Source organism: Heterocephalus glaber, unplaced genomic scaffold, assembly GCF_053883595.1.
Source record: "Heterocephalus glaber isolate CG9 unplaced genomic scaffold, H.glaber_assembly_v1.0 deba00001594, whole genome shotgun sequence".
In the NCBI taxonomy this organism is placed as follows: domain Eukaryota; kingdom Metazoa; phylum Chordata; class Mammalia; order Rodentia; family Bathyergidae; genus Heterocephalus; species Heterocephalus glaber.
In genome coordinates, this window is record NW_028258369.1 from 13,182,141 (window position 1) to 13,657,730 (window position 475,590).

Consider the following 475,590-nt stretch of genomic DNA (forward strand, 5'->3'; position numbering starts at 1 on the left):
TCATTTTGCAAAACAAGTTTCCAGAAAGTTCAATGATCAACACAAAGTCACATATCTTGTAAGTAACCAATGTAGGGATCTGGGACAATGGGCCCAGTGCTTTCTCTGACAGCTATGTCCTTTGCCTGTCAGAAGAAAATGTTACAGATTGCTAATTAGATGGCACAGCTCAATGCTACTAATGACTAGCAAGTAGAAATGCCACAAAAATGCATAGGTAAGGACAATCTGTAAGCATGACAAGAGGAGAAAATAATTGCTGAAAGTTAGAAAAGAGACCAAACTGCCAGTAAGAGGAAAAAATAAATAACTACTTGATTATCTGGACAGGCAGTTAATGAAAAGAGGAAATTAGTGCCAAACTCAACTGCTAATAGGTCATGAATCTAAGATAGTAGGACATAGTCAAAGATTAATACAGAATTTTGTAAGGGAAAGTCCTCAATTCCTAGGCACGATGAGTTTGATATTGGCCTCTTTTATGAAAAAATTTGAAACACTACCAAATGACTGCAAGCAGGAGAAAAATCTCTGCTTATCTTAAGAAAAGATGGAATTAACTAGCAGGCTGTCAGGGGCTAAGAGAATCACTTAGAAGCTGGAGGACAAGGTTTGGACAACCAGCTGGACCCAAGGATGCCACTGAAGTAGCAGAAACCACAGCCAAAGCCCAGTTGCCATAGACACTATGTATTTTCCTCTAGTTACTACTTCTATATACTTTATTCTGAAGTTTTCCTATACCTTTGTACCCCTTAAGATTCAACATCCCAGGAGCAAGTGTCTAATTGGCTATTTAAATCCTGGTTGTAGCAGGGGACAGATAGAAGGAGGAACAGGACCCTTTGGCTTCTGTAATTATGTCATTAGCAGGAGGCTGAGATGGCTATTGCCCTATTACTAAGACCATTCTCAACAGAGATGTAATAGTTAGGGAAATGCGAACAGCTGTAACAAACAAGTCCCAAGGTTCAGTGGCTTAACACTATAGAAGTACATTCCTCAGTCATGCAACTGTCCAACACAGGTATTCCTGATTGGTTGTCAACCATCCACACAATTATTTGCAACCCAAATTTCTTCAGTATTATAGTTTCACTCTCTTGTTGGACCTTGCAATCCTTTCCATTTAGCTGGAAGATGAATAAAGACAACAAAGATATACCTACTGCTTAAGATTCTTGACCCATATGGAACATACACAGATGGGAGTAATATCACTCCCATTCCACTGTGAAGAACAAGTTCCATGGCCTCAACTACATGGAAGGAGACCTGGGATATATGATTATTGGTAAGCAGCCGTTTCTGATCAATAGTTCTACACTCTGCAAGAGAGAGTCCAAATCTTCCATGGACACAAAGTTGTCTCAGTTACAGGAGACTTCTCACAGAGAAAAACTGGTAGCAGGAAGGGAGTGGGTCAGATGTGTGACAGACATAAGCCAACATGTGTTTCCTACAAATGTATTTCTAGACACTTATATGGAAGTCCATATTTTAATTTAATTAAGTTAGTTGTACCACCTTCACCAGAATTTATAACTCTCAAGGTCAGATGTGCCTTGAGAGGCCCACCAGCTGCCCAGAGTAGAATCCCCTCTGGCAGCTCCAATGGCAAGGTAGTATTCAATTCGCATTCACAAACATCTTCAGGATCAGTGTATCAGTTAGACATTTGAAGTTAGACGTAATGGAAAATCTCAGCTCCAAATAATACCTAGAGATAGTGGAGCCTTCAGGCACGGGATGACCAGCAGCTTAATGAACAGGTTCTTTCTATCTCTCTGCTCTGCCATCCTCTGTGCTAGTTTCACCCTATGACTGGCTCCTCTCATGGCCACAAGATGGCTGCCCATGTGACTCGGGACTAATGAGTCCTGATGCATGTCCAGCAAGAGAGAGGGAAAAACCTTTCCTCCAACCATGATCCACAAGATCTTTCTTTAAGTTTGATGGGGCCAGCTTAATCTATTAATCTCTGGATCAGTAACAGCAACTCAGAGAATGGCAGGAACTGAAGGGCTTGGATTCATTAGGATCCATCCCTGGATCTGGGGATGAGTTTCCTCTCCCACAATCACATGAGGACAGTTGCAATAAAATTAAGTTTTTGTAGTCAGAAGAAGGGGGAAATGGAAGCCAAGTGGTCAACAGCATCCACTGGAGATAGAGAAGCCAGAAAGTTCTCCTTTATACTGAGCCCAAATCTTGTTCTTAACTCTACTGTCTGGAGAGCTACAGCATAAGTCTAAACTGTCTTCCTTATAACACACTTTCAAGATTTCTTAAGACAGATGCTGTATGTTCTTTTTCCACCTGAGGTTTTCCCTTCTTAGGCTCAGCCTCCCACTTACATTCTCCTTCATATATCATTTCTCATTTCCTCATCACTTTTATCTTTCATTTATGTTGCATATTCCAGTTTGACAAAATCCCTCCTACAGGGTAATGACCAGAACAGCACAGTGAAATGGCATTTTTTGTTCTTTCTACAATCCCTCTATTAATATAGCCAACAACTCTATGTCTAATTGAGACAGCTGGTGTAGCACATAAATCCCCCCCAATATCTCACCACCTTCACACATTGAAGGTTTATTTCCCACTCACGTAAAATTCTGATTGGCAAAGGGCTCCCCTCTATGCAGTAATTCCATGACACAGGCCTCTTCCATCTTGTGGCTCTGCTATATTCAACACACAGCTTTCAAAATCATCCTTTTTATTTGTGTTAAGAGAGAAAAGAATATGAAGGATCATGTATGGCCAGTATTTATGGGCAAGACCTGAAAGTAGAGCACCTCACTTATGTACATGTCCTGTGGACCAAAACTCAGTCACATGGTCATATCTACCTGCAAGGGAGGCTGAGAAAAGTAGCCCAACTATTTCTGCCACAGATATTTAACTATTGGTCACAGATATTTAACTATTGCTGATTTTTCTTGAACTTGCCCCAATTCTACTAGATTTATTTTAATTGGCTGCTGCTAAGCTGACCTTCCCTTCAATGAATTACAAAATTCATCTTTTGAACCTCAGAGAAGGGCTCTTCTTTGATTCCATTCATTGCCTATTTGGCCTCTCCTTGTGCCTTCTGCTTCTACCACTTTGCTCCATTTTAGGAGGGTCTCTTTGGGTCTCATCTGACTAAGACCAAGCTGGAGAAGAGCAGTTTCTGAGAGCAATCCAGTTTGTATAAAGTCAGTGAATGATGCTGACCTGTTTCAAGGATACCAAAGACCAAGGGAGTTCCTAACTAATATATCCAGCAAAAATTGCATGCTAACATAGTCACTTTCTATATATTTTTCCCACTGTGTTTTTTTCTTGAATTTTAAAGTAGATTTACAGGTAGTCAGTTGGCTCATTTCTTTGTCTCAAGTGCCACATGAAAAAAAGAGGATAAATTGTATGGCTGGTTCTGCACTGCAATCCTGGGAATTTAGAAAAATGAACTTGAAGTCTATGTTGCTTTCATTGCATTTTGGGGCTTTGTGGGCCAGAGCATTTTCTCTGTGTATCTATTTCCAACCCATCATGCAAGACATGTAATTAGTGGTGCCTCTGCCTCTCCTTGGCAAGCTCAATCAGACAGAGCCCATCTAAATGTACCCCATAGACTCCTCCTCCATGGAAAACCAGGGCAGATGTTTCTTACTCCAAAGTACCACTTACAGCCATTTCTTCTGCCAAAGGATTGTCACTGGGATGTCACCAAATGGAATTTGCTCTGGAGCTGCAATCATTAATTAATGGAGTTATTAAATACTGGACATGGAGTTTCATGTGGCTAGAGTTCTGATACAGTAAAACTTCAAAGAGGTTAGTACCACATGGCCCAAAAAATGTATTGAAAGACCCTTCAAAAAAGCCCGTTTGTAAATCAACCTCCTAGTGTCACAATATTTTTAGAGCTTCAAGAAATTCCTAGGCTATTTTCTGGAGGAGCAGTTCCAGCAGAGCAAGCATCAAGACCGGGCCAGTGTGGCCACAAAGATGGCTATGTGCTAGAGGGCAAGGAGCTGGAGTTCTATATGAAGAAAATCAAGGCCTGAAAAGGCAAATAAGTCCTCCCTCCTGGCTTAGCTCATATAATAAAGGTGCTTATTGTTCTATGTTTAAAAAACACCTAGACTCATTCACACATTCACAGATTTAGTAAGCATCTACTATATGCCAGATACTTTCTGAGTGATAGAAAGGCGAGTCCCTGGCTAGAGAAGCTTCTAGACCAGTAGGAAAAACAGATATACATCATCCATTTGATATAATAATGTAATATATCTACATAAAATGCAGTGGAAAGATTTTGGACCTGTACGAAGCCTCACAGGTCATCAAATACAGATTTTTACAAGCTTTTAGAATCAATATCTTTCTTTAGAGCTTTTGCAAGTGGGAAGGGTACCAACAGTTGGAAGAAGCAGGGAGGGAAGAAAAGGGTAGGGGATGAAAACTGAAAAATAAAAAAAAGAAAAAATAATTAAGATATATGCAGTACCAACTCCCCACAATAATTGTAATCACTGCACGCTGCAAACATGTACTAATAAAAAACAAATTTAAAAAATGGAAATCTCTAGGCCATCCCTCTGGAAACTGTAATGCCATTCCCCACTTTTAGGAGGCGTGATCCTTTTAGGAACTGAAGTTACCTTCTGTGAATCTTAATCAGCTCAGTTTTTTTCATAATTTACTTTTCTGTGTTTTTTCTTTCTTTTTTCTTTTTTTGGTACCAGGGATCGAACTTGGGTCCTTGTGCTTGCAAGGCAAGCGACAGAACCACTGAGCTAAATCCCCGGCCCTTTTCTGTGTTTTTTTATCTCAATATTTTCTGAATATTGAAATCCCATTTCTTAACCCCACCCTCTCACCTGCCCCTTGTCTACCACTCCAGTTAAGAATAGCCCAGCTTGGGCTGGGGATTTAGCTCAGTGGTTTTTGCCGCCTGCTGTGCAAGCGCAAGGACCTGAGTTCGATCCCTGGTACCAAAAACAAAACAAAAAAAGAATAGGCCAGCTAATCCAAACCTTCCATTTTGAAGATGGAATCATCAAGGCCCAGAGAGAGGAAAAACCAAAGCTCAGGGCCCGTGATGTCTCTAGTGTCGTTTACGGTGAACAATGATGTAGGGTGATGTAAAAAATATCAGGACTGGTTTAAAGAATAGTGCAGTGCTTGCTATTCAAATGTGGTCCATGAACCTGAATCATCAACAACATTCAGGAGCTTGTTAGAAATGTAGAATCTCAGGTTCTTCCCAGAACTACACAATGAGAATCTGCATTCTAACAAGGTTCCCAGGTGATTTGTATATACCCTGAAGTCTCAGAAGCACAGCTGTGGCAGTCATTGGGCCTGCCCACATCCCATAGCTCATCTGCCCACTTGAGTTCATCGGCAGGTAGAAAGTTTCAGACATACCAAAAGCTTCCTAGTTGAAGCGCCTGCATCTAACTCCTTGCATGTATAGTGGAATTAATACCCCAATGTCAATCCTCAACCAAATTAGGGATGGAAACCAGTGGATAAATGTTCCATCTTTCCCATCCGTTCACCATGGAGTTGATAGCTCCTCAGCTGGTATAGTTTCTCCACTAAAACAAACATCTTACCCGAAGGAACACCAAACAATCCTGAAAGATTTTGTCTGAAATCTGCCTGCTGGATCACAGTGACCCTTATCAAGTTCTACTTTGTTCCGGTGACTGGTTGGGTTTTCCCTGGCTATTTGCCATTCCTCTGCCTCTTAGTCATCTTCTATGACTTAGGATTACCCAAGGCATGAGAAAATGGCACCCAGTAATTTCTTGCAAACAAACTCCACCTGCTTCTCTCATACAGGTTCCCCATGTTGCTTTGGGAATTCAATCAACAATCTCTACCTTTCAAAGCCTTGAATTAGACACCGATCTGACTGAGGCTGGAATTTCATGGCACCACTTTCTTTATTTGGGTTAGTTTTTAATCATAGGCTTGCCCTTGTCATGTCACACTGACCATAGTCCCTCAGGGTCTCTAATTTACTTATTTTGCTTAAAGAGACATGCCTTCCATGAATGTTGATATTCTGCCACCTAGTGGAGGAACTGGGACTCCAGGGATAGAGCCTAAAGGCCAAAAACAAGGAATCAATATAGTAAGGGAAATGTTCTCAGTTGAACGCTTATTATGTACAGACCAATCTATACAATAAACTCTGTTAGTCCTCGTGACAATCCTATGATGAAGGCGCAACATAAATTTCATAAGCTTAAGAAAATTAAGCAAGTTGGTGATAGTGACACAGATGAGACAAAAACCAATAATGAGGGCACTCTGTGTTACAATTCTGGGCAACTGAGGCTCAATTCAGCTGGGGGCCCTTTGGGGAACGATGTGGAACATACCTCGGAGTCACTCCACTGGTGAATGGAGAAGTCACAGCATTTATCCACTCACTCCCATTCCTCACTGGTTGAGAATTTCCCTAGGAATGTTAACTCGCACAGTGGTTCTGAGTTCTGCCTACTTGCGACTGAGCAGGCTTCAGCAGTACCAGAGAACACTCTCTGGAAGGAAACAGGGATTCAGACTCTTAGGGAAGGAAGCTGCCAGCACGATGCCAAAATAAGATTCTGGTCCAAGCATGTTTGACTCCCAAATCCATCTCCTAATTCATCCATCATACTGTCTCAATAGCTCCACTATGTATAAAGCAAACCACATGTCAAATTCTTGCCTGGAAAGTTCTTCCATGTAGTCAGGGCTCTGGGCAATGGTCAGACAGTCTTTGAGTTCTAATATCAGTTCTATTTCAGACCATAATATGACATCAAGGTCCATGCTTTCCAATGGATCTTCTGATTCATTCTGGGTGACTGTGGTCTTTTGCCTGCTTCATTTCATCACATTCACAAGCAGATATATTGCATCCATTTTTGAGCTGCAGTCTGGACAGGCCTGATGGATGGAAATCCTAAAGTAACCAGCTGCCGCTTGGGGCAGGTTGTAGACACGTGGTGGAGCACCCTTACAGTTCCTGGCTTTGTCCAGGTCCTCCAGTCTTTGCTTTGGAGTCTTATTCAATATTACCAAGACACAAATTATTATTGAAGAAAGGTCACAGGCTTTCATGAGACAGACCCAGATTTTAATCTGAACTCTGCTATTTACCAATTAAATGAGCTTGAGAAGGTAAGTTGACTTATGTACTAGTCTGTTTTCCATTTCTATTACAAAGTATCTGGAACTGGGTAACATAAAGAAAATAGATTTATTTAGCTCACAATTTGGGAAGTTGAAAAGCTGAACAGCCTGGCACCAGCTCTCATGATGGCCCCCTACCTATACCATGGCAAAATGCATTATGGTGGGAGTGCACGAGAGGAGAGATCATGTCACATCACAGGAAGCCAGAAAGCAGAGAGGTACCAGTCTTGCCCTTTTATAATAACTCGCTGTCATGAAAAGTAACTAGGGCCCCAAAAGAATGCTATGAATCCCTGCAGTCAGCACCCTCAATGACCTAACCACCCCCCACTAGGGCTCATTTCTTGAAGCTTCCACCACCTCCCAACATTGTCACATTGGGGACCAATATGCCAACACATAAACCCTTAGAGGACGTACTCGAGCCACACCAAATCATAGCAATCTGCCAGAATCTGTTATCTATCAATTGCAGCCTACAATACCTACTACCTTAGGGTCACTGTGGTGGTTGGATAAAATAACGTGTGTAAAGATGACCATGGGACCAGGCTTATGGTGCAACTAGTTCATTTAGGTAGCTCAGAGATGACTGGTAGGAAAATAGAAGCTAAGCAGAGATGAGAGGACAGGCAACTGAGGGTGGATTGTTAAGCTGCTACCACCATGAGCAACTGGTTTCATCCTGCAAGAAAAACTTTGCCAAACAGACTCAAACCTCTAACTCAGAATTATCCCAAACAAGAGTTAAAGGGACTGTGGTATTTATATACCAAGTCTTAGGAGTCTTTAATTGAGGAGTACTCCAAGGGGGTGTTAATTCTTCCACCTTAACACAGGCAGGTGGGAGGCATCAGGGATGAGCCTTCAGGCACACATACGCCAACACTGGCCGCTAAAAGTAGGCCCGAGCATCCTGAAAGGACCCAAGTAGGGCATCACAGTATCTGCTGTAAATAGCCAGCCTATGCCAGGCACAGAGGAGCTGCTCAATATGCTGGCCCCACTTTCTCCCTTCCCCATCACATACCCCTTCAAAGTCTCTCTTAGGTAATTTTGCTGAGTACATGTGAAGCACTTACCATTCTCTTTCTCCATATTCATGTTCTTATTCCAATGCTATGCCTCATTCTTACTCTTTTCTCTACACTGCATTCGCTTTCTCCCCTCAGTCTAAGTTGCCACCCTCTTTGACACATGGTCTTTTGCTCGGCTTCCTCACCTTTGAGTCATTGTTCTTGGTTTATACATTTATTTTGGTCATCAACTTTTCCTCCAACTGTTCAGGAGTCAGCTTTTGTGATATTTCAGAAGTTATTTCTCCTATGACTTACGTTAGCAAAATCTTTCCCTTCTCTCTTGCTCCATAGGGAATCTGTGAATGCCCTGCCAATGGACATTCTGTTTCCTTCTTGCCTTGAACACACTGTTGTGTTCCCTGTCCCCACCCTGTGCCCTTCAAGGAGAAGCCTTTTCCTTCAAAGGTAGCTAAGCATCTCCTCAGACCAGGGCAGGACATCCTTTTGGGCCAAAGCTAATCGGGGTGCTTGAGTTTCCCTTGCAAGGAACTAATTTATATACTGTCAGATTCTAGCCAATCAGAACTAAGGAGTATTCAGTGGAGGTCTCTGAAAAGATCTGACTTACGCAGTAAAATGGTTCCTTTTTCCTTCTGCCTCTGGATATTGTCACTTGTGTGTAACATCTAGAACTACCAAATCATCTTGGAAAAATGAGGAAAATGCAGGAGAGAACTAAAAAGTAGCACCAGGTCCACTGTGTCCATGAGCCACTTACTCCATTCTAGAGCCAGCCTAATTAGTTAAGCCCATTTTAGTTGGGTCATCTGTTACTCACATCCAAAAGCATCCTTAAATGATATGATAAAGTCCTTAGACTTTACAACTTGGGTTTTTTTTTTTTAAAAGAAACAAAACAGTGGCACCATGCTGCACCTGCCTTGAAAGCATAAGGTCCTGAGTTTGATCCCTGGTATCTGGAAAAACAAAACAGTAGTACTTAGGTTTATGAACTTAATTTGTTTTACGATTTGGGGGGAGATGGATGCATTTGTGTTTGTGTGGGGGAGATGGCCGTGGTCGTGTTTGTCACCCAGTGTGGAGTTTACAAATGGAAGCAAAATTTTATCAAATGCTTTTGTTGGCAAACAGAAGTGTTCCTGAACTGAAGCATTACTGTACTTATTTTAATAAGTATTTTTTATTAATTTCATTGGTACATTTTAGGTATACAATATAATGACATACATCATTGGAAATTTTTACCTTTACATAACATATCTTGGTTCTCATTTTTTCCCCCATCCCCTGCCCTCCCTTCAACCCCTCCACCCTTGCCTATTTATAAAGGCTTTGTTTCTATTTTTTCCTTTTCTCCTATTAATTCCATTCCCTTCTTTCCTTTCCTGTAGCCCTTCCACTTCCCCTTCCCCTTTGCCCCTTTTCTTCTTATTTCACATTATCTATTATACCTTTTGATTCTTAGTTACACTTTCAGTTACTCACACCAGAGAAACTATTCAGCATTTACACGTGTGCCCTATTTATTTCACTTAAGAGTATCGGCTCAATGTACAACCATTTAGCTATAAATGTCTTTAATTTCTCATGTTTTATGGTTAAATAGTACTCCATTTTATTTAAAAACACACACATTTTCTTTATCCAGTCTCCAGTTGATGGGCAATTGGGCTGTTTCCAAGTTTTACCTATTACAAACTGTGCCTCTATAAACATGGGTGCACATATATCGCTGTGGTATGATTCTTCTCATTATTTTGGGAAGATACCCAGCAGAGGAATAGCTGGGTCAAATGGGACTTCCAGTCCTAGCTCTTTGAGGTATCTCCATACTGATTTCCACAGTGGTTGCACCAGTCTACACTCCCACTAGCAGTGGAGCAGGGTTCCTCTTTCCCCACAGCCCCGCCAGCATTTGTTATTGGTTGATTTCTTGATAGCAGCCATTCTTTCTGGGGTGAGGTGGAATCTCACTGTTGTTTTCATTGGCATCTCTCAACTGACCAGTGATGTTGAACATTTTTTCATGTATTTATTTGGTATTTCTACTTCTTTGTCTGAGAAATGTCTGTTCATTTCAGATGCCCATTTTTGGGTTGGGTCTTGAAATTTGGGAAGTCTGATTTTGAAAATTCTTTATATATTAAAGATATTAATAAGTATTTTTATTAAATTCTTTTATTGGTACATTGTAGGTATACAACACAATTACATTTCTCATTGGGAATTGTACCTTTACATAATGCATCTTGGTTCTTATTTTTTCCCCATTCCTAGCCCTCCCTTCACGCCCTCCACCCTTCCCTATTTACAAAGACTTTATTTCCATTTTTTCCATTTCTCATCATTTTTTCCTTTCCCTTCTTTCCTTTCCCCTGCCCCTCCCACTACCCCTACCCCTTTGGACCTTTTCTTCCTATTTTGCATTATCGATTATTCATTCTATTCATTGGTACATTTTAGGTATACAATATAATGACATTCATCATTAGAAATTTGCACCTTTACATAGTCTCTCTTGGTTCTTATATTTCACCCTTGCCCAGCCCTCCCTTCAACCCCTCCAGTCCTCCCTATTTACAAAGATTTTGTTCCTATTTTTACATTTTCTCATATTAATCCCATTCCCTTCTATCCTTTCCCTAGCCCTCCCACTTCCTTCCCCTTTGCCCCTTTTCTTCCTATTTCACATTACCTATTATACATTTAGTCCTTATTTACACTTTCAGTTTCTCACACCAGAGAAACTATTCAGTATTTACACATGTGTGTCCCATTTATTTCACTTAAGAGTATTGCCTCAATGTGCATCCACTTAGCTATAAATGTCTCTAATTTCTCATTTTTTATGGCTGAGTAGTACTCCATTTTATAAAAACACCACATTTTCTTTATCCAGTCTCCAGTTGATGGGCATTTGGGCTGTTTCCAAGTTTTAGCTATCACAAACTGCACTGCTATGAACATGGGCACACATATATCACTGTGGTATGATTCTTTTAATTCTTTGGGGAAGATCCCCAGCAGTGGAATAGCGGGGTCAAATGGGACTTCCAGTCCTAGTTCTTTGAGGTATCTCCATACTGATTTCCACAGTGCTTGCACCAGTCTACACTCCCACCAGCAGTGGAGCAGGCTTCCTCTTTCCCCACAGCCCTGCCAGCATTTGTTATTGGTTGATTTCATGATAACAGCCATTCTTTCTGGAGTGAAGTGGAATCTCAGTGTTGTTTTCATTTGCATCTCTCAAATGACCAGTGATGTTGAACATTTTTTCATGTATTTATTTGCTGTTTCTACTTCTTTGTCTGAGAAATGTCTGTTCATTTCAGATGCCCATTTTCAGATTGGGTCTTTAAATTTGGGAGGTCTGATCTTTTTAGGTTTTTATAGATTTGAGATAGTAGACCTTTGTCTGAGGAAGAATAGAAGATATTTTGCCACATTGTGGGTTGTCTCTTCACACTGCTTCTGGTTTCTCTTGCTGTACAGAAGCCTTTTAATAAGAAGAGATCCCACTTGTTGATTGTTTGTGCTAGTTCATGGGCAACTGAGGTTTTGTTCATAAAATCTTTTCCTACACCGATGTCTTCAAGGGTTCTACCTAACCTCTGTTCCAACTGGTTCAGAGTTTCTATTTTAATATTTAGATCTTTAATCCATTTTGATTTTAGTTTAGTGCATGGTGAGAGATACAGGTCTAGTTTTAATCTTTGGCAAGTTGAAGCCCAATTTTTCAAGCACCATTTATTAAAGAGGCTATCTTTCCTCCAGTGAGGGTGTTTGGCTCCTTTATCAAAGATGAGATGGCTGAGTTTGTCTGGAGTTGTTGCTGCATCTTCTAATCTGTTCCACTGGTCCTCAGGTCTGTTTCTTTGCCAGTACCATGCTGTTCTTATCACAGTAGCTTTGTAGTATAGTTGCAGGTTGGGGACTGTGATACCCCCTGCCATGTCTCTGTTACCTAGAATTGCTTTTGCTATTCTGGCTCTCTTCTTGTTCCAAATGAATTTTTGGATTGTTTTCTCGAGGTCTATGAAGTATGCTGCTGGGATCTCAATTGGAATTGCATTAAATCTATATAGCAGTTTTGGAAGTATGGCCATTTTCACTATATTAATCCTTCCTACCCAGGAGCAGGGGATGTCTGTCCATTTTCTGATATCATCTTCAATCTCTCTCCTTCAGAGTGCCATAGTTTTCAGAGAAGAGGTCTTTGATTTCTTATGTTAGGATGATTCCTAGGTATTTCAGTTTTTTGGATGCTATTGTGAAAGGAATTATTTGCCCTATTTCTCTCTCAGTGAGTCTGTCATTGGTGTAGAGGAAAGCTATTGATTTTTGGGTGGTGACCTTGTAAGCAGCTACTTGACTGAATTTGGTTATTAAGTCTAGAAGACTTTTGGTGGAGTTCTTGGGGTCTTCTGTATAGTGTATCATGTCATCTGCAAATAATGACAATTTGACTTCTTCATTTCCTATCTTTATTCCTTTTATTTCTTTCTCTTGTCTAATTGCCGTGTCTAATGTTTCCAGAACTATATTGAACAAGAGTGGTGATAGTGGACATCCTTGTCTTGTTTCTGATTTTAGTGTGAAGGATTTCAGTTTTTGACCATTTAGTATGATATTGGCTTTTGGTTTTTCATAGATGGCTTTTATCAGATTGAGGTAGAGACTGTCTATTTCAATTTTTTTGTGTGGTTATTATCATAAATGCATTTTGGATTTTGTCAAATGCTTTTTCTGCATCTATGGAGATGATCATATGGTTTCTGTCCTTGGCTCTATTGATATAGTTAGTGTATTACACTGATTGATTTGCGTATATTGAACCATCCCTGCATCCCTGGGATGAATCCCACTTGGTCAGCGAGTATCATCTTCTTGATGATCTTCTGCATTCTGTTTGCCATTATCTTATTAAAGATTTTTGCATCTATGTTCATTAGTGAGATTGGCCTATAGTTCTCTTTTTCAGTTGGGTCTTTCTCTGCTTTGGGGATCAAGGTGATGCTTGCTTCCAGGAATGAATTTGGGAGTATTGCTTCCCTTTCAATTTCACTGAAGAGTTTAAACAGTAGTGGCAGTAGTTCCTCTCTAAATGTCTTGTAGAATTCAGCAGTGAAGCCATCAGGGCCCAGGCGTTTCTTAGTTGATAAGTTTTTCATGACATTTTCAATTTCATTGGTTGATATTGGGTTGTTCAGAATTTTTAGGTCTTCTTCATTCAACTTTGGTAATTCATATGTATCTAGGAATCTGTCCATTTCTTCTGTGTTGTCCATCTTATTGGCCTATAGGTTCTGGAAGTAGGTATTGATGATCCTCTGGATTTCTGCTGGGTCTGTTGTCATTTCACCCTTTTCATTCCTAATTGCATGGATTTGGGCCTTTTCTTTCCTTTTTCTGACAAGGTTGGCTAAAGGTTTGTCAATTTTGTTGATTCTTTCAAAGAACCAACTCTTGGCTTCATTGATTTTTTTTTTTGTATCATTCTCTTAGTCTCCATTGCATTGATTTCTCCTCTGATCTTTATAATTTCCTTCCTTGTATGAGCTTTGGGGTTGTCCTGCTCTTCTTTTTCTAGAAGCTTGAGGATCAGCATCAGGTTGTTTAATTGGGATCGTTCTGTTTTCCTAATATGCGTATTCACTGCTATGAATTTCCCTCATAAGACAGCTTTCATTGTGTCCCATAGATTCTGATATGTTGTATTGTCATTGTCATTTAATTGAAGGAACTGCCTGATTTCTTCTTTAATTTCCTCTCTGACCCATTGGTTATTCAGAAGTGTGTTGTTCAATTTCCACATGTTTATGAAATTTTTTGAGTTTCTTTTGCTATGGATCTCCAATTTCATTGCACTGTGGTCTGATAATGTACAGGGGATAACTTCAATTCCTTTGCACTTACTGAAACATGTTCTATGTGTGAATATGTGGTCTATTTTGGAGAATGACCCATGTGCAGCTGAGAAGAATGTGTATTCTAATTTTGTGGGGTGGAAGACTCTGTAAACTTCTGTTAAGTTCATTTGTTCAAGAGTTCAATTGAGTTCTAGTATTTCATTATTTATTTTTAGTCTAGTTGATCTATTTGTGACAGTGGGGTGTTCAGGTCCCCCACTCCAATTGTATTAGTGCATTTATGACTTTTCATGTCTGTTAGTATTTGTTTTATATAGTTGGGTGCACTAGTGTTTGTTGCATAGATATTTATGATTGTCATCTCTTCCTCTTGGATTCTTCCCTTTACAAGGATGTAGTGTCCTTCTTCATCTCTCTTAATCAGTGTTGGTTTGAAATCTACTTGATCTGCCAAGAGGATAGCTACTCCTGCTTTTTTTCAGGTTCCCGTCACATGGAGTATTGTTTTCCACCCTTTAACTTTCAGTCTATGAGTTTCCTTTTGAATTAAGTGTTTCTTGTATGCAGAATATTGTTGGATTTTGCATCTTGACCCATTCTGCCAGTCTATTTCTTTTGATTGGTGAATTGAGACCATTAACATTGATGGTTATAACTGAAACATATTGACTTGTCATTGCCATGACTTTTTCTTTTTGTTGGGTTCTCCCCCTTCACATTTAATTTCTTGTCATGCCAGATGGGTTCATTCTGCTTTGCTTCCTGGGGTTGTGATCCTCAATGTCTGTTCCTAGGATATTGTGTAAAATTCTTTGGAGTGCTGGTTTGGTATTCACGAAGTTCCTCAGGTGCTCTTTGTCATGAAAGTATCTTATTTCTCCATCCATTTTGAAAGATAGTTTTGCAGGGTACATCAATCTGGGTTGGAGGCTGTTTTCTTTTAGGGCTTGGAATATGTCACTCCAAGCTCTTCTTGCCTTGATGGTTTGTGTTGAGAAGTCTGCTGTGATTCTGATGGGCTTTCCTTTGTATGCGATTTGTTTCTTTTCTCTGACTGCTTGGAGAACTTTGTTCTTCTGTTGTGTTTCTGGAATCTTAACAATTATATGCCTATGTGTAGATTTTTTTTTGATCAAGGCTATTTGGAGTCCTATATGCCTCACTTATCTGTATGTCAAGCTCTTTTCCCCTGCTTGGGAAGTTTTCTGCCATTATTTCTGTGAAGAGATTTTTTATGTCATCTGCACTCTCTCCTCTTTCTTCATTGACTGCAATCAATCTTATGTTATTCTTCTTTGCATAGTCTAGCAGCTGCTGGATTGATTTCTCGTGTTCCTTTACAATTTTAAAGCAATTTTTCTTTTCCTGGTCACTAATTGCAATCTTATCTTCTATATCTGAAATTCTGTCCTCACATTGTCTCATTCTGCTGTGTAGACTTTCAGTGGAGTTTTTCATGTCCTGGAAATCTATTTGCATCTGTTTTATGGATTCCATTTGTTTCTTATGTTGGGATTCCATCATGTTCCTGAGCTCCTCTGTAGATTTATTAATCATGTCTTGCACTAGGGACACAATTTCTCCTGTTATCTGAGAAATTATTTCTGATTTCATTTTTTCCAGATCCCCTTTTGTTGCCAGTGCAGTGGGTCCAGGTGCTTGAGTATCAGAGTGTTCCATCTCATTTCCCTTTGGGGTTGCTGTAGGTGATCTGGAAGTCTGGTTTTGAGACTTATTTATGTGTTTTCTCATTCCGACTTGGGCGGGGGGCTGTTGGTGCCTGCAGCGATTACCTCCTCTGAGCTGAGAGAGGTGGGACAGGGGCCAGGAGCAGCAGTAGGGATGGTGACCCAAAAGCCCTTTCCTGTGGGCTGGGAGCAGCGGGAGGGATGGTGGCCGGGAAGCCCCTTCCTCTGGACCAGGAGCTGTGGGACAGGGTGGTGGCACAGAAGCCCCTCCCTCTGGCCTGGGAGTGGTGGGAGGGCTGGTGGCCTGGAAGCCCCTTCCTCTGGGCCAGGAGCAGTGGGACCGCGGCTCAAAAGCCCCTACCTCTGGGCCGGGAGCAGTGGGACTCAGTACCTTGGTCTGGTGGTCTGGTGTCCTCTGCGTCTTTGTAGTGTGGAACCAGGTGGCTGCCTGTCTGCAGCGGGGTGATTCGGCATCTTCCGCGTGACTCGGCAACTTGGTAGGGGGTGCACAGACCTGCCTGTCTGCAGCAGGCTGATTCGGCATCTTTCGCACAACTCCTAATAAGTATTTTTTAAAGTACAATTTTAATGCACAGATAATCTGCTCACAAATGTTCCCCTCCATCACCCAGTGCTGGAAATCAAATTCAGGGCCTCACACATGCTAGGTAAATGTTCTTCCATGAGCTATATTGTCAGCCCCACAAATGTTCATGATGGCTCATATATATTCACTGGCCTTGGCCATATATTCTATCATCAGCATCATGATATATGAAATACTCATACAAATCAGCATGGACAGACACAGGAGCACACATAAATAAGCCCATCTGGCCTTTAATTAATGACACTCCTGAAAGTCCAATGGAAATTGAATTTTTCCTATATTAAAGAGGAAGATAACAAAACTAAATGTTTTTGGAAGTGTTCTAGAGGTAGTGGTAGTTTATAAATCACTTTAAGCAATAAGCAAGCCTATGGCAAATCTGTTTAAGTTCAAGGGAATTCTTTTATAAAGATGTATATTCTCCCTCTAATGAAACAGTCCTTAAACAGTTGCTTGACTTCAGGGAATCTGTGAATCCCATGAAATTATAAGCAACATACTGTGTCTGTACGTAAATGTGGATTTCTCTGAGGAAAAGACATTAAGCCTTCTTCAGATTCTGAAAGGAGTTTGTGATCACTCTGCCCCTCCAAAACAAAACAAAGGAGTTAAGTGCTACTGCTAATGCAGTTGTTTCCAGAACTGGGATTTTCCTAGAGAAGCATATACTTATAGTCGAAGACAATCGACACAAAGCAAAGATGGTATTTTGAGGAACCAATGCTCCTATTCAATTTGTAAATTATGAGCTGTCATACCAGATGTCCTTAATTTCACAGGGGGCTTAGGCTCTATGGGAAAAAATGTGTAAAGAAGAGTTGGGAGCTATGTTCAGTGTCCTGCATTCTCAGGAAGTGTGGCAGATTGTTACAGCAGTGGCTTTCAATTTTCCACCCCTGTCTGTATCCAGCCCTTGGGTAGTCCTCTTCCACACTGAGCCTGAGCGTGGTCATGTGACTTGCTCTAGCTGAAGGAACACTAGTGACTGTGACAGAGGCAGAGGCTTGAAAATACATTTTGGGGTGTTCCCTCAATTACTGCTCCTGAAACCTCTGCCACCACCTTCGTATGAAGAAGGCTGAGTCAGCCTAATGAGTAATGAGAAAAGTATGGTTCAGTTGCCCCCATCATCCCAAACTGCAGCCAGCCCATCTGTAGATGCAGAGCCATGGATCTGGGTGGCAGCTGAATGTGGGCACACGAGTGAGTCCAGCTGAGACAACAGTTCAACCACCCAGATAAGCCCATCCTGCATTGCCAACCTTGTAAGCAAAGCAAGTAGCCCATCATTTTCAGTCACCAAGTTTTGGAATGGTATACAGGAAAAGCTAACTTATCTAGGAGGGAAGAGAATGGCTGTTCTTCATAAGCCCCAGTGTCAGCTGTGGTCACACAGAGCAGGGACCAAAGAGGAGCTATGAGATAGCTGTAACAGTCTGAGGTGGTGGTTAGCAAGCCAGGTGACAGGATGGGTGACCAGCAGACAGAGAGGAACCAGGGTCCCTACACTGCGTGCTCACTGTCCCTGGCCTAGCTGGAGTTACCTGGGACTAGAAAGACAAAACCTGCGAGGGCTCCTCTTTTCAGCCACTCTATTTCTCATGAAAGGAGGGAAGGTCTGGGAGATGGAAGCTACACAAAGTTTTTAAAGGGTTACTATGCCCTTGTTTTTCCCATGTTTAGCATAATTTGGCCAAATAAGAGTTTTAAAATACTGAGAGTTTGAAGAAGTAAAAGAACAGCAAGAATTATCAGCAAAGGGGGAAAGGAACCAAAGAAAGAAAAGAGGAAAAAAAAAAACAGAGATGCCAAATATCAGCCAGACTTGATCACAAAGAGCAAAAAGGGAACATAGCAGTATCGATTTTCACAAGTCTACTTAACCTCCCATACTACCCTCGGGAAGCTAAGGTTCAGTTTCAGCTATGGTCATGAGTGATGGGGGCAGCAGGGAAGCTGAAACATGTGAGCTGCTCTAAGATTACACGGCTCCAAAGCAGCAGAACCAGGGCTTAGGTCAGCACTCGTCCCACTAAGAAAAGAAGCTTTGATGTGGATAATCACACTGGACAACATTTGGGGGGTTTTACTATGTGCCACCCACTATTCTAAGAACTTTACAAGATAAACTAATTTGATACTCAGAACAGCCAGACGTGATTGTTATAATCATCTCCAATTTATAGATGATGAAACAAAGATACAGATAGTTTAAGCAATCTGCCTGAGATTACTTAGCTAGTAAGCAAGGAAGCAAGTCCATGATCCCAGGTAGTCTGGCTTCGGTGCCTACCCTTCTCGAAACTACACTATAATGCCTACCAAAACGCTACCAGACACGAACCCCACTGTTGATGCTACCTTTCTGAGGACTCCCAAGTGGCCTAAGTATGAGCCCATCCTACCAGGACAAGCCTTGAATGGGGATGGACCACAATGTAAACACCTTGAAAGCCAGGAAAATCTACAAGGAGATCCAGTGGAGTCTCCTGAAGTTTAGGCAAAATCAGTTAGCTCCAGCGATAAGGCCTGTCTGCTGTATCCCCTTTCCAGAGCCAAACACACCTCTGTGTCCTCCCCTGAGGGTGCACAGGGCCTGAAGAACAGCCAAGTGCAGTGACCTTCATGGGAAAGAACACACAGAGCTTCTATTTTCACTGGCTGAGCCTTTGGAATCTGGGAAGAATCTGTCCAGAGCTAGTTAAAGGAAAAATCAAGGATTGGGGGTAATGAGGGCTTAGGGATGAGACTGGATAGACAGGTGGAGGTGAGCCATATAGAAGGAGGTGCTCCCCTGCGATTGGGGGGTTGTATTACTGACTACATAGCTGGTAGATGTATTTTAAGTCCACTGGGAGTCACAGGTGTGTCCTACATGAGTTTGGAACACGATTTCCTAGAAGTTTCTCATTGTTTAGACCTTAGATCATAATCCCAGAAGAAGAAAAAGTGAAAGATTTTATAGTCAATGAATTCAGAAATCTGTTCAGTTTTGAAGTTCCTCTAAAAGGAAACCACTTTCACCTCCAGTTCCCACCAGCCTTCCTCTTTTCTGATCTCTTTTCCCAGGCACTAACACCTTTAAGGCAAGAGACATCAGTAACAAATTTAGAATGAGGATTCTTTAAAAAGAAGAGCAAAGAAAAAAGGAAAGGAAAAGCTTTGATGTTGATGTTAATGCCCATTTTTGTGATATGAATCCAGTTAGAATAAGAAGACTGTGGCTTTGGCAATCTGGGGAGATCTGTTGTGGGAAATTCTGGAACTCTGTCCTTCAGAGAGGTTCAGCATCAGATCATCTGTGGCCATTCCACATGGAAGAAAAGGAATGTGAAGTCCTTGATTTCTCTGCTCTGTGGTTCGAAGTGTTTCTAGGGAACGTTAACACTCTCAAGAACCCTAAGATGTATATTTAAATCACTGCAGTGGAAGTTAAAGGTAAGGAAAGAACACAAGGTTTCCAAAGGGAGAATTCAAGAAGAAGTAACCATGGAAACGGATCCAAGGTCTTCCAAGTAGTGTCACATTGAGCTGAGAGACAGCAGGCCCCATTAGTAGGAAACGAAACCCTAAAGCAGAGGAGCTCAGCAAAAGAGTGAAATGAATTGAAAATAGATGAGGCAATGTTTAATAACCAAGCGTATAAGACTCAGCAGTGAAAATCAAGGCAGGCAAAGCCATCTGCTTCTGTAAATGAGAAATGCAACATAGGTATGCTTTTAGTAGCCCTTCATTCTGTAAACTGTATTCCAGTCACATGCGTAACCCTGGGCTCTTCAAGCATACCTGCACCAGATTTCGAGGCTTTATCCATTCTCATATATTTATTCATCAGTTCACTCTTTTATTCAACAGTTGTTATAAGGAATCTGGTGCCACATACATTCTTTCACTCATTCATTCTATATTTATTGAGTACTACCATGTGCCAGATACTCTCCTAGGTACTAGAGATATTGCAATAAGAAAGACAGATATGATTACTTGCCTTTACACAGCTTGCCTTCTAGCCTACAGTGTACTCAGCAATATGAAGGATTCAGAGAAGCACACAGACTGCATTTCCTAACCTCAAGGAACCACAACTTCCATAGAAGCATAAAATATAGGCATAGGAAGAATTAAATACTTACACAAGAGCTGTGTCAGAATTCCAGGCAAGGATATGAGCAATGTCCAAGGCTATATATTTCGATGTTCTCATCTTATCACTGTGTGAGCTTATTCCCAACCTTGTCTCCACCTCTTTAATACATTGTGAGGTTCCTTTGTGAGGGCAATCTTTCATGAGGTGAATATCTTGAAATAAATCTACCCAATGCCTTTCTACATTTCACTCATCCCTTAACCTGTATATCCAAGGACAGGTTGAATTTTAGGTGAATTTCAAAATCCATTCAATGAAGTAGTGGAGTGAGAAAAAAAAATTCTTCAGTCTAGTTACTTATAGGGCACCATAAATGGTGATCCACTCTAAAATACATCACTGAGCCAGTACTCAGCTTCTAGGTACTACCAAAGGCATTTTCACTCTTGCTTTGGAGTTGAGCCCTTACTAAATAACCTTGAAGAATTCAGAATAAAGCCTTAAGTTTCTGCCTTCCAGAAGAACAGGAAAAGGTGTGATTAGAAAAGAGAAAAAAATGAAATGTGAGTATCAGCTTTGACCGTGGATCTCACACTGATGACCATGTGAAAATGGGACAGAACCAGGCCCCAGTGGGATGAAGCTCCATCCCTTCCTCTCACCTGGCACTTGGCATAGTCCCATTTCTTTTTTGAATAACATATGATGACTAGTACCTCACATAGAAGACTGCTGTGTTTACTCCAAGAAAGTGGCCGTTGGGTTGTAAAAGTGAGACTTTTTTCAATCTTTGGCTACATAGTTCTCAAAATGGGCTGGTAGAAAAGCTGTGTGATAGGTGAAGGGAGGATTATTTTGGGACAAGGGAATAATATTTCCATGGGGTGTGTTGCCTTTATATTTTGTCTCCAACTTGCTATCGGCAGAGAAACACAACTTAGAGAACCAAACAAAACTATTCCATGATCCTGAGCTATCATGCACCCAATGACAGCTAAACTTGAAGAAAGTAGGGTGGGATGCAAACTCCAAGAGTTCATGGCAAGGTATGTGGGTGGACTATTCTCAAGTAAAACTGTGGCAGTCTTCATGAAGAGAGAATGCAGACTCTGGTTCTTCTCAGTGTTCTTAAATTTCTCAGTGAATCCAAATCGTTTTCACGTCCCTGAGTTTTAATGGCAATTGAGTGATGAGCTACTCATTTGTCAAAATTTTTTAATTAGTAAGAAAAGAAAAGGAGTCATCAACATTGCTTTCTTGTTTCCTTTTCTCTAAGGCAGAGGTCATTATCGCAGTTGGCTCTGTTCACCACAGTGTTCTATTTTTGTTTTTTATTTTATGTGATAAGGAGAAGGCAGAGAATGAAGCCCCCATTTCTGGCCCAGGCTCACAACTTTATATGTGGCCTAATTCTTTTCTTTTTCTTTACTTTTGTTTTTTTATTTTCATTTGTTTTTTAACATTTTGTGTGTGTGTGTGTGTGTGTGTGTGAACACTGATTTTAGATTTTTTGTTTTGTTTTTTCCTTCTTTTCTTCCCTCCTGTCTTCACAAGTTTCTTGAGGCTTGGGTAATCTTCCTTTGTCCATTAGCCATGCTTCTAATTTCTTTTTCTTCTTTTATTTCTCTATTTTTATCTTGTCTCCTTTTAAAATTTTCTCTCAGTAGTTGAATGTGGTGCTGCATGCCTGCACTCCTAGCACTTGGGAGGCTGAGGCAAGAGGAGCACTACAAGGTCAAGGCCAGCCTGGGCTACACAGTGAGTTCAAGATCAGCTTGAACTCCATAGTGAGACCCTTTTTCACTGATAGAAATTCAGCAATGCAAAGAAAAACTGGGCTGAGGAGTCTGAAAAGTTTGCTGATGTATTCCACATCCACACAATGGCTTTTAATCTGAAGTGGAGACTTGTCCAATTCATCCTGGTTTCTTGTTGCACCAGTTAGTCTCTCTCTCTCTCTCTCTCTCTCTCTCTCTCTCTCTCCATTGTTTGAGACAGCCTGGCAACGTTTTCCCCCAATCTGTGGCCTAATTCTTAGCACTCCAAATCTTAAAAACTTAAAACAACTGTTTACTGGCTTATGATTCTGTGAGTTAGCAGTTTGGTCTGGGATCCACTGGATGGCTCTTCTAGTGGTCTCACCTGGAATTGTGCCACAGCATTCACAGGCAGCTACAGGAGACTGGTTGGTCTAGGGTGGTCTCACTCATGTGTTTGGGGGTTGGTGTTGTGACAGTAGGGGTAATCGGGCCACACATCTTAGGCAGGCTCAAGTTAATTAATACAAAAGGATTCTTAGGCTTACCAAAGACATCAAGAGAGGACAAATCCAGTGCAGAAGGTCTTTATAAGAGAGAGAGAGAGAGAGAGGTTATATATAGACACATACATGCTATGCTCCTTTGATAACTACTCATGTTAGTATAGGATCTGGACACATTTTTTGCAAAACAATGTTGATTATGTCTAGTCAAATAAATGAATAGTCCTAATCTTGACTCACTCATTTGATAGGAAGTCGTCACACTACATTATAAACTGATCCATGCACTCCTCTATGATAAACACATTCATTATATTTTCAAGCTGAACAAGTATTTAGGAATGATAAGATTTTCTTTTTACCCTTTTACTTCTACATTATCTGTCGGTCAAATCATTCTGTATAATGAGCATAGACTGGAGATTTTTAAAAATGATGATTTTTAGAAGAGGGAGTGTATAATTTTTCTAGGTAGAAATTCTGTATATAATATATTTTTAAAATATATTTAACTTTGAGGGACATGGTGATTGAATATATATTTCATTTGTTTAATCAATTTTATAATGGAAAGCAAACAAAGGGATTCAGGAAATAAGAAAAACTCTGGTATTTCAAGAAGAAAATGTTTTAATTCAGAAAATTAACTGCTTACAAAACCTTTGGAAGGACTTAGGAAATTAAGGTCAGGAAAAGCTGTCCTTAGCTTTTAAGGAATCGGGAAATTGTAAGAATTGTAGAAAGAATCCATTAGTGGTCTTAGGTGCCTGCAGCTAATAAATTCAGCCTATAAATTAATAATTTTGTGACAATAATATATTTTTATTTAATATATTTAAGCAGCCTTCAATTCTTATGGATGTGGGTTTCTAATATTTTTCTTCTGCTATAAAAATAGTTCTTTTACCCAAAGAACTACTTTTTGCCTTTTAAAGTTAATTTCTTAAGTATTCTTCCTCAAATAAATGAATGAGTCAAAACACATAATCAGTTCCTTAAAAGTTATTGTCTTGTTAAAGCTAATGTAGAAGAGTAAATTGTACTAATAAACATTATGCAGTGCAGTCTTATACCATATGGCATTAATCAATCTGTTACTAGCTTCTGTTTTCCTCAGGGTATGTAAGGGATTAAAAAAGCTTCACACTAAGACATCTGGCTTCAAAACAATTTAAGTCACAAAGCAATATATATTTTTTTGTTTTCTCACCCTTCTTTCTTAAGTCTCACAATCCCACTCTCAGAATTTTTGGCTAATCCCTCAAAAAAAGTCCATCTGTCTAACTTTTGATCACTCCTACCCTTCTATAACTTATCCAGTGTAACCCCATGTTGAACTCCCTAATGCAGAATGGGACCGGTCTCTGGGAACCATAGGCCACATCTCCAGAGTCTTAAGAGGCCCTGGGAGTTGGCCCACACTCCCAAACTGCTACTTACATGAAAGGGGCCAGTCCTCACTGTACTAGAACTTCTGGGAAGAGCGGTTGAGGTCAAAGCCACATCTCAACTTCTACATGGACCTCCCTCCTTCAACTTCTCGACATCTATACACACACACACACACACACACACACACACACACACACCATTGCCCTCTCTCAGTCCCTTCTGGAGGTCAGGACTTTGGCCATGATTTGAAGCTATGCCTGAAAGCCACTTTAAAAGACATCTCACTGCAGAACTGTCATGATATTTTATCTCTACTAGTTCTCACACAATTGTAATTTTTCTCATTTGTGAAATGATTGATGCTCATTGTGGAAAAGAAATATGGAAAAGATTAAAGAAAAACTCACTCTAAATCTCTCAACACACCAAGATAATTATTGTAACATTTTCTTGTATTATCCCTTTAGACTCTTCAATAATTTTTTAGTATAATTGAGAGTATGCCATATCATGGGTACAGTTTTCTTTCTTAGCATTGGATCATGAGCATATTTTCATGTTGTTAATTTTTTGATGACTCATTTCAACATAAACATAAATTCCATCATGTGGATGTACTATAATTTTCAGTTGTTTGATATTTGGGTCATTTCCAGTTTTATACTATTATATATAATGCTGTGATAAACATCCTTATTTAAATCTTTGTCTACATATCTGATCATTTTCTTAAGATAGGTTTCTAGAAATATGAGTACTGTAGTGAATCACTCAATGTTTTCATTTAAGAATGCAAAAATTAGGGATTCTCTCCCAAGAATAGTGCAATCATACACATAAACACAGTTCATACACTTCTTTGAAATTCACCTGAAATCCATGTGTAGATTTTCAAAGGGTCCAAGGATTCCCTAGAATATGTGTCAATTACTATGTCATAGGATATGAAAATTACGTAGATATTAATAAACAGTCCAATTTTTCCCAGAAACATCTGTGTGTCCCACTTTTGTGGTATAAATACTACCTTAAAAAATGTTATTTGTGTCTTATTTTCTCTATTAGACTACAAGTTCTTTGAGGGAAGGGTCCTGTCTGATTTGACTAAATTTTCCACAAAACTCAGCAAAGTGCCTAAGCTATAATAGATGTGAAGTAAAATGGTCACCGAACTCGTAGTTCAATTTCAATGTCAGGAAGTCCAAGGAAAGTTCCAAGTTTGATTGTCTAGAAAGTTATTTGGGTATGCTTCATACCCATGATAGATGGCACAAGATCCTCTCCTAAGCCTGGTGAGAGACTAGGGTATGCCACATTGGATAGCAAAAGAGGCAATTATGCAAATAGATTTCAGTTTTCATGCCAATACTCCATTTTCTGCAGTGTGGAGGGTGGCTATTGCCTGTCTCTAAGACATCGAGGACTCTGCACCAGTAATTATTTGCCAGAGTAGTATTTATAAGAAATACAATGACCTGTTAATTCTGTGATTAAAATTATATATGCTCTTTTACTACCCCCCAGTTAGCTTCTGGCATAATGCACATTTTTCAAGCAATCTGGAAGGGAACAGATATCTTGTGACAAACATGCTTAGTGGCCTACCCAATAGCCACTCTCCTTCTCTATGAGAAGAGACTCTCATTTGGCTTGGCTTGGCAATGTGCCCAGGCTCAAAGGATGACTATGATTAATGAGAAACCAATCAAACAATCAAGATGATTCCATTCCCCCTTTTCAGGTACAGACTTACCTCACATAATGACTCTTCAGTTAGTGACTTTTTATCATCATCACCCTTGAGAAGTTGTAACACATTTCTTTTGAACAATGACTCCTTTTTTTCCCAATAGATTGACTTTTTTATTCCTAAGACATACTCAATAAATATGTTATAAGACGTGATATGGCATCATTTCAGTTTCAGGCTATGTTATACCACCAATTTGGCTCAACCTACGTTTACCTGTCAGGGAATATCATATAGAACAAATTTGAATTGAGCACCATGTTTGAATGAGCCCAAAATGTTCTGCTTTCCATACAGATACCAAGTGAGGGGGATGAAATGTTATTATCTACATTTGCTTAGTCTTTGTGTATGTACAATTTCACACATTTCAAAGTACTCTCATACTTCGTCCTAAAGGTGGTCTCTAGACTACATATTGATATTTAAGTATAGTTGAAGCACAAAATAACCATGAACCCCTACTCCAAAGTTGAAAATTTGAGGAACCAAATATTGTAGATAAGAGAATTCACTTCTCAAAAACTGACCACTTACCCTCTCCTGAACCATCTCAATTACACTATTTTTCCTCATTATATTACATTTTATGTACAAACTATACTTATTTACTTTCAGATTGTTCTAAACTTCTTATATAAATTTATTTTCCCTGCTCTCTTGATATATTTTCTTATCTGCAAAAAATTGTTTGAATATCTTGGAGAGGGACAGAATACATTATAAGTTCTCCCATTAAAATTAATGGAATTTAAAACTTAACAGCTTTCCACTTTGTGGCAAGGCTTTCAAGAATAAACTAATTAAGTGAAGGACAGGCATACCTGCTTCTCAGCCCCTCCCCTCCTCTCAGAGTGAAGGATGGGGTAAGAGTCGGATCTGGCTGAAGAGAGATAAGGGCTCCTGGGAAGGAGTCCTTCATTACAAGAACATTCTTCTCCCTTCCCTGTCTTCTTACCCTGATTTTTAAAGTAGTTTAAAGTCTGGTTTGCATAGAACTATGCAGCTATCCTGTGAACCTGAGGGACAACATGTCAGGAGAATCACATGATGCCAGCCCAGTGCCCTCACCTGGTAGAGCTGAACAAATGATCGTAGAATTTCGGCCCTTGGTCTTCTGTTTACATTAAGTTTTAATTTAAAAGTGTTAGTTGTGTCTCATATTATATGAAGCAAAACTTTCTTAAATGATTCCCCATTCACCCCCTACTCATTAAAAGTGAAAGGCATTAAATAAAAGTAACACTGTCTTTATTTTCAGTGTCTCAGTACCTTCATATTCTGATAGAAGGTCTCCTTTTACCCTCTTCCCTCTGTTTTTAAGTTCCTGTTTCCACAGGTCTTGGTATCTCTCCTCTCATTGTTGCTCTTGAATCTCTGCTCTGGCCTAACGTATATAGATCTCAGGCCTCTTTTTTTGGTTTCCATGAATCAAAAGTGTCTATTCCCTAGGCACACAAGCAACAGCCAGAAGCCCACCTACATACCATTAGTAAGTGCATGCAGGCCCCAGCCAGAAGCCGCTCAGGCAGCAGCAACTCAGGAGCACAGCCCCCAGCAAAACGCTCTCCCAGACAGCAGCTATGCAGGGGGCAGGTCCAAGCCAGAGACACACCCAAATACCATTCCAAGTGTGCACATGCCCCAGCCAGAACCCTGAAAGAGGGCAGTACAGGGAGCCAGTAGGCCACCACTCTGAACCCAGCAATTGGTACAGTGGCGGGCAACAGAGAAAAGGACTCACAGTGGCTTGCTGAGATTGAAGACCACTGGGTGAGAAAAAGTTGCCTCAAAAAAGGTACAGCAGGCTGATTCTGTTGAAATAAGAAGACACATACACAAGTCTCAAAGCCAGCCTTTCAGATCACCTAAGGCAAACTCAAATGGCAAGGATATGGAACAATCTGATACTCAACCACCTGGACTCCCTGAACTGGCAATGAAAGAGAATCTGGAAAAAATGAAATCAGAAATAATTTCTCAGATAACAACAGAGATGGTGTTCATAGTGCAAGTCATGATTAACAAATCTAGAGCAGACACAGATAAAAAAAAAATACAGAGCTGAGGAACATGATGGAATCCCAGCATAGGAAAAAAATGAAATCCATAAAACAGAAGGAAACAGATATCCAAGGAGAATAAAAATTCCACTGAAAGTTTACAAAGCAGAATGAGCCAATGTGAGGACAGAATTTCAGATATAGAAGACAGGATTGCAATCAGTGAACAGGAAAAGAAAAATTTCTTAAAAATAGTAAGGGACCACAAGAAATCAAGCAGCTCGATGATGCAAAGAAGAATAACATAAGACTGATTGGAGTCAATGAAGAAATAGGAGAGGCTACAAGCAACATTTAAAAAATCTGTTCACAGAGGTAATGGCAGAAAACTTCCCAAGCAGGGGAAAAGAACTTCACATACAGATAAATGAGGCATTTAGGACTCGAACTACTCAGGATCAAAAAAAACCTACACCTAGGCATATAATAGTGAAGATTTCAGAAACCCAACAGAAGAACAAAATTCTACAAGCAGTTAGAGAAAAGAAACAAATCACATACAAAGGAAAGCCCATCAGAATCACAGCAGACTTCTCAATGCAAACCCTCAAGGCAAGAAGAGTTTGGAGTGATGTATTTCAAGCCCTAAAGGAAAACAGCCTCCAACCCAGATTGATGTACCCTGCAAAAATATCTTTCAAAATTGTTGGAGAAATAAGATGCTTTCATGACAAAGAGCACCTTAGGCACTTCATGAATACCAAACCAGAACTCCAAAAAATTTTAGACAATGTCCTAGGAAAAGACAACGAGGATCACAACCCCAGGAAGCCCAGCAGAATGAATCCAATGGGCGCAACAAGAAATTAAATGTAAAGGGGGAGAATCCAACAAAAAGAAAAAGTCATGACAATGATAAGTCAATACATATCAGTTATAACCATCAATGTTAATGGTCTCAATTCACCATTCAAAAGAAATAGACTGGCAGAATGGGCCAAGTAGCAAGATCCAACAATATGCTGCATACAACAAACACCCTTAATTCAAAAAGAAACTCATAGCCTGAAAGTTAAAGGGTGGAAAACCATACTCCATGTGACAGGAACGCCCCCAAAAGCAGGAGTAGCTATCCTCTTTGCAGATCAAGTGGCTTTCAAACCAAAATCTGAAACACTTCTGGTCCCAAGAATTTCAGATAAGGGATAGTCAACTTGTATGTGCAAATCTATTGTGAACATGTGTTTTCATTCCTCTCAAGTAAAAACTTCAGAACAGAACTGTTGATTCTTAACAGTAATACAAGTAATTTCCATATTGCTTTACAAAATGGTTGTATCATGTTACATTCACATTAGCAGTATTAGAAAGTTCTAACTGGTTCACACCTAAGCTGATATCTGTTCTTTAAAACTTTTAACTTCATCTCCCTAATGAGTGTATAATATGATCTTCTTATTGTATTGATTAGTATTTTTCTGATTCTAATGTTGCACACCTTTCCTTGTGCTGTACTGGCTATTTATCATTTTCTTGTGTCTACTTTTTCATTGGGTTGTCTATTAATGAGCTGTAAGTGTTCTTTATATATTCTGGTCTTAGGTTATATGTATTATAAATATAGTCTGCTTAAGGACTCCTTTTCATTTTCTTAGTGATGTCATTAAAAGTTCTAAATTTTGATGGAATCTCATTTATCAATTTTTTTCTTTTATACATCATGTTTTTTGTATCCTAGGAACTTCTTGCCTACCCTAAATTCATGAACATTTTCCCTTATAATTTCTTCTTAAAGTCTTATAGTTTTAGTATTTCATATTTAGGTTCATAGATCCTTTCAAGTTATCTTTATGTATGGAAATAAAGGGTTGAGGCTAATTTTTTACATACAGATAAGAGGTGTTCTAGTACCATTTGCTGAAAACAGTATCTTTTCCTCTGCTCTTGAGTTGAGTTTATGTTCTATAAAATGTTAATGTTAAATAATCTTTCAAAACTCAGTGGACCATATATGTGTGGTTCTATTTCCAGATTTTCTGTTTCATTCCAATGATCTGTATGTCTTTCTTTACACCAACACTGCCTTGATTACTGTAGCTTTAGAAGAACTCTTAAAATTAGATAATAAGGGCCAGGGATTTAGCTCAGTGGTTCCACTGCCTGCCTTGCAAGTGCAAGGTCCTGAGTTTGATCCCTGGTACAAAAAAAAAAAATTAAAATATAAAAAATGAGGTAATAAATGTCTTCTAACACTGTTTTTTCTTTCTTTTTTTTTTCTTTTTACTTCTCTAGGTCCTTTGTACTCCTACATAACTTTTAAATTTCAATATCCAATTCTTCATTTATAGCAAGTATACATAGACCTGAAGTTTTATATATATCTTGTGTTTTCTAATCCTGCTAAATTCAAATACAAGTTCTAGGGGCTCCTAGACATTTCTTACTATTTTCTCTGTAGATGATCATTTCATCTACATATAAAGATTTTACTTCTATCTTGCCAATTCTATGCTAATTGTTTCTTTTTATCACCAGACTATTTTGGTTTGGGCCTATGTTTCAAAGTTTAATGGACAGATGAAGAGTAGGCATATCTGTCCTTGTTCCCCACCTTGGAGAGAAAGCATTGCATCTTTTCCATTCATATAAGGCATTTTTGCTGAAGTACGGAGTACATTTCTTACCATTGAGAAGGTTTTGTTCTACTTCTAGTCTCCTGATAGCTTTTACCATGAACAGCTGTAGAATTTAGTCCAATACTTTTTCTCCAACTAGTGACAGGATCATATGGCTTTTTCCTTTCCTCTATTAAAATGATGACTTTTGGGGGTGGATCTTCCAATGCTGAACCAACACTGCCATCCCTATAATAAAACCACTTTCTACATACTGCCGGATCTGACTTCTTATAATTTGTTTTGTTAAACAAATTTCTATCTATGTTTATACTTGGTTTTCTTCTATTCTTTATCCAGTTTTAGTATTAGCACACTGTTGATTTCTTAAAATGAGGGGAGAAGTGTTCCTTCTTTTTTCTGCTTTAAATGTTTGATATAATTCATCAGTTAAAGTGTATATGAGCCTGTTGTCATATGGGTAGGTTTTCAAGCTAGGAATATACTTACTTTAATAGGTGCTATTCAGATTTTATATTTTCTCCAGGGTCAGTTTCATTAATTTGTCTTCCAAGATACTTCTTAGAAGTTGTCAAATTTATTTCAAAAAGGATTTTTGTAATATGCTTTCTATATCCTTTTAAATTCTGTAAAATCTGTGGTAATGTCTCCTAGATCTTGATATTGTAATTTAAAAAATGTACAATTGGTATTGTGCAATAGGAAGAAAAGGTCTAAAGGAGTAGGGGAAGTGGGAGGGGTAGGGGAAAGGAAAGAAGGGAAAAGAAAAAATATGAGAAAAGAAAAAAAGGAAACTAAGTCTTTCCAAATAGGGAAGGGTGGAGGGGTTGAAGGGAGGGCAGGGGAAGGGGAAAAAATAAGAACCAAGATACATCACGTAAAGGTACAAGATCCCAATGATGAATGTAACTATATTTTTTATCTAAAATGTATCAATAAACTTAATGAAAAAAAAAGAAAGTGTAAATAAGGATCAAAAGGTATAATAGATAATATGAAATAGGAAGAAAAGGTCCAAAGGGGAGGGGGAAGTGGGAGGTGTAGGGGAAAGGAAAGAAGGGAATGGAATTAATATTAGAAAAGGAAAAAATGGAAACAAAGTCTTTGTAAATAAGGAAGGGTGGAGGGCTTGAAGAGAGAGCAGGGGAATGGGGAAAAAATAAGAACCAAGATATATCATGTAAAGGTACAAATTTCCAAGGATGAATGTCATTATACTGTATACCTAAAATGTACCAATAAAATTAATTTTTCAAAAAAGAAAAAATAATGTCCACTCCCTGAAGATATTTGTATATGAGGCTGACTTCACTGCTGTTTTGGTTTAGAGTGTGGTAGCACTGGCACATGCCAATAATCCTAACACTGTGGGAGGCTGACTCAGAAGGACTGAAAGTTCGAGACCAGCCTGGGCAATTTAGTGATTTAGTAGGACTCTGTCTCAAAATAAAAAATAAAAAATAAGAAAAGGGTTGGTGGTATACCTCTGGGTTCAATCCAAGTACCAAAAAAAAAAAAAAAGGAAAAAACTCAAACAAACAAGGCCTGAGTTTATACTGCAATGCCAAACAGCTTCAAATTGAATAGCAGCTATTTGCCTTTATAAAATATATAGGCTACTCCTCCATGTTGTTTAACCGTGTTGCTTGTCTTCTAAGACTTCTTGATTACTCACTTTGGGGATTGTCCCCGCAGGGTTACCCTGAAAATCCCATTCCCCTCATAATAAGATCCAATGTTTTTTAACTGTCAACATCTATTCCTAGAAGGGCAGCCATTTCCACATATCATTGTTCTACATTTTGTTACAAAATGAGCCAAATACTCCCATTGGCAGAAGGTTGGAAATATCTCTTCCAGCCTCTCCCTCACTCCATAATTCCTGCCCTGAAAAGGGAGTAGAAATTCAATTTTTCATTGCTATCAGTTATGCTACCACTTCGAAAAGCAGAGGTGGATACGGTGAGCTTAGGCTTTAAATAATTTTTTCTTAGTTTCAACATATTAGAGTTAAGGAAGACCTGTGACAGTGTATTGGAAAGAATATAGAATTGGAACTTGAAAGACATAGATTTTCAAACTAACTGAGCTCTCCTATTTATAACCACCTCAGAATCCTGATGTCCTCATACATAAAAACATGGAGGGGGTTTGCACTAAAGGACATCTGACATCCCATCCAGCTGTAGAAGTTTCTAGATGAGGAATGTGGGGTCTGAGAACCAGGGGACACAATCTGTAACTTACCACGTGTGATCATTCTTTCTATTTTTCTTCTGAGTTGATTGTATACTTGAATTTTTTTTCAGATGCTTTATTCCCTTTTTCTGCTTCTCAAGTTACAATGATCTTAGGACTGACACTGCAGGAAGAAAGAGGAAGCCAAAGGTAATGAAATTCAAACAGGATAAACAGACACCCTTGAACATGTGGGGTGGTGGATGTATGTGTACAGAGCTAGTCATTGAAGCTTTGTAATGGCAAGAGAGTGGAAATGATCTGAATATCACTAAAAAATCAGTTTACTACATTATGCCACATTTCTAAAATGGAATTCTAGGTGATCATAAGAAAGAGACAGATTTTCATGCACTGATTGAGAATATGTATGTATAATCTTGAAATGTTATATATGTATGTATATAGATAATATATATTTATATACATACAAACATATATTTTGGGTATGTCTAAATGCACACATATCTGTATAGTTATAGTGTTCAACAGTGTATAAACTGCTATTGATGAGAAAAATACATATATTGCCGACTATATATAGAATATCTCTAGAAAGAAACACAAAAGACTGATAGTGGTTGCCTTCTGGGATAGGAAATAAAGATCTTGGGAGAAAGATAAAAGGGAAACTTTGCCTTTGTTGCATACTTTTGTCCCTTTAAATTTTGTATTATGTATATGGGTTGTCTGCTAAAATAGAAGAGAAATGGATTTTTAAAGATTAAAAATCTTTTCAAAAGAAATACAGAATAAAATGAGGTACAAATAAAATAAAATAATTTGTAATAAAATAGGACAACAAAGAATTCTCCAGTCTAAAGTGTCATTCATGTTGCAATTGAGAAACTCTGTTTTAAACATTTTTATACAGCTCCAAGTGGTTGCTGACCTCCAGAAGCATGAGTTGTTTTAACTGCTAAGTTTTGAGGTCATTCGTTAGGTAGCAGAGGCTGAATGATACAGTGAGCATTTTGGTTTCTTATTTCAGTTTGGGGCTCTTGACAATAGTGGTGCTATGAACTTTCTTGTACATAACTTGTCCACATGTAATTATAGTTCTGCTGTGTACAAGAGTGAAAATGCTGATAGATTTGCACCATTCTTAACGTACCAAGAAACCTCTCTTTGTTGTCTTCAGTTGCAGCAAATGCTATGGCCCTGTTTTTCAAAAAGAAAAAACAAGTGGCAGGAAGCAGGTTCATGATGACTTTTTAGATCCAGGTTGGGAGTTCAAACTTCTGGTGCCCGTCTGTCATCTCTCCCACAGTAAAAACATCCCCTTCCATTTTTAAAAACAGACTTTTCACTTTGTCTATACAAAGAATTATTCTCAAACATTTTCACACCTAAGAAGGAAATGATCAAGAACACACAATAGGAAAATAGGCTCTTGAGAATGTGAGAATATAAGACTATTGTGGTTTTTAAAAACACACTTAGATGAATAGAACAGAAGCTTTATTTGATTATGAATCAGGAGCTTGAGGCAGTATATGAGTAAGAACTGGTAATTCCTGTGGGTAAGATTAATATATGTGAAGAAATATATGGGTTGTTCAAGTAACTGATCAACAAATATTTGACTGTTGTGTAATAAGTGCTGCATTTCTTGTAATCTCCATCCTAGCACTCTACCAATGACCTACTTGACACCTCCTCATGGATGGCTCAAAGGCAAACCCAAGACTATCCAAACAAACCTAGTCCTTGTTCACAGTCTGTTCTTTGTTTCAGTGAATTGCATGATCATTCATTCAGGGAGTGTAGAGTGCTTGTTGACTGCCCAGATAAAAGCTCTGTGAGGTTAGAAACTGCATTTTCCCTACCACTATATTCCCAGCACCTAGCACAGTGTCTGGCATATAATAATCTTTAGTATTATTTTGAAAGAAATAATATTATACAACTCTAGAAAACTCTAAAAACTGTTTTCTGTCACAAAGTGAAGCAGAAGTGGCAGTGGAGGACATTAGGAACTGACATTGAAATGCATCAGAACTGAAGATATGAAGAATATTGAAGAAAAAATAACCAGCACCTCAGAAAGTGGCAGGAAAAGCTGTGTCCTCAGATGAAAGTCAGGTAGCACGTAGAGTAAGACAATAAAGAACACATTCAGAGAAGAGATTTGGGTTAGAGGGAATTTTATTGATGACTGAATAAGAAATCCTGAAGGTGTCGTAGAAAAGTTTGTGTTGGGAAAAGGTGAATAGAAAAGGTCAAAAAGTGTATATGATGGTTAATCTTGCTTGTCAACTTGATTGGATTAAGATGCCTAGAAAATTGGGAAAGCACATTTCTGAGTGTGTCTGTCTAATGTTCAGAGACAAATGGCAGGTGAATCAGTGAAGTGAAGGAGGATACTTTTGATGAACATGGGCAGCACCATACAATGTCTGGGGCCAGGATAGAACTAAAAGTTGGAAAAGGAGGAAGCTAGCCTAGTCACAAGCTTGATTATTCTTAAGAGAGTATGGTTTTTGCTAATGCCATCACCTATGGGCATCAGACTCTAGGGCTTACACCAGTGACTCACCATAGTTTCCAGACCTTCAGCATCTGATTGGAGCTGCATCATTGGTCTCTCTTGTTCTGAAGTTTCCATTTTCTTGGACTGAGCAGCTACTGGTTTTCCTAGCTCTCCTCCACCCTACAAATGGCCATTGTGGGACTATCCAGCCTTTGATCATTAAACCCAGTGTAATAAAATCCCCTTTATAAATAAATAAATATTCTGTCAGTTTTGTTCCTCTAGAAAACCCTAATACAAAGAGTTTGTCTCAGTTAGTCACCAAGGATTCTCTGACAAGTCCTGCCTTACCTATATGCTCATCAAGAAGTGGAGAGTCGGGCCGGGGATTTAGCTCAGTGGTTCCAGCGCCTGCCTTGCAAGCACAAGGTCCTGAGTTCGATCCCTGGTACCAAAAAAAAAAAAAAAGAAAAGAAAAGAAATGGAGAGCCTAGAGCTTTCCCCCCTTGAATCAGTGCTTTCCCTTGACCAACAAAGTACTTACTTCCTGGGAATATTCCCTTTTGAAACTCAGTCACCATTCTGGGAAAGAGTCAAAGATCCATGTGCCCTATAGAGAGGCCACATGGGGGGAAACAAAAAAAAATTGGTCAACTTCCCACTGGAGCTTTCCACCAGATGCCTGCATCAACTGCCAGCCATCTGAGTAAGCCTCCTTGGAAATTCTAGTCTGCTCAAGCATCTACACAACTGTTGCCCAGCTGACAACATGAGCAAAAGAATCGTGCAGCTGAACCCATTCACTCAATGAACCATCAGTGGTGTTTGAAGCCATTATGTTTTTGAGTGGCTTGGGTACTGCAGACAACTGAAACAGGGATGCACACAGTCATCTGGGGACTAGGGAAGGTAGGTAAGGGATGACCAAGGAGCTTTGGGTTTCTTTGTGACTTACATAATCAAAGGTAAAGGCTTAATGAGATAACTTTTTCTTCCTGAGTAATGGGAAAAACAAAATTGCCTTGGGGAATATTCCTTCTCCCTATAGTCTCTGCACTGAGTCACATTGCAGTAATAACTTCCTTTCTGCTTCGGGACACATTCTCTGCCACTAAAACATGCACACATTCGAGATGCAGCACTCCAACCACAGATTTGAAGAGGAGGCCTCCAGATGAATTGTGATTTTAGGCTAAACCTTAAAAATTATTTCTACTTTAAAGGTACCTTCATCTAAAAACCATCAAGCAGACACTGGGGAATTAGGACTCTGCCTCATCCTTCATGTTTGACTTTTCCTTCTTGAAAGAGATGCTCTAAGTGGCTTTCATGTTAATATGAAAGAAGCTTGAAGATGCAAATGAATTGAGTAACCATGACAACAAAGAAGGGAAGAAAACAAAACAATTATGCCTATGCAGATTTCTTTCTGAACCAGCAAGGTGAGAAAGAGAACAGTGCTGACAGCAATAATGCCTAATGGCTAATGACAAATGCAGAATGAGTTAAGGCCAGTGGCATCTGTGGGGCAGTTGTGATTGAGGAGAAAGGAGTCCTTCACAACTCATTGCTTTATGTTCATATTCATGTGGTGGTGGTGGTGGTGGTGTGTGTGGGTTTTCATGTTCATCAAGCACTACGTACTAGTGGTTTTCAGATAAAATACATTGTATTTTACTAAATTATCATCAGTCCAGGTCTTCTGGGACTTGTGCTCTAATAGTATCTTTGACACAGCTCCACTGAAACAACCCTTCACTTATCAAATTCCCGTTGCATAGGTTAGAACAGACCATCTCCAACTGTAATGTGCACAGGATTCACCTCGGCATCTCATTAAAATGTATACAGTATTCTGATTTTGAGTGTGTATTGTGGGCCCAAGATTCTGCATTTCTTTTTTATTTCAACCCCTTTTCTCTTTTTCTCAGTATTCTTAATTAGTACATGTTTGCAGTGCATAATGATTACATTTATCATGGGGAGGTGGTACATGTATCTAACACATCTTAATCATTTTTTGTCCCCTTCCTTCCCATCCTTCCCTGATCCTTTCATCTCTTGGTTCCCTTTACATTTACGAAACCTCTATTTTTTCCATCCCCTTTCCCTCCCCTTTCCCCCTCCTCCCTCCATTTCTTGTTCCACTTCCCATTTGAGAAAGATCTCCCTACTCCCTGTTACCTATCTTTTATTTTGTTCTTTATTTATATTTTGTGTTGCTCCTATAAGAGAAGCCATGTGATATTTAAATTTGTGTGTCTGATTTAGATCACTTAATACTATGATCTTAGGGTGCATCCATTTATCTATGCATGCCCCAAGTTTATCTTTCTTTATGGCAGAGTAGTTCTCTATTGTGTATAAGTACCACATTTCCTTTATCCAAGATTCTGTATTTCCAACAAGCTCCTCCAAGGACCACACCTTGACAGGGGAGGGTATTTCTCCATTCAGACCACCTGGGTTCAAATCCTGTATTTATATACTAGCTCTGTGACCTTTGACAAGTTACCTGACATTCCTGCACTTCTTTATAAAATTAGGATGATAGAAATGACACAGAAGAGTGTCTACCGCTAAAATTTCTTCAGTGTCCCAAATGAGTTTATGCATTTAAATGCTTAAGCAGTGTGTGGAATGACACAAACACTCAATAAATCTTAACTATTATAATCTTATATCCTACCTGCTCACTGAACATTTTCTATATACTGGGAACTATGTATTATGTGCCAAACCTTGATCACAGATATTAATTCTCACAACTCTGAAAATTAGTCCCACTTAACAAAGAAAGGAAGCTTAGTGAGGTAACAGAGCTGGTGGAAGTAGATGTCTGATTCCAGAGCCCACATCTATGCTGTGAGTGTCAAGAAAATAAACTGTAACTATTCATAACTGTTTCCCCCACTGAGTTAGCACAAAACCAGTACTAGTAAGCCCCCAAAAATATTTATGGAAAGAATAACCTAGTGCAATAGGCATTTCTGCTCTGAATTTAGAGACAAGTGAAGTTCAAAAGAATTTTAAGACTTGCTCAATTATACCTCAAATGGAGGAGTTGGAATGGGAACCCAGATCCCTTATATACAAAGACTATTTTCATCATAGAAATAGTCTTGACTTTATCTCCTGGAAAAGATAAAAGTAGGTAAAGAAGACAAGCTGACTGGTGAGCAAGTACTTGAAAACTTCCAAATTCAACAGGAGCAGCTTGGGTTGTTTTGAGGGTAAATGACCAACAAGAACAAAATTAACGCATTTTCTCAAATGAAACTTGTTTGTCAGTTTTCCTTCCCTTTTATAGCCCTGAAGGGCATCGAAATCATTCCCCCACACTTCTCTACAGTTTTAGCTAATGAGTTAATGGAATTTTTTGATGGCCTTATATAATTTTTAGTGGCTATCTTAGTTTGGCTTCCCCCAATAGTTGAATGTAAGTGCCTTATTTGGGAGGAGCTGAGAACATGAGTAAGAAAACAGAAAAGTGGTTCAGAAAAAGCAAGGCGTCCAATAAGAAGTGTGTTAGTAAACTATCTGCCCACAAGACGTGACTGGGAATTAATCTCATGGGGAAGCACAGGGAGACAGTGAGAAATACAGGTCTCAAATTTATCCTGCATGTGGGGAAAGGGAGTTGAGGTTTTACACGCAAGTGGCAAAGAGTCATTGACTGAGGGCCATTCTCAGGGGTGTTAATTCCTTGGAACTTCACGCCTGAAATACATAGGTGAGGAGTGGCTCCCTCTGTTCCAGAAAAAGCCATCAGACACAAAGACATAGGTACTGCCATCTGGAAGTCAGTAGGAGCACTCTGAAATGGTAGTGTTCAAGAGACATAGACAAAGAACCAGTACAGTTTGCTAAAAGAAAAAGGAGCTCATTTTGCTGCTCTTATAGTAGTTCTCCAAGATGGCAATTACGTGGAGAAAAAAAAAAACTCCTACTTACCCAACTGGGGTTGTTGGAGGAAGGGTATGCAATTACTATACGTTTTAGGTTAGGCACTGCACAGTCATTTCCGAAAAGCGGACGCGGGAGGCAATGGACAACATCTATTGATTAGAGTGTTGATAAGCAGTCTTGCCTGTACCTCTTAACTCTGAATTCATTTAAAGGATTACTGGGCTTGGGTGTAGGAAAAAGAATATTAGTATCTACACTTGGGGGATGGAGGAATGGATGGTAAGAGGAGAAGCCTCAGAGAAGGTGTCCTGTATGTGTTAGTAGACTTGTTCTTAACACCAGAAGGAAAATATATATATATATTTTCTGAAATATCAGACTGTTTTCCAGAATCAGTGAGATCATGGAAACCATAATGTTTGCCATGTGGCTCTTGCAGCCACAGTTATGTTGATTAAACCAGGGAGCTCTGGTGAACATGGTGAAGTCAGACTTGACTCTAGGAGTTGGTGGGGGTGAGAGAGCATGCAGAAGCTTCTGCAGCTGTTTTTGTGTCCCAGGCTTAGGTCTGAGGTTAATGGGTTCCTGATCTTCCTTTTATTTTTCTCACATAGCCTGCAGTGTGGAATGATAGACAACAGCAAGATATGCCACCATATCTTGTGACTCTGATCTATCACAACCAATAACTGGAGGGAAATCATTCTAAGAGGGCTTCAACTGTGGATGTGTGGTCTAGAGAACTTCAGATGTTATCTTTCCTCCGTTTCTTAAACAAAGAGGCTCTAATGCTCTTGAGGAAATACAGAAATGTAGCCCTCAAGAAGCCACAAAAGACATTTATTAGCATTTATAACTCCATCTCTAGAGGTAAAGTTAAAATACTGATTATGCTTTCAAACCATCATACAATCTTTATTCCAAAGACATCTAAAAGGATCTAGGGAAATGCAGATTTGTTCTATGTCTATGCAATACTCAGCTTCTTCCTCTCTGTCCCTTTCTCCTTCCTGCCATCCCTAGTTCTCTATATAGAAAATTTCTTTAAAACATATTGCTTCTGTGTATATTTGCATAACAGCAGTCCTCTCTATAAAAATAAATCCTGAATAGATTGTTCTATTGTACATACATGTGGGCATACATGTCACATACATGGATTTATTTTTCCAAGAATATATGTCTTAATATTTCTTTTCCTTGAAAAAAAGCACCAACTGCCGGAATCTCACATTCCATGTAGAACTTTGCAATAACAGAGAAATGAAATATAGTGAGGAGCTAGAGTTTTGTTTCAGATAGCCCCAAATCTCCGAAGGACTTCACAAGTAGAAGGCTATTTTCAGAATGGCTTTGTTTGTCCTCTACAGTAGGTGAGCAATCTTTAGGACACTGAACAGTGATTGAGTAACCCAGGTTTATCTTTTCCCTGAAGCAAAGAGGGGCTATGGCCATACTTAGGATTATTCCAGAACTGTGGGGAAACACGGCTTCAAAATTAGATGGTTTTGAGTTCAAATCCAAGCCCCACTCCTTATTCAGGCAAGTCTGTAAACATCACAGAATCCATGTCATCTTCTAGAAAATGGGGCTATTGGCACAGCCATCACAGGGTTCTTATGAAGATGGGATGTACTAAATGTGAACTTACCTGGCACAAAGTAGGGATCAAGAATTGCAAAGAGTCTAAGATTTTGTCCTTTTTGTAAACTAACAAGTGAGCCTGACACAGTTTTATAGATGTAGAAGACATGAAACTCTTGCATCATAAAAGGACAGTTTATTACTTAGAAGAATAATAGTAGCCAGAATGCCAGAATTTTATGCATGTTTGGGAAGCCCCAATTCCCACAGTATAACCTAAAGAGGGGCAGGTGACATCAGCATATACAGTGGATTTTTTTACAGAAGAGAAACACTGAGCTTAGGAAACCTGAATCTTTCACAATGGACAGTAGCCATGCTTTCATTTTGCCCCAAAAGAGATGCTGCCTTTATTAAGCTAGGTGGTAAGCCAGTTGGCCCTTTGCTCTTGAGGAAGGCACAATATCTGTCTTCTGAAGCTGTTTTCTATACAAGCATCTTTAAAAATGTGGTCCCGAATAAAGGCTATACAATGCCTCTGCTTGCAAGATGCACAGGAATATGACAGACCCACAGAGAATAATCTGCCAATAGTATCAAGTGTGATCAAAGAGGCATGATGAATAATACATGATGAATGTTTAAATTTAAAAATTTATTACAGTAAAAGATACATTGCTATTAATCCACCTCATAATACTCCCCCTTGCTTTGAGCACACTTATCCCATTGTTCTTGTGACTTTCTGAAGCAGTTCTGGAAGTCCTCTTTCCTGAGTCTTTATGAGGAATAATAAAAAACATGGTGAATGCTGCTGCCAAGTGCCATCCAATAGAAAGTCAGTCTTGAGAGACTTTGTTTCCATTTTTTCTTTTTCTCATATTTTTTCCATCCCCTTCTTTCTTTTCCCCTACCCCTCCCACTTCCCCTACCCCTTTTTTTCCTATTTCACATTATCTATTATACATTTTAATCCTTATTTACACTTTCAATTTCTCACACCAGAGAAACTATTCAGTATTTACATGTGTGTCCTATTTATTTCACTTCTCTGTAAATAGGGAAGGGTGGAGGGGGTGAAGGGAGGGCAGGGGAATGGGGGAAAAATAAGAACCAAGGTATATCATGTAAAGAAAGATACAAGTTCCCAGTGATGAATGTAACTGTATTGTATACCTAAAATGTACCAATCAACTTAATGAAAAAAATAAAATAAAATGTACCATTAAATATTTTGCTTTAAAAAATAAAAAATATAAAATTCCAAAAAAACACAAGCTGTAATATGTATATGTAGCCACCCAAAGATGACTGTAAACTGTACTAATACAAACTTGTACTAATGTACTAATAAACAAACATGTACTAATAAACAGAAGATTTCAAGAAAATAAAGTCAGTCGGTCTTGTAAAAATATTACGGTGCATTTTCATCCACCAGACTTGGTCCTATGCAACTTCTGGCTTTTTCCCAAAGTCGAAATGACCATGAAAGATAAATGTTTTGAATCAATTCAGGACATCAAGGTAGCTATGACAGCACAACTAATGGCATGAAGAAGAACTTCCAGAACTGCTTCAGAAAGTGGCAAGCATGATGGGATAAAGTGTGTTTGAAGTGAGGGGAGTACTTTGAGAGTGATCAATGGCAATGTGTCTTTTATTGCAATGAATTTTTAAAAATATTCACCATATTTTTCAATCACACCACATAGATTCTCAGTAAATAGTAGTTGGCAGTGGAGGTGAGTAAAGGATGATGAGAAAGAATGGTAACCATTTCCCTGGCTTCTGTGCTGGCCCTGCTTTGTAGGGGCTCAAGGAATAATGCTACATGAATCTGCCTTATGAATGAGACTCAGGACAATGCTGTGGGTAAAAAAGGCATTAGAGTCATAAAGACATGGGTTCAGTTACTGACTCAGCTACTTACCAGCTGGACAACCTTGGTTATTTCCTACCTTTTGTGGTACTTTACTTCCTTATGTATAAAAGGGGCTCATAATACAAGCTGCTAAGTACTTTATTATGTACTAACAGATATAAATGTGTATGAGGTATAGAAAGACCCCAATAAATGGTAACTATTGCCATTCTTATATGAAATAGGCATTTAATGAACATCTACGATGTGTTCTTTATTCATTTGAAAAAACACTACTGTGCTTGAACCTTGTGTCAGCTGCAGGGACAGGCAGTGATGGTAAAAAGGTAACCAACCCTACAATGGTCATTGCCTTGAAGACGGCACAGTTCAGGGGTGGAAACATTTCAATTCTAACAATGAAGAGGTCAAAACCAAGTGCTCTGAGGAACTTAGAGGAGAGAAAACCAACTCCAGAGGAGGCTGCCTTACCAAACAGGAAATACTAAAATTTAGTTCTGACCATTCTAACTTTAGGTCCAACTGGAAGAAATGGAGAAAGGTCCTGAGATGTTATGCTCCTGTATCCCCTGAAACACAGAGCAAACTCTTCCCTCTGTCCACATTTGTGAAAGAAGAAAAGAGAAGGGAAGTGAGATGGAAAAGGATGGAAATGGAGAGAGAGAACAACACACCACTTGCAGTAAGTGTTGAGAGCACCAGGGACCAATAAATAGTACCTTGTCCCCTCTCTAAGGTCCAAACCAAACGGGAAAGAGGACAAAAGTCAGCATATAGAGGGCAAAACATAACACATTGCTGACAAAACTGATGTTAGAGATTATTCAGGCACCCAAGTTTGTGGCTATGCCATTCTTTTAGGGTTTTAGATGATATAAAAAAGGAAAAAGAAGTTCCAGGGCTGGAGGCATTGCCTTTAAGGAGATGACCTGAGGGTTGTACACATCATTCAGTCCATGTCCTATTGAACCAAACTTACTCATGTATACCTACTTAGCCTCAAGGGAGGCTTGGAAGTCATCTTTCTGTTAAAATTCAGGGGGTTCTCTCACCAAAAGGAAGAGGTTTGAATAAACATGTATAACTATTAGCAGTCTTTATGACAGGCTTTGACAGGAAGTAGATAAAGGAAACCAGATTTTGCAGGAAGTTTGGGACATATTTTTCAGAAATTAGTTGAAATGTGACAAAGGTTTAGTGGTAATGTTAAGGCTGAGATAGAGAGTTGAAAGCTATCCTCATAATGAAAACACTTTCTAAAGCCATAAGAATACCAAGGAAGACAATTCAGAGATCTCTCAAAAATGTCCAAGGGAAACATCTTTGAGGCCACCTACCTTAAAGTATTGAGGATAGAAAGAAGAGTCAGAAAAGTAGTAGAGAAATAGAAGGGGAAATTTGATGGGTCTTATGTCATAGTAGTCAAAGGGAGAGAGAGAGAGAGAGAGAGAGAGAGAGAGAGAGAGAGAGAGAGGCATAGTCAACATTGATTAATGCTAGAAAGAATAAAGATAGTGTTATAGAGATGGCCATGAGATTTTTCAGAGGTGACACTGGTAACTTTTAAGAGAACAGAGTGAATTAGAGTCAAGAGAGAAGAGCCATATTTCAAAGGATTAAGAATAGGGTGGGGCCCAGCACCCAGGAGCAGAGCTGTCCCCAGTGCAAAGGAGGTGAACCTTCCAGGCCACGGTACCACTGCCCCCAGTGCCTAGGAGCGGAGCTTCCCCCAGTGCAGAGGAGGTGAACCTTCTGGGCCACTGTACCACCACCCCCAGCATCCAGGAGCAGAGCTTTCCCCAGCACAAAGGAGGTGAATATTCTGGGGCACCGTACCATTGCCCCCATCACTGAGGAGCACAGCTGCCCCCAGCACAGAGGAGGTGAACCTTCTAGGCAACCAAACCACTGCACCCAGTGCCTAGGAGCAGAGCTGCACTGAGCACACAGGAGGTGACCCTTCTGGGACACCTAACTTCTGCACCCAGTGTTGAGGAGCAGAAATACACCCAGCTCAAAGGAGGTGAAACTTCTGGGCCACTGTACCACCACCCATAGTGCCCAGGCAGTGAGCTGTGCAGGTGCCAGCAGCACACATCCCCCAACACACACATTGAAATGAGAAGACACTTAAACAAGTCTCAAAACCGACTCCCACATCACCTAAAGCAACCCCAAAGGGAAATGAAATGGAACAATCTGATACTCAACCACCTGGACTCCCTGAACTGGCAATGAAAGAGGATCTGGAAAAAATGAAATCAGAAATAATTTCTCAGATAACAGCAGAGATTGTGCCCGTAGTTTAAGACGTGATTAATAAATCTAGAGAGGACACAGATAAAAAAATAGAAGACCTGAGGAACATGATGGAATCTCAACACAGGACACAAATGGAACCCATAAAACAAATGCAAACAGATTTCAAGGAGATTAAAAACTCCACTGAAAATTTACACAGCAGAATGAGCCAATGTGAGGACAGAATTTCAGATATAGAAGATAAGATTGTAATTAGAGACCAGAAAAGAAAAATTTCTTTAAATAGTAAGGGACCACAAGACATCAATCAAGCAGCTCCTAAACAATGTAAAGAAGACAGATTGGGGCCGGGGATTTAGCTGAGTGGTTTTGCCACCTGCTGCACAAGCGCAAGGACCCAAGTTTGATCCCTAGTACCAAAATTCAAAAAAAGAAGAAGAAGACTGAACAGAGTCAGTGAAGAAAGAGGAGAGAGTGCATATAGGACTCCAACTAGCCTTGATCAAAAAAGAAAATCTACACATAGGCATATAATTGTTAACATTCCAGAAACCCAACAGAAGAACAAAATTCTACAAGCAGTTAGAGAAAAGAAACAAATCACATACAAAGGAAAGCCCATCAGAATCACAGCAGATTTCTCAACACAAACCCTCAAGGCAAAAAGAGCTTGGAGAGACATATTTCAAGCCTTAAAGGGAAAAAAACCTCCAACCCAGATTTATGTACCCTGCAAAACTATCTTTCAAAATTGATGGAGAAATAAGATACTTTCATGACAAAGAGCACCTTAGGCAATTCATGAATACCAAACCACCACTCCAAAATATTTTAGATAATATCCAAGGAAAAGACAATGAGTATCACAACCACAGGAAGCCCAGCAGAATGAATCCATCAGGCACAACAAGAAATTAAACACAAAGGGGGAGAATCCAAGAAAAAAAGTCATGACAATGATAAGTCAATACATATCAGTTATAGCTATCAATGTTAATAGTCTCAATTCACCAATCAAATGAAATAGACTGGCAGAATGGGTCAAGAAGCAAGATCCAACAATATGCTGCATACAAGAAACACACTTAATTCAAAAAGAAACTCATAGACTGAAAGTTAAAGGGTGGAAAACAATACTCCTTGTGACAGGAACCCCCCCAAAAAAGCAGGACTAGCTATCCTCTTTCCAGATCAAGTGGATTTCAAACCAACACTGATTAAGAGAGACAAAGAAGGACATTACATCCTTGTAAAGGGAACAAAGAGGAAGACATGACAATCATACACATATATGCACCAAACACTAGTGCACCCAACTATATAAAACAAATCCTAATGCACAAGAAAAATCAATAAAGCACTAACACAATAGTAGTGGGGGACCACAATACCCCACTGTCACAAATAGATAAATCAACTAGAGAAAAAGCAACGACATACAAGAACTCAAACTCTTGAATAAATAAACTTAACAGATGTTTACAGAGTGTTCCACCCCACAAAATCAGAATACACATTCTTCTCAGCAGCACATGGGTCATTATCCAAAAGAGACCACATACTCGCTCATACCACATGTTTAAGTAAGTGCAAAGGAATTGAAGTTATCCCCTGTATATTATCAGACCATAGTACAATGAAATTGGAGATCAGTAGCAAAAGAAACCACAGCAATCTCATAAACACATGGAAATTGAACAGCACACTTCTGAATAACCAATGGGTCACAGAGGAAATTAAAGAAGAAATCAGACAGTTCCTACAATTAAATGACAATGTCAAGGCAATATATCAGAATCTATGGGACACAATGAAAGCTGTCTTACGAGGGAAATTCATAGCAGTGAATACTCATAGTAGGAAAACAGAGCGAGCCCAATTAAACAACCTGATGCTGAACCTCAAGCTTCTAGAAAAAGAAGAGCAGGACAAACCCAAAGCTCATACAAGGGAGGAAATTATAAAGATCAGAGCAGAAATCAATGCAATGGAGACTAAGAGAACCATACAAAAAATCAATGAAGCCAAGAGTTGGTACTTTGAAAGAATTTTAAAAATTGACAAACTCTTACCCAAACTTATCAGAAAAAGGGAAGAAAAGGCCCAAATCCATGCAATTAGGAATGAAAGGATGAAATTAAAACAGACCCAGAAGAAATCCAGAAAATCATCGATACCTACTTTGAGAACCTATACTCCAATAAGATGGAAAACACAGAAGAAATGGACAGATTCCTAGATACATATGAATTACCAAAGTTGAATGAAAAAGACCTAAAAATTCTAAACAACCCAATATTAATCAATAAAATTAAATCTTACCAACTAAGAAAAGCCCGGGTCCTGCTGGCTTCACTGCTGAATTCTACAAGACATTTAGAGAGGAGCTACTGCCACTACTGTTTAAACTCTTCAATGAAATTGAAAGGGAAGCAATACTCCCAAATTCATTCCTGGAAGCAAGCATCACCTTGATCCCCAAAGCAGAAAAAGACCCAACTGAAAAAGAGAACTATAGGCCAATCTCACTAATGAACATAGATGCAAAAATCTTTAATAAGATATTGGCAAACAGAATGCAGAAGATCATCAAGAAGATCATACACCCTGACCAAGTGGGATTTGTCTCAGGGATGCAGGGATGGTTCAACATACGCAAATCAATCAATGTAATACACTATATCAATAGAGCCAAGGACAAAAACCATTTGATCATCTCAATAGATGCAGAAAAAGCATTTGACAAAATCCAACATACATTTATGATAAAAACCCTACAAGAAATTGGAATAGACTGTCTCTACCTCAATCTGATAAAAGCCATCTATGAAAAACCAACAGCCAATATCATACTAAATGGTCAAAAACCGAAATACTTCACACTAAAATCAGGAACAAGACAAGGATGTCCACTATCACCACTCCTGTTCAATATAGTCTTGGAAATATTAGCCACAGCAATTAGACAAGAGAAAGAAATAAAAGGAATAAAGATAGGAAATGAAGAAGTCAAATTGTCATTATTTGCAGATGACATGATACTCTATATAGAAGACCCCAAGAACTCCACCAAAAGTCTTCTAGACTTAATAACCAAATTCAGTCAAGTTGCTGGTTACAAGGTCAACACACAAAAATCAATAGCTTTCTTCTACACCAATGACAGACTCACTGAGACAGAAATAGGGCAAATAATTCCTTTCACAATAGCATCCAAAAAACTGAAATACCTAGGGATCAACCTAACAAAAGAAATCAAAGACCTCTACTCTGAAAACTATAGCACTCTGAAAAAAGAGATTGAAGAGGATATCAGAAAATGGAAACACATCCCTTGCTCCTGGGTAGGAAGAATCAGTATAGTGAAAATTACCATACTTCCAAAACTGCTATATAGATTCAATGCAATCCCACTTGAAATTCCGACAGCATACTTCACGGACCTTGAGAAAACAATCCAAAAATCCATTTGGAACAAGAACAGACCTAGAATAGCAAAAGCAATTCTAGGCAACAGAGACATGGCAGGGGGTATCACAATCCCCAACTTGAAAGTAAACTACAAAGCTACTGTGATAAAGACAGCATGGTACTGGTAAAGAAACAGACCCGAGGTTCAGTGGAACATATTAGAAGATGCAGAAACAACTCCAGACACACTCAGCCATCTCATCTTTACCAAAGAACCAAACACCCTCACTGGAGGAAAGATAGCCTCTTTAATAAATGGTGCTCGAAAAATTGGGTTTCAACTTGCCAAAGATTAAAACTAAACCTATATCTCTTGCCATGTACTAAACTAAAATTGAAATGGATTAAAGATTTAAATATTAAAACAGAAACACTAAACGGGCTGGAAGAGAGGTTAGGTAGAATTCTTGAAGACATTGGTGTAGGAAAAGAATTCATGAACAAAACCTCAGTTGCCCGTGAACTAGCACAAACAATCAAAAAGTGGGATCTCTTCTTATTAAAAAGCTTTTGCACAGCAAGAGAAACCACCGACAGTGTGAAGAGGCAACCCACAATGTGGGAAAATATTTTCACCAGCTGTTCCTCGGACAAAGGTCTACTCTCTAGAATCTATAAAGAACTTTAAAAATTAGACCTCCAAAATGTAAAGACCCAGTCCAAAAATGGGCATCTGAAATGAACATTTCTCAGACAAAGGAGTAGAAATAGCAAATACACATATGAAAAATGTTCAACATCACTGGTCATTCGAGAGATGCAAATGAAAACAATGCTGAGATTCCACTTCACTCCAGAAAGAATGGCTGCTATCATGAAATCAAGCAATAACAAATGCTAGCAGGGCTGTGGAGAAAGAGGAACCCTACTCCACTGCTAGTGGGAGTGTAGACTGGTGTAACCATTGTGGAAATCAGTATGGAGATACCTCAAAGGACTAGGACTGGAAGACCCATTTGACCCAGCTATTCCCCTGCTGGGGATCTTCCCCAAAGAATTAAAAGTACCATACCACAGTGATATACGTGCACCCATGTTCATAGCAGCACAATTTGTAATTGCTAAAACTTGGAAGCAGCCCAATTGCCCATCAACTGGAGACTGGATAAAGAAAACGTGTCTTTTTTATAAAATGGAGTACTACACAGCCATAAAAAATGAGAAATTAGAGACATTTATAGCTAAATGGATGCTCTTAAGGGACGATACTCTTAAGTGAAATAAATAGGACACACATGTGTCAATACCAAATAGTTTCTCTAGTGTGAGAAACTGAAAGTGTAAATAAGGATCAAAAGGTATAATAAATAATGTGAAATAGGAACCAAAGGGGCAAAGGGGAAGGGGAAGTGGGAGGGGTAGGGGAAAGGGAAGAAGGGAATGGAATTAATATGAGAAAATGAAAAAATGGAAATGAAGTCTTTGTAAATAGGGAGGGATGGAGGGGTTGAAGGGAGGGCAGGGGAATGGGGAAAACAGAAGACCCAAGAGCGATTATGTAAAGGTGCAAATTTCCAATGATGAATGTCATTATATTGTAAACCTAATATATATCAATAAAATTAATTTAAAAAGGAGAACAGGGTGGGTAGTGTATATGTAATGAAAGCAAATATGGGTATATTTTAAACTAATTAAATCCTAAATGAAAAAGAATAGTCAAGACATTACCTTGGGAGGCAGAAAGTCCCCAGGAAGGTGCTTCAAAGGATAGGAAGATGTGCAAAATCTTGGAAGCAGAGGGAAAACGTACAGTGGAGGGGTTAAGGAGGAAGATACAAGAAGACAAACTCCCTGGACAGGTTGGGACAGGAAGTAATGGACTGAGGGAACTTATGAGGAAGTGGATCCTAGATAGACAGAAGAAACTCTGTTTTTGGAAAAGTATGGAAGGGGAAAGAAGGTAGACCCCATAAAATGAGAGGCAGAGAGGAAATAGGTAGCAGGGAGTGCAATGGTTTCTAATCTACTGAAAAAGAGAATAGACTTGCAAAGCAGATATTTTCCAAAAATTGCCTTAGTAATATTTCCACAACATGCTTATCCAGAATCTTGCCAATCCCCCATCAAGAGTTGGAGTCTATTCTTCTTGAAACTGAGAGGGGGTCATAACTGTTTCAACAAATAGAATGCAGCAAAAAATGATGTGTACTTTTAAGATGGGATTAGAAAAGCTAGTAAATCTTCCATCTGACTCTTTCTTGGGATGCTCAGCCTAGAAACTGAGCCATCTTATTGTAAGGAAGCCCAGACTAAGTGGAGTTGTTGTGTGTAAGGTCTCTGGTCAACTCCCCTAGCTAAGGTCATACATTAGTGAACAAGCCTTCAGATGGTCCTAGCCCTCAGCTGTCAAGTCACCAACAGCCTCTGTGTCCCAGCTGAGGCCCCTTTGTTTAACAGCGATAAATTATTTCTGCTGTGCCCTGTCCAAATTCCTGACCCCAGAATCCCTGAGTACAATTAGTGGTTGTTTTATATCACTAGATTTTGTAGGTAACTTCTTATACTGTGTATTAGTCGGATTTCCATGGCTAGGACACAATCCAAGACCGGTTGCCACATCTTCTCTTCCTGCCAATCTCCACTCTTCCTCTTTATTTTCTGTCTTAGAAAGGTTGGCAGCACTAACCAGCTACTCAAGCTAGAAATTGGGGGACGTTCTTCTAAAACCAAAGCCTTTTCTTCCTTCCCATATGCCATTGCTTCAGTTAAAGTCTTAAGCATCTCTTCTTGCACCATGGTGCATAACGCCGGTTTATAATATTGGCTGCAATTGTTCCCCGCTTTGTGTCCATAACTTTTGCATGGTGACTTTGCAGTTCTTCCCATTAACCTATATATGCCAAAGATTGCAATATTTTTTAATTTTTGCATGAAATTCTGTTATGGCTGTTATCTAGATGTCCCCTCAAAGCCTCAAGCACTCATACAGGGGGCTTTTTGGAGCTGGCCAGGATTAAGAGTGTGATGCTGGGGTTAAGGCTGTGATGCCAGGATTAGGGAAGGTCCACCTGGGTTTGGGTGACACCACCCAAAAGGCAGGTCACCTGAAAGGGATAAAAGAAAGAAGGCAGGCAGCCGCTGCTGCTTGCTTGCTTGCCTGCTTGCTTGTTGCTTCGCTGTCTCAGGCCCACTTGCCATTAACTATTTCTCCTCCGCAATGCCCCTCTGCCATGCCACCAGGCTGTGGAGCCAGCTGACTATGGACTGAAACCTCTACAAAGCATGAGCCAAAATAAACCTTTCCTCTTTTAACTTTGGGTGTTGGGTATTTTATCTCAGCAACCAGAAAAGTAACTAAGACAAATTCATATATGCCACCTAGAAAAATTTAAGGACGAAGAATTTGGAGAGAAAAAACATTTTTATTATATTCCATTGTTATGGATGCTCCAAAAATGGAACACTAGGCATTAAAGGGTTAAGAGGTAAAAGTCTGTTTTCCTTCCCTCATCTTTGAGCTGGTTTTATGACTTGCATTGGCTAAGAGAACAAGGCAGAAATGATACTGTGCCAGTTCTGGACCTAGGTCTCAGAAGGTCTGGTGCACATCTACTCTCTCTTTTGGAACCCTGCTTAGCTGTCCTGTGAACAAACTATAGCCAGTCAACTGGAGGATGAGAGACCAAATGGAGCAGAAACAAGCCACCACATCTGACATCAGCATAGAGCAGACAGCCCCAAGCAATAGAGCCACTGAATGCAAATATATGAGTGAGCTCAGCTGAAACCGGAAGAATCACACAGCTGAGACCCAGATTGCCAACACACAGAATTGGGAGCTAAACAAATGGTTGCATCTTTAAGCATTAAGTTTTGAGGTAATTTGATATGTAGCAAAAGCTAACTGATACATAAGACAATGGCTTCCTAAATAATATCCTTACTTCCAAAGTCACCAATCTCCCTTCCTCCCAACAACCACTACCAATAGAACCTCCATTCTGCCAGGCACATGTAGAACTCAAATCTCAATATTTTACTTTCCTACTTAAAGGCTACCAGTAACTTCCAATCAACCACATAATAAACTCAACCTTCTTAGACATAGAAATGGTTAAGAGCTCTTTAAAGTTCATTTCTCAGAATTCCTCACCTCCTTGCCCTCTGCCATCTGGGTGTGTTCCACTATTCTGAGTACTATGAGAACACTCCATACTTGTATTTCTCCAGGGTTTTCCTCTTATAGGTCTTTCTACTAAGAATATCCCTTGCCTTGACCATCTTTATGCACCTAGAACCTAGCACATCTCCTGGCATATAACAGATGCTCAGCATATGTTGAAATAAATGACTAAGTTACGTTCCATGACGAAGCTATGATCCGATCATTGCTACCATTAAGAGTACTGTGTAAAAGTCACAGCAATCCTATTAAGTATATATTATCACTACCATCATCATCATCCCTATTTTGGAGATGAAGAAACTGAGGCTTAAAGAAGTCAGATAATTTACCCTAAGTTAGTCTACTAATAAGAAGTAGAGCTAGTACTGGAAGACCTGGGTAATCTGATACTACTTTCTAGCGTTTGTCCTATCAGCCCCACCTTTATGAACAACAACATACCTAACGTTGTTTTCTTTACTAACCCTTCCTGACCTTCAAATCTTGAATTTGCAATATTTTGAAGTGTTTGTCACTAGTTTGGTCCTAATCTTCTTGCATTTAATGGGTACTCTCCAAAAGGAGATTGAAAGCAAGTCTAAATGTACATTGAGAATCAAAATTTCAGGCATTGAGCTATACAATTTCCCTTGGAATCTAAAATCTTTATCTTAAATAGGTTCTTCTCTTATACCAGTAGTTGGAAAACTATAGTATGGCATATGATCTGGTTTTCTATAGCCCTCAACCTAAGAATAACTTCTACATTTTAAAGGGTTGTGTTATGGCTCATGTTTAGATGTCATCCACCAAAGCCTCACGCTTTTTCAGAGGTGGCTGAATCTAGAGTGTGTGATTGATTCGTAGTGGGGCTAGGCCCGAGGGTACTAGAATTAAGGGTGTGAGTGCTACCCACCCTAAGTAGTCTGGATAAAATAAAAGGGGCAGAAAGACGCTGTTAAGGTCCCTTGTTGCTTTTGCTACCGCATGGAAACCATGAACTGCTTCTCCCCTGCGACACTCCTCTGCCATGTGCCACCCTGCCTTGGAGCCAGCTGACAATGGACTGAAACCTCTACAAACTGTGAACTAAATAAGCCTTTCCCCCTTTAACTTTGGGTGTTGGGTATTTTGTCTCAGCAATGAGAAAAGTAACTAAGACAGGTTGTTAAAAAAAAGAGTATACCACAAAGACCCACATGTGTCCTGCAAAGCCTAAAATATTTATTATTTGGCTCTTTTAGAGCAAAAGTTTGCCAGGCCCAACCTAAGCCATTCTTTTACTCATATTCTGTCCTGACTTAGCTTGAATTCTCCCAGAAGCAGATTTGAGGAAAGGACTCTAATGCAAGTCATGTATTTAGGTGGTGATCCCAGAAAACACCAAGACTGAAGTAGGAGAATTGAGGCAGAGAAGGGATAGGGAGGCAGCCAATAAGGTGTGCTTTGTCAAACAAGTTATCCTGTGGGCACTAGAACTTAAACCCTCAGAAGAAAGGTGAGGACAGTGTAGGACACACATCAGCGCCAACTCACCTTAGGCACATGGGAGCTGGGGTACTTATCCACCAACCCCCATCAGTCATTGGCTAAGGCCTACTCACTGGAAGATGTTAATTCTCCAGCATGCCCAGCCTTCCCAGAGCAGGGGCAGAAAAGGTTCCAATTGCCTGAGAAGCCCCGAAGGCAAAGAGTAGCATGTGCAGGTAGTTGGATGTCAGAATAGCATACACAGAAATGATAAGTGCCAGGAGGATATGGATGGGACATCAACAGCATTTACCACAACCCTTTCCCCCCATTTTTCTTTGAATAAGTTATACATTTTGAAAAAGTATGCCAGTGTCAGAAACTTAAAACTCATAAACTAGAGTGTTCAGAAGTAGAACTTTTATTTCTTCTTCTCAACTCCACATCCCTACTGATGGTACTCACTGTAGAAATCTTAGTTTTTCAGCTTTAATCACAGGTGGCTACTTGGATTTTCAGAATTGTTTTTCCTCATCAAGGATTCTTCCTCCCTTTTCCCCAATATGGAGACTAGATGCATCCTTAGGGTTGTGGGGAAGATGGCCTTGTCTTCCAACTGTCCTCTGGGGAAGCCTTGCCCACCTCATCATTGGCATCCCTTCTGTTCCTCACTGAGGCATGGGTGGTCTTTCGGGCACTATGCTGACATCCCCCACTCTCAGTCGTGGACCTTTCCATTGCCTCCTTGTTCTCAGGAGTTCTCACATACACCTGCTCTCTCAATGCTTCCCCACCCAAGCCAAGGCCCAGGAACTCCTCACTGCCCTCTGGAGCGTGCAAGTTGGTGAGGCTGCTGTGATGCCTTTCTCCACTGCTGTTATTGCACTATGCCCCCGTCAAGGTTTCTCTGCGGTGATAGCATGCATCCAGGATATGCCTGCTGAGGTGTCACTTACCCAGGGCTTTCCTTTCTCTCAAGCCTATCTAGGTATTTCTATCACCCCTTATTTGTGCCCCCACCCCCACACCATTTGGAGGGCAAGAAGGGGATAGAGAGGAGGGCACTTGTGTCTTCCTTCTTTCTCCGTGCCCAGCTCTAGTTCCCCACACTGGAAGGCTGCTCTGTTTCCTGTGTAGAGTTCCGCCTACTTTCACTAAGTCCTTGTCCTTTCTCTTCTATGGCTTTTCTGTGACCAACAAAACTATCCATAGACTGTGTGGCTTATAAATGACATATATTTCTCACAGTTCTGGAGGCTGAGAAAGCCAAGGTCAGGGGATGGCAGATTCGGTGTCCGATGAGGATCTACTTCCTGTTCCTAGACAGCACCTTCTCACTGTGCCCTCCCAGAGCAAAAGAGGCAAGGCAGTTCCCTGAGGCCTCTTTGGTAAGGGGTCTTTGGAGGGCTGGGTGGTTATGATCCACTCACCTCCCAAAGGCCCCATCTCAATACTATTACACTGGAGACTGTTTCTGCAGGAATTTTGAAAAGACACAAATATTCACACCACAGCACATAGCAACCCTCAAAGCCTTGGTTTCTATTACTTAAGAGCCCATTTTGTGGAATCCTAAGAAAAAAATCTTTTCTTTCCCTGTATTAGTCTGGCTTTCAAGACTATTGTCACAGTAAGGGATTTTTAAACTCTACTTAAACCTGACCAATGATTATTTTGTCCTATGCTGTATCTACCATCCCCTCCCAGGAAAGTAAGCCTCTATCTTATGGAAAAATCTTAATGGCAGAAGAACAACAGGTGATTTTCCTCCTCCTCTTCCTCCTCATTTCTTCTTCAATAAAACTATCTACCAAAAGGAGAAAACACATTTGGATAATATTTTAAAACATTATCCTAATATCTAATCTAAGTTGAATAAAGTTATGAGAAACTGTGAAATATTGTCTTCTATTTTTAATTATATCAACTCCAAGAAAAGGAAAATTAGTTTGCCAATAATTAAAATATTGGCTTAATTTTATTGCATTTTGTGTAAATGTGAATTCAAGTTAATTGTGGCTATCCAGAGGGGAATTCTAAAGCCAGAGGGAGAAATCCTTAAATATTGCTTCAATTACACCAGATAAAACATATTAAAGGATTTTCCCAGGAGAGAAGATGCAAGATTATGAATTTTAGAAGAAAAAATTGTCATCATCAATCATCAGCTGATAGATCAAGAACATCCACCAGAAGTCATATTTGTGTTAATGACAATTTCATTTCCCTTACAATTTTAGGCTCATTTGTTAAAAACCTTGTAATATAGTGGGGAAAGGATGAGCTTTATATGAGGATAAGATTAAAGTGGGTAGGGGGTTCTGCTGGGCTGTTAGAACAGGGACAGAAAAGATCAACATCCATAATCACCAAGGTGATAAATATTTTACCATTAATGGGTTATTCCTGTCTAATCAGCAATGTTCTTTTCAGATATTTTCATTAACTTCAATGAATATTTAATGCATACTACACACAAGTTGCTGTGCTGGGGCTCAAAAATGAATTGGGGATGGGAGGTAGGCAGAGATAGGGAAGAAGCAATTCATCCATCCATTCATTCATTTACAATTCAATGTGACTTAGTTTTTCCATAGGCTTTTCCTTTCTCTGGGAATTGGGCTTAATAAAAGCCTTGAGCACCTAAGGAGAGAGCAGGAAGCAGGAGGAGAATGGAAGTTGGAGGAGGAAGATGCTAAAACTATCATATTTCCTTGATTTTACTTGCCACTTCTTTTTCTCTTACACTCACATTTTAATATTCTTAAATCACAATTTTTCCCAAAATCTATAAATAGATTTAATAAGGTTCTGCCTTTCTTTGTCTTAAATTATTATACTGAGCTTCCTATTAAATGGTGTTTCTTACAATCCAAGGCATGTTGTACTTAGAGAATATTGATATTTTTAATGAAATTTTTAGGTAATTGTAGATTTATATGAAGTTATAAAATATAAGAGTCCATGAACCCCTTATCTAGTTTCTCCCAAAGTTAACATTTTGCAAAACTATAGTACAATATCACAACAAAGATGTTAACAATTTGTAGATCTTAATAAGATTCCACCAGTTTTATTTGTGCTCCTGTGTGTTTAGTTCTATGTAATATTACCACATATATAGTGTTGTGTACCCACCACTTCAATCAAGATTCTGAACACTTTTGTTACCATAAAAATCCCTTCATATTGCCCTTTTATAATCACACCTACCTTTATACTGCCCATGTTCCATCCCTAAACCCTGGCAACCAGTAATCTGTTCTCCATTTCTAAAATTTTGTCATTACAAAAATGTTTATATAAATGCAATCATACAATATGTAGCTATTTAAAATAGTTTTTTTCTTTTGGAATAATTCTCTACAAATTCATCTGAGTTATGTGTATTGTATCAGTACCTCCTTCCTTTTTCTTGTTGAGTAGTTTAACCACTCACCTGTTGAAGGACATCTAAGCTGTTTCCACTGTTTGGCTATCAGATCAGTAGATCAGTAATATTTATAATATCTACCTCATAAGCTAGGTGACTTTCATGTTTGCTGTCCCAAATAATCTTTACCTCAAAAAGTCCTTGTGAGATAAATATCAGTATCTGCAATTTATAAATGAAGAAAGTGAGGCTCTGTGGTGCCAATTTACATGGCAGCATCACACAGTTGTCAAGTGGCACAATTGGAATTCATACTCAAGATGTTCAAGTCCCAGCCCCATGAGTGCTAGTTGTCCGTTTACTTGATGGTTTTCCCTTGGGTTCTCATGGGCACTGGGCTGGGGTTGCTCAGAATGAGCCCAGAATGAGAGCACTTGGAGATGTTCATGTGCCTCTAGGTTTCTTCATTATTTTCCCACCACAAATCAGGCCAGACCTGAGGGACTGTGCAGTAAAATGCCAGGTAGAATGCCTGCTTGGCGGATTTCTGTTTTGAAGGTGCCTGTGCTTAAAAGATCATCAACAAACCAAATTAAAAAGAGAAGATGAGATTTGGTTTCCCTCAACTTAAGAAACACCCAGTTGTTTCCTGCGTGCTTTTCTTCTTTCTTTTCCAACTGACAAATATTTTAGGGGAGTGATAGCTAAATGGACACATTGTCATTCTGAAAACAAATGACTAGAAATACCACACTAGCTCATATAGTCCCAGAAAAAGCTTCAGAGTAGCACATCTACCCAGGAGAAGGACATATTCTGCCTGTCAAACTCAAGCACAGACACTGAGAGGAATGAGTATATCAGTCAAAAACGAACCAGCCCTTTGTGGGAGAGCCTTCAGGAAAACTGGCATGAGGTTGCTACCCACTTTGGAACTAAGCCCTCTCTACTAATGAAAGTGCTTTCCTACCAGCCCAGTACCTACAATTTGCCACTTCCCTCCACACCTTCTCCCCCTTGGGGCAACACCAAGAGGGTATATGTACATTTTAAGGGGGAAATTTAAACCATGATGAAATCCAACCATGCACCTTCCACAATGGCTAAAACTAAAAACACTGACAATCCCAAATGCTAACAAGCTGCAAGGCAACAGATATGTTGATACATTGCTAGTAGGAAAGCAGAATGATACAATCACTTTAGAAAACTCTTTGGCAATGTCTACAAAAGTTCAACATACACATTTCTTATAACCCAGCAATCTCACTCCTAGGGATAAACTCAAGAGAAATGAATGCCTATCTCTAAGATGGGCACAAAGAAGTTCATAGCAGCATTATTTCTAATAGACAAAAATTGTAAAAATGTAATGTTATCCATGGGGTAGTAGATAAATGAATTGTTGAATATTCATGCAATGGAATACCACACAGCAAAGATCTGATACATACAACATAGATGAATCCTACAGACATTACATTAAAAAATCCAAACTCAACAGAGTATACACCCTGTGATACAATTTACATGAAGTTCAAGAACAGGTAAAATTAATCTATGGTGATGATCAGGATAGTGGTTACCTCTAGGAGGGAGTAGGAGATGCTTATTGAGTGAAAGGGAGCATGTAGAACCATTGAAGGCAGTGGTGGCGAATCTATAGCACGCGTGCCACAGCGGGCTGTTTGTATCATTGAAAGCTCTAAAATGTTCGCCATCACTGATCTAGAGTATCGGAAATGGTCCTATACCTTGATCTAGGTGATGATCACTTGAGTATATAGATGGGTAAAAGTTCCAAGCAAAACACTTAGGATTGGTACACTTTATACCCTTTACTATTAAACAGTATGCCAGAATTCTTTTTACTTTTTTTGACATGCCACACAATTTTATTGGTACATTTTAGGTATACAATACATTTACATTTATCATTGGGTGCTTGTACCTGTACATGATGTATCTTGGTTCTTATTTTTTCCCCATTACCTGTGTGCCCTTCACCCCCTCCACCCTTCCCTATTTACATAGATTTTGTTTCCATTTTTTTTCTTTTCTCATAATTTTTCCTTTCCCTTCTTTCCTTTCCCCTTCCCCTCCCATCACCTCTACACCTTCGGACCTTTCCTTCTTATTTCAAATTATCAATTATTTGTTTTAATCATTTTCATCCTTATTTACACTTTCAGTTTCTCACACTAGAGAAACTATTCGGTACTTACACACGTGTGTCCTATTTATTTCACTTAAGAGTATAGCCTCAATATTCATCCATTTAGCTATAAATGTCTCTAGTTTCTCATTCTTTATGGCTGAGTAGTACTCCATTTTATAAAAAAAAAAAACCACACTTTTTTTTATCCAGTTTCCAGTCGATGGGCACTTGGGCTGTTTCCAAGCTTTAGCTATTAGAAACTGTGCCGCTAAAATAAATAGGACACAGATGTGTAAATACCGAATAGTTTCTCTAGTGTGAGAAGCTGAAAGTGTAAATATGGATGAAAATGATTAAAATGAATAACTGATAATTTGAAATAGGAAAAGGTCCAAGGGTTTGGGGGTGGTGGGAGGGGAAGGGAAAAGGGAAGAAGGGAAAGGAAAAATTATGAGAAAGAAAAAAAATGGAATCAAAGTCTACGTAAATAGGGAAGGGTGGTGTGGGTGAAGGGGGAATGGGGAAAAAAATAACCAAGATACGTAATGTTCAGGTACAAACACCCAATGATAAATGTAAGTGTATTGTATACCTAAAATGTACCAATAAATATATAAATTTTAAAAAACGGTGCCGCTATAAACATGAGTGTACATATATCACTGTGGTATGGTTCTTTTAATTCTTTTAGGAACATACCCAGCAGGGGAACACCTGGATCAAATGGGACCTCTAATCCTAGTTCTTTGAGGTATCTCCATACTGATTTCCACAGTGGTTGCACCAGTCTGCACTCCCACCAACAATGGAGAAGGGCTCCTTTCTCCCCACAACCCTGCCAGCATTTGTTATTGGATGATTTCTTAATAGCAGCCATTCTTTGTGGGGTGAGGTAGAATCTCAGTGTTGTCTTCATCTGCATTTCTCGAATGACCAGTGATGTTGAACATTTTTTCATATATTTATTTGCTGCTTTTACTTCGTTGTCTGAGAAATGTCTGTTCATTTCAGATGCCTATTTTTGAACTGGGTCTTTGAATTTAGGGGGTCTGATTGTTTTCAGTTCTTTGTATATTCTAGATAGTAGTCCTTTGTCTCAGTTACAGCTGCTAAACATTTTTCCCACATTGTAGGTTTTCTCTTAGCTCTGTTGGTGGTTTCTCTTACAGTGCAGAAGCTTTTTAATAAGATGAGATCCCAGTTGTTGATTCTTTGTGCTAGTTCCCGTGCTACTGAGGTTTTGTTCATAAAGTCTTTTCCTATGCCAATGTCTTCAAGAGTTCTACCTAAATTATCTTCCAGAAAGTTTAGTGTTTCTGTCTTAATATTTAGATCTTTAATCCACTTAGATCTTAGTTTAGTGCATGGTGATAGGTATGGGTCTAGTTTTAATCTTTGGCAGGTTGAAATCCAGTTTTTCCAACACCATTCATTAAATAGACTATCTTTCCTCCAATGAGGGTAGTTGGTTCCTTTGTCAAAGATGAGGTGGCTGAGTATGTCTGGAGTTGTTTCTGATGTATTCCACTGATCATTGGGTCTGATTCTTTGCCAGTACCATGCTGTTTTTAATCACACTAGCTTTGTGGTATAGTTTCAAGTTGGGGATTGTGATACCCCCAGCCATGTCTCTTTTGGTTAAATTGCTTTTGCTATTCTAGGTCTCTTCTGGTTCCAAATGAATTTTTGGATTGTTTTCTCTAGTTCTGTGAAGTATATTGTTGGAATTTCAATCGGCATTGCATTAAATCTATATAGCAGTTTTGGAAGTATGGCCATTTTCACCAGAATTCTTAAAGTTTAAAAAAATGGAGAATTGCTCCCCCATTTACTTCAGGATAGGGCCATTCTTTTTTGCTGTCCTCCTCCTCCTCTTCATCTGTGGATCTGTGGACACAAGCACATCTGACAGAGCCATTTGATGGCTCCACCCCATAGATTAATTGAGGGAGCCAGGTTGATACAGAAGTAGGCATAATCAGTGAGAAGCTAGATGAGAGATTTGGGCTGCAGTCCAGGCAGGAGAAAACTTCAGGCTAAAATGTCTCCAGAGACTTTCCCTGTCTCCTGCTAACAAAAGGGTGACTCATGCTAGGGCGGAGATGGAGGAATCACTCAAGCATGGATGATTTCCACTCCCTTGAAAACTTGAGTTCAGGAGACACACACACACACACACACACACACACACACAGCTCTACCTCTGATGGCAGGCACCAATTCCAGAGGAATGTAAATACTCAAAATGAGAGATAGAGATTTAAGAAAAATTGGCATGTGTACCAAGCTCACATAGTATACACATTTATTGTTTGTATTTTGCTCACAGTAAATTTTGCTCTTCATAGTATACAATCTTATAAGCTTGCATGAACGCTTATCATTGTGTAGCTACCACCACAGTCAAGACACAGAACTGTTCTACCACCCCTAAAATTTCCCTTGGGGTGACCCTTTGTAATCAACTGCTTGTCTCACCCTCAAAACTTGAAACTACTCATTTGTTCTCTATTCCTGTGGCTTTACCTTATCCACAATGTCACATAAATGGAGTCATACACTATGGAGCCTTCAGGGCCTGGATTCTTTCACTTAAGATCATAAAGCCTTTGAAAATCATCCATGTTATTATATGTACAAATATTTCACTTATTTTTATTGCTCAGTAGTCTTCCCTGCTATAGATATAACAGTTTTTTGACCAATCACCAGTTAGAGGGCATTTGGGTTATTTCTAGGTTTGGGCAATTATGAATAAAGCTGCTATAAACATTCATGGGCAGATGTTTATATGAAAATAGGGTTTCATTTCCTGGGCAAATACTCATGAGTGGCATTGCTAAGCACAGGTTTAACTCCATAAAACACTGTAAGTTTTCCAAAATGTATATTCCAATTAACAGTATATGAGAGTCGCAATCATTGCACATCCTTGCCAACATTTTGTCTTAGTGCTTTTAAAAATGTTTAGCCATTCTCATAATTGTGAAGTGGTATCTCATTATGGTTTTAACTTCATTTTCCTAACGACTAATGTTGATGAGCATCTTTTATGTGCTTACTTACCATCCATTTATTTTCTTTGGTGACATAGCTGTTCAAATATTTTGCCCATTTTTTACTAGAGTGTCTATTTCCTTTTTGCTGAATTTGGAGAGTTCTTTAGTCTGAATACTAGCTCTTTGTCAGAAGTGTAATTTTCTCCTAGTCTAGGACTTGTCTTTTCTTTCTCTTAATGTCTCTCTCTCTCAGATCTTTAATTTATTAAAATATTTTCATTTTATACATATGAAGAATAACTAAATTATGTTCTGATGGTTAAAATCACTTGCGGTTATAATTCACATAATAATTCATATTTATATAGCCTAGTTCATATTTTCATATAAGCATTTCAAAACACTTTAAAATACAAGGTAGGCTCATGAGGCACATAAATTTATATCATACCTGTTCAGTAATAAATTAAGTGGAACATGAGTAAGAGGTTTTCCAAAGAGGCCATGTCAGTCTATACCAATAAAAGCATTATCCACTCCTCATAAATAATCAAACTGAATGACTCTCTCCTTAGTCTTCATCTATTTTTCGCTGTTTCTTAATTGTTTGATATATGTTTGTGATACAAAATATTTACCTTCATTTTGGGAAATTGGGAATAACATCAGATCGTATCTTCATCATTTTCAATCCCTTTCTTCCCCCCTTCCCCTCTCCCTCCCTCCTCCCCTTGATCCCCTTCCCCATCTCCCAAAATTCCATTTCCTACTATCTCTTCTTTATTTTACTATATAATTTATTTACATTTCAGATTTCTTGTATAAAAGAAAGCACAGCATATTTAGTTTCCTGTATCTGACTTATTTCATTTAACATTATTCACTCAAGATCCATCCATTTTCATGCAAATAATGTGAATTCATTATGATACTACACATCTAGCCATTTCTGCCTTGGGAGAATTGCTGATTACATGAATCTTAACTTGAAGTGTAGAAGTTTTTAATTTTAATAGTCTAATTTATCAATTTTTCTTTAATGGATCATTCTTTTTGTGTCATGTCTAACTCTCACAGTCACTAAGATTTCCTCCTATGCTTTCCTAGAAGCTTTATAACTTTATGTTTTATGATGTCTATGATTCTTTTTGAGTTAATTTTTGTATAAGTTGTGAAGATGTGTTCTTCTTTTGCATATGAGTGTTCAGTTGTTCCAGCACCACTTATTGAAAAGACTATCCCTTTTCCATTGAACTGCTTTTGTAATTTTTATGAAAATGATTTGACTCTGTTTGAGTGAGTTAACTTCTGGACTCTATTCTATTTCATTGATCTATGCTGCTAGTTTTGTTTTGTTTTTTTTAAGTACTGGGGTTGAACCCAGGGCCCTTGCACTGATTTATATCCCCACCTCTTTTTATTTTTCATTTTGAGAAAGGATCTCCCTAAGTCACTCAGGCTGGGCTCAAATTCATGATCCTCCTACCTCAACTTCCCAGAGAGCTGGAATTATAGGTGGGTACCCAACATACCAAGCTTGTTTCTAGTCTTTCACCAATACCACAACATTCTTGATTAAATGTGACTTTAAGGCAAGTCTTGAAGTTAAATAGTTTGAGTTCTCTAATTTTTTTCTTTTTCAAAATTATTTTGGGTATTCTAGTCCTGCTGGGATTTTTATTAAGACTCTACTGAATCTCTGGACCAATTTGTAGAGAGCTGACCTAGAAACAATATTAAGTTTCTGTTAGATGAACATGGTATACCTCCCCACTAATTTAGAACTTTCTTGGTTAATTCCTTTAGTGTGCTGTAGCTTTCAGCATAAAGATCCTGCATATACTATGTTAGACTTACACTCAATGCTTCACTTTTGTGAGTGTTTCTGTAAATATTATTTTTTGTAAAAATTGAATTCCAGTTGTTTATTGCTGGTATATACTTGTAAAAACAGCAAATTTTTATATACAAAGTCCATGAAAAATGTATACCTCAGGAAAAGAAAAACTTGTGCAAATATCTTAATACTAAATTTATTGAGATATCATGAGATTAATACAAGTTACCTTTGACCTCAACAATTACAAGAGGTGCTCAAAGGGGTGGCCATTAACTTCCAGACATTTATTCATATGGCAAACTGCTGAAGTGTGTATACATTTTTTGGCATATTCTGTATTTGCCTTGTATCTGGAAAATGTCTAAACTTATCAGTTCTAGGAGCTTTCTTTTAGATCTTTGGTATTTTCTACATAGATAATTATGTCTTCTGTAAATAGAAATAATTTTAGGCCATCCCAAGCTCCTAGGGCAGAGAGGGTGAGTTGGTCCCAGCACCCATAAGGAAGCTCCCCCACCGCCATCCCAAGCTCCTAGGGCAGAGAAGCTGAGCCAGTCCCAGCACCCGGAAGGAAGCTCCCCCACCGCCATCCCAAGCTCCTAGGGCAGAGAAGGTGAACTGCTCAGGTGCCAGAAGCACCACCTCCCCCCCGGGGAAATGAGAAGACATGTAAACAAGCCTCAAAAACAGACTTCTGGATCACCTGCAGCAACCCCAAAGGGAAACGAGATGGAACAATCTGATACTCAACCACCTGGACTCTCTGAATTGGCAACAAAAGAGGATCTGGGAAAAATGAAATCAGAAATAATTACTCAGATAACAGCAAAGATTTTGCTCATGGTGCAAGACATGATTAATAAATCTAGAGAGGACACAGATAAAAAAATAGAGGATCTGAGGAACATGATGGAATCCCAATATAGGAAACAAATGGAATCCATAAAACAGATGCAAACAGATTTCCAGGAGATTAAAAACTCCATCAAAAGTCTGCACAGCAGAAGGAACCAATGTGAGGATAGAATTTCAGATATAGAAGATAAGATTGCAATTAGTGACCAGGAAAAGAAAAATTGCTTTAAAATTGTAAAGGAACACGAGAAATCAATCCAGCAGCTGCTAGACTATGCAAAGAAGAATAACATAACATTGATTGCAGTCAATGAAGAAAGAGGAGAGAGTGCAGATGACATTAAAAAAACTGTTCACAGAAGTGATGGCAGAAAACTTCCCAAGCAGGGGAAAAGAACTTGACATACAGATAAGTGAGGCATATAGGACACCAAATAGCCTTGATCAAAAAAAAATCTACACATAGGCATATAATAGTTAGGATTACAGAAATCCAACAGAAGAACAAAATTTTACAAGCAGTTAGAGAAAAGAAACAAATCACATGCAAAGGAAAGCCCATCAGAATCACAGCAGACTTCTCAATGCAAACCCTCAAGGCAAGAAGAGCTTGGAGTGATGTATTTCAAGCCCTAAAGGAAAACAGCCTCCAACCAAGATTGATGTACCCTGCAAAACTATCTTTCAAAATGGATGGAGAAATAAGATACTTTCATGATAAAGAGCACCTCAGGAACTTCATGAATATCAAACTGGCACTCCGAAAAATTTTAGACAATACCCTAGGAAAAGACACTGAGGATCACAACCCCAGGAAACCCAGCAGAATGAATCCATTGGGAGTGACAAATTAAATGCAAAGGGGGAGAATCCAACAAAAAGAAAAAGTCATGAGAAGGCTTTTAAAACTTTTAACTTCATCTCCCCAATGAGTGTATAATTCAATCTTGTTATTGTACTGATTAGTATTTTTCTGATTCTAGAGTTGCACACCTTTCCTTGTGCTGTACTGGCTATTTATCATCTTCTTATGTCTACTTTTTAATTGGGTTGTCTATTAATGAGCTCTAAGAATTTTTTATATATTCTGCTCATAGGTTGTATGCATTGTAAATATGGTCTGTTTAAGGACTAGTTTTCATTTTAATGATGTCATTTAAAGTTCTAAATTTTGATGGAATCTCATTTATTAATTTTTTTCTTTTATACATCATGTTTTTTGTATCCTAGGTAGTTCTTGCCCACCCTGAATTCATACACATTTTCCCTTATAATTTCTTCTTAAAGATTTATACTTTTAGGCTTTCATATTTAGGTTCATAGATCCCTTCAAGTTATTTTTATGTGTGGAAATAAAGGGTTGAGGTTAATTTTTTATATATGGATACCAGGTGTTCTAGTGCCATTTGCTAAAAACATTATCTCTTCCTCGGCTCTTGAATTGAGTTTATGTTCTATAAAATGCTAATATTAAATAATCTTTCAAAACTCAGTGGACCATATATGTGTGGTTCTATTTCTAGATTCTCTGTTTTATTCCAATGATCTATATGTCTTTCCTTACACCAACACTGCCTTGAGTACTGTAGCTTTAGAAGAAGTCTTAAAATTAGGTACTAAACATCTTACAACACTGTTTGTGTTTTTTAACTTTTCTAGGTCCTTTGTACTCCTACATAACTTTTAAATTTCAATATCCAATTGTTCATTTTATAGCAAGTATACACAGACCTGAATTTTTATATATACCTTGTGTTTTCTAATCCTGCTAAATTCAAATACAAGTTCTAGGGGCTCCTAGAGATTTCTTAGTATTTTCTCTGTAGATGATCATTTCATCTACATATAAAGGTTTTGCTTCTACCTTGCCAATCCTATCCTAATTGTGTCATTTTATTGCCAGACTATTTCGGTGGGGCCTAGGTTTCAAAGTTTAATGGAGAGATAAAAAGTGAGCATATCTGCCCTTGTTCCCCACCTTACGGAGAAAGCATTGTATCTTCTCCATTCATATAAGGCATTCTCACTGGAAGTATGGAGTACGTGTCTTTAATCTGTTGAGAAGGTTCTGTTCTACTTCTAGTCTCCTGATAGCTTTTACCATGAACAGCTGTAGAATTTAGTCCAATACTCTTTCTCCAACTAGTGACAGGATTATATGGCTTTTTCCTTTCCTCTGTTAAAATGATGACTTTTGGGGGTGGATTTCCAATGCTGAACCAATACTGCCATCCCTATAACAAAACCACCTTCTACATACTGCCAGATCTCACTTCTAATTGTTTTGTTAAACAAATTTCTATCTATGTTCATACTTTTTTCTTCCATTATCTTTATCCAGTTTTAGGATTAGCACAGTGTTGAGTTCCTAAAATGAGGGGAGAAGTGTTCCTTCTTTTCTGCTTTAACTGTTTGATATAATTTATCAGTTAAAATGTATATGAGCCTGCTGTTGTCATATGGCTAGGTTTTCAAGCTAGAAATATACTTTCTTTAATAGGTGCTATTCAAATTTTATATTTCCTCCAGAGTTAGTTTCATTAATTTGTCTTCCAAGGTACTTCTTAGAATTTGTCAAATTTATTTCAAAACAGATTTTTGTAATATGCTTTTTATATCCTTTTAAATTCTGTAAAATCTGCGGTAATGTCTCCTAGATCTTGATATTGTAATTTAAAAAATGTATAATTGATATTGTGTAACAGGAAGAAAAGGTCTAAAGGTGCAGGGGAAGTGGGAGGGGTAGCGGAAAGGAAAAAAGGGAAAAGAAAAAATATGAGAAAAGGAAAAAAATGGAAACAAAGTCTTTTCAAATAGGGAAGGGTTGAGAGGGTGAAGGGAGGGCAAGGGAAGCAGGAAAAAAAAGAACCAAGATACTCACGTAATGGTACAAGATCCCAATGATGAATGTAACTGTATTTTATACCAAAAATCTACCAATAAACTTAATGGGAAAAAATTAAAAATAAAAATAAAAATAGAAATAATTTTACCCTTCCCAGTCTGGGTGTCTTTTTATATATGCATTTTATGGTCAACTCTATCCCTGGCTAAAGTTTTCCCCTTTCAAAATCCAAACTTTTTAATTCTTAAGATGTTGCCCATCTCACATGTTACATACTGATGACTAAACTGGGAACCACTTAAACCTCATTGGTTTTGCTGTAGTAACAAATAGTCCCAATAGGTCAACAACAAAATATATTTCACAACAAAAAAGTTTTTATGTTATTCACAGTACATGTCCATCGTGGGTTGACAGTACACTGCCCATCACCATTGTTCAGGGACCTAGGCAGATGGATCAGCCACCATCTTAAATATAGCCTGTGGCTATGCCAAAGCAAAGAATTTTAGGGAATTTTCACAGAAGATTCAATTATCATCCCCAGAATAACTATATACATTCTACTCACAAATCATTGACTCGGGCAAGTCAGGTGACCCCACCACAAGAAGTCTAGGAATTGCAAGTCTACTAAATGCCTAGAGGTAGAGAGCCTGAAATATTTGGTGAAGAGTACTAATGATTATTAAGGGATACATACACACACCCTGAAGAAAATAAGACATATAAACAACATCTGATGCAAGCTAGAAAGTGGTGTGTGCCTTTAGAGAGATGCGGAGAAAGTGCAGTTGGAGGTAAGAGGTGCGCCTTGTGTGAACTCTGAGGAGGCCTCGGGCGGCAGAAACCTTTGACAATGGGCCTGGAAAGTTAGTGGTACTTGGGCATACAATATATTTGTATTTCATAATATAGCAGAGTAGTGAAGAGCATGGATTCTGGAACCAGATTGTCTGGGTTCAAATCTCAATCTGCCCAGTACTAGCTGGGTAATCTTGAGCAAGCCAGTTACATACTCTGTGCATAAATTTCCTCATCTATAAAATGAGGCTACTAATAGTACCTGCTTCATAGGTTGGTGAGAGGATTAAAAGAGTCAATATTTGTAAAAGTCTAGAATAGTATCTGGCACATAAGTGTTCTGAATGGTAAACACACAGACACACACCCCACCTCCCTATTATCAACCAATTATGAATCTAAACATTCAAACAAGCTCTTTCCTGGATATTTTTAAATGTAGAGATGGATAAGTAAAAAACTAGAAAATGAGTTATCTCTGGTAAAATATACCCTGGCTTCTAGGGGGCACGGTCTACAAACTGACAAAGCCATCATTCACTGTTTCCTTGACCCTGAGCTCTGACCAGGGCCCCTCCTTTCACTTTCCAACCAGAAATTCTGATCCGGGTTCTTAGCTGTAGGTTATATTTTCCCTTCTCTCTAACTTTGCGGATTTACACAGTGTTTAAAAAGATCTATTCACCAAGCTACATGAAATGAAACTTTCACTCAATCCCTGCTTGGGGAAGTCTTTGAGCACACAGAGGAGTAGCAGCCCTGCAGGAGAGATAAGAATGTGAAAATAAGGGATTTGCTCAGAGACACTGTCAAGAAAGAGACGGGACCAACACCAGGAGACCTCCATGTCTGTTGGAAGGTGAGCAAATGCATAAATATTTCTGCTATGAATAGGAGAATAACAAAGCCCCTAAGAGGGGTAATAATGCAAACATCCATTGGTCTGGTTTGTTTGAATGAATAAAGCTCTTTCAAGTAAACGTCTCATGACAACCCTATAAGGAATGCAGTGCTGGGAGTTGTATTCGCTCCCATTTCACAGCTGAGAAAAATGAAGCTCAGAAAGCTGAGTGGACTTGCCCATGACACTGCAGTTGGTAAGCAGCAGAGGAGAAGCTTGAACTCAGAGTTCCTTCTACCCCACCATGAGTTCTCCTCAAAGCCTTGTTTGCAAAAAAGGTGGAAAGCGTATTGTCAGTGCAGTGCTAAATAATATAGTCTTAAATTTTGTAGGTTGAATAGGAACAAAATATAAAACCAGGACAAACTAGTGATCTGTGAAGCATCTCTTTTCAATAAATTTTGTTTCAATCAGTCAATTACAAGAAACTTTTAAGCAACTAATGGCAAAGACGGTCCGTGGATATGGCCATAACCGAAGACAGTCCTCAAAAGACTGAAGACTGAAAGTCCTGCTATGTAGTGGTTAGAAGGAACGATGGCTTGGATACGGGTGCTCTAGGTCTGGCTTTGTCACTAAAGGATGATGTGACCTGTCTGCCACTGAACTGTCTGAGTCTCGGCCTTATCCAGTGGACAGCAAGAGTACTCACTGCAGTAATTTCTGGGGCCTCTCGGACTAAAATCTTCTCAGATAGAGCTGGGTGTTATGTCCAAGGAAGCATGAAGGGTAGGGCTTCTTTGGCTCCCTCTTCTACAGTCAGCTTTAATTTGTCTGATATAAAGCCGTCAGGAGGCTGCTAGATTTGGGGCACATCTCTCTGTGTCAGCTGCTCAGAATCTCTTTTCTCAGGAGCTTCTACGGAAGCCCCCCCACCCCCGCGCCCCGGCTTGGCTGTGCGCCCTGGGCCCCACAGGCGGCTAGAGAGGGGAGATCCTGATGGGCAGAGGAAAAGAAGGGCTTTCTGCAGAGCTGTTCTTTGATAAAAAGCAAAAGAGAAGTCTTGTCAGGATTCCAGCAGGGAGGGGATTTAGGACAGTGAGAGGAATGGAATTCGTGACAGGCCCACTATGAATGGGTCAGGGTCGGCGGGAAGGATTTTTGGAAATAGCCATGGTTCCCATTTGAATGTGTCTTGGATTTACTTCTGGATGAATGGGACAATGGCAGCTCTCCCAGCACCAAACCAGATCAGCATAAAGAACAAGAAGGTACAAGAGGGTCACCATCAGTTACTGAAATTATGAGGAAATCCAGGGCCACTGTAACCTGCTTTGTGACCTTGAACAAGAACATAATCTCCCCATGCCTCAGATTCCTCATATGTGACATTGCCATAACAACTGTAACCATCTCCCAGGGTTATGGTGGAGAGCAGATAAAATAATGCGTGCACAGTCTGAAATGTGGTAAGAACACAATGCTGCTGATTGCTTACTTTTAATAATCTTATACTGGAAACCCAGGGTAAAGTTCTAGCTCAAAGTTTGACAAATGTGAGTTGAAATCCTGCCTTGGCCACCAATAAGTCCTGTAAATTTACGCTTTGGTTTCCATTGATAAAATAGTGACACTAATAGTACACACCTTAGGAGAGGGTTGTCCCAAAGGTTCCATTGCAGAGTAACACAAAGCAGTGACCAGGATGTCTGCACAATTGACCTGCGGTAAAGGCTGCACCCCCAAATCCTCTCTCAACGAAAGATTCATTGCCACTGTGGAGATCACTGCCAGTAGACAGCATTCACTGTCAGCACTTCTGGGACTCTGGGTCCCTTGGAAGTTCTCTGAAGCAAAAACCTCCCACTTTTTTAATGTCCCCAAGATATTCAGCACAGTACTGCAAATATAGCAGGTCAGCTCTAAATGCTCATTGATGGACTGACTAATTTGATGACTTATTTCTGGAACATGAAATACATTTCAAGGGAGTATAACTTTGAAACAGTTCAGGTAAGAGGAGGGGTGACATTCCTAATGTAGCCTAATTCTAAGTCTACAACAGGGACAAGGTTGCCCTTGCCAGCATCTCTCTCCAACCAAAGAGAGTTTTTGTTTTTCAGATAGGCTACAGACCCCCAGCTTTTTGGGATCCAATTTAGTTCTTGTCAAAATCCCTCCATTCTCTCCCCAGGCCTGGCTGGGAGGGAGGACACTAGCTTAGGGTTGACCTCCTTTAGAGTCAAGGCTGCCTGTGAAAATGCAGTCTTGGCAGAAGTGCCCTTTTGAGAAGAATTTTATCTTACAGAACTTGACAGATTTTCGGCCTCACTCTTTAATTTGAAGTTTCTCATATTACCCTCTCCCCTCTCACCATTCCAGCTTGGGTAATTTTTCTCTACAGTGACAGTTTCTCAGTTGGTGGTTGCATTCCAGCGAGGGTTAATGTGAAAGGCAGAACTGCCACATCTTGAATAACTTAAACCAAAGTGAGGACTGGATATGGGATTGACCAGAATGCAGCACAGTCCTGGACTTTGGAGAAGGAGTTTCTAAACACCAACCTTGGCCCTGCTCCATGCAGTTACAATCCAATGTGGGTACGCTAAATGCACTAATGGCCACCAAGACTTTCCAGCTCCTTTCACAAAGTGGAGTCAATTTCTGCACCCCTTCAATCCAGGCTGGCCTTGTGACTTGCTGGGCCAATGGTATGCAACAGAAGTGACACTGCAATACTAGCTTAGGGCTCAAGAAGCCTCCAAATCTCCATTGTCAAGCTCTTGGGACACTAGAACTACCATGTGACTACGCCCAGGCTAGTCTGCTAGATGATGAAGGAATGTGCGGAGAAAGCCCCCGTGCTCCAGCCTTCCCGAGCAGGCCACTGGAAAGCAGCCAGCCACAGCTGGCCCATCAACAAACCCAATCAGCCAAGAACTGCTCAGCTGAGCCGAGACCAAACTGGCAGCCAACAAACTCAGGAGTAATTAAACTTTTGGGGTCATTCATTCTATAATAAAAATGGTGAGGGGGAGAATAACTAATATAGGGGTGACAAAAGTAAAGAAGAAAATAAATGACCATGGTAATACAGATTGTAACCGGCACAATACAAGAAACAAACAGAGTGCAATGACAGACAAGGACTATGGATGACAAATTTGGAAAAGAGTCAAGGAAGACCTCTGGAAAGAGAGAGGTGGCATTATTGCAGAGCCCCAAATGAGGAAAAGGAGCCAGTTAGGTGGAGACTTGAGAGCAAAGCAAACTGGAAGTCACAGCCACTAAGCATGTTTTCCAGGAGCAGAAAGAAGGCCAGCACGGCCACAGCACCGCGACAGAGGAAGAAGGTGCCCAGAAGAGAAGACAGCATCGCGTCAGGCATGGTGAGAAACCACCAGAAGATTTTAACCACTCATTTCCGACTCTGAAGGCCACTCCACCCCAGGGTGGAGATGGCTGAAGCAGAGCAGTCAGTCTGTGGACTTCTTCTGGAGGGAAAGTCCCCTTGCAGCACATATGCTGGCTTGAAACCAGGTTTCATTATTTGATCCATGTGTCTAACCAACTTCAGGTCACTGGTATTACTTCACTCTTTGTATGCTTATTCCAAAATTTTTATTGAAGATTTTTTAGAAGTTTTATTTTCTTTTTTATTGGCAAATAATATTTGTATATATTTATGGGGTGTAGTGAGATATATAAGCATATGGAGTACAGTGAGATATATAAGCATATAATTTTCTTATATTTCATACAGGTTTTGTGAGTTATTAATAGGTGCATGAAGTTTTCCTCATATTTAAAAAGTAGATAAAATGTAAATCCAGTATCTGATTGTATATAGACTAAAGAATTTGGCTCATAATTCTTAATTTCACAATTTTGTGAGTAAAATTAAAATTTTCCCTAGGCAAAACCTCCTTCAGATACCATTGCTTCTGTGAATGTTTTTAACTAGAACCCCCATTATAGGCCCTTCAGACACCCACGTTTGCTTATAAGCCACTTACTTAAAATGTTTCTATCCTAGAAGTTAATTTGGAAACATTTGTTTCTTTAAAAATTATCAAGTAACAGCATAGTTTGGTGATGAAATCGTGGACTTTGAAGGTAATCATGCAGCCTCAAATTTCAATTCTGCTACTTATTACTTGTGTGCTCTTTGTTGAGTCTTTAAAAATTGGGTAATAATAGTACTTTCCATACGGTGGTGTGATAATTAAAATAGTACCACTGCTGTTACATAGTAGGTGTTCAGCATTCATTTTTATTATTCAATATCAAATGCTCTTTGGATGTCAGTTACTAGGATACATGGCTTTATAAGTATGACTATTTGGACATTGCTAAATAACATGTCATTAAAACTTAATGAAAACTCAAATCACAGATTTTCACTAATTCAGCACTTCCTTCCTAATTTTCTGTCTCTGTGAGTTCTGACTATGCTTCTGTTGTTCACTAATGACAGGTTCTCCTGGTCACTGTCCCCTTGGCCAGTGTCAGCCTTGAGTTCTCAACTGTGGATTGTACAGTACATAAAAGAAAAACACATGTCAACTGCACACTGCATGGAACTGTACCAGACACTGTCAAGGAAAAGTTGCCTTTTGCTCCAAAATAGGTGGTGTCCCACATGTGTAAATAAGGAATAGTTTCTCTGGTGTGAAAAACTAAAAGTGTAAATAAGAATCAAAATGTATAATTGATATTGTGAAATAGGAAGAAAACAACTAAAGGAGTAGGGGTAGTGGGAGGGGTAGGGGAAAGGAAAGAAGGGAAAAAATATGAGAAAAGGAAAAACATGGAAACAAAGTCTTTGTAAATAGGGAAGGGTGGAGGGGGTGAAAGGAGGACGGGGAATGGGGAAAAAATAAGAACCAAGAGACTCATGTAAAGGTACAAGATCCCAATGATGAAAGTAACTGTATTGTATACCTAAAATGTACCAATAAACTTAATGAAAAAAAATAGGTGGTGTCCAAGGTATGCAGAGGCTGCAGTTAGAGAGGCACTGGGGCTGAGGTCATCTGGCCACTTTATTCAGTCAAATATCTAGTGCTTGGGCTGGGAAGACATGAAGAGCTAGCAGCTGAATAGCTGGGGCTCCCCAGGTATCTCTATCTCTATGGGGTCTCTCTGTGTGGTTTTTTTCCAACATGGCAACCACAGGGTAGCCAGATTTCTTACTTGTTACATACCAGGGAAGCTCAGGACTCCAACAGAGCCTGTCTGGGGCGGGGGGAGGCCAACACTAGGCAGAAGTATTTCCTATTTTTACTTAGCTTCTGAAGTCACATAGTAGTCACAACTAATTTTATTCTATTACTTAAGGCTGCCACAAGGCCCACCAATGTTCAAGGGGAAGCAACCTAGACTCCACCTCTTAATGGGCCTGTGGCAAGGTTCTAGATCTTAATATGGTAGCCATTTTTTAAAATATGCTCTGCCACAAATGGAATGAGCCACTCAGTCAAAGCATGACTTATGCTGACCAGGGAGATAATACCCATATCAACATCAACAAGAAAATCACAGGCACTGCTTTAATTCATAGCTCTACCTTAATGACTTCGTCTTTATAAGTTTGGGGGGTGGATTATGAGAACAAGGGAAAGAGGAAAAAGGAAACTTGCATTTATTGAGTACCTATTATGCCCTGAATGCTTTACACAAAGCTAACTACAGATCAGCAACTATTCAGCACATGACCCCATAGATGGCAAATTTGAGATGGGTTCGGCTGTGCAGCTTTTCTGATCTATGTCAGACTCAGCTGATTGCTGAGCTTGCATGTACAACATTAGTAGCTGCCAGGTCAACTGGAGGCTGGCTGACAGTCAGCTGAGGCATCTTGGCTCTCTTCTGAAGGGTCTCACTCTGCAGCAGGCCAGCCCAGGCTCCATAGAGAGGAGGGGTCCTCAAGCAGCAAGCTCCACTATGCAAGCACATTTCAAGTTACTTCGTATGTCACAATTGTCATCGTCCAGTGAGTGAGCCAAATTACACAGCCAGACCAGATCCACAAACATTGCAACAGTGTGACTATAGGGAAGAAAGGAATTCAGGACCATATTCTGACATACCATAGCATGAGATGGAAACTTTTCTTCACCAACTGGGCTGCAATAATTTCTCACAGATGAGTCCTAGTGAGAGGAGGACCCAACTGGAAACTCCTTGGGCTTCCCCTATCCAGCCTGGAATGAGGTCAGCATAGTTTGAGGCAAGGAAGATCTGAACACAACAAGAGGGAAAAGAAATTTTGAGATATTATGATCTGAGAGGTAGAGAAAGAGTGAATTTGCAGGTGCTGGTGAGAGACAGTATTACCCAACTAGGCTCATTTTTCCCACCACACAGTATACAAATCACTAAAAGGACAAGTTTTTTATTAGTGTATGTTTGTAATACATAATAATTACACTCATCTTGGAGAATTGGTACATGTAATATTACATCTTGATCATTTTAACTTCTCCTTCCATTCTTCACAGTCTGTCTCTATGGTTCCTACCATCTCCCTTTTATTTTTCTCTTTAAATTATTTATATTTTGAGTCTCTCGTATTAGAGAAACCATGTGACATTTAACCTTCTGTGTCTGATTTATTCCACTTAGTATTATGGTGTCAAATTTCATCCATTTTCCTACAAATGACTCAAATTTATCAAGTTTTATAAGAGAGGTGGGCAAGTGTGTGGAGGTGGGAAAGAAGGTTTCAAATCCACTTCCCAGAGGCTCAGGTTTGGGGGAATTTATGGGCTGAGGTGGTGGGGGTAGGGGTGTGATTGGAGGTTCACTAAGAGCAGATAAAGCAGGGTGAATGGACAGCTTATTCAGATTTCCTGTCAGTTTCAACAGTGTGGTTCTAAGAAGGCTGGTTTTACAGGCAAACTACGTGGATAACAACACTGGCACTCTGATGCCTACACCTTTTGACATTATGATGTGATGCTATACTTTGAAAATTCCTGGCACATCATGAAGGATCAATAAATCATTATCATTATTATCACCATCACCTGTATGATCCCTGGGAGGGGAAATGGTAGGAGAGAGGATTTTGACAAAGTTTTGTAACATTTCACTTGCCCCTCAATTCCCTTTTGGAGAGAGACAGAGAGACAGAGGCAGACAGAGAGAGACAGAGACAGATATCAAAATCTGAAGTGCTCATTTCTTTTTTGTCTGTTGGCCTGTGTTTGTTCAGATATGACATCAGTCAAGACTAAATAGGGGAAGCTAAGTCTTATGCTGAGGCTACTTACACAAAAGGATGCTCTTATTTAATTCTTGTAATAATTCTGCAAAGTAGCTATTGTGATTCTTCCTTTACAGGTGAGGAAACAAACACCAAGGAAAGTTAATTAGGTGGCTTGCTTAAGGTCATTTAGTGTGTGGCAGATGTAGCATTCAAATCTGCATCTCTCTGACTGCAAGTTCCATGTCCATTTGCTCTTTCTTTATTGTATTTCTTTCTTTCCTTCTTTCTCTTTTATTATTTTTATTTTATTTATTTATTCTTGGGTGGCACTAGGGATTCAACCCAGGGCCTTCACACTGAGCTACATCCTCAGTGCTTATTTATTTATTTATTTATTTATTTTGAGACAGGGTCTTGCTAAGTCGCTAAATTGCCCAGGTTGAGCTCCAACTTGCAATCAGTCCTCCTGTCTCAGCCTCCCAGAGTGCTAGGATTATAGGCATGTGCCACCATGTCCAGCTGCCTTTGTCTTATTTCAAAGACACCACCATCGCTCTTTCTGTAAGCGTCCAGAGGTGACCTGTGAAAATGGTTCGCTACTCTCCTGACCCAGAAAACCCCACAAATTCATGCAAATGAAGAGGCTCAAATGATTGTGTTCACTTTAAGAACACCCGTGAAACTGCCCAGGCCATCAAGGGCGTGCCTATCTGAAAGGCCACCAAGTATCTGAAGGATGTCACATTAAAGAAGTGATGTGTGCCATTCTGGCATTACAGTGGTGGAGTTGGTAGGTGTGCCCAGGCCAAACAGTGGGGCTGGACACAGGGCCGGTGGCCCGAAAAGAGTGCCGAATTTTTGCTGCACATGATTGAAAGTGCAGAGTGTGATGCTGAACTTACAGGTTTAGATGTTGATTCTCTGGCCATTGAACATATGCAGGTGAACAAAGCACCCAAGATGCGCAGCTGCACTTACAGAGCTCATGGCCAGATTAACCCATACATGAGCTCCCCCTGCCACACTGAGATGATCCTGACCTAAAAGGAACAAATTGTTCCTAAACCAGAGGAGGAAGTTGCACAGAAGAAAAAGATACCCCAGAAGAAACTGAAGAAATGAAAACTTATGGCACAGGGATAAATTAGGCATGAAATAAATGCAAATAAAAGTAAAAAAAAAAGACACCATGATCATTGAACCAAGTGACAAAAGCCCAAACATATATAAATATAAAGTTAATACTTTTACCCTAAGACCTTCCTTAATATCACTACTATGACCATGAATCCTGCCTGTCCCACCCCCATCTTGCTAAATTATTCAGTGCTGCAGCATGGTATGCATCTTTCTATTTAATTCTCAAGACTCCTATAAACATAAATACATATCTACAGAGGGGATTAATAATTGTTCATTTTTACAAAAACTGGATCATACTACAAATTACTCTGCAACTGTTTTTTCTATCTTAACAATATGTCACATAGCCGGACGTGGTGGCACACGCCTGTTATCCCAGAATTCGGGAGGCTGAGGCAGGAGGATCGCGTCGAGTTCCAGGCCAGCCTGGGCTACATGTGAGAACCTGTCTCAAAAAATTAAATAAATAAATAATTTTTTAAAAAACAATACATCACATGTTTCCAAGGTAACTAATATGGATATAATTGATTGTTTTTATTAACTGCACAGTTTGTGTTATGGATGGGGTGTACAACCTATGCAACCATTTCTCTATTGGCTGGTATTCTGGTTGCTTCAATTATTTTTTTGTCCTACAACAAAGTCACAAAGACAACTTTGTAGATTTGCTTATATACTAGTGATTTTATATCTATAAGGTTTATCCTGAAATGAGGGACTCTCGGGTCCTAAATATTTCAGTTACCTATTACTACACAATAACCAAAACTCAGTAGCTTAGAAAAGAACGGTAACTTATGTTCACTCTCAAATCCCCAGTTCAATAAAAACTCAGCAATGAGGGATCATATCACATCAGTTGCAGCAGTTCAATGGAGGCTGGGAAATCGACTTTCAAGAAGGTTCAGTCTCACGGCTAGAAAGCTGGTGTCACTGTTGCCTGGGAGCTCAGTCAGGGCTGTGGGTCAGGAACCTGGGCTCCTCTCCACCTGGGCCACTCCCAGGCGGCTTGGGCTTCCTCACAGCATGGACTGGGGCCACATGAGAGGGTGTCTCAACAGAAGCAAGCTGAAGTTGGATGATCTCTGAATAAGCTAAGCTCAGGAGTCATGCAGTATCATTTCCTCCACTTTGTTTGTGGTAATAGTCATAATCCACCCACCCAGATCCAAGAAGAGGGAAAGTAGACTCTATGATGAGGGAGGACAAGGCTCTAGAAGAATAAGATGGAAAATACACTACAACCACCTTTGGAAACTATAACAAGTGATAGAATTAATATGCAAAACATGGTCTGTTTTTATTCCATAATATGATATTCCATTGGTATGTGAGTGAAGTCATCTTCTAAGGGCTGGATTTGGAGTATGCAAACCAATGCAGGGAAAGACTTGGTACAAGGGAGCCAATTGTACACTATGCCTTATGGAAATCAGCAAGGTCCCTGTGTGTGGTGAGATGCCTGATTGCCCATAGCACCACAAGGGTAAGGACCCATGGGAAGTCCTATTGGCCTTGGCAACCAACCCTCTTCCAGAGGATGTCAGTCTAGCCCCGTGGCTGCCACACGTCCTTTATCACCTATCCCACAAAGGACTCATCGTCAGTCTCGTCAGTCTCAATGCTTTCGTACTATCGTCAGAAAAAAAGCACAAACATCTCGGGTCTGCTTTTTTGGGGGGCTGTTGTTCTATGATTTTCTTCTTTTTACATTTTTCTCTTGACAAAATGGAACAGTTCAAATTAGGAGACTGTACAAAATGAGGGGGAAATGTCATAGAAAGACCTCTGCAGCAGTGCAGATTGGAACCTTGGCGGGCCTTTTCCCCCGACTGTTTAGAATACATACTTAGTTCCAAAGAGTGCCACCTAGTCTCCTTCTACATCCAAACCTGGCCTGTGTACCCCCCTGAAAATAGTTAAAATTATGTTTAACAGTCTGTCCCTTTAGAGGGAATAGTCACATGTGGCTATCAAAACAGCAGTTTGGGCTCTCAGCTGTGGCTATTAAACAACTGTGGTTATCAAAGCAACAATGAGAAGCCTGTATACCTGGGTATTCAAATCAGATAAACCTTCAGCCTAGGTTTATATGTGGCTCTTGATCTCAAGTTTTCTCTGTAAAACTTTACAATTGTTGTCTGTTAACATTTTGCAGGGATTCAGCTACTAAAACAACCGTGATTGATAAGAAATAACAGTCCTCTGGCAAAACTTTATATTTCAAAGTGCTTGATATCCAGATGAGATTACAATAGTTAAGTTCACTGCTCCTACTCCAACACTGACATAACTGCTCTTCTTTTCTAAACATCCAACAACTACAGTTTGGAGACCAGAACCAGAAAGGTAACTGGGCTAAGAAGACAGCCAATATTTTGGCCTTGGCTCTCCAAAGTCAAGGAGGACCTAGGACATGAGGAAATGTTTTCTATAGGATCCTACAACTTTGGTGAGTCACCCAACCTCATGAGCAGGGGAACTGCTGGACCCCAGAGGACAGGAATCAACAAATATACAGTGTGCCAAAAAAGAGGGTCACCAAAGAGCAACAATTCTCCAGGGCTTTCACAGAAAGCAATATGGTCAAGTAAGAGTGACCCATCCTGACAGCTGACACTGACAGAGGAGATGAGAGGCTCTGTACTTGGTTCCAAAAGTAATGCCTGAAGAGACTTAACTGACTTTGATAGACAGCAAGAGGTTAATTTGATTAACACAGGTCTCACTTTAACATAGTCTTAAACACCCAACAGAAAAGTATAACCGAAAGATGTATAAAAACAATACCATAATAATAAAACCAAGATATAAAAAGGAGCTCCAATCACTGGCCCCTTCTGGCAGTTTCTGGCTACAGTGGTAGCTGACCACTTTTATGGTTCAGTGAGGTTAAAAAAACTCTGGTGGAAGCTATAAAAGCTCAACAAGAGTCTCTAAATTCCTTAGCTAAAATTGTCCTTCAAAACCACCAAACTCTCCATCTTCTTCCAGATAAAACTAGAGGGACTTGAGACAAGAAATATCAGACTTAGGGCTGGGGATTTAGCTCAGTGGTGCTGCTGCCTGCCTCACAAGCACAAGATCCTGAGTTCAATCTCCGGTACCCCAAACAAAAAAATCAGACTTATACATAACCTCCATCAGTAGAGGTATCTAAGAGCCAACTGGTTACAATCCCTATTCCAGTCCCTTAAGAGCAGTTTCTGGACATGGCTCTTTCCCCAACTTGCCTTTCATTCTAGTACTTGTGCTTTGATTATACATGCTTTAATTTCTTGGAAAATGTGTTTGTTCTTGCCTAGTGGCTCCCAAAACTCCAAGTGATCATGCAGGTGTAACCAATGACAAATGTACCAGACTCCTTTTTACCGGGATCCACTAGATCAACCTTTTAGTATATGTGCTGCCGAAGCAAGCACCACTAGATCAACCTTTTAAAGGGAGTTCATAATTGTTAAACTGCAACATGACTTCTAGCCAAGGCCCCGTTATATTAGCTCTTTGGAGAAGGCCCCTGACTGCAGTCTCCCCTACACCGAGCCTTCTCAGCTTGAAGCAGCTAGATGGAAACTACACCCCTTCTCCCCTAAAGGCAGTCAGAGATACCTCTTCAGAAGGGGGAATATTCTAGACAGCTAAATTAGGTAGAAATGTTATAGGTAGTCAGATAGGGCTAGGCCCTCGAGGGAGTCAGTGCAGAAGATGAGAGCACAACAAAAACTGTGGCTGGAGGCCCATGTGGAAAAGACTAAAGTCACAATGACCAGATTTATATACTTTCCTATGGAAGCTTAAGATATTGGTACCACCTTTTTGAAATTTCCCATATAAATAAACCATTAGCTCATTAGGGGTGGGCCATCCTTTCCCACCCACTAAGACTAAGACTATAGATTATTGACCAAGGTTAATGATGTCATCAATATGCCCTTGCTACTATTGGATCAATATTGGCTAAGTGGCTATATTTGTAATCTTATTGGTTGACTGTAATTTGACCCACACTGTACCCACCCCTTGTGATTTGGGGCTATAAAACTTTTTCAGAAGTGGGCTCGTTGGCAACCCATTCAGGACCCCTCCTGTCTCTCAGGAACTATTCCTATTCTGCATTACTATTCCCCAATAAATTTTCCCACTCTTAAAAAAAATAAATCTGGAAACTAGAAGAACAAAGGTCATCTGGGGAGGAAAGCTACCTACTACATAAATGAAGAAGGTTATGCAGACAGATAAGTTAAAGTGAAGCCATGAGTGCATTTCAGATTTATATTTTTTTAGAATTGTCTTTAGGTTTTGGCCTTGCTTATTTCTTCCACTTAGATGCCTTATTTATTTACCAAAAATATAAGCCATGGTATTGCCCTGTGGGTACATCTATTTCACGAATACCTAACTAAGCTGAACAATTTGTCTCTAAAGGATAATCTCCATCTCTACCCCTGTCCTCCAACCCCATCCTACCTCCTGCAGTTTGGCAGCAAACACCTTCATGGAGTTCCAAATGTCCACTCATCCTCCACTCAGGACCATTAGGCCTATGGAGGCAGGCCGAAGGAACTGTGACAAAGGGGAAGTAAACGTAAAGGTGAACCCTTTTGCCTCCTAAGAATTTATGGGAAACAGAAGGAAAGCCTGAGGTGAAGAGGCAGTAGCAGGCATGTGTCCTGAATTTCCCTTTCTGGGATCAATGGCAGCCACACCGAGAGAAGAGACAGCCTACAGCAAACCTGAATTGCTCCACCTGAAGTCAAAGGGGTGGCACAATAGGATGGAGCAGAGCAGTCCCTTATCTTTGCAAGATGCCTTCTGTCCCTGTAGAGTTTGGCACGTAGCTCAGATCCAGAGTGGCTGCTGCAAGCCCACCTCGGCAGGATATTGTCCCCCTGCAGAGGGCAAACTGATGCCTCAGCAGACAACTAGAGGTCTGCAGCAATAGGAGCCCAGAGAAGGCTGGGTCATCCTTGGAGGGCCACAGGCCTTGTTCACAGAGAGAAGGAGTCAAAGATGTCAGCCTGGCACCGACGGAAAGCTAAGGAGCCTGCCTAAGTCCTTGTCCTCATGGAGTTGGAGATGTGCTGAGAGACAAGTTTTCACCAGATGAAAGTCTGAATGTCTCCTAAAGGGTCCATTTATATCATCACAAATGACTACATTTAAGCCAGATTGCACATTTCATTTCATTTTATCCCACCAGAAAGCAGATAGTGGCTTAGCAGACTCATTAGCAGAATTGGCAGGTGTAAAAAATCCCTCCTGTCCATCTCTGGAAAGCCCATTTTTCCCTGAGGCCTGAAGTTAGCAGAGCTGATGAAAAAAGAAAACACACTGAGGAGAGGACACTGCAGGCAAAACAGTCAGGGCCCTCAGAGTCGGAGACACTGATTCATCATCATTAGTCGGATGAAGAGTGAAGCCAAAGGTCGGCAGCCTCTCCATTACTGATTCCCTGCTCTGAAGCGCTGGCAGAAGATGGTCCAGACATATCCTGAGATGCCCACAGTTTGTGGCCTGAGTGCCACCTGGGTGCAAGGAGGCCTCAGAAGGAGGCCTCCCCTTGGTGCTCCTGCCATGACCTGTGCACAGTGAGTAGAGATTTGGTGGAAGGTCATTGTCAGTCAGAGGAGGCAAGACACGAACCACAAAATGGCTTTCTGGAGAGGGTGAGGGTGAGGTCAAGAAGGTGAGGCCTCAGGAAGGAAGAGACCTCAGGGGCATCTGTGGCTGAGGAAAGGATTACCAAATGTTCGCTAAAACCCGTTGTCCTTGTTATCAGTAGCACACAGCTGGATACATTCCCCAGGCCATTAGGTGACAACATGTGTCTGAATTCTGGTTAATGGGATGTGGATAGAAGTGAGGTGTGTTGTGTCCTCATCTGGTGGTGGAACCTCCTACAGGACCCTCCACACTCCCTTCCCTAGTGGCCAACACTGAAGCCCTAGGGGAGGATGGAGCCTCAGGCAGATTGCATGCCTGCATGGAGCAAAACCCTCAGCCCTACATGGCCATTTGGACTTTATATGAACAAGAAATAAATGTCTATCATGTTAGGTCCCTGAGCTCTGGGAGTTTGTCGGTTATAGGAATTAACATGGCCTACATTAATTCAGTGGGGAAGGTATACCAATACATAAGCAATCTTAAATGTTTCACAATTGGGCCAAGGATGATGGGCCATGATGGCAATAATCCTAATAAGTGAGAAAATGAGCAAACAAATTAGCTACTTGGATCAAAAATTTCCCTTCTCAATTTGAGAATCAGAGTGGTGTGGAAAGAACAAGGGCTTTGCAGGCTGAGAGGTCAATGCATGGATTCTGGTTTTGTCATTTGCTAGTTACATGGCCTCACAAGGATCCTGCACCTCTTGGGCTCCAATTCTTTGTCTGTGAAATGGAGATAATGACATAGAATTCTCATGGTTGTTGTCACGCTCAGATTCAGTGATATTACACATCTGATGTGTCCACACAATGACTTGCACAAGGCAGGCCTGAGTTAAACATGACTTCTCCATTTTTCTTTCTGGACTTTGGCTAGGAACTTCTCTACACCACGATTTTCCCCGTAACCACTGGGTAGTGTCTGACCTCAGCAAAATGGTGGACTCATTTACTTCCCCCGATCTACCAGATGCAGGAAAAAGACAGGGCCTGGTCCTGGCCTTGTCTTTCACACTGGGGCAACTTGACGAAGGCTCTCATTGCATTGATTGATCGGGTTCATTTTGCGCTGCATTTGGCCGCTCTGAGAAATTCATCTCCAGCCTTCACGGTGAGCTGGAAAGCTGGCCTGGCCCCAAAGACACCTCAGCAAATCTGCTACCCAGCTCCAGTGGCAGGCAGCCAGGAGTCTGGTCCCTCAGCCTCTGTCATGCAGCTGTGACTGACAGGCAGCAGGATGCTGCCGCTCTGACGTGACGATCCACTTTGGCTCCTAGAAAAACAGCAGCAGCAGCAGCAGACTCTGCTGGAAAGCAACCCTGCCAGCCTGGCTGATGCTGACGTCCTGCTGCCCAGGGACCCACAGTGGAGGGTGAAACAGCAGGTAATTGATGGCTTCCCAAACTAAGTTTGCAGACTGAGTCAACACTGGAGTTCAAGACAAAGGTTTGTTTCCAGCCTGACCCTAGCGGGCCACTTCCTGACGGCTGAGAGCAGAGAGCAAGAACTGAATGTTGCTTCCTCAGCTGTATAAAGAAATAATCCCTTGCAAGTGTGGGTGACTCTAGTAGTGGATCATAACCCTGGCTGCACATTAGACTCACCTGGGGAGCTTTGAAAAAATCCTGATGCCCAGGCCACAGCCCAGACCAATTACATCAGCATTTCTAGGGCCAGGACCCAGGCATGGCTAATTTTTAAAGCTCCCCAGGTGACCCCACTGTGTAGCCAAGGGTGAGACTCACTGCTCCACTGCTTCCAAGTACTGTACTTGCCCGAGCATTGGCTCCCTGAAGCAAAATGGTGGAGGAGGAGAGAGTTAAACTCAGGAAAAAGAATTTGCTTATAGTTACATGCTTGATGAGTGGAGGAGCTAGACAAGGCTCAGGTAATCAATTCAGTAATCTCGCTCCTTACCCTCTGGCCTCATCTTGTTCTATTAAATTGCAAATAGCTTCAGACCTATCTCACAGTATTATTATGAGGATGAAAGTGAAAACATTCAATTCTTTTTTTATTCATTTTACTCGATATGTACATATATGTCCTTCCAGTGTGTTAAGCACTACTCCAGCACTTTATAAATATTAACTTGGTTTAGTTCATTAAAATGCTTCCAGTGCCCTCTAATACCACACTATTAATTGCCTCTAAAGTGTGTGAACTTTCTGACCCAGCAAAAGCATTTCCTACAATTCACGAAAAGGAAGTAATTAAGGGCCTATGAAAATATTTAACTATAACAGTGATTGCTACAGTTTGGATCTTGAATGTTCCCCAGTGGCCTTGAAGAAACAAGCTGCCATATTGTGAGCCAACCACAGAGGAGGCTACATGGCAGGGAAATGTGTGAGAAGCTTCCAGGGCAGTGTTGGCGAACCTATGGCACGCATGCCACAGCCAGCTGTCTGCTATCATTGAAACTCTGAAAGGTTCCTTTCCATCACTGCTCTAGGGCCTGAAGGCAGCCTTCAACCAATAGCCAGCAAGAATCCAGGCCCTCAGTCCCACAGCCTCAAGAAAATTAACTTGGCAATATATCAATTAGCTTTCCCATTGCTGGACACAATACTTGACATGACTTAAAAGAGAAGAAGTTTAATTTAGCTCACAATTTGGGGGATTCACTCCATAGTCAGGAATATCATGGCGGAAGGGAGTGGTGGAGCAAAGCTGCTTAGTTCATGGAGGCCAGGGAGCAGAGGAGGGGAACAGTGCCAGGGAAGAACAGGTGAGGGACCAGATATGGTACCCAAGGCCATGCCTCTGTGACCCACCTAGTCACACCCAGAAGCACACTTACTAATCTGTTAGGCATTTCTTAATCCAATAATGGTGACATACAATGATTAATGTTCATAGAAAACAGCCTGTATGAACTCGAACAGGAAATCCACCATACTCAAACCTCCATTTGAGAACACAGTCTAGTCAACACCATGATGGCAGCCTTGTGAGACCTTGAGCAGAGGATCAAGGTAAGTTGGGGCTGGACTCTAGACCCAAGGAAACAATGAGGCAATAAATGTGTGTTGTTTTTAGCAATTTGTTGTACTGAAGTGGAAAATTAACTGAAGTGTCATGCAAGGTACTTTCAGATCAAAGATATTTACAAAATATTATTAAAGTACAAAGTTCGGATTATAAAGCAATGTGATACACAGACATACACAGATTCTGGAAAGCTAATAATACAGTAGAATTTGACATAAATTTTATTTCCATCTTTTTGATTCTTTGTACTTTCTAAAATTATTTTTATTATTAATGAAATATTAGAAGATATTGAAAATAAAATAAGATATTCAAGCATTAACAATGATTATCCCTAGGTAGTAAAATTATGATCGAATTTTATATTCTAGAAATCTAGAAAGTTATTATAATTTTTCTGCTTCAAAGAGCTGACATTGACTGGTGTAATCAAAATAAATACCTTCCAATAGTTTTTTTTTAATTATTGAAGAAAAATCCCACTATCACTTCTCCCAGATTTAGTTAAGAGGGAAAGCCCATCTAACTAGGGCCTGTCTGCTACTCACTAAGATGCAAGAGAGCAAAGAGCTAACAGCTCAAACACATGGCCTCGATCCCAAGCATGGCTACCCAATTGTTGTATTTTCTGAAATTTGCTAAATTACTTCATCTTTGTCCTGTTTACTCATCAATAAAGTGGAATAATATCTACCTCACAGGGCAATGGTATCATTAGGACTCAATAAGATACTATATAATTTATTTTTCAATGAGCATGAAATGTAATGACAAACTCAAAAGTGTTGCTTGGTATTATTATCATTATCACCAACCAACTTCTCATTATAGGGGCAGTCAATATTTCAGTCTTGGTGTTGTTCTTAGATCAGCTCTTAACATGGGTACATAAGAAGCCAAGTGTGATGGGGCACACCTATAATCCCATCATTCTGGGAAGCTGAGGCAATAGGATTAGAAGTCCAGCCCAGCCCACGCAACTTAGCGATATAGCAAAACTTTGTCTCAAATAAAAATTTAAAAATAAAAAGGGCAGGGAATGTAGCTCAGTGTGAAGGCCCTGGGTTCAATCCCCAGTGCCAAACATATATATCAGTCATATTAGCTCAGATATTAGAAGGGATTTCAAATTCCTTGAAAGACCTAAAGTGAATCTGTGGGAAACTGAAGGCACATTTTGTCCACTTCAATGCCAGAAAGAGGTTCTCAAATCAAATTAACACCATGCTTCTACTAGGGTGACATGAAATGCTTAGAACTGGTCCTTTAAGAATCTGAGTCAAACCGGTTTGAGGCTTATTGCATGCTATAATAAACTCATTAGTTATGGTGTGAGGTGAGCCAGGTCTAGGTCAAAGCTCTTTCTCAACATTCCAGGGACTCTGAGAGCCGGATGGGAGGCAAAAGCACTCCAAGGCCACCATGAAGCACGGCTGAGGAGCTCCAGCTGCCCTTGGTGTAATGTCCAAGTCTGGGCTTGGCTTGGGTAGGACAGGTCAAGGCTACTTGACAAGCAGGCTCCTTGAGGAAGGAGTAGATGCTGGGGGACCTGTTGGCTGAGTGTCTGGTCGTGTGGCCCCAGGCAATAAGCGAATGCCCAGACAGACAGACAGACAGCTGGGGCCAAGGATGTCCTGTGAAGTTTCCACTGCCTGGCAGGCCCAGTCTGGGAAGTCTGGCAGAGAGCGCCAAATGATGGCACCAGGAAGCCAAGCTACTTGCAGCAGTGGCTCTGAGGTGCCCAAGGTGGCTTGTTGTCCCGAGGAGTGATTCTAAGAGACGACTCTCTTTCAGAAGCAAGTGGCTCCACACCCCTACCAACAGGTCTGGAATTGCTCCCAGAGCGAATAGAAATGAACTCCACCTAAACTTTCCCCAGGAAAATTCACAAAAGACCTTCCCGGTTTTTTCAGGGAACCCGTGTCCATATCCAAAAAAGACTAAAAACCGCCAAATGGTGGCAACTATTCTGTGATCCTAGTCTAAAAGGATCTCAGTAATATATGGGAGAAAAGAAAGGTATCCCAGACTCAGAGAAGGGACAAAGTCTCTCTGATGCATGTGATATTATTAATATTATTCTTTGAAAAGAAACTTCCGCTGCATAGCAAGACCCTGTCTCAAAAAATAAAATAAAATAAAAAGAAATTTCAGGGAAAAAAAACCTTCGGATGTTTTTGAAGAACTGGACTTTTCAGATTCCAGTCCTGGAATATTAGGATCAGCTTTCTTAATTCACAACTAAACAGGAAGAAACAAATTAGGCATAAAGGTTTTCTTGTGCATGGTGAGACTATCCACGCTTTAACTGGTTTCCTCACCCGGAAGGACAATACCTAACTTGAAAGGACCCTCTACTTTGGTGCTTTGTGTGTGTGTGTGTGTGTGTGTGTGTGTGTGTGTGTGTGTGTGTGTGTGGTCATGGACAAGACCATATCCAGGTCATTATCTCCTTAATTAAATCTCCTTTCTTTTTCAGAACAGAGGATTAAACTCAAAGCCTTTGCACTGAGCTACAGCCCCAGCCCTTTGTAAAATATTTTAAAATTTTGAGACAGGGTCTCACTAAGTTGCTGAGTTACCCAGGCTTGGCTCAAACTTTCTCTCCCTCCTGCCTCAGCCTCCCAGAATGTTGGGATCACAGGTGTGCACCATCACACCCAGCTTAAATCACCTTTTAATTAAATCTCTAAGGAGGGATGCGGGAATCCAGGTTGCATCCATCTTGACATTCTACCATTCTATGGGTTTAGTTATCATCCAGCTGCCACAAAGGATGCAGGGAGAGCAAGGAGAATCCCATACCTAATACCTAGCCATCTCAAGTAAATGTGATCCATACCCCTGACACCGATATTCTTGGGGAGAGAACGAGTCATGCGCAAAGAAAGATGAGAAATACAGCCTCTGGCTTGGGAGCCCTTTCCGGCAATAACTCTACACTACAGCATGGGAAACCTAAATCTTCAGTAGCTAACCAGCTGTCTCCTCCACAATACCTCTTTAGCTACTCAATCCAAACTCTTTAGGATGTCATTCAAAGCCCACCTTAATCTAGCCTCAATCTAAGTCATGGGTGCTATCTTCTGACTAATCAGGATGACCCAGTTTCACCCCAGATATATCATTTAGTTTTTGTCGCATAGCAAACCACTCCAAAGCAGTGGCTTATAGAGAAGCACCATTTATTTAGCGCATGGTTTATCTGATTGGTGATTTGCATTGAGCTCCCCTGAGAAGTCTTCTGGTCCAGCTGTGCTCACTCATGTGTCTGTGGTCAGCTGTTGGGGTGAGTGACTAGGGTGGTGGAGGTTTCCTCAGCTGGAAAAGCTTGGGCTTCATTTGATCTCTTGTGCAACAGCGGGCCAGCCTTGGCTTTTAAACATGGCAGTGGTAGCTTTATAAAGAATGAGAGCAGAATTGCACCAAGGTGCTTCAGGCCCAAGCTCCGAAGTCACACAACCTCACTTCTGCAGCACTTTCGTGGACAAAGCAAGCCGAAGGCCAGCACAGATTCAAGGGACAGAGAATAGACTGTAAATCTTGATAGGAGAAACCTTGACACTACTACACTAAGCATATCCTGTGCTCTCTGTACCTTCCCAACATGCTGATACCCAACCCTTCCCCCTTCTTGCTTTTGCCAGTGGACAAGGCCCAGTTCAAGTGGCTCCTAATTCATAATGGTTTCTGCCTTAGTTTAGTTTCTCATAAAAACAGAGCCCAAGACAAGGACTTGAGTACAGATATTAAGTAAATAAGTGAAGAAAGTAAAAGAGAAATAGAGGAAAAGCCAATATAAGGGCGCTTTAATGAGATCACTGCTACAGGCAGTGAGAGTTCTATTCCACAGGGATCCTCAGGAAGCTATGGGATACCTCTCAGAACTGTCTGTTCTTCACAGAATCAGAGCCTGGAGTCTTTAGCCACCAACTCCCATCATCTATGGGTGAGAGTTACCCCGGAGGCTAGTACCTCCCCCACACTTTCAGGCTGCTGTTGGACACAGACCAAGCCAGCTCCAAAGCATTAGAGAAAGCCCTAAGGCAGAAAGCCACATGTGCTGACTTGAGGTGAGACACTGTCAGCATGACCCTGAGATTGCCTGGAACTATCCACTACAGCTGGGCCGAAAATCAGAGGGAGACCGGGGAATGTTTTGTGAGGTTCCAATAATGTCAGGTATAATTTCCCTGATGTGTTATTGGAAGCAAATTCTCCCTCCTCAGGGATCCTGTGCTCTGAAGTTTCCATCAGTCCTGTGGCACCCTCCATAACAACTTTTAATTGCAGACATTCATATATATGTATAACCTCTGCCAGACTACAAGGTTTTGGTGGTCAGCAGCCGCATTGATGAAAGTTTCTTGATCCTATCTTGACCCCTAGTTCAAAGTCCAATCAGTTTTGTTTGCTGGGTGAGGTAAGAAACTCCTAAATCTAAGACATTGGAATGTAATCTTTCACTCATTCGCTCCATCAACAAACAACTGTAAGTGCAGAGTGGTTTGAAAAAAAACAAAACAAACAAGTAGAAGATCCATAGTCCCAATCTTGAGAAGCTTTTAATCCAGTTGTGTATGTAAGCCACACATTCACACCAAAAAGTCTAAGACACCCAAAGCAACGAGTAAGTACTTCTAAGACAGTGTCATGGGAGTGATCTGGAGGGACAAAGGTTGAGTAGGGAATACTCAGTGGGCATGGTGTACTGGTCTGGCTGCCATCATGGGCTACCTGAAGAAGGAGATTATGAAGGAAGCATGGTGTTATCTTCACCAAATAGTTCAATATTTCTACATTATTTAGATTAAATATGATATATATGCATTATAGATTTATAAGATTCCAAAAAGAACAAAGAATAGTTAGTGCTCCCTCAATATTCTCTCATCCAAAAGTAAACTTTTGAAGACATTTTGACCTAGTTCCTTCTTGCCTTCTTGCCACACATTTTATGTTACATGGTTATGGTCAGACTAGATATGGGTTCCTGGTTTATTTCACTTGAGAGCTAAAAGAGACAGGGAAAATTAAAGCCAACTTCTCACTGTATAAATGAAAACTGGAACGCCCAAAGAAACCAAGTTATGTATAAGGGCCCCAGAGCTGAGACCAGAATGGAGGTCTCTCCCATCCCAATTTAGTCCATGATATGAGTTTGCCTCTATTTACCTCTTCTTCTTGCTACATAATTGTGAATATGGACCTCAGGAACTTAAAAATTTAGGGCTTAAAATTTCCAAATTCAGTATGTACATTTAAAATTGTCTGTCTACCTATGCATACATCATTGTGGAAAGAGCGGATGGCTACCAACAAGGCTACTGTGAAAGAGAAGATAACATGAGAAAGCACCCAGAATACAGCAAGGACTTCACTAAGTGTTGACTGAGGTGTGCATTTGTGTGTAGAGAAGGACAAAGAAGAAATCCCAGCTCTCTTTGCTCCACACGTCCGTCCTTAACTGTAGGCACACGGTGTTCTGCAGCTCATGCTGAAATGTAAAATAACAAACTTCTCAGCCACCAAGGTGGTTCTGCCAGGTCTCCTCTGTGTCTGGGTGGATTCATTTCTCTATAAACTTTATGGTCCTTTGCAAAGAATGACTACAAGTGCTGCAGATGTTGCAGACTCTTGTGAGCAGATGTTCATGACTGTAAAAATCTCAGGGAAATTATACCTAAGCCTTTTAAGTCAATGAGCTAAAACCTAACATAACATTCTGGGCTCATTTATTATTTTCCCTCATTACAGCAGGCTGTGGATTAGTAGCAGTGAAAAAAACTGCATTTCCTGGGGAGTAGCCCATGGTCACTGGAGTCACAGATAAGCCCAACCTGTCTGTGTGTTGGCCACCGTGGTTACCTTTCTTCTGGGCTTAACTGACAACACAACCCCTCTGGTACTAGATGAGAAATATATTCAGGGACTCTGTGGGTAGCAACAAAAGCAACACCTCTCCCTCCTCTCTTCCAATAGCAACTTCCAATCCCTCCACTGCCATTATCACCCATGCCAGGGGCGAGAAAATCAAAGCATCAAAAGAGAGCTTTGGAATGATTTAACCCCCTCTCATGCTGGAACCCAGAAATGTATTTTTAAAAACCAGGCATAATAATCAGGAAGGCTCACCTCAAAGGAATTTTAAAAATAGAGTAGAAGAAGCCATAGCTTGCTTGTTTTTTTCTTTCTTTTCTGTCCTCTCTTCCTCCCTTCTTTTTTTTCCTCCCTCCTTCCTGCTTTCCTTTGTTCATTTTTCTTTCAATAAAAGCAACATCTCTTTTGTTCACATATACCTCAGTGCCTAAAACACTTTCATGGGAAAGGATTTCATTACTCATATAAAGCTACACATAATTTCTCTTCAAGAATGAAGACAGGGCATAACATTCTCACTGCTATAGCAAACAGCAACATACACTGGTTTTAAACAAGCAAACAAAGCATGCAGGAACCAAACACTCCCCCAATTCTAAGAACCTTTTAATCCAGTTGTGTATATACACTACACTTTCACACCAAAAAGTCTAAGACACCCAGAGCAACAACTAAGCATGTCTCTTTCTTCTCCTCCACCCAACCTCTCCTCCCTGTGTAGCACTCCTACTTCCAAGCTTAGAAATGAATGACTAATGAATAACAATCCCCATGGCATGACATTCCAACATTAGGCCAGGGCACTGCAAAAAGCAGACTCCAAGAAAGTTTCAAAAGCAGAATTTGTTCAAAAGCACTCTGTTCCTCCTTCAGACAGCTAAACAGTGTGCAGATTGGTTCACAACCAGATTCCTGGCAAATGGAATGTAAAGAGAGCCACATCCCTTAAAAAAGAATTAGGGGAAAGCCACAGAAAATATTGGACTCACTTTAAATGCCCAAGGAGAGGGAAACCTTTCCAGGAAGACAGGCACTGAGAACAATTTTAACCAGCAAACACAGGCACCTCATTTTTGAGCCCATCCCAAGCAGTGCAGCCAGGGTCCACCCTGCCTCTGTTGGGGGTAATGGGCAAAGGTCCAGGCTTCCTTAGTTTATCCAAACTGATCTGTCCACCACTCACTTAAATGTCCAGAATTTGTTTTCAAAAGTCATCTCCAAGGGCTTCCCTCACAGTCTGACTGACACCAGATCTACAGGATCAGCCAGAGCTGTTTGGCGGTCAGAAATTGAAGAATTTCCCATCTGATAACTTTTATTGTCCCTTTGAAAATGATGACAACTTATTTCCATAAATTCAGTGTAGGTGGTGGTGGTGGGGGCAATGCTGAGGAGAGTGAAGATTAGAAATAACCTCTGTAGACAACAAGAGAAAAGAGACCTAAGGGAGAGAAAAGAAAGCTAAGGACATAAAGGATAAAAACATATCACAGAACTGACCAATAAAGGTGATCAATTTTCTTATCTATTTAATGACCCAGTTTTTTATATTTCTCTATTATTTTTTGATTTTCTATTTCATTGATTTCTACTCTAATCTTTATTTCCTAGCTTCTGCATTACTTTGCTCTTGTTTTTCTAAGTTCCTTAAGGTGGTAGGTTATGTTATTGACCAGATGTTTTTCTTCCTTTTATGGTAGACATTTACAGCTATAAATTTCTCTGTAAGTACTGCTTCAACAGTATTCCATACATTTTATTTCTCCCTTCAATTTTGTGATCTTTTGCCTGTTGTATTTTGGGTCTCTGCTATTAAGTGAACAGATTTTTCTGATTAGTATATCTTTCTAATGAATTGGGTCTTTCATCATTATACAATATCCTTCTTTGTCTCTGGTAACAATTTCATGAAGTCTATTTTGTCAGATATTAGTATAGTCACTCTAGTCTTTTTGATCACTGTTGGCATGATATATCCTTTTCTTTTTACTTTCAACCTATTTATATCCTTGAATCTAAAGTACATCTATTATAGGCAGCATATTGCTGGATCATGTTTTTGATCCATTCTGCCAAACTACCCTGATTGGAGTGTGTAATTCATTTATATTTAATGTAATATACATATAGGACCTACATCTAATAATGAAGAGCCTACAGCTACCATTTTTCTATTTGCTTTCTATGCATCTTACGCATTTTTAGTTTCCATATTACTCCACTACTGCCTTCTTTTTTGTTACACAGATGTATTTTGTATATCATTCTCCCTTTTGAGTCATTGTCTTAGCAATTTCTTTGGATATCATAATTAACAACTTACAAAAATCTATTTTGGGTGAATGTCAACTCAATTTCAATAATATACAAGAACTTTGCTCCTATGTGGCTCTATTTCCTTTTGTCTCCTTTCTGTTATTTACATATAAGTTACATTTTATACATTATGTATTCATCAACACAGATTTATAATTATTGCTTTATGCATTGTCTTTTACCTTTACTGGACCTCTTTATTTCCTCATGTGGATTCAACTTACTATGTAGTATCCTTTCACTTCAGTATTTAGTATTTCCTATAGGACAGATCTGCCAGTGACAAATCCAATTTCTGTTTACTTGAGACTGTCTTGATATTTGATTTTTTAAAAACAATTTTGCTGAGTATAGAATTTTTGAATGATAGCCTTTCTTTCAGCACTTTAAATTCCACTATTTTCTAACATCAGTGGTTTCTGGTGGGAAATCAAGGAATTAGCTGCTAATCTTTATTGAGGATTCCTTCTATGTGGTAAGTTGTTTCTATCTTGCTGTTTAAGATTATCTTTGGCTTTCAATAGTTTGGTTGTGAGATGTCTTGGTGTGGCTTTCTTTTGAGTTTTACCTACTTGGAGTTCATCCTTGGATTTTTAGATTATGTATATCATCAAATTTGTGAGGGTTTCAGTCACTATTCTGCACCTTTATTGCTCCTTTTTCTTGTTTCTTTGCATGTCTTAGATAATTTTTTAAATGGTCATTTTATATACTTTGGCAAATCTGGAAGTTGGATTCTTCCCCAGTGTATGATTTAAATCTAGATATCTCCCAAGAGCCTCATGAGCTCATAGGTGAGGGTTTGGGAAACTTATTCGGTTATGGGAACTTACAGCTGACTTGCTGTTAGAAGGTGGGGTCTGGTGAAGGAGGTGAGTCACTGGGAGGTGGCCAGGAAGGGTTTATCTCCCTCGCTAGCTCCTCCCTTCACTCTCTACTTCCTGCTGCCATGGCATGAACTCTTCTCCTCTGCCATGTCCTTCTTTTTGCCATGCTGACTTGGAGCCAGCCAACTATGGACTGAAACCTCTCCTCTTTTAAATTGTGATTGTTGGTTATTGTGTCTCAGTGACAAGGAAGGTGATTAAGTCACCAGGATTTGTTTTTGTTGCCATTTGTTGGGGCTGCTCTTTGTTTAGAGACCTTCCTGAACTAATTTTGTAGTCTCTATTCTTTGTCCATATGACCATTGGTATGTCTACTCAGTTAACTTAGTAGTCGCTAATGATTGAACAGATAAGCTCCTGCCAGCTTAAACTATCAGTGGTATATGCATGACTGTCCCATTGGGCAGCCTGAGCCAACAGTGCATAGCTACTTAACATCAGACAATGAAATTCAAATCAGAGCTGCCAAGCAGTGAGACATATGAATTATGGTCCCATCATGAATGTGTTAAGTGCCTTGAAACAATTACGTCTCTGAGTCTTTGCTGAGGGGCTCTCTGTGCATGTTTGGATACACTTTTAATACTTAACCAGTCCATTCTCACTGTTCTTATCTGTATTCAGCCATTTTTCTTGGATTGTTACAAGCCGTACATTAATTTGCAGAGCTAGTTTAGAACTTTGCCTTAGCTTTCCCTGCATACTTGTCCAAAATTGCAAGGTCAGCCAGAATTGAGAGCTTAGGACGTTCTCAGTTCTTTCTTGAGCAGCTATGCAACCCTAGGCATGAACTCAGACTTGTACTTATGGACAGTCTTCTAGATATCCAGGAATATGCCAGAGTTTTTCAAAACCTCCATGAATATCTCATTCCCTAGATTTTTCATTTAAGTTTTTAGTTAGTTTATTATTGGTCCTGACTTATACCACTGCCTTGGGCAGCCGTGATATTAAACAATTACTGCTGATTGTTTTTGGCCAAGGCCTTTGAGAAGAAGACTTTTCACACTGGATGAGTTTGGAGTCAGGTCAAATAAAGACAACTCTTCTGAGTGGGATTTTCTAAGACATTGTAAAATATGTCAAATAGTGACAGTTCTTTGAGAATGAGGTTCTGAAAGAGCTCCAACTCTGTTCTGACCAAGCCAGTGGCTGCTAGGCTGCTGGCTATCACTGCACTTGCAGGAAGTTTTCAAGGCTACCAGAGAACTGGGGAGATGAAGATGGGAATAAGGCGAGTTAGAAGGCAAAAATCCTCACTGTTTTTATGGGGATTCAGTCATTTTTAAAACAATAAGTGCTCCCCAGATTGCTGTAAGCTTTTGCTTAATTTCCAGAGTTCTAAAAAAGCTTATTTTGACCATATTTGCCAGTGTCCTTGCTGCTTTTATGGAGTAGAGAATTTTCAGAAATCATTGCTGACATCCCTAATGACATTACTCCCAGACAGTTGGTGGCTACAGTCTTTGGTGGGAGTTAGGTGGAATAGCTAAATGTGTGGAAGTAATGCAATGCTAATTCTCAATATGTATTGAATTATTGTTTCTGATTAGCTACCCCTCTACACTGTGTTTCTTCCATCTAGAGGTGAATATATTTCTATAATCTATTGATGGTGTTTCTTAGCCGTATGACTTTCTTGGGCCAAGTGTAATGTGGAAAAAATGAGTATGCTAGTTGTGAACCTATACCTTAGATCAGTTGGTATTTCCATTCACCTCTTCTGTTTTTCTTCCTTTGCCATGAGAATATGTTGAGCTAGCCTGCTGGTCAAAAAAGAAAGAGAGACACAAGAACTGAGCTAGACCCAAACTGCAGTTTACAGTCAAGCTTAGCCAAGCTCAGTCTATAGAATCCAAATGCCAGCCCACACACCTGTGTATAAATAAATGATTTAAGGGACTGAATTTTGGGATGGTTTGTTATGTAGCATTATTGTAGCAATAGATGACTGAGACATGTTGTGTTGTTTTGTTTTGTTTGTGGTACTAGAGTTTGAACCCAGGGACTTTACACTGAGCTGCATCTCCAGCTTATTGTTACATTTTTTTGAGACAGGGTCTTACTAACTCACTAAGTTGCCCAGGCTGGGCTTAAACTTGAGATTCTCTGGCATCAGCCTCCCAGAGTGTACATGTGGTTTTGATTACAACATTAGAGCCTGCCTATTCTAAGAGCTGGACCACAGATGTATTTACCAGTTACTTGTCCTGCTGCCATTCCTTTATCTTCCACTTCGCAAATGGAACAGTTTGCTCTTCCTTCTCTTGACTAGGTTGCCAATTTAGACTTTAATCAGTTATCGAATGAATATCTGGTATAAAAGGCAACAAGTGTATTAGATAAAACATAGTAAAGCCGGTCTCCACCTCTCAGGGTAGCATCCACCAAATCAATCCCCAGATAGCAGAAACTTATGATAAAAAATCAGGTTTTCTTTCAAAAGAGAAATGATCAACTCTACTTTGTCTCTGAGGAAATACTTTGCAACATGGAAAACTGTGATAAAAACTGCAAATTCCATTTCAAAATTTTCCTCCAGAAAACTAGGCATTTCCTTCCAAATAGTATGAGATTATACTTTTCTAATTTTATGACTTTATTTGTAGGGAAAAATGTTTTCTGCTTCAGTATCTTTCTGGTCAAAATTTGCTCAGTTGTCTATAGCTTCTAGGCCCTGAGAAGTGGTAAACTGTGAAGACATGGGAAAATGGGTAAGAAGGTACTTGATAAGCTTTACGGCTGTCTAAAAAAGTGCTGGTACTATATCTGTTGCCTACTGTCTCTTGCTCAGTTACGTTTTTAGTCTTTAAAAGGCAAACTCTAATTTACTGATGAAGTTAATCATACTTGATGATCATTTACCACTCATTGCAATGTTAAAGACTGAAGCATAGAAGAATTAGTTAATTCTTTTCTGGATATATGTGTATGCTATGAGTTGTTGAATAAATATACATGTGTAAAAGTTGAAGCCCAACAGTTCACTGTTTGATGAGTCTGTCCTCAATTTTAAGGTATATATTATTTATGTAACCCCCCGTTCAAAGGAGGCTGATGCACATCAAAGAGGTGTTGGTTTTTTAGATGAAAGATAAACATACTCTCTTGAGAATCTTGAGAACCAGAGAGTGAACCAAGCCCAAATGTTTGGTGATCAACAATACACAGCATATTCACAATTTGTTTTCCGAGTTTGTGATAGCCACTGTTTTTTGCCCATCACAACCACTATCATATACTTCCTTTTAAAAATAGAACCTCAATTTTATTCGGTATAATCATGGTCTAATTTTAAAAGTGTATTACCCCAGACTCTAGCAATCAGCTGTAGCCAACTTACTATGTATTGCTCAATCAAATGTAAAAAGATATAGGTATGGCTTCCAGGAAGTCTTTTTACAGGAATGATAATTCCCTTAATTATCTTTACCTGTCCTACTGCCTGACTATGGATAGGATGCTTAGAGATCCAAGCCACCATACTGGATCATGAAGTAGCTTAGAGCAAAGAAGTTATATGCTAAGAATTACAAAACAGAATGACACTGGTATCATGTTGTCACGGGGAGCCACAAGTTGGTGGGTATTTCTTTGGGTTGTTTTTGGTGTTGGTAATTATAAGTAAAGCTGCCACGACTGCTTGTGTACACATCTTTGTGTGGACATTGTTCATTTCTCTTGAGAGGGATTGATGGGTGGCATGTTAAGTATATGTTTAATTTTTTAAGAAACTTTCAAACCTATTCCATCCATCAACAATGTGCAAAACTTCCAAATGCTCCACATCCTCACCAATACATAATAGTGTCAGAATTTTTCATTTCACTCATTCTAGTAGGCATGTAGTGGTATCTCTTTGTAGTTTTAAGTTGCATTTCTCTAATGACTAACAATCCTGAGCATCTTTCATGTGTTAATATGCCATGTGTCTTCTGACGAATGAGTTGTATTTAAGATATAGACCCTCCATGAAATATGTGCTTTGCATATTTTCTTCCAAAGTACAACTTGTCCTTCCATTTTTTAACATTGTTTTTAAAAGAGCAGAAGGTGGGTTTTTCTGAAGCAAAACATTTATTGGTACATTTTAGATATACATAATGATAACATTCATTATAGGGAATTTGTACCTGTAAGAGCAGAAGTTTTAATTTTATGAAGTCTAATTTAACAAATTTTTCTTTTATGCTTTGGGTTTTTTGTGTCCTTTTTAAGAATACTGAGCTGGGCAACCCATTCTGGACTCCCTCCTGTCTCTCAGGAGCTATTGTTATTCCCCATTCCTATTCCACAATAAATTTTCCTACTCTTAGCCTCCATTGTTCCCTAGAATTCATTCGTTGATTTTGGGGAACACGAACTTGGCATATCTAACATCTAGCATGTTGGGAGTTACATCTATTCCCCTATCATTTTGGAGGTTTCACAGAGATCATTTGATGGAGATCCTAAGGGTGAGGCTTCTAAGCCAGATGTAATCAAAGCCTCTACTGGATTATATCCATCCTTAGCTGATTTTGTTCAAGACCCCTCAAGGACAAAATAATGCAGTTTACAAGTGTTTGGTCCAAGGCAATTCTCTATGTGGCTGCTGGATTCCAGAACCAAGTTTCCAGAATGAGGCTGCAAGTGATTATGCACATGATGGAATGAATGACAAATGTGCTAGACTCCTTTTACCAGGATCCACCAGCTCAACCTTGGAAAGAAAGTTCATAACTGCTAACCTATAACATGAATCTATCTGACACCCATTAGATTAGCTCTCTGGAGATGGGCCCTGACTGCAGTCTCCCCTACATCAGCCCTTCTCAATTCGAAGCAGTTAGATGGAAACTATGGCCCTTCTCCCCTAACCAGAGTTGAGGAGGCTTCTTCAGAGAGGGGAATGATATAGACAGCTAAGGAAGGTAGAAATATTACAGACAGTCAGACAAGGCTGGGCCCACGAAGTCAATGCAGAGGATGAGAACACATCAAAGCTGTGGCTGGAGGTGCAACTGAAGAAGGTTAAAGTAACAATGGCCAGATTTGCATATTTCCTTAAGGGATGAACAGAAGCTTGAGATTATTGGTACCACCCTTTTGGGCTTTCCAGTATAGATAGACCATTATTTCACTGGGGGTGCGCCATCCTCTTCCACCCACTAAGACTAAAACCACTATGACTAAGACTATTAAGACTAAGAAAACCAGGACTAAGAAGACTAATACTACAGATTATCAACCAAAGTTAGTGATGTCATCCATATACCCTTGTTACTATTGGGTCAATATTACCTAAGCAACTATACATGTAATCTTAACATTGATTATAGTTTTTTACTCACATTGTACCCAGCCTTCATAACTTTGCTCTATAAAACTACCTTGAGAAGTGGGCTCATTGGCAGCCCATTCGGGACCCCTCCTATCTCTCAGGAGCTATTTTTATTCCCCATTCCTATTCCCCAATAAATTTTCCTACACTTAACTTCCAAGAAAAAAACCAGAATACTGGGCCTACCCCAAGACTCCCCAAATTTTCTCTTATTTTGCCTTCTAGAACTTTTATACATTTCATGCTTACATTTTGGTTTATGATATAGTTAAAATGAACTTTAATATATGGTACAAGGTAAAGGTTGAAGTTTGTCTTTTCTTAAGCACTACTGGTTGAAAGGCTATTGGTATCCTTTCAAGATTGAACTACCCTGGTGCCTTTGTCAAAAATTAATTGACTATATGTAGTGGAATATTTATGGATTTTTTTACTTTGTCCCAATAGTGTATATGTCTATTCTAATGCCAATGCCATATTGTCTTAATTACTATAGATTAACAGTAAGCCTGGACTCAGACAGTGAAGGGTCCTTCAACTTTATCCTTGTTTTTTTTTTTTAACAGTGTTGGGACAGCTCCTAGCACAGAGAACGCTTCTGGGAAAGCGTGCCACAGCTCCCAGAACAGAGGAGGTGAGCTGCACGGGCACCAGCAAAACCCACCCACACCCCCTTGAAATGAGAAGACACATAAACAAGGCTCAGAACCAGACTTCCATATCACCTACAGCAACCCCAAAGGGAAACAAGATGGAACAATCTGATACTCAACCACTTGGACTCCCTGAACTAGCAACAAAAGAGGATCTGGAAAAAATGAAATCAGAAATAATTTCTCACATAACAGCAGAGTTTGTGCCCATAGTGGAAGACATGATTAATAAATCTAGAGAGGACACAGATAATAAAATAGTGGAGCTGAGGAACACGATGGAATCCCAACATAGGAAACAAATGGAATCCTTAAAACAGATGCAAATAGATTTCCAGGAGATTAAAAGCTCCACTGAAAGTCTATGCAGAAGAATAAGCCAATGTGAAGACAGAATTTCAGGTATAGAAGATAAGATTGCAATTAGTGACCAGGAAAAGAAAAGTTGCTTTAAAATGGTAAGGGACCATGAGAAATCAATCCAGCAGCTGATAGACAATGGAAAGAAGAATAACATAAGACTGATTGGAGTCAATGAAGAAATAGAACAGAGTGAAGATGACATAAAAAAACTGTTCACAGAAGTGATGGCAGAAAACTTTCCAAGCAGGGGGAAAGAACTTGACATAGAGATAAGCGAGGCATATAGGACTCCAAATAGCCTTGATCAAAAAATATCTACACATAGGCATATAATTCTTCAGATTCCAGAAACCCAACAAAAGAACAAAGTTCAACAAGCAGTTAGAGAAAAGAAACAACCCACATACAAAGGAAAGCCCATCAGAATCATAGCAGACTTCTCAACACAAACCCTCAAGGCAAGAAGAGCTTGGAGTGATGTATTTCAAGCCATAAAGGAAAGCAACCTCAAACACAGATTGATGTACCCTGCACAACTATATTTCAAAATTGATGGTGAAATAAGATACTTTCATTACAAAGAGCACCTTAGGAACTTCATGAATACCAAACCAGCACTCCAAAAAATTATAGACAAAATCCTAGGAAAAGACAATGAGGATCACAACCCCAGGAAGCCCAGCAGAATGAATCCATCAGGCACGACAAGAAATTAAAAGCAAAGGGGGAGAATCAAACAAAAAGAAAAAGTCATGTCAATGATAACTTAATACATATCAGTTATAACCATCACTGTTAATGGTCTCAACTCAAGAATCAAAACAAATAGACTGGCAGGAGGCATCAAGAAGCAAGACCCAACAATATGCTGTATACAAGAAACACACTTAATTCAAAAAGAAACTCATAGACTGAAATTGAAAGGGTAGAAAACAATACTCCGTGTGACAGGAACACACAAAAAAATCAGGAGTAGCTATTCTCTTTGGAGACCAAATGGATTTCAAACCCACACTGATTAAGAGAGACGAAGAAGGACACTACATCCTTGTAAAGGGAAGAATCCAAGAGGAAGAGATGGCAATCATAAATATCCATGCACCAAACACTAGTGCACCCAACTCTATAAAACAAATACTAATGGACATGAAAAATCATAGAAACACTAATACAATAGTAGTGGGGGACCACAATACCCCACTGTCACAAATAGATAGATCAACTACACAAAAAACAAGCAATGAAATACTAGAACTCAATCAACCTCTTGGACAAATGAATTTAACAAATGTGTACAGAGTGTTCCACCACAAAAATTCAGAATACACATTCTTTTCAGCTACACACAGGTTTTTCTCCAAAGTAGACCACATACTTGCTCATACAACATGTTTAAGTAAGTGCAAAGGAATTGAAGTTATACCCTGTATATTATCACACCATGGTGCGATGAAATTGGAGACCAATAGAAAAGAAACTGCAAAAACTTCATAAAAACATGGAAATTGAACAACACACTTCTGAATAACCAATGGGTCACAGAGGAAATTAAAGAAGAAATCAGACAGTTCCTACAATTAAATGACAATGCCAATACAACATATTGGAATCTATGGGACACAATGAAAGCAGTGTTATGAGGGAAATTCATAGCAGTGTAAACTCATACTAGGAAAATAGAGCAAGCCCAATTAAACAACCTGATGCTGAACCTCAAGCTTCTAGAAAAAGAAGGGCAGGACTAACCCAAAGCCCATAGAAAGGAGGAAATTATAAAGATCAGGATAGAAATCAATGCAATGCTGACTAAGAGAATGATACAAAAAAATCAATGAAGGCAAGAGTTGGTTCTTCAAAAGAATAAACAAAATTGACAAACCCTTAGCCGACTTTATCAGAAAAAGGAAAGAAAAGCCCAAATCCATGCAATTAGAAAGGAAAAGGGTAAAATTACAAAAGACCCAGCAGAAATCCAGAGGATCATCAAAGCCTACTTCCAGAACCTATACACCAATAAGATGGAAAACACAGAAGAAATGGACAGATTCCTAGATATGTATGAACTACCAAAGTTGAACGAAGAAGACCCAAAAATTCTAAACAACCCAATATCAATCAATAAAATTGAAAATGTAATTAAAAACTTACCAACTAATAAAAGCCCGGGTCCTGCTGGCTTCACTGCTGAATTCTACAAGACATTTAGAGAGGAGCTACTGCCACTACTGTTTACACTCTTCAACGAAATTGAAAAGGAAGCAATACTCCTGAATTCATTCCTGGAAGCAAGCATCACCTTGATCCCCAAAGCAGGGAAACACCCAACCAAAAAAGAGAACTATAGCCCAATCTCACTAATGAACATAGATGCAAAAATCCTTATTAAGGTACTGGCAAATAGAATGCAGAAGATTATCAAGAAGATGATACACCTTGATGAAGTAGGATTCATCCCAGGGATGCAGGGATGGTTCAACATATGCAAATCAATACAAATAATACACTATATCAATAGAGCCATGGACAAAAACCGTATGATCATCTCAATAGATGCAGAAAAAGCATTTGACAAAATCCAACATGCATCTATGATAAAAACCCTACAAGAAATTGGAATAGACAGTCTCTACCTCAATGTAATCAAAGCCATCTATGAAAAACCAACAGCCAATATCATACTAAATGGTCAAAAACTGAAATCCTTCACACTAAAATCAAAACAAGACAAGGATGTCCACTATCACCTCTCCTGTTCAATATAGTTTTGGAAACATTAGCCATGGCAATTAGACAAGAGAAAGATAAAAAGGAATAAAAATAGGAAATGAAGAAGTCAAATTGTCATTATTTGCAGATGACGTGATACTCTATATAGAAGACCCCAAGAACTCCACCAAAAGTCTTCTAGACTTAATAACCAAATTCAGTCAAGGAGCTGGATACAAGGTCAACACACAAAAATCAATAGATTTCCTCTACACAAACAACAGACTCACTGAGAGAGAAATAGGGCAAACAATTCCTTTCACAGTAGCATCCAAAAAACTGAAATACCTAAGAATCATCCTAACGAAAGAAATCAAAGACCTCTTCTCTGAAAACTATGGCACTCTGAAAGAGAGAGATTGAAGATGATATCAGAAAATGGACAGACATCCCTTGTTCCTGGGTAGGAAGGATTAACATAGGGAAAATGGCCATACGTCCAAAACTGCTATATAGATTCAATGCAATCCCAATTGAAATCCCAGCAGCATACTTCACGGACCTTGAGAAAACAATCCAAAAATTCATTTGGAACAAGAAGAGACCCAGAATAGCAAAAGCAATTCTAGGCAACAGAGACATGGCAGGGGGTATCACAATCCCCAACTTGAAACTATACTACAAAGCTACTGTGATAAAAACAGCATGGTACTGGCAAAGAAACAGACCTGAGGACCAGTGGAACAGATTAGAAGATGCAGAAACAACGCCAGACACACTCAGCTGCCTCATCTTTGACAAAGGAGACAAACACTCTCACTGGAGGAAAGATAGCCTCTTTAAGAAATGGTGCTGGAAAAATTGGGTTTCAACTTGCCAAAGACTAAAACTAGACCTGTATCTCTCACCATGCACTCAACTAAAATTGAAATAGATTAAAGATCTAAATATTAAAACAGAAAAACTGAACTGGCTGGAACAGAAGTTAGGTAGAACTCTTGAAGACATTGGTGTAGGAAAAGATTTTATGAACAAAACCTCAGTTGCCCATGAACTAGCACAAACAATCAACAAGTGGGATCTCTTCTTACTAAAAAGCTTCTTCACTGCAAGAGAAACCACCAGCAGTGTGAAGAGACAACCCACAATGTGGGAAAAAATATTCACCAGCAGTCCCTCAGACAAAAGTCTACTATCTCACATCTATAAAGAACTTAAAAAAATCAGACCTCACAAATTTAAAGACCCAATCCAAAAATGGGCATCTAAAAATAACAGATATTTCTCACACAAAGAAGTAGAAATGGGAAATAAACATATGAAAAAATGCTCAGCATCACTGGTCATTCGAGAGATGCAAATGAAAATAACACTGAGATTCCACCTCACCCCAGAAAGAATGGCTGCTATCAAGAAATCAACCAGTAACAAATGCTGGTGGGGCTGGCAGGAAAAAGGAACACTGCCTCACTGCTGGTGGGTGTGTAGACTGATGCTACCATTGTGGAAATCAGTATGGAGATACCTCAAAGAACTGGAACTGGAAGTCCCATTTGACCCAGCTATTCCACTGCTGGGTATCTTCTCAAAAGAATTAAAAGAATCATACCACAGTGAAACATGTGCACCCATGTTCACAGCAGCACAGTTTGTAATAGCTAAAACTTGGAAACAGCTCAAATGCCCATTAACTGGAGCCCAGATTAAAAAAATGTGGTTTCTTTATAAAATGGAGTACTACTCAGCCATAAAAAATGAGAAATTAAAGACATTTAGGTTTTTTATAAAATGTAGTACTACTCAGCCATAAAAAATGAGAAATTAGAGACATTTATTGCTAAATGGATGCACATTGAGACGATATTCTTAAGTGAAATAAATAGGACATGCATTTATAAATACCGAATAGTTTCTCGAGTGTAAGAAACTGAATGTGTAAATAAGGACTAAAAGGTATAATAGATAATGTGAAATAGGAAGAAAAGGGGCAAAGGGGAAGGGGAATTGGGAGGGGTAGGAGAAAGGAAAGAAGGGAATGGAATTAATATGAGAAAATGAAAAAAAGGAAACAAAGTCTTTGTAAATAGGGAGGGATGGAGGGGTTGAAGGGAGGACAGGGGAAGGGTGAAAAAATAAGAACCAAGAGAGATTATGTAAAGGTGCAAATTTCCAATGATGAATGTCATTATATTGTATACCTAAAATGTACCAAATAAAGGATATACAGTTTAAGAAAACAGTGTTGGAAGACATTTATTACCTAATTTTAAGACTTCCTCTAAAGCTACAGTAATCAAGGCATCATTGGTGTAAGGAAAGACATATAGATCATTGGAATAAAACAGAGAATCTAGAAATAGAACCACACATATATGATCCACTGAGTTGTGAAAGATTATTTAACATTAACATTTTATAGAACATAAAGTCAATTCAATAGCAGAGGAAAAGATAGTGTTTTCAGCAAATAGCACTAGAACACCTGTTATCCGTATATAAATAATTAATCTCAACCCTTATTTCCATTCATAAAAATAACTTGAAAGGACCTATTAACCTAAATGTAAAAGACTAAAACTATAAAACTTTAGGCAGTAATTACAAGGGAAAATGTTTATGAATTTAGGTTAGGCAAGAATTTCCTAGGATATAAAAACCATGATGTATAAAAGAAAAAAATTGATAAATGAAATTCCATCAAAATTTAGAACTTTAAATGACATTGTTAAGAAAATTAAAAGCAGTCCTTAAACAAACCATACTTATAATGCATATAACCTATGACCAGAATATATAAAGAACTCTTACAGCTCATTAACAGACAACCCAAATAAAAAGTAGACACAAGAGGGCTGGGGATTTAGCTCAGTGGTTTCGCCACCTGCTACGCAAGCACAAGGATCCGAGTTTGATCTCCGGTACCAAAAAAAGAGTAGACACCAGAAGCTGATAAATAGCCAGTACAGCACAAGGAAAGGTGTGCAATACTAGAATCAGAAAAATACTAATCAGTACAATAACAAGATTGAATTATATACTCATTAGGGAGACGAAGTTAAAAGTTTTAAAAGAATAAATGTCAGCTTAGGTGTGAACCAGTTAGAACTTACTAATACTGCTAATGTGAATGTAAAATGATAAAACCATTTTGGAAAACAATATAGAAATTACTTGTATTATTGTTAAGAACCAACAGTTCTGTTCTTAAGTTTTTATTTAAGAGGAATGAATACACATGTTCACAATATATTTGTACATACAAGTTGACTATCCCCTATCTGAAATTCTTGGGACCAGAGTGTTTCAGATTTTCATTTGAAATCCACTTGAACTGCAAAGAGGATAGCTACTCCTGTTTTTTGGGGGGGGTTCCTGTCACATGGAGTATTATTTTCCACCCTTTATCTTTCAGACTATGAGTTTCTTTTTGAATTAAATGTTTTTCTTGTATGCAGGATATTGTTGGATCTTGCTTCTTGGCCCATTCTGCCAGTCTATTTGTTTTGACTGGTGAGTTGAGACCATTAACATTGATGGTTATAACTTATACATATTGACTTATCATTGTCATGACTTTTTCTGTTTGTTGGATTCTCCTCCTTTGCTTTTAATTTCTTGTCACGCTTGACAGATTAATTCTGCTGGGCTTCCTGGGGTGGTGATCCTGATTGTCTTTTCCTAGGATATTGTCTAAAATTTTTTGGAGTCCTGGTTTGGTCAAGTTCTTTTCCCCTGCTGGGGAAGTTTTCTACCATCACTTCTGTGAATAGTTTTTTATGTCATCTGAACTCTCTCCTGTTTCTTCATTGATTCCGATCAGTTTTATGTTAGTCTTCTTAGCATCATCTAGCAGCTGCTGGATTGATTTCTCGTGGTCTTTTAAAATTTTAAAGAAATTTTTCTTTTCTTGGTCACTAATAGCCATCTTATCTTCTATATCTGAAATTCTGTCCTCACATTGGCACATTCTGCTGTGCAGACTTTCAATGGAGTTTTTAATGTCCTGGATATCTGTTTGTATCTGTTTTATGGATTCCATTTGTTTCCTATGTTGGGATTCTATCATGTTCCTCAGCTCATCTATTTGATTATTTGTGTCCTCGCTAGATTTATTAATCATGTCTTGCACTATGGGCACAATCTCTGCTGTTATGTGAGAAAATATTTCTGATTTCATTTTTTCCAGATCCTCTTTTGTTGCCAGTTCAGGGAGTCCAGGTGGTTGAGTATCAGATTGTTCCATCTTGTTTCCCTTTGGGGTTGTTTTAGGTGATCTGGAAGTCTGGTTTTGAAACTTGTTTACATGTCTTCTCATTTCATCGGAGGGAGGGGTTGCTGCTGGAGCACATGCAGCTCACCTCCTCTGTGCTGTCCTTGTTTTTTCTTTCCAAAATTATTTTATCTTTTTTTTTTTAATGTCAATTTTAGAATCCTCCTGTCAATTTCTATAAAATACTTCTGGAATTACTGACTGGGATTACTTTGAATCTGTAGATAATTTGAGAAAAGCTGACAGCCCTATTATTAAATACTGAGTCTTTTGATCCATGAACATGGTACATCAAGAGAGAAAAATAAAACTCAATCTTGTTCTAACAACATTGTTAGAATTTATTGTTCCAACCATCTAAGCTTAATGCTAACCAATACAGAAGTATTCACAACTCATCATGAATGCAGCAGATACTGTATTAAAAGAAATAGATGGAGGCATTCAAAAATGATGAGGGCACATCAAAAGAACACAGGAGCCAACCTGAAGGAGCTTCCAATTGCCAACGATGAAAGCATTTAAGCAACACATCGAACAATAATAGTTTTATATTATGACCCAAAAAATAAAAAACATATGTATTGGGCCGGGGATTTAGCTCAGTGGTTCTGTCACTTGCCTCGAAAGTGCAAGGACCTGAGTTTGATCCCCGGTACCAAAAAAACCCTATATCTATCAATTCACACTGATATAAATAAATGATTAAATAAGTAAATGTGGAAGAAGAAACAAATATCCTGACAAAAGAATTCCTACTAACAAATGTAGAAAGAATGAGGGAAATAGAAAAGTCATCCTGAAAACACCACAGCAATAATTACTTCAGGCAAGATTCACTGATGTGCATGCCTATGTAAAAATTCATCAAACTGTACACTGTGCATATGTGAAGTTTCTCATAAATCAGTTACACCTCGATAAAGCCAGAGAATATATGAATTTTACTGCATTTTATCCTCCCATGAAAAGTTGCCAGTTTGGTGCTTCACACAAATAAAGAAGGTGAACTTTCTGTAGGCAGAAGTGCTCTAATATCTACAGTTGAGATACAGTTTCCTCAGAGCATAACTGAGGAAACCCTACCAGGATCTGTCAGTGGTCTTCCCCTACACACTGATCCTTCCGATCCAGGTGCTGGCCCAGCTTCCCAAAGCCAGCACTTGCATCTGCCTGAGGGACTTCTCTGATTGCTGAAGCCCACTGTGCCTGCCCATTTGTCAGGCCAGAAATGCCAGGGAATGAATGCCCCCAAAGGAACTGTCCTCTCTGAGTGACTGGCGGGAGTTGATTGGTGTGTAAATGCTCCAGTTTCCTCACACTTGAGGTGTAGTAATTATGTAACACACGTACTCTGCTGTTTCCCAGAGTTCTGAAGCAGAACTAAGCTCTCAGATTGCCCCCAGAGATAATTAGATTGACTATGTACTCTTCATTGGCTGCCTTACCATCCTCATCTCACTGCTTTACTGGTATTTCCTTTACTTCCAAAGAAACTATTTACAGTTGACTCCTTGTCTCAGAGATGGCTTCTAGGGAACACTAACTAAGACAAATACATAGTGGGCAGCTTCTGATGAATAAATTAGCATCCCTTAGAAAAATTTCTAAGGAACATACTCCCCTTGAATAGAAAACCACCAAGAACTCTAAGAACCTAAACACTTGGTTTTAGCCATATAATTATCATTTAAAATTGCTGTCTAATAAACCAGTGGAATTAAAAATAACCCAATAATATATGCTGGGAGTTGATCTTCTCTCCCACATTTCTGATGGGTAACTTAGGTAAGCTCAGCCATGACTTAGTTTACTCACAGTCTAACTGTGTGTATTTGTCGATTTGTCATTGTTCAGCAACTCTTCACACTGGGGTTTTTGTTTTTGTTACCCCCTACTTGTTTGTTTTCATAAGGAGAATGTGGTAGGACAAGCTCATTGCACAAAGTTGCACCTTTACAAGAAAAAAAAATACTTATCCTAATGATAGGGTCGCTGAGACCAAGACTTGAACACAATTGTTTGACAACAAATGATTTGTGCTATGTAAACATGGCAATTAAAAGAAATCTATATGTTGCAAAAGAAATGGTTCTGAAAATAGGAGCAGCCAACATGGTTAGTTATCACTTCTGTGAAGAGTGTTGGGAATTGTAATAGATTGGAGAAATGACCCCATTTCTTTACTTATCCCTGTGTCCACAACACCTTTGCCATGTAACTTTGCAGTATCTTTGGTGCTGCTTCTGGGCTCAGCCATGTGGCTTGCTTTTGGACAACAGGATGTAAGAGAAGATAATACAAACAGACTTGAAAGGAGCTTCTATGACTGGACTGGCTCACTCTTACCATCTGCCATCACCATGGGAACATGCTCGGGATGGCCTGCTAGAGGAGATAGAGCAGAGCCAAGTCACCCCACTCCTCTTTGCCAAAGATGTCTTGGACCAGCCGACTGAGAACCAATCATCAGATATGTGAATAAGCCCAGGCAACACCAGATATACTGCCCAGCTGAGCCGAGCTTGAATAATTACCTCATAGACACATTAGATAAATTTATACTTAATATTTGAAGCCATGGAGTTTTTCAGTGGTTGAATAAACAGCATTTTGGAGGAGATAATTTAATACAATAAAGTTGGAGATTACGGAATATAACCTTTCTTAGGGCAATGAGATCCAAAGTTCACATTAAAATGGATAAATTCAGCAAGTCATCTGAGGACTAACAAATATCTAAATAAATGAGAGCTTCTGAAACACCAAGATCAGAAGCTGCAAACTGTTGACCCACCCCTACACGTAGACTAGAGAGAGACATGTGCATATGGAACAGTGAAGGTGCTGTGGCTTGTCCTCTTTGTGTCCACAGTCGTTTAAACTTCTCTCCCTGCCATAAATTGGATTTAAGATCTAATGTCAAATATACATATTTTTAGGATGAGAATAAACTGAGTCATGTCTGAGATTGCCCAAGGGCTAGAAACATTTGGCTTTGTGTATCAGCCAAGGTTTAGTCAGAGAAACAGAATCATTAGGAAACATATAGAACCGGAAATTACTAAGGTAGCTGGCCTTAAGCAATTATAGGAAAGGGTAAAAGAATTAAGTTAAACAGCCTTGATTTGTTTGCTTCTTCTGTGACTAGTACTAAACCTGAAGTCAGATACGTGAGGTAGGTGAACAGGGGCAAGAGAAACCTGAGAGCTACAAGCTGGAATTTGTGTTGGCCTTTCTCCATCTGCAAGCCTTCCACTTTACTGCCTTGGATGACCTGCAAGAGATGGCATTCTGGCCATAAATTCACATTCACACTTGGCTTGGGTCTTGGAGACACTAAAAGAAGAGGTTCTTTTTGAACTGAAAGAGGGCCTTACTGCTGGCCCACCAACAAGATGCACCAGCAGAACCAGGAAAATGTACTCCCAAGAGCAAAACAACTATCCCATCACTTCTACCTTCCAGGTCTCCTGCAAATGTCTCCTTTGGCCAACCCTCACTAGAAACATATAGGGATGGGAACTCTGGGAAATGACGGCTTAGCCAAGTTGACACATTACAAAGCCACTAAATCTTGACACTTATCTGAGCAAGTGAAAATTTAGATAGAGAAGCAGCTCTCATATCCTAAACTTCAAATTTCTGGATAAAATCTAGAGAGAAACCAGACATCCTGTTCCTGCTTTGTCTCAGGAAGCTTCTTGAGTGTGAGTGGAGTGTGTCACACTGACTTGCACATAGGAAATCTTACTGTCTTACACAATAAGATATTCAGAGGTAGTGTGGCCTCAGAGAAGGCTAATTAATGGCTCAACAACTCCATCAAGGATCCATGTACTTCCATCTTTTTTGCTCAACATTCTTAGAGTGTTGTTTGACCCCCTTGGGCTTATCTCTTCCTGGCTGTCAGGTGGCCGAAACAGTTCCACCCATGAAATCCCAAGGTTATATCCAAAAGTTTTTATTTTTGAAGTGTGAGGAAACCTTTCCCAGAAGTCTCCCTGCCAGACTGCTTTTGACATCTCATTGGCCATAACTGGTCATACGTCCACCCTAAACCAATCATTGGTAAGGAGAATGGGATTCAAATTCAGCTCCCCTGGCTACATTCTCCACACAACATTTTCTCTTATTGGGTTATTTGCTTTATTACATATACTCCAAAGTGAATTTATTAGGTCAAAATGTATGAATAATACTTTAAATTTTTTTAATGTTAAGCTAAACTGGTGTTGTTATTGACACCGCTTTTCCTACCTGCTGGATAGTGTATGAGTGGTATAGGCTTTCCTGAATCACATGGGTAACCACCCCTGAGCTGAACCAAACTGGGTCTCAACAGCAAGGAATAACAGGAGAGATGGCTGGGCAGTGGCCTTTGTTCATTCACTCATCATTTGCTTTTTTCCCACAGCCATATCAAAAGCACTGGATATGAAAGCTCCACAAGTAACATTTATGGAAGAGGGAAGAATTCCTCTTTGACCTGGAGAAACAAAATGTGACCATCTTGTGAGTTCTAAAAAGAAGCTTAAAAAGACATGAAATAGTCAACACATGCATAAGAAGGTACTCAACATAATTAGTCATTAGGGAAATGCAAACGAGAACTACAGTGAGCTACCACTTCACAACCACTAGTATTTTCCAAAAAAACATGGGCACTAACAAGTGTAGGTGAGAATGTGGCAAAATTGAAACCCTTGAACACTGCTGGTAGGAATGTAAAATGGTGCAGATGCAGTGGCAAACACTTGGAAAGTTCTTCAAAAAGATAAACATGTAATTATCATAGCCAGCAATTCCACAGCCAAGAAAAGCATTTCTCTATGCAAAAATTTAAAGCCGTGTTCATATCAGCATTACTCATAACAGCCAAAAAAGTGGCAACAAGCCAAATGAAAGTTGAGTTGTGAGATACACACATGCTAGAATATTATGCAGCCAGAAAAAGGAATGAACCTTGTAACAGTATGCTAAGTGAAAGAAGCTTAACGCAGTCACAAATTGTATTATTCCACTTATCTGAAATGTCCAAAATAGGCAAATCCATAGTAATATAAAAAGTAGATTAATAATTACCTGGGATTCGACAGGAATGGAGGAATGAGGAGAGACTGCTCAATGGTTATGGAATTTTCTTTTAGGGTCATGAAAATGTTTTGGAATTAAAGGTAGTGATTGCACAACACTGTGGATGAACTAAACGCCACTGAATTGATCACTTTAAATGGTTAATTTTATGTTATATGAATTTCCCTGCAAAAACTTTAAAAGATATACACATGAAAGAAAATAGATGTTCCTACCTTTAGATGTCATTGTTCATAATAAATAGTTGGAACTGCAATAGCCACTGTGTGATGAGAAGACAAGTGTGAGGAATAGGGCCGGGATTTAGCTCAGTGGTGCTGCCACCTGCCTCACAAGCGCAAGGTCCCGAGTTCGATCCCCAGTACCCAAAAAAACCAAAAAAGTGTAAGGATTAATCTAAGATGACAGAGCACAAAGGTGAAAAGAACTGGGTTCCAGATAGGTTTTCACTCTGCTTAATGAAATCTACTACAAACAGCTCTTACCCAAGGCCTGTTTTGGTGCTGGGGATTAAACCGAGAGCCTTGTACCTGCTACCCACATGCACTACCACTGAGCTATGACCCAGTCAAAAACTTTTTATTTTGTGAGATAATAAATTCTCTTATCAAGAAGTCTTGGGATGGGACGTCTCTCCACATGCTTTTCTTTTTTCCTCTATTCTTTTTATTTACTTCATGGAAGCTGCTGGGCTTCTGGAAATTTCCCTGAATGATTCCAGGTACTCTCATAATCATTTTCAGGCACCAGAGCTTTTGAAAACACTCCTTCTTACTTGCAGAAAGCAGACATGCACCATTGCTGCTGTTATAAAAGCTGAGCCCTGTGCATCTAACCATTCGAAGGACCTAGACCTCATTAATGGAGATGAGGACAGGAAAGAACACAGCTACATTCTGTCTGGATGTTATCGGCAGCCCACAGGTACTTGAAATTCCACAATGTGATCTTTGATGGGATGGATCTCTGTGTAATCCCGATCTCAGTTCAATTCATTTTAATGTGTCCCTATATGTTATTGGGGGGGGTCTCTTCCTATTCCCTCCACCACATGTAGGTACATATGAACACATACACATGCACGCACGCACGCACATGCACACACACATTCGTGTACATGCTTCATAGCACATTCCTTGGAGAAATGTTTTTAATCTTGAAAATCACCTGGAAGTCCTAAAATGGCACAAATCCCTCCATAATGTTACCTCAGCCTCACTACCCCCATCGCCAAAGAAAACTTCCTGGGTAGATGTGGAAAGGAGGCAGAAAGGCACTTACAAGTTTCTGCTCCTGATGCACGCTGGACCTATGGAGGAAGTAGAAATACTGAGGAACACTTGCCCAAGGTTGTAGGGGTACCACATGGGCAGCCACACCTGCCATTCAGCAGGAGCCATGGCAGGGTCTCCTCTGCATTCTCCAGACATTTTCTGTGAAGAACTCCAACAACACCTGTTGTTTTAAGTTGGACACCAAGCATAACAAATCCCAACTAGGACTTATGTGATGTTGCACAGCTGACAAAATGCCTCCATTTGTAGCCAATCACCTCACTGGGACTGCAGTTCTTCAATGTGGGTCTTCTCCTTATGCACACTTTATGACAGGAAACCCAGGAGAAGTTAAGGAGGGAGATTTTCACAGGGCCACAGCCTAGAAATGGCGTCCAGGACTCTAGCGCAGGCTGCCTCACCTCTCCTGCTCTTACCCTTCTGTTCTATGCTGTAGATGTCCAGGGCCCAGCTCCCATACTCAGCCCTCTAGAGGACCCTCCTACCCCTCTGTCCAGGCTGTCAGGTGGCCCTTTTCCTAACCTTATTGTTAGAGCATCTCTCTGCCACTGTTCTAAGGCTGCTTTCATGACCAGGCTGATGCACTAGGGAGGAAATAATTGCCCTGTAGGTCTGATGTAGAGAGGAACAGAATCTCCTCTAGAAACCCAGAAATGCCCATTGTATCTATGACTTTTTTTCATTTTCCAGAAGACAGTCTTTCATATAACTATGAATATTCAGAGAGGTCAGAAAGATCCTTTCATCTTTTGGCCCTGCCCCCATCCCTTCCTTCTCCAACCCAGGAAATTCCTGGTGGACACCATAATGTTGGAAATTGAATAAAGACTTTGTATTGGCTTGTTAGTTTCCTACTGCTACCATAACAAATTGCCACAAAATTAGAGGCTTTGTACAACACAAATTCATAATCTTATAGTTGTGTAGGTCAAAAGTCTGAATATGTGGCTCAGCTGAGTCCTGTTCAGAGTTTCTCAAAGACAAAATCAAGGTGTTGGCAAGGCTATACTTTTTTCTGAAGGTTTTTGGGATGACTGTTTCCATGCACATTCAGGTTCTTGGCAGCTTCAGTTCCTTGTGACTATAGGGCAAAGGTCTCTGTTTCTTTGCTGGCTATCAGACAGGGGACTCTTTCAGGTCCCTATGGCTGCCCTGCATTCTTTATCATTGTCTCCTCCATCTTCAAGTCCTTTTCAATCTTCAAATCTCTACGTCTTTCTCGTCTGCTGCATCTCTCCTGCTTTTAAGGGCTCGTGTGACTACACAGGGTCTGTTGGGTAATCCAGGATAATATCTTATTTTAAGACTAGGTGATTACTGACTTTATCTGCAAAGTCCCTTTTGCCATATAACATAATATGAACACAGGAGTAGCACCACATAGAGTGGAGATTGTGAGAGCCAGCTCACCATAGTCTGCCCTCAAGTGAACCCTGTGATTCCCATCCATGGTCCCCAATGATCTCACCTCATTATAGCATCAACTCAAAATCCAAAAATCTCACCTAAATCTCACTAGTTCAAAAGTCCCACACCTTATTGTTTCCATCATCTAAATAAGTTACAGATGAGGCACTGGGTATAATGTCTAAGACCAACTCCAGAGCACCCTTCCTCTCCATCAGTGCACTGGGAAACTAAAGAAACAAATTGTCCACTTTCAATCTGCAGTGGCGAGACAAACATAGGATAAAAGCTATAGATATTGTGCTCCAGAAAAGGGTGAACTAAAGCTAAAAATAAATCACTACTGCAAAGCATTTTCTAAAACCCATCAGGCTTCAAGGCTTCAGAATTATCCATGTTGGCTCTCAGCGTTACCTTTAGGACTCTTGGTTCCACTCTGAGTCATCTTTCCTTTTTCATGAGAGTTGGTACATGTTTGTACCTGAGCGTTTGCATCACCTTGCTTCTTGGCAGCTGAATTTGGAGAATCTAACGTCCTCCTTCATTTCATATACTCTCTATCCATTTTGGTTCAAGATAACAGTCATTCTATTCATGGAAAATTCTCAAGAAGTTTTTTGTGGGTTTTTTTGTTTGGTTTGGTTTGTTTTTTTGTTTTTTGTTTTTTTTTTTGGTACCAGGGATCGAACTCAGGACCATGTACTTGCGAGGCAGGAGGCAGAACCACTGAGCTAAATCCTCAGCCCCTCAAGAAGTTTTTGAACTGCCTGTAATGTCATAGGCATTCAATCCATTAGAAATCAGCCGGGTCCAAAAACATTTTTGAGATAATATCTTTTCTCATTTTGGCTTCTGCTAAATTGGCTGAGGAACAATCTTCTAGAGAGTCCCTGGTTTGATTGTAATCATCTCTGAGTCACACCATCTCCCACTCAGAGAGCCTTCATGGAACTCCTTTGATCTTTATAATCTGGCTAGCTAACCCTAACCCTAACCCTAACCCTAACCCTAACCCTAACCCTAACCCTAATCCTAACCCTAAGCATCTCTTGGTTAATGATTCTTCTTTCAACTTATCTCTTTCCTCTCACAGTTTACTATAAAGAAAAAGAAACCAAGCTGTACCTTCAACATTTTGCTTGAAAACCTCAGCTAAATATCCAAGCTTATCTTTCACAAGTTCTACTTTCCAAATAATTGCAGGACCCGAGCCTTCTAAGTTTCCTGCCACCGTAACAGTAACAACCATCTCCTTTACTCCAGTTTCAAAAACGTTTTTCACTTTCTTATAGTCTCACCAACAACATCCTCCAAGTCTAGATTTCTACTAATTTTCTTTGTGCTAGTTAGGTTATCTCTAGGGTAATGTAGGATTTCTCTGTAATTCTCCTTAATCCTTCTAATCCCTTCCCAATAGTCTTTAATATCTGTATTTCTACTAAAAATCTGTTCAAGGCAAGCTACACTTTTTTTCTCTACCACACTGCCATGTCATGAGTAAGTTACCTTTACTTCTTAGGGTTTAAATTTTCCTCATCTGCATAAAAATACTAATTTCAAGTTTATGAATCTGAATCATCTTCTGAGTGTCTCTGGAGATTAGCCATTAGCAGTTTCCATAAGAAGAATGTCATTGTACCTCCCAGCAGTCATATTTTGGCCAGTTCAAGGAAGAGGAGGGGTCAATTAGGTCAAGTTGCTTGACTTTTTTTTCCCTTTTTATCTTAAATTCTTTTACTGGTAAATTTTAGGTATACAGTACATTTACATTTCTCATTGGGAACTTGTACCCTTACATGATGTATCTTGGTTCTTATTTTTTTCCCCATTCCCTGCCCTACCTTCACACCCCCCACCACCCTTCCCTATTTACAAAGATTTTGTTTCCATTTTCTCCTTTTCTCATAATTTTTCCTTTCCCCTACCCCTCCCACTTCCCCTACCCCTTTGGACCTTTTCTTCCTATTTTGCATTATCAATTGTTCATTTTAATCATTGGTACATTTTCGGTATACAATACAATGACATTCATCATTGGAAATTTGCACTTTTACATAATCTCTCTTGGTTCTTATTTTTCCCCCTTCCCCTGCCCTCCCTTCAACCCCTCCATCCCTCCCTATTTACAAACACTTTGTTTACATTTTTCCATTTTCTCATATTAATTCCATTCCCTTCTTTCCTTTCCCCTACCCCTCCCACTTCCCCTTCCCCTTTGCCCCTTTTCTTCCTATTTCACATTACCTATTATACATTTTAGTCTTTATTTACACTTTCAGTTTCTCACATTAGAGAAATTATTTGGTATTTATATGTGTCCTATTTATTTCACTTAAAAGTATTGCCTCAATGTGCATCTATTTAACTATAAATGTCTCTAATTTCTCATTCTTTACGGCTCCATCTTATTAAAAAAACTCACATTTTCTTTATCCAGTCTCCAGTTGATGGGCATTTGAGCTGTTTCCAAGTTTTAGCTATCACGAATTGTGCTGTTATGAACATGGGTGTACATATATCACTGTGGTATGATTCTTTTAATTCTTTGGGGAAGATACCCAGCAGGGGAATAGCTGGGTCAAATGAGACTTCCAGTCCTAGTTCTTTGAGGTATCTCCATACTGATTTCCACAGTGGTTGCACCAGTCTACACTCCCACCAGCAGTGGAGCAGGGTTCCTCTTTCCCCACAGCCCCGCCAGCAACTGTTATTGGTTGATTTCATGATGGCAGCCGTTCTTTCTGGGGTGAGGTGGGATCTCGGCATTGTTTTCATCTGCATCTCTCGAATGACCAGTGATGTTGAACATTTTTTCATATGTTTATTTGCCATTTCTACTTCTTTGTATGAGAAATGTCTGTTCATTTCAGATGCCCATTTTTCAATTGGGTCTTTAAATTTGGGAGGTCTAATCTTTTTAATTTCTTTATAGATTCGAGATAGTAGGCCTTTGTCTGAGGAACAGCAGGTGAAGATTTTTTTCTCACATTGTGGGTTGTCTCTTCACACTGCTGGTGGTTTCTCTTGTTGTGCAGAAGCTTTTTAATAAGAAGAGATCCCACTTGTTGATTGTTTGTGCTAGTTCACGGGCAACTGAGGTTTTGTTCATAAAATCTTTTCCTACACCAATGTCTTCAAGAGTTCTACCTAACTTCTGTTCCAGCTGGTTCAGTGTTTCTATTTTAATATTTAGATCTTTAATCCATTTCAATTTTAGTTTAGTGCATGGCAAGAGATATAGGTCTAGTTCTAATATTTTGCAAGTTAAAACCCAATTTTTCCAGCACCATTTATTAAAGAGCCTATCTCTCCTCCAGTGAGGGTGTTTGGCTCCTTTATCAAAGATGAGATGGCTGAGTGTGTCTGGAGTTGTTTCTGCATCTTCTAATCTATCCCACTGGTCCTCAGGTCTGTTTCTTTGCCAGTACCATGCTGTTTTTATCACAGTAGTTTTGTAGCATAGTTTCAAGTTGGGGATTGTGATACCCCCTGCCATGTCTCTGTTACCTAGAATTGCTTTTGCTATTCTGGCTCTCTTCTTATTCCAAATGAATTTTTGGATTGTTTTCTCGAGGTCTATGAAGTATGCAGCTGGGATCTCAATTGGGATTGCATTGAATCTATACAGCAGTTTTGGAAGTATGGCCATTTTCATTATATTGATCCTTTCTACCCAGGAGCAGGGGATGTATGTCCATTTTCTGATATCATCTTCAATCTCTCTTTTCAGAGTGCCATAGTTTTCAGAAAAGAGGTCTCTGATTTTTTTGTTGTTGCTGTTAGGTTGATTCCTAGGTATTTCAGTTTTTTGGATGCTATTGTGAAAGGAATTTTTTGCCCTATTTCTCTCTCAGTGAGTCTATTGTTCGTGTAGAGGAAAGCTATTGATTTTTGTGTGTTTACCTTGTATCCAGCTACTTTACTGAATTTGGTTATTAAGTCTAGAAAACTTTTGGTGGAGTTCTTGGGGTCTTCTATATAGAGTATCATGTCATCTGCAAATAATGACAATTTGACTTCATTTCCTATCTTTATTCCTTTTATTTCTTTCTCTTCTCTAATTGCTGTGGCTAATGTTTCTAAAACTGTATTGAATAAGAGTGGTGATAGTGGACATCCTTGTCTTGTTCCTGATTTAGTGTGAAGAATTTCCGTTTTTGACCATTTAGTATGATATTGGCTGTTGGTTCTTCATAGATGGCTTTTATCAGATTGAGGTAGAGACTGTCTATTCCAATTTCTTGTAGGGTTTTTATCATAAATGTATGTTGGATTTTGTCAAATGCTTTTCTGCATCTATTGAGATGATCAAATGGTTTTTGTCCTTGGCTCTATTGATATAGTGTATTACACTGACTGATTTGTGTATGTTGAACCATCCCTGCATCCCTGGGATGAATCCTACTTCATCAAGGTGTATCATCTTCTTGATGATCTTCTGCATTCTATTTGCCAGTATCTTAATAAGGATTTTTGCATCTATGTTCATTAGTGAGATTGGGCTATAGTTCTCTTTTTCGGTTGGGTCTTTCTCTGCTTTGGGGATCAAGGTGATGCTTGCTTCTAGGAATGAATTCAGGAGTATTGCTTCCCTTTCAATTTCATTGAAGAGTGTAAACAGTAGTGGCAGTAGTTCCTCTCTAAATGCCTTGTAGAATTCAGTGGTGAAGCCAGCAGGACCCAGGCTTTTCTTAGCTGGTAAGTTTTTAATTACATTTTCAATTTCATTGATTGATATTATGTTGTTTACAATTTTTAGGTATTCATTGTTCAACTTTGGTAGTTCATACATTTCTAGGAATTTGTCCATTTCTTCTGTGTTTTCCATATTTTTGGCGTATAGGTTCTCAAAGTAGGTATTGATGATCCTCTGGATTTATGCTGGGTCTGTTGTAATTTCACCCTTTTCATTCCTAATTGCATGGATTTGGGCTTTTCTTTCCTTTTTTTGATAAGGTTGGCTAAGGGTTTGTCAATTTTTTTGATTCTTTCAAAGAACCAACTCTTGGCTTTATTAATTTTTTGTATCATCCTCATAGTCTCCATTGAATTGATTTACACTCTGATCTTTATAATTTCCTCCATTGTAAGAGCTTTGCGTTTGTCCTGCTCTTTTTCTAGAGGCTTGAGGTTCAGCATCAGGTTGTTTAATTGGGCTTGCTCTGTTTTCCTAATATGTGTATTCACTGCTATGAATTTCCCTCGTAAGACTGCTTTCATTGTGTCCCATAGATTCCAATATATTGTATTGGCATTGTCATTTAATTGAAGGAACTCTCTGATTTAATTTCTTCTGTGACCCACTGGTTATTCAGAAGTGTGTTGTTCAATTTCCACGTGTTTATGAAGTTTTTTCAGTTTCTTTTGCTATGGATCTCCAATTTCATCACACTATGGTCTGATAATATACAGGGGATAACTTCAGTTCCTTTGTACTTACTTAAACATGTTCTATGAGTGAGTATGTGGTCTATTTTAGAGAATGACCCATGTGCAGCTGAAAAGAATGTGTATTCTGGTTTTGTGGGGTGGAACACTCTGTAAACATCTGTTCAGTTCATTTGTTCAAGAGTTTGATTGAGTTCTAGTATTTCATTACTAAGTTTTTGTCTAGTTGATCTATCTATTTGGAACAGTGGGGTATTGAGGTCCCCCACTACTATTGTATTAGTGCATATATGACTTTTCATGTCCATTAGTATTTGTTTTATATAGTTGGGCACACTAGTGTTTGGTGCATAGATATTTATGATTGTCATCTCTTCCTGTTGGATTGTTCCCTTTACAAGGATGTAGTGTCCTTTCTTTATTAATCAGTGTTAGTTTGAAATCTACTTGATCTGCAAAGAGGACAGCTATTCCTGCTTTTTTTTTCATGTTCCCATCTCATGGAATATTGTTTTCCACCCTTTAACTTTCAGTCTACAAATTTCATTTTGAATTAAGTGTGTTTCTTGCATGCAGCATATTCTTGGATCTTGCTTCTTGACCCATTCTTCCAGTCTATTTCTTTTGATTGGTGAATTGAGACCATTAACATTGATGGTTATAACTGATAAATATTGACTTATCATTGTCATGAGTTTTTCTTTTTGCTGCATTCTCCCCCTTTGCATTTAATTTCTTGTCATGCCCAATGGCTTCATTCTGCTGTGCTTCCTGAGGTTGTGATCCTCATTTTCTGTTCCTAGAATATTGTCTAAAATTTTTTGGAGTGCTGCTTTGGTATTCATGAAGATCCTAAGGTGGGCTTTGTCATGAAAATATCTTATTTCTCCATCAATTTTGAAAGATAGTTTTGCAGGGTAGATCAATCTGGGTTGGAGGCTGTTTTCCTTTAGGGCTTGGAATACATCACTCCAAGCTCTTCTTGCCTTGAGGGTTTGCATTGAGAAGTCTGCTGTGATTCTGATGGGTTTTCCTTTGTATGTGATTTGTTTCTTTTCTCTAACTGCTTGTAAAACTTTATTCTTCTGTTCGGTTTCTGGAATCTTAACAATGATATGCCTATGTGTAGATATTTTTTGATCAAGGCTATTTGGAGTCCTATATGCCTCACTTATCTGTATGCCAAGTTCTTTTCCCCTGCTTGGGAAGTTTTCTGCCATCACTTCTTTGAACACTTTTTTTTATGTCGTCTGCACTCTCTCCTGTTTCTCCATGGACTCTCATCATCTTATGTTATTCTTCTGTGCATCATCTAGTAGCTGCTGGATTGATTTCTCATTGTCCCTTACTATTTTAAAGAAATTTTTCTTTTCCTGGTCACTAATTGCAATCTTATCTTCTATATCTGAAATTCTGTCCTCATATTGGCTCATTCTGCTGCATAAACTTTCAATGGAGTTTTTAATCTCCTGGAGATCTGTTTGCGTCTGTTTTATGGATTCTATTTGTTTCCTATGTTGGGATTCCATCATGTTCCTCAGCTCCTCTCTAGATTTATTAATCATGTTTTGCATTATGAGCACAATCTCTGCTGTTATCTGAGAAATTATTTCTGATTTCATTTTTTCCAGATCCTCTTTTGTTTCCAGTTCAAGGATTCCAGGTGGTTGAGTATCAGTGTTCCATCTCATTTCCCTTTGAGCTTGCTCTAGATGATCTGGAAGTTTGGTTTTGAGACTTGTTCACCTGTCTTCTCATTTCGATGGGGGGGGGGTGCTGTTGGTGCCCACGTGGCTCACCTCCTCTGAGCTGGGAACGGTGGAACAGTGGTCTGCAAGCCCCTACCTCTGGGCTGGGAGCGATGGAATGGTAGCCCGGAAGCCCCTAACTCTGGGCTGGGAGCATTGGAATGGCTGCCCAGAAGCCCCTACCTCTGGACTCTGCTTGCCTTTCTTGAAACTAGAGGTGGACTGGTGATGTCCAAGACAGGGGCCTCTTTGTCTTTTATTCCCAGTGCTTGGCAAAATGCCAAGGCCTGACAGACAACTGGCCAACAGTCAATTTTTAATTTAAAGAACACATGTCTAGCAATTACTTGGCACTACTCTCAATGAACCCATATGATTATTGGTATCTGATAAATGAGAGATTGAGACATAGAGAAGCAAGGAACTTGCCCAATATTACAAAGCTATTAAAATTCAGAACCAGAATTTGAATCCACACAGTGTAACTCTGGATCCTCTACTTTGAACTAGTATCCCATGCTAGCAGAGTGCCATCCTTCAAGCCATGTCCTCTTTTTATTAGTGTATGTTTGCAAAACATAATACTTATGTTCATTTTGGAGAATTGGTACACATATCTAACATCTGGATCACTTTCAATCCCTTAATCCCAGGCCACATCCAGTTAGAAGAGGTGAAGGAGAAAATTATCCCTACTCTGCTGCTTCCAGCTAGACCATAAGAGAATTACAGGAGAAGAGAAGGCTAAAACCAAATTTGAGGAGAAGGTAGAAAGCAAAGAAGTTGGGCATGTATGAGCTCAAAGTGCTAAAAGTTTTAACTTAGCCTGTTTCTGCATGTGTTCTGTCTCATGACAGTTTCAAGTTGGCTTCCCAGGTCTCTATCATCCAGAGATGCTGAGAAACTCCACAAAAAGGAATAAACTGTGGTCTCTACAGAGTCAGGCCAGGCTGGCCACACAGTAGGAACCAATCCAAAAAAGCTGATTGAATCATATTTTTAAATATTTTCTTTAATTATTGTGTCTATCAGAGGGGGGTGCTATTTAAAACCCAAATTCACTATAAGCAGCCATTTTACCCCTAGAGAAAATTTTTATTATTGAAAAATAAATCTCTACTATGTTGCTTCCCTTCACAGAGGCAAGGAAAGAGTAAGAAAAGACAGAAATGTTAAAGCCTCTACATTCCTCTGCAGTGCTCAAGGTGAGTTTGCAAACTGGCGATGTATAGGCCTGAGCTGGCCTGCAGACCTGTTTTGCTTGGCCTGCACAATGTCAGCCTGCACAGTGGTTTCTTTCCCCTCAGTGTTTTAAACTGGAAATAGTTGCCAACATAGAAAAAAAAAAAACAAGAGCAAGTGTCCCTTGACAGATGTATTGCAAATAAGTTTACTGTTCTGCAGCTTGCCAAAATTCTCTTAGTCATGAATTCTGATAAACAAAAGTTCTTAAATTTAATGAAATCTAATTCATCAATCTCTCCCTTTATGTTCAGAGCTTTGTATGCCCTTTTTTTAAAAAGAACATTTTATTAAATTCATGAAGATATTATCCTATGCTTTCTTCTAGAGGCTTTATTGTTTTACCTTTCATATTCAGATCTATGATACATATTGAATTAATTGTTGTGCATGGTAGGGATTCCGGGTTCACTTTTTTCCATATGGATATCCAATTGCTCCAGCACCATTTATTGAAAAGACTATCTTTTTTACCACTGAATTATGATGGCTTTTTAAAATTAAGTTTATTGGTACATTTTAGATATACAATATGATGACATTCATCATTGGGATCTTGTACCTGTACATGATGTACCTTGGTTCTTTTTTTTTCCCCATTCCCCTGCCCTCCCTTCAACACCTCCACCCCTCCCTATTTACAAAGACTTTGTTTCTGTTTTTTCATTTTCTCATATTAATTCCATTCCCTTCTTGCCTTTCCCCTACCCCTCCTGCTTCCCCTTTGCCACTTTTCTTCCTATTTCAGATTATCTATTATACATTTTGATCCTTATTTACACTTTCAGTTTCTCACACCAGAGAAACTTTTCAGTATTTACACGTGTGTCCTATTTATTTCACTTAAGAGTATGGCCTCAATGTGCATCCATTTAGCTATAAAAGTCTCTAGTTTCTCATGCATTGTGGCTGAGTAGAACTCCATTTTATAAAAAATAAAAACGCATCTTCTTTATCCAGTCTCCAGTTGATGAGCAATTGGGCTGTTTCCAAGTTTTAGCTATTACAAACTGTGCCACTGTGAACATGGGTACACATATATCACTGTGGTATGATTCTTTTGATTCTTTTGGGAAGATACCCAGCAGGGGAATAGCTGGGTCAAATGCGACCTCTAATCCTAGCTTTCTGAGGTATATGATGGCTTTCTTTTTTACTGTAAATCAAGGAACTGCATATGTGTGTCTATATTTTTGGGCTCTCCACTCTGTACCATTAATCTATCATTTGCAACAATATATACTACGCTCTCAATTACGGTAGCTTTATAATAAGCCTTGAAATCTGCTAGTATAAATCCTCCAATTTTGTTCCTCAACATTAGTTTGATGATTCATTGGGCTGAATACTTAAATCTGGTTCATGAATGCTACAACACAACAAAAAAGTAAATAGACAATACACAAGGGACTTGCTGGAGGTGGGGGAAATGAGACATTGAGTCTCTGAAAGACTTAGAAATCACGTGCATGCAATAGCATGGCACTGCCTTTATACACAGGGTGGAGGGCTCCAGTTTGCCACAGTCCCAACCATCCTGTATTGTTCCTGTCACTGAAGCATATGGGCCAGAGCCATTTCTCATCTTACTTCTGGCTCACTTCACTCATTTATATCGTTCCCTGGATGCTGCGGGTACCTAAATTGATGGGATCATTTAGCAAATCCTTTTAATGTAACTTGGGCCTGTGAATGAGTGTCCTTTGTAGTAGGAAAGAGGAGGCTAAATTGTTCTAGATAATGAAGAGAATGGAAAGAAGACTGAGGGGGCTCTTACAGAGCAGATTTCTCAACTTCAGCTCTACTGACATTTGCGACCAGATCATACTTTGTTATGGGCAACTGTCCTGTGCATTGTGGGATGTTAGCAACATCCCTGGCCTCTACCTACTAGATGCCAGTTGTATTTCCCAGCTTCGACAACCTCACAATCTCCAACCACTGCCAAATGTTCCCGTATGGAAGAGGCAGAATTGTACCCAGCTGAGAACTACTGGCATAGACCTATAATAGAAACAGGAAGGGTAGAACAGATCTGCTGCAGGGGTTAGGACACTGAGTTAGCGATGCTGGTAGGACCTCCAATGTTCCCACCTATCCACCTTCCCTCATCCAATAGATCTAAAAAGAGGGAAAGGAGGAACACCTGGAGAGAGAAGGGGGACTGTGCAGCACGGAGCTGTAAAGAGACCAAAGAGCCCAGCTGGATCACAAACTCCAAAGGGCATGTTTGACACAGAATATAATGTGAACAATGTCCCCTGGGGCTGTGCAAAGTGGTAAGCCTGGACATAAACTATGTGAAAACTCTACTCTCCCTAAATATTCTATAAGTTCTGCCTCTTTTCCATTCCACTACACACACACACACACACACACACACACACACACACACAGAACTTGAATAAATAATATATTCTGGAGTAAAATAGATGGCCAATCTATCAAACTAATTCCTAGGGAACATATTAGAGTCAGAAATGACAAGGATAAAATCATCAGTCCTTCCACCATGACCTCTGTCTTTCAGAAGCTCCAGGAAGACTGGGATGCAGGCTTTTTCTTCACGGGGGTTGAGGTTCAAGCCAATTTCATTTGAATTTTGAAGAACCTGTGTCACAAATCTCTGTATCTGTATTTAATTCATGTTTCCTGCCTTTATTCCATTCCCCAAGTATTGTCTTTCCTCCCCTTGATTTTCCTTCAGTCTTGCAGTTTTGATGAAGTTTAATAAACGAGTGGAGGCATGTGCTTTGTTTTGTAGATCTGTAACCAAGGAAGGAAGTATTATACCCTACCCCAGGTACAAGAGCCAGGGGTGCATTCTCCATATAAAATTTTTAAACTATTTAAAAACCAATAAAATTCAGCTTTTATTAATCACCATGCACTAGTACTTCTAAACCATGTCTATGATAAAATATTCTTCTTCTCCCAAAATATTTTGTTCTATATTCTGAACAATTATTGTGGCTATTATTGTTTTAAAAATGTATAAATTATTTATGCCTTCTACTGATGATGTTATTCTCATAGGTGAATCTTGACATTTTTACTGAGTTTTTGTGCCAAAGCCTTCTGCCCAATCTGCTAAGAGGCTTTCAGAGCAAATAAAGGAAGGTATATCTTCCTTCAAAGGTTACAATCTAATGCCCAAAGTAAAGGCCCTTTGCATTCCGTGTTGGTACAAAAAATGCGACACCACTCAGATGCCTGCAAATACTCTTGTTCCTGCTGCCAGAACATTGTATATATAAAAACAATATGGCAAGAGTCTGATATTGGACTCTGCCATGGAGGTGCATTTTCCTTTGCCATGGAGCATTTTCCCCTGCAGACTTAGGGATTTGTCAGAATTCCAGACTCAACTAAGATCTCTTGTTCAAAAAGAATTGCATATTTTAGCCTCATTCCCAAACTCTTTTGTTTCTGTAGATAGTCTTGTTGACAAAAAGATAGAAAAAGTCTCATATCTTCCCACAGGACTCCTGTCTACAAAGGTTTAGTCTCGTATTCTGAGCTTTGGTCCTTTGCCCAAACACACACCAGAGTATGCCTAACAAATCAAACTAATAGATTTGGTCCATGTTAGAAACACTAGTTTATGATCTTCTAGCGAAACACTTATTTTCTAGGGAGTAAAGAAAAATTGAGAGAAAAAAATCACTTTAATATTAGTGATGTAAGCAACTCCATGTATTTGTTCTTAAATCTTGAAATCAACCTTCATCTCAGGGTGGTTAATACAGTCTCATGCAGAGCCTTCCCACTGGCCTTGTGCTGAACCTTTACCACCTCCTCCCTCCACATCCCATGTCCATCCACTGTAGAATCTCTTTGCATTTCCCAGAATACACCATGCTCTGACCCTACCTTGCCTTGGCACACACAGCTCCCTCTCCCTGGAACACCCTCCTCTTCCTAGTTAATTTTTATCCATCCTTGAAGATTCTTCCACAAAGCCTTCCTGGGTCCTCACTTTTTGGGTTAGATGCCCCTCCTATGTGTTCTCACAGCAACTTGCGTTGTGTCGTCTGGCAGATACTGTGCTAGTCAAACCATTTTCTTCCTAAACTCACAGCTAGACTACATTTCCCAGTTTCCTTATGGTTAACTGTTGTCATATGGTTGAGTTCTAGAAAATGAAATATGTAGAGAAGTGATGTGTCATTTCTGTGAACAGTAATCTTATCTTCTCCAGTCTTTTTTTCTCTACCCACTAGCTAAAGGGAGAAAAACCCTTATCTTTACAGGATTATGCAGTCATACATGGAAGGAAGGAGTCTGAGTCCCTGAATAACCACAAGGAAAGTGGCACAACTATGAACATCAGCCCTGGATGATAAGGTGAAAGAGATTCGCTGAAGTCTTAGGTTTGTTTGTATGGCATTTTCCTATCCTAAAACACCATAGCACCTATCCCACTCTGCATTGTACCTCATCTGTAAGTCTCTGTCCTATGGAGCTGTGAGCTCCTCAAGGGAAGGAGCTAACATAATCACTTGGTTACACAGTAGGGGCACAATAAATATCTGTGGAGGCAAGATCAGGGGATGGAACAAACTCATGGATGGACACTGTGACACAGCAGAAAATCCACCCAATAGGAGACTGATGCCTCCTAAAATTATTCAAATTTTTAAAGGTCAGAAACTGGGTTGCAAGATTACTTGGTCAGGATTTTGAGCCAACTCTTCCTGCTCGTCTGTATCATTCCCATTCCTGCTAAAGATACCATAATGGAAACAAGCTTGAATAAAAAGAATGCTGAAAAGATAAAGCAAGTCACATTTCACTGCATCAGGCCAAGTTTTTAATTCAGCGGACCCTCAAAAGGTACTTCAAGTTAGCCATGATATCTCTCAATTTCCAAGTGTTTACTGTGAGCGGATATTTATTAACCTGTCTCAGATTACCAGGAGGTAAAAATAACCAACTCTTAGATTTTGATTTTATTGGGAAGACCCCCAACTCCTTTTCACATCATCCACATTAAGTCCATGTGAGACCATATGTAAACCACAGAATACTGACACCAACACACCACAAAAGCCACTTAATTATTATACATTTATTTTTAACATAGCACCCCAGTTTCACATCATGTACATTGTCCAAGGTTTGAGATCCTTGACTCACTATGTTCATCACAGATTTTTCAACAAATGTGAAAAAGAGGCAGTAAAGTTAGCTTGAGTCTACAAGTCACAATGCAAATATAGGACACTCTTGGGGATTTGTTTATGTTTAAGGTCAATATACATAATGTTCCTAATGCTTAGCAAACAAATAAGACTCTGGCTGAGTAAAATACTAGCACAACTTGGTAGCAGAGTGTCATGAAAAGACAGAAGGCATCAAATATATACTTTGCTGTTACACTTTTTACTGTTTAATGTACCTGTAGTGAAAAAATATACATTTTTACTTTCAAGGTTAAAATAGACCATCAGTTCATTATCTCTCTTGGCCAATAGCTATGAAGACTAAAATGGCTCTTTTTGCCTCTGGCTCACTTAAATATCTTATTTGTCCTGAAGACAAAAAGGATCGCAGTGCTAAAGAAGAGGGCATACCTGGCTCTCACGATGTGTGCAGTTGAAGCTGTCACACAAGTTGACTTAAAACAAAAATAACACAACTTAGGTGATCCAACTTGCATACAACAAGGTTGTTGAGCTCTGTCTCAGGGCAAAGCTCCCTGAAGCAGCTCGTGACCTAGTCCTGTTATTCACCACAGTGCCTAAGGATGGAACTGGTATCTGAAGTTTTTCTTATTGCAGTTCCCAAATTCCAATTTAAGCTCTCTTAAAGTCTGATATCCTCTGGTTTTCAAAGTTGTAAACCTACTTTCTCCAATGTCTACCACCATGAAATTAACTTGAAGCAAGATAGGAGAATTCATGACATGAAAAATAAGCACTCCCCAATTACTGACAGCAAAGCAAGGCTTCTGTAACTAGAACAAGTCCTGTCAATTCAAACCCTACAGTGCTGCTCAGACAAGGTTCCTTTACCATCACATGTGTTAGAAAACACAGAAAATAACTATGCAAGCCTAAAAGCAACTGTACACTTGGGCTGTCTTGCTCACATTAACACACCAGCTGCTTTAGGTCTTATTTGTAAGACAGTCTTCAAAAGTCTGATTGGAAGGTGGGCAGCAGCTCTTGCTTTTAAGTCTGTCCCTCTGTTGTCTGCTGCTCGCAGGGTTGCTCTTGGGAGTTTCACATACTAGATGCACTTCTCCTCAGAAACAAGCAAAGCAAGGTGGCCCACAGAGAAACAGTCATTCAAATTTGCCATGAGGGACTGATCTGGCCATACTGGTGGGTAGCCTCCCTTCGCCTGTGCTGAAGGAGAAGGAAGATATGCAAACTGAGCACTCCCAAAACCCTTCTCCCACTTCTTACTAGGAATATGAACCACAATGAGTCATGATGTAAAAACAACAATAGCAACAAAATACCCATAACTAAAGTATAAATTCAACTGATCCTTTGAAATCAGTTTTAAAAGAACACACTTGAAACAGTAAACCAGTCAAACTGAGAAATTGAAGTTATTAGTGTTCTGTTTGACTAGAGGGGAAATGACCTCTCAACTGCAATATCATTTGGTTCACATTAATAATGCTTAAACCACAACCCAATGAGCCTACTTGTCAATAATATGGGAAGAGCTTCTTGCTATAAGATGCTAAATTCTTGTTTATATATATTTTGAAATCATATTCCCTTGATGATATCTAGCCAGAAGGTGTGATTCTAGTTTGTGTTGAACAAATGTTGTTAGCTCAAAGGTGTTAACACTGTAATTGAGATCTTTCCAACTACTGCTTAGAAGAAGACATTTGCAAATGTCTATCTTAATTGCAAAAAACATATCTATTCCAAATATTGCCTTATTAACCTTTAATTATGCATCTATTATTACCATGGCTATGAGATCATTTAAGAAACAAACATTTAGAAACAGACTGTAGAATCACATTCAAGAAAAAATGTTTTATGACAGTTCGGACATTGGTAGGAAATCAAAGGAAAATCCATGTTTTTGATTACTCACCCTAAAATATGCTGAGATTGAACATTTGTGACCCAAGTAACTAAAGATATATTTAAGAAAACTATAACTTACATATTGAGTTCATTTCAATCACAGTAGTCTATTTTAAAAACAAACTCCCACAAGGAATATGGGAATGGAATCCATTCAAAGCAACAGCTGTCAAAAGTTCTGCCAAGACATTCAGAATAACTTATTGCATCATGAAAGGTGAGGTGTTCAGAAGAACAAATAGTTCAGTAATATTCTCTCCCTTCAGATCTTACTTTTCAAACCAAGAGAAATTTCTAGATCTAAAACTTAAAACATGTTTTTATATTTAAAGACTAATTAGTTAAGTCAATAAAATTCAACAAGGTAAACAGAAAGAAAACCTTCTGATCTACTTTTTAGTGTTGACAGAAGATAGAGGACCCAACTTGGAACCCTAAAGTCAAGCCGGTAACCTAACTATTAGCTACCTCTTTCTATGGATTCTTGAGCCAAGAACTGCTGATTCTTAGGGCCTTGGTTTCGCCACTTATGAACTACAGGAGACGAGCACCAGTCCTGCCCATCCCCAACATCCTGTTCTTCGTTGACAAGAGCTAAGCTGAATCCTCTCTCTATTAGGCCCAAGCACTTGTCTAATATTTTTAAAGTTGTTAGATCCTTCTGCCCTGAATACAACATGCATATCCATTCCAGATGTCTACTACTTGATTTTGCTTCATGTCTGTCAGATAAAGAGGTGGCAAAAGCAATATGCCACATACAAGGGTGCTGAGGGACCCAATATGTCCATACCAGCTTCTACTACGCTTTTGTCTATGTGACTGGAGGATCCCTATAGGAGAAGACCAATGAACAAGGTAATTAAATCCCCACGAATGGGGACAAGATTAACCTTCCATTTGTAGAATTCTGCTAAAAAGCAAGTCTAATTTTGGAGCAGTTTTATTAGAGAGGTATAATGGTGATTTCAATAATCCAGCCTTCTTATAAATCACATTGAAGGCTCACAGAAATATTATCAGACATTATAACCCTAAATTAAAAGTACATATTGTAAGAAAACAGAGAAATTGAGGATAAGCACTAGTTTAGGTAACAATAAGAGTAGTGTATATATGTCTGCATGTATATACACACACACAAATATTTAATTCTTTTTTTTAAACATCCACTTCTAAGCACTAATAAACTGTGGACAAAATTAAGTCCAGGTAAGAAGGCTGGGTGTATATATTACTGGTGTGTGCTTTAATGCAATGCCTATCTTAAAATACTGCTGTTGGGCTGAGAATGTGGCTCAGTGGTGGAGCACTTGCCTAGCACGCAGAAGCCCTGGGGTTGATCCCAGCATATATACAAGAAAGACTATGAAAATTAGAGGGCTTTGATTGTCCAATGCAAGTTTTTTCCCTTAATGAAAACCAAGCCAACTAAACAAAACCCGAGCCTCCTTATTTGGCTCTTTTTGTCATTGACATCATGGGGGAAGACAGCATGTCAGTATTTTTAAATGCATAGTTTAGACTAACATTCCTTCGTTTATATGTCTGGCTGGTGGATATGAAGTGCAATCCCGAGTGAGTGCATATGTACTGGAAGATTATGAGATAAAGTGCATACACTGGTCCTTCCTGGATAGAATGCACCAAAAGCCAAACATGCCATGAAACATCTGCAATAAGAACACTGATAACATTTGTTGATAAAATTTGTTGCAGTCTCCAAATCTCAACATATAGGAAAAAAGTTACCCAAAATTTTGCACTGACCCATTCATAATCTTAGGAAGGGTTTAAAACCCACTCCCAACCCTTCCTCACAAGAACAAAGAAGGCAGCCAGAGGGAGGAAAAGGGAAAGAGAGAAATAGTTCAAGTTTCATGACTTTCAAAATCAAATCAATTCAATATACTTAAATATGCATGGAATATATTCAACAATTTGTTTTTCTTTGGGCAGACATCATCTGTTTGAGACTTTCTCTGCTCCTGTTAACCTCCTAAGAAAGTTTGCCAGTGGAACTAGGAAGCATTAAATGAATGCCTACTTTTCCTAAAAGCTCTCACCTCTACTGAGACCAGCAGCTCAATCCCATGTATTTCAAACATATCCAAAACCATTTCCAAAAGGACCCTGGGCACTCCCCATCCCATTATCCAAAGAATGGGTACATTAGCAAAACGGATAAAAGGCAGGATGTCCTACTCTAAGTCTCTCAAAGCAATGTTAAAGTTGGCATGCCCTTGTGAGAATCAGTGAATCCTTGATCCTGTGGGTCAGTCAATTCCCACTTTCAGCTTGGAGGTTCAGATGAAGCAGTAGCTACCTAAAGTTCTACATGATACTAGCTTCTGTAATGTGAGCTTGTTTTACATCACCTGTACTAGAGTTGGCTGAGCTCCTTTGAACTGTATATACACCAATTACTTCCCAAGGGTACACTTCACACAGAACAAAACAGCCATAAGTTCAGTGTGAGTACCACTTTCTTTAATTATTTCTTTATAACCCATCCTCAATCCAGATTAAAACAAAGGCAAAATGGCCCCCAGAGATTACTGGATTGTTGGTAACAGTTTCCCTTTCCTCCCCAGTCTGGATACCTGGGTTCAAACAACAAATGTTTATCAATCCAGCTTTTCATGTTTGATGGGTGGTTTCCAAACTCATGCATTTTACAGATACGTTATCCCATGCAGGATAAAAGTAGAGATCTGGCAATTATATTTAATTTGATCAGGCAAGGCAGTTAAAGTAAATTGTTTTTGCCCAAAAATGTACATGAAAGGACTGAGTTATCTGGGTTGATGGCCTAGATTGGCCAAGTTAAATAACTCACTGCCAAAATCTCTACTTCATAGGGTGGAAAGAACCAATAAGTCTTTTGACATTCAATAGAAAATGATAGTCATGTATTATTTATATCTAGATATAACATCAAAATGGCACTAGAGAAGCAATTTTTGGCATACAGTTGTGAAGGGCACAGCGCCAATCTAAATCTGATGCTTTCGTTTTCTTTTACCTTTTGTTTTTATTATCATCATGCCAAAGACTATCCAGTTGGAATCCCAATTATTCAGGAAACCAACGTATTATATATGACATACATACAAAAATAAAACAAGCATCCTGAAAGTACTTGGTTATAAGGTTTTGTACAAATCATAAATTCTTTAAATAAATAATGCTGTAGATTATTTGCTAGAAGAATGATTTTTTATAAGGAGCAGCTTCTAACACCTTGAGGAAGTACTTAAGAATGGGAGATAAATTCTGTTGATAATTATAATTTCAAGTGTGATAATCAGTTGAAGTATTTTTTCCCACCACAATAAAATATACAAGTGAACTGCAAGAGAAGAGGTTGCATGGATTATACTCTGCTGCTCACAGCTTTTGACATAGTCACACATCTGTGACAAGTAGTTGAGCTCAAACATTCAAAAGAAAGATCTTGGCAGACAAGGTCATGCACTGTCACTTGAACCTTGGGGCTCACAACACAGTGACTGGACGAAGTTGTTCTAGTTGGTTTTCCAGTGCAATCCGTTCTTGATGAACCTCCTGAGTTGAACAAAATAGGGAGAAGAAAAACAAAAAAGCAAAGAGTCATTTCCTGGGTTCATATCGACTCCATGAGATATTCAGAGGAAACTTGTAACTGGACCCAAAACATTTAAGTGCTACATAACTCAAGAAGAAAGTGTAAATAAGGACTAAATGTATAATAGGTAATGTGAAATAGGAAGAAAAGGGGCAAAGGGGAAGGAAGTGGGAGGGCTAGGGGAAAGGATAGAAGGGAATGGGATTAATATGAGAAAATGGAAAAAGAGGAACAAAATCTTTGTAAATAGGGAGGACTGGAGGGGTTGAAGGGAGGGCTGGGCAAGGGTGAAAAATAATAACCAAGAGAGATTATGTAAAGGTGCAAATTTCCAATGATGAATGTCATTATATTGTATACCTAAAATGTACCAATGATTAGAATGAATAATCGATAATGTAAAATAGGAAGAAAAGGTCCAAAGGCGTAGGGGTAGTGGGAGGGGCAGGGGAAAGGAAAGAAGGGAAAGGAAAAATGATGAGAAATGGAAAAAATGGAAATAAAGTCTTTGTAAATAGGGAAGGGTAGAGGGCGTGAAGGGAGGGCTAGGAATGGGGAAAAAATGAGAACCAAGATGCATTATGTAAAGGTACAATTCCCAATGAGAAATGTAATTGTGTTGTATGCCTACAATGTGCCAATAAAAGAATTTAATACATTTAAAAAAGAAAAAGAATAGGTGGACTGGAAAGCATCAGATTTAAAGTTACTGATTAGACAAAGGGGCCCTCACAATTTGTAATCTCTCAACTCCTTTCTGAAGATGATGAAATAAAACTGAGAAACCCTCCTACAATACCCCACCTTAGTCTCACCTTGTTTTATGGGATCAGCTGGCAGAGAATGATATTAAACATGAAAATACTGACTGGAAGAGATTAGAAAGCAAAAGCAGACTCCCAGTTCTGTGGGGTGAGCCACTAGGACTAAATTTCTACTTGTAATCGCTAGCTTTGTATCCAGCACCATACTCAGTCAGGTCTCAGGGATGAAAAGGTACACTGGTCATCCCTCCACCCAAGTCCTGTCCAGGCTCCTGCACAAAACAGAGCTTTATGTGACCTCTAGGTGAAAAGCAGAAAGAGAAGATCAGCAATCTATTATTTGGGAAATCAGACTTTCAGACCTAAAAAGGATTGTTTTGTACAATCATACCACAGTGATATATGTGCACCCATGTTTATAGTGGCACAGTTTGTGATAGCTAAAACTTGGAAACAGCCCAATTGCCCATCAACTGGAGCCTGGATAAAGAAGACGAGGTTTTTCTATAAAATGGAGTACTACTCAGCCATAAAGAATGAAAAACTAGAGACATTTATAGCTAATGGATGCACATTGAGGCCACACTCTTAAGTGAAATAAATAGGACACATGTGTAAATACCGAAGTTTATCAGGTGTGGAAAAACTAAAAGTGTAAATAAGGTTCAAAATGTATAATTGATAATGTGAAAGAGGAAGAAAAGGTCTAAAGGAGTAGGGGAAGTGGGAGGGGTAGGGGAAAGGAAAAAAGGGAAAAGAAAAAATATGAGAAAAGGAAAAAATGGAAACAAAGTCTTTGTAAATAGGGAGGGGTGGAGGGGGTGAAGGGAGGGCAGGGGAATGGGGAAAAAAATAAGAACCAAGATACATCATGTACAGGTAGAAGATCCCAATGATGAATGTAACTGTATTGTATACCTAAAATGTACCAATAAACTTAATGAAAAAAAAAAGATTGTTTTGCAAAGAAAGGGGGCTCATAAGAGCATTCTTAAGTAGTTAATCCAGATGGCAAAGATTCTGAAATGCTCCAGAAGCACCAACACACTAGTAGTAGAGAACTGAAAAAGTGTTTATTCACCCACCCTCCTTCCCACCCATCCAATAGTCTTTTAGTATTTACTAAGGGCGAGATAATACTCTAGCCATGACGGTATCAGCAGAGAAGAAGATAGACTGTGATGGCGAACCTTTTAGAGCTTTCAATGATACAAACAGCCTGCTGCAGCCTGCTGTGCCATAGGTTTGCCACCCCTAGAGTAGACCAATGCCCTCATATGGCTAATATCCATTAGCTAGAGAAAGACAATAAAGTAAATGAATAAAATACATTTATTTGAGGAAAAGACTCAATCAAAACAATGGAAAACCAAAATGAACAGACACTTCTCAGAAGTACAAATGGCCAATAAACACATGAAAAAATGTTTGACAACTCTAGTTATTAGAGAGATGCAAATTAAAACAACACTGAGATTCCATCTTACCCCAGAAAGAATGGCCATCATCAAGAAATCAAATAATAACAAATGTGGGCGAGGCTATGGGGAAAAAGGAGCCCTTCTACATTGTTAGTGGGAATGTAAACTAGTACAACCTTATGGAAATTAGTATAAAGATTCCCCAAAAAGTTAAAACTAGAACTTCTATTCAACCTTCTAGGTATCTTCCCGAAAAAGTTAAAGGCATCGTATTACAGTGATACATGCATATCCATGTTTGTAGCTGCACAATTCACAATTGTTAAATCTTGGGAGTGGGCTACCTGTCCATCAAAAGATGAATAGATAAAGAAACTGTGGCATTTACACAAAATAGAGTAATGCTCTGACATAAAGAAAGATAAACTTGAGCACTCTGTAGGAAAATGGGTGTACCTTGAGACCTTGATGTTAAGTGAAATAGATCAGACACACAAGCTTAACTATTGCATGGCTTCTCTTCTAAGAGAAACCCAAAATATAAATAAAGAGCAAAATAAAGGATAGGTATAGGAAAAAGGGAGACAGAATTTTTGCAAAATGGAAAGAGGCCAAGAGATGGGAGGAGGGGAGGGGAAGGAGATTAAAAAAAAAAGAATTAAGATGTGTTACGTACGTGTACCAACTCCCCATGAAGAATGGAATCATTAGGTACTGTAAACATTACTAATAAAAAAAACTGAAAGCAATAAATTAAGAAGTCATTTCCAAGAGGAAATAAATAGAGATAATGTAAGAGAATAATGGGGGTGGTAGGATGCAGAGAAGGTGACCAGGGAAGTCGTTTCAGAAGTGATGCTACTGGAACAGTGACTTGAATGAAGTGAGGAGTGAGCCATAGGAACATATGGGGAAGGATGAGTAAGGAGACCAAATGGCAACTGCAAAGGATCCAAGAGACAGAATGAGTTGGGTGAATTTGACAAACAGGCCTATGTGACCAGAGCAGAGGAAGCAAGGAAGACATTGGCAAGAGATGAAGGCAGAAGTTTAGACTGAAGCCACATCCTGTAGGACCTTGTGGGAAGAGGAAGGAGTGTGGACTGCAATCAAAGTATGGGTGGTGGCACTGAAGGCTTTGAATCAGGAAAAAGACCTGACTCAATCTACAATTTATAATTCAAAATTCTCACTCTGACTACAGTGTAGGCAGCATCATTACAACAATGCAAGAGCGGAAGCAGTGGGGCAGTTGGGAAGTTACACGGACCCAGGTGGGAAATGAAAATTACTTCAATTGGGGTAGCAGACATTAAGATGAAGAGAAGTGGAGGAATTCGAGATAGATCTTTGATCTAGAACTGAATAGTCTTGCTAATGAAGTTGAGGTAGAACAGAAGGAAAATTGAAGGATGACTCCAATTATTTTGCATTTAAGAAATTAGTTGAGAACAAGACTGCATAAGAAATGGGCTTTTCAAGGAGAGGGTTGAAATTAAGTATCTGAGATATTAAATATACAAAAAGAAAGAGTTGGGTAAGAAATTGAATATGCATGTTTAGAGCTCAGAAGAAAGAGAATCAGGGCTAATGACATAAATGTAGGTTTAACGCTAGGTATGGTTGTGCACACCTGCAATCCCAGCACTTGAGAGGCTGAGGCAGGATGGCTGGGCTACATAGTGAACTGAAAGCTAGCCGGAACTACATAAGGAGACCCTGTTTCAAAAAACAAAAACTAAAGAAAATAAATGTAGGTTTCATTAGCCTGTGGATGGTCTTCACAGACATGGAAATACCATCTACTAAAACAGTACAGGGGTTCCATGTAAATATGGAAGACTACTATAGGTCTATACTCACTCCCTCCTACAACTCCACTAAAAAAAAAAAATATTGGAACTTTTTAAAGTCACAGACTCACAACACATGGAAAACGAAAGGGAAGAAAAAATAACGATAAAATTTATAAGCTGAAAGGCAAACTGATGAGTGGTAAATGACTTAGCAAGTCCAGTGGGGAAATGTGGGAATTCCATAAGGTGCCAAGTACATCTATTCTAAGTATGTATTCTAGAGCCGAGGAAACAACCACAGTGTAGGCCTGGGAGTTCACTGTGCCTCTTATGAGCTGGACTTTCTCCATTGATGACACGACCTCCAAAAGCCCCTACTCTGTCTGGCAGGCCACAGTGACACTTTCAGTCTCCTAAAATTGTCTGCAGTTCAGAGCTAGTGTCTAGTAATTCTCCAGTTCTGGTTATTCCCCTTCCCCAAATGTATAGCCACTCTGGTAAATAGGTACCTTTGAGGAAGGTTCAGAGAAAGCTCAGTATACGAGATGTGATCAAAACATACAGTGAACATTTAAATTTTTTAAATCAGCATAGTAAGAGATATACTACTATTCATTCTCCTCAAAGTACTCCCCCTCACTTTAAATATGTTTATCCTCTCATTCTTGCCATTCCCTAAAGGAGTTCTGGAAGTCCTCTTTCATGAATGTCTTTAGTTACACCGTCGTGGCTACCTCGATGCCCTGAATCAATTAAAAATGTTTACCTTTCATGGTCATTTTGACTTTGGGGGAAGATCTAGAAGTCAAAACAGTGCCAGATCTGGTGAATAAGGTGAATGAAGACACACTGAAATGTCTTTATGAGCCTGCCTTTCTACTGGCTGGTACTCAGCAGCCGAATTCACCATATTTTTTATCACAATTTGTAAAAACACTCATCAAAGAGACTTCCAGAACTGCTTCAGAATGTGACGAGAATGATGGGATGAGTGTGTTCAAAGTGGGGGGGTGTGTTTTGAGAAAGATTAATGGCAATGTCCTTCACTACAATAACTGGTTTTGAATTGGAACATTCATCATATTTTTGATCACCTCTTGTGAAATTTTGACAATGCACAGGTTCTTTCATTGAGGAGACCCAAATGCTCATTCACTCAAGGAGCATCTCTACCTGTAAACTGGCTCAGTCAAGGAACTGATTGACAGGCCATGACTAGAGCTCTGTTTTGACTACTCCTCAGAACATGAGTTCACTAGATCTAGAACTTTCTAATTTACACAGATCAAGCAAAGAGAACTGATTTACAAGCTAACCAAGGAGGAAAGCAAGAACCCAGGTGATTTTATATAGGGAAATCCCTGAAAGCCTCAAACTGGCAGCACCAAAGACCTATGAAAGTGGAAGTGAAGAACAGGAGGGCTGACTAAAATACATGTGGGCTGAAAGTCTCTTTCAGAAGCAAATACATTCCTACATCTTTCCTGCCACCAGAGCAGAGAACTGAGGATTTATTTACTGAAATGGTAAAACTGGGAACTTCTCTATAAGCAAGAAATAGGCACAACTGAGGACAAGATACTGAAGAATAAATATTGTGTATGCTTATACCCAGAGTCCTCCTGCTCCACTGAACCCAGGATTTCTCCTCTACACAGAGAACCAAAAGATTCTCCTCTCTGGCATTTCCAACCCACAGCAAGAGGAAAGAACCAATGAAACTGCCTTTGGAAGTTCCCCAACTACATACACAGTCTAGCCAGATCACAGGAAAGGGAAGCACAAAGTTGACAAGTCCCCCCACAAGCTATGACTTTCAGTCAGTGTTTTCATCTTCCTCTCAAATACAAGCACAGAAAAGCCCTAAGATATTGGAGGAAAGCATCTAACAAGGAAATGCATATAACACAACACAAAAAGAAACTACTCAAGAAGAAGAAAAGAACTACCATTACAAGAACACATTCTAATGATGAAACAAGAACAGGATGTCACAAACATAAACATTCAGAGGACCAAAAAATGAATTCTTTTTTATTTTTTATTTTGACGCAGGGTCTCACTAAGTCACTAAATTGCCCAGACTAGGCTCAAACTCATGATCCTCTTGCCGCAGTCTCCCAGGGTGCTGGGATTACATGCATGTGCCACCATGCCCAGTTTAATTAAATATTAAAGTGGAAAAAAATTAACCTTGACTCTAATCTCACATCATACACAAAATTTAAATCAAGATAGATAATAACCTAAGTGTAAAAGGTAAAACAACATAACTGTTAGAAGAAAACAAAAGAGAATATTTTCATAATTTGGAGATAGGTAGTTTCCTTATATAGGGAAAAAGTAGTAACTATAAAAGAAAAAAATGATAAATTAAACTTTATCAAGATTTAAAATTTCTGTTCATGCTGGGGATGTAGCTGAGTGGCTGAACACTTGCCTAGCATACATGAAGCCCTTGGTTCAATCCCCAGTACTGCAAAAAGAAAAAAAACTGCTCATAAAAAGATAGAGTTAAGAAAATGAATAGGCAAAACAAAGACTGGAAGAAAACATTCACCAAACACCTGATAGATGACTGGTAACAAGATATGTAAAAAGCATCTACTCAACACCAAAACAAAGGCTAGAGCCTCAATTCAAAAACTGGCCAAAGCATTTGAAAAGATACTTCATAAAATAAGATATATGAAAAATAATCACATAGAAAATTATCAACATAATTAATTATCAAGGAGATGACAATAAAACTACACCACCACAAGATGGGCCAAAATTAAAAAGAATAACATCCAATGCTGGCAAAGACATAGAGCAATTGGAACACTCATACATTAGCAATGGGAGTATAAAATGCTACAAGCATGTTAGAAAAAGGTCTAATGGTTTCTAATAAAAAGAATCACACACACTTACCATATTACCTACTAATCTCAACTCTAGGTATTTACTCAAGAGAAATGATAACATATTTTCACACAAATTTTACTCAGGAATGCAGTTTTATTCAAAATTGCTTGACACTGAAAACAGCTGAAGAGTCTATCACCAGAACTGATAAGGAAATTGTGGCACATTCACTCAACAAAATACTACTTAGATTAAAAAAAAAAAAGGATTGAACTGAAATACACAACAAACCTAAAAAATGTAATCCTAAGTGAAAGAAGCTTTACACAAAAGTATCTGTTGTAGGATACCATGTAGATAGCAACAGAATAGGTGAAACTATGGTATAAAAAATTTGGAATAATAATTGCCTCTGTTGAGTGTGAAGGAACATGAGGATGCTTCCTAGAGTGAAGCTGATGTTCTCAAACTTGATATGGAGTTTGAGTCCCATAAGTATATACATTTGTTACAAACTCAGCAAATTTTCACCTAAGATTTGTGCATTCATTGTATGTAAATTTTACATCATAAGAAAAATGTGTAGAACATTTGAATTCAAGTTAATGATGTGCATGCTGAAATATCTAGGGAAGTATTTAGATTGTAAAATTTGCTTGAATATATATCAAAAATAAAATGAACTGATGGATAGGAGAGACATAAATGAATAAATAAGTACAAGTAGAATAGAGCATTAGTAGGATCAATGTAGTGGCTATACAAGTATTCACTGTATGATTCAGCTTTTCTGTACATTTTAACTTTTTCACAATAAAATATTTTGGTAATGAGGGGTATATATAAAAGGGAGGGAAGAAGCAACATAGAATATTAAGGAGGAAGCACCAGTGAAGTAGAAGGAAAATCAGAAAAGCCAATTATAAAAGTGATTTCAGAGGAGGGAACTGTCAGTTATATAGCTTCTTTTGAAAACTGAAATAACATTAAAACAAATCCATTGGATTTGGCCGTAAGCAGGGTGGAAGCGGAGAAGAGCAAAAGCCACACTGACGTGGAGGGGACAGAAAACCACTTGTGAGGAAGTAAAGACAGTGAATGGAAAGAATTCCTTAGAAATTTTGCTGTGAAGGGAACTAGAGCAAAGGAGCTATAATGGTCAAGGGCTATGGATAATTTACTAGAATATGCTTATGTGTGAATAGGTAATGACCCAGAAGAGAACCTTGTCCCACCAAAAGATATATTCCAGTCCTAATCCCTAGTAACTATAAATGTGACCTTATATGCAAATAGGATCTTTGTAGATATAATCAAGTTAAAATGAGGTCATGCTAGACTAGGATGGGCCCAGATCCAATACTTGGTGACCCTGTAAGAAGGATACAATAAGAAAAGAAATTTGGACAGAGATACAGAAAGGTGCAGGAAGAACACCATGTGACAGTGGAGGTAGAATTGGAGTGCTGTGTCCACAGGCCAAAGAATACCAAAGCTCTTATTTTTCAACCTTGCCCAGCCCTCCCTTCAACCCCTCCAGTCCTCCCTATTTACACCAGAAACTGCCAGAAGCTGGGCAGAGGTAGGGAAGGATTCTACATTAGAGCCTCTGCCAGCACCTTCATTTCATACTTTTAGCTTCCAGAGCTGTGAGAAAATAAAGTTCTGTTGTTTTAAGCCACTAAATTTGTCCTACTTGGTTGTGGCAGCCCTGGGAAATGAATACGGAAGAGATTAACGATGAAGAGAAACAGATTATAAGGACAGAGCTGGCGTCCTTGAGAAAGTGAGATGGTACCAGGGGGGTAATACCTTTAGATAGTACCCAGGCCACCTCCTTCCACAGAAATAAATCCAGCATCTTTCAGAGAGGATTGAAGCAATTAAAATGTTTACTCAGAAGCTTTGAACAAAAACAATGCTTCAAACAGACTCTGTAAGAGATTCTCTTCCCTTTTAACTCACACACAATATGCAGCCTACATATTAAAGTTACCAGCCTTCCTTTAGGTGTGCAAGAACCAACCAGCGGAAGTTAAATACAGTTAATTCTCCATCTCCCAAAAGGGGTCTGAGAACAAAGGCAAGTCTTACCAATAGGGATGGGCAGGCAATAATCAAAACAAAAAGCCTGGCAGGCCAAATTACGGAAGCATTCCTTACCTTAAGCTGCTGTTGCAGTTCACTGTTCAATCGGGCAAGTACTGCGTTTGCCTCTTTATTTTTGCGGATAGCAGTTTGAATGGCCTTCTTCTGTTTGGAAGACTGCCTATAAGGAAAAGTACAAACAGTTCAGTGAAAAGGGACTTAGACATCTGGACCCTTCCTTGCAGGTCAAGCCTCTGATTCATGAGAGATGCTAAACTAACAACAGTTAACATTACAAGGCTCCAAAAATAAAATCTCATATTCATGGGCAGGCAGGCAGACACACACCAAATGAAACAAATTTGTTGGAATGAATTATTTACACCTGAAATAATTCCCATTTTATAACTTGAATAAAAGCTGTGAATTGGGCTTTCTCAAACATTTGTGTTCCATTTATTTGAAAACATTTTAATAAACATTTCTTCTGACAAATCTTATTGACTGGAATGCCTTTTTTATGTAAGCATTAATGGCATTTAAAAGACCTCCAGGTGGCCCCTGTAGACAACTCTGAAGGAAGAGAATAGAAGACATTCTCTTTCACAAAAATTCCTACATTAATTTAGCAGGACTGAACTCACCCTTATTTCTTTACTGTTGGGCATAAATGGAGGGGGCACATGTCCATGTGAACACACCAGCATAAATCTGGGGCACTTGAGAAAAAGACAGAATATTTTAATACCAGTATTTCTGAATTACCTTGATAGTAAATTCATAGAACAGGTGTAACTAAGGTGACTATGTTCTCTGTTGCCAATTTGACTCTCTTTATACCAGTGGTGGCACATGTGCTGCAGCTGTTTGTTATCACTGAAAGCTCTAAAAGGTTCACCATGATTGGTTCATTGCTTTCTCCTAAAGAAATTCTAAGTACATTTTCTAAGAACCACACTTACATTGCCTTTTCCCTACTTGGAAATGGGAGGTTTTCATCAAAGATGCCAATCATCAATTGCACAGACACCCCAACAGCACCAAGCATGGGGAGCAAAGGGGAAAAGAATCGCAAGCATGTTGAAAACATCATATAGGCAAGCATACACTGCCACACTGGCTGCTGACAATGCCCACGGCTGTCCAGAATACCTGCCAGGGTTACAGAGAAGATCAGAGGCTATGGAGGATTGCACAGGCTCAGTGACAGTACTGTCATATGACATCTGCCATCTGCAAACTGCTCAAATAGTTGTTTTCCAAAAGCCCATCCTTAGTAGATACACAAGGTGTAGGAAAAACTATCTAAGCCTAATTCTAAGAACAATATACTTTTGTCCTCATTAATGGTGACACAATCTGAAATTTGTTATTACTTATAACCTAGACTCAGAAGTTCACTTGGAAATAAAATGCTATTAGTTCCTTTGTGCTAAATGGAGTAGACAATGTAAATACCTAAAGCTGAATTCATTTCTGTAATGGTTCAATTCTGATGTTAATTTCCCAAAAAGCTGATGACCATTTTGCAGTTGGTTTACATTGTTTAGCCTTAGTCAGTGTTCTGTTGGAGAATTAGCCCTCAGAAAATGATCTGTGACTCTTATCAATTTTCCCAAAGATCATGCATAGCCACTACCACTCTAGATGCATAAGAGAGAGGTTATCTTAGTGTATACAATGGATGTCTACGGCATGAGAGCTTAATTCTTTCCCAAAGCCTTAGTTGAGAAAGAACTATAGACTAATGGCCATGTGTCTGCTCTCTCTCTATCCAGGGCTTTAAAAATTATGAATGCTAAGTCACTTCTTATCACTCCAAAATAAACTACCCTGGGAACTAAAATAAGAAGTTGAATGAAATTCCCCAACTACTTATAAAATTGTGCTCCTAGCAGGTACTAGCAGCTCTCAGCAGGATACCATGGGGCCACCTCACTAGTGAAAGAGTATCATGGTGAGGGACACTCACAGAACAGGCAGATAAAAGAAAGTATTGCCTTTCCATACATGGTGCTAGGATAACTGGATATCCACATGAAGCATGAAGCTGGACCTCACCTTCATGGACTTGGAGTAGGAAATGATTTCTTAGATATGACACCAAAAATATAAGTGACAGAAGAAAAACTAGATAAACTGGACACATCAAAATTGAAACCTTTTGTGCTACAAATGATTCCATCAGGAAAGTAAAAAGACAACTCACAGAATAGGAGAATATATTTTCAAATTATATTTCTGACAAGGGAACTATATCCAGAATATATAATAAACTTATAAGTCAAAAATAAAAATAAATACCCGAATTGAATGTGGGCAAAAAATGTAAATGGACATTTGTCAAAGAATATATACAAATGGTCAATAAGCACATGAAAGATCTTCACATTATTAGTCATTAAGGAAATGCAAATCAAAACCACACTCACTAGGATGGCAATAATAATATCAAACCAGTTCCTCAAAGTATTAAACATAGACTTACCATATAACCCAGCAATTTCACTCTTAGATATACTGTATAGAGAAATGAAAATATAGGTCTACACAGAAACATGTACACAAATAGTGTAGCAATATTAATAACTAGAAAGTGACAAAAACTCAAAAGTCTTTCAATTGATGAATAGTTGAATAAAATGTGGTATATCCATAAAATGCAATATTATTCAGCAATAAAATTTAAAGGCTGATATATGTTACAACATGGACGAATCTTGAAAGCATCAGAATAAGTGAAAGAAGTCAGACACAAAGGACCACATGTTGCATGACTCCATTTACATGAAATGGACAGATAGAATAGAGACAGAAAGTAGATTAGTGGTTGCCAATGGTGGGTGCAGAGGTGAATGGGAAGCACAACTGCCAGTGGGCATAGGGGTTCTTCTGGGGATGACCAAAATTTTCTAAAAGTAGATGGCTGCGATGGTTGTATGACTTTGTGAATACACTAAATACCACTGAATTGTATATTTAAAAAGACAAACTAGATGCAATGTGAATTATATTTCAATGAATCTGAAATATTTTCAAAACAGAACAAGAAAATATCTCCATGTGAAATCTACTAGACACCCTGCTACCCACTTTGGAGTATACCGTAGCCAATGCTGACTGACTAGAATTAACATGAAGTTGAGATTAAAGTAAAATGCTAGGGTTAAACATGGGAGAAAATTTAACCTTTTTGTCCCTATAAAGGACCTATCCCCTAGGCTTGTAAGATGGTCAAAGCCTTCAGTAAATATGACAGGAAAAATATACTTCTTGTAAGGACTGATAGCACCAGGGAACTGTCCATTTGTGGAAAATCATCTGAAGAAGGATGCAAAGGTTCAGAATGGGACTTTGGCTTCAAAGACAAGTTGCTGACAGAATCTGTTGCTTTTCTGTCCACAACAGTGTAAGCAGAAGGAAATCCACAGCAGCCCCTGAAGCCTGCCTGCAAGGCTCTACAGAGGTGACATGAGAGACCTTGACCATTCACCTTAGTGACCAGTTGGGCTCACTGAAAGTAAAGTGACAGCAGCAGATTTCTGCCTTCAACTCAATGTCACTACAGGAAAAGTGAGGCAAATGACAAAGCCTTCTAGTGAAGGATGGTTTGTTCATAGCATAGCTATCTCAGTCTCTGGCCATGCCCACAAATGTCTCCACACTCTCTCCAATATCTGTCCCAGCCAGTGAGACAGATATTATGGAGGTCCTGCCTATGCTCATTCAGGGCTGAGATGTTCAACAACAGGAACTCTTTGCGAGGGTATTTTTAAAAGTCACATACTACTTCTACTGAGAGTTGGGTCTTTGGTCATGGAGCTAGCCATTTGCCATACAGAACATGAGATAAAACAGGAAAAGAGGAAAAGCTGCCATTCATAGTACTTCTTCCTGGAAAAATCTGGACCAGCACAAGAAAGAAGTGTAGAAAGGAAAGGAAGGAGAGAGGAAGGGCAGGAACCAAATCAAATCAATACACCATAGATTAGGAGTCCCCTGCCCCTTTGGGTCAGGTCAAGTCCTACAGCATGGGCCCTTTTCTGTGACTGGGGGTCTTTAATTCCATTACAGAGAAGACAACCATGGATCCTTCCATAGGTGTGAGTGCAAATGTAAATATATACACACACACACACACACTCATCTCTACTCACTTTTGGACTGTTGGATGGGGTTTCACAGTTGCTCCAGAAGCTGGCCCACCTACAGCAGTAGAAGGCTCTTGGCTTTCTGTAGACTGATTTTCAGGTCTGAATTTTCTACGAATGGGCTTTGATGGGGGCTGGGAATATGATACATCCTGTGGATTAAAAAGGAAAGAAAAAACCAAAAAGTTAAAAATTAAATGCTCCCCCCATACATGCCAGTGTCCTATGTTCCTGTAGCTCTATTCTCAAGGTCAGAAGACTGCTCTGTTCAAACTCCACACCCAAGCATTTATGGCTGATTTCCAGCTTGTCAGACGTCAGATTTCAGTTTTCCTGTCTTCCTTCCTTTTTCTCCTCCTTCCTTCCATCAGATTCCAGTCTTCCTTTTCTTGGCAATAGTGTGGCCTTCACACTTAGCTACATCCTCAGCCCCTGCTTTAATTTATTATTTGAGACAGGGTCTCACTATGTCATTAAGTTGCCCAGGCTGAGCTCAAAGAACTTTCAACCTTGCCTCGGCCTCCAGAGCGCAGGGACTACAGGTATGTGCTACTATACCTGACTTCCTTCCTTTCCTTCCTCCTCCTTAAAGTAATCTATTATTTCTCTTGTCATTTAAACTCACATTGACCCTGGGCATCTAACATCATGGGGTATTTTCTAACTGAACACAAAATTGACCTCTGTTTTGGGGATTTTGGACTATGGTTGAGGTTTTGAAGTTTGCGATTCTTAGTCATATGCTCAACATTACCCTACTCCTGGTTCCCACAGGAAGACAAGGAAAAGAGCCACAGTGTGTTCAGGAAGGAGACAAAGCCCTCGTCCCTGGAGGACCTTGACCCACCTGTGCTCCTGAGCCCAAGCCTTACCATCTTTTTGGGGAAGGGGCCAGGGAGAGAACAGGGAAGGACAAGAAGAGGGTGCGAAGATTAAATGGAGAGCCTGAGAGCTGAGTGGCCCTAGCTGAGTGAATGCCAGGGGAGTTAACGGCAGGGCTGAGCAGAAGTAAGGACACCAGGATACAAGAGGAAATCACAGTACAAACACAAACAAGAGGTCACCCCACTTCCAACGGGTGCTCATGAAGGCAGAGCAGGTATATGGAGTCTCACTAATGGCATCCGTCCCTCCCTGTGGCACTTCTGATTTCACCAAAAGCAAGGCCACCATGTTTAGCTGGGGGTTGAAGAGAGGTTTATGAACTGTCAGTGGCATCAAAGGTCAGGCCCATGAACCGCAGGATCCTGATCTTCACAGAGAACACACATGTAGAAAATGGAGACCTTTCACATCCATTTTAGAACATGGAGGCTTAAAATGATAGGCCAGCTCCGCCGCCTGCCTCACAAGTGCAAGGTCCCAAGTTCAATCCCCGGTACCAAAAAAAAAAAAAAAAAGAGATAGGTCTAGGTCTGCTAACAGAGACAAGAAGCCCAGGGGACAGGCTCAGAACAGCATCCTCATGCTGGCCTTACCTTCTTGGCTGGACTACTTTCTGCAGCCTGGGAAGGGGCTCTGTTCAGCTGTGGGGGCAATTCGGCCTCGGACACTTGTTCAGGCTGCTGCAAGAGATCAGAGAAATGATATTAACACAAAAATACAACCACCTACATATATAACAAAGAGCACTTAGGAAAAACGGTCACTCAGGGAAAACTGATTTAGACAAGTTGTAACCAAGCATGGTTAAATCTGCTGATACTTGGGGGAAACCTTCCCTAGACCCTGCTATTCCCTGCTACCTCTCTTTCTAGTATTGTGCAATCTTGGGAAAAGGAATCATGGGAATTTATTCTATAAGTGGACATACATTTTTCTAGGAAAACTAACACTTTACAAAATCAAATTCTAAAACTACCAGGGCTTTTTGGGGAAAACATGGTTGGGAAAGAATTTATGATTTTAATTGTAGCACTAAGAAAATGATCATCATAAAAAATGTAATTTTTATTTTTTATATTATTTTTATTAGTACATGTTTGCAGTACACAGTGTTTACACTCATCATAGGGAGTAGGTACATGTACTTAAAAAATCTTAATTCTTTTTATTCCCCTTCCCTTCCCTTTCCTTTCCCCTCCCTCTATCTCTTAGATCCCTTCTCATTCGCAAAAGATCTCCCTGTTCCTGTTTCCTACTGTCCTTTAAAAAAAAATTTTAGTACATGTTTGCAGTACATAATGAATACATTCATCATGACAAGTCACATACATAACACATCTTAATTCTTTTTTCATCTCCTTCCCCTCCTCTCCTGCCCTCCCTCTCTTCTCCTTTGCAAAAAAACCCACCTATTTCTCTGTTCCCTATTATTTATCTTTCCTATTACCTATTTTTTTAATTACTTATACTTTTGGGTTTTCATATAAAAGAAGTTACATGATATTTAAGCCTGTGTGTCCGATTTATTTCACTTAACATTATGGTCTCAAGTTGCACCCATTTTCCTACAGATGACTCAAATTGAACCTTTATGACAGAGTAGTACTCCACTGTACATAAATGCCACATTTTTTTACCCATCCATCTGTTGATAGACATATAGGCTACTTCCAAAATTTAACTATTATGAGTTGTGTTGCTATAAACATGGGTATGCATATATTACTGTGGTATGATGTCCCTAACTCTTCAGGGAAGACACCTAGAAAGAGAATAGCTGGGTTGAATGGAATTTCTCCTTTTAGTTTCTGAAGAATCCCCATACTGATTTCCATAATGGTTATACCAGTTTACATTCACAACAACAATATAGAAAGGTTCCTTTTTTCCCCTACAGCTTCCTCAGCATTTGTTTTTGATTTCTTGATGATAGCCATTCTTTCTAGAGTAAGATGGAATCTCAATGTTGGGTTTTTTTGGTTTTTTGGTTTTGGTTTTTGCTTTTTTTTTTTTTTTTTTTTGTATAGGGGATTGAACTCGGGACCTTGCGCTTGTGAAGCAGGTGGTGGCGGCACCACTGAGCTAAATACCAGGCCCTCCATGTTGTTTTAATTTACATTTCTTTGGTGGCCAGATATGTTGAGCATTTTTCCATATATTTATTGGCCATTTGTACTTCTGAGAAGTGTCTGTTCATTTCAGTTGCCTATTTTTTTATTAGGTCTTTTATTTTGGGAGGTCTGATGTATTTTAGTTCTTTGTGAATTCTACATATTAGAACTCCGTCTGAGGAGTAGCTAGCAAAACCTTTTTCCCATTCTACAAGTTGTTTCTTCACTCTATTGATTATTTCCTTTACTATGCAGAAGCTTTTTAATTTGATATTTCATTTGTTGATTCTTGATGCTATTTCTTGTGCAATTGAGATTCTGTTTACAAAGTCCTTCCCCGTGCCTATGTCTTAAAGAGAAAAAACATTGTAATTTTTAAAATGCTAAATTCCTAACAGAGAAATGCTCTGGTAAATACTGCTCTTTACCTAGCAAAAGAAAGGAGGTATGTAGTGGAAGAATTAATCACAAAAGTTGAGGTGCTGAATGGTAGGGAATCAATGACTAAATGCACAAAGATTGGCAGGAAATGCACTTCAAGACACAGCAGGCAAATAGCCAAGTGGAAGAACACAGGGTGACTGGGTGGCACATGTGGCTCACTATTTCCCTGAGCTGTGTTTGAATACTTAGCTTTCAACCGCTATTAGCCAGTGATGCAAAATGTTAGCATACTGAGAAAAAAACCCCACAGATGAACCAAGTGACTTCCGCATTTTATTGACATCAGTTCTCCATTTACCCACGGACTAATCCACACCACAGAAACACTGCAGCACAACCAACTGCCTTGCTGTGTCCACTGTGTCCCTCAGCTGCGCCTTTCTTGTAGAGTGTGGCTTCTTCCTCTGACTCTACTGAAAGGGCTGCTTCCCAGGACACCAACACTCTCCCATTTAGCAGGTTCCTCTCCTCACTCATCTTCTGCCAGTGTGGCACCCGTGGACTACCTTATCACACTCCTGTCCCTGGCATCTGAGAAGCTGCAATTGGCCATTTGTAATCATTCTCTCTTTCTTGTTTTGATTCCTCTCATCCCTCAAATATAGGATTTCTCAAGATTCTGTCTTCAGTTTCCCTGTCCTCTTTTCTCTCCCTGTTCATTCTTTGCCAGGGTAATCCTATCTGCTATGTTTTGTCCCAAACAACTCTCTAACTTCTAAATCCACTATGCAGGTACTCAACAGGCTTGGTTTCTAGTTCCAAGTATTTCTTGCATCCTTCTCACTACCCTTAAGGAGAAATGGATTGCTATTGTCACAATTATAATTATTACATACTACAATACATATACATTGAACACATATTACATGCCATACATAGCTCAAACTGCTTTTCATGGATTACTGAATTTCATCATCACAGCCCTGGAAAGGGAATGATTGCCCTCATCTTACTGATAAAGAAATTGAAGATGAAGAAGTTAAGGAACTAACTCAAAATCACACAAAGATCAGGGTCTGACCCCAAGCCTTGAGTTCCAAAGCTAGGTTTGTAACCAAGAGGCGCCAGTCTCAGGTACTAGTAGGCCTGAGTGCTACTCACTCAGGGCATATTTATGGAACATATGCTGCAGGCAGGCTCTGTGCTGGTATTCAAGGATAAGCAAGGTACAGACCCTCCAAACAGCTTGGAGTCTAGCGGGAGAGGCTGAGGGATAGCCAGGTAATCATTCTTCAGGGGCCTATGGTGGGGAAGAGGTGTAGGGACCACAGAAACACCTGGCCTTGTGGAACAGCAAAGACTAGGGAGAAGGTGTTATCTTGGCTGAGGTCTACATGACAAGCAGGGTACAGCCAACTACAGAGGCAATGCATGGGATGGTGAGAATGGGTGCTCCAAAATCCACTCACAATGGGCTTAACTGTTCTTACACCCAGCATTTCAGCCTGGGATACCACGAGAATATTGAGGCCAATCTCCAAGATAGGATGCACAAACAAGCAGAAATGAAGGGAGCTTGCTTTTAGGTATACTGAGTTTAGTATGCCAGAAAAACATCCAAGTAAGGGTCTCCAGGAACTACTCACTGTCAGGAGTCTGGAGAATGAGATACTCGCCTCACTTTGGGGAGTTCTGCGAATGGAATCATACTCCAAGATCTGCCAGTTGATGTCAGTCTTTTCAATAAATGAATGAGGGCCCAATAATCATCCAAATGCAGGACTTCCAGTGACTGTGCTAAGGACTGCAGCTTGGACCTGAGTCCTCTTCTTGCCCTTCACCTGCACACCTATTACTTGGAAGGCATATGTTCCAGCCCCAAGTCTATGCAAACGTCCCCTGCAGGGGCCACAGGTGTGCAGCAACATATCCTATTGGGCAGGAAGAGAGAGGAATGACAGACCTAGGCACTTGCCCTTTGATGAGTGAAGTCTCCTTATGGAAACACTAAGGGAGATGATAAAATGACCCCTTTTTTCACATCAATGAGAATGATGGGCACAGCAAAAGAAGTAGACTGGAAGTGCTGACTTTTCCCTTAGACATCTCTAAAAACACAAGGAACAATAAAGTGGGGTGGAGAAGGATGCAGAAACAGTGGTAAGACACATCTAAATTTTTTTCCATTTACAAATCCACCTTCCTGAAATTGTATGCAAGGGCCTAGATGTTCTAGCTGTGACTAGCAACAAACAATTGCACCTATTAAGTCAGATGGAGCTAACCATCAATCTCCTTATAAGAGATCTCCCCACTGTGCCCACTGCTCCCTGACTGATACTAAAGGGGTCATCTATTGAGCATTTGGAAGAGTAACTCTCATGAACTAGCAGGGACACGGGAACAAGGAAGATGCCAGAATAAGGCAGAGTCTATTCAGAGCCAGAAATTACCCCAGGACAAAAAAATAGGGAAGGAAAACAAGTTTTGTGGTAAGAAAAACTAAAGATGAGACTTAAGACATACAAAAGTCCCTCTCCACAATAAGCTATCTCACCTTCCTTCATGAAAATAGTATATGGCTTGCTCCCATTCCTGGACCCTGCAAGATGTGTGGCCTCTCTGAGCCCAAAAGAGCATCCCGTGGATCAGGATCCATGCGGCAGAGGCACCTGGGGCCAGAGAGCCATTGCTATGAGCTAGGAAGATGGTGCAGTGGCGAGCAGCAAAGAGAGGGCCTCTCCAAGGCTTGTTGTTGAAAACGGAAGCCCATTCTGAGAGCAAAGATAGAGTAGACTACAGTAATTGGTGAGTTGCTGGGACCAGCATCTCCTACCAAACTTGGACCTGCTATGGGAGAAGGGTGGCTCAAACCTACAGTAGAACCTTGTAGAGTTCTAACTCCCAGGAGGTCAGGGAGTTCCATTCTGGCCTCACAGCCAGAAACCAGACTGAATCCCACTGGACTACACGTGGTTTGTTGAGATTAATTGACTCGGCTCTGCATGCTGCTGCCCACATTGTGTACTAGCAATAGCAGAGTCACACCTCGAAGGGGATCTCTTTCTTTCTCTCATTCATTCTTTCTTCTTTTCTCTTCTCTTTTCTTCTTCTTCATTTCTATCCTTTCTTGTTCCTGTTTTTGTCCTATTCTGTTATTTTCTTGATTGTTATTGTTAAAAGTGTGTGAATACAGTTTCTAGTTTTCCTGTTGCTGTTAGTCTGTTCTGTTCTTGTTTCTGTTCCTTCCATCTCTCTTTTCCTCCTGTCTTCACCAGGCTCCCAAAGTTTGTGTGATCCTCCTGTGTCCTCTAGCCCTACATCCAACCTTTTCTTCTATCTCTCTACGCCCCCCAACTCCTTCTAAGTCTTCTTCCCAGAGGGTAAAGCCACTATATTGAAAGACTTACTAACTGTAAACATATTTCTGGATGGTCCTTGATTTTGATATATAGCCACAAATCTAATTTATACAGTTAAAGTTGTCAGAATAACAGCTACCACAATTTGTCATTCTCTAAGCTGTGTTTGATGCTACTGTTGTTGCTGATTATATTCCTTTGGCCAAGGTGACATGATTGCTCTAGTCAGTTGTCTTTACTGGTATACCAAGACTGAGATCACTTAAAGGCCATTACAGACTAAAAACTATACCAGGAAGCCCAAAGGCCAACTATACTAGGAAGACAATCCAAGACATAGCCATTCGCTAAGGGGTCTAAATACTAGCAATAAAGATATTCACAATAAGCAATTTACAAGCAACAAATTTAATCAAGAACTTCAACAATAACAAAAAATAGAAATGAGAAGACACTTAAACAAGATGCAAACCCAGACTTCTAGATCACCAAAGGGAAATCCAGGGGGTGAGATGGAATAATCCAAAACTCAACCAACTGGACTCCCTAAACTGGCAACAAAAGAGAATCTGGAAAAACTGAAGTCAGAAATAATTTCTCAGATAACAGCACAGATGGTGACCATAGTGAAAGACATGATTAACAACTCTAAAGCAGACACAGATAAAAAAAATAGAGGAGCTTAGGAACATGATGGAATCCCTGCATATGAAAGACATGGAATCCATAAAACAGATTCAAACAGATATCCAGGAGATTATAAAACTCCACTGAAAATTTACAAAGAAGAATGAGCCAGTGTGACAGACTATCACACACAGAAGACAGGATTAAGATTAGTGACCAGAAGAGGAAATACTGAAAATAGCAAAGTAGCATAAGAATTCAATCCAACAGCCACCAGATGATGCAAAGAAGAATAACATAAAAGTGCTGAGTCAATGAATAAACAGGAGATAGTGCAAACTACATTTTAAAAAAAACTATTCACAGAAGTAATAGTAGAAAAATTCCCAAGCAGAATTGGACATACAGATAAGTGAGGAATATAAGGCTCCGACTAGCCATGAATAAAAAAAATCTAAACCTAGGTATATAACAGTCAAGATTGCAGAAAAAAAAGAAAAAAAAATATTACAAGCAGAGAAAAGAAATAAATCACATACAAAAGAAATCCCATCAGAATCACAGCAGACTTTTCAACAAAAACTCTCAAGTCAAGAAGAACCTGGAGTGAAGTATTCCAAGCCCTAAAAGAAAACAACCTCCAACCCAGATTGACATATCCTGCAAAACTGTCTTTCAAAATCAATGGAGAAATAGGATACTTTTACAACAAAGAACACACAAGGAACTTCATGAATACCAAACAAACACTCCAGAAAATTTTAAACAATATCCTAGGAAAAGACAGTGAGGGTCACAACCCCACGAAGCCCAACAGAATGAATTCATCAGGCAAGACAACAAATTAAATTCAAAGTAGGGGGGAATCTAACAAAGGAAAAAGATCATGACAAGGATAAGTGAACAGTATCAGTTATAACCATGAATGTTAATGGTTTCAATTCACCAATCAAAAGAAATGGACTGACAGAATGGATCAGGAAGCAAGATAGAATATGCTGCATACAAGAAACACACTTAATTCAAAACGAAATTCATAGACTGAAAGTTAAAGGGGGGAAAACAATTCTCCATGTGACAGGAACCAAAAAAAAAAAGAAGAAGTAGCTATCCTCTTTGCAGATCAAATAGATTTCAAACCAACATTGATTAAGAGGGACAAAGAAGGACACTGCATTCTTGTAAAGGGAACAATCCAAGAGGAAGACCTGACAATCATAAACATATATCCACCAAACACTAGGGTACCCAACTATATAAAACAAATACTAATGGACATGAAAAATCAAATAAGCACTAATACAATAGTAGTGGGAGACCTCAATACCCCACTATCACAAATAGACATATCAAATAGGTGAAAAATCAACAACAAAATACAAGAACTTAACCAAATTCTTGAACGAATGGACTTAAGAGATGTTTACAGAGTGTTTCACCCCATAAAATCAGAATACACATTCTTTTCAGCTGCAAACGGGTCATTCTCCAAAACAGATCACATACTTGCTCACAAAACATGATTAAGTAAATGCAAGGGAACTGATGTTATCCCCTGTATATTATCAGATCATACTGCAATGAAATTGAAGATCAATAGCAAAAAAACCCAGAAGAACTTCATAAACACATGGAAATTGAACAACACCCTCCTGAACAACCAATGGGTCACAGAGGAAATTAAGAAAAAATTAGATACTTTCTACAATTAAATGACAATGCCAATACAACATGTTGAAATTTATGGGATACAATGAAAGCAGTCTTACCAGGGAAAAGCAGAGCAGTGAATACCCATGTTAGGAAAACAGAGCAAGCTCAAATAAACCATCTAATGCTGAAAATCAAGCTTCTAGAAAAAGAAGAGCAAAACAAACCCAAAGCTCGTACAAGGGAGAAAATTATAAAGGTCAGAGCAGAAATCAATGCAATGGAGACTAAGAGAACGACACCAAAAAAAAATCAATGAAGCAAAGTGTTGGTTCTTTGGCAGAATAAACAAAATGGACAAACCCTTCATGAAACTTATCAAAAAAAGGAAAAGAAAAGCACTAAATTCATGCAATTAGGGATGAACTGGGTGAAATTACAACACACCCAGCAGAAATCCAGAGGATCGTCAATACCTACTTCAAGAACCTATATGTGACCCATGCCAGCACACAGGAGGTGAGCCGCTCCCAGCGCACAAGATGAGGCTTCCAGGCCGCCATATCACCCCCACAAGCACAAAGGAGGTGAGGCGCAACCAGAGCACAAGAGGAGGCTTCCGGGATGCCGTACCACGCCCGCCAGCACACAGGAGGTGAGCCAGGTGGGTGCCAGTCGCACCACCCCCCAAACCCCTTTGAAAAGAGAAGACACGTAAACAAGTTTCAAAACCAGACTTGCAGATCACCTACAGCAACCCCAAAGAGAAAGGAGATGGAACACTCTGATACCTAACCACCTGGAGTCCCTGAACTGGCAACAAAAGAGGATCTGGAAAAAATGAAATCCGAAATAATTTCTCACATAACAGCAGAGATTGTGCTCGTAGTGCAAGATATGATTAATATATCTAGAGAGGAACTAAGGAACATGACTGAATCCCAACATAGGAAACAAATGGAATCCATAAAACAGATGCGAACAGATTTGCAGGAGATTTAAAAACTCCACTGAAAGTCTACACAGCAGAACGAGCCAATGTAAGGACAGAATTTCAGATAAAGAAGATAAGATTAGAATTAGTGACCAGGAAAAGAAAAATTTCTTTAAAACTGTAAAGGACCACGAGAAATCAATCCAGCAGCTGCTAAACGATCCAAAAAAGAATAACATAAGACTGATTGGAGACAATGGAGAAACAGGAGAGAGTGCAGATGACATAAAAAAAACTGTTCACAGAAGTGATGGCAGAAAACTTCCCAAGCAGGAGAAAAGAACTTGACATACAGATAAGGGAGGCATACAGGACTCCAACTAGCCTTGATCAAAAAAATCTACACATAGGAATATAATTGTTAAGATTCCAGAAACCCAACAGAAGAATAAAGTTTTACAAGCAGTTAGAGAAAAGAAACAAATCACATACAAAGGAAAACTCATCAGAATCACAGCAGACTTCTCAATGCAAATCCTCAAGGCAAGAAGAACTTGGAGTGATGTATTTCAAGCCCTAAAAGAAAACAGCCTCCAACCCAGATTGATGTACCCTGCAAAATTATCTTTAAAAATGGATGGAGAAATAAGATACTTTCATGACAAACAGCACTTTAGGAACTTCATGAATACCAAACCAGCACTCCAAAAAATTTGAGACAATATCCTAGAAAAGGACAATGAGGACCACAACCCCAGGAAGCCCAGCAGAATGAAGCCATTGGGCATGACAAGAAACTAAATGCAAAGGGGGAGAATGCAACAAACAGAAAAATTCATGACAATGATAAGTCAATATGTATGAGTTATAACCATCAATGTTAATAGTCTCAATTCACCAATCAAAAAAATAGACTGGTAGAATGGGTCAAGAAGCAAGATTCAACATTATGCTGCATACAAGAAACACATTTAATTCAAAAAGAAACTCATAGTCTGAAAGTTAAAGGGTGGAAAACAATACTCCATGTGACAGGAACCCCCCCACCAAAAAAAGGCAGGAGTAGCTATGCTCTTTGCAGAACAATTGGATTTCAAACCAAAATCTGAAACACTCTGGTCCCAAGAATTTCAGATAAGGGATACTCAACTTGTGTGTACAAATCCATTGTGAACACGTGTTTTCATTCCTCTTAAGTAAAAACTTAAGAACAGAACTGTTGGTTCTTAACAGTAATACAAGAAATTTCGATATTGTGTTCCAAAATGGTTTTATCATTTTGCATTCACATTAGCAGTATTAGAAAGTTCTAACTGGTTCACAACTAAGCTAACATTTGTTCTTTTAAAACTTTTAACTTCATCTCCCTAATGAGTGTATAATTCAATCTTGTTACTGTACTGATTAGTATTTTTCTGATTCTAGTGTTGCACACTTTTCCTTGTGGTGTACTGGCTATTTATCATCTTCTTGTGTCTATTTTTTAATTGGATTGTCTATTAATGAGCTGTAAGAGTTCATTATATATTCTGGTCATAGGTTATATGCATTATAAATATCATCTGTTGAAGGAATACTTTTCATTTTAACAATGTCATTTAAAGTTCTAAATTTTGATGAAATCTCATTTATCAATTTTTTTCTTTTATACGTCTGCTTTTTGTATCCTAGGAAATTCTTACCTGCCCTAAATTCATGAACATTTTCCCTTATAATTTCTTCTTAAAGTTTTATAGTTTTAGTCTTTCATATTTAGGTTCATAGATTCTTTCAAGTTATTTTTAGGTATGGAAATAAAGGGTTGAGGTTAATTTTTTATATATGGATACCAGGTGTTCTAGTGCCATTTGCTGAAAACACTACCTTTTCCTCTGCTCTTGAGTTTATGTTCTATAAAATGTTAATGTTAAATAATCTTTCAAAACTCAGTGGATCATATATGTGTGGTTCTATTTCTAGATTCTCTGTTTTATTTCAATGATCTATATGTCTTTCCTTACACCAACACTGCCTTGATTACTGTAGCTTTAGAGGAAGTCTTAAAATTAGGTACTAAATGTCTTCCAACACTATTTTTTTTCTTTTTCTTTTTACTTTTCTAGGTCCTTTGTACTCCTACATAACTTTCAAATTTCAATATTCAATTTTTCATTTATAGCAAGTATACATAGACCTGAATTTTTATATATACCTTATGTTTTCTAATCCTGCTAAATCCAAATACAAGTTCTAGGGGCTCCTAGAGATTTCTTAGTATTTTCTCTGTAGAAGATCATTTTATCTACATATAAAGATTTTGCTTCTTCCTGGCCAATCCTATCTGAATTGTGTCATTTTATTGCCAGACTACTTTTGTTTGGGCCTATGTTTCAAAGTTTAATGGACAGATGAAGCATAGGCATACCTGCCCTTGTTCCCCACCTTAGGGAGAAAGCATTGTATCTTCTCCATTCATATAAGGCGTTCTCACTGGAAGTATGGAGTACATGTCTTTGATCTGTTGAGAAGGTTCTGTTCTACTTCTAGTCTCCTGATAGCTTTTACCATGAACAGCTGTAGAATTTAGTCTAATACTTTTTCTCCAACTAGTGACAGGATCATATGGATTTTTCCTTTCCTCTGTTAAAATGATGACTTTTGGGGTTGGATCTTCCAATGCTGAACCAACACTGCCATCCCTATAATAAAACTACTTTCTACATACTGCCAGATCTGACTTCTCATAGTTTGTTTTGTTAAACAAATTTCTATCTATGTTCATACTTTTTTCTTCTATTATCTTTATCCAGTTTTAGTATTAGCACAATGTTGATTTCTTACAATGAGGGGAGAAGTGTTCCTTCTTTTTTCTGCTTTAAATATTTGATATAATTTATCAGTTAAAATGTATATGAGCCTGTTTTTGTCATATAGGTAGGTTTTCAAGCTAGGAATATACTTTCTTTAATAGGTGCTATTCAAATTTGATATTTCCTCCAGAGTTAGTTTCATGAATTTGTCTTCCAAGGTACCTCTTAGAGGTTGTCAAATTTATTTCAAAACAGATTTTTGTAATACGCTTTCTATATCCTTTTAAATTCTGTGAAATCTGTGGTAATGTCTCCTAGATCTTGATACTGTAATTTTGAAAAGGTTTAATTGATATTGTGTAATAGGAAGAAAAGGTCTAAAGGAGCAGGGGACATGAGAGAGGTAGGAGAAAGGAAGGAAGGGAAAAGAAAAAATATGAGAAAAGGAAAAAAGTGGAAAACAAATATTTGCACATAGGGAAGGGTGGAGGGAGGAAGGGAGGGCAGGGGAAGGGGGATAAAATAAGAACCAAGATATTCATGTAAAGGTACAAGATCCCATTGATGAATGTAACTGTATTTTACACCTAAAATGTACCAATAAACTTAATGGGGGAAAAAAAGGGAAAGGCCAGTCCTCATGTTTAGGAATGGGTTGTGCCTTACAAATAACATGTTTGTCAGTAATAGCATTTTCTTAACCCCAATTATCAAGTTAAAATAAACATAAATTCAAATAAAACTACATAGTTAAAAAAAGAATCTATACATCAATAAGATGGAAAACACAAAAGAAATAGGTTTCTAGATACATATGAATTACCAAAGTTGAACAAAGAAGACCTAAAAATTCTAAACAATCAAATATCGATCAACGAAATTGAAAATGTAATTAAAAACTTAAGAACAAATAAAAGCCCAGGGTCTGATGGGTTCACTGCTGAAATCTACAGGACATTTAGAGAAGAACTACTGCCACTACTGTTTAAACTCTTCAATGAAATTGAAAGGGAAGCAATACTCCCAAATTCATTCCCGAAAGCCAGAGAAAGCAGAGAAAGACCCAACTGAGAAAGAGAACCATAGGGCAATCTCACAAATGAACATAGATGCAAAAATCCTCAATAAGATACTGGCAAACAGAATGCAGAAGATCATCAAGAAGATCATATACCCTGACCAAGTAGGATTCATCCCAGAGAGGCAAGGATGGTTCAACATATGCAAATCAATAAATGTAATACACTATATTAACAGAGACAAGAACAAAACCATATGATCATCTCAATAGATGCAGAAAAAGCATTCAACAAAATCCAACACTCATTCATGATAAAAAACCCCGCAGAAAATTGAAATAGATGGTCTTTACCTCAACCTGATAAAAGCCATCTATCAAAAACCAACAACCAACATCATACTAAATGGTCAAAAACTGAAATCCCTCATGATAAAATCAGGAACAAGACCAGGATGTCCACTATCACCACTCCTGATCAATATAGTTCTGGAAACATTATCCACAGCAATTAGACAAGAGAAAGAAATAAAAAAAATAAAGATAGAAAATCAAGAATTTAAATTGTCATTATTTGCAGATGACATGATACTATATAGAAGACCTCAAGGACTCCACCAAAAGTCTTGTAGACTTAATAACCAAATTCAGTAGAGTAGATGGATACAAGGTCAACACACAAAAATCAATAGCCTTCTTGTATATGAACAACAGACTCACTGAGAGTGGAACTGGAGAAACAACTCCTTTCACAATAGCATCCCAAAAATGACATACCTAGGAATCAACCTAACAAAAGAAATAAATGACTTCTACTCTGAAAACTATAGCACTCTGAAAAAAAGAGATAGAAGAGGATATCAGAAAATGGAAAGATATCCCTTGCTCCTGTGTAGGAAGAAGCAATATAGTAAAAATGGCCATACTTCCAAAACTGCTATATAGATTCAATGCAAACCCAGTTGAAATTCCATCAGCATATTTCACAGAACTAGAGAAAAAAATCCAAAAATTCATTTGGAAGAAGAGACCTAGAATAGGAAAAGCAATTCTAGGCAACAAAGACAAGGCAGGGGGTATCATAATCCCCAACTTGAAACTATACTACAAAGCTACTGTGATAAAAACAGCATGGTACTGGCAAAGAAACAGACCTGAGGATCAATGGAACAGACAAGAAGATTCACAGACAACTCCAGACACACTCAGCCACCTCATCTTTGACAAAGAAGCCAAACGCCCTCACTGGAGGAAAGATAGTCTCTTTAATAAATGGTGCTGGAAAAATTGGGTTTCAACTTGCCAAAGATTAAAACTAAACTAAAATCAAAGTAGATTAAAGATCTAAACATTAAAATAGAAACACTAAACTTGCTGGAAGATAAATTAGGTAGAACTCTTGAAGACATTGGCATAGGAAAAGACTTTATGAACAAAACCTCAGTTGCCTGTGAACTAGCACAAAAAAATCAACAACTGGGTTCTCATCTTATTAAAAATTTTCTGCACGTGAGAGAAACCACCAGCAGAGTGAAGAGACAGCCTGCAATGAGGGAAAAAATTTTTACCAGCTTTTCCTCAGACAAAGGACTACTGTCTAGAATCTATAAAGAACTTAAAATTCAGACCCCCCCAAATTTAAAGACCCAATTGAAAAATGGGCATCTGAAATGCACAGACATTTCTCAAAGAAGTAGAAACAGCAAATAAACATATGAAAAAATGTTCAACATCACTGGTCATTCGAGAGATGCAGATGAAAACAACACTGAGATTCTACCTCACCCCCGAAAGAATGGCTGCTATAAAGAAATTAACCAATAACAAATGGTGGCGGGCTTGTGGGGAAAAAGGAACCCTTCTCTACTGTTGGTGGGAGTGTAAACTGGTGCAACCACTGTAGAAATCAGTATGGAGATACCTTAAAGAACTAGGATTAGAGGTCCCATTTGACCCAGCTATTTCCCTACTGGGTATCTTCCCAAAAGAATTAAAAGAATCATACCACAGTGATATATGTGCACCCGTGTTTATAGCAGCACAGTTTATAATAGTTAAACCTTGGAAACAGGCCAATTGCCCATCAATGGGAGACTAGATAAAGCTTTTTTTTATAAAATGGAGTACTATTCAGCCAAAAAGAATGAAAAACTAGAGAGATTTACAGCTAAATGGATGCACATTGAGGCCATACTCATAAGTGAAATAGGACACACTTGTGTAAATACCAAATAGTTTCTCTAGTGTGAGAAACTGAAAGTATAAATAAGGATCAAAAGGTATAATAATGTGAAATAGGAAGATAAGGTCCAAAGGGGAAGGGGAAATGGGAAGGGTAGAGAAAAGGAAAGAAGGAAATGGAATAAATGTGAGAAAAGGAAAAAATGGAAACAAAGCCTTCATAAATAGGGAGGAGTAGAGGTGTTGAAGGGAGGGCAGGGAAATAGGGAAAAGAATAAGAACCAAGACACATCATGTAAAGGTACAAATTCCCAATGATGAATGTCATCATATTATGTACCAATAAACTTAAGTGAATAATAAAAAAAGAAATCAACCAATAACAGAGGTGGCAAGATTGTAGGGAAAAGGAACCCTTGTCCACTGTTGGTGGGAGTGTAGACTGGTGCAACCCCTGTGGAAATCAGTATGGAGACACATCAAAAAACTAGGAATACAGGTCCCAGTTATTCCCCTGCTGGGTATCTTCCCAAAAGAATTAAAAGCATCATACCACAGCGACATAATGTGCATCCATGTTCATAGCAGCATAGTTTATAATAGCTAAAACCTGGAAATAGCTCAGATGCCCATCAGTATTTATTTATATTTATATTCATTTATATTTATATGATTGTCATCATGTTATATACCTAAAATACACCAATAAACGTAATGAAATAAATAATATATGGCTTATGTCAAGCTTAGTAGCTATAAAGCAGAACAAACCAGGGGGTTCCTTTGGTGTTCATTCTGACTTTTGTAAGATACTAATTTTAGAACCTACCTAGGTCCCCAGTCGCAGGGAACACATGCCGAATCAGCCCACTGCAGACAGGCAGGTCTGTGCACGCCCTACCGAGGTCCTGAGTCGTGCGGAAGACACCGAATCATCCCGCTGCAGATGGGCAGCCACCTGATTCCACACTACAAAGACGCAGAGGACACCAGACCACCAGACCAAGGTACTGAGTCCCACTGTTCCTGGCCCAGAGATAGGGGATTCTGAGCCATCGTCCCACTGCTCCTAGTCCAGAGGAAGGGGCTTCCCGGTCACCATCCTTCCAGCTGCTCCCAGCCCACGGGAAAGGGCTTTTGGGTCACCATCCCTACCACTGCTCCCGGCCCCTGTCCCACCTCATCCACCTCAGAGGAGGTAATCCGTGTAGGCGCTAACAGCCCCCCATCCCAGTCGAAATGAGAAAACACGTAAATAAGTCTCAAAACCAGACTTCCAGATCACCTACAGCAACCCCAAAGGAAAATGAGATGGAACACTCTGATACTCAACCACCTGGACCCACTGAACTGGCAACAAAAGGGGATCTGGAAAAAAAGAAATCAGAAATAATTTCTCAGATAACAGGAGAAATTGTGCCCCTAGTGCAAGACATGATTAATAAATCTAGAGAGGAGCTCAGGAACATGATGGAATCCCGAAAATGGAAAAATAGGAACAAAATTTTTGTAAATAGGGAGGGCTGGAGGGGTTGAAGGGAGGGCTGGGCAAGGGTAAAAAACAAGAACCAAGAGAGACTATGTAAAGGTGCAAATTTCCAATGATGAATGTCATTATATTGTATACCTAAAATGTACCAATGATTAGAATGAATAATTGATAATGTAAAATAGGACTAAAAGGTCCAAAGCGGTAGGGGTAGTGGGAGGCACAGGGGAAAGGAAAGAAGGGAAAGGAAAAAATGATGAGAAATGGAAAAAATGGAAATAAAGTCGTTGTAAATAGGGAAGGGTGGAGGGGGTGAAGGGAGGGCTAGGAATGGGGAAAAAATAAGAACCAAGATGCATTACATAAAGGTACAATTCCCAATGAGAAATGTAATTGTGTTGTATACCTACAATGTACCAATAAAAGAATTTAATACAAAAAAAAAGAATCAATAAATCCCAATAGACTACAAAAAAAAAAAAGCAAATGGAATCCATAAAACAGATGCAAATAGATTTCCAGGACATCAAAAACTCCATTGAAAGTCTACACAGCAGAATGAGCCAATGTGAGGACAGAATTTCAGATACAGAAGATAAGATTGCAATTAGTAACCAGGAAAAGAAAAATTGCTTCAAAATTATAAGGGAATATGAGAAATCAATCCAGCAGCTGCTAGATGATGCAAAAAAGAATAACATAAGACTGATTGGGCTCAATGAAGAAACAGGAGAGAGTGCAGATGACATAAAAAATCTCTTCACAGAAATAATGGCAGAAAACTTCCCAAGCAGGGGAAAAGAACTTGACATACAGATAAGGGAGGCATATAGGACTCCAACTAACCTTGATCAAAAAAAATCTACACATAGGCATATAATTGTTAAGATTCCAGAAACACAACAGAAGAACAAAGTTCTCCAAGCAGTCAGAGAAAAGAAACAAATCACATACAAAGGAAAGCCCATCAGAATCACAGCAGACTTCTCAACACAAACCATCAAGGCAAGAAGAGCTTGGAGTGACATATTCCAAGCCCTAAAAGAAAACAGCCTCCAACCCAGATTGATGTACCCTACAAAACTATCTTTCAAAATGGATGGAGAAATAAGATACTTTCATGATAAAGAGCACCTTAGGAACTTCGTGAATACCAAACCAGCACTCCAAAGAATTTTACAAAATATCCTAGGAACAGACATTGAAGATCACAACCCCAGGAAGCAAAGCAGAATGAACCCATCTGGCATGACAAGAAATTAAATGTAAAGGGAGAGTACCCAACAAAAAGAAAAGTCATGGCAATGACAAGTCAATATGCCTCAGTTATAACCATCAATGTTAATGGTCTCAATTCACCCATCAAAAGAAATAGATTGGCAGAATGGGTCAAGAAGCAAAATCCAACAATATTCTGCATACAAGAAACACATTTAATTCAAAAGGAAACTCATAGACTGAAAGTTAAAGGGTGGAAAACAATACTGCATGTGACAGTAACCCGAAAAAAAGCAGAAGTAGCTATCCTCTTGACAGATCAAGTAGATTTCAAACCAACACTGATTAAGAGAGACGAAGGACATTACATCCTTGTAAAGGGAACAATCCAAGAGGAAGAGATGACAAACATAAATATCTATGCACCAAACACTAGTGCACACAACTATATAAAACAAATACTAATGGACATGAAAAGTCATATATGCACTAATACACTTGTAGTGGGGGACCTCAACACCCCACTGTCACAAATAGGTAGATCAACTAGACTAAAACTAAGTAATGAAATACTACAACTCAATCGAACTCTTGAACAAATGAACTTAACAGAAGTTTACAGAGTCTTCCACCCCACAAAATCAGAATACACATTCTTCTCATCTTCACATGGGTCATTCTCCAAAATAGACCACATACTCACACACAGAACATGTTTAAGTAAGTGCAAAGGAATTGAAGTTGTCCCCTGTACATTATCAGACCACAGTGCAATGAAATTGGATATCCATAGCAAAAGAAAATCAAAAAATTTCATAAACATGTGGAAATTGAACAACACACTTCTGAATAACCAGTGGGTCACAGAGGAAATTAAAGAAGAAATCAGACAGTTCCTTCAATTAAATGACAATGACAATACAACATATCAGAATCTATGGGACACAATGAAAGCTGTCTTACAAGGGAAATTCATAGCAGTGAATATGCATATTAGGAAAACAGAACGATACCAATTAAACAACCTGATGCTGATCCTCAAGCTTCTAGAAAAAGAAGAGCAGGACAAACCCAAAGCTCATACAAGGGAGGAAATTATAAAGATCAGAGCAGAAATCAATGCAATGGAGACTAAGAGAACGATACAAAAAGTCAATGAAGCCAAGAGTTGGTCCTTCGAAAGAATCAACAAAATTGACAAACCTTTAGCCAACCTTGTCAGAAAAAGGAAAGAAAAGGCCCAAATCCATGCAATTAGGAATGAAAAGGGTGAAATGACAACAGACCCAGCAGAAATCCAGAGGATCATCAATGCCTACTTCCAGAACTTATATGCCAATAAGATGGACAACACAGAAGAAATAGACAGATTCCTAGATACATATGAATTACCAAAGTTGAACGAAGACAAACTAAAAATTCTGAACAACCCAATATCAACCAATGAAATTGAAAATGTCATGAAAAACTTATCAACTAAGAAAAGCCTGGGCCCTGATGGCTTCACTGCTGAATTCTACAAGACATTTAGAGAGGAACTGCTGCCACTAATGTTTAAACTCTTCAATGAAATTGAAAGGGAAACAATACTCCTGAATTCATTCCTGGAAGCAAGCATCACCTTGATCCCCAAAGCAGAGAAAGACCCAACCGAAAAGGAGAACTATAGGCCAATCTCACTAATGAACATAGATGGAAAAATCCTTAATAAGATAATGGCAAACAGAATGCAGAAGATCATACACCCTGATCAAGTGGGATTCATCCCAGGGATGCAGGGATGGTTCAATACACGCAAATCAATCAGTGTAATACACTATATCAATAGAGCCAAGGACAAAAACTATATGATTATCTCCATAGATGCAGAAAAAGCATTTGACAAAATCAAACATGCATTTATGATAAAAACCCTACAAAAAATTGGAATAGATGGTCTCTACCTCAAACTGATAAAAGCCATCTTTGAAAAACCAACAGCCAATATCATACTACATGGTCAAAAACTGAAATCCTTCACACTAAAATCAGGAACAAGACAAGGATGTCCACTATTACCACTCCTGTTCAATATAGTTCTGGAAACATTAGCCACGGCAATTAGACAAGAGAAAGAAATAAAAGGAATAAACATAGGAAATGAAGAAGTCAAATTGTCATTATTTGCAGATGACATGATACTCTATATAGAAGATCCCAAGAACTCCACCAAAAGTCTTCTAGACTTAATAACCAAATTCAGTCAAGTAGCTGGTTACAAGGTCAACACACAAAAATCAATAGCTTTCCTCTACACCAATGACAGACTCACTGAGAGAGAAATAGGGCAAATAATTCCTTTCACAATAGCATCCAAAAAACTGAAATACCTAGGAATCATCCAAACAAAAGAAATCAAAGACCTCTTCTCTGAAAATTATGGCACTCTGAAAAGAGAGATTGAAGATGATCTCAGAAAATGGACAGACATCCCCTGCTCCTGGGTAGGAAGGATTAATATAGTGAAAATGGCCATACTTCCAAAACTGCTATATAGATTTAATGCAATTCCAATTGAGATCCCAGCAGCATACTTCATAGGCCTCGCAAAAACAATCCAAAAATTCATTTGGAGCAAGAAGAGACCCAGAATAGCAAAAGCAATTCTAGGTAACAGAGACATGGCAGGGCGTATCACAATACCCAACCTGAAACTATACTACAAAGCTACTATGATAAAAACAGCATGGTACTGGCAAAGAAACAGACCTGAGGACCAGTGGAACAGACTAGAAGATGCAGAAACAACGCCAGACACACTCAGCCATCTCATCTTCGACACAGGAGCCAAACACCCTCACTGGAGGAAAGATAGCTTCTCTAATAAATGGTGCTGGAAAAATTGGGCTTCAACTTGCCAAAGATTAAAACTAGACCTATATCTCTCACCATGCACTAAACTAAAATCAAAATGGATTAAAGATCTAAATATTAAAATAGGAACTCTGAACCAGTTGGAACAGAGTTTAGGTAGAACCCTTGAAGACATCGGTGTAGGACAAGATTTTATGAACAAAATCTCAGTTGCCCGTGAACTAGCACAAACAATCAACAAATGGGATCTCTTCTTATTAAAAGGCTTCTGCACAGCAAGAGAAACCACCAGCAGGGTGAAGAGACAACCCACAATGTGGGAAAAAATCTTCACCTGCTCTTCCTCAGACAAAGGTCTACTATCTCGAATCTATAAAGAACTTAAAAAGATCAGACCTCCCAAATTTAAAGACCCAATCTGAAAATGGGCATCTGAAATGAACAGACATTTCTCACACAAAGAAGTAGAAACAGCAAATAAATACATGAAAAAATGTCCAACATCACTGGTCATTCGAGAGATGCAAATGAAAACAACACTGAGATTCCACTTCACTCCAGAAAGAATGGCTGCTATCATGAAATCAACCAATAACCAATGCTGGCGGGGCTGTGGGGAAAGAGGAACCCTTCTCCACTGCTGGTGGGAGTGTAGACTGGTGCAAGCACTGTGGAAATCAGTATGGAGATACCTCAAAGAACTAGGACTGGAAGTCCCATTTGATCCCGCTATTCCACTGCTGGGGATCTTCCCCAAAGAATTAAAAGAATCATACCACAGTGATATATGTGCACCCATGTTCATAGCAGCGCAGTTTGTAATAGCTAAAACTTGGAAACAGCTCAAATGCCCATCAACTGGAGACTGGATAAAGCAAAAGTGTTTTTTTTATAAAATGGAGTACTACTCAGCCATAAAAATTGAGAAATTAGAGAGATTTATAGCTAAGTGGATGCACATTGAGGGAATACTCTTAAGTGAAATAAATAGGACACACATATGTAAATACTGAATAGTTTCTCTGGTGTGAGAAACTGAAAGTGTAAATAAGGACTAAATGTATAATAGGTAATGTGAAATAGGAAGAAAAGGGGAAAAGGGGAAGGAAGTTAAAGGGGTAGGGCAAAGGAAAGAAGGGAATGGAATTAATATGAGAAAATGGAAAAATAGGAACAAAATCTTTGTAAATAGGGAGGACTGGAGGGGTTGAAGGGAGGGCTGGGCAAGGGTGAAAAATAAGAACCAAGAGAAACTATGTAAAGGTGCAAATTTCCAATGATGTATGTCATTATGTTGTATACTTAAAATGTACCAATGATTAGAATGAATAATTGATAATGTAAAATAGGAAGAAAAGGTCCAAAGGGGTAGGGGTAGTGGGAGGGGCAGGGGAAAGGAAAGAAGGGAAAGGAAAAAATGATGAGAAATGGAAAAAATGGAAATAAAGTCTTTGTAAATAGGGAAGGGTGGAGGGTGTGAAGGGAGGGCTAGGAATGGGGAAAAAATAAGAACCAAGATGCGTTATGTAAAGGTACAATTCCCAATGAAAAAAAGATACTAATTTTAGAAGAATAAACCCATGAAGCAGGAAGACTGAGGTAGCTGGTTTTTTCCTCTGTGTATTCAAGAAAGAGAGGTGGATAAATCTGCCACCACAACAGTACAGCCATATCCGAAAGTTTAGGTTTTCTGAACTGAAATCCAATGTCTGACTTTCATGAAAGCAGCAAATATTTGGATTGCAACTACTACTGCAAATGGTAATTTTGCCTTCATGGCTCCATATGTCACAACACATACCCAGCCAGGATGTGGCAAGTAGGAAAATGTACTTTCAATGAACAGCTCACTGAAAATCAAGCTACGGCTCCATATATATTTCCAAATGGATGTAAAGTTAATAGTCCCCTACCACAGATGACAAATGCATGTCCATTCTAATTATGCAATGAAAAGACCTGGATAGGTCACTGGGTCATAAAAGGTGCTGCCCCTTTAGATGTGAAGAACTGTTTTACGGTTTTGTCCACTCCCATTGTTGAGGGGACAATATGGCCCCTGCTTGGTTGGCTTCCTAGAAATGGGCACAGGCCCAGGGAGGCTAAGCATTTTTTGTTCACTCATTTCTTCAGATGTTTACTCTGTACCTCTGAAGTGATGGGGACCATGGTGAACAGGACATAAGCAGGAGGAAGCCAGCTGTTGTAGATATTATGATGTTCTCACTCAGATTACCTTTACTTGGCTGGCACATCCATTCTCCAGTTGTGCAAGTGGTGGCTACTAAGGACTCATAGCTGCTCTCTTCTCTTAAGAATCATTCTCCACTGATGGGAACTCACCATCCAATCCTGCCCCCAAGAGCACACAGACAATGACTGATTTGTAAAATATATTCCTTGCCTCTAAGGGGGATATTCCTGTGACACAATTATGTATCAGAATCCCCCTTGTATGATCAGGCCAAGGCTTGGCTTTACCAAGATGCTCACCATTGCTTGGCTCTTTCCCCTTCCCATCTTTTGCTTCTCTCCTCCTTTCAGGCTTTTTTCTGAAACAGACTCCCTCAACAAATCACTTTCAATCCTCATCTCAGGCTCTTCTAGGACCTGAGACACTGTAACATGCTCCCAGAAGAGGAGACTTGAAGCACTTTACTGTGCTTATCAGCGGTCTTTCCGCTTCTGCCTCTGGTCTGCCCTGCATCCTGTCTGCCATAGCACTTGTTTAAGGGAGGCTAGCTGCTGTGCTACGAGAGCACCCATGGAGTCCTAACAAGGGGTCTGTGTAGCTAGGCAGTGAGGCCTCCTGCCAACAGCCACTCAGCAGTGCACCTCCAGTCCCAGTTGAGCATTCAGATGACTGCATCCTGGATGGCATCTTGACAGTAGCCTCATGAGAGACCCCGAGCTACAACCACCCAGCCACACCACTCTCAAATACCTGATCCACACAGTTAATAAACGTTAGCTGGTTCACATTTCTGGTTTTTTTTAAAAAGACACTCTAATACACCTAGAATCTGGGATCTAGGAAGGTAGAGTAAACTTGAGGTATGGGAGAAGAATGGGGAGAGGGCTAGAACTGGAGGAAGGCAGCAGGGTAGACCATAAATGATCATACAGACCTGCATCATCTGCAGGCGCTCAGCACCATCCCCCACTTCCATGCTGTTTTCTACACTGCAGCAGGTAAAAGCGTGGGAACATCTAGTCCTTTTTTAATTCCCGGTGTTAATCTCTTCCACTATGAAATAATGTTGTAGTTTCTGTTAACCTGACCAGACTTTGACTGATATACATTCATGGTGAGGATTTGGAATTTAATTCTGAGGACCACAGGGGCAACTGATGGACTTTAGATAGAGAAATGCTGTGATTTGCTTTGTATTTCAGATTTTTCTGGATCCACTGAGTAGAAGAACTGGAAGCAATCATACTGGGGGAAGGGAATCCAATTAGAAGACTGAAAAAGAACACAAGACAAGGGATGATGGTCACTTAAACAAGGTTGGTAGAAATGGGAACAAGCAGATTTGAGAAATATTTAGACTGGAAAATGAACACATCTTTGGTAACTGATAAAATGTGACAAGTGAAATAAAAGAACAAGAACACATAAGGCTCGGGTTTTGACCTTGGACAATTTGTAAATGGCTGAGACAAAAATAATTTAAAGCAAGAGGAAAAATTATAGCTGTACAAAAACTGAATAAAATTAAGCAGATTCATCATAAAGCAATGCTAGAACACTCCACTTATATTTTCTTATGTCAATATTGCTCAAATGTGGGTACTGGGAAGCACAAGTTCTATGAATTGTCACTGGCAATGGTTTTCTGTAAAAGGACAGACAGTAAATATTTTAGGTTTTTCAGATCATGCCATCTTGGTTGCAATTGTGCGGCTCAGCTGTTGTGCTAAAGTAGCCACAGACAATAGAGTGAATGGGTATAGCTGTGTTCTAAGAAACTTTACTTACAAAAGCAAGTGGTAAGACAGATTTGACCTGTGAACTATTATTTGCCAGGCCCTGGCCTAGAGACAAAAAGAATCTACAGGTAAGTTTAGGAAACACTGCCTAGTCTCTCCTTTTGGATACTCACTGAGCACAAAGCACATTCCATGTTCTGAAATTCTGTGGAGTAAAGAAAGCTACTTGCCTTTCCTTAACATATCAGTTCTCAGACTTATTTGGCTTCAATTTCTTATTCTCATGTAATTCCTATTAACATCCAGCAGAACTAATGTTCTATGGAACACACTTCAGGAAACACTGACTACTGACTGGGTAAAGGAAGAACATTTCATTTGACTTGAACACCCTAGGCCATGGTCCACACCCAGCCCCTGCAGAGGAGCGATCCCCAGATAGGCTAGCAGACCCAACTCCAGGGCCCCTTCTGTGCTCCCTTTCCCCTCTTGGTTTGGCCAAGAGTATAGAGGCAGAGCGGAGATGAGGTTGTTCCTTCCTTCCTCTCTCCTTCCCTCCTTCCATGGCATAGCTGCTCCCAACTACTTCTCTGCATGAATTTATTTAATGGACTCCTTTAAAACTTGCTGGACAAAAACATGATTTAAATCATTCATGATAATAGTTACAGAAGATAAACATAATAATGACAAATTACAGACTTTTAAATTTAGCTGAAAACAACATGTCTTAAATTCCAGTCCCATTGAGGCAGGCTAGCTCTACAAATGTCCTGCTGCCCCCATCTGAGTCCAGGTGCCCACCACACCTCCCATCTGGGCCACCACCACAACCTCAGCAGGTCTTTCTCCAGCCTCCTGTTTCTTTCCCTGTCTGATCCACCCTGCACATCACTGAGAAATTCATCTTGTGAAGCACCATCTCAGCAAAACTTTTCCTCAAAGCCCTGCAGTGTGTCTCCAAGGCCTAGAGCACACAACACAATCATTTGATCCCAATTTTTCAACTTTTTAAATTTCCATAAGTACATGTTTGCAGTACCTAATGATTACATTCATTGTGGGGACTTTACCTCTGCATTTTACCTGGGTTAGCTCATCCATATAGAGCTTGCTACAGGTACATAAGTCTTTCTGGAACCTTCAAACATAAAGAAGCTTCTCCCTAAATCCATTTTGCTCATTCTAGAGTAGGCTTTCTAGCCTAGTGGTTCCCAAAACATAGCTGGCATATATCTGGGGAACTTTTTTTATAAATTACACACTTCTAGACACTACCCCACACTTCCCTCATCTGAATCACCTAGGGATGGAACATTAGAAACTTACATCTTAACAAGCTCTCTAGGTGATTTTTATGTAGCCATCCCAGACCAACGGGGGACCATCTGTCGCCCAAATTCTTCATTTAAGAAATGAGAAAAATAAGTCTCAAAGGCCCTAGTCTGTATAAGGCCACAGGTGCTCTTGTAATAACTAGCTAGGATTCTTGTTTGCTCATCCATTTGCAACTAGACAAAATCTTCAGCGATAAGATTTTATTTAAAAGTCAATTTTTAAAAAAACCTCAAATTTCATTTTTAAAAAGTAGTTTAATTTCAGAACTTCACCAAGGTGTGAATAATTGGTGACTTTTTTACTTTTGCAATATTTGTGCTATTAACAGGAAAAGAAACTCACGTTTCCTTTCACACCAAAGAATGCAGGTAGATCTCAAGATCACAAAGGCGGTGACTAAATTCTAAGGAGTTGAGGAAACGATCCTGCTTCAGCCTCTTGGGGCTTTCTCAGTATTTTTAATGTTATCTGATGCATAATTTTCACCTAAATCCCATCTCTGCTAGGCAAGGGCACATCAGAGAGCTATGAGATCAAACCTAGGCAATGAAAATGCAGCAGCAACAGCCAACATCACACTGGCCACCGCAAACCCCATTGTTCCACAACCAGTCTCAAGCACAAAAGAATGAATTCTCTGCAAAAATATTTACCAAACTCCATGACCCAAGTCACCTGTGAAAGACAGAAATGGAACTGAACTGCAAACATCTGTAAGGCAGGGTCTGTGTCTTGCTTTGCTACTATTTTCTCAGTACCTAAATCAAACGCCATCAAGCAGCAGATCTAATCAACATGTGGAATGAGCCAACAATGAATCCAGCAGTGTTTCGTGTTCCACTAGACAAGAGACCGACAACTCATCCCATGGTAACTGGAGCCACAGAGCACAGTAGTACAGGATAGAGGTTTTGAAGCAAAATCCAGGCTTTACCCTTGCTCAGTATAAGCTGGCCTCATACTTGACCTATCTGAGCCATAATTTCTTCATCTATAAACAGGGATAATCCACCTAACTCAGAGCACTGTGAATATTAAACAAAATATATAAAAATATACCTATCTAGAGTGCTAAGTATAATTACATAATAGCAGCTACTATTGTAATTAGGATAAAAAATACAATAGGTTTCCCAGGCCTAGTTCCTGCTATTGCAAATAGCAGCCACTTCAATGCAAGGGACGTTTTTCCCCTTGCCAAATAGATGAAAACCTAGACTGAGAAAATGCTGGCTGAAATTTAGATTATATGACACAAAACAGAGTATCCACAACCCACATCATGCCACTGGATATTACTGCTATCAATACTGGAGAGGAAATTTTACAAAAATAAAAGCCCTTTCAAACATTCAGATTTCATGGCTCACTGGGCAAAGACATCTTAGGCAGTCTGCACTGAATGTCCCTGGTGCCCCTCACCCATGGCAGACTAATCAAACAGTGGAGACACCCAGGAAAACACTGACAGGGGAGCTCAAGAACAACTTTGAGGGAAGTGGATAATCAGCAATTATAATGAGAACTAGTCCATGGATTCAGCAGTAACATGGTAGAAACTCATGGGGATTCCTGAAATCCACTGGTTATGGACAACACCCAAGAAACAGATTTGCTGTCACAACCACAGGACTGTGGATGCTTTATTTTGGTATTTTAAAAATGTTTTCAGTATGACCAGGATTTTGTTCTTCTATTTCCAATTTCTGTCTCTAGAGATCTGAGCTGAGTCTGAGCCCCACTCTGCATCACATACCAAAAGCCATATTATAACCCTGTCTTGCAGAGTCAACAACATGGTACTCACAGATAAGGTAACCAATAGTCAAATTCTCTTGACACTTATGTTCCCCATGGATAAGGTTTAAGAAAGATGACCTATGTGAGCCTCTGGGCCAAGCAAAGAGGCATCTACCACCATCACAATTCAAAGACATCTCATGTCAAGGCATTTATAAATCCTCTCTACCCTTCCCCACCACTGTTATATATAGGCCTAGCAAGAGTAACAAAAGAACATAAAAATTTCAAAAGGTCTCAAAATCCTGAATATTTTACCACACTAATCTTTTGAATCCCCTTTTTGTTCCCATCACTCTGTATTAGTGACAGAGCATGAGAATAACATCCTTTCTTACCACTGATAACTCACACTTAGACCATGATAAATGTCGCCTTTAGGGTTGCCACAGCCTTTCCTGCATAAGCTATGTCCAGAGAAATGTGGCTTTTTAAAATTCAATTAGGGATAGCTCACTGCGCAGGGTGGGGTGGGATAATAAAAATTATGTAAGCATTAGGAACCAGCCATAAAACAAATTCAGCAATGATGAGGATGTGAAACTGAAACAGGATCACCACTGATGGGGTATCAGTACAAAGGCTTTGTAAAACTGGTTGGCAGTCTCTACCAAATCTGATCCTATGCGTACCCTTCAGATCAAGAAATTCTACTCTAAAGTATACCCAAAGAGAAACTAAAACACACATCCACTCAACAGTTTGTACATGAATGTTCACAGAACCACTTCTCATCACTGCCAAAATCTGAGCAACTGCCCAAGTATCAATCAACAGTAGGAAACAGTGTTATATTTGCACACACAGTGGAATATTATACAGCAATGATCTACATACAATATGGATGAATCACACAGACATCACTGAAGCAATAGCAGCCAGATACAAATACATACTGCATGGTTCATCTATACCAAGTAGAAAACAAGTAAAATGAATCTATGCTGTTAGAAGTTATATTAATGCTAATCCTAAGAATGAGAAATAGTTAGAGGAAAATAATGCAAAGGGGGCTTCTGGAATGTGAATTACATTGTGCTTCTTGATTTGGGTGCAGATGTGTGTGTTCTGCTTGTGTAAATTAAATTGCACATTCAATATGTACTTTTCTACATGTATATTATACTTCAGTAAAAAGATTAAAAATAAATCCAGTAGAGCCAATTTCCTGTAATGTCCTTAAAGTGCCACCTAGTGGCACAAGTTAAATATTAATGAGAAATTTCACCTCTAGCAACTTCAAAACTACGGCCCCATTACTAACAACGTATGCTGGAACAAGGCTAAAACAATGCCCTGGACTAAAAGCATTGATACAACACCAAAAAAAGTAAATGAGGGCCGGGGATTTAATTTAGCTCAGTGATTTTGCTGCCTGCTGTGCAAGCGCAAGGACCCGAGTTTGATCCTCCCATACCAAAAAAAAAAAAAAAATGGGTAAATGAAGCCAGTAAAAGAAAAAGAAAAAAAAAAAAAAAACTTCTGATGCCTGGCTCACAGAACCCTGAAAAAAGGATTCAAAGGCAAATAAAGCTGCCTACTACACAGAGAATGCTGGTACTAATGAGCTAATGGTACACATCTCTCCGCAACTCCCTTGTAATGAGCATAGTGAAAGTATTTACAAGAACAGCAGCAGCAAAGATTACAAAACGAAGCTTTTCCTATATTCCCTGGAGAGAGGATTTACCATACCAGTAGGTGATCCCTACAAAATTTGTTGGGCAGAGGACAGAGCAGGGTTGTTAGGAGGGAGTTGGGAGAAGATTTCTTTTACTGTGTTTTTTCTAGGCAGTCTTATTTCTTTACTCCTTTCCTTCAAGGTACACTTTTGTGGTGAGGCCAAGACTGATTTCTTTTAATTATGCTTGAAACACAGAGTTGGAAAGGCCCACCCACAGCAAGCCTTTGAGGCTGCCAGCTGCATAAAGAACATCTGCTCCCAGTTTTGCTAGTAAAGTCTGAAAGACAGTGCATTTCAGTCAGGCAAATGTCTTCAAGGAAAAAGTGCAAATTACAGACGCGGGCATCACAATCCCTCAGTGGAGACTGCGGGTTACAAGGCTGATAAGGAGAATATATCTTTCTTCCCACTGATTCTTCCTCTCATTTCCATTAGTTTGATCTGTGGAAGGATTATCTTGAGACTCCTGTTCCCCATGAGAGAAAGATGCCCTATGCATAACTCTTGCCTAACAATTCTTCTTCCCATTTTTATTATTTGCAGAAACAGACAATGATCTGGGGCTCAGCCTTTAGGCTACTGTGACTGTTGATCCTAATCTGACAACTCATGGCTGTGTTTGGGTGGGTCATGGAGGCACCAATTCCTCTCTAGCACTGTTCCCCTGCTCTGCTTCCTCTACACTGCTATGCACTTCCACCATATTTCTGCCTTAGAGCCAGCTGACCATGCACTAAATCTCCTAAATCCATGAGCTAAGTTAAATCTCTCCTCCTTAAATTGTGGGTGTCAGGTTCTGTGTCTCACTAATGGGAAAGCTGATAATACAGAAAATTGGTACCAGAGAAGTAGGGTCATTATCATGACTATTCCTGACCATGTGGTTAGAAGCCTTTGGAACTGGTTTGCAAGAAGAGTATGGAAAGGTGTGGAGATGGAGGGTAGAGAAGGCTTAGAGTACAATAAGCAGAGCCTGATGGGTGATTCTGGTCATAGCTCAGAAGACCAGAATACTGATAGTATATGTGGAGAGTAAAGGTCAGGATCAGGAGGTTTCATTTGGGAACAAGGACCCCATTGGCAGTTGGACTAGAGACCAGTATGTTGCACTTTAGTGGAAAATTTGTCTATATTTTGCCCAAGTCCTGAGACTTTGCAGGAGACTGAGACTAATAGTGGCAGACTAATCTGATGAAGAAAATTCAAGGTAGCCCAACATTCAGGCTGTAAAATGTTAGTTGCTTTTAGCCAGATTTATAATGAGAATTAAGGGCAAAAGGCAGAGCACAAAAATTTCAAAAAGTTAAACTTTGGCCCAGAAAAAAAATGTATAAATTTGGGGGGTAAGGAGGTGTGACTGCTAAAGAGATTAGCACCATTAAAAAGAAGCCAAGTATTTGATATGAGGACAAGAAGAAAGAGGACTTGAGGGCATCTCAGGAATCACCAAGACCTCATCCATCACCAGCTCAAGTGTGCAAAAATGTAAACCTTTCATTTGAGAAGAAAGCCCCTGGGCACCATGCTCAAGAAGGGTCTCCCATGGAATTAGTTCCCCAGAATTCATTTCATTGTGCTCAGCCATCCAGGCACTCAGAAGCTGCTACAGCCATGGTCCAAGGGGCCCTAGCTACTGCTAAGGCTGGCAGCCAACCCTGGTATCATCCATGTGATGCTGATTTTATTGGCATACCAAATACAAGAGTTGTAGGGTTAGGAAGGCTTCCACCCAGATTTCAAAGAAAGGCTATGGATGCCAGGCAAAGAGCCCCTGGGAGAATAGTGTGTAAAGCTATGGGAATGAAGCCAAAGGTACTGTGGTGGCCCCAGGAATTCAGAGATACCAGAAACATGGAATGTCTGCTGAGGAAAGCTTCAGCCTGAGAGTAGAGCCAGCCCAAGAGAGAGACTGTATGAGCTGCAACCAGCAAGACCATAAGAGTGGGGATGCCCAAGCCCTCTGGAACTTACATCTCACCACTATGTGCCCCAGATGCCAGATATCGCACTGCAAGACTTAATGTTCACTCTGCTAGGTTTCGGTTTGGTATGGTCTAATTCTTTTCTGTTCCTCTATTTCCCTCCCTTTTGGAATAAGAACGTTTACCCTCTACCATTGTACCTTGAGATTATATATCTGCTTTTGGATTTTCATGGGGGTTCACAGCTGAGTTTGCTTTGAATCTCAGAAGAGTCTTAGACTTGGATTTGGACTTTTGAAAAAATGTTGGAACTGTTGAGACTTTGGGGAAGGGATTATTCTGTTACTGGTTGTATATAGGATAGTTGTATTGTGTTAGATGAAATTATAAACTTGCTATTGTCTTTATTTGGAGATTAAGTATTGTTGAAGGAGATGTATTTGGGTGTAAAGTTGACAAGGGGTGGAATTGTGGCCATTAATCCTGATATGTCCACTTCATGGATTAAGAAACATCTAACAGATCAGAAAAGTATGCTCATGGGTGTATCTAGGTATGTCTGGGTGGGTCATGGAGGTGTGATCTTGGGTACTATATATGGTCCCTTTCTCATTCCTCTGGCACTCTTTCTTCTTGCTTCTTGGCTGCCATGAACTGAGTAGCTCTGCTCTGCAACGCACTTCCACCATGATATTTCCGCCTTGGAGCCAGTTGATCATATACTGAAGCTCCTGAAACCATGAGCTAAGTTAAAGCTTTCCTCCTTTAATTTGTGCATATTGGGTATTTTGTCTCAGTGATGGGAAAGCTCACTAATGCTTCTACTACCAAGTATGCCAGTCCAGTATGCATTCTGGGTTTGTAACCACTAACTTTTAGCTATCTGGAGTCTTCCATATTTTCCAACTATAACTTGCCTTTGTTTCACTAGGCCTGTAGTGACAATATTATAACAACTAACTTTTGTTAAGCACTGACCAAGTACCAGGCACTGTCCTAAATGCTCTATAGCTCTTAATTCATTTAATCATAACAATCCTATGAAAATAGACCTTACCACTATCCCCATTTTACAGATGGTAAAATTGATGCACAAACAGACTAAGTACAATGTCACAAAGCCAGAAAGAGGCAGATAGGATTCAAACCCCAGGCCCATGCTCTTAACTCTTCTGTCAGGCTGCCTCCCTGAACTGAACCCCTGTTGTCCTCCATTGTCCTTTTTAATAGCATCATTGCACATATGAACACCCATTCATCCTTCTCCACTTATACATTCCTCCTAAATGCTTTCTGTCACTGTATGGTATTGGAGAGGACAGAGAAGAGGATTCCATTGTTCAGTGACAGAGAAATCAACCATAAATGACCCCCTGGGAAGAAAGTGAACTATCGTGTTACTTAGGAGAATCATGGTGGCCAGTTATTGCCTACAACCTTTACCAACAAAGCATGACAAAATGGGATTAAATGAGACATATGGAAAATGATCCGGTTACATATAAGTACCATACCATGACAGACAGCAGAATGGACAGTGCTAGGCATGACTACGTTCAGAAGGTGAGAAAACATGCGAGAACTATAGGATAAGGACTGTATCACAATCCTTGAGCTCCCAGATTTCTCAGGAAAGTATGGGCCTACAGTAAGCACATTCCATTAATGATTAGAGGAATGATGCCAACAAACTTTATACAACCCAGCAATATCATGAGTATAATATAATGAGAGGAAAACCTAAGAAAGAAAGTTACTAGTAGTGGGATAAAGCTAATTTATTTTAAACCTTCAAAAAATAAAATGTAGGGGGCCAGGGATTTAGCTCAGTGGTGCCATGCCTGCCTGGCAAGCGAAAGGTCCTAAGTTCAATTCCCAGTACCAAAATAAATAAATAAAAATGTATCCCTAATTAAGATAATTTATCAGTTTGGTTGTTAAGAAAATAATTTTGAGACACAGATTCACAGCACAGCATCATAGTAGGAGCTGATACTCCAATTAGACAGCAAGGTTAGAATCGTAACCTTAACTCTTACTTGCTGTGAGTACATGACCTTGAGAAAGTTCCTGAAGTTCTCTGTGCCTTAGTTTACTTATCTACAAACTGAACATAGCAATAGAGCCTACAGCACATGACCATGAAGAGGACTGAATGACAGTATTGGTAAAGCACTTAGAAAAGTACCTGGCACATAAACACTCTGTTTCAGAAATGAGAAAATAAATGAAAAATCACAGGTCTGTGGTTTGTATACCTTTGAAATCAATATTGAAATGCATAAAATAATTGTTTATTATGCAAAAGTGTTTTTGTTTCCTTTGTGAAGACAAGATAAGGGCTATACTTGGCCTTTGCTACAAAACATTTACACCTCAGACCGAAATCAAAAGATGTTTGGGGAAGATGAATTTAAGGCTATACCTGGGAAAGCACTTTAAAATTAAGCATTTCATCCATTTCACATTATCTATTATACACTTTGGTCACTATTTACACTTTCAGTTTCTTACACCAGGGAGACAATGCAATATTTACACGTGTGTCCAATTTATTTCACTTAAGAATATAGCTTCATGGTGCATCCATTTAGCTATAAATGTCTCTAGTTTAACCTTCTTTGTGGTTGAGTAGTACTCCATTGTATTTTTAAAAGCACATCTTTTTTATCCATTCATCAGTTGATGGGTATTTGGGTTGTTTCCAAGATTTAGCTATTACAAACTGTGCCACTATAAACATAGCTATACATGTATCACTGTGGTATTATGCTTTTAATTCTTTTGGGAAGATACCCAGGAGAGGAATAGCTGGGTCAAATGGGTTTCTAATCCTAGTTTTTTGAGGAATATCCATACTGATTTCCACAGTGGTTGCACCAGTCTGCACTCCCACCAGCAATGGAGCAGGGTTCCTTTCTCCCCACAGTCCCACCAGCATTTGTTGTTGGTTGATTTCTTGATAGCAGCCATTCTTTCTGGGGTAAGGTGGAATGTCAGCATTGTTTTCATTTGCATCTCTCAAATGACCAGTGATGTTGAACATGTGTTCATATTTTTTTTTGCCTTTTGTACTTCTTCATTTGAGAAGTGTCTATTCATTTCAGGGCATTTTTGGGTTGGCCCTTTAAATTGGGTGGGTCATATTTTTTTCAAAAGGACAGGGAAACTAGGGAGAGGGAGGGGGAAGGAAGGAAGGAAAAAGAAAAAAATGAGAAAAGAAAGAAAAATGGACACAAAACTTTCATAAATAAGGAGGGCCAGAGGGGCTGAAGTGAGAAGGGAATGGAAAAAAAGAGGAATCAAGGTACATCATGTACAGGTACAAATTCCCTATGATGAATATGATCATTATGTATATCTAAATTGTACCAATAAAAATTTTAATAAGCATTTTAATTAATGTAGGAAAGATTTCACATTTAGAACATTGAGCACAGAGACTGAAAATTCTCATCAATTTTTGTGTAACAGATCCACAGCTAATTTTTATGACAGGTGGTGTTTTTCTCTCTCTAAACATTCATCATTAAATTTCTACCACCTCCCTAGAAACCTTTTCTAGCTTTCCTCTTCTGCAAGAACAGGCTCTGTCACTTATTAGCTGTTAAGACTCCAAATAGCTCACTTCTAATCTCTGAATCTCACCATCCTCTTTCATAAAATGACATGCAGTGATTGATGTGAAAGCATGAACATGAAAGCATTAAAATTAAAAAGACTTCAATACACTCAGAGGCAAGATCAGGTTCCTGAGCAGTAGTCCAGGCCAAGAGTTCAGAAGTAGATAGAGGTAGCTGAGAGCTCCCATACAGCAAAATAACAGAGATTAATATGGCCTATATGAGGGAGGAACTGGTGCCAAGATCATTCCTGAGGCCAGACTAAGGTGGTACACTCTGCTACCTTTAAAATGAAAAAACCAGGATGAAGCCTATGAAGGTGCTCAGGGCTGTCAACTTAGGAAAAGAATAGGGAGCATATACAGACAGTTCCTGACTTATAATAGTTCAACTTATGATTCTTCAACTGTATGAGGGTGTAAAGGCATACCCTACACAACCACTGTGTTTTTCACTTTCAGTATAGCATTCAATAAATTACATGAGATGTTCAACATTTTAATATAAAATAGGTTATATGCTAGGTAATTTTGCAAAGTCGTAGGCTACTATAAATATGCTGAACACATTTAAGGTGGGCTGGGCTAAGTGGTGATGTTCAATAGGTTGGGTGTATCAAATGTATTTTTGACTTATATTTTCAATTTACAATGGGCTTATTAGGTTATAACTCCACTGTAAGTCAAGGAGAATGTGTGTAACATCACAGCATGGTCCTGGGCTTAGCCATTATCTCATGTCATCTTTGAGAATTCTGACATCCACACAAGAGGGAAGTACTATACCTCAAGTAAAAGAATTGGCTCTAGACTGAAAGTTATGGATGCTGGGGTTGTGGAGTGCAGCTGGTAGATATAGCCACTGAACTGCTAGAAAGAGAAGGGCTTAAAGAACTGAAAATGAAATATAAGCACCATTTCGAAATAAGCCTGCAAAACAAACTTCCAAAAAAAAGAGTAGAAGATAAAACCTAACACTAAGAATTACCCAAAAAAAAAGATATATTGACTCCTGATAAAAATGAAAATATTAAAAATCAAAAATAACTTTAAAATACATAAGTATATTTAAAATTCTCAAAGCTAAGAAATACATAAAACAAAAAGAGGGAAAAGTGAAATAAGAACAGGTTGATAAAGAAAGAATGGATTATAAAACCTAGTGTCAAAAAATAATGATAACAGTTTAAAAATAAAATAGAAAACTTGTGAACTATACACCATTATACAGAGAATTATTAATTCAGAAGATGAAAGTTTCACCCTGGGCCACCCCAAAATGATCACAACATGGAACAATAAAAGAGCCATTACTAGAAATAAAAGATGTGTTGACACAAAAAATATAGCCAATCTGGAGTTCTGAAGAAATAAGTACAGACAAAGACTCCACAGAGATATGACCAAGAATATTCTAAAATTAAACATATAATTTTCTAGATGGAAAATATACACCAAGTGTCACCTGGAATACATATAGTTAAATCTACCCCAAGACACAGCACAGTGACATTGAAACAGAACATCAAAAATTTAAAAAGCCACTCCAAAGACCCAGTCACTCCAAAAGAACCAGAAATGGACTGACAGTGTACTTCTCAACAGCCACAGCAGAAGCAGCAATAAATGCCAGCAAAGACCGAAGTTAATGTATTCAAAATGCTATGGGAAAATAACCTTCGGTCTAGAATTCTGTACACAGTAAAACTACCATTTAAGAGTGAAAGCAATAAGAAGTTACTAGCCAGAGATCATGGATGAAACAACTACTAAATGACAGTAAATTGTTTATTTGAACCTCACAATTTCTACAGTCATCTCAACTATGTCGTTATACAAAGTTATGTGTCTTATCCTAATTTTTTTCCAGTACTTTGAATTCAACCCAGGGCCTCACACTTGGCTTTACCACTGAGCAACATGCCCAGCCCTTTTTAAAATTTTATTTTCAGGCAGGGTTTTGCTAAACTGCCCAGCCTGGCCTTGAATTTGCAATTCTCCTGCCTCAGACCCCCAAGTAGCTAGAACAACAGGTATACATCACCACACCCACTCTTACCCCAGTTTTTGAAAGCATGGTCTCTAAAAGAAAGATTTGTGCTATTATCTGTTTCTTTTTTTACAAGAATCTTCTTGGTTTATGTCTTATACTCTGAATAACTACTTTGAAGATAATAATAAACAGTGTAATAACTATTGTTATTCTCATTATTTATAAAATTGTTTCATTTTTTCATACAACAAAAATTTTTAAGTAGCTTCCAAAGGTCATTTTATTCTAACAAAGATTTGAATGATTTTTTAAAATTCTAGTTATTATACTAGAGGGCATTTTTTCCTTTTCCCCAATACTTAACTCTACGAGAATGCTTTTAAAAGAAAAGCAACATAATTTCCTCACCAAAATAACTATTTCAACTTCTCCAATTACTTAGCAGTGTACTTCCAACTGCGTAGCAGTAGACAGTAGTCCTCTTTCTGTTATGTTATGTCACGGGTTTCAACTGAACTTGCCAGAGGTGATCGGGGAAAACTGGTCTAAGCCATCCTGCTTCCTAATTGTGCTTTATGATTTTTCATCTGTATTTACAATAAGACTTCTTGAGCATACGTGCACAACAGTGAATCAGTAACCTTAGCACTAGAAGGATTCATCTAGTGGAATCTTATTTTGTAGAAAGAGCAATAGATCCATGGGTCTCATTTACTCAATGCCCGCAAGGTCATAGAGCTATACAGTAGTAAGGCTAAGAATAAGACCAAAGATAGTCATATTCATATTAATACATTTAGCAGAATGTTTCTAGCTTTCAGTATATTCTTTTATCACCCTAGATGAAGATAAAGCCTTGTTTTATACCTTCTTAATCACTGAAATACTCATTAACATACTGTGATTTTCAGCTAATCTACCATATACTTTGTAGGACAAAATAGTACACTGCAAGAAAATGAAAGTGGCATCTTCAGCAATATATATTTGTAAATTCACTTCAAAATAATTTCAGCATTTCTAGTATATATATATATATATATAGATAGAAAAATAGAAAAATACTTGATACATGTTAAGTTTATATTTTGATGGGTAAAAGTTAGGATATTGTATGTGCCTTTGCAAGCTCATAGAAATATTTTATCTACACAGGCAATGTAATTCAATGCCTCCTTTACATTACATGAGGTCATCTGAATACATTATAGCAAAAGATCTCATAATGTTTGATAGGTGCCCACTGAGTTTTAATTGAATAAAGAAGAAAATGCCATTAAATCTCAGTAGTGACATTTCTGTATTGTTTATATGAAAGATTATTCCTTGCTGTTTTCTTACAGATATCTGAAAGTTGCTAATAAGATAACTTGATTTTATGTCTTAGAAATAGACTTAGAATGTGTTAAAAATGGATTCAGTATGTATGATATACTTTAAGTTACATTTTTAAAAAAGGATTAGATTACTCTATAATTGTTAGGAATTTTCTAAAATAAGAGAGAGGATTATGTACAACTCTTAATTTTCTCCCAGAAGAATTTACTATTTTGTATCATCAACTGTATATTAACTATGGAAAGAATACCAAAAATGATAAGATATTAATTAAAAAGAGAGGCTATTTTTTTAAATAGGGCATCAAATATTTCAGAAGTTCAGGGCCTACCAACTGCTATTTGAATTTAAATAAGCCACAGTTTTTCTTCCCAAATAAAACAAAGGTAGTATTTTATAAAAAGTTGTGCCTAAGAAATTTAGCTTTGGAAAAGAGCAGCATGCCCAGCATATTCCAACTAAGCTCAATATGGCCTTCAGGCCCTGATTCTAGCCAGACAGCAAAGTCAGATGAGAGATGAGCTGAGTGAGCTGAGTCAGTCAAGACGCCTTTCAGGGCCATCTCTGTTCACAGCTAGTCTCTCATCACAGCACACACAAGTCCTGTGTGCAGTGTGACTAGTCCTTCCCGCAAGAGCTTCCTATCAGGCTTTCTCTCCCCATTCACAGTCATCACACAATTCCTTGTGATCTGGGTTCTTGTCCCCATAGGGTCTGGGTACATCCATAAGCTGCCCTCCTGCTTCTCACTTGTCTGCTTCCACTAGGCCCTGTAAGAACGTAGGGCATGGCATCAACAAAATCCCTGATATCCTCAACCTCTTTTCTGAACATTCTTTCCTCCTGCCTTAATTCAGTGCTTCTCAACTCTGGCTGCACTTTAGGATCACCTAGGCAAGTTTTTAAAACTCCCAATGGCCAGGCCTCACCAACTCATCTCCAAATTTCTGGGCCTCCTCAGGTTTAAAGCTCCCTCATGATTCCACTGTGCAACCTAGAGTGAGAACAACTAGCCTAACTAGGTGCAACCAGGCTGTACCCCAGGGAGAACTCCCTTGGGGGACTCTTTCTCTCCCATAGCTCTGACACCATTGGGCGAAGAGATGAGGAGACAACTTGTTCTTCCATGCCACCTTCAGAAGCCCTCTCTTTCCCTGAAATCTGGCTTTCCAAATCTCCAGTAGTTTGTCAAACATGCCAGGACCTCTCCCGTGTCTGTTGCCTTGCATTTGGTTTGTATTCTGCAGTGAAGCTCTGTATCCCTCAGCCATCTAAAAAGAAAGGTTTTCTTATTTGTCTCATTTCACTGGGCATCTCACCCATTTCATGAACCTCCTTGGTCTCTCTAAGCTTAAAGGTATACTAAGATGCTTCTTCCACAGTGCTTTCACTGTCTTGTGCTACTGCAGTGCTCATGACATTGCTAGTGAGGAGCATCTGCTATGATAAGGTGAGCAACTAGTGTTACAAATAGGAAAATTTGGAGCACATGAGTCTAGAGGAAGCCCCAATTCCTCAAAGGTGGTGCTAATATAAAACGTACAAGATAATACTTTATACTCCCGAATTATTTTCTGTATTAAATATAATTACACTAAAGCCATGGCTCTGTCACAACTGCTATAGAAATTTGGCATGAGATCAATGCTATTAAAGGAAGTTAGCTATGGAAGTACCAAAGAGTCCCTTGGCAGAGAACTGATCTATAAGACAAGCACAAACTCTGTAGATGGCATTTAACTCAACTTATATGAACACAGTAAGCTAATAAGTTTAATTCTCATTTTAACACTGCTCCATTTGAAACAGTTTACTCTAATTGCTTTTTGGTTTTTTATGTAATGAATCAATCTTTTTAAAGAATCGCCTCTTCTGGCCTGAGTCAAAAGATCACAGCCTGGTTTCTAGTCTTTCCACAGGAAAATATGGAATCTGAATCATTTGATGTTTTATAGATTCATTTGGTTCTTCTTGAACTTACCTTCAATATGAAAAACAAAAGATATGTTTTTTAAAATTTATTCTTATTCATAACTTTGGGGCCCCATTTGTATAACTTAATCCAGATGTTCATATCACAGTGGCGCTTAGTTAAGTAGGAGCCAGCTAAAATGCATTTTATGCTGAAAAACCATACCTCACCTCTCTCACTTGATAAAACTATACACACTTTTGTTGTATGTAGATACATATGTGAATGTACAAGCTCATTTATTTGACACACTTACAACTTAAAAACACATCACTATTAACTGGCCCATAGTTTTTAAAATAGTATGCCTTTGTAAGGAACATTTTCTTGTTTATTACAAACTAGTCTTTCCCATTTATCAAGTTAAATAACATGAAACATTTAAATCCAAAAATAATCCATAAACTTGATTTAATCTCTTCCAGATCTACTAATAAGTGTAATGACTTTAATTGCCCCAGACTTCCTGGTTTCTCCATAAGTCTCCTGGTGATGATACTGCAATCTAAGCCCCATTAAAGATATCTCTGTAGACATAGATGCAGGTATATTCCAAAGTCAGGGTGATGGTCCACTTACAGCAAGGAACATTTTTTAAATGAACAGAGCAAAAGAAAATTCAGAGTGTGGAAGTGCTCTGTAATCAAATTTGCTGTGAGATGTAAGAGGTGACATCATGAGAGAATAAACAAGAAGGAACAGAAAAACAAGGAAGGAAACAGGACAATTTGAAACCCCAAGCTAATGTACAGTAAACTTTCATTTTCAACTTTTCTAGAGAAAACTATTGGTATAACATAAAATTTAACTTAAATCACACAAATGTAGAAATGAGGTGACAGATGAGACTGATTTAGAACATTCTTAGCAATACCTTAAGGCTGTGTTCTAATAGTGTTTCCAAACCACTAAGCCCTGTGGATATTAGTAGGCATTTTATAAACAAAAACATGAATAGTCATACAAGCTACAAAATTGCCAGGTTTAACAATATTGACCAGGTTTCCTCTTGTTTTGCTGTAGGGCAGCCTTTAGTGGGTTCATGTGAGCTATGAATCTCTGAGAGAGAGTAAAAACCAGCAGCCCACAAATTTGTCTAACCCTGGTACCCTATTAATAACTCCCAGGGACTGTTTCATCACAAGAAGTTTGGGAAAGACTATAGTGCCCCATACAGAAGGTAAGTAAGATTCTCCTAGAGTCAATATTAGGAATTTTCCATGGCTCAGAGACTAAATATAACCACATGTTTATTACCCAGGACTTCATATATGTGCCCCGGTTAAAGCAGACAAAAGGGAAAAATAAGAGGAGGGAAAGGGCCTTGCGCTTTTCTGCCTACATTTCCTACACACCTGTTCCTGTAGTTTGAAATCTCCATAGTTAGGCAGCGGAGATGGAGGCTTGGGCTGAGTCCTGGGCTCAGTGTTTACATTGTGCTAGGAAATCTGGTAGACAAAGAAGCAGACTCATTCATTAACAGTGCCTTGAGAATTCCCAGTCTCCCTGTCAGAGCCTCAGTCACTTAGCCCCAAAGTAGGCAGGAAGCCCACCTCAAGCAGCTCAGATGAGGACCACTGATAGCAGCAGCACATTTCAGAGTAGGAAGTACCTATTGTTGTTTGTGCAATAGGGGAAAGATAAGCAGGTTGGTTACAAAAGCCCTTTGGGACAGGTCTTCCACACATTTATCCAGGTGGCTCTCAAGCCAAGGCTTGAAACTAGCAGCTGGCAGATAAGCACCCCCAATGCCTGCTTATTTTGTTATGACCGGGGCCAAATTTGCTGTCATTACAAACCAGGAGCCTCAATGCATCTAGGTCCATCTAGATCAGTAATGGCAAACCTTTCAGAGACAAGTGCCCAAACTGCAGCCCAAAACCCACTTACTTATTGCAAAATGACAACACTACAATTAAACCTAAATACTGAGGTTTTAGTTTAGAAAAAAATAACTCATACATTAACATCTTTAGTCTGAAAAACAAAGAACGCATGCCATAGGTTCGCCACCACTGATCTGGGGTCCTTTCACATGGTAAATGTCTCAGTTACAAGTGCAGTGGATCTTCTCTACTGCTGTAGATACCAACACTTAGACTCCAGTGACAGTGAGAGAAGCTTAAAGACTGTAGTTGCAAAGCTTGGTCCTACTATTTACTAGCTATGCCACCTTGTGACTTGCCTAACCCCTATACGTTCCAATTTCCTTCTCTGTAAGAAAAGGATAATATTAGTACCTACTTCCTAAGGTTTTGTGAAGATTAAATTATGCATTGAAAGGACTTAGCAGAATGCCCAGTGTACTGTAGATCCACAACTAACATTAATAATCTTAAATGAGCAGAAACTATAACCAAGGAAAGGCTCAGGGTGGAACTAAGGTTTGGCATTAGATAAATAGAAGGGACTGAGTAATTACTTGTTAACAGAACAATATCTCTTAAAGCCAGTGCTGGATTCTGGAAAAAGAATTCTCGCTTGTATATATGCAGGTCAAGAAGAACTGAGCTGTTTAGTACCCTACAAACCAAAGCAGGAAGCCATACCTCACGGTATCTGGATCTCATGGTTGAGTGGGTGCCAAAGACCATCAAATTGTCTGACAGAAGGACAAGCAAACACTAAAAGTGGCTTCAGTGACTTCATCCTGAGATGAATCACATGGAAAAGTATTGCTCTGCACCACCCAAAGTAATGAAGCAGACATTGCAACTGTCTGTAGAGATTCCCCCATATTTTCTGCTAAAGTTAGAAAGAGTCTTTAAAGACAAAAAGTTTCTTCAGTGGCAATTAAGGAAAGGAAAGATCTGTAGCATTTTATACCACACTCCACACATTTGCCGCTTCTTACTGTCAACTGCACAAAAATGTTGATGAATAAGGCCATAGTTGCACATGTAAATAAGGCAAAATTAGTTTACAGGTGAAACAGATTTTGGTGACCTATCTCCCATTCCTGCTGTTTCAACTTATCATTTGGAGAACAAACACTACCCTAAAGAAAGCACCATGGGCCCAAACCACAGCACTATCTCCATGTTGATGACCATTTATTTAGTTTATATGGAACAAACACAGCTCCTAAAATGCTAGTGAAAATATAGTCACCCAGACTGCATGTACTATATACAACAACTATGTCCCCCATCCCAACTGGGCAGACCCCTTGCTATTCCTCTCTCTGTATGAAAACCACACAGAGCCAGGCGCAATGGCACACACTTGTAATCCCAGTATCCTGAGAGGCGGGGACAAAAGGATTGCAAGTTTGAGCCCAGCCTGGGTAACTTAGAAAGACCCTGTCTCGAAGTAAAAGGAGTTGGGGGTGAGGTGGCTGGCATGTAGCTCTGTGTGAACGCCATGGATTCAATCCCCAGTATTGTCAAAAAGAAAAAGAAAGCCACATGCAACCCTCAGTAGTTCAGAATCAGCTAGTACATGTTTGCTTGTTAGCTTACTGAGGAACCTTTCTTCCATGAGGCTGGGAGGCTGGCTGGATGAGAAGAAACTAAACCATGCTCTGGTTTCTTCATCCAGATATTATCATGGAATCTCATAGATCAGATCTGTGGCAATCAGCCCTTTCAAAGGAGTACAATGGTAACACAACTAGCCTACCAAACAGCGGACAGAAATTCAATCTGTCTCCTACCTGCGATGGGCAAGGTCTCGGAGGAAGTGCAGGTGGTGGAGGTAACAGTCCTGACTTAGTAGCTGAAAAGAAAAACACACATTGTTAAGGATTATCCCCCAGAAAAGTACACAAAACCAAACCAAATCTCTGTACTCAAGTAGGAATAGGAATGGGAATTGCATTTAACATGTTTGAGTTTTTTAAATCTTTCTGAAGGCTTATTTTTTTTAAAGTCCATGTTCTTTCTAAACCCTGTTTCATTTTCATCCTACACAAACCCCAATATTATTTATATAGGCTGCTATGATTAAGACAGGGTAAAATGGTAAGGAAAAGACATCTTTTGATCAAAAGAGTAGAACTCAGTATGAGAAAGGCAGTCAATTCCCCATTATTTTGATGTTATTTGGTTTCAAATAATCTCAGTCAAAAGTCAGAGTCTTCTCTGCCTTATCTCTCATTGTTCCTGGCTCTTAGCATTACTGAGCATCAGCTCGGTGCACAGGCTGCTAAAAGGAAAGGAGTCCCAACCCAAAGGCAGCAGCTCTGGGGGCCTGTGTGTACTCCTACAGATGAGTCTGCCAGCATCAGAGGAGGCCAAAAGTGATGGGCTGAAGGGATTTATTTATTTCAAAGATCTCAATTTCTTTGTTCTCCCTGGTCACTATTATTAGGGATAACTAACTCCTGTTTCTAAAACAGTGTGGCCACATTTGAAGTATCTTTGAAGGAAAGTTGCATCTAACATTTTTTTAATTTTGTGAGATATAGGGAATATTTGAGTTAAGCCAAAAACATCTGAATTATAGTTTAACAATAAAAATAAACAGCTGGTATGGAAGTATAAATAAAATCCATAATCACACACAAGAAACAGGATTACACCCTGCCAAGTTAAACCACATTCTTTACAAACTTTCTTAGAAAAACAGTGTCTTCTCTTCTTTCCTTTCCCTTATCCCTCTCATTTCCCCTACTCCTTTAGACCTTTTCTTCCTATTTCACATTATCAATTATACATTTTGATCCTTATTCACACTGTTAGTTTTTCACACCAGAGAAACTATTTGGTATTTAAAGAAAAAATATGAGAAAAGGAAAAAAATGGAAACAAATTATTTGTAAATAGGGAAGGGTGGAGGGGATGAAGGGAGGGAAGGGGAATGGGGAAAAAATAAGAACCAAGATACATCATGTAAAGGTACAAGATCCCAATGATGAATGTAACTGTATTGTATACCTAAAATGTACCAATAAACTTAATGAAAAAAGAAAAGAAAAACACCATGTCTTTTGTAGTCTATTCACAAATCTGTAACATATGTGCCAATATTTGGACAATTTTCTGTGCCTTAAAAAGTAAATAATAACAATGTACCAAGAACAGGAGTTTTGCAAATCATTACTGGTCTGCCCTGGATTAGACAAGCTGGAAGAAGGAGCTGAGTTCTTTCCACAAATGTAACTCAGAGTAACGCTGCAGAGATTTTCACTCCCAGCCAGCACATAGATACAACACAACCATATGGGCCATGCTTTTCTTGGTCTGTCTTTCATTAACATTTATGAAATACATCAGTGGGTCAAAACTCCACAGGTTCAACAGCCATCAATAGCAAACCATGTAGCAGAAGATAATGCTGAACTGCTTCAGGAATTATCCATTGCTGGGCTCCTACTCTAGAGGTCCTTACAGATTGAGCCTTGAAATTATCAGTTACTTTAAAAACAAAATAAAACAAAAAAGCAAAATCTGAGCATGCTTCTAAGGGAAAGGCCAAACAACTGTACTCTTTAAAACAACCCTGTATTAACAAAAGACTACTCAAGAAAATGATGAGCCATGTAATTAAATGGACTTCTGCTTCCAGCCAAGATGGAGCAGTGCGGATCCAATTTACTCACCCATTTAAAACAAACAAAAGGGAATAGAAAAACATATTAAAACAACAGTTTTCAAGATACTAGAACAAAACATATACAAAAGGGCCTCAAAACACCAGAAAAGGAGGGAACAAAAACAGTGGAGAGGTGAAATAAAGGTGAACTCTATGACTATCTGCTCAATACCTGGAGAATTGCTAGAAGACTTGACCTACATCTAGATTCAGGTCAGATTATACTCTTTTTTTAAGTATCATTTAATTTTTAAAAAGAAAAATGATCAATTTTTGAAAAAAATGTGTGGATCTATTTCTGAATATACCTCTGGATAAAATTATGTGACCTACAAACACCATTTATTGGGTTCATTAGAAATTGCCCCAAATATGAAGGAAAAGTGAGGTGAAAGATTGACACCATCTAAAATGGAATCCTGCCTCTGTTTCTTAAAACTAAGCAAAATAGTGTCACAGGCATGTGCCCATTGTTCATTCTAAATCTTTTATGAGTTGGTACTAGTTATTTTCTTCATTAAACTCTAAGTGGATGGGAGGGGGGAGTCAAAAATATATCACAAGTTTTAACAACAGTTTGTTTCTTCTTTTAGTGCCTTTACCATTTTTTTTCTGGTCTTATTTACCTACCTAGAACATCTACTATAAAGTTGATGCTACCAAATGGTGATAATGGACATGTTTGTCTTCTCTTGATCTCAAATGGAAACATTTACTAGTTCACCATAAACTATGATACTTGCTATATATAGGTTTATTGTAGATATCCTCCAATAGACTGTGAAATTTCCCATCTATTCTTATTTTGAGATTTTTTTCAGGATAATTTGGTGCTGAATTTTAATGAAAGCTACAACTCTTTCCACTGAGATGATGGTATGATTTTTCCTTATAATTTGTTAACATAGTAAATTACATTATTGGGTTTTCTAACATTAAATCATCCTTGCAGACCTGTGATAGTCTCAACTTGGCAAAATTTTTATATCCGCTGGATTTAGCTAGTATTTTGTTTATGATTTTTGCAACTATATTCATGAGCAACACTGACAATCATGGTTTTCCTTTCTCAAATGGTCTTCACTTATGCTTCTCTCAGCTAGAAAACATTCCCCTTATTTATATTTTGGAATAAGTTGTATAAAATTGGAAATTTTAGCTGGGCATGGTGGCAGACACCTGTAATCTCAGCACACATGAGGCTGAGGCAGGAGGATCGCCCCAAGTTCAAGGCCAGCTTGAGCTATATAGCAAGACCCTCTCTCCAAAAAAAAAAAAACCCACAAAAGAGATTTGAAAATTTTCTCAAATATCAGGTAAAAACTTGCCACCTGACCTGGAATTTTCTTTAAATAAGATTTTTTGGTAATGATTCCATTTCTTTGTTATAAGACTATTCAGATTAATTCTTAAGTCAATTCTGATAAGTGGCATTTTTCTGGCTATTTGTTCATTTTGTCTAAATGTTCAAATGTACTGGTATGACAGTTTTCCTATCCACTTATGATCACCTTAATGTCTGCATGCATATTCATCTTTTTCCACTACTCAGGGTGTTTGTGTCATCATGCTAGCATTCCTACATTAATCTCACTTTGCATGTGTCAGTTGTATTGCTCTTCTCAAAAACTCAACTTTTTCATTTTTTTAAGCTTTCATAGTATATGCTCACTTTCTGTTTCATCAACCTCTTTCCATCTATGTTCTTTGAGCTTATCTTGTTAATCTTTTCCTACTTTAAATTGGTTGCTTACTCATTTGTTTCGAGCTTTTTCTTTTTTTCTTTTTTCAGTCCTGGAATTTGAACCCATAGCCTTCACATTGAGCTACATCCCTGCTCCTTCTGCCATTTTTGACAGGCTGTCACTAATTTGCTAAGTTGCCCATGCTGGGCTCAAACCTGTTATCTTCCTGCCTCAGATTCCCACAGTGCTAGGATTACAGGTGTGTGCCACCATGCCCAGCTTCTAGCTTTTCTTTTCTTTTTTTTTTTAACTTTTATTAGTACATGTTTGCAGTACATAATGATTACATCTACTACAGGGACTTGGTACATATACAAAACACATTTCAATTTTTTCCCCTGCCCTCTACCCCCCCTTTTATTTTTCCAGCATTAGATTTAATTATTTATAAGATTTTATAAAGTTAATTATCATATATACAGATTGAAAATCAGGCTAATAGGCCAACATATAAAACATGTAAGACAAAGGTACACTTTTAGATATTGTCCACACTGGATTACAGTACCTTCTTTTCTCTATTTTTTCCTATTGTCTTTAATTTCATACTATATATTTAGTTTTTCATATAAGAGAAACCATGCAATATTTAAGCTTTTGTGTCTGAGTTACTTCATATAACATTAAGGTCTCAAGGTGCATCCATTTTCCTACAAAAGACTCAAGTTTGTCCTTCTTTATGGCAGAGTAGTACTCCATTCTGTATAAATATCACATTTTAAAAAATATTTTCTTTTCAAATATAAGCATTAGAAATGTAAGCATTTAGGATGACCATTTTTCTTCTACATACCTGTTTATTGAAATTTCATAAATTGTTATATGTAATACTATCACTTAGTGCTTTAAAACTGCCTAATTTCATTATAATTTCTTTTATGATTTGCCTTCGGTCCTAAGTGCATCCTTTTACAATTTTCCAAATTAAAGGTCTTTTGATAGCAAACATAGTTACTGATAGCACTATTTTTTCCCAGAACACTGAAGACAGCATTTCACTGTCTTTTGCGTCTATGATTGCTGTCAGTCAAATCATTATTCTTAGTAACTTCTCTTCTCTCTGCTTGCTTTGAAGAGCTTCTCTTCGCTTTTGGTAGTGTGAAATATCAAACATCACACTGTGTATTCACACACACTGCCTCATCTTCTGGTTCTTCATTGGCATTTCGGAACCGTGGGATATCCCCCTTAACTCTGATCAGTTCTCAGTATTCCTCTGAATATGTTCTTTCTACCATTTTCTCTTGCTTCTTCAGAAGCTCTGTGTCTAACTGTGCTGGGCTCTGCACCACTTTCCAACACTGATTGCCCTGTTAATCCAGTCTTTGAGTTTCAATTACAAAATTTTTCATTTCTAGAGTTTTACTTGGTCTTTTTCCAGATTTTTTTCATTTTTCATTAAAAAGTAAAGAAATGTGCCAAATGTGGTGGCACACACCTATAATCCCAGCACACAAGAGGCTGAGGCACGAGGATTGCTGTGAGTTCAAGGCCAGCCTGAAATACATAGCAAGACCCTGTCTCAAAAAAACAAAAGAGATAAATAGCGGATCCAATTTACTACCCCTCCAGAGAAGGGCACACCTTGACAAGACCCTTCAGGGTCTGGTTCCAGATATACTTCATACCATTTGGGGGTTCTGAAGTCCTGCTCCTGTAGACTCTCTCCCTGTAGCGGCCATGCCTTACTCCTGTTTCCCTGATAACTCCAAATATAGTAAGTGATCAACAATCAGAAGAGCTAAAAGATTATATTCCATCCCCATATTTTAAAAAAGACTGATCAAAGAAATTTAGGAGCAGTCAGATTGTAAGATATCCTCCCATATTCTGTAGACTTTGGACATGGTTCCCACTCTAGTAAAAGGCTAGATGCATTTTTTTCTAGGCCTAGATGAATCCATGGAGGGCCCACTGAAAACAGAAGGATTCAGTAAATGTATGCAGTCTGGATACTGAGACATTACCAGCCCTCTTCCCTTCTTCTCTCAGATAATTCCATCCAAAGATTGGAAGAATATATTCAAGGGAATCAGAGCAGCCAAGAAGAGAGATCTAAAGACACTGCCACCAAGGGATCTCCGAAAAGATGGCCCAGCCAGACCATTCTACTGTGAAACCCATGTGTGACAAGTCTTATCCTTCTGTTCATAGATTCTAATCAGCTTTTCTCTCCCATTCCTAAATGTAAGCATTACCATCAGACATGACAGAAATACTCTAACCTAAGGTACATATCAATAAAAACAGGGTGCCAGGCATGGCAGCGCATGCCTGTAATCCCAGTACTCAGGAGGCTGAGGCAAGAGGATTGCCGTGAGTTCAAGGCCAGCCTGGGCTACATAGTGAGTTCAAGATCAGCCTGAACTACAGAGGGAGACCCTGTCTAAAAAAATAAAAATGAAGTAAAATAAAAACAGGGAGGGCAAAAAACTTAAGACTAGACTTATGCTAGAAGAAACCTTTAAAATATTTATTATGATCAAAGCTCTAAGGGCACAATCAGCACGCAGTACTTACATAAAATGAATTATTATCAGAATGATAATTTAGTTTATTCCAGAAATATTAAAACACTTATTGTGTATCAGGCACTAGTTGAGGTTCTGTAAAAATATCACTGGGGAAAAAACACCTATCCTTAAAGTTTATGTTCTCTGGAGAAGGCAGACAATGGGTTTAGCGTCAGAGATGAAATTTTAAATAGAGTTCTCAGGGAAAATCTCAACAACAGATGCTACTTGAAAAGATGAGATAATAGAATGTTATTTTAAAAACCACTCAGAAAATTAAAAAATGAACTTAGAAATTGAAAATATGATAATGGAAAGAAAAAACTCAGTAGAAAGCGTCAAAGATAATCTGAGGATATTTTCCAGAAAGTAGGGTAACATTCAAGTAAAGGTTTCACAAAGAGAGACAGAAAATGGCAAAAGAAAATCAATTCAATGATTCAATAACACTCTCCAGAAAAAGAAGGATTTGACTTTCTAAGTTAAAAGGACTCACTGGGTACCCAGGACAAAGGAAGAAAACTGATAAATGACAAGTCACATTATCAAGAAAATACTGGAATTAGATTCTACAAATTTTCAATAGAGAAAGGGAGAGCAGGGGCCAGGGATTTAGCTCAGTGGTTCTGCTGCCTGCCTCGCAAGCGCAAGGACCCGAGTTCAATCCCCAGTACCAAAAAAAAAACTTAAAAAAAAAAAAGAGAGAATGGGAGAGCAGGGTGGGCCACATGTAAAGAATCAGAAGCCCAGGCCGGGGATTTAGCTCAGTGGTTTCACCGCCTGCTGCGCAAGCGCAAGGACCCGAGTTCAATTCCCGGTACTAAAAAAAAAAAGAATCAGAAGCCCAAATAGTTTTAGATACTCGAATTCATTAGCTCAATTCCATCAAAAATTCTGAAGAAAACTCTTGTTTCTAACTCATGATTATATACCCAAATTGGCAGCCTGCATGAAGGCATAATTAAAGATACTTTTAGATATATTCAGGATCTCAAATTAAGCTCCATGCACACACCCTTTCTAAAGAAGCTACTAAAGGATGTGCTCCACCAAAACAAAAGAACAAACCATAAAACAGTAAGACACAGGATATAGGATAAAAGAAATTCTACATGGTTAAAAGAGGAAGGGAATCCTTGGGTGACAATGTAGGGAGATTCCATGATGAAAATTATGTACCAGACAATGAAGACAATACGTTTAGATTTCTTTGAAAAGGTAAAAGTGATAGAATAGTTGATGCACCAGAATTTCATAAAAAGAACTCTAGAAAACTGGGGGGTGGGGGTGTCTGTGATTGAATCAGGGGCAAATACATTGAAAAACATCAAGTTAATTATTCACTCCAAGATAAACAAAAACCTGTAAAAGTAATAAAGGTAATTTACTTACATGAACATAATAATATATACACTAAATATTAATGTAGCCAAATCACAATATAACTATACTGGTGGAGTGGGGGAGTGAAGGAAGACAGACAATGACAAAAACTGAGATGTCAATAAGTTATACAAATATGTTATTTAGAAATATGAAGGAAATGCCAAAATGATCAACATTAAAAATCTTGCCAAAAAGAAAAGCAAGAAAAATTATGCAACATAGTATATTCTCTGAAGACTTAGCCTTGGAGAAACTCCTCAGATTTTGGTTTGCCCTCTCAGTTCAGCATGGACCCTGGGCCTCCCCCTCCACCATATCTGGGTATGAGTAATAGTTACTTTTCCAGATTCTTCCCTCACTTTTTGAAGTCATTACCACTGACAGTCAAGAGAAAGTGTTATGGTTTAGATCTAAAATGTTCCCCAAAGCCTCATGTGCTCATAGGTAGGGCTTTTGGAAGGTGACTGGATTATGGGGACTTATAGCTGACTTGCTGTTAGGAGGTGGGATCTAGTCACTGGGGGTGTGCCCTGGAAGAGATTTATCTTCCCTTCCCCTCCCCTCCCCTCCCCCCTTCTCTCCTTCCCATCACCATGGCACAGGCTGTTTCTCCTCTGCCATCCTCCTCTGCCATGCTGCCCTGTCTTGGAGTCATGTGACTATGGACTAAAAACTCTACAAACAGAGCCAAAATAAACCCTTCCTCCTTTAAATTGTGGGTGTCAGGTATTGTGTCTCAGCGATGAGAAAGTAACTAAGACAGGGAAAATTAAGAGTACTCATTCCATTTGACTCTAAGACTGGGATCTCAGTGAGAAATCTCAATATATGTCCACTCACACACATAGCTTCTGCAGAAACCTGGCAAAGTCGAGATTATCCCGAAAGTCTCAAATTTTCCCTCAGCCACGACTCTTTTTAAAAAATGATGTGTATCTTTCCTTATTTGGTGCTGCTGGAAACCCTCATCCATATATTTATGATTCTCTGTTCATTTCCTTTAATGGTAGATATTAATCTAGCCTCATCCTACCAAGTTTATGTCTAATTCATCATTTTGTCTCCCACAGCACCTAAACATTCTGCCATCTGTTGGAACCGAATTTGGTGAAAAATCTTATACTATTTTCAGTCTAATTTTTTTTTTGGGGGGGGTACCAGGGATCGAACTCGGGTCCTTGCACTTGCGCAGCAGGCAGCGAAACCACTGAGTTAAATCCCCTGCCCTTTCAGTCCATTTTTGACTTCAAACTGGATTCAAATATTTTCTCCAGTATGTTCTAATCTATTAAAAGAAAAGTACACCTTTACACAAAGTGAAATTGAAAAAAATACTGTAGCTGAATAGCCTAGGGTACATTTGCAAACGATAACAATGTACCTGTTAATAGTAACAGCTGCTTTTCCAGAAGGGAAATGAATGGGTTTTTTCTACATAAATGTTACCATATTCATAAAGCAATTGCAGATTTATTCTTGAATCTTATAATTAATAAAGTGGGACAGCAGATACTAGCAAGCACTTTCATCCTTTATAGGTACAAAATTTTGTAAAAAATAAAAATTAAGTACAGGGGAAAAATAATACCCAAATCTCGAAAACCAAACTAAAAAGTTCAGAGAAAACACTGCCATTTAATCCTAAATTGAGAAGATATGACAATAATTCCCAGTATTTAAAATAATTTCTTAATTTTATTGAAAGACATGCATGATCCACTGGATTTCAGCTTCTTGGTATCTTCATTCAAAATGCTAACCTCTAACATTTTTTTATTCTCTTACTTCATTATGCTTCGAAATTTCCAGGTAAAATATTATTCATGGATAACACTATTTACTAATTTCCTTCAGATTTCTACAAAGGCCCAAGTCAATGACTAAATGAAAATGTGTTCCAACTTACTGAGTGGATATAAAGCAGCAGATGGAGCAATTGAAAGCTTCAAAAACAGAAAGTCGACTCTTCAGGGGAGTGAAACTTGGAATAACTTCAGCTATGGGAAAAGACTTCCCTTCCCCCTACCTAGGCATATTTTATGAAGAATATAAAAGCATTCAAATGCGAAAGGGGAAAAAACACTCAAAGAATGAAAAATGTTGGAAGGAGCCTGCCAGTGAGACCCATACTTTTAAGTTTCAATCAACTAGGGAATTAGCCATATGCAAAGCTTCAAGAATTTCATCATTAAGGATCATTCTTCTTCTTGGCAACTTCATCAAATAGCAGTTTCTTTGTAATGGAAGTTCTTTAATCTTTCTCTCCTTTCTAATCACAAAAGTATGTATGACCATACACCTACCCTCTCATCACCAGTCATTCACAGTGATGCATATATATGTCATATACACCAATGTATTCCAACAATACCTGCCTGTACTCCCTGATCGTCCCACCTGTATACAAGCCTACTAAATTCTCTGTTGAGCAGAACAATTTTTTCATCAGTTAAAAGAAATGAACTTATACCATGTTCAATGAGGATATTAATGACAGAATCTGGAAAAGTAATGAGATTAAATTCAATACTTTTACCCACAGATGAGAATATCAAAGCCTAGAAAAATACAATGATATCACCAAGGTCACAAGACTACCAGGGAGCAGTGAGCAGTAAAAGATTTTGAGCTTATAGGACAAGCACTGGTAAAGAGAAACATGCAGTGACATGAGGGATAAAAAGCTAGACAGAGGAGATTTTATATGCAAATAATAAGCATGTCAGAAAGCCTCAAAGGAAGAAAATACTGCAACCTCAAAGAACTAAAGGGATGCTCCTAGACATGCTATCAACCATAAACTCAAGTAAATAATATGCTATGCATTCTGTCTAAAAATATGCCACTGTGGCAAATATTTAGGCTCTGAGTCATGTGATGACCTCTTCAGAGACTATGATTTCTCCACTTTAAAAAAATTTTAGTGTAGCATTAGCATAAGAATACACATGTAGATCCACAGAACAGAATGGAGAGTCTAAAACTAAATTCTTATATTTACAGTCAAGTGACTCTCAAAAACGTTCCAAAGGCAATTCAATAAAAAAAGCACAATATTTTTTGACAAATAGTGCTAGGAAAACTGGATATCCACATATACAAAGATGAGTTTAAGGGCCGGGGATTTAGCTCAGTGGTGCCACTGCCTGGCTCGCAAGTGCAAGATCCTGAGCTCGATCCCCACTACCAAAAAAGATGAGCTTAAACCCTTACCTCACACTTTATGCAAAATTAAACCAAAATGGATTACATATCTGAATGTAAGAACTAAAACTATAAAACCTTTCAAATAAAATGGAGAAAATCCTCAAGACCATGGGTTAAGTAAAGATGTTTTAGATATGATACCAAAAGTATGCTCCAAAAAGGGAAAGACTGATAAATAGCACTTCATCAAAATTGAAAACGTCTAGGCTGGGGATGGTGGTACATACCTGTAATCCCAGCATTTAGGAGGCTGAGGAAGGAGATTGCTGAGAGTTCAAGGCCAGCCTGGGTTACACAGTGAGTTCAAGGCCAGCCTGAACTACATAGTGAGACCCTATCTCAAAAGAAAAAAAATCAAAACTTCTGTACTTCAAAACATACCATTTAAAAACTGACAAGTCATAGCTTGAAAAATTATTTGCAAACTACATGTCTGATAAAGGATTTATATTTACAATATACAAAGGACTCCAAAATGCACAACTCAACAACAAAACAAACACCCATTTTTGAGAAACGGACAATTAAGTAGTCATCTAACCCAAGAAAATGTGAGTCATTAATAAGCACATGCAAAGTTTAACATCATTACTTATCAGGGAAATGCAAATGAAAACCACAACAAGATACCACTTCACACCCACTAGGATGTAATGTAATAAAAAAGATAATAGTAAGTGTTAGGATGTAAAGAAACAGTAATCCTCATACATTACTGGTGGGAATGGAAAATGGTACAAATACTTTAGAAAATGGGCAAAATGACAGAGTAGTAAGCAATAACAACTCAGGCTTTTGAAGATTCAGAATCCAGATAGTGGAAAATAACAACTGGGGGGAGAGAGAGAGAGAAAGAGAGAGAGAGAGAGAGAGAGAGAGAGAGAGAGAGAGAGAGAGAGAGAGAGAGAGAGAGATTGGAACTAGAAAGGATCTGTGAGGAAAATTAAAATCTATAGTCAAATCAAACAGACAAAACACAATGCTGAGGAGAGAAAGGACAATATGCACTTTCTCACTGGCTCCAGGCTCATGGCTGCAGGGAAGGGAGACTGAATCTACAAAGACAAAGTGAAAGCTGGAGACTCCAGAGGGCTCCAGGGAAAAACATGGAGGTGGAATAAAGCAGCAGAGGCTGTGAGCTGCAGGAAAAAGGAAAGATTCTGCTCCCATGTGATTCCTTTGACAGGCAATAGCTGGTGAATGACTCCAGTTCAATTGTCCACCATACTGCCTAGAAAGAGTGCCTGGCTGGATGTCATTCTGAGGAAGGGTTGATTGTTTGAACCCAGCTCTCAGAGCAACCACTGGACAGCTTCACTTCAGGGCTCCCAGTGTTATGTTCCCACAGTTACTGGGTAAGAGATAGCCACAGGAGACAGCCATAGTCAGTCAAGGAGCTACAGTCAGGCTTGAAAGAGAACTCCTGAGGGGTTTAAGCTAAAGGACAAAGGCCTCACCCCCACACCCAGAGGCCAGGCTCAGCCTGAATTTCTCTGGATTTGAAAGTCATGGCACTGGCACCCTTGCCCTAATCCTATTGACTGGATCTGGAGTCTAACTGCCTTCTTTATCTACCAGCATGAGCATGGATACATCTTGACTTAGACACTACACCAAAACTGTATGTAGATCCTGGAAGAAAACCATGCACTCAAAATCACAGAAAATTTTTTCTTTTTGGTTGTTTTTGGTTTTGGGGTTTTTTTGGGGGGGAGTGGTTTGGTTGGGATTTTTTGATTTTTGTGAATGTGCGCATTGTTTCTAATTTTTCGTTTTGTTTTATTTTTCTTTTTTTCTGCTTCCTTTTCCTCTTTTTTTCTTGACCAGTTTATTAGGGCTTGGGGAACTTTCCTTTGTCCTTCTTTCTTGCTTCTTACCTGTTTTCCTTACTTCTTTTTTCTTTATTTTTCCTCCTCTCCCTTTTATTTTTCTCCCTTTAATTTTTCTCTCTTATTTTACTCCCTATTGAATTGCACTAAGGGCACAATTTCTCCTGTTATCTGAGAAATTATTTCTGATTTCTTTTTTTCCAGATCCCCTTTTGTTGCCAGTTCAGTGGGTCCAGGTGGTTGAATATCAGAGTGTTCCATCTCATTTCCCTTTGGGGTTGCCGTAGGTGATCTGGAAGTCTGGTTTTGAGACTTATTTACGTGTTTTCTCATTTCGACTGGGGCGGGGAGCTGTTAGCGCCTGCAAGGATTACCTCCTCTGAGGTGGGTGAGGTGGGACAGGGGCCGGGAGTAGCGGTAGGGATGGTGACCCAAAAGCCCTTTCCTGTGGGCTGGGAGCAGCCAGAGGGATGGTGGCCCGGAAACCCCTTCTTCTGGACCAGGAGCAGTGGGATGGTTGCTCAGAAGCCCCTCCCTCTGGGCCGGGAGCGGTGGGAGGGATGGTGGCCCGGAAGACCCTTCCTCTGGGCTGGGAGCAGTGGGAGGGATGGTGACCGGGAAGCCCCTTCCTCTGGACCAGGAGCAGTGGGACGACAGCTCAGAAGCCCCTACCTCTGAGCCGGGAACAGTGGGACTCAGTACCTTGGTCTGGTGGTCTGGTGTTCTCTGCGCCTTTGTAATATGGAATCAGGTGGCTTGCCTGTCTGCAGTGGGGTGATTCGGTGTCTTCCACCTGACTCAGGACCTCGGTAGGGCGTGCACAGACCTGCCTGTCTGCAGCGGGCTGATTCGGCATGTGTTCTGCACCTCCCTATTGAATTTCTTTCCTTTTTTCCTCCATCTTCTATTTCTTGCAAGTTTTTTCTCTTACCTTTACCTAATTTTATAAATGTATGTCTACTCCCCAATAGGATCCTTTGTAACACTTCTCTCTCCTCATTCTTATCACATAGAGTATAATGTTTCAAAGTTTTTCTCTGGCATTCCTCTGTTCCCAAACAGTATAACCACAAAGCTTTGTTAATCCTTTGATAGTTAACTCTGTAAAACTACCATTAAATTCTTTTCTACCATTAGCACAGACATCATTGTTGCATTTGACACATATTAACTGTAAGTCAAGACCTGGATTGACTTAATGTTTACACCATAATTGTGGATTTCTTCTCTAGGGTTAAGGGTGGTACATTATTGATTCTTACGGTATGTTAATATACAACTTTTCATGGACAATAATACTGTAGCTGATTAACTTGATACTACCAGGGTTGCATAATTATTAGTATTTCTCTGTAAGCCAAAACTCATATTACCCTTGTGACATTAACAGTATCATTGCCAGAAAACTCGGTCATTGGACTAATTACACTGCATTCTCCCCTCCCAAACTAACCAAGATGGTTTGATTCTAGGACTGAGGCAAAGGACTATAGTTAGCTATGCCCAAAGTACATCACTGAAAAGCAACTAAAGAGATCTCTATACTAGCAACAAAGTCTTTATAAGTGTCAACAAACCTGAGCACAAACAACAAACAAATAAAAGAATAAATGCTTGAGAAGATAAGGCAAAAAAATGCCTCCCCAAACTCCCAATTCCCCCAAAGCTGATGCAGGGGGCACTGAAGGAAAGAATAACATAAGCCACACACCCAAATTACTCAAAAGGATAAGAGAGAAGGTTAGAAAACAGATCAGAGGTACTCAGTGGGATCGAAGATGATATAACTAAATATATAATGGAGGTGATACCCAAAATGATCTAAGAGCTTTTGGAAAACACTAATAAAAAGCTAGATTTGGGACTGGGGATTTAGCTCAGTGGTTCCGCCACCTGCCTCGCAAGTGCAAGGTCCCGAGTTTGATCCTCAGTACCAGAAAAAAAAAGCTATATTAGCTTTTAAAAAATGATACAAAACATGAATGACCAGTTTAGTGAACAACTATACTCCATGAAAAGATTAAAATCAGAAATCCAGCAAATCAAAAATTCTATTGAAAGTATGGGCAGCAGACACAGACAATGTTAGGACAGAATTTTATGACTAGAAGACAATGATGCCTTCACAGACCAACTGCAGAAAACCAACAAAAGAATTAAAAGTAATAACAGAACATGAAACATGGAATCAACAGCTGCTAGAGGGCACAAAGGAGACTAAGATAAATTGGAATAAGTGAAAAATCAGAAGACAGCATAAATATTTCTGTTCACAGAAATAATGGCAGAAAACTTCCCAAATATAGAGAAAGAAATAAACATACAAACAGAACACCAAATAGCCATGACCAAAAGAAAACTCTCTGCACCACACTGTACTCAAACTTCCAAAACAGACAGAATCTTAAAAGCTGGTAGACAAAGGCAATGAGTTATATACAAACATAAACCCATCAGAAATACACCAGACTTCTTTATACAAACATTAAAGGCCAGGACAACTTAAGAGTAAAGTGGTTACACAGAAACGCTGAACCGGCTGGAACAGAGGTTAGGTAGAACTCTTGAAGACATTGGTGTAGGAAAAGATTTTATGAACAAAACCTCAATTGTCGTGAACTAGCACAAACAATCAGCAAGTGGGATCTCTTCTTACTAAAAAGCTTCTGCACAACAAGAGAAACCACCAGCACAACAAGAGAAACCACCAGCAGTGTGAAAAGACAACCCACAATGTGGGAAAAAATCTTCACCAGCGGTCCCTCAGACAAAGGCCTACTATCTCAAATCTATAGAGAACTTAAAAAAATCAGACCTCCCAAATTTAAAGACCCAATCCAAAAATGGGCATGTGAAATGAACAGACATTTCTCACACAAAGAAGTAGAAATGACAAAGAAACATATGAAAAAATGTTCAACATCACTGGTCATTTGAGAGATGCAAATGAAAACAACGCTGAGATTTCACCTCACCCCAGAAAGAATGGCTGCTATCAAGAAATCAACCAATAACAAATGCTGGCGGGGCTGTGGGGAAAGAGGAACCCTGCTCCACTGCTGGTAGGAGTGTAGACTGGTGCAACCACTGTGGAAATCAGTATGGAGATACCTCAAAGAACTAGGATTGGAAGTCCCATTTGACCCAGCTATTACCCTGCTGGGTATCTTCTCCAAAGAATTAAAAGAATCATACCACAGTGCACCCATGTTCATAGCAGCACAATTTGTAATAGCTAAAACTTAGAAACAGCCCAAATGCCCATCAACTGGAGACTGGATCAAGAAAATGTGTTTTTTTTTATAAAATGGAGTATTACTCAGCCATAAAAAATGAGAAATTAGAGACATTTATTGCTAAATGGATGCACACTGAGGCAATACTCAAACGAAATAAATAGGACACACATGTGTAAATATCGAGTAGTTTCTCTAGTGTGAGAAACTGAAAGTATAAATAAGGACTAAAAGTTATAATAGATAATGTGAAATAGAAGAAAAGGGGCAAAGGGGAAGGGGAAGTGGGAGGGGTAGGGGAAAGGAAAGAAGGGAATGGAATTAATATGAGAAAATGAAAAAATGGAAACGAAGTCTTTGTAAATAGGGAGGGTAGGGGAAGGGGGAAAAAATGAGAACCAAGAGAGTATGTAAAGGTGCAAATTTCCAATGATGAATGTCATAATATTGTACACCTAAAATGTACAAATAAAAGGATATTCAGTTTAAAAAAAAAGAGTAAAGTGTTTACAGGGCCAGAAATATAGCTCAGTGGTGCAGCACCTGCCTGGCAAGTATGAGTCCTTGAGTTCAATTCCTGGTACCAAACAAAAAAATAGAATAAAGTGTTTCTAAGCCCTAAAAGATAACAACTTCTAACCCTCACTTATGTATCCTGTAAAACTTTCCTTCAAAATTGATGGAGAAATAAGGTATTTCCGTGACAAGAAGCACCTCAAGAAATTCATGACCACCAAACCAGGACTACAAAAAATTCTCAAGGATATTCTAGAAGGGGACAATGAAGTCAATAATGTCAATAAGTCAAAGAGAATTAATACACCTAGCAAGATGACCAGCTAAACAAAACGATAAAAAATGAGAAAATCAGCAAAAGCAAAATAATGCAATGACAAGAATTAAGTCAATACCTCTCAATAATAACTCTCAATGGGAATGTTCTCAATTCCCCAATCAAAAGACACAGTTTGGCAGAATGGTCAAGAAATAAAACTTGGGCTGGGGATTTAGCTCAGTGGTTCCACCGCCTGCCTCACAAGCTGAGGACCTGGGTTTGATCTCTGGTACCAAAAAAAAAAAAAAAAAAAGAAATAAAACTCAATGATATGCACCATACAAGAAACGCATTTAATTAAAAAAGAAACTCATGGATTAAAAATCAAAGGATGGAAAACAATATTCCATACAATGGGAATCTGGAAAAAAAATGGGCATGGCTATCCTAATTGCAAACAAAGTGGATTTCACGCTGAGATTGATCAGAAGAGATAGAGAAGGTCACTACATACTGGTTAAAGGAACAATTCAACAGGGAGATCTAACAATTACAAATACAAATACTGGTGCATCCAACTTCATAAAACAAACACTAATGGACATGAGAAATCAGATAAACACCAATACAGTTGTAACAGGGGACCTCAATACTCCATTGTCACAAATGGACTGATCAACCAGACAAAAATTAACAAGGAAATATTAGAGTTGAACCAAACTTCAAATAGACTTAACAGCATTGTCTTAGTTACTTTTCTCTCGTTGCTGAGACAAAATACCTGACATCCAAAATTAAAGGGGAAAAGGTTTATTTAGCTCACAGTTTGTAGAGGTTTCAGTCCATAATCAGCTGCCTCCAAGGCAGGGGCTTGGCAGAGGGGCAAATAGAGAACCACTTCATGGCAAGCAGAAGACAGCAAAAGCAACAAGGGACAAGGCAAGCCTCTTTCTGTCCCTTATATTGTATCCAGGCTACGGGGATTAGGGTGGTGCCAAACCAATCAGTGGACTGATTTAGCAACCACTCACCCTTAATCCTAGCGCCCTTAATCCTAGCACTGCACCATGAATCAATCACCCACACTAGATTCAACCACCTCTGAAAAAGCCCCACCTATGACTGCATGAAGCTTTGGGGGTACATCTAGACACAAGCCATAATGTTCTGCCACTGGCCTCCCCAAAGACTCATGCACATCCCTTTATGCCCATCTCCAAGAGTCACCAAAGTCCTAACAGTTTCACCATTGCTGAAAAGTCCAAGTCCAAAGTCTCTTCTGAGATTTAAGGCAAACTTTTAGCTGCAAGCCCCTGTACAAATGAAAAGGAAGTTAAACACTTCCAACACTCAATGGCACAAGATAGACATTTCCATTACAAAAGGTACAAAGAGGGGGATAGAAAGGAATGGAACCAAAGCAAATCCAAAATCCAGCAGGGCAAACATTAATTCCTGTAGTTCCATGTCCAGCACTCAAGAGAATCTGTGGCAAGATGTGAACTCCAAAGGGCTTGGGTGGCTCTGTCCCTACAGCACTTTCAGTGGTGGTAGCTCCGATGGCTTCTCTCTTGGGACAGCTCTGCTCCCTCCTTGCAGTTTTCCTCAGAAGATCCACACTCCTGGCTTCTCCAAACTTCTGAGATCTCCACTGCAACTTTGGCTTCACATTCACAGCTTCACACACTGCCCCCTCAGGGGCACACTGCCTGATCTCCCAGGCTTTGTTTTGAAATCTGGGTGGAAGCCTTCCTGACCCTACAACTATCATATTCTGCATGCACCTAAAACCAGCACCACATGGATGACACCAAGGTCTACTGTCAGCTGGAGCAGTAGCCCGGCTTCCTTCCCTCTTGGTTGTAGGGATCCAGTGCCTATGCACCAAATGCAAAGGAACAGCTTCCCTAGGCCACAACCATTCTGGAACATGGTGCTCTGGGACTCTCTTCTCAAAGCAAATTCTTCCACTTTTGCAATTTAGAGGCTGCAAAGAGTGGCTATTTCTTGTGATGCCCTCAGGCCATCTTTTCTATTCTGTTCCATCTCAGAAATCAAGATTTCTTCTGCTCTATCTTTTTTTTTTTCCCCAAGGCAGGCAGCTGAACTACTGAGCTAAATCCCCAGCCCAATAGCTTTTTTTTTTTTTGGTATCAAGGATCAAACTCAGGGCCTTGCACTTGTGGGGCAGTCGGCAGAACCACTGAGCTAAATCCTCGGCCCTCCTCTGCTCTATCTTTGCAGTACACAGCTTTTCTTTCTGGCCAAACTCAAAATGTTTTAAATCATTTTTCTGGGCTCTTTGCTCTTGATTCTCAACATAAATCTGGCTAAAACCCCCGAACAGTAGCCATGCCACCACCTCAACATTAGACTGCCCTAAAATTTCTTCTGCAAGGTTTATTACTCCACCATCCTTAATCTCAGTCTCAGGCAAGGTCTCTGGACTAAATATATGACCTAAAACTATAAAACTTTTATAAGAAAAATGGAGTAAATATTTGTGACCTCGAGTTAAGCAATTGTTCTTTAGATATGACACCAAAAGCACAAGCAACAAAAAAATAGGTTAAATTGTATCTCATCAAATTTAAAATGTTTTATAATTCAAAAGATACCATCAAAAAAAAAAAAAAAAACAGGCCAGGGATTTAGCGCAGTGGTTCTGCTGCCTGCCTTGCCAGCGCAAGGTCCTGAGTTCGATCCCCAGTATCAAAAAAAAAAACAACAAAAAAAGGCAAAAACCAAAAAAAAAGACACCATCAAAAAGGTGGAAGAACAACCCACAGAATAAGAGGAAATATTTAAAAATAAAATATCTAAAAAGAAACTTGTATTTAGAATATGTAAAGAAGACTTACAAATCAATAATAAAAAGAACTTATTAAAATGGGCAAGGATTTCCAACAGACATTTCTCCAAAGATGACATAAACCAAGCCAATAAATGCACGTAAAGATGTATAACACCACTGGTCATTAGAAATGTAAGTAAAACCGCAATAACAATATCATTTCATATTCACTGGGATGGCTAAAATAAGAAAAGACAATAACAAGTATTTCAAGGATGTGAGGAAATTGAAATTCTTATACATCACTAGTGAAATGATGCAGCTACTTTGAAAGATGGTTTGTTAGATCCTCAAAATGTTTAACATAGAGTTACTATTTGAACCAGAAATTCCACTCCTATGTATATACCCAAGAGAAAGAATATGTTTTCATGGAAATATTTTTCATGTTTGCCTGAGTAATTCGTAACAGAATTATTCACAACAGTAAAACATAGAAACAACTCAATAGTCAATAAACAGATAAATGATAAAACAAAATGTGGTACATCTATAAAATGGGAGATTATTCAGCTGCAAAAGAAATAAAGTACTGATTTGTGCTACAATGTGGATGAACCTCGAAAACATTACATTAAGTGGAAAATTCCATTAATTATATGATTCCATTAATATGAAATGTCTTGAACAGGCATATCCATATAAACAGAAAGTGCACTTGTGTTTGTCAGGGGTAAGGGAAGAGGTAATGGAATGAAGAGTTGTCTGCTATGGATATATGATTTCTTTTGGGGGTGATGAAAACGTTCTGAAATTAATAGTGTTGATGATATAACACAATGGATATACAAAAAGTCCCCAAATTGTATACTTTTTTAAAGGATAGATTTTATACTATGTAGATTATATCTCAATAAAACTTTCACTTACAAAAACAGGGCTGCCAAGTCTGCCAAATTGAAACCTTGGTTGACTGTGCATGTGGACCCAAAAGTTTGGATGTGGAGCAGAATGGAATTTAAAAGAGAACAAGTAGCTCTCACAAGAATGACACAGAAAGAAACCTGTAAGGCAGAGCTGTCCACGTGGCCAAGTTCATCCTTCAGAGATCTTGAAAAATAAGTTTGGCCCTGAGAATGTGTCTTATTCCTGAAGGGCTTACTCATTTCTCAAGTTATAGAGAGAAATACTCATTTGTAGAAAAGCCAGGACAGACTCCTGTCAGTTCACTCTCACTAAACACACCCACTTTGTGAGTTAAGCCAGAGCCCTTCCCGTGACATGACATTTTGCCCAACTGTTCATTTCACAATGGAGGCTTTGGGAAGTCCTCCAAAACTATTCCTCAGTGATGGAGGGACACTGAAAAGTAATCCAAAGAACGTATCTGAGCCTGAAAGAATGCTCTGGAATTCTGTCGTTTCAGCTGCCTTCCAGGAAGTGGTAGCAGATGGTCATAAAGATACCTTGGATACAGAATGGTAGACAAGTCTGAAACAGGTAAATTTAGCCAAGACAAAGATCTCAGGAATTCTTACATGCCATCATCACTGCAGCTAAAGAGTGAAAAGGAAACTTCTTGTAATATGCTCTGTATTAGTCACCTTGCCCATTGCTGGACAAAATACCTGACACCCACTACTTAAAGGAAGAGAGGCTCATAGGTTCAGAGGATTCAGTTGATGGTCAGCTGTCTCCAAGATAAAAACATCATGGTAGAAGAGCCTGGTGAAACAAAGCTGCTCAGTTCACAGTTGCTGGGAAGCACAGCAGGAGAAAGGTGTCAAAGAAGAAGGGGTGGGGACCAGAACCCTGCATGGCCCACCCAGATACATTCAGAAGCATCTGCTATTAATCCCCTAGGTGGCTCCCAAGCCAATCAGGTTGACAATTAAGCTTGACTGTCACAGGTGGTATCTGTACATAAGGCAAAATTTAAAAGATACAAATGGGTATACAATCAGCCCTGTCCCCAGTCACACTGTTCCTCTCCCCAGGGGCAACCATCATTGCCAGTTTTTTTAAGTATCCTTCCTGAAATTGTCTACACATTTGCAAACATATGCATTCTGCACTACACCTTTGTCATTTATCTCAGACAGCCTTCCATCTGATACACATGCATTGGTTTTTGAACAACTTCATAAGATTCCATGGCATGGATTGCCATAATTTCTTAACCATGGAATGAATGTTTATTAGTGGTATATATTGAAAGCAGACATTGGAAATTAGTTACCATACACAGACACTACTCATGGACATATTTTGTTCACCACAGTAATGGTTTTAACATGTTACTCTCAATATATTTGGCCATATGGGGACAGATAGAAAAAGCTGTCTATCTATAACCACTCCTCTCTTAAAGTAAGAGGGTGCCCCTAGGAAACAGAGGCCTTGCCCAGCAGCTAGATATACCCATAGGACTAGGTTTCCTGTATTAGATTTGAGTGGAAGTGGTAGAAGTGAGGAGAGTTTGTGATCTGAAGCTTTAAAGGCATGTCTATGTGTCCTTCACACAATCTCTGTCCCTTCTGCCGGGAAGCTCAGTGACAAAAACAGGGCTGTTGTGGCAGAGACAGTTCAGGCTTTTACCATCACCATGGAAACCTTGGGCTATAAACCCTAGGCATGGCTTTGGAAGAGGTAGGTCAGAGCCAAAAGTGGGAGGAGGGCCAGGTGTGATGGAGCAGGCCTGTAATCCCAATGCTCTGGGAAGCTGAGGCAGAAGGACGACAAATTCAAGCTGACCCTGGGCAACTTAGCCAGACCTTGTCTCAAAATTTAAAAATAAAAAAGGGCTGAGGATGTAGCTCAGTGTGAAGGCCCTGGATCAATCCCTGGAAAGAGGGAAATTTCTACCCAGTTGAAGAGAAGAAGCTATTTATTTTTTTAAAAATCATCTAATGAAAACAATTGTTTTAATGAGGAAAAGGTTAGGTTAGGGCTTCACAATGTGGTTTTTCTTACAGAAATTCCAATAATAAAAAACTGTTTCATGACTAACAGTATAAAGCAGTTGATGGTGAACCTTTCAGAGATCGAGTACCCAAACTGCAACCCAAAACCCACTTATTTATCACAAAGTACAACACTGCAATTAAACTGAATATCTGATGCTCAGCTGCTGGGGCAACTTGGCTCATGTGCCTACAAAGAGGGCTCTGTGTGCCCAATGCAGCACGCATGCCACAGGTTTGCCTCCACTGGTATAGAGAATAAAATGTAAACATCGCTGCAAGCAAGTCCTAGCTTTGACTCCTGATTTTGGAGACTTGAACCATCCCTGACTTAAGACTTCCTTGCACATTTCTGTCCTCTGTCAAACACAGCAACTGTGTGGGACTGTGATAAAATAGCTGCAAGACCTGAACCATCTATTCCAAATGGTGGTCTCCCTATTACACACAGTGATCAGATTCTATCAACATCTCCTGATAAAAGCCCACACGTTAGATTTGATGCCCATTTCTACGGCCCTAGGATGGTCCAGGCTCCAGTAAATCACACATCCACACTCTTTACAGATGTCTGAGTTGAAGCCAATTGTTCTATATTTCCAAAGTTGGCCTTGTTTATTTTTATAGATTTACATTTTAAATTAGCCCTTTATTTTTCCCTATATCATATTACCTCTTTTCATAAATGTTAATGCATTAATGCCATCTACTTCTAAGCTATTCACTTAAATCCTACTTGAATCCTATAGCAGAATAGCAGAATAAATTAGCTTTCCCATGGCCACCTTCACATTCCCGAGAGCCTGGGATAAAGGAAGACATGACAAGTAGTGTCTGTGGTCAGGCAAAGACAGGTGCAGCAACAGAACTCACTAAGCCTTGTGAGCAGGTAATTCACAAAAGAAGACATAATAATGACCAGTAATGATATGAAAATATGCGTAGCCTCACTAGGAGTTAAAGAAATGCAAATTTTGCCTACTGTATTGGTAACATTTAAAAAAATGAACATTCCACAATGAAACCCAGTATTATATAAAATTAATATGCACTGATAAAAATATTTAAGTGAACATTAACCAGTAATGGCAAGATTGTAAGAAAACACTCTCAGACAATGTTAGCAATGGAGTTACCAGACTGGCTTTCTATAGCACAGTTTGGTGACATATATTTATACTTTCAACATTTATGGCCTTTGTCCCCTTAATTCAAGAAAATAATTATATGAGGAAAAAAGATATGGATATGAAGTCACTGATAACCTCTGCCTTGTTTATACCTTAAGAGCACAGTGGAGTTGTAGAGGAGCCTGGCAAAGGGATAGGTTCATGCCTACTTCAGGAAGGGGGAACAAAAAGAGAAGAAGAGAAGGAAGAAGAAAAGAGGGGGGAGCAGAAAGGAGAAACAGAAGGCTGTGAGGAAAACATAAGAGAGAGAGAGAGAGATACCTGCAATGGTAATAAAGGAGCAAAAAGAGTAAGAGGGATGGCCTAGGGGTCAAGGGTGAGCTTCAGAGGAAAGCATAGAAGGGGCTGGGGATTTAGCTCAGCGGCGCTGCACCTGCCTTGCAAGTGCAAGGTCCTGAGTTCGATTCCTGGTACCAGAAAAAAATAATCAAATAAATAAATAAATACAGATCCAGAGGAAAGTAGGGGGAACTGAAGGAGACAGGGAAGAGGGAGAGAAACCGCCATCAATACATAATCAAGTACAGGATACTCATAGCATACAAGCATCAAAATGATGATTCCATTCTCTACTAGGAAGCAGAAAGATGGTTAACTGGAAAGATCAGGACACAGAAGAGCAAGCATAGTATGAACCTGTTTACCTAAAGTGATACATAAAGGCAAGGGCAACAAACAGATTGCCAAGTGTGCACCATGGTTCTCATATGTAGACTTTTCTGGCATCTTTGGACTTTATTGTACATGTTTCTCATTTGTCACAATTTTAATAATTTCTAGCAGTATGTAATATACTAAAATTCTACATAATCTAAACAGACTCTTGTACTTTGTGAGAATTAACTAAATGAAAATACGTTAAGTAAATGCAATGATACACCTGCTTTTCACACTGCAGAAACATTCTATTCTTCATGTGAACTACTCAACAGAAGTTTGTTATGTCAACCTGTTCTGAAAACACAATAGAATTAGGCCATGAATACAGATGCCACCTGCCCCACTCTTCTTTGCCCACATCTTGGTTTATCTAGACACAGAAGGGTCCTCATGGAGCCATTTATCACACTAAAATACTTTTCATTGTAAAGTCTTACCATCATTAGAGAGGTCAAAGGAAACTCTCTTAATTCAGGTTCTCCCTAAAGCAGTCCCTGAGACAAGGACTTGAGAGGAGGTATTCTAGTTAGGTGTGGGGAAAGTGAATCAAGGCAGGAGGGAAAAAATAAGAAAAGTTGCGCTAATGATTGGGGTACTATACCAAGCAACTGGGATTCAGTCCTGCAAGCTTTCTGAATAACTATCTAGAAAGAATCACAAAATTGTCCTTGGGGGCCCAGGGAGTAGTGGGTTTTAGCCTCATCAGCCAAGGGTTGCCCCTGGGGACATTAAATCCTTGGTATTTGTAGCTCACAGGAATATGCACCTAGGCTCCATACTGAGGCCTATGGGCCAAACAGGGTGATATTTGTATTATGTTTATAACCTGACCAAAACCATACCACTCCATGGAGTACTGGCCCTATTTTACAGATTACAAATCTGAAGTACAGAAAGATTAAGCAACTTGCTGAAAATTAAACAGTTAAAAAGCAGCTGAGCTGAGCAACAAATCCTGCTTTGTCTCTTCCACCCTATAATGCAAAGTTGTAAAAGCCACAGCATGTCAATTCTCAAACACAGCTGGCATCTCCTCATGGGTCACACAGCCTGAAAGATGTGCACATATTTCTAGCTTCCCTCTTTGTAAGGGAAAGAGGATAGTTGCCCAGATTGTTTCAATTCTTCTGCATCCATATAAAAATCTGCTAGGTCATGATCTGGCAGCAATGTGAAATTTTTACAGCATTATCACCAGTGAGTACTTGCACCCTAAATACAAGTTACTAAGAAATTATGCCAGAATTTGGATCAAAGTATGGGGGAGGGATTCAAGAGAAATTTTTGTCTAATGAACTCATTGCAGAGAGTCAAATCTCATAGATAGTTCCAGATTCTAATATATTTAAAAACAATCTATAACTTTACTGTGAGGAGAGTACTTTATTGGAACAAATAAAATATGCTGAGCTCTGCCCAGACACAGAGGTCATGCTAATGTGTGAGCCAAGGAGAGTCTTTTTGCTTTAGTAGAAAAGATAATAATCTGCAAATCACTAGCATCTGAGGCTGGCTTGATTTAAAATGCACATGGATTTTTAAAAGGTTTCAGGAAATCATTGTATTTCTAGCTTGCCTATATGAGTCAGTGGAAAAGCCCTTGCTGCCCCGAAAACAGCACCTTGCATGGCGCTGTATCCTATCACCTGCACTGAAGCAAAAGCTTGTCTCTCACCTTCTGTTCCTTAGCTTCCCAAGGAGAACATATCCCACTTCACAGGAAGCCAGTGAGCAGATAGGCACCTCTGGCTTCCTCTACCTCCAGCCCTGCTGCACAGCTGTTGACTCAAGGAAGTCCCATTCCATAATCCCCAGAGCAGCCCACCGGAAGATTCCCTTTCTCTAGACCCCTCTGCCAACCACCAGTCAGACTTAAAGCCCCCTTTGCATTAAATCCTATGGCACACAGGATCTTCTACATAAGGAAAAACTGCAGGAGAAGGTTCTGCCCAGGCACTGATCACCAAGATCTTGCGGAGAAGAACCGCACAAGTGTCTGAGGAAATGACAGATAGTGATCTTGTTTACACATTACCATGATGCAGAGAGCAAGACTCCATCCAAGCACACAGTGGGCTGCCTGGGTTTGAAGCATTTTTGTCCGCTTGGTAGAGAATTTCCTAATTCTTGATCTACAGCAAGCCTAAGCAAGGTTCCAAACCCATGTGCTATATATCTATCTAGGACTGTTTTTCTGAAGAAGGATACCACGGTGACATGAAGACCTTGTGATGAGAAACCACCAAGTCTACTTCATCCCCAGACTCACAAAGGTCTTTGTGACAGATATATACACTGGCTCCAACAGGAAAAGGAAAGGTTTAGGGGGCAAAGGAGCACTTCACCTGGCACACTGGGCTGGAAGACTTTATTCAGATCCAAGGAGGAGGCTCTGGAATGGGTTTTCTGTGGCCTTGGTGGCGGGGTGGGAGGGTCCTCGCCCCTTTTCATAGCCTCTTCTATGGAGGTGCTAGAGTAAGATCTGCAGCAAAATAAGGGAAGGTCAGAAGGGGAGGAAAGGGGAAATAGCAAAGCTTTACTCCCTGAAGTTAGGTTGAAATAGAAAACACCCACAAATTCAAAGTGATTGCAAAGGACTGATGACCTGCCAACAGCAGCCATAAATTCTACTATCCCTTGGATGCCACCATGTACAATAATTGTCCAAATTGAACCATGAATTGGGATCTTTTTAAACTCTTTGCTCTTATTATACCATAGACCTAAATTTATCCCCTCCCAAAGGCTCTGTGTGACTTCAAATAAACTTCTATTAGAGTTGTTAATAAGAACAAAATGTAAGCCCCTTGGCTTAGGTACTTCCATGTTTTAACAGAAGGGCTTCACGTGTATTAACTGATTATAGAACTTTTCTCGGGTTTATTTGCAAATGTGATGACAAGCACATAGAGTATTGGGACAGATAAGCTGAGACTGAGAATCAAATATTTAAAAGAATATACCACAAATGAAATTTAGGAAAGGAAAACATATATCAATCAGGATGAGGGGTTTTGCTTCCCTTACCCTAAGAAATAAGGGTTTGGGGAAATTTTCAAAGCAAAAGCCTAATCTTAACCTTCCTTAAAGTGTAGCAAGGCACAGCTAACTAGGCAACTTCTGAGACTGTAATTCGAATAGTGACATTTAAAGAAAAAGGAACTAAATAACTGAAGGTCACACAGCTAGAAAGTTATATAGGTTCAATTCAAACCCCAGTCTCTGTAAATTTTGTTTTTAAAACGTTCTTATCCTGTCTATGAGCCAGAGAACAAGTCCTTTGGCAGTAATAGCTAGAATATTTGCCAGAGACTAATTTTCTAAATTAATTGAACTCTCTACGTTGGCCTATTGCTTAGGAACAGATCTGCAGGACATGTTCCAAACATAATGATCATGAAAAGAATGAAAGAACTGGAACTGTTTGTCCTTTCTCTTCAGCTTCTCAGCTGGTAGAGAATGACCTCTGAGTCAGAGATGTGACCTAGAGACAAATTAACCTCAAGAGACTATTCTTTGAATTTAGCTATTAGAATGGCACTTAGGAAATTACAAGCTATCAGGGAATATTAAGTCCCTTCAGTTCTTGGCAGAGCTGTTTTTGACAGCAAGTTTTTACTTTCCTAAGGTTCTCAAGGTTTCTTTGTGGTAGTTGAGGTTTTGTCTGTCTTGCAAGGTTGTAATCTTTAATAATACCACAATAATAGTATGTGACATGCTCTGGGGTGGTCCCTATAACATAACTGGCAAGACAGGCAAGGCAAAAACAGGCAGGACCTAGCAAGGAAGAATGCTCTAACACTTTCAACCAGAATCACAGGGAATTGATATGAGAAGACAACAAAGTTTTAAAATGGGAACTCTAGATTTAAAAGGGAAATTAGAGGCCTCAGCTAGAAACCAAAAGAGCTTTCCATGCCACTTAGAGCTTTGGTGACATCTTTCCCTCGAGAAAGAATAATATGCATGTAGAAATAATTGTGTGAACACACATGCACATTAACACACTGTCCCATATCATACACCTCATTTCCATATATAATCTGTGTTTATACTTTCATATGGAAAAGTACTGAGTGTCAAATAAGTGAGATTGTATAATCATGACTGCAACCAATTAAAACATAAATATTCAGAGAATTGACGAAATGATGGACACAGTAATACTAGAATGGTGATTTGCCCTCTTTCCCTTATGTTTCTACAAATCTTTATTATTTTTAAAATGAGAATAAAAATGAGTTGATTCACTTGGTCTCAATAAAGACCCAACTGGAAATAGTGAAAATAAAATCATCAAAATTAGACCAGGATGCCAATTTCTGAAAGAATAATATATAAAATGTGGCCAGACACATTAATAATGGAAGACTGTTCCTATGGGATTTTATAATTTCACTCACTTTGAGGGAGGAAAAAAAAGTCAGCAGAAGCTAAGTTCAATTTATGGCTAACACAGAAAATACACGAGTATATTTCTGCAATTCAAGGAATTTTCCTACTATGAAATTAGATAAATATTACTATTTCCATATCTCACAGCTAGTATATACTAATTTGTAAAAAATCATCATGGTACACATTTCTAATCCCAGCACTTGGGAGGCTGCAGCAGGAGGATCACCTCAAATTCAAGGATAGCCTGGGCTCCATAGTGAGTTCAAAACCAGCCTGAACTACATAGAGAACTACATAATGTCTCAGAAAACAACAACAAAAATCTATTCATCCTTTAAAGAAGAATAACTATATGTAGTGACCATAGAGTGACTATACTTTTTCTTTCTACTGAAATAAATTACTCTATTTTTAAACATATGAATGCAGATATATGCATTAAAATGGCAACAAAACCTCAATTTAGAAAATGCAAACATAAAAGATAAACTAAGGCTAACTCATTGATTTACAATAAGATGAGATTTTCCTAAATGTAGGTGTTTCAAGCATATAAAATTTAATCACGTTTCAATTCGCTTTTTCAGGAATGTATCTAGTAGCCACCAGAAGCAAAATGTCACAAAGAGTCAAAGCAAAATTCAGAAAACACACACACACCTACCTTACACTGCTGAAAAGCAGTCCCAATATTATTTTTCCTCTTTGATGGATAAACTCTTAGTATTTCTGTGTTTCTCCTTTACTCCTCTCTTCTGATCCTCATGTCAACCACAGCTCTGCCTTACTGGTTCTCCCTCTTCCCCTGACTAGTTTTAAAATGTGAAGCAGGGAAGAGGTGCTAATATAGACTCAAAGAGACCACAGGCACTGCTTACCTGAAGCTTTGTGCCTGCTTGAAATCATAAGCATTTTCCCTACTCTAGATTTTAGTCCCCAGACTTCCTACTTCTTTTTTTTTTTTGGTACCAGGGATCAAACTTGGGACCTTGCACTTGTGCTTGCAAGGCAGGCGGCGGCACCACTGAGCTAAATCCCCAGCCCAAGACTTCCTACTTCTTGATGTTCACCTTGTCACAATAGCAGATTTCAGTTCGCTATTGTCTTTCTCTCTTTCCCAAACTCCGTCCCTCTACTAGTTACCATCCTGCCCCAACTGGGTTATTGCACACAACCCACTTCCTGCCAGGGAGCCAGAGAGCAACAGCCACTATGATCTAACACTGATGATCAGAGACTAAGAGGTTCCCCAGGCATGACTGTGTTCAAAGCAGGCCACTCACAATGAATGAAATGGCCCCATACTTTTAGCTTCAAATCAAAAGACAAAAGAGATAGGTCATGGTTTCGGTTTGGGGCTTTTTATTTCTAGGCAGGGACAGGACACAAAGGGTATTAAAGCAGAAATTAAACAAATACTACCTGGATCTTGGTCTTGCTTTGAGACTGTTGGAATCCTTAGGAGTTGCTGAAACAAAGATTAATTGTTGTTTGGTTGGGATTCATTTCTGCAGTTAAACAGGGTTATATGCGGCACCTGGACTAGTACAGAACACATCAAGAGGTGAATGTGAGGTAAAGATGTCCACATGGAGAACCTGAGGGCTCCCATATTTTCACAATTTCCTAATTTATTTTTAAAGCCAATAGCACAATGAACAGAAAAGAAAACCCAGCATATTTTCCCCTTTGTCAGAATGCTATTCTAAGAAGCCATTCTCACATCTAAGTTGATTAATGAAGACATTGCAGCATTAAAAAGACAATTCTTTCAAGGGGTTATCTTTTTATATACTGATGGATCCACACTGGAGGGCTTCTTAGTCTGTCATGACAGTCTGATAATAGGTTTTGAACCAGACTCCCCTGCAAGGCTAGGAACAACTCTATCCTACTATACATTTTCTTAAAATACATTACTGGAGCCACATGACCACAAGAAAACAAAGCTCCTAAAAGTTAACAGGAGCTCTGCAACTTTTCTTTTTTTTTTTTAAGAGTAGGAAAAATTTATTGAGAAAGAAAGGTTCTGTCTAAGAGACACAGAAGGGAGACCAGAAAGTGGGTTGTCCACCCACCCGACTTTTCAAAGATGTTTTATACAGCAAAGCCATGTGGTGAGGCTGGTACAAAGTGGGACAAAACTAGAAGACCCAATGGAGATTTACAAGGTGGGCATGAGGTGGGACAAAACCATGACCAACCCATAAGATTACAAGTACAGTCACCTAGGTAATACTGATTAAATGGGGGTCAAATGGGAAGACAAGTCACATACAAGGAATTTTCCATTTAGATATCAATCACTGCTCTCTATCTCTAGGGGAAGTAGTACTTCTTTTCCTTTTTATAATGCTAACCAGTGAATGTGCCTCAATTGTTCTCCATGTTGGTTCCTTGCTGTGTTGGCTCCTGGAGGGCTGGGCCTGTCTAACTGCACACAAGATATCTAATTAACTTACCTATCTGCAATATTCCCCCCCCCAAGAAGTACCCCTAACTGCTGTGAGGGAGCAAAGGGTGAAGACAGTTCTGGCTACTTCCAGCTGAAGAGCATCGTAGTTGTAATCAGCAGTTAAAGATACTCAACAAAGTCTATCTAAAGGCCCTCTATAGGTGCCAGGCATTGTCATCTTGGTAGCCGTATAGCTCTGAGTCTGGAGGAGACAAAGAAACAGTTAATACATGGGCCAAATTATAAGGTCAGCAGGATTGCTATGAATATAGCCAACAAGGGTCTCCACTGGGAGGAACTAGTAATAGCCTCCCACAAAGAGGATAAGGAGAAGGTCCAGGGGACTTCAGAATCCCAACATAGAAGTCATATTGTATAGTTTAGCAGTTATAAGCCGTTTACAAGGTCCATCTGGTGGATCCCAGTAAAAGAAGTCTAGTGCATTTGTCATTGGTTCCATTTGTATGACTGCTTGGAGTTTGGCAACCTCTAGGCAAGAATAAACAAAACTTTTAAGAAATTAGAGCATGCATAATCTAAGCATGAGCACACTAGAATGAAAGGGCAGGCTGGGGAGAAAGTCACACTTAGAAATTGAAATAGTGATTGTAAACTGCTGACTCTTAGATTCTTTTACTAATAAGAGGTTATCTATAGGTCTGATACTTTGTCATAAGTCTCTCTAGTTTTAGCTGTAAGAAGATAAGAGACAATTTGAAGAAAAAATTTCACTAAGAAATATAAAACTCTAGCCGAGCTCTTACAGATTTTACCATAGTTTTTTTTTTCTAATGATCTATAATCATAGTCAGCTACTGGTAGAGCTGGAAACTGCCAGAAGGGGTCAGTGACTGGAGCCCCTTTTTACATCTAGCTTTATTACTATGGCATTATTTTATACCTCTTTTGGTTGTTCTTCTCTGCTGGTGTTTAAGACCAAGTTAAAGTGAGACTTGCATCAATCAGTATGAACCTCTTTTTATCTATCAAGGTCAGTTAAGTTTCCCCAGGCATTACTTTGGAACCATGAACAGAGCCTCTCAGCTCCTCTGTGAGTGTCAGCCATCAGGATGGGTCTTGGCCTTGCTTGACCATGTTACTTGCAGTGAAAGGGTGGGAGATTTTTTTTCCTCTTAGTGACTCTCCTTTGGCACACAGTACATTTGTCCTCTGATGCCCAGCAATCTCCCTGCTCAGGGGGTTGAGTGACTGACCAAAGATGTAGGATCCTGTAGGAAAGGTTCCTTTGTGTCCTGGATCTGACCTTGAGGGGCCAGGGCCAAAATATTGGCTGTCCTCTTAGCCCAGTTACCTTGCTAGTTTTGGTCTCCAAACTTTAGTTGCTGAACACCCAGAAGAGAAGGTCAGTAACATAAGTATTTTAGTAGGAGCAGTGAGCTTAACTATTATAATAGTTGAGACATCAAGCACTTTTGAAGTATAAAGCACAGTAACTTCTGTAAATTCTGTAAATTTTCTTATAAGGAAATATTACAATGCCAAGTTTCTATAACCAAATCAGACAAAATATTATGGAATGAAATCATTAAAATACTTTGTCAACCATATGACTGTTCTTCATCAAATTTAGTTTATAATTTAACTTACTACCAACACCCATGGAGTCCACTTTCCGGCCAGAAATTGTGGGCGGTAATTAGAAACATTTATAAAAACATCAATCTTCTTATTATTTCAATCATCCATGAAAGCCAACTTTAGAAACCAGTAGCTATGCTAAAGTTCTGCAAACACTGTAAATTTTTCATCATTAAATGCCATAAAAATTCATGGGAAGACTCCTAGTAATAAGGAACAAGGAGGATGTAATTTGTTTATTTGTTTTCACAAGTTCTGCCAAAAGAAAATATCTCACTGCATTATTCCATCCTCTTTTACATTATTCAAAGATAAAAGCACTCCCTGGTATGAAGGAGCCTGCTGGATTGATGATGATCTTTAGAATCCCTGGGTTAAATAAGAAGGGCAGAAAGAAGAGCTGGAAATCCTCATAAACACTAATATGACACAATACAAACTACCAAGCGAGAGCCTTGGACGTGGTCAGCTGCAGAGAGGTGTTTCTCCCAACCTAAACACTGGGCTCACTATAGTGAGAACACAGGCACCCTCAGTTTCAAACTGAAGCACTGCCACAGCCCCCAAAGTATGGAAAACCCAAGGAGCTTGAGTCCCTTCTTGCCCACATCACACACCCACAACCAGATATAGTTTCTTTCCCAACAAACTCCAACAGCAAAGAAAGGCACCCTAAGCAGGACCTCTTCCCTGGCCAAGGAAGCCACTCTGGGGCTGGGGAACCAGCATGTGGCCAGACTCACCGAAGAGCTGGGGGAGACCTTGGAACAGGCTGACCACCACTGGCTCTGTGTCCTTCTTCTCTTGGGGCCTCACTGCTTTCCAGGAATATTTGGATAGAAGTAGTCCTGGCTGTGTTAAAATACTATTCCCCAAAGCAGACCACGATAACCATTAATTCCTTTGTCAACTGTCACTATCTTTGTCTTTTCACTGGTACAGGATGGGTGTGGAAGGAGGGGCTCAACCTGCTAATGAGAGATAGACAGACAGACAGTTGGAGTGAGGGTGTGGATGAGCGGTGGACAGAAGGGACCAGGGGCCGGGTCGGAAGTTCTGAGGCCCAGGTGCTCCTTCTGCCCATGACACAAACTAGCTGTTATGTCCCTGGACTTCAGTTTACTCACCTACAGAGTGAAGACCATGAAAATGCAGCCTCTTTCTCACAGGAACAGAAAAAAAGGCAACAGCACTAAGAAAGTTGAATGTATTGCATAATTGTGAAACATTACCTCATACAGTGCATAAATAAGGACTTCTAATATTTCGAGCTTGGAAATCTAGTTTCTAAGTTTACTTCCTTTCAGGACAGCAAAGGAGGTACAGATGGGACTACGTAATGGAAAGAGAAAACTGCTCCACTATGGTAAAACCATGAGGTGATCATTGGCAATGGAGCAGCCCATAGAACTATCAACATCAGTCTGAGGACCACACCTTAAGAGTAAACCAGCCTAAAACATCTCAGCATGGCCCAGAGACATCAAGACAAAGATCAGCCCCGTGCAATGTGGTGTGCAATGCTTGATTAAATTAGACTGCAATGGAATGTGGGGTAGGAAATCTCTTAGACTCCCTTAACATATACTTGGCAACAATTAACAGAGTAAGGGCATATGGAAAAATATTTAACAAGAAATGTCCCCCATTCCCTGATAACATAGTACCACCTATCTGTCAACCACCACATCACCTCCGTTGTCACTGTCATTATTATTACCAGGAACTCTGGAGAGCAGAGCAGGGAGATAGTACTTCTCTTTCCCTCTGCAAAAATACACCCAAAGCAGGTCTCAGTTCTCACCAGGTTTCAGACTAGAAAAGGCTGGACAATAGTATGCTAGCTAACTCTTCCATCTGCCTCTAAGCCCCTGAAAGCCTGACAGTGTTATGAACATCTGCAAAATGGCAAGGGCACACTGGGTTGTGAATTCAAGCAGAAGCCAATGGACGGATCACAGCCTCTCATTTAGCTGGAGAGAGGGAAGAATGACAATGTCCTGGAAAATTCCAGGCATGTCACCTTTCCAGGAAATGAGAATGAGAAGAGAGCACAAGCCTAAAGATTAGCGCTCTAAAAGGCCGGAGCTGACCTGAGGTAAACTGTCCCCAGGGTACAGACTGCCATCCAGAATTAGAATTACCACCTTGAGATTCCTGTGTCTCCCACAGGGAATCTACACTCTTCCAAGGAAAGAGGGGCTTAAATACGTTTTGAGATAATCCAGAAAGGGGAAGCAGTGAGAGAACAAATCAGAAAACACACAGCATGCTCCCAAGTACAGTGTGAGAGAAATCTAGATATACTTCATGCACCATGGCACACCTGTTGGGTTTTGTTTGGTGATGCCAAGTCCTAGTCAAGGAGTGTTAAAAATGAGATCTGAAGTCCATGCCCCAGAGAGCACTTGATCTCATGCTAAAGTCCCTAGGAAAAAAGGAAAAGTTAGAATTCTCAAAGGCTTTTGGAGAAGCATCAATTTAACACTCCAAACTTAAAAACAGTTTTTACTAATATCACAACATAAATTTTCAAATACAAAAAGTGGGAAGTACCCATGGTACCACTAGAAATTAGAATTGGAAAGAACTGGCCTCAGGCATTTGGCCTACACAAATAGAGCATTTCCCCCTTTGATGAATGAATCCAAGTGAGTTTCAAGAGTCAAAATTAGGCTTAGGAATTCCCACCACTTTTGGAATCATGATTGATGTACAATCTTAATTTTCCATTCTGCGGCATCACTTTCTAGAGGTAGTGGTTCCCAAAGTAGGATGAATACCAGAATTACCTGGGGAGCTTCCATATATTCACATTCATTCATTTATTCATTCATTCTCACTCATTCTCTCTCTCTCCCCTTCCCTCCCTTCTTCTTTTCCCATCCCTTTCCCTCTTCTTCCTTCCCTTCCACCCCGTACCTTCCTCTTTCTCTATTCTATTCTCTCTTTTAAACCTTGAATGAACTTAGCATTTGGGAAATATTTTATCATAGCATAAATTTAAATGTTATACTGATTCTACTGTTCCAACTTTAAAGAAATAAACCCCCAGGATGACAGCTAGCTAATCACAATAAATGTGATATAGTTGTTCAATAGGCAAGAGAAATAATAGTGAAAGAGAAGCAGCAACTTCTTTCATGTCCTCTAACCAGAGTCCCATATAGTAATGTCTTCTGGAGTTGGTTGATTTTTAACAAGGATCGTCTTGTTTCAACAATAGCTCCATCAAGAGATCTGAGGACACAGGCTCAGCCATTGTCTACAGTTCTACAAATTCCACCTCTCTAAGAAAAAGGACAGCACAACTTTTATTTTTCTCCTTGGAATCTACTCCATGTATAAGCACACATACTTGCCTTCCTGGCAGTGAAATATAAGGAAACTACAGTATTTGAATTTTTGCTTTGGATATGGAAAATATCAACTCTGGGTTTCCAGCTGATCTACCTTATCAATTCCATACTGTACACAGAAGCCACAATGACTTCTTCAAATCATCTCAATCCAAGTCCTCTCAAATTTGTACTCTGTGACAACATCCTCGTTCAAATTGAGTGATCCTTTTGGTGAAAGCTACATTTGAAACGTAAAAGTCACCTTCTTCTCATACATGAAAAGGGAGAAAGGATGGAGAGCCAAAAGGTTTCCACATAACAAGACGCAAGACGAACATTAAGAGAAAAACAGACCCCCTGCCACAGAGGTAGCAATCTTCTTGCAAAACTGTCATTTTATAAATTAGAAATAATTACATAGGAAACATATTACAATGGTTTTCTCCTACCTGGATCCTCAGGCACATCCTTTGGTAAGGCTTCAGTGAGAGTACTTTTCAAAGCTAGAGGTGTTTCATTTTTCAGTAACAATAAAGAAAAAGGGGGAAAAAAAAGAAGAAAAAAATCTGTATAATTTTATTTATGACACATGTTACATTGAAACAAATAATTCCTAGTTATCACAAAAATAGGTCTGGCAAACCTCTAGAAATTGCTATACCATTAACTAGAACAATAAGGACCTCCTGGCATATGAAAATAGGTTCTCTTCCTACAGAGTAAAGATGTACAGGTATTTTCAGCTTTCCAGAGAGCCTCTAGTGGTTAGGAGGAGTATTACCAGGAAGTACAGGAATTGCCACTTCAATTTCCGACAGCAGATCAAGGACTTGAGAATGTCTGGGAGTGGAAACCAGGCCTCAATATTTTTATATCTTGCACAGGGTTTCCACTGTGCGGTCAAGGCAAAGACCCACCAGTTAGGACAGTGATCAGAGTATATCATGGGCCTACAGACAATTTCTAATTCCACCTGCCTCTACTGAGCAAATATTTAAATAGAAAACAAGAAATTATTACTGCTAATGAAAAATGCACTTTTTATGTTTTACCCCTATACAAATATGCATCAATGTCAGGTCTCATCTCAACAATAAAAACTGAAATAGCTTCATTTCAGATAAGCTTCTTTCATTCATGTCCAGTGACTCAATCTCAGAAAACAGATGGAGTACTGGCTTTAGACTTAGAAAATCTTGGTTCTTATCCCAGTTCTTTTCTATTTTTTTTGCACAAGCAAATGATTTGCATGGCCTGAACTTTAGTTTACTTGTCTCCAAGTTTTATGTGATAAAATATACCATTTTTATGGGAATTGAATAAGATAGTCTATGAGGAAGGACCTGGTAGATTACAAAAGCATTATACAAAGTATGGGGGTTGGAGGAGAAGGTCCTTCCTACACATCTAGATACTGCAGGCCAACTCATGCCTGTGCCTGGTGGTAGGTCTAACATGAAACACGGCTGTGTGGCTTCTCAGCTGCCCGGTAAGTTGGGCAAATTGTGATTGAGCTCCATGTCACATCCCCACACTCACAAAGTCACTGAGACACAGATAAAGCACTGGGATAGGAGCTCTGTCCAAAAGAGAACTTTCTCATGGATTAAACCTGTGCACAGGGCCAGGGATGTGGCTCAGCAGCACAGCGCCTGCCTGGCAAGGGCAAGCCCCTGAATTTGATTCTCAGTACCAAAAAAGAAAAAAGAAAAAAAAGAGCAATAAATAAATAAATAAACCTGTGCACACAGGTACATTTACATTGATCTTAGATCATATCTGCCAATATAAGATATTAAGCCCTCAACTCTTTCCATTTCTAGTTGTTTCCTAACTCAGAACCAGATTCCAGTATAAGGTGTCAAAATAGCCCTGGGTCAAACTATAATTGACTAATGAGAAAAAAAGAACCAATGAGTTGAGGGAATTTAGACACTCACACTCTTGGTACCATTTTAGGAATTATAGTTTTATGATAACAATTTGAACTACTTAATCTATCCAAATGCATTTCTATAATGATGACTGCCTTCACATACTCTAGAAGCTATTCCAAGAGAAGTAGATAAGAAAACAGAGGAAAAGTATCCTTAAAAGAGAAAAATTCATTCATTATGTACCTTGTTTGTCATCACCAGTCACATCTTGGGTAGGGGCAGGAAAATCAGCCATGTCTTTAACAGATGTCTTCTTGGGAAAGAAAAATAAATGAATTACACAGGTTGGAATAGAAATTAAGTGATATGTACATATGATGAAAATGTTTTAAAAGCTGTATTTCTTGACAAAATTTCTATCTTCAGTAAGCCCTGATATTTAATACTACTTTATTATTTTAGTTTCTTAATGAGGTATAAGTTAATTTGTACTAAAATTTTTACATACACAGAGGAAAGAAATAATGATTCAGAGCAAGACATATGTACAGATCCTACATTAAGTTTGAATCCAGTCTGAGATTCATCCAGAGAATTACACAGCATTTGTCCAGTCAGCCTTTATATACTTTTTCACAAGCACAGAGGTTCTGATAAGTGGCCAATAATGGGGCTATTTGCTAGGACGTGGGCGACAAACCTGTGGTATGTGTGCCACAGCAGGCTGTTTGTTATCATCAAAAGCTCTAAAAGGTTCGCCATCATTGTGCTAGGGTTTGTCACGCAGAAGGTGTCCAATGGTGTGTGATTAAAATAGCTACCTTGCGGTGAAATAAGAGAATTCTATTGATAAACAGATCAAGTTTTTCTCTTGGCTCACATATGAGGGAAGTCCTCATTTACACTAATGAGATAAATACCTAAACTGATCAAGTATGAATTTGTTTAAAATCTACTTACTATGAATTTATTTCTTATAAACCCTTAACGTGTACTCTCTATAGTTAATAATAGTGTATAGTACACTTGAAAATTGCTGAGGGATCACAAAAAAGGATAACTCAGTGATGTAATGGGTATGTTAATTAGCTTGATTGTGGTAATCATTTCACATTGTGTGTATATCAAAACATCATAAATATTTTTATTTGTCAATTATACTCAATAAGCTGGAAAAAACATGTACTCTACGGTCTCTGAGAAGGATAAATTAAAGAGTAATATATTCATATTTGCTTTATATATGCAAATTCTGGAAAGACATCTAAGAATGAGAGGTTGACTTATTAGATGAGGGAAAGATATGACAGGAAGACTTGTTGCCAAATGCCTTTTGATTGTCTTTATATTTTAAACAAACTCAAAAATCAAACATGGGAAAATTTTAAAATTCAAGGAGAGTACATTCTTAGAACTGTTTGATGCTACAAAAGGTTAACGGGTTTACCACTTGGAATTCAAACAACCTCAGGGAAATACACAATGCTTCTGTTTTTAAACTGTTCCCCAAAACAAGGTTATAGTACTACTTGCTGGTAAGCTGATCTATGATTTAACAATCCTCAATCAGGTCATTCTTGGCACTATAATGAATCCTCCAGATATAATTTCCTATTCCAAATCTATTATTGCCAGTAGAATAGACAATGTATCTTAGTAGTGCATTTCTTTCAGTCTTCTCCCACTTGGATTACAAATTAGATTCCTTCAAAGAAAATTATTTAGGAATAGTTTAGGCTGGTTGGTTGGCTGGTTTGTCTGTTTCTCTGAGACAGGCTCTGGCTATGTAGTTCAGGCTGGCCTCAAACTCATGGCAATCCTCCTTCCTCAGCCTCCTGAGTGCTGGGATTACAGGTGTGCACCAACACACCCAGCGACAGTTTAGATTTTTAAGTCCAAACTAAAATTGTAGAAAAAAATACAAAACTAAACAAATGCAATGACATCCCAAGTTCATAGGTTTTTAGAAGACTTATTAAGATGACAATACCCTCCAAATAGATCTACAGATTCACTGCAAATCTCGGGATTTTTTGGCAGAATTTGACCAACTTCATAAAGAAATACACAGGGTCCAGAATAGCCAAAATATTCTTGGAAAAAAAATAAAGACTCACACTTCTGATTTCAAAACTTACCACAAATTTAACAGTAATCAACATAGTGTGGTACTGAAATAATCATAAAAGTATAGATAAACGGAACAGCACTGAGAATCCTGTAATAAACCTATGGATTTACAGGTGATTCATTTTCAACCAGAGTGCAAGACAATTCAATAGGGAAAAAACTGACTATTCAATAAATGGTGCTGAGACTCCTTAGATATACACATGCAAAAGAATGAAATTGGACTTCTTCAGAGATATACAAAAATCATATCAAAATGGATCATAGAACTAAACATAAAACCTAAAATGATAAAACTCTTAGAAGAAAATGTGGGAATAAGTCTTCATGTTCTCACATTAGGCAATGTTTTCTTAGACATGATACAAAAAGCACCAAAACACTTACAACTCAATAATTGTAATAATCCAACTGAAAAATGGACAAAGAATTTGAATACACATTTCACCAAAGAAGAGATACAACAGCTAAGAAGCAGATGAAGAGATGCTCGAACACATTAGTCATTAGGAAGTTCAAATTAAAACCACAATACACCCCTTTTTTACACTAGGATTGGTTATATAAAAGAGACACACAATAATAAGTGTTACAAAGGATGTGGGGAAGTTGACACTTCATACATTGCTAAAATACTACAGCCTCTTTGAAAAGAAGCTCGGCAATCCGTCAAAAAGTTCAACATAGAGTTATGATACAATCCACATTTCCACTCTTAGGTATGTTCCAAAGAAAAAACATATATCAATGCAAAAGGTTACACATGTGTATTCGCAGAAGCATTGTTAATAATAGCTAAAAAAGGAGGTGAACCTTCCAGGCTGCCATACCACTGCCACGAGTGCAGAGGAGCAAAGCACCCCCTGGTGCAGAGGAGGTAAACCTTCCGGGGCACTGTACCACGCCCCCAAGCACTGAGGAGGTGAGCCATGTTGATGCTAGAAGCACACCCCCCTCCCCCGTTGAAATGAGAAGACATGTAAACAAGTTTCAAAACCAGACTTCCAGATCAACTAAGGCAACTCCTAAGGGAAACGAGATGGAACAATCTGATACTCAACCACCTGGACTCCCTGAACTGGCAACAAAAGAGGATCTACAAAAAATGAAATCAGAAATAATTTCTCAGATATCAGCAGAGATTGTGTCCATAGTGCAAGACATGATTGATAAATCTAGAGAGGACACAGATTAAAAAAAATAGAGAAGCTGAGGAACATAATGGAATCTCAACACAGGAAAGAAATGGAATCCATAAAACAGATGCAAACAGATATCCAGGAGATTAAAAACTCCACTGAAAGTTTACACAGTAGAACGAGCCAATGTGAGGACAGAATTTCAGATATAGAAGATAAGGTTGCAATTAGTGACCAGGAAAAAAAAATTTTTTTTAATTGTAAGGGACCACAAGAAATCAATCCAGCAGCTGCTAGATGATGCAAAGAAGAATAACATCAGAATGTTCAGAGTCAGTGAAGAAACAGGACAGAGGGCAAATGACATTACAAAAAAAACTGTTCACAAAGGGATGGCAGAAAATTTCCCAAGCAGGGGAAAAGAACTTGACATACAGATAAATGAGGTATATAGGACTCCAACTAGCCTTGATAAAAAAAAATCTACACATAGGCATATAAGTTAAGACTCTAGAAACCAAACAGAAGAACAAAATTCTACAAGCAGTTAATAGAAAAGAAACAAATCACAAACAAAGGAAAGCCCATCAGAATGACGGCAGATTTCTCAATGCAAACGCTCAAGGCAAGAAGAGCTTGGAGTGATGTATTTCAAGCCCTAAAGGAAAACAGCTTCCAACCCAGACTGATGTACCCTGCAAATCTATGTTTCAAAATTCTTGGAGAAATAAGATACTTTCATGACAAAGAGCACCTGAGGAACTTCATGAACTCCAAAAAATTTTAAACAACATCCTAGGAAAAGACAACAAGGATCACAGCCCCAGGAAGCCCTGAAAAATGAATCCATCAGGCACGACAAGAAATTAAATGCAAAGGGGAAGAATCCAACAAAAAGAAAAGGTCATGATAATGGTAAGTCAATACATATCAGTTATAACCAACAATATTAATGGTCTCATTTCACCAATCAAAAGAAACTGACTGGCAGAATGGGTCAAGAAGCAAGATAAAACAATATGCTGCATCCAACAACACACTTAATTCAATAAGAAACTCAGACTGAAAGCTAAAGGGTGGAAAACAATACTCTATGCGACAGAAACAAAAAAAAAAAAGCAGGAGTAGCTATCCTCGTTGCAGATCAAGTGGATTTCAAACCAACACTAATTAAGAGAGACAAAGAAAGACACTATATCCTTGTAAAGGGAACAATCCAACAGGAAGAGATGACAATCACAAATATCTATGCACCAAACACTAGTGCACCCAACTATATAAAACAAATCCTAACGGACATGAAAAATTAAATAAGCGCTAATACAATAGCTGTTGGGGACCTTAATACCCCACTGTCACAAACAGATAGATCAACTAGACAAAAAAAAGGAACGAAATACTAGAACTCAAACTCCTGAACAAATTAACTTAACAGATGTTTACAGAGTGTTCCACCCCACAAAATCAGAATACACATTCTTTTCAGCTGCACACGGGTAGTTCTTCAAAATAGACCACATACACGTTCATAGAACATGTTTAAGTAAGTGGAAAGGAATTGAAGTTATCCAATGTATATTTTTCCCCATTAAGTTTATTGGTACATTTTAGGTATAAAATACAGTTACATAAAGCATTGGGATCTTGTACCATTACATGAGTATCTTGATTCTTATTTTTTCCCCTTCCCCTGCCCTCCCTTCACCCCCTCCACCCTTCCCTATTTGCAAAAACCTTGTTTCCATTTTTTTCCTTTTCTCATATTTTTTCTGTTCTCTTCTTTACTTTCCCCTACCCCTACCCCTCCCAGTTTCCCTGCTCCTTTAGACCTTTACTTCCTATTACACAATATCAATTATACATTTTTAAAATTACAATATCAAGATCTAGGAGATATTACCACAGATTTTACAGAATTTAAAAGGATACAGAAAGCATATTACAAAAATTTGTTTTGAAATAAATTTGACAACCTCTATGAAGTACCTTGGAAGACAAATTAATGAAACTAACTCTGGAGGAAATATAAAATTTGAATAGCACCTATTAAAGAAAGTATATTCCTAGCTTGAAAACCTACCTATATGACAACAGCAGGCTCATATACATCTTAACTGATAAATTATATCAAACAATTAAAGCAGAAAAAAAAGGAACACTTCTGCCCTCATTTTAGGAAATCGACATTGTGCTAATCCTAAAACTGGATAAAGATAATAGAAGAAAAAAGTATAAACACAGATAGAAATTTGTTTAACGAAACAAACTCTTAGAAGTCAGATCTGGCAGGATGTAGAAAGTGGTTTTATTATAGGGATGGCAGTGTTGGTTCAGCATTGGAAGATCCAACCCCAAAAGTCATCATTTTAACAGAGGAAAGGAAAATGCCATATGATCCTGTCACTAGTTGGAGAAAAAATATTGGACTAAATTCTACAGCTGTTCATGGTAAAAGCTATCAGGAGACTAGAAGTAGAATAGAACCTTCTCAACAGATCAAAGACATGTACTCCATACTTCCAGCAAAAACACCTTATATGAATGGAGAAGATACAATGCTTTCTCCCTAAGGTGAGGAACAAGGACAGATATGCCTACTCTTCATCTGTCCATTAAACATTGAAACATAGGCCTAAACCAAAGTAGTCTGGCAATAAAATGACACAATTAGGATAGGATTGGCAAGGTAGAAGTAAAATCTTTATATGTAGATGAAATGATCATCTACAGAGAAAATACTAGTTCTAGGAGCCCCTACAACTTGTATTTGAATTTAGCAGGATTAGAAAATACAAGGTATATATAAAAATTCAGGACTATGTATACTTGCTATAAATGAAGAATTGAATATTGAAATATAAAAGTTAAGTAGGAGTACAAAGGACCTAGATAATTAAAAAGAAAAAGAAAAAAAAAGTGTTGGAAGACATTTAGTACCTATTTTAAGACTTCATCTAAAGCTACAGTAATCAAGGCAGTGTTAGCGTAAGGAAAGACATATAGATCATCGGGAAAAAAAACAGAGAATCTAGAAATAGAACCACACATATATGATCCACTGAGTTTTGAAAGATTATTTAACATTAAGATTTTATAGAATATAAACTCAATTCAAGAGCCAAGGAAAGGATAGTGTTTTCAGCAAATGGCACGAGAACACCTGGTATCCGTCTATAAAACATTAACCTCAACCCATTATTTCCATACATAAAAATAACTTGAAAGGCTCTATGAACCTAAATATGAAAGACTAAAACTATAAAATTTAAGAAGAAATTATAAGGGAAAATGTTTATGAATTTAGGGTAGGTAAGAACTACCTAGGATACAAAAAACATGATGTATAAAAGAAAAAAATTGATAAATAAGATTCCATCAAAATTTAGAAGTTTAAATGACATCTTTAAAATGAAAAGTAGTCCTTAAACAGACTATATTTACAATGCATATAACCTATGACCAGAATATATAAAGAACTCTTACAGCTCATTAATAGACAACCCAATTAAAAAGTAGAAACAAGATGATAAATAGCCAGTACAGCACAAGGAAAGGTGTGCAACACTAGAATCAGAAAAATACTAATCAGTACAATAATAAGATTGAATTATACACTCATTAGGGAGATGAAGTTAAAAGTTTTAAAAGCCTTGTCATGACTTTTTCTTTTTGTTGGATTCTCCCCCTTTGCATTTAATTTGTCACTCTCAATGGATTCATTCTGCTGGGCTTCCTGGGGTTGTGATACTCATTGTCTTTTCCTAGGATATTATCTAAAATTTTTTGGAGTGCTGCTTTGGTATTCATGAAGTTCCTAAGGTGCTCTTTGTCATGAAAGTATCTTATTTCTCCATCAATTTTGAAAGATAGCTTTGCAGGGTACATCAATCTTGGTTGGAGGCTGTTTTCCTTTAGCGCTTGAAATACATCACTCCAAGCTCTTCTTGTCTTGAGGGTTTACATTGAGCAGTCTGCTGTCATTCTGATGGGCTTTCCTTTGTATGTGATTTGTTTCTTATCTCTAACTGCTTGTAGAATTTTGTTCTTCTGTTGGGTTTCTGGAATCTTAACTAGTATATGCCTATGTGTAGATATTCTTTTGATCAAGGCTAGTTGGAGTCCTATATGCCTCACTTATCTGTATGTCAAGTTCTTTTCCCCTGCTTGGGAAGTTTTCTGCTATCACTTCTATGAGCAGTTTTTTTATGTCATCTGTACTCTCTCCTGTTTCTTCATGGACTCCAATCAGTCTTATGTTTTTCTTCTTCACATCATCTAGCAGCTGATGGATGGATTTCTCATGGTCCCTTACAATTTTAAAGCAATTTTTCTTTTCCTGGTCACTAATTGTAATCTTATCTTCTATATCTGAAATTCTGTCCTCACATTGGTTCATTCTTTTTTTTTTTTTTTTTTTTTGTACCGGGGATCAAATTCGGGTCCTTGCGCTTGTGCAGCAGGCTGCAAAACTGTTGAGCTAAATCCCCAACCCACATTGGTTCATTCTGCTCCATAGACTTTCAATTGAGTTTTTAATCTCCTGGAAATCTGTCTGCATCTGTTTTATGGATTCCATTCATTTCCTATGTTGGGATTCCATCATGTTCCTCAGATCCTCTATTTTTTTTATCTGTGTCCTCTCTAGATTTATTAATCATGTCTTGAACTATGGGCACAATCTTTGCTGTTATCTGAGAAATTATTTCTGATTTCATTTTTTTCAGATCCTCTTTTGTTGCCAGTTCAGGGAGTCCAGGTGGTTGAGTATCAGGTTGTTCCATCTCATTTCCCTTTGGGGTTGCTCTAGGTGATCTGGAAGTCTGTTTTTGAGGCTTGTTTACCTGTCTTCCCATTTCCACTGTTGGCGGGGAGGTGCTGCTAGCGCCTGTGCAGCTCACCTCCTCTGCCCTAGGCATGGTGGAATGGTGGCAGGGGAGCCTCCTCTTGGGCGCTGGGATTGGCTCACATCCTCTTCCCTAGGAGCAGTGGAATGGTGGTGGGGAGCCTCCCCCTGGACACTTGGATTGGCTCACCTGCTTTGCCCTAGGACCAGTGGAATGGCAGCAGGGAAGCCTCCTCCTTGGTGCTGGGATTGGCTCTCCAATGTATATTATCAGACCATAGTGCAATGAAATTGGAGATCAATAGCAAAAGAAACCCCAAGAATTTCATAAACACATGGAAACTGAACAACACACTTCTACCCTTGATCTTAGCCAAAAGGCCGAGAAGTGATGAACAACACACTTTTGAATGACCAATGGGTCACAGAGGAAATTAAAGAAGAAATCAGACAGTTCCTTCAATTAAATGAAAACACAACATATCAATCAGAATCTATAGGACACAATAAAGCTGTCTTACGAGGGAAATTCATAGCAGTGAATGCCCATGTTAGGAAAACAGAGTGATCCAAATTAAGCAACCTGATGCTGAAACTCAAGCTTCTAGAGAAAGAAGAGCAGGACAAACTCAAAGCTGATACAAGGGAGGAAATTATAAAGATTAGAGCAGAAATCAATGCAGTGGACACTAAGAGAACCATACAAAAAATCAATGAAGCCAATAATTGGTTCTTCAAAAGAATAAACAAAATTGACAAACTCTTACCCAAACTTATCAGAAAAATGAAAGAAAAGGCCCAAATCCATGCAATTAGGAAGGAAAAGTGTGAAATTACAACAGACCCAGAAGAAATCCAGAGGATCATCAATATCTGCTTCAAGAACCTACATGCCAATAAGATGTAAAACACAGAAGAAATGGACAGATTCCTACATATGAATTAATTACCAAATTTGAATGAAGAAGACCTAAAAATTCTAAACAACCCAATATCAATCAATGAAATTGAAAATGTAATTAAAAACTTACCAACTAAGAAAAGCCCGGGTCCTGTTGGCTTAACTGCTGAATTCTACAAGACATTTATAGAGGAACTACTGCCACTACTGTTTAAAATCTTCAATGAATTTGAAAGGGATGCAATACTCCCGAATTCATTCCTGGAAGCAAGCATCACCTTGATCCCCAAAGCAGAGAAAGACCCAACCGAAAAAGAGAACTATAGCCCAATCTCAATAATGAACACAGATGGAAAAATCCTTAATAAGATACTGGCAAATAGAATGCAGAAGATCATCAAGAAGATCATACACCCTGACCAAGTCGGATGCATCCCAGGGATACAGGGATGGTTCAATATACACAAATCGATCAATGTAATACACTAACTATATCAATAGAGCCAAGGACAGAAACCATATGATCATCTCAATAGATGCAGAAAAAGCATTTGACAAAATCCAAAATGCATTTATGATAATAACCACACAAAAAATTGAAATAGACAGTCTCTACCTCAATCTGATAAAAGCCATCTATGAAAAACCAACAACCAATATCATACTACATGGTCAAAAACTGAAATACTTCACACTAACATCAGGAACAAGACAAGGATGTCCACTATCACCACTCCTGTTCAATATAGTTCTGGAAACATTAGACACGGCAATTAGACAAGAGAAAGAAATAAAAGGAATAAAGATAGGAAATGAAGAAGTCAAATTGTCATCATATGCAGATGACATGATACTCTATATTGAAGACCCCAAGAACTCCACCAAAGTCTTCTAGACTTAATAACCAAATTCAGTCAAGTAGCTGGTTACATGGTCAACACACAAAAATCAATAGCTTTCCTCTGCACAAATGATAGACTCACTGAGAGAGAAATAGGGCAAACAATTCCTTTCACAATAGCATCCAAAAAACTGAAATACCTAGGAATCAACCTAACGAAAGAAATCAAAGACCTCTTCTCTGAAAACTATGGTACTCTGAAAAGAGAGATTGAAGATGATATCAGAAAATGGACAGTCATCCCCTGCTCCTGGGTAGGAAGCATTAATATAGTGAAAATGGCCATACTTCCAAAACTGCTACATAGTTTCAATGCAATTCCAATTGAGATCCCAGCAGCATACTTCATGGACCTTGAGAAAACAATCCAAAAATTCATTTGGAACAAGAAGAGAGCCAGAATAGCAAAAGCAATTCTAGGTAACAGAGACATGGCAGGGGGTATCACAATCCCCAACCTGCAACTATACTACAAAGCTATTGTGAAAAAGATAGCATGGTACTGGCAAAGAAACAGACCTGAAGATGAGTAGAACACATTAGAAGATGCAGAATCAACTCCAGACACACTCAGCCACCTTATCTTTGACAAAGGAGTCAAACACCCTCACTGGAGGAAAGATAGCCTCTTTAATAAATGGTGCTGGAAAAATTGGGTTTCAACTTGCCAAAGATTAAAACTCGACCTATATCTCTTACCATGCACTAAACTAAAATCAAAATGGATTAAAGATCTAAACATTAAAATAGAAATGCTGAACTGGCTTGAAGGCAATTTAGGAAGAACTCTTGAAGACACTGGTGTAGAAAGAGATCTTATGAACAAAACTTCAGTTGCCTGTGAACTAGTACAAACAATCAACAAGTGGGATCTCTTCTTATTAAAAAGCTTCTGCACAGCAAGAGAAACCACCAGCACTGTGAACAGACAACCCACAATGTGCAAAAAAATTTTCCCCTACTGTTCCTCAGACAAAGGTCTACTATCTAGAATGTATAAAGAACTTTAAAAAATCAGACCTCCCAAATTTAAAGACCCTATCAAAAAATGGGCATCTGAAATGAACAGACATTTCTCAGACAAAGAAGTAGAAATAGCAAAAAAACATGAAAAAATGTTCAACATCACTGGTCATTCGAGAGATGCAAGTGAAAACAATGCTGAGATTCCACCTCATCCCAGAAAGAATGGCTGCTCTCATGAAATCAGCCAATAACAAATGCTGGTGGGGCTGTGGCTAAAGAGGAACCATGCTCCATTGCTGGTGGGAGTGTTGACTGGTGCAACCACTGTGGAAATACCTCAAAGAATTAGGACTGGAAGTCCCATTTGACCCAACTATTCCCCTGCTGGGTATCTTCCCCAAAGAACTAAAAGAATCATACCACAGTGATACATGTGCACCCATGTTCATAGCAGCACAATTCGTGATAGCTAAAACTTGGAAGCAACCCAAATGCCCATCTACTGGAGACTGGATAAAGAAAATGTGTTTTTTTTATAAAATGGAGTACTATTCAGCCAAAAAAATGAGAAATTAGAGACATTTATAGCTAAATGGGTGCATATTGAGGCAATACTCTTTTTTTTTTTTTTTTGGTACCAGGGATCAAACTTGGGTCCTTGCACTTGTGCAGCAGGCAAACGATACTCTTAAGCGAAATAAATAGGACACACGTGTAAATACCAAATAGTTTCTCTAGTGTGAGAAACTGAAAGTGTAAATAAGGACTAAAAGGTATAATAGATAATGTGAAATAGAAGAAAAGAGGCAAAGGAAAAGGGAAGTGGGAGGGGTAGGGGAAAGGAAAAAAGGGAATGGAATTAATATCAGAAAATGAAAAAATGGTAACAAAGTCTTTGTAAATAGGGAGGGATGGAAGGGTTGAAGGGAGGGCGGTGGAATGGGGAAAAATTAAGAACCAAGAGAGATTATGTAAAGGTGCAAATTTCCAATGATGAATGCCATTATATTGTATACCTAAAATGTACCAATAAAATTAATAATGGCTAAAAAAAAGAACAACATAAATGTCCATTCACTGATGAATATACAAACAAAATGTGGCATATCCATACTATGACTACTATTCAAACAATAAAAAGGAAAAGCACTGATAAGTGCAATGACATGAGTGAACCCTAAAAACACTATGCGAAGCTGGGTGTGCTGTTGCACACCTGTAATCCCAGCAGTCTGGGAGGCTAAGTCAGGAGCATCACAAGTTCAAGCCTAGCCTGGGCAACTTACCAAGACTCTGTCTCAAAATGAAAAATAATAAAAGAGCTTGGATATAGCTTAATGTGAAGGCCCAATGTTCAGTCCCCAATACACACACACACACTCACACACACACACACACACACACACACACACACAGAAAAAAACTAAGAGAAAGAAGCCAGTCACAAAACACTACATACTATATGATTTAACTTATGCGAAATGTTCTGCATAGGTAAATTCAGAAACAGATATAAATTAGCAGCTATTAGGAGCTAATGGAGAGAGGGGAATGGCAAATGATTGCTAATGAGAACAGGGTATTTCTTTGGGGAGATGAAAATGTTCTAAAATAGGAGTCGTGAGAGCTAAACAGACCTAGACACAAACACCTATACAGTACTGAAGTCATCACTCACAGAGCTGGTACCAAAATCTAAACTCCATGCAGTCATGATAGATTAAAAAACTCAGAGAACGAACAATAAAATAATTCCCCTGCTGGGTATCTTCCCAAAAGAATTAAAAGAATCATACCACAGCGATATATGTGCACCCATGTTTATAGCAGCACAGTTTGTAATAGCTAAATCATTGAAACAACCCAAGTGCCCATCAACTGGAGACTGGGTAAAGAAGATGTGTTTTTTTAATAAAATGGAGTACTACTCAGCCATAAAGAATGAGAAACTAGAGACATTTATAGCTAAATGGATGCACATTGAGGCCATACTCTTAAGTGAAATAAATAGGACACACATGTGTAAATACCAAATAGTTTCTCTAGTGTGAGAAACTGAAAGTGTAAATAAGGATTAAAATGATTAAAACGAAGAACTGATAATTTGAAATAGGAAGAAAAGTTCCAAAAGGGTAAGGGTGGTGGGAGGGGAAGGGGAAAGGAAACATTATGAGAAAAGAAAAAAAATGGAAACAAAGTCTATGTAAATAGGGAAGGGCGCATAGGTAATGGGGAAAAAATATGAACCAAGATACATCATGTACAGGTACAAGCACCCAGTGATAAATGTAAATGTATTGCTTACCTAAAATGTACCAATAAAAGAATTTAAGGGGAAAAATACATTCTGCAAAAAAAGAAAGTGAAAAGCCCAAATTCTTCCAAATTCTTCAAATGTATACAGTGTACATGAGTCCTCTGGAAATCACTTTTCTTTATATCTTTGCTTGGTGAGTAGAAATCTGCTGAGGAAAGTGCCATGAAGGCTACAAGTCAAAGAGCAGCAGAGCAGGAAAAAGAGATGTTTATCAGAGGGAACCCCGAGAGGCAGGCTTGGCAGGCTGGTGGGGTGCAGAGCGCAACATCACGAACACACACTATAGGCTTGAGAGCCTCGTGTGAGAGGGTAAATAAGCACACGGCATCCTGAGAAATGAAGAAGTATCCCTATACCTGCCTATGACTTCTACCACCCTGTACAGTTCCAACTTGTTTCAGAGGGTTTTAAGGGAAACCAGTGAATGAACTCCATTTATTTAAACATTTCCTTACTCTGATTTGATCGTTACAATACATACATGTACTGATTGCACTATATCCCATAAATATATACAAATATTATTTGACAATCAAATTTTTAAAAATTTTTAAAATACTCCCAGACTGGGGAGCAGGGAGTACTAAGGATCAAATCTAGGGCCTTTCACATGTTAGGCATGCAATCTACCAGTGAACTACACCCCCAGCCCCGATTCTAGATTTTTTTTTAGGAAGGGAATAGCATCACAGCAATCATCATAATGATGATGATAATGATAGTGGTAATGATAACAACAACTATGACAACTCTTATTTATTGATTCATAGCTAAGGATCACTCCACACATGGCTATGCCCTTCTTCTATCAATGCCCCAACACTGCAGGAATTCAGGGATCATCCAAATCAGTCCTCTTTTGGTCAAAAAGTTAAAAACACTGAGGGAACTTTGAATGTGACTTGGGACCCCACATATAGATATGTAGTTCTCAAACCTCTTTTCAAAACTGTTATGGTCCACTTTACCTTGCTAATGCCCAGCTACTAAAAATTCAACTTATATTATTCACTAGGGAATTAAAGCTTGGTTAAAGTAAATAAGTTGGTTAGCACTTTCTGGCTTAGTTTGGCTATACCTAAATTTCACTTCAAAGGTCAAGAGATGTTGCTTACTTCACCAAATCTAGTTTTAGGGAGAAAAGAAAAAATAATTATACACATCCAGTCTATAGACTTGAAAAACCAATCCTCAAACTAATTATCAAGTGTGAAGAGAAAATGTTACAATGGTTTATTTTCTCAAGTTTGTAAAGAACATAGGCTAATAATTTAATTCTCTACAAATTCTTACTTATTAACATAGAGAGATCTTTTACCTCCATCCCATTCAGGTCACAGGCTTGTTGGTTTGTCAGCATTGACTCAGAGTAAGAATCAAATAATGCACACTCCCACTTGGGCTTGGGAAAAGCTAAAAAGAAAGAAAAAGAATACATAATATACTATGGCAACAATGGGTTTTTCCTATCAGCTTTTCTGTGCTTGTTAAATATAACAAAATTAGTTCTGTTATAGTACCTATAATGCTAATCATGCTGAGGTAGTATTTTAAATTCTTTATTAACACAACCCCATACTTCTGTGATTTTTGTTTTACATATGATGAAACTGAAGAACAGGGAAGTTAAGCAACTTACTCAAGGTTATATAGCTACAAATGAAGAGCAGAGACTTGAATTCCTAACAGTGTTCTTAGCTCTTGATATAACATAGCCCCCCCCCCGTGTGTGTGTGTGTGTGTGTGTGTGTGTGTGAGAGAGCATGTGTGTCTGAGAACTGAACCCAGGGGTTCCCACTTACTAGGCAAGCACTGTACTACTGAGATACATCCTCAGCCCTTTTTATGTTTTATTTTGAGATAGAGTATCACTAAATTGCCTGGGCTGGCCTTGAACATGGAATCCTCCTGCCTCAGCCTCCAAAGTAGCTGGGCTTAAAGGCCCACCACACCCAGCTCCTCATAGTAGTCATTTTCTACACTCACCATCACTCTCAATATATAAAGTTTTAACTATGCCATTAGCATAATTTTTAAATGTAGTTACCATGGTAATAGTTTGAACTATGAATATTAACTAAGAAAATACTTGATTTTAGCTGTTGTTGGAAATAAACAAGACTTATAATGATGTGTGTCCCAAGACAACGTTATAAAATGCTTACTTCTTTGGTTAGTAGGACTAATAAAAATAAAAGCATGAGGAAAAAACCATGCAATTTGGTAAGCTAATTACCTGAGAACCAGCTATTTCTTAGAAGCAGATTCTGCTTTACCATTGTGTCACAAAGTAATTAAGATAAAAATATCTGAACTAGAAAATCTGTCAATATTCTGAAGAGGAGAAGCATCTGGAGCAGACAATAAACAGAAGCTACAAATTAAATTTGTCAAGAAAGCTAGTAAGAAGTTCAACTTTTATTGGTATATGTCTGTGATACATAATAATTACATTTATTGTGGGAAACTGGTGCATATATATATTTGTATCTTGATCATTTCCATACCCCTACCATCCCCTCTCTCCACTTCCCCTCATCCTCTTCCCCACCACCAAGAAGTCTATCTCCTTGCTTTCTATCATCTCTCCTTTATTTTACTATTTAATTCATATTTTGTGTTTCTCATATAAGAGAAACCAAGTGATAATTAATCTTCTGTGTCTGACTTGTTTCACTCATTATTTTAATTCAATGCTTCAAAAGAAATTTTTAATCAAATGTGGAAAATGGATTGACATTGTCTTTAATCCTTACCCACTTGTACTAGGGACTGAAATGCCAACATTGCTCTTCAGTAAAGTACTGGTCAGGGCATCCACTACCACTGGAAGCTGAATGCATTTTAGTTCATGTGTTTACTAGAGTCTAAATTTCACTGATATCAAATGGCACAAACCAGGGGCCCTGCTAATTTTTCTCACCATATTTGGTAGTCTGTTTCCTTGGTAAAACTCAACACCTTTCAAAGCACCATTCTTCAACCCAACCCCAAGAGCAGTTTTACCCAATATCAGAGTTCTCTTTCTAGTCTACCAATTTAGTGCTCTGGCTAGAAGTATAAGACCAATGTCTTATTGTAGGAAGGTTTCATGTAGAAAGAGAATGTTTTCCAAAACTAGGAATAACAATTAACTGCTAAATCTCTCTCCAATGTGTCTATATCTCTCTGTCTCCACTGTCACCACCCCAGGGTGAGTCCCCACTGCTCCTGAAGGGACTGCTGACTGAACTCTCATAGTTTCCATTCTCGTTCTTCAACATCTGCTTTCTGAAGGGCAACCAGCCTGGTCATTTCAGACAGCAAAGCTGAGTTATCACTCTCCTGCCAAACACTGTGTTATGGCTCATGTCTAGATCCCCAAAGCCTCATTCAGTTCATAGGTGGAGCTTTTCAGAGGTGGCAGGATCTAGAGTGTGTGATGCTGGGATTGGTTCAGCATAGTTCTGGTTAGGATTAAGGGTGTCCCACCCTGGGTGTGAATGCTACACACCCTAAGGCCAGGTAGTCTGGATACAATATAAAAGGGACATAAAGAATCTGTCCCTTGTCACTCACTTGCTGCCTTGCTGCCTTCTGCCTGCTGTGAACTTTTTCTCCTTTGCAAGGTCCCTCTGCCATGCCACCCAGCCTTGGAGCCAGCCAACTATGAACTGAACCCTCTACAAACTGTGAGCCAAATAAACCTTTTGTCCTTCAACTTTGGGTATTGCGTATTTTGTCTCAGCAATGAGAAAAGTAACTAAGACAGGCAGGTCAATGTTATTGCCCACCATTTGCTCCCTACCTTACTTTTCAGCCTCTCTTTGGCCTCTCATCCTCACTTTGTGCACTCCAGGCAGTGTGACCTGAAATTTCTATTTCTCCTGTGTTCCTAGCCCTTCCCAGTGCCTCTCCAGCATACCTGCTGCTCCCTCCACGTAGAGCCCTCTCTTCCCTCTTATTAGCTCCACAGCCCTTAGCTCATCCTATATGTGAGCTCCGCCATCACATCTCAGCACCGACAGTCAAGTCTTCCCTGAGGTCATACATGCCCTTACTGCACTTGCACCCTCTATGGCATTTAGCACTGGCTCCAATGACACACATGTGAACTTATTAAACATCTATCCTCCAACTGCCCACAAGTCCCATGCAGTAAGAACTCTTTTGTACAGTATTCTCACCACAGAGAAGAGCAGTGCCTCTCACATAGTAAGTATTCACTAGTGTTTTGTTTTTTGTTTTTTGGGTTTTTTGGTACCGGGGATTGAACTCAGGTCCTTGTGCTTTTGAGGCAGGCAGCAGAATCACTGAGCTAAATCCCCAGCCCTAGTTTTTTAACAAACTATGCAGCAAAAAAATTCTACCAGAATCCACCCAGTTACCTAGACATGAAAACAATGGGGCTCACAGGTGTCCCACCAAACAACCCAATCTGTCCTTCCAGCTCTGCCTTTTAACTTTCACTGATAAGGAAAAGGGATTATTTCTATAATTACAAGTAAAATGGCATCAGATACAATTACTACTTATTTATTTTAATAAAAGCATGTATCATTTTGAATATATGGTGGTCTCAACCAGATTTATATTCTTCAATAATCTTGCTGAAAACTGGATCATTTTTTAAAAGGCTGAATATGGATCAATTAGAAAAATGTTAGAATATGATAAGTGGTACGCTTTTTAAAGAAAGCTCAATGGGATTCCACAAAAACAGAAAAAAAAATGAATAGGACTATTCATATTTTTCAAAGGGTTTAAAAGCACAAAGAGGAACTAGATAATTCTGGCCTTTTCTTAAGCTTCATACAAAGAAAAACATGGATGATTAAAGCATTTTAAAACCAACTGCTAAATCTTCAGGGTTTGCCTAAAATATACTGTCACTGAGTTTGATGGGGTTTATGAGGTCTCGCGTTTTCTGTTAGAACTATATAATTATTATTTAATATAAACCCCACGATCTCTAAAAATGATGTTCATTTTTTGTATAATTTGTGATGAATTCTTCAGTTATTCCTATATAAATGCATGCGGATGGTCTCCATAAGCACCAGGAAGAAACAAGGGGCTCTATTCCAAGTGACAGAGGATGTCTCTTGATTGGCACTCTTTTTTTATAGCCTCCCCTCTACTGAATAAGCAAGTCAAAAGGATCCATTTGCATCAGTAAAGAAATCAAGAGGTTATTTCTCTTTGTTAACAACTTTTAACTTAGGGCTTTCAGATTTCTAAAAATTGTATCAGTGACTTTTGAAAAAGTCCATGAACCACCTTCAAAGTGACTTCTCAAACAAGAAGTCGTGATATGTGGCATAGGCTGCAAAATGATAAAACAATTAATCAACACCAAAATGGAAAACTAACTATGGTCATGGGAGACGAGGTTATTTAGGACTCTCCCCAGGGCCAGAGAGGAAACTGTGAAGGTGGTGAATGTAAGTAAATAACCTTGGAACAGACTTTGGTCCTTTGGCCAGCTGTTATCCCCATTACAGACAGACAAAAGCCCCAGTCCCAGAAGAAGGGGTTTCTCTGTAACCAGCACTGCCTTGGTAATAGGAGCCATGTGGTTGCAAGGACAGCCCTAGGAATGTTGAGTTTCTTTGTTGCAATCCAAGAGAGAAAGAAGGGAGGAAGGGAGGAAGATAGGGAGAGGGACAGGGAAGAAGGGAGAGGGGGTGAGGGAATGGAAGGGTGAGAGGGAAAGGAGAGGGGAAGGGAGGAGAAAGAAAGAAAAAAAGACAGAAGGAGAGAGACAGACAGACACCAAAGAGGAAAGACCATGCTGCTCAACTGCGAGCTAATTCCCAAGGACCTACGAGAGTCTTCCCCAGCCTTGAAAGAAGGGCAGCAAGCTAGAGTTACAGCCTACCATTGGCAGAAGGCAGCTGTTACTAGCAAAGTCCCAGCCCTGAGACCATCAGTTAACTTTTCTCTCTGAACTCTCCCTTCCATACACATTTTTCAGGGTCATTTGAGGAAAATTTGAAAATGGGCCACTCTGCCTTCAACATGTTCACCTGTCACTGTCACTAGCCACATACTGGTCTACTGGTCTGGTTATAGTTCCTTTAGACACCACTCCCTCTTGCTAATAATCACCTATGACTAAGCTCTCATTTTTAAAGAGAGCTTTAAAATTTTTCTCCAGTTGAGAAAGGTAGAAGCACCAGCTGTTTCTGGACCCTTTCAATGGAAACCACTTCTCTGAATAATAGAAATCAGACCAGTGTCCATAGACTCCGAAGAGGGCAAAAGTATTCTTGATTTTTCCAATCTTCCAAAAGAATGCATACCAATGTTGCATTTACTATGACCTTTTCCTATCCAAACAGTTCAAAATATTTGTTTTGAGAGGACTATTTTATTAAGGAGAAAGACAAAAAATATATTACAACCTTCTAGTGTGCTGGCAATATATATACTACATATATATGTATATATGTGTGTATATATGTGTATATATATATATACACACACAGGTATATACATATATAAAAACTCACTTAGTGTACATTTAAGATTACAACACTTTGCACATTTCATTGTATGTAAGTTTTAACTTTTCAATTAAGTATAAGAGTTGTATTCTACTCCCCTAGCCAAGGCCACTTGGAGATAATGGGACAGTGGTGGCAAACCTATGGCACACATCCAGGAGCAGGCTGTTTGTATCATTGAAACCTCTAAAAGGTTCGTCATCATTATACTAGGACGTGCTTCAGTTGGCATTTGGCTCTACAAGATCTTCTTTTCATGTAACAGCTGAGAAGCTGGGTATTTGTTTATTCCGTAGTTGTCACAAAAGGGTATGTGACTTTGGTTCCAATCCACCCAGGGAGTATCAGCATGAGAACAGATGATTCACACCTACCCATATGAGCCCTATTATTCACATTATAAGCTGTAAAAATCTGATAGAAGTTCATGAAAAACAACTGCACATACCAAGGACTCTCCAGTGTCCAGGCACCATCTTAAGACATAATTAATTAGACCTCCATGGCAAGTGTCTAAAATTTAGTATGTCCAATGAAGCCTTACCTGCTTGCAGATACTCTGGCTGCAGAGTTGGAGGCAGGCCCTCAGGCAGTGGGTAGCCGTTCTTCCGGGCCACAATGAGATGAAATGCAGCACAGAACTCAGGCAGGGTTAGGGCTCCGTCACAGTCAGCATCACTAAGTTCCCTAGATATAACAGAGTCATTAGTACCTGCCATGAGTTTCAGCCTCAAACCTGCAAACAGAGTTCCCAGGCTCTGTCTTACAACACTGAGGACATGGCACACAAAACTCTAACACAAAAAGAAAAGTGACACCTGCATATACCCAGTTAGCTGACAGTCATTCAGTGAATGCAGGCTGCATGGTGGGAAGAGCTTGACCTAGCACTTGGAACTGGCAGAGAAAGCTTGCAAGTTATGCAAGTTACCCAGAACACAGGAATGAATAGGTGCTTCATTTCTCAGCTCTGAGGGAAAACCTTAAACTTTCCATGTCATGTAAATTTTTGTAGCAAACTTCTTTGCTTGAAAATTCCCTCTTGGGAAAATACAAATAAGCTCAGGAAATATTCACTGACTTATATTCTAAGATAAAACTAGCAACTAGGGAAGGCTGAAACCAGATAAGACAAAAAGAAAGAAAGGGAGTCTTGAAAAGGCTTATCTTTGCTTCAGTCACTGTTTCCCACTGAAAGACACAGACCTGCTTACTCAGCACAAAAGAAACCTATTCACAGAAGGAACTAAGACCCCATAAGTTCCATCTCTCAGTGTACAGAGACAAATATACTTGTATTAGGACAGGTACAGAGACGGGACTTGCACAAGACTGTACTAGAAAGGTGTTACTATTGGAAAGAAAATAAGCTTCATAACTTCCCTTTAGATTCTCCTGCTCTTCCCCTCCCTCCCCCTCCCCCTTTCTCCACTTCTTCCTCTCCAATTTAGAATGCACCAGCCCTGAAACAGCTGTTTCCCAGGGTAAGACCTCAGAGAAGTGCTGCAAACGCTTGATGGAGAGAATTGTCATTTGGCTTTCAAGAACGTGTCTTAACAAAAAAAGATAGGAAGCTTCATGCCGAGAATATGAAGACTTGGAATTCTGCCAAAACAGGCTGTATTGTTTTCAAAATGATAGTCTCTTTTTTTCTAGCTTTAAAATCCAATATGAGGATTATTGTTTAAAAAAATTATGCCAAAGTATATTGTTGGAAGAACCTAAGTCCAGCTCAGAATCCCAGATACACTGGCATGTGTGAGTACTATTGTAATAAATTTTCAATAAGATGTACAAAACATGACATGCAATTGTAAATCCTATCATATTTTTATGAATCCTCATGAAAAAAGCTTTACATAAATATTCCAAAGTTTTAATTATATATTTACAGCAGCACAAACTCCTGTCCAGTCTTAGGGAAAACCTAGCCTGCACACAGCAAGTGTTTTTGACTCCGAGCATTTTCACAGATGCAAATAGAGCCATCTGGATCGAGTCAGCATAGCCCTTCTGGAGCTAGAGAGCTACCACTGCAGGCTCTTCAGCAAGGTGCAGCAACAATGCTACAGCTGCAAGGCTGAATTAGGGCCCAGCCGAGAAACAATGGCCAAATTTAGGAAGCTAAGAGGCAGTTAGGATAGTCAAATTTCACTTAATTTCAAAATTTTCCTGGGCCTTTTGTTCACCTAGCCTTATAAAATATTATAAAGAATAGGTTTTTAAGGTCCTCTAGTTACCTGCCTCAGTCTAATTAGAAAAATCCGAAAATAAAATACCTAAGACAGAAAGTCTCAATACCCACCACTGCCTAGACTGAAAAGGGACTGACTGAGATGGGGATAATAATTAGGAAATTACTTTGTAAGTCAACATTCATGGTGCATAGTATGTGCTATGTACTGTTCACTGTGCTTTTCATATGATAACTTATTTAACCTTGACAGCAACAAAAATCTGTGTTGTACACTCTCTTAGTCTGTTAAAAAATTCAAAAAATAAGCCTCTTATAAATGCTAAAGGATGAGTATTACGGTAATATGTTACTATTGGCAATAATTGTACTCACCATATATAAGAGAGTTCTGGAATGGAAAGCTTTGACTTGGTGAAGAAGTTCTTGGCCACAGAACCTGTCAAATGTCATTGTTTAAATAAAGCATTAATTACTTACCTAGGGAAGCTTTTATTCTTATATGTAAATGAATCTTCATTCAGTAATCTCTATCATATAGCCACAAACACATTTATTTATCAAAACAACTACAAATTGGGCCGGGGATTTAGCTGAGTGATGCCGCCACCTGCTTCACAAGTGCAAGATCCTGAGTTCAATCCCTGGTACCAAAAAAAACCCCTAAAAATCACAGGACTAAGAAAAACCTATGGCATGCCTAGCGTGGGCAAGGCCCTGGGTTCAATCCCTGGCACCACAAAATAAACAAATAAAAATAAAAGCAGTATATGAACAGCTTTTAAAACAAAATATAGATTAGAATGGGGCAAAAGAAGTAATGACATAAAAAAAGAAGTAATGACATAGTCCGCATGACAGATGCAAATCCCATAAATTAATTCCCACTTTGTTCTTGCCAAAAAAAAACTGCAAAATTTTACTAAAAATTCAAAAGACAAATTTCAAAATTATTTAAGTAAAAATATGTTAAGCACTTATATTTAAAAAGTGGAAAGGTAATATACAGTCACGGTAGAAAAATGAACAAGAAGGACAAAATTAACACCACTGTTCTCATTAACAGACATCATGGGAAACAGTTTTGGTGAGGTTTAAGATATCTTGCCGGCTTTTTGAGGACTTTGTCCAGGAATTTTTCTTTAGTCGTTGTAAATTTACCTATATCAACTGAAGACAGGCAATCATTCCATTGTACATGTTGTTTAACTGAAGGTCCCACCTGCACTTGAAATGATAGTCTTCACTAAGATTCAAATTTTCATGCTTTGAGCTCTCAACACAGTTTCACAGTTCCAAAGCCTCAGTTCTAATTAACTACCTTTAGAACAGTTAAATCAGAGCCCCAAATTCTATTCTAAATTGATAAAGCCAAAAGTTTTTCCATGCCAATCATAAGTCTTCTAAATGGCCTTAGGATAATGGGTTATACTGGACCCTAATACAGACTTATTTTCCTATGATAGATTATCAAAGATCAAAGGCAAACTACCCTATAAACCAACAAGCTTTCTCCCCAAAAGTGTCCTGTAAATAATACTGATACATGACTGTTCGCCAACACTGCAACCACTTTGTCAAACATTTGTCAGAACTCTTGTGAGCCTGCTGACCAGCTATTTTATAGATACAGAGACACCTTCCTCTTGTTTCAGTTTCATTTCCCCCTGCATCTCCTTTCTTGCAAGCACACCAGACATACAAACCCACAGCTAGAGACCTGGCCTGGCCTTCAGAGAGTACCACAATGCCTCAGAAGAGTTAGGTGAAGTCCACAGGAAGTTGGCAGCTAACAAGTTCAGGTGTGCCTTGGCTACTGCCACCGAGGGAGGAAGCTGAGGAGAAAGCCTGAGTGCTCCCAGCTTTGACACTGACCACTTGGGAAATACAAACTATGCCCTGGAACCCGCACTCCAGTACCACTGCCACCCACCAGAAACAGAGATTCCATTTATACAAAAAGCCCAGAACAGGTAAAGCTATAGGGAGAGGAAGTCAATTACTGGTTACCCAGGACTAGGAGATGGGAAGGGCTTGAAAGACTCCTAATAGGTTGGTCATCTCTTGGCTGGTGATGAAAATGTTCTAAATTTCAGTTGTGAATATACTCTGTGAATATAATAAAACTATTCAATTGCTCACCCTAGAAGTTTATGGTATGTGAATCATACATATATCTATAAAGATTTTTTTTAAAGACACATGAACTAATTGCAATATGTGAACTTCTTTTAATTGTGATCAAGCTAAAAAGAAATTTAAAGGCATTCATGAGCCAAGTATGGTGGTAAATGCCAATAACCTGAGCTACTCAAGAGGCTGAGGCAGTACTGCAAGTTTGAGGCCAGCCTGGGCAACACAACGACATCCAATTTAAAGATAAAATAAATAAACAAAAAGGGCTGAGGATGTAGCTCAGAACTACCCAGATTCAATCTCTAGTACCACTAAAAATAAACAAACAGGAATAAAGCCATTTAAAAACATAAAAAGGCATTTATGAAACAGGGAAATTTCAACAATGAAGACTTGATGTGAAAGAGTTTGGTTTGGTTTTTTTTTTCCACAGGTGCCAATGATTTGCCACTATACTTTTTAAGGAGACTTTAGAGATACACCTGAAATATTTTTCAAGTGGAACAGTGCGGCAATTGCAACTAAAAATCATCTAGGCTGAGAAGGAAAACAAAATCACTGGTGCTGTGTGATAGGTAAATAAGAATTTGTTATATCAGCTAGCCTTGTTGTATCTACATTTGAGATTTTGCAAAACAAGTTAGAAGACAGTAAAAACACTTTTACCATATACATATTTGTGTTTGGCATATGTTGTGAAGAAACTCACTTGAGCAGGAATAAGGTTATCAAGTGCTCAATGCATATAATCTAGGATTCTGCTCGGGTTTTTAAATCATGATGGTAATGGTAATGTTAATTTGTTGTATCTATCTATACTGTACTGCTTCCGATAAAGTTATTACCACCAATCAGAAAATTGTTTGCATTTATTTGTATAAGTATACCTCAATTACACACCTTATTTTAAAGAAGAAAACTAGTGTTAACCCACACTTCAATATGTCGGGTTACAATTACCAAGAACACACTGTTTTTCTTCAAAATTGAAGTATAAAAAGTTGTGTGAGTTTTTCTTGCAGACTCTACTATTTCATTGTTTGTTTAATCTCCAGCCTGTTAAATATAGGCATACAGAGGAATTAAATCTATTCCTCTGCACTTGAATTTTACATGAGAAGTCTACAAGAATACATATATCTGAAGACAACACAGAAGGATTGACATGTGGAAAAATGCTAGCCAATTTTCCTTCCACATTTTAATTTCTCTCAGAAAAACCAGAGGAGAAAGATTTGAGCTAAAGAAAACGAGCCTGAGTTTAACCTTCTAGGGTGTGTAAAACATAAGGAGACTTGTGAAACTAATTCCTTAGAAGGCTCCGCTCCGCCCTTGCTCAAGCTGTACTATAATGAGTAAGCAATTTAACATGTCCCTTTAGAGCTACAATTTACCATTTCAAGAACTGCTTCAGCTAATAAGGTGCAGGGTCTAGACCAGGTTCTCCCAAATTCCATTTAACCTCTCTGAAACAGCAACATAATTTTCCCAATGTCACTGCCATCTTTTTTCTGCATGGTTTCTATTTGATAAGAAACTCCACCTCAGAGAAAGACAAACCGAAACCCTGGAAGGCTGTCATGTTCACTTTGTGTGAACTATTTTCTCAGGATGTTTACCATTACTTGTGTGAGAACAATGTCCAGGGACCCCCCCATGCTCTCACCTGAAATGAAGGAACTGGGGTCCGGCTGAAGGGATCGAAACTGATTGATGTAGTATTCCCGCTGCTCTTCAGTTATTCTCCAGGGCTCATCCGGGTAATTGCTGTTGTTATCCTGCAGTTCTCTCTCCACTGAAAAGGACTTTAAAAGTAAAAAGGAAATGCTCAGAGTGTCTGCCTTATTGAGTTGAAGTAGAAAATTTAAACACCAATAAACGTTATTATGCATTATACTTAATTTTTTCCTCAAGGGAACAAATTTATCTGTATCATAACTAAAATGTAACAGCAACATAAACTGTAGGATAGACATCAAGCTTTACACTTTTTTGTAGTCCTCAAAGTGTTGAACAGGACTGTGCATGAAATACTGAACACTTGGTGAGTGATAAAAATTTTTCCAATGTGATGAAGGGTAAAAAAATCATCCTTATCTTCAACTATTTACCACATTTTGATCCCTTCTGGTCAGCTGAGTAGACAGAAAAATAATTTAGATTATTTTTAAACCATAATTAAAACCTATTAGAACAGCTACAACCACATGATCTATTTTTTCTGTTGCATTCACATTGTATAAACTCAAGAGTCAAAAGTGCCAATTCAAGTCCCATGTCCCCAGGTCCTACTTGGGTGGCAAGTCAAAGTCACTGACCCTGCCTGTCCACATGTGTAGTTGGGGATACCGTAACTCTTAGTAACAGAGGTGAGCATGAGAACAGATGTCAAGGGTATCCCAATAAACAGAGTAACAAGGGGTTGCATCCAACATGCCACTAGAGGGCGAGCATGTCAAATGCAAAGATTTAGGCGCCCAGCAAACAGGAAAAAGCAGTAGAGGAGAAAACAAAAAGCTCTATTAGGCTTTGGGGAAAGAAACAAAAATGATAATGTGAGGAGGAGGAGCCAGGCTTTGTCCCATCTTGCTCATTTACCTTAAGATTAAGGGGCTACCTGCAAAGGGCCACTTCCACAGAACCAAGAAGTGAACACAAAGAAGGTGAGCTCTAGGACAAAAGGAAACTAAGAAAGAAAGGGAGGGGTATTACTGCCAAAAGCTGTCAAGTTCCCGCTTCTGAGCACACTGTCAAGGAATTAATCATTGGGAGGGCATTCTACCCACTATCCCCAGAAACCGCCCCCATACACCATTCCAGAAATTAATGCTTCCTGGGAACACCTCAAAAAGGAGACCATGACATTAGGGGCTGTGGGCCGGGAATTTAGCTCAGTGGTTCCGCTGCCTGCCTCACAAGTACAAGGTCCTGAGTTCGATCCCTGGTACCAAAAAAAAAAAATGGGGGGCTTTAGATATCACCTTTGCAGTAAAGCATCTATCACTTTGACATCTGAAACCTCGGGTTAAGGGTGCTTTGGGAGAAGGGCATGAATCGATGCAAGGAGAATGGATGCTCCCAGAAATGCTGAGTGAGGGTGCACCTGTGAAGAAGCTGCCCCTCAAAGGAAGAACTGGGGTCCTCCGGGATGGTCAGAAAGAAAGTCACGCAGAAGGTGAGGGCTGTGTGGTTAGGAGTCAATACATGCGATTAGTAATCACTATATCACTTCCACATCACATGAGTTTCTACTAAATGTAAATCAAACCACTTTTAAATACTCAGGGAGTCGCTGTCTCATTAGTTAATACCTCAAATTTGTAGCATGCTTTGACATTTATGAAGCATTTCACACATCCCTACCTCATTTGAGTATCTCAAGACATGTGGAGGTAGGCATAGGAGGTATTATTATCCTTTTCCCAGAGAGCTTAAGGGACTTGCCCACATTAGGGAACCCTTGCAGGCAGCAAATAATGGCCCTCTTTCTTTTTATAATCTCTTTATTCATAGTCATGTTCCTGCATATCCAGATATTTTTAAACTGGATTTTTCTCAATTTTTTTCAGAAATCACTTATTGCTAGTAAGAAACAATACAAAGAAAGCAAAACAAACAAAACAAAAGTCAAGCTGAGCATTTGATGGGCCACAAAACGTTCCAAAATGCTCCCACCACATTCCAAAGCCATGCCCTAGCAGCACTTTAATGTACCCAGTCAACTGACAGGTTCAGAAGCAGAACACAGAGTGGAGGGGCGCTGGCTGGGATTGGAGTAGATGACTGGTCAGATTATAACATGGAAAACTCACCAGAACACTGTCTTCCAGGTCAGCTCTGACAGAAAGAGCTGGAGTAAGAGAACTGACCAGCTGGGCATAGGCAGGAGAGACCAGAATGGATGTTTGTGAGGATGAAGTGGGCAGAGATGGTGCAAAAGCTCAGTCTCCCCACTTTCCCGTGAATAAAGGTGCAGAAGGCCATGCTGAGCATTGGCCTGCTGCATTCCCTGCTTCGGAAATGGAAGCCACTGCTCCCCTGGGACACCCTTCCCTCCTGGTACTGCAGCTGCCCCTTCCAGTTGTTGTTAAGGTCAGCATATGTTTGCTCTTTCCCCTATCCCGTGACCATCTGCTCACTATTTTCTCTTCACATTACCTCACACCTGGGTGGCATCAGTGGCCTCTTAGTAAGCTCAGGTCTGTTCTGACAGTAGGAATCAGAAATGGACAGGAGAGGGCGATTGATTCCCCTGCTAAAGGCCTATAGAGGTGATCTGTTGCCTAACAAAACAGTTCACCTCCTCTACTTGGCCTTCAGGGTGGGTATAATCCAGCCTCCTCCTCGTCCACTCTCAGCTCCTTCCTTTGGGGTCAAATGTATACCTTCTTCCCAGGACACTCTTCCTCTTATACCAGTGTACCCAAAGCCTACCCATTCCTCAAGCCCCGCTGCCCAGAGGGCTCTCCATGCATCTCCCATGCCCACAGCTGCAACAGAGGCCGCTGCTGCCCATCCCTGTGCTGTGCTACCAAGATGAGGCCAGCAGCCATCCATGTATAGACCCAAGACTCATCTCACGCTTGGTCTCGCCTAGCGACTCAAAGTAAGTGTGGCACGCACACAAGGTGCCAGCCTTTGAAGTGCTCTGGCATGGAAGCTCTTCCCTGGCAAGAAAACTTAGACTAGATGCTCATTCTTAAAGATGTAGATAAGAAATAGATAACAAGCAGAAACTGAACAGTTGCACAGCAGGGCCATGATGTAAAGGCCAGGTGGGAATTAGTTACGAGCGCCCAGAATCAAAGTCCAGTAGTACCTGTGAGGTAGCCAGGGAAGCAATACAGAGTAGGAGTAAGGAAGGCTGCTGGCGGCTGAAGGTAAATGAACAGCGAGGCAAACACAAAGCAACTAGGGCCGGGCCCATAATGGCAGAACAAGCAGGAACCAGCAGAAACTCCACCTCTGTGGACACTGGCTAGCTCCTTGACTCTCACTTCTTGGATTCCACTTCCTCTTCAAGAAAACTTGAGCTTGCAAGGAGAGTTAGTTAGTTCCTACTCCCCAAGACCAAAAAGGTTCTGCCACAAAGGGAGAGGGCACATGAACACTGTGTGATCATTTTCATTAAATGTGCTAAGCTACTGCCATCTCTTTCTCTTTGCTTCTCACTATGTATTTTATGGTGTGTGTGTGTGCGTGTGTGTGTGTGTGCTTGTGTGTGTGTGTGTGCTTGTGCACAAGCATGCACGTGTGTGCATGCATGGTGTGCTGCTTAGGATTGAACCTGGATCCGCACACATGCTAACCAAGTGCTCTACCACTGAGCTACACCTTCAACATCAATGTATATTTTAAATTGATTTAATAAGCCAAGTGACTTGAGCATCTTTTTTAAAAAAATGTATCTTTAGGATAACAGTGGTGAATACCAAGAGTTTGAACATTTCAAGCATTCTTAAGTATCTTCACCCAGGTTTCAACACAGAGGGCTACAGTCACATCAGATACTACTTTATCCCACATGCAGTCCCTAGCAGGTATAACACAGACACTAAAAAGTATGCCTACTTATTGACAAGCTTGAGTAAGTTCAGGGACATGTCTTATATCACAACAGATATGTTCTTTTTAATGACAAGAAATCTAAGAGTCCACTTCATATTTTAAAGTTTGAGATCTAGCAAAAGGAGTTCTTGATTTTCTGTATTTAACTTATGGTCTGATCTTTAAAGGAATTCTGAAGTTCCATATCTGAGTGTTGCAAGACTATAGAAGGAGTAGATAATATTCCAAAGACCAGTAAGTTGAAATATTCCAAATGGAAGCTGATCCACTACAAGAAGCAAACCATTTAAACTTCACTGCATAAACAGCAGGGCCCACAGATAACAGGCTCAGACTATACTGCGAAGACACTAGGGAGACACAGATAAATATTAAACAGGGCGATCAAATGATCAGATTTGAGTTTTGAGTTACAGAAAGACCACTTCAGTGAGGAGATTGGAGTGGTAAAGACTAAAGCCAGGAAGACCAGTTACAGCTGTACCAGCAACCTGGGCCAGAAGTAAAGGAGGCCCAGAAGGAGGACTGAGAGGAAGAGCAGCGAGAAAAGGCTCCATAGCCACCACCGACAGAAGGGCCACTCCAGGCAGCTCACCACCCGCTTTGTCAGCAGCTAGGGGCCACATCCCTGCAGGATCCAGATGCACGAGACTATTTCCTCTGAACCAAGTGAACATCAGCCATAATAGTCGACACATCATTTTGGATAAAGATCTGAAAATTCAGCCACCTAAGAGAAAATGGCTACTTGTGAACTAAAGGTACTGAAATAGAAGCCAGAGACAGGAAAAGCTATATTTTTGCACACACCCTAAGAGCCCTCCCCAGTTCAACTCTAACTCTGGCAGTTTTGTTGGCTGACCAGAGATATTTGCTACTTGATGCCAATTTTGAGCTCTGCCAGTGTTTTTAAGAAAAATGGAGAGAGAGAGAGAGAGAGAGAGAGAGAGAGAGAGAGATCTTTCACATTTGTCTGCTTAAGCCACATACATATGGTTCATTATACAGTTTCTGTAGACACAGAAGAATTAGATTTGCTTGTATTTAAAACATTCAACTCCTTGGTTTTGTATCAAGTGAAATGCAAATATTTGACACTGCAAGTTATTATCTCTGGGGGAATAGGCTGTTTATAATGAAAGAGACTTCAAAAGGCTCATTAAAAAGTACTATTATTATTAAAATCCCAAAAGGTAACATTTACCCCCAAAGTACCTTCAAAATCAAGCAAAAGCGAATAATACGAATTGCAAGGAAGTGTTATCAGGGAGAACATACTGAGTGTGTGTATATTGATTCAACCACAGAACATTTCTGTTTAGAATATAAGCCCACCCTGGAGGCACTGTGTAAATGCCGTGGCCTTAGAGCCCAGCCATTTCACGTACGAGGATAGAGATCATAAAACAATGTCCTTTTGGTGCTTTTGCAAAAAATAAACCATCTGGAGGAGCAAAAGCTAATACCAAGCCCAAAGTGAATATGTGAGGACACTTCCCTTGCCAAAAATATTTTGGAAATACATTTACCATAATCACTGATAAAAGCATCATCTCAGGAGCAAAGATGTGAGAAGACTCAACTATCCTAAAGAAAAAGGGGTAACAGGCTGGAGAGACTACTCTATAGCCCAAACAAATATTAATCTGCCTAAAGAAAGATCACGGGAACTGGCCAGTCATGAGGCTGAGAAAAGACATCACAGCGGCAAATGATGGCAGTGCTGATATGTGTGATTACGGTAGACATCCTCCAATAAATACCTGGTATCAGTGACTGGCTACTCAGCCAGCAGTGACATTTTCTGCTCCCTTCTTGCGGTTAGATGCAGTCACGTGACTAAGTCATAGACATTGCAATGTGAGCACCAATGACCCATACCACTTCTGGGCAAAAGTACTGCCCTGTACACTCCTCTATGTTTGGCCCCATCTGCCACTGAATGGAGGATGGTAAAGTCACAGGGCAGAAGGAGGTCTGGTGCTGAAAAATAAAGTGTCTGCAAACTGTTATATGAGTGAGAAATCTGTCTACTGCGGTAAGTCATTAAGAAGTGAGGCGTATTTGTTATAGCAGCTGTTCTTCCAACTCATCTATCTTTCAAGCAAAGCCAAAAGGAAAAGAAGATCTGGCCCATCCCAATGGCACAGCCAGTCCTGCACTGGAGATAGAAGTCTGAAGTTAATTCAATTTTGTAACTTGATAACCTAATGACATTAGACTATTTTGAGCTCGAATACTTTTCCTATTATAATTTGACGGTTCATGCAGATTACCTATATGAGCAGAATGTTGATTCATTTTTACAGCAGTCTCTACTTTTGCTTAAAATGGATCCATCTTTCATTGGTCTGAAGGAGATTCCAGGGAAGATGTACAGAGTTTAAAAAAAAAAAAGAAGAAGAAGAACTAGGATGAAACTGTAGGAAAACATTTAAATGAGGAATGAAGAAAAGGAGCTAGAAAAAGGAGGCATAGCTCAGCAATCTTAACAGTAAACCATTCCATATAATGTTTAATAAACTGTGTGTATGCTCTGTCTCTTAGCCTTTGCCACTGCAATATAAAGCCCACAAGGGCAGTAACTTGTTTATCCTGATTACTATCATGTTCCTAGTGCCTGGAAAGTGCCTAGCACATAGAAAGCCCTCAATAAGTAGTTGTTGAATGCGTGAACAAATAAACAAATGATCATACAAACTGTCAATCCCCCTTTGGAGACAGAAATCCGGTTAATATGACTTCTACCTATAATGACTGAAGCTAAAGTTTATCATTTATCAGTGTCACCAACACTGTAGAGGCTGGACCCTCTTCAACTTATCTACGAAGTTAGAGAACTCTGTTGAAAACTGTTTTGCTTTTTATTTTGAAATAATTATAAACTCACAGAAAGTTGCAATAAATAAATTCTGGTTTATTTATTTATTCTGAGCCAGAATATGAACTGAGTCCAAAGTATGTACTCTTGATCATCAGGCTCTATGGTTATTTCTTTCTATCTATTGATCCATTTTATAAAATGGAATGTTTCCTTTTCAGAAAGAACCTTACTGCAATGTCTGAATCACTGCAGCAATTTTGTAGACTGAGAATTTGATCTTGGGATATGAATGGCTACTCTACATTTTCACCCTCCTCCCCATCGTTTGGTATAGTTTAAGATTTTGGCTGATAGATTATTAAATTATATAGATATAGCACCTCTTATTTCTCACATAATTTTTGCATGTAAGCAGTATCTGGCATATGTTCCCTATCATGAAAGAATCCAGGGTTGGGGATTTAGCTCAGTGGTTCCACCGCCTGCCTCACAAGCGCAAGGCCCCAAGTTCAATCCCCAGTACCAAAAAAAAAAAAAAAAAAGAATCCAGCAGATAGCCTACAATACAGATATTCAGTCATTTTACTGATATTTTAGTATGTGGCACTGACACCATTTTAATTAACAAAAGAAATGCTTATGAGTAACCACTGTCTCCAATTCTTCCATCTACTGTTCCACAAGGGGATATTCCCTCACGACTGTCAGAATTGTACTCTTTACTTAGAGGGCAAGGTCAGGAGAAAATAAGAAATCAGCAGTAAGAGGAGACCTTGACAAGGCCAGGGACTTGCAGAAATGCTGCAGTGATGTTCCCACCCTGTCCTTAGCCTTCGGGTCAAGGCTGTCTACCTCTTCTCCAGTGTGTCCTCCCCTTCACACTCAAGGAAACCTGAGGTCAGACGGGAAACAGATGCACCAAGAACTCAGGCTGAATATAAGAAACACTTTAGAGAGTAAGACTACTGACTGAAGGTGCCAACAGAGCACAGGGCTGTAGGCAAACAGAGGTGGGTGCAAACTGCAAACCTGCGATGTTCGTGCACCAAGAAGTTAATTTCTGAGACACCGGCTTCCAAAGGACCCGGCCTTACCCTCCAGCCTCCTCTCCCTCCCACTCCAGGCTCTAGCCATGCCATCCTTCTTCCAGTCCTTCAAGTGTGTCTCCTCTCCAGGCCATGCATGGCAGACTGGCTCACTCAGACTCCATTCTACTGCCTCTCAGCATAACTCCCTGCACTGCACAGGCTGGCCAGCCAAAAAGTACACTGTCCAAACGCTTTTGCTGCTAGAATTCTGGGTGGAACTCAGGTTCCACTAAACAAATATGCTCATGGAAATGTGATTCAGAGCCAAGTTACACGGTGAAAGACTCAGGGAACAAAGCCTTCATTTGCTGACCTAGGTTATGCATGGTGTGGAACTGAACCTGAAGCTATGGCAACAGCTTCCCAGTTCTGTAGCTCTCTGACTGTGGCAGAGGCAAAACTCCCTCAGCATCCCAGCTCACCTGTGGGGTTTGGGGATCGTTCCTGAAAGCTCAGAACAGAGTCTGGATCTTGAACCCTTCCACAGAGTTGGTGGGCTATCCACATCCCCTATTATAAATCACTATTTGTTTAAACTAGCCAAAGGAGATTCTATCACCCATAATCGAGAACCCTGATCAATATGTGTCCTTTGTCTAGGCTCTCACCTCTATCTGGAACACTCCTCTCCTCACGTCTCAGCTCCATCCTTGCTTTGCCTGATGAAGTCCCAGTCGTCCTTCACAGCTCAAGTCAAAAGCCTCACTTCTTCGGGAATGCCTTCCCTCACTTTCTAGCTGAGGCTGGATTTCCCTGTTATATGTAACCAGGACACTCCCTTGTCTTTATGGCAGTTATTAGTTTTTAAGTCTACATGTATAGGTGGGATCAATTTGAATCTTTCTCCTCCTCTTGAATACAAGTGCCTGGACTGCAAGTTTGTAGCCCTCAATGTTACTCTGGTGCTGCTGGCTAACCCATAGAAGCCACTTAATAAGTATTTCCAAATTGATGGAGGCAGTACTACCTACCATGCAAGACTGTTGAAGGACTGAAAGGGGACAACATAGCATTGGAACCCAATAAGCACTCAGTCAGTAGTGACTACTGTTCTTGGTACAGGCAATTGGGGGCCTGACAACACCTGCTCATGTAAGATCAAGTGGAATAATGATGGGCCTAAGGGCTAAAATGGTACTGTTGGAAACAAGGCTTCCATGCTGATGGCATAGTCATAACTGAGACCAAAGGGTTCTGGGGAACAAATCAGAAATAAACACCACACTCTTGTCTATTTTCACAAAGTACTGTCTAGGACCAGCAGTTCAATCAGGTGTTTTCAGCTATATCTGAGAGTTTAAATCAGAGCTATCAAATCAGTGTGGTCCTAGCTATTACCAGGAAAGGTCTGGCCACCATAAGACTTTAATGTAATGCCCCATTCCATATAAGGAAAAGCAACAATGCTGACACCAGAAATATAATGCGCTCATCTGCATTCATCGGGAGCCTGACCACTATAACACTAACTCATGTCTACCACACTTACCATCTCCCATTCCTCCATCCATAACTTCTGCAAGGCCTCAAGGCAACATCCAAATCAATGTGATAATTATGGAATAAATGTCCTTTTCCCATACACATCCTTCAATTTCTATCTCAGAGATACCCTCTTTCCTGGAGTTTTCTTTCAGTAACTCCATATTCTTTTAATACTCTTGTCTTGTAAAATGAAACATTTTTGCCTTTCATGTAGAGATGCTGCCAACAACAAAACCAAGCAAATAACCTCTCTTTAATGTTCAAGTAGTGTGAGCATGTAGTAAGCACCTGAGGTGGCGCATGCCTGTAATCCCAGCACTTGGGAGGCTGAGACAGGAGGACTGCTTCAAGTATGAGGCCAGCCTGGGTTATATAGCAAGACCCTGTCTCAAAACCAAAATAAAACAAAAGAAATACAATAAAAAAACAGGTAAAAAAAATCTCAGCTAACAAAAGTAAAACTTCAGTATCAGTTTAAATAAAATGCTTCCTTCCTCAGAAATAATGGTACAAAATGAGAAACAGAACTATAAGTAAGTGAAGAAAATAAGTAGGGAAGGGGCTTGATGCTACAAAAGTAGGGCCTCCTTGCAATAATAGTGCCATTTGGCCATCTGTGGCTCCTACAGCAGACACAGTGAAATAGAACACAGACAGGACATATGAATCACTTATTTCTTAAGCGATGGTATAAACCTCCAGCTACGTGTTGAAATAAAATGGGGAATGAATCTGGTAAGCAATAGCTCAAGAACAAGGCATACAAATATCTATAAAATGTATCAAATAAGTTCTTCTTGTTCCACACAAACATATTCATATTCTCTCCCTCCCTCTCTTGAATTTCAGTTAAAGAACTTAGTTCTCTAAGCAGGGCTGGGAGGTCAACACACACAGTGTTGACATTTAGCATCTCTAACAACAGAGGATTTTTTAAGCCTTAATACACACTTGTAAACTAAGTAATTCAACTTTATTGCCACCATCATAAAAACAAGAAATTCCCACTGCAGGTGGGCTTGCAGAATGGAAAAGAACTCTAACTTTATTTTTGGTAGTACTGAGGATGGAAGCCAGGACCTTGTACATGGTAGGCAAGTGCTCTACCACTGAGCTATAGCCCTAGTCCCCCCACAAGCTCCTTCAAGTGTCCCTGGAGCCCACAACCTCCTCTTGACCACTCAACCAACAGTTTTGCACACATGCTGCAGTGTCTCATGGGTCCAAAAGAAGAGACATCAGCTTCTGGTTTCAGACTACTGAGAATGACAAGTGAGTAAGAAAACACAAATAACTCAAAGGAAAATATGGAATAGGATATGAAGAAGCAACCCACAGACAAGAACAATTTACAAAGGGCCTTTAAGGTTAAGATGTTCCACTTCAACAATAAAGAGATATACTAATTCAAGTATACCAACATGACACAGAGCGCAGTGGCACATACTTGTAATGCCAGCAGTTGGGAGGCTGAGGCAGAAGGATCACTGTGAGTTCGAGGCCAGCCTGGGCTACACAGTGAGTTCAAGGCCGACCCGAACTGCATAGTGAGACCCTGTCTCAAAAGATTAAAAAAAAAAAAAGAAAAAAATTTAATACATCAACATACCATTCTTCCACTACCAGACAGACAAAAGTCCACAATATAAATACATAGTGTAAGTCTGGTAGCGCATTATGTTTGTAAAGGTACTGGAAAACAAATATTTTCATACATTGTTGCAAGTCTGTAAACTAGTATTGCCTCCAATTTAAAACCTGCTATAAAAACTACAAATGCAAACACATTTTCACCCAATAATTCCATTTCTATGAACTAATCCCATATATTTGCAAACAATTCTGTGAATGCAGGGATTCTATGTCAACCTGAAGCTGTTGTTAGATGAGTTTATGGAAAATGAATACAACAAAATACTATGACTTTGTAAAACCACAAAAAGGTGATCACAAAGTGCTCTGTGTATTGCCGTAGACTTACAAAAGCTTACTGTTTAGTAAAATATGCTAAGTGCATAACAAATGCATATGGGTAAAAAGATGAACTATACTTTCCATATATTACCAATAATTATATATATGAATACAACTCATATACAATACTATATAAATAAAACAAAATGTTTTATACAGTGTATACAAAAGAAATAGGTCATATTAGTTGCCTCTGGAATAATGGCCGGGGGGACAATTTTCACTCTGTAACCCTATGACTGCTGGACTTTTAAAAAAATCTTTAATTGCGCTGATGAACAAGCATTTGAAAGATCACAACCCACAGCCAAAAAAATAACATCTGTGATGTTTACTGTATAATCTGAAACAACCAAAATCTTAGATTTCTTTCCCTGTGGACCTGTGAGGAAAAGGATCATACTGAGATGGTTATTCTTCTCTGAGTTGCATGGGTTTTTAAATAAGTCACTCATAAGCACATCCATAGACATTTCTTCAGATGGCTCATCAGCCTGCGTGTCTGGCTGATAAAAGTAGAGGAAAGCACAGAGCTAAATGTGGAAGTGGCACGGTACTGAAATAATCACAAGAGTAAGTACTTTAACAGAGTCAAGAGCAGTACTCTTAGCCAAGGGAAAAGGGGAAAGATTGAAAACTAAGGAAAAATGCCTGAGGCTCTAGTCAAAACACACGTACACACGCACACAAGCAGACAAGCAGGCATACTCAGTAGAGAATTCCTGAACCTTGAGAAAGCCCTGGTGGGCTTGAGCTGCTTTGTGGGTCACTTCCTTGGCTAAGTATTAGGGAAAAAATTCGGAGCATCTGACACAATATCTGGTATATCCTACTTGTACTTCCTCTCAACTCAGCACCAACTCTCCAGGATGAAACTTTAGCCTGCCTTACTCAGCCATTCTGATCTTTCAGCCATTCTCTACTCTCCGTATCCTTCCAGCATCCTGGTCCAGCCCAAAATATCTTTCATGGTACAAAGAACTCTCTCAGCACAGTATTGGCCTCCCAGAAAGACTATTTCCTTTTGTTCCCATCAAAACTCTCAGCAGGAATAATTTACTTGTGATGACTAGCAGTTCTCTCCTGACATGTCAACAACATTCCAACAGAAACTCAGGAGTATTTGCCTATTTTTGCATCCTTTACATACTTGCTTTTTCTCTGAAGAGCCATTCCAAAAGGACCCAAGGAGCATAGAGAATCTAAGTACCTGAAGCTAACCCCCAAGGGGAGTCGGGGGGAGCATAGCAAGAAACTGAGTTGAATGAAATTGAAGGAAGAAAAAAAAACTATTCTCTAGAACTACATAATGAGGGAGGGAGAGGGAAGAAGAGGGAAAAAAAGAAGAAAGCTAAGTAAAATAAATGTTTTTCAGGTTACAGACTTACATGAATATGGTATCGGCTGACAATGTCTAACATCACCTTTCCTATCTGCTTATTAAAAAATTTGTGCCAAAAAAATCCAGCCCAAACCTGCAAGTGGAATGCCAGGGTGACAGGTCTCTCAATTGTTTGCCATTATTCCATCTTTGAAGTAAGAAGAATAATGACTGCTGAGAACATGTTCCAGGAAACTGTTATGTTCATCACTCCAGAAGGAGAAGAAACATCACAGAATGCATGTGAACCCTAAGGTGCAGAGAGTGAGGATGTATTGATTTAAGATAATTTTTCTACTCAGATCTAGCTGGAAGGATATTTCATCTGCCAATCCTATCTCCTTAAAATCAGATAAAAATATATGCATATATTTATATTTTCATTTCATATCTATAATATACTGTATATGAAAACCTGCATTCACTTGTACTTGCATAAAATGTTCTAGAAACCATTTAAAAAAAGCTCTGTTGCCTCTGCAATGGGAAATCAATAATGATCAAACTCCCATTCTTCTGGCTGAATTTCACAGATATCTGAGCAAGGAATCATTTTATTAAAGAATGAAAAAATAGAAAAACCACATGTATAAGAAAATACTAGAATATCTCACACTTCTGTTGTCAATGGGGGAAAAGGCATAAATGAATCGAGACAAAGGAGAGAACAAAGAAGGCCAAGGTTAGGGTACAGGGAAGGCCATCACACGATGACTAGGAGCTCTTGGGACCCCAGTGAAGAGCGAGAGACCCACGAGCCATTGTGGCTGAAGAGCTAAGCAGGGCCCAAATGTCGAGGCCTGTGAGCTTTGTTCAGCAGTGAGGATGGCGTGCTAACAATGGGCAGACAGTGACAGGTTTCAATTAAGTTGGCAGGATTAGCAGATTTGTGGGGGTTACACGTATTTTTAACTCATACCTAACCTTTGTGTTTTTAAAACGGTTTTTGTGGGCCAGAGATTTAGCTCAGTGGTTCCACCACCTGCTGCGCAAGTGCAAGGACCAGAGTTCAATCCCCGGTACAAAAAAAAAAAACAAAAAAAAAACCAGTTTTTGTCTATAATGAAGAAAATGTATGGGAAAACACAAGTGTGCAAGCAAGAAGAAAGTCAGAGGCTGCTATCACAGATATGGTGGCAGAGGATGATGCCAAGAAGTACAGCAGAATGGGCAGGCAAAAGAGTATTCTGGAAAGTGAAATGGCCAGGGCCTGGTAACTGAATGGACATAAAGGAGCAAGGAGTCAAAAACACGGACCGGCATTCCAGGCTGTGCAGAGAAGTTAGGGAGCCAGAAGGAGGCTGACAGCTGATTTTGTGGGGAAGACGAGTTAGCTGAAAGTGACAGTCGGACACTCGAGTGAGGATGTCTGGCAGATGGAGATTCGTGGTCATCAGCCTCCATGTAGCTAAACAGTAAAGTGAGACGCGAACCCAGGGATTCCCGACATGTAAGAGGCAAGGGGACTGGAAAGAAGATTAGGAAGAGGCTGCCACAGAAGCAGGAGGAAACCAAGAGAACATGGCATCATGTACACCAAATGAGAGCATTTCAAGAAGGTGGTCGGTATTAAAAGCTGCCAAGAAGTCAAATGAGACAAGGACTTAAGGCAGTTTCTGACAACCCTGGCAAAACCAGAGGCTGCAGTCGGGACTGGTGCAACCACTGTGGAAATCAGCATGGAGATACCTCAAAGAACTAGGACTGGAAGTCCCATTTGACTATTCCGCTGCTGGGGATCTTCCCCAAAGAATTAAAAGAATCATACCACAGTGATATATGTGCACCTATGTTTACAGCGGCACAGTTTGTAATAGCTAAAACTTGGAAACAGCCCAAGTGCCCATCAATTGGAAACTGGATAAAGAAGATGTGGGTTTTTTTACAAAATGGACTACTACTCAGTCATAAAGAATGAGAAACTAGAGACATTTATAGCTAAATGGATGCACATTGAGGTCATCCTCTGAAATGAAATAAATAGGACACACATGCGTAAATACTGAATAGGTTCTCTAGTGTGAGAAACTGAAAGTGTAAATAAGTGTTAAAATGATTAAAATTAATAATTGATAATTTGAAATAGGAGAAAAGGTCCAACGGGGTAGGGGAAGTGGGAGGAGAAGGGGAAAGGAAAGAAGGGAAAGGAAAAATTATGAGAAAAGAAAAAAATGGAAACAAAGTCTATGTAAATAGGGAAGGGCGCACAGGGAATGAGGAAAAAATAAGAACCAAGATACATCATGTACAGGTACAAGCACCCAATGATAAATGTAAACATATTGTATACCTAAAATGTACCAATAAAAGAATTTAAGCAAAAAAAACCCAAAAAACAAAAAATCAGAGGCTGTGGAGTGAGAACAAAAGGGACAATTCTGAATGCTATGCCAGAAAATTTACAAATAACTATAGAGCCTAGATGTTTAGGATAACATGTAAAAAAGGATCCACAAAATGACCTCTAATTATCTGATAACAGATAAAGCAGAAAAGAAGACTTGTAACTTCTTTATAAACCACTATCAACTATCCACAAACAGGATATGTTTTTATCTGAAATTTCAAAGGGAAAAAATTCCATTACCTGGGGGGGAAAGTGAAATTCCTAAAATATCAAGCAAAAAGACTAAATATTCTGGTGTTTGGGCACTGAATTTTGCATAAACACTTCTGAAAGGCCAACTCCGAGGGCTAGAGGTCCCTACAGGGCTCCTGCCGGACCCAGAGGCCCGGTCTCCTTCTAATTGGGCAGGAAGGATTTGAAAACAAGGCCGCAGTGGAAGCTAGAAGAGAGAAGGTTGCCATCAGCATAGGAACACGACAACATGAGGGGAATGAGTCACCCCAGCTAGCCTAGCACCATGCCCAATGAACACTAATCTCCTACCACCGAGAACCTTCATTTCAAATGCCTTCGCCTCTATAACTAATCCAGGTTGGCATCTGCTTTCTGCAACATGGAGTCCAGCCAGACCCAGATGACAGGCATAAGAAGGAAACCTAAGAATTGAAGAGAGCAAAATACATCAGCCACGAAAACCACAGGCTGTCCAGAGCAAGGAAGGCCCCTTGCTCTCATCTGAACAGAAGGCCACGCTTCCAAAAGGAGATGGGGGAACCTCTACTCATGCCAGACAAACATTAAGAAAATCAGACTGTGGCAGACTGTTGCAATGGACTGTTAAACCCATTCTGAGTCATTCATGTTACAGAAAAGAAAAGAAGCTTGCCCAGATGACACAGAGTTTGGCTGGACCTGCACAGGAGCCTGTCTGGTTTGTCTATACCACAAGACCTTCTGATGGCCAACTGCTGCCAAATACCTACATCCAGCCCCGGCTATCCCCAGAGCTCCAGACCCGCAGAACCTAGCAACTCTCGGTCACTTTCTCTGGGTTAGCTCCAAAATGCAATCCCTATTACACCAGTATTTTTTTTTTCACAGCACCAGCTTTTCATCCAGCGCTTCCTAGCTCGATAGATGGCATCAGCGTGTATTCCTAAACCAGTGATAGGGGGCAATGGGTGTCCAGTGTTTGAACTCTAGCCCCATCACTTCCTGGGTGTGCCCTTGGGCAAACTAAATAAGGTGTTTAAACCTCAGGCTTTGTCATCTAAAATATGGGATACCAGTAGTTACCTAGGAAATAGACAGCTGTGAGCACTGAAGGAGTTAATGTGTACAAAATGTTAAGTACATGAAAAATGTCTTGCACATGTGGCTCCATCTACTTGCCTCCATTCCCACCCCCTCATCTGGTTAACACCTCTGTATCCTCTTTATTCCAACTCAGATGTTACTCCCCCTAGAAGCCTTCCTTGGTCACCTCCTGTCTGTCCAGGCTAGGTCATAATCTGCCCTATTTTTCATCCTCAAAGGGCAGTCCAACTCCAATTCACATCACATACTATGTATATACTTTGTAATGCTTCAGTTACTAACCATATCCTCCAATAGCCTGTAGGCTCCAGGACAGCAGGGGCTGCTGGTATTATACCTCATTTGTATATCTTCAACACCATACACCTGCCAGTCAACAGGTGTTCACTAAACACTGATTGAGTGAAGGGCTCAAGAAGAATGTTTGTAAGAAAAGGGGACTTAGAGATTAGACTAAAAATCAGAGGGCACCAATCCAAATGACACGCATGGCCATCCCTTCTAGGGGGGTTAGGTAAAAAGGGTCCAGTGAGCTCACCCTACCAATGCAAAGCTCAGGACTCACTGCCTCACCCTTCCCCTTCAGGATTTGCCTCTACAGAACTAGAACATTCTCTTCAGGAGTCTGCACAGCCACGCCCTGGAGAGTTTGGAGACAAATGCCAGTCCCTCCAGTGTCTTTTCTGATGTAAACTTCCCTCCACGATAGGTGTGATTGTCATGTGTATTTAAAAGCATATATTTTTGTACCACAAGATCTCTAAATGCAGCCAAGTACTACATCTGGTGCTCAGCTGAAGAAACAACTGCCTGCTCCAACTTGGAGGATAAAACTAAGCTATACTGGCCTCAGGAGAGAGTGGGGTCTTGATCCTCCAATGTGGTACCAATAAGGGATTTCCAAGAATAATTTCTGGGTGGGGAATGTAGCTCAGTGCTAGTGCACTTGCCTAGCATGCACAAGGCCCTGGGTTCTATCTCCAGCACCACACAAAAAAATATTTTTTTTACTATACTCAATGTTTGTTTATACATCAACTCTGGAACCTAGCCTTCTTAAAATATGGGACTTAAAATATGTTGGACAAAGTATTTAAAAGTGAAAGTTTTGACACCATAGCAGCTGGGACTCAAATTCTGGCCCTGCCACTTACTAGTTATGAATAAAACTTGAGACTAATTGCTTGACCTCTCTCAAACCCAGTCAATTCGTCTATACTAATAAAGATAGCAATATCTAGAGTTTATGGTTACAGGAAGTATTAAACATAAAAATATCACACACAGCTGAATCATTATCTTTAAGAAAGCTCTTTGTACACAGAGAACGAAATGAGAAATCAACTTCTGCACCATGTCTAGCATGGTATCCTATCCCCAGAAGGTATTCAGTGAGATCCAGGATCTTCCTCAGACATTTTGTTTATTCTGTTCCAAACTAACAGCCCACTTCTTTATAGGAGTGTCTGACACCATTCTTCTATTTTGAGTAGAACTGCCTGCACAGAAATGATCATTCTTCCTGAGTTATACAATTGAAACGTTATACAAACCACCCCACTTCCTCTTCATTGTTAAACAATACACCTAATTTTGGGTAATTTTCCCTACACACACACACACACACACACACACACACACACACACACAGAGTTCTTTGAGAATATAAGTTTCCCAGCACGGACTCAGAGATATTACACAAGAAAAACAGCTGCAGATATAGAAAAAAATAAGAGCTCTTTACCCAAAGCAAAACATGGGAGGAAAGGAAACTGAAACTGTCTGAGCTATGTTGTCAGTGGGACAGACATTACCTGTGCCTTTGCCGTAATATTTCTTTTGTGTCTATTACTTATAAGAAACAGTACATGCTGCCATTTGCAAAATAACTGTTCCCCAAACGACACTGACCTAGGCACTAAGAGAGAAGACAGAATTACTGCTGCTTTTCAAAAGCTTATCATGTTTCTGAAGGGATAAAGCACATGGAAAACAGTTATTATGCAGTGAATAAATAATAATAAAGAATAAGGGACAGACTGGTTTAAAAAAAAAAGAAAAGTAAAGCCCAGCCGGGCATGGTGGCGCATGCCTGTAATCCCAGAGCTCAGGAGGCTGAGGCAGGAAGATCACTGTGAGTTTGAGGCCAGCCTGGGCTACATAGGGAGTTCAAGGCCAGCTTCAACTACACAGTGAGACCCTGAGGGAGAGGGAGAGGGAGAGGGAGAGGGAGAGGGAGAGGGAGAGGGAGAGGGAGAGGGAGAGGGAGAGGGAGAACGCCTGGGATTTAACTCCGTGGCGCTACACCTGCCTCGCAGGTGCAAGGTCCTGAGTTTGATCCCGGGTACCAAAAAAAAAAAGTGTGAAGCCTTCATGAAAGAAGTGCCTAATGATTAGATAGATGAAGGTGATACATATTAAAAATGAAAAACCAGTATGGTTTATTCTAGAGATGCTGAAAGAGGGTAAAAACAAACATAGTAGAAAAGATTTAGGAAAATATACAAGCAACAGAACAAGAAATTCGGTTATTTCTATGAAGAGGTAGTTTTACATCTTTCCTGCAATGAAAAAGAAGGCTCATCAGAAAGCCATGTCCCCAGTGTCCAAACTTGTCTCCACTCTCTCACACTGGCACAGCCCCACATCATCACTTACCCGGATGAGGGAAGCCTGATGCCGAAGGGGTTTGGCTCCTGAAACCCCAAATGAGGTTCCCTCAGGCTGAACAAGTGGCTGTCTACCTTCATAAGGAACTGAAATCACAGGAGAGCAAGTTAGGATGGTATATAAAGTTTTCACCACAAAATCATTACTTCACACTCAAACTGATACATATTTGCATTTCAGAGAAGAACTGGCAAAGGAATTTGAACATATGCTCATAGGGCCATCTAGGACAGAAAAACCCTGATATTCTTAGGCACAATCTAAACTCTCTTTTCTCCCCAACAAAACCCAAAACATGAAACCCAATCCACTTGAGATAATGCAGGAAAATATTTATATCAGGTTAAGATTAGGAATAAAGCATTAGAGTGAGAACCTCAAATGGAATTTTTCAAAAACAAGAGTAGCTAGAAAAGTGCCATGTTGAAAGTATTCAAATTCTAGTACAGTACAAGGTAAATGCTAACACATCCCTGTTTAAATGTCTCCCCTTCACCAGCCAACACCCAAAGAAAACTAATGTGCATTTTGAACACTAACAATCAACATTATCATTTTTTAAAAAATAAATGGCACTGTTGTCTTCATTGTACTGAGTAAAAAACCAAGAAAAAAATACAAAAAACAAATGAATGTATTTTATGTTTATTATTCTACTATTCAATAAGCAAACTATGTTAAAATGATTTTTCTATCTTTAAAAAAGAGCTTCTAAGCTAAATGAATGTATTATTTTACTCCTTTTATTTCCAGAACATTTAATAATGACCTTGCTAATATTACAGGAAGACAGTTAAACATAATCAGGTAGTATTTGGGTCTAACAGAAAGGAGAAATTATCACCTAAGTCAAAGCCATTTCTCGTCTCTGTGGGTGAACAGCCTGAGTTCTGGAAAGTATAAAAATACATAAAGTGCTTTCTTTCTGCAACTGACTTATAAATAAAATTAGGTGGAGAGCAGTGCAGCCCGTTATGCTACCAGGTTTGGCATGGTTTGAGCTTTCTAAAATAAAGCACTAGAACAACAGTATATCAACAAACCACTCTTGGGCTCACATCTGCTTTTTGTATTTCTTCTTATAATGTTATAACACATTAAAATATGGGAATAGACATTAAAATATCAAAATGATTGCCTGGCAAACCATTAAGTGGATTTTCAGAAACTGCTGGGAATGAATCGACATGTAGTAACTGCAGAAGAAACATACATAGAAGGCACATAATCCAAATCTTAAAAACTAGGTCTCAGCTGGTAGGCAGGCATTGTCTTCTGACAAGCAGAATTTTTAAAAATCATTCCATGTTCATGGAACATGGAATTAAACCCTTCATACCAACTCCACTATTCTAGAAGGTTTTAAACAAAATAAACTGCAGCCTGGTTAGGATCCTCATGATCATGCACTTTCCCATAAGAGGCAGACAGCCTTTAATGCCCAGGGGAGATACGCTGAGGAGGAGGCCACCATCTGGCTTTAAGGTCTAATCTCGCACCTCCCAGGACCTTCCCTTGGAGAGACAGATGTATTCCATCAGTGAGTCTTGGATGAAGTCAACTACATGCAAGGTCATTTTGGAAAGGCAGTCTTTCTCCTCCTATGTGGGAAGCCTGGGCCAGCAACCTGCCTGCGACTGGAAAGGTGAAAATCAGAAGTCCATCCAGCCACACATTTAAGACATACACTCCAGTCAAGCCATCATTGGTCTGACTTCTGGCTCATTCCTCAATTGGATCTTAACTCAGGAGGTAAAAAGGTAGGTATTATTACCTGAACTCTCTTTTCTCCCCAGCAAAACCCAAAACATGCAACTCAATGCAAACTAAATAATTCTTCAGTCCCCTCACAGGGAGTTTAACAAAAACCTAGAAGTACACTCTTTCTCCAAGGAGAGAAGTATTTTTAAAACTCCTTAAAATGCCATCACTCTGAAGTTCAGTATCAAAGTAGAATTCTTTGGTAGTTTCTTATATACCCACCCTAAGACCCAATAATTCCACTCCTAGATGCCAGGGAAATGACAGCATATGTCACAAAAAGACTCATGTGCAGATGTTCACAGTATCTTTATTCATAATAGCCAAACACTGGAAACAACTCAAATGTCCATCAAAAAGACAATAATCAGCAAACTGTGGTGCACTCATACAATGGACTTGCCTAAATAATAAAATGGAGGGAACTACCAACACAACAATATGGATGAATTTGAACCGTTATGCTGAAGGAAAGACAGTAGACATATATGAGTACAGTCATTCTGTATGAACTTCCATTTGTATGAACTTCTAGAAGAGGTGAAACTAATCACTAAAAACAATCTAAACAGTGCTTGCACTGGGACCAGGAAGTGAGTGAAGAGGTACATCTCTGGCATAATGGAAATGTTCTGTTTTTTCACTTAAATGGTGGCTACATGAGCATATCCATTTATTAAAATTCAAACTGAAAATTTAAAATATGTACATTTTATCATGCATAAACTTTACCTCACTTTTTAAAAAGTATAAAAAGGAATGAAGGCATAGAAAAAGTTGGCATGGGATACTGACAGGCCAGAAAGATGGGGAGAAGCAGACTGCCTCCTTGGCACTGGGTAAATGGTAGCCCAATCTGCATGGAACGAGGGGATGAGGCAGGAAACAGAGAGTTTCGACAAGTCTTTTTGAGGAATATCAAATAGAACTTGGTGGTAAGCTCGGTGTATTAAAAAAACAGATTCACTGGTGAATTAAAAATCAACTTTCAAGCCCAAATAAGAATACAAATAGAAAAAAGACTCACTTATAACAATCAGGAAATCAAGCAATGGAAAGTAGAAGAAGAAAATGAAGAGTTCTCAATCCTGTTTAGTTTCAAACGCTGATACACCAATAGAATATTCAAGTTTCAAGAGTGACTTTTTTTGTTGCTATTCATTAGCAACATCAACTTGTATTTGCACAGGATTCGGTTCCCAAAGGGATTTTATACTTGTTCTCACTGAATCCTCATAACATTCCTATAGGACACTGTGACTACCTTACAAGAGAAGAAACCATGGTTCAGAGAATTAAATGCTTGCATGAAGTCATGCAAGAAACCCACAGCTTCCGGTTCCAATACAAAGACCTTTCCCCCGTCCCATGCCCACTTCTCTCTGCAAGATTAAAGCCTTTCCTCAGTTGAGCCTGGCACACATTTTTATTTCTGACCCCTAGAAGTCACCACTTTTTTCAATGCAGCAAAAGCCTGCACAAACTGGGTCGTTTCCAGCCATGGCCCACAAAAATAAAGGCGGGGGGGGGGGTAATAGGACATCCAATTCTAGAATACTCTAAATTGGTCATATCTTAAACTAGGAGCCGAACCCAGAAGGACAAGATGCTGCAGTAAATCTATGCAGCTTTAAACACTGCAGTCTGGGCAGTCAACTCTGCAAGTCATACTTGGAACCAACTAACATATTTTTTACCACTAACACAGCCAGCAGAGCATAAATGTGAGCAAGCAGGCAACCCCACACTGTGTGTGTTACAGGCTTCTCAGCAGAATGCTACCCCCAGCATTTCCTTTAACCTTATTCCAAAACACAAGAGATCAGTATTTTCATTTATGTAGCCAATATTTAAAGGCTGTATCAACTCTTCTGCTTTTACATATTTATATTTTAAAGGAATTTCATAAAACCAGTTATTGTATAAATATATTTAATATGTTTGCAGAAAGGAATAATAATCCCCAGAAAATGCAAACCCTTAACATGCTATATCCCTGTTTAATGAGATCTATATATGAGAAATTAAATCATCTAAATGGTTATTCACAAGTCTAAAGATTATCTAGTTTCTAGAATAGGAGACAAAGCATTACTGAGATAGGTTTAATTTAAAAAAAAAAACAAACAAACCTTGCTCGAGAATACAAAATTAAATTGACCCATGTTTCCAAAGACAAAAGTAATTAAATCAGGAAATTAAGCAGCTGGTGGCATTGCTGCCTGGTAGATTAAGGAGTCTCTAAGACACTGCCTGGAACAGCTGGCCCCCAGGTTACCTCTTACCTGGATGCATCTGTTCCATGCTGCTCCGCAGTTTGCTGTAGCCATGGCTCAAGGGCACCCTCTGGTAATGAGGCGGGGAAGAAGGAGGGGAGGCGAGGGGTGACATCGTGGGAGACTGTGTTTCCTGCTTCAAAGAATCAGAGCAGAGTTCAGAGGAGACCACTCAAGAATCCTGGCATTCTGAACTGCAGTTAGGAAGCATAACACAACTCTACGGCTAGTGACCCGGCTGATTTAACAAATGGGGAAAAATGTTTCCTCAAAAATGCAGCGCGGTTAAAAGGCAGTGTCTGAGGATTCAAAAGTCTCCCAGAGAATAAAGGTTCACCAGTGCTGAGTTAACTAAATTACTAAAACCAGCCTGAAATGGTTTCACTTATTCCAATAATATTTCCTTCAGAAAGTGAAAGACACTGATCACATGAAATTACCTTCATACCCCCCAACTGTGATCTCTGTGGACAGATTCAATTTGCATTTATTAATAAAGACTCCTATTTCCTGGATATATACTAACCAAGTATTCCAGCAAATGTGAGTAATAATTTTTACTTTAAATATGTAATCCAAAGTACTCCTGGAGCTTACTATGGCAAATTAAAATGTCAGCTTTTTATTCTGTTTTGTTTTGCTTTACACTGCAAAACAATGCCTTATGAGTAAACAACTCCACTAGCCTGCTTCTAAGTACTAGGCTGAAGCCTTCACAAGCCACAACTTGTTTCCCAATTCAAACATGAACCTGATATAGGACCTTAGGCAAGGTAGGAAACCTGATCTGCTCCTGGGTAGAGTGGTAACTCTTGGGTACCCAAGTAATAAAGAAAGTGTTTTTTATAACACAGAGACTAAATTGGCTTCTTTAGTCTGAAGAGAAATATGCAACCTGAGACACTGATCGAATACTCTTCTTCAAGAAAAAGGAAAATGTATTTGCTTTGAAGTATGTGCCCACACCATAGAATGGGTAGGCCAAGTAAAAACCCAGCCTAGAATGAAAGGATAAATCCTTATTCACACAGCTAAAGATTGGAACTGGAAATTTTCCTTGAGACAGTGGCTCTTCATTCCTCCACAAATAATAATGGAGGAACATGCCAAAGAATACCAACTAGAAATTCCTGTATTCCCTCTTCTTTTTATTTTTTCAGTACTGGGGACTGAACCCATGGACTTCTCCCTGAGCTACAACCCCAAGCCCCTTTTTACTCTTTGAAACAGGGTCTTACTAAGTCTCTAAATTGCCCATGGAGATTATAGGCATGCACCAGCATGCCCAATTTCTCCTAAACCTTTTAATATGTTCCTGAAGAACCGGTTTAAAATGTGTCCGAATAATGAAAATTACAGTACACGCAATTGTTTAACAGGATGTACTAAACGTCCCTTAAATGGAAAACTTCTGCAGCAACATCTCAGATATTCAGCATCATCAGGATAAGCTGTATAAGTTAGTTTTCCAATATAATCCATTAATATTCTTTGCATTATAAAACATTTTGATTCAAATCTTCCTAAAATATAACCAATTTCTTTATCTTATAGAACACTATATCAAACATAATTTGACTTCTGTGTATGATCCGGTCTCCTTTATCAGAAGTATAAGCTGTTTACTGATGTCCTCAGGGTCTACCAATGTGAAGAATATTTATTTCTTCTTGATAGGTCCCTTCTTTGGAGATATTATACTTTTGTCTCTACCAATCACCATCTGACTATTGCAGTTAGTGGCCTAATTTTAAAAGCCCATCCTCCCTATTCTGATCCCAAACCTGTAATGAGTAATAGCAGCATTTCCCAAGGCAGCACTTTGAACATGTTCCTCAAGAAAGGATTCCCTGGTGAAAGGAGTTTAGTAAACCCTTATCTCTAGCTCTCTTTACTGCAAGATTTCTCAGGGCCTGTACTGTACCAATGTGCACGATGAATTTCCCATACGAGGATTTAGTCTTTTCCCCAAGAATGAGCTGCCTGCATTCTCCACACATATTTAACCAGACAGACCTTTGTAAACTCCTAGAAGTTACACTTCAAAGAACCTATTCAGAAAACCACTGACCTAGAGAAATCAAATACGTGCATTAAATCAATAGCCTTATTTTAGACACAATTCTCTTAAGTAGGCTCTAAAGAGCCCATGGGTGGCTTGTGGTAATTCCTATGCATTGGATGCACTGGCTTCTTTTTCTTGCTATAAGAAAACTTTACTGGCTCACTTCCAAATCTGTAATTGTGTTCCAGATGGTGAGATTTGCTGGAAGCTCAATGACAGATAAGAGGCCCTGATACATGAGGTTTCACGGTCAGAATCAAATGAACATGCCTAATCGGACTGTTTACCTGTTTTTCTTCGTCGTCCATTCTTTTGAAGGAATTTTTTTCTGTGGTTAAATATGGAATCTGAACCTTACTTCCATGCAGTTCAGCCGGATTCCCAAATCGCATCTCACCATCATTCTTTGACATCATAAAGCGAGGCAGAGGTAATTCTTTAGGACCAGAATCAGAGAAGCTCAAGTGAGGCTTTATTTAAAAACTGTAAAAAAGGGAAACTCAAAGGCCAAAAGATGAAATATTTTTTGAGAAAAGTTCCAAAGCACTAAATATAGTTTAAGTTTTGAATTAGACACAATAAGAACTCCTATAACAATGTCATGATAGAAAAACACCAGTTTAACCAAGGTGTTCTGGCTTAACATTTTTCAATGCTGCTGAATCATTGCAAAACAAGTTCAAGTTTGGGACTGACCTCCCACTTCATCCTTTACTCCAGTGCCAATAAAAAGGATGTGATGTTGTATAAATACAATAATAAATGACAACTTTACCCGGTAAAACTTACAGAATGCTTAATTATGCAAGGCACAATAGAAAGGGATCATGCAGTTAATCCTCACAACAACTCTGTAATATAAAAGTATCATCATCAACTCCCTTTTCAGATGTGGATGCTGACATGAAAGAGCTAAATACCACCCCAAGATCACACAGGTCATCTGAAGGTGAGCCATGGCTTGAACCCAAGCAAGCTGGTTCTTAACTGGGACCCTACATTAAGATCCCTCATTCCCAGAGCAAACTGACTGGGTAGAACAGTTTTCTACTCTATGTAATTCTTCAAGGAATTTTCACACTCAATCTCCAGTTGTCTTTTGATAACATAATAAGGAAAATGTACCAAGTCAGAACAATCAATCTAACGTTCAGCCAGATTCTAATGTCAAAACCATTACCCCTCACAATGCGACAAAGAGCTGAAATGCAAGTCTGGTATATTTACTTGTCTTTCAAATTTCTGACCAAACTCTTCTGAAAATGGAAATGATGCTTTGGCACACTTCAAGTTCTCAGCACAGCAAATCACACACAATCACGCACAGCAAATCACACACAATCACACACCACAAAGACCAAAGAGAATGGGAATAATATTATGGATTACCCATAATGATTTGCATCTGTATTCATTGTTCAGGAAAATGTTCATCAGTGTGCTTTGTACTTTTATCAGCTCTCCGGTCCAAAAACACAGCTGCACTTCCAATGATTGATGTTGTGCTAAAGCCAAAAAACATCTTAGCAACAGCAACTACCCCAGCTCCCCAGGCAAAGGAGGCCCCTGCTTCTCTAATATCCACACCATGTTTATTTTTAGTTGCTATGTCCACATTTGATCCAAAGAAGCAGGCAATACGACAAATCCCTGTGTGATCAATCAGCCAAGGGCCCAAGAAACATAAATAGAGGAACCAATCTGGAAAATTAAACCAAGACTCTCCTGTAAGACAGGACAACTGCCATTTTTAATGTTTAATTTTTCCAAATGTTAGGCACTTCTCCAGCACTCAAAGCAGGAATGGATTTCAAAAGCAAAAAGGCAAGCGAGAAGAAACTCCAGTCTTAGTAAATCAAATATAAGCCAATCTCTTGGTTCTGTTCTCAGAATGGTATTGGTTTCAGCTCAGTCTGCAAAAAGGATCTAAAAGGATGGAACAAGATCACATAAAATACTTTTTATTCTGGTCTGCCCATGAGAGGGTGACTCTACTTCCAAGTATGTCTTAAGGGGAAAACCGAGAGATAGTATTTATTTAAAAGTTCCCTCATCAGTATTTTTCTGGCATTCAAAACATCACTTGTGGGAACAATGGAACATAAAGGTACAAAATCACTTGGGTTGAGAATGACTGTTTTACAGTCATTTACAGGGGCCAAAGGGAGTTAAATGATTTGCCTTGGCATCTTCTTGGTGATAGACATAACTACAATGGTGGCTTATACTTTTTGGAATTTCACAGAATAGTAAAAATCTCCTCTATTCTCCTACACAAAAATGAAGGGGACCAACATATAGTTCCCAGAATTTTATTTGTCAAGAATTTTACCCCAAACTATAATCCATTATCAATTTCATTAAAAAATGCCTAACGGGGCCGGGGATTTAGCTCAGTGGTTCCGCCTGCCTCACAAGCGAAAGAACCCGAGTTCGATCCCCGGTACCAAAAAAAAAAAAAAAAAAAAAAAAGATACCTAACAATAGGAACAAAAAAAAACTTAGATGGTTTTTATTTAATACATCAATTTTCTAAATAATTCATTCTTCACCACCACTGGCTTACAGTATCATCAGCAGTATCTATGACTCTGTAACTCAACTAATCAGATATTTTCATATCACACTGCAGTTGGAGATATCTTGAACTGTTTATGTTCATTACTACTCTGAAAGTATGGTAGTTTCAATCACTGTTAGATCTTTTATTTAATGCATTAATAAAGAAGCATGTATATTGGTATAGCGCAATTTCTTTTAAATATCTTGGCAGTTATTTCAAGATAATTGGTTTTCTTTACAATCCTATGGCTTTGTATGCGTTTAAAACATTATTCTGGCCTAGGGTGTAGCTCAGTGGTAGAGTACGTGCTAAGCATGCCCAAGGCCCTGGATTTGATCCCTAGAACCCTCCCCAAAAAGGAAAAAATATTTTGAGAAGGTGCCCATAAGCTTAATCAAAAGGGTTCATGGCACACAAAGGGTTAGGAACCCTAGTCTAGATCCTGCCTAACCTTCCTTCAATCCTCACACATGCTTAGGTCCAGTCCCCAGAAGGAAAGGCAGCAGCAGTCCCCAGGGCAAGTATTTGTCACATGCTTCCCTCATCAGGAATTCTGTCTGGTCCTCAATTTGCACCCCATTTCCTTTCACCCTCCAAGTAAGCTATTTCTCCCATTTGTTTAACCCCAGTTCCAACTAGGGTGAGGCTACAAGAGCCGCTTATTGCCAACATTTAAGGAGGCATTCACTCTCAGGGCCGTGTAAGTGCAGAATTGACACTTGCACAACTTTAAGAGTAAGTGTTCCCTTAACTGATGCAGCCTGGGTACAAGTGTAACCAAATATGTACATACTCTTAGTTTAAGCAAAATTCTTGAAAACACATGACATAGCTTTCATGAGAAGTCTTTCTTGACCTTGGCTCCATTAAAGAATCAGCCGAAGATCTCTTAACAATCCTGATGCTCAGGCTGGACCCCAGACTAACTAAATGAGAATTTCTGGAGATAAGCCCAGGTGCTCATATTTTTATTTTGTATTTAAAGCTCTCCACACAATTCTTTTTTTTCATTAAGTTTATTGGTACATTTTAGGTATACAATACAGTTACATTCATCATTGGGATCTTATACCTTTACATGATGTATCTTGGTTCTTATTTTTCCCCATTACCTATGCGCCCCTCCCTATTTACAAAGACTTTGTTTCCATTTTTTTCCTTTTCTAGTATTTTTTCTTTTCCCTTCTTTTCTTTCCCCTACCCCTCCCACTTCCCCTACTCTTTTAGACCTTTTCTTCCTATTTCACAATATCAATGATACATTTTGATCCTTATTTACACTTTTATGTTTTCACACCAGAGAAACTATTTGGTATTTACACATATCCACACAATTCTTAAGGGCAGACAAACTTAGGAAGCAGGGCCTAAGAAAATGGCAGGCAGACCAGAAAAGCTTCTGCAAAAGCCCCTCTGAGAGTTCAGGGAAATCTTAATGCCAACTGTCGTGGCTTAACTAGTGACAGGTGACTGAGACACCCTCACTATGCATCAACATCCAGCTCTTCAGTCATTCATTCAACAAATATGCACTGAATACCTACAACATCCTACAAGGTAGGAGCTAGCAGATCCCCTTTCCTTCCCCTTAAGCAAGATTAGAGGCTAGTGAGGAAGGCAGACAAAAAATTAGTTGAACCTGTAATGGAATAGTTATAAACTCTAAAAGGAAACAAATGCTAAGAGATCACTGTCCTGTTGAAGAATCATCCAACAGGCCCACCCAAGGATTACTTCATTTCCTAAAAATATGTATTTCTGTTGTGACTATTTACTCTCGACTAGGCAATTTTCTAAAAGGCCAGATACTAACTTGTAGAAAATTGTTAGCAAATGAGTAACTCTTGTTGATAGCAACACAAATGAATTTTATCTTAGAAAAGAGTGTAATAACCAGGTTGCACTTTTATTGCCCTGCAAGGTATCAATTAGTTATACATAATTTAGCAAACCTGAGCCAGTGGACAGTGAGGACCTCAGCCTCATGGAGCGGGGCTCCCTCCTGCCAGCACACTGCCCCCCCAGCAACCAGCCAAGGCACAGGGGCACCTGCAGCAACCCCCACCCCTGCCTCTGGCTGTGCTGGTACCTGGTTCCACACTACAGAGGCACAGGGAGTCATAAAGGCCATTGTCTTGAGCTCCAAGATAGAGCAGAAGTGAACAAAAGAAAGAGGGTCTCACTCAGGCTCCTTGATGAAAACTGAAGCCCACTGGAAAAGTGAAGAGAATCTCTGCAATAAAGGCACACCAGACCACTGTACTTGGCAAGTTGGAGGGATCATCACCTCCCATTGGAACCTAGACTATCTTCACGGAAGGGCAGCTGGAATCTGGAGTAGAAACTTGCAGAGTTCAACCCTGCAGGAGGTCAGAGAGCTCAACGTGGGACTTGCAGCCAGAAATCTGCCTGAATCTCACGGATCTGCTACTGGCTTGCTGAGACTCATTGACTTACATCTGCACACACTGCTGCCCACATGGTCTATTGTGACAGCAGAGACGTACCCTGAAGGAGGCCCCTCATTTTTATTTTTTATTTGTTATTTTTAAAATTGTTACTTTTTTGCTCTTATTTTTAATTTTTACTTTTTCTACTCTTCTCACATTTTTGTTTTTTCTCCTTTTCCTTTTTTTTCTTTTATCTTTTCCTTCTCTCTCTCACTCTCTGGATCTCTTGCTGTCCCACATTGTTCTTCATTTCCCTTTTTGTTCCTGTTCTGGCCCTAATTCAGATTTCTTCTTTATTTTTTTTTTCTGCTCTTTTCCTTCTCTTGATTGTCATTAGTTTTAAAGGAAAATAAATACTGTTTTTAGCCTCCCTATTGTTGTTAGGTTGTTTTGTTCTACACTTTGTTCGTTCATCCTGTCTTTTCCTCTTGTCTTCAACAGGTTCTTAAAGTTTGTGTGATCTTCCTCTGTCGTCTGGCCTCACGGCTAACCTTTCCCTATCTTTTTACCTATCTATCCCTCCCTCCCCAACTCCTTCTAATTCCTCATTACGAAGGGTAAAGTTGCTATATTGAAGAGTTTATTCACTGTAAACATATGTTGCGCTGGTCCTCAATTTTAATTTAATTAATTCACAAAGTTAAAGGTGATAGATTAATAACTACCACAAATTGTTATTTTCTAAACTGTGCTTGATGCTATGGTGTTGCTGACTGTATCTTCTGGGCTAAGGCTTGTGACTGATCTAATCAGTTGTCCTTCATGGTATAATGAAAATGAGATAGCCTCAGAGTCATTAGAGACTCAAAATCTAAAGACCAGCTACATCTGGAAGACACCTCTGAGAAGCAATCATTCCTAAGGGTTCTAATTACAAGCAACAAAGATACTTAACAATAAACAATTTCGAAGTAACAACCCAGGAATTAAACCAAGGACAGTACCAAGAACAAAAATGAGAAGACATTTGAGCAAGGCACAAACCCAGACTTCCACCCCACAAAAGGCAAATTCTGGGGGAAACGAGGTGGAAAAGTCTGATAATCAACCACCTGGACACCCTGAACTGATAGGACAGGAAGTAACAAAACAGATGAATGAGTCTCTAGAAAAATTCAAAACAGAAATAATTTCCCAGATAACTACAGAGATGGTGAGCAGAGTGCAAGACACAATTAGAGGCTCTAGAACAGAAACAGATAAAAAAATACATGAGCTCAGAACCATGCTGGAAGCCATGAATGCCTAGCATAAGAAAGAAATAGAAACCATGATAGCACAACATAGGAAAGAAATGGAATCCATGAAACAGATTCAGATATCCAGGAGATTAAAAACTCCATTGAAAGTATTCACAGCACACTGAGCAAATGTGAAGATAGAATATCAGATATGGAAGACAGGATTGCAGTTAGTGACCATGACAACAGAGATTTCTTCAAAATAGTAAGGGACCATGAGAAATCAATCCAGCAGCTGCTAGATGATGCAAAGAAGAATAACATTAAGACTGATAAGAGTCCATGCAAAAGCAGGAGAAAGTATAAATGACATAAAAAAAAAACTGTTCACAGAAGTAATAGTAGAAAACTTCCCAGAGAGAGGGAGAGAATTTGACATACAGGCAAGTGAGGCATATAGAACTCCAACTAGCCACAATCAAAAAAAAAAAGCTACACCTAGACATGCAATAGTAAGATCCCAGAAACACAACAGAAGAACAAAATCCTACAAGCTGTTAGAGAAAAGAAACAAATCACACACAAAGGAAATCCCATCAGAATCACAGCAGACTTCTCCACACAAACCGTCAAGTTAAGGAGAGTCTGGAGTGAAGTATTTCAAGTCATAAAGAAAATAACTTCCAACCTACACTGTTGTATCCTGCAAAATTATCTTTGAAAATCAATGGGGAAATTAGATACTTACGTGACAAAGAACACCTGAGAAATTTCATGAACACTAAACCAGCACTCCAAACAATTCTAAACAATATCCTAGAAAAAAGACAACGAAGGTCACAACTCCATGAGGCCCAACAGAGCGAAGCCACCAGACAAGGCAAGAAACCAAAAGGAAAGAGGGAAAAAATAAAAAATAAAAGAGCCAACAACAGAAAAACACCCTGACGAGGATGAGTCAATATCTATCAATTATACCCATCAATGTTAAGGTCCTCAATTAACAAATCAAAAGAAATAGACTGGCAGAATGGATTAAGAAGTAAAATCCAACAATATGCTGTATACAAAAAACACATGTAACTCAAAAAGACATTCATAGTCTGAAAGTAAAAAGATGGAAAACAGTTCTCCATACAACAGGAACCCGGAAAAAAGCAGGGGTAGTAATCTTATTTTCAGACAAAATAGATTTCAAACCGAAACTAATTAAGAGAGACAAAGATGGTCACTATATCCTTGTGAAGGGAACAGTCCAAGGGGAAGAGATGACAATCATAAATATGTATGCACCAAATACAAATGCCCTCAACTATAAAAATCAAGTATTAATGGACATGAAAAACCAAATAAGCACTAATACAATTGTAGTGGGGGAACTCAATACTCCACTATCACAAACAGACAGATCATCTAGACAAAAAATCAACAGCGAAATTCTAGAACTTAACCAAGCTATTGAAAAAATGGACTTAATAGATGTTTACAGAGTATTCCACCCCACGAAATCAGAATATACATTCTTTTCGGCTGCACACGGGTCATTCTCCAAAATAGCCCATATGCTAGCTCATAAAACATGTTTAAGTAAAAGTAAAAGAATTGAAGTTACCCCTGTATATCATCAGATCATAGTGCAATAAAATTGGAGATCAATAGCATAAGAAACTACAAAACCCCCACAAACACATGGAAATTGAATAACACTCTCCTGAACAACCAATGGGTCCCAGAGATATTAAAAAAGAAATTAGGCAGTTTCTACAAGTAAATGATAATGCCAGTAAAACATACAGGAAACTATGGGACACAATGAAAGCAGTTCTACGTGGGATATTCATAGCACTGAATGCCCATATTAGGTAAACAGAACTCAAATAAACAATCTAATGCTGAATCTCAAGCTGCTAGAAAAAGAAGAGCATGACAAACCCAAAACTCATACAAGAGAGGAAATTATAAAGATCAGAGCAGAAATCAATGCAACGGAGACTAAAAGAACAATACAAAAAAATCAATGAATCAAAGTGTTGGTTTTCTGAAAGAATAAATAAAATGAATAAACCTTTAGCCAATCTTATCAAAAAAAGCAAAGAAAAGGCTCAAATCCATGCAATTAAGAATGAAAAAAGATGAAGTCACAACAGATCCATCAGAAATGCAGAGGATCATTAATACCTACTTCGAGAACCTCCACTCCAATAAAATGGAAAACACAGAAGAAACAGATTTCCAGATATATACGAATTGCCAAAGAAAAATGAAGAAGATATAAAAATTCTAAACACCCCAATTACAATGAGTGAAATTGAAAACATAATTAAAAATTTGCCAACAAAGAAAAGCCCAGGTACTGATGGCTTCACTGTTGAATTCTACAACACATCTAGAGAAAAACTATTGCCACTAATGTTTAAACTCATCAATGAAACTGAAAGGAAAGCAAGGCTTCCAAATTCATTCCTGGAAGCAAGTGTTACTTTGATTCCAAAACCAGGGAAAGACTCAACCCAAAAAAAGAACTACCGGCCAATCTCCCTAATGAACATAGGTGCAAAAATCCTCAACAAGATACTGGCAAACAGAATATAGAGGGTCATTCAAGAAGATCATATACCCTGACCAAGTCGGATTTATTCCAGGGATGCAAGGATGGTTCAACATTCATAAATCAATAAATGTGATACACCATATTAACAAAGTCAAGAACAAAAACCATATGATCATCTCAATAGATGCAGAAAAAGCATTCAACAAAATCCAACACCCATTCATGATAAAAACCCTATAGCAAATTGGAATAGAAGGTCTTTATCTCAAACTGATTAAGGCTATCTATGAAAAACCAACAGCCAACATCATACTCAATGGTCAAAAACTGAAAACTTTCATGCTAAAATCAGGAACAAGACAAGGATGCCCACTATCACCACTGCTGTTCAATATAGTTCTGGAAACATTAGCCACAGCAGTTAGAAAAGAGAAAGAAATAAAAGGAATAAAGATAGGAAAGGAAGAAGTTAAACTGTCATTATTTGCTGATGATATGATACGTTACATAGAAGACCCAAAAAACTCTGCCAAAAGACTTCTAGACTTAATTGACAGATTCAGTAGAGTAGCTGGATACAAGGTCAACACTCAAAAAACAATAGCCTTCTTGTACACAAATAACAGACTCACTGAGAGAGAAATTAGGGAAACAGTTCCTTGTACAATAGCATCCAAAAAAGGGAAATTATCTAGGAATCAATCTAACAAAGGAAGCAAAAGACCTCTACACAGAAAACTACAGCATTCTGAAAAAAGAGATCGAGGAGGATATAAGAAAATGGAAAGACATCCCTTGTTCCTGGGTAGGAGGAACCAATATAGTGAAAATGGTCATACTTCCAAAACTGTGAAATAGATTTAATGCAATACTGATTGAAATACCAATAACATATTTCAGAGAACTAGAGAAAACAATCCAAAACTTCATTTGGAACCAGAAGAGATCTAGAATACCAAAAGCAATTCTAGGCAACAGAGACATGGCAGGGGGTATCACAATCCCCAACTGGAAACTATACTACAAAGATACTGTGATAAAAACAGCATGGTGCTGGCAAAGAAACAGACCTGAGGATCAGTGGAATAGATTAGAAGATGCAGAAACAACTCCAGACACACTCAGCCACCTCATCTTTGACAAAGAAGCCAACCACCCTCATTGGAGTAAAGATAGCCTATTTAATAAATGGTGTTGGAAAAACTGGATTTTAACCTGCCAAAGATTAAAACTAGACCAATAATTATCACCATGCACTAAACTAAGATAGAAGTGGATTAAAGATATAAATATTAAAACAGAAACACTAAACCTGCTGGAAGATAAGTTAGGTAGAACTCTTGAACACACTGGCACAGGAAAAGACTTTATGAACAAAACCTTAGTAGCAAGGGAACTAGCACAAAGAATCAACAACTGGGATCTCATCTTCTTAAAAAACTTCTGCACTGCAAGAGAAACCACCAACAGAGCTAACAGACAACCTACAATGTGGGAAAAAATTTGTAGCAGCTGTACCTCAGACAAAGGACTACTATCTAGAATATATAAAGAACTTTAAAAACTCACACCCTGAAATTTAAAGAACTAATTCAAAAATGAGCATCTGAAATGAACAGACATTTCTCAAAGAAGTAAAAGCAACAAATAAACATATGAAAAATGTTCAACATCACTGCTCATTTGAGAGATGCAGATGAAAGCAACACTTAGATTCTACCTCACCCCAGAAAGAATGGCTGCTATCAAGAAATCAAACAATAACAAATGTTTGCGGGGGTGTGGGGAGAAAGGAACCCTTCTCCATTGTTGGTGGGAGTGCAGACTGGTGCAACCGCTGTGGAATCAGTATCGAAATACCTCAAAGAACTAGGACTAGAGGACCCATTTAACCCAGCTATTCCCCTGCTGGCTATCTTCCCAAAGGAAGTAAAAGAATCATACCACAGTGATACATGTGCACCCATGTTTATAGTGGCAGAGTTTGTAATAGCTCAAGCTTGGAAATAACCCAAGTGCCCATCAACTGGAAACTGGATAAAGAAGATGTGGTTTTTTTCTAAAATGTAGTACTACTCAGCCATAAAGAACAACAAACTAGCCCAGCCCAGAGGAAAGGGCTTTTGGGCCACCATCCAACCTGCCACTCCGGGGCCAGAGGTAGGGGCTTCTGAGCCACACTCCCACAGCTCCTGGTCCAGAGGAAGGGGCTTCCCAGCCACGATCCCTCTCGCCACTCCCAGCCCAGAGGAAATGGCTTTTGGGCCGTCCACTGTCCCACCATTCCCGGCCCAGAGGAAGGGGCTTCCAGGCCACCATTGCTAATGCGGCTCCTGGCCCCTGTCCCACCTCTCCCAGCTCAGAGGAGGTGAGCCACACGGGCACCAACAGCACCCACCCTGCCCAAGCCCCAGTGGAAATGAGAGAACACGTAAATAAGTCTCAAAATCAGACTTCCAGATCACTTACAGCAACCCCAAAGGGAAATGAGATGGAACACTCTGATACTCAACCACCTGGACACACTGAACTGGCAACAAAAGGGGATCTGGAAAAAATGAAATCAGAAATAATTTCTCAGATAACAGGAGAAATTGTGCTCCTAGTGCAAGACATGATTAAGAAATCTAGAGAGGAGCTGAGGAACATGATGGAATCCCAACACAGGAAACAAATGGAATCCATAAAACAGATGCAAATAGATTTCCAGGACATGAAAAACTCCACTGAAACTCTACACAGCAGAATGAGTCAACGTGAGGAAAGAATTTCAGATATAGAAGGTAAGATTGCAATTAGTGACCAGGAAAAGAAAAATTGCTTCAAAATTATAAGGGAACATGAGAAATCAATCCATCAGCTGCTAGAAGATGCAAAGAAGAAAAACATAAGACTGATTGAAGTCAATGAAGAAACAGGAGAGAGTGCAGATGACATAAAAAAAACTGTTCTCAGAATTGATGGCAGAAAACTTCCCAAGGAGGGGAAAAGAACTTGACATACAGATAAGTGAGGCATATAGGACTCCAAATAGCCTTGATCAAAAAAAAAATCTACACAGAGGCATATCACTGTTAAGATTCCAGAAACTCAACAGAAGAACAAAGTTCTACAAGCAGTTAGAGAAAAAAAACAAATCACATACAAAGGAAAGCCCATCAGAATCACAGCAGACGTCTCAACACAAACCATCAAGGCAAGAAGAGCTTGGAGTGACATATTCCAAGCCCTAAAAGAAAACAGCCTCCAATCCAGATTGATGTACCCTGCAAAAACTATCTTTCAAAGTTGATGGAGAAATAAGATACTTTCATGACAAAGAGCACCTTAGGAACTTCGTGAATACCAAACCACCACTACAAAAAGTTTTACACAATATCCTAGGAACAGACATTGAGGATCACAACCCCAGGAAGCAAAGCAGAATGAACCCATCTGGCATGACAAGAAATTAAATGTAAAGGGGGAGAACCCAACAAAAAGAAAAAGTCATGACAATGAGAAGTCAATACGTTTCAGTTATAACCATCAATGTTAATGGTCTCAATTCACCAATCAAAAGAAATAGGCTGGAAGAATGGGTCAAGAAGCAAGATCCAACAATATGCTACATACAAGAAACACATTTAATTCAAAATGAAACTCACAGACTGAAAGTTAAAGGGTGGAAAACAATACTCCATGAGATGGGAAGCCGAGAAAAACCAGGAGTAGCTATCCTCTTTGCAAATCAAGTAGATTTCAAACCAACACTGAGTAAGAGAGACAAAGAAGGACACTACATCCTTGTAAAGGGAAGAATCCAAGAGGAAGAGATGACAATCATAAATATCTATGTACCAAACATTAGTGCACCCCAGTATATAAAACAAATACTAACGGACATGAAAAGTCATATATGCACTAATACAATTGTAGTGGGGGACCTCAACACCCCACTGTCACAAATAGATAGATCAACTAGACAAAAAATAAGTAATGAAATACTAGAACTCAATTGAACTCTTGAACAAATGAACTTAACAGATGTTTACAGAGTCTTCCACCCCACAAAACCAGAATACACATTCTTCTCAGCTGCACATGGGTCATTCTCCAAAATAGACCACATACTCACTCATAGAACATGTTTAAGTAAGTGCAAAGGAATTGAAGTTGTCCCCTGTATATTATCAGACCATAGTGCAATGAAATCGGAGATCCATAGCAAAAGAAACTCAAAAAAATTTCATAAACACGTGGAAATTGAACAACACACTTCTGAATAACCAATGGGTCACAGAGGAAATTAAAGGAGAAATCAGACAGTTCCTTCAATTAAATGACAATGACGATACAACATATGGGAATCTATGGGACACAATGAAAGCAGTCTTATGAGGGAAATTCATAGCAGTAAATACACATATTAGGAAAACAGAGTGAGCTCAATTAAACAACCTGAGGCTGAACATCAAGCTTCTAGAAAAAGAAGAGCAGGACAACCCCAAAGCTCATACAAAGGAGGAAATTATAAAGATCAGACGATAAGTCAATGCAATGGGGACTAAGAGAACGATACAAAAAATCAATGAAGCCAAGAGTTGGTCCTTCGAAAGAATAAACAAAATTGACAAACCCTTAGCCGACCTTATCAGAAAAAGGAAAGAAAAGGCCCAAATCCATGCAATTAGGAATGAAAAGGGTGAAATTACAACAGACCCAGCAGAAATCCTGAGGATCATTAATACCTACTTCCAGAGCCTATACGCCAATAAGATGGACAACATAGAAGAAATGGACAGATTCCTAGATACATATGAATTACCAAAGTTGAATGAAGAAGACCTAAAAATTCTGAACAACCCAATATCAACCAATGAAATTGAAAACGTAATAAAAAGCTTATCAACTAAGAAAAGCCCAGGCCCTGATGGCTTCACTGCTGAATTCTACAAGACATTTAGAGAGGAACTGCTGCCACTATTGTTTAAACTCTTCAATGAAATTGAAAGGGAAGCAATACTCCTGAATTCCCTCCTGGAAGTGTTGCTTGGTTCACTTTGAAGCAAGCATCACCTTGATCCCCAAAGCAGAGAAAGACCCAACCAAAAAAGAGAACTATAGGCCAATCTCACTAATGTACATAGATGCAAAAATCTTTAGTAAGATACTGGCAAATAGCATGCACAAGATCATTAAAAAGATCATAAACGCTGACCAAGTGGGATTCATCCCAGGGATGCAGGGATGGTTCAACATACGCAAATCGAACAGTGTAATACACTATATCAATAGAGCCAAGGACAAAAACCGTATGATCTTCTCAATAGATGCAGAAAAAGCATTTGACCAAATCCAACATGCATTTATGGTAAAAACCCTACAAAAAATTGGAATAGATGGTCTCTACCTCAAACTGATAGAAGCCATCTATGAAAAACCAACAGCCAATATCATACTAAATGGTCAAAAACTGAAATCCTTCACAGTAAAATCAGGAACAAGAGAAGGATGTCCACTATCACCACTTCTGTTCAATATAGTCTTAGAAACATTAGCTATAGCAATTAGACAAGAGAAAGAAATAAAAGGAGTAAAGAGAGGTAATGAAGAAGTCAAAGTGTCATTATTTGCAGATGACTTGATACTCTATATAGAAGACCCCAAGAACTCCACCAAAAGTCTTCTAGACTTAATAACCAAATTCAGTCAAGTAGCTGGATACAAGGTCAACACACAAAAATCAATAGCTTTCCTTTACACAAATGACAGACTCACTGAGAGAGAAACGGGGGAAATAATTCCTTTCACAATAGCTTCCAAGAAACTGAAATACCTAGGAATCAACCTAACGAAAGAAATCAAAGAGCTCTTCTCTGAAAACTATAGCACTCTGAAAAGAGAGATTGAAGATGACATTAGAAAATGGAAAGACATCCCCTGCTCCTGGGTAGGAAGGACAAACATAGGGAAAATGGCCATACGTCCAAAACTGCTATATAGATTCAATGCAATCCCAATTGAAATCCCAGCAGCATACTTCACAGACCTTGAGAAAACAATCCAAAACTTCATTTGGAGCAAGAAGAGACCCAGAATAGCAAAAGCAATTCTAGGTAACAGAGACATGGCAGAGGGAATCACAATCCCCAACCTACAACTATACTGCAAAGCTACTGTGATAAAAACAGCATGGTACTGGCAAAGAAACAGACCTGAGGTCCAGTGGAACAGATTAGAAGATTCAGAAACAACACCAGACACATTCAGCCATCTCATCTTCGATAAAAGAGCCAAACACCCTCACTGGAGGAAAGATAGCCTCTTTAATAAATGGTGTTGGAAAAATTGGGCTTCAACTTGCCAAAGATTAAAACCAGACCTGTAACTCTCACCATGCACTAAACTAAAATCAAAATGGATGAAAGATCTAAATATTAAAATAGAAATGCTGAACCAGTTGGAACAGAGGTTAGGCAGAACGCTTGAAGACATTGGTGTAGGGAAAGATTTTATGAACAAAACCTCAATTGCCCATGAACTAGCACAAACAATCAACAAGTGGGATCTCTTCTTATTAAAAAGCTTCTGCACAGCAAGAGAAACCACCAGCAGGGTGAAGAGACAACCCACAATGTGGGAAAAAATCTTCACCTGCTCTTCCTCAGACAAAGGTCTACTATCTCGAATCTATAAAGAACTTAAAAAGATCAGACCTCTCAAATGTAAAGACCCAATCCGAAAATGAGTATCTGAAATGAACAGACATTTCTCACACAAAGAAGTAGAAATAGCAAATCAATACATGAAAAAATGTTCAACATCACTGGTCATTCGAGAGATGCAGATGAAAACAATGCTGAGATTCCACCTCATTCCAGAAAGAATGGCTGCTATCATGAAATCAACCAATAACAAATGCTGGCAGGGCTGTGGGGAAAGAGGAACCCTGCTCCACTGCTGGTGGGAGTGTAGACTGGTGCAACCACTGTGGAAATCAGTGTGGAGATTCCTCAAAGAATGAGGACTAGAAGTCCCATTTGACCCAGCTATTCCCCTGCTGGGGTTCTTCTCCAAAGAATTAAAAGAGTCATACCACAGCAATATATGTACACCCATGTTCATAAGACCACAGTTTGTAATAGCTAACACTTGGAAGCAGCCCAATTCCCCATCAACTGGAGAACGGATATAGACAATGTGGTTTTTTTAATAAAATAGAGTACTACTCAGCCATAAAAAATGAGAAATTAGAGACATTTATAGCTAAATGGATGCACATTGAGGCAATACTCCTAAGTGAAATAAAGAGGACACACATGTGTAAATACCAAATAGTTTCTCTAGTGTAAGAAAGTGAAAGTGTAAATAAGGACTAAATGTATAATAGGTAAGGTGAAATAGGAAGAAAAGGGGCAAAGGGGTAGGAAGTGGGAGGGCTAGGGGAAAGGAAAGAAGGGAATGGAATTAATATGAGAAAATGGAAAAATAGGAACAAAATCTTTGTAAATAGGGAGGAATGGAGGGGTTGAAGGGAGGGCTGGGCGAGGGTGAAAAATAAGAACCAAGAGAGACTATGTAAAGGTGCAAATTTCCAATGATGAATGTCATTATATTGTATACCTAAAATGTACCAGTGATTAGAATGAATAATCGATAAAGCAAATTACAAAGAAAAGGTTCAAAGGGGTAGGGGTAGTAGGAGGGGCAGGGGAAAGGAAAGAAGGGAAAGGAAAAATGATGAGAAATGGAAATAAAGTCTTGGTAAATAGGGAAGGGTGGAGGGGGTGAAGGGAGGGCTAGGAATGGGGAAAAAATAAGAACCAAGATGCATTGTGTAAAGGTACAATTCCCAATGAGAAATGTAATTGTGTTGTATACCTAAAATGTACCAATAAAAGAATTTAAGAAAAAAAAAAGAAAATGCATATATTCAACTTAAAGTCAAAATTAGAGATTGTTTCTTTAATATAAGTGATTAAGACTTGGAAATCAATATATAACACTACCAACAAAAAATTATTCGAAAAAAAAGAACAACAAACTAGAGACATTTATAGCTAAATGGATACATATTAAGGCCATACTCATAAGTGAAATAAATAGGACACACATGTGTAAATACCGAATAGTCTCTCTAGTGTGAGAAACTGAAAGTGTAATTAAGGATTAAAATGATTAAAATGAATAACTGATAATTTTAAATAGGAAAAAAAGGTCCAAATGGGTAGGGAGATTGGGAGGGGATGGGAAAGGAAAAATTATGAGAAAAGGAAAAAATGGAAACAAAGACTTTGTAAATAGGGAAGGCTGGAAATGTGTGAAGGGCACACAGGAAATGGGGAGAAAATAAGAACCAAGATACATCATGTACAGGTACAAGCACCCAATGCTATATGTAAATGTATTATATACCTAAAATGTACCAACAAAAGAATTTAAGGAAAAAAAATGTAGCAATCCTATTTTTACTGGCCACTTAGGTTCCTACATTCAGGTTCATTTGCTCAGTGCTGACCAAATCAAAGGAAGCCATTTATTTCGGTAAAAAGGAAAAAGGATTTATCCAAAGCTAGCTCTGAGCAGATAGAGGGGCCCATTTGCCTCAAATCACCACCTCACTGTGACAGGTGTGTTGGGGTCTTTTATAGCAAGGAACTGCGGGAAAGGAAATACAATGGAACAATAGACAGGTCCAGGCTTGTTTCATCCCATCCTGGACCCAGACCTCCCCCTCCCTTGCCTACGGGAATAAAATTGAGCTTGACCTCCTGGTGCCAGCATCTGCATATCCTGTCCATTCATCTGGTTGAGGAAAGATGGCGGTAATCTTGTATGGCCTAGGCCTAAAGAAATTTGGAGAAGCCACTTGTATCTAAAAGAAAAGAAATCTAACTTTTAAAGTTATATTTTGCTGTGCCAGTTACTTTATTCCATATCCTTTATTTCCATGACAACAAAAACTTCTGATTCTCTACTTTCTAGAACCGGTGTACCATATGCTGGTTCCATTATAGATGAATTCATCTGACAGGACCTACTTTAGGTAGGACAGTGGGGACAATCTCTGCTATGGTTTGTATCTAAAATGTTCCCCAAAGCCGCATGTGCTCATAGGTGGGGCTGTTGAGAGGTGACTGGATTATGGGCGTGTGAGCCTGGATTAGTGTACTCATGGGTTTACAGCTGGGTGTGATGTTGGAAGGTGAAGCCTGCTGGGAAGAGGACGGTCACTGTGAGTGTGGCCTGGAAGGGTGGAGATAGATATATATAGATACAGATATATCCTTCCTCCTCCTTTCACCCCTCTCGCTGCTTCCTGCTGCCATGCCATGAACTGTTTCTCCTTTGGGATGCCCCTCTACCATGCCACCCTGCCTTAGAGCCAGCCAACTATGAGCCAAAACCTGTGAGCTAAAATAAACCTTTCCCCCTTTGACTCTGCGTGTCAGGTATTTTGTCCAGTAAGGAGAAAGTCTCTGAATCCTGAAGAATGAGAAGACAGCCTTGAGAAGCAGAAAGAAAGAATAATCATTGGAATATAAGACTGCAAAATGACATGAGTATATGTTCTGAATCAGGAAAGAGATTGCCCAGAAACATCTAGAAGGCCACAGGCTAAGAGACAAAGTGCAAGCAAAGGGGTGAGGTCTGAGATAAGGATGGAACACTGACAAAGAGACTAGATTTTTCTTTTGTTTTGTGTTTTTGAGACAGGGTCTCACTATGTGGTTCAGGCTGCCCTTGAACTCTCATCAATCCTACCTCCGCCTCCCAAGTGGTGGGATTACAGGCATATGCCACCATGTCCAGTGACGAGTCTAGATTATGCAAGATTTTACAGATCACTGCAGGGACTTTGAATTTTCTACTATGCACAACAAGCAAACTAGAGGAAGATTTTTAAGAAAGAGGATGAAATGATATGATGCCTATTTTTAAAATATTGTTCATTCTTGCTAGGTGTGGTAGCATCCCAGCATACAGGAGGCTGAGATATGAGGATCATCTCAAATTTGAGGCCAGCCTGGGCTACGTAGTGAGTTCAAGGCCATCTTGAACCACATAGTGAGACCTGTCTCAAAAAAACAAAAAAGAAAAAATAAATAAGCATTATTCTTTCCAAAATGGAAAGAGGAGGAGAGAAAGGAGGAGGCAAAACTATTGTGCTATGCAGGTAGGTATCGTGGAAGGTGACCTAGCCGAGTAGAGACAAAGAGATGGAGGCAATAGGCAGTGAGAGTGGAGCCACACTGCCAGAGCTGAGATAGGAGATTAGGGTGTGGCAAGCTGGCTGGAGAAGTAGATGTGACCTGTTAACTACAAGACATTTTGAAGACTCAAGTTGTTTCAGAAAAAAACTACCGCCATTTCTGTCTCTCCTGCCTTTTACTTTCACGTGAATATTGAAGCACTGGGTTGGGAACTAGCTGTAGGACACAACTAAAATTCTTAGTCTTTTTCACCAGAATAATGTGCCAGTTTTTTGTAGCAGTGTAATTTCTCTTGGAAGCAGAAATGCTTTGTACCAGATCACCTCCAAACTGCATTGAGAAGAAGTTCCAGAACCATCCCTGTTTTCCATTTTTATATAATTTATAAAGAAAGATTAAAGCCATGTTGACTATTTTACAGCCACTGGAGCTAACTAACCCTTCATTGTGTCTGTCTTCCCAGGAGAGAATTAAGAGGAACAGAGGGATTTGGTTCTCTTTAGATGTCTATCCATTCTGTTAGATAATTTTGAAAAATATACCCTCCCTTTAGTTTGCTGGGGGATATAAATTATTCTCAGGAAGAATATAATGAACTGTACAGTTACTTTGACCTATTAAAAAGGTGTTATCAGTGAAAAAAAAAAAGATCCCAGTCACACGCACAGAACAACTCCCAAAGCCCTGTACGTGGACTTCTCTGGAGAACTCCAGCAGGTTTTCAATAGGATGAACTCAGCCTGAGGTGTGGAGTCCAAGCACCACCTCTCAGGGCCCAGATGTAGAAGTTCTCAAGGATTTCCTTGAGATCTGGACAGTATAAAAGGGCACACTGATGCCATGAAGGCTTTGCTATGGTAGCTTTCCATGATAGCCCATGGCACAGTGTGTACTTTTACCTTTGCTCATACCCTCTTTTTCTATTTACTCAGCCCAAACTCGCTCTGCAGAGCCAGTTTCTCTCCCATTCTTCACTTTTACTTTCTTGAATAAACTTTGCCACTGCTTTTTGCTCATTTCATTCAATTTTTTGTTCGGGACAAGAAGAACCTGGAATCCAACTCCAGAAGGAGAAGCAAGCAATCCTGAACCCAGTAACATTTAGTTGGTGAGCCACTTTTTAGAAGCAAGCTACCCGATAACAGGACCTTTGGTAGACTGGTCTGGGGAGTGAGGAAGAAAGAAGGATCCAGGATGACTTCTGGGTTTCCAGCATGAACAGCTGGAGATAGTGGTGGCATTACCAAAATAGGAATGGGGACAGAGTTTGGCATACATATCCGCGTAGGTAAGAATTAGTACTAAAATAAGGGTGTCCATCCACGACTCCCTGACCATGAGCCCCTGGGTGTGACGAGGCTCCCATTGCCTTTCAGGTTTAGTTCTCACACGGAAACTCTTTGACCTTAAAGGTTTGTGTAATCAAACATTAAGCAATGGACTGCAAGCAGCAAACTGGAAAATTATAAGTGGCAGCTCAAAGTTTGGTCCAATCTTGCCCTCATCTTACTCAAAATATGCTGACTGAAAATAAGTTGTCTTTTTTTTTTTTCTGAGACAGGGTCTCTCTGTGTAGTTCAGGCTGGCCTTGAACTCACTGTGTAGCTCAGGCTGGCCTTGAACTTGCAGTGATCCTTCTGCCTCAGCCTCCCAAGTGCTGGAATTACAGATGCATGCTCTATGTCCAGATTCTGAAAATAACTTTTATTTTAAAAATCTTGAAATGAAGAAAGATAATTCAGAATTAACTCTGGGTATATTTAAACTCCCACAGGTAAAAGGCAGCATGAGTGTTTATAAACTACAAACAGGAAGTCCTGTTTGCGAGAAAGCATTCATCCTTTTACAGAAATAATAACTTTGACAATCCTCCCATCTCCTGGGAAACTAAATTGTAGATCTGAGCACAAATTGGGTAAGACTTAAATCCAATTTACAATATGCAACAAACGCATCAGAGGTTTTTTCTTGTATTCAACAAAGCAGCTCTAACTTTCCCAGAAGATAATGTTGAAAAATACTAAAATAAAGATTAATGACAATTTACAATGAAATAAAATCTGCCAGTGCCTATGATAAATCCAAGTTCAATGTGATGCTCCTTTCAACCATCAAAGGTAGTGAATGCTGATAGCAGCAACTGCTATGTGTTGTAGCAACAATCACCAAGCTACCCAACCAACCAATGTTCCAACAAGAAACCGACTTCATTTATTAAGGTGAAAAGCTGTCAACTACACTCCCTGTTAAATGAAACAGAACATTACAAAACAGTATAGATACCATTACCAATTTTTTATTTTCAAAATGTGTAAATATAGAGAGAAATCAAGAAATGGTCTAGAATGTTATTTAACTTTTAATGTCTCTGGGAGAGAGATGCAAAGCACATATTTCTTTCTTCTTGTTTTGCTTTGTTGGAGGGGGGATACTGAGGATTGAACTCAGAGCCTTTGCACTGAGCTATATCTCCAGCCCTTTGATTTTTTACTTTCAGTTAGGGTCTCACTAAATCACTAAATTGTCCAGGCTGGGCTTGAACTCGTGATCCTTGTGCCTCGGCTTCCCGGAATGCTGGGATTATAGGCATATGCCACCATGCCCAGCACATTTTTCTTTTTAAGAATATTTTGTGACATGTGCTATCATAAAATCTTCCTAAATGGAGGAAATTAAGAATTTCTATAAGTACTTGAGGTGATGGATATGTTAATTAGCTTGATTGTAGTAATCATTTCACGATGTAATGTATCTCCAAACATGATGTTATATACCTTACATATATATGATTTTATTTGTAAATTATACTCAATAAAAATAAATTTTTAAGAAACAAAGATGGCACAATAAATACTCCCCCTCCCCCCCAAAAAAGAAACAGAAAACCTATTTCAGGACTGGGGATGTGGCTCAGTGGTAGAGCACTTGCTGAGCATGCATAAGGCCCTGGGTTCAATTATCAGAAACACACACACACACACACACACACACACACACACACACACACACACACACAGAAAGAATGAAAGAAAAAAATGGAAAAAATAAACCTGTTTCAAAGAACCAAATTCTGCCTTTTGTGTCTAACTTCTTGCCATTTAGAAAATATTCCATGGGTATGGATTAAAGTCAGCATCTTGTCAAGAGGAAAGGAAAAGAAGCCATTCTGCACAGCAATGAAGATGTGTTCTGGAGGAGAGCTCCTGGCTCCAAGCTCTACTAACCCTGCATCCTTAGGCAAATTACTTAACCTTCCTAAACTTCAATGACCACATCAGTAGGAGAGGGGCCACAGCAGCGCCTCAGGAGGGACTTGTAGTGCTTAGCCATAACCAGCTCCTCTCTCCTTGCAGGCACAACTGTGTTCCCACAGGCTATTCTCCAGTGAGGTGGATCCCTGTGACAAGCGCTTAACAATGCACCAGGAGAAGCAGTAACATGAGTCACACCCAGGCCACAGAACCCAAATGCCAGGGTGAGGACTTTCCTGTGGAGGCAATGGTAGGAACAGGTGTTGTATTGGAGGTGCCATAAGGGAAAGCAGTCAGGACCACAGAGCCACCACATGGAGGGCAGCTGCCCTGGAGGGTCACCCGACCCACTGCAAAATAAGACGTGAGCTTCTGTCTATTTGCAGCACTGAGACTATGTGGCATGCATTACTGCAGCTCGTCCTAAACAACACAAACTTACACAGCGCTGTACCTAACGGGGGTGGGGGGGGGTGCTGGGAGGGTTAAATGAGACAGTGCCTCTCGATGCCAGGCCCTTGATAAAAGCCAACTAGGACAATCTTCTTGGATATTTGGATTGCTCCACAGAATCTCTATGCACTAACCATAAATTCTGAACCTATATAGATGACTACCGGAATCTTCACAGGACTGAAGAGCTGAGTAATTTCTAACTCCAAATGGGGAAAAGAAAAAAGTATCTGCATAGAGGACCTCAGTGCATTACTTCAACCATCACCTTCATATAGATTTGTGCATGGGGAGGGGGGGTTACTGGAGATTGAACACAGGGCCTTTGTTATATCCCTAGCCCTTTTTAATTTTTTTATTTTTCAGACAGAATCTTGCTAAGTCCCTAAATTGCTAAGTAAGTCTGGGCTTGGACTTGAGATTCTCCTGCCTCAGCCTCATAAAGTGCTGGAATTACAGCACTACCACGCCCAACTCATATAGATTTTTAAAATTCCTACTGAGGCAGTAGAAATAATGCTAATAGTTAGGAGCTTCATACTCTATTTAAGTTGTGGAAACCACACAACCATACAGTGTGCTGGGGAGAGGGATGGCAAGATAATAAAGTGTTCTATCAGAACTCCGAGAATATAAATTCATTCTGCCAAAATGTTGGTAGCCCTAGAGCATGTAACAGTCATTGGAACAGTGCTTCAGGAATTGGGAATTAAAGGATGAGCTTATCTGATATGACTGGCAGGAATGTCAGAGAGAGAAAGGGAACAGTTCCACTCCATCTCCTGTGACTCCACAACTAATTCAAGTGGAAAATTAAACTGGATGTTATTATTTTGCCACAGGCTCTAGAATTCCTTCCTCAGTCTCATTCTACTAAACAAAATCCATTTTAACTACAAATCAGTTAAAAGGAACCAATCTCTTCACTCTCTGAATTTTTTCTCCATATTAAAAAGAAACAAACTAAGCTCCCTGCTAAATTTTCTTTTTTTATTTTACAGAGGAGTTGGAGGAGGTGAGGAAAAATACCACAAAAGCTTCAAGAACAGTCCTTAAATCCACTGAAAACAGCTCTTATAAACCCAAAACTGGTTGTGGGCAATGTATAAATTTGAAGCACTCACCGCACTTAATGCTCTCTATCCGCACAGGGAGGCCAGACTGCGCCGCAGCAATTAACTTCAGGGCAACGTAAAACTGTGTCGGACCAAAATAACCAACCCGCTTTGCACCACACAGCTCCGTGATCTGGAAACAGACAAGAAAAACAATGCAGAAAACTCCATTTCATAACAGGAAAATGAGACAAGGTATATGATGAAACATCAAGGATTTCAAAGCAGAACTAACCAAAACGTGTCTTGGGAACCTCTGTGTACACACTGGTTGATTTTTTTTCCTCCAGTTTACAGGAAAGTTTTTAATTAAAATCACTGTTCTACCCACTCATGATATTCAGAGCTGATGATTCCTCCTCTTTCAAAGATAAAAATAAAGGTGACAAAGATGGTTGTTACGCTTCTTACAAAGGAGAGGGATTTTTCAGGGGGTGGACTCTAATGTACAAAGTCTAGAGAGTCACTGAGGTAAAAAGGAAAAAGATTAGTCATTACCACTACTTGTGGCTTATCCTAATTTATGGAAATTCAAAGTGAATTGGCTTTACAAAGTGCTCAGCAAAATAATTTCCTAATCATGGAAATTACATCTTTGGTGCTCATTTCAGAGAAACAAAAAAGTACTTCACGTACAAACGTTTTCAAGACATCACCTAGAACTAGAACATCCCTTCCCTGCCTAGTTGGGAACTCAAACATTACTTCACTCTAGAGCTCCTTCTCAACTTTCTGGGGATAGAATATTTTGGCAGTGTATTCTGAGAGCATTCCATTCAAATGTGTATAAACGTCCATTATATGATACACTGTCTTGGATGTGCTTCAACATACTGCAAAAGGGGAGAGAAGAGTAAGTGAAACGAGCTAAACTAAGAGTTAATAATTGCTGGAGTTGGGTGACGGGCTCATGGGGGTTCGTTCTCCATATTCATGCTGTAGCATCTGTCTCAGCCCTTAATACATTATAATTATCTGTTTATTTCTGCCTCTCAATGTCTTCTCTTCAAGGGCAGGGGGAAACTTCCACACATTTCCTAAAAGATGGGCACATAAAAACACAGGCAATAAATTCTTAATCAACGGAATGAACTTACACTCAAAAATAAAATGCAACTGAGTTTTATAATATATCCCTTATTATGAGTCCATAAATTACACATTTTAAGGTATAGACTATCCTGCATGTGGGAAAAAAATGGCAACAGCATCAGTGTAGTTTCAGTACCAGGATAGTTTTAAGAAGTTGTAATCCTTGGGATGGAAACAATTTAACAACTATATTTCATAAAGCATGAATTTAGTAGCGGATTAATCTTCAGTTATTCCTCTACCACAATGATTTAGGAGATAGGGCGTGGCAAAGCTGGCTGGGAAAATGAGCGGGACCTGTCGATCACAAGATCCCAGGGCAACACGAGCACCCTGTATGCAGAACTTCTGGGGACCTCAGAAGACCGGACATCATGGGAAACCTGCTATTGAAACTTCCCACAATAGTCCACGCTGCTTTTCCCAGATGCAGTGTGAACTTTTAATTTTCCCTTTATCTTCTTTTTCTCTATTTCTGCCCCAGTTTGCTCTACAGAGCTGGTTTCTCCCATATTCATTCACCCCTCACTTTTCTCTTTTCTTTTTCTTTTTTTGGGCCTGAGACAGGTTCTCCTTGTATGGTTCAGGCTGGCCTTGAACTCATGGCGATCCTCCTGCCTCAGCCTCTTGAGTTCTGGGATTGCAGGCATGTGCCACCATGCCCAGTCAACCCTCACTTTTCACATAAACGTTTAGCATTGTTTTTGGCTTGTCTCCTCCAGTTCTTTGTTTGAGGCAAGGACTTGAAATACTTCTGATTGGTGAGCCATTTCTAAAGGAACTACCTGATAACAACAGCTACCACATTGAAATGGAAATCTCTATACTATAGGTAAACTAAAATTGACTACAGGTAACTAACATTGCTGGTAAAACTTATGGTACTTTACCTTTAGGATTTGTCACCTCCTGGAAGGTGTAAAATCCCAGGCTTTCTCTTGTTATGTCCATTCCCCAGACTTGTGGCTATGGTTTTTCTTTTTTTTCGTGTCAAGTTCCAGGCTTCACTTTGTCTAAGCACAACTTTTTCCCTCTTTACTTCTTGCTTTCTATTTCTTTCTGCCTCTCCTGCTTCCCATTCCCACTCTCTCTCCCCCTTTAATTTACTTCATCTGCAAATCTAGCAACTGAAAACCTACTTAATGTCCCAAAGTGCAGGTTCCTGGTTCCTTAATCCATATCTTAAAAATGATTTTGTGAAACTCCTCTGAATATTGAGAAAGATCTGATGGTGCTCAAGAATCTAACCCCCTAGCCCAACCATTCCCTTGAACTGCTTCTAAAGTGTCTGTTGGCTTTTCTTATCCTTTTTCTCTTTCCATTCAGTGTTCCAGGCACCTGTTTGTCTCAGTCGAGCACTTGGGATTTGACAGGTGATACAGTGTAGTTTGACACTGTTAACTGGTTAAATGAATACAATGAAAAGTTTGTTCATAAATGACTGACCACTGCTGAGATTATAGTGCTTTGTACAAATAAAGAACATTTCTTGTTTAAAAAAAAACTTATGGTACTTTAAGACTCACACACTGATCTGACTTAGTAAACCACCTTATTTATCCTGGACCCTGCCCTTTGGTCCCACATACTATTAAAATCACTGCATTGTAGCCAAAGTAGAATATACACCTATAAGTAAGTCAGCCCACAGGTCAATTGCTTTCTTGCTCTTCATATAGCAACCCTCCAAGAGACATGCCAAGAATTTTCTGAAATATTCAGGCCTCAAGAAAATAATTATAAGCCTTTGGAACTTACAGATGGAGCCTCATCAGCCTGGGACTTCTTCATCCAAAAGACAGGATAATTTTATAAGTATTTTTTGTTCTTCAAGGTTCAAAGTGTTTTAAGTTTAAATTCTCCATTGAAAAGCTCTAAGTTGTAGGTAGAAATATTTTAATGACATCTAAAGAAAAACGTGGTGATTTATCCCAGATACTCAATTAACAGTAAGTATTTTATATACATTCTCCTTCAAATAGTCCAAGTCATGGAGATTTTCTCAAAGTAAAGAAAACATGAAGATTCTACTCTTCTTTACTTTCAGCTCCAAACATGTTACTCTCAGCTGGATCCATCATAGATTACATGGTGTGCAACTTTCTAATACAGAATATGAACTTAAACACTACAGTTTGTTTTCTCAGGTGTAAGGCAGGAGATGGGGAAAAGGAATGGCCAAAATTCATGCCTTACAGCTTACAGATGTACACTAAACCTTGAGGATGGTGGATACAAATCAGAAAATTCACCAACTACTTGGGAGGAACCTGGACAAAGTTCTAGAAAGAGATTGAAAGCCACTAAATAGCTTTCCTCCTCGCTAATTCTGTAAGATTAACTGACTGTGCTGAATAACCAGTCCACACATGTTCGTTTGCCAGAAATGATTCTTTTCTGTCTGAAATGTAATAAATTTTCATAACTGTTCAAAGGTTTGAGTAAGCGTCTCTCTTCCAAGTATTTTTAAAGGCTTCCTTTAAAAGTTTCTAAAATTGTAAAAACTCTAAGTAGGAGTTTTTACAATTCCCCAAAAGCACCCTATTTTTATTCTCTCCCTGCTGCAGATGGCAAAGTCCAGATTCTTCGTTGTCACCCTGATTGCTTCAGGTCCTGGCCCAGACCATACACCTTCACAAACCAGCCTGTGCATTCCCTCCATGATCTCTTATTAAAACTGGGTCACCTTGCAACTCCAAAGAACTTCCAGGATTCCTTCTTCCCTTCCTGTGGAAATCAGACTCCCACTCTGCAGCTAATTAAGGTCCAAGCCACACAAGCCACACCAGATGCCAGTCAGTCTCTCAGCACCCAGACCCATTCAGCCCTCTGCATGGAAACCAAACGTCCCTAGTTTCTTTGCCTGCCACGCTCCTTCAAGTCATCCCAAGACCAATCTCACCTCTGAAACCTTAGGCAGGTCCACATGTGGCATGTTTTCTGCATTTTCACGATGCAAGCCTTGTAATACAAGCAAAATCAGTATTTTACTAACTACCTCCACTGTATCCCATATCTCCTTCCCCCGTGCTCCAAGTGCCCAGCCCAAGGCAAGGGTATATTTTTATCATTTGTATTTCCTGGATTCATTCTTTATGATGCTTGCTACATACTCAGTTGTTTGTTGAATGTTTGTGGCATTCATTAGTTTTCACAGCCTGTACCAGCAGAATATCTCTCTCACCTTGAAATTACTTTTATAAGTGGCTGCTAAATTGGCTTTAGTCATCTCACACCATAAAAGCATAAGATTTCCTGTAAGAATGTAAGAGAATATTAACTTCTCTATGCCCTCCCTGCTCAGCTAGGAGCATGCTGGTGAGAGTCAAAGCTTCCAGCATCCTTCATCCTGGCCATAGGCCTCATCACTCAGGAGAATACCTCAGTGGTGCCCCAGCCACTCAGCACTGCAGAAACATGACTTGCTGTACACAGCACACCCCAGAGCATGCCAGCCCCCGAAAGACACATGGCCTCTCAGGAAACAACTAGAGCGCGAGGAGGTTGGCTACATGCTGGCTTTTCCTTTCCTATTCATTTATACTTCCTAACATTTAAGAGAGACTCTCAGTCCATAGGGACTCGTGTGAGTCACTCAAGAAAACATGACCCCTTATATCCTATTGCCCAGATTAAGGTACTGTAGTATATGCAGAAGCCAAACCACACTGAAAAAAGAGCAGACAGGCAGGGCTTACATGCATTTTCAGACAGACAATCCTGTTAAATACCTTAAAGTAATTATTTGTTTAAAAATGTATTGGGCCCTGGCCCACCAAAAGCACTGTGTTCAATGATATGCTAGGAAATGAGCAGCGTGAAACAACCAACCTATGCTACACACACACACACAAACACACACACCCTTCTTCCCTCTTATTCTGCGAAGCTGTCTGAAAAGTAGGCTCCAGTAGACATACCTCATGGCTTACCACCCCTAAGTACTTTATTATCCATCTTCTAGGTATAGGGATTTTCTCCTACAGTACCACACCATTAGCACCACACTCAAGGAAATCAACATTAACACAATACTCTCATATAACATATGGTCCGCATTCATATTTCCTCAATTACCCTGAAAATGGCCTATTGAGCTGGGTTTTCTTTTTCCAATCTAAGATTTAATCAATGTTCATGCAATGAATTTTTATCTTATGTTCCCTTAGTCTCCCTCTAATCAGCACAATCTCTCCTTGTCATTGGTCCTAATAACACTGAACCCTTTCAAGAGTCTAGGCCAGTTGTCCTCGGAATGTCCCACATTTGGTATTTGTCTGTTTTCTTATGATTACATTCAAGTCAAACATTTCCGGCAAGAACACCACGTGGGTGTTACTGTGACACAGTGAGAGGTACACATCAGGAGGGGCACATAATGTCAGAACACCCCACCCTCGTATTCATTGCCAGATTTCTGCAAAGATACATTTTTTTTTTTTTGGTACCAGGGATCGAACTCGGGTCCTTGCGCTTACGCAGCAGGTGATGAAACCACTGAGCTACATCCCGGGCAAAGATACATTTTTAAATCATACTTTAAGAACATGTAAGCATTCTATCCTCTAAAAAGTCAGCTTTAAAATCTATTAAATGCCAATTCTAAGTAGGTCTACCAAAATTATATCAGCAACCACACATCTAGAATTCTAATGTAAAAATCACAAGGACGAGGAGGGACATTTATTCCCCTTGTTGGTCTCATTACCCCCAGTTTATTCACAAAGGTAACCCCCAGCCAAAAAGTTAAGTGATATATTCAAAGTCACAAATTCAGAACCAGTACTGAAACCCTCATGTGCCTGGACCCAAAGCTCATAATCTCTTTATAACATGAGCGGTTTGAAAACTGCTCCCCATGTACCACATCCTGCCTACTACCTGGTTTTATATGGCCTATGAGCTGAAAATGGTCTTTACAGATAAACATTTCCAATTAATTTGACAACAGTGAACACCAGCTTTGAATCACATTAAGCAAAAATGTTACCCCCAAAATAAGAATTCTATTCTTCTGCTGGATATGGTGGCACACTCTATAATCCCTGGTCATGGAAGGCTGAGGCAGGAAGATCATAGTGAGTTCAAGGTCAGCCTAGACTACATAGCAAAACCTTGTCTCAAAAAAAAAAAATCCATTCTTTTTTACAAGTAAGTGTGAAGTACAAAAAAACTCAATTATTATTATATTTTGAATTTTGTCAATAAAAAGTTTGTGGAATTTTGTCTTCTATCTTGTTATAGAAATATCTATGTAGGGCCGGGGATTTAGCTCAGTGGTTCCACCACCTGCCTCGCAAGTGCAAGGACCCGGGTTCGAGCCCCGGTACCACACACACAAAAAAAGAAATATCTATATAGTAGCCTTGATTTTGCTTCTTGGCCCATAAAGCCTAAAATGTTTATCATCTGGCTCTTTACAAGTAAGGATACCACACCCTACACGACAGCATGTTGCTTCCCTGAGCTATACTTTTTATACTTTTAGAGAACCTCAGTAACCATACAGAAAGGGTATTTTCTTGAACTCATCAGCTAACCTAGGTAAATGCAAACTTGAAAAATAAATATTTCAACTAGAAGAAACATGTATCTCTTCTCTTCCTCAGCTCCCATTTTTCACTCATTTATTACAGTTTAATTTTTTTCAGAAGCATTCAAAAAGGGCTTTGTATATTACCATAAACTTCCAGAGCAACCAATTGAAACAAGAGGAGGCCATACTTAAAATAGAAGCAAAACCTATGCAATGATTCACACAGTAAAAATGAGATTTGTTTTTTTTATTTTTAGAGAGAAAGAGTGTTATATAAATCTTCAGAACCATTCTTTGAAAATGTCTATGGATTTGGGAACATATAATGATCCAAGATCTCCCAATATATAAGCTACTCTCAAACTGCAAATCAATTTTGGAAGCAATATTATCTTTTAGATTCCCCATATGGCATTTAATTTAGTGCTACAAGACCCATAATAAATTATAAACCAAATCCAGCCCAGATGCTAGGTACAGGCCATATTGACAGGTTACGGCCTACGTCTGATTTGATAGCATTCTTGGCACAAGACTCAAAACATTCCTGTAGTGAGGAAGGCCCAGCCTGCTACCCTGATTCAGATGGAATCTAAATAGGGAAAAGATTCTGGACAAGAAAATCAGGCATTTGTACATTGCTAGTAGAAACACATGTTAGTCTAATATCCAGAGACCATTTGATAATAGCCTTATGAATTACAAACTAACTTTTGATCTAGCAATTCTACCTCTACAGATTTATACTCCATGTTACATAAGCAAAATGACCTAAGTATAAGGTCATTCAATATAGTACCATCTATGACACGGGTTGTAAAATGCCTAGAGGTTCACCTCTAAGATATTTACCAATCATGGTTGAACCACACAGTAGAATTCTAGGGAGCTCTAGTGTACATCTGTCATATATGTGACTGCCCATCATATTCTGAAAACCCTATTTGGACAAAATTGGCATATTACAAGTCCTGCTTCCCAACTTAAAAGTTGAGAATCAAAATTTCTGGATCCCTTGCAGCTAAGATAAAAACACATCATCTGGGCTCCCCTAATCAGACATTTCCATACAAGACTTTGCTTAAAGTGATAAATGTAAGTAAAGAGGCTCTACTCGGACCATTTACTTTTGCAAGTGTCACTCCAAGGGTGCCTTCCTGATACAAGAGTGGAAATACAAGCAGTTGCAGTCAAGTCAAATGCCTGATGTCTACAGCTCACTGGAAATAACAGTGCAGGTGGCTACCACTCAATACTAGTAGTACGTGTGGCTTGGAGCCTTGTTTCTGGCAAGTTAGATGCCAGCCTGTTCCTCCAGCTCTCTAAAAGATTCCATGAGTTGCCTAAACCTCTCATACTTTTCTGGTTTAACCATCTACAGCAGACTCAGTTACTTGCCATAAAATCACCAGCTAAAAAGGAATAAGGAAGCTCTTTATGTACAGATTTAGAAAGATTATATTAAACAGTGAAAAAGAAAAAAGCAAGGTGCACAGCAGCTGGTACACTAGGTATTGCTTCTTTCAAAGGGGGGCTGAATGCAGATACATTTACTTATGTGATCACATACTATCTCTGGAAGTGAAGCTAAAAAAATTGGCTGCTGGCTATCTCTAGGGAAGAAAACTGGGTAGCTAGGGCATATGAGAAGGAAAAACTTTACCATATGTCATTTGGTACCTTTTGAATTTTGAATCATATGAATGTCATTATCTATTAAAAATAAATTAGAAGCCATGGATGGTGGTTCATGCCTATAATCCCAGCACTCTGGGAGGCTGAAGTAAGAGGATCACAAGTTTGAGGCAAGCCTGAGCAGCATAACTCACAAATAAAATAATTAAAAAATTAAAAGGTCTGGGGATGTAGCTTAGTGCAAAGGTTCTGGGCTCAATCAAAGAAAGAAAAGGATGAGAGGGAGGGAGGCTTGGAAGTTGACTGCAAAGAGGAGACACAATCTAAAATGTCAGCAAGAAATGTTACAGACATACCCTAGAACCATTCCCATTCTATCAGCTTTAAGGGCAATTTCCAAATAAAGCCCAACTGCACAAGACTTCAAGGGTCCCCTCTCATCCAGCCCAAATTTAATTCATAAAGATAGGGATCTTTTCTCTAAGTTGTCAACTCAGAACAAGGCAATAGCTTGCTTTATTAAAAAAAAAACTATTTACTTTTGTCAAAGGTAGCACTGTCTAGCTGGGTGACTAGGAGTAGGAGAAGGGCATCTGATCTCTCTTGGTCTCCAGTCTCATGTACTGGAATAAAACAGTCAGACTAGATAGAAACAAGGCTTTTGGGGATAAAAATATTCTATGAAAAGGAATTCCTGATTGCAAAGGAAATACCACAAAGAATCAACAATTGGGATCTCATCTTACTAAAAAGCTTTTGCCAGCAAAAGAAACCAACAGAGTGAAGAGACAACCCACAATGCGGGAAAAATTTTTACCAACTGTTCCTCAGACAAAGGACTACTATCTGGAATATATAAAGAACTAAAAAAATCAGGCCCCCAAAATGTAAAGACCCAATCCAAAAATGGGCATCTGAAATGAATAGACACTTCTCAGATGAAGAAGTAGAAATGGCAAATAAATATACAAAAACATGTTCAACATCACTAGTCATTCGTGAGATGCAAATGAAAACAACACTGAGATTCCATCTCACTCCAGAAAGAATGGCTGCTATCAAGAAATAAACCAATAACAAATGGTGGTGAGGTTGTGGGGGAAAAGGAGCCCTTCTCCCCTATTAGTGGGAGTGTAGACTGGTGCAACCACTTCAAATCAGTATGGAGATTTTTCAAAAATCTAAAACTAGAGCTTCTACTCGACCCAGCTATTCCCCTTCTTGGTATCTTGCCAGAAGAATTAAAAGCATCATACCACAGTGATATATGTGCACCCATGTTTATAGTGGCACAGTTTGTAATAGCTGAAGCTTGGAAATACCACAAATGCCCATCAATTGATGAATGGATAGAGAAGATGTGGGGTTTTTTATACAATGAAGTGCTCTGCTACCATAAAGAAAGATAAACGTGACATATTTCTAGGTAAATGGATGCACCTGGGGACCATACTCTTAAGTGAAATAAATCAGACACACATGTGTAAATATCACACAGTTTGTCTGGTATGAGAAACGAAAATGTAAATAAGGACCAAAATGTATATCAGATATTGGGAAATGGGAAGAAAATGTTCAAATGAGAAGGAGAAGAAGGGGAGGGGAAGGAAAGAAGGGACAAGAAAAAAGTGGAAGGAAAAAAATGGAAACAAGGCTTTTGTAGATAAAGAGGGGAGAGGGTTAAAAGAAGGGAGGGGAATGGGAAAAAAGAAGTAGCAAGATATATCAGGTACAGGTACAAATTCCCTATGATGAATGTGATCATTATGTATATCTAAAACATACCAGTAAAAGTGTACCAGTGAAAGTGAAAGAAAGAAAAGAAAAAAAGAAAAGAAAAGGAATTACATAGCTGATGGTTCTAAACTCTCCGTCCGGCACTTACCACTGCTCCTCAGTATTAGGGTTCTCAGTACACCTGCTGTATTCCCCCTATAAGGCTGTAAGTCTCTTGAGGGAAAGTACTTCATTTTAAAATCATCTTTGCACTCCCCATAGCACCCACCCATTGATTTCCAACAAGGAAGGCTCATAGAATAAATTAAATATTCCTATTGTGTTTTAACTCTTCCTGGCATGAAGATAGAGCCCCTGCATATCGAGTTTTATACCTTTGGATAGAAATTGTGTGATTCTATCAACCTATTCAAATGAATAAATTGTTTAAAGTCTAAAGGAACAGAGAAACTGCCTGATCACAGAATAACAAGAAACAGAATTTCAGATAGGTAAATCACTTTGTGATCACCTGATTACATGAAAGCACAGCCACTCAATACTCTGAATTTACTCAGGCTTTTTTGGGGGTGCATTTTACATTAAAACACAGAGATGTTAAAGAATCAAACATGAATTAAGCTGGTTCTTAAGAAATGAGAACTCAAAGAAACTCTACTCAGGCTAGCTGCTGTGGCTATCCCTGTGATGCAAACAGTGCATTTTCTCTTCTGCAACAGAGAGCTAGCAAAAGGTCTGGAATAATCAGCACTAAATTCATCAGAAATGGGAGTGCAAGTTCCTAAAAAATGCCCTGCTAAAGTGATCTCCACATTCTTAATTAGGTGCCTAGATTATTTTTTGGAATAAGAAAGGATTATACGTAGGGATGGCATTTGATGATAACGATCTCTTATGACTTTTATAAACTAGGCTTCTTTGGCAAGCCAATGTAACAGCTTTCCAAGATGCACAGCTGGCTGCACACAGCCAGGCACGTATCACCACAGGGTCTGGAGTTCCTCAAGGCTGGCGCCAGCCTGGGGAAAAACCTGGATCTAATACCTCAACGGTGAACTGGGGGAAAAAGGGGGATGGAGTAAATCACCACGGCACAAAGGAAGCATCCTCCCCTTTGGTTTAGAAGAAAAGAACAGCAGATCCACAACAAGAACTAACATTACTGAGGACAGACTGGGTGCCAGGTATTGGCTTAAAGGCCAAGAATTAATGAGATGAAGAAAATACACACATACACACAAGCAGTCTTGACAACACGAGAACTGAATTAAAATGCAATTACGGCTCAGATTACAAAATTAAATTAGTTTTAGGATTCTAGCCCAGGTTCCAAGGTTCTGCATATCACAGAATTTTTGTACAGCTGGAGGCAGAAATATCTCAGGTGAACACAAGCCCACTGCAAGAATTATATAAAGCTTTTACTGGTTCAGGCCACTCAGACTTATCTCACTAGACAAAGAATTAGCTTTGCAGACAATTGGTTTATTGAAATTTTTAGTGCTTTTCAAAAGTAATATATAATAGTAATATATAATAGGTTCAAATTATTTGGGATTTTTATGAGTTTGTTGATTTCAATTCATTTATATTTTATATAAAATATATTTAAATTTTTATTTTATTGGAACATTTTAGGTATACAATATAATAACATTCATCATTAGAAATTTACACCTTTACATAATCTCTCTTGGTTCTTATTTTTCCCCCTTCCCCTGCCCTCCCTTCAACCCCTCCATCCCTGCCTATTTACAAAGACTTTGTTTCCATTTTTACATTTTCTCATATTTATTCCATTCCCTTCTTTAATTCCCCTACCCCTCCCACTTCCCCTTCCTCTTTGCCCCTTTTCTTCTATTTCACATTATCTATAATACCTTTTAGTCCTTATTTACACTTTCAGTTTCTCACACTAGGAAACTATTCGGTATTTACACGTGTGTCCTATTTATTTCACATAAGAGTATCGCCTCAATATGCATCCATTTAGTTATAAATGTCTCTAATTTCTCATTTTTATGGCTGAGTAGTACTCCATTTTATAAAGAAACCAAATTTTCTTTATCAGTTTTCCAGTTGATGGGCAATTGGGCTGCTTCCAAGTTTTAGCTATCACGAATTGTGCTGCTATGAACATGGGTGCACATATATCACTGTGGTATGATTCTTTTAATTCTCTGGGGAAGATACCCAGCAGGGCAATACCTGGGTCAAATGGGACTTCCAGTCCTAGTTCTTTGAGGTATCTCCACACTGATTTCCACAGTGGTTGCACCAGTCTACACTCCCACCAGCAGTGGAGCAGGGTTCCTCTTTCCCCACAGCCCCGAAAGCATTTGTTATTACTTGATTTCATGATAGCAGCCATTCTTTCTGGAGTGAGGTGGAATCTCAGCATTGTTTTCATTTGCATCTCTCAAATGACCAGTGATGTTGAAGATTTTTTCATATGTTTATTTGCAATTCCTACGTCTTTGATAAATGTCTGTTCATTTCAGATACCCATTTTTGGATTGGGTCTTTAGATTTCCGAGGTCTGACTTTTTTAACTTCTTGATAGATTTGAGATAGTAGACCTTTGTCTGAGGAACAGAAGGGGAAAATTTTTTCCCACATTGTGGGTTGTCTCTTCACACTGTTGGTGGTTTCTCTTGCTGTGAAGAAGCTTTTCAATAAGAAGAGATCTAACTTGTTGATTGTTTGTGCTAGTTCATGGGCAACTGAGGTTTTGTTCATAAAATTTTTTCCTACAGTAATGTCTTCAAGAGTTCAACCTAACCTCTCTTCCAGCCGGTTCAGCGTTTCTATTTTAATATTTAGATCTTTCATCCATTTTGATTTGAGTTTAGTGCATGGTGAGAGATATAGGTCTAGTTTTAATCTTTGGTAAGTTGAAACTCAATTTTTCCAACACCATTTATTAAAGAGGATATCTTTCCTCCAGTGAGGGTGTTTGGCTCCTTTATCGAAGATGAGATGGCTGAGTGTGTCTGCAGTTGTATCTGCATCTTCTAGTCTGTTCCACTGGTCCTCAGGTCTGTTTCTTTGCCAGTACCATGTTGTTTTTATCACAGTAGCTTTGTAGTATAGTTTCAAGTTGGGGGTTGTAATACCCCCTGCCATGTCTCTGTTACCTAGAATTGCTTTTGCTATTCTGGGTCTCTTCTTGCTCCAAATGAATTTTTGGATTGTTTTCTCAAGGTCTGTGAAGTATGCTGCTGGGATTTCAAATGGATTGTATTGAATCTATATAGCAGTTTTGGAAGTATGGCCATTTTCCCTATGTTGATCTTTCCTATGCAGGAGTAGGGGATGTCTTTCCATTTTCTAATATCATCGTCAATCTTTCTTTTCAGAGTGCTATAGTTTTCAGAAAAGAGGTCTCTGATTTTTTTGTTGTTGTTGGTAGGTTGATCCCTAGGTATTTCAGTTTCTTGGATGCTATTGTGAAAGGAATTGTTTGCCCTATTTCGCTCTCAGTGAGTCTGTTGTTTGTGTAGAGGAAAGCTATTGATTTTTGTGTGTTGACCTTGTAACCAGCTACTCTACTGAATTTGGTTATTAAGTCTAGAAGACTTTTGGTGGAGTTCTTGGGGTCTTCTATATAGAGTATCATGTCATCTGCAATTAATCACAAATTGACTTCTTCATTTCCTATTTTTATTCCTTTTATTTCTTTCTCTTGTCTAATTGCTGTGGATAATGTTTCCAAAACTATATTGAACAGGAGTGGTGATAGTGGACATCCTTGTCTTCTTCCTGATTTTGGCATGAAGGATTTCAGTTTTTGACCATTTAGTATGATATTGGCTGTTGGCTTTTCATAGATGGCTTTTATCAGATTGAGGTAGAGACCATCTATTCCAATTTTTTGTAGGGTTTTTACCATAAATGCATGTTGGATTTTGTCAAATGCTTTTTCTGCATCTATTGAGAAGATCATACGGTTTTTGTCCTTGGCTCTATTGATATAGTGTATTACACTGTTCGATTTGCGTATGTTGAACCATCCCTGCATCCTTGGGATGAATCCCACTTGGTCAGGGTTTATGATCTTTTTAATGATCTTGTGCATTCTATTTGCCAGTATCTTACTAAAGGTTTTTGCATCTATGTACATTAGTGAGATTGGCCTATAGTTCTCTTTTTTGGTTGGGTCTTTCTCTGCTTTGGGGATCAAGGTGATGCTTGCTTCAAAGTGAACCAAGCAACACTTCCAGGAGGGAATTCAGGAGTATTGCTTCCCTTTCAATTTCATTGAAGAGTTTAAACAGTAGTGGCAGCAGTTCCTCTCTAAATGTCTTGTAGAATTCAGCAGTTAAGCCAACAGGACCCGGGCTTTTCTTAGTTGGTAAGTTTTTAATTACATTTTCAATTTCATTGATTGATATTGGGTTGTTTAGAATTTTTAGGTTTTCTTCATTCAACTTTGGTAATTCATATGTATCTAGGAATCTGTCCATTTCTTCTGTGTTGTCCATCTTATTGGCATATACGTTCTGGAAGTAGGTATGATGATCCTTTGGATTTCTGCTGGGTCTGTTGTAATTTCACCCTTTTCATTCCTAATTGCATGGATTTGGTCCTTTTCTCTCCTTTTTCTAATAAGGTTGGCTAAGGGTTTGTCAATTTTGTTCTTTCGAAGAACCAACTCTTGGCTTCATTGATTTTTTGTATGGTTCTCTTAGTTTCCATTGCATTGATTTCTCCTCTGATCTTTATAATTTCCTCCCTTGTATGAGCTTTGGGGTTGTCCTGCTCTTTTTCTAGAAGCTTGATGTTCAGCATCAGGTTGTTTAATTGGGCTCACTCTGTTTTCCTAATATGAGTATTCACTGCTATGAATTTCCCTCATAAGATTGCTTTCATTGTGTCCCATAGATTCCATTTAATTGAAGGAACTGTCTGATTTCTTCTTTAATTTCCTCTGTGACCCATTGGTTATTGAGAAGTGTGTTGTTCAATTTCCATGTGTTTATGAAGTTTTTGCGGTTTCTTTTGCTATTGATCTCCAATTTCATCACACTATGGCCTGGTAATATACAGGGGATAACTTCAATTCCTTTGCACTTACTTAAACATGTTCTATGAGTGAGTATGTGGTCTATTTTGGAAAACAACCTGTGTGCAGCTGAAAAGAATGTGTATTCTGATTTTGTGGGGTGGAAGACTCTGTAAACATCTGTTAAGTTCATTTGTTCAAGAGTTTGACTGAGATCTTGTATGTCATTGCTTTTTCTCTAGTTGATTTATCTATTTGTAACAGTGAGGTATTGAGGTCCCCCACTACTATTGTGTTAGTGCTTAATTGATTTTTCATGTGCATTAGGATTTGTTTTATATAGTTGGGTGCACTAGTGTTTGGTGCATATATGTGTATGATTGTCATGTCTTCCTCTTTGTTCCCTTTACAAGGATGTAATGTCCTTCTTTGTCTCTCTTAATCAGTGTTGGTTTGAAATCCACTTGATCTGGAAAGAGGATAGCTCCTCCTGCTTTTGGGGGGGCGGTTTCCGTCGCATGGAGTATTGGTTTCCGCCCTTTATCTTTCAGTCTATGCATTTCTTTTTTAATTAAGTGTGTTATTGGATGCAGCATATTGTTGGATCTTGCTTCTTGACCCATTCTGCCAGTCTATTTCATTTGATTGGTAAATTGAGATCATTAACATTGATGGTTATAACTGATATGTATTGATTTATCATTGTCATGACTTTTTCTTTTTGTTGGATTCTTCCCCTTTGTGTTTAATTTCTTGTCGCGCCTGATGGATTCATTCTGCTGTGTTTCCTGGGGTTGTGATCATCATTGTCTTTTCCTAGGTTGTTGTCTAAAATTTTGTGGAGTACTGGTTTGGTATTCATGAAGTTCCTAAGGTGTTCTTTGTCATGAAAGTATCTTACTTCTCCATCAATTTTGAAAGATAGTTTTGCAGGGTACATCAATCTGGGTTGGAGGCTGTTTTCCTCTAGGGCTTGGAATACATCACTCCAAGCTCTTCCTGCCTTGAGGGTTTGCATTGAGAAGTCTGCTGTGATTCTGATGGGCTTTCCTTTGTATGTGATTTGTTTCTTTTCTCTGACTGCTTGTAGAACTTTTTTCTTTTGTTGGGTTTCTGGAATCTTAACAATGATATGCCTATGTGTAGTTTTTTTTTTATCACGGCTAGCTGGAGTCCTATATGCCTCACTCGTCTGTATGTCAAGCTCTTTTCCCCTGCTTGGGAAGTTTTCTGCCATCACTTCTGTGAACAGTTTTTTTTATGTCATCTGCACTCCCTCCTGTTTCTTCATTGACTCCAGTTAGTCTGATGTTATTCTTTGCATCGTCTAGCAATTGATTTCTCATGGTCTCTTACTATTTTTAAGAAATCTTTCTTTTCCTGGTCACTAATTGCAATCCTATCTTCTGTATCTGAAATTCTATTTTCACACTTGCTCATTCTGCTGCATAAACTTTCAATGGAGTTTTTAATCTCCTGGAAATCTGTTTGCATCTGTTTTATGGATTCCATTTGTTTCCTATGTTGGGATTCCATCATGTTCCTCAGCTCCTCCCTAGATTTATTAATCATGTCTTGCACTATGAGCACAATCTCTACTGTTATCTGAGAAATTATTTCTGATTTCATTTTCTCCAGGTCCTCTTTTGTTGTCAGTTCAGGGAGTCCTGGAGGTTGAATATCAGAGTGTTCCATCTCGTTTCCCTTTGGGGTTGCTGTAGGTGATCTGGAAGTCTGGTTTTGAGACTTGTTTACTTGTCTTCTCATTTCAAGGGGGGGCAATGTGGCGTGTGTGTGTGCTGCTGGCTCCCGTGCGACTCACCTCCTCTCCTCTGGGAGCAGTGGTATCGCAGCCCAGAAGAATCCTCTATGCTGGGAGCTATGCTATGGGGACCCGGAAGCCTCCTATGTGCTGAGAGTGCTGCTATGGGGGCCCAGAAGCCTCCCCTGTGCTGGGAGCAGTGCTATGGGGCCCTGGAAGCCTCCTCTGTGCTGGGAGCAGCCTATATAAAATTTTTTAGACATGCATGTGTGAACACACACATTCACATTTCTTTGTTAAAGAAACCAGTGCCTTTCAAGAGGAATAGAGCAAACCAGGACACTTCAGGTAAGTGGACTATCATTGTTCCACACAGATCCTCAACATACTAACTGAATGAATGAATGAACAAGTCAATGAATGATTGGAAGTTAAGTCATTCAATCACTGGGGTTCTCACTCTTGAGCCCAAATCTGGATATACTGGAATGCTCTAGCATAGAGCTAAACTCATACCAGTAACACCCAATTTTTGGTGGGGCAGGCAATCTGACTTTATTCATTTGGTTTCTTTTTCATGTTCCCAGTGAAGACCCTATCCAACAGTCAAAAAAGCAAACATACCTCTCATCTCTCTGACATTCTGGCAGCCTTCTCCTTCAGAAGCCTGGCCCCATTCAAAGCTGGCTCATACAGGGCACTAAAGCTAGAGAGGACCTTCCTCCTAGTCATAAATGTTCTCCTCATAACAAGGTCACCTGACAACCAGTGCACTCAGCCCTCTGCATTGATATTGCAAATTCAGATGGATTTAAGTGACTCTGGCCCAACTGACCAGAATCAAGCCCCAAGACCTCTATGCTATTGGTTCTACTGTGACCTAAATGGCCACATTACACTGACCAGATAAACCTGTTTCAATGACCACATCCACTTTCTGCGTGCCAACTATTCATGTCTATCTTCTCCTTTCTCTACACTCCACCATTTTAAAGCTTGACCTTGCTTTCACCTGTCTTTATCCTATACCTCACCCCCAACTGTCTCTTAAAATCCCTCATAACCAAATCCTTAAACTTCCCCTGCTCTCAGATCCTATGCCATTGAGCTGTGCTTGCCAGGAAGGAAAACCTTAGGACCCTGGTGGGTCTTCAGCTCCTACCCTGAATCACATGTAGACACAATTTAATCTGTCTGGAGAGACTTTCCGAGGCCTGACCTGATGTGATCCACTTATAGGCCTAAATTTACAGCCCCACCACAATAGGTAAGCTTACATAAAGGTTCTGATTGCTTCCAAGATGCTCCATCCCAAGTACAGTTCATTCTCGCAAGCCATGCCTAGAGATTTCACAAGAGATATTTAACACAGAAAGAGGAATCCCCGTCCTCAAAGCATTTACAATCACTAGGCATTGTGTGTCAGGCCTGTAATCCCAGCACTCTAGGAGACTGAGGCAGGAGGACTTCAAGTTTGAGCCAACCTGGGCAATTTAGCATCTTAGGAGACCCTGTCTCAAAATTATAAAATAAAAAAGGGCTGAGGATGTAGCTCAGGGCAAAGGCCCTGGGTTCAACCCCCACTACCACAAGGGGGGGGCATGGTGGCACACATCTGTAATCCCAGCACTTGGGAGACTGAGGCAGGAGGATTGTCATGAGTTCGAGGCCTGCCTGGGCTACACAGTGAGTTCAAGGCCAGCCTAAACTATATACCGAGACCCTGTTTCAAAACAAACATAAACTTGGGGGGGGGGCTATAATCTGATTGGAATGTGTGTATAATGATCAATATTTATTGAACACCTACTACACATCCACAAGGCACTGTGAATTTTTCTTCACAGGTATTATTTCTAATATCTAAACTAATCCTTCATGGATGGTTTTGCAAATAGGAACTTTAGGGTTCAGAAAAGTTAGAGAAATTTTGAAAAAATAGAAATTACCTGAATAGAAAGATCTCGCCATCCAACAATTTACATTATAAATGTCACATAAACCAAATTCACTGTGCAATTAGCCAATCTCTTAGGCTCACTAAGATACTGTTCATTCAGTTCTCTGAGGTGTCACACTGTGGCAATGAATAACGTCTCTTTGGGCCCACTAACTGAAAGACACAATGTCTGTACCTTGGCAGGCAGAAATACATGCTAGTCAGGCCCCACTATTTCCTGGTTTTCCAAATGGCCATCAGTACTCATCTGTGAGAGGGATTAGGTATAAGGGGTACAGTCTCTCATTGAGTATTTTCTCTCAATAGAACTGCAGAACAAAGCACAATGCTTGCTTCATAACTGTATGATAGATAACCAACTGAATTAACCAGAGTACATAATAGAAACTAAAGAGCATTTGCCATTTTTCTTTTGGCAGCCCAGTATCAGAACTCCCAGTATCAGTATCACACTTCACTGTTTATGAAATTTTCCACCTGCTTTCGGTTAAATAAACTAAAAATGTCACATACTTACTTTCCTGATTTCTTGCCATTCAGGATATGAACACAGGACATCTGTGTCTGACTCAGTAACAAGTGAGGCACAGCAGAAGGAACAAATATCTGTTTTCTGGTAATAGGAGCAACACCTAGTTCCAGAGGCAGCCACGCACCTGAGTCCAGTATAGGCAATGTTGGTGGTGCAGGTGGAAGTATCCAAGTTCAGTCGCTATGGTACCAGCATACTCCCTGGACCAATTCTGTGCTGTGATCTGGCTGTAGTTCTAGAAGTGTTGCTCCCTACTCAGGCATTTTTCAGGCCTCTTCCTCAGCTTTCTTGGAGAAAGATGGAGCTACTGAAAATACTGCCAATCAACTCCTTTTCTACTTAAATTAGCCATCCAAAATTTCTGTTACTAACAGAACTATGTTACTAAGAATCCTGTTACTAACGGAACAAAGGACAGGTCAAAGGTGAGTCTTAATCATTACAGATTTTCCAATTTCAAGTATATCAATTATCTACTGCTACATAACAAACCACCCCAAAACTTAAGTGCCTTAAAGTGACGTCTATTTAGTTCAAAATGAAGGCACTTAACAATGTGAACTGAGTTCAGTTGGGCAACCATAATGCCAAAGGGCAAAGGCCACTGATTTCAGTGGGCTTATTTATGCTTCCACAATTGGCTACTGGCTTGGCTGGATGCCTCTATTTTCCCCTACATGGTCTCTCTTCCACCAGCCTAGCCAGGGCTTTTTCACCTGCTGGGAAAATTCCCAAAGGAGCAAGAAACTGAAATGCTTCTTCATGCCTAACCTCAAAACCCTGCACAAGGTCCATTCTACTGTATTCTACGGCCAAACTGAGTCACAAGGCCAGCCAGGATCCTAAGGATGGGAAAATATGCCCCACCTCTTGATGAGAAGAGGAGCGAAGGATTGTAAACATTTTGCAATGTACCATGCCTGCTGCTTGATGAAGAACAATGGGGAACGTGTCATAATAGAAACAATCTATGGAATTTTCATTTAATAGAATTTTTCTGTCCTCTCACCACCATTTCCATTAACCACCACCAATATCAGCCACTGATTCAACAACAGCTAACTAGAAATAATAAATAAACAGTCCTGAAACAGCAAACTTAGCATCCTGTAAACAGTTTCCCACAGGTCAGGGTGCTTGAATACCTTACTGTAGATCATGCTAAAGAACATGGACCAGAGTTACATGGCATGGACATTAGTTCTCTGGTTTTGGCTTCTCTGTTTTTGGGCCTCAATTTTCTTCTCTCAAAGCTCAAATACAATACTTGCTACATATGAACAGACATCTCTAAACTACAAAAAAAACCCACCCTAATATAACTTTAAAGAAGTCTTGAAAAACCTGTGCTGTAAATTTGGTCATTAGAATTTTTAAAAATTTGAACCAAAGCCCCTTCCAAGAGCCACTCATTTTGGCGGACCCCACAAATTACTCTATGTGTTTCCCTGACAACAGCTGAACAGATAAAGAGCTCCTGTAAGAAGTCTCCATGAAAACCACCCAGTACTTTCATCTTCCATTCACCTTACCAATTGGGTGGCATTCAAGCACATCAAATCAGCAATAAAAACATAAAGAAGTTGGAAGGGTTTTGGAGCTCTGTTAGGTAGAGTGAGATTTTCTAGGAAAAAGAAGACATAGTCTAGCCAGATGGCTCTCGCCTGTAATCTCAGTACTCAGGAAGCTAAGGCAGGAGGATTGCTGTGAGTTCAAGGCTACCCAGGGATAGACAGTGGGTTCAGAGCGAACCTGAACTGTACAGCAAGACCCTGTCTCAAAAAAAAAAAAAAAACAAGGAAAAAAAAGGCATAGTCAGTCCAAACACCTCAGAACTCAGATAAAGAAACTTCTGTGTGTCCAACCTATTTTTTTAAAGTAACCCATATCTTAGTCCATTTGGGCTGCTACAACAAAATATTTTCCACTGGGTAATTTATACATGATAATTCATACACAATAGAAACATTTCTTATAGTTCTGGAGACTAAGATGTCTAAGATCAAGTTGCCAGAAGATTCAGTGTTTGCTGAAAGCTCTCTCTCTACCTTGTAGATGGCACTTGCTTGCTGTATCCCCACATGGTGGGGAGGCAAACCCCCCTCTGGCCTCTTTTATAAGGACACTAGTTCCACCCATGAGGGCTCCAGCCTCACAACCTAATGGCCTTATAAGGGTGCCTCTGCTTAGTACTACTACTTGGACATTAGGTTTCAACATATGAACCTGAAGAACACCAACATTAAAACCATAGCACTCCAAAAGAAGTCTGGAAACAGTACACTGGTTTCCTGGAGCTGCTATAAGATAGTCTAATTTCCCTATAGCCATGCCAGCATTCAGTGGCACCACTGTTTTTCATTCTAGCCACTCTGATAGGTACTCAGTAATATCTCATTTTGCTTTGTTTTTTGTTTTTGTTTTTTGGTACCAGGGATCAAACTCCAGTCCTTGTGCTTGCGAGGCAGGCAGCGGAACCACTGAGCTAAATCCCCAGCCCTCATTTTGCTTTTAATTTGCATTTTCCTAATGGCTATTGAACATCTTTTCATGTGTTTGTTTGCATCTGTAGACCCTTTTCAGTAAAATATCTTTGGCCATTTTCTGATTGGATTGTTTGGATTTTCTACTGCTGAATTTTGAAAGTTCTTTACATTGTTCCAGATATGTGAATTGCAAATATTTCCTCCAACTCTGTAATTTGTCTTTTCCTCTTCTCATGAGGTCTTTCTCAAAGGAAATTTTTCAATTTTGATGAAATTCACTTTATAAATATTTTTCTCTTATGAATTGGACCTTTGATGTAAGATCTAAGAATTCTTTGACTATCCCTATGTCCTAAAGTTTTTCTCCTTTTTTACATTTGTGTTTCACATTTAAGTTTGTGACCCATTTTGAGATGTTTTGTTATAAGGTATGAAGTTTAGTCCATGGCATTTTTTATTTTCATTTCTGCTAAGTGATGTTCAATTGACCCAGCACTATTTATTTAGTTACTTTTGAAATTTTGTCAAAAATCCTAAAAAGTAGCAAAGAAAACTCAACAGACTGAACAGGCAATCTACAAAATTGAGAAAATATTTGTGAACTAAGGGCCAAGGATTTAGCTCAGTGGTTCCACCACCTGCCTCACAAGCGCAAGGTCCCGAGTTCAATCCCTGGTAACCCCCCCCCAAAAAAGTAAAAATGGGGGAGTGGAAGTGGGAGGGGTAGGGGAAAGGAAAGAAGGGAATGGAATTAATATGTGAAAATGAAAAAATGGAAACAAAGTCTTTGTAAATAGGGAGGGATGGAGGGGTTGAAGAGAGGGCAGGGGAATGGGGAAAAAATAAGAACCAAGACAGATTATGTAAAGGTGCAAATTTCCAATGATGAATGTCATTATATTGTATAACTAAAATGTGCCAATAAAATTAATTTTTAAAAAATAAAAACCCATATGGCACAGTAAAAAAATATATATTTGTGAACTATTCATCTGAGGGTTAATATCTAGAATACATAAGGAACTCAAAACAAACTCTGAAATGCAAGTAATTGAATTTTCAGATGGGCAAATGGTCTGAATAAATACTTCTCAAAAGAAGAAAAACAAATGTCCAATAAATATAATTTTTATAGAAAATACATTAAGCATGTATATAAATTTGTGGAGAACTAATACTTTTACTATGTTGAATCATCTAATCCATGAATATGGTATGTTTCTCCTTTTTAAAGCTTCTTTGATTTCTTTCATCAGCACTGCATAGGTTTCAGCATACAAATCCCAGGCATGCTTTTTCACACCAGTGTTTTTAGTCATTTTAAACATATATATGTAAAATAGATAGACAGATAAATAGATAGATAGATATAGAGCTGAGGATCAAACCGAGGGCCTTGTGCATGCCAAGCAAGTGCTCTACCACTGAGTCATACCATTAGCCCAGGTATTAGTATTATATTTTTAATTTCTGTTTCCATGTGTTCATGGCTAATATATAAAAATGCAATTCATGTTTGAACATTTATTTGGATCCTTAGACCCTACTGAATTCACTTATTAGCTCTGGGAGTGATTTTGTAGATTTGTTGAGATTTTCTAGAAAGACAATCATGTCATCTGCAAATAGGGACAGTTTTATTTTTTTCCTTCAGAGATCCAAGATCTTGGCTTATTTAACTGGCTAGAATTTCCAGCACAACACTGAAAAACAGTGATAGGAGCAGATGTCCTTACCTTTAAAATAATTCCATGCTGAGGCTATTACTCAGTGATACAACATGCGTTCTTACATGTACAAGGTCCTGCCAAACAGAACAAACAAACAAACAAAAACACCAGATATAAACTCAAAGATATAGGGGAAAATAAAGTAATACCTATGTGGATAAATCTAAATTAGGAGTCGGCCTATGAGCCAAATCTGCCTACTACCTGTTTGTGTAAATAAATTTTGTTGGAACACAGGTACACACAATCACTTGGCATAATTGCACATGGTCACTGTGGCACTACAACAGTGGAGTTGAGCAGTTGTGACAGAGACTACATGGGTCATAGAGGCTAAAATATTTACCATCTGACCTGTACAAAAAACGTTTGCTGAACTCTGATATAATAAACAATACCTGCATAAAATAATAATATTTTGTGAAGTTGAATATATAATATTAACATATATGGCAGAAAAGTAAATTTGGAGAAATGATAAAAATAAAAGCAGACATTATTGGTAATAACTTTTTTACCAAAACATCCCCTAAAAATATCCTGTTAGGTTAAGAAGGTAGAAAAATTTCTATATCCTCTCTTTCCATTGTTTTTTCAGTCAAATCAAAGTATATGCATTTACTCTCTAGCATCACTGGACAGCAAGGAGCTAAATATTTATAATAAATCCTTCCTTAAAATATCTATAAGGGTATTCATTCACCAGTTCCAAACAATCCATCTCCTTGCTTTTCACTGCTAGGGTGACTAATCATCCTGGTTTGCTTGAGACTGAGGGAGTTCTAAAGATGAGAGACTTTCAGTGCAAAAGCTAAGAAAATTCAAGTTAGTCACCTTATTTCCAAAAGTCCATACTACTGAGATGGACTGAGTGGGACATGAACAGTATTTCTCCTTTCCATTCACTTCTAGTGACCCAGTGAGCAGGCCACCAAGTCGAACTCATAAAAGTTAAGTGCACAGCATTACCTACAGGGGTCACTAATAATTCTTCCCCAAATGATGCCTTTGAAATCACACATATTCCTTGGCTCCTCAAGGGTACAGTGTGTCTAAAAGTTAGCTGAAATAGAAGAACTCATGGCTATCTTATCACCCTCTATATTCTCACTCTCTAGATCCCAGTGTCCTACTAACTGATCCCAGTATGTAGCACAGAAACAAAATCTATTTTAATCTAAGAGAACTGGGAAACTTCCAAAGAGCACTGACCTGAAAAATTTTGACAGAGCAGAGGAAACTGATTTTCTATCAAAGCCATGCAGAGGATTTAGACTCAGATTTAGGCCAATAAAAGATTTACATTCCATGCAAATCCCAATATAACATGACTCACACAGTCATGAGTTGACATAAGCTGATACACATTAGAAAATGCAAAATAGAAGTCAGCTCTTAAGAATGCTCATCCCAAAGGTAAAACACAATGTATAAACTGCATTAAAAATTCTGTAATAGAACACAGCATAATCAATTTTTCAAGTGGATTTTTGTAATTAATTTTTATTCTCATCAAAAAGATTGCTCACAAAACCTCAGGATCAGAAAATAGCATCAGTCATGCATGTTCAATAACCAAAAGAATTCTTAAGGTAGATAATGAATAAATTAAAATTACAAAAACCTCCAGCTTCCCAACTTTCAAATATAAGGCGACAACTCCACACCTTGCCACTACCCACACAGATAACTGTGTGACTATACTTTGTTCTTATAACATCTGTCAATTATGGTAAGAACCCCTCTACCCAGCTACACTTAAAACTCAAAGCAGTATTGGCAACCAGCTTGACTTTGATTGCCCTGGCCACCTACTCTGCACAGTATGAAATGGGAAAGCAGGTCTTCACATCATGTGCTCACCTATTCTGGCTACAGTGAAAATTCAAATTAAAACCATCTCTTTCCCAATGCTTTGCACTTCTTTTAGTTTTTGTCAAATCATGGATTTTTTAAAAATGTTCCCATGTCTAAGAAAGGAAATATGATGCATGGGGTGTCAACAGATAAGGCAAGAAAAGCTATCGCTGTGTAAATGAAGCATGACATTGAAACAGCAGGAGTCAAGTACGTGAGTGAGCCAGTCTCCATGTAGAATTGGTCACATTCAACTGAATGTAATTTGGAATGAAAAAAGGAAAATGCTTGAAGGAGGAAAAAAGCTCTAAGCCAATGCAATCAGCAATGCTTTAAAGAGATAGGTTGATTCCTGAGGTGGAACCATTTTTTATTTCATGGTTGCATGATTACACACAGTAAATCCAAATACCACTGTATCCCATCAGGGCTCTTTTATTCCCAAAGCTCAAGAGCAGGTGTAATAAAAGTATAGTTGAACTGCTTTAGAAGAGAACCAGTAAACACCCTCAAGTTTCAGGAAAACCTAATTTAACCTCCAACATATATAGGAAAAAACTCAGTTCTGATTTATTCAAGCAAAGTCCCTTTCCCAAGTGGCACCTGAATTGATGGGCAACACACCTTAACCGGAAAGCGATGCCTCCCACCAAGGTCTGAATGAAGAAAAGAAGGGCTCCTGTAACAAGCCTCCATGGAAACCACCCAGTTCTTACAGCTTATACATTGGCTGGTATTCAAGCACATCAACTGAACAATAAAAATGTAAGGAAGTTGAAAGGATTTTGGAAAATGAAGAATTCAGTGTTGGGTACAGAAAGATTGCCCAGAAAAAAGAAGGCATTATCAATCCAAATTTCTCAGGACTTAAGTCTCTGCTAGTCCAGCTAAAGGATAATGAACAATGAGGACATCCTACCTATTCTGAAGCAAGACTAATGCAGAGGGAAGGGCAAGTCGGAATCCAAATGGAGTTTTGTTCTGTGTGGGCATCATCCCCAAAGCTCCACACTGCCTCCAGAAGCACTGAGGGCACCAGGCAGGGGACAGATTTGCTGAATCCTTCTGGACCAGAACACTTTTCAGTCTGGAAAATCCATAAACCCTAAACAAGCCAAAGCAAAGAGAACAGGTCTGCAAGACACACATTAGCATTTCTCCCCTCCTGGCAAAGCACTAAGGCAAAGCACTAAGGCAAAGCTGACATTAGTTTGATGTGTAGAAAATGAGGGGATACTATATTTCCTGTGATGTATTTCATAAAAGTGTGCTTTTTTCTCCAAGTTCTGAGGGCTGGAATTGGGAACTGGAAACTACCTCAGCACCCTTTAATAAGAAGTATCCTTAAACGGATAAGGGCATATTCGTGATACTGAGTATAGTAGTCTTCACTTAATATTTTTCCTTTGACCACTTAAAACATATAAAAATTGCAAGGAAATTATAATTAAAACCATGAAATCACTAAATATAATCTAATGATGTTAATATTTCCATTTTAGGTTTTCAATATGTTTACATATATATGTATGTGTGTATGTAGACAGACATACAATTTTTAACTTTGTTACAAATAAAATACACGTTAATTTAAAATCCTGGGTTAGGGATTGGGATGTAGCTCAGTGGCAGAGCACTCTCCTGGCAGAGGCAAAGCCCTGGGTTTAGTTAGCACCACAAAAAAACCCTCTGGGTTAATCTTCCTTTTGTCTTTTCTTTTAAAATAAGTTTTAAAAATACATCATAGTGTATAAAGGTGTATGGAGGTTTACCTTGGTACAATAAAAATATCTTTTTGTGTTTATATGTGATACTGGGGATTGACCCCAGAGCCTTCACATTGTCTTCACATTTTCAGACAGGATCTCACTAAGTCACTAAATTGCCCAGGCTGGCTTTAAACTTGCTATCCTCCTGCCTCAGCCTCCCAGAGTGCTGGGATTATAGGTGTGAACTACCACAGCCACCTAATAAAATATCTTTGAAAAAGAAATCTTCCAAGAAAGAAAGGATAGTTAACAGGTATTGGAGTACAGTTGTATAGAAGGAATAACTTCTAATGTTCTAATACCACTGTGGGGTAACTATCATGGACAACAATTAATATACATTTCAAAATAGCTACAAGAAGGATTTTTCATCTTCCCAACACAAAGAATGATAAACATTTGAGATGATGGTGTCTTAGTTACATCCCTCTCATTGCTGAGTCAAAATACCCGACACCCAAAATTAAAGGAGGAAAGGTTTATTTAGCTCACAATTTGTAGAGGTTTCAGTCCATAATTGGCTGGCTCCAAGGCAGGGTGGCACATGGCAGAGGGACATCACAGAAGAGAAACAGTTCATGGTGGGCAGAAGGTAGCAAAGCAACAAGAGACAACCACAGCCCTTTCTATCCCTTATATCTTATCCAGGCTCCTTAGGGCAGGTAGCACTCACACCCTTAATCCTAGTGCCCTTGAGCCTAGCATTGCACCATGAATCAATCCCAGTGTCACACACTCTAGATCCAGCCACCTCTGAAAAAGCCCCACCTACAACGGCATGAGGCTTTGAGGGGACATCTAGACACAAGCTATAACAATGGTTATGCCAATTACCTGATCTGATCATTATGTATTGTATGTATGTCCTGAAATATCACACTATACTTGATAAGTATGCACAATTATGTGTCAGTTACATTTTAATATATTTCAACCCCCCAAATAAAGTATTTGCACCAAAGCATTTATATTATTTTATTTTACCCATTTGTAAGATATTTTCAAAAGTAAATTTATATTTTCATTCAAATTGTAAATGATCTGAATTTTTTTTTTTTTTGCCGGGGGATCAAACTCAGGACCCTGACCTTACAAGACAGATGGCTGCACCACTGAGCTATTTTTAAAGACTGAAATAAGTGTTTAGAGTTTTCAAATATGAAAAGGAAATGTAATTTATAATTTTTAACTACAGGAAATGAGGATCCTATACATGTGGCAGGAAGCCTCCAAGATGAGCCCCAATGATCTTTATTCCCTAATATTCATGATGCCCTTGTATCATCTTCTTGCACATTGTATCAGCATTGTCTGTGTGACCAAGAAATGAGGGGAGAAGTGATGATCTGTAACTTCTGAGGTTAAGTCATAAAGACAGTGCAGCTCCTGCCTTGCTGACTGTCTCAGATCCCTTACTCTGAGGGAGACCAGTTGTCCTTTCATGAAAACTGAAGACACCAAAGCAGCCCTAAGGAGAAGCCCACCTGGACAGGAACTGAGGCCTCTTGCCAACGACCCTATGAGTACACTATCATGGAAGCAAATCTTCCAGCTCCCATTAGACCTTTATGTGGCTGCTGCTCTGTACCCTCAAGGGTAATCCTTGAGAACTCCAGGGTATAAATAAATTAAAGAGCAAAAGAAAAGAGAGACAATAGGAAGCAAGGAGCTCAGTCTTTTGCAAATGGGAAGGGTATCTGGAGATGGAGGGAGGGGGCGAGAAGGGAGGGAAAGGAGAAGTAAAAGAACTAAGATGTGTTATGTACATGTACCAACTTCCCATGATGATACAATCATTATGTTCAGCAAACATGGACTAATAAAAAAAAAGAGTGATCCTGAGCTGGGGTGAAGTGGTGCACAACTATAACCCCAGCATTGAGGGAGGTTGAGGCAGGAGGGCCACAAGTTCAAACCTAGCCTGAGCAAATCAACAAGACCCTGTCTCAAAATTTTAAAAAGGGCTGGGAATGTACCATCGCTCAGTGGTAGAGTGCTTGCCTAGCATGTGTGAAACCCTGCGTTCAGTCCCCAACACTGCACAAAAAAGGTGATCCTGAACCAGAACCACCTGCTTATCTTCTCCTACACTCTTGATTCTCAGAAACTATGTGAGGTAATTGTCTGTCATTTTAAAGTGCTAAGTTTTGAGGTAGCTTGTTATACAGCAAAGGTTAAATAATACAACGTCTACCTGTTATAAGTCAGGTGTTGCCTTTACTCATGTTGAAAGGCAACGCCAAGGAGGTAGTATGGCAGTGTGGCAGGGACCCACTACCCACAAGCTGTATGATCCTAGTCAAAGTAATTGCCTTCAACATCAATTTCTTTATCAAAAACAAGAACTAGGAATATCAATTTTATAGAATATTTATTTTAAAAAGCAAAAATATATATATAAAGAGTTTGGTGGCAAATAGGCATTTAACATTCATTCTGTCCCTTTTCTTTTTTTTTTTTTTTTGGTACCCGGGATCGAACTCGGGACCTTGCACTTGCGAGGCAGGCAGTACAACCACTGAGCTAAATCCCCGGCCCTTTTCTTTTCAACACTGAGGATTGAACCCAGGGCTTTGGCACTGAGCTACATTCCTACATCATTTTTACTTTTTCATTTTGAGACAGGGTTTCATGAAATCACTAAGTTGCCCAGGGTGAACTTGAACTTGCAAACTTCCTGCCTCAGCCTCCAGCCTCAAGATTACAGGTGTACACAACGCCCAGCAGTTTCCTTTCTTTGTAAAGGGGTAAATGGTTTTGCCAAAAATGAGTACTGACTTATAAGTACAAGTACAACTAAACTGAATACTGAGCCCTAGGAAAATTGGAAAAGACACCCTTTCCCATGGATACAAGGGAAGACCTCAGCAGTATTGGCAGGCTGGGCCGCATAGTTACAAAGCAAAAAGCCACTCTGTGTACCAACAATTCCATTTAATCTTCTCAACACCTCTGCATTAATCAGGATAGACTAGGTTATATTAATGCAGGGTTTCTCAACCTCGGTAGTACTGACATTTGGGGTTGGATGACTGTCATGGGGGCTGTCCCAGGCACTGCACCACTAGATGCCAACAGCACTTCCCCAACTGCCATCACTAAACTCTATCTCCAGACACTGCCAGATGTCTCAGGGTGTGGGGTGCTAAATCACCTTTGCTGGACGATTATCGTCATAAAATATCAAACAGTCACCAAATGTTAATCACTTCAAATGATCTTTTTCTTACATTACTGGGGATTGAACCCAAGCCTCCAACTGAACTACATCCTCAGGCCTTCTTACTTATTATTTGAGACAGGGTCGTGCTAGGTTGTCCAAGCTGGCCTCAGACTTGTGATCATTTTGCTTCAGCCTTCTGAGTAGCTGAGCTTACAGCTGTCCACACCACACCTGGCTTACCCTAACATTTTTTCCTTGCTCATACTACAAAATCTATTGGAGCTCTGCTGAACATTGTTTATATTCCGGTACCCAAGCGGGTGAAGCTGTGCCCATCTGGAACATCATCCACCAGCTGTTGTGGCAGAAAGAAGAGACAAGGCAAGCCACATGCTAGCTCTAAAAACTTCTGCCAGGAAAAAGCCATCCCTTCTCTTATGTAGGCCATTAGCCTAAGCAAATCCATGGACAAAGCTAACACAAGAAGAGGCCAAAAGAATTTTCAAAGTAACAATACAGAGTATCAATCCAGAGTACATCCAGAGGTACTAACAGTTTAAACATAGAACATGTTCACAGGTAACTAACAAAACTCACAGGTAGCTTATAAAACCAAGATTCAAACTATGTCTCCCCAATACACACCCACAAAATCAATACTCTCAAAAGTGTTTTGCAAACTGTGTTATACAGAAGAAAACAGTTTCTAAAAGTACTTCAGGGATTGATTCTATAGTATTTAAATTGAATTATATCTCAGTTTTTAAAAATATATTTAATACAACTCCTAAGCATATACTCAAGAGAGTGTAAAATATATGCCCACATAAAAAATGTATATCTAAATGTTCACAGCAGCATAAACACCCCAAATATCTATCAACAGATGAATAGATTAACAGAACATAGTATATCTATAAAGTATAAAATTATTTAGCCATAAAAAAATGAAGTAGGGCTAGAGATATAGCTCTGTGGCAGAGTGCTTGCCTGGCATGCATGAGACCCTGAGTCTGATCCCCAATGCCACAATAAAACAAAAGGAATGAAGTAAATATACATGCTATAATACAAATAACCCTTAAAAATATTATGCTAAGTAAAAGAAGCCAGTCACAATAGACTATATATTATAGGATTCCATTCATATTAAGTGAGCAGAGTAGACAAACTCCGTGGCACAAAAAATAAATTAGTGGCTGCCAGAATGTGAAGTTAGAGAACTGGGCAGCAATTGGTGACTGATGCTAAAGGGTTTCTTTTTGGCTAATGAAAATGTTCTAAATTAACTGCAGTGATAGTAGCACAATTCTATAAATATACTAAAATGTACTACAATCACTGAATTGTACACTTTAAGTGGGTGACATATATAACTTGTACAGTAATAAAATCATTACCAGGGCCGGGGATCTAACTCAGTGGTTTCGCCGCCTGCCTCGCAAGTGGAAGGTCCCGAGTTCGATCCCCGGTACCAAAAAAAAGAAAAGAAAGTAAAAATCATTACCAAAACTGTTGCCAGACTAGAAATAAAACACATATTTATAATCATCCCTTTTTTCCACATCACTGTAAAATAAATGCGATTCAAGTTTTGCTTTCAGGTGAAGATAATTGATGCTTTCAGGTACAGTGATTGATCATATTTTGAAGAACTGCTTTTCTCCTCAGGGAGAAAAAAAATAACTGAAGACAAAAGAAGGTGAATGAATGCACAAACATGGTGGGCAGTAGAAATGAACTTGAAGTTTCACAAAAAGTGGTGGGGTTTTTTAAATAAGATAGTTCCTATCACAGAACCAAATACCAAATACCTACTTTTTTGATGTGCTTCTCCAGCATTGGGATGGAGAACATTAAAAGGCAACTAAAACTACTTTAGAGATAAAGTGGCTGCCCATAATCAAGGAACATAGGAGAATGATGCCGTCACATCACAGCAATTCACTTGCCATCTACACAAAGTAATACGGGGGAGGCAGGTAGGGCATTTTATTTAAAGATTTCTACAGTCATGTTGCCTTTGTGTTCTGCATTCTGAGTCCCAGCCACGAACTAACAGTTTCACGGCTAAGCCTCAGGTCAGTCCCCACCAGGATAAGCCACAGTAATAACTCCGCAAGAGTCACGGTTGCCATTCCCATGGCAGCCAATGCTCCATCTCTGCTCCCTGGGTTATTGTGCCACAGGAAAAACTGTCGGGGGACTTCTGTGACATTATGACTGATCCCTACCATGAGAAATTGAAGATGAACACTGCTGCACTGAATGCAGCCCATCATTCACCCAAATGCCTTTGTTCCCTAAATTTCTGTTCATGGTAATAACATTCAGCTGAAGATAAATGCTTAGGTGACAGTCAAAAGTGACTGCAAAGTACTTTTTAGGGCCCCCAGGAAAGAATTTCCTTTCAACTGTTAGGATTATTTTTAATGATTTTGTGTGAAAAGCACTTAAGTAGGAAACTGGTTTCTTAAACTGTGGTCAGAAAATTAAGATATGGAGATAGGCATGGTGGCACAGGCTATAGTCCCAGCACTGGGAGGCCAAAGCAGAAGGACTGCTTAAGTCCCTGAGTTCAAGACCAGCCTAAGCAAAATGGTGGTGGCTCGTTTTAAAAAAAAATTTTTAGGGGGCCGGGGATTTAGCTCAGTGGTTTCGCCGCCTGCTGCACACGTGCAAGGACCCAAGTTCAATCCCCGGCACCAAAAAAAAAAAAATTTTAGGGCCAGGGATTTAGCTCAGTGGTTCTGTCGCCTGACTTGCAAGCACAAGGTCTCAAGTTCAATCCCTGGTACCGAAAAAAAAATTTAAGTATACAAGTAAATTAAAACATGATAGGTTTTATAATCTGCACTCCATTAGGAGGGGGTTAATTTTTTGTGCCATAAATCTTTTTGTAGTTTCTTGAAGCCTTATGGATCCCTTTTAGGAATATTGTTTTTAAATGCAAAAATAAAGAGAAATACAAGGAGAGTCAATTATAATGAAATAGTTATTAAAATATTATAAAATGCTAACTTGTGATGAGGTAATAGGCATACTTTTATTACTGCATTAAAAATAAAGAACTAGTAGTAATTCTAATAACTGCCAAAATTTTGAAGTAATGATTAGCATGACTTACATCTCAAGTTATCTTTGAACAGCTATGATGTAACATGAAAATATATGTGATTTATTGAAGACAAAGTCCCAGGTAGGGCTAATGATACTGTGATTTGTTGCCTGCATTCACTAACTGATGAAAATGTTAAATGTCAGAATAAAGTTGTACTTTTTTCTCTATCCAAAGTCTGAGTCTCCTTGAATTCTATTCCACAAGTCTTTAGAGATCTGAGACTTCAGGTAAAGAGCAGTTGTACTAAAAGAAAAAAATGAGTAATAATTTAAGAAATAAATCTTTCCTAGAAGGATGCAAATTTTAGGATGTCTGCAAACATCCTTTAGGATGTTTTCTTCATAAATGGCATAAACACTAAGGGTTGTGGTTCTTTTTTCATGCTGCCAATGCCTCATACACAACAAACTAGAAAGCTAATGTTAACAAATATCATTAAATGTTAGTAAATAAGTAAATCTGAGATAAAAGAAATAGCCCATATTCACTTTGATTCTGGACATTCTCTTGACATAAATCCTATTGCTAGACTTGGCTGACTGCCTAGAATTTGTCTGGACTAATCTTTAACAATGGGAGAGAAAGCAAATTTTATACTACCCTCAAAATTCATCCTCCGCCTGCACCCTACACTCCTTCAGATTGTTCTCAGATTTCTTAATCAATATCGAAGCAAGTAAAAATCTCCTGTGGCTACAAATTTTGGCATGCTTAATAGTATCCATGGAAACATCCTAATTGAAAACATTAAGTTCCCATTGGATCATCTTATCCCATGAAGCATTTGAAAGAATACACTTGTATACTTCTACATATTTGACACCCTATAAAGACTCTTGCAGCATGAGGTCACACAGTATATGGTATGGCAGAAAACCTCTCATATGGGCATTCAAAATAATTCTAGGGAATTGCTTATGGGCGCTCATAACCCTGACCTAAGATGTCTTTATAGCACTTAGTAAATTTAGCATCTTGCCTGTAATATAAACAGCACTTTCAAGTTAAGCAAAGTCCATCTGAAATTTGACTCTTTATTGCATTAAAAACTAATCATTTATTAACTTACACCTGAGAGGACAAGGTTTTTGCCTTTCTTCATAATTTTGCCTCATGTGTTATTAAATGCCCTGCAATTTCTAGTTAGAATCAACATCACTTTTCCTATTTTAGAGATTCAGTGCTACAAATAAATACAGGATCATAGAAATATCCAACTCTGCTCTTTTTCTCTTGTCCAAGGAACATCTGTTTTGTGTTATCAATCATAACAAGGGTTAAAAAAAAAGGTAGAGAATCAGATGCTGACCTTAAGAAAATATATTTTATCTTTTTATACCTCTTCTTCCTTTCCTGTAAAACAGAGGCTAGGCTGGCATGCCCCTCTTCTACCAAAAACTTATGGGGATTACTCTCACCGAATTCAACCTTACCCTTACCGCTTGTGTGTCGAAGCAATGCTGCTCCTCCTATCCGGGCTCAGAGCATCCTTTTGAAGTCAGCAGGAGTGGCTCAAGAAAAAAAAGAAAACACAAGGGCACAGAAGGAGCATGGAAACCAGCCAAGGCTGATGGAATTTCAATAACCTAGGATTTGAAAAGCTGTACAAATATATTTATTATCAAGATGTCTCTGCTTGTTATTATTGTTAGCTTACTTTTATTGAGTAAAGGGTCTTATGTGCTCATGCCAGATGGCCGGGCGAGCATTAGGAAATCATTTCTGAAGGACGGTGCGCAGTAATCCAAAACAAGCCAAAAGCTGAACCTCCTGCTATTTGGACAACCCATCATCCACACAGAGAGCAAAGAAAATGAAATGTTCCTTCTTTCCAGCAGGTTTTTATCCTGACCAGAATTATGATAAAGGAAACTGACAAATATCACAATCCCAATATTAAATATTTTTACCAGTACAGAGCTGCCTTCGAAACTGAGACTTTCATTTCATCACTGCCCTGTAAGAAGTGCAGGGATCATCATGGCGAGCGCAGCCCCAGCAGGACACAGGCTGAGGGTGGGGTTTCACGTGGAGAGAGACTGACTACAGACACTGTGGAGCCATTCAGAAGGCTGCCGGGCCAACACCCCAGCCAAGACTGTCCCCAGGCCCTCACCAACAAGAGTATCAGCATGGTTCCTGCGAGCCATAAATTCTAGGGTAGCCCTTTAGGCAGCAATACATTACCAAACAGTCCTCACATTTCACATGCCCCTTGGTACCGCTGAAGAAGTAACTGTGAGACAGCCTGAGCATTTTTCAGACAAGAGCAAAAAAACGAACAAAGGACCTTCTCACTGGCTCAAAACCTCAGAGTCACCACCCTTAATCCTCAGAAAGGACAGTGTCAACAAGAAGTAGAGACCAGATCGTCCCAAGAGGAATTTCAATAGGAAGCATTAAGGCCCAATTGGTACAAATGGCAAGGAGTGACCTCATTCAATTCAGTCTCCTAAGAGCAAGAAGCCTGAAGTAGGTGCCTAATGCATCTGCTGAATCTTTTGGTAAGAAAGATCTTGCTTCTAGGAATCCTCCCTAGCTATGTGAACATCAGAGAAATCCTGCAAACTGGCAGGTACCTAACAGATGCTGGTATGCAATCTCTCAAAGTGCTAATCTTTCAAGAGCCAGAGACTCATGAGCTAGTCCCAGGGGTCACTCTTCTGACTAGTTACTGCCTACCCAAACCAAGGAACCTGCTAACAATCTGAAGGCCTTGTCAGATTCCTCAAGGAAATGAGAGTCACCCAACACCCCACAGTGAAAGACTAAGTGGGTCACTGGGCAGTTTTATTATTTGAGTATTTTTAAAACTGTAGTTGTTTTTTCAATTCCAGGGAAACCAGAACATGCAGTCATGCTATCTATAGTCTATGGTGCATTAAAATTAGTTCTAATAAATATTCCTAACACAGTTACAAGATTACTGAGAGTAGGTGAGTCCTTGAAGAACACTGAGAAATGTTGCTAAAAATACAGAGCTCTTTCTACTCTGCAAAGTATTGTAGGGTTTCATCACAAAGCACCCTGTAAGAAGTTGGTTTTATGCTCACTTTACAGACCGGGGAATGGGAGTATACACAGACTGCAGCAGCAAAGTAAACAACCCTCATGAACACTGAACCTCTACCACCACAAGAATTTATCCGAATTTCTATGAGTCTATACTGATCGAGCAATGTACACAAACATGCCTGAGCTGAGTAACTATGTCCAGTTGGTAGGCAGTCAAGATGGAAAACAGAGGCAATTTGAACTCTGATCTACCACACTAAAGGAGTAATTTCACCTCTTTGTATTTATCCCCACCAAAATATCCTATCCCCAGAGATCAAGATTATCAAACAAGGGCTGGGGATTTAGCTCAGTGGTTCCGCCGCCTGCCTCGCAAGCCCAAGGTTCTGAGTTCGATCCCCAGTACCAAAAAAATAAAACTAAATAAATAAAAAATAAAAATAGGGCCAGGGATTTAGCTCAGTGGTTTTTCCGCCTGCTGCTCAAGCATAAGGACCTGAGTTCGATCCCCAGTACCAAAAAAAATTAAAAAATAAAATAAAAATAAAAGATTATCAAACAAATGATTATTTCTGTTAATTTTCAGAATAAAACTGCTTTCCTTACCAGAATCTGATGCTACTATATAGAAACTCATGACAAAATCCAGAAATTGCCTTATTATATGGTAAATAATCTAACATAGTCCTAATGTGGGAGCCAAAGTCAAGTAACATCACAGATAATACAAAAATCCAGTATTTACTCTAAAATACTGTGATGACACAGAAAATGAAGTTAGCAGGAATTGGGAGATGGGACAAATGCAAAGTTATCGCTTGGAAGGTAGAGTTTCTGTTTGGGACGGTAAGAAAAGTCCTGAAGATAGATGGTGGTGATGGTTACACTGTGAATGGACTTAATGTCTCTGAACTGTATATGAATGGGGTTAAATGATAAGATTTACATATATTTTACTATAATAAAAATTGTAAGAAGATAAATGCCTCAAAAATTAGCCATGAGTGGCTAAATCATAGTCACATTTCAATGGCAGAAAATGACTAGAAAGTTAAAACAGTTTAGAAATCATGTTAGATATATTCCATCTGAACAGTTTTGAAAGCCTCCTCAATAATAATTTTTCAATTTAAGCACACCAATAAGAAGCTTCACAATATTGATCACTCTGATATGTCATATCTAAAAACACTTCAGACTTAAACAAACAATACTTTAACCAAATGATCAAAATTATAATCGTCAATAAGAAGCTCTGAGACAGCACATGCCTCCTGAGGAAGGACATGTCACATACACAGTACTCCAGACAAAAATGTACAATCTCAATCTAAAGAACAGGAGACATGACCCAAACCCAAATTTGGTATACTCTACAAAACAGTGTCATGAAATGTCACTGTGTAGAATGTCAATGTGATCAAAGACAAAGAAGGCTTACAGGAACTATTCCAGATCAAAGGAGACTAAAGAGCTGCTATAAATACATTCAGTCTGTGATCCTGGGCTAGATCCTATAGTGGGAGGAAAAAAATATCCCAACAAAGAAAACATGGGGGGTAAAAGATGAAACTGAAATATAGAATGCAGACTAAAGTACTGATATTAAATTCTTTAAGTTTGAGTAACAATATGGGCTTATTACAATTTTCAAATTTAATATTACAGTGGAAAATTATACCTTGACGACTCTAAAGCTAAAAACTGTATATAAATTCTTTAACCTAGTTAGTGAAAGTGTCTCTCCCACAGGTATGAGTAAATAATTCTGAAACTGTGCGTAAGCTACAATTAAACAAATAGATAAACGTAAGTGTTAAATTTAAACAATTAAGGGCCAGGCATGGCGATGCAAATCTGTAATACTCAGGAGGCTGAGGCAGGAATATTGCTGCAAGTTTGAGGCCAGCCTGACCTACAATAGGAAGTTCAAAGCCAGCCTGAACTACATAGCAATATCCTGTCTCAAAAAAAAAAGTTTAAACAATTAAGGCATAAAAGAGCATGACTTACATAACCTAACCTCAAATGGCTTAGTATATAACAACAGATATGAATTATAGATATATAAAACACATGTACATATAGAGAGAAAATGAAAAGCAAATGATCAATATAGCAGATGTTAAGTAAATCTAGGTCAAAGGTATGCAAGATATCTTGGTACCTTTTCTTTCATCTTGAAATTACTTCCAAATAAAAAGTTTAGCCTGGGGCCGGGGATTTAGCTCAGTGACACTGTGCCTGCCTCACAAGCACAAGGTCCTGAGTTTGATCCCGGGTACCAAAAAAAAAAAGTTTAGCCTGGATCCTTGAATCACTGCATAGCTGAAAAGCACTATATAACCAGAAATGCCAGTATTGGGAATGTGGGACTGCATAACCTTTGTTCCTTTTCTCCAGCCCCATTGTGATTAAATGTGAGTTAATGGATAAAGATGCTTGTTAGTTTTGGGACACTAGATAAAATCTGTAACAGACTTAAAGTCCCAAAGTAAACTACTCAACTCCTTGTTTGCCCGGAACTGATGTTCTGGACACCACAATCTATAGAACAAGCTGCAAATGTCTGCTGACCATCAATACGTGACAGTCGACCACTAACCTTTGTCCCTTTTCTTTAATTCTATATGTTAACTTCCCCCTCAATCCCCTATAAGAACAGCCTCGGACTCTGAGCCAGTTGCCTCTCTAAGCTATTTTGCTTTGGGAGTGCTGTCTGGCCAGACTAATAAAGGTCTGTTTTACTTTCCAACTTGTCCGGTGTGTTCCTTCCCAGGTGTTCTTCGCTGCAGTCAGCTCCTCGGAGCGTTTGGTAAGGCTCTCGGTCTTACAGGAAGAAAAGTGCCTGTCGAGTCCCTGAAAACTGGGGAGCACAGTAGGTACTGTTATACTAACCAATACAACAGGATTTCAACATAATTGATCTTGGCTTCTTGTAGGGCACGAGTCCATTTTTCTATATCACATATTTATCACAAATACTCTAGGAAATGAATACTAAAATGAATGGGCAAAAGTTTGAGGAGAAATGCGATACCTGCATACCCTCAGAGCATAAACCCCAAGATACTTTTAACTACAAAAGGAAACATACTAACTCCATAGGAAAGAAAGCCACAAACAGCAATTTAAACAAGAAATCAAGGTCACCAATAACAAGATATCAACATTATAAACCCCACGATATGAACCACTGAAAAAGATGCATCATAATTTTTGAAGTAGTCTTGCCAAAACCGTACAATTTTATTCAAATCATACGGAAACAGACAAACCTAAACTGAGAGATGTTCTACAAAAATAATTGCTCCATGCTCTTTAAAAGTATCATGAAAGGTAAAATTAAGAAACTGTTGAAAGAAACTTTTCTCAAGAAAAAAAAAAAATTAAAGGGCTGGGGATGTAGCTCAGGGTGAAGACACAAGGTTTAATTTCCAGTATAGAGGGAATGACAGAGGGAAGGAGGGAAGGAGGGAGGCAGGGAAAAAAAGGAAGAAAAACTAAAAAAGAAACTGTTGACAGGCATGATGGCAAACACTTATAATCCCAACTACTCTGAAGACTAAGCCAGGAAGACTGCACGTTTAAGGCTAATCTATATGACTTTGCAAGAACTTGTCTCAAAATAAAAAGGGTTGAGGATGTACTCAGTGGAAGAGCTCTTGCCTAGCATATATGAGGCCTTGGGTTCAATCCTCATTACCTAAAAAGGGAAGGCAAGGGAAGAGGGAAGAAAAAGAGAAAACTCTTACAGCCTGAATGAGACTAAGGAGAAATAAAAAGCAAATGGACTAGACAGGATCCTGAATAGAAATAGATCATTAGTGGAAAAATGGGAAATTCAAATAATGTCTGTAGTTTAGTTAATAATATTATGTCAAAAGGTCTACTCTCTCGAATCTATAAAGAACTTAAAAAAATCAGACCTCCCAAATTTAAAGACCCAATCCAAAAATGGGCATCTGAAATGAACAGATATTTCTCAGACAAAGAAGCAGAAATAGCAAATAAACATATGAAAAAATGTTCAACATCACTGGTCATTCGAGAGATGCAGATGAAAACAATGCTGAGATTCCACCTCATTCCAGAAAGAATGGCTGCTATCATGAAATCAACCAATAACAAATGCTGGCAGGGCTGTGGGGAAAGAGGAACCCTGCTCCACTGCTGGTGGGAGTGTAGACTGGTGCAACCACTGTGGAAATCAGTGTGGAGATTCCTCAAAGAATGAGGACTAGAAGTCCCATTTGACCCAGCTATTCCCCTGCTGGGGATCTTCTCCAAAGAATTAAAAGAGTCATACCACAGCAATATATGTACACCCATGTTCATAAGACCACAGTTTGTAATAGCTAACACTTGGAAGCAGCCCAATTCCCCATCAACTGGAGAACGGATATAGACAATGTGGTTTTTTAATAAAATAGAGTACTACTCAGCCATAAAAAATGAGAAATTAGAGACATTTATAGCTAAATGGATGCACATTGAGGCAATACTCCTAAGTGAAATAAAGAGGACACACATGTGTAAATACCAAATAGTTTCTCTAGTGTAAGAAAGTGAAAGTGTAAATAAGCACTAAAAGGTATAATAGATAATGTGAAATAGGAAGAAAAGGGGCAAAGGGGAAGGGGAATTGGGAGGAGTAGGGGAAAGGAAAGAAGGGAATGGAATTAACATGAGAAAAAGGAAAAATGGAAACAAAGTCTTTGTAAATAGGGAGGGATGGAGGGGTTGAAGGGAGGGCAGGGGAAGGGGGAAAAATAAGAACCAAGAGAGATTATGTAAAGGTGCAAATTTCCAATGATGAATATCATTATATTGTATGCCTAAAATGTACCAATAAAATAAAATTTTAAAAAAAATAATATCATGTCACTATTAATCTCCTTGATAATTGTACTATGGTTATATAAAATGTTAATATTACAGAAGCAGGGTAAAAAATATAAGGGAACTCTATTGTTTTTATGACTTTTCTGCAAGTCATTTTTGTAAACTCATCCCTTGAGTGTTTGAATAACTATTCTTACTAGATTGAACATACATATTAACCTCCACTCCCCCTCAAAACTCTACTACAAACAATAATATAAGGCTCTTTTTTAAAAAAGCTTAAACATACAAGCACAAGAGAAAAGGAAAGGAAAACAAAATTATGGTAACTGGAAAACACACTTAGCGGTGCAGGAAGAAGGTTAATTTACATGACAGACTCTGGGAAAGGACTCAGATCCCTCTGAGGTGTAGACAGAGCTAGAAGCAGAAGCCAAAAAGCATCTCAAACCTAAAACACCAGCATTTTAGATAGCGATAAGAAAATACTGCTACTAAGGTTCATTGGAGCTTATTTGTTAATCCCAGATACTCTGGAGCCAGAGGCAGAAGAATCGCAAGTTCACGGCCAGCCCGGGCAACTTAGTGAGACTTTCTCTATCTTAAAATAAAATAAAAAGGACTAAGAATGTAGTTCAGTAGCAGAACATTTGCCTAGCATGTGCAAGGACTTGGGCTCAAACCATATGAATGAAAGGAAGGGAGGGATGGAGGAGGGCAGGGGAAGGGAGGGAGAAAGAAAGAAATGATGGAGGGAGAGAGAGACAGAGAGAGGGAGAGAGGGAGGGAGGGAGGGAGGGAGAGGGAGGGGAAGGGGAAGGGGAAGCAGGGAAGGTGAGCCAAATAAGACATGGTTCAATACTCTGTTGCTTAGCATTTCCCTTAGGCTTATGAAAGGAGCTCTTTAAGATTAAATAGGCTTTTCACTAATCACTCCACACCAATAGTAAGGCAAATAAGCAAAATTAATTGTTCAAGGTTTTCTTGAAATATTTCACACTTAGAATCAGACTTCTGTACATCCTTCCAATGCAGAGGAGTCAATGTCCACATTTTTCCAGTGTTGTCCTCTGCGCCATCAGCATCTGGTGACACAGCACTTACTAAACGATTCCATAAAAATTAACTGGAAGCATCCACTCTCTACTCTGAAATATATCAAGCTAACCTATTTTTGACTCCCACTTTAGGACTGCTGTTAACACTGCAAGAGCATCCAATCCTCCACCCTTCTTACTCCCCTACCTCCCAAACACTTGGTTCTTAGGAGTAAATAATGCTCCACTTTCTCCAGTGTCTTTCTCAGGCCACCAACTGGATACCCACATACAAAAGAATGAAGATGAGCCTCTACCTCACACCACGGATACAATTTAACTCACAAGGGATCAAAGACCTAAACATATATGCCAAAACCACACAAAAACTCTTAATGGCAACGAAGTCTTTGTAAATAGGGAAAGGTGGAGGGGGTGAAGGGCACACAGGTAATGGGGAAAAAATAAGAACCAAGATACATCATGTACAGGTACAAACACCCAATGATAAATGTAAATGTATTGTGTACCTAAAATGTACCAATAAAAGAATTTAAGGAAAAAAAACCTCTTTCCCCTCCCCTCCCTTCAACTCCTCTTCCCCTCCTTATTGACAAAAGCTTCATTTCCATTTTTCCTCCTATTCTCTTTTTTTCTTTTCCGTTTCTTCCCTTCCCCCTTCCCTCTCTCTAGTGCCCCTTCCAATTTGAACATTTTTTTCCTTTTTCACAATATCTATTATATATTTTGTCCCTTATTTACACTTTCAGTTTCTCGAACCAGAGAAACAATGCAATATTTAAACAACAGTGTCAAATGTATCTCACTTAAGAGTATGGTCTCAAGGGCCAAGGATTTAGCTCAGTAGTGCCGCCACCTGCCTCGCAAGTACAAGGTCCTCAGTTCGATCCCTGGCACCAAACAAAAATAGTATGATCTCAAGGTGCATCCATTTAGCTGCAAATGTCTCTACTTTCTCATTCTTTATGGCTGAGTCGTATTCCATTTTATTTTTTAAAAAACACCACATCTTCTTTAACCAGTCTCCAGTTGATGGGCAATTGGCCTATTTCCAAGTTTTAACTATTACAAACTGTGCCCCTATGAACATGGGTGCACAATCACTGTGGTATGATTCTTTTAATTCTTTTGGAAAGATACCCAGCAGGGGAACAGCGGGGTCAAATGGGACCTCTAATCCTAGTTGAGGTATCTCCATACTGATTTCCACGGTGGTTGCACCAGTCTGCACTCCCACCAGCAGTGGAAAAGCGTCTTTTTACTCACACCTCTGCCACCATTTGTTATTGGTTGATTTCATGATAGCAGCCATTCTTTCTGGAGTGAAGTGGAATCTCAGTGTTGTTTTCATTTGCAACTTTTGGATGACCAGTGATGCTGAACACTCTTATGTTTATTTGCTATTTCTACTTCTTTGTCTGAGAAGTGTCTATTCATTTCAGATGCCCATTTTCGGACTGGGTCTTTAAATTTGGGAGGTCTGATTTTTTAAAGTTCTTTATATATTCTAGATAGTAGACGTTTGTATAAGGAACAGCTGCTAAAAATTTTTCTCACATTGTAGGTTGTCTCTTCACTCTGTTGTTGGTTTCTCTTACTGTGCAGAAGCATTTTAGTAAGATGGGATCCCAGGTGATTCTTTGTGCTACTTCACATGCGACTGAGGTCTTGTTCAGAAAATCTTTTCCTAGGCCAATGTCTTCAAAAGTTCTACCTAACCTCTCTTTCAGCCCATTTAGTGTTTGTTTTCATATTTAGATCCTTTTTTTTTTTTGAGACAGGGTTTCACTGTGTAGTTCAGGCTGGTCTTGAACTCACTATGTAGCCCAGGCTGTCCTCGAACTCACAGTGATCATCCTGCCTCTGCCTCCCAAGTGAAGGAATTATAGGGGTGTGGCACCAGGCCAGGCAATATTTAGATCTTTGCTCCATTTTGATTTCAGTTTAGTGCATGGTGAGAGATATGGGTCAAATTTTAATCTTTGGCAAGTTGAAACCCAATTTTTCCAGCACCATTCATTAAAGGGGCTATCTTTATTCGAGCGAGGGTGTTTGGCTCCTCTGTCAAAGATGAGGTGGCTGAGTGTGTCTGGAGTTGTTTCTGGATCTTCTAATTTGTTCCACTGATCCTCAGGTCTATTTCTCTGCCAGTACCATGAGCAGCACTATTCTTCATAGCCAAAAAGTGGAAAGACCCCAAATGTCCATCAACAGTTGAGTCAATAAAATGTGATATACCCATGCAATAGATATTACCATAGAACAAGAAGTACTGATACACACTGAAGTAAACATGATGCTAAGTGAAGCTGGTCAGTCACAAATGACCACATATCATGTGCTTTGATTTCTATGAAATATCTAGAATATGCAAATCCAGAGCCAGAATATATTCTATGGCTACCTGAGAATGGTGGGATTGGGGGTGACTGCTATGAGTATGGGGTTTCTTTTTGGGCTGATGCAAATACTCTGAAATTAGGTAATGGTGATATCTGTACAATTCTGCAAATATAATAAAACGACTGAATGCTACATTTTAAATGGGTAAGTTGTATGGTATAGAACTGTGTCTCAATAAAGTTGTTATTTTTAAAAAGTGGGAAAACAAAAGATGAAGGAGTAATATATTTTTAATTGAATGAGTATTACAAAGTTTATTATGCTGAATAGCATCCAAAAAATGAAATATCCATGAATCAGTCTAACAAAGGAAACAAAATACCTCTAGTTGAGAACTACAGCACTCTGAAAAAAGAGATCGAAGAGGATATAAGAAAATGGAAAGACATCCCCTGTTCCTGGGTAGGAAACACCAATATAGGGAAAATGGCCATACTTCCAAAACTGCAATACAGATTCAATAAATCCCAATTGAAATCCCAGCAGTATATTTCACAGAACTAGAGAAAACAATCCAAAAATTCATTTGGAAACAGAAGAGACCTAAGACAGCAAAAGCAATTCTAGGCAACAGAGACATGGCAGGGGGTATCACAATCCCCAACTTGAAAACATACTACAAAGACACTGTGGTAAAAACAGCATGGTACTGGTAAAGAAACAGACCTGAGGACCAGTGGAACAGATTAGAATATGCCGAAACAACTCCAGACATACTCAGCCATCTCATTTTCGATAAAGGACCCAACCATACTCACTGGAGGAAAGATAGCCTCTTTAATAAATGGTGATGGAAAACTTGGATTTCAACTTGCCAAAGATTAAAACTAGACCCTTATCTTTCACCATGCACTAAACTAAAATCGGAGTGGATTAAAGATCAAAATGTTAAAACAGAAACACTAAACATGCAGGAAAATAAGTTAGGTAGAATTCTCAAAGACACTGGCATAGGAAAAGACTTTATGAACAAAACCTCAGTAGCACGGGAACTAGCACAAAGAATCAACAACTGGGATCTCATCTTATTAAAAAGCTTCTGCACAGCAAGAGAAACCACCAACAGAGCTAAGACACAACCTATAATGTGGGAAAAAAATTTTACCAGCTGTTCCTCAGACAAAGGTCTACTATCTAGAATATATAAAGAACTTACAAAATCAGATCCCCCAAATTTAAAGATCCAATTGAAAAATGGGCATCTGAAATGAACAGAGATTTCTCAAAGAAGAAAAAGCAGCATATAAACATATGAAAAAATGTTCAACATCACTGGTCATTAGAGAGATGCAGATGAAAACAACACTGAGATTCCACCTCACCCAAAAAAGAATGGCTGCTATCAAGAATTCGAACAATGACAAATGCTGGGGGGTTGTGGGGAGAAAGGAACCTTCTTCATTGTTGGTGGGAATGCAGACTGGTGGAACCACTGTGGAAATCAGTATGGAGATACCTCAAAGAACTAAGATTAGAGGTCCCATTTGACCCAGCTACTCCCCTGCTGGCTATCTTCCCCAAAGAATTAAGAGAATCATACCACAGTGATATATGTGCACCCATGTTTATAGCAGCACAGTTTGCAATAGCTAAAGCTGGGAAGCAGCCTAAGTGCCTATCAACTGGAAACTGGATAAAGAAGATGGAGTTTTTTTCTAAAATGGAGTACTTCTCAGCCATAAAGAACAAGAAACTAGAGACATTTATAGCTAAATGGATGCATATTGAGGCCATACTCATAAGTGAAATAAATAGGACACACATGTGTAAATACCAAATTGTTTCTCTAATGTGAGAAACTGAAAGTGTAAATAAGAATTAAAATGATTAAAATGAATAATTCATAATTTGAAATAAGAAGAAAAGGTCCAAAACGGTAGGGGTGGTGGGAGGGAAAGTGGAAAGGAAAGGAGAGAAAGGACAAATTATGAGAAAAAATAAAAATGGAAACAAAGCCTATGTAAATAGGGAAGGGTGCAGGGGGTGAAGGGTGCACAGGACATGGGGAAAAAATAAGAACTAAGATATATCATGTACAGGTACAAGCACCCAATGATAAATGTAAATGTATTGTTTACCTAAAATATACCAAAAAAAGAATTTAAGGAAAAAAAAGAATTTAAGGAAAAAAAATAAAATAAAATAAAAGAATCATACCACAGTGATATATGCACACTCATGTTTAAAGTGGTAGAGTTTGTAATAGCTAAACCTTGGAAACAGCCCAATTGCCCATGAACTGGAGACTGGTTAAAGAAGATGTGTATTTTTTATAAAGTGGAGTACTACTCAGCCATGAAGAATGAGATAGGGAGGAGTGGAGGGGTTGAAGGGAGGGCAGGGGGATGGGGAAAAATAAGAACCAAGATGGATTATGTAAAGGTACAAATTTTCCAATGATGAATTTCATTATATTGTATACCTTACATGTACCAATAAAATTAATTTTTTAAAAAAACAATGAGAAACTAGAGACATTTATAGCTAAGTGGATGCACACTTAGTTCATACATTTAAGTGAAATGAATAGGACACACATGTGTAAATACCGAATACTTCCTCTGTTGTGAAAATCTAAAAGTGTACATAAGGATCAAAATGTATAATTGACATTGTGAAATATGAAGAAAAGTTCTAAAGGAGTAGGGGAAGTGGGAGGGGTAGGGGAAAGAAAAGAAGGGAAAAGAAAAATACGAGAAATGGGAAATAAAAGAAACAATGTCTTTGTAAAGAGAGAAGGGTGGAGGTGGTGAAGGGAGGGCAGGGCAATGGGGAAAAAATAAGAACCAAGATACACCATGTAAAGGTACAAGATCCCAATGATGAGTTTCCGGGTTGCTGTACCACCGCCCCCAGGACTGAGGAGAAGAGCTCCCCCCAGCACAAATGAGGAGCCCTCTGGGCCATCACACCACTTTCCCTGGCACCAAGGAGGGCACCTGCAGCACAAACCCCTTCCTCCCAAGCCCCCCCCCCCGTTGGAAATGAGAAGACAAGTAAACTTGCCTCAAACCCAGACTTCCAAACCACCTACAGCAACCCCAAAGGGAAACGAGATGGAACACTCTGATACTCAACCACCTGGAATTCCTGACCTGGCAACAAAAGAGGATCTGGAAAAAATGAAATCAGAAGTGATTTCGCAGATAACAGCAGAGATTGTTCCCATAGTGCAAGACATGATTAATAAATCTAGAGAGAAAACAGATTAAAAAAATAGAGGAGCTGAGGAACATGATGGAACCCCAACATAGGAAACAAATGGAATCCATAAAGCAGATGCAAACAGATTTCCAAGAGATTAAAAACTCCACTGAAAGTTTACGAAGCAGAATGAGCTAATGTGAGGGCAGAATTTCAGATTTAGAAGATAAGATTGCAATTAGTGACCAGGAAAAGAAAAATTTCTTAAAAATACTAAGGGACCAAGAGAAATCAATCCAACAGCTGCTTGACGATGCAAAGAAGAATAATGTTAAGACTGACTGGAGTCAATGAAGAAACAGGAGAGAGTGCAGATGACATAAAAAAAAAAACGTTCACAAAAGTGATGGCAGAAAACTTGCCAAGCAGGGGGAAAGAATTTGACATATACAAAGGTGAGGCATATAGGACGCCAACTACTCTTGATCAAAAAAATCTACACACAGGCATATAATAGTTAGGATTCCAGAAACCCAACAGAAGAACAAAATTCTACAAGCAGTTAGAGAAAAGAAACAAATCACATACAAAGGAAAGCCCAAAAAAATCACAGGAGACTTTGCAACACAAACCCTCAAGGTAAGAAGAGCTTGGAGTGATGTATTTCAAGCCCTAAAGAAAAATAGCCTCCAACCCAGATTGATGTACCCTGCAAAACTATCTTTCAAAATGGATGGAGAAATTAGATATTTTCATGATAAAGAGCACCTTAGGAACTTCATGAATACCAAACCAGCACTCCAAAAAATTTTAAACAACATCCTAGGAAAAGAAAACAAGGATCACAATTCCAAGAAGCCCTGCAGAATAAATCCATCCGGCATAACAAAAAAAAAATGCAGAGGGGGAGAATCCAACAAAAAGAAAAAGTCATGACAATGATAAGTCAATACATATCAGTTATAACCATTAATGTTAATGGTCTCAATTCAGCAATCAAATGAAATGGACTGGCAGAATGGGTCAAGAAGCAAGATCCAACAATATGCTGCATACAACAAAGACACTTAATTCAAAAAGAAACTCATAGACTGACAGTTAAAGAATGGAAACTAATACTCCATGTGACAGGAACCACAAAAAAAGTAGGAGTAGCTATCCACTTTGCAGATCAAGTGGATTTCAAGCCAACACTGATTGAGAGAGACAAAGAAGGACACTACATCCTTGTAAAGGGAACAATCAAAGAGGAAGAGATGGCAATCATTAATATATATGCACCAAACACTAGTGAGCCCAACTACAAAAAACAAATCCTAACGACATGAAAAATCAAATAAGCTCTACTACAACAGTAGTGGGGGACCACAATACCCCACTGTAACAAACAGATAAATCAACTAGACAAAAAGCAAGGACATACTAGAACTCAATCAACCTCTTGAACAAATAAATTTAACAGATGTTTACAAAGTGTTCCACCACACAAAATCAGAATACACATTCTTTTCAGCTGCACACAGGTCGTTCTCCAAAACAGACCACATACTCGCTCATAGAACATGTTTAAGCATGTACAAAGGAATTGAAGCTATCCATTGTACATTATCAGATCACAGTATGATAAAATTGGAGATCAATAGCAAAATAAACCGCAAGAACTTCATAAACACATGGAAATTGAACGACAAACTTCAGAATAACCAACGGGTCACAGAGGAAATTAAAGGAGAAATCACACAGTTCCTACAATTAAATGACAATGACAATACAACATATCTGAATCTATGGGACACAATGCAAGCGGTCTTACGAGGGAAATTCAGAGCATTGAATACTCATATTAGGAAAACAGAGTGAGCCCAATTAAACAACTTGATGCTGAACCTCAAGCTTCTAGAAAAAGAAGAGCAGGACAAACCCAAAGCTCATACAAGGGTGGAAATCATAAAGTTCAGAGCAGAAATCAATGAAATGGAGACTAAGAAAACAATACAAAAAATCAATGAAGCCAAGAGTTGGTTCTTTGAAAGAATAAACAAAATTGACAAAACATTAGCCAACCTTCTCACAAAAAGGAAAGAAAAGGCTCAAATCCATGCAATTAGGAATGAACAGGATGAAATTATAATGAACCCTGCAGAAATCCAGAGGATCATCAATAGCTACTTGAAGAACCTATATGCCAATCAGATGGAAAATACAGAAGAAATGGACAGATTCCTACATAAGGATGAATTACCAAAGTTGAACGAAGAAGACCTAAAAATTCTAAACAACCCAGTATCAATCAGCAAAATTAAAACGGACTTAAAAACTTACCAAGTAAGAAAAGCCCAAGTCCTGATGGCTTCACTGCTGAATTCTACAAGACATTTAGAGAGGAACTACTGCCACTAATGTTTAAACTCTTCAATGAAATTGAAAGGGAAGCAATACTCCCAAATTCATTCCTGGAAGCAAGCATCACCTTGATCCCCAAAGCAGAGAAAGACCCAACCGAAAAAGAGAACTATAGGTCAATCTCACTAATGAACACAGATGCAAAAATCCTCAATAAGATACTGGCAAACAGAATGCAGAAGATCATCAAGAACATCATGCACCCTGACCAAGTGTGATTCATCCCAGGGATGCAGGGATGGTTCAACATAGGCAAATAAAAAAATGTAATACACCATATCAATAGAGCCAGGGACAAAAACCATATGATTATCTCCATAGATGCAGAAAAAAGCATTTGACAAAATCCAACACACATTTATGATAAAAACCCTACAAAAAATTGGAATAGATGGTCTCTACCTCAATCTGATAAAAGCCATCTATGAAAAACCAACAGCCAATATCATACTAAATGGTCAAAACCTGAAATCCTTCACACTAACATCAGGAACAAGACAAAGATGTCCACTGTCACCACTCCTGTACAATATAGTTTTGGAAACATTAGCCACAGCAATTAGACAAGAGAAAAAATAAAAGGAATAAAGATAGGAAATGAAGAAGTAAAACTGTCCTTATTTGCAGATGACATGATACTCCACATAGAAGACCCCAAGAACTCCACCAAAAGTCTGCTAGACTTAATAATCAAACTCAATAAAGTAGCTGGATACAAGGTTGACACACAAAAATCAACAGCTTTGCTCTACATGAACAACAGACTCACTGGGAGAGAAATAAGGCAGACAATTTCTTTCACAATAGCATTCAAAAAACTAAATTCCTAGGAATCAACCTAACAAAAGAAATCGAAGACCTCTTCTCTGAAAACTATACCACTTTAAAAAAAGAAATTTAAGGGGCTATCAGAAAATGGAAAGACATCCCTTGCTCCAGGTTAGAAAGGATTAACATATTGAAAATGGCTATAGTTCCAAAATTGCTATATAGATTCAATGCAATCCCAATTGAAATCCCAGCAGCATACTTCATAGACCTTGAGAAAATAATCCAAAAATTCATTTGGAACACGAAGGAACCCAGAATACAAAAAGCAATTCTAGGTAACAGAAACAGGGCAGGGGGTATTACAACCCCCAACTTGAAACTATACAACAAAGCTACTGTGAAAAAAACAGCATGGTACTGGCAAAGAAACAGACCTGATGATCAGTGGAACAAATTAGAAGATTCAGAAACAACTCCAGACACATTCAGGCACCTCATCTTGGACAAAGGAGCCAAACATCCTCAATGGAGGAAAGACAGTCTCTTTAATAAATGGTGCTGGAGAAATTGGGTTTCAACTTGCCAAATACTAAAATTACACCTATATCTCTCACCATGCACTAAACTAAAATCGAAATGGATTAAAGATCTAAATATTAAAACAGAAATGCTGAACCAGCTGGAACAGAGGTTAGATAGAACTCTTGAAGATACTGGGGCAGGAAAAGACTTTATGAACAAAACCTCAGTTGCCCATGAACTAGCAAAAACAATCAACAAGTGGGATCTCCTTTTACTAAAAAGCTTCTGCACAGCAAGAGAAACCACCAGCACTGTGAAGAGACAACACACAATGTGCGAAAAAATTTTCACCAGTGGTCCCTCAGACAAAGGTCTACTATCTCAAATCTATAAAGAACTTTTAAAAATCAGACCTCCCAAATTTAAAGACCCAATCCAAAAATGGGCATCTGAAATGAACAGACATTTCTCACTCAAAAGAAGTAGACATAGCAAATGAACATATTTAAAAATGATCAATATCACTGGTCATTTGAGAGATGCAAATAAAAACAATGCTGAGATTCCACCTCACTCCAGAAAGAATGGCTGCTATCATGAAATCAACCAATAACAAATGCTGGCAGGGCTGTGGGGAAAGAGGAAGCCTGCTCCACTGCTGGTGGGAGTGTAGACTGGTGCAAGCACTGTAGAAATCAGTATGGAGATACCTCAAAGAACTAGGAATGGAAGTTCCATTTGACCCAGCTATTGCCCTGCTGGGGATCTTCCCCAAAGAATTAAAAGAATTATACCACAGTGATATATGTGTGCCCATGTTCATTGCAGCACAGTTTGTAATAACTAAAACTTGGAAACAGCCCAAATGCCCATCAACTGGAGATTGGATCAAGAAAATGTGGTTTTTTTTATTAAATGGAGCACTACTCAGCCATCAAAAATGAGAAATTAGAGACACTTATTGCTAAATGGATGCACATTGAGGTGATACTCTTAAGTGAAATAAGTAGGACACACATGTGTAAATACCAAATAGTTTCTCTAGTGTGAGAAAGTGAAAGTGTAAATAAGGACTAAAAGGTATAATAGATAATGTGAAAAAGGAAGAAAAGGGGCAAAGGGGAGGGGGAAGTGGGAGGGGTAGGAGAAAGGAAAGAAGGGAATGGAATTAATATGAAAAAATATAAAAGTGGAAACAAAATCTTTGTAAATGGGGAGGGATAGAGGGGTTGAAGGGAGGTTAGGGGAAAGGGGAAAAAATAAGAACCAAGAGAGTATGTAAAGGTGCATATCTCCAATGGAGAATGTCATTATATAGTACACCTAAAATGTACCAATAAATCAATAAACAAAAAAAGAAAAACCAATAGCCAATATCATACTAAATGGTCAAAAACTGAAATCCTTTACACTAATATCAGGAACAAGATAAGGATGTCCACTATTTCCACTCCTGTTCAATACAGTTTTGGAAACATTAGCTATAGCAATTACACAAAAGAAAGAAATAAAAGGAATAAAGATAGGAAATGAAGAGGTCAAAAGTGTCATTTGTAGAGGACATGATACTCTACATAGAAGACCCCAAGAACTCCACCAAAAGAATTCCAGACTTAATAACCAAATTCAGTAAAGTAGCTGGATACAAGGTCAACACACAAATATCAATAGCTTTCCTCCACGCGAACAACACACTCACTGAGAGAGAAATAGGGCAAACAATTCCTTTCACAATAGAATCCAAAATCTGAAATACCGAGGAATCAACCTAACGAAAGAAATCAAAGACCTTTTCTCTGAAAACTGTAGCACTCTGAAGCGAGAGACTGAAGATGATATCAAAAAATGGAAAGGCATCCCTTGCTCCTGGATAGGAAGAATCAACATGGGGAGAATGGCCATAGTTCCAAAACTGCTATATAAATTCAATGCAATCCCAATTGAAATCCCAGCAGCATACTTCATGGACCTTGAGAAAACAATCCAAAAATTCATTTGGAAGAAGAAGAGATGAGAACAGCAAAAGCAATTCTAGGCAGCAGAGACATGGCAAGGGGTATCACAGTCTCCAATTTCACACTATACTACAAAGCTACTGTGATAAAAACAGCATGGTACTGGCAAAGTAACAGACCTGAAGACCAATGGAACAGATTACAAGGTGCAGAAAGAACTGCAGACAAACTCAGCCATCTCATCTTTGCCAAAGAACCAAACACCTCACTGGAGGAAAGATAGCCTCTTTAAGAAATGATGCTGGAAAAATTGGGTTTCAACTTGCCAAAGATTAAAACTCGACCTATATCTCTCACCGTGTACTAAACTAAAATTGAAATGGATTAATGATCTAAATATTAAAACAGAAACATTGAACCAGCTGGAATAGAGGTTAGGTAGAACTCTTCAGGACATTGGTGTAGGAAAAGATTTTATGAACAAAACCTCAGTTGCCCCTGAACTAGCACAAACAATCAACAAGTGGGATCTCTTCTTATTAAAAAGCTACTGGGAGCCAGTCCCAGTACCCAGAAGGAGGCTCCCCAACCGCCATTCCACCCTCCTAGGGCAGAGAACCTGAGCCAGTCACAGCACACGGAAGGAGGTTCCCCCGCCACCATTCCACATTCCTAGGGCAGAGGTGAGCCAGTTCCAGCACCCAGAAGGAGGCTCCCCTGCTGCCATTCCATGCTCATAGGGCAGAGAAGGTGAGCTGTGCGGGCACCCGAAGCACCTTCCCCCCCGCCAGGGGAAAGGAGAAGACATCTAAATAAGCCTCAAAAACTGACTTCCAGATCACCTACAGCAACCCCAAAGGGAAACCAGATAGAACAATCTGATACTCAACCACCTGGACTCTCTGAACTGGCAACAAAAGAGGATCTGGGAAAAATGAAATCAGAAATAATTACTCAGATAACAGCAAAGATTGTGCTCATCATGCAAGACATGATTAATAAATCTAGCAAGGACTCAGATAAAAAAATAGAGGAGCTGAGGAACATGATGGAATGCCAACATAGGAAACAAATGGAATCCATAAAGCAGATGCAAATAGATTTCCAGGAGATTAAAAACTCCATCGAAAGTCTACACAGCAGAATGAACCAATGTGAGGATAGAATTTCAGATGTAGAAGATAAGGCTGCAATTAGTGACCAGGAAAAGAAAAATTGCTTTAAAATTGTAAGGGACCACGAGAAATCAATCCAGCAGCTGCTAGACGATGCAAAGAAGAATAACATAAGACTGATTGGAGTCAATGAAGTAAGAGGAGAGAGTGCAGATGACATAAAAAAAAAAACTGCTCAGAGAACTGTTGGCAGAAAACTTCCCAAGGAGGGGAAAAGAACTTGACATACAGATAAGTGAGGCATATAGGACTCCAACTAGCCTTGATCAAAAGAATATCTACACATAGGCATATACTAGTTAAGATTCCAGAAACCCAACAGAAGAACAAAATTCTACAAGCAGTTAGAGAAAAGAAACAAATCACATACAAAGGAAAGCCCATCAGAATCACAGCAGACTTCTCAATGCAAACCCTCAAGGCAGGAAGAGCTTGGAGTGATGTATTTCAAGCCCTAAAGGTAAACAGCCTCCAACCCAGATTGAGGTACCCTGCAAAACTATCTTTTAAAATTGATGGAGAAATAAGATACTTTCATGATAAAGAGCACCTCAGGAACTTCATGAATACCAAAGCAGAACTCCAAAAAATTTTAGACAATATCCTAGGAAAAGACAATGAGGATCACAACCCCAGGAAACCCAGCAGAATGAATCCATTGGGTGTGACAAATTAAACGCAAAGGGGGAGAATCCAACAAAAAGAAAAAGTCATGATAAGGCTTTTAAAACTTTTAACTTCATCTCCCTAATGAGTGTATAATTCAATCTTGTTATTATACTGATTAGTATTTTTCTGATTCTAGAGTTGCACACCTTTCCTTGTGCTGTACTGGCTATTTATTATCTTCTTATGTCTACTTTGTAATTGGGTTGTCTAATAATGAGCTCTAAGAGTTTATATATTCTGGTCATAGGTTATATGCATTGTAAATATGGTCTGTTTAAGGACTACTTTTCATTTTAATGATGTCATTTAAAGTTCTAAATTTTGATGGAATCTCATTTATCAATTTTTTTCTTTTATACATCATGTTTTTTGTATCCTAGGTAGTTCTTGCCTACCCTAAATTCATACACATTTTCCCTTATAATTTCTTCTTAAAGTTTTATACTTTTAGGCTTTCTTATTTAGGTTCATAGAACCCTTCAAGTTATTTTTATGTATGGAAATATAGGGTTGAGGTTAATTTTTTATATACAGATACCAGGTGTTCTAATGCCGTTTGCTGAAAACACTATCTTTTCCTTGGCTCTTGAATTGAGTTTATATTCTATAAAATCTTAATGTTAAATAATCTTTCAAAACTCAGTGGACCATATATGTGTGGTTCTATTTCTAGATTCTCTGTTTTATTCCAATGATCTGTATGTCTTTCCTTACACCAACACTGCCTTGATTACTGTAGCTTTAGAAGAAGTCTTAAAATTAGGTACTAAACGTCTTCCAACACTATTTTTTTTTTTACTTTTTTAGGTCTTTTGTACTTCTACATAACTTTTTTTTTACTCCTATATAACTTTTAAATTTCAATATCCAATTCTTCATTTATAGAAAGTATATATAGACCTGAATTTTTATGTACACCTTGTGTTTTCTAATCCTGCTAAATTCAAATACAAGTTCTAGGGGCTCCTAGAGATTTCTTAGTATTTTCTCTGTAGAACATCATTACATCTACATATAAAGATTTTGCTTCTACCTTGCCAATCCTATCCTAATTGTGTCATTTTATTGCCAGACTACTTTGGTGAGGCCTAGGTTTCAAAGTTTAATGGACAGATGAAGAGTAAGCATATCTGTCCTTGTTCCCCACCTTAGGGAGAAAGCATTGTATCTTCTCCATTCATATAAGACGTTCTCGCTGAAAGTATGGAGTACATGTCTTTAATATGTTGAGAAGGTTCTGTTCTACTTCTAGGCTCCTGATAGCTTTTACCATGAACAGCTGTGGAATTTAGTCCAATACTTTTTCTCCAACTAGTGACAGGATCATATGGCTTTTTTCCTTTCCTCAGTTAAAATGATGACTTTTGGGGGTGGATCTTCCAATGCTGAACCAACACTGCCATCCCTATAACAAAACCACTTTCTACATACTGCCAGATCTGACTTCTAAGAGTTTGTTTTGTTAAACACATTTCTATCTATGTTCATACATTTTTCTTCTATTATCTTTATCCAGTTTTAGGATTAGCACAATGTTGATTTCCTAAAATGAGGGGAGAAGGGTTCCTTTTTTTTCTGCTTTAAATGTTTGATATAATTTATCAGTTAAAATGTATACGAGCCTGTTGTTGTCATATAGGCAGGTTTTCAAACTAGGAATATACTTTCTTTAATAGGTGCTATTCAAATTTCATATTTCCTCCAGAGTTAGTTTCATTAGTCTTCCAAGGTACTTCTTAGAAGTTGTCAAATTTATTTCAAAAAAGATCTTTGCAATATGCTTTCTATATCCTTTTAAATTCTGTAAAATCTGTGGTAATGTCTCCTAGGTCTTGATATTTTAATTTTAAAAATGTATAATTAATATTGGGTAATAGAAAGTAAAGGTCTAAAGGAGCAGAGGAAGTGGGAGGGGTAGGGGAAAGGAAAAAAGGGAACAGAAAAAATATGAGAAAAAGAAAAAAATGGAAACAAAATCTTTGCAAATAGGGAAGGGTGGAGGGGGTGAAGGAAGAGCAGAGGAAGGGGGAAAAAAATAAGAACCAAGATACTCATGTAATGGTACAAGATGCCAATGATGTATGTAAATGTATTTTATGCCTAAAATGTAACAATAAACTTAATGGGGGAAAAAAATAAATAAATAAAAAGCGTCTGGGTGCCAGAGATTTAGCTCAGTGGTTTTTCCACCTGCTGCGCAAATGCAAGTACACGAGTTCAATCCCTGGTACCAAAAAAAAAAAAAAGCTTCTGCACAGCAAGACAAACCACCAACACTGTGAAGAGACAACCCACAATGTGGGAAAAAATTTTCCCCTGCTGTTCCTCAGACAAAGGTCTACTATCTAGAATCTATAAAGAACTTAAAAAATCAGACCTCCCAAATTTAAAGACCCAATCAAAAAATGGGCATCTGAAATGAACAGGCATTTCTCACACAAAGAAGTAGAAATAGCAAATAAATACATGAAAAAATGTTCAACATCACTGGTCATTCGAGAGATGCAAATGAAAACAATGCTGAGATTCCACCTCACTCCAGAAAGAATGGCTGCTATCATGAAATCAACCAACAACAAATGCTGGCAGGGCTGTGGGGAAAGAGGAACCCTGCTCCACTGCTGGTAGGAGTGTAGACTGGTACAACCACTGTGGAAATCAGTATGGAGATACCTCAAAGAACTAGGACTGGAAGTCCCATTTGACCCTGCTATTCCACTGCTGGGTATCTTCCCCAAAGAATTAAAAGAATCATACCACAGTGATATATGTGCACCCATGTTCATAGCAGCACAGTTTGTGATAGCTAAATCTTGGAAACAGCCCAAATGCCCATCAACTGGAGACTGGATAAAGAAAATGTGGTTTTTTTAATAAAATGGAGTATACTCAGCCATAAAAAATGAAAAGTTAGAGACATTTATAGCTAAGTGGATGCACATTGAGGCCATACTCTTAAGTGAAATAAATAGGATACACATGTATAAATACCGAATAGTTTCTCTGGTGTGAGAAACTGAAAGTGTAAATAAGGACTAAATGTATAATAGGTAATGTGAAATAGGAAGAAAAGGGGCAAGGGGGAAGGAAGTGGGAGGGCTAGGGGAAAGGATAGAAGGGAATGGGATTAATATGAGAAAATGGAAAAATAGGAACAAAATCTTTGTAAATAGGGAGGACTGCAGGGGTTGAAGGGAGGGCTGGGCAAGGGTGAAAAATAAGAACCAAGAGAGGCTATGTAAAGGTGCAAATTTCCAACGATGAATGTCATTATATTGTATACCTAAAATGTACCAATGATTAGAATGAATAATCAATAATGCAAAATAGAAAGAAAAGGTTCAAAGGGGTAGGGGTAGGGGTAGTGGGAGGGGCAGGGGAAAGGAAAGAAGGGAAAGGAAAAATGATGAGAAATGGAAAAATGGAAATAAAGTCTTTGTAAAATAGGGAAGGGTGGAGGGCATGAAGGGAGGGCTGGGAATGGGGAAAAAATAAGAACCAAGATGCATTGTGTAAAGGTACAATTCCCAATGAGAACTGTAATTGTGTTGTATATCTAAAATGTACCAATAAAAGAAATTAACAAAAAGAATGAGAGCTATAGCTTTTAGATCTAAAATTCCCATCCATGGTATTTTCTCCAGAGGGCCTCTGAAACTCCAAAAAAGAGGGTAAATTCCATGAGAACAGGAAGCTGGGATTTACATATAGGACAATTTTCTAGAAGCAGGTGAGAAGACAACAGATGCTCCTGAGTTACTTCTCTAAGAATTTGTCCAAAGGATTTTCAAAGGAAAGATTCAGATTGAGGTCAGATTCTATCCTTGGTTTCGTGTGCAAGATCAGTACTAAAACCAGATCTGACCTTTGCCAAGAAATGGTTCCATTTCAGAATCTACAAAAAGTTATTATTTGAAGGGCTGGGGATTTGGCTCAGTGGTTCCTCCACCTGCCTCACAAGTGCAAGGTCCCGAGTTCAATCCCCGGTACCAAAAAAAAAAAAGCAAGAAGTTATTATTTGATTAACAGCTCAGATCTCATCTAGTTCACCTGACTGCTTTCAACTTGTAGGTTTGTAAATACAAGGCACTCAGGCAGAGCCACATGTTCAAGAGGAAGAAAATACGCCTGACCAGCCCCCCTAATGTCAAACTGTTCTCCACACTAAGTGGCTCCAAAAGAGAAGAGAGAAGCCATTTACTTATTCCTGTAAGAGGTGATCTCAATCACCATATTGACCTGGCCTGCAAAGAAAGGCTTGTAACTCATAAACAGCACCACTACCTGCTTTCTCCAGATGAAATTAAATTTTGAGAGAGAAAAATATCAATACTCATTTTAATTTCACAACTTTGAACAATGGAATGTTGGGAAACTAGTCCTGACAAAGTAGCTTGCTATACATTCACCCAGCCACCTGTCACTAACATCATTCTCTAACACAAAGAGCTATTTTTATTCAGTACACTTCAGAGACAGATAATATCCCATTGCCATGGCAACACATTTTCCAGAATTTATGTTAATCCATGAAGAATGCAAAAGAGAACAAAGCTATTTCTTTGCATTTGCCTTTAAAGTATATGAGAAGGACTAACTTTTTAAGACCTCTGTTTGCTCAATAAGGCCTTAGTGGTTTTAAGCAACATATAAGGAAGTCCTATATATATAAAAATATATACCTATATCTATTTATATTTGTAAATTTAAGGTGGTTACCTTGGAGGGGGGAATAAAGGCACGTAAAATCTACTCTTAGCAGAATTTCAATATATAATATTATTAACCATAATCTTCCTGCTGTACATTAGATCTCTAGATCTATTTATCCAACAAAAATTGCAAGGTTGTGACCTTTGACACATTTTCCCTGTTTCTTTCCCTTCTTGACCCCCGGTAACCGTGGTTCTATTCTTTGTTTCTATGACTCAACGTTTTTTTTCAGCTTCCCCATATAAGTAAGACCATGTAGTATTTTTCTGTCTATGTCTAGCTTATTTCACTTAGCATAACATCTTCCAAGTTTATCCATCTAGTCACAAATAGCAATGTCTCCTTTCTAAGACTGAATGATATTCCATTGTATGTATGTGTGTATTATGTATATACATTTACACACTTGCACACTTTCTACAAATCTTTTATACATTCATCCAATGATGGACATTTAAGATATTTCCATATCCTGGCTATTGTGAATAGTGCTGCAATGAACTTGGGAGTGAAGATTATCTCTTAGACATACAGTACTGATTTCATTTTCTTTGGGTTCATACCCAAATGAGGAATTGTTGGATCATATGGAAGTTTTTTGTTTGTTTTTTCGTACCAGGGATCGAACTCAGGACCTTGTGCTTGTGAGGCAGGTGCGGTGCCACTGAGCTAAATCCCGGCCCTTTTTTTTTTTTTTTTGAGGAACCTCCATATTGTTTCTCACTGTGGCTATACTAATCTACTTTCCCAGCAACAGTGTACTATGGTTCCCTTTTCTCCGCACCCCTGCTGTTATGGCTTAGATATGAAATGGCCCCCAAAGTGCCTGTGTCTGGAAGGTGACTGGATTATGGGGGCATTACAGCTGACTTGCTGTTAGGAGGTGGGGCCTGGTGGGAAGAAGGGGTTGGTGTGGGCATGACATGGAAGGGTGTGTGTCCCTTCCAGGCTCCCCCCTTGATCTCTCGGTTTTCTGGCTTCCATGAGGTGAGCAGCTTTCCTCCATCATGCCCCTGTGCTATGCTCCCCTGCCGTGGATCCAGCTGACCATGGACTGAAGCCTGAGCCAAAATAAACCTCCTGCCTTTAAATTGCGGGTGTCAGGTATTGTGTCTCAGTAATGAGAAAGTGACTAAGACACCTGCCAACCTTTACATCTTGTATTTTTGTAATGCTCTTTTTAACAGGTGTGAGGTGATAGCTCATGGTGGTTTTGATTTGCATTTCCCTGATGATTAATGATGTTGCTTACCTTTTAACATGCCTGTTGACCATTTCTATGAGTTCTTTTGAAAAATGTTTACTCAGGTATTTTGCCTAATTAATTGGCTTGTTTTCTTGTTATTAAATTACATGAGTTCCTTTTTTCATATTAAGCTCTTATCATATATAGCTCACAAATATATTCTCTCAATCTATAGACTACCTTTTCATTGTCATTTCTTTTGCTGTATTGAAGCTTTTTAGGTTAACGAGTCCCACTTTTTTATTTTTACTTTTGTTGCCTGTGCTTTTGATGTGATAACCAAAAGAATCATTGGCAAGGCAAATATCAAGTAACCAACCATTCCCCCTGTTTTCTTCTAGTAGGTTTACAGTTTCAGGTCTGATGTTTAAGTCTTTCATCCATTTTGAGAGTTTTTTACACATGAAAAAAAAACATTTTGAGTTGATTTTTATATGGCAGAAAGGTCCAGTTTCATTTTTGACATGGAAACACCCAGTTTCCCTAACATCGCTTACAGAAAAGCCTACTGTTCTTTTCTCGCAGTGTCTGTAACCTTGCTGGCCTTATCAAAAATTAGCTGAGTTCGCAATACAGTCCCAGTGACAATACTGTACTTCCAAAACTGATGTACAGATTCAACACAATCCCAATCAAAATTCCAAAATCATTCCTCACAGAACTAAAGAAAATAATCTTAAAATTCATATGGCACCAAAAGAGACCTAGAATGGCAAAAGCAATCTTGGGTACCAAAAGCAAACCAGGAGCCATTACAATCCCAGACTTCAAGTTATAGTATAAATCTACAGTGATTGAAGAAAAACAGCATGGAACTGGCACAAAAAACAGACATGTCAACCAATGGAACAGAACAGAGGATGCAGAAACCACACCAGGAACAACCTAACCCTAATCTGGTCTTTGAAAAAGGGGCTGAAGACATACACTGGAGGAAAGACAGCCTCCTTAACAAACGGTGCTTGGAAACTGGCTATCCACATGCATGTACTAAGCTAAATTAAAATGGATAAAAGATCTGAATGTTTAAACAAAAACACTTTGCTTGCTAGAAGATAAAATAGGTAAAACTCTTGAAGACATATGCATATGCAAGGACATTCTGAAAAGAACCCCCATTGAATAAATAGTACCAAAAATCAACAAATGGGATCATATCAAATATAAAACCTTCTGCACAGCAAAGGAAACAACCAGCAGAGTGAAAAGACAACCTACAGAATGGGAAATAATTAGCCAGCTATTCCTCAGACAGAGGACTAATATATAGAATATATAAAGAACTCAAAAAAATTAGACTCCCCAAAATAAAAGACCCAATCAAAAAATGGGCAATTGAAGTGAATAGACACTTCTCAGAAGTCCAAGTGGCCAATAAACACATTTTAAAAGTTTGATATTTCTAGCCATCAGAAAAATGCAAATTAAAACAACACTGAGATTCCATCTTACCTGAGAAAGAATGATCATCATCAAGAAATCAATAAGAAATGCTGGGGAGGCTCTGTGGAAAAACCAACCCCTCTACATGCTTGGTGGGAATGTAAACTGATATAACCACTATAGAAATCAGTGGAGATTCCTCAAAAAATTAAAGTTAGAAATTCTGTTGGACCCAGCTATTCCCCTTCTATCTCCTCAAAAGAGATAAGTCATAATATTACAGTGATACATGCATACCCATGTTTATAGCAGCACAATTCATAATAGCTAAATCTTGGAAGCAGCTGATATGTTTATCAGCACATGAATAGATAAAGAAAATGTGGTATCTATACACAATGGAGTACTACTTTGCCATAAAGAAGGATAAACTTTTGTCATTTGTAGGAAAATGGATGCACCATGAGATCACAATGTTAATTGAAATAAATCAGACACACAAGCTTAAATATCACATGGCCTCTCTTATATGAGAAACTCAAATTATAAATAAAGAGCAAAATAAAAGACAGATAATAGGAAGTAGGTAGATAGATCTTTCTCAAAGGGGAAGAGAATCAAAAGATGTAAGTGGGGAAGAGTAGAGAGAAAGAGAACGAAAAGAAAATTAAGGTGTGTCAGGCATGCCGGCTTCCACCAGAGACCCACCATTCCATCAGTGAGTACGTGCATATCCCAGAGAGCACCTGTGTGGCCCAGATCAGCGCAGCTGCAGGCAGATACTGGCTGGGGTCCACCCCAATCCCAGAGGCTCAGGCACACCTGCCCAAGCCACAGCCCCGCCCAGAAAGGGGCTGCACAGGCCCACGGGCTTCAGCCAGAGGCTCGCCATACCATTGGCTACAGCCAGGGACCCGCCTGGAGAAGAGCTATATAGGCACACAAGCAATACCCAAAGGCTCAACCCAATACCATTGTTAAGTGTGTGGCGACCCTAGCCAAAGCCTGGGCAGACAACAGGAACTGGGGTGCACAGCCCCCAACCAAAGGCCCTCCCAGACAACAGCTACATAGGGGCCCCAGTGAGAGGCACACCTACATACCATCCCAAGTGGGCACAGACCCTAGCCAGAAGCCTTCCCAGACAACACATCAGCTCAGGGATCCAAAAGGCCACCACTCTGAACCAAGGAATTGGTGTACTGGTTAGCAGCAGAGTAAAGGCTGCTCGGTGGCTTGCTGAGAATTCAAGGCCACTGGGTGACCAAAACATTGCCTCAACAAAGACACAGCAGGCTGCATCTGTTGAAATGAGAAGACACATAAATAAGTCCCAAAACCAGACTTCCAAATCACCTAAGGCAACCCCAAAGGGAAACAAGATGGAACAATCTGATACTCAACCACCTGGACTCCCTGATCTAGCAACAAAATGAAAGCACAAATACTTTCTCGGATAAGAGCAGAGATTATGCCCATAGTGCAAGACATGGTTAATAAATCTAGAAAGAAAACAGATAAAAAATAGAGGAGCTGAGGAACATGATGGAATCCCAACATAGGAAACAAATGGAATCCATGAAACAGATACAAACAGATTTCCAGGAGATTAACAACTCCAGTGAAAGTTTACGAAGCAGAATGAATGAGGGTGGGGACAGAATTTCAGATGTAGAAGACAGGATTGCAATCAGTCACCAGGAAAAGAAAAATATCTTAAAAATAGTAAGGGACCATGAGAAAATCAATCCACCAGCTGCTAGACAATCCAAAGAAGAATAACATCACACTGATTGGAGTCAATGAAGAAACAGGAGAGAGTGCAGAGGACAGAATAAACTGTTCACAGAAATAATGGCAGAAAACTTCGCAAGCAGGGGAAAAGAGCTTGACATACAGATAAGTGAGGCATATAGGACTCCAACTAGCCATGATAAAAAAAAAAAAAAAACTACACATAGGCATAAAATAGTTAAGATTCCAGAAACCCAACAGAAGAACAAAATTCTACAAGCAGTTAAAGAAACAAATCACATACAGAGGAAAGCCCATCAGAATCACAGAAGACTTCTCAACACAAACCAACAGGGCAAGAAGAACATGGAGTGATGTATTTCAAGCCCTAAAGGAAAACAGCCTCCAGCCCAAACTGATGTACCCTGCAAAAATATCTTTCAAAATTGTTGGAGAAATAAGATACTTTTAGGATAAACAGCACCTCAGGAACTTCAAGAATACCAAACCAGCACTCCAAAAAATTTTAAACAACATCCTAGGAAAAGACAATGAGGATCACAACCCCAGGAAGCCCAGCAGAATGAATCCACCAGGCAAGACAAGAAATTAAAAGCAAAGGGGGAGGATCAAACAAAAAGAAAAAGTTATAACAATGATAACTCAATACATATCAGTTATAACCATTAATGTTAAAGGTCTCAATTCACCAATCAAAAGAAATAGACTGGCAGAATGGGTCAAGAAGCAAGATCCAACAATATGCTGCATACAACAAAGACACTTAATTCAAAAAGAAACTCATAGACCGACAGTTAAAGGGTGGAAACCAATACTCCATGTGACAGGAACCACAAAAAAAGCAGGAGTAGCTATCCACTTTGCAGATCAAATGAATTTCAAACCAACACTGATTAACAGAGACAAAGAAAGACTCTACATCCTTGTAAAGGGAACAATCAAAAAGGAAGAGATAACAATCATTAATATATATGCACCAAACACTAGTGAGCCCAACTACATAAAACAAATCCTAATGACATGAAAAATCAAATAAGCACTAATACAATAGTAGTGGGGAACCACAATACCCCACTGTCACAAACAGATAGATCAACTAGACAAAAAGCAAGGACATATTAGAATTCAATCAAACTCTTGAACAAACGAACTTAACAGATGTTAACAGAGTGTTCCACCTCACCAACTCAAAATACAGATTCTTTTCAGCTGCACACGGGTCATTCTCCAAAATAGACCACATACTTGCTCATAGGACATGTTTCAACAAGTACAGAGGCATTGAAGTTATCCATTGTATATTATCAGACCATAGTGCAATGAAATTGGAGATCAATAGCAAAGGAAACCGCAAGAACTTCATAAACACATGGAAATTGAACAACACACTTCAGAATAACCAATGGGTCACAGAGGAAATTAAAGGAGAAATCACATAGTTCCTACAATTAAATGACAATGACGATACAATGTATCAGAATCTATGGGACACAATGAAAGCAGTATTTATGAGGGAAATTCACAGCAGTGAATACTCATATTAGGAAAACAGAACGACCCCAATTAAACAACCTGATGCTGCACCTCAAGCTTCTAGAAAAAGAAGAGTAGGACAAACCCAAAGCTCATGCAAGGGAGGAAATTATAAAGATCAGAGCAGAAATCAATGCAATGGAGACTAAGAGAATGATACAAAAAAATCAATGAAGTCAAGAGTTGGTTCTTCAAAAGAATAAACAAAATTGACAAACCCTTAGCCAACCGTATCAAAAAAAGGAAAGAAAAGGCCCAAATCCACGCAATTAGGAATGAAAAGGGTGAAATTTCAATGGACCCTGCAGAAATCCAGAGGATCATCAATACCTACTTCAAGAACCTATACGTCAATAAGATGGAAAACACAGAAGAAATGGACACATTCCTAGATGCGTATGAATTACCAAAGTTGAATGAAGAAGACCTAAAAATTCTAAATGACCCAATATCAATCAACAAAATTGAAAACAGACTTAAAAGCTTAAGAACTAAGAAAAGCCCAGGTCCTAATGGCTTAACTACTGAATTCTACAAGACACTTAGAGAAGAACTAGTGCCACTACTGTTTCAACTCTTCAATGAATTTGAAAGGGAAGTAATACTCCCAAATTCATTCCTGGAAACAAACACCACCTTGATCCTCAAAGCAGAGAAAGGCCCAACCAAAAAAGAGAACTATAGCCCAATCTCACTAATAAACATAGATGCAAAAATCCTTAATAAGATACCGGCAAATATAATGCAGAAGATCATATACCCTGACCCAGGGATACAGGGCTGGTTCAACATATGCAAATCAACACATGTTATACACTATATCAATAGAGCCAAGGACAAAAACCATTTGATCATCTCAATAGATGCAGAAAAAGCATTTGACAAAATCCAACATGCATTTATAATAAAAACATTACAAAAAATTGGAATAGATGGTCTCTACCTCAATCTGATAAAAGCCATCTATGAAAAACCAATAGCCAATATCATACTAAATGGTCAAAAACTGAAATCCTTCACGCTAAAATCAGGAACAAGACAAGGATGTCCATTATCACCACTTCTGTTCAATATAGTTTTGGAAACATTAGCCACAGCAATTAGACAAGAGAAAGAAATAAAAGGAATAAAGATAGGAAACAAAGAAGTCAAAAGTGTCATTATTTGCAGATGACATTATACTCTATATAGAAGACCCCAAGAACTCCACCACAAGTCTTCTAGACTTAATAAACCAAATTCAGTAAAGTAACTGGACACAATGTCAACACACAAAAATCAATAGCTTTCCTCTACACGAACAACAGACTCACTGAGACAGAAACAGGGCAAACAATTCCTCTCACCATAGCATCCAAAAATTGAAATACCTAGGAATCAACCTAACAAAAGAAATCAAAGACCTCTACTCTGAAAACTACAGCACTCTGAAAAAAGAGATCGAAGAGGATATCAGATAATAGAAAGACATTCCTTGCTCCCGGTTAGGAAGAATCAACATAGTGAAAATGCCCATACTTCCAAAACTGCTATATAAATTCAATGCAATCCAATTGAAATCCCAGCAGCATACTTCACAGACCTGGAAAAAGCAATCCAAAAATTCATTTGGAACAAAAAGAGACTTAGAATAGCAAAAGTAGTCTAGGCAATAGAGACAAGGTAGGGGGTATCACAATCCCCAACTTGAAACTATGCTACAAAGCTACTGTGATAAAAAAAAAAAAACAGCATGGTATTGGCAAAGAAACAGACCTGAGGACCAGTGGAACAGATTAGAAGATGCAGTAACAACTCCAGACACGCTCAGCCACCTCATCTTCAACTAATGAGCCAAATACCCTCAGTGGAGGAAAGATAGCCTCTTTAGTAAATGGTGCTGGAAAAATTGGGTTTCAACTTGCCAAAGATTAAAGCTAGACCTATATCTGCACTAAACTAAAATAAAAATGGATTAAAGATCTAAATATTAAAACAGAAATGCTGAACCAGCTGGAACACAGGTTAGGTAGAACTCTTGAAGACATTGGGGTAGGAAAAGATTTTATGAACAAAATCTCAGTTGCCCGTGAAGTAGCACAAACAATCAACAAGTGGGATCTCTTCTTACTAAAACGCTTCTGCACAGCAAGAGAAACCACCAGCAGTGTGAAGAGACAACCCACAATGTGGGAAAAAATATTCACCTGCTGTTCCTCAGACAAAGGACTACTATCTAGAATCTATAAAGAATTTTAAAAAATCAGACCTCGCAAATTTAAAGACCCAATCCAAAAATGGGCATCTGAAATGAACAGACATTTCTCACACAAAGAAGTAGACATGGCAAATAAACATATGAAAAAATGTCCAACATCACTGGTCATTCGAGAGATGCAAATGAAAACAATGCTGAGATTCCACTTCACCCCAGAAAGAATGGCTACCATCATGAAATCAACCAATAACAAATGCTGGCAGGGCTGTGGGGAAAGAGGAACACTGCTCCATTGCTGGTGGGAGTGTAGACTGGTGCAACCACCATGGAAATCTGTATGGAGATACCTCAAACAACTAGGATTGGAAGTCCCATTTGACCCAGCTGGGTATCTTCCCCAGAGAATTAAAAGAATCTTACCACAGTGACACATGTGCACCTATGTTCATAGCAGCACGATTCGTGATAGCTGAAACTTGGAAACAACCCAATTGCCCATCAACTGGAGACTAGATAAAGACAATGTGATTTTTTAATAAAATGGAGTACTACTCAGCCATTAAGAATGAGAAACTAGAGACATTTATAGCTAAATGGATGCACATTGAGGAGATACTCTTAAGTGAAATAAACAGGACACACATGTGTAAATACTGAATAGTTTCTCTAGTGCAAGAAACTGAAAGTGTAAATAAGGACTAAAAGGTATAATAGATAATGTGAAAGAGGAAAAACGGTGCAAGGGGGCAGGGGAAATAGGAGGGGTAGGGGAAAGGAAAGAAGGGAATGGAATTAATATGAGAAAATGAAAAAAATGGAAACAAAGTCTTTGTAAATAAGGAGGGATAGAGGGGTTGAAGGGAGGGCAGGGGGAGGGGGAAAAAATAAGAACCAAGATGGATTATGTAAAGGTGCAAACTTTCAATGATGAATGTCATTGTATTGTATACCTTACATGTACCAATAAGATGATTTTTTAAAAATTAAGGTGTGTCATGCACATGTACCAACTTCCTATGAGGAATGTAATCATTATGTACTGCAAATATTTTTTTAAAAAATAGTTGGTTTCAGGCCAGGGATTTAGCTCAATGGCACCACACCTGCCTGGCAAGTGCAAGGTCCCAAGTTCAATTCCCAGTACCCAAAAAACGTTGGTTTCATTTCTGGGCTCTATATTTTGTTCCACTGTCCCATGTGTCTGTTTTTATGTCAGTACTATACCATTTTGGCCACTATTGTTTTATAGTATAATTTGAAACCAGGAAGTATTATGCCTCCAACTTCATTTTTCTTTCTCAAGACTGCCTCAGTTATCCTGAGTGTTCTGTGGTACCATATAAACTTTAGAGTTGTTTTTTCTATTTCTGTGAAAAAATGTTATCGGAATTTTGATAGGGATTGCATTAACTCTGTATATCACACTGGGTACAATGGACATTTTAACAATAATAATTCTCCCAATACACAAACATGGGATATCTTTCCATTTATTTGTATCTTCTTCAATTTCTTTCATCATTTCATAGTTTTCAGCACACAGATCTTTCACATCCTAGGCTGCATTTGCTCCTTTCAGCAGAGAAGGGTAACCTGTATAAGCTCCACATCTAGGCTCTCCTACTTCTGACTTCTAGTTGGGTTAGAAAATGAGAATCACTACAGCCTCCACTCCACCAGCCCCTCCCTTGACACAATTGCAGCAAAGGCTGCATTGCTCCTGAAGAGCTCCAACAACAATGTTCCCTCCCTTTGCTCCCTCAAGTCTTGGAACAGCAATGACTTCCTGCTGATGCTAGTCCCTTCGTGCCTTACCATTCCTGCTTTCACCCAGACCCTTTGACCATCCCATTTCCTTTGAGACCTTGAGTTTCCTGAGTAATTGAAATATATTACTGAAGGATACATAGCCTTATCCCAATTTCCAATGACTTCCTTGGTTTTCAAGTTTGATTGGTCATCCTTGACTCTAGGCTGTCCCATGTTCTGCTTCCAAAAGCTTCTTAAAAAACGGTCCATGTTCTTTACTCAGACACACATCATGCAATCATGCCTTTAAACGAGAAATCCAACATTTACACAGAATTGCTATAAATGCAAGAGCCCCTCAACTGAAACATCAACAGGTTTTCTCCCCACTCCCTTTTGAACCCCTTTTAGTTTGTTTGCTTGGTGAAGACTGAACTTCAACCCAAGTAGATTATGAAAAGTAGTGCCAAAAGTCACTTGTCTATGTGACTTGGGAAAATAACTGAACTTCTGTGCCTTAGTTTTGTTTTCTTAGCAGTAAAGACGATAATACCTATGTAACAGTTTGGTTGTAACAATTAGATGAGCATTTTACAAGTTATAGTACAAAGGCAATAACATGGTAAAGAGTAAATAAATGTCAGCTGCTATCATGATTGTTATCATCATACATATAGAACTAGAATAAATTTCCCCCCAAGAGCCATCTGACAATGTCTGGCAACATCTTTGGTTGTCACAATTGAGAGAGGGACAGCTACTGGCATCTGGTAGGTAAAGACCAAGGGTATACTGCAAAGGACGGCCACATACACATACACGCACACAGAATTATCTGACCCAAAGTGTCAGTAGTGCTGAGGTTGAAAAACCTTGATCTTGAACAGAGAAGAATTTAAGAGGCTAAAACATCCGCATGCTAAATTTTACATGCTTTATTCCCACCACCATCTCTCAATAGTAGGACCATAAAGGTAGCAGAGTACACGAAAAGGAGATAAATTTAAACATTTTTTAATAATTTCAAAGAGATTCTAAAGGAGAAAAAAATCAAAAAAGCAGAGCATACCAAACACTTCCAGGGGCAAAAAACTATTGGTGTGTTATCATCTGTTTTTCACAAGGCTGACCATGAACTAAGGGAGAAACAAAGAGATTACTGTATTGAATGTGTTATTTTGAAGACTTCAGAGGCCAACATTACACATTTCAGAAAGACTACCTTTTAAAAAACAATTCTTAATTGCCAGCATTTATGGGATCTACTTTATTTACCCAAGAAATTAACACAGGTGAAATATTTTACCCCCAGGAGCCTGAACAAAGATATTCCTCTGAAAAACCTATGGCAAAGTGCTACAAATGAATTGAGTTAATGCAAATATTTCCCGCAAGCCTAATGTTAATATCCTCTCCTGCTCCTAAATCAACAGTATGAAGATAGCTGAGTTTCTCACGCTGTTAAAAATCCCTCTCTCCTTCAAGTCTAAGTTCGAGCCAAAGTTCCAAAGTACAGATAGTGGTGTACAGAAAACAGGCCCAACCCAAGAAGCATCTGGCATTTGCTCCTCAGGGACTCTCTGAAAACGGGGCTGTCCTTCCTCTTCTGTCCTTCACCTTCCACAGTGCAGCCCAGCTGAGAGGGCCAGATAAAAAGGCCAGAAGCAGGGCTCAGAGCCTGTCGGGACTGTCATGGGAGGGACCCGAGGAAGCAGCTGAGTGTCCACTGCTCAGAGCTTCCTGCAGGACAGGCTGGAGGGGGAGCGACTGCAGCAGCCTTGCGGACTTCTGACCCCGGACTTGCCTTTTGACTCTGAAAACAATAAACTCTGAAGAACAGATTATTTCTAGTCCCGACACCTCACAACTCTTCAGAGCAGGGCTTTCTTAACTGTTTTTGTACCACACGACCTCTTCTGGGAGTATTGTTTTTAAATGCATAAAATAAAACATTTAAAAGAAAATATAAAACATTGTAAAAGAAATACATTACAGTCATCAAAACACTAAAAGCTGAATTTGTGGTATGAATACACATTTATTAACATAATGAATATGATCAACCAACATCTAATCTATTGTAAACCATCAATGAAATGCCTGTGACAATTATACTATGATTGAAAACATTCTATTTTTTCTCAATGTTTATTTTGTATTAATACATGTTTGTAGTATATTTTTAAAATCTTATTTCAATAAGTGATAAAGTCACTACTGTGAGGTTACCTACATGCCTAACAGAAGGAAATACTCAATCTCAGTTGGGGGCATAATATAAATGTTTTTCCACACCTAAGATTACAGACCCTGAATGGGACCCAGGTTAAGAAAGTCTGCTTAGAAATAAAAGATAAATAGGAAACAGGAAATAGCAAGATAAGATTTTTAGCATATGGGAAAGGAACCAAGAGACAGAGGGAGGGAAGGAAAATGAGATATAAAAAAAAAGAGAATTGTGATGTGTTATATGTGTTTCACATGCCTACAAGGAACATGGTCATTATGTACTGCAAACATGTACAATACATATATGAAGCAGTCCAAGAGATGAAGGCAGGGGAGGGAAAGCGATAAAAAAAAAATTAAAATGTGTTATATAAATGGACCAGCTCCCCACAATGAATGTACTCATTATGTACTATAAACTATATACCAACAAAAAAATGAAGGTCTGCTTGGGACCATTTTGGGCAAGAATGGCCATGCAGAGAATTAATATCTGTTTTCCTACTTTTTTTCTGCCTCCTTCTATATTTTTCTAGAGAAAAAAACAAATTGCTTAAGGACTAAAATTGAAAATACCTCAGAAGATACATATTTGCAAGTTCTACTTGGGATAAAGAAATGAATTATGCATGAAAATGTTTCTTTAAAAGATAGATATGCACAATTTGTAATATCTAACTCTTGAAAACAGCCCAAATACCCATCAATCGGTGAATGGATAAAGATATGGTTTTTTTATACAATGGAGTACTACCCTGCCATAAAGAAGGATGAGCTTCAGACATTTATAGCTAAATGGATGGACCTTGAGACCATAATCTTAAGTGAAATAAAATGGACACACGTGTTTAAATACTGCATTGTTTCTCGGGTGTGAAAAAATGAATGTGGAAATGGACTGAGATATATAATAGATGTTGGCAAATGGGAAGAAAGTGTTCAAATGAAAAGGGGAACAAGGGAGAAGGGAGGGAGAAAGGAAGGAAGGGACAAGAAAAAAGTGAAAATAGAAGGGAAAAATGGAAACAAAGCTTTTGTACACAAGGAAGTGAGGGAGCTTGAGGGGAAGGGGGAGTGGGAAAAAAGAGGCGGGATGTATCATGTACAAATGTAAATTCCCTATCATGACTGTTATTATTATGTATGCCTAAGATGTACCAATAAATGTTTCACTATAAAAAATAAAAAATAAAATAAATCCAAAAATAAAAAATAAAGTTTAACTGCTATAGTTTTTTTAAATGAGATAAATGTGCAAAACACACACACACACACACACACACACACATACACACACACACACACACATATATATATATATAAAATGTTCTGGCCTCAAAAAGCTAACCAGAATAATTTCCTGCTTCAGATAAAACTTGAAAAACAAGTGTGGTGGAAAGCACCTAAGGTGCCCCCAATACTCACTCTCTGCTATCTGTGCTGTATAATCTCCTCCTCCTGAGTGCAGCGAGAATGTGTGACTTGCTTCTCACCAATGGAGTATGGCACAGGTAATGGGATGTCGCTTATCTTAGCTGACTGGAGGGAGACATTCTCCTGCAGGCCTCAAAGAAGCAAACAGCCATGCTATGGTGTAAACCACCTACAGGAAGGGCCAGGTGGCAGGAACTTCAGGTGGCCTTTAGGAGCTGAACACCCCAATCCAAAAATCACAAGCAGGATGGGGATGTCACTCAGTGGTGACAGAGATGCCTGGCAGCGATGAGACTTTGGATTCGATTCCCAATACCACCAAACAAACCAATGACAAGTAACTGAATTCCACCAACAACCACACAAGGTTGGAAGAGGTCTCTAAACTCCAAAAAGAAATGCAGCCCAGCTGACACCCTCATTGTACCTTCAGGAAACCCTGATCTGAGGACGGGAAGACAGTAAATGCGAGCTATATTTGTGGCAATTTGTTACAGAGTGGTAGATAAATATTGTAGTAACCATTAGAGGAGATAACTAGCCATCCCAGTTTGCCTGGGACTGTCTGAAAACTCCAAGTTCCATGCACCCAGGAAACCTCTTCATCCTGGCTACCCAGGTTGGCTGGTTAGATATATATGAAGAGTAGAATGCCATAAATAGAAAATATGAGGGACTTGCCTTTAGGAAACAAATAGAAAGTTTGATAAAACCTGGAAAGGAACCAAATCCTATTTTAAAAGTTATAAGTAATTAGCAAAACAACCCAAGAGTTCCTCACAACCAATTTTTTATGTCCCCAAAGTAGGGCAGTATCTACTTAGGGGTATGAAACTAGCCGTCTAATATTTCTAGATGTTCAAAGCCAGTCTTAGGCTGGTTACTTTTTCAATTTCTGTATTGGTTTCCTCAACTATTCTAAATCAGTGCTTAAGAGCCATTACTCCAATAAATGCCAATGGCTTGATCATGTCTTACCATTTGACTGTAGGCCACAGGTGCCTTTTCTGCCCATCTTAAACCACTGCATATTCTTTTCTACTTCTGCCCAACTCCAGGTTCCTTCCTTAAAGATAAACTCCACAAATATCAACCAATGAAATTGAAAATGTAATTAAAAACTTATCAACTAAGAAAAGCCCGAGCCCTGATGGCTTCACTGCTGAATTCTACAAGACATTTAGAGAGGAACTGCTGCCACTAATGTTTAAACTCTTCAATGAAATTGAAAGGGAAGCAATACTCCCAAATTCATTCCTGGAAGCAAGCATCACCTTGATCCCCAAAGCAGAGAAAGACCCAACCAAAAAAGAGAACTATAGACCAATCTCACTAATGAACATAGATGCAAAAATCCTTAATATGATAATGGCAAACAGAATGCAGAAGATCATCAAGAAGATCATACACCCTGATCAAGTGGGATTCATCCCAGGGATGCAGGGATGGTTCAATATACGAAAATCAATCAATGTAATACACTATATCAATAGAGCCAAGGACAAAAACCATATGATCATCTCCATAGATGCAGAAAAAGCATTTGACAAAATCCAACATGCATTTATGATAAAAACTCTACAAAAAATTGGAATAGATGGTCTCTACCTCAAACTGATAAAAGCCATCTATGAAAAACCAACAGCCAATATCATACTAAATGGTCAAAAACTGAAATCCTTCACACTAAAATCAGGAACAAGACAAGGATGTCCACTATCACGACTCCTGTTCAATATAGTTCTGGAAACATTAGCCACGACAATTAGACAAGAGAAAGAAATAAAAGGAATAAAGATAGGAAATGAAGAAGTCAAATTGTCATTATTTGCAGATGACATGATATTCTATAAAGAAGATCCCAAGAACTCCACCAAAAGTCTTCTAGACTTAATAACTAAATTCAGTCAAGTAGCTGGTTATAAGGTCAACACACAAAAATCAATAGCTTTCCTCTACACCAATGACAGACTCACTGAGAGAGAAATAGGGCAAATAATTCCTTTCACAATAGCATCCAAAAGCCTGAAATACCTAGGAATCAACCTAATGAAAGAAATCAAAGACCTCTTCTCTGAAAACTATGGCACTCTGAAAAGAGAGATTGAACATGATATCAGAAAATGGACAGACATCCCCTGCTCCTGGGTAGGAAGGATTAATATAGTTAAAATGGCCATACTTCCAAAACTGCTATATAGATTTAATGCAATTCCAATTGAGATCCCAGCAGCATACTTCATAGGCCTCGCAAAAACAATCCAAAAATTCATTTGGAACAAGAAGAGACCCAGAATAGCAAAAGCAATTCTAGGTAACACAGACATGGCAGGGGGTGTCACAATCCCCAAACTGCAACTATACTACAAAGCTACTGTGATAAAAACAGCATGGTACTGGCAAAGCAACAGACTTGAGGACCAGTGGAACAGACTAGAAGATGCAGAAACAATGCCAGACACACTCAGCCATCTCGTCTTTGACAAAGGAGCCAAACACCCTCACTGGAGGAAAGATAGCCTCTTTAATAAATGGTGCTGGAAAAATTGGGCTTCAACTTGCCAAAGATTAAAACTCGACCTATATCTCTCGCCATGCACTAAACTAAAATCGAAATGGATTAAAGATCTAAATATTAAAATAGAAACTCTGAACCAGTTGGAACAGAGGTTAGGTAGAACCCTTGAAGGCATCGGTGTAGGAAAAGATTTTATGAACAAAACCTCAATTGCCCCTGAACTAGGACAAACAATCAACAAATGGAATCTCTTCTTATTAAAAGGCTTCTGCACAGCAAGAGAACCCACAAGCAGTGTGAAGAGACAACCCACAATGTGGGAAAAAAATCTTCATCTGCTCTTCCTCAGACAAAGGTCTGCTATCTCGAATCTATAAAGAACTTAAAAAGATCAGACCTCCCAAATTTAAAGACCCAATCCAAAAACGGGCATCTGAAATGAACAGACATTTCTCAAACAAAGAAGTAGAAATAGCAAATAAATACATGAAAAAATGTTCAACATCACTGGTCATTTGAGAGATACAAATGAAAACAACGCTGAGATTCCACTTCACTCCAGAAAGAATGGCTGCTATCTTGAAATCAACCAATAACAAATGCTGGTGGGGCTGTGGGGAAAGAGGAACCCTGCTCCACTGCTGGTGGGAGTGTAGACTGGTGCAAGCACTGTGGAAATCAGTATGGAGATACCTCAAAGAACTAGGACTGGAAGTCCCATTTGACCCTGCTATTCCACTGCTGGGGATCTTCCCCAAAGAATTAAAAGAATCATACCACAGTGACATATGTGTGCCCATGTTCATAGCAGCACAGTTTGTAATAGCTAAAACTTGGAAACAGCTCAAATGCCCATCAACTGGAGACTGGATAAAGAAAATGTGGGGTTTTTTAATAAAATGGAGTACTACTCAGCCACAAAAAATGAGAAATTAGAGACATTTATAGCTAAGTGGATGCACATTGAGGTGATACTCTTAAGTGAAATAAATAGGACACACATGTATAAATACCAAATAGTTTCTCTGGTGTGAGAAACTGAAAGTGTAAATAAGAACTGAATGTATAATAGGTAATGTGAAATAGGAAGAAAAGGGGCAAAGGGGAAGGAAGTGGGAGGGCTAGGGGAAAGGATAGAAGGGAATGTGTTTAATATGAGAAAATGGAAAAATAGGAACAAAATCTTTGTAAATAGAGAGGAATGGAGGAGTTGAAGGGAGGGCTGGGCAAGGGTGAAAAATAAGAACCAAGAGAGACTATGTAAAGGTGCAAATTTCCAATAATGAATGTCATTATATTGTATACCTAAAATGTACCAATGATTAGAATGAATAATCAATAATGCAAAATAGGAAGAAAAGGTCCAAAGGGGTAGGGGTAGTGGGGGGGGGGGGCAAGGGAAAGGAAAGAAGGGAAAGGAAAAATAATGAGAAATGGAAAAAATGGAAATAAAGTCTTTGTAAATAGGGAAGGGTGGAGGGGGTGAAGGGAGGGCTGGGAATGGGGAAAAAATAAGAACCAAGATGCATTATGTAAAGGTACAATTCCCAATGAGAAAGGTAATTGTGTTGTATACCTGCAATGTACCAATAACAGAATTTAATTTAAAAAAAAAGATAAACTCCACAAAGCATACCATGTCTAAGAATTGCTTCAGGATTAATAAAAGGAGAAGGGAACAAAGATAGGAATGTAGACTAAAATGGAACTGGCCATGTATTGATGACTGTTGAACCTGTCCGGCAAGTACAACAGCATCTAATGCATTATTCTATCTAGTTTGTTTAAGACTTTCCATCTTTAAAAAGATAAGAAAAAAGAAAGTTCATGAAAGTCTAACCAATTAACTCAAAGGTCCTCTAGCACCCTCAAGACTTGTCAGTGTGCATGCTGCTATCTATGAAAGTTCTTGTAATGTTCCTACATCTTTAGAACAGTGACCCAGTGATGTGACATTCTATGTAAATTAGAAAGGCCACCTACTTCCCTTTGGTATAAAGTTCTCTACAGCACCATAATGATGACTCACTGTAAGAGTAAGTAATAAAATTTTTTTTGAAAGGAAACATAAATGAAGTACAGGTACATGTATCAACAAGGATGAAATCCAAAAATATAACAATGAGAGGAAAAGCAAGTTGCAAAAGGTTACACAGAGTACAATACTCCTTGTTTTAAATTGCAAAAACACGCAAAATAATGTTTTGTTTTGGTGATATATGTACACAAATATAGACATTTATATATACACAAGTGCATATATATATATATATATATATATATATGTGTGTGTGTGTGCACATACACATACATATAATAAAATTAGAAAGAAATTTTCAAATCATGCAAACCAAATTCCGGACAACAGTAGCCCAGTAACCTCTGGGATAGGGAGGAAGGGGAATGGGATCAGAAAAGAGGATATGTGAAGCTTTCACTCTAGCTAGGCTGTCTTACTTCTCATACTCAGCGGTGGGTAGACAATTATTTGTTGTTACTCTCTAGCTTTACATTCCGGAAATATTTTCTTGAAAGAGTCAAGAAGTAACTATCATCAAATATCCTCCTTTTAGCCATACAATGGTATGGCTCTGATACTTCTGGCACTCTCTTTTACAAAAAAAATAAGGATATTGTCTCAAACAGCATATAGTCCTAGTTACTACTACTGTTTTAGTATGTTAGCCTTCATATCTCCTTCAAATATGTTACAAAGTGATATGACACAAAATTATAAAATTTTTTACATTTTTTAATTATACCTCTGGCTAGGCATTGGACATGGTGGCCCAGACCTGTAATCCCAGTACTCTTGAGGCTGAGGCAGGAAAGTTGCAAGTTTGAGGCCAGCCTGGGCTACACAGGCAGACCCTGTCTCAAGAAAACAATCATTCGTTCCATCCCCGGTACCAAAAACAAAACAAGCAAAAAATAATCAACCAGTCAATCAATTAATAACTCTGGCTAATAAACTAGCACCCAGAAAAAAGGCTGCAAAATTTTAGTCTTTAACCTGTACTTTTCTTTAATGGTTAACCAGTTGCTTCAAAGATTTAGAGGAAAACTTAAAAATGACTTCTCCCCAAAGATGAGGTTGTATGCAGAGATTTTAAAAATATTCTCTGCTTCTCACTGCTTTGTTTTACTTCTTTACCTCGGTCAGAGATGCTTAAACAATCAGACATTACTTACTGGCTTTCTTTTTTCTGTTCAATAATCTCCCCTGATAGTACAGAAACAACTATTCCTCTTAATGTGGAAGAATTACTTATAAAAATGAAAAACCAATTACAATGATGACTTGAAATGTACAAGCATTCCCACAGACTTAAGGCATCATCCTAAAAAATAGGTAGTAGAGTCTAAATATGTTAATTCATTGTGTGCAAATACAGTTTGTCATTTTGAGGTACATACTTTAATTCAGATGTTATATTTCAGATATTTTCTTACCTAAATAAAAACTCTAATAAAAATATTTGCATTGGACTGTAAGCACTATGAAGACAGGAATTTGCATTTGATTCACTGCTATAAACTCAGTACCTAGAACAGTGCTTGCCACACCAGATAAATTTGAATATGTGTCAAATCCAAACCCACCCTATCCCTTTTAGCAAAATGCTAGCCTTTAAATGTCAATGAAATACTTCACAATCACTAGTATTTATAGTCCTTTGCCTTGAAATATTAAACAAAAATCACCATTTACTTGTTTTCAGGCATTCATACGCTCTTTTTCTAGTTTAGACATGTTTTAATTCTATTTTCCACCTACTACTAAAACCTAGCTTTTAAAATAAATCTGCATGACCCCCACCAGCACACAGGAGGTGAGTTGCACAGGCACCAGTAGCACAGCCCCCCCCCCCGTCAAAATGAGAAGACACATAAACAAGTATCAAAACCAGACTTCCAGATCACCTACAGCAACCCCAAAGGGAAACAAGATGGAACACTCTGATACTCAACCACCTGGACTCCCTGAACTGGCAACAAAAGAGGATCTGGAAAAAATGAAATCAGAAATTATTTCTCACATAACAGCAGAGATTGTGCTCATAGTACAAGACATGATTAATAAATCTAGAGAGGACACATAAAAAAATAGAGGAGCTTAGGAACACGATGGAATCCCAACATAGGAAACAAATGGAATCCATAAAACAGATGCAAACAGATTTCCAGGAGATTAAAAACTCCATCAAAAGTCTACACAGCAGAATGAGCCAATGTGAGGACAGAATTTCAGATATAGAAGATAAAATTGCAATTAGTGACCAGGAAAAGAAAAATTGCTTTAAAATTGTAAGGGATCACAAGAAATCAATCCAGCAGCTGCTAGACAATGCAAAGAAGAATAACATCACACTGACTGGAGTCAATGAAGAAACAGGAGAGAGTGTAGATGACATAAAAAAACTGTTCACAGAAGTGATGGCAGAAAACTTCCCAAGCAGGGGAAAAGAACTTGACATACAGATAAGTGAGGCATATAGGACTCCAACTAGCCTTGATCAAAAAATTTCTACACATAGGCATATACTAGTTAAGATTCCAGAAACTGAACAGAAGAACAAAATTCTACAAGCAGTAAGAGAAAAGAAACAAATCACATACAAAGGAAAGCCCATCAGAATCACAGCAGACTGCTCAATGCAAACCCTCAAGACAAGAAGAGCTTGGAGTGATGTATTTCAAGTGCTAAAGGAAAACAGCCTCCAATCCAGATTGATGTACCTGCAAAATTATCTTTCAAAACTGATGTAGAAATAAGATACTTTCATGACAAACAGCACATTAGGAACTTTATGAATACCAAAGCAGCACTCCAAAAAATTTTAGACAATATCCTAGGAAAAGACAACGAGGATCACAACCCCAGGAAGCCCAGCAGGATGAATCTGTCAGGCACAACAAGAAATTAAACACAAAGGGGGAGAATCCAACAAAAAGAAAAAGTCATAACAATGATAAGTCAATATGTATGAGTTATAATCATCAATGTTAATGATCTCAATTCACCAATCAAAAGAAATAGACTGGCAGAATGGGTCAAGAAGCAAGATCGAACAATACACTGCATACAAGAAACATATTTAATTCAAAAAGAAACTCATAGTCTGAAAGTTAAAGCTTGGAAAACAATACTGCATGTGACAGGAACCCGAAAGAAAAAAAAAAAGCAGGAGTAGCTACCCTCTTTGCAGATCAAGTGGATTTCAAATCAAAATCTGAAACACTCTGGTCCCAAGAATTTCAGATAAGGGATACTGAACTTGTATGTACAAATCTATTGTGAACATGTGTTTTCATTCCTCTCAAGTAAAAACTTAAGAACAGGACTGTTGGTTCTTAACAGTAATACAAGAAATTTCTATATTGTTTTCCAAAGTGGTTTTATCATTTTACATTCACATTAGCAGTATTAGAAAATTCTAACTGGTTCACACCTAAGCTGACATTTGTTCTTTTAAAACTTTTAACTTCATCTCCCTAATGAGTGTATAATTCAATTTTGTTATTGTACTGATTAGTATTTTTCTGATTCTAGTGTTGCACACCTTTCCTTGTGCTGCACTGGCTATTTATCATCTTCTTGTGTCTACTTTTTAATTGAGTTGTTTATTAATGAGCTGTAAAAGTTCTTTACATGTTCTGGTCATAGTTTATAATGTATTATAAATATGATTGATCTGTTTAAGGACTACTTTTCATTTTCTTAACAATGTCATTTAAAGTTCTAAATTTTGATGGAATCTTATTTATCAATTTTTTTTCTTTTATACATCATGTTTTTTGTATCCTAGGAAATTCTTGTCTACCCTAAATTCACAAACATTTTCCCTTATAATATCCTCTTAAAGTTTTATAGTTTTAGTCTTTCATATTTAGGTTCATAGATCCTTTCAAGTTATTTTTATGTATGGAAATAAAGGGTTGAGGTAAATTTTCTAAATACGGATACCAAGTGTTCTAGTGCCATTTGCTGAAAACACTATCTTTTCCTCTGCTCTTAAATTGAGTTTATGTTCTACAAAATTTTAATGTTAACTAATCTTTCAAAACTCAGTGACCATATATGTGCGGTTCTCTTTCTAGATTCTCTGGTTTATTCCAATGATCTATATGTCTTTTCTTACACCAACACTGCCTTGATTACTGTAGCTTTAGAAGAAGTCTTAAAATTAGGTACTAAATGTCTTCCAATACTGGTTTTATCTTGTTTTTACTTTTCTAGGTCCCTTATACTCCTACATAACTTTTAAATTTCAATATCCAGTTCTTCATTTATAGCAAGTATACACAGACCTGAATTTTTATATATACCTTGTGTTTTCTAATCCTGCTAAATTCAAATGCAAGTTCTAGGGGCTCCTAGAGATTTCTTAGTATTTTCTCTGTAGATGATCATTTCATCTACATATAAAGATTTTACTTCTACCTTGCCAATCCTATGCTATTTGTTAATTTTTATTGCCAGACTATTTTGGTTTGGGCCTATGTTTCAAAGTTTAATGGACAGATGAAGAGTAGGCATATCTGTCCTTGTTCCCCACCTTAGGGAGAAAGCATTGTATCTTCTCCATTCATATAAGGCGTTTTTGCTGGAAGTATGGAGTACATGTCTTTGATCTGTTGAGAAGGTTCTGTTCTACTTCTAGTCTCCTGATAGCTTTTACCATGAACAGCTGTGGAATTTAGTCCAATGCTTTTTCTCCAACTAGTGACAGGATCATATGGCTTTTTCCTTTCCTCTGTTAAAATGATGACTTTTGGGGGGTGGATCTTCCAATGCTCAACCAACAGTGCCATCCCTATAGTAAAACCACTTTCTGCATACTGCCAGATCTGACTTCTAAGAGTTTGTTTTGTTAAACAAATTTCTATCTATGTTCATACTTTTTTCTTCTATTATCTTTATCCAGTTTTAGGATTAGCACAATGTTGATTTCCTAAAATGAGGGGAGAAGTGTTCCCTTTTTTTCTGCTTTAAATGTTTGATATAATTTATCAGTTAAAATGTTTATGAGCCTGCTGTTGTCATATAGGTAGGTTTTCAAGCTAGGAATATACTTTCTTTAATAGGTGCTATTCAAATTTTATATTTCCTCCAAAGTCAGTTTCATTAATTTTTCTTCCAAGGTACTTCTTAAAAGTTGTCAAATTTATTTCAAAAAACATTTTTGTAGTATGCTTTCTATATCCTTTTAAATTCTGTAAAATCTGTGGTAATGTCTCCTAGATCTTGATATTGTAATTTTAAAAATGTATAATTGATATTGTGTAATAGGAAGAAAAGGTCTAAAGGAGCAGGGGAAGTGGGAGGGGTAGGGGAACGGAAAGAAGGGAACAGAAAAAATATGAGAAAAGGAAAAAAATGGAAACAAAGACTTTGCAAATAGGGAAGGGTGGAGGGGGTGAAGGGAGGGCAGGGGAAGGGGAAAAAAATAAGAGCCAAGATACTCATGTAATGGTGCAAGATCCCAATGATGAATGTAACTGTATTTTATACCTAAAATGTACCAATAAACTTAATGGGAAAAAAATAAAATAAAATAAATCAGCACATGAAAATACATACTCCATAAAAAGACTAAAAAGCGCCTTTTAAATAGGCTACTCTTGTACATTAAAATATATACAATTCAAGACGGCAAATAAGTAGTGTACATAAGATGGTGCTCAACAAACATCATTTTATTAGAAAATCACAAATTAAAATAATGGGATATCATTATACACATATTACAATGGCCAGAATTCAAAACCTTTGCAATACCAAATGCTAATGAGGAGGTAGAGTAACAGGACCTTATACTCATTTCTGGTAAAAATGCAAAACTGTACAGCCATTTTGGAAGACTGATGGTTTCTTACAAAATTAAATGTACTCTTTCCATATGACTTAGCAATCATGCTCTTTGCTATTTACCCAAAGGAGTTTAAAACTTATGTTCATGCAAAAAGCCACACACAGATGTTTATAACAGCTCTGTCCACAATTGCCAAAAACTTAGAAGCAAAAATTTCTTTCAACTGGTAAATGTATAAACAAACTGGTACATCCAGACAATGGACTACTATTCACCAATAAAAATAAATGGGCCACCACACCATGAAAAGACATGGAGGACTCTTCAATGCATATTAGTATGTGAAAGAAGCCAATCTAAAAAGGCTACATACTGCATAACCCTAACTTTATAACATTCTGCAAAAGGCAAAACTATGGAGACAGTAAAAGATCATGGTTGCCAGGGGTTAGTGTGGAGGGAGGGATGAATCCGGGGAGCACAGAAGATTTTTTAGGGCAGAGCAATTATTCTGTGTGATACCATGATGGCAGACACAGGTCATACATTTGTCCAAACCCATACCATACACACCACACGGGAACTCTAACATAAACTAAGGGCTTTCTTGCAGAATGCCAGTGTAGTTTCATCAAAAATAACAAATACAATATAATGACATTCATCATTGGAAATTTGCATCTTTACATAGTCTCTCTTGGTTCTTATTTTTCACCCTTGCCCAGCCCTCCCTTCAACCCCTCCAGTCCTCCCTATTTACAAAGATTTTGTTCCTATTTTTCCATTTTCTCATATTAATCCTATTCCCTTCTTTCCTTTCCCCTAGCCCTCCCACTTCCTTCCCCTTTGCCCCTTTTCTTCCTATTTCACATTACCTATTATACATTTAGTCCTTACTTACACTTTCAGTTTCTCACACCAGAGAAACTATTTGGTATTTATACATGTGTGTCCTATTTATTTCACTTAAGAGTATCGCCTCAATGTGCATCCACTTAGCTATAAATGTCTCTAATTTCTCATTTTTTATGACTGAGTAGTAAAATGTACCAATGAGTAGAATGAATAATCGATAATGCAAAATAGAAAGAAAAGGTCCAAAGGGGTAGGGGTAGTGGGAGGGGCAGGGGAAAGGAAAGAAGGGAAAGGAAAAATGATGAGAAATGGAAAAAATGGAAATAAAGTCTTTGTAAATAGGGAAGGGTGGAGGGCGTGAAGGAAGGGCTAGGAATGGGGAAAAAATAAGAACCAAGATGCATTATGTAAAGGTACAATTCCCAGTGAGAAATGTAATTGTGTTGTGTACCTACAATGTACCAACAATATAATTTAATTAAAAAAAAAGAAAAGGAAAATGTGGAAACACTTAAAAAAAATAACATATACATCATTATGCACTTGTGGGGACTGGGAGTACATGTGAACTCTCTGTACTCTGTCCTCAATGGTTCTGTGAACCAAAAACTGCTCAGAAAGAAAGTCTATTGAAAAATATGTTGTATGGGATTGATGAGAGAGAGAACGGGGGGGGGGGGTTTGTTTTGGCTCAGTTTTAGAGTTTCTAGTTCATGACCTATTGGCCCCGTTACTTTGGGCCTGTAGTGGGGTGCCAAATGGCAATGGGAGGGAGTGCACAGCAGAGCAAACTGCTCATCTCATGGCCAGGAAAGAAAGAGAAAGAAGAGACCAGGGCCCCACAGGTCCTTTCAAAGGCAGGTACCCAATGACCTAGGGACCTCCCACTAGGCTCCACCTCTTCAAGGTTCCACCTCCTCCCAACAGCCCAGTCCCAAGGACCAACCCTTCAACATTCGGACCTTTGGAGAATGCATTTCCAAACCATAGCATATGTTGAGATTTTATATCTATAAATACAAATATTTATACATACAAGTATACATAAATATTTATATTTACATATCAACGACAGAAAAACCTTAAGATAACTATAAGCTCACTTCCATAAGAAAGTAACTGGTATAATGGTTTACTTTTAATCCAAATAGGAGATAAAATTACTGTAAGTGTTTTTGTAGAAGTGGTAACATGATAACCTTCTGGTATATGATGATAATCCTAATTGTATACTTAACAAGAGAGGAAAGAAAATGTGGCTGTTACCGTAGAGACTACCAGGGCTTCTTAGTGTCTCCAATTTGAGCAGTTCTACCTGTTGGGCCACTTAAATCTAAACTTACAGGTTTCTGTTTAAGAGGGAAAGGAGGAAAATGTCTACATTTGTCATAAAAAATGGTTAACGCACTATGGATAATGCAAATTAAAGTGGACAGAATACATACACACACACACACACACACACACACCACAATCACCACCAAAGTAATGGGTTAAAACTGGGTGGCTCCCAATTGCTGACATTGTTCTGATTCTCTCAGGATTGCTTTTCCCTGTCCAGGGTGCCTTTAATGTTCATTTTCACCTGTACCAAGAATATCAGGTTGCTGTAATTTTGTTAGGTTAAAGGAAAAGGATTTTTTGTTTTGCTTTGCTAGGCTAAGTAAGAGGGCTCAAAGCTCTGAGAGATTTACTCTAAGCAATCTAGGAACATCCCCTTTTGCCAGGATGTGAAGCAGTTTTGAACTGGAGAGTATAATCTCATTCACACCAAAGCACTGTGCCCTGGGTTCCTCTTAAATTATATGTACTGCAACGGTTCTAACACAAGGAAATCCTTTTCTAGATTCCTGAGGGAGCCTCAACTAACATATTCACATTTAGTATGCCCACCTCCTCACATCACACTCAATGTGTTACTGACAACAAAATAAGCCTTAACAGGTGCCTGGATCGCACTTGCTGCAATAGCCTCAGTCAACAAATTTATTATGCTCAGGATCTGTGTGAGGCCTCACATAATAGCCATGGTTTGTGTTTTAGGACACCAACTTTCTCTTTACCTGGTCCAGCTCAGTTGCTCAATAGCAGTGGCAGAACTGTCTACATATCAAGGACTTCCTTGGAGATAAATAGCCATGCAAAGTTCTGTCAATACTAATTATATTTTCAGAAACTCTAAATTTAAAAAGGTGAAAGGTTACAGAGTAAAGTTATGCTGATAGACATATGGGCAGATGCATGCTCCAGCAGTATAAAACGCAGACTGTCTTAAGCGACAAAAGCAAAACCCTACAAACGCAATGAACCAGAGAACCCTCAGCATTCCTTCGGAACAAGATTTTAAAATACCACTCAAAACTCTAAATCCTCATTTGACGTTAATAACTTTCACACTATTGCTTTTCAGAAAAGCTTCATTTCATATTTTGAGTCTGATATTAACAATCTTTCCACCATTTAGGGCTGGGTGACATCAAATGACAGACAAAGAGCTTATCAAGTAGTCTCTCCAAGCTTCAAGGCAAGCGCCAAACAAAAACAGCACCTGCTATGGACCACCCTCCATCCCCACCTTACTCTGTCTTTTCCAGGTATGGAGCAGCCAAAAAGAGGTAGCTCTGACATGTCTTTCCCATTCTGTTTCAAGTGCAAGCCGTAATAAAATGGGAAACTACGGCTGTTCCCTATGGTGGACTCCTGGGGTCCGCCTCCAGCCTCAAATGAGGAACTTGGCTTTGAGTTGACCAACGTCCTCTTACAGCCCTTGAGCCCCTGCTATGCAACTTGCCATTAAGATTTGCCGGCTTAATACTACTGATAATCAGAAACACATTAGTGGACACATATATAGTAGTTATGTATAGATCACAAATATAGAGAGAGGACAACACGTTGTCCTGGGCCCGGAGCCATTCAGACACACACACACACACCCTCCCTTCAAGTTCAAATCCCAGCGAGGCACTCTGAGCGTCCGTCCACTCCAGAGAGGGAGGGGCAGGAGCCGCGAACAGAGGTTAAACCAGACACTAGCCAAAGCAAACATCGCTTCCAGAACAGGAGAAATTTGGGGTTTGGGCGGCTGCAGGGCCCCAGAAATGACCGGGGGAGGGGAGGGAGTGTCAGCCGGTCTCAGGGAAGGAAGACAGACGGGAGCGCACTCAGCGCTGGGAGAGGAGCTGAGCTGCATAGGAGGCTGGTGTGCCCGGGGGACGGACAAGGGCGTCGCCGCCATCCCGGGCTGCAGAGCCCCCTCTCTGAGACCTGGCCGCGTCCCCGGGGTCACTGGGGCAGCCCGGTCGCCCCAATCTCTCCACAGACACTATCCCCACAGATCCATAGCGACAAGGGGAACAGGGACTTACCTGGTGCAGCGTCTCGGCTGGCAGCTGCGACGCCCGAAACAGATCGGCCACGGGGCCAGCGGCCGCGGAGGCAGTGCCCGAGGCGACCCTGGCGGCCTCAGCGGGTCCAGGACCCTGGCCCCCGCTCGCAGCGCCCACGCAGCGCGCAAAGAGCTCGGAGTAGCACTGCTGCTCACCGTCGCTCAGCAGCAGGGACGGCCCAGAGCCGCAGCCTCCGCCCGCTGCCGCCTCCATGGGCCTGCAAGGGGGCACTGCGGAGCACGTCCCCCGCTGAGGTGCCGCCTACTCCGCCTCAGCCTCGGCCGCCGCCTCCGCCTCGGCCGCCGCCGCCCCCACGCCCAGCAGCTGCCTCGCGGCCACTTCCTCCCGGCCTGCGCCGGCCCCGCCCCCCGGGCTTGAATGTTGTGCCTCCGCACGGCACATGGAGACAGGCGCGCGACGCCGGCCAATCACGGCCGAGGATCCTAGCAACGCCCCGCCCTCGACTCCCGCCCCGCCCCGCCTCGCCCCGCCCCGTGCCAGGTAACTAACTGGGCGCCGCGCCCGCCTGCTGCTAGTCACCTGCTTGGCTGGCCAAGCTGGGCAGGGAAGGCGGGCCCCCGCCCCTTGTCAAGCCCACCTTGCCCCGAGGGGCATATTTGGCTCCTTGCCCTAGCTGGGAAAGAAGCATCTAGCACACCTAGAGAATAGCGCTTGTCAGGGGACGGTAAGCTGTGGTATTTTCTCCCTAGGAGCCAGGCGCAGGTGTGGTGTCCACGCCACGCCATGCCCTTCCCAGAAAGGGGACGATGCGTGGGAAGTTAGGGCTCCCTTCTTCCAGAACAGTACTAGTTATGTCCTGAAAAGCTGGGGGACAAATAATGTCCAAAGGAATCCTATCCCAGTGTCTCTCCAAAACATTCCAGATGGTTACGAGGGTCTGCTACCTTCTCAGTCAGGCTCCAAGCTGCACTTGAGCCTTAATAAGGAATACCGTGGGTTACTCTTGAACACTAGAATAATGGGAGTTGTGCGGGATTTTTTTTTTCTTTGAACTCATGAACTTGCACTTGCCAGGCAGGCACGGTGCCACTGAGCTACATCCCCGGTGTAATGGGAGTTTTAAAAAGCCCTTTTTGTAGATTATTTGGGCCCACCCCTGGTTTTACAGATCAGGAAACTGTTGCAGGTTCACCTTTATTGATCCAACTCTCCTTGAATATCTACTATATAGCAGATATATATCCTAGGGCTGGAAAATACAGACCTCAGCAAGAGAAAGTCCTCGCCCTCTGTCTTAGTTACTTTTTTCATTCCTGAAACAAAATACTTGACACTCACAAGTTAAAGGAGGAAAGATTTATTTCAGCTCACAGTTTGTAGAGGTTTCAGTCCATAGTCAGCTGGCTACAAGGCAGGGCGACATGGCAGAGGGGCATGCAGAGGAGAAACAGTCCATGGCAGAGCAGACAGGAGGCAGCAAAGCAGCAAGCAGCAAGCCTGCCTTCTTTCTCCCCCTTTATATTCCATCCAGGCTGTAAGCCTATTGATTGGTGCCACCCACACCCAGGGTGGGGCTTCCATTATCCACTCCCAGAACTACGCTAATTCCAATCAGTGGACTAATTTATTACCACACACAGCATGCTCTAGATCTGGCCAGCTCACAAAAGCCCCACCTATGAGCACATGAGGCTTCCTTCTTTCTTGTCTGTAGGGATAGAGGGCCTGGATGGATGAGCAGTCTGACCCCAATCCGAGGGAACAAATGCTCTAGGCCACTGCCATTCTGGAACATGGTGCTCTGGAGCTCATTTCTCAAAGCAAAATATTTTAACCTTTGCAACCTTGAGGAGGCAAAGGCTGGAATCCTGCTGTTTACACTAGCCACTTTTAACACAAAGTCTAGAAAAGAAGCCACTGTAAGAAAAATGACTGCTCCACCACAACACTGGAAATTCCAGCAGGCCTGCATATTTGCATCTCTTCTCCAAAAATTCTTTTTCAATTCTATTGTTTCTGGGAAAAGTTGCACAAATATATGCACCAAGTCTTGCTGGGAAACACTAACTTAAAGGAGGAAAAAAATCACTCCAGGGTTAAGCACTAAAAAAATACATTCTAAAATGTGCTTTAATAAAGAGATACATAAACTTTTGCCACAAATAGTTGTATTTTAACAAGAAGTAGAAAGCAAAAGATATCTTAAGAAATACCATGGATCAACTAAAATAAGAACCAAGGACAGGAAGAAAGGAGAAAGAGAAAAATCATGAGATAATAAAGACAAAAAAGGGGGGAAAAGGAGGAAAGAAATACATATAAAAGAAAAAGTTGAGCATGGTAGTGCACACCTGTAATCCCAGCACTTGGGAGGCTGAGGCAGGAGGATCACCACAAGTTTGAGGCCAACCTAGGCTACACAGTGAGTTCAAAGTCAGCCTGAACTACATAGTGAGACCTTGTTTTAAAAAACATGTAAAGGAAAATTATGTCAACTTTAATGATGGTGAGTAATACTTCCCTTTTGGACTTTGAAGAAATGAAATAGGGAAGAAGATCCACTCATATCTACTTCTCATCTCTTCACCAACCTTCCCTCACTCCGTGTTTTGCTTCAGACCTGCCAGGAGGGAATGTAAGATAGCAAGAGGCTTAGGAACAAGAGGACAGAAAAGAGAAGTTAGGAGCAGCAAAGACTAACTTCACCAGAGACGTCCCACTTCAAAATCTCACCACATTTGCATTTTTCATGGCTGTAATACCTAAAGGAAAACAAGAAGCAAACAAAAGTTTATTCTCTTCCTACTTCTCCAGCTGTATCAGGTTTCCCTGAGAACAGCTCACCATCCTAACAGAGGTTAGAAAGTGACCACTCTACATGACAAATGTCAAAATCTACTTTCCCCTATGACTCCTTCAAGAAGGAGTGTGAGGTTCACACAGTGTCGGCAAGGGAAAGTGCCAAAGCTCTGCAGAACAGTCTGGTTTAAGCCCCATGGTAACTCTGAGGTGACTGGAAAGACACTTTTATCTCCATCTTGCAGATGGAAGAATGGGTGCAGAGACGGTGTGATTTGCCCAACTGGGTATTAGGTTTGGAGCTGACCTTCATCACTCAGCTCAATTCAGTAAGCGGGCAGGTATTTCTAATACCAGATATTACAGTGCTGGATAGAAAGTCTCACGCTTGCCTATTCATCCATCTGAGAGGTAACCAACATTTACTGGTAAAAAAGGAAGTACTTCCTGTGTCCCTACTGGAGTACTGTGAAGAAATTATTTAAAAATGCAAGATATATTTGTTGTGATATATTATCCTTTTGATATATACCAGAATTTGACTTGCTAGTATTTCAATTGTGTTTATTGGGGCGGGGGGTTCATCTATGTTATGACCCAGACTGGTGTGTAGTTTTCCTTTTCTTTTTGGTACCGGGGATCAAACTCGGGTCCTTGCACTTGCACAGCAGGTGGCGAAACCACTGAGCTAAATCACCGGCCCTAGTTTCCCTTTTTTGCATTATGTTTGTCAGGTTTGGGTATTAAGATTGTACTGCTTTATGAAACAATCTGGGAAGTGTTCCCTCTTTTCCTACTCACTGAAAAAAAACATAAAGCCAGCAAAAGGTTAGTGGGAAAAAATACAAGATGTGTTGCTTTTCAAGGAGCCTGCAGCCTCACTGGAAAGACCAAACTAACACAATGAATAAAGGACACTATATAACTAAGTGCTAAATTGTGTGCCCCAGGCTAACTGCTGTGCAGGTTTGGAAAAGAAAAAACTCCGTGAACTAAAGTTCACCCAGGAAAGCTTGAGGTCTGGGGCTCCAGATGGGTGTCAACTGAGACTAAGTAGGACTGGGGAGGTAAGAGGATGAGACAGACAGAGAGGATCATGGGAGAGTGAGGAGCCCCAGAGACTTGGCACCAAGGAAGTGATGACTGAGGGACAGCAGGCTCCATCAGGAGAGAGTGCAGTCTCTGAAGGTCTCCAGAAGGCAAGAGAGACACTTCCCAACAAAGATGAGGGACACAGCCAGAGGGGCCTACAGTGGTAAAGCGTAAGGCCAGAGCACAACAGGAAAAACGACATTTGTAAAAATGCTTTAATATCTAAGGAATGCCAAGTAGTGCTCTGTGTTTCTACCACAGTTTTCTAGATAGAAAAATAGCTATCAAACTTCAAAATAAATACAGATAAGAATGTAGAAACTAGAAACACTCATACCCCTTCAGGCCGACAGTAAACAAGAGCATTTTAGAAGAGAATTCCTATATACTTTTGTGGTTCTAAGTTGACACACTTGTTTTGGCTCCACAGAAGCCTGTTTACCATATTTTAAGAACTGGTCAAGAGATATTCTTTTTTGGTTTTTAGATGGGTAGACAGACAGACATAGATAAACTGAAAGAAAAAGACAAACAGAAAGACAGATGGACAGACAGAAAGAAATGCTGAAAAGCAGACAGAGGGATGGAAAAATAGGAAGTTGGACAGAAAGAAAAAATGGACAGTAAATGGACTGAAAGAGAGATACACAAAGACAAAAGGAAAGATGAACAGACAGACAGAAAGATTGATAGAAGGACAGAGAGACAGAATGACATTGAGACAGACAGACATTCAGAAAGACAGATGAACAGAGACAGACAGACAGTAGAGAGAACTCCAAAGAGACAGACAAACAGACAGAAAGATGAATCAATAGACAGGAAGAGGCACAGAAAGGTGGATAGAAAGATGGACAGAGCAAACACAGAAGAGCAGATGGGAAGATGGGCAGACTGAAAGACAAAAGACAGAAAGGACAGATGGACAGACATAGAGAGACAGGCAGACAGGATGAGACAGATGGATGAACAGATGGACAGACAGATGAATGGAAAGATAGATCAACAGGCTAAATGACGGAGAGGCAGATGGACAGGAGAAAAGACAGAAAGAAAGACAATGGACAGACAGGAAAGTGGATAGAAACAGAGAAAGGCAATAGAAAGGAAGACTGAAAACTGGCAGATACATGAACCAAAAGACAGACAGACAGAAAATAGAGGGGAAAAGACAGAGAGAAAGATGGACAGACAGAGAGGCAGAAATATGGACAGAAAGATAGATGGACAGAAAAACAGAAAGATGGACAGACAGACAAAGAAAAGATGACAGTAAAACAGACAAGTAGACACAGATGGAAAGAGACAAATGGAGAAAAAGGCAGACAGAAAGATAGAAAGATAGACAGAAAGACAAATAGATGCATTGAAAGACAGATGAACAGAATGTTGGACAGAAAGTGGGACAGACAGAAAGACAAATGGATGAACAGAAAGTCACAGAGAAGGAGAAAAAAGATGTACAAATGGATGGACTGAATATCACAAAGAAAGGACAGGAAGATAAACAGAAAGCAAGATGGATGGAGAGACAGAGACAAACAGAAAGACAGATGAAGAGACAGAAAGACAAACACAGGGACATAAAGACATACACACAGAGCGGCCAAAAGACATATAAAAAGAAAGAAAACTAGGGCCGGGGGTTTTAGCTCAGTGGTTCTGCCGCCTGCCTCACAAGCACAAGGACCCAAGTTCGATCCCCAGTACCAAAAAAGAAAGAAAACTGGCAGACAGAGATGAACAGACAGAAGGAGAGAAAGACAGAAAGATGAAGAGAGAGGAAGATGGACAGATAGAAAGATGGACTGAGACACAAACAGATGGATCAACAGACAAAAAGAAAAATGGACAGACTGAGAGAGACAAACCAACAGATGGACAGAAAGGCATAAATATGGATAGAGAGATGGACAGACAGATGAACTGAAAGATAGCCAATAGAAAGAGAAAGATGGACATAGAAACACACAGCAAGATGGACAGAAGAATAGATGGACAGACATACAGGAAGACAAAGACAGAACAAAGACTAAACGACAGATGAGTAGAAATAAAAACAGTCAGGCCAAGAGACAGACAGACAGATAAATGGACAGATGGACAAAAAGAAGGATGAATAGGGTTGGGGATGTAGCTCAGTGGTTTCGCCACCTGCTGTGCAAGCACAAGGACCCAAGTTCGATCCCCAGTACCAAAAAAAAAAAAAAGAAAGAAAGATGAACATGCAGATAGAAAGACAGGCAGAAAGACACAGGAAAACAGCAAAACAAAAATGATCATCAGGCAGAAAGATGGACGGGCAGACAAACAGATGGAAAATGGACAAGAAGATAGAAAAACAGACAGAAGGATGGACAGACTGAAAGATGGAAAGACAGACATACTGAAAGAAAGAAAATCAGACTAAAGACAGACAGACTGACAGAGCAAAAGACATATAGAGAGGAGAGAGAGAGACAAAGACAGGAAGACAATCAGAAAGATAGACAGACAAACAGAAAGGACAGATGGACAAAGAAAGAAAGATAGACAGAAAGACAGGTGGACAAAAATAAACAGAAAAATGGATAGACAGATGGTTAGAAAGACAGAAAGACAATGACAAACAGACAGGACAGAAAAAAACAGACAGAAAGATTGGCAGAAGAATCCAAAGAAAGACAGCCTGAAACAGATAGACGACATAGAAAGACAAACAGAAATAAAGCCAAACAGACAAACAGAAAGATGAACAGAGAGAAAGACAAACAGATAGACAGATGGATAGAAGTGCAAACAGATAAACCCAAAGATGGAGAGAAAGACAGAAAGATAGACTCACAGTTGGACTGAAAGGACAAACAGACAAAAAGATCAACAGAAAGAAAGATGGATAGACAAAGAGTTGAACACATAGAAATATGGACAAAAAGACAGGCATTCAGACTGAAAGACGTGGAAAGAAAGATGGAAAGGCAATAAGACAGACAGAAAAAGACACACAGAGAAAGGACAGACAGAATAAAACACAGAAAGACCTACAAAGAGACAGACACACAGAGAGACAGGACAGAGAGAAAAAAAATAAAACAAAGAGACTGAAAGATGGATAGACAGATGGAAGAGACCACAAGACAGAAAGATGAACAGACAGACAAGAAGACAGGAAAACAGACAAAAGAAAGATTAACCAAAAAAAAGATGGAAAAGCAGACAAACATATGGACAGAAGACAGAAAGACAGGACAAAAAGACAAAAATGGACATAAAAACAGAAAGAAAAATGGACAGACAGAAGAAAATACAGAAAGATTGACAGACATGTACAGAAAGATGGACAAAAAGATGACAGACAAAACAAGTCTAAAGGATGGGCATACAAGCAGATGAACAGATTAACAGAGAGATAGAAAGACAAGTGGAAAGAATGAGAAGTAGACAGAAAGACCAAGACAGGCTGACAGAAAATCCTCAGACAGAAAGATGGACATACAGATGAACAGATAACAGGCAGAAAAATGAACGGGAGGACAGAAAGAAACAGGTAGATGAACGGAAAGACAATTGGACAGAAGGACAGATATACAGAGAAGTAGACAGACAGAAAGATGGGCAGAAGTAGAGAAAGCCACACAAATGAAATGAATGACAGAAGGACAGACCAACAGAAAGACAGATGGAGAGAAAGACAGATGGACAAAAAGAGAAACTGATGGACAGAGAAACAGACACCAAGAGAGACAGACAGACTGAGACAGGGACAGATGGACAGAAAGACAGAAAAACAGACGTACAGAGAGATGAAGAGAAAGAAAGAGAGACCAGGAGACAGACAGATGGGCAAAAAGAGAGAAAGATAGATAGGTAGATAGAAAATAGAAAAACATACAGAGAGAAGGCTAACAGACAAAACACAGAGACATTTAGAAAAATAGATAAATGGACATACATAAAGTCAGACAGACAGACCAGAAGATAGTCAGACAAATGGGCAAAAAGAGAGAAAGATAGGCAGATAGACAGAAAGATGTACAAAAAGACTGAAAGACACCCAGACAGACTGATAGGCATACAGACAGATGAACACACATAAAAACAGGCAGAAGGACAGACAGACAGACAAAGATGAGAAAGACAGATGAACAGACAGAAAGTCAGATAAATGGACAGAAAGACACATGAAAAAAGATAGAAAGTCAGACTGACTGAAAGACAGATGGACAAATAAAAGATGAAGAGATAGAAAGATATATAGACAGATGGATAGAAAGACAGAGAGACTGAAAGAAAAAGAAAGACAGAAGGATAGAAAGAAAACCAGACCGATATACAGAAAGACAAACAGATGGACCCAAAGGCATAAAGCCTGAAAGACAGATGGACAAGATAGAAAGAAAAAAGGCAAACAGACACACAGAAAGACAGACAGACAGAAAGATGGAGAAAAAGACAGAGAGATGGATTTACAGGTGGACTGAAAGAAGGACAGACAGCCAGAAAGACAGACAGACATATAGAAAGATCAACAGACAGAAAGATGGACAAAGAGTTAGATAGACAAGCAAACAGATGGACAGAAAGAAAGACAGGCATTCAGACTGAAAGACAGATGGAAGGAAACATGGAGAAACAATAAGACAAACAGAAATACAGACAGAAAGAAACAAAGATGCAAAGAGAACCTGGCACACAGAAAGATGGAGAGACAGAAAGACACATGGAGAGACAGCTAGACAGAGATAAAGGACAAACAGATAAACAGAAAGAAAAGGAGAGAGATAGAAAGACAGAAAAACAAATGAACAGATGGACAGAAAGACTGAAAGGCAGACAGACAGAAAGATGGGCAAACAGAAAGATTACAGGCAGAAAGACGAAAATACAGAAAAACAAACTGACAGATGGACAGAAGACAAACAGGCAGAGAGATGGCTGAAGAGATGGAAAAGTAGAGAAACAGAAAGATTGACCGAGAGAAACTCAGACAAATAAATGGATCAAAAGACAGGCAGAAAGAGAAATAGACAAAGAGACAGACAGATGAGTGGACAGAAACACATGAGAAGAAGGATAGACAAGAAGAAAAATGGAAAGACAAAGTTGGACAGACACACAGAAAGATGAAAAGACAGACAGAAAGACATACAAACAGGACAAACAGACAAAGGCAGGAAGGAAAACATGCAGAAAGACAGAAAGATAGACTAAGATAAAAAGACAAACAGATGGACAAAAAGACACACAGAAAAACAGACTAACAATGATTTTAAAAAAGACACAGATGGACAGTCAGAAAGATGTATATACAAATGAAGAGAGACAGATAGAAAGCAGAAAGACCAAAAGACAAAAACAGATAGAAGGATAGACAGAAAACTAGACAGACAGAAAGCCTGAACAACAGATATACAAGATGAAAAGTCAGAGAGGAAAAAAAATGGGCAGACAGATAGAAAGATAGACAGAAAATTACAGATGGACAGATGCAGAGCTGGACAGAGAGACAGAAAGAAGCAGTTATACTGAAGGATGGATGGAAAGAACGATGGAGAGACAATAAGACAGAAAGAAAGAAGGACATACAGAGAAACAGACAAAGAAAGATACACAAAGAGATAGATGGACAGAGAGACAGAAATACAGGCAGACAAAAGTAAGGAGAGATTGAGAGATAGACAGATGGACAGAGAGACAGAAAAACAGACAGGAGATAGAAAAAAGATAGATAGACAGACAGACAGACAGACAGAGAAATAGGGGCCAGGGATTTAGCTCAGTGGTTCTGCCACCTGCCTCACAAGCAGAAGGACCTGAGTTCGATCTCTGGAACCAAAAACAAACAAACAGAGAAATAAAAGATGGATATAGAAACAGAAAGAAAGATGGATAGGTAGCAAGACAGACAAAGGACAGAAAGAAAGATGGCACACTGCCTTGGATACTTTTCTCATTGCTGAGCAAAATACCTGACACCCAAAGTTAAAAGAGGAAAGGTTTATTTCAGCTCACAGCTTGTAGAGGTTTCAGTCCACAATCAGCTGTCTCCAAGGCAGGGTGACATGGCAGAGGAGCACTGCAGAGGAGAAAAAACAGTTCATGGCATGGAAGGCAGGAAGCAGCAAAAGCAGCAAGCAGCAGGCAATCCCAGCAGCTCTCTTTCTGTAGCTTGTATTCTATCCAGGCTACATGGATACATGCATTTCTTTGTTCATGGATAAAAATATAGACACACAGAAAGACAGACATACTGAAGGACAGACAGAAAACCAAACAGGCAGACAGAAAGACAGACAGGTATACAGAGATACAGAGATACAGAGACAGATGGACAAAGATGGCAGACAGACAGACAGAAAGTCTTATAGATGGAGATGGACAAAAAGAGAGAAAGATGAATAGCAATGTGGACAGAGAGATACAGAAAGAAAGACAGAAAGAGAGATAGACATATAAACAGATGGACAGAAAGATATATAGACAGAAGGACAGACAGACAAAACTGGGAGACATGCAGAAAAAGAAAGATGGACAGAAAGACTGACAGACAGGTAGAGGTATAGAGAGACAGGAAAAAAGAGAAAATGGATAGAAAGACAGCAAGATGGGCAGAAATACAAAGAAAATTGGACAGACAGATGAAGAGAAAGATACAAAGACAGAAAGCAAGATGGACAAAAAGATTATAAGCAGAAAAGTGGACAAAAAGACAAACAGATAGGCAGAGAGATAAAGACAGACAGAAAGACAATCTTTGTTCATCTGTCCATCTTGCTTTCTGTCTTTCAATCTTTCACTTCATCTGTCTGTCCAATTTTATTTTTTGTTCTGGCCATCTTTATGTCTTTCTGTCAGTGTACCCATCTTTCTTTTTCTGTCTTCTTGTTCATCTGTCTGTCTGTGTTTCTTGGTCTGTCTTTCTTGTCTGTTTCTGTCCGTTTTTGTGTATATCTCCCTGCTTTGTTTATCTGTCCTTTTGTCTGTATAACTTTCTGTCTGTCTGTAAGTCTGTCTGTTTTTCAGGCTTTCTTTTTTATTGTATATCCTTTTATTGGTACATTTTAGGTGTACAATATAATGACATTCATCATTGGAAATTTGCACCTTTACATAATCTCTCTTGGTTATAATTTTTCCCCATTCCCCTGTCCTCCCTTCAACCTCTCCATCCCTCCCTATTTACAAAGACTTTGTTTCGATTTTTTCATTTTCTCATATTAATTCCATTCCCTTCTTTCCTTTATCCTACCCCTCCCACTTCCCCCTCCCCTTTGCCCCTTTTCTTCCTTTTTCACATTATCTATTATACTTTTTAGTCCTTATTTACACTTTCACTTTCTCACACTAGAAAAACTATTCGGTATTTACACATGTGTGTCCTGTTTATTTCACTTAAGATTATCACCTCAATGTGCATCCATTTAGCAATAAATGTCTCTAATGTCTCATTTTTGATGGCTGAGTAGTACTCCATTTTATTACAAAAACATTTTCTTGATCCAGTCTCCAGTTGATGGGCATTTGGGCTGTGTTTTAGCTATTACAAACTGTGCTGCTATGAACATGGGTGCACATATATCACTGTGGTATGATTCTTTTAATTCTTTGGGGAAGATAGCCAGCAGGGGAATAGCTGGGTCAAATGGGATTTCCAGTCCTAGTTCTTTAAGGTATCTCCATACTGATTTCCACAGTGGTTGCACCAATCTACATTTCGACCAGCAGTGGAGCAGGGTTCCTCTTTCCTCACAGCTCCACCAGCATTTGTTGTTGGTTGATTTCATGATAGCAGCCATTCTTTCTGGAGTGAAGTGGAATCTCAGCCTTGTTTTCATTTGCATCTCTCAAATGACCAGTGATGTTGAACATTTTTTCATATGTTTATTTGCTATTTCTACTTCTTTGTCTGAGAAATGTCAGTTCATTTCAGATGCCCATTTTTGGATTGGGTCTGTAAATTTGGGAGGTCTGATCTTTTTAAGCTCTTTATAGATTCAAGATAGTGGACCTTTGTCTGAGGAACACCAGGGGAAAATTTTTTCCCACATTGTGGGTTGTCTCTTCACCCTGCTGGTGGTTTCTCTTGCTGTGCAGAAGCTTTTTAGTAAGAAGAGATCCCACTTGTTGATTGTTTGTGCTAGTTCATGGGCAACTGAGGTTTTGTTCATAAAGTCTTTTCCTACCCCAATATCTTCAGGAGTTCTACCTATACTTAGATCATTATTATACTTAGATCGTTATTATACTTAGATCGTTAATCCATTTTGATTTTAATTTAGTGCATGGTGAGAGATAAAAGTCTAGTTTTAGTATTTGGCAAGTTGAAACCCAATTTCTCCAGTACCATTTATTAAAGAGACTATCTTTCCTCCAGTGAGGGTGTTTGGCTCCTTTGTCAAAGATGAGGTGGCTGGGTGTGTCTGGAGGTGTTTCTGCATCTTCTAATCTGTTCCACTGGTCTTCAGGTCTATTTCTTTGCCAGTACCATGCTGTTTTATCACAGTAGCTTTGTAGTATAGTTTCGAGTTGGGGGGTTGTAATACCCCCTGCCATGTCTCTGTTACCTAGAATTGCTTTTGCTATTCTGGATCTCTTCTTGCTCCAAATGAATTTTTGGATTGTTTTCTCAAGGTCCATGAAGTATGCTGCTGGGATTTCACTTGGGATTGCATTGAATCTATATAGTAATTTTGGAAGTATAGCCATTTTTACTATGTTAATCCTTCCTACCCAGGAGCAAGGGATGTCTTTCCATTTTCTGATAGCCCCTTCAATATCTTTTTTCAAAGTGCTATAATTTTCAGAGAAGAGTTCTTTGATTTCTTTTCTTAGGTTGATTCCTAGGTATTTCAGTTTTTTGGATGCTATTGTGAAAGTAATTGTTTGCCCTATTTCTGTCTCACTGAGTCTGTTGTTCGTGTAGAGGAAAGCTATTTATTTTTGTGTGTCGACCTTGTATCCAGCTACTTTACTGAGTTTGGTTATTAAGTCTAGAAGACTTTTGGTGGAGTTCTTGGGGTCTTCTATATAGAGTATCATGTCATCTGCATATAATGACAATTTGACTTCTTCATTTCCTATCTTTATTCCTTTTATTTCTTTCTATTGTCTAATTGCTGTGGCTAATGTTTCCAAAACTATATTGAACAAGAGTGGTGATAGTGGACATCCTGGTCTTGTTTCTGATGTTAGTGTGAAGGATTTCAGTTTTTGACCATTTAGTGTGATATTGGCTATTGGTTTTTCATAGATGGCTTCTATCAGTTTGTGGTAGAGACCATCTATTCCAATTTTTTGTAGGGTTTTTATCATAAATGCATGTTGGATTTTGTCAAATGCTTTTTCTGCATCTATTGAGATGATCATATGGTTTTTGTCCCTGGCTCTATTGATATAGTGTATTACACTGATTGATTTGTGTATGTTGAACCATCCCTGCATCCCTGGGATGAATCACACTTGGTCAGGGTGCATGATGTTCTTGATGATCTTCTGCATTCTGTTTGCCAGTATCTTATTGAGGATTTTTGCATCTGTGTTCATTAGTGAGATTGGCCTATAGTTCTCTTTTTCAGTTGGGTCTTTCTCTGCTTTGGGGATCAAGGTGATGTTTTCTTCCAGGAATAATTTTGGGAGTACTGCTTCCCTTTCAATTTTGTTGAAGAGTTTAAACAGTAGTGGCAGTAGTTCCTCTCTAAATGTCTTATAGAATTCAGTGGTGAAGCCATCAGGACCCGGGCTTTTCTTGGTTGGTAAGTTTTTAAATATTTTTTCAATTTCATTGATTGATATTGGGTTGTTTAGAATTTTTAGGTCTTCTTCGTTCAACTTTGGTAATTAATACATATCTAGGAATCTGTCCATTTCTTTTGTGTTTTCCATCTTATTGGCGTATAGGTTCTGGAAGTAGGTATTGATGATTCTCTGGATTTCTGCTGGGTCTGTTGTAATTTCACCCTTTTCATTCCTAATTGCATGGATTTGGGCCTTTTCTTTCCCTTTCTGATAAGGTTGGCTAAGAGTTTGTCAATTTTGTTGATTCTTTCGAAGAAACAAGTCTTGGCTTCATTGATTTTTTGTATTGTTTTCTTAGTCTTCATTGCATTGATTTCTGCCCTGATCTTTATAATTTCCTCCCTTGTATGAGCTTTGGGTTTGTCCTGCTCTTCTCGTTCTAGAAGCTTGAGGTTCAGCACCAGGTTGTTTAATTGGGCACGCTCTGTTTTCCTAATATGATTATTCACTGCTATGAATTTCCCTTGTAAGACCACTTTCATTGTGTCCCATAGATTCTAATATGTTGTATTGTCATTGTCATTTATTTCAAGGAACTGATTTCTTCTTTAATTTCCTCTGTGACCCATTGGTTATTCACAAGTGTGCTGTTCAATTTCCATGTGTTTATGAAGTTTTTGCAGTTTCTTTTGCTGTTGATCTCCAATTTCATCGCACTATGGTCTGATAATATACACAGGATGACTTCAGTTCTTCGCACTTACCTAAATATGTTCTATGAGTGAGTTTGTGGTCTATTTTGGAGAATGGTGCATGTGTAGCCAAAAAGAATGTGTATTCTGATTTTGTGGGGTGAAATACTCCGTAAACATCTGTTAGGTTCATATCTTCAATAGTTTGATTGCGTTCTACTATTGCATTGCTTGTTTTTTGTCTAGTTGATCTATCTGTTTGTGACAATGGGGTACTGAGGTCACCCACTACTATTATATTAGTGCTTATATGGTTTTTCATGTCCATTAATATTTGTTTTATATAGTTGGGTGCACTAGTGTTTGGTGCATAGATATTTATGATTGTCATCTCTTCCTCTTGGATTGTTCCCTTTACAAGGATGTAGTGTCCTTCTTTGTCTCTCTTAATCAGTATGGGTTTGAAATCCACTTGGTCTACAAAGAGGATTGCTACTCCTGCTTTTTGGGGGGTTCCCGTCGCATGGAGTATTGTTTTCCACCCTTTAACTTTCAGTCTATGAGTTTCTTTTTGAATTAAGTGTGTTTCTTGTATCCAACATATTGTTGGATCTTGCTTCTTGACCCATTCTGCCAGTCTATTTCTTTTGATTGGTGAGTTGAGACCATTAACAATGATGGGTATAACTGATATGTATTGAGTTATCATTGTCATGACTTTTTCTTTTTGTTTGATCCTCCCCCTTTGCTTTTAATTTCTTGTCGGGCCCGGTGGACTCATTCTACTGGGCTTCCTGGGGTTGTGATCCTCATTATGTTTTCCTAAGATTTTGTCTAAAATTTTTTGTAGTGGTGGTTTGGTATTCATGAAGTTCCTAAGGTGCTCTTTGTTGTGAAAGCATCTTATTTCACCATCAATTTTGAAAGATAGTTTTGCAGGGTACATCAATCTGGGTTGGAGGCTGTTTTCTTTGAGGGCTTGGAATATGTCATTCCAAGCTCTTCTTGCCTTGATGGTTTGTGTTGAGAAGTCTGCTGTGATTCTGATGGGCTTTCCTTTGTATGTGATTTGTTTCTTTTCTCTGACTGCTTGGAGAACTTTGTTCTTCTGTTGTGTTTCTGGAATCTTAACAATTATATGCCTATGTGTAGAGTTTTTTTGACCAAGGCTATTTGGAGTCCTATATGCCTCGCTTATCTGTATGTCAAATTCTTTTCCCCTGCTTGGGAAGTTTTCTGCCATCACTTCTGTAAACAGGTTTTTTATGTCATCTGCACTCTCTCCTCTTTCTTCATTGACTCCAATCAGTCTTATGTTATTTTTCTTTGCATCATCTAGCAGCTGCTGGATGGATTTCTCATGGTCCCTTAAAATTTTAAAGAATTTTATCTTTTCCTAGTCACTAGTTGCAATCTTATCTTCTATATCTGAAATTCTGTCTTCATATTTGCTCATTCTGCTGTGTAGACTTTTGATGGAGTTTTTATTCTCCTGGAAATCTGTTTGCATCTGTTTCATGGATTCCATTTGTTTCCTATGTTGGCATTCCATCGTGTTCCTCAGTTCCTCTATTTTTTTATCTGTGTCCTCGCTAGATTTATTAATCATGTCTTGCACTATGGGCACAATCTTTGCTGTTATGTGAGAAATTATTTCTCATTTCATTTTTTCCAGATCCTCCTTCGTTGCTAGTTCAGAGAGTCCAGGTGGTTGAGTATCAGAGTGTTCCATCTCGTTTCCCTTTGGGGCTGCTGTACATGATCTGGAAGTCTGTTTCTGTGGCTTGTTTACCTGTCTTCTCATTTTGACATGCAGGGGGTGTGGTGTGTGTTCCTGGCGCCCGTGCGGCTCACATCCTCTGCACTCAGAGCTGTGGCATGCCTACCCAAAAGCTTCCTCTACACTGGGAGCCACAGCATGCCTATCTTTTCAGGTTTTCTTTCTGTCTCTCTGTCTCTTTGTCTCTCTGTCTCTCTCTCTCTCTCTCTCTCCCCCTATCTTTCCATCTTTCTCCCTTTGTGTCCATTTATCTGTATTCCTTTTTCTCTCTGTCTGTCTGTCTTTATCCATCTCTATAGGCCTGTCTCTTTTTCCACCTATTTTTCTCTTTGTCTGTGTGTTCTGCCCATGTGTCTTTCTGTCCTTCTGTCTTTCTGTCCATCTATCAGTTCATCTGTCTCTCCATTTCTCAGTCTGATCAGTTTTTTGCTTTTTGCCTATTTATTTGTCTCTGGGTCCATCTTTGTATCTTTCTGTCTGCCTGTCTTTCTTTCTGTCATTCTGTCTGGCTGTCTTGTCTTTTGGCCAGTCTGTCTATCTTTCTGTTTGTATGTATGTACGTTCTTCTTTCTGTCTCTCTTTCTATCCATCTATTTGTCTTTCCATCATCTTTCTGCCTGTATGTCTTTCCATCTGTCAATCCATCTTACTTTCTCTCTTACTATCTCTCAGACTGCTTGTCTGTTGAGTTTTCTTTTCATTTTTCTATCTATCCATGTTTCTCTTTCTGTCTTCTGTCCATCTGCCTGTACCTGTCTCTTTGTCTGTCTGTCTTTCTGTCTGTTTCTCTCTGTCCATCTTTCCATGTGTCCCCCTGCTTTGTCTGTCCTCTCTGTATGCCTTTCTAATGTCTGTCCTTGTTTATCTTTCACTTTTGCTGTCTTTGTGTGTATCTGTCTTTCTAGCCACATGTCCATCTTCCTTCCACCTCTCTGTCCATCTATAGGTCTGTCTTTCTGTCTGACTTTATCCATCTTTCTATCTCTGTATGCCTGTCTTACTATCTGTCCCCTTTGTCTTCTTGTCTGTCTGTCCATATTTCTGCCTTTTTGCCTGTCTTTTAGCCATCTGTCTGTCCATATTTCTGTCTTTCTGCTTCTCTTTCTGCCTTACTCTCTATCAGTTCATCTTTCTGTCTTTTGATCCATCTGTCTATCCATCTGCTGTCTCTGTTTCTCTGTTAATCTTTCTGTGTGTCTCTCTTGTATGTCTGTCTCTCCATCCATCTCCTAGTGTTTTTTTCTGTCCATCTTACTGTTTTTCCATTTTTTTAGTCCCTGTATGTTCAACTTTCTTTCTGTCCATCTGTCTATGTTTTGATCTAGCTTTTATTCTGTCTTTCTGTCTGTCTGTGTATCTCTCCATTTTTCTTTCTGCCATTCAATCTGTCTGTGTGGTTTTCTGTATTTCTTTCCATCTTTCTGCATGTCTACTTGTCTGTCTGTATATAAGTCAGTCTTTCTGTCTGTTTGTTGTTCTATTCATCTACATTTCAGTCTGTCTTCCTGTCTATGTTGATTTCTGTCCATTTTTCTGTCTGTCCATTTGTTAATCCATCTTCATCTTTCTGTCTTCTCACCTATATGTCTGCCTGAGTTTCTATCTGGGTGTTTTTCTATTTGTCTGTCTGTCTGTCTTTCTGTCCATCTTTGTTCATCTGTCTATCTGTCCATCTTGATCTCTGTCTGCCTTGTTTCTGTCCTTCTGTTACTCCACTCAACTGTTCATCTGTCTATCCATCTTTTTGTCTGTTGATCTTTCTGTTTTTCTGTCTGTCTTTCAGCTTATCTATGTATCCATCTTTCTGTCTTTCTCTTTCTCTCTCCATCTGCTCATCTTTCTGTCTGTTTTTCCTTCTGTCTTGTCCATCTGTCTTTCATTCCATTTGTCTTTCTGTCTATCTGCTTTTCTCTCTATCTTTCTGGGTGTCTCTTTTTCTGCCTTTCTGTCTCTTTCTGTCTTTCTATCCATCTGACTGTGTCTTTTTGTTCATCTTTCTGTGTCTTTCAATCTTTGTCCATCTGTTTTTTGGTCTTTCTGTCCATCTCTCTGACTTTCTGTCAGTCTGTATTTCTACCTTTGTACATTTAGCTTTGTCTTTGTCTGTCCTACTTTCAGTCCATCTGTGAGTTCATCTTTCTTTTTTTCTGTCTGTCCATCTCTCCATTTTTCTGTCTGTCTTCCTGTCTGCTCATCTTTCTTTCTCTCTGTCTTTCTTTCTTGTTCATTTGTCTTTCATGCTGTCTGTTTTTCTGTCTGGTGTTCTCTCTGTCCTTCTGTCTATCTTTGTTTTTCAGTCTTACTTTCTACCCATCTGTCCACATGTCTTTCATTCCATCTGTCTTTATGACTGTCTATCTTTGTCCATCTTTCTGGCTGTCTGTCTTTCCAGCTGTCAACCTTTAGGTCTGTCTGTCTTTCTGTATTTGTCCATTTGTCTTTCTGTATTTTTATCTTGTCTGTCTGTCTTTGTGCCTGTCTTCCTGTCTGTCTGCCCTATCAGTGTTTCTCTCTGTACATCAGTCTAACTTACTATTTCTATCTTTGTCCATTAGGATTTTTGTCTTCCTGTCTGTTTTTCTGTCTGTTTCTCTTTCTGCAAGTCATTCTCTCTTTGTCCTGTCTGTCTTTCTGTCAGTCTCTTCTTTCATCTGTCTCATGGTCTATCTGTTTTCTTTTTGTCTATCTGCCTGCTTTCTGTCTTTCTATGTATCTCTGTTTTGTCTGTCCTTCTATCTGTATGTCTTTCAGTCCATCTGTCTGTATGTCTATATGTCTGTCTCCTTCAGTCTTCCTGTATTTTTTTTGTCTTTCAATCTACTTGTCTGTCCATCTTTCTCCCTTTTTTTCCAATCAGTCTGTCCATCTATTGGTCTGTCTGTCTTTCCTTCTGTCTGTATTTCTGTCTTTCAGTCCACCTGTCTTTCTCTCTGTGCTTTCTCTTTGTCTTTCTTTCTGTCCATCTGTCTGTCCATCTTTCTTTCTATCAGTTAGTCTTTCTGTCTTTTGGTCCATGTCCATCTGTCCATCTGCCTGTGCGTTCATGTTTTTCTCTGCCAATCTTTTCCTCTGCCTCTCCATCTACCTTTCTGCCTGTGTGTCTTTTTGTCCATCTGTCTGTCCATCCTTTTATCTTTTTCTACATGTATGTATGTCTTTCAATCTGTCTCTCCAATTATGTCTGTCTTCTTCCTGTCTGTTTTTCTGTCTGACTCTTTCTCCATTCCTCTTGTCTGTCTGTATTTCTTTCCATATTTCAGTCTTTCTGTCTCTCTGTTCATCTGTTCATCATCTGTTTATCTGTTCTTGTCTGTCTTTGTTTCAGTTTGTCCATCTTTCTTTCTCTCTCTCTCTGTCCTTTTTCATTTGTTTTGTCTGTCTTTTTCTCTGTCCATCTTTGCATCTGTCTGTCTTGACATCTGTCTGTCTGTTGCTCCTTCTGTGTGTCCGTCTCTCTGCCTGTCCATCTTTCTGCTTGCTTGTCTATCTTTGTCCATCCATCTGCCTTTCTTTGTCCATCTGTCTTTCTGTCTGCCTTTTGGTCTGTCTGCCCATCTGTCTGTCTCACTGTCTTTGTCCTTTTCTCTTTTAATTTGTCCTTCTCTGTGTCATTCAGTCTGTCTGCCTCTGCATCTTTTTTCTGTCCAAATTTCTGTTGGGTCATTTGTCTGTCTTTCTGTTCATCTGTTTGTGTGTCTGTCTGTCTCTCCATAGTTTAGTCCGCCTATCTTTATGTTTTTCTGTCTATCGGTTAGTTCTTCTCACTTTCAGTCCATCTGTGAGTCCTTTCTTTCTGTCTTTCTGCTTGTCTTTGTCTTTCTGTCAGTCCATCTTTCCATTAATCTGTCTGTCTTTATGTCCATCTGTCTACCCATCTCCTGTCCATCTTTCTATGCCAGTGTTTCTGTCAGTCTTTTCATCCATCCATCTTTCTGTATTTCTGTGTCTTATCTTTCTGTTTTTGTCCATCTTTCTGTGCATCTTCCTATCTGTCTGTCTTTGCATCTGTTGGTCTGTCTTTCTGTCCATCTATTTGTCTTTCTATCTACTTTTCTTTTAGTCTGTTTTTCTGTCTTTTGTTGTATGTCTGTCCATCTTTCTGTCTACCTGTCTTTATGTTTGCTTTTCTGTCCATCTGTCTGCCCTATTTCTCCATATTTCAGACTATCCATTTTTCTCTCTGTCTGTATTTACATCTGTTTGGCTGTCCATCTGTCAGTCCTTCTTCCTTTGTTTCAATGCGTCTGTGAATCCTTTCTACTCATCTTTCTGTCTGTCCATCTTATGTCTCTGTCTTTTTGTCTTTCTATTCATCTCTCTTTCAATCTTTCTGACTCTCCATCTTTCTATTTTTGTCCATTTGTGTCTTTCTTTCTGTCCATCTTTCCATCTCTCTTTCTGCCCATCTGTATGTTTGTCTTTTTTTCTCTGTCTGTCCAAATGTGTGTCCATCTATTTTTCTGTCCACATGTCTGTCTTTCTCTGTGTTTGTCAATCTATGTAATCTGTTTATCCGTCTTTCTCTCTATCTTTGTCCATCTATGTGTCTTTCCGTCTTTATCCATCTGTCTTTCTCTCTATTTTTGGTTTGTCTTTCTGTGTATCTGTTTGTCAGTCTTTCAATCCCTGTCCATCTTTCTCCCTGTCTTTTGTGTCATTCATTCTGTATCTCTTTACATCTCTCTTTCTGCCTTTTTGTCCATCTTTCTGTCTATGTAGCCATGTGACTTTCTGTCACTGTCCATCTGACCATCTTTCTGTCAGTCCACCTGTCTATCTTTCCAGATTTCAGTGTGCCTATCTTTCTGTCTGCCTGCCTGTCTTTATGTTTACCTTTATATCCATGTGTCTGTCCTGTCCTTTCTTTCTTTCAAGTCTGTGAGTCTTTTCTGTCTGTCCATCTGTCCATCTTTCTATCTGTTCATCTTTCTTTCTTTTATTTTTGGTACTGGGGATCAAACTTGTCAGGCATGTGCGGTGCCACTGAGCTACATCCCCGACATTGTTCATCTTTCAGTCCATCTGTTTCTCTGTCCATCTGTCTCCATATCTTCTGTCTTTCTGTATGCTCATTTTTCTGTCTTTGTCTATCTGTCTTTCTCTTTGTCTTTTCAACCATCCATCTGTCCATCTTTCTGCCTATCCATCTGTTTGTGTGTCTTCCTCTCTGTCTTTCCACCTATGTGTCAGTCTGTCTCATTTCTCCATCTATTTGTCTTTCTGCCTTTCTGTTCATATTTCTATCTGTCCATCTGTATATTCATCAGTCTTATCTGCCTGTTCATCTTTCTGTTTGTCCATCTGTCTGTCACTGTCCATCTTTCTGCCTTTCTTTATCCATCTGTCTTTCTATTCATCTGTCTGTCCTTACTTTGTGTCATTCTGTCCATTTGTCTTTATGTCTTTCTGTCTTTCTGTGCATTGTTATGTCTTTCTGGCCATCTTTCTGTCTTTGTCAGTCTTTCTTCTTGCTGTTTTTGTCCATCTGTCCATCTTTCTGTCTTTCTTTCCATCTGTTTGTCTTTCTTTCTGTCTTTCCAACTTTTTGTCTGTCCATCTGTGTCCATCTGTTTGTTCTTTCGTTTTGTCAATCTTTCTTTTTTCTGTCCATTTATGTATCCTTATGTCTCTCTATCCAATTCTTAGTCTGTCTGTCTTTGTCCACCTGTTTCTCTGTCTCTCTGTCCATGGTTGTCACTTCATGTGTCCTTCTGTCTGTCACTTTTTCTGTCTGTCCATTTCTCTATGTATGTTTCTGTATTTCTCTCTTTTTGTCTTATTGTATGTCTGTCTTCTTATCCATCAGGTTTTTAGTCCAACTATATGTCTCTCTTTCTGCCCATCTTTTTGTCTGTTGATCCACCCATCTATCCATCTTCTTTTCTTTCTGTCAGTCTGTCCTTTCAGTCCATCTGAAAGTTCATCTTTCTTTTTGTCCATCTTTCTCTGTGTTTCTATGTGTCCATCTGTCATTTTTCTATCTTTCTGTATGTCTGACCATCTGATTCATTGTCATTCTGTCTGTCCAGCCTTCTGACCTATGTCTGTTCATCTTTCTTTCTTTTTGTTTGAATTTCTGTTCTTTTGTTCCATCTCCCTGTCCATCTTTCTATCTGTCTTACTTCCTGTCTGTCCATCCATCAGTCTTCCTGTCCATTTGTCTTTCCATCTTCCTTTCTATCTGTCCCTATGTCTGTCAGTCTCTCCAATTTTTTGTAAGTCTTCCTTTCTGTTTGTCTGTTTTTCTGCCTGTCTGAGTCTCCATCCATATTTCTGTGTTTCTTTCAGTCTTTCTGTCCATTTTTCTGTCTCTCTATCCAGCTGTTCATTCTTCCATTTACTCATCTTCTGGTCTAACTATCTATCTCTCCATCTTTCTTTCTGTCTGTTTTTCTGTCATCTGTCTGTCCTTGCTTTGTGTCATCTCATCTGTCTGTTCATCTTTGTGTGTGTGTTTCTGTTGATCTATTCAACTTTCTGTCTATCTTTCTATCTTTGCTCATCTGGCTTTCTGTCCAACTGTCTGACTTTTTGCCTGTCTTCCTGTCTTTGCCTGCCTGTCCTATGTCTTTCTATCCATCTGTCCTTACTTTCCATCTTTCCAACCTGCATGTCCAACTTTCTTACTATCTGTCCATCTTCATGTATTTCTCTCAATCTGTCCATCTGTCTTTCTGTTAGTCTTTCTTACTTTCTGTCCACCTGCCATTCTTTCTTTTTGTCATCCACTTTGTCTATGTGGCTTTCTATATTTTTGTCCATCTTTCTGCTAGTCTACCTATCATATGTCTCTTCATCTTTTTGTCTGCCTGTTGCTCTGTCCATCTGTCTTTCAGTATGTCTGCCTGCATGTTCCTTTCTGTCCTTGTGTCTATATTTTTATCTATCTGTCCATCTGCCTATCCACCTGCCTTTCTGTGTTTCTGTCTTTATGTCCACTTTTTTGTCTGTCTGTCCATCTGTATGTCTTTCTGTCTGATGATCTTCTTGTATCTGTCTGTTTTCTATCTCTCTGGCTTTCTACCTGCCTGTCTGCCTCTCCATCTTTATGACTATCTGCCTGCCTGCCTGCCTATCTTTCTGTCTACCTGTCTCTTCATGTTTCTGTCTATCTTCTATTCATCTCTTTGTCTGTTTGGCTGTGCATCTTTCATTCTGTCTTTCTTTCTGTCCACTTGTCTGTCTTTCAGTCTTTCTCTTTCTGTACATCATTCCATCTTTCTATCTGCCTATTTGTCTTTCTGTCTTTTTGTCCATCTCTCTGTCCATCTACAGGTCTATCAGCATTTCTGTCTGTCTGTCTGTCTGTCTTTGTCCATCTGGCTTTCTCTCTGTATGCCTGTCTTTCTTTCTGGCTTTCTCTGGCTTTCTGTCCCTCTGTTTATCTTTCTCTGACTTTCTTTCAGTCTGTCTGTCTGTCTGTCCATCTTTCCTTTTGATACTGGGGATCAAACTCGGGAACTTGCACTTGCAAGACAGGCAGTGGAGCCACTGAGCTAAATCCCCAGCCCTGTCTGTCCATCTTTCTGTCTTTTTGTTTTTCTTTCTTTCTGTCCATCTGTCAGTTTCTGTTTCTGTCTGTCTTTCAGTCCAACCATCTGTTCATTTGTTTGCCCATATTTCTCTCTGTTGATCTTTCTGTCTCTGTCTGTCTCTCCATCCATCTTTCAGTCTGCCCATCTTTCTGTCCTTCTGTCTGTGTTTCTGTCAATTTATCTGTTCATCTTTCTGAATTTTTTCTATCTGTCTGTCTTTCTTTCTGTCTTTATGTCCACTTTCTGTCTTTCTGTTCTTCTCTCTGTCCATCTTTCTACCTTTTTGTCCATCTGTTCATTTGTCTGTTTGTCCAACTTTCTGTCTGTCAATTTTTCTTTCTCTGTTTTTCAGTCTTTCTTTCTGTTTCTATCCATCTGTCAATCCATTTCTTGGTCTCTGTCCTTTTTTCTGTTTCTCTGACAATTGGTTTGTCTCTCCATCTATCTTTCCATCTGTCCATCTTTCTATTCATCTCTCTGGCTGGCTGTCTTTATGGCTGTCTGTATTTCTGTTCATCTGTTTATTCCTCTGTCTTTTTGTCCTTCTTTTCTTCCAATGTACCTATGAGTCAAGTTTTCTGTCTTTCTTTCCATCTTTCTGTCTATTAGGTTATCTGTCAGACTCTCCAGTTGTCCATCTTTCTCTCTGTCCATCTTTCTGTTTGTATGCCCATCTTTCTTTCTCTTGTTTTTCTGTCTTATATATCTGTCATATAGGCTGTCTGTCTTTCAGTCCATCTATCTGTTTTTCTGTCTGTCTGTGTGTTCACTATCTCTCCTCCTATCTGTATGTCTTCATTTCTTTCTGTCCATGTTTATATCTACCTGTCTATATATCTTTCTGTCCATCTTTCTGTCTGCATGCCCATCTGTGTGTCTATCTTTTTATCTTTGTCTGTCTACCTTTCTCTCTGTCTCTCTGTCTGTCTGTTCATCTTTCTGTCTTTCTGTCTATCTATCTCATTGTCTATGGTTTTTCTGCCTATTTTCCTGCCTTTATCTGTCTGTCCTGCCTATATGTCTTTCTGTCCATCAGTCTATCTTTCTGTCAGTCTCTCCATTCATCTGTCTTTCTGTCTCTCAGTTTGTCCATTTTTCTTCTGTCTTTATTTCTGTCTGTACATTTTCTGTCCATCCATCTGTATGTCTATATGTCTGTCCATCTTTCATTCTTTCTGTACATTTTTCTATCTTTCTATACACCTGTCTGTCTGTCTTTACTTTGACCATCTGTCTATCTATAGGTCCATCAGTCTTTCTGTCTGCCTTTCTCTTTGTCTTTCTCTCTCTCTATGCCTCGCTGTCTTTCTGTCCATCTTTCTCTCTGCTTTTCTGTCTGTCTGCCTTTTAGTCCATCTCTCCACCTTTCTGTCTTTCTGTCTGTTTTGTCTTTCCATCGTTTAGTCCCTGATGTCCAACTTTCTGTCTTTCTATCCATCTTTCTATCTTTCCATCCATCTCTCTGTCTGTCTATCCCTTGATCTGTCATTCATTCTATCTCTCTTATGTCTGTCTCTCTGTTGGTTCATGTCATCTGTCTATCTCTCTATGTCCTTTATCTGTCTATGTTCTATTTCTTTCTGTCATTTAGTTTGTCTGTGTGGCTTTCTGTAATTCTGTTCATCTTTCTGCTTATCCACTTATCTGTTTATATGTTTGTCCATTTTTTTTGTCTGTCATTCTGTCCCTCTGTCTTTTATTCCGTCTGCTTGTCTGTGTTTCTTTCTGTCTCCCTTCCATTTTTCTATCTGTGCCAATGCTCATCCATCCATCTATCCATCTTTCTGTCTGATGATCTGTCTCTCTGTCTATCTGCCTGCCTGCCTACCTCTCCATCTTCCTATCTGTCCACCTGTTGGCCACTCTTTCTGTCTCTCTGTCTGTCTGTCTTTTGTTCATCTGCTATTTGTCTATCCATCTTTCAGTTGCCCATCTTTCTGTCCTTGTGCCTCTCTTTCTGTCCATCTGTCTGTCTCTCTTTATTTTTGTCTTTCTTTCTGTCAATTTTCTGTTTATCTGTCTTTGTCTCTTCTTTCTTTCAGTCCATCTATGTGTCCATCTTTTTGTCTTTGTCATTGTCTATCTGTCCATCTATCTATCTTTCTGTCTGTCCATCTTTCAATATGTCTGTCCATCTTTGTTTCTCTTTCTTTTTTTTTTTTTTTGTGGTAACAGGGATCGAACTCGGGTCCTTGCACTTGCGCAGCAGGCAGCAAAACCACTGAGCTAAATCCCCAGCCCCATCTTTGTTTCTTTTTCTATCTGTCAGTTTATCTTTCTGCATTTTGGTCCATCTATCCATCTGTCTGTCTGTTCATCGTTCTTGCTGTTGATTTTTCTGTGTGTCTCTCCATCCTTTTTCCTGCCTGTGTGTCCTTCTGTCCATCGCTCTTGCTTTTTGTCTTTTCACCTTTTAGTTTCCGTCTGCCCAGTTCTCCTTCTGTCTGTCAATCTTTCTGCCCATCTGTCCAACCATCTGTCTGTCCACCTCTTCCTCTATCTGTATGTAGTCTTCTGTCTGCTTCTCTGTTCTTTGGTTTGTCTGTCTGTTCATCTTTCTGCCCATCTGTCTTTCTATCCTTTATTCTCTCATTCAGTCTGTCTATACAGCTTTGTGTATTTCTATCCATCTTTCTGTCTGTCTGTGCCTCTGTATGTGTGCCTCTTTCTCTCTGCTCATCATTCTGTCCATCTATCTTTCAGTCTGTATTCTTGTCTGTGTTTCTTCCTGTCTTCTTTTCCATCTTTTTGGTGTGTCTGTCCATCTGTTCCTCCATCTTTCTGTTCATCCATCTTTCTGTTCATCCATCCATCTTTCTGATGATCTGTCTCTCTGTCTTACTGCCTACTTATCTGTCTCTTCATCTCTCTATCTGCCTGTCTCTATGACTGTCTGTGTCTTTCTTTCCGTCTGTCTGTCCATCTGTCTTTTGCTCATCTATCTGTCTTTCAGACTGTCCATCTTTTTTCCATCCTACTCTCTGTCTTTCTATTCAACTGTTCATCTGTCTGTTCATCTTTCTCTTTGTCAATCTTTCTGTCTGTCCTTTCTTTCAGTCCATCTGCAGTTCCATATTTCTCTTTGTCTTTCTATCTGTAAATCTTTCTGCCTGTCTTTCTGTCTCTCCTTCTGTCTGTCCATTTGTCTTTCAGGATGTCTGTCTTTTGGTCCATCTGTCAGTCTTTCTGTCTGTCTGTCTTTGGTTGTCTGTCTTTCTATCCATTTGTCTTCACATCCTTCTGTACACCTTTCTCTCTGTTTGTTCTTCTGCCTACCTTTATGTGTCTTTCTGTCTGTCTGTTTTTCTGTCTACCTCTTGGGTATTCTCTTTGTCCTTCTGTCTTGCTTTCTCTGTTTTCCTGCCTATCTATCCATCTGTGTATACATCTTTCTGTCTGTCTTTTTATCTTTGTCCATCTTTCTTTCTGTGTTTCTGTCTTTTGTCCATTTGTTCAACTTTTTGTCTCTCTGTCTTTCTATCTTTGTCCATCTAGCTTCCTTTCTGTCTTTCTGTCCATCTGTCTGTCTTTCTGCCTGTCTTCTTGCCTTTGTCTGTCCTGTTTGTATGTCTTTTGATCTGTCTCTTTTTCTGTCAGTCTTTCTGTCTGTCACTCTGTCTGCCTGTCTCTCCATCCATTTCTCTGTCTGTCCATCTTGCTTTCTATCTTTCCATCTTTTAGTTCCTGTCTGTCCAACTTTCTTTCTGTCTTTCTGTCCATCTCTTGGTCCATCTTTCAGTCTGTCTGTCTCTCTGTCCATTAGTTTGTCTATCTTTTTGTCTGTCCATCTGTCTGTCTTTCTGTCTGTATTTATTTCTGTCCACTTGTCCAATCATCTGCCTGTCTTTCTTATTTTCAGTCCATCTGTGAGTCCATTTTTCAGTCTTTCTCATTTTTTGATCTATTTGTATCTATCTGTCTGTCTACCTGTCTCTCCACTTTTCTTTTACTCTGTCTCTTAGGCTGTCTTTCAGTTCATCTGTCTATCTTCCTATCAGTCTGGTTTTCTTTCTGTCATTTCTGTCCATTTGTCTTTGTCTGTCTTTCTGTCTCTATCCATCTGTCTATATGTCTGTCTTTCTGTCTCATTGTCTTTCTGCCTTTCTTCCTGTCTTTGTCTGTCTGTTCATCTTGCTGCCTTTCCATCTTTTAGTCCCTTCATGTCCAACTTTCTTTCTGTCTTTTTGTCCACTATCCATATATCTGTCTGTCTGTTTCTTGGTCTGTCTGTCTCTTTCCATCAGTTTGTCTTTCTGCCTTTCTTTCTGTCATTCTGTATGTCTGTCCTTTATTTTTGTCATTCAATCCGTCTGTGAACTTATGGTATTTTTCTATCTTTATGCCTGTCCATTTGTCTGTATGTGTCTGTTTGTCTTTCTGTCTGTAAGTCATTCTGTCTATCTTCCAGTCAGTCTTCCTGTCTGTGTGTTTCTTTCTATCTCCCTGTCCATTTTTCTGTCTGTTCATCCATCTATTTGTGAATCTTTTTGTCTGATGTCTTTCTGTCTCTCTGTCTGCTTGTCTTATATCTGTATGTCTTTCTGTCTTCATCTGTCTATCCACTTGTCTGTCCGCCTGTTCTGTTTGTGTCTTTCTGTCCATCTGTCCATCTTTCTGTCTGTTTCTCTTTCTGTCTTTCTCTCCATCAGTTCATCTTTCTGTTTTTCAGTCCATCTATCCATGTCTGTCTCTGTTTCTGTCAATCTTTTGATATGTCTGTCTCTCCATCCATCTCTTTGCCTATGTGTCTTTCTGTCCATCAGTCTGTTTGTGTTGATTTCTGTCTCTCCATCTTTTAGTTTCTGTCTGTCCAACTCTCCTTCTATCTTTCTGTCCTTCTCTCTGTCCATCTGTCTGTCTAGCTCTTTGTCGGTCTTTCCATCTTCTGTCTCCCTCTCTGTCCATGCATTTGTCTCTCTGTCTGTATTTCTGACTGTCTTTCTATCCATCTATCCTTCTTTATATCTCTCATTCAGTCTGTCTGTGTGGCTTTCTGTATTTCTGTCCATCTTTCTGCCTGTCTACATGTCAGTCTGTATGTCTGTCTGTCTTTCTGCCTGTCCATCTTTTCATCCATCTGTCTGTGTGTCTATCTGATGATTTTTCTATCTCTGTCTATTTTCTGTCTTTCTATCTTTCTGTTTGTCCACTTGTCTCTCTACCTTTCTGTGTCTTTCTGTCCATCTGTCTGCCTTTCAGTCATTTTTTCATCTGTTTGTGTGTCCACCTTTCAGTCTTTCTTTCCTTCTGTCTGTCTTTCCATACATCTTTCTGTCTTTCTCTATTTCCATCTTTCTCTATTTTTAACCCTTCTATCTGTCCATCTTTCATTCTGTCTTTAGGTCCATCTTTCTTTCTGTCCTTCTGTCTGTCCATCTTTCTGTCTTTTTATCCATCTATTCATTTGTCTGTTTTTCTGTCTGTAAATCTTTCTGTTTTTCTGCCTCCTTGTCTACCTGCCAGTCTTACTGTCCTTCTGTCTGTCTGTCTCTTTGTCCATCTATCTGTCCATCTCTTCATCTTACTTTTGTCTGTCTTTCTATCTGTCTGTCCATCTGTCTGGCAATATGTCTTTCTGTGTGTGTTTCTCTGTGCATCTTTCTTTCCATCTGTCTTTCTGTCTGACTGCCTTTCTTTCTGTCTTTCTGTCCATAATTCTATTTTTCCAATTATTCCTCTGTCTTTCTGTCTATCTTCTTCTCTGTCTCTCTGTCTGTCCTTTTTTTCAGTCCTTCTATGAGTTCATCTTTCTATTTGTCCATCTTCCTGTCTGTCCATACTTTTCTGTGTCTTTCTTTTTCTCTTACTTTCTGTCCAGCTCTCTATCTTCCTGTCTTTGTCTGTCCTGTCTGTCTTTCTGTGCATCTGTCTGTCTTTCTGTCCATCTGTTCCTTTATCTGTCTGTCCATCTCTTGGTCTATCCACTTTCCTTTTTGCTGTCCATCTGTTAGTCTCTCAGCCCATCTCTCTATCAATCCATCTTTCTATATGTCCATCTTTCTGTCTCTCTGTCTTTCTTTCTGTCTCTCTGAATTTCTTTCTGTCTTTCTGTCTTGTCCATCTGTTGTTCTGTCTGTCTTTATGTCTGTGTGTCTTTCTGTCCATCTTTCAATTTGTCTGTCCATCTCCTGGTCTGTTTGTTTTCTTTCTTTTTGTCTGTCTTTCCATCCATTTATCTCTCAGTCCATCTTTCTATCACTCCATCTTTCTGTCAAAGACAGACAAAGATAGATGGACGAAAAATAGAAAGATGGACAGACAGATAAATGGACACACAGATGGACAAGCAGACAGAAAACAGAGAGGAAGATGAACCAACATACTGAGAGACAGACAGAAAGATGTACAGAAAGACACACAGACATGTGTACAGAAAGACAGACAGAAGGACAAAGAGACAAACAGATGAGCAGAAAGAAAGCTGGATAGACCAAAAGACCAACAGACTGAAAGATGGACAAACCAATGGGCAAAGAGATGGATACAGAGACAGAAAGGTATACAGACAGATAGATGGACAAAAAAATAAACAGACAGGAAACTGGAGAGACAAACATATTGACAGATTGGCAGACAGTAAGACAGGAAGAATGAAAGAAAGAAGGATAGACAGGCTGAAAGACAAATGGACAGAAAGATAGATACAACATCAGACAGGAAGAGGGCTGGGGATTTAGCTCAGTGGTTTCACAGCCTGCTGCACAAGCACAAGGACCCGAGTTAAATCCCTGGTACCAAAAAAAAAAACAAAACAAACAAAAAAATCAGACAGGAAGATGGATGGATGGGCAGACAGATGGACAGTAAGACAGAAAGATGGACAAACAAAATGACAGGAATTTAAACCAAAAAATGGACATGCAGACATACTAAAAGATGGACAGAAACAGAAAGAATATCCAGAAAGATGGTCAGGCAAAATAGTGATAGACAGAAAGAAGAGAAAGGGATGTTCATGAAGCTATGCTTACTTCCTTTATATTCAGCCTCCAATACCTCAAACAACTAGGACTGGAAGTCCCATTTGACCCTGCTATTCCACTGCTGGGGATCTTCCCCAAAGAATTAAAAGAATCATACCACAGTGATATATGTGCGCCCATGTTCATAGCAGCACAGTTTGTAATAGCTAAAACTTGGAAACAGCCCAAATGCCCATCAACTGGAGACTGGATAAAGAAAATGTGTTTTTTTTATAAAATGGAGTACTACTCAGCCATAAAAAATGATAAATTAGAGACATTTATAGCTAAATGGATGCACATTGAGGCGATACTCTTAAGTGATTTATTTCACACATGTATAAATACCGAATAGTTTCTCTGGTGTGAGAAACTGAAAGTGTAAATAAGGACTAAAATGTATAACAGGTCATGTGAAATAGGAAGAAAAGGGGCAAAGGGGAAGGAAGTGGAAGGGCTAGGGGAAAGGATAGAAGGGAATGAGATTAATATGAGAAAATGGAAAAATAGGAACAAAATCTTTGTAAATAGGGAGGACTGGAGGGGTTGAAGGGAGGGCTGGGCAAGGGTGAAAAATAAGAACCAAGAGAGATTATGTAAAGGTGCAAATTTCCAATGATGAATGTCATTATATTGTATACCTAAAATGTACCAGTGATTAGAATGAATAATTGATAATGCAAAATAGGAAGAAAAGGTCCAAAGGGGTAGGGGTAGTGGGAGGGGCAGGGGAAAGGAAAGAAGGGAAAGGAAAAATGATGAGAAATGGAAAAAATGGAAATAAAGTCTTTGTAAATAGGGAAGGGTGGAGGGCATGAAGGGAGGGCTAGGAACGGGGAAAAAATAAGAACCAAGATGCATTATGTAAAGGTACAATTCCCAATGAGAAATGTAATTGTGTTGCGTACCTACAACGTACCAATAAAATAATTTAATAGAAAAAAAGAAAAAAGAAAAAAAATTACATTCAGCCTCCATGCCCTTTATGGAGATGACAGCTTAGGAATGAGGCACTGGTTACCTAGAGGGAAGAGACTTGCAAAGGGGTCAGCAAACTAGGGACAATGTCTGCCATTGCCTGCTTTTCTATGGCTCACAAGCTGAGAATAGATTTTACATATTTTACATGGTTGAAAAAAATCAGTGCTTTCTGCACACCAGAAACACTTCATGACACATGAAGATTATATGAAATCTGCATTTCAGGGTCCATAAGTCAAATTTATTGGAACACAGCCACACCTACTTTCCATGGCAGAGTTGAAAGGTTGCAACAGAGACCACGACACACAAGGCCTCAGGGATTTACTATATAGCCCTGTACAGAATTTGCCAATCCCTGTTGTAAAGCTTGAAGACCAAATACTTTATTATACCTACCACGGATTTATGGGTGAACTGGTTTGGAGGCAGTATAGAGAATTCAACTTGGCTTCTCTGGGTTTCAGGATTTTCATGGGTGCTATTGAGATACTGTAGATGATATCTCAAAGACAGGTGAAAAGTAAGGGACAGATCAATGTAAGCACTAAATAGTCACCTGTATGAATGATTTCCATTTTTGCCAGTGCTGAGGAAAGACAGATCTTTAACAATGTGAAATGGAATCCTATTTCCCCAGCTACACTTTTTTCATGATAAATCTTCCTCTCTCCTCCCCAGGAGACAATATTGAGGAAGTAATATGGGCACTGCTCCTAGTTCTCCTCACTCTTCTAATGGAAAGGAGAAGAAACTAGTGTTTCCTGGTTCACTGGATCTCTCTCTCTCTCTCTCTCCTCACCTCACATCTCTGCTCCTCTCTTCTTTTTTCTTCCTCCTTCTTGACACTATCCCTTAATTCTGCTGTTCTCAGAGGGGACACTTCTCACTCCCCTCACTGTACTCTACCCCCAGTCCCACATAGAAAGCACATGTAGTTTGGAACCTCCCTCTGCTCCCACATGCAGGACCCTCCTTGCAGGTTCCCAGGTATGGCTTATTTGGTAAATTCTCTGCAAGGTGGGTAAGGAAAGTTAGATGCAGCCTGATCATGGCAACAAGCCCAGTCTATATCTGCAGCCCAACTCTAGCCACAGTAGAACTAATGTTGTTCACATGGACCTCTTCCAGTAAGTTCTAAAGTAAAGAACAAAGGGAGGGGGCCAGGGATTTAGCTCAGTGGTTTCACTGCCTGCTGCGCAAGCACAAGGACCTGAGTTCAATCCCCGGTACCAGGAAAAAAAAAAAGGGAGGGATTGGAATCCTTGAATTCCCATATGCCCTGTAAACTGATAATGACAATGCAATCTGAAGTCCCTGTCTCCTGTTGCTATAGTTTAGACATGGTTTGCCCCCAGAGGTTCATGTGCTAGAAGTTTTCCCCATTGTGGCAGTGCTGAGGTAGTGGAACCTCTAAATCATGGGGCCTAAAGAAAGGTAATTAAGCCATGGAGGCTCCATTGTCGTGAGCTGATCAATGCTCATCTTGCAGGAGTGAATTAGTTCCCCTAGGAGCGAGTTGTTATCAAAGAGCAAGCCTAGTCCCTCCACTCTCTCTCACATCTCATCTCGCCATATCACTTCTCTTTCCCTCTAACATACACTCCCATCATGATGCCATCCACCACATTGTGATAAAGCCAGAAGACCCTCCCAAAGGGCTGGGGCTGAACAGCTGGGACCACCTGATCCTCAACATTCATCCTCCAAAGCAATGAGCTAAATAAATCTCACTTCTGTTTTGTTTTGGTTTGTTTATGGTGCTGGAGATCAAACTCAAGTTTTCACACAGGATAGGGAAGTGTTCTACTGCTGAGCTATATTTCAACTCTCCTTTCTCTTTTCTGCTTAAAGTATCCAGCCTCAGGTATTTTGTTGTACTATAGCAATATAACATGGACATGGACATCCATAAAACCAGTTCAAAACTTTGATGAAATGATATCCTGCACCCATCAGGGTGTGTGTGCTTGTGTGTGTGTGTGCGTTTGTGTGTGTATGTACCCTCTTCAGCAAAAGCCTGACAAATTGAGGTGACTGTTCTTAAGCACAAAGCTGTTCTAAGCAACCCTACTGCCATCTTATGTAAGGTATCCGATAGCTCATCTCTCTGCATGGAATTAAGCCTTCAGTAGCCCTAAGAATAGCTGAACAGAAATGCTAAAAGCTGTCTTGCACTAGTAAAGCCCAATAGTTATCTCAGACAAAAGAAAACTTGTTAACCATAGTCTAACTGTGAGAAAGTGCTTCCTGCTTTGTTTCCTGAATAGGATTTTGGACAACTATCCTGACCATATATATTCACTATGCTTTTTTAAATAACCCATAAACTCAAATATACCATCATAGCTTTATTTTTTTAGAGAACTAAAAAAAGTTACTTCAACTATTCAGTACCTTAGTCATCACAGAGTTGATTGATTACATTTGAAGAATTCTAAAAATCAAATTTCCTGAAACTTCATGTTTCAGAAGAATAGAACATTCAGAGAACGAGTCAGGATACACCAACTATTGTAACAAACAACTTTTAAAATCCAAAAATTCTCAGTGAGTTAACATAATAACAATTTTTTTCTTCCTTATGTCACAGGGTCTGTGGAGGGGGTGGCTTTCTCTGCATTCATGCAAGGACACTATCTACTCGCACCTCCATTCCCTAGGACCTCAGAGTCCTCTACTAAATCCTCTGCATGTAGAAACCAGAAAAAGAAAGTATACTCGTCAGGTTTTGTCACTGGGACAAAATGCCTGACTGACATACACGTCTTGAAGGAGAGAAGATTTCTTTTGGCTCATGATGTCAGAGTTTTGAGTTCATGGTTGGCTGGCTCCAAGGCAGACACATCGTGGAAGCATGGCATGGTGAAGAACAGATGCTCACCTCCTGGCAGCCATGAAGCAGAGCACAGGGGAAGAACCAAAGAGAGAAAGGGGCTGGGGACAGGATATAAGCTTTAAAGCCATGTCCCCCGGTGACCTACTTCCTACAACTGGGTCCCACCTCCAACAGCCCATTCAGCTAGGAGCTCATCAATGGATTAATTCATTAATGACAATAGTGCCCTCATGATCCGTTCAGCTCCTCATATCCCTCCAGCTGCCAACCCAGTCTTCAACACAATGAGGCTTTGAGGAGATATTTTGGACCCCAACCATAACAGAAAGCAAGAGGGAACTCAGCAGAGCTAAAAAGAGAAGATGTGTAGACTGTTTCCTCAGGATGGTTAGGAGCCAGGCCAAGATGAGGCAAAAATCAATTCTCCCTACTTTTCAATGGCTGGAAATGAGTCACAAAACCACATCAAACTGCAAGGGAAGCTGGGAATGTAGTCAAGCTGCATACCCAGGATGAAGAAAGGGGGTGGGGACTGGCCCTAATAACCATGAGAAAATTTCAGCCCAATGGCCAGCACCGTTGGTTCACTGCCAAGATGCCCTTCATCAAGAGCTGCACCTTTCAGGAGCACCGTTTGCTAATGTCTCACAGCTGCCCCCCTTCCAATCCTTGACCTCAGGCCAACTAGCGCTGCTTCCAGAAAATCACACTTCCATGCCCCTCCCCAGGAAGGGCCATTGCAATGACTGACCAAAAGGCCAGCCTCTTTCCTTGAAGCAGGACCAACTCTGTGGCACCACCCAGGCTCCATCTAAGCCCACTTCCTTGCTTAGCGCTTTCTCCAGCCTCATCCTGCTGCCTTCATGCACCTTCTCCTGAGCTCTCTTCCATCAAAAATCCTCAGCAGGGGCCAGGAATTTAGCTCAGTGGTTTTGCTGCCTGCCTTGCAAGTACAAGGTCTCAAGTTTGATCCCCGGTACCAAAAAAAAAAATCCTCATCAAACCTGAGCCAGGATTTTGCATCAGAGAGTATATGATGCCCATCTCATAGAAAAAGTGTGTGCAATGCAGGGATGGTTCAATATACGAAAATCAATCAATGTAATACACTATATCAATAGAGCCAAGGACAAAAACCATATGATTATCTCCATAGATGCAGAAAAAGCATTTGACAAAATCCAACATGCATTTATGATAAAAACCCTACAAAAAATTGAAACAGACAGTCTCTACCTCAATCTGATAAACGTCATCTATGAAAAACCAACAGCAATATCACACTAAATGGTCAAAAACTGAAATCTTTCACACTAAAATCAGGAACAAGACAAGGATGTCCACTATCACCACTCCTGTTCAATATAGTTCTGGAAACATTAGCCACTGCAATTAGACAAGAGAAAGAAATAAAAGGAATAAAGATAGGTAATGAAGAAGTCAAATTGTCATTATTTGCAGATGACATGATACTCTATATAGAAGACCCCAAGAACTCCACCAACAGTCTTCTAGACTTAATAACCAAATTCAGTCAAGTAGCTGGTTACAAGGTCAACACACAAAAATCAATAGCTTTCCTCTACACCAATGACAGACTCACTGAGAGAGAAATAGGGCAAATAATTCCTTTCACAATAGCATCCAAAAAACTGAAATACCTAGGAATCAACCTAACAAAAGAAATCAAAGACCTCTTCTCTGAAAACTATGACACTCTGAAAAGAGAGATTGAAGATGATCTCAGAAAATGGACAGACATCCCCTGCTCCTGGGTAGGAAGGATTAATATAGTTAAAATGGCCATACTTCCAAAACTGCTATATAGATTTAATGCAATTCCAATTGAGATCCCAGCAGCGTACTTCATAGGCCTCGCAAAAACAATCCAAAAATTCATTTGGAACAAGAAGAGACCCAGAATAGCAAAAGCAATTCTAGGTAACAGAGACATGGCAGGGGGTATCACATTCCCCAATCTGCAACTATATTACAAAGCTACTGGGATAAAAACAGCATGGTACTGGCAAAGAAACAGACTTGAGGACCAGTGGAACAGACTAGAAGATGCAGAAACAACTCCAGACACACTCAGCCATCTCATCTTTGACAAAGGAGCCAAACACCCTCACTGGAGGAAAGATAGCCTCTTTAATAAATGGTGCTGGAAAAATTGGGCTTCAACTTGCCAAAGATTAAAACTAGACCTGTATCTCTCACCATGCACTAAACTAAAATCAAAATGGATTAAAGATATAAATATTAAAATAGAAACTCTGAACCAGTTGGAACAGAGGTTAGGTAGAACCCTTGAAGACATCGGTGTAGGAAAAAGATTTTATGAACAAAACCTCAGTTGCCCATGAACTAGCACAAACAGTCAACAAATGGGATCTCTTCTTATTAAAAGGCTTCTGCACAGCAAGAGAAACCACCAGCAGGGTGAAGAGACAACCCACAATGTGGGAAAAAATCTTCACCTGCTCTTCCTCAGACAAAGGTCTACTATCTCGAATCTATAAAGAACTTCAAAAGATCAGACCTCCCAAATTTAAAGACCCAATCCAAAAATGGGCAGCTGAAATGAACAGACATTTCTCACACAAAGAAGTAGAAATAGCAAATAAATACATGAAAAAATGTTCAACATCTCTGGTCATTCAAGAGATGCAAATGAAAACAACGCTGAGACTCCACTTCACTCCAGAAAGAATGGCTGCTATCATGAAATCAACCAATAACAAATGCTGGTGGGGCTGTGGGGAAAGAGGAAGCCTGCTCCACTGCTGGTGGGAGTGTAGACTGGTGCAAGCACTGTGGAAATCAGTATGGAGATACCTCAAAGAACTAGGAATGGAAGTCCCATTTGACCCTGCTATTCCACTGCTGGGGATCTTCCCCAAAGAATTAAAAGAATCATACCACAGTGATATATGTGCGCCCATGTTCATAGCAGCACAGTTTGTAATAGCTAAAACTTGGAAACAGCTCAAATGCCCATCAACTGGAGACTGGATAAAGAAAATGTGGGGTTTTTTAATAAAATGGGGTACTACTCAGCCATAAAAAATGATAAATTAGAGACATTTATAGCTAAGTGGATGCACATTGAGGCGATACTCGTAAGTGAAATAAATAGGACACACATATGTAAATACCGAATAGTTTCTCTGGTGTGAGAAACTGAAAGTGTAAATAAGGACTAAATGTATAATAGGTAATGTGAAATAGGAAGAAAAGGGGTAAAGGGGAAGGGAGTGGGAGGGGTAGGGGAAAGGATAGAAGGGAATGGGATTAATATGAGAAAATGAAAAAATAGGAACAAAATCTTTGTAAATAGGGAGGACTGGAGGGGTTGAAGGGAGGGCTGGGCAAGGGTGAAAAATAAGAACCAAGAGAGACTATGTAAATGTGCAAATTTCCAATGATGAATGTCATTATATTGTATACCTAAAATGTACCAACAATTAGAATGAATAATCGATAATGTAAAATAGGAAGAAAAGGTCCAAAGGGGTAGGGGTAGTGGGAGGGGCAGGGGAAAGGAAAGAAGGGAAAGGAAAAATGATGAGAAATGGAAAAAATGGAAATAAAGTCTTTGTAAATAGGGAAGGGTGGAGGGCGTGAAGGGAGGGCTAGGAATGGGGAAAAAATAAGAACCAAGATGCATTATGTAAAGGTACAATTCCCAATGAGAAATGTAATTGTGTTGTATACCTACAATGTACCAATAAAAGAATTTAATACAAAAAGAAATGTGTGTGCAGCCAGAGCCAATCTGTAAATATTTAAGCGCACTCGATAGAGTCTACATAGTCTCATACTCAAAAAGCCTGCCACCCCATCACTGCTGACAGAATCCTTTGATGGTGAATAAAGGATCATGACCATCCTTTATTCTCATTTCCTACACTCTTCATCTTTGACCCAGTGGATATGGCCACTAGGTCACCTGGGATTTGATTCTCAGCCCTGCAAGGCCAGAAATGCATTTACCACTTCTTCAGAGGTGTCACAGCCCTCAGGACAATGCAGGTACATAAACCACAATTCCAGTTAGCTGCTTTACACTGACAATGATCCCTGCTCTGTGAGCTGCAACTCTTGTGCACATAGCATTCCTCTTCCTGGTGTTTAACTTTGTAGAGCTACAGAAATAAAATAAGGAATGAAATAAGCGCAATGAGACTAAAACACCCTCACAGTCAAGGATATTTGCAAGTGGCACTTGCAGGACAAGCAGCATGTCTTAATCATCTGATGCTCAATATATGGTTGTGAATTTAAAGTAAGAGAGGAAACAGAATTAATGAAAAGTACTAGGAACATGATGGTTTCCAAGATTTCCTCTTGGAAGATCCTACTGTTTTCCTTTGCCACTAAATCCCCATCTAGTTGAAACCTACTTTCATGAAATAATGTCGTTCTGAACTTCATGTCTTACTTTGCATTTTTACTCTTTAATTATCTTTTCTAAGAGCTCCAGCCAGTCACTGAAAGTTTACACTAAAAATTTGTCAACTTCTGAGCAAGTAACCATAATCTCATGAATACCCGTTTCCAAAATAAAAATGAGGATCTGATTATGTCTTGGAAATATTCTTCTCTACATCTACCCTCATTTACAGGTTATATCAGATTATGAAAAGATCAATTTTACATTTAGGCAGCTTTCCAGCATGATTTCAAGGTGCTTAAGATACAAAATTGTATTAATCATCTATTGCTATAAAATAATAGCTTGAACAACAAACTACTATCTCATGAGTGGTTCTGGCTCAGGGTTTCTCAGAAGGCCACAGGCAAGCTACTGATCAGGCTATTACAGTCATCTAAAGGCCTGGCTGGGGATGAAGGAGCCATTTCCAAGATGGTGCACTCACATGGCTGTTGGCAGGTGGCCTCATTTCCTCTTTATGTGGACCTCTCCAGAGCACTGCCCGAGTAGCCTCATGATATGGTAGCTGGCTTTTGAACTCAGAGCTAGAGATCCAAGAGACAGTGTTTCTTCAGCCGTACTACCTTTTATGACCTAGTCTCAGAAGTAACATGTGTTAACCAAAACGGCAGAGAAGCAATTGGCAGCAAAATTCAGCCTCTCTGGGACCCAGGATCCAAACACCTGGAAAATAACAACTTGGAAAAAAGAAAAAAGAAGTAGATGTCCAGGAATCAGCAGGGAACTGAGAAATGAACCACAACACAAGAAAAAAAAAATGAAGCAGTCTGGAAGCTCACCCTGGCTTCCAGGAAAGGAAAGCTGTCACTGCAAGGTAAGCCGCCAGCGTTGGAAGCTCCAGGAAGAAACAATGGACTAGGCCAGCTGTGCTATTCCCAAGAAAAGCCCATGGCTATTGTGAAGTACAAAAAGAGAATGAAGTTTTACTCCAAAAGTGACTCCTTCCACACAGCAGGCAACTGTTCCAGCAGGAATCTAATGCAGTGGCCACCATATTGCCAGAGAGTGTTTAATCAGGTGCCATTTTGGAAAGGGATTGATTTTTGAAGACTGAGTCTCACAACTATAAAACAACTTTACTTCAGGGCCAGGGATTTAGCTCAGTGGTGCCACCACCTGCCTCGCAAGTGCAAGGTCCTGAGTTCGATCTCTGGTACCAAAAAAGAAATAAATAAATAAAACTTTACTTCAGGGTTCCCATGTTACCTTCATGGAGAAGGAATGGGCTAGAAATAGCCCCCCTGAAATGTTTAAGCTTAGGCAAGGAGAGCCAGGGATTTAGCTAAGTGGTTTCGCCATGTGCTGAGCAAGGGCAAGGACCCAAGTTCGATCCTCGATACCAAAAAAAAAAAACAAAAAAACAATAAGCTTAGGCAAGGAAGTGAATGAGGCCCTTGCCTTCCATGGTGATAAGCCAGAACCAGAATCTGCTGGATCTGAAAGTGCTGGTATTAAATACAGTGGTCTGCTTGTGCTCTTGCCCTGCTGTCTACATCCTGCACATATGGGAGGTCTAATTGCTTTCCCCATCTACCAATGTGAGCAAGGACATGCCTTGCTTTGGCAATTGCCACAGCCTGAGGTGAATGGACAGTGGGGTTTCTGGAACAGGCCCACAAACCCACAGGCCATAAAGACAAATGGAGAAAACCATGACTTGCTAGATTCCAAAACTGCAGATCCTGGGGAAAAAAACACTCATTCAAAAATTATAGAGAAAAATATTTTCTTAGACTAATTTTTTCTTTTCCTTTTTACTTTTCTTTCTTCTTCAATGGTTTTTTTGGGGGGGGGGATTTTTCTAATTTTCTTTTCTTTTACCTTTTTTCTTTTAAATTTTTCTTTTTTTATTCTCATTTTTCCCTTTTTCTTTTTTCTTTTTTTTTGTTTGTTCTTTTCTGCCACATGTATCTAATTCTATTAGTTTCCCTTTATTCCTTAATAGGATCCTTTATCTTACTTTTCTCCTCTCCACATCTTCCATTGCTTAATTTTTCAAATTTTTCTTCTTTCATTCTCACTTTCCCCATCCCTTCCATCTTTACTACATTAAGCTTTACTAATTACATTACATTAAGCTTTACTAATCTTTAGATAGTTAACTCTATTTTATTTTTATTTTTTTGGTACTGGGGATAGAACTTAGGACCTTGTGCTTGCAAGGCAGGTGGTACCACCACTGAGCTAAATCCCTGGCCTAATTCTATATTATTACTGTTGAATTTTTTCTTTTCCTTTTTTTTGGGGGGGACAGTCTCACTCTGTAACTCAGGCTGGCCTTGAACTCACTATGTAGCCAAGGCTGGCCTCAAACTCACAGCAACCCTCCTGCCTCAGCCTCCTGAGTGCTGGGATTACAGACATACACCATCACGCCAGGCCTGTTGAATTTTTTCTATTGTTAGTGGAGGTATAGTTGTCACACTTAATAGATATTTACTACATGTCAATATTTGGTTTATCTTAGTATTTATACTATAATTGTAGACCTCTTTCCTATGATTAAGGGGGATACACTATTAGTTGTTAAGGTATGTCAATATCCAATTTGTCTTTGAAGCTATTATTGTTGCTGATTTAGTTCCTATTGCCTAGGTAGTATAGTTGTTTCTATTAATAGGTTTTCTCTGTATGCCAATATCTAGATTGTCTTTGTGTCAGGAACAATACTGCAATCCATTCCTGGAGAACTGGGTACCAGGGCAATTATACTGCAGCCTCACCTCCCAAATTAATAAAGGTGGTCAGATCTGGGAACAGAAGCAAAGGCCTATAATTAACCAAGCTCAGAGTGTATCACTGAAAAGCAGACACTGACCAAAGAGATCTCCATCATAAAAACAAAGTGCTTTCACTACTATCACCCCCAAAACCTCAGAATGCACACACACACAAAAAGAATAGAAACATGAAAAGACAAGGCAACAAAATGCCTCCAAAAACTCCCAACTCCCCCAAAGCCATGGCATGGGGCATAAAAGGAGTGGAGCAAAATTATTGGAAATGATAACAGGAAAATTTTTTTAAAGATCAATAAAGTGTTCAGCAAGCTCAAAGAAGACATAACTAAACAAATAATGGACTTAATAAATAAAATGATGACCAAAGGCACTAATATAAAGCTAAGTGAGATAAATAAAATGATACAAAACATGAATGACTAGTTTAGCAAAGAATTAGAATTCATGAAAAGGTACCAAACAGAAATCAAGATTAAAAATTCTATTAAAAGTATGAGTCAATGCCAGACGTGGTGGCACACACCTGTAATCCCAGCACTTGGGAGGCAGAGGCAGGAGGATCACCATGAGTTCAAGGGCAGCCTGGGCTACATAGTGAGTTCAAAACCAGCCTGAACTACAAAGTGAGATCCTGTCTCAAAAAACAAACAAACAAAAAAAATTATGGGTCACAGAAGCAACCACTGTGAGGAAAGAGTGTCAGAAGTAGAAGATAGGGCTGTTGTCAGAGACCAATTATTCAGAGGTACCTTAAAAACAACAATAGACCATGACAAATGTATCCAATAGATGCTTGATCATGCAAAGACTAAGAGTAATTGGAGTTACTCTTAATCTGAAGACAGCACAAATGGCATAAAAAACCTATTTATAGAAATAATAGCAGAAAACATTCCAAACATGGGGAAAGAATCAAATACACAGATAAGTGAGGCATATAGAACCCCAAATAACCATAATAAAAAAGAACTTCTCCACAACACATCATAGTCAAAATCCCAAAAGTCCAACACAAGGACAGAATCATAAAAGCTATTGGAGAAAAGCAACAAATCATTTATAAAAGGAAATTCATTACAATTGCAGCAGATTTCTCAACAAAAGTGTTAAAGGCCAGGAGAGCTTTTAGCAAAGTGTTTCAAGAAAAAAACACCTTCCAGCCCACACTCATATATCCTGCGAAACTATCTTTCAAAATTGGTGGAGAAATAAGACATTTCCATGACAATGAGCATGTTAAGAAATTCATGACCACCAAACCAGCACTCCAAAAAATTCTCAAGGATATCCTATAAAGAGAAATTGAAGCGAACAATGCCAAAAGGTCTAATAGAGTGAACACACCAGGCAGGGTGAGTAGTTAAGAAAAAGAGGGAAAAAAAGAAAATCAAGAACAGGAAAATAATGCAATTGACAGAAATAAATCAATACTTTTCAGCAGTAACTCTCAATGGGAATGATTTCAATTCCCCAATCAAGACACAGATTGGCAGAATGGATCAAGAAACAAAACCCAACAATATAATATGTACAAGAAATTTAATCCCCCAAGAAATTAATACCAAAATAAATACACAGACTAAAATTCAAAAGATCAAAAACAATATTCCAGGCAATGGGAACCTGAAAACAAGCAACAGTGGCTATCCTGTTTTCAGAAAAATTGGACTTCAAGCCAAAACTATCAGAAGAGGCAAAGGTCACTACAGACTAGTTAAGGGAACAATTCATGGAGAAGGGATAACAATGATAAATATACATGCATCAGATATCCATGCACCCAACTTCATAAAACAAACATTACTAAACATAAAAGATCAGATAAACATCAACACAAGTATAGTGGGGAACCTCAATATCCCACTGTCACAAATAGATCAACTAGACCAAAAAAAACCAAAGAATTATCCGAGTTGAACCAAACCTTATGGACTTAATAGATATCTACAGACTGTTCCACAACAACAGAATATACATTGTTCTCAGCAGCACATGGGACTTTCTCCATAATACACTACATACTAGACATTAAGGCATGCTTAAGTAAATGCAAAAGAATCAGAATTATCCCATGCATATTATCAAATCATAGTGCAATGAAACTAGAAGTTAATAGCAAAAGAAACCACAGAAATTATGCAAATGCATGGAAATTAAACAATACTCTCTTGAATAATCAATGGATCACAGGAGAAGGCAAAGAAGAAAGCAGTTCATATAATCAAATGATAATGCTATACAACACACCAGAATTCATAGGACGCAAAGAAAGCAGTCCTAAGAGGGAAGTTTATAGCTGTGAATGCCCACATCAGAAAAACAGAGTGAGCTCAAATAAACAACCTAATAATGCACCTCGAGGTCCTAGAAAAACAAGAATAATTCAAATCCAAAGCTAGTATAAGGAAGGATATTATAAAGATCAGAGCAGAAATTAATGAAATTGAGACTAAAAAAATACAAGAATCACTGAGTCAAAGAGCTTGTTCTTTGAAAGAATAAACAAAAAACACAAACCTTTAGCCATTCTTACAAATTAAGGAAAGAAAAGGCCCCAATCAATGCAATTAGAAATGAAAAAGATGAAATCACAATGAACACCACTGAAATCCAGGAGATTACTAGTAACTACTTTGAGAAATTTTACTCCAACAAATTGGAGAATTCAGAAGAAATGGATAGATTCTTAGACATATGTGAATTACCAAAACTAATAATCCAATGAAATTATTGGCAATGAAATTGAAGCAATAATTGTTTAAAAACTGCCAACCAAGAAAAGCCTAAGATCCAATGGATTCACTGATTCTACAAGAATTTTCACAAGAATTTTAAGGAAGAGGGGCTGGGGCTTCAGCTCAATGGTTCCGCTGCCTGCCTCACAAGCGCAAGGTCCTATGTTCGATCCCCAGTACCAAAAAAAAAAAAAAAAAAGAATTTTAAGGAAGACCTAATGCTGACACTCCTCAAACTCTTTAATGAAATTGAAAGAGGAGTACTCCCAAAGTCATTCCTAGAAGATAGCATTACTTTGATTCCAAAACCAAAAAAAGGACTCAACCAAAAAAGAGAACCACAGGCCAACCTCTTTAATGAACATAGATGCAAAAATCTTCAATGAAATGCTGTCAAACAGAATGCAACAAATCATCAAAAGGATCACACATTATGACCAAGTAGGCTTCATCCCAGGGATACAGGGATGGCTCAATATATGCAAACCAATGAATGTACTACACCACATAAACAGCAAGGGTGAAAATCACATGATCATCTCAATAGACACAGAAAAAGCCTTTGATGAAATCAAACACCCATGCACACTTGTAATCCCAGCACTTGGGAGGCTGAGGCAGGAGGATCACTACAAGTTTGAGGCCACCGTGGGCTAGTGAGTTCAATGTCAGTCTGAACTACATAGTGAGACCCTGTCTCAAAAAAAAATAATCCAACAGGGCCGGGGATTTAGCTCAGTGGTTCCACTGCCTGCCTCGAAACTGCAAGGTCCAGAGTTTGATCCCCGGTATCAAAAAAAAGAATCCAACATTCATTCATGATAAAAAAAAAACAAACCTTGAAGTAAACAGGTATAGAAGGATCTTATCTCAATCTGATAAAACTATTTTTGACAAACCAAAAGCCAACATCATATTAAATGGGGAAAAGCTGAAAGCTTTCACTCTAAAATCAGGAACAAGACAAGGATGTCCACTATCACCACTTCTGTTCCATATAGTTCTCAAAACATTAACCAGAGCAATTAGACAAGAGAAAGAAATAAAAGGGATATGTATAGGGAAGGAAGAGGTCAAATTATTGTTATTTGCAGGTGACATGATCCCCTACATAAAAGACCCAAAAAATTCCACCAAAAGACTCCTAGAATTAATAACCAAGTTCAGCAGCATAGCAGATACTAAGTCAACACACAAAAATCAATAGCATTACCTTAAGACCATACTCTTAAGTGAGATAAATCGGACCCACACATTTAAATTCTGCATTGTTTCTCTGGTGTGAGAAAACGAAAGTGGAAATAAGGACTAAAATGTATAATAGATATTGGGAAATGGGAAGAAAATGTTCAAAATGGAAAGGGAACAAGGGAGGAGGGAGGAAGAAAGGAAGGAAAAGACAAGAAAAAAGTGGAAATAGAAGGAAAAAATGGAAACAAAAGCTTTTGTACCTAGGGAGGGGAGTGGGCTTATAGGGAGGGGGACTGGAAAAAAAAGGCAGGATGTATCATGTACAGGTGCAAATTCCCTATGATGAGTGTTATTATGTATGCCTACAATGTACCAATAAATGTTTTGTTATAAAAAAAATGTACTGATAAATGTTTTGCTATAAAAAATCAATAGCATTCATGTATACCAATTATGAATTCACCAAGAATGAAATTAGGAAACTAATACCATTCACAACAGCATCAAGAAAAATTAAATACTTAGAAACTAACCTAACAAAAAAAGTAAAAGATGGACCGGGGATTTAGCTCAGTGGTTCCGGTGCCTGCCTCGCAAGCGCAAGGTCCGAGTTCGATCCCCAGTACCAAAAAAAAAAAAAAAAGTAAAAGACCTCTATGACTAAAACTACAGTACTTTGAAAAAGGACGAGGAGGACATCAGAGAATGGAAAGCTATCCCCGTTCCTGGATAGGCTGAACCAATATTGTCAAAATGGTCACACTCCCAAAACTATTATACAGCATAGATTTTTTTTTAACTGGGGATCAAACTTGGGACCTTGCACTTGCAAGGCAGGCAGTGGAACCACTGAGCTAAATCCCCAGCCCTTATACAGTATAGATTTAACACAATCCCATCCAAATACCAATAGCATTCCTCACAGAAGTACAGAAAACAATGCTAAAATTCATAAGGAACAAGAAGAGATCCAGAATAGCAAAAGCAGTCCTGGACAACAAGAATAAAGCAGAGGGTATCATAATCCCAGACTTTAAAATATACTACAAAGCTACAGTGATTTTTCTTTAAAGCATGATATTAAAAAAAAATAGCTGGGCATGGTGGCGCATGCCTGTAATCCCAGCACTCAAGAGGCTGAGGTAGGAGGATCACCAGGAGTTCAAGGCCAGCCTGGGCTACGCAGTAAATTCAGGGCCAGCTTGAACTATAAAGTGAGACCCTGTATCGAAAAAAAAAAAAAAAAAAGACAAGGGCCAGGGATTTAGCTTAATGGTTTTGTCGCCTGCTGCCCAAGCATAAGAACCCAAGTTCGATCCCTGGTACCAAAATAAAAAGACATTTGGATGAATGGAACAGAATAGAGAATGTGGAAACAGCTCCGGAAACATTCAGCTATCTGAGCTTTGCCTAAGGGGCCAAAAATATTCACTGGAGGAAAGATCACCTACTTAACAATCAATGCTGGGAAAACTGGCTAGTCACGTGCAGAAGATTGAATTTAGATACTTCTCTCTCACTATGTACTAAACTTAAATCAAAGTGGATCAAAAATCTCAATGCTAAGACAGAAACAATCTGCTGCAAGATAAAACAGTTAAAACTCTTGAAGACGTAAGTGTAGGCAAGGAATTTCTGAACCAAACCCCAATTGAGCAAGACATTGTGCCAAAAATCAACAAATGGGATGAAAAACAAAAGCTTCTGCACAGCAAAGGAAGCAACCAACAGAGTGAAGAGACAGTCTACAGAATGGGAAAAATATGCCAGTTACTCTTCAGACAGAGGACTAACATCTAGAATATATAAAAACTCAAAAAATTAGAACCCTGAAAATAAAAGGCCCAATCAAAAAATGGGCAACCGAAATGAATAGATACTTCTCAGAAAAACAAATAGCCAATAAATACATGATAAAATGTTTAACATCTCTGGACATTAGAGAAATGCAAATGAAAACAACATTGAGATTCCATCTTACTCTGCAAAGAATGGGTATCATCAAGAAATCAAATAGAGCCAGGTGTGGTGATGCACACCTGTAATCCCAGCACTCAAGAGGCTGAAACAGGAGGATCTCCATGAGTTCAAGGCCAGCCTGGACTAGTAGTGAGTTCAAGGCCAGCCTGAACTACACAGTGAGACCCTGTCTCAAAAAACTAAAAAAAAAAGAAAAGAAAAATCAAATAATAACAAATGCTGGTAAGGCTGTGGGGGGAAAGGAATCCTTATACATTGATGGTGGAAATGTAAACTAGTACAACCATTATGGAAATTAGTATGAAAACTCCTCAAAAAATTAAAAATAGAAATTCCATTTGACCGAGCCATTCCCCTTTTTGGTATCTTTCCAAAAGGGTTAAAAGGATCATATTACAGTGCTACGTGCATACCTATGTTTATAGCCATGCAATTCATAATAGCTAAATCTTGGAAACAGCCTATAGGTCCATCAACAAATGAATGGATAAAGAAAATGTGGTATTTATACTTAACGGAATACTACTCTGCCATAAAGAAGGATAAATTTGAGTCATTTGTAGGAAAATGGATTCACCTTGAAACCATAATGTGAAGTGAAATAAATCAGACACACAAGCTTAAATATCACATGGCTTCTCTTATATGAGAAACTCAAATTATAAATAAAGAGCAAAATAAAAGATGATAGGAAATCGGAAGATAGGGTTTTTTTGTTTGTTGTTTTTTGCAAAAGGAAAGAGGACAGAGAGATGGAGGGAAAGGGGAGAAAGGGGAGAAGCACAAGATGAAAAAGAGAATTCAGATGTGTTATGTCCATGTACCAACTCCTCTCAAGGAATGTCATCATTATGTACTGCAAGCACATACCAAGAAAAAATAAAAACATAAAAAGAAGTAACACACTATTGCTTCTGCCACATTCTAGTTTTGTTTTGTTTGGTACTGGGGATCGAACTTGGGACCTTGCACTTGCGAGGCAGGCAGCAGAACCTCTGAGCTAAATCCCTGGCCCAACATTCTAGTTATTAAAACCAACTCACTAAGTCCAGCCCACACTCAACGGAGGGGAATTGAGCTCTATCTCTCTAAAGGAATGTCAAGTAATTTATGGACACATTTTAAACCATCACATGACTCCACACAGGACATTTCGAACTTCTCTCTTACCCTTCAGAGGGCTCCTCTCAAATATGCAAAGTGCTTTTAATATGGCTTCGAGTTCAAATTGATGCCAAACCACTTACAACTTCATAATGAAAATGGTCGTGGTTTCTCAAAATTCCTGGGAATTTTTTTATTATTTATTTTTGCAGTTCTGGAACTCAAACCCAGGGTCTCAAGCATGCAGGGGAAGCAATCTGCCGCTGAGCTACATTCTGAGCCCTCTGTTTTATTTTCAGACCTGGTCTTACTGTTGCCCAGGCTGACCTCAAACTTGTGACTCTCCGGCCTCAGCTTCTCGAGTAACTTGGATTACAAGTCTCCGCCACCATGCCAAGCGAGGAGTGCTTCTCTTTACAGAAATATTCTAGCTAATAGATACAGAGGGAAAGGCAGAATTAAGGTATAAGCATTTTACAAGCCTTAATGAATAAATACATCCAAACAGTGATCACCAATGAGTGTTAGCATCCCAAAACAAGCCAGACATTCTGTACTTCTGGCCAGACATACCGAGCACCACCTACGAAGCCCAGCTGTCAAAGAAAAAGCAAACCTGAATGCCATCAGGCCTCCGTAAATCAGCACTGTCCAATAGCAATATAGCACAAGCGACATGTGTAATTTTCAACCTTCTAGTAGCCATATTAACAGCAACTCAAAAGAATATGAGAAATTAATTTTACTAAGTATTTACTTCACCCAGTATATCCAAAATATTACATCAACCTGAACTCTATATAAAAGTTATTAATGAGATCGTTTATGCATCCTTTTTTCCTGAGTCTTTGAGATCCAGTGTGTGTTTCACACTTACAGCACACCTCAATTTGGATTGGTCACAGTGGAAGGTGCTCCTTAAGCACGTGGGGCCAGTGGCCACCATTTGAGACCATGCAGCTCCAGCCAGAATTATCAAAGCACAGGAAATAGGGAAGACAGAGAAACATGCTGGACGCCACCACAGAGGAAAACAGCAGCTGAAGCCAGACAGTGGTGACACGACTGGGTTTCTTCAACAAATAAATTACAAGCCAGGAAAAGGAGATGCAAAAAGTTTTAAGTTACATATATAATGCAGGCCAGGTATGGTGGCGCACACCTGCAATCCCAGCACTCGGGAGGCTGAGGCAAGAGGATCACCATGAGTTCAAGGCCAGCCTGAGCTGCATAGCGAGACCCTGTCTCATAAGACCAAAAAAAAAAAAAATCCAAGCACAATTTGTGAATTGTATTTGGATCCTGATTCAAACAAAGAAATTAAAACAAAGGTAAGGTCTTTGTGATACAAATGGAAATCTGAACAGGGGCCAGACATTTTGTGATAGTTATTCTTTAATTCTTGAGGTATGAAAATTGTCTTGTGATCATGTTTATTTTATTAGCACATGCTTGCAGTGCATAATGATTCCACTCCTTGTGCAGAGTCGGTGCATATACGCAACACATCTTAATTCCTATTTTCATCCCCTTCCCCTCCTCTCCTTCCCTCTATCGCTTGGTCCCCTTCCCATTTGCAAAAGATCAACCTCCCTGTTTCCTATTATTCATCTTCTATTTCCCTCTCTTTGTGCCTTGTTTTTGTCATGTAAGAGAAACCAGGTGCTATGTAAGCTCGTGTGTCCCATTTATCTCATGTTACATTCCGGTCTTCAGGTGCATTGTGGTTGTGTTTAAAGGAAAAGAGGCCAAGGTGAGGCTGTTGCTCGGTGGTGCAGCATAGGCTCAGCACGCAGCAGACCCAAAGAAGAAACAGGGGGAGGGAGAGAAGGAGTCCTTAGGGTTTAAAGCCACATACTGAAGTATTTGTGGGTGAGGTTACGTGGCATTTCAGATTTGCTTCAAAGTGATAAAGGGTCTCCATTTCTGTAAGTATCCAGACAAGGGTATCCCAAGAGAGACAGAAAGAAGGCTGTGGGTGCCTGGGTTGGAGTCAGGGCAGGGGGGGCGGGCTGGGGAGTGACTGCTTAGTGGGCGTGGACTTTCTTTTCAGTAAGATGAAATATTCCTGAATTTAGGAGTGATGCGACTTCCGAAATGCCACTTCATTGTACACTTTGAATTGGTGGAAGTGGTGAATTTTATGTTAGATAAAAGTCACCACAATAAAAAAAAAAAAGAAATGATGTGATTGAAAGGAAAAATCTATAAGGGGCCAGGTGTGGTGGCTCATGCCTATAATCCCAGCACTTGGGAGGCTGAGGCAGGAGGATCATCAGGAGTTCCAGGCCAGCCTAGGCTACACAGTGAGTTCAAGGCCAGCCTGAACTACACAGTCAGACCCTGTCAAAAAAAATACAGGGACTGGGGATTTAGCTCAGTGGCACAACATTTGCCTCGCAAGTGCAAGGTCCTGAGTTCCATCCCTGGTACCAAAAATTTTAAAATACCAAAAAAAATCTATAAGGGGTTTGGGAGAAGAGCACACGGGGTTATAGATGGAACAAGGAGTTTGAGTTGATCATTGTTGAAAGTGGCCAGTGGGTACATGGAGATTGATTCTATTATCTCTTTATTTTTGTGTATGTCTAAAATTTCCCATAACAAAAAATTTTAAGACAAAGTCTATCACTCATGAGAGAAACTTGAATATGGGCTGAGTGTTCAATGATGTTAAAGGATATTGATCATTTTGAAAATATAGTAATGGAAGGGCTGGGGATTTAGCTCAGTGGTTTCGCTGCCTGCAGCACAAGTGCAAGAACCCAAGTTCGATCCCCGGTACCAAAAAAAAAAAAAGAAAAGAAAATATAGTAATGGCATGGTATTTATGTACCATTTACAGATGTATTCTATATTACTTATAAGTGAAATGACATAATGTCCTGAATTTGCACTAACGCTCTCAAGCACAAAAGAAAAAAGCAAGGAGGAATACTTTAAGACAAGATTTAGAAAATGATTTCCAGGTGCAGCGGCACACACTGTGATCCCAGCACTCAAGAGGCTGAAGCAGGAGGATCACCATGAGTTGGAGACCACCCTGGGCTATGTAGTGAATTCCAGGCCAGCCTGCACTACATAGGGAGATCGTGTCTCAAAAACAAAAAAAAATGACACTGTTTTAGCTGAGTGATGGGTACACAGGGGAGAATTATATCAATCTCTTGAATTTTCTACATTTGAAGTTTTCCAAAATAAAAATGTTTAGATATATCAGCATTGTTTTTCCAGTTCCATTGGTTCACTCCAATACATAAGCCCTCGCTGAGGCTCTACATCTAAGTTAAACAGGAATATTAAACAAAATATCAATATTGTCAGGCATGGTGGCACACGTGTAATCCTAGCACTTGGGAGGCTGAGGCAGGAAGATTACCACAAGTTCAAGGCCAGGCTGTCTCAAAATAAACAAAAAAATCTGTATTAAAAGATGTTTTTCTCTTTGAAAAGAGCGGAGTGTGTGGCAACTGTTCAGAGTGGGTTTGGTTGTTGTGTTCCCTTGGATGAGACTGAAATGCATGCAAAGACTCGGCACATCTCCCTGGCAGCGCCCACTTCCCTTCTGCACAAGGAGAGGCAGGCACGTGTGTTCATTTTGAAGAGGATGTTTATTCCCAGGGTCCCGTACAGCCACTCGACTTCGCCCCTTCACGGAAAGGGAGCCCAGGACAAAAGTCCAGGCTAAGAAGCTGGATTTTTCTTTAAGATTCAGAGCCACTTGGGGGAATATGTGTTTGCAAATAATTTCCATATTACTACATGTGCTAATTCAGTAACTATGAAAAGAATGACACTGGATTTTTAAAAAGAGTTGATCAGTTCTGTAATCATTTCCATTTTAGAACCAGAATACTGTACTGGCTTTGATAGAGAGAAGCCTTGATACACAATAAGGTTTTAGTCCAAGGCCTTGTGCAACAGAAAACTTGGAAACATTTTTGAATTTAAATTCATTCTCAATTTTGACCCAAACCAGCTGTTTCATTTAGGCAAAAAGATTTTTTTTAGTTTTTTGTTTTTGTTGTTGTTTTCAGCACTGGGATTGAAGGCAGAGCTCTCATACTGAGCTACATTCTCAGCCCATTTTTTGCTTTTTATTTTAAGACAGGGTTTCACAAACTCAGTAAGTTGCCCAGGCTGGGCTGGAACTTGTGATCCTCCTGCCTCAGCTTCCCAGAGTGCTGGGATTACAAAAAGCATGCATCACCATGCCCAGCTGCAAAGAGATTTTTTTAAACTATTATTTCTGGAGCCAGATCCTACCTAGCAGACTTCTGACCCTTCAGAAAAGCACTGTTAGATAGCTTTCACGTCCCCAAGGATTTTTTTTTTCTTTTTTTTTTGGTACCGGGGATCGAACTTGGGTCCTTGTCCTTACACAGCAAGTGGTGAAACCACTGAGCTAAATCCCTGGCCCCCAAGGACTATTCTTAACAATTAGCTTAACCCATATATTTAGGCAAATGGATGAGAGTTAATCAAATACATAGCATGACCCATAAGAGCCCTATAACCAAAACAATGGCCATTAGGAAGTACTGGTCCAGACGTAGAGAAACTGGAATGCTCAGACACTACAAGTAGGAATGTAAAATCGCACAGTCACTTTGGAAAGCAGTCTGGCAGTTCCTGAAAAATTAAAGGTAGACTTTTCATATTACTTAGACCTTCCATTCCTACTTATATACCCATGAGAAATGAAAACATCCACACAAAACTTTTCTATAGATGTTCATAGCAGCACAATTCATAGTCATGAAGAGGAAAGAACCGAATGTCCACCAACTGACAAATGGACAGGCAACTGCAATACATCCATACCAGGAATATTACTCAGTGAAGAACACACACATGCTACAACACAGACAGACATTGAATGCACCATGTTGAAAGATGCCAGACACAAAGGCCATGTAGTGTGTGAGTTTATTTATACAAAATGTCCAGAACAGAAAAGTAAAGAGAGAGCATTTGCCTAGGGCTGTGGGTAGGCATGGATTTGGAGGAAATGGGGAATAGCTCTTAGTGTATGCAGGGTTTCTTTGGGGTGTGATGAAAATGTTCTAGAATAATAGTGATGGTTGCATAACCTTACGAATACACTCAAAACCACTGAATCATACACTTCAAAATGGTGAGTTTTATGATACATGAATTATGCCTCAATGAAAATGTTTTTAAATAGCTAGCATGCCATGACTACCTCATCCCTACTTATTTCCCCCCAGACTTGAATGCACAGCTTTGCGTGGGTGAGAAGGTAACAATCTCCTTTCTCTCCATGGCCTAAGTGGCACTTGGAATTTGAGTACCAGATGTACGGGTCTACACTGCAGTAAGCGGGGCATACTTCGCACTGTGTGTGGCCACGCTCTCTGCCTTTCATTGCCTTGTGCAGATGCCTGATCAGCCTGAACTCTGTCAGTTAAAGGCACGCAGAAAGACTGCAGTGAGATCACTGCACTCCAGCTTCCCAGATGTACACTTAGCAATCCTGGCTGCTTACCCTGAATCTGGGTCTCCAGCGGGCTTCATGGCTCACCAAAGTACCTCTGTCAGGACATCCGGGCCTCCCGAAAGCCATCTCTCTGGCCCTCTCTGTGCTGAGAAAAGAGAGTAAAAACACACTCAGTTGTGTCTCATTGACATAGTAGGTAATTTTCAGATCTGCTTCTGAAATTGTCTGCATAAACTTAATTTTCATTAAAAAGTGAAATTTGAACAAATTCAGCACAAAGAAAGAATAAATTTTATTATGCATTATTTTATTAAATGACTAATTGCTTCTGTTTGTTGGGTTACCCTTCATTTACTTTCTTTCTTTCTTTCTTTCTTTCTTTCTTTCTTTTTGGGGCTCCTAGCCCAGATTATGATTTCACTCTCCAGCACTCAGAGAAATGGGATCTGCAAAAAACTAGATACAGTACAAGCCAGGCATGGTGGTGCATGCCTATAATCCCAGCGCTTGGGAGGCTGAGACAGGGGGATCCCTTTGAGTTCTAGGACAGCCTGGGCTACATAGCAAGTTCAAAGCCAGGCTGAATTACACAGTGAGACTGCACAATAAATTAGTTTATTAAAGATTAAAACAAATTATTTTTTCATTATTTATATTAATGGGATGCAAACAGAATACTGGATACTTTTAAATGACAGGTAACCATAAAATTACTTTTTTATTGGTACCAGGGATCGAACTCAGGACCTTGCACTTGTGAGGCAGGCGGTGCAACCAGTGAGCTAAATCCCCAGCCCCAAAATTACTTATTTTTGATAGTATATTGGGTTTCTAATTACATTAAGGTATGAATGGTGCAAAACAAAATAAGTCCTTATTGTAAAGATTCATTCAATTGTGTTCAGTAAACAGTGAATAAATGACACATTATCTATTCTTCTCCCCAGTTCGGTATGATGTTTTGCCTGTGGTAAAGGCTCAGTAAGTATTTGCTGACTTATTTGATTAGGAAAGAGGGGAGAAGATGGAATGTCTCAGCTGGATGTCAAGTATAATTGGAAGGAATCTACCTGGGAAAGTGAGTGGTTAAAGATGGTATAAACTGTACATGCTATACAAATAAATAAACTCAGATTTCAACAAAGCAAATGATTATGCAGAAAACACTGGCACCAGAATAAACAAAGGAAAGACTTGCTAGTAATGGTGTAAATGGAACTGACTTTTAAGAAATAACCAAACTTGGCCAGCTGTGGTGGCACATGTCTATAATCCCAGCACTCAGGAGGCTGAGGCAGGAGGATCACCATGAGTTCAAGGCCACCCTGGGCTACATAGTGAGTTCAAGGCCAGCCTGAACTACATAGTGAGGCCCTGTCTCAGAAGAAAGAAAGAAAAAAAGAAAGCAAGAAAGAAAAAAAGCAAGAAAGCAAGAAAGCAAGAAAGAAAGCAAGCAAGCATGCAAGAAAGAAAGAAAGACAGACAGACAGACAGACAGACAGAAAGAAAGAAAGAAAGAAAGAAAGAAAGAAAGAAAGAAAGAAAGAAAGAAAGAAAGAAAGAAAGAAAGAGAAAGAGAGAAAAGAGGCCAGCTTATGTTGGGCCATACCTTTTCCCACCCAATTCAGTTTGAGACCTACCAACACAGGTGCTGTAGGAGAATACAGTTGTCTTCCTTGCTACTCAGACATCCTAGTTCTCAATAATTTGTTATGGACCTGTTACCCATGAATCAATATAAACCTGTTCATATTTAGGGATTAGTTTCCACAAGTACAAAGTTGAATTTCCTTTTTATTTGTCCCAAAATCCCTACTTTCAAACTTGAAGGGACTTCAATCATTTGATTACTTTTTGATAATTCTTTTATCTTTTCTTACCAGTCAAAATATTTATACACTATTCATACTGCAGCACCTCCCACCCACTCTTTGGTCTATTTACACAACTCTTTTTTCATTTGTTTGGTTTAGGTTTGGGGTAGTTTGGGGGCGGGGGGAGACAAGATCTCCATATGTAGTTCAGGTTTGACTTGAATTCACTATGTGATCCAGGCTGGCCTTGAACTCGCTTCGATCCTCCCGCCTCAGCCTCCAGAGTGCTGGGATTACAGGGTGCACCACCATGCCCCGCTACCCTTTGGTCTCTAGAACTGCCCTTCTCTGGTTCATTTTCCGCTTTCAGATCTTCCTTGAAGTGTAGTAAGCAGAACTGTACTGAGTATTCCAGCTGTGGCTTGGTCTATCATTGCCTGAATGGCTTCTGCTAGGCCGTGGTCTCCCAGTCAGTCTATTTCTAGACCTATAAGACCCTTTATAACTGTCATCAAAAGGCCTACTTCTTGATTTCCTCCTTTTGTGACACTGGCTTCCAGAACATCTGTATCTGTCATCATCATCATAATGGGAAGACCTGTGCACACTCCTCATGTCTCGGTTACTTTGTGAGACACAATCCCCGACACCCACAACTCTGAGAGGTTTATTTTAATTTTATTTATTTATTTATTTATTTATTTGAGGAGTGGTTTATTGAGCTCACAGTTTGTAGCGGTTTCTGTCCAGAGTCTGCTGGCTCCAAGGCAGGGCGGCACACCCCACGGCTGATGGCCGGAAGCAGGGACAGACCAAGGGAGGGGGAGGAGAGGGACTCTTCTAGGCCACGCCCCCAGCGACCAGCCTCCTCCAACCAGGCTCCACCTCCCAACTGACAAGTAGCTGGGAGCCCACTGTGGACCAATCCGCTGACGAGGGTCACGCCCCCTCGAGCCGCGCTCGCCTCCCTACAGCCCCTCTGTGAGCGCGGGAGGCTTTGGGGTCATCTGGATGTAACGCATACCACCTCTCCTCCTTGATTTTCATTCGATTTGCTGTCTTCTGATTCCCCGTGCAAACTGTATTTCAGTTTAACTTCCACAAATCTACTTTCTGTCCAAATTTTATGAAGCGCCTTCAGCATCGCGAGCATCCTCCAGTTGAACATAAGCAAACCCTGTCGCACGAGGAGCAGAGAGATCAGGTGGCGTACACGTCAACGACAGGGCGAGAGTGGCCCAATTCCGAGTGAATCTTCAGGCCTGATGTTGTCGCTACGTTCCCTTTGGAGGGGGGTCACGGCGGCGTCAGTCTCAGGCTGGGCCACGTCACACACACCTGACCTTTGTCTCCATATATCTACTTAATACACAGCAGACAGATGATAAAAAAACTTTTATATTACAGATATACAGGTACATTTATTCATATCTGGGTATTTATACTATAATTCATCAGAGAAAAACTCCTTGCATCCACAAAATAGTTAGGTTCAGATTTAAAATGGTGAAGTTAAAGTGTTATTTTTTATTTATTTATTTATTTATTTTGGTACCAGGGATCAAACTCGGGTCCTTGCGCTTGCACAGCAGGCGGCAAAACCACTGAGCTAAATCCCCAGCCCTAAAGTGTTATTTTTAATAAGTTTCAAAACCATCCAAATCTTACTAAGGATACCTCTACTCGGGCTGGCCCCCAACTCCTGGGCCCAAGAGATCCTCTTATCTCTTTCAAGTAGCTGGGATGATACACACCCAGCTCCCTTCTTTCTTTCTTTTTTTTTTTTAATTTTTGAGTCAGGGCTTCACTGTGTATTTAAGGCTGGTCTTGAATTCACTATATAGGCCAGGCTGGCCTCAAACTCACGGCAATCCTCCTGCCTCAGCCTGCCAAATTGCTGGGATTATAGGCATGTGCCACCAGGCTCAGCTCTTCTTTTTAACTAAATGGAATTTCTGTTTCATAACAGCTTCTATAAGAATAAACCAAGAAGCAGGCCACACACTTGTAACCTCAGCAGTCTGGCAGGTTGAGGCAGGAAGATTGTAAATTTGAACTCAGTCTGAGTAACTTACAACTTACCCCAATACTGTCTCAAAATAGAAAATTTAAAAGGGGCGGAGGCTGTACTTCTATGCGAAGGCCTTGGTTTAATCACCAGTACCAAAAAAACTTAAAAAGCTGGATAGAAATATGTAAAATAATAACTAAAATTTTAAAAATCATAATTGTGATGCTTAACGGCACAGCACCTGCCTGGCAAGCTCGAGGCCCTGAGTTCGATTCCTAGTACCAAAAACTAATAATAATAATTGTGTTGCTTGAAAGTCCATCAACAGAAGGATGTGATATATACACACTGTGGAAGATTATTCAGCCTAAAAAAGAAAAATCCTGACAAGCTACAACACGGATGAACCTCGAGCACAGTATGTTAAATGAAATGAGCCAGTTTGACTCCATCTCTGAGGCACTTAGAGGTCAAATCCACAGACACACAAAGTAGAACAGTGGTGGCCAACGGCTGGGAGGAGAAGGAGACAGGCACTTGTTTGATGGGTACAGAGTTTCAATTTTGCAAGATGAAAGAGCTCTGGAGATTGTTTACACAACGGGAAAATACATAGCACTACTAAATTGTACACTTTTAAATGTTTCAGGTGTTGGGAGGCTGAGGTAGGAGGATTGCATGTTCGAGTCCCACCCTGGCAACATCCCAAAACCCGGTCTCAAAATTTGTTTTAATTTTTAAAGGTTGGGGATGTAGCTCATTGTGAAGGGCCTAGGTTCAATCCCCTGTACCACACACAAAAAAAGTTAAAATGGTAAATTCTGTGTTACGTATATTTTAGTACAATTTCTTTTGGGTACTGGGCAATGAACCCAAGGCATTGTGCATGCTAGTCAAGGGTTCTACTGTGAAATTTCAGTCATGGACCCTTTTTAACTCTTTTTTGTTTTTTTGGTACCAGGGATCAAACTCGGGACCTTGCACTTGTGAGGCAGGAGGCAGCACCACTGAGCTAAATCCCCGGCCCAAATTTTATTTTATTTTGAGACAGAGTCTTGCTAAGTTGCTCAGGCCAGTCTCCAACTTGAAGTCCTCCTTCCTTAGCCTCCAGAGTAGCTGGGCCTTACAAGTGTGCACCACCGTGCCCAGCTAAAAACATAATTACATAATTAATCATTGTCTTGGAAAAAATCAATTTTTTTTTTTTTTTGGTACCAGGGATCAAACTCAGGACCTTGCACTTTCGAGGCAGGTGGCAGAGCCACTGAGCTACATCCCCGGCCCACATCAATTTTGATTCAATAAAACCTATTTATTGTTTTGCTATTTTTAGTGTGCTTTGTTTTTTTGTCTTTGTTTTTGTTTTTTATTTTGCTCTGTCATGGCACTGGGGATCAAACCCAGGGGGCACTTGACCAAGGAGCTACATCTCCAGCCCTTTTTATTTTTTGTTTTGAGCCAGGGTCTCACAAAATCACCCAGGCTGACCTCAAACTTTTGATCCTCCTGCCTCAGCCTCCCAGGTAGCTGAAAGGATAAGCATTAGCCACTACACCTAGCAAAAGCTATCCTTACACAAGCTTCTCTGTGGACTGCTGAGATTTTGGCAAATCATCCCGTTGATGCCAGTGGTTCCTTCTTGCTGTCAAGGCTTCCCTGTCCCCACCCACCCTCTTGGTGACCTTCCAACAAGTGTCCTCTGGGAAGTGTTAGCCAAGTGGGAGCTTCAGACTGTTAGTGCTGTCTAGAGACCACCGAAAGGCCCCTGAAGCCCAGGGGTTTCAGGAAAAATGAAGACTGTGTCCACATACATTTAATACAATTGAAATGTAAGATAAATTATATTTTCCCAGAAAGTTCATTGTGTCCTCAACTATCATTATAATTCTAAAGTTTATGTGTTCATAAGGACTAGACCAGCCAGTTACTTTTGCTAATATTCAATCACTCAGGAGGGTTGGATCTTATCTGATGCATTTCATGTCATTTGCATAGTATTTCTTGCAATGGTACAATTTATAACTTTTGTTGTAACCATAGTGCTTCATTTTATTCCCAACTTATAAAAATGGATGTGCAGTCCATTGAAGTATAAAAATGGTTCAGAAAAGGTTAATGAAATAATGCAGTGCAGAGTGAGTTTATAAATGCAGACAGAGTACTTAAGAAATCAGCACTTGCCTGGCATGGTGGTGCATGCCTGTTATCCCAGCATTTGGTGGGAGGCTCACAGGTGGCAGGAACTGAGATGGGAGGATCACGCTGAGTTTGAGGCCAGCCTGGGCTACATAGTGAGACCCTGTCTCAAAAAACAAGAAAAAAAGGGGGGGGGAGAAGAAAAGAAAAGAGAAGAAGGTAGCACTCCATGAATATACAGCATGGCCCTGGCTTACTGGGACAAGAGGATCAGTGAGAGTGATGGCAGATGTCAAAGAAGGAGACTAAGAAACTCAGTAATTGTGTGAAAATTGGCTGTTACCTGTCTGGACACCCCTGTGCTCTGCCTGTTATGAAACTGTCAAACAGTGGCAGTACGACACTGCGCCCTTTGAATCCTTCCTAAAAACAAAGCACAATGACCTCTCTGGTGAGCTGTGATTTTCTAGAACAAGCTAAGAATTGTGCTGTCCAGGATGCTAAAGGTTCAAGCTGTACCACTGGTGAGAAGTTTGAAAACCACTCACAGTGTTAATAGAAATGTGCCCAGGAGGAAAATGGAGTGGCTTGTTGGCTAAATTCCCTCAGCAAATGACAGTGTACAAGACATGATCATGACATATGGTAAATGTTCAAACTTCTAAAAAGGTACTGCAGTAAAAACACGTTGCCATTAATCCCTCCAAACTACTCCCCTTTAGTTAGAACATGCTTATCCCATCATTTGCACCTCTTTCTGAAGCAGTTCTGGAAGTGAATGTCTTGTGTGAATGTTCTTTTGTGAGTGCCTTTAAGAGGTGTGATCAAAAATCCAGTGAATGCTGCTGCTGAGTGCCATGTAAGGGAAAGGCAAGGTGTAAAAGTGTCACAGTGTGTCCTTATCCACCTTATTCACCAGATCTGGCACTTTGCAACTTCTGGCTCTTCTCCAAGGCCAAAATGATAATGAAAGGAAAACATTTTGAAGCCAGGGATTTAGCTCAGTGGTTCTGCCAACTGTCTCAATAGTGCAAGGTCCTGAGTTCGATCTCCGGTACCAAAAAAAAAAAAGAAGAAGAAAGATTATTCAAAAGGAACACATTTTGAAGTAATTCAGAACATCGAGGCAGCCATAACAAGCACAAATAATGACACTCACAAAAGAGGACTTTCTGACTTCCAAAAGTTGCAAGAATGATAGGATGAGTGTGTTCCAACCCAGGAGGAGTATTTTGAAGGGGATTAATGGCAATGTGTCTTTTACTGTCATAGATTTTTAAATTTAAACATTCACCATATGTTTGGTCACACTTCGTACGCATTATCTGGTATCAATGGTTTTAGGGCTTATATCTGAACATCCCCCCAAAGCCTCATGTGCCCATAGGTGGGGCTTTTCAGGAGTGGCTGGCTCATGCTGTGTGCTACTGGGATTAAGTGTGTGTGATAACCAAATGGATTTAGCATAGTTCTGGGTGTGGATAACAGAAGCCCCACCCTTGGTGTGGGTGGCACCAACCAATAGGCTTACAGCCTGGATGGAATATAAAGGGAGAGAGGGAAGGCAGGCTTGCTGCTGCTTTGCTGCCTTCTGCCTGCGATGCCCTTCTGCCACACCAACCTGCTTGGAGCCAGCCAACTATGGACTGAAACCTCTACAAAACTGTGAGCTACAATAAACCTTTCTTTAAATTATGGGTGTCGGGTATTTTGTCTCAGCAACAAGAAAAGTACCTAAGGCAAATGGCATTCTGCACAAAGAAGCACTTACTGCAGTGTTTATGGGAATCAGTATTTCCCAGAACAACACAACACACTTGCCCTGGGCTGTGTAATTAGCGGCTGTGAGTGAGAAGCGCACATTGTCTTCTCGTGTTGTTCTCTGAATACCCATGTTACAAAAGTGACTCGTCATGTAGGTAAAAGTGTAAATGTAGAAGCCAGAACGGGGGTAGCACCAGCCAAGAAGTGGCATTCACTTTGCTAAGTGAGTCAGGTTGGTGGCAAGTGACAGAAAAACAATTGTAAGTGCTTCAAGCCGTAGAACAGTGACTGGCTCACACAACTTATTTCAAACACCCAAGAAAGAGCATCACCACTGTCTGTCTCCATCTTTCCTCTGCCTTCTGCCGTGTTAGCTTCAGGATGGCTCGTAACAGAGCGTCCCCAGCTGTCCCCATCATACACACAACCTCAGATCCAAGTGCAGTGGGCCACCCTTCTAACGGCACCAAGTTCAGTCTACTTGACCATATTGGCTGAGTCCAACTGGGTCACGTGCCCATTCACGACTCAGTTTCTGTGCCAAGGGAAATCCATACTTTGGCCACACCTGAGTCACCATCCTCTGGGTGGGGGAGGGCAGAGATCTTCCTGCCTTAGCCTCCCAAGTAACTGGGACTACAGCTGAGTGCCACTGTGATGACACTGAAAGGACTCTCCCCCAAAGAATCCGATGTGCAAGAAGACCTGGCCACACCGGATGTGACAGCGCACGCCTGCAATCCCAAAACTCTGGAGGCTGAGGCGGGAGGCCAGCCTGGGCTACATATCGAGACCTTGTCTCAAAGAACCAAAACGGAAGAGCTGGTCTTCAAAGGAGCATCAGAGGGCTGGGGATTTAGCTCAGTGGTGCCGCTGCCTGCCTCGAAAGCACAAGGTCCTGAGTTCCATCTCCGGTACCAAACAAATAAACAAACAAACAATGGAGCATCAGAGAACCACACCAAAAAGGGGTGGACAAGTGATGGAGGTGGGGGTGGTAACAGATGCCCCTGCAGCGAGTAACTAAAATGGTTGTGTCCGGGCCCCCTGTGTTCCCTCAGGGCAGCTGCTATCCGCGCTCCGCTTCCCGATTCAGGGCAGAAGAGACCGAGCAAATCGCCGCCTCCCGGCACATGCAGGAGTCTTCGGGATGCCGGGAAAGTCCGAGGGGCGTGCAGAAGGGCTCTTTTCCATGCCGAGGGTGCAGGCACTCAGGAAAAGTTGTCCCCACAGGCGGGACCCCAAGAGGCCAGGAGAGCCCGTGTCCGCAGCACAATACTGTGAGACCCTTAATACATTGCACAGTCTGAATTTAGCACCTGACAGCCGAACGCCATGATTGCTAAGTCAGGCGCTGTAGCACAAGACACCCGGCTCCTCCGGAGGCTGAGGCAGGAAGATCACAAGTTTGAGTCAGCCTGGCCAACTTAGCACGATTTTTCTCAAAAATAAATTTTTAAAAAGTTGTTAAAAGGGCTGGAGAGGGGCCAGGTACGTAGCTCAGTGGTGCCGCGCCTGCCTCACAAGCACAAGGTCCGGAGTTCAATCCCCAGTACCAAAAAAAAGGGAAAAAAAGAACCAGGCATAGTGGCATGTGCCTGTAATCGCAGCAATCAGAGAGCCGAGGCAAGAGGATAGCTGTGAGTTCGAGGCCAGCCTGGGCTACCTAGTGAGATCCTGTCTCAAAAATTTTTTTAAAAATTAAATAAATAAAAATAATTGACACCGGGTGTGGTGGTGCACACTTGTAATCCCAGCACTCGGGAGGCTGAGGCAGGAGGGTCACTGTGAGTTTGAGGCCAGCCTGGGCTACACAGTGCGTTCAAGGCCAGCCTGAACTACACAGTAAGACCCTGTCTCAAAAACCAAAAATAAATAAATCAAGGGCTATCATAGCTCTCCACAGTAGCCCACGGCGTGTACTTTTTTTCTTTGCTTCACCCTTTTTCTCTTTACTCTGCCCAAGCTCGTTCTGCAGAGCCAGTTTCTCTCCCACTCTTCACTTTTACTTTCCCAAATAAATTTTGCCACTGCTTTAAATGAAATAAAATAAATGAAAAAGACAGCTGAGATACGAAGGGGTCTGTCCGCGGCAGTGTGACACTGCCCGAAGCGGTGAAAGAAGCTGCCGCGTGTTGGGCTTCTCCGTGACTCCCACTTGGGTGCAGTCACCCAGGGTGACTGGATCTCACACATGCTCGCCCCGCCGAGCCCCTACTGGATCCCCAAGACAGCAGCCCTCACGCCATGCGACAGCAGATGAGATCGGCAAATTTGGACAATTTTTGCAAGTCAGAAATTGGAGGCCAAGTGTCAGGTGGCGTAATGCGACAGAAAACGCCAGGAGTCTGCCAGGTGGGACGCTAATCAGAAGCAAGATGATTCAGGTCGCAGAAGTCCAGAAAGCTTAAGAATTGGAGCAGGCCAGGTGTGGGTGGAGCCAAAAACAGCATGGGTGAAAATTCTTTTCAAGGAACAGCTCAATTTCACATCTTCATCCTACCCCTACATAGTCCTAAATATAGACTGAATGTGTGTGAAAATGTATGTGATTAGAAAAGAAACTTGCGGCATAGCAATGCTGCTTCAAAAACCATTTAAGAAACAAATGTAGCCAGGCATGGTGGTGCACCCTTGTAATCCCAGCACTTAGGAGGCTGAGGCAGGAGGATCTCCGAGAGTTCAAAGCCAGCCTGGGCTACATAGTAACTTCAAGGCCAGCCTAACTGCATAGTGAGACCGTGTCCAAAAAAAAACCACAAAAGACCAAACAAAAAAGGAAGGAAAGAAGGAAGGAAGGAGGGAAGGAAGGAAGGATGGATAGCTGGGCACAGTAGCACACACCTGTAGTCCCAGTTACTTGGGAGGCTGAGGCAGGAAGATCACTTTAGGTCAGGGTCAGCCTGGGCAACATAGCAAGATCCCATCTCTTAATTTAAAAAGAAAAGAAAAGAAAAGATTATATATTTAAGCAGGGAAAACATGCCAAAGTAAGTATGAGTTAGCAGTAAACTTGTTAGTATCCTACAAAACAATAAAACCATAACCTTTGGGCTTATCCTTTGTAGTAGACATCTCTGTTGGGCCAAAATGTGCAAGTTAACATGTAAATCTAGAGTATGAGCCCTAATTAACAGAATGGTGTCTGTCAAAGAGTGGTCCGTTCTCCTAGAGCAGTGATGGTGAACCTTTCAGAGCTTTCAATAATAACAAACAGCCTGCTATGGCACACATGCCATAGGTTTGCCACCACTGTCCTGGGGCATGAAGTACCCTTAGGCAGGCCTGTCAGATGATGCTGCCATAGGACACTGAAAGGACATCCAAACATCTTTTGCCTTGTTTATATGTTTTGGATTATTTTGCTAAAGAAAAATAAATATCCCTTTTAGTCAGGCATGGTGACACACGCCTATAATGCCAACACTCAGGAGGCTGAGGCAGGAGTACCGCCATGCCCAGCTTGATGCTATCCATTGTGCAGTTCAGTATTCCTTTAACTCAAGAAGTTCCTACAAACCTGTCAAAACCTGGGCCTATGAGAATTGCTAAGCAGCAGTCACTGTCGGAAACACGCAAGAAAACAGTTTCTGAAAGTACACACGTGACAGAGCACGGGAAGGTTTCAGATCACATCCAGTGGTTTACTCAGCTTTCATTAAATGGCTCACCTAGAACAAAAGTGAAGTCACCTCCTACATGTCAGCATACCTGTCTGTCAGTCTGTTAAAAGAATTAATTCTTTGTTGGAGAATAGCACCCAGCCTGCAAGCCAGAAGTTGACACATCTTGGTGATGCTGCCTCTCCCCTGGTTAAATAGTGAGCTGGACAATGCTCTCCCCTCTCGTACAGGAAGTACATCAAAAGAATCCTCTATTTCAGGTACCAAATTAGGTCCTAAAGAGCAGACATCTATAAAGCTGAAGAGGCACCCAGATTCTGTGAATGCTTCTCTTGGGTCTACCAAAGTTTGTAAGCAGGAGGTGATACCTGACGGTCAAGTTAAGGTTCCCTTGGAGGACCTGACCGATCATGATGTATTAAGGTCTATTGTGAATAATGATACGGGCTTTTCTCCTGGGATGAAAAACAGGGTCTTCGGGAAACTAGAAAGGGAAAGGGCTTGGTACAAGGGTTCTCAAAAAAATCCTATTGCAAAGGCTTAACTACTACCAACAAGTAAACCTGTAGATTTGTAATTGGCGATTGTTATACTTGTTGTGAATGTAAATAAAATTAGTAATTGGTGATGTGACTTGCAGGATCGTGTACGTGTTAACTTATAGCTCAAGATGATTATTAAGCAGTGGGTTTTCTCTGAAACACCTTCATTTCACTGCACATGTTATTGCTTTGTTTTTCTTCATTATGGCAGTATTTAAACAAATTCGTTTATGATCTCTCAAAGTAGAGGTTACACTTTACCTTTTTAAAGAAACTGTTGGCTGGATTTATAAAAAATTAATTTTCAAAAATTCCATGGTTTTTATTTTGTATGTATGAGAGGAACAGTGAAGCCAGTTTTGTCTATTTCTTGTTATTTCTCCAAGTCACAAAGGTTTCTTGGAAAACCTAGTGTGTAAAGGGAAAGGGAAAGCCCTGCAGATCTTGTCTTGAATTATATTAATGTTCATTGTCTTTACCAAAATCCCTAGAAACTAAATTGCTTCGATAGTCTACTAGTACTTTATTCCCACTTGAGACAGAACAGTTTGGTTCATATCTCCTGTGCACGTACAGTGTGTTCACTTGAACCAAACATGGCTAAAGCAGATCATGGAAATGTGCTCCTAACTTATGATGTAGAAGTCACTGATCACTTTTAAGCCACACTATGTTCTTAAAGGTGATCTGCACAAATACATGTGTTTTTGTTTTGTCCAGTATAGAAATCAAATGATTTAAGGAGGAAAGGCTAAACTTGAAAAAAACAAATCCAGGTGATTTTTTTTCTCTGTGCAGATGCTGGATTTTAGAGTTTGAATAGTTGATGGACCTCTGTACATTTTACTCGGATAAAAACTTATGACAGCCTTGTGTGTAAATGTTATTTATTTAGTGAAGACATTAAAGATAACTTTTTGGAAGAAAAAAAAGTTCCTGGACGGAACAGTAAAGTTATTTGCAGCTATTATCCTCCTAGGCAAGAGTGGGGGTGGGTCATGTTGATGAAAATGTTGGAATAGTAAAAGCCACGTTAATGTAGGTCATAAGCTGTGTGGGAATCAATGGCTTTCATTCTCAAGAGCAGCCTCTGAATTGCATTTCTGAGCCCATTTTGGTAATTAAAAGCTGCACTTTGGCCAGGTGTGGTGGCACATGCCTGTGAATCCAGCACCGGGGAGGCTGAGGCAGGAGGATCACCTCGAGTTTGAAGCCAACCTGGACTACATAGTGAGTTCAAGGCCAGCCTGAACTACATAGGGAGACTATGTCTAAAAAAAAAAAAAAAAGCTACATCCTGACTTCAGTTAGCATTCCTGCTGTAATAATCTTTAAAACCTTCAAGACAGTGAAGGCCCTGGCTTACTGTGCTAAGGTTCACTTTTAGAAAGTGCCAACATGAAAACACATCCTCATCCTTCTAGGCTTTATCTCCCTGGAGAAACACGGTGAGGTCTCTCGAAAATTGCAAAGCCAGTCTCCCCGGGCCACCTGGGGGCGGGTCTTAGTCCATTCCAGCTGCCACAACAAAAGTCCCCTAAACTGGGTGACTTCTAAGCAACAGGCACTCGTTTCCCACAGGCCAGGAGGCCAGGAGGCCGGAAGGCCAAGGTCAAAGAGTGGGAGACTCCTGGCTGGTGAGGGCTGCTTCCTGCTTGTCAGTGGCACCTTCCCACTGTGTCCTCACAAGGCGGAAAGGGCTGGGGACATCTCTGGGGTCTCTTTTGTTTTTTGTGGGTTTTTGTTCATTTTTAGTACAGGGGATCGAACTCAGGACCTTGTGCTTGTGAGGCAGGCACAGCACCACGGAGCTAAATTCTGGGGTCTCTTTTGGAAGAGCCTAATCCCTCATCGCCTTGGAGGTTGGGGTGTCAGCCTATGAATTTGGGGACTCCTTCTGCCTCCAGCAGGGCTCCAGAGCGGTTACCACATCTGCGATTCTCACGGGGTTTGGCTTTACTCTGCATTCAGATGCTGCTTCGGGGGACAGGGAGGAGCCTCGCCATCTCCGAGCCAGCTGCCCCTGGGACAGGTCCTGTGCATGGCAGATGTGCTCAAATTGCTTTATATAGTACATTAATCAAAGCAGACGGGGAGAGCAAAAACACACAAATCCCAGAGCAAACCTAAGCTGCAACCTCCGAACCTTCTGCAGCGGAGGCCCACAGGCCCACTGCTGCTCTGTCCTTTGTCCCTTTCTGTCCCTTGCCATCTGTCTGTCATCTCCTCCACTCCGATGCTCTTGCTAAGAGCCCAGGTGACACCAGAACTACAACGTCATGGTCATTTCTTGTTCCTTAGCGTCCTTGATCTTAGGCCCCAGAAGGAATTATCAGAGGGGGTGAGATGTGGCCCGGAAAGCAGACAAGGTTTGAGAAGGAGGGGATCACCACCGGCAAGCACTGCACAGAGGGAGCACTGCTGATTCTGTCCTCTCTGACAGGTAGGGGTCATTTCTTTGGAGAAGGACTCCAAACACTCCGAGTTCTCCTTCTATGGTGGTTTCTGTAATTCAAGCATAGTTTGTCCAAATGCAGTCGGACAGCCACTCTCCTCCAGCCAAGGCTGATGGGCATTCTCACTGATTTCTTGCTAATTCCAAGAATTAGCTTGCTTCAAGGTGGATTTGGGTTTGTTCCTGCTTCGTCTTTTTCTCCCACCCTTTACTTTCTGCACATCAATGCATCTGATGACCATGTCAAAGACCCCCTTTAGTGCCGCCAAGCTGGGTTTATTAAACTCATTGAGTTTGGAGGAGCCTTGAGCTCGCAGAGCGTTGGGAGCCACTTCCTAGAAGGAAGTTAGAGGCCAGGCTGCGCAGGGGGTGAACACATGGCAGGATTCAACCAGCTGGCGCTAAAATGACTGGGGCTTAAGCAGCCTTTTCTTCTTAATCTGTTGTTGCAGTGCACGCATTTTACAGTCATCTTGGGGAGTTGGCACATGTACATACTACAGCTTGTCTCCTTTTAATCCCCTTCCCTCCCCTCCCTTCCTCCACCTCTAGCTCCCCTTTACCCCTTTTCATTCTTGTTGATATTGTTAATCTTACTTCATGTTTCTAGCATATAATGTCCTCGTTCATTGAGGTTATTAGGACCTTGAACCTAGTGCATCTTCACTCTACCTATTTCTCCATCTCCTACCCCTCCCTCCCCCCTTGCCCTTGGTCCCCTGGACCCCTTCCCATCTGCAAGATATCCATCCCCTTGTCTTATTCTATCCTTCCTTTACTTTTCCCTTAGCTTGTACTTTGCCTCACTCAAATGAGAGATACCATGCAGTATTAAGCTTGTGCATCTGATCTACTTCACTCAACATTATATTTTCCAGGTGCATCTATTTTCCTACAAGTGTCTCAAATTTATCATTCTTTATAGCCTAGTACTGTTCCATCATATATAGATATCACATTTTGTTTACCTAGTCATCTGTTGATCAATATACAGGCTGCTTCCAGGATTTAGCTATTACGAATTGTGCTGCTATAAACACCAGTATGCATATATGGTTGCAGTACAATGACTTAAGCTCTTTGGGGAAGATACCTAGAAGAGAGCTAGATGGGTCTTATGGGATTTCTAATTTCGGTTCTTTAAGAAATCTCCATACTGGGGCCCGGGGATTTAGCTCAGTGGTTCCGCCGCCTGCCTTACAAGTGCAAGGACCCAAGTTCAATCCCCAGTACCAAAAAAAAAAAATCTCCATACTGATTTCCATAATGGTTGTACTAGTTTGCATCCCCACCAACAATGCAGGAGAGTTCCTTTTTCATCACAATCATTTCAGCATTTGTTAATTGTTTGATTTCTTGATGATAGCCATTCTTTCTGGAGTAAGATATAATCTTAGTGTTGTTTCAATTGGCATTTCTCTAATGGCCATGGATGCTGAGCATTTTTTCATGTATTTGTTGGCCATCGGTATTTCTTCCTCTGAGAAGTGTCTGTTCACTTCACTTGCCCATTTCTTGACTGGGTCTTTAATTTGAAGTAGTTAAATTTTTTTTTTAGTTCTTTGTATATTCTAGATATTAGTCCTCTGTCTGAGGAGTAGCTGACAAAATTTTTTCCCATTCTGTTGGTTGTCTCTTCACTCTACTGATTGATTCCTTTGGTGTACAGAAGCTTTGTAGTCTGATATAATCCCATTTGTTGATTCTTATTTCCTATACAATTGCAGTTGTTTAGAAAATCCTTTCCTACACCTATGTCTTCAAGTGTTTTACCTATTTTATCTTCCAGTAGGTTTAACGTTTCTCTTTTAATGCTTAGATCTTTGATCCATTTGATTTTAATTTAGGACATGGTGAGAGACAAGGGTCCAGTTTCACTCTTCTGCACACAGATACCCAGTTTTCCCAGCACTGCTTGTTGAACAGGCTACCTTTCCTCCAACTGCTGCTTTTGGCCCTTTGTCAAAGGTCAAATAGCAGAATGTGTCCAGGGAAGTTTCTGTATCTTCAGTTCTGTTCCAATGATCCACGTATCTGTTTCTGTTTCAGTACCAGTTTGCTTTTATCACTACTGCTTTGTAGTATAGCTTAAAGTCAGGTATTACTATGCCTCCTGCTTTGCTCTCATTGCCCAGGATTGCTTTTGCTATTCTGGGTCTCTTCTGGCTCCATGTGACTTTAAGGATTGTTTTCTCTAGATCTGTAAAGTATGATTTTGGTGTTTTGATTGGGACTTCATTGAATCTGTACAACAGTTTTAGAAATATGGCCATTTTGACAATATTGGTTCTGCCTATCCAGGAACAGGGGACATCTTTCCATTTTCTGATGTCCTCTTCAATCTTCTTTTTCAGAGTACTGTAGTTTATTTTGTAGAGGTCTTTCATCAAGTCTTAAAGATATATTTTTAAATATATATATTTTTTTCAAGCCGGGCACAGTGGTGCATGCCTGTAATTCTAGCACTCAGGGAGGCTGAGACAGGAAGATTCCAAGTTCAAGCCCACCCTGGACAACTTAGCAAGATGCTGTCTCAAACTAAAAAATAAAGAGGCATGGAGATGTAGCTCAATGGTAGAGTACCCAGGGGTTCAAACCCCAGTACTGTAAATATATTTTTTCAGACACCTTATTTGTACTTTCTTTTTCAACAGATACCTAGGTACTGCATTGCTACTATAGCAGGTACTGTACGATGTGAACTAGATATGATTCGTTACTCCATGCAGTGTGAAGTCAAAACACGAGGCTGAGAAAAGCAAGTAAGCAGGGGGTCTCTTATTTCAGTGCCCCCAGTGTGCCCTTATCATTTACTAAACTACAAAGGAAATGTATTTGTAAAATGTTCAATTGGTTTGGCATTATCTACTAAAGCTAAACATATGCCATCCTATGTCCCAGCAATCTCACTGCTAGACACAAGCACAAGAAAAATGGTGTATATGTCTACCAAAAAGACTTAGATGAGCCAGGAGTGGTAGCACATGCCTGTAATCTCACCACTCGGGAGGCTGAGGCAGGAGGATCGCTCTGAGTTTGAGGCCACCCTGGGCTACACAGTGAGCTCAAGGCCAGCCTGAACTACACAGTGAGACCCTGTCTCAAAAAAAAAAATACAAAAGTTTTTTTTAGAAAGAATCTAATTATTCAGAGAGGCACTGGACTGGAGCCAGAGACGAGGAGTGTGCGAGGAAGTCACCACTAGAGTGGGCCACCTCTAGAGGACACCACCTGTTCCTGCCACACAACAGCACTGAAGGAGAGGGATGTGCAAGGGCAGCTGCTGCTGTTGGCTGTGGCTGTGCTCTGGCTGTGGACCCGGGGTACTTCAGGCACAGAGCTGCCGCCCTGCAGGGGCCTGAGGCAGATCGCGGTCCAGGATAGGTGAGGACAAGGACTGGCTGCTTTCCACTGACTTCACCTGTGAGCTTTTGTCACGACATTTTTCAGTTCAATTATTATTTGGGTTTAATATAAACAGTAATGTGATCTAAGTAATTATACAGCATCAGATCTGGCAGTAGAGTCAAACATGCCATTGTGCTTTTTTAAAAGTTAGGACATAACACTCAAAAATGACAATAAGTTTCCCTTTTTATTTTCAGATACATTGTGCCTCACCAACAAATGCTTGTAGTATAGGACCAAGAAAAGCTAAGACAGAAAATATAAATACAAGTTGAGGAAGGAAGGGTGATTTTTACAAAACTATAGCATAAGTTTGAGAGTTAAGTCATAGGATTATCAAGTCCAGATAGAATGGAGCCACGGGATGGGTCAGTAAAGTACTACACAGAGGGCTTTAGCCAGAAACAGACTCTTGCACTTCTGGTTGTCTGAGCAAACATGTTCTTGGGGAAGGTGGGGGTTGGGAAGGACTCTTATTTTTTTAATTAAATTATATTTGACATAAAGCACATAGATTTTAACATATAGTTCAGTGAATCTTGATAATTATATAGTGTTGTAAATACTACCCAAATCAAGACATAAAATATTTCCTTCATCCAAGAGTTTCCATTTCCTCTTCCTAGTCAAGCCCTATTTCCCCACGCATCTCCCACCCCTTCCTCTTAAACCAATTTCTAATATTTTTGAAACAAGGTCTCACTACGTAGTTTAGGCTGGCCTTGAACTCACTATGTAGCTCAGTCTGGCCTTGAACTCAATGATCCTCCTGCCTCAGCCTCCCAAGTGCTGGGACTGCAGGTGTGAGCCACCACACCTAGCCCAATTTCTGATTTTTATCACCATTGGTCAGCTTTGCTTGTTCCAGAATTTTATTTACACGGAATCCAACAGAATGGCTTCTTTCATTCAATGTGATGTTTTTTTAGACTCATCTATGTTGTTGCATGTGTTTTATTTATTTTCTTATTATTCAGTAGTGTTCCACTGTATAAGTATACCTATTTGTTTGTCCATTCTCTAATGATGGGTGTTTGAGTTGTGCCCAGCTGAAGTACTTATGAAGAAAAGTGTTACTGAACATTTTTATATAGTTTTTGTGGACAAATGCTTTCATGACTCATGAGAAGATACCTAGGCATAAGATTTGTAGGTCTGAAAGTAGTTGTATGTAATTTGGGAAGGAATTAACAAGGAGCTCTACAAGGTTGGTGTATCTTTTTTTTTTAAGACAGGGTCTCACGTGTAGTTCAGACTGGCCTTGAACTCATGATGTGGCCCAGGCTGGCCTCAAACTCACAGTGATCCTCTTGCCGCAGCCTCCTGAGGCAGGCGTGCAACCCCATGCCTGGCTTTGTTGTTGTGTCACTTTACATTCCTACCAGTAATTCAAGAAAATCCCAGTTTCTCCACATCCTTGCCAATTTCAATAGTTGGCGTTTTCAATCTTTTTAGATTTAGTACCATAGTGCCGTCTTAATTGGGCTCTAATTCCACTTCTATGACTAATAATGTGCAGTACCTTTGCAAGTGTTTATGGGACATTCTAAATCTTATTTTAGGAAGTGGCTATTTTTAATGTCTTCAATCAGCCATTTTTACAGCCTGCTTTAACCACCCTTAAAGAAGCAGTTATCCACCAGGCATGATGGTGCACGCCTGTGATCCTAGCACTTGGGAGGCTGAGGCAGGAGGATCGCCATTAGTTGGAGTCCAGTGTGGGCTACATAGTGAGTTCAAGGCTAGCCTGAACTACATAGAGGGATCCTGTCTCAAAGACAAGCAAAAGGAGAAGGGGGGGGGAGGGGGAGGAGGAGGAGGAGGAAGTTGCTATCCAAGTTTGTTGCCTGGAAGAGTTCTGTAATTAAACAGATCAATTTGAGCCATATATTTAACCAAAATACCTTTTTATCTTGGTCTAGTCCCACATTAAAAAGCAAATACCTTTGTTCCAATAAATTGGTACAACCTTCCCAAAGTAAAATGCTGACCCCGGTGTTTATTTCCAACTTCAGGTGTAAGCAGTCTCAAGACAAGCATGACACCTGGAGGCTATGATCTGTTATAAATAAATTATGTTTTTCAAGAACCAATCGACTTGTTTTTAAACGAACTCTAGCCTGGGGGAACATAACTATTTCTGTCCCCACAAAATGAGGTGAGGTAAGGAGCACATACATTTTAATCAGCAGGTCCTATGAGGCTTTAGAATGGTTGGCATAAATACTCTGTAGGTCCTCATTAACGGCTGAGCAAGAACATTTCATTTTGACCACTAAAAACTATTTTAATAAAGAATCAAAATCTTGTAGAAAGGAAGTCTTGGATTTTTAAGCTATTCGTTTTTTAAATTAGTATATGTTTGCAGTACATGATTACCTTTATGGTGGGGAGTTGGTACCTTAATTCTTTTAAGGGCTTACAAATACAGGATAGGAATAATGAGGGACGAGATAGGCTAATGAAGGGTAGCCGTAGCTGGGTGTGATGGCACATGCCTGTCATCCCAGGACACGGGAGGCTGAGGCAGGAGGATCACTGTGAGTTTGAGGCCAGCCTGAACTACATAGCAAGACCCTGTCTCAAAAAAACAAAAGATAGGGCCGGGGATTTAACTCAGTGGTTCCGCCGCCTGCCTCGCAAGCGCAATGTCCCGAGTTTGATCCTTAGTACAAAAAATTTTTAAAAATAAATAAAAAGGGTAGGAGTATTCATACTGTTTTTGTGAATAGATGGAGATCAATAAGGAACTTGGGTACCACCTCTTTTTTTGTTACGTTTTGTTTTTTGTGGTGTTGGGGATTGAACCCAGGGCGTTCCCACTGAGCTACATCCTCCAGCCCTTTTTATTTTTTAATTTGACACAAGGTCTCCTGAATCACCAAGTTGCCCAGGCTGGGCTTGAATTTACAATCCTCCTGCCCCAGCCTCTAGAATATCTGGGATTACAGCGTGCATCACCATGCCTGGCCCAGTGTCATCTCCTTTTACTCCCTTCATGACCTGGTATTTCTGGTCACGGTGGCTGGTAGGTAGGTGTCTGTAGTCTTAAAGAGAAAAGAGAAACTAGGCCAGTCTAGGTCAAGTGAACCCTGTGTTAGTTCTAGACAAAACTTTTCTCCAAAGAGCTACACGCAGAGCTGCAGAAAATCTGAGCCAAAGGTTAAGGAGACAAAGGAGACGGGCACAGTGTGAAGGCAGTTTCAGTCTCCCATCAGACCCCTGCAGGCCCAAGTAGGGACTCAGTGTTTCAGCAAAAGCAGCCCTCAGTCCCTGGAAAGTAACTAGGCACCTGCTGTCACCGTAAGCCACATGTCAGAGGTGTCATCCACAGCACAGCCACTGGGAGACTAATAAGGCATTATCTGGCTCTGTGACCTCCACAAGTAGTGACTTTCAAGTCAACTAAGAGCAAGTGGCTGGATGATTCATTTAGGTTTTTATTTATTAATATCTTCGGGGGAATCTCATTCAACCCACTGCACAGGCTCTGTGCTTTAGACCTGGGATGTCCCCCTAGAAGTCACATGTCCCCAGGACAGGGCTTTTGGAAGGTGATTGGATCTCGGGGGCTCTATACTCACGGGTGGATTACTCCATTGATGAGCTCATGACAGAGCGCAGGGCTAGGAGGGGGGGGCCTGGTTGGAGGGGCGGGGCCTGTCGGGGGTGTGTCTCCCTCCCCAGCTCCTCCTCCCCCTGCTTCCTGGCTGCCATGAGGTGAGCAGCTTTCCTCCACCAGGCCCTTCTACCACGCTGCCCTGGAGCCAGCCCACCACTGGCTGAATCCTCCAAAACCATAAGATACGTTAAACCTCTTCCCCAATCTTGTTTACCATGGCTGTGTCCCTGGCGACGCAGGAAGCTGACAACACTCAGGCCTGGTCTGTCTTTTGGGAGGAAGACTCTGCTTTAGCTCAGACTTGACCCCCGCAGCTTGGGAAATCCAGGACTTTCGGGACAGAGCTTCTTTCCAGCTCACCATGGTCACTGCGCAAGCCCTTCCAGCCTCTGGTGTATAGTGTCCCCTCCTCTATCCTGAAGCTCAGGCTTTCAGGTCTTCAAGGCGGCTCCTGAGGCTGCGAACACTGTGATCTGTCCTCTAGTAGCCCGGTGGCCTCCCTGCCTGAGGAAGAGAAAGTCTCCATCTCCACTGCCTCTTCCGAGCTAGCCTGGTGGCATGATTTTTGGGTCCCAAAATAAAGTGAAAATACAGGGCCCCTTGTTCAAAAAATTATGAAGAACTTCAAGAGCTCCATAGCAGGGTGTTAGGCCAAGCAGAGGGGCCCTGCAGCTACACTGATTGCTCATCCACAAAGTAGCCCTGCTTCCCAGGCCCCCAGAGGCCACCTGTCCCTTCTGAGCTGGGCCACATCCATCAGAATCTCCCTGTCCCTCTGGGAAGATGAGCAAAACATAGAAGCCCTCACTTTCCTTTGTGGCCCAAACAGTTGAACTCAGAACACAAGGCCTGGTTGGCCATAATGAGAGGTGGGGAAGGGGTTATCTTTCTAGTCATGTTCTGATGAGTTCATAGCACAAATAGCAGATAAAATAAAAGTTGGTATTCAGCCAGGCATGGTGGCATATACCTGTTATCCCAGCTTCTTCGGAGGCTGAGGTAGGAGGCCAGCCTGGGAAAGACTCTGTCTCAAAATTATAAAATAAAAATAAAGGGCTCAGTGGTACAGTATTTGCCTATGTGGGGGAAAAAAGTTAGTATACAAATTAGTCAGTGGCAAGCCTGTTGGTGCACACCTGTAATCCCAGCACTCAGGAGGCTGAGGCCGGAGGATCTCTGAGAGTTTAAGGCCAGCCTGGGCTACATAGTGAGTTTAAGTACATAGCTAGACCCTGTCTCAAAAAGAAAAAAAAAACAACAAATTAGTCAATAACTTATTCTGTTACAAAAGATTTTTTTAAAATCCACCCTTATAAGTTCTGAGGGTCCTGGAAAACATTGAGGTAGTTCTAGAAGTTAAAATAAATATCACATCACTTTCTCTTCTTAGTCCAATTTAAATGTCATTTGTTTTCAAGTTCTCGAACATTCGATGGAATGGGGAAGCTACTGACCAAATTCTTCTGGCTTATTTTAAAAACTGTCACCAAAGAAAATGTTAGCTTTGCAAAGCCAACCACAAGCTGACATACAAAAAGAAATGAGAACTAAGCAATTTAGGGTGTTAAAAATAGAAATTAAAACTAGCAACAGTGTCACCCCACTTCCTTGGTTTTTCATCTCAAATTCTTTTAGAAACACAAATTTGAGAAACATTTAGGCTGTTAAGTTTTTCTGAGATGTTAAAGGAAACTGACCAAGTTTTCATTTTTCCACCTAACTTATGATTTCTACATTTAATAGCCCATGTCAGGCTGAGTTTTGTTTCTGTTAGGGTTGCACAGCTGTGCATTTCTGCTTTCAGTATAAGCAGGTTTTCTCCCACAAAATTGGTTGTGGAGTTTTTAGGCTTTCAAGTTTGTTGTTTTACAAAGTAAATAACACAAAATATATATGATTTGAAAACATCTGATTAGTTACTTCATACACACTATCCTTGAGTTATGGGTAACGCACTGAAATAAAAGTAAACTTTCATCCCACGTGAAAAATGTAGACATAAACACAGATGTGAAAAAGTGCTTAAATTCACTAGTAATTAAACTATTGCATGACAAAAATAGTAATATATATATATGTATATATATGAAAATGCCTGATTTCTCTTATGACTTGAAATGTATATTAGGCCAGGAGTGGTGGTGCACACCTGTGACCCCAGCACTTGGGAGGCTGAGGCAGGAAGCTGCGAGTTTGAGGTCAGCCTGGACTACATGGTGAGATCCTGTCTCAAAATACCAAAAAAAAGAAAATGTATATTAAAACAATTTGTTCCTATACTTATCTAGCAATCACTGGCTACCATACTCTACAGATATGAGAAAAATGTATCCTACCTCTGAGGGTCTAGGCGTCTACAAAAGAGAAGGGCATGTTGACACATGAGTACTAAAATTATTTAAATGCACGCTGGGCATGGTGGTGCACACCTGTAATCCCAGCACTCGGGAGGCTGAGGCAGAAGGATCTCTGAGAGTTTAAGGCCAGCCTGGGCTACACAGTGAGTTCAAAGCCAGCCTGAATTACATAGTGAGACACTGTCTCAAAAAAAAACAACCAGTCTCTTTGAATGGGCCTATGCGCATGAAGATGTCTGCTAGGAGGCACACGCACTCCCAAGCTACTCCTTACCAGGGAATCCACACCACAATATTGTTTTAATTTACAGGTAAGTGCCCTAAACCTTGGAGAATTGGGTTTGGTTTGGTTTGGTTTGAAACAGGGTCTCACTCTGTAGCCCCAGGCTGGCCTCAGACACACAGCGATCCTCCTGCCTCACCCTCCCAAGTGCTAGGATGACAGGCATGCTCCACCATGCCTGGCAGCCTCGGAGATTTTTTAAAACTTGCTGGAGTTTCACAGACATATAAAGATCAGAGAATGCGAACAGACTACTGGGCAGGGTGGATGGGGCGCCTCAGTTCATAGAACCAGATATCAAGAATGACAGTCATCACAAGGTCCCTCTTGCACCGCACATGTCACATGCAGCCCTTGCCACATGTCTGCACCTGGTGCTTGCCCAGACGCCACTGCCAATTCATCTCCCAGTCCCTTTGGCCTCCCACTGTGATGCTTGCTGCCTTCTGAAAAATTTCGCCATCTCCTCTACTATTGCTAAGAGTTCGAGGCCAGCCTGGGCTACATACTGAATTCAAGTCCTATTTGTCAAGAGTTTGAGGCCAGCCTGAACTACTTAGTGAGACCTTGTCTCAAAACATACAAACAAACAAAAAAGGCAAAAACATAAAGAATATTCTGGAAAGAAATTTGCCATTTGTGATTTAAAGAAATTACTCCGAAGGCCCTAGATGAGAGGCGTACTTATAATTGGGTGACTAATGATTCACAAAATGTCTAACCATTAAAAAATAAGCTTTAAAGGGGCTGGGGATTTAGCTCAGTGGTGCTGCACCTGCCTTGTAAGCTCAAGGTCCTGAGTTCGATCTCCAGTACCCCCCCCAAAAAAAACTTTAAAAAAAAGGAAACTGCATATAGATTGAGTGTGGAAGGTAGACTAGAGAATCACTCCAAGGTTTGGGCTGAATAGTTAGCTGATTGACACTGCCTTCCCCGGGATGAGGGCACCGAAACAGGACACGAAGTACAAACTGTACAAGGGTTACAGGCCCAGTTCTGGCCCTGTGAAGTTCGAGAGAGCCTAGTCCTCTCAGCTCTGGGTAATACAAGCACAAGGTGGCTCTTAGGAAAATAAATGTAACCTATATTGACGCAACAACAACCTGAGAACTAGTAACAGAGGAGGAAAAGAAGGGAATTGTAAAAGATCACACAGAAATAAAATGTCCCAGAACTGTTGTATTTCTTAGAGAATTTATTTGAAACTAGTAAATAATAACACTGTGAGGCAGACACAGGATAGTTGCTGTCTTGCAATAGATGAGTAAACAAAGCAAGTGGGAACTTTAAAATTCATCCAAGTCTAGCGAGGTGGCGCATGCCTGTCATCCTAGCATTTAAGAACCTGAGGCAGGAGGATTGCCACAAGTTCGAGGTCAGCCTGGACTACATAGCCAGACCTTGTCTCAAAATAATAATAATGATAATGATAATAATAATAATTAATAAAATTCATCCAAAACTACACAGGGAATAAAGAGAGAAGTTAGGGTGGTAATTACTTATGATGGATGTAGATCACCTGTGTTTTTCGAGGACTTTGCCTCCCAGCTCCAAAGTACTCCTGTATTCCAGCTATAATAATGGATGGCAGGGCTCCAAGCCAATAGAGGGAGCTAGAGAGAACGCCAATCTAGATCTGGAGAACCAGGACAATCTCTTCTACCTTCTTCACCTTGGCCTCAGTGGTTCCTTCCTGGAAGGGACAGTGCCCTCTCCCGGAGCTTCTAAACTTTAATACTGTAATTGCACCCTCTTCTGTTCACTTCATCATTAGACTTTTTTGTTTTGTTTTGTTTTGTTTTGTTTTTTGGCCTTTCCTACTTAAAGATTTTTATTTCAATTCTGTTTACATGATTCTTCAGCCAGGTGTGATGGTGCACATCTGTCATCCCAGCACTCGGGAAGCTGAGGCAGGAGGATCACCGTGAGTTGAAGGGCAGCCTAGGTAACATAGCAAGTTCAAGGCCAGCCTGAACTACATAGTGAGACCCCGTGCCCCCTCCCCGCAAAAAAAAGACTCTTCAACACACAGGGACCAACTCATGAACTCATGCCAGACATGAGGACAGACTTATAAACCAGTGGAAACAGAATTGAGATTCCAGAAAAAAATCCACACATCTGTGGCCAATTGATTTTTGACAGGAGTGCAGATACCATTAAGTGGGGAAAGAATAGTGTACAACAAATAGTGCTGAGACAACAGGACACACCTTGCAAAAGAATAAAGTCCAGAAAGGACAGAAGCACACATTTTCCTGTGAATTCTGTCCCTCAGGACTCTGCAGCCTAGTAAGGAAGAAGACAGAAGTATAAAGAAAGAATTAAAATTTAAGGTAAAAATGGTAAGAAGCGGGAAAGGAGAACTCTATGGAAGTTAAGAGGACGGAGAGATGTTTTGCTGATGCTGTCACCTCTCCACCACGCTGCCTCCTGGGCTGTCATCTCTGCTGTGTGGCATCTTAGACGTGACTGTGATCACCCTAAGGCGAAGAAGGGCTCCAGACTGGCTCTTCTCCCTCACCGCATGGTAAACTCATCTGGGATATTCTCAGCTTGCGTGCAGAAAGCAGTGTGGTTGCATGCACCTGTGCTCCCAGCTACTCAGGAGGCTGAGTCCAGAGTTGGAGGCCAGCCTGGGGGACATAGTGAGACCCCTGTGAGAGAAAAAGAAAGCAAGCAAACAAAAAAGATCTCTCCTTGTATTTCAGACCCATTAAGTCTGAGGGGAAGGATCCAAGCAGCAGTAATTTTTAACATTTCCCAGGTGATTCCAATGCGCAGCCAAGGATTAATGTCAACAGATTACTACTGTATTCAAAGTCCTACGCTAAATCAGGCATGGCAGTGCACGCCTGTAAATCCCAGCAAGCAGGGAGGCTGAGAAGGAGGATCACCACAAGCTCAAGGCCAGCCTGGGCTACATAGTGAGATCTTGTCTCAAAAGGCCAAAAAAAAAAAAAATCCTATGCTAAACTTCAGTGCGGCTAAAGCACATAAAATGCTTACCTGGGACCAGGGATTTAGCTCAGTGGTTCTGTCACATGCCTTGCAAGTGCAAGGTCCCAAGTTCAATCCCCGGTACCCCCCCCCCAAAAAAAATGCTTACCAGTATATGGAGGTACTCTGCTTACCAATAGCATGCTCTTTTTACACAAAGTAATTTTTCCTAGAACATTTCTGTCTGCTCAGGCAGTAAAGAAAAACAGGTTGGTTAGTCATATGAAATTATAGCTGTTTGTACCTTATTAACTGCCTGT

At 39.4% G+C, this 475,590-nt stretch overlaps 1 protein-coding gene across 19 annotated transcripts; it reads right to left on the reverse strand.

Moving 5' to 3' along the window:
* Positions 1–10,397: 10,397 nt before the first annotated feature.
* Reps2 (RALBP1 associated Eps domain containing 2) lies at positions 10,398–394,610 on the reverse strand. 19 transcript variants are annotated; one of them, XR_015444116.1, is made up of 21 exons: positions 394,266–394,610; positions 306,133–306,256; positions 282,651–282,799; positions 280,308–280,434; positions 276,250–276,347; positions 257,274–257,412; positions 253,847–253,910; positions 251,822–251,964; positions 246,108–246,202; positions 231,836–231,905; positions 230,165–230,218; positions 223,743–223,788; positions 220,268–220,404; positions 193,745–193,806; positions 150,465–150,548; positions 148,993–149,138; positions 144,911–145,016; positions 75,744–75,894; positions 25,018–32,898; positions 22,798–22,835; positions 10,398–16,353 (listed from the first exon to the last, which is right to left on the reverse strand). XR_015444116.1 is itself a non-coding variant. In XM_087193684.1 (18 exons), the coding sequence occupies exons 1-18, from the start codon at positions 394,497–394,499 to the stop codon at positions 98,056–98,058; spliced, it is 1,896 nt and encodes a 631-aa protein (XP_087049810.1). In that variant the 5' UTR covers positions 394,500–394,607; the 3' UTR covers positions 98,041–98,055. The 19 variants fall into 19 exon arrangements, 10 of the variants coding, with proteins under 10 accessions (XP_087049810.1, XP_021100997.1, XP_021100998.1 ...); XR_015444115.1 differs by having other exon boundaries at positions 150,465–150,551; positions 231,836–231,902; positions 394,266–394,608; XR_015444113.1 differs by having other exon boundaries at positions 25,901–32,898; positions 150,465–150,551; positions 394,266–394,608.
* Positions 394,611–475,590: the final 80,980 nt, after the last annotated feature.

Bases quoted from the DNA above. Each gene is read 5' to 3' on its own strand.
- Reps2 (XM_013066042.3), bottom strand. From the start codon at position 394,499: ATGGAGGCGGCAGCGGGCGGAGGCTGCGGCTCTGGGCCGTCCCTGCTG. The intron at 282,800-306,132 runs GTGAGTGCTTCA...CTGGTCCTAAAG, and splicing joins GATAGAGAGCATTAAGTGCG to AATTACCTCTGCCTCGCTTT. The intron at 223,789-230,164 runs GTAGGAGAAAAC...TCTTTGTTTCAG, and splicing joins GGATGTGCCTGAGGATCCAG to CAACTCCTAAGGATTCCAAC.